We start from the raw sequence: 576,716 nt of genomic DNA, 5'->3' as shown, positions 1-576,716 counted from the left end.
ATTCCAAGAAAAAAATATTAATATAAAGAGAATTGGCAAGAGAAAAAGGAAAGTTAACTAAGATTTGTTGAATCACTATTCTGAACCAGACACCAGGCTAGGCCCCTTACATTTATTATCTCACTTATAAGCAAGGCAAAAACATTAAACATTAAACAGTTTTGTATTAACCTTCATATGTTCTCTGAGCATGGAGATCAAAGTAGATACATACTCTCTCCCATTGTTTTTTATGTGACCTAGGAAAGAATCATTTTCCCCCAATCTAAAATGCTCTAGCTCTGATAATTGTGAGAGAGACAAAAAGGTTGCAGATTCATAGGAATTGTCCCTATACTCCCAAGAAAACATATCTGGGACACTCCTGGCTACCTACAAACCCAGTATTTGTCAGGAGTATAGTTGTTGCACATAAACTACCTAAAATACTGCGTTCTGTCTGGACACTACACTTTAAAAGAGATATAAACAAACAGAGGCACATTCGCTAGGAGAGTGACCAGGAAAGAGAAGAGACTTGGAATCATGTCCTACATGGAGTGTTCATACAAAGTGGGGACATTGGCCTAGCCGGGAAGACATCAAATACATACGGGGGTGTCGGATAGAAGAGGAAATATATGTGTTCTATAGACCCATCCTTGCTGGGTGTGAGAAGCACAGGAAGGCCGATTTCAATGCAATAGAATAAGAATTTTCCAACCACACTGTCCTACAACGGAATGGATTGCCCAGGAGGTGTTAAGTTCCTCCTTTGGTTGGGTCCTTGGCAGAAATATTATAAAAGGAGATTCAAACTATAGATGGGAGTTTGAATTTTAAAAAGAGGACTTTGAAGTTATTTCCAACCTTGACATCATGCAAAAATAACTGGTAATTGAACCAAACGTCCATGCCTCTGAACTCATATAGTATGAAATACAGTAACTCAGAACAAACTTTTCTCACAGGAGCCATGCACTAACAAATCAGACTTTTCTTGCCCCTCCTAATTCAAAGTTAGAATTTTACTCACTAGTTTCTTTTCTTTGTTCTCTCTTTTTTTTTAACAGTACAGAGGTTTTTTGTTTGTTTTTACATTTATCATGCCATGAATTCATAAGAAATGGGTTCAAGGGTTCAAAATGACAATTCATTAAGAGAACACAATAACTTGAATAACTGAAAATCATTTATGAAAATTAGCTGACTTTTTGCAGTTTTCAGATAGGGAGTACAGTCTAGATAAGTGGTTGAAAACCTTTTGGTTAGTATGTCTAGTTCTTACAGACCACGATAGTTTGATGTGCTACAAAATTAATTTTACAGTTGAGCTGGGAGTTTGGTAGTAGGATCAGGTTAGGAGCTAGAAGAAACTTTCAGGATCAAGTTATATGATTCAGTGACTAACACTACCAAGAATAATATAGTGCAAATTTCGAAGGCAGAGTCTGTGAATACTTCAGTTCCTACCGCATTATGAGAAGCTAAATTCCTATATTTTTGCAGGCCTATTCAGAATTTCCTGTAGGTAAAAGTCCTCCCGCCTTCATAATCATAGATGATTAAACCAGCCATCATTTCATGAGTCACACGCAACTCTTCATTCCATGAGTCTGGCCCAGAGGTGGCACTCAATGAACATTTTTGAATGAATGAATGAACAAGTGGGCAGAAGTGGAAGTAAACTCAGAAGTGGCACAACAAGGACGAAAGAGAAAGTGATTCACTCATTAACTCGATTCAGTAATATTTGCTGATCCCTGGAAATAGATCAGATACTGTGTGTCAGACATGTTCTAAGTCATACAGGTATAAGCAAAACCAGACATGATCATACTACCCCTCAAGGAGTTTACAGTCTAATTGAAAAGACAGATATTAATCCAAAAATCACCCATTAAAATGCAAAAGTAATAAGCATAATATGATAAATGGTATGTAAGAGCTATGGTGCTACGAGAGGGTATAATAGAGGGATTGAACCTTGTCGGGGGTGGGGGGGCAGTCAGAAAAGCCTTGCTAAAGAAGTGACAAAGAATTACCCAGATGAAGTAAGGCTGAAAGAGTGTTCCAGGTACAGGATCTGAAAAGTGCAAAGTTCATACAGAAGAATGAGGGCTAGTGTGACTTTGCACAGGGGACAAGATGTGAAATGAGGCAGGAATGACTTTTCTGGGCCATTCATAGACGTCCTTTAACTTAACAGCAAAGTAAAAGCATCAGAGTGTGTAGCAAGATTACAGATTTAATCACTACACTCATATGAGGACACAAAACATGGTGTCATTGTTATATGTGTGTGTACAATGTGTGCGTGTGTATACATGTTTTTAAATTGAGATAACACTGATATTATATAACTGATATAATAAATTCACTCTGTTAGAATGAACAATTCAGTGGGTTTTAGTATATTTATAGAGCTGTGCAACTATCACCACTATATAATTTCAGAACCTCTTCATCATCCCCAAAAGAAATCCCGTACCCCCTAGCAGTAACTCTTTATTCCCCTCTCCTCCCCGTCTCTGGAAACCACTAATCTACTTTCTATTTCTATGGATTTGCCTATTCTGGATGCTTCATATGAATGAAATCATATGCTACCGTGTTTCCCCCAAAATCAGACCTAGCTGGATAATCAAATCTCATGCGTCTTTTAGAGCAAAAATTAATATAAGACACAGTCTTATTTTACTATAAGACCCGGTATAATATAATATAATACCGGGTCTTATATTAATTTTTGCTCCAAAGGACTCATGAGAGCTGATTGTCGAGCTAGGTCTTATTTGCAGGGAAACACAGTATACAGCCTTTTGTGCCTGACTCCTGTCACTTAGCATAACGTTTTTAAGGTTCATCCACGTTGTAGCAGGTTTCAGGACTTCATGTCTTTTGATTGCTAAGTATGCCATGGTATGGATGCACCACATTTGATTTATCTATTTATTAGCTGATGCACATCTGAGTTGCTTCCATTTTGGGGGCTCTTATGAAGAGGTTGCCATGAACATTTGCATGCAAGTTTTTGTGTGGACATATATTTTAATATCCCTTGGGTAGTACGTAGGAGTGGCATTACCTGGGTCATACGAATGTTCTGCTAGTTTTCACCATTAACATCTCCGGTAGAGGAACTTCTGGCTTGTTCTTCATTCTGCTTAGTCAGAGCTCAGAGGTGCCCCTTGGACACTGCTCAGCCTCTCCTGGGATCATGCTGGCATCTGTGAGTTTGCTACAAACTCCACCTAGTTCCTGGCAGACTGTCCATAGCACATCAGCCAGCTCTATACCCAGCATCCAGGCCACATGGGAACTGAGGAAGAATCATGAATGCAAATTAAACCTGTCTCCGTCTGAGCACAGCATGGCACACTTTTAATTACGGCATGCACTCCCCAGCTGGGTGAGAGACTCCCTGCGCTGCAGCTTCCTCCCAGGATTTCAACTAATGAGTGGAGGAATAATTCATCCCAACTTGTCAAATATACTTGCGCACAGTGGGTGAGGCCAGCGTGTCTCATCTCCCCTCCAGTTTCAGGACCTCAGAATAAAGAGACGAGAATTTGTCCAAAAGTCTTCCCGCTCATTTCTGTCTCCACCCGTCTAGTCCACCAAACTGGGAGACTTTATTTTCACTTCTGCCACAGTTCAGTGATTCTCACTAGGGGATGTCTCAGAACTCTATGGAGGTATTATTAGTTGTCACGATTATTGGGAGGTGCAACTGGCATTTAGTTGAACAAGACTGAGGATACCAGATGTCTCACTCTGTGCAACGTGCTGCCTGACTTTTTTACATTAACAGCTTTATTGAGATAAAATTCACATACTATGAAATTCGCCCATTTAAAGTAGTATTCAATGGTTTGTAGTATATATTCAGAGTTGTGCAACCATGACTCCAGTCAATCTTAGAACATTTCATCACCCCCAAAAGAAGTCCTATACCCATTATAATCACCCCCATTCGCCTCAATCCCCTATCCTTCGACAACCACCAATCTACTTTCTGTCTCTGGATTTGTCTATCCTGAATATTTTGTATAATTGGACATCTACAATATGTGGCCTTTTGTGTCTGACTTCTTTCACTTAGCATAATGTTTTCAAGGTTTATCTATGTTGTAGAGTGTATCAGTACGTCATTTCTTTCCATGGCCAAACAACATCCTGTTGTGTGGCTATACCACATTTTATTTACCTATTTATCAGCTGATGGACATTTGGGTTGTTCCCACTTTGGGCTATTGCAAATAGTGCTGCCAGAACATTCATATGCAAGTTTTCGTGTGGATATACAGTTTTATTTCTCTTGGGTATATGCCTAGGAGTGTAATTGCTGAGTTATATGGTAACTGTTTAACTTTTTGAGGAAATGCAAACTGTTTTTTCCAAGTAGCTACACGACTTTACAATCCTATGAGCAGTCAATGAAGGTTCCAATTTCTCCACATCCTTGCTAACACTTGTTGTCCGTGTTGTTTATTATAACCATCCGAGTTAGTGTCAAGTGGTATTTCATCGTGGTTTTGATTTGCATTTCCCTGACAGCGAATGATGTGGAGCATCTTCCCGTGTGTTTATTGGCCATTTATAAGTTCTTCTCTGGAGAAATATCATACCTGACTTTTTAATGTCCCACTAGACTTTCATTAAGATGAAAAAATTTGCTTCTAATTAATCTGATCCTAGAATCTAACTCCAGTTTATATATAATCATGAAGTATTTTTGCATGGTTTTAATATACAGTGAATTCAAGGAATGCAACTGCCATGTAAATTGAGTGTCCATTACACCTGTTCTGTTTGGAAGCTTAGCAAGATTTGTCCATTATTCCAGAACACATCAGCAGTGGCAGTGCCCTCACGGTGTCTGAAATGCTGGTGCAACATGCCTTTCTACATCGGTCTGCATTTGTTGCTGTGACATGCAAATATGAATCTAAAGGAATTTGAGATTCTTTTAACAGAGTTAGAAACAGGGATCTCATTGAATGTTAACTATAAGGGTTGTTTTTAAATATTTTATGGTATTTCTAACATATTTTAAGGTTGTGTAACAGTGTTATCCATGCTGTAAAAATTACATATTAAAATTAAATAATTTGTAATGGTCTGTTGTTTTTCAATCTTACTCTGATTCTGGAGACAGAATCAAAGAATCCTCTTGGAAGCTTCTACTGATAGCGGTGTTATTCTCCAATCTGCCTTCTTCCCCTTTGCCTATAAGAATACAGTACCCATGGTCTTTATAAATACCAAAGATTGGAAGCAGTGGGATTTTAAGACAGCAGATGTGTGTGTGTGTGTGTGTGTGTGTGTGAGTGATACTGTATCACTGCCTGACCGATGTCATAATAAAGGGAACTATTCTACACTGTACTGTATTAACAAGTAAGACCAAACTCATTTGCATGAATTTATACTTACTCGTTTTCTCTATTTCACTGCCTGTAATTTGTCCTGGCTGTTATCCACACTTCCATTATCCTTATTTCTCTTTCGCTTATCATATACAAATAAGTCTGATCTATTATTACATTCCTAATTCTAGTCTATATTTTCATTTCCACTTGTACTTCTGGTCTTTCATTTTCCTGTATTTCTTGTACAGGTGAGTTTTTTACTTCTCTTAAATTCAAACTTTTTTGTTATAACCAGACCCAAGCATCTCACCCCTTCATAATATCTTCTAGTCTAGACATACCCAGACATTTACACATTGAAAAACTTATTATTTTAGAATGTAATTTAGTGGTTACCAGAGGGTAAGGGGGTTGGGGGGTGGGAGATGAGGGTAAGGGGGATCAAATATATGGTGATGGAAGGAGAACTGACTCTGGGTGGTGAACACACAAAGTAATTTATAGATGATGTGATACAGAATTGCACACCTGAAATCTATGTAATTTTACTAACAATTGTCACCCCAATAAATTTAAAAAATAATAATAATAATAAAAACTTATTATTTTATAATAAATGACTTCCCCTTTATTTCTCCTTTATATTAGGGTTAGGTCATTACATTGATTTTCTGGAATTATATGTGGAGATAATTTATATTACCTATGACTTTCATTTCAGGATAATATAGAAGGCATTACGAAACATTAGCTATGAAAATGGGACGTGGGACCTGAGAGGGCTGAGAACCATGGCTCTACGTCGTATCCTCACCCACTACAGGACAGCAAGCTTCATATCCAGCAGGAGGGGGTATCTTCTCTACACTATGATCTCAAGTGAGCAGGTTTGGTTCTCGAAACACTAAAGGAATTACATAATAATCGCTCACCCAAGTCTGATTTCAAGACTAAAGACGTTAGCTAGCTTCCCTCTCATCCCCAGAGTAGTAAGGCTCCAGGCTCAGCTTCAAATGTGGAAGATGATAAAACTCATGATTTAAGGGACAACTTAAAATCTGTTATTTTAATTATTGCTAACAATAAATGTTTGAAGCAGGGGAGAGAGTCACATAATCCTGTTTGGGTTCTACAAACTCTAGCTGCCGTGCAGGTAATTGACTGTGAGAAGTTCAAGCATTGACTCAAGAGAAACACAACAGCCTTTCTGGTTTTCTCTGAAATCCAATGCAAATGCGGCCGGGATTCCCCCATGCTCCCTTATGGTGTCAGGTATCATTAAATTAATCCTTTACCACTAAAAGTCATCTGGGACATTAAGAGACTAACTGCATAATAGTATAATTTATGGAGACGTGAAACATATAATTGGGGAGTGGTTTAATGGTCTTAAGAATCCAATTCCTCCCTTATGTTATAATTTTATGCATTGATTATCTTCAACTAAAATAGTTGCTCAGCTGTGGTCTGAGTCTTTACAGCTTCTAGCTAATAAAGGCAGGTCTTGGAATGGGAGTCCAGTTGCTGCTGCATGAACAAGAAAATATGGGGGCTTTATGCATTATTGCTTTCTCAGTCTGAATCCTCCCCTTTTATTTCTGTTTTCATATGTGATTTAATGAAGTTGAGTTAGACCCAGTATCAAGACATCTCCTATAATTATCACATGGTATTGTAGCAACAAGAGTCATATTGGTCCAGGTGAATTGTTTAATGAACACTGTATTATTGCTCCAGCCACAAGTATGGCTATGACATACCAGACTGGTACGAAGAAGGAAAGATTCATCCATTGCCTCAAATTATTTGGGGGACGAGGTGGATATAAATTGTATAGGATGGAATACCTAAGTCAAGATGGTCAAGAAGAAGACATTCCTGCGAAGGATCGTAGACTCCTTCTATGGGAAATATTCAAGAAGCAAAAATATATCTATCCATTGAAAATAAACAGAGAGAAGACTGGATGTACTGGCTTTCCTTGTCCCTTTCAGACAGAGGGTTCTGTGATTCATTAAGAAACGTAATTTAAGTAGTTGCTCAACTGTACTGTATTTCCCGGCTTCCCTTGAGTAGAGATATGTTCCTATCATTCCTAGGCAGAGACTTCCAGATGGTGAGCCTGCTTTTTCTTTGCCTCCGCTCAGGCTAAAAAGATGTCCTTTAAGGCATAGTCAACTCAATTATTGAGGACAGTGTCCTAGAGGTTATGATTGAGAAGAAAGACACGATGGCGTGGAGCAGCCTGGAACTCAGACAGTGAATTAAAAAATGAATTTCTGTCTTTTTGGAGGGAAAAAAATGTAATTTTAAAAAATTTAAGATTTTTTGGTTCATTTACTGGCTGGTTACTTGGTTGAAATTGATGGTTTACCCAGTGTACCTTAATAACACATGCGTTTTGTCACTTTTCTGTTGTTTGATAAGTCACTTTTTAATAAAATGAAGAATCTATGAAATATGACTTCTTACTGGATAGATTCAGCAATCCTGTGCTTACTGTATTAATTTTCTAGGCTGCCAATACAAATACCACAAACTCAGTGGCTTTAACAACAGAAATTTATTGTCTCATAGTTCCAGAGACTGGAGGTATAAGATGGAGATGTGAGCAGGACTGTGTGCCTTCCGAAGGTGCTAGGAAAGGCTCTGTTTCAAGCCTTTCTCCCAGCTTCGGGTAGTTCTTTGTCTCGTGGAAGCACAACAGTCTTCACATGTGTTCTCCCTGCATGCGTGTCTCGGTGTCCAAGTTTCCCCTTTTCATAGAATATCAGTCATATTGAATTAGGAATCCACCCCGCTGCAGTGTGACTACATCTTAACCAATTACTCCACAACAACCCTATTTCCAAATTACACATTTTGAGGTACTAGGGGTTAGGACTTCAACATATGAATTGGGGGCAGGAGGCACAATTCAACCCATAACATTTACCTTTTTGCTTAAGGCAATAATGCTTTGCCTATGAAATTATAGCTGTGGGAAAGGAAGTAAACTCGTGGTTTTGAGTAGTGGTATGGCAACCATGACTTCTACTTTCGATTTCTAAGTCCTCCTGCTTAAGTTTCTTCTTGATTTTAAGGAAGAAACATACCAGAAGTGTTGGACCATTCTAAGTGCCCCTAAGTCGCTCTGAGTGTTTTTCATGAGACGGTAGCAATAGAGATACAGCGATTCGTCATGGAAACTATGCAAAATTATCAGCCATATTTAAAAGTGTCAAGAAATTATTAGTTTTAGATGTAATCATATAGAATGTTGCTGATACACACTACACCTCAGCTTCCTGTTGCCATTTTCCTCAAGTTTAAGAATCTTCAAAGCAAAACTCAACCTAAGCAAAGTGATGAAGAGAGAGTTGCCTTTTTGGCTACTCCTTTTTCTTCCTTACCCTGCTCCCTCCCCTTGCACAGCCTTTCTCAGACTCTTCACCACATGCAAATGCCTTTCCTGGCCAGGATCCCCTGGGGTACTGTAGACTTTCTGCCTGGGCCTGCCAGCCTTGCTGTTTGGTTCATTCTGCCTCTGCCACTCAGGATTTATTATAGGAATTTACCTGCCGAAATCTGTTCGTTCTGGATTTTTCTCCCGATCAGACTCTAAATCTTTGATTATAATTTGCAAAACTAATGAATTTTACCCATAGCAATGGGGCAGTGTGAGACAGACAAAGGGTCTTTTCATCACTTCTAGGTAAATCTGTGTTAACAACTTCTGACACAACGGCGGATGTGTCTGTTGTATAATTCAGCATAATGGCTTTCGTTGGGATTTTCAGACAGGGATAGCTACATAATTTGCAGGGTGCAGTGCAAAATCAAACAACGCAAGACCCCACCCACAAGGGACAGGCAACCCCCAAAGGATCGTAACCTCCACGCCAGTGAGCACTCAATGCCAGGGTTGAGGATGTTCAAGAGGGCCCCTCAGAGTCACCTGAGGAACGTGTGGTGGTGCTGACTCTGACCCTCCTTGCATCTGAACCCAGGCTGCCACCACAAGGGCAGAAGGGCCAACAGAATGTAGATTTCTCTGCTGAGGCGACCTGGTTGCTGGGCCAGGGAGAGGGTGGCAATGGCAATGGGGCGAGAGAGGGGAGGAGGAAGCAAGGTGAGCCCAGGGCACCGGGGGCAGAGAGCCAGCAGCCAAGAACCTGCAGAGGGGCGGTGGGGGAAAGGAGGGCAGTGGCAAGTGGCACTGCATGGGAGCCCAGGCTCCAAGTCCCCAGCAAACACTCCATTGTCCCATCAGACTTCACTTACAAAACACAACTTCAACGACAACATTATTGTTTTAAGACAGTAGCCACAGAGCATTAAACCCCAAGCACAGTGGTTACATAGAAAAGAGAGTATTTTCCTACAAGATCTTTGTATTGGTCCTTCAATCACATGTCATCATAAGGACACCAAGATATACTGCAAACAGTGCAGGATATGGAATAAGAAAATCCATATTTCTGTCCTGAGTTTCTAACTTACTAATTAAATAATAATATCATTAAACTTTTCAAAACCATGCTTCTATCACTTATGATGGTATCATAAAAGGTGACGTCCTCTAAGAGTTATATTACATAAGGCTAGCTGTGGCAGAGACTATAAGCTAGCCACCAAAATTCAGTCACTCCATCTTTGGGTACACAGCTAGATTATGTTTCCTGGTCTTTCTTACAGATAGGTGGAGCCATATGACTAAGTTCTCTACAACAGAATGCGAGCAGATGTGACATATGCCCCTCCCAGGCCGAGCCCAGAAAAATCTCCCAAAGCTGCTTCTCTATGCCCTTCCCATTCTGCAGGCTGGTTGTAAATGATGAGACCCTAGAAACAGGAATTCTTAACCTGGGATACATGGGGCCCCAAGGGATCTATGGATAGAAATCAAGGAGTCTGTGATTCAGATGAGCAAAAACTTTCAATCTTTATTTTCACTAATCTCTATTTGAAATGTTGCATTTCCTTTCCTTATTAATGTAGGCAACAAAGTACAGTACTGTGAGCAATAACTGACCCTTTTACCAACAAAAAGATCACCAATATTGTCGTATTTTATTACAGTTGTTGTAGACATCTCAAAATGCAGTGTGTCCTCATCACTACTTTGACATGACAGTAATTAGACCCACTGCTGGATTTTATTATTTAATGCATTAATAAAAGTATGTGTAGCACATCACAAATTAGCTCTTTTAAAACTTTAATAACCATATTTCAACATTTATTGTGGAATCTTAAATATTTTATTTTATGCATTTGTAAACATTATTCCAAGAAGAAAGGCTTGAGGCTCAGCCAGACTGCCTAAGTGGCCACTGACATAAAACGTTAGGGCCCCTCGTAGGATAGTGCTAGGGAGGAAAAAATCTAGAGATAAAAGGCTATTTACTATGTGATTCCATCTATATGATGTACTGGAGAAGGCAAACTTGATAGGGACAGAAATCAGTTAGGGAGAGAAGGAGATTGACTTCAAAAAGACCCAAGGGTACATTTTTGGAATGAGGGAAATGGATATCTCAAATGCGATGGTGGTTGTACAACTATATAGTATATATTTATCAAAACTCATTGAACTGTAAACCTACAAAGGGAGAATTTCACTATATGTAAATTATACCTAAATAAACCTGACTTTAAAACAAACAAGCAAAAAAAAACTCTGCCAGGAGATAACAGAATCACAGATGGAAGGAGCCTGTATGACGACATAGAGGAGAGTCACCCACTGACCTGAACAACTGCCCAGGGCTTTTATGTGAGAAATAAACTTCAGTTGTATTGGGCCCAGCGTGGGTTCATCTGTATTGAGTCCACAGCTTAGACTATCTGTAGTACATTCAGTAAATGTATTTTGTAAACTGTAAAACATAACACAAATGTTGGAATAAGAATATTCGTGTTCGAGTCCAGACGCTGTTACTTCAGAAGTTTGCATAATTTGAACAACCACTAAACTTCTCTGAACTTCCATATCTACATCCATTGAATGGATAGAACTGATAATACTCTCCCTGCAATATTCTATGAAAAGGAGAGACTATATAAATCTCAGCCTACAGAACAAAGCAAATGAAGAACTGTTCTTTAAGTAGTCACCTACTATGATGATGTCTGGAGCATTACTGAATACATTCGTAGTAAATAAAATCTAGTATTTTACTTAAATCTAGCATTTTATTTACTACAAATGCATTAGGTAATGCTCCAGCAAAATTTCTTGAGATGTAGTCCCCCTTCTTTACCAACTGACTTTCATATGTCATAGTTAGATGACCATAGTTCAAAACCGTGTAATCTAACCTTTTCATTTTCTATCTCTGCTTAGAGGAACAAAGCTGAAGCAATAGCGTGGTTTCAGGTTCTGAGTAACAGAATTGGCAACTAAGACCCAGAGCTGAGAAAAGAGGTCCAGAAAATCCCCACGTTATGAGTCAAAGCCAAAGCTGTTGAGGGCAAGCTACCATCCCATGGGGCTTGAGAAGAGCTGCCATTCTGGGAGAACTGAGAAGGGAAAAACTGGACGAGAAGAGGTCACAATTTGGAAGGCTACAGTTTTGTTGAAATGAAGCTATACTCGTCCTTTACCTTCAGAAAGCCAAAGGAAGGCAATCATAAAGACTAAGGATCCCCAAACTCTCTCCCTCAACCAACCCAGGGGATAGAGATTAGACTCTTGTCTAAGAGTAAGTATATCAAGGCCTGGGGTAGACAAATGCCTGATGCCACCTCAGAGAATATGACAGATCTGAGAGAAAGTTTGTCTGGGAGAGGCAACCTGCATTTTCACAGTTTCAAGACACAAGGATGCTTGAGTGTCTGTGAGTTGAGATGACCCCGCTGAAGGAGTCTGAACCTGAACCATCTTGCTTTTACTGCAATGAAGAATCACCCAACATTCGATGGGACCCCATGTGAAGTGGACAACCTATGGCAGGGGCTGTAGCCAAGGCAGCAGTGGAGTCCAAGCCAGATCCCTCATGCAAAGAGAAGGTCCCTATTAGCACCCTTCAAAGAATCAACCAATACACCTCAAAGAGAATCAGCATTTGTTGCTACTACAAAATGCAAATGTATAAGCACCAATCATAATCAACAGAGGAGTAATTGCTACTTTTCTATTAGCCATTCTATAAGGAGACCACTGCCTCTCGCTTTCGTACTTGACTCTCGTTCCAGCACCACAGGGGAAGCAGTGAGAAGGTAGGGGTGAGGAAAGTTGCCTCGATAGTGTCCATTGTGTGTTCTCTTCCCACTCCAGTCAGCCAGGCCACAAACCACTGCTCCAGTTGCTAGCATCACCACCACCAACAACAACCACCGCCATTCCCTTTACCACCACCCCGCCCACCACCTCCATCATCATCACCACTACCATTGCCCCCACCCCCACACCTACCACCAGCACCACCATTACTCCCAGTACCAAAAATCTGGACAGGGGTATGGATAGAGATTTGAACCAAGTATAGGTTTAATATTTGGAAGTGAATAGTACTAGGTCTTAAAATGTGGTTGAGAAACTGTTCTAAATAACTGTGTCTTCAAAATTCTGGAAATGCACAGCAATGTCTCAAAGGAGCCCATCACCTCGAAGCAGAGCTTAACTTGAGATAGTAAAATTCGTTCATATCTATACCCACAATGAATTGAGACTTTGATAGAATTCATAACAAATTGATATTCATTGAGCACCAAGTACATCCCAAACACTAAGTTTGGCACTCGAACGCGATCTCTTTCATACCTAGAAGAACTTCCTTGATGAAACAGCTCCCGAGACAAGGCAAGCTGATGTATTCTTTCCAACTCCAATGGCAATAGACTATGTTTAAATACATCTTAAATACATCTACTGGTTGGACAATCTTTAGCGTGTCATGAATTCAGAGCATGAGGCAGAAACAAGAGGTCCAGTGGATCTCAGAGCTTTGCCAGGTAACTGCCCATGAGGGCGTTAATTGTTGGTTAATGGATGCCCACATAGCAAAAAACATGGAATGTGAAAATTATTTCTTGGTACTATGTATTTAATTTGTGGATGATCATTATTCATTTGCAGAAAGTGAGGACATCAGTTCTGAGACATTCATCGATACCAAAAAGGAAGTCACAACCAATATGAACACCACTGAAAAAGCCAGCTCATATGGAGTCATGCCAGTAATTCCTAGAAAACAAGATATGATTAGGGAAATCTGTTAGCATTTAAAACATATGCTCTAATGTCAAACGGTCATTCGAGAATTATTTTGTTTTAAATCAATGCCACTGCTTTTTTTCTGGGTTTTGGTGGTTGATGGCAGTGGTATTTTGGGTTTCTTTTGGTTTTTGTTTTTGGCTAGCCAATGGTTTACCATGAAATGACTCACCAAAACAGAAACTAAAAACCCAAAATTAAGGATAAATTCATCACAATTCTTCATCAAACCCAGTAGGGGGGAAAAGGCCCAAATTGCATGCTCAGCCATTGTTATGGGCTGAATTATGTCCCCTTAAAATCTATATATTAAAGTCTTCACCCCTTGACACCTCAAAATGTGAATTTGGAGATAGTGTCTTTCAAGGGGTAATTAAGTTAAAATAAGGTTATTAGGGTGGGCCCTAGTCTAATAAGACTGATTCCTTATAAGAATAGGACATTTGGACACAAACACACAGAGGAAACAACCAAGTGAGACACAGGGAGAAGACAGCCATCTATGTACAGGACAAAGAGAGAGGGGTCAAAAGAAACCAACCCTGCGACATCTCATCTTGGACTTGTGGTCTCCAGAAGTGTGAGAAAATAAATTTCCATTGTTTAAACCACCCAGTCTGCGATACTTCGTCATGGCAACTCTAGCAGACTAATTAATACAGCTATCATTGTACTCAACTATGTATTTCACTTAAAATCACAGCATTGTAGAGCTGGAAAGTGCCCAAGCACCAATTCTCCAGTCCAACCTTATCATTTTATGTATAGTAATAATAACTGGTAGCATTGAGTGCCTGCTGTGTGGGGCAGACATATTCTGATATTTACATCAACCCTGCTCTGTGTGTTTGTTATTTTCCCCATTTTTACAGATTCCCAGAACCAGTGAGCACCAGAAACTGGGATCCAAACCCAGGTCTGCTTCACACCAAAGTCCTGAAGTCTTGACCACTACATGGGAAGGAGTTAAACGATTTGCCTGAAGTTCACAACTGAGTCACAGCAGAGCTAGAGATGAACTGGAGGTCACCTGACTCCCAAACCAGTATCCTGACTCAATTACTATACAGACATTTTGAAATGCAAAGCTTTATAGAGTTCATGTGCTGGTGTGTGGTTGCCTAGCAAAATTCTGAGACCCACTGGAACGCTTATTCCTATCTCATGTTCTGCAAATATTTTTATAAAGCATCAGAGGATTTGAGTATGTTAGGAACTGTGTGAGGCTCCTGGACTAGAAACATCTGTGAGGGTGGCTGGAGATTGATTGTGGGCAAGAGACAATGCTGCTAGGGTTAGGGTTTGACAAGGAAAACTCAAATAGCAGAGGTGTAGAACGTGAGAAACCGAAGTTTTCACCATCCGTACAGACTCATAAGCTGGCGCACACCCTAAGTGCTTTTATAAACAATCTGCACATACATAGGAAATTCTGGCATTTAGGAGGTTTTCTTTTGAAGGAATTGCTTTTCCTCTCTTAGGCCTACAGAGCTTTGTTTAGGTGAAGTCTTTAATACTCGAGCATGTTCCTGACATTCTCTATTAAAATCTGACTACAAAATTTCACTTTAAAAATCCTAAATAAAACCTAGAGCTCATCACTGTTGTGTGAAATAGCCCAAATGGAGATGCTAACTTGTAAGCGTGAAACTATTTGGGGCACGATTAGGGGAAGTTGCCTCTTCTACTCTGGGTTCATATGATATCTGTGGTTCTCAAAGTGTGGTCCCCAAACCAGTAGCACCAGCAGCACCTGGGGTGGGGCTTGTTAGACAGGCAAAGTCTCAAGACCTGCCCCAGACACAGTGTTGAATCAGAAACTCGGCAATGTGTTTTAATAAGCCCTCCAGGCCATGCAGCTGCATACATATGTTTTAGAACCACTGCTCTATAATTAATATTTTTTCATTTTTGATCAAGTCTTGAAATATTAAACTCCAAAGTCTTTCATAAGTAAATGACTTAAAAGGGGAAGGTGTCAGAATGATCCAAACCAATTATGAAATCATTCTGTCAAAGACTCACTACTACCTATTGAAGTGATCTCTGCATATGGGCCTCTTAGGTACCTGTCAAACCTAGACTCTGTGAGCATTGAGACAGAATAATCTCCTGATTGAGTAATTGTATAATTACAAATAATTGGCATTTTAGTTTTTTTCAGTTTTTTGATTTTTCATTCCATAAAAAAAAAATAAAGTGCCATTTCTATGAAAATATCCTTCTGAAGCCTATCCGATTCCATCAGCACTTTAAAATCCAAATAAGAAATATACCATGATGGTAACAGTGGTTTTCTCTGGGCAGAGGAATTATGGATGAATTTTATTTTTGTCGTTATATATTTGTATTAATAATTGTTCCTTGAAAATATTAAGGTGAGGTTAGAGAAACATAAGAGGTTCCATTAAACCCAAGAGAAATCCATCATTCATATGACTGTCACCAGATCCACTATTTATAGGTGAAGAAAGATTTTTTTTTACATAAATTGACATAGAATGCATTTTCAATAAACAAGATTGAACAGAGACTTTTTCCCCCATTACTTTTCTTCTTTTCCTTCTAACGTGTCACGGATGGATGGACTATATTACATGGGAATTAAACAAGAATTATTCTAGAAAAGAAGGGCAAATAGATTTAGTTTAATCAAAACAAAGTTTTTTTAAATGTTGAAATGTTTCCAACCCTAACAAATATGCTTTGGAATCTACAGAGAAATTCTCTTTTCAATACATGGAGTCACTATATGAAACCGCTTGTCACTCTTGATGGTCCTCAATTCCATGGGCTGTTACTCTCTGGTTGACTGGCAGTTATACTGTAATGAAAAGGGAGTCATACTTTAGCTACTCACTCTTTATTGCAGCCACTAAGAGTGAAATTTTTTATGTTCCCCACTTTGATTCCTTAAGATGTGTTTCCCTTAAGATAGAGCCATTGTTTTCATTTTTAAATGGTTTTCATTTAGATATCCTTTAGGTACTTCCTGTGAATTTTAGGGGCTTCTATTCTTATTATTGCTGTAGTTGTCATTTCTGAAATGAATGAAGCATAGCCTTTTATAGGGTTGACTTGTACCAGTCTACTCTGCTAGAGGAAAGTCTGGCATTCTATTTCTCTACTGTTTCCTACCCAGATAATGACTCTCTGTATGATGTTGTTAGACTAACTTTTCAAAATCCTAAATATGGTCTTTTTTTATATGTTGATTTTTGTCATCTCCTATATACTGTGCTATTGTCTTTGTATTATGGTTTGGTAAAGGAAGCACAGAGTTAGAGTTCAAAGTCCTGGACAAAGTTCAATTTCTGCCACTTATTGGTTCTATGAATAACTTAACTTCATTGAATTCCATTTTTCTTCAGCTGTAAAACAGAATCAATATTAACTATGTCACAGGGTTATAGGAATAAATAATGTAATAGTGAGACCATGACATTTTAGAGTAATTACTTTGATTGTTTTCTGTCCTCACCCAAGTGTGCCAGGTAGCGTGAAATAACTAAAGAAGGACATGGAAAGAGTATAAGTAAAATGAATTTTTTAAAAAATTTTTAACATTTTTTATTAGTTTCAGGTGCATAAGGCAATGTAATAGTTAGACATCTATCATTTATATCTCTCACACAGTGACAACTCCCTCCCCCATCTACTACCTCTCTGACATCGCACACCGCCATTACAATGAATTAAAATTTGCCTTCAGAATTGAGCCTAGAACTTGTCCTTGTCACATTTTCTCTGCCATACACAGACCCTTCACCATACTGCATGCCTTTTTTCAGCTTACTATCTTTTTCATGTGGTTTGGTTGGGGAGGGTTTTAACCAGGCCCTGGGAGAGTTTCTCCATTGCAAGAATTTCTAGGGGGGGGGGGGGGGGTGGGGGCTACTGGTGAAAAACATCCTAGAAGGAAACAAAATCTAAACACTAAACACTCCCCTAGCACTTCAATCTTCTGTTCAACCTGTGCAGTTTCCCCCCAGAAATGAGTGGCATGTCCTGCCCTCAAGCCAGTTTGAAGCTACTGGTAGATAGCGATTCTGAGATAGGGATGAAAATAGATGAGTGGCTATGCAGGTATGCAGTCAGGTATATATAGGGTCACTTAGATTGGAGTACAAATGGACAAATGGAGTACTGGAACGTAAGAACAGATGGATGTGAAATGGAAGAAAGACACAGTCCCAGAACAATTTCTTGGAGTTTGAAAAGTCAGATGGGAACATATGTGTAGGAAGATCTGAGTCTTAAGGTAACTACAGAACGGGAACAAAAGTAATAGTTCTAGGCCACCAGAATGAAAATTTAAAATAGGTATGACATTGACATGTGGTTGTTAGTTAAGTACAAATACAGGAAGGATTGCAATTTAGCGGTTAGTCTCTCTTATTTCACTATGTTTTGCTCTGCTAATGAAAAACCTTTGTCCATTAAAGGATACTTCATTTACATTCTATTCTCATTTGTAAATATCTTTTTGATATTTCCCAGAATTAAGAAATTATTTTGTACCAACTACAATTAATAATGATGAAAAATAGTATTCTATCAAAAGAACAGATGGATGCTGTGTACCTAATATAAGAATGAGAAAACTCTTATGACACTAAATGATTCAACACATTCACTGCAGACTTGGTCCCTGAATTTACCAAGCTGTATGCAGAAGGCAATAATAATAGGGAATGGGACTAATGTTTATAAAGCACTGAAGGTGGTTTAACTCATTAATTTTTATGTGCTTTTTCTATGGGGTGTGTGTGTGTGTGTGTGTGTGTTGTGAAAAACACCTTGAGAAGAAAAATGGCAATATCCACTTAGCTAGCCCAAAAGAAATAAACATACTTCTTTATTTTAAGATAAAAGGAAGTATTACTAGAACTGCAAAGGGTTTGGTGTCATTCAGAGATAAGTGGAACTACTCTCTGTGTTCTTTGATTAGGCCATACCAACAGCAACAGAGGACGACTCATTTTTGACTCAAGCAAAATTTATTGAGCACCAGCTATGCACTACATTGATTTCTAAAGATTCAATTTTATTAAAACATGATTCCTGTCCTCAATATAGGTAAACTCTGTTAAAGAAATTCTCTCTCATTTTAAAACAATGAAAAAGAAAAATGTGATCATGCATTTCACAGTTTATTCAGTGGTCTATGCAACAGAGATATAGTTTGCGCACAGAAAAGAATAATTCTGTCTATCTGCCTGTGTTAGTTCAAAAAATAAGCCGTATTTCCACGTCTAAACATTCCTGAATATAAAATGTTTCAAACTAAAAAAAAAAAAAGTTTTAACTAAGAACTTGTTTTGAAAAGAATATATGTGAAATACAACCAAGAAAGATTATTTGATAATGATGAGTAAGAAGGATGAATTAATTACGAACTTTACTCCAACTGAAATAAACCAAAGAATCCTCAAAGAACAAGTTTTACCACTGAGAAGCTGTCATTTCATGAAAAATAAGCCACTAAAATGCGCGTTGGTTTTTGGGGGCATTGTTGATGTTTAGCAATACCAAATAAATAGTAATCAATGTAGGTAATAAAGGTTTTTATCTCCCCTAACATGGCTAATCCCAAGATAATGTTCACTCCTTTTGTGCAGACTCATCTGCCAATGAAATCTTCCCAGGAGTCGACACGGCCACACAATGGACAGGGACACTCAGCCACAGTCGTCACTAACTGGTCCCCACCGGAGACCTCTCAGTAGCATACCTCAGAAGATACAGTAGATTGTGTGTTAAAATAAACCAGCATCAGCACCAAGGTTCACAGCATCTTATCCAGGACATGGGAGTAATTTAGGAAACACACCCTCCACAATCTTCCCAATCATGCTTCACACAAAAAACGATGGGCCCTTCTAATAGGAGGAACAGACCTCAGTGAGCCTTCCATTAGACGTAAGCCCCCACATCACAGACAGTCCTAATGGCTTTAAGGCTACTAAATTTGCCACAATAAGGCAAAATATCATAACATCACCATCATCAACCAACATTTTCTTCAGTGTCCATGACGAGTAAAAAACATAACGCACAGTGCTAAGGCTACACAGAGAAATAAAGCACAATATTTGACCTCAAAGCGTTTATAGATAATTGAGAAAGAGAAAATAGATATTAAAAGTGAAGTAAAACACACTGTAGCATGAGGCAAACTACAGCACTATGAGTAGAAGAGCATTGGGTCTGAAAGGGGGGCAGCCAGCATTTAATTAAGGTTCATTATATACACGTGAGCCAGTCATTGACCTACCTACCATGCTTCCCCCGAAATAAGACCTAACCGGAAAATAAGCCCTAACCAATAGCATGATTTTTTAGGATGACATCCCTTGAATATAAACCCTAATGCGTGTTTTGGAGCAAAAATTAATATAAGACCCAGTCTTATTTTCAGGGAAACATGGTAGTACATGATTCATAGGGGTTTTAAGAAAACAGACTTTATCCTAAGAAAATAACTCAAAATTTAAGCAAAAATTCAGGTACAAACTATTCCAAAACATATTTATGACCATGAATAATGGAAACAATCTAAATATTTAATAGAAAAGAATTTTGATACAACTATAAGAAAAATTATATGTATTCATTAAGGGAGAGATATTTACAAATCATTAGAAGTATGAGAAACTGCTAACTCTAGTATAATAGTATACTAACGAGAAAGAAGTACAGGAACTGTGTATATGCATTCTGACCTCAACTTTGTGCCTTTAAAAAAAAACACATGAAATATTATGCTACTTATTTACTCTGAAAATTAGTAAATAAAAGGAAATTATTAAGCATTTACCCAGGCTCTATAGGAGGACAGAAAGTTAATGAGGGAAAGCTCTTCTCTACAGAATAATTCCAGCTCACAGATGTAGAAAGAATAGAATTATAAAATCACTATTTTGTAACATGCCCTCCCCCCCACCCCGCAATGAAATAACTGATTCAGGCAAGAATCTCAGTGGATGCTGAAACCATTAGATGAAAAGAGGATGACGGACTAGATATTTGAAAGTGTCAACATTTCATACCACGCATTACTCACCAGTCAAAATGGAGGCGGGAAAATGGAGGGAAGTGGCTACACCACTTCAATGAGGGAAGCAAACAGCATCACTCCTACCTAGTGAGACAACCTGATATCATATTCTTCTTGACATGAACCTATATGAACTACACAACATCACCCATGAAACAGTCTTGCCAAAAATGTTAGTGTAAATCTAACCAACGCCTGACATCTAACTTCCAGTTTATAGGAAACACAAGGAACAGAACGAGTGAAATGTCATCTTGAAGAAATAATCACCCACCAAAACATGGGACATTCTGTAAAACTAGTCCCTTCAAAAGGCAATGTCATCAAAAGAGCGTAAAGAAACATGACAACCCAATGGCCATTCTTGATCATATCCTGTTTGGAAGAAGAAAAGCAATTATAAAAGACATTTGGGGGAAATGGAGCAAATTTTAAATACTGACTGAGTTATAGGTTATATTTGAGAGATGTTAATTTTGTTGCGAATGCTATTGTTGTTATATAAGAGAATGTCTTGTTTGTTGGAAAGTAAGAAGCATGGTTCACTCTCCCAAAAAAGAGACAGAGGCAGAGATAGACAGAGACAGAAGAAACAGAAAGATGAATCATTTATTGCAAATCCTAGTAACTGTTGAATCTAGGGAGTAGGTATATGGGTATTCCTTATGCTAGCAAGGAATTTTTTCATTTTTTCTATATGTCTAAAATTTTTCATTTTTTCTATATGTCTAAAATTTTCCATATGTCTAAAATTAAATATCTATGTCTAGCCATTTTCTATATGTCTAGACATTTTCTATATGTCTAAGGAATTTTTTCATTTTTTTCTGTACGTCTAAAATTTTTATTATAAGAGCTTGAAAACATATATACAGAAAAAAGACTAAGAAGAAATATACCAAAATATTGACAGTAGTTATGTCAGCATAATTACAAGTGATTTCCCTCTCAATTTAAAAACTGTCACTCTGTAATTTCAAATTTTTCCTTAATTATCACATATTATTTTTATAATCAGAAAAAGTGAGTAAAAGAAATGTAGGCATTAGACAGAGTTGTGTGTGAAAAAATCAAAACCCTTAAGCCTATCCATTTAAGGCAATTGTGATGTGGCGCTATTGTTGTTTTGGTTCTGACGTTATTACATATATTAATAGCTTCCAAAAGGAAGTTCAAGGCATATTAAGTCATATTTCAAACAGTATCTTGGCAAGCCATGGGGAGGGCTACAAGAACAGGCCAACCCAACTGATCAAAATGACCAGCAGTTCATTAGTAAACAAGGGCATTTTTTAAATCTTGAAAAAATTCAATGCAAAACCTCTGGGGAAATTCTTTTCTCCATATTATTCAGTAATAGAGAAGCCTAGAAAGCAACAAAGGGCAAGCAGGAACAGCAGTGGAGAAAAGGGAAGAGATCTTGGAATGATTATGGGAAAGAAATTAGAGATTCGTTTCCAGTGACCTGAGTGCTGATTTGGACGGAGTAGCCGGGCAAGACCGCCGCTGCTTCTGGCTTGCTGGGACCATCAAGTCCCACGTAATGTTCAAATTGCGGACACAAGAAACCAGTGAACAGTCGGTCTAGCAAAGCATATAAATAAGAGCCGTCAGGGATTCAGTCATCAAAAAAAAAAGCAAGAAATTTAACATTCATAACTTACAAAAAGATGACAAAGTACAGAGAGAAAGATACAAAAAAAAAATATTAATACCAAAAGGAAAGAAAAAGCATTTAGCCTGCAGCTAAGAATAATGGTATTACATAAAATTAGGAACTGGAAAAAAAAATTGTAGTGAAAATTATTTAAATGATGTCATTGGAACGTCTCTTATACTTGCCTTGATATGCTACTGTTCAATTTAATCGTCATGGTCTCCTTGGAGCGGAGACTCGCTGGGGTTAATGCTTTCCTTTCGCTCAGGGAGCGGCTTATGCTAAGAGTCCTAAATAATGGCATAGTGCCGTAGTGCCCAAATTTCGCTGCCCATGAGGAGCCGCTGGGGAATTGCTGAAATCCCCGTGTTCCTGTTGCATCCCATACATATTAAACCACACATATACGAATGGGAGCCCAGCATCAGTCTGGAGAAGTCAAGATGCAGGGAACTGGGGGAACTACTGGCGTGCTGTGCAAAAGCAAATGCTGGGAGCTATAGTGGTTACCGAATTCACGCTGATTAAAAGTGTAAGCAAAACCTACCCCACAAGTACGAACAGCCCATCACATCATATGTCGTCCACACAGGAAGAGGCACGAACTGTGATAGTATAGGCAGAAAGGTACAGAGCTGCGAGTGGCGACCAGGAGAGGACGCTGAACTGAAGCACACCCTTTGGATGAAGAGCAATCAAGAGTCTATACACTTTGTTACCATTGCAAACCAACTGCATGAAAAGGTGCTTCATCCCTAATAGATGTTGGCTTTAGTTCAGCATATCAAACTCATTTTTAATTGTTTCCACTTTTCTTTTGCTCTCTTATGGTGTTTATTAATATCCACTACATAATAATTTTAGGGGGCCTCTTGAATCACTGTAATTTTTTAAAAAATATAAAAAGTTATTTAAGTGTATGAATTTGGAAAGGACTTGAAAAGCAACTTGAAATTTATTTCACTTGAAAAGCATATAATAAAGTAAGTTGTTTGACAGAATATTTAAGCATAAATTATAAGTTGGCTTTTGAAAGCAAACTTATAATTTATGCCTAAATATTCTGTACGAGAGGCCAAAGATGATCTCTTCTCTCTCGAATATCTCCCTTTATCGAAAGGAAACTGGAGGCACTCTTCTCGGCTCCCATCCATGGTCCACGGCCTGCTTCTTCTAACCCCACTGTTCACCAGCATCCTCTCCAGGGTTTCTATCACTCAGGTGAGAAGGAATTTCCCAGACCACAGCGGGGAACTCAGCCATCTACTGTGGAGGAGAAGTCAGATCAGTGGATCACAAATGGCCCTGTCCAGACTGCCAAGCCTGATCTATCTTAGAGAAATGGAGGACAGATCTTCCATCTTGGGGCTGCAGAGCAGACATGGAACTGCCATACCCACTAATCAAACAGGATGGGAACTTCCTTTCCAGAACTATTTCGCTGTTTGTAGCTGCCAGTCACACAGAGCTGAGTCTGACACATTCACCCACCACCCTTTCTAAGCATAGGTTTCAATCCATATATACATATATATATAGATACATATATATATATATACACATATATATAATGTATAATGTATAATTCAATAGTTGTTAGTATAATCACAGGATTGTACAACCATCACCACAATTTTAGAACATTTTCATGGCAACGAAAAGAAACCCCAAACCCACTAGCAGTCATTTTTATTTTTCCCCAACAGCACCTCGCCCCCCCACCCCCCACCCCTAGGCAACCACTAATACACTTTCTGTCTCTATGAATTCGCAGTTAAGGAAATTTCATATAAATAGAATCATACAATATGTGGTCGTTTGTGTCTGATTTTTTTCACTTAGCATAATGTTTTCAAGGTTCGTCCATGTTGTAGCATCAGTCAGTACCTCATTCCTTTGTACTGGGGGGGAAAATCCCCCTTATACGGATTGACCATATTTTACCCGCCCATTCGTCGGTCGATAGACATTTGGTTGTTCCTACTTTTGGATATTATGAATAATGCTGCTGTAAACATTTGTGTACCAGGTTCTGTATGGACATATATTCTCATGTCTCTTGGATAGATACCTTGGAGTGGAATTGCTGGGTCATACGGTAATTCTATGTTTTGAGAAAACTGACAGACTATTTCCCACAGTAGCTATACCACTTTAAATTCCCACCAGCGATCTATGAGGGTTTCAATTTTTCCACATCCTCGCCAATGCTCGTGATCGTCTGTCTTATTGATCGTAGCCATCCTAGTGGCCTGGCATAGTGCTTTTGATTTGCATTTCCCTGACGGTTAGTGACATTGAGCACCTTTTCACGTGCTTGTTGGTCACTTGGATATCTTCCTTGAGACAATGTTTTTTTATGTCCTTTGCCTATTTTCAATTGTGGTACTTGTCTTTTTCTTGTTGGTTCTTCCATATTCTTTACTCTAGATATTTGATAGTCAACAGATGACTTGCAAGTGTTTTCTCCCATTCTGTGGGTTATCTTTTCACTTCTTGATGGTGTCTACTGAAGCACAAAAGTTTTTACCTACCGTTTTCTTTTTTCTTTCTCTCTCGTTTTCCTTTTACCTCATCCTATATATTTGTTGTTCTATGAAAGTCTTTTAATAAATATAGAGCCAGGAATATAGGCTTTTAATAAAGCAGCGTTTTTTACCTGTTTTGTTTCATACTGCAATATAAAGCAGTACCTGGGACACAGTATGACCTTAATGAATACTTGGTGAATGAATACTTGAATAACATTCACACACACTCAAATTTTTATCTTTCTCGGAGTATATCCCATCTTGTTTAAGTGTGCCTTTTGAAACCAGGGTAATTGCCCTGGTGTTCAGCCCAGTGAAATAGTAAAGGAATATCTCGGGCAAGCACAAACAGCAAGATCACTAACACTCCCTCTAGTCTTGAATCTTGATTATCTTATCTCCCTCCTATTCACAGAGGAGTTGCTAATCCATACAGCAAAGGAATAGCCCATGCTCGACCTTTCCCTGCTGCCTAAACTATAACCAAGAGCAGACTTCAGTGGTCCCTCCTTGCTTGCCTTTCAAGGGACAATCACACACGTTTCAATTCTTTTATTACTTTAAGTGAGAGTCTTCTAGTTTTATAGACACTAATTTTTCCCAAGAAACTGAGTCACTGGGGTAAGGGTGTAGACCTTTGTCACCACACCATCAGAGAGAGGGGAGCTTCCGAATTCTTCTGTGGATGAACACTGAGAATGGATGCTAGTCCATCAAGGATATCAAGGATGGTGCAGCTATTGCAAGACTAGAGTGATAAAGGTCCAGACATTGACAGTCCACTGAAGCCACCACAAACTAGAACCCATCTTTGCTGGCCTATAATACTTTTGGCTGTGACAGGCATCCTTGTTGTCAAAAGTATTAAGTCTCCCTTTGCTTAAAAGAGTGATGGTTGGATCATTCTGTTTGCTTTGGTCAAACTCAATGGAGCAAACATACATGTTCTAGAGGGAAAGGAGTACCTCAAATACTAAAATAAGGACCCTTCATTCACAGCCTGGCTATGAATAGACTTAAGACTACAACAAGATATTTTCATATTATTCTCGTTATTCTAAACTTGTATCTTTCATTGCCACCAGTTATCTACAGAAAGAATTTCAAACTCCTATGATCAGGTCCCACCTTGTCCACCCAACTTTTCCTCACCTTTCTTTAATATCAACACCCTTCTCCCTGCGAGCCATCTCTCCTGTCCTCTAAACGTGTCAGACTATCTCCCACCTCTTTGTATTTGCTTGAACACAGTGATATAATGTTTCTGCATCTTGTCATTTTATATTAGAAAAGCAATTCAGTGACAGATGGTGAATGTTTTCCATTTCTAGAGTGTACATTTAACAATTTTCTTTTGGCCCTAGTTTATTAGTTTTATTTTTTATTTCTCAAATGGAAAATTTAATGTCAAAAGTTATAGAAGCAGATGTTTCTAAAAACAGGAAGGGTAAAGCACTGAACTACGTAGTGCTCAAATATGCAAGAAATAGATATTTTAAAATATCTAAAACGATAAGCAAAATCAACAACATAAGTTATACACTACCTAATAAGCTTTTTAAACAGCAAAAAATTATGGGGAAAGAATGAACACTTACTGCTTCAGTTAGTTAGGTGTGAGCTTTTTCACATTTAAAGTAGTATTAAGTTACTGACTTCCCCAGGAAACACAGGGAAAACTCTAAATTTTAAGATATCTGTTATAAAGCACATTGTAGCACAATAAATAGATTTCTCAGTAAAAGAATAAAAACCTCACTCACCAGGTGCCTTCTAAACAAGTCAAACTCAAGAAAAACAATTCACAAAAGAAATACAAAAATAGCCTAACCAGATGTACAAATATTCTGTCACTAGTAATCAAATAATTGTAAATTAAAATGAGATACCACTTGTACCATACAAACTGGCTTTATTCAATAATTATATATTACACACACACACACACACACACACACACACTTAGGATTATACCATATTCTGTTTTTTCAAAGTACTCACTAGAGTATAGTAAAGTTAGATGGGATACTCTAACACTGCTGGTAGACGTAACTTGGTTCAATGTTACTAGAAATGATTGAGCATTTTAAGTTATCTATCCTGTGGTCTTATAGTCTTCTAAAATTTAAATTTTTAATGATTGCATAATATTTCATCAAAGGTATATATCACCAGTGATTTAATTACTTCTCTATCATTAAGGATGTAAGGTTTTTTTCCTAGAGTTTGTTATCATCAATGCTGCAATGAACATTTTTACATAATTTTTTGACAACATCCCTGATTATTTTCTTTGGATAAATTCTTAGAAGAGATAGTACTAGATCAAGAGATAGAATAATGTTTAAGGTTCTACTTTTAATTAATCCTATACACGGATGGTTCTCCACAAGACTAGAAGTTAATTGGGCTCTTCCAAAGCAGGGATATTTTTCTGCTTTGTTAAGTGCTATATAACCCTAGCACCTAGAGCAGTGCTTGGCACATGCTATGCCCTTAATCAATATTTGTAGGATTCATGATTGAATAACATTTGCATACACCGAAATTTGACAGTTGTCCTTAAAAACTTTTGGGAAGACATCCACCCTGTCTTATTAAGGAAAGCTGGAGGCTCATTTAGCACTTTGTCAAGATATACCAAGTACAGATATGAAATCTGGACAGACTCACCCAGTTATTCTGTCTTTCATTGTAAAAGAGAATTGCAGCAGCAAGTTGATGAGAGTCGTCAACATGGCTGCTCCAGTCTACTTGTCATTGCTCCCAAATTGATCTTTAGATTCAATGCAATTCCAATAAAAATGCCAGCAAGATGTTTTATAGAAATTCACACATTTCACCGTAAAGCTAGAGTAATCAAGATAGTGTGGTATAGACTAAAGATAGACATACAGATGACAATATAGACAGTAAAGATAAACATAAAGATAGACAATGAAAGAGAATGGAGTGTCCAGAAATAGATTCACACATACACGGTCAATGGAGTTTCATCAAATGAACCAAGACGATTAAATAGGGAAATGATAACCTTTTCATAAATGATGCTGTAAAAATTGAATATCTATATGAAAAACTAAAATGAGTCTGAACCCTTACCTCACATCACATACAAAAATTAACTCAAAATGGATCATAGAGTTAAATATAAGAGCTAAAACTATAAAACCTCTGGAAGAAAATGTAGGAGAAAATCTTAGTGACCTTGGGTTAGGTAAATAATTTTTTAATAGGACATAGAAACACAGATTCTAAAAGAAAAAAAGTTGATGAATCGGGCTTCATCAAAATTAAAAACTTTTGCTCTTCAAAAATCACTGTTAGGGAAATGAAAAGGTAAACCACAGGCTTGGAAAAAATATTCATAAAACCCGTATCTGATACGGAACTTTTGTCTAGAATGAAAAGAACTCTCATAGGTCAACAATAAGAATATCAACAACCCATTTTTTTAAATGAGTAAAAGGTCTAAACAGAAAGTCATCTCTATCCCTAAATTTAGACACAGCTACCAGAAAGTAGAGACTCTATACCGTAGGTGGGGAACTGCCACACTAGGAAGTATAAAGTTCAACTTACCAAGAAGGTAAATAGAACTAACATTTATTGAATGACGACTATGTGCTAGGCCTTACACTACACACAGTGCGTGTATTTTTCCATTTGGTAACATTATGATAGCCGCTTTAATATTGGAAAATCAAGACTCACAGAGGTCAAGGTATATTCCTATAGTTACACCACAAGCAGGTGGCAGCCCAGAATTTAATCCTGCTTGACTGTTCCCATGCTTATCTCCTACCTCACTGCCCTCCGTCAGCATGTATGCTGCTTCTTAGTAGTACATTCTAAATAGCTGCTCAAGGCTCCCTTCCCCCTACTTCTTGTGAAGAGCTAATGTGACCAGAAGCCAAAGTCACTACCATTGAGCTATGGGATTACGGACTGAAGGTTTCAGTATAGGTCAGTCTCTTCTTCAACATGGCTTCAATTCCTTACTTTCGCCACTCATTCCTGGCTTCTCGCCTGATTAGATTTAATTAAGCACAGAGTGACTCAAACTGTTTGAGGAGAGGGATATCTGTGTGTGCTGTTGTCCATGGTCCTGAACCATCATGCTCCCTAGAGTTACTCCTCTGGGAAGTAGGAAATGTGATGATGGACTTGGGATGGGGCATGAAACCAGGAAGTCCTAGCAGAATCAGATGTGGTCCAAAGAAAAGGAAACATGGAGTAGATGGCTTATCTAGAGCCATCCAGTTGTACTTTGTGTCATGATGGTAATGTTCTAATTGGACACTGTCAATGTAGTAGTCATTAGCTACTACATGTGGCTACTGGGCACTTCAAATGTGGCAAATAGAGGAATAATCAAATTTTATTTAATTTTATCTAACTTAAATTTAAATAGTCACACGTGTACCATCTTGGGCAGCACAGGTTAGCTTATCAGCAGGAAGCAGTTTCCTGGAAATGCAAATTCCCGGGCACCACGCCAGATGTACTGAGTCACAATCTTTGGACTGAGTCCAGGGATGTGCACTTTTAAGCAGGAAATTCCTGTGCTCACTGACGTGTGAGACCCACTATCCCACAGGGCATTTGTGTCAGCTTCTGAAGCTTTCCCTCTGGGTCCACTGATGTCTGTTTTCTCTTCAGTTCCAGAGCTGGTCCTGACTTAGGAAGTTTAAAAGCTCCAGCCCCACTGTCAGGCCTGTCTTTATAGCTGGTGCCCAGTGGCTCAGGACCCAGTGGTTGCTGAGCTGCCACATCATCGCTCTGCAACCCAAGATTCTTTAAGGGCCAACTTTAAGGACACACAAACTCTAAGCACCTATCTTACTCTGCCCTGAGTCACAGCACTCACAAATTGATATGCTGTTTACCCTCTCTCCCTGTGTATTTTTGTCTAGTCCAAATAAATAGGCACTTGCCTTGGTGCCTGCCTCCTCAGGCCCCCTGCTCTTCCCCTAATCCCCTTTGGTTGTACAGATGGTATCTTCCTAATTCCAACCAGACTATATTAGATGAATCCTCATGCTCACTGTCTCCATCCACAGTCAGGATGTGTGGAAAGTTCTCAGGACATTAACCTCTGTCCGTCTGACTTTCAAGTGACACTCACTTAGAATGGACCTCCAGATATCTATATATCTATCTATCTATATCTATACATAATTAATATATCCTTGAAACACTGAGCCTTGGACTGCCAATTCTCTGTACCTGAGTCCATTTCTCCAAGCTTCATATACTGATCACGTTACCCAGGTTCCAGAATGCTACACCTCTGAGCCCACCTGAATTAAATATTTTCAATTTAATAAGGAAGTCTAAATAATTATTTTCAGGACTGTAAATTCAATATCTATTAAGGTTTCCATATCTTCTTCCCTCCACCACCACCACCACTCACACACACAAACACACCACGAAAAATTTACATTGATTTAACACTTTAAAAAATAATTTCCCATGCATTGTCGCATTTGACGGACAGAACGTGCAGACGGTTACACTAATTGTCTCACACCGAGCCTCTACACTGTGGCATAGCTCCCTCCCTCGTGGACCCTGGGCTTGATCATGTGACTTGCTTTGGCCAAAAAGACATTTAGCAAATGTGACACAAGCAGAGACTTGACAAGTGCTTGCAGATTGGGACTTGCCTTCTTGGAATGACTGCCATTGCCACGTAAGAAAACTGAACCCTGCTGCTGAAGCAGCCATGTAGAGAACTGAGACACTCCGCTGATACTCCCAGCTGACCAACCTATGAGGATGAGGCCATTTGGAATCATTCAGCTCCAGTCAAAACTCCAGATCACTGAAGCTGCATAAGTGACCCCAAGAAAGACCAATGGAAGAACTGTGCAGCTGAACCCATCCAACACTGTAAGCAAATAAATCATTGTGTTTTAAGCCACCAAGTTTTGAGATCATTTGTTACTTAGCAACAGATAACTGATACACAAAATTGCCCTAGAAGATACTATTATTCCTAGTTCATAAGTTGTAAAGTTCAGAGAGATTAGGTAATTTATTCAAGGTCTTAGAGCTAAAAAGCAGCAGAAGAGGGCCTAGAATTCTAGGCTGTCCCCAAGTTCAACACTCTATACTACACTAAGCTGCACATATACAACCTCTGTTCAACTAGTAAAGGGCCATTGGTAACCCTGTTCTTCCCCAAATCTCATTTGCTGACCTAGTCACCAACTTCCAGCTTTCCTTTATTAAGGATAAGAGTTCTCCTAGCTCCCTCTTGGCCTGCTGGTGACCTCACTTGTTACTTTCATCCTGCAAAAACTAAGGTCAGGAATTATTTTAAGGGAATCACTTAAATATAGCTAGTGGAAGCATTAGAGGTAAGGTCTACTTTATATGCAAAGTGAATATTCTGATCTGTGGCCTTCGGTTAGGTCATCATAATGGAGAGAAAGGGAAACAGGTTTACCTGGTCTGGAGGAAAACAATAAGAATTATCTAAGGAGTAAGAGAAATGCATTAGAGAAAAACAGGTTTGGGAATCAAAGGTCTTATTCATACAGAACATTATAGTTATATTAATTCTTTAATGCAAAACTGAAGAATGAAATGGATTTAAATAACAAAATGGAAAATGTGCCACAAAACTGCGTACAATTTTAAATGGAAATCTTGGGGTAAATAAGGCTCTGACGAATGCATCATGAAAGATCTCATCTTTTGAGAAGTTTGTATAGGAATTACCAAAAGAGTAAGAAGATGTGAACAGGTTTATCCTTCATTTCTTCCACAAATTCTTGAATAACATCATCATGCTCATTGGGCTAATTGGTGGATTTAGTTCTGGATGAAGCAAATGATTCAAACTACATCTCTGCTTCTTGGCTGGAAATGTATTTACTTTGCTATTAGCAAAAGGCAAGTTAACCAGTCTTTCGAGTTTTTGGCTTGGGAGCCAAAAACTTAATCTTAAAATTAAAATTTTCACATCTGAATGTTATTTTGCAGATGGTGATCAGTAACAGTAAGAAAGCATCTGGCATAAATTACATGAACTGATCTCCAAATCATTTGATGAATAACTCCATCAACTCATGTTGATGATATGAGGTCATTATGAAAACTGGCTGATCTACAGGGTTTGAACGACAGAGTAGATAAAACATGTGAATACATAAACAAGCTTTCTCGGAACAAATTCATTTTCCTGTAGCCCTCTGTCCACACAGTGGAGTGAGCAATCACACAGGGGTCACCTGCCTCGCGTTTGCTCCGGGAGAACTTATGTGCTCACATACTTTCTCTCAGGAAAGGAAAGCAGCGTGGGCTGGTGGGGGAGGGCGACTGCTTTTAACCCATCATTTAACCTCTCTGTGGCTCATTGTTCTCGCCTGTAAAAGGTGGGTAGAAAAACTCACACTTCCTACTCCACAGAGTTGCAAGCATAAAAAAATGTAAACGTGCTTTGAAGAAGTTAAAAGTGCTGTGTGAATATAACGTGCTGTATATCCAGTGAAGAGTATGAAAAGGTAGACCCGCTGTGATGTAACAGCGGCAATTCCTCTCCACCCAGCAACAATCTGCTAGTGATGCAGATGCATTTGAAAACACAAAAGACCTAACAGGGAGCAGAAATAAAGGTATGCTGCTTGCAAAACAAAACAAAACAAAACAAAAAGGTTGCACCTGTTCCAGGATCCTTACACACGAAAATAATATTTTGAAAAATTGTCATGTTAAATTGAAGCTACTCTTGGGGAACTTCAAGCTATGCAATTTGCATTTAGCCCATGCTTAATTATATCCTAAAAGAATTCCTCTAATTCTCATTCATGACCATAATCCTGCAAAATTTAACTTAAATCCACTTACAAAGACTTATGCACAAGGTTAATAATAATAAAAAAATCATTTCTTTTGTTTCCCACCTACTTCCTAAATAATGATTCCCTTTCTTCTGCCTGGTACGAGGGTTCCAAATCCTGTTTACATACAAGCCACACATTTTTCCCCTACCATTTTATTATTTCCATATTAACATAATTTCACATGCACTAACACTGAAAGAAGAGCTCTGTGTTCGAGACAGTCTATTTCATTCAATTAAATAGATGTTTTTGACTAGATTATGTCTGGTGCTTTCTTATACCTATACCATGTGTATTTGACACGGTTTGGGTAATTTGTGGGGGAACACACTTATGAATAAGAGTCTCTGCATCCAGGAAGTTTACATTCTAACAAAGAAGGTAAGAAAAAAGCAAAATGATAATGCAAGACACAATAGAACTTTAAGAGAGGTTTAAAAGGCCTTGGGTGACAAAGAAAGAGATCATATCTTGTCTTATTAGGGTGATCAGAGTGCGGTTGCTTTCTAAATAAAAGGATGCTTTCTAAATAAACCTCAAAATAGAAATAGAGATAGAAAAGATTTGTTATATGCCAAAAACCATGTTATTTGCAAAAATACTCAAGGCATGGGTGGGAGAAGGAGAAAGGACAAGTGCAAAGACTGAGGTGGAAAGCAAAGAGCCTGGTCAGGGTCCACTGGTGATGAAATCTGGGTGGAGTTCGGGGTACCAGTCTCTACAAGTGGAGGAGTAGAGAGATAACGCAAAATTAGCTCTTATTTTGATTGCCAGGCCAGCATTCAGGATGTTAGAGGGTCTTTCGAGAGTGGAAGGCAGGAAAATACGATATTTCACTCCCACAAAACCCTAGCTCTTTCTATTACACAATCATTAACATTACGTATTAACTCATAAAATCTAATGGATATGTTTTCATTAAAGTCCTGATCAAATACTGCTTTACTAGTTTACTTATGTATTTACAATATTATTACTGCCTGTACTTGTTATTAGCTTTCTATTAAAAAAAACATTGTCATACATCTTATTTTTGATCATCAATGCTATCCACTTATTCAATATTAGGAAAGTTTTCCCCAATATAATTTTAAGTTGATATCTGGATTTCTATTTCCGACAGTGTGGTTAACAAAGTACCCTGCTTGGTCCTCCTAAAAAAAACAAAGATAAAAAACCAAAAATAAAGACCATAGATAAAAGACATTAAAAATATTTTTAATAATCAATATCTGGCTATTTAGTAAGGAGAACTCAGTGAAAGCAGGAACCCAGAGAGGTAATCACAGAAATGAAGCCACCTCATGCCTGGGGGAAACACTCGCCAAACTGAATGAACTGGCTCTTTGGTTTTCTTGATCCAATAAAGTCACAGAGTAGAGAACACAAAGCCCAGGATTCACTCAAGGTGGCAGGTTTAATAGAGATCCCCCTTCAGTAAAATGAGACTATAAAGGGCCACACCTCCAGTATAAGCATGAACTAGGAAAAACTCCTGCCACTCAAGGAACCGAAAGCAAAATTACCTATCCAGAAATTTAGCCTTGGAGAAAGTGAGACTTTTCTCCAAAATTCTTAACTATAAGCGAGCCTTCCTGTAGTTGTGCAAGCCAAATTCACACTACCTGAGAGGTCCAACAGATTACAAGCTAAGAAATCAGTTTAGAGTTATCCTGGTTTGGGAGCTCCTCCAGGTTACTGGAAGAAACAAATTCAAATCCTCTCTGGAGTATTAGCTTTGTCAGAGTCTCAAATAGTTCATATAAAAAAATTCTCAGAAATACGAGGTCACAGAAAAAAAAAGTCTAAAAGGCTTATGTCTAAATAAATTTGAGTAGTTTAAAATATAAGGAAAGAGAAAGACACTGGAGAAATAATGAAGCAGACATTTAAAAAACAAATATAACTTATAGAAATAAAAATACAATAAAAAAATAAAAAACTCAGGCTAGGAAAAGCTAAAGTGTGAAATGGGACAACAGATCCAAAGAAATCATCCAGAAGGCAGCATAGAGAGATCAGAATAGAAATTATGAAAGAGAGACCAAGAGATATGTCAAATCAAAGCTCTAAAAGGAAAAGAGAGATAAAGAATAGAAAAAAGAATAATTGGATTGATGACTGAGAATTTTTCAGAAATGATGGATACTTGCTGCAAGTTGAGGAAACCGAATGAATCCCAAGCTAGCTAATAAAAAGAAACGCATGCCTAGACATATCACAGAGAAACTACAGAATAACAAAGACAAGAAAAATATCTTAAAAGGAACCAGAGGCAAAAGACAGATTAAGCTAAGAAGGACCTCCAGATGAAGGACAAAGAGCAATAATGACAGAAGACTGTGGAACAATATTTTCAAAGGGCTGAGAAACAAATAGCTGGCAGTGTAGAATTGTACACATTGTGAAAATATTTTTCAAAAAGAAGACAAAGGAAGATACTTTCTAATAAAATTATCCTTACAGGCTGCTACCAACAGACACTCAATAAGGGAAATTCTAAAGGATATATTTTATGCTGAAGGAAAGCAAGCCCAGATAGAAGATCCAAGATGCAGAAAGAAATAGTCAGTGAAAAAAAGTAGCAAATATGTGGATAAAACTAAACAAACATTAATTTTATAAAATAATAAAATATTGTTTTGTGGGATTAAAACAAAAACAAAATAAACTTAAAATGTATAAAAAATAATATATTTCAGGAGTGGGTTATTAAAATGTTTTAAGGAAAATGTATTACTGGTGAAGATGGTGAAGATGATATGATTAACTTTGGGAGTTGATAAGTCAAATACGTGTGTTAAAATATCTAGGTTTACAAGTAAAAGATAGAAACGAAGTCTACAGTAAAAGAGGAAAACAGAATGAGAAAAACAAATACTTGATTCAAAAGAATGCAAGGAAAAAGAGAAAAGTGACAGAAAAGGTAGAAAAAGAGAAAACCCATGAAAAGATGGTCGAAGTAAATCCAAATATATTGCTAACTATAATAATAAATGTAAAAAAGTTAGGTGTCCAGTGGAAGAAATATATTTTCCAATTGGATTAAAATAATAAACAAAATCCACTTATAGACTATCATTTTTAAATCCAAAATACAAAGATATTTACAAAAGAAATGGTCTGGTACCCTTCATAAATACCAAGAACATGAAAGAAAGAGTGAGGAAATGTTTCTGGTCAAAGGGACTAAAGAAATATGACAAGAAAATGCATTGTGTGATCCTGAATGGGATCCTGGACCAGAACACTTTTTTTCCTTCTTTGCCATTTAGGATATTAGTGAGGCAAATGATGATATTTCATTAAAGTCCATAATTAGGTAGTAGTACCGGATTCAGTGTTAATTTCCTGATAATGAGAAGCATATGCACTGTCCAGTCCGCTGATTCGAGAGGGGTGAGGGGTAGGTACAGCACAGTTGCCCCAACCCAATCACAATCTTCAGTGAGAATATGAGCTGCCCCAACTGCCACAGCATGAAACAAAGCCACCCATCCTAGATCAGCCAAAACCCAGCTTACCTAATGCTCCTGATAAAAAATGCTTCTTGTTGTGTGCCATTGAGATTTGGAATCGGTTGTTTTGCTGCATTAGGTAACTTATATGATAACAAAGTTAGATTATCCCAGGAAGAAAAGTTATTTTAACATTAGAAAAAACAATGGGTATAATTCACTATATGACCAGAGTAAAGGAAACAATGTGATCATCTCAGTAGGTATAGAATATGGCATTTGATAAAATTTAACATACATTCATTTAAAAAATTTAAATTTAAAAAATTAGGAGGGGCGGACGGTTAGGTCAGTTGGTTAGAGCCTGGTGCTCTTAACAACAAGGTTACCGGTTTGATCCCGACATGGGTCACTGTGAACTGCGCCCTCCACAACTAAATTGAAATAGCTACTTGACTTGGAGCTGATGAGTCCTGGAAAAACACACTTAAAATAAATTTTTTTAAAAAAATGATCTTCAAAAAAAAAAGGAATAGAACAGCTTGCTCTGATAGATATTGACCTATTATTATGAAGCTATAGGAAATAAGATAATGGGGTGTTTGTAAAGAAACAGTCAAATAGAACAAATGAGGAAGTCTAGAAAAGGATACACTCATATATGGATCATTTATAATTCAGAGGGGGAGCATGGCAGATTCATTAGGAAAAGGCTATTAGATTTTAAATAAATGGTGCTCGGATAGTTAGGTACTCAAGTGAAAAAAAATTAAATTGTACTACTATAGCACATCATAGATAAGAATCAATTCCAGATGAATTCAAGATCTAAATGTAATAGGGAAAAAACATAAAATCTTAAAAGATAAAGGAGACTCTATTTGTGGCAGCCGGATGGCTCAGTTGGTTAGAACGTGAGCTCAACAACAAGGTTGCCTGTTCAATTTCCACATGGGATGGTGGGCTGCGCCCCCTGCAACTAAGATTGAGAAGGGCGACTGGACTTGGAGCTGAGCTGCGCCCTCCACATCTAGATTGAAGGACAGAGCTGATGGGCCCTGGAGAAACACACTGTTCTCCTATATTCCCCAATAAATCTTTTTTTTCCCAAAGGAGACTCTATTTGTAACCACAGCATGGAGAAGTATTTCAACAAGACATAAAAAAACAAACGGTAACAGTAAAAACTGATGTTACATTACATTAAATAAGAACTTGTGTTTATCAAAAGACCCCATAAAAAAAATGAAATGACAAGCCACAGAGTAGGAGAAAATATTTGCACCATATATAACCACCAAAGGACTAGTATCCAGAATATATAAAGAACCATATTTGACACAAAGAAGAATGAGGTTAAGAAAGAAATTCCAACTGGCAAAATAGAGAATAATAGCTTTGGTTTTTATTTAGAACTGTGACGTTGCTGAACTCAGTGATCCTGAGAGATCATCATCCTATTTTATCTCCTACTTCTCAGTTGAAGTCACCACGCCACAGAGAGCCTGGAGCTGGCTGTGTAGCATGTTCTGTGACTTTCACCACATTGCTTCCTCTTTTGAATCTCTGCACCCCCAAGACTGGTTGAGTATTGAACCACAGGGGTGGTCTCATCTCTCCAGCAGTCCTTTATTCCCACCACAAATTCTTCACTTCAAGAACAAGTGAGCACGCTCAATGACGAGAGAGAGTCTGGTAGATGGCAACATCCACTTCACATATTTTAAAATATCTTGCCACGTAAAGCCAAAGAAATCTCCACTGAATTCCAGCCACTGGAGTTTGTCCTGAATTTTCTTTAGGTTCTCGAGAAATCTGTTTTGTGTTGCATTATTTTTCTCTCCTCTTTGTGGTCCAAATTCAATTTGGCACTACTTGGATATTGAACACTTTTTGCAAATTAAAGAAAAAGTCACCTCAGGCAACTCTCCAGTACAAGTTTATTGGAGACTTGATGATGCCGCAAATCATTAAAGAGCGTAGGTTCTGTGCCACTGCCCTCACTGATTAAATAGAGGGTACCGCTTTGAAGTCTGCAGGACCCCTGGGACTGACCTAATGCTTTCTGCCTTCAGCTTCTGAAGTTTATCACATTACTAATGTTTGAGCCTCTGGATTCTGTTGGCTATTTTAATCATCTTGAAGTACAATAATATTATAAACACTGTTAGAAATGATTTATCCTTCTTTGAACTAATTGTTTCCCTCTGCTTGAGTCACTCATTTTATTTATAATTTTTCAATCACAAGTTTTCTTTCCATAATCCTTCTCTTTCTGGTTATTCAAAGTAAAGACCATACTATCCTCTTTCTTTTGTGATAATCTCTTGCTATGGAACTAGAGTTTCTAAAAAGGGATTAAATGATCCAGAAGTAATAAAAAAAGAAAGAAGTATTTTCCAAGAGAAAATCTGTGTTGTCATATAAACATTATGTAATTATTAATTGAATACTATGTATCTAGAAAAGTGCTAGGTCCTAGGTGATATGGAGAAACATAAAGTCCATAAAATTGTGTTCCAGCTGAGGAAATAAGACACATAACACAATGTACAATCAATGTAAGACTGCATAATTCAGGTATAAAATAATATATGTTTGGGATCATAAAAGCAGTAAAAAAAATCGGACTAGACTAATAAATAAAGTCAGATGGGCTTAATGTGAATAAACCACTGGAATAAGACTTTAAAGCCAAAATCAAGAATTTTAACTGCATAATTAGAAGTAGGTTCAGAGAGAAAGTATAATGTGATCAGCATGTTGTCTAGGACAATGACTTCACTTGCACATTCGATGAACATTTATTGAAGGTCTATTTGCCATTGGGTCGTGGGCTAAGCATGAGGGCACAGGACAATAGAAAATACCGACACAATGTGTCTTGGACCAGATTCCACAGAAGCAGAGCCTGAGACAAGGATTTGGATGCACATGATTAATTAAGGGAGAACTCTAGGGAGAGAGAATAAGAGAAACAGAATAGGGCTAGGGAAAGAACTAAGCTAAAATGTGTTGTCAGCAAGAGTCTGGCTTCAGCAGCTCCAATCCTTGGCAAGCCATGGAGCATGAATATTCCCCACAGAATTAGTCCCACCTGGAGGCTATGAGGCCTTTTGTCCTCCCCCAGCAGGCAGCAGTTGTCTAGAGGCTGCCCCCAGGGGAAGTGAATGAGTAAAGGGCTGTTCTCCAGGTAAGGGGTCAGGAGTGAGCTGTTAGTAGCCAACGTTGTTGGCAGTGAGGGATGGGTGCTCTAGCTTCAGGGGACCTCAGGGGGACCTCAGGGGGACACCAGCAGTGCAAATAATGTCTTCAAATTATTAAGAGAAATTAATGTTGAACTCAGAACGCTACACCTGGCCCTCAAGCCCCTCTCTGAAAGAATTACTTGAGGGTAATATTGTGGCAACAAGATAAATGAGTTAAAGAAAGATAAAACATGGTATACAAGAAAACAACGATAAACAAAGGAATGTAAATTTTCTAGTTAATTCTAATAACTGCTAATGCAGAAAGCAAGAGAAAATTGGAATAGAATTCCAGATGATTACCATGTGGCAGATGGTGGTGTAGGATGGGGAGGAGAAAAATCAAAGTATCCTATGGTGAGTAGCAGTATATCTGGAGAAGAAGAAATAAATACAGACTAACCCTGGGCCTGCGCTATCCAATATGGCTGTTATCCGCTAAATTGTGTCCCTATGAAATTTATATGTTGAAGCTCTTAACCCTCAGTACCTCAAAATGTGATTGTATTTGGAGATAAAGAGATGATTAAGTTAAAATGAAGCTGTTAAGGTGGTCCTAATCCAATTTGACTGGTGTTCTTATAAGAAGAAGACACGTGGACACAAAAGGGACACCAGGAACGCACACACACAGAGCAAACACCACGTGAGAACACAGTGAGGAGACAGTCACCTGCAAGCCAAGGAGAGAGAAACCAAAAGCCTCAGGAGAAACCAAACCTAGCAACACCTTCATCTTGGATTTCCAACCTCGAGATCTATGAGAAAATATATTTCTGTTGTTTAAGCCACCCTGTCTGTGGTATTCTGTTATGGCAGCCCTAAGCGAACTAATACAGCTGGCTACATGTGGCTATTTAAAATTCTATTAATTTAAATTAAATAAAATTTAAACTTCAGCTGCATAGTCACACTAGCCATATTTCAAGCACTCAGTAGCCATATGTAGCTAGTGGTTACTATACTGGACAGTATTAGAGATATAAGACATTTTCATCATCACAGAAATTTCTATTGCACAATGCTGCTTGAGAGTGTGAAGTCAAATTTTAAGTTTAAATATATGGGATAAAAATTTAAATGATAATGATTAGGAAAAGAGACATAAAAATTAAATGAAGAAAGTGCAATAAATCCAACACAAGACCCAAAAGGAAAAAACACCAAGATATAATGATAAATACAAAATAAAGTAGCAGGAATATAACCAGCCATATTAATAATCATAATAAATACAAATATGTTAAATTCTCCCTTTAAAAGACAGAGATTTGCACATAGTGTAGAGGAAGGAGTGAGGTCAGAAAAGAAGATGAAAGGAAAGAAGGAAGGAAGGAAGGGAAGGGAAGGAGTGAGTGGGCGGGGAAGAAAGGAAAATGAAAGAAAGGAAATTATGAAGTAAAATTTAAAATAGAGGTATGAAAAATATACAATTGCTAACAAAAAAGAAATGTAACAATATTGATGTTAAACAAAAGGATTCAAGGTTAAAAACCAGTAAACGGAAAAAGAATATTTTAGGGCAAAAAAAGCACAATTAATCATAAAGACTGAAAACTCTTAGAAATATAAGGTAAGATTGACAAATCTATGAATGGCTACATTCAGAGTAGAACTTCATACTCACAAATGAAAAATACACTCTTGGATCACTGACAAGATGTGACATATATGAGATCACAGGTAAAATTTCAATAAATTCCAAAAATCAAAAATATTACAAGCCACATTAACTGACCACATTATAACAAAAAGAGAAATTAACAACGAAGAAAGAACCAAAATGCTTATTAACTAGGAAATATTTTTAAACATTCTTCTAAATAACTCTTTCAATAAAGAGGAAATCAAAATGTTATTTAGAAACACTGTTTGTCTGTTTGTTTGTTATTTAGAAACGCTATTTAGAAAGGAAAGACAATGACGCATGTATTCAGTCAAGATTCTTAGTTGGAAGCAATAGAAATTAACTCTGGCTGACTTAGGCAGAAAATGAACTTATTGACAGGACATTGGTTTGCTCACAGAATCACTGCCATGGCAGTAGAACTAGGCTCAAAACTGTGCAGTTAGACTAATGCCCACCATAGTGTCATTGAACCAATCTGGGGGGACAATGCTACTGCCACCACGAGGAGCCAGAAGTCGCATCTTTCACCACTGACCCTGACAGCCATGGATACTGAGACTTCCTCTGGTGGTCCTATCACTACTGTCCCAAGAATGTGGTCTTGCTGTAAATGCCACTACTGTCACTTCCGTGCATTACTAACTCCTAATTAAAAACCAGGGTAACATACCTATGATTGGAGCCCAGATTGTGTGTCTGTGTCCAAGCTACAAGAGAAACCAACATTTTCAGCTTTATAGAGAAGGCAGGCTTTGCCTCCCACTAAGACTCATCCACTCAAGAACAAAATAAGCCCAAAGAAAGTAGAAGTAAGCAATTAATGAAGACAAGTAGAAAAATTAACATGATGGAAAGCAAAAATCAGATAGGCTCAAATTTTGAAAAGACCAATAAGGCAGACAAACTTTTATCATAGCTAATTAAGGAAAGAGAAAATGAGAGAGAGAATACAAATACCTTTTAGGATAAGAAAAGAGATCAATAACTATTGGAGAAAATAAAAATATATTTATAAATCTATCCCTGAAAAGGCATCAACATGATCCATATTGTTTTACAAGGGAGTTCTAGAAAAAATTTAAGGAAAAAAAATATGATTTCTATTTTAGACAAACAATTCCAGATCAAACATAAAAAAAGTAGAAAGTTTTCCCACTTCATTTTACAAATTAAATATAATCATGTTACTAAAATTGGACAGAAATTGCATGCTAAATAAGACTATTGACAATATTGTTCAAAACTGTAGATGCAAAAATCCTAAATCAAACTTTAGTAAATCAAATACAGCAGTATATTAAAAGAAAAATGCATGATGACCAAACAAGTCTTACTGCAGGAATGCAAGGATAATTCAACATTAGGAAATCTCATTAACAAAGGAGAAAATATCAAGATTTTCTCCATTTTAACAAATACAAAAAATTCATGGTGGTGGGGGGAGATCCAAGATGGAGGACTAAACACTGCCTGTGTCCTTCCATAAACACATTAAAATTACAACTAAATTATAGAACAATCAACCTGGAGAACCATCTGAAGTGTAGCCAAACAGAAGTCCTATAACTAAAAATGTAAAAAAAGAAGTCACATCAAGATTGGTAGGAGAGGCAGAGACACGGAACGGTCCCCAAACCTCTGTGCGGCAGTTGAGAATTAGGAAGGATATCTTGGCAGGCCAAGAAAGTTCCCCCAGAGGAGCAAGGGACCCCATCTCCACACCAGACAGTATAGGAAAGAGGAGCCCTCACAATATTTGGCTGTGAAAAACAGTGAGGGTTCTGACAATGTCGGTGGGATGGAGGGCTTAAATGGCCCGGGTACAGACTCTCTCACTCACAGGCATTCACCTTGGGCTCCAGCAGAGGGATGATGACTCAGGGGGCACTGGAGGCATACAGGGGGCAGATTTGAGGTGTGTGGCTATGAGGCGAGGGCTGGAAACAGTTGCCATTTTCCCTGTGAGGGGCCCTCTTTCCATGTAGCCAGCAGACGGTCGCCAACTTTCTTGTGTTGAACCTGCCCCCACCACAGCCAAATCTGAATCTGATTGAGCTGGTGAGCTTCACTACTTCACTCAGCTGACTCATTGGGAACCCACCCCACCCAACTACCCCAATGACAGAGGTACTTTCTCTGCAAGCAGCCAGCCTGGCCCAAGATGCACTCTTTCTTAGAAAACTATCAGAGTCCAGCAGGCCGGAGGCAGTTGGCAACTGGCCTCAGTGGGCTCTCAGATTTTTGCTGAGTAGCTCCAGGGTCAGCACTAGTACCAAACCAGAGTCTACATTTACCTGGTGACCACAACTCTTCCCACTCTAGTGACTCCCTGAGACTCTGCCTCACCCAACTTGCATACCACACAAGGCTCTATCAGCAGCTGAACCTAAAGGGAGCTGGCAGGTGGCAACAGACCTTAGGGTGTCCTGGCTGTTTGCAGAGCCACCCCAGGCCCAGTACTGGTGGCAGACATCCTCGGTTTGCAACATGGCGTCTCCCACCTGCCTCCAGGGTTTAGCATAGGCAGCAAACAACTGTGGATCACTTTGTAGCTCTTACCAGCTAGTCCCCAGTAGGTCACAGGCAGTGGATGACCTGGGCCTCCATCGGAGCCCCTCCCAAGAGGTCCCAGAACCAACATACTTGGAGGAAGCCTTCAGAAGACAACAAAGCACCACCCAATTAGCCCCACAAGTGACATATACGAAGGGCGGTCTCAACAGGTACCAAAGCCAACTGGGGTGAATCCCATTCATTGGGGTAAGCCCCTTGCACAGTAGCCTATAAGCTGTGGATGTGGCCAAACCACAGAGGGTCAATCCCACTCACTGAAGTGCCAATAGCAAGCAAGGCTCAACTATAACAGGAGGGCACACACAACCCACACAAGGGACACTTTTGGAGCACCCAGAGCAGGTGACCAGGGAGATTGTGCCAGGGCCCCACAGGGCACCTACTATATAAGTCCACCTGTCCAAGACTGGGACACATAGCAGATCTACCTCATACATTAAAAAAAAACACAGAGAGGCAGTCAAAATGAGGAAACAAAGAAATATGTCCCAAGAGAAAGAACAGGAGAAAACTCCAAAAAAAGAACTAAATAAAATGGAGGTAAGCAACCTACCAGACAGAGTTCGAAATAATAGTTATAAGGATACTCAAGGAACTTAGTGAGAACAAAGAGATAGCAAGCATTAAAAAAAAGACATAGAAACCATAAAAAAAGAACCAGTCAGAAGTGAAGAATTTAATAACCGAAATGAAAAATGCACTAGAAGGAATCGCCAGCAGACTAGATCAAAGCAGCAATTTGGAAGACAATGTAGCAGGAAATTCCCAATTGGAACAGCAGAAAGAAAAAAAATCCAAAAAAATTAAAAGCTCAAGATGAATACAAGAAATGTCTTAGATCATCATTGTCCAAGAAAATTCCGTCCAATGATGACAATGTTCTTTGTCATCTCTGTTGAGTTCAGTAGCCACTAGCCACATGTGGCTATGGGACACTTGAAATGTAGCTGGTGTGACTGGAAAACTGATTTTAATTGTATTCACTTTAATTCGTACAAAATTAAATTTAAATAACCACGTGGATGAGTAGTAGGCAGTATAGTTCTAGATGCGGAATAGGAAGAAGACATATAGTCAATTAAAAGTATCATAATGGGATGAGTCTGAAGCCCTGGGAACCCTGTTGATACCATTTACTTTGATGGAAAAAGGTAAAGCAACCTGTTTAACAGAATGGTAAGCCCACAGAAATGTTCTTTAGAAATCCAGAATCCTTGGTCTGCAGAGAATATATTAGGGCAAGAGATAAAGAAATGCAATTTAGCCATGTGAGCTGGTGCGTAAACCAATGAGTGGATGAATTCTTCAAGACAGCAAAAGTATGGTCCATCACCAGGGCTTTGTATGACCACTACCATGTATTTTGTGGAGCTTGTAAATTAATGATGTGGGAAGAGGCTGAGGAGCACGGACAGGTTTCATAAAGGGATACAGGAAGGAATTTAAAATACTTCAATAACTTTCATAAAGATTTATTTGCATACTCACAGCTCTGTTAAATTTCACCACTTATTCCATGGTTTATGTTTCTCCCTTTGACCGTAGGAAATTCAATTCTCATTAAAAGTTAGCTCAAGTTTTGAATCAAACATTATCTCAGCCTGAACTGAACCATAACTCACTGAGCAACTGCTTCCCAGGTGTAGAACTCTCAAATACAAGGAAGTATCACACAAGTTGTATTATTCTCCAGGCTGGAACTCTAGAGAGACTGGCAGCCCTTTGTCATCGATTATACCTGTGGGGAAACTCAGATGACGCTCTGAACACCTAAACCTTTACCATTCGGTTCACATGATCAAACTGATCAAATGTGATGGGGCTGGTGGCATTCTCCATTCTAGGTCTTAGGGAAAGATTCTAGATTTCATGGAATTAGACAGCTATGGCAGAGATTTCCACCATTATGTTCTCAAAAATGTGGCTTTCAGCACTATACTTCTTGGGAACATGTCCTCCAGACTATCCTTTCCCCCATTTTTCCTTGCCAGAGCCCATTTCCTACATTTCCAGTGTCCTATAACATTCTCGGTGAAAGCAGTCCCTTCTTGAAATGAAATTTCTTCAGAGTAGAGTTCTAACTCTAATCACAAGTGTTCTTTAATAGCATTGCTCTCTGTCATCCATGTAATTCTCTGGCTCCATCTCGGAGTTCTCGGTCAGATGAGAAAACTACAACCACCAAAGTACAATCCACAAAAGGCCACTTATAAAACATGTACTGATTTTCAGCCAGCTGGGCCTTGACATTCACTAGGACCACTAGTTTCAGAAGGAAAATTCACACTAAGTCAGAAGTGGAACCATAGCATTACAAAATTACTTCATTATCTAAACATGTCCATCATGCACGTCAGTGACGTTGTAACACTGAGATCTCCTTCACTTCCTACCCTGCAGGCAGCCTATCACCTGGAATCCTGGTTCTCCACCTCCTCCCCACTACTACCCCAGTTTTTGGTCATTTGGCTATTAATTATTCAAAAAGTAGGTAGGAGGAAAGAAAGGCAGGAGTTTAAAATAGTGTATAGTGTGGTGTGAACAACTTTCATAAAATTTTGATGGGTGCTTAGGGGATGGAGATTGATTCTGATGACTAAAACACGTTTGGAAAAGTCTCTGTGCCTCCATGTCTCTACATCTATGACACATACATCTGCCATCTCCTTCCCCAACAACACAAATAATCAAGACCAAGCACAGATGATTAAGAAAACTCGGATATGCAAGGAGGACTGTATATAGGGTTTCGTACTATCCACAGTTTCAGGCTTCTTGGAATGTATCCCCCAGCAGAAAAGGGGGACATCCTTCAATCTTCGTAATACAGTTATTTGACTTTTAGATAGGGACTCCTGTTTTGCACACATTCAGTACCTACACTTCAGTATATAAAGTTTAACTATACTCCACTCCCAACTGTGCCCAGCACTTCCCAGCCCGAAAATGAAGTACCCTATCCATAGGTAATCTTCAGGGTGGCGAAGGAAAGCTGGAGGCTTTCAACAACTCCTCCTTGTAGCTTCACCTCACCTCTACCTCCAAGAAGTACCTAATGACACCAAGAAGTACCTCTTGAACCTTTTGTTAATTCCTCAGCACAAATAAATTGCTCCACAGCTTTCTCCATCTGGATCACAAGACACCATTTATTTCTTCCAGGTACCATTGCATTTCTGATAGGTTCTTGTTGCTTACCTTTTTACGTGAGTACACATGTTATTTCTTTAAGCATTTTCGTACACAATCAGTTTATATTCTTCATCTGGTAATTCTGAAGTCCTTAGGAATCTAAATCATTTTTATTGTTACTGCTCACTCCTCACGAAGCTTGGAACTCAACTCATCCACCTGCTTTCTACCCTCCTAAATTTGGTTGCTATTATCTCATTTGTTCCTGTAGGTTTATATCTTTTTTTAAAACATCCATTTCTTGTCATGTTTGTGATTAAGGACTGTAAATAAATGTATACGTTCAATCTATAATGTTTAATTGGACATTCTCCATCCTTAAATTTTTTTCCTTCATATTGAAGTGAAATTGTAAAGTTATTCAATATCATAATGCTCCTTCCTAAACACCCTTCCCAATTTTCATGACATTTTCACCTCTCCCAATTTATGTGCTACTGTTGCCTATTATTTAACTCTAATACTTGGATTCCCACAAATAAAACATTATTATTTTATATAGATAAGGTACATTAGATTACAAGTATCTTTGCTCACCAGACCTTTTTCTATTTTAGAATTTATTTCTGGAGATATTTTTCCCATTTCTTTAGAATAGCAGTCACAAAGTGTGATTTATGGATCCAAAGAGCCCCAATACCCTTCTAGGGGTCCACAAGGTCAAAACTACTTTCATAAAAATACTAAGCTGTTGACTTTTTCACTGCAGTGACACATACACTGATGGTGCAAAAGCAATGGTAGGTAAAGGTGCTGGTACTTAGCATACATCCAGACAGTGGCATCCAACTATGCCGGGAATCATTGTGTTCTTCACGGTCACCACTCACAGTAAGTTGCCAGCTTCACTTAACAGTGTGTTTGGTGAAGCAGAAAAAGAAAAACAAACAAACAAAAAAAGACATTATTTTATTAAATCCTGACACTTAAGCAACGTCTTTTTTAATATTCTCTGTGACCAAATGGGAAGTACAAAACGCACTTCTGCTGAATACCAAAGCATGATGGTAGTCTCAAGGAAAAACACTTGTGTGATTGAGTTTCACGCTGACGTAACCAGTTTTTTCATGGAACACCATCTTTATTTAATAGAATGACTGACACATGAACTATGGCTATTCAGACTTGGATAAGTAGCAGACATTTTCTCAAAATTGAATGAAGTAAGACTGTTACTTCCAGGCAAACAACTGACAAATTTTATTGCCAATGATAAAATTCAAGTTTTCAAGCAAAAATTAGAATGTTAGAAAATGTGTATTTCCCACCATGAGCCTGACAGCTTCTCAGTACATGGACTTTTCTAATGAGATTAGCAGTGATGCTAATGAATGTGATTTTTTGCATCAATGTTTGGAGGACCTGCATTACTCAATGAACCAGTATTTTACAAATCACTAGTCCATGATGTCACAAAATCACACTTAGGTAAAAGATCTATTGAAAGCTTAAGATAGGCAAATGAATTTTAACATAACGGAACATAAAAAGTTTATTGAGATGGCTTTCAATTTCAACATTGAAATTAGCCATCAGGAAACTACCATTTGTTGAATTTTGATGTAGTATTAAAAATAATCTCTAACATTGTCTGAAAAGGCTACTAAAATACTTCTCCCTTTTCCAGCTACACATGTGTGTGAGGCCAGACTGCCTTCATACATTTCAACCAAAATAACATATAATAAATAGCAACAGATAACAAATAGCAACAGAATGAATGCAGAAGCAGATATGAGAATCTAGCTGTCTTCTATTCATCTAGACAATAAAGAGATTTTCAAAAATGCAAAACAATTTCTCAGTAATATTTTTGTTTTAGAAAATAGGCTATTTTTCTTAAAACATGTTATTTATGATAACATCATCTAGATTTATTATTTTGTTATTTAATGAATTAATAAATTTCTTAAAATTTGTGTTTACTTCTAATACGGTAAATATCAACAGATATATACCACATATACAAAAGCTCTTTGGGTCCTCAATAATTTTTAAGAATATAAAGGGGTTTTGACACCAAAACATTTGCTTTAGTAAGAGTTCCTTTATCGAGGAGCTATTGGTGATAAGCTCTTTCATATTTTCCATTTCCTTGTCTTTCTGTGCTGCATTCTGGGTAATTTCTTTCCATCTATCTATCAATAATTCTCTCTTCAATTATTTAATTTGATATTTAACCAGCTCATTAATGTTAAAAATTTCAACAATGAAATTTTTCCATTTTGAAATTCCTATTGATTTTCTTTTCAAATCTTCCTGCTTATTTTGGGGTGTTCCTCATTGCTTTCTTATTTCTGTGAGCCACCAGGTTATTTCTTTAAACATTTATACATAATCTACATCTGATAATTCCAAAATCTGAATTCAGTAGGGCTCTAAATCTTTTGCTTATTGTTTCTGCTGACTCTCCTCATGGTGAGACAGAGGTCTTTTCTTGTCACTTTGGTGATCTTTGATTGTGAGTTTATATTTGGTAGATCTTAATCTGTGGGAATCCTGAGGACCTGTTAAGGCTGCCGATCTCCAGAGGAGATTTTCCCTTTCTTCTGCTGGGGGCCAAGGAATGCTACACACAGAGCTGCCTTATCCCCCTTCCAGGGTCTAAAGTAATATAGAAGTCTCAGGTTCCCTTCACTCGCCTTACACTGGGCACAAAGCTTAGTCTCCTTATGGCATTGGCCAACTGCTCAAATTTCAACAAACTACTTTTTTTCTTTTATACAATTGGACATTTCCCTCATTTCCTACAAACCTAGCCCTGCATTTGAAATGATGATGTTACTCAAGCACATCTAGATCCTAATGTAATCAAAACACAACTTTATTTTTGCTCCCACTCTTCCATTAGGCTTTACTTAGCAGGAATAACGTTTCCCTATGCCTGGATGAAAACAGTCTTGATTCAGAAACTAGAATGTTCAATTCTGTACAATAATTATAACTCTGGGCTTGACTTAGCAGTGAATCGACTGCTCTCCCAGCCTGCTTGTGCTTCAGGCTGAAATCCTACAACGAGAAAGAGGGGCTGCTTGGTGTCTTCCCTAATTCAGGGCCTTGCGCGTCCTCTTTCCTCTCTCCTCCTTCCTCGTCCTTAACCCCAGCTGATGTTTTGATGTCCTCAGGGTCAAAGCAGGAAGACGGTGAATAGGAGTAGGACAAAGGTTCTTACCTGAACTGATATCCTCCTGATCTGAAGGTTAATAAGCTCTTCAGAACTTACCATCAGTGGACATTTTTCTCTTGTAACTACTAGTCCCAGGTGGCTGCATTTGTAACTGGAGTGGTCATTCATAGTCCCCACCCCCCTTAGTCTTTGTACACCAGTGGTACATAGCCAGATTCTGTCTGCTGAGATCTTCTCACCCCTTGCAGATGGCAGGCTCTAAGAGAAACCACACTCACTCTTTTTCCCAAGTGCCCACCTCTACTCTCTTTGAAACAATGAGACAGGCTTTGTAAAAAACAAAAAACAAACAAACAAACAAACAAACAAAACAAAACAAAACAAAAAAAAAATATATATATATATATATATATATCCCTCAATGCCAATTGCCCCCAGTGTCTGCCACAGAGTGGTTAGTCAGCCCTTCTCTTGTCCTCTAGACTTTCAACATCAGAATCAGACTCCAGCCCACACACAATAAAACTCTCCACATAGTGCCGTGGAATCCTGAGATGAAGAAGAAAGTGTCTTCTCCTGTGTGGAGGGAAGCAGTGGGATTATCACACGGTTCTCTCCAAATGTCCTCCTCACTAATCCTCTCCTCTCCCTGGGCCTCTTCATGTCCTCGATCTACTGCCACATGGACATGGCTCCCCAAATTTTCATATTGGTGTTTCAGGCAAAACTCAGGCGGAAGACATTCAGTCTAACATCCTGTTACTCGTCACTATGTGTGCTTTACCCAGGAACTAGCTGAGTATTTCATCCTCCATGCTGGTAGAAGCAGGAACATGTGCTAATAAACTTAATTAACTCATTTAAATATTGTAAATGTATGATAAAATGCCTTCAGAATACAGCCTCAGTATTCAGTCCTACACTGAAGGCCCAGAGCTGTGAAGAATAGTTAGTCGTGCCTACCAATCAAGGTCATTTCTGAAAAATAATGACCAAGTCCACTCCAGTGAAAGACCTGCCTTCTTCATTACGCATCTTGCTATGTGCACCCCCTATACACATGCGTACGTCTCAGCCCCCTTTTTCCTCATTTAGATGCACATAAAGCTATTTATCCCTCCACATACACATTGCAGAATTAGTTTCCGCTCTAGTAAATGAATAGCTTAATTAGCTCTTTAATTTGATTTTAAGAGCTGAAAAATAGAAGTAATAGTGCATTGCTTTTTAAAAAATTATTCTAAATAATCGTATATTTGTGACTAGTTCTTAAATATACAAACTGTACAAAAGAACAGCAGAAAACAGAAAAAAGCTACATCTACTAAAAGCTAATTGTGACAATTAAGAGGATTTCTCTTGTTTACATTAGAGGAGAAATCGTACAAAAGTAACTGAACACATGCCAGAATAATTAGCAGCTCTTAGCTCATTTAAATTATGTTCACATTGCCATTTTAATGCACTTTTTTAAACACCCACTTGCAATCCTATTTTATTCTTGGAAGAAAATTAATAGCTTTCTACTAGGTATGACTAGTAAAACCAAATTTGTTTCCTATTTTCTTAGAAAACATATATCTTCCTGGCTTTACAGACCCACTTTTAAAAATAATTAAAAACATAAAATAATAATTGTACTTTGGATTTATACAATACTTCTGCATGAAAACTAGAGGCATTCTTTTATGTAAGATAATTTCTCTGTACGAATATCACGCTGTTTCTTCAGGCTCACTATATATAATGTGTATCCTTAGGATCATCTAGTATTAATAATAAGAGGATTAAGACCAATTTTCTGGGGAGCATTTGAGATCCTGCTTCCAGACATATCTCGTCAGCTGGGCTCAAATAAACGGTTTTTTAAATTCCCTAAAATAAAAATAAATAAATAAAAAGACTGTGATTTTCTTTTTTTCAGGAAAATACCCCAGTGGCGCCCTAAAAACAAATTCAGGGCATGAATTTTACACATTTTCTTCTAAATTTAAGGTCCCTGATGATTAGTCACAAAGTAGTGATTAGCTAGAAGTGTATGACGTATAAGCATGTTTCACGTCCTAGGAGATAAAAACAGGGAACAAAGAGAAGAGATAGCTACTTCTCTCTGTGAAGACAAAAATGCAGAAAATGTGCTCATAAGAGTGGCAGACCCACTGATCTGAAAGCTCTAATCCACACCAACGAAAGCTTTGTGGTTAAATGTTATAGCATATATAGCTCAGCTAGGTATTATAACACAGCTCGCTCAGGTTTCAGAATATGTGGAAAACATTAACACAACCTGTGCACTGTGCCCCTGTGCCCAGTCTGTTCCAGGCCCCAACCAGATGCCATGCGAAACCACAACAGTAGCTGTGACACCACCTGAGCCCTCTAGAGGCTTCCAGTCTATTGAAAGATATGACTGGTGCCTAGGTAATTACTATAGCAAGGTAAAGAGTTAGAAATTCTCTGAGACAGAATCAGAGTGCTGAGGAAATTCACAGAAGGAAGCAATTACTTCTAAATGGAGGGATTGGTGAAGGCAAACAGCCTTCAATCATATGGCCAAGTAAATCCAGGAAAGTATATGGCCCTCAAGAAGGGCCCTTTCAGGCTAAAGTGAACATCTGTCACACTTGGTCATTGAGCAGGAACTCGGGCTCATTTCATCCACACCACTGTTTGCATAAGCTATATCAAAATAAAATAAGGGTATGCCAACACAGACTTGTCTATAAGCAAAAGAGACCAAGGCAAGATTAGAAAACATGATCAGGTGATCCTAAAAGACAAAAGCAGGGACTCTTGATATTTTACATTGGTCCTCTTCAGTTCTAGCTTCAAGTCTTAAATGGGATATTTGAGAAGGTATGATCTGGTCACATAGCGGTAGGGAGCTAACACGTAGGGGAGGAGTCTGCATGTCATTGTCATTTCCACAGTCTCTGATACTGAGAATGAGAAACAAGAAGCATATGAGTTGAGCCCAAGTAGGTTATAAGTCTCCACAAGAAGACTATACTGTCAGCCCAAGAAGACCAAAGGTTTCTGCCTTCCACTGGTATATTCACTTCCCTCTTCGCTCTGAGAGGAGAAAACTAATTATAATAGTGCTATCTTTATTTTTGGAGGCTTATCCCCTTCATTTGGTGATCTACAATTAAGCTATGATTGTGGAGACCAGATGCATCGCCAAGGTCCTTGGAATTATGCATTTATCATTTTCAAGATATGGATGCAGTAATAACAGTCACACTATTTTATCTCACTTTTGACAACAAAATAACATGCATAAAATATTTTCTTTAAAACAAATAAGTTTTGCACTAGTATAAAGATCTGATTTGATATTTTAAAATAACTCTTCTAGCACATGTAGTAACTAGTTTGTGAGCTGATTTAATTTGACATGTGAAAGTTTATTAACATTCTATCTTTGATCGATGTGTGTAATTTCATCGATTTCAGTGGAATCTGTCTTCAAGGCCGAGGGTAGATTACTCCATAATTATCTTTACGAATCCAGTGGCTATATTTATTACAAAAGCCACTTCACTTTCCATACTGACTTTTTGAAACTCATAGTGCATACATTATATTCTATTGAATTTGTTCTTTCCATATGCAGAGTACGAAATCCATCATGAAATGTGTAATATAAAATTGCCAGAATAAGGATTTATCTGTACTGATGACAGTGAACTCTCCTGAATATTTCAGAGCGTGATACGAGTTTACATTTTCTTCTTTAGTATATAACGTAGGGTGCAGTGAAAGACCCTCCACTGTTTTCTTATTACCAATCAGCAATAATATTCATAACACTCATGTTTTTGTCCCATCTTTCAAGATTTTGGTTTTCAGCTTTTACAAATTTATGCCTCGTCCTTCTCCAAAATTCACTCTACTATTTGCCTCAGCTCTACTCTCCAGCCAAAGTCCAACAAAATAACATGGAACTTAATTAGATGCTTAAGCACTGGAAAGGACACTTCCCACTTCCAAAACTAGAACAGGCAATGAAACAATCTGTACTGAGAAAAGTAAAACAGTTCACAGAGCTCTTTTTCTAATAAGGCATCAGTTAAAATTACTCAAACCAGTAGCAAAATCAAGTAAGCAGAATGTCATAATCTCATAGAATTTTTTAAATTATTTTTCTTCAGAAAAGCACTACAAAGTTTGGCATTCGTTTTTTGATGTACATGTGAAAAAGAAACCAGGGCTATGCCCTGGGGAATTAGAAGCATTACAGTTTATCTGCAAAGGATATGTCCATTTTGGCATCAATTGATAGTCTTATTAAACTAGTGACATCATGAATATAAACTTCAGGAGCCAAAAGACTCTCAAATCACCCATTTTTCTATTAAAAACATTTATTTCTTCTACGCAAATTAACTAAAAATGTATCATGGACTTAAATGTAAAACATAAAACTACAAATTTTTTTGAAACAAAAAACAAAGAAAAAAATCTTTGGGTCTAGGGATAGGGGTCAGGTTTTAGATTTGACACAAAAAAACATACTCCATAAAAGGAAAACTTCATAAACTGGACTTCATCAAATTGAGAACTTTTGCCTTTCCAAAGATCATGTAAATAGGATGAAAAGCAAGCTACAGACTGGGAAAAAACATTTGCAAACCACAGATCCAACAAAAGGCTAGTATCTTAAAAATATTAAAATTCTCTGAATTCAACAGTAAAAAAAAAAACTAGCAATCCATTAGAAAACAGGGAAAAGATATGAACAGACATTTCAATGAAAAGGATATACAGGCGGCAAATAAGCACATGGAAAGGTGTTCAACATCATTAGCCATCAGGAAAATACAAATTAAAACCAACCACAATGAGATGTCACTACACACCCATCAGAATGGCTACAATGAAAAATAGTGGCAACATCAAATGCTGGTAAGGATGCAGAAAAATAAAGCATCATCATACATTACTGCTGGAAATGTAAAGGCATAGTCATCCTGGAAAATGTTTTGGCAGTGCGACAGGCTGACTGATGGTCCCCAAAAGGAGCAATGTCCTAATCTTCAGGACCTTTGAAAATGTTACTTTATATGACAAAAGATCCTTGGCAGGTGTGATTAAATAAAACTCTTGAGATGGGGAGATTATCCTAGATTATCTAGTGGGTGTAATGTAATCACAAACGTTCTTAGAAGAGGAAGGCAGGATGTCAGAGAAAAGATGCTACAAAGCTGGCTTTAAACATGGAGAAAGGGACCCCCGTCAGCCTCTAAAGCTGGTGGAGGCAAGGAATAGATCTTCCTCTGGAGTATCCAGAAGGAATCAACCCTGCTAACCCTATAAAACTCATTTCAGACTTCTAAACTCCAGAAGTATAAGAGAATTCATGGGTGTTGTCTTAAGCCACTAAATATGCAGCAATGATAAAAAACTAATGTAAGCAACTTCTTATAAAATTAAACATACCACTACCATATGACATTATTATTGCTTCTTGGGTGCTTATCCCCCAAAAATGAACACCTTATATTCACACAAAAACCTGTACCCAAATGGTCATAGCAGCCTGATTTGTAACAGCCCCAAACTGGAAACAGTCCAGATGTCCTCCTATAGGTGGGTTAAACAAACAGGGGTACATCCATACCACAACACAACACTATTCAGCAATACAAAGCAATGAACTATTGATACACAACGCAACTTGGATGAGTCTCAAGAGAATTATGGCAAGTGAACAAAGCCAGTCCCAAAAGGTTACAGACTGTATGAGTCCATCTGTCATTCCTGAAATAGCAATATTATAGAAATGGAGAACAGATCAGGGACAGAAGGTGTGGTGAGAGGGAAAGAAGGAGGTGATTATAAAAGGGCAACACAAAGGGCCTTGCGACGGAATTGTTCAGGGTCTTGACTGTAGGGGTAGATACATAAACCCACCCCTGTGATAAAACCATGTACAACCACACACACACACACACACACACACACACACACAAATAAAACAGGAAATAAGAAAGACAAATTGTATCAATGCTAATATCTTGGTCGGGATAGTTTTGTAAGATGCTACACTGTGGGGAAGTGAGTACGTAGCACATGAGACGTCTCTATATTATTTCTTACAACTGCGTGTGATTCCACAACTATCTCAATAAAATTGTACTTAAAAATGCAATTATTACTATCGGCATACTAAAATAATATCTTCCTCGTTAACAGGCATTTTGTGCCCCTCATCCAACCAAATACTATTAAATGTTTAATAGAACTATTTTTGTATCTATTACAAATATGTAGTTATAGGTTGGTATGTCAATTTTTTCGTCACAGAGAAAAACTATTCTTAAGTCAGATATGATGCAATACTCTAAATATTTGCTTTTATTTTTATCATGGATACATTTCTGAATGTCCTATCCAACTAAGCTCTTCACCTCTACTACCTCTAGTAGGATGGTAATTAAGGCCTCGGGCTCTAAAATAAGATTAACTGGGTCAAATCCAAGTTTCACTAGTTATGATTTATGTGTCCTTAAGTTCTCTATGACTCAGGTTCCTCAACTGAGAAATGCATTGATATCTAATACCTAAAAGGGTCATAGTGATAATTAAATGAGTTAATATGTGCACAGAGGAAGCACTCAATAAATATCACTTATCACTCCAGTACATACCATATTTCCCCGAAAATAAGACCGGGTCTTATACCGTATTTCCCCGAAAATAAGACTGGGTCTTATATTAATTGTTGCTCCAAAAGATGGCTTAGGGCATATTTTCAGGGGATGTCTTATTTTTTCATGTACAACAATCTACATTTATTCAAATATAGTCATGTCATCCTCTTCTGGGACACTGTCATAACATACTAAATGCTGACGATCTTAACTGGGGCTTATTTTCAGGGTGGGTCTTATTTTCGGGGAAACACGGTAGTACCATCTATGTTATTTTATCACCATCAGGGTATATACTGTGAATGCACACAGACGAGAACCACAGATCTAAGCGGAGAAACCGTGGAGTGTAGACCATTGCATGATGAGGGAGCGTCCATCCTTGTGATGGCGTGAATGGGACGGTCTGTTGACAGCCAAATGACTAATTCCTGGAAATCTCTTCATGCTTCACACTAAAAAGCCACTTTGCTCTCTCCCTTCCTCTCTTGATACCCATGCTCCCAAATTCCTATGATACAAACTAATCTCTTTGATTAAATTGAATTCAGGGTACCTCCAAGTAGTAACAGATTGTGTTTCCACATTTCATTTGTAGCTCGATTTTTTGGAACTTAGAAGAGATCGTTCAGGTTTTGTTAAAGAGAAAACCACAGACCCAAGATGGCGTCACTTGTGCCTAGATTCCTTAGTGTCAGTTTCAAGGCTCTCTGAGACCTGACCCAAAGCACCCTTTGAGCCTTTTCTCCTTTGTCCTTTCATGCACCTTGCTCAGCTAGACAACCTGCCTTATCCACACAGGTCATGCCTTTCAAGGGTCCCCTTTCCTCATGCTGTTCCCTTAGGCTGGAATTCCTACTCACCCCTCACCTTTTCTACCCAAATCATCATCCTGGTCATTGTTTAAATCAACAGAAAGTTTGTGGGTTGAATTCAATGCCTATGGTGCTGAGGCAGCCATAACAGCCACCAACTGGGACCCAAACCTGCTCATGACACTCGAGAGCACAAGAGCAAAAGGTTGTCAGTTCTTTCCCCAAATCGACCGCTTAGCTTCATGATATGCACACCTTGATTCCTCCACATCTGCTTCCCCAAGCAACCCCATCCCAGTTGCTGGCTACCGTGTTTCCCCAAAAATAAGACCTAACGGAAAATAAGCCTTAGCATGATTTTTCAGGAAGACATCCCCTGAACATAAGCCCTAATGCGTCTTTTGGAGCAAAAATGAATATAAGGCCCAGTCTTATTTTGGGGGAAACACGGTAGTAGTGCTCAAAAGGGAATAGAGCACTATTGATAGCTTTGCCACTCCCAGCTGGCCTTTTACTTCGTGTCTTCGGGTTTGGGCTTTCTGAGTCATAATCAGAATTTGGGCACTTCTTCCACAATGTCTGGCAAGTTACCAGACTTTCTGGTGTGATCCCAGCAAAATTCCTGATGCCAGATATATGCAGTTGTAAGTTTAAGATCTATCCTCAGCATCCAGCTGACAGATTTCTGGTTTCCATCTCAGCTTCAGCCATGAACAGTGAGAATGACACAGTGTAAAGAAGCCACATCCAGGAAAATATCTCAGAAGGCACGATGGTGTCATTAAGACCACCCCCCCTTGTGTGCTAATAGAATCAGCTTCCGTATATCCTAAGGTTGCATCCTCCTATTACCTGAAGCAATTTCATAGTCATCAGGTTTAGCCACTACCAAAGGCAAATCCTTCTCTTTTAGGTTCCTGGACCCAATCGCAATGTGTCAGTGTGCTGTGCTGAGGGTGGGGTCGGGGGAGGAGAACAAGCAACTCTGAGACCACCAGCTGGATGCTCTACAATTCAACTCAATTATGACACTATCTACATCAGATTCCACAGGTTTAGGGTTCGGTCCTACAAGATGCTTCCCCCTCGCCTTCCACTTCAGATGCCCACATTGTTACCTTTGCTTCTGACCAACTGGCTACAGATTGGAGGTTCCTGCAAGACCCTCCTTGTGTTTTAGCCTCCAGTCACCAGTCCCGGTTGTTACTGTACTTCTGACAAAGCAGAGGTTCCCAAGACCCATTCCTTAGGTTTCACTGACTTCCTAGAGCAGCTCCCAGAACTCAGGAAACCTGTTTACCCACTAGGTCACCAATTTCTTATAAAAGGATAGAACTCAGGAACAGCCAGATGGAAGAGATGCATAGAACAAATTTCCCTGGGAAGAGGCACGGGGCGTCCGTGCCCGGTCCAGGCTCGTCATCCTCCCCAAATCTCCACATGTTCACCAACCTGGACATTCTCTGAAACTGGTCCTTTTGGGTGTTTATGGAGGCTTAATTACCTGGGCATGACAGAGTAAATGATTGGCCACTGGTGATTAAACTCAATCTCTAGCTTCCCTCCCTTCCCCAGAGGTCAGGGGATGAGGCTGGAAGTTTCAATCCTCTAATCACATGGTTGGCAGTCCTGGCTACCAGCCTCCGCCCTTAGGTACTTTCCAAAAGTCACTTCATTAATATAACAGAAGACACTTTTGTGGTCTCATTACTTAGGAAATTCCAAGGGTTTTTTTAGGAGCCCTGTGCAAGAAACTGCGATGAAAACCAAATACATATCTCCTATTATAAATCACAATATCACACCTTCCAGCTGCTGAGAAGTCAATATTACCTCGCTATTGTAACTAGAAAACTGAGTCCTGGAAATCAGGATGATTTTCTCTAGTACCAAGTTTCCTCCTGTCAGACAGAATGTTGCTCAAAAGAGCAGTTGGTCATATCCAGGGACCCAGACAACAAAAAAGACCAAATACCTGAATAGACTTGAGAATACAAGGTGGCTAGGCAGCTGCTGTGGTCAGGAGTATAGTTTGTCTTCCCTTAACCTTGACCGCTGTATCATCCCCTCTCCTTACCTGTGCTTTCACCAGACAGCTGCTTACACTGTCAGCGACTCTGTCCCATCCACAGAGAAAAAAGAAATTAGACTAGGCCAAAAAGAATTCAGTCTGCAAGCTTCTCCCCATTCGATTGGACCACCACTTTGAATAATGGTTGAAACAGCAGCAGCCTGGTAAGATGTATAGCTCTGTTCAGCCTCTAACAACATGTGCTTTGGGTCACAGTATCAGACTCTCCAAAGAACAAGAAGGAATCCCCTGCTTACCCCACTTTTAATCTCTCAGGATTGCCTGGACCCTACAAAACACCCGGACCTCAGCCTCTGACACATGAAGGCATGCTGTGAGAAGGACAGAGCATACTACATAGCTGTTGCAGCTTTTCAATGATCATAATTTTTCAAAGAATACAGTGGAGCTTGATGAAAGAATAAATACGACAATCTTCAGAGTCAGTGACTGTCAAAAAAAAAAAAAAAAGATCTGTGCCAACATTTAGCTAATATATCCTTCACCATCATGTATTTCTCCTGCTCGTGCCAAGATATTCATCATCAGACGCATGCTATCATTTTGCACTTTGCTGCAAAGATGCACTGAGACGACCTCAACTCTTGTCCATTCTCATAGTCAGATGAAGCTGCCAGGGTGTGAGAAACAGTTCTCTGTATGAAGAAAAGCTTTCCTTATAATGTACTTTTCCTGGCATTTTTTTTACCGGGGAGGGACAATACTCATACATTAAATCAGAGTCTGAAGTGTGGCGTGAGAGGAGAATCCCAAACTCCGCCGTGTATCACATCACAACACTGACATCTGTTGGCTACAAGTGCACTGAGGCTTCGTCTAGTCCCTCCTTTCTCATCAGCTGCAGAGCACTTACTTCTAAACCAAATGTCTTACTGGCCTTGCTTTGTACAGTACTCCATTGAAGGTTTGTTACACCCTTCACTCCTAATAGACTGCAAATTCACGTTCATGGTGGTTTCTCGTGTTAGCCTTCAACTCTTATGAAACGAAACTTACCATTTTACTTCTTTTCTAAAACAAAAATCAGACCCCCATGTAGGCAACAGCCCCATGATTCCAAGCACAAGCTACATAAATAAGAACTGTCATTCTACTGACACAATATTGAAATGTTAGTTATGAGGAAGATTACGTGGACATGTTTATAGACACAAGTCCTGACCTCCATACAAAAGCGTCCTGCCATTCATCCTGCTAACTAGTCTCTCCTCCTTGACTCTCCTTTTTAACCCTCTTTTCTTGACCTCCACTGTGTTCTTCTCCTGTCTGTGACCCTACACTCCTTTCTCTTCCTCTACCCACCGCCCATAGAGGGTAGAGGATCCTCCCTGTGCAGTCCTGGGCGGCCTCTTCTCCCATGCGGTATCCAGGCGATTGTAAGTACATGGTTTAATATGCCATTGAATAAGAACTCCCTGACCTTTCCTCTCCTGGGTCTCCTGAGGTTTCAATGACTTAGAATAAGAGCGATGACCTGCAAAGTCCTTACTTTAATGCTACAATTTTACACCCTATCAATAGCTGTAGCTTTAGCATTACAAACACTGAGCTATTGTCCCCCCTTCTGAATCATCACCCCTGCCCTACTCCTCTATTTCTATCAAATGCAGTGCTGTCCTTCCAGCTCCTTAATTGCAGCTGGATGTGGTGCCATGGCTGGCTTCTCTCTCTTCTCCCCCGCAACATTCCCTAACCATGTCTGCAGCAGGAATCCTGGTCCCTGACCCCACTGCTTCTTACCTGGACAAAGACAACAGAACGCTCATCCTCTTCCATGACACCAATTACCACCCATGTCCTGATGACCCCCACTTCCCTTTTCCAACCTAGACCTCTCCCCTCAACTTCAGATCCACATAATAATTGGTCATCTGCTCTTGGATATCCCAGGTACTTGAAATTCTACATACCCAAAATTAAATTTCTATTTTTTCCCTTCTCTAATACAACCTACCTCCCTTTCCTGTGTTCTTTATCTCTGCAAATAGACCACTGACTTTGTTGTCCAAGCCAAAAACCTGGGAGCCATCCACAATTCCTACCTGTCCTTCAGATATCATACTCAGTCAATCACAAAAGCTTAATTAATTTGCCTGAATCAGCTCCTGCGTTACTCTCTATTTTATGCATGCCTCACCAACCCAACTGTAGCAGACACCACTATCTGGCCACCCAATATTTGTGCTCCTCTTCTATAGTGTGCAATTGTCACAGGAAAACAGCTATCCAGACAGAAACTATGTTTCTAAGCTCCTAGCATCTGGAGTCAGAAAAGGGCATATAATTAGTATTGCCCATGGAATGTAAGCCGGTGTTACTTGTACTACTTAGTATAACACTTATGGAGCAGATGCATACTGCCAAGACTTTCCTCATCCACCAGCTGAATGGAGTGGATTCTTGGTCTTAGAGGACGATGGGGCCATGAGATAAAAGGAACCCACATCTCTGAATGAGCACTTGGAAATACCCATAGTGGACGGTCTACCAGAAATACCCATAGTGGACGGTGACACGGCATGAAACAAACTTATTGTGTCAAGCCACGGAGAATTCTGAGTTATCTGTTACAGTATCTACAGCACTCTCTGACACTTCCTAGTTCAGGCCATCATATTTCTCCTCCAGATTATTGCAGGTGACCTTGAGCTGATCTCTGTGCCTTTATTTTTTTTATTTTTTTTTATTTTATTTTTTAATTTATTGGGGTGACAATTGTTAGTAAAATTACATAGATTTCAGGTGTGCAATTCTGTATCACATCATCCATAAATCACACTGTGTGTTCACCACCCAGAGTCAGCTCCCCTTCCATCACCATATATTTGACCCCCCTCACCCTCATCCCCCACCCCCCAACCCCCTTACCCTCTGGTAACCACCAAATTACGTTCCCCAGATTAATTTTCAAACCCGTGGCCATCCTGTGGTCACCGACTGCCCTCCAATCCCCTCCCCCTCCCCCCGCCCCCCACCCCTCCTGCCCATCTAGCAACCCTCAGTTTTTCCTCTTTGTCTCCAAAACTGTTTCTGATTAGTTCATTCACTTATTCTTTTCTTTAGAATCCGCAAATAAGTGAGATCATATGGTACTTATCTTTCTCTGTCTGACTTATTTCACTTAACATAATGTTCTCTAGGTCCATCCATGTTGTTGCAAATGGTAAGATTTCTTTCTTCTTTATGGCTGCGTAATACTCCATTCTTGCCTTTATCTTGCCTTTATCTCTGTGCCTTAAGTCTTGCCTTTATCCCCCGTAGATTGTAAGCTCCATGAAGGCAGAGAGGCTGGTGCTGCTTGTCACAGTGACCCGTCACGTAGCACAGTGCCTAGTATGCAATAAAAATGACTAGAATCCTTTCTTCCCAATTATTCCCTAGCTCCTACTCTCCTCTCTTGGTTTTGATTACCTAATCCCCTTTTCCCTCTTATCCCAATGCAAGCACACACACACTCAGACACACACACACACACACACACACACACTCACTCACACTCACACACACCTTCACCAAGGGCTGACTTGAGCCCTCCTTCCAGTCATCATGCTGACTCTTCCCTCACATTCTCCCGTTTCTTCCTACCAAAGCCCTCCTCTCTTTCAACTTGCTTAATAGCTCAACCTCTGTGAATTTTTCTCTGATTTCCTCCATGACTGATTATTCTAACATCCAATTATCCCATTGTTTTATGTACCTTGTCCAAGCCCTCTGCTTGCGTTTTGTGATAAACCCTTTGTGTCAGGCATGTATTCTTTTCCATCTCCCATGCCATGTTAGACTCCGCTCTTATTTAGAACTCCTCGGTGAATGCTCAATAAATACCACTCTCTGAATCCAATAACTTGCTGTGTGTAAGACTTTACCTAGTATCTTCTGAAATGCCTGTGGGTCCAATCTTTTTTATCTCACATACTTCAATTTGAGGGATTTTAATGGAAACTACACCTAAATCTGAAGTGAAACACTGTGTTTACAAAGAAAAGTATCTCTTACCTCCTCTGTAACTGTGGTTTTCCATAAAGGGACAATAGATTGTTAGAGCGTGAAATCAGCAATTAGTTCTAATGTATGATTGTCATTAATAACAATGAATAGTAATAATAATAATAATTTCATGTCTATGAAACCAGTACCTGGGACACAGTAAGTGCTCTATAAACATCTCATTCAATTCTAACAACAACTCTCTCAAGTGATCTTCTTGCTGTTTCTGAATTTTATCAGCTTCTTCCTGAGCTTCCATTCTTGAAAGAGCCCATCACGGAGGAAGGGGGGTATACTTGAGACACCTGAAAGGCTCACTCCTGCGGCCTTCCAAAAGACAAGGGGTTTGGTGAGCATGCTAGAATATAACCGAAGAAGAAGCACCAGGGGCAACCCACTCAGAGAAGCCTCTCCCAGTTTCACAGGGAGGCTGCTGGGGCGTTGCAGGGAAATCCTGGAGCTGCAATCCCCCTTCCTCATACAGACACCGTGATCACCGCTGGATCCCACCCATTCTGGATGCTCCACGCCTCATACATTTGGTCTGCCACTTGTCATGGGTTACCTTAAGCACGTGGAAGCTGTGCCACCAGTATTCCTGGAATGCTGACGTGTAAGCCAGCCCAGGACCCAATCTCTTCAAACCATTCGCTTCCGCACTCCTCAAAGAGACAGAATCTAGCTCTCAAGTAAATGTGTTAAAGCTTTAAGACAGGCCTTGCCATGCCACTGAAAATTGTTTCTCATTTATGTGTTGTCCATTATCAGTTTCTGTGCAGGCATCAGATATATATTGCGCTGCCCAAAAAGAACTGATTACTCATGAGTGACAGAGTAATTGGCACTACCCTGGTTATTCCGCTGTTTCTCCACATTACAATTAGCAGCTTCAGTACACTAGACAGAATTTAATGTTCTTGAAAATTAGTATTATTGAAGGACTTCATACAAAAGAATGTGATGTTCTTAAATTAAAAACTTGTTGCACACTGACAGAGTCTCACGTTGTGGGCTATTTATCAACATTTTGTTTTAATGATCTCAAACCCTTTCATCAAGTTGTCGAGCCTGTAGCTCATGTCAGTTCAGTACAACTGAATTCTAGTAAATTTATAACCTGAATTCGAGTTTGCGATAATAATAGTCCATGTTTCGTGCTGTGTTGAAGACCTAGACTCTTGTGCCTACTGACCTGCATTATAGAAGCAGCAATTTCCTTGAAAGCCAAAAAAAAAAAAAAAGATGCATTTATATTTGATCCTAATAAGTTCCTGGCGTGCTAAGACTGCATGAAATATATCAAATAAGCAGACTAATATACAAAGTGATGCCTGTGAACTCACTAGAAGAAATTCTATCTTCTGCGCTGTGGTCTAGCTATGATGCAGGACAGAGACCACCCAGGATATAGAAGGTGGTTGTGAAGCTGAATCGGGCTCTGAACGTCATTGTACCCAAAGTGGTAGCCCCAACATGGGACATCTTTTGTTGAGCTTTTAGTTTTATAAAGGGACTCCCCGTCCCCTTTAAAATGACTTATTCTCCATCTCCCTAAATGTTTATGATTTCATGAAACCTGGTTTTCTCTTCATGGCTGTGAATAATTCCTGTTTAGTCTCTTTCTTTCCTCTTTTATTCTATCTACCTTTGTATCTGGAACAGCACAGGAAGTTTGACAGGTTTGTAACTGAGCACCCTTCATCTGGGGGGGTCTTTGCCCCTGTGTCCCACTTTGTCCCCCCTCCCTATTGATCACACCCCATATGAACGGCCAGGCCACACTAGGTACCTGGGTGTGGCTTCTCTGACTAGTCATCTGTCTTCACTGCCCTCATCCTTCCCTCCCAATTCGCTTATCGTTTTTCTCTCCCTCAGCAGGGGACCGCCATATAGAACTACAGCATGCTTAAATATTCAGTACGTAAGGGCTTCAATAGTACTTTCAGTTGCCTGTTCCAAATGCAAGAACCAGATTCATGCACTCTTTTTATCATCTTATTCCTTTCTTTAAAACAATCATTAAAGTTACATTTTACTGCTGTGGCTCATGAATTGCTTTTTTTCCCCCTGGGAGTTAACAAAATCCCTAACAGAAAATGGTTTCCCCTCCCTCATATAATGGCTTAACAGAGGTAAATCAAGGAATCATATAACATTTTCCTATTATTTGTGTTAAGAAAAGTAAAGTTAGAAAAGACAGGGCTAGAATCAATCTTAAATTTGGAGCCAAAATTCTAATATTTCTTCATAATCAGATTAATAGATTAACATAATTTCAAGTAGTTGACTATACTGTTCTAAATACATCAGTTTAGTAATCAGTGATAACTGCCAACTTGATTAACTCCCATAAATATGCATTTAAAAATGTTTATTACCTCATACTTTATACAAAAAATTAAAATGGAATATAGACCTAAATTTACAGTTCTTACTATAACTGGTAAGAACTAAAACTACAAAACTCTTAGAAGGAAACACAGGAGTAAATCTTTGTAACCTGGATTAGGCAATGGTTTCTTAGATATCGCACGCACACACATACACACACACACACACACACACACACACACAAAAGTGACAAAAGAAGAAAATAGATAAATTGAACTTCATGAGTATTAAAAACTTTGTGCTTCAAAGGTCACTACTATCAAGAAAGTGAAAAGACAACCCATAGATTAGGTCAAATATTTGCAAATTATATATCTGATAAGGTCCTAGCATCCAGAATCTATAAAGAACTCTTATAACAACCCAATTAAAAATGGGCAAAGGATTTCAATAGCTATTTCTCCAAAGAAGATACACAAATGACCGATAAGTACATGAAAAGATACTCAACAATATTAGTGTTAAGGAAATACAAATCAAAACCATTGTGAGATACCACTTCACACCCACTAGGATGGCTACAATAAAAAAGATAGATAATAACAAGTGTTGACAAGACATAGAAAAATTGGAACTCTCAACACTGCTGGTGGGAATGTAAAATGGTGCAGCCACTTTGGAAAATAGTCTGGCATCCCTCAAAGCCAACCATAGAGCTAACCTATGACCTAACAACTCCATGCCTTAAAACAACCCCTAACATGTAAAAACATACATCCACACAAACCTTGTACATAAATGTTCATAGCAGCATTATTCACAACGACCAAAAAGTGGAAACAACCCACATGTCCATTGACTGATGAAGGAATAAACAAAAGGTGGTATACTCACACAATGGAATATTATTCAGCCATAAAAAGCAACTGATTCATATTACAACATGGATGAACTTTGAGAGTATGCTAAAGTGAAAGAAGCCAGACACAAAAGGCCACATACTATATGATTCCATTTGCATGAGAAGTGCAAAACAGGCAAATCCATAGAGACAAAAAGCAGATTAGAAGTTGCCAGAGCCCGGGAAGCTGGGACTGGGGAGTGACTGCTAATGGGTATGGGACTTCCTTTTGGAGTGATTCAAACATTCTGACATTAAATAGTGGTGATGGTTGTACAGCTCTGTGAACATACTGAAACCACTGAATTGTATACTTCAAAAGGGTGAACTTTATGATGTGTACGCAATATCTCAAGAAGCTGTTATTTCTTTGTGAGTGCTTATTGCTAGGAAGTGCTTTGTGCTCTGATCAGTGAAGGAGTCTCCGGAGATGGAAATTTGGGGTGTCTAAGACCTGGAGGAGACAGAGTTCCGTTCCAGAACACCAGAGCCTTCACCCCGGGCCTTCCTCTTCTTGTCTTTACTTAATTCATTCAGAAAAGCAGTCCTGTGTTGATCTTACTTTAGGTAAATTTACTTCTCTTGATCTCCGTTTTCTTTCCTAAAGTATTCACCCAAAAGAGGTAGAACCTAGACGTGAAGAATACATGTTACAGTCGGTGTTGTTACTCTTTTACTGCAGCTCTACCAGTTGGGGACTTTGGTCATGTTACTTAGCCTTGCCAGGCCTTGTTTATCCTCATTATAAAGTGCAGATAATTACACCCAAATCACAGACTGTAGAGAATGAGACAATATACATAACATTTATTCAGGTCTCTAACGGGGAGTAAGCACTTACAATTGCAGTTCGTATTAGCTCAAAGACCCCTTCCAGTTCTAAAATTCTGAGATATCTAATAGAATTACAATTTAAATAGTACATATAATAAAAATATCAAAGAACACAGAATTATAGCTTCAGTTGACTTGACCTAGAGCTTAAAATCATAAGAAGTTGAAATCTTCTTGTCATTCTGTACAAACACTTCCATGACAACAGAATGTACTCAAATGCTTTCTTCCATTTTCTTCGGTTGTCTGATTTCTCAGATACAATAGAGTGTTCATTAAGGTTGGATGTGGCCGTTAAGGTGTTCCTGAATACACAAACATTTTTTTCCATATCTGGTTAGAATCTTCCCATGACTTTCTTATACTTAAGATTGCTCCGGCGGGTCACAAAATGGATGAATATGCAAGCGTAAATCTATGGTAAGCCACAGTGATACATTCTGTTCTCTCTGCTCCTTATGTTCTGAGTCAGAGAGAAGACACTTTGATGATGGCTTGGGGGTTTTTTTCCTACTAATTTTGATGCCTGCATGTTTGAAATGCTATTTCTTAGATTGTCAAGCAAACATTATTGGGATCATTTGCAAAATGACAAAATTACAGGGACGTCTCCACCAACTGTTTTGACAGACTGACTTCTGGTTCTCAAGGTGTCTTCCCTTTGATTCAAGCAGTAATTTATCTAAAAGTTAATTACCAGCCATTAGTTCACCCACTGAGCTAGCCCAGCAGTCTAAGTTGAGAGTGAAGGAAAGGGGGAAATCATACAACTTAACCTTTCGTGCAGCCACAGGTTTTTTCAGAAAATAGAGAAACAGAAGTAATACTAAAGGAGAGTCTCAGTAATAACAACAAATTCCTGCAAGAAAAAAAATCCCTTAGACCTAATTGGTCTCATTTCATTTTTAAATGAATACATGCTGCATTAAGAAACAGCAACCTGTGATTAAAACAAATCCCTCTAAGCCTGTGAACATACCATAAAATAAAAAAACATTCTGGTGTGCCTAGGTCAGCCCATCTGCAGTAAATTTGCTAAACTGGGGAGAGGGAGAGCAGATACAAACTTCAGATAATTTCTCTAAAATTTATTAGGGCTTCTACAGTAAGCTTGTCCTTCATCTTCAACGGTACCCATGGGAAATAACAAACCATGAAGACAAACAAGTGACAATCACGATGAACCATAATTTTGAATAAATGAAAATGATACCATTCAATAAATTATTCCACAGCACCAGTAACTGGTATATTATGCAGGCCTCATCAAAACAGTTGACAAACACAATGACATTGAGAAGTACATTATTCCATCTTGATTTTGTTTCGCCATCTGTGAGACTCCACAATTAACATACCCTACCATGATTTACCATTTTGTTGAACTGGAATATTGTATGTAGATCCACAGGTTTTGTGATATAGACACTTAATAGATAAATTGATTCACAAAAAGAGAACCAAAACAAATTCTAAAAACTTGGGGGCACATTAAAATAAAAATATTAACTAGTACGCTGCTTTGTACACTTGAAACTAATTAAAAAATAAAATAAAAATATTTGGCATTCATATAAATGACTTATTATAAGGTCTATACATTTGCATCCTTTTTTGAAAGGGAATGAACTCCAGAGCCAGATGAACTGGGTTTGAACTTTTGTTCTGCTAAGCTACATGACCTTGGGCAATTTAACTTTTGCTGTGCCTCAGTTTTCTCATTAGTAAAATGGGGATAGGAATAGTGCATATCTCGTGGGTTGTAAGGAGAATTAAATGAGTCGACATGTGTAAAACACTTAGAACAGCATCTGGTGGATGGAAAATACTTACTATACAGGAGTCAGTTGTTATTATTTCTATGGTTCTAGAGGTAGGGCTCCAGTAGGGTGCCGTTGTAGCGTGACCAACACAAAATGAGCCCCTTGCATATTTCTAATGGCTACTGACGTTGGACATCTTTTCATGTGTTTTGCCATCTGCATATCCTCTTCAGTGAAATGTCTGTTCATGTTCTCTGCCCATTCTCTAACTGCACTGTTTGGTGTTTACTGTTGAGTTTTGAAAATTCTTTGTAAAGAACGTAGGTGGTTTGCAAATATTTTTTTCCCAGTCTGTAGCTTATCTTCTCATGCTCTTCACATAGTCTTTCGCAAAAGTGAAAGTTTTTAATTTGGTAAGGTCCAATTTCTCAAATATTCCTTTTACGAATCCTGCTACTTGTATCAAGTTTAAGAACCCCTGCAGCAAGAGTCACTGCACTAGGACGAGGGTGACCAACTCATTCAGGTTTGTGCAGCACTTTCCTGGTTTTAGCTTTGAAAGCCCCGCATCCTGGGAAACCCCTGCATCCCAGACAAATAGGGACAGTTGGTCACCCTAACTAGAACCAATGGACTGTCCCTTTTTTGCTCCACAAGAGGCTCAATGGCATAGCAGGGGGCCTGGTATCAGGGAGACGGCCCGATGACCCCGAATCAGGACATGATGTCACAGACACACAAGTAGTTATGATGCTACCAAGTTCTGACTGGCACAGGTGGTAATCATCATTGCTTCTCTCACGACGAGGGGTATCATGCCCTGGAAAGGCAGGCTGGCAGGGAAGGAGAATTCCACTTACCTGGTCATCCCACTGTCCTTCCCGAGCTTTGGATTGGAGTCTGTACCTGAGGCCGCAGTTCTCACAGCTGCCGCCCACATCTGGTTCAACCCTTTGGGCCAGGAGGCCTCAGGCCTCACTGCACACCAGACTCCCGAGGAGTGCTTTCAAAATGCTGACGACTGGGCCCCCTCCCAGACCAAATAAATGTGACTCTGGGAGACTGGACATGGGGCCCAGACATCTCTTAGCTGAAAAGACTCCCCCAGTAATTCCATGAACAGCCAGGATTGAGACCCTCTGCCCTAGGAGGTAAACTGCTTGAGAACAAAGATGAGCTCTGTCTGCCACCATGGTGCCCACAGCAGCTAACTCAGTGCCTGCATCTAGTAGGCATCTGGTACACATATATTTGGTCATTTTAAAAATGAGTGACAAATACAGAAATGATCAAAGATTGGGACCAAGTACCATTTACTTCGTCTCCTCTGCTTGGAACTGAAGAATCAAGACTAGTGCAAGATAAACCGCAAAACAAGCGGTTTAAAACTCAACTGCCTATAACTCAAGCCCGCAAGCCCTTCCCGGTCTCCCAAAAAGTTACTGGAGCTGAAAAGTCAAGAAATCCCTGATTGCATCAATGGGCATTTTTATTCCCATCACTTTACATATAGATGCGTTGGCTCTGGGACAGTGAGAGCTGTAACACATCTCCAGGTAAATTAGAATCTAGAGCTCCTGGCAGCAGCGGGCATCTCCAGGGAGCTTGTTAGAAATGCAGATTTTCAGGCCTGTCGCAGAACTACAGAATCAGAATGTGCATTTTAACAAGATCGCAAGTCATTCCCATGCTCATTAAAGTTGGGGAAGCACCCTGTCTGATGGCTGAGAAGTTGTGGGAAAGAATCAGCTGGTTCCACGAGGAGGGGCCTCGGCCTGGGACAGTGTTGGAAGGGAAGAGACCCTCAGACAGGTTGGGGGAGGGGTGGAGCCACGCCAGAGGCCAAATCCCAGAGCTTTGCGACCTTCACAAAACGCCCAAACATCATCTACGGACTTGAATTCTTAACTTCTCAAGTGTAAGCCTTGAGCTTGACAGATTAATGAACCGGCAAACCCACAGCAGAGGAGAAGAAGCTAGAGATACCAAAGAGTGTGTTTATTTTTACTTCCTGAAGGCTCTGGATGAAAACAAGGCCACAAACTGGTAGTGAGTACCGTCCTGAGATGGATGGAAGAATGCACTCCTGTCTCTGAATTACCCTGCGGCTGAGGCAAGTTCTTGGGGGTTTGCTCAGGGACACAGGGCAGGTGGGCCGCCCCGCTCCCTCCCCCACGTGGCCAGAGTTTTGTAATTCCCATATGACGTCCACTGTGCTGGGCGATCCCCTCATAGCACCAAAGGACAGCACTCTAAGATCGCTCAGACACCCCTGCTTGCCTCCCGCCAGCCCCCAGTGGTGTAGTGAGCCTGTCAGCATCCTCACCAGCGTTTGCAATTGGTGGCTATTATTTCCTCCATTTACTTCATCCTAAAAGCAGCCTGCTATGGGGTTCGCAGAAGGAAAGGAGTGGCTGTGCTGTCTTTTCTTTTGTATAACCGGGAAACTTATACATGCGAGGAAATGATTTATGTTTTGCAAATTCTAGATACCAACTGTACCTCTTTATGCATATTTTCTCTAGATTCTGGCATTACCTACGCACCCTTTCCTGCAGAGGCAATAGCTGACACCCACCAGAAGTACATGGAGAACAGCTCCCCTACCAGCGTGAACATCAAGGGAAGAGCTAACCCCTCAGCTCACTCCATCCTAAGGGCCTCTCAGCCCTCAGTGTAACTTCGCTACATAGACACAGAAACACAGACTGGGAGAGCTCTCCCGGCTAGAAACAGTGTTGAAACAATTACGCTTTGCCCTCGATAGAATGGCTGAACCTATTTTCTTCTTTACATCATACACGCACAGAAAACATTTTTCGTGCTCAGGCCGTGGCTTGAGGCAGTTTTTGCATTCGGCATCAGGAGGAAATTGATTAATGTGAATGTTTTAGCTGTGGTTGTTGTTTGTGTATAAACTTTTGTTAAAACAAGTACGGCCGAATAAATGACCTTTATGTAGACACCTATTAAGGCACTAAAAGGCTTGGCTACATTCATCTGAGACGCGTACACATAACCGAGTGGAACAATAAGGGGATCAGCAGCTGCAAGGGGTTGAATTGAATTCTTCAACAATAGAAAAGTTTTTCAGACCCAAATACCAGCAATCAAAGAGAATTTTTGCAGATAATCCAAGAGAAAGAAAATAATAAAATTAAAAAAAAAAAAAAAACGCGAGCCAACTTCGCACCAGTTAGCATAAGGATGCCATCTGAAACATGTCAGCTTAAGAGCAGACCCTACCACCATTCTTTTGCCCAACTGCAGTATTCAGAACTGTTTCCCCCAAATAATCCCAGATGGCATGCCACAAAATTTCAATTCATTTTAAAAGCTTTCTTTGCTGTTATTATGTGATTGAAAGTGCAAAACCAAGTTGCCATTCTCTTGACCACTATTTGCATTGGCTATTATCCCCTAAAATCCCCTTTAAACAGCTACATTGTCAGCCCATAGGCCTCATTTAGAACTACAAAAAAGCCCAGATTAATTCGATCAAAGAAAGAGCCAAGTACAAAATGCACTTTTCAAATTGTATCAGAGTGGGTTCGCTTTACAGATCGCTTGGGGCAAGAACCTCAGGGGAAAGAACGCCCTGAAATAAAGCTTGGTTATGAAGCGAAATAACTAGGTTTGGCGCCTTCTCTGATTTGTTTGAGCACCTCAAGGCGACACCTCCAATTAAAAATTCTTGGAGGGAAATATATTTCAATATGGATGCGGAAACAGACCCCCACAAATGGCAGCACCACATTCGTAACCCTGGGCTCTCCACCACCATTCTTAGGAGGCAGTTTGAACTTCGCATGGGTAACCTGGTGAGCAGTAGGCATTTCTGAAATCTCAAACACTGCATCAAGCAAGCCAAAGCACTTCGCCCTTGTAAACATTTACATCGACTTTTTTTCACCCCATCCCCCGAGGAAATGTTTGAAGTTACCACAAGAAAATAAATTGCTGGAAAACGAAAGAAAACGGTGGTGACAGCATTTCTTTGCACAAAACAAAACATGCTAAGTAAAATTCGGGGGGGAGGGGAATCCCGGGATTATAAACAGGCTGCAAGCCCACTTTCTACAGGCAGGCTGACTAGCTGTGGATCGGTCGGTCGCGGGGTTTGTGGGTTTGTTTTAGTCTCACCTGGGGGTCTGGAGGTGGGGGAGAAAGCTGGGGTGAGCCAAGCTGGAGTTTGGGTTTCTTAGGGACGTTCCATTTAGTTTCCTAGGTAGGGTTAGCAGCGTCCGTTTCCACTGGAGATGGTGCAGCCGACGCTGCAGCCGCCAGCTCCCTCCCCGGCCTGTAGCTGTTCCCTTCAGCGGCTGCTTTTGTGCGCTGAGAACATTTTACTCCTCGGTAAACAGCTGCACAAAGGTAGGGCTACAGGACGAGTGCGGCAAGATATGCAATTGCCTCTTCAGGGATCCAGCCGGGCCAGGAGGGTGCTGAAAGCACAGACAGCTGCAACACATATAAAAGTCATTTGCAGGAGCAAGGCACCGGGTGATGATTTCAGCCGGTTGTTTCAATCTTTTGCTTCAGGAGGGATGCACTCAACGTCCTGGGCTGTCTGTTGTTCCCCTAACCCACCCTGGACACAAAAGAACGTCATGCTGCTCTAATCACATCACATATAATGTTTAGAAAGGGCACACTTACCATAAAACACGGGTCCTGAAGTTCTTGGTCACGTGCTTAGCTAAAAATGCACAGGGCTAATAAGTTACTCAAATTGCACATAGGTGTTCCCCAACCCCAACAACCAAATCCTCATAATCATCCTGAGAATTATCTAGAAAAAACAAATATGCAATTAAAAAAAAACTCTTCACATTGGAAATGTTGCCCCACCTCCCACCCCAGAAGTCAGGAAGACAAGGGAAGAAGGAAATGGTGAGCACAGATACAGGAGAAGGAATATAAATTTGAATTGTTTGCAGTGAAGGGAAACATTCAATTGCCCCCTAAGTCTTCTAAACAAATTATTTGGAGTCTTTTCCTGACCGTGCTAACTGTTAAGGACAGCAACACAGTCTGAAGAAAAATGGTTCTGGTTTTTGGAGATCTGTTAAACTTTCTGAAATTCTGCAAACCTAAACTTACAAAGAAAAGGGAAAAGACAACTACATCTATCAATTTATTGAGACAAACTGTGGCACTGTGAGAAAACATATCCACAGTCATTTATTTCTAAAAGAATTTCGGTGGATTGTTAACTAATGGAAATGGGAATGTTTCCTGTGACTTTTTATGTAGGTGTCACTGGAGCCCTCATTGAAAATACAATTACTTCCCTTTGATGGTAAATATTTATTTGATGATGAGTCATGAATATTCCAAGAAAAATAAGAGAAGAGGATCAGTGCCTTCACTGTTACCACAACTGTCAGGATTCAGAGTCCCACAGGGAATCATGAGAACGTTGTTTGAGGCAAATCCTTTGAGTTTCGTTTTGCTTTTTTTTTTCAGAGGGGCAGGGAAATAAGGGGGGGAAAAGGTGTCGTGGTGTGCTGTAAAAGTCTCTTTGTTAGGAGATCTGAAGTTTGGTCCTGGCTCTGCCTCTAACTAACAGAATGACCTTGGGCTACTACTCACTTTCCCTGCTCCAGGCCTTACTTTCCTCATCTGTAAAATAATAAGGGTAAACCAGGTGATTTCTAAGGGCCGACCCAGAAGTAACATCAAAGAGTGACGAGCGGTGTTCCTCTGAAGAATGCAGATAATAGTAATAGAACGGTTCCAAAATAAATTTCTTATGTGCTGTCTACGTAACAGCATAGCTCCACTAGAGCGGGATGGGGACGGGGAGGTTTTCTCGTCACCTCCTGCTCTTGGCCTCTGTCTTCTACACATAAATTAACTTAAATGTGGTCAATTTTAAATTAGACATGAGGTTTCTGGCAGATAGCTATAGCAATTGATCCCAAATCTGGATCCTCCGTAGGAAAGCCTGTTTTACATATCCGGCCATTAGGCCCAAACTGTGAGTCTTCTAGAAAAAGTCTCTATGTTTTCTTCAGTCAAATGGGAAAACAGGATGGCAGTTGTGAAAATTATTTGACAAACATATCTCGTGGGCATTTCGTATTTGTAAAGAGGAAGTCTTGTTTTAGTTATAAATACTTCCATTACAAGTATCAGCACCCATGACTTCAGTCAAGAAATATTTATTGAGTGCCTGCTTTGTGCCAAGAACTATTCCAGGCCTGGTTCATAGATGGGTCAGTAACGATATTTTAATGCCAAACCAAAACAACATAAGACAAAGAAATAAAACTTCAAAAAGAAAAGACTGCAGCTACATCACTCAGGAGCGGACATAAAGAAAAGCAATGAAGGGAGATTCTCCCTGTAGGCAGAGCTCTGAGCTGGATTGCTGGATCATCCCCTCCCTACGGAGTGGTCTGAGGTATAGATATACTGAGATTCTGGGCTGTGGCTTCACTGTTCGGTCAAGTCCCAAAGGGAACAAGATTAGAATACTGGGAATAAAGAGGTCTGAGGAAAAAGTATGTGGATGAATCTATGGAAGTAGACACGAAGTGTTTAGATCTTCATGCCTTCTGTGTCCCTACTAGACAGTGTCGGTCCCACATAAGGATCTCGCCAACCAGATGGACAGAGTGACTTATCTTATGGACATGAGCCAGTCCTTCTTGCTATTGCTTGTGCAATAGATCCATGCTACACCATCACTTCCATCCTTGCTACCATACTATGGGTGGGCTAAAAAGCATAAATTACCCCTCACGACATTGATGTAGCTACTACCACTGCTGAATGGCCAATCTGCCAACAGCAGAGACTGACGTTGAGACACTAACGTGGCACTATTGCTCCAGGAATTACACTTCTATCTCCTCCCACCTGACATGGAACAGTAGTGGTTCTTTCCAGGCGGCTTTAGACAACATTTTCCTTTCCTTTCCACAATGCCTCCAACAGCGCCACCATCTAAGGCCTGCAATATCCTTCTGTTGCTATTATATCACACAAATATTGCCTTGGTCCGAAGGACCCATTTTGCAGCAGAGGCAGTATGACGATGGGCACGTGACCAGACTCCACTGTCTTATCATATGGCTCATCACCCTGAAACATTCAGGCTAATAGACAGCGTAATGGCCTGTTATCATGCAGTGTAATGGAATTGTCATGCTTTATTCCAGTACATGGTACAGGCATTGAACCAATAGGCAGTACACGGTTCTGTGTCTCCAATATCTAGAATACCCAAGACCAAGAGCCAATGGGTAGAAGTAGGGTTAACCCTTATCACCATCTCTCCCAGTGACTCACTCACAGAATTTGTGCTTCCCAGTCCTTTAGCTTCAGGCTCTGCCGTTAGAAATTCTGATCCTAAGTGAGGCTACTTCTACCAAGGAACACAGTAGAGTTCTACCACGTTTCCCCAAAAATAAGACCCAACCAGAAAACAAGCCCTAGCATGACTTTTCAGGATGACATCCCCTGAACATAAGCCCTAAGGCGTCTTTTGGAGCAAAAATAAATATAAGAGCCAGTCTTATTTTCAGGGAAACACGGGACTAACCTTGAAGCCTCAACTCTGACTTGGTCACTTTCATCTCCTCATCCCAGTAGACAAACAGGCAAATACATGAGTTTATTTCTAATTGCCATAAAAAGCTAGGATCCAAGCTACAGAACGGGGTCAAGACGAGTGTGTCTGAAACCCAGGGGCTCACTGGGGTATCTCTGGTTGCTTCCGTGCCCAGTGATAACAACGGATGGAAAACTGAGCACCCAGTACCTGATCGAGCTAAGGCAACTAAGGATTCAGATCCCTCAAGGATGAAGGTCTAGGTCACTCTAGTCGTGAAGAAACCCAGCCCAGGCAACGTGGTGGCCATGGGAGAGAGAAATGTAGAATGAGTGGTGGAGGAGTGGATGGTGAATACCTATTACTGCCAAGGAATGAGCGATGGCATTGGGGACCGCAGTTCATTTTTCCCTCCCGCCTTAAATCTTTTCAGAAATTATGGTTGGCTATCATCTTGAAGGTGACTGTGAATTACTGAACTTGCACCTCCTTTCTCGGAAAAGACTTAAAGACATTTTCACTTCACACAAAGGAAGGCCACATGTTATTACAGTGCAAGAGCCAGATATAGCGGGAAGGGCAGAGGGGATTTGAGAGATGCAAGGGAACAACTGTATCCACACCTCTTATGTGCCAGTCTGGATCTCCTGGGTCTCACCTGCCCTCAGGGCCTCTGGCCAGTTATTCCAGGTGGGGTTGCAGCGGCAGTGACCTCCTCCCTGTGGTCTCTGACCCTCGTTAGGCTGAGAGAACCTAGTAGTACTTTGCCCTATGTCCATGCTGCACCTACCCCCCACCCCAGGGCATCCTTCCTGGCAAGGAGGTATGACGCACAGACCCACAGTGCCCGTCAGGGCCAGCTGCATACTTTACAGGGCCCAGCAGAAGTGAAACTGGGTGGTTGCTTGTTCAAAAAGCAAGAAAAAAGCTTTTTCTTTCTCCCACAGTGTCTGCCTGGACCTGTCCCGGTACATTTCACTTGTTACTTAATGCTGCTCTCCCTCGGGCATAGAGATTCTCCCTGGGTGAGTGCAGACCCTCCCGAGCCCAGGACCTTGACCGTGACTCAGTGCACACAGCACTTATTCCCGACCCAGCTCTACCCAATGCAGGAATCCAGGTCCCCACGGGGCAAAGGATAGCAGCAGGGGGGAGAAGCAGGATGCTGAGGACCCATCCACCCCAGGGAGGCAGGGAAAAGAGACCACTTGCTAACAAATGTTCCAAGCCCCCAGTGCATGCTTCACTTACAAAACACAAATTCAGAAATAAAATTATTAAGAATTTCAAGGCAGTGACTACAGAGCACTAAACCCCAAGAGCTGGGCCCCCTTCTGAGCTCAGTCCCTGCATGACTGCAGGGATCACCAGCCCAAGAAGCCCGCCGTGGCGCCCAGGCGTGCCTAACTGGGAGTATAAGAGAATTAACACCCCATGGAGCACTTTTAACCAATGGGAGATGGGAGACAACAAGTAAATTCTTCTCTGTCCTTACTCCAAACACGCTGTCCTGTAAAGCTGTCGTTTGTATAGCCTCTTGGAAAACGGTTCTGTAAGATCGAGAAGTTAGTCACATTCAATTCCAAGTGCAGGCATCTCCATTGGGCATTTTCATATTAGCTCTACGTCCTCCTGGCCTCGCTCCTGCTTGGAGCGCATTCCTGATTAAAGCAAAATCATGTACACCCTTCCAACAGTCTCCGCATATTGGGTGACCCAGGCTACGACCATCAGTTAACTGGAAAGCAAGGAAGAAGGAATCATACTTTAAACATTTTATTTTGATTTAAATGTTTTGTTTTACTTTAGAACGTTATTTTAATTAATACGTTTAAGGATGCATTTGTTTGCCATTTTTCCACAGGTATTTTTTTTACACTGGATCCATTGATTGGAGTCCTAGTTTGTCTTTATTGACTAGATCACAGCCACAACATATCATTTGCAATTTATAGACTTGATTTGTTTAAAGTAAAGCAATTAATTTAAAGACCCTTTTAAAGCAACTTGAATGCGTAAGTCCTTTACATTTTTATAAACTTTTTTTCTTATGTTTAGCTGTTGCCCCACCAAACATAACTTGGTAGCATTATTTTAGTGAGTTCCTATATGAAGTCATTCCAAAGCACTCAGCTTAGTTTCATGGTAACAATTCTTTTTTCAACGACTTATCCATAGGTTGATGTAGTGTTTAATTATGTTACAATCACAAATACATTACATATAAAAAGGCTGACATATGGACAGGTTTACATCATTACAATTATAAGGGCAACCAAGGAAAATACATATCAGCAGGTTTGAGGACAAACACAGTTGAATCCTGGTAACATTCAAGTCCACCAACAGGGACAGAAGACAGTGGTGTCCTTACTTATTTACATCAGTGGTTCTCAAACTTTGGTCCCAAACCAGCAGCACCAGCAACCCCTGGGAACTGGTTGGACATGCAAAATTCTCAGGCCCCACTCCAGACCTACTGAAGCAGAAACGCGGAGAGTGGAGTCCAGAAATTTCTGTTTTAACAAGCCTTGCCAATGATTCTGATGCACATGCTAGTGTGAGAACTACTGTCGGAGAGAATAGTCTAGTAGCTAGGAGCACGCGTGGGATGGGCAACGACTAGTACAGGTTACTGCAGAAACAGAGAGTGTTGTTAATTTCATCAGTTAGTTCATTGGAGGTCAGTTAAAAGAGCTTCTACTGTGTTTTAGTGATGCTTAAGTTTGACTTCATATAAATAAAAAACTGAAAACAACAGTAGTTCATGTGAATATAGTTAACATTACTGAACTGTACACTTAAAAATAGTGAAGGTGGTAAATTTATGTTATTTTTTTACCACAATTAAAAAATTAATTAATTAAATTAAAATTTAAAAGAGCCAGTGGCGTAAACAAATTAGAAATTTATTTTCTTTCATCTGAAAGAAATCCAGAAGTAGACAGTCTATGATCTGCCGTGCTTCCCTGAAAATAAGACCTAATGGAAAATAAGCTCTAACGTGATTTTTCAGGATGCCATCCCCTGAACATAAACCCCTACTGTGTCTTTTGGAGCAAATCCTAATATAAAGACCCAGTCTTATTTTTGGGGAAACATGGTATATGGCCTTCTACTAAGTGACCAAGGACCTAAGTACCTTCCAGCTTACTCTCCAACATCCCTAGTATGGGAACCTCATCCTCATGGTCCAAGAAAGGCTGCTAGAGCTTCAGCCACTTCATCTACATCCCAGGCAGCAGAATGGATCAAAGTGAAAAACAGGGCTACTCTGCCCCTTAAGAAGAGGCTTTACGGAAATCCCACACAACACTTCCTTTTAATACCTTATTGTCTAGTAGTCACATGGTTTTGCATAGCTGCAAGGGAACCTGACAAATGTTTTTTATTTTGAGGCACAATGGGCCTACCCAAATATTGAGATGCTACTACCAAGGAGAAGAAGAGAATAAATATTAGAAGACAATTAGCAGACTCTGTCACATATGATAACTATAAAATCATCCCTGCCATTACATAACCCTCAAATGAAAAAAAATCTCTGTGTGAAAAATTTCTAGACATTGCTATAGTAAAAATACACATAGATTCAGCTTTCTTTTAAGAAATAAGAATTCACATTTTTCATGAAAGCTTGAAAGGGAAAAGATAAAAGACCCTTCACTGAGGCCTATTTCCTGCCAACCACTGGCCTTTGCATCTGTCATCTCATTGATGGTCCATCGCCAGGAGTGGTGGAAAGTCCAGCTTACTTTCTGTAATAGGCAGGATGGGCTAGACATGAGGGAGTTACAAAGAAAACTCACTGACCACTTACAGGGAACTAAAAGAATTACACAAGAGTTCCTACAGGTCAAAGCAAGGGACATGTCCATGCCTAACCAAGTGCCTGGGAAACTGGACATCAGTGGCTAATGATCTGGGGTTAGAAAGAAGCTCCTAGAGGCCAGTGCCATGTCTCAATGTCTCACTATGTCTGTATCTAGTAACTGGCCCACATTCTCACGTATCCAAAGAACCCAATAAATATTTAAGTTGAGTTGTTTGCTAACTGGAAGTTTTTAAATCCCCCCAAATCTCTCATATCAACCTCAATTATCTTTCTAGAATCACTCCTCTCCTGAAAGAACTCGCTTCTGCAGGATTTATTCCTAGAATTCATCCAGGTAATGAAAAACATAAGAACATACTGAAAATTGGGTTCTGCCCAACTCCATCCATGTTGCCTGCCTCCTGGGGAAAGACTTCCAGAAACAGCGTGGGTACCAGCCCTCTAGTGGAGGAAACACTTAGTTTGGCTTTTGTGCTGCAGTACAATGTGATGTGTCAAAATTCTGCCTTTAATGTGATCTTTTACAAGCTAGTGATAACAAATGTTGTTGTGGGAATTACATTTTGATGATGATTAGGTTATATCACAAATGAATCATTTTTATGAAGAATAAAGTGTACCACACTGCTGGTGGTGTTATTGGGGATTGCCGACTAAATAATTTAAGCTGTGCTGTTTATGTAAATTCTTAATTACTGCTGGGTCTTGTACAGTAAGATAGAGTTAATGATCTTTCCTGTCATATCTCTTCTGTAAGGGGATGACTTTTGTGAGCTTTCTCCTTCTAATTGCATAAAACAACTAAAACCCTCTGTTAAGGACAAATGGATAACTAAATAATGAGTCAAAACCCATATAATTAAGACAAGAGTGCCAGAGCTGAGCCCAGAGGTGCTTAGGGGGACACTTCTAATCATTACTCGATGTCTCAAAAACCAACTGAGTATTCATATGCTGGGGGAATAGCCAGTGCTATCCCCCAAATATCGTCGGTACATTCCTGAGCTTCTAGTGTCAGGACTTAATATCATTAGCAACATCTGGAAATAAATGTTATTATATGGGGTTCTCATCCCTCTTCTCAACTCCCCAACCCACTTCTGGATCCATAAACATTTTAAGTTTAGAGAAAAATGGCCGTTGGACCATTGTAGACTTTTGATCATTCTTATGAGTTCATGGCAGTGTTTGCTGGCCTGGGCTCTTACCCGAGGTCGTTAATATGAGCAGGGAGGGGGTGGGGATGGGAGAGTGAGGGCCATAAAGCACAAGTCTCAGGACCATAGGTCAGACAGGAGGTTCTAGGCTCATCAGCCTGCTGGAGCTCACCAAGAGCTAGACCGGGAGGGTGTTATTACAGAGAGGAAGGGCAGAACCTAGCTGCAAGGTAGAGGGTAGAGACAGGAAAAGACTACTTTTCCACCCAGTTAAGAGCCTTTAAAGGGCTCGCCCTGGCCTGAAGGCAGAGTTCCAGAGGCATCGTGTCTGACCAGGCTGTCCATCTACCTTCAACAGTCTGTCATGAGAAGTGTGCTGGCACAGTGTGCACACAATCAGAGAACCCAGGGCCCTGAATCCACTCCTGATTGACCCAGTTGCATGGTGTATACACCCTCAGCTCCTGTTCATCCTCAGACTAAATTCTCAAGGCTGGCTACACTTTCAGATCCTGACTTTTGGTTCTGCCCCATATACAAAGCTTAACCTCAACTCTCTTCACAGATTGATCCTTCCCTAACAGCCTTTGGACATGGCACAGGATGACCACAAGGTCACTCATTGCCACTCATTGTCCTTGAAGTCCTTACTCTAGGACCAGGATGTTCACTTGTGTTCCATGCTCTCATTTTCCTATCCACTCACCCAGGACTTTAAAACTCTATCTTTTATAGACAGTAATGGAAAAGTTCCATTTACTGTCCTGATGATACAGGGATCTGGTAACTACCCTTCAAAGGAGACATATTGGATGACACTCTTTTTTCAAATGAACCAGCCAGGCCAGAGTTGAATGTACTAATGGGGGTAGGGATACTATATTTTGGGGGATTTAACAAAGTTTTAACTTTAGAAGAATGTTAGATTCATAGAAAATTTTCAAAAACAATACAGAGAGTTCCTATATACTCCAAACTCTGTTTTTCCTATGATGAGCTTCTTACATTAATATGGCACATTTGTTACAATTAATGAACCAATACTGATGCATTATTATTAACTAAAGTCTATACTTTATTTATATTTTCTTAGTATGTACTCAATGTCGTTTTTCTGTCCCAGGAACCCATCCTGGGTATTACATATAGTCATCATGTCTCCTTCCACTTCTCCTGGCTGTGACAGTTGGGACACTATGTTTTACCATGGTTCTGCCCTCTCAGACTCAACTTTCATGCCTCTCTGGGCTACCTAGGAATCCATGAGCATGGGGAGGACGGTAAGAAGGGAAGACATGAGTCACTCAAGGTAATACATGGAGCCTGATCCAATCTGCACAGTTGATAAAGTTCTATTAGAACAAGTGAAATAACTCTTACAGTGGTGTGAGGGTAGTATCTTGTCCTGTAAGAAAAAGTCCCTTGGGGCAGCCAGTTAGCTCAGTTGGTTAGAGTGCAGTGCTCTTAACAACAAGGTTGTCGGTTCGATCCCCACATGGGCCACTGTGAGCTGCGCCCTCCACAACTAGATTGAAACTTCTACTTGACTTGGAGCTGATGGGTCCTGGAAATACACACTTAAATAAATAAAAGGTTTTTTTTTTTTAAAAAAAAAAAAGGTTGACCTATACTCTTTAAAAAGAAGAAGAAGAAAAGAAAAAGTCCCTTGGTATGTACCACACAAGAAGAGGAACAGGAGACAGATCAAGAATAAAACCACATGGCTGCAAAGGACACATCGGAAAGTGTGTTGATGAGGACCTGCACACAGTGGAACTGGAAGGAGTGTCACTAGCCTGAGGCCCCAGAGCAAGGCCAGCCAGGAGAACAGACACAACACTGTGGAGAATACGGTCACATCCCCCGTGGAGAATACGGACAAAGGCACCATCCGGCAATTTGCCCCAAGAGATCTTCATTCTCCAAACAGATGGGGAAACTGTGTGGCAGGCCACAGGGATGTACCAGGCTCAGGGAGCCCCTCCCCTGTGCCACCAAGGCTAGGGACTCCCAAGGACATTGTTTTCCAGAACCAGAGGTGCCTCTCAAGTGGGGACACCCTCAGGAGTCAAAGGGCATGAATTCTATTCCATTATCTATTTCCATCAGCACGCGCTCCATTTATCTCCATGGGGATCAGAACCACCATCTCTCTCCTTGTCTGGGGCCAGGCCAGCCTCATAGCCTCATAGTCAACATTCTGCTGACTCTAGTTCGGGATGGGAAGAGGAAGAAGACCTAATACATGGGAAAGAAAGGGGTGACCACTCTGAGGCCTGGAGAAGGAACGGCGGTGGGGGGTCGGGGGACAAAAAACTAATAGGATGTATTTTTCCAGTCTCTTCTTCTTGTTCTCTAATTATTCATCACCCATTTTTGCCTCGATTTTCCTAGTATATTTTAGTAACTTTACTGAGATAAAATTCACATATAAAACGATTCATCCATTTAAAGTGTATAATTCAATGGTTTTTAGTATAGTCACGAAGGTGTTAAACTATCAACACTATCTAATTCCAGAACATTTTCCTCACCCCAAAATAAACCCTGTACCCATTAACAGTCACTCCCATTCTCAGTCCCCCACTTGCCAGCTCCTAACAACAACAAATTTGCTTTCTGTCTGTATGGCTTACCTGCTCTAAACACTTCGTGTAAATGGATTCATACAATAGGTTGCCTTTTGTCTCTAGTTTCCTTCACTTAGCATAATGTTTTCCGGGTTTTGCCATGTTGCAGCATGTAACAGTACTTCTATGGTTGAATAATATGCCACCGTATGGCTATACCACATTTTCCTTATCCATGTATTAGTTGATGGACATAGGTTTCCACCATTTGGTTTTTAATACTATTATGAACGATAGTGTACAAGCTTGTGTATGAAAGTATGGTTTCAATCCTCTTGGATATATACCTATGAGTAGAACTTCTGGGTCATAGGATAACTCTATGTTTAACTTTTTGAGGATTGTGGCTTCACCAATTTTTTCACGTGTGCAAGAAATAAACTCTCCTGCTGTTTAAGCCGGAGTTCTTTTGGGTTTGGATGTATGTACAGCTGAGCCTAATTATAACCGGTACCTTTGGCCACTAAGTCTTTAGTGTTTTCTCAGTGGTTATAGCCTGTAATTGCCGGGTGGTTTTCGTCTGCCCAGTAAGAAGCAAGTTGGAGGATGGGGATTGTGTTCTTATATGCCTGCATCTATCGCAGAGTCCAGGATGGTGCCATGCCCCCAAACAGAATGAATTAAAATAACTTCTGTTTATGTGCACAGGTGTGGGGGCTTACACTGAGTCTAAAGAACATGCAGAGAATCACCAGCCTTCACCCTCTGTGACGAGTGAGAATTTCCTTTCTCCACCACCAATCACTGAGCTGCATCTTCTATTCTACCTTTTTAATTACAGGACACTTTATGTTTTCTGTTGAAATTATATGGAGAGACACTAGGTGTTGCTGCTTTCCCATGAAAATGAACATTGTTAGGAATTACCCAGAAGCACCATAAACCTTTGTTACCAAGAAGGAAGGAAGAATTTTGATTTTCCGTTTTTGCTTTTGCCAAAGTTCTTTCCAGATGGAATATTTACAAAATACATACTGTGGTAGGCAGAATAATATCCCCCTACAGATGCTCGTGAACCTGATCTCTAGAACCTATTGGGTTGCATGCAAAAGGAAATTAAAGTTGCTAGTTAGCTGACCTTAAAATAGGGAGGTCATCCTGGATTATGTACGTGGAGATTATTCTGGATTATCTAATGTAATCACAAGGGTCCTTAAGAGTGAAAGAGAGTTAGAGGAAGGTGTGACTCTGCATAGAGTCACAGAGAGATGTAACATCGTGGGCTTTGAAGATGGAGAAAGGGGACCATGAGAAAAGGAATACAGGCAGCTTCTAGAAGCTAGAAAAGGCAAGGAAACAGATTCTCCCCTTTAGCCTCCAGAATGGAACACAGCCCTGCAGACACCTTGATTTTAGCCCCTTTCAGACTTCTGACCTCCAGACTGTAAGATAATAAATCTTTGTTGTGTTCAAGTCAGTTCCTGGTAATTTGTTATGGCAGCAATAGAAAATCAATACATATGCTAATATTTCCCCCCCTTCATCCTGTTGAAAGTATGAATTTACATCTAAGGAAAACGGGGTGATGGGGGAGCCAAGGTGAGTGTTAGTTAGGTGACAGTTCACCAACATATAGTTATTCTACCATTGTGTTATGTTAGCTAGTATACATGATGTCAGACGCTCATAGTAATTACTTTTTATAGTACTTTACACTTTTCCAAGAACTTTCAATATATTGTTTGATTCGATCATCACAATAACTTTGAAAAGCTAATGTAAATGCCTCATTCCCCTTTTTTTTTTCACTCCCCTTTTTGACAGATAAAAAGCAATGAGTCACCAGGAATGTCCCAGAGACAGATAATGACAGAACTAGCATCTTGTTTTTCTCTCTTTCGGGAGTTGTTCTCAGCCTTTTTTTTTTTTTTTTTATCTTACTCTTTTAAAGAACTTGGGTCCCAGGGTGCTAGAAACAAAAAGCCCACTTTCCTATGTCTCCTGTATGTTTTCAGGCATTTTGCCACCATAGTTAGCACTGATGGAAAGAGTTCAAAGCCATTAAGTTAATAGAAAGTTTCCACCATTGGGCTTCTAGAAAATGACCTGGAGTCTGGTGGTCAGGCAGACCTACCATTGTAGCATGCTTGGTTCCCAGGGCAAAGGGAACCCTCAGAACCCGCAGGCTCCTTCCTCCAAGGGTTCACTCTTCACTGGCTCTCCCTTCCTACCCAGCCTCCACCCTCCTCTGAGCCCTGGAGGCAACCCTGACACAAAGAATCTCTGCCATGAAATCATCCCTCTGGTCCATCCTACTCTGTACAGTGAAAAAATCAGACACCTTGCCTATGTATCAAAATTAATGTCACCAGTGAGGGGCAAATGGATCTAATTTGCTCCCCGATGTGATATCCTGATAAGCTCACGTCTCTTGTATTCTGGCAGGGACTGCATAACCTGAATCCAATCATGAAGAAACACCAGAAACCTTCTATTAAAAAGTGGGGAGGGCTATATTCTTAAAAGAAAGGTTGTCACTGTCATAAAACACCATAAGAAGATGAAGAACTGTGGCAGATTACAGGAGACTAAAGAGACATGACAACTAAATGCAGTACGTGATCCTAGACAGGATCTTAAACTAGAGGGAAAAATCCCATAAAGGAGATTATGTGTTAATTGACAAATTGGAATGCAGATGGAGGATTGTATCATAGAATTGTACAAGATTGGTATTTTCAGTCTCTTGCTCATTCATTCAGCTATTTATGGAGCACTTAGTATGTGCCAGGTTATGAAAAGTCCTGACAGCACAAAGATAAATGGGGCATGACCTTGAGGGATGTATAAAGTAGTCAAAGAGCAGAGAAGTAAATTCAAAAATGAAAGTACAAGAAATCACTGTGCCCAAGGTCAGTATGAAAAAAAGTGCTGAAGGATTTCAGAGAAGAAAGTACCTGTGCACCCCTGGGGAGCAGAAAAATCAGCACAGAGGAAGTGACAGTCCAACTGAGTCTGAAAGGACAGGATCATACTGCAGAGGGTTGGGATGGGGCTGGCAGGGATGGGGGCACTTTAAAAGCAGAGGAAGCAATGTGCCTAAGGATCCTACGTTGGAAAATGTACACTGACCAGGTGACACTGCAGGCATTCAAAACCAGCACAAACAAGCTTGGCCTGCAGGCTCTTTCAGATCTCACGCAGCTGACTAAGGCTGCAGGTCGGGCAGATATCCCAGCGGAGTATACAGGACACCAGGGTAGGACATCCCTCAAAGGGCCTGTGAAATTCCCTACACTGAGGCTTCATTTTCAGACATCTGATAGCTGGTAAACTAAGGGAAAGGCAATGGACCCTCCGCTAAACACTAACTCCCAAAACTTCTGACCGTGTGGACAGCATGGCCTCTGTTAATTAAATGTGTAATCTACATTTAAACACTCATATTCGTGTAAAGTTGTATCAATCAGTCTTCATCCTCTCAGATATGAAAGAGAATATTTAGTCCCTCGGTGGTTGGCCCAGAGGGATGGATGAATTTGCACTGAGCCAGAGAGGGTCTCATGGCCAAAGTCAAGGAACAGGGTTTGCTTCCTTATGAGGGTCATTGGCCTCCAAGTAGCCTTTGCTTTTCTGGGCTCCCTTCCACTGTGGGTTTGTCAGAAGCACTGATATGTAGGTCATCCAGGAGATCTGGGTCCCAGGGAAAACAAGAGTCTCTACTGAAACTTATATAAAACCGACTTGTAACGAAAGAGTCCATTTCAAATTTTCGGTGTGAAAGAGCTGTGCTGGTAGGAAAGAATGAAGCTTCTGGGAAATTATAAGGAAGTCAGGTGCCACTAAAGCAAGCACTACCTGGACAAGCGCCCTTCCTTCCCCAGCCTGTGCCAGAAACACGGCCCCCTCCAGGTCCAGGGAGCCACGCATTTTCGGTATTCCACGTTGCCCTCTGCTGGAAGACAGCATAGAGAGCAGAAAGAATCTGGACCGCTGGTTCACAGAAACATGTTTGAATCCGGGTTCTGCCATCACTGACTCTGGGCCTTGGGCAATTCATCTTGCCCAGCCTCCATTTCCTCATTTGCAAAATAGACATGCTTCACAGGACTGCTGTGGGAATGGGTAAAATAATGCAGGGGAAATGCTAGCCGTTGGCTTCGTGATAGGCACTTGACAAAATACAGCTGTTATTCCTTTTATTTTACGGCAACATCTGTGATTAAGAAGCACGGGACTTAGATCCGGAAGAGCTCAGTCTGACTTCCAGTTCTCCCACTTACTGGAAAAAATTCTTGGAAAAAAAGAAATGCAGTTTAGCCCCCACCTTGCTTTAGGTACTCTGCTGGTTCTTTACGTATCTTTCTTTAATCTTGAGGCTATAACCCTGAAAAAGGTATTATTATCCCCATTATAAGAAAATTAAGCTCAGAGAGATGAAGGCATTTGTCAAGGTCACACAGCTGGCAGGATATTGAACTGAGATTTCAATCCAGAATGTCTGAATCTAGTTTCTTGCTCCCAAAATCATCAATAATCAGGCAGCTTGGGGGCAGCCGTGGAAGAGTGAAGGGGATGGAGGAAAGGTGGTTGAAGATTGGGTGAAGTGACCACTCAGTAGGGCTCTATTTCCAATACCCAGCGCTGTTTCCCCAGCTTACCTAGAGGTTATAGTTGGAACACACTGTAACAAGAGCTAGTCCACAGCCCTCCTTTTATTTTGTTAGAATGATTCAAGTTCTAAAATTAGCAGTCATCTAGAACCTGGGGCACAGAGCAGCTTTAGGGCTCTTAGGAAGAACCAATGTTGCCTGTTCCTCTATATAGTGCAGCAACTTTGCTAGATGGCATTTTATAGCTAGAGACTCTCTCTCCATGTGAAGCAGCCCAGTTCAGTCTAGAGATCACTCTCTCCGTCCCTAGAAATCACCTATGGAGACAGGCCAGATCCAGATCCCGAGGAGACAGGAGCATACCTAGATTAAGCAGGCTTTCAGGTTAATCAGACCTGGCTCAGATATATATGTTACACGATCTTGGGCAAACTTACCATCTCAGCCTCTGCCTCCTCATCTGTAAAATGGGGGTAATGACACCTGTGAGGAGTACAAGATGTAATGGGCATAAATGGCTCAACATGGTTCTGGCACGCTCCACAAGAGTTAGCAAAACCACCCTGTAATAGCAGTTCCCCGGCACAAAGCCGAGAACCTTGGGGTTCTAGGTAACAGATGGAGACTTAACAGCATCAAGGGCACGATGAATGGACCTTTATTCCCCAGGTCAGAGGTACCCAACAGGGGAGAGAGGGAACCAAAGCAGAAAGCCCTTACCGTTGTCAACTTGCCTTCCTGCCGTTTTCTCCCTCCATCTCTTCTTCTCCAGTGACCCTCCTGACTTATGTGGTACGAGTTAAACAAGTAAGGTGTGGTCTCGTTACCTTATTGACATACCTCGTACACTGTCTGACATTCTGGGGCCAGGGCCCGTGGAAAGTGTATTTTTCTCTGACTGAGGCTGATCTCCATTCTTTCTCTTTCTCTTTCGGAGAGTGCAAAGCAATCAAATAACTGAAAATTGTATTTGGGGGAAAGGAGTGGAGTGACAAGGAACCTGTGACCTTAATGGTCGGGAGGGACCAAGACTTTTTGTTTCAGTGGGGAGCATTCAGAGCCTTAGGTAAATCGATACTTAATCAGAAATTGACTTGCTTCTTTGCTTGTTTGGAATCTTCTCAAAAGTAAAAAGCACAAGAATTGTTAGCCCGAGGAAAGCAACTGTGATTAGGGATCTTTGTATTCTGTCCAAAACCACCCAGAACAACAAGAACATATCTTATATGTAAGGGGATCAGGTAAGAAAATAAAGAGATGATGATTTAGTTTATGTTAATGATGTACTGAGAAACTTTTCTAGGATACCATGAATCCGGATTGGAAGCAGAGCAAAGCATTCATAAAAAGATTACTTCTAAAGTTTTAGAAGTAATTATGGAAGTTTCAAGCCCACTCACTAAATCCATGAGACATCTTTTTCCAGTGTAGCTGCCTACACACAAACATACACATACACACATAACTGTAGGCTAAAAAATTTGTGTTGTAATTGAGACTGTTTAAGCATTGAGGCATTCCTCCCTAGATTCAAGCTCATGGATTAATATATTATTTCCATCCTTTGAACTTACCATTTATATTCACATTGAGTGTGTGTGTATGTGTGTGTGTGTGTGTGTACCATTCAAAAGCACACAGGTCAAGTTGTTCAGGTTTAATGATTCCACGGTTTATGTTATTATCATTTGAGCACATCAATTCTGTTCCATTAATTCCACTCACTGTTTGTAGATAGTCCAGGTTGCCCAGCCTCCCAATCAGAACATTTAATCAAAAGTTTTCTGCATCCCAAACCCTCACAAACCAGATCTCTATGATGAAATAACAGGAAAAAAATGTATTTGTTCAGTGAGTGGCAAAGCATTGGTCTTTAAGATCCAAAGACCAGCAAGAGCAGATGGGGGCAAGGAACGCACAGATACTGTTTGAACCTGACTTAGAAGTCTGTGTCCTCCTTTCCGTAAGGGCAGAATGAATCTACTTACGCAACACCAAATGGAAGAAACTCTGTGGGAGGAGGAAAAGTTATAGGAACACGAGTGGGGAAGATGAGGACTGTGGGCTGAAACTCAATTACCTCCTCAAGGGAGTGGGCAATATACTCTGGTAACTGTAATCCATGAATACCCTGGCTGCAGGGACGTGGACATTTAGCCAGAATGCTGTCCACGGAGCAGCAAGCACCCTGGCCCAGCCTTGGCTGAACTTCCGCCACTTTTCCTATGAGGCTCACTCACAGCAATCTTCTGGAATCCTCTGCAGTAGGTCTTCCTCCTCTGCCCTGTATATCTCTGCACTAATTCCTTGCATCCAGGCAGGACCACAGCTTCCTGACCAGACTCCGCTCTGTAAGAAGCTAGAATTTTTTTTGCAATGGAAGTTCCACACTGAAGATAGCAAAGTCATTCCCGCACAATCTCAGGCCAACCTCAGGCGGGCAGGTTAAGGCAGGGACAAGCAGGAAGGGTCTATGGTAACTCTATCCAGACGAAAAGCAGGTCACTCAGGAAATCCCTAAGATCGAACTGGTGCTCAGGGCTCTCTCTACAATGGTCACAAGTGGAGCATTTTGTCCAGACTGGTTAAGTCGTGCCCAGCCCTAACTAAACCAAGCTTCCCAGCTCCAGGATGAACTCCCTATTCCTTGGCCCTTTGGACTAGTGGGCAAGCTGTCACTATTTCAAACTTCCTGGTCCCTCTTCAGCCTGGATGTGTATCCCCAGAGAATTGGGGCAGCAGTGGACCAGACTCAGATTGTGCTGATGGAGAAAACAGCTGGTCCTTGTGTGTGTTTAGAAATTAACTGAACTCCCTTTGGAGTCACATTTACTCCTAGCTCTGCACTAGGAGCATAATATTAAAACAGAGAAGTCTTATTTTTAAAGATTTTCACCACTTCCCCAACTTTTGCACCTCTCAATCCCAACCTCTTCCTGCCTCTCCCCCTCACACACACACCACCAGAAGATGTTGTCCCAACTCTTCCAGTGTCTCTAGGGCCCAAGGGGTAAAGCGGAGTTAATGGCATTTGGCAGAAAATCCCACCCTACGTTGAAGACTCCTCCCAGTTCAACACAGTGAAGAAAGAAAAGATTAAGAGAAGGGGCAGTAGAAACCAGAACCTGTCCCTTCCCACAGAAGAGGCACAGAAATTTCCAGGCAGTGAAAACGGCATCATCTCTTGCCAGAAGGCCACCAGCTCCCACTGGGGGGGAGCCGCATGATCACTTGTTTCTCCTCGGGACTGAAATGCAAGATAGTCAGGATGGCTGTGAGTGTCTGCTGGCGGCCCAGGCTGTCGGGCAAGGTCAGGAAGCGGTAGATGATGTTTTTGAGGTACTCGAGGTTGGCTCCCTCCCGGCTCTGGTCCCTGAAGTTCTTTTCAATGTGGCTCTGCAGGACCCCGACCTCCTCACGATGCCGCTCGCCCTCCTCCAGCAGCCGCTCCTGCAGCTGACGGACCTCGACCTCCAGCCTGTGTTTCTGTTTCCTCAGCAACGTGATCTCCACCTCCTTGCGGGCCAACTGCTCAGCGTACAGGAAGAAAGTAGGCTCGTTGGCCGCAGCTAGTTGCAGGGCTTGGGTCAGGCTCTCCGAGGAAGTGACCTCGGCCGGGTCCCCAGGACCTCCGCCACCCACAGGGCTTCTGCGTCCCGGCAGCCCGGAGGACAAGGCCACGGAGCGCAGTTGCTCCAGCTCCAGGTCCTTCTCGGCCAGCACGGCCAGCGCCCGGTCGCGCTGCCTGTGCAGTTCCTCCTCCAGTTTCAGCGTGCGGTCCCTGAATTCCAGCTGGCTCCGCTCCAGCTCCTGCCGGTGGTGATGCTGTAGCCGGGCCAGCTCCTGCTTCCAGTCCTCGGCCTCCTGCTGGTGTTGGCGCTCAAGCTCCTCGCAGGACAGACGCAGGGAAATATACTTCTCCTTGAGCTCTGCAAGCTGTTCCTGGGCTTCCTCCAGCTCCTTGGCCAGGTTGCCGTCTTTGCTGTTCTTGCTCTTGAGGACGACCTGGGCCCTCACCTTGTACCTCTCAAACTCTTCCTTCAGCTGTTTCAGCTCCTGTTGGTAGTAGAGCACGGTAGCCTTCTCCCCGTCAGCGGCCTCAGAGCTGGGCATTATCTCCAGGTCGCAGAGCTTCTCCACATCCAAGGTCACCTGGCTTTTCCTGGTCGCCACCTGCAGTAGCCTCTTCAGCTTCTCCATCTTGTCCTTCAGGACATTGACGTCCAGACTGGACTCCTCTCCATGGCTGTCTAGAGGGGACCGGCTGGAGGCTGCGAGAGCCAGCGTCTTGTTCTCCAGGTCCAGCTGCATGATGCGCTCCTTCAGCTTCTGGATGGCCAGCTGGTCCTTCTGCTTGGCTTTCTCATATGTGCCCAGCAGTTCCGACACCTCAGATATTTGGTTCTCCAGGGCTGCCACCCTCTGCTCTTCCAGCTGAGATTGCTGACGTCGTTGATCCTCTGCGAGGGCTGCCTGTAAAACAAGGAAACAGATGGAAATGCATCCAGAAACGCCACAAAGCGCTATGGCAAACTTTGAGAGCACCAGAGAGGACAGCCAAAGAGTCACAGAATGGGGATGGCCTGGCAAGAACGGGAACTGGGGATTTTTTGGTTGATCTGGGAGCTAACAAAAGTTCCTGTAACTTGCTTGCGTTCTGCTCACAGACACATGTTATACCAAACAATTAAGAACCTCTGCATACCTGCTCCTATTCTGGTTTCGTACTTCCATTGTCTCCTATCATACACCAAACTCACGTATAAAGAGTGCTTTCTTCATTTATCATGTGTTTCCCCAAATCTTATTATGGAATCATCTCTTCCAATATTCCTGGAAGATCAAAACTGAGTTGGACCTCTCTCCACACTGAATGGAGGCACTATAAAAATAGAATACCTTTCCAGAGTTGGCAAAATCTTGGCTGAAAGCCGTTACAAAAGGTCATTTCCTCTGAGAAAACTCCCTTTTCCCCCTTCAGCCATCCTTCCTATAGGCATATACCACTACCTACACATAGGCATACAGCTCCAGTCAGACACACGACCTTTTCACTGCATGTCTGCCACAGTACTGCTTCGCAGAGCACAGCGGGTAAGATGCCAATGCTAGATCTGTCTGGCTCCAACCCAGCCTACACTTAGAAACTCTACATCCTGTTGGAAACATGCTCTGTGGATACTGTCAACACCACATAGAACAGAATTTCCAACTCACCAATAAAACATTTTGCATCAAAAATTGACAGTGCAGCCACTGAGATCTATCAAAGGCGGAAAAACAAATATTTCCCATTTCAGGTTTAAATGACTTTTTGAAGGAGATGGAGATAATTACCTTCCTCATTTCCTGCTGCAACTGAGCCTGGAAATGGCTCTTAAGGCAGGCAGCTTCTTCCTGCAGCTGCTGCAGCCGGGGGTCTGGCTGATTCTTCTCATCCTGGAGAGCCTGCAGCTGACCTTTGAGCTCCTCCACCTCACGGGTCAGCTGTCGGGTCTGCAGTTCAAACCCTTCCATCTGACCAGCTGCGTATGCCCGCCCTGCCAGGGCTTCTCGGGTCTCTTCCAACCGAAGCTCCAAGTCTTGGCGCTGGGTCCTCTCCTCCTGCAGCAGTTTCTGAAGCTCACGCAGCATCAAGGCATGGTCACTCTGCTCCTGGGCCCGATCGTGCTGCTGTGTGATAAGTCGGGCTTTGGTTTCCGCTATCTGCTCCTGCAGCCCCTTCAATTCTCCCTCCAGACGGCCCCTCTCTTCCTCTGCCTTTTTACTGGCATCCTCTAAGTCCTGTTTCATCTTCTTCTTGTCAGCCAGGTAAGAAGCTTCCATGCGGGACTTCTCCTGGGTGACTGTAGCCAAAGCGCTGGTCAAAGTAGCCAACTGAGTCTTCAGCTGGTGCAATCGTTTGTCCACCTCCCCACCTGCAGACGGTCCATCCCCACTGCTACTGCTAACACCACTCTCCGACCCGCTGGCCTCTTCCGACTTTGGAGGTGGTGGTCCACGGGCCAGTCGGTCATCTTCTACCCCAAACTCACCCTTGGTGCTAGTGAGACTGGCGACAGTATCCAAGCTAGTGGCGGTCCCAGTGCTATCCTCGCTGTGAGTGGAGCATCGGTCATCCACGTTGTCAGGACAGGTGAGGCCTGGAGGCGGGCCATCTGCCAGGCCCACATCCGCCTCTTGGGATACTGACAGCACCTTGATGCTGGCCTCTAGCGCCTCTTTCTCTTTCAGTAAGCTTTTATAGGCGCGAACCACATCCTTGAGACGTGCCTGGTACTGGAAGAGCTGCTTCTTCTGCGTCTCAATGGTCTCCAGCAGGTCCTTTTTGCTGGGGCCACCCCCGAAATTCATTCCAAACTTCTCCATGAGGATTCAGAACGGGTGGTTCCACGTCAGCGTTGGGGCAGCCCGGGAGACGGTCGCGGGGACGCTGGCGGGCGTTGTGGTCCCCGCGGCCGCACACCCGCTCCTCCCAGTTGTCCGAGACCGACGCGGGGAGGCGGGGCAGCGGGCAGAAGCGCCACCGGGTCCGGGGTACGGAAGGCGGGGGCGGTTCCCACCTAGAGGCGGGGTGACGCGGGCAAGAGGGGAGCACACAGCCAGGGCGCCCCCGCCCTGTCCCAGAAGCTGCCCCGCGCTCCCGCCCGCGCCGGCCACAGCAGCCCCTGCGGGACCTCGGCCCACTGTCCGCCAGGGGTTTAAGCGGAGCGCAGCCCCTTCGCGACTTCCGAACTACAGCGGCCCGACAAGGGCGCTTCCGGGTCCGCTGGAAGTGACGACAGCAAGACGCCGCAGGCTCCGCCCCAGTGGCCAGAGGAGCGCGGGGCCACCCCAGCCGGGGAGTGCTCGGCCGCGGCCTGTGGGGAACCTGGCGAGGCTTTCTCTCCCCGGGAAGAGCAGCACAAGCCAAGCTAAGGACGCGAGTGATGTTGATTTCGTGAGGTTCACCCGAGCTTGCCTTCAGGCTACGATCAGCGAGGGACAGGGGGCGACGTCGCACTGAGTCCTTACTGAACAGCTCGCGACGTGTCTCCACTATTTGGGAGCTCAGTACCTTTGTCCCTAAAGAGCAACAATTAAGACTCTCATTCAAACCACGAACACTGCAACCCTTGCTAGTACAGTGTTTGGCACCTGGAAGGCGTATAGTATAATAATTATTAGCACCCTTCCTGAGTTCTGCTGAGTTAATGCAACAAATGTTTGTAAAGGGCATCCGTATGGCCAGGACGTCGGTCTTTAGTGCCAACTATATTCCAGGAGCTTTGCAAGAGTTTTGGTATGTAGTCATTACAATAATTCTGCTCAGTGGGTATTGTCAGCACTGTTTTACAGATATGGAAACATGAAGCACAGAGACGTAAGTAACATGCCCAAGGTCGCACAGCTAAGTTTAGGGATGCTATCCAGATCAATCCAACTCTCAACATACCAAATGCTGTGCCAGGTGATCACTATGATGAGACAAGGTCCTGCCCTCACGGAGTTCCCATCTAGTGAAGAACCAGGCATGCAAACACAAGTCCTGCCATCGTACCGGTATGCATAAGTATATTCAAAGTGATGTGGAGGAAGTCCTGTCTAGGGGAGGCAGAGAAGGCTCTCAGAGAAAATACTTTGGGATGTGAAGGATGAGTAGTGACTACCCATCTAACTAGAGATCAGGGAAACAAGCATTCCAGGCAGAGGGAAAAGATTACGAGGACTCCTGTGGCATCAGGGAGGCTGGCTCACCTGGAAAGCATTGAGAAGCATCTCGAGGCAGTAGTTTAGGGTATGTGAAGGAGGTGGCAACAGACGGGGCTGGCCTAGGAGGTAGGGATCCAAATTAAGGCATTAGATTTTATCTTTGGTGATAAGAAGACACTAAAGGATTTTAATCACAAGAGTGGTGTCATCAAGACTTGTATGCCAGGGTGGCAATAGCAAGGGGCAGGAGAACTGTGAGGAGACTGTTGCAGTCATGGAGAAGAGATGGTACTGAAATATGGCGGTGACAACAGTGATAGAAAGAAAGAGGCTAATAAAAGAGCTGAAGATGTAGAACTGACCTGACTTGTTCATCGCTAGTTGTGTTATTATATTGGGACTCTTTTAAATGTATTCTTCGACCTTGTAAAAGTCATCCTAGGAATGCAAGTGTGATTGAAGAGTAAAGTCATGCACTCATACCTGATGCCCAAAGTCTGTTCTCTTTACAGACTTGCAGGTCTGGATGGGGCAGGCCCTGGAGCTCTGTTCAGACCCAGTTTCTTAGTGGCCCAGGAAACATCCAGCTGTTTTATACAAAACATTCAGATACAGTATCTCATCATTTTAATCTTTACCATAACCTCATGAGATAGGACAAATATCAGTCTCTTTTTATAGATAAGAAAATGACAGCTTGAGAGGATTGTTGAAGGCAAGCCTTCAAAAAAAGGCAGAACTGAGATTTGAACGGAGGCCTGGAACAATGGCATACAGTAGGCATTCAATATTTGTTGACTGAGTGAATGAAGGTTCTCTGCTTCCCAGCTCACCTCACCATGTCCAGTCCATAAGCAACTTGGCTCCAGAACAGGCAAAACACCTGTCCACGCTCCACTGAGCAACCTACCAGTCCAGTTCAACCTAACAAGCATTTGTTAAGCATAAGCCTGGCATGATCCAGTTTTTGCCATAGAAGATACTTAAATGAATTCCAATCTGGCTCTTTCCCCTCCAACGCTAAGATGAATGGGGAAATTACTGGAGAAGCTCTTCGGGCCTAAGGAGGCAACCACATCCTCACATCCTGGATAGGTGTGCATTAATAATGCAGGCTGCCAGGTCTGTGGCAAAGAGAGGAAGGACTTCAGAAAGGCTGTCTGGGTCCAGACTGAAAAGCTTTGCTTCCTTGCACACCCGGGCGAGTCTACGGTTCCTGAACCACCTACTGTGCTCCAAGCCCCTCCCTCACTGGGAGCTGCGGGGGCAAAAGGGAGGTCTTAAGACGACTGCACGGAGCTTACGCACCTCTAAGAGGGTGGTGCACACAGTCGAGGCTGCCAGTTAGAAAGAACTAAACCGGAGACCAGAGTGAGCTGGACGCAACAAACCAAAGCCCTGCGGCGGGCCACGGAACATGGGGGTGGGGGCCGCTGCGGAGCACTGAAGGCTTTCCTCCGCCCCCCTCTGACTGCCGGTTCAACAGCCACAGATGTGCCAGGCGTGCTAGAAACGGGGAGACCCTGGCCCTTTCCCTCTTTAAAACCGGCGCGGGACCCAGCCAGGCTGCGGAGATTCGCTCAGCTTCGGCTTCTCCCGGAGCCCGAGGCGCGGGGCGGGGCGGGGGGCGGAGCTAGGAGCGGAGCGCGATGGGGGCGGGCCCGCCGTGACGTAGGGCGGGCCGCGACGCGCGGAGGCGGTGGCGGCACCTCCCACTGCTGCTGCGCCCCATCCCCCCGCGGCCGGCCGGTTCCAGCCTGCACCCGGTGTCCGTGTCCGTGCCCCCTCCCCGGGCCCCGCCATGGGCCTCACCGTGTCCGCGCTCTTTTCGCGGATCTTCGGGAAGAAGCAGATGCGGATCCTTATGGGTGAGGCAGATCAAGCGCGCGGCCCGGACGGGAGCGCCGGCCCCCGCGCAGCCCTCCCGCCCCCGCGTCCCTCCAGGCCAGCTCACCCCGCTTTCTGACTCTGAGTCACCCACCTTCTAAACCCCTGGGGCCACTGCTCTCGGGCGGGTCACAGTCTGCAGCGCCGCTCCCGGGGCCTGAAACCGGGAGCTGCGGGCCTGGGTGGGGTGACGCTCCCTCCGCCCCAGCCCGGATGGTAAGAAGGGAGGATTCCGCCCTTGGAGGCCACTTTTAAAAGGAGCGCGGTCCTCCTCCTGTACCCCTTACACCCCCAGTCCTCGCCCGCTTCAGGGGCAGCAGTTGGCGCTCATCACCCGGACTGCCCTTAAGGCCCGGAAGGTAGATAACAGCGCGCACCTGGAAGCTCTCGGGCTCTCCGCCCCTGTCACCGTCAGCTGTCCTGGCCTCTCCCCTTCCCTGGTCTCTAGGGGGCTCCCTCGCTCCCATCTCCATCCCTATGCCCCTCTTCTTTGCAGTTGGCTTGGATGCAGCTGGCAAGACCACAATCCTGTACAAATTGAAGTTGGGGGAGATTGTCACCACCATCCCCACCATAGGTGAGTCAGAGGAGGTGAGATTGGGAGGAGCTGGAGCGTGGCGGCCAGCTCAGGGTCTCCTCCTCATTCTGCGTCTCCGTGCTGGGACCTGACACCAGATACAGCTACCTGAGAAGTGGGTCACATTATCTTTACCTGCTGGATGGTGTGAGGAGGGGTGGATGTGACCTAGCCCCGCCCTGCCAGTTGACTGCCAGTCTTCTGGACTTCTCTTCCCTTAGACCTTGATCATTGCCTTCTGATTTGTGTCCCTGCTGAATGCACTGTAGTTTAGTGAGTTCCTTCCAATCACGACTTTTTCCTCATATTTTTTTCCAATTATCTTCAGGCTTCAATGTGGAAACAGTGGAATACAAGAACATCTGTTTCACAGTCTGGGACGTGGGAGGCCAGGACAAGATTCGACCTCTGTGGCGGCACTACTTCCAGAACACTCAGGTGGGGGGCGAGGGTGTCTCCCCAACCCCAGGGGAGGAGGTGATAGCATTAGGAAAATTGTTGGCCTAGGCTGGGCCCCTGGGCCAGGAAAAAGCCTTACCCCTCCCTAACCCCCCTTTTGTAAGGTAAGCCTCTACTCATCCTTCAGAACTGGCCTTCGTCTTCTGAGACTCAGCCACCTTTGGCATCTTCTGAGAAGCAGGGTTCTGGGTCCAGGCTGAGTTAGCTCTCATCACATGTCTCCCTGTTCCCATGCATGTCTTCTATCTAGACTGCTTGTCTGAGGGCAGAAGCTGTATGTATCCTTTGCAGGGTGTCACCACTTTGTGCCAGGATGTCTGCAGAGCCTTAGTGGAAGTTTACTAGATGAGAAGGGTTTAGACACAATTAAAGAGAGAAAGCCAGACTCGGGTATGTCCCAGGTGGGAGTGATTGCTCCTCCTTCCTTCCTTCCCACCCAGGGCCTCATCTTCGTGGTGGACAGTAATGACCGAGAGCGGGTCCAGGAATCTGCTGATGAACTCCAGAAAATGGTGAGCACCCAGGGCCCTGGGAACTGAGCCCTTAGCTTGGAAACAGAGGTCGCTGTGCTGGTGTGAATGTCAGGAAATGCCTCATGGGCCTTGAATGTACAGTGCTCTTGGTGGACACAGGTACATGGAGAATCTCACCCTGTTTTGAGTTTGGGTCAGGTAAAAAGTATAGGATTGACTTTTTCCTTGAATTCTCATGTCTTCACATCTGAGTCTGAGAAGTTGGGGAGAGGGAAGTTATATGCGGTGGAGATAAACATCATCGTACCTTCTTGTTTTTCCATTGGGAAATTTTGTCATTTTGACTAGAACAAGTACTAGAACAAATTAGAAAAAGGTCCTTTCTGGACTTAACGCCAAAATGGTCTCCAGCTGACTTATAACTATGTCCTGTGTTCAGCGGGCGACTACACGATGTTATATTTTTCCCACAAATATGCTAGAAGGTGGGAAAAGGGGGCTCCCCTACACAGTGGGAAAGAGGGAGTCTGGAGACCCCAAAGGACCCCAGATTCTACTCCCTTGGCCTCTCTCAGCTGCAGGAGGACGAGCTGCGGGATGCGGTGCTGCTGGTGTTTGCCAACAAGCAGGACATGCCCAACGCCATGCCAGTGAGCGAGCTGACCGACAAGCTGGGCCTGCAGCACTTGCGAAGCCGTACGGTGAGGGTCTCGCCTCTCCCAAGGGAGCCACAGGCTGGGGCAGGAAGTAAAGGCACCCCCCTCCCTTTTTGTTCCCTGCTACTGACCTCTTTCTTTCTTTCGCCCCACAGTGGTACGTCCAGGCCACCTGTGCCACCCAAGGCACAGGCCTGTATGATGGGCTGGACTGGCTGTCCCATGAGCTGTCAAAGCGCTAAGCAAGCAGGGGCCAGCCCCTGCTGCCCGGAAGCTCCCGCGTGCATCCCCGGGATGCCCAGACTCCCGGACTCCTCAGGCAGTGCTCCTCCCTCCTGCTCCTCCTCCCACAGACACAGGTCTCTGCTCCTGCCCCTCCTGCCTGCATGTTCTCTCTGTCGCTGGAGCCTGGAGCCTTGCTCTCCGGGCACGGAGGGGTCTACTCTCCTGCCTGCTGGGACCTGTGGAAGGGACTTCCAGGGCCGGGGCCCCTTCTTCCAGAGGAGGAGCAGGGATCTGGGTTCACTTTTGTTTTTTCCATTTTGGGTGTACCCTTGGGCTAAGTGGGGAGGGAAAGTGAGGGCTCCAGGTGGTGCTATGATGTGGCACTGGATATTGAGTAATAAATTTGCTGTGGTTTGTACACGGTGTTGTCTGTAGCCTAGAAATGGGGCGCTGGGTTATTGGGTGCAAAGAGACAATATGGGGGAGGCTCAAAGCAGCCTGCAGGGCCAACCCCCCTCTCCCCAAGCATACACACACACATTGCTACCTTCGTCTAGCTTAGCTTCTCCCTCCTTATCCTTGAGGCTGCAAATATTTCAGGGGTTCCAGTGTAGGGAATCCCATTCCTTCCCCAATTTCAAGGGGCCTTTGCTGAGAGTAACCTTCCTTTGCATGAGGATCTACCTTCGTGCTTCTATAAACTACTTAACTCCCATTCGTATTCACCTCCTAAGTAGCCGTGGTCCTTAGTGATTACGATGCACATTAAAATTTGAGGGTGAGAGAATATTCATTAAAAAGAAGGTTCCTGAAGCACACTTGAGAAAAAGTGACTCATCAGGACTGGTCTGAGGCCCAAGAATATGCATCTTTAAAATCAGCCAGGTGGTTCTGTCGAGTAGCCTTATTTTATAAAACCGGGGATTACAGTCCCTCATTGTGTATCACTGGGACTTCCTACCTGGGAAGACCCTGCCACAGGGACTAGGAACCAGTCTGGGCAATTCTCCGAGCCTGGTTCACTGCCCATTTCCCTTTGCATCCCAGCAAAGCTTGAAACCCACCATCAACACCATTATTTCTTTCTGCCTTTCTCCCTTTTTTCATGGCAGTTTCTCCAGGTTGTGGGCTGGTTTTCTCCATGAGCTTTGTAGGAAGTGAGTCCAGAGGCTAACGGCCAGCAGACTGGGACCTGGGCTGGTATCCTGAGAGGCAGCTCTGACTGTGTGTGCAGCCGGGATGCAGCTGGGGGTTAGGACGAGGGTGCACAGGACTCTCCCCACCTGGACCATTCTCCACCCTGCCACTGAGCCAGTCCTTCTTGATTAATAATGGGAAATTTGATCCTTGCTGGTTATCTAGCCAGGGTTTCCTCACTCTCCCTGAAAAGTACCTTCTGAGACATTGTGGCTTTATCCTCCCAAGGGCCATAAAAATCAATAGCTTTTTCTTGGATATCATGAACTCCAAAAACACTTGAGCCCCAAGAGAGCCAGGCAGAACCTACTTCCTGGGAGAAAAGGGGTTGATTTCTATCCTGTGATTAAAAGAAACAGAGGTGGAGAAGGGGAGGGACTTGCCTGAAGTCACAGGTGGTCACCGGCACCGGCTAAACCTCTGATGCTCAGTCCGCTCAGCCCACCGGGGTGCCTGGAGTGGGGTGGGGAGGCTCCTACAGGAGGCCTGCACACGCTTCCTCTGGGCCATGGATTGATGCTGCTGGGCCAGTGCCCTTTCCCCACGGGTGAGAGGCACCCCTCACAGTCACAATGCCCTCCGGGTCACAGAGGTGCTGCGCCCTAGGCCAGCCTCTGCCTGGAAAGCCCCCCTGGGAACATCTGGGTACTTGGGCCTGATTCCGGTCCCTATGGCCTGTGGAACCTCACCACCGGGGGGAAGGCTGGGCCGGACGGAGTCATCAGTGGTGCTGCCGGCCCCATGGACGAGGTGGAGTGGACACCGAGACACCCCAAGCCGGAGGACCTAAGGGTCGGGCTCATCAGCTGGGCAGGATCCTACCTGACATACGAGCCATATAAGAGGACTGTCACTGCAGATGCCAGGGGTTTGGGCCGGAGACAGGTAACAAAGCACACCGGTACTGGGACCGTTTTTCCCGTGGCTAACTAAGCTGTGTGTGCAGGGTGGGGGTGGGGGTGCACTCTCTACCTAATCTCTTCCCTAGCCTCTGCCATTGCCGGGCCAAGACGCTTCGATGCCAGGCTCTTGCTCACGGGTCTCCATTGCTCCCTCTGCCCCTCTCTACACCTATCCCAGCAGGTGAAGCCTCAGCCCTGGCCTTACTATTTTGGCTTGCTCTGGCTGCCACCTACCCTCCACTCCAGCACAGAGTGCTTGTGTCATCACAAAGAGGACAGGTGGAGAGCCCAGGCTAGAAGGCGGAATTGTGGGCGTCCAGGGGAAGTTGGAGCAGTGGAGTTACTGCAAGGCCTATGTCTCTGTCCAGGTTATAGTTTGAGAATGGGGTACTCTAGAAGCCCTAAGGAGAGTTGGTTCTTATCTCAGGAAGGGATGTCGGCACATCTAGGATGGTACTACATACGTAGTAAGGCAGTAACGAGGTCTTCTCAATTATAACGGTTCATCACAGCTGAAGCAAACAATTGCATTTCAACCGTCTGGGCTCCCAACCCCATCCCTGGAGCCCAGGCCTGCTTATAAGAGGTCTTGCTTTTCCGCTGTCATGTTGGGGAGGTGGCCTTTGGGAGTGGAAGTGTTGGCTGAGTGTGCTATCCAGGGGCAACAGTGAGGAAGAGAGAAGTAAGACTTAAACCCAAACATTTCTTGGCAAATTAGGTATTAAAGGAAGTGGTCAAGGAAGAGAGAGAGGGAGTTTCACCTGTTAGCTGGAGGAGGTGGGCATCTAGAACTTCTGTTGGGATCCTGAGAATCCCTGTGGTTCCAGTGCTCGAGGTGCCCTGAGATCTTTTGATTACTGTTGCGTGAGAGAGTGGAGGAGCCAACAGCAAGGAGGCTGACGTGGACAGGAAGTAGGTTGGTCTCAGTGAACGTGCTGGGGTGATGGTTGTAGGACTGCTTGCTCTAGTCACTTGGAAGCACTGAGTTCCCTCTCCTCCCTCCCAATGCCTCCAGACCTGGGAGATCCTGGTGAGCAATGAGCATGACACACAGGCTGTGGTACGACTAAGGAGCTTGCAGGGCCTCTACCTTCTGTGTGAGGCAGATGGCAGTCTGTGCTATGGCCGCCCGAGGACCAGCCACCATGGGTGCTTCCTACTCCGTTTCCACCGAAATGGCAAGTGGACCCTCCAGTGCATAATCAGTGGTCGTTATCTGGAGTCTGATGGTGAGGATGTGTTCTGCAACTCCCGGGTCCTCTCAGCTTACCACATGTGGACCCCCCGGCCAGCCCTGCATGTCCACGTGATCCTCTACAGTCCCTTCAACCAGTGCTATGCCAGGGCTGACCCCACCACGTGTCGAGTCTGGGTGGACGCACCAGTTCCCTGCCTGAAGGAATGTGGCTTCCTGTTGCATTTTGAAGATGGATGCTACCACCTGGAGACCTCTACCCACTTCTTCTTGTCCCACTTAGACCGGCTGGTCTCCCAACCCTCAACACAGACAGCTTTTCACATGCAAGTGCGGCCTGGAGGTCGCGTGGCACTCAGTGATGGAGAAGGAGGCATGCTGTACGCACAGGGCACACACCTGCTCCTGGGCCTGGGCTCCAGTCCCCACAGGGGCGAGGAGTGGTTCGTCCTACAGCGCTGTCCGACCTGGGTCAGCCTCAGGTCCAAGTCTCGGAAGTTCCTCTCCCTCATCTATGGCAAGTGCAGAGTCCAACACAGCCACGGAGCGGGGGAGAGCTGGCTCATGAAAAAGAGGGAAACGTGTTTGGGATCTGTGAGGATCTTTGAACCTGCTCCTCAGGAAGATCTCGGGGTCCCAAGAGCTGCTCTGTGCCAAGGGAAAGGGCGATAAAGCAGGGGCATGGGCTTTAGGGGGACACGGTCTGGGTCTTCTCCAGCAGCAGATAATGAGGGCTGAGGAGGGAAAGCAGAGGGAACCCCAGCATAAAGCATGGAGGAGGGGCTGAGACTGGGGGTGAGACGAGACTCAGGCTTCTGACACGTTCTTGTTCTCCCTCTGCAGATGTTGAGGTGCATGCTGCCTTTGAGCACTTAACCCCAATGTCATTGTTCCAGTTTGAAAGTGACAAGGAGAGCCACGCCTTGCAGCTTCGTTCAACCAATGGCTGCTACCTAGCCCAGGTGAGGCCTTGGCTTTCTGAGCAAGACAACCCTTAAGCCCTGTATAATCCCTCTCTGGACACTCTTTCTCTTCTTCAAGTCAGATGACCAGATTGTGAGGTGAACTCTTGTCAAACATTAGTTTTCACCCAGTGGGCCTATTTTCATCCAACGGGGCCTCTTTTTAAAAAATTCAACGTTATTGAGACATAATTTACATATAATAAAATGCACCCATTTTAAGTGTACAGTTCAGTAAGTTTTGACAAATGTATATGCCCATGCGACCATGCCACAACCATTTCACAAGTTAGAGACTATTTCCATCACCACAGAAATTCCCTCTTGCCACTTTCCAGTCAGTTCCCTTCCACCTTTGCCCTCCCCACTACCACTGACAGGTAGTCTGTCACTGTGGATTCCATTTCCCTACTCCAGAATTTCATATAAATAGAATCATACAATATTACAGTACGTATGCTTCTTTCACTGAGTATAATGTATTTGAATTCATTCATGATGTTTCATGTATCAGCAGTTCATTCCTTTTCCTTGCTGAGCAGTATTTCATCATATTATTCACAAACGCAAACATAATTTGTTTATCCATTCACTTGTTGATGAACACTTGAGTTGTTACCAGTTTGGGCTATTATGAATAAAGTTGCTATGAACGTTCATGTATGAGTGTTTTTGTGGTCCTATGTTTCAATTATCTTGGGCAAATACTGAGGATTGCAAATACTGGGTCATAGGATAAATGTGTGTTTAACTTTTAAAGAAAATGTCAAGTAGATTTCTAAAATGACTACACCACTTTACGTTCTCATCAGTCACGTATGAGAGTTCTAATAGCTCAACATCCTCATCAGCACTTGGAATTGCCTGTCTTTTTATAATAATTTTAGCCACTCTGATGGATGTGTAGTGGCATTTTATTGTGGCTTTAATTTGCATTTCGCTTATAATTAATAATGTATGAGCAGAGCATCTTTTCACGTGCTTATTGGCCATTTATATATTTTCCCTGTGAGATGTCTGTTCACATTTTTTTGCCCATTTGTTATTGGGTTGTTTGTCTTATTATTAAGTCATGATAGTTCTTTATATGTTCTCAGGTCAAGTCCTTTGCCTAATCTATGTTTTGTAAATGTTCCTTCCCAGTCTGTGGCTTGCCTTCTCATTTGCTCAATAGTATATTTTGAGCAACAGGTTTTAATGAAGTCCAATTTTTTGATGAAATCCAATTTTGCCATTTTGCAAATAGTTAGTGCTTTCTTATCCCAAGAAATTATTACCTGTCTCAAAGTTGCAAAGAATTTCTCCTATGTTTTCTTCTAGATGTTTTATAGTTTAGCTTTCACTTTTATGTCTATGATTCGTTTTGCAGTTTTGGCGTCTGGGCTGAGGTTTATTTCTCTGCAGATGGGGTATCCAGGTTCCTTTTTGATATTGGGCTCTGGGATGCAGTACAGACTGGGGAAGTGGGAGAATTGAGAAAACAACATGTTTTCCAAAAAGGATCTGAAAGCATGAGCAAACCCTGGGAGAGTGAAAAAGGCTACTGGAGATATGTGGGAAAGAGGGTCTAGGAATAAAAAAGATGGGAAGAAAGGTGAGATTTTCATTCCTTGCTTCCCTTTTCTTTTCCCAATATCTTCTCCAGAGGCGCCATAGGACAGTGATGGCTGATGGGCACCCACTGGAGTCTGACACCTTCTTCCGTATGCACTGGAATTGCGGCAGGATCATCCTGCAGTCTCCCAGCGGACGCTTCTTGGGTATCGCACCAAACAGCCTGCTAATGTCCAATGCCACTGTTCCAGGTGAGCTAAGCAGCCCTCCAGCCAGCTTATTCCAAGTCCAAGATGCTTTCAGGGGGAGCTGGGCTATGCTGGAACGAGCCCTGAAGTTGGGGTCAGAAGATTTGGGTCTGTAGACTTGGTGAGTCACTGAATTTTTGTCGTCACTTGGGCAGAACACCTCCTTGAGCCGGGTTTCATTGTCCCCATTATCAATGGAGGTGATGTCCAACTTGCCTGCCTCTAGGATTATCGTGAAGGTTAAATAGATTCAGATATCTCCAAGGAAGGAAGAGTGTTAAAATTTCTAAGTGCTTTCACAAACATTCCACAAGTACCTCACATGAGACCTGACGCACAGTAGGTGTTCACTAAATGTTAAAATATTGACAACACCTGTCTGCAATTAGTGCCTCCCTACCTGCTTCCATCTGCGGAAGCATCTAGAGGCAACCCACCCAGATAACTCCTTGCATGTCTTTCAGGCCCGAATGAGGAATTTGGGATTCTATTAGCCAACCGCCCCTTCCTCGTGTTGCGAGGTCGGTATGGATACGTGGGCACCTCATCGGAACAAGACCTCATGCAGTGCAACATGGATCAGCCCGACTGCATTCACCTGCTGCCCTGCCGCCAGGGCATCTATCACTTCCAGGGTAAGTAGTCACCCGCACCCCTCAGTTCACGTCTAGCCATGTGCCTCCGCCCCAGCTCAGAGTTCAGGGCCTGCCACTCAGGGTCTGTTCATGAGAAAAGGAAAAGCAGAGTTTCTGTTTGTTTTCACATTTCACGGCCCCCACAGTGGGTTGGCGGAACAGAAACCAGCCCTCCTGCGTTTCCATGGAGGGAATCTGCCAACATGGGCAGGCCAAGACAGCCAGGGGGTGGCATGTCTCCCGTGAGCCTTCTCAGAGCTGCGCTGCTGTAGGACACCCCTTCTGAATGGTCCACTGACCCGAGCTCTTCCCTCCCCAGCACAGGGTGGGGCCTTCTGGTCAATCACATCCTTTGGCACCTTCCGCCCTTGGGGAAAGTTCGCCCTCAACTTCTGCATCGAGCTTCAGGGGAGCAACCAGCTTACAGTGCTAGCACCCAATGGCTTCTACATGCGATCCGACCGAAGCGGCACCCTGTTTGCAGACAGCGAGGACATTACCAAAGAGTGTATTTGGGAATTTTAGGTAAGGTGCAGTGGCTAAGGGCCTGGCATGGGGGAGCAGGAGCTGAGGGGCAAGAGGAGAAGGGAGGTGGGTGGGAGGCATGTGAGAGAGAGTAAGACCAGAACGTCCCCTGGGCTGACTTCTGTCCCACAACCTGATCAGCTCCAGACATTTATTCCACATCTGTGCCTTTCCTCGCACGGCCTCTAACCCTAGCCATGCTAGAGAGAGGAGCAGTCAGGTCTAGACTTCTCACTGTTATGCCACACTGACACAAGCAAGCCTGCAGGGGACAGGAGGAGGTGTATCTAAGTATCTGTCTCTCTTCACTAAGATGCAGACTTTTGCCTCATTCTTCAGGAAAAGTGACTTTGAAGACATGTCGCTGCCCTATGAACCTCTATCCTTACCCTCTCAATCCCTGGGGTGCTGATGGCTCCCAGATATTTATCTGCAGCCTTAACCTTCTCCTGAACTCTAACCTCATTTCCTTCCTGATTGACAGTTGACTTCATCCTGCCATCCCTTCAAAATCAGCCTCCTCCCCTTCAAAGGTGACTTCCTGCTGTGCCTGTGGCCGTCTAGGGCATTGCCATCCTCTCAGACACTCAGGCTCAAGACCCCAGCACCATCTCCCTTCCTCCCTTTCGTTCCCTTCACAAAATTCTGAGCATTCTTGGCTCTTCCTTAACATCGCCTCCGGAACACTTGCTCCTTCTAAATCACCGTCACCAATCACTGTCACCACCAGTGGTTCCAGGCTTTTCATCAAAAGCCTGCTCTGCAACGACGGACCCCAGCGGCGCTCCTGGCCCCGAGACCCAGCCCCACCTCCTCCGTTCTTCACACTAAGTTGGCTTTCCTCAAATGCTGCCTCCATGCCATCATGCCCCGTTCACAGCTCTTGGGCAGACACCTCAGCGCTCTTAGACCTGCCCCTTCACAATCTACCTCCCTTTCCTGACTTGAAAAGTCATGAGGGTGTTGCAGAAAGAGTTTGGTCTTGATATCATATAGACCTATGGTCCCAAGAGCTAGTAAGACTTGGTTCTTGTAGGCTCTGTAGCCTTAGAGAAATTGTGTTAACATTTATAGGCCTTGGTTTCCTTATCTGAAAATGGGAATGATATCTACCTCACAGGGTTGTGTGAAGGTTAAATGACAGCATGAACCTAGGTATAGACCCCAATATGTGTTGATTCCTTTCCTCCATTTTCTACTAATTTTCTACACAAACCCTTTACTATGGCCAAACTGGGAGAAAATAAAATGAAATCCCACTGGGCCTGTTTTGTGATCTAGTTCATGAAGGACTTCTCAGGCTCCTTCTAAGCCTGACATTCTAGTTAGGGTTTCCAGGCGGGAATTCCCACCCGTTCTCAGAAATTTTTTTCGCTTTTCTGTTCCTGAATCCCAAGAAAAATTGGTCGGGAAATCAGGAAAATTGGCTCCTTTAACCCAGGTGGTTGGTAGTATCGGCCGCCACTTTGTGGAAATGATTCATCATGGAGAACAAAAAACAGTTTATATCTTGGGATTTGGGGAAGAAAAAGTGAAAAAAACTCCTGAGAACGGCAGGAATTCCCACCTGGAAACCCTAATTCTAGACAGTGTATTGTAGTGGTTAAGAGCTCATTTCTGGACACAGAACTGGGTTCTAATTAGATTCCTTTAAACTTGTTTGACCTTGGGCAAATGAACCTCTCAAAGTCTGTTTCTAATGGGTAAAATGGGAATATAGTATTTACCTTATAGGATTATTGTCATATGAGATAATGGTTACAAAATACTTAGTAAACAGGCTGGCACCCAGTACATTCTCACTCTATCAAAGGTCTTTCCCAATCCAGTTTGAATTCTTAGTAAATTTTACCTGTTGACTGCATTCTCCCTATGAACTCTAATGATATTTTTGTACCATTAATTTGACTTTTAAAAATAATTTCTGCTGCCTTTTCCTATAAATTAACTTCATATGTCTAAAATATCACTCACCTCATTAAGAATAGGACAACTCACTTTATCTTCTCTCTTCCCCCATGGTCTTACCAGTTTTTTTCCTAAAAGCCAGAGATCAGCAAATGACTGACTGAAGGTTTCTATTTCCCCTTCCCTCCCCAGATCAATGGGATGCCAACTATTGAAATCCAACACCTCCAGGAGAAACTACTACACTGAATGGAACAGGAACTCCAGAGTCAAGATCCATGAGAAGAATTATGTTACACAACTTTTCCTACCCAGTTTTGCAAAACACCTGTTTCAAGCAATAATACATCACAAAAGGCCACCCCCAAAACCCTGGTGTGCATCTGACTCAGTACATAGTAGGGGTCTGGATGGGGGCGGGGGCGGTGAGACTGAGGTCCCAGACTGCTCCACGTTCTACCCAAAAGAGGGGAGACCAAACGGTAATCAGTTCTTCCATTGATCCACTCTGTCCCTACCAGAACCACTAGACTTTTCCCAGTGATCCCATGGAGTCAGCCTTACCCCAAAGGATTCAGAATCCAGGTATGACTAAATGTCCTTTTGGTTTAGAAAGAATGAGGGATTATTAATCCTAAGGGCACTGGATAATGGTAACAACCCAATATGCCTGTATAGCCTACCTCCTCACCACCATCCCAACACCCCATGAAGTTTACCAGTCATCCTACCTTATTATTACCTTCGATCCAGTCAGTTGGGCACAACAGGTACTTTCCCATCATTGCCCACCTTTTATAGGGAGCTGGAGTCATTTGCCAAAGGTACCAGGACTGGGACGTCTGAATCAATTCTTCAGAAAGAACGCTGAAGTCCACTACTCTTTCCATCAAAACAGAGCTTCCAAAGTGACTGTCAGTCGTACTGTGTTCCTAACTTTGATATTTATCGACCTGCCATCTGCCCTATTAATGTTTTTATTGACATAGATTCTTAAGTACATTTATTTAAAAAGGAATTTTTTTTAATTTTTATGAGTTTATTTGAGCCAAACTTGACGACATATGCTGGGGAGCCAAAAGATCTCAAATGCTCTAGAGAAAAACAGTTTTGCAGCTTCTTTTATGAGTTTGTAATGAAGGAGGGAACGTAAGGAAGATTAGAGAAAGCAAGGCAGGGGTTGATTTACAGAATAGTTAACGATATTATGTGCTCTCTTCAAGGGGTATTTCAAAGGCGTTTTAACCTAAATGCACAAGAACAATGGACAGGGCTGGCTTAAAACCTAGAAAAGAGTATCTTAAATAAAAAATGCTACCATAAAATGGAAGACCAGAATCACTTGCCAGAAAGTGGCCATAAAAAATAAATACAATGAAAACAAAGTGATGTTATCAATCCTAGTTAGATTTTCCCTTCCCTGCCCAAGGCTCAGAGCCCAAGTCTTCCCTTCCCTCTGTTAAAAAACATTAACAATTGTTACAGAGGTTTGAAGACCAGGACCAAAATGAAGACTTTCTCTTTGATGCAATCAGAATTGAAAAGAAGTTGAAAAGGGAATCATTTTCTCATTTCTGACTCATTATTATTTAAAGCAGCATCTGCACTCCTGCTGAACCGCTCTCAGATACCAACACTGATGCCTCACCCCCACTTTGGGAAAATTGTGCCAGGTTATAATGAGTGCCTGGTGTTTAAGGCCGTTGAGAAGAAAAGCTGAAACCAGGAGGTGAGAGAGATTCCATTTGAATAGAGGAAAATGACCTCAAGGTTTTGTACGTGTGTTTCTCCTCAAGAGTTATAAAAGAATTTTGTAAGTATTTTAATCCAATTAAGTGAACGAGAACACTAGAGACCAGGGCACCTTCTTTCCTAGAGAATATCAAGAACAGGTCACAGATGGAGTAGAATACATTCTTCAGAGAGATAGGACCTTGGAGTTCATTTAATGCAGGACCTCTTCCTCAGCATTCCATAAATAATGTACACGCTGAGATGTGTGGACATGCATGGCATGGAGAAACACACACACACGCACGCATGTGCTTTCTCCCTCATGCCCCCACAATGCCCGTCAGCTGACAGCTCCTTCCATGGCTGATGTCAGTCCTGTCACTGAAGCGAATGTTTTCTTCTTGGACTGTGCTGTGCAGATTGTCAGCCCGCACGGTCTCGCCCGTTTCCCTGGGCAGTCTGTCCAGCAGGGCCTCCAGCCTGAGGGTAGAGAGGGCGGGACGGGACAGGGTGTGCTCTCTTCTCCTTAGAGTTTCTAGAGCTGCTCTGTCCCATAGGAGTTCCTGTGCTGATGGAAATGTTCTATAATGTTTACCGTCCAATGCAGTAGCCACAGGCCACATGTGACTGTTGGGCATTTGATATATGGCTAGTGTGAGTGAGGAGATGAATTACTCATTTTATTTACTTTGAATTACATTCAAACAGCCACATGTGGTTGGTAGCTACTTATTGCACAGCATAGTTCTAGAGTGTTTCATGATCAACAGACTTCTTAAAGGACAATTTCTGGACCAGTACCTGTCCCAGGTGGGGGTAAAAAACATGCCCCTCTCCCCTACCATTTTGCACCATCATCATTCCGTCCCTGCTCTTCAAAAGGGAAAGAATTTGGCAGGACCAGCCCATCCCCCATTTCAAATACTCCTCCCTTCACTCCCTTTCCCCATAATCATCTTTCCCTATATCCCAAGGTTTCTAGGGATGAGCCTAGAGATTTCTCTGCAGGGGACACAATTGAATAGATTTGGAACTTACTGCCAAGACGCAGCAAGCAAACATGGCCCAGGAGCACGTATCAAGGGACGAGCAGAATATGAAAAACAGCATTTCCTTTCTGCTACTGGGCAAGAAATACATGTGCAATTAAGAAATTAATGTCTACTTTTCTAAATTAAGGAATTCTTGTAGATTTTAGATGTAGTAATGTAAGAAAAGTGTCTTAGTTTTTGGAGACGCATGCTGGAGGACTTAGGGGTGAGGTGCTATGATACACTATCGGGGGGTGGGGGGGGTGTGTGCGTATGAGCACCCAAACACCGAGAGAGCTACGTATATACATACATGCATAGTTACATGGACACATAAATACATTTAGGTAGATGATAGATACATGCATACATAGGTAGACCAGATAGATACATAGATTAGATAGATAGATAGATAGACAGATAGATAGATAGATAGATAGATGATAGATAGATAGATAGATAGGGCAAACTGTTTATAATTGTTAGATATAAGGTAAAGGTGGGAGTATGAGTGCTTGTGGGAAAAACACGATGGACAACAGGAACTACTACTAATTTTAAAATGTCTTTATTAGTGCCAGGTGGAGGCCTTGTAAGGCCACTGTGAGAGTGGGTGGGCATGGCTTCTCCAGGCCCTCACATCAGGGGATGAGCAGGAGGGGCAGCAGGGCAGGGCCAGGCAAGGCCCACAGAGGAGGGAGGACGAGGAAGGAAGGAGCAGCGAGCCGCTTGGCCAAGCCGGTGTGAGAGCCTGCCCGCTGCATCTCCTGTCCACTCTGGCCTTCCTCTCATCCCAGGCCTTTCAGTAGTGGGGAGCCAGGCCAGAGCAAGGCCTGAGGGGCACCAAGACTGGCGGCGGGGGCAGTGATAGGAGGGGCAAGGATGGCAGAGCAGAACTGAATCCAGGGAGCTCGGCGGTGGGGGGCAGGTAGCCTGCAGGGACGAAAGAGGGTGAGCGTGGGCTCGTTGCTGCCACCCCACCCCAAAGTCACTGGGGAGACACACGGACATCAGTTCTCTACCCTGAATGGATACACTCAAATCCCAACCCCAAACCCTTTTCCTGCTATGGCTATCAGTGGTACTATAGACTCAAGGGGTACTAGTCTCCCCAACTTCATGGGTCATGTAAGGAAGAAGGAAGGCTGTATCGAGTTTCCTTTGGTGACCTTGACTGGAGACCCCTGCTCTCCTGTGGATTAAGGAATCAGCTAGCCCTCCCCACACCTGCAAAAGTGAGGCCTAGCCTGATTCTTACCCAAGCAGGGCTTGAGACAGGCTTGGGGTGGGGTGTCACTTAGACACCTGTCGGGTGCTGTCCCGCAACACAGCTGATAGCGGGAGGGACCCAAAGATTCCAGGGCAGGCAGGGCTGCGGTGGGCACACTGCTAGGGGACTGCTAGGAAAAGCAAGAGGACACCCTGAGATGCCAGTAATGCTTCCTGTTTAGCAGGACTGGGACCCCAGGGATGCCCATGCCGCGCCCCCACCCCCTGGCTATATCTGCACAGCTCCAGAGGGTGCCATTCACATAGTAGACTATGAGGGTGGCACTTTCTGGAAGTGTGCACTGTGGGAGCCCGAGGAAGCTGTGAAATGTAGCTCAGGCTTTCCCTGGGAATGGGAGAAGCGGTGAGCCCTTCGGTCATCCCACTTCACAGATTCCCCTTCCTGGATTCCTGGATACCTGTGCAGTCACGATCCCTGAGGAAGCACTCGGTACAATCAGACCCTGGGAAGTACCTACAAGGTGAGGGTGGATCCACTCAGAGGGAAGAACTGGGGTCTGCGGAAAGGGGACTTGGTGGTGGGAGGCAAGGAGGTTTTAGGAAAGCGGAGAGAGAAGATGGATGCTACGACTCTACACTGCCCTCCTCCGCAAGGCAGGAGGCTTGGGAGACTGGGGAAGAGGGTTAAATCCCAGGGATGGCAAACGGAGGACGGTGCATCCCTGAAGAGCAGGGACTGTGTGTGCCCAGCATTTCACACAGGGCCTGGCTCATAGGAGGTGCCAATTAAATGTTTGATGGGTGGGTGGATGGATGGATGGACAGACGGATGGACGGACAGATAGAGAAATCACCTGGAAGCTGAGTTTCCCACTTGAGCTTCTCTTGTCGGCGCCATTTGGCTCTTCGGTTGGAAAACCAGACCTGAGGAAGGGCAGAAACAAAGTGACTGGCTGTGCCCCCCACTACCTGGCACCTGTTGCTCTCCTCTCTTGGTCCTGGGCTGGGCTCAGAGTGCAGACTCTTCCTCAGACCTGAGATCTTCCCTTTCCTGCTCTGGCCTTTGCTCTCTGGCCACTTCCTCAACTCAATGGCATGGAGTGGAGAGGAGAAGAGAGAAATCAGCAGAAGGAGAACAAGGAGGGTCTCGTCTCTAATTCTGCTCCAGACAAATTTGTTTCCACACCTTGCCCCCTTCTTCACCTCACCTGAATCCAAAGCCTTCCTGGCACAGACTCTGTCCTCGCGGTTTGTGCACACTGTGTGGCAAAGCTCACTCACCCTCACCGTGTCCTCGGGCAGGGAGGTGGAAGCAGCCAGCTTTCCCCGGGCCACTGAGTCAGGATACTTCCCTCGCTGGAACTCTGCAGAGATTGAGGCTCATAGCAAGGGCATGGGGAGAGAAGCAAGCCATGAGGCTCCCCCTCAGGCCCCTTCCCCACCCGCTACAACCCTACACTCCCCTCCTCCCCAAGGCACAGCCATCCATAGCCTCCACCTCTCAATCGTTTCCCACAGTCCTGAGGGCCATTGCCTCCATGCCTCACCCGGAGCACCTCGACCCCGGCCCCAGCACCTTTCTCCAGCGCCTCAGCTTGGCCTGGGGAGAAGATCGTCCGATTCCGGTGGCCAGTCCCTGGGTAGGGACCCCGGGGAGCCTCAGAGCCACTGTGGGGATTGCGAGGAACTGGAGCTAAAACAGCTGCAAAGGGAGACAATGGCTTTGTGGTGGTTTGTGATGGTGAGTCCTCTGGTCAGATAGGGTCCCTTAGGCCCTGGTGCTGTGGACAGGGGGGGACAGCATGGGTCTAAGAGCAGAGCTGCTCTGGTGGCATATTCACAGTTACTTGGAGGTCATTGTAGGAGCACATCATGGGAGGGACACTCAATGCCATGGTTGGGTCCATGCTTGGTGTTTAGGGGGGAAACAGCAGCAAGCTTGGCCCAGGTTCGTGTGATCCCACAGAACACAAAGTGTGCTCTGGGAAGCTGTGCACGAGGCAGAAGGGGGTGTGCAAGGTCATGAGAACCTAGGGGCTAGGGGACCTGGTTCTGTTCCAGGACCTGCCAGCAACTAGCTGGTGACCTTGGGTACCTCACGTCCCTTCTCCGGGCGTTCCTTTCTTCAGCCAGGAAAGAATAAGATGCCCGCCAGGCCATCCTATTGTCCTGTTATGCAGGCAATCCATGACAGAACAAGAAAGGGCTTTGAGAACTGTAAAATGCTGAGGTCTGGTTTCAAGACCCACCTGGTGACCTGAGCTGTGCCCAGGGCAGTCTCTGGTCCTCCTGCAGCGCCCTCAGGACTCGGTTGATGGAGGAGACCTGGGAGTGTCCGGGCGTTGAGTGGGGAGATGATCCCCGTCCCAGGGTTGCATCCTAAGGATATTTCCCCAGTATCCTTTCTCTCCTTCTGTCCTGCCCCGCACGTAGTTCCTAAGGACAGCCTCCTCTCCCGCCATGCTTTCTTCTTCTCACCTGTCTCACCACCACTACTCTTCAGGAGAGAAACTTATATGTCAGAAGAGAGCCCGGGAGCCCTGCCCCCAGCCTGAGATGACCCCATTACCAAGTAAGTAGGGATCTTCTTCTCCCCAGAGAACCTATTTGCCAGCCCTAGCCAGGGAGGGGCGGGTACTTACACTGGGAGTCTTGTCCTGGGTACAAAGCCCTTCAGCACAGAGCTGGCGCTGGATCTCCCAGGCAAAGAGGGCCGGGCACTCACCCTTCAGCTGGGCAATTCGAGCCACCACAGGAGGTGTGGCCAGACGTGGCTTGCTTCCCCCAATCCCCTTGGGCTCCAAGACACCTGTGCGGTAGTAACGCCCTAGGATCTTGCTCACACAGCCATTAGATACCTGGGTCAGGTGAGAATTAGGGACAGGTATGGCATGATGGGCAGAGGGTGAGTGTCCCTGGGACCAAAGGAGGCTACAAGGCAAAGTGAGACCTACTGGACCAGGTCACAGAGTTGAAAGTCCAACCTGAGTTTCCCATCCCAGCCTCCAAGAGGGTCTTCTAGGAAGTAGCGCAAGCCCCCGCGGCCCTCAGAGTCTGCAGCAGCCCCAGACTTGCCTTAAGAAAGGTCCCTTCTCCCTGCTTTTTGTCCCCGTCAATAGGTGAAGGTCCCAGCACACTACCTTAAGGCTACGTGAGATGTCACACGGCCGCATCCCGCTGACTGCCAGCCGCACAATCTGCTGCCGGGTGTCCAGGGGCAGGGGCCGGCCATTCACAAAGAGGCCCCCCAGCTGGTTCACACTGTTGATTCCTGCGCATGAGAAGGAGGCCTCCACACACCATATACCATATTCCCCCTCTCCCCAGCCCACCTGTGACAGGAAGGACCCTCCTGGGAGAGACTCAGACCCCTCCAGCCTGGCCTCCCACCACAAAGTCCTGCCCCCAAAGGGACTGCTCCCCCTCTGCTCCCAGGGTCCCCCAAACATGCCAGTGTCTTTGGTAGCTGGCTCTTGGGTGAGTCCGTGCTCTGTGAGCACGTGTACTGACCCTTGTCAGCTAAGGTGAGCAGAGTAGAGCAGGGAGGGTGACTGGACGAAGCTTCCCCGGGACACTGGTCAAGGGAGGATGAAACCATGTGGATGGAAGCAAAGCCTTGCAAGTCTCCCTCCGTCCTGACTCCATCCTGCTTTTCCTCCCTCTCCCGGGCCCCAGGTCTCTTACCATCCTGTGGCATGCTGAGCCCCCTCATGGAAGGGCAGGAACTAGGAAGCTGGGGAGGGCAGTTCCTCCTGAGAGCTCCTTCTTCGGTCGTCAGGATGTGGGGCTGGGCCTGCAATAATCGGGGTGTATTTGGTCTCTTGCTAAACATGGTCTTGGGATGTAGTGTTTTGGGATAGAGGGTCAGGTTTATAAAATTTGCTAGCAGGTTGGTTAAGAAAATTCAAATCTTCTTAAATCCTTCTGTGATGAACTAAAACATCACAGGACTAGCAGAGGACTGGATCTTTCCGGATGTCTTCATAGGGCCTGAGAGGGTGGGAGGGCTCCCATTTCTCAAACGTCCATTACAAGGGGTCAGGAGGTAGAAAAGGACGGTGCTTCCACATGCTCAGGCTTTCCCTTTTCCAAACGGACAAGAGTCACCTCTGCCCCTCCACAGCCTTCTCAGCCCCACATGACACACTTGGGCTCCTGCCTCCTCAGCTCAGGCTCGATAGGGTCGAAACCCAAAACTTAGGATATTCTGTCCAGCCCGAAAAGGGCACCAGTGACCAAAGATCCCAGTTGCCCTGGTCTGACCAAGTTCAAGGCTCTGCCTTCCCTGCCATGTAGCTGCTGAGGTTCGTTTCCCCAAACCACCAGCCAGAAAGCTTTCTTCAGAGCACTTTAAGGGCAGGTCTTGCTCCTGCTTCTTCACCTCTCCAGGAAGCGCTGGGAAACATGGGGCATTGAGGCTCTGACCCCACATATCGGAAGTAGAGACAAGTGAGCCTGAGATCCTGGCTTCTAAACGACACATCTCTTGATAGTTTCTGACCTGCTGGGATTGTTGGTTCCTGTTAATTCTGGACAGTTCTAGATCGCTCAGGAAATCTGCACTTTCAGAGACCAACTCTCTGGGAGCACTCACTCACTCACTCACTTGCTCAACTAACATTTGTAGAAGGCATGTGGGAGGGAGGGAGTCAGAGGCAGGGGAGAGCTGTCTGCTGACTGACAGAGAAGCCACTGTGAGCCCGAGAGTGTGTCTGAGCACACACGTCACAGACCACGGTGTCTTTCGGAAGTGTAAGCCTCCTCCTTCCATGCCTGGAACCCTGGCAGGGCTGGAGTTCACTGCAGAGAATAGCTTAGGCATAGAACTTTCCTATGATAACCACGCCATCTTGGTTCAGTTAACTAATCTGCAATTATTTCCTGAACAAGGTTTTAATCATGGACATATTGCCAGTTGTTCAGGATGAAGGGGGTGAAAAGCCAAGGGACAAGGTTTTTGCCTTCCAAGAGATTACAGTGCATCCAGGAGAGGAGCTTGGCACCTGTGAAATAACAATGCGCTCACAGCGAGTATGGAATCCAGAGCTCCTTTTGAAATTCAGTAGCTGAACTGGCTTTCACCCACTCCTCTCTGGGTGGAGACACATCCCCCTTCAAGCTCTCATCTTTCCAGAAAGTCAGGAAGGAAGGCAGAAGTTTTTCCAAAAAGAACACTGAAGTACAGACTGGGGTTCACACAAGCCAAGGGCCACCCAGAGAGTTAAGTTCAAGGAGGTTTAGAAGCCAGTTCCTCACCAGAAACTGGTCCAGCTCTTTTCTCTGCCCTCACCCCTGCTTCATGTTCCTGTAATTGCCCCCAAAGCAATGGAGAGAGGAGAGCCAAGCTGGGAATGTGAGGGGCTTTGCCAAGACAGGGGGGTGGGAGCTCAGAATACCAGCCAAACCCTGAATCCTCCCCTAGGTGACGAGAGCTCAGCGGTTCAGTACATAAACCTAAATCATTTCCAAACCTAAAATCATCATGCCCCAACTCACAAAGAAGCTCCACTGCCAGGAGCCACACCACATATCCCAACACTCATACTAACTTGTTTGATCAAAGAACTGGGGCTCGCAAGATGGGAAAGCAGGAAAGGGGCTTGACGGGGCAGGCGGGTGGGTGCTGCAAAGACAGAGGAGGAGAGCAGTTGGTTTGGCCACACAGACGTGGAGACAGCATGGGAGGCAGAGCAGACAATGAGCCTGCAGAAGAGCTACCTGTGTGCAGGCGATGAGGAGGGAGCTTCACTGGGGGGTCTCCGTCTCCTTTGAAGGCTCCCAAGACCCCTGCAGGTTCCAGGGGTGCTGGTGGTCTGGTCCTGGCAACAGCCTCCACGCTGCTCCTGTGTCAGTCCTGCCTGGGGGTCCAGAGCTACAGAGAGCCTGTGCTCAGGAGCAGAGGGCAGCCTTCTGGGAGCAGCCAGTGATGTCACAGGCCATGATCAGAGGAGAGAGGAGGAGGGAGGTGTGCATGGAGCTGACTGACACCAGCCCTGAGGCAGGGCAAACCACAGCCAGTGGGAAGTCCTCAGAGCCCACCTCGTGTCCACCTGCCCCCTAAATCAGGTACAGAGCCAGTCTCACGAAGGCCCTGGGCTCTGAACGCACCCACGCAGGGGCCAGTACTCCTGGAGGGAATGGGGATTATAGAAGGTGGGGAATTGCAGACTGTGTGTCCAAGGCTTCAAATACACAAGAGCCCCAAGTTACCTCCAGAACCACAGATGCAGCTTCCCAGCCAGAACGCACATGCCTGGGTCTGGGGGTCAACTCCTGGGTCCTGTGTGTTATTATAAAAGATTAGTGGCTATAGAGACGGAGACCCAAACACTGGCCAAGCTGACTCCTAAATCTGAGAGAATTAGGGTGCATTTAGAAGAGTTGGTGTCACGTAGCACCAATTCTCTCCACAGCGTCCTCACCAAATCTCCAATTGGCTCCTTGATGGAGGTGACACCAAGGGTGAATTCGTACCCAGGAATCAGTGATCCTGGACTTCTTCATCCTGACAGCAGTGGTGGCGGTGGGAACGAGCCTCTGAAGGGAGTCAGGATGCAGGTGGGTGTTCATGAGGAGATGTGCAGCCTGGTTTGCCTTCTGCCATCTCTAGGTGTTGTCAGGCTCCATTCCACTGAGGATTTGGTGCTTTTAGAGTCTAAGTTACGAATGACCCTCCTGCTCCCACAGAGGACACCGCAGGTTTTCTGGATCATTTGATCAGGTGGAGGCACCAGGACCAGTGGTTCTTGTAAAGTGGGATGATGCTAGCAGTGAAACATTGTCCCCAGTGCATAGAAACTTCGTTGTCATCATGGCCTCGGGCAGGTCCCTTGCGAAGGAGCCAACATGGAAAACCCTTTGGGTCCACGCCATACCTTGGATTCTGTGAAAGCCTCCCAAAAGTCAGGATGAAAGTAGGCAGGCTGTGGGGCAAGAAGACTAGACCCAGCGTGGGGAGAATGGATTTCACTGGTAAGTGCTTTGGTTTGGGAGGAAGTGGAGGTGTGTGTTGTATGTTCAGCTTGATCCTGGGGCTGGGAAATCTTGTTCTCCAAGCAAAGCAAGGAAATGGGTTGTCTACTTTACCCTGCAGGTGCTCCTCTCCTCCTCCAACCTCCTCGGGCTGGTGCAGAGCCTTGGGGCATGGGGAGACCACAGCAGTGGTTCAGCACCATGAGCAGGGCAGCACATCCCCTAGTGCCTGTGAGTCCATTTAATCCCAGGGCACTTGGGACTGCTGGTCGCTCCACTCAGCCATGCCTGGGTGAGAGGGGATCCCAAGGAAGCATATGGTAACCTGATCTTAGTTCCCCTCTCCTGCTTCATCTCATCCACCCCCATGGACCCCTGCATCTGAGGGTGCCAGGCTCCGTGTGCTGCCCCGCTAGGCCCATAGACAGCTGCATGAGGGTGGAGAGAGGGGTGTCAGGGGGAGAAGGGACAGGCCCTGGCAGATGGTGGTGGCAGGGATTTCCCCCATAAACTACCCTCTCCCCCCGCCTTTACAACGCACTCTTGGGTCTGAACAAACAGAGGCTTTCGACCCAGAGGTGATGGGGGGAGGGAAAAGAGAGAAAGGGCCTTGGCAGGGGGGCCTAGCCAGCCCAGAGTCTCAGCACTCAGCCCTCTGCTCAGTGCGCCAGACTGTTTGAGGAGCAAATATCTACCTTCACCGTCTGATTCTCTCAACCGCCCCCACTGGGTTTGGGGCTAATTGTCCCTCATTAGCTGGGCCCAGGCCCCAGGCTGCCGCCAGCCCCCGCCATCTGCTCACAATTATACATTAACTCAGAGGTCTTGCTGCCCGCCAGCCAGGCTGTGCGCCCCTCTCTGGGGCAGTCATGGCCATCCCAGCTGGTCCTGCACCCTAATGTAGAGCCCTGACTGCTGGCTTCTTCTGCCCTTAGGAGCCTCTAGTATAAAGCCTCTTGGCTGTGGGGAAAGATCTGTCTTCAGGAGAGACAGCTGGAGCTCCCCGGCCCTCCTCAAAAGACAAGACAAGCCCATGCGTAAAGCTGGAGAGGGCAGGGCGCAGCCAGCACAGGGACCCGCCAGCTTTGGTCTGACACCTTACCTCGGACTTTTGGACTCCCTGGGGCAGGTGACACCAGTCCCAGGCTGTTTCCACCCTCCCTGTGGTGCCTCTTAGCAGGCTGTGCGCTCTGGCTCCCATCCTCCCTCTCCCCAGCGAGCCCCCATCTCACGCAGCCCTCTGCTTTCCAGAGCGCACCACGCCCCCGTCTCCAAACCCACTCTTGGGCAGCATGTACCTTCCAGTTTAAAGTCATAGCAGTTTCCTTGCTACAAAAATATGGGGAATCCTCAAGGTCCCTGGATATCCCTAAACTTGGTGCTGAAGTTGCAACCCCTCCACTCCCAGAGTTTTATGCAGTCACCCTCCTCTCCCAGCTCAGACCCTGCTCGGACACCAGCAAATCCGCCGCGCTTTTGTGCTCAGCTTTTAGAATTCTGGCTACCCAGCTCCCTCCCTCTGAACTCCCCTGGGAGGGAGTGAGGAACACGTCTTATCTGTGGCTTTGAACTGGGGGCACAGGAAAAGCTCCCATTTCCCCTCTTTTTCCCCATGAGACCCTAACCTCTGAGCTCAGAGCTGCCCACGTTTCTCTTTGCTGGTGGGATGATGAGTCTGCGCTTCCCTGGAGAACCCCCAGCAGAACTACAGAGTTCAGGGCTTACAGCCAAGGGCCCACGGAGGCCAAGAGAAGAAACCCCTGGGGACGTGAAGGGCAGGCTGGGAAGAGCGCAGCCCAGAGCCGCCAGGACGGGCGCTGTGTGCCTCTGTCCGCAGCTGACCAGGGCGTTCAGAGGATGCTCTGTGAGCCACCTGTGGAGAGTGCCACCTTGGGTCTGCGTGCGCACCAGCCCTGCCAGTGTGGGGAAGGTGCTGTGTGCATCCTGCCTGGCGTTTTAGACCCTCTCGTCACCGAAACCTGAAGTTCAGTCTGCTCCCTGGGGGACTGCCTGTTCTGCGCTCCCCAACGCTTCCCTACCCCCAACCTCGCTTTGTGGAGGATCTGGGGGAGCAGATAGAAGTGCTTTTTTTATAAAAAAAAAAATACGCTTTATTTTAATAAACTTTGTTGTTTAGGACAGTTTTAGATTTAAGAGAAATATCAAAGATAATCCAGAGTTCCCATATGCCCTACACCCACTTCCACCTATTATTTACATCTTACATTGTATGTTTGTTACAATTAATAAACCAATAATGAGATGTTATTATTAACTAAAGTCTACACACTTTATTCAGATTTCCTCAGTTTTCCCCTAAAGTCCTCTTTCGGCCCGAGGATCCCATCCAGGACACCACTTTATATTTAGTTATGTCTTCTCAGGCTCCTCTTGGCTGTGACAGTTTCTCAGACTTCCCTTGTTTTTGATAACTTTGAACATTTCGAGGAGTCAGGTGTTTTGTATAACATCCCTCAAGTGGATTGTCTGATGTTTTTCTCATGACTAGACTGGGCTAACAGATTTGGGGGAAGAAGACCCAAAAAAGGATTCAGGTGGGGTGTAAAGTGCCATTTCATCATGTACTGTCAACCTGGCTTATCTCTGTGGAAGCTGACCTGGATCACCTCACTGAGGTCGTGTTTGTTGGATTTCCCACACTTTTCTGAAGGAAGTCCTTATGCACAACTCAGACTTAAGCAGTGGGAGCTATGCTTTACCTGCTTGAGGGCAGAATATCTACAGAAATCATTTGGCTTTCTTCTGCCCAGGAGATTTCTCTCTTGTCTCCTATTTATTTCTTCAATAATTTATATCAGTAGGAAATTATGAATGCTTATTTTACTCTTTGGATTATAACCCAAAATAGTACTTTATTTCTTTTGATTTCAAATTGTTCCAGCTTTGGCCATTGGGAGTTGACTTCTGTGTCCCGTTGGCCTATTCTCATTAGTGCGGAATTTGATTTGTGTGTGTGTGTGTGCACTTTCTTACTTTCTGGCACTGCAATATGCGCCACCTTTCCTAGAATCAGCCATTTCTCTGAGGAGCCCTGGTACCTTTTGTTGGAGAATGGTATGAGAAACAAAGATCTGGGCACTAAGTGTGCTTGTTGTTACTGGGGTGTCAGTGCATCTAGGTTCTCTCAGAGCAAAGAAATATATGTGTGTGTATGTGTGTGTGCTAACCCATGTATATAGACATTTCTACCCATAGTCCTATATGTGTAACCATTTGTATCTATATTAAACTAACATGAATTCATACTGATGTCTCCAGCTCGAATCCATTATTACATGGATCGTTCTAGTGTCCCCCCTTGCTTATCTGTACACTCTGTACCATACGTATGTACCGTTTATTTTACCTTTAGTCTTACAGACCCCACTCATTTCCAAAGTTACTTGAATCAGTACCTTCCCCCCCCACTCCCTTCACTGAAGTTGTTTCATGCATTTGTGATACAATCACGTTCTACATTTCATCTTAGGAACCCCTGACCTCTACATAATTTTTAAACATTTGCATACATTAAGAGTTACTCGTGAATCTTTGTAAAGTTCTATAGGTTTTGATAAATGCATAATGTTATGTATCCACAACTACAGTATTATACAGAACAGTTTTACCACCCTAAGAAATCCCCAGTGCTTCACCTAGTCAACCTTCCTCCCTTGCCCCAAACCCCTGGCAACCACTAATCTTTTTACCACCACTGTAGTTTTGCTTCTTCCAGAATGTCGTATAATAGAATCACACAGTATATAGACTTTTCAGATGGGCTTCTTTCACTTATTAATATGCATTTAAGCTTCCTTCATGTTTTTTCATGGCTTGGTAGCTCCTCTCTTTTTAGTAGAAAATAATATTCCATTGCCCTGATGACACGTGAGTTGGAGCATCATGTCATATGCTAATTTGCCATCAATGCATCTTCTTTGGGGAGGTGTCTGTCAAAGTCTTTGACCCATTTTGTAATCAGGTTGTTTGTTTTCTTGTTGAATTTTAAGAGTTCTCTGTATATTTTGGATAACAGTCCTTTATCAGACGAGTCTTTTGCAAATATTTTCTCCCAGTTTGTGGCTTGTCTTCTAATTCTCTTGATCTGGTCTTTAGAAGAGAAGTTTTTAACTGCAATGAAATCCAGTTTATCAATTATTTCTTTCATGAGTAACGTCTTAGGTCTTATAGCTAAAGAGACATTAACACCCATAGACTTTATTTTTTTAGAGCAGTTTTAGGTTCACAGCAAAATGGAGAGGAAGGTACAGAGATTTCCCATATACTCCTTGCCCCCACACATGTAGAGCCCCCCCTATTTTCAACATCCCTCATTTTTTACAATTAAAGAGCCTAAGCTGTAGGTTTTGTAGATGTTCTTTATCAAGTTGAAGAAGTTCCCTTCTATTCCTAGTTTGCTGAGAGTTTTTTTTATCATGAATGGGGATTGGATTTTCTTAAATGATTTCTCTACCTCAATTGATACGAGTTTTTTTTCCTTCTTTAGCCAGTTGATGTGATAGATGACATCGATTGGTTGTTCATTGGTGAGCCAGCTTTGCAGACCTGGAATATGTGCACTTGGTCACAGTGTATAATTCTTTTTACACATTGCTGGATTCAATTTGTAATATTTTATTGAGGATTTTTTTCCTCTATGTTCATGAGACATATTGGTTTTTAGTTTTTCTTTCTTGTAATGTCTTTATCTCTTTTGGTATTCGGGTAATATTGGTCTGGTAAAAGGAGTTCGGAAGTGTTCCCTCGGGTAGCCAGTGAGGGCAGGGCTGACCAAACAGAGGTCACTGAAGCTGAGAGACACGCAAAGCTCACCGCCGATAACAGCATCCAAGACAGTGTGACTCAGGAATTAACAGCAGGACCTTTAGGGCCCTCAAACCTCAGTTCTTACCCCAGCCCTGCCATGCTATCCGCATGATCTTGGCCCAGTTAGCTATTCATTTCACAAATAATTACTGAATACCTACTATGTGCCAGACATTGGGATAACGGCAGCGAATAAAAAGGACAATCCCGGCCTTCCAAGAGCTTACCTTTTTTTTTTTTTTTGAGGTTTACATTTTTAAACTTTCTGTGCTTCAGTTTTCCACTTGAATAAAATGGGACTATAGTAGTACCTGCCTGATAAGGATTGTTGCATTACACAAGTTAATATATGCAAAGAACATTCTATATAAGTGTTGTATTATTGTTGTTGTTACTACTCGTATGTGACCAGAGGTAACACTATTAGCTATTGATTGAGTTCAGGGCTTCTAGTCTAGGAGATGTCCAGCACCATCCCTGCTGTCCTAGGGCTGCGTTCCTGTCTTTCCTGTCTCTCTGCTCTTCAGTTGACCCTCTTGCCCTCTGGGCTGATTACGCCTATTACATGAGATTCCTTCTCTGACCTAGAATTACCTCACCTGAGAGTTGAGCGGCTATCTTTCTGTTGCCTTTGAAATATGTCAAAACTTTGCCGGTTTTAAAAGGAAGGGGATGAAGAGTATAAGTCATGGATGATCCAAGGTCTTTGCCTGTATGCTTTCTAAAGGTTATGGGGTCTTGGCCTGGCCTAGGTTAGAGAGAGAGGGGACTGTACTAATTTAATCCAGCCATCACTAAAAATAAGTCTGTGACAGGTCCTGCATAGGAAAGCTCAGTGCTCCAGCTTGGGTAACTTTCCACTGCTCAGCAAGACCCAAAGGCAATGGGGGAGAAAATTCCCTCCCCTAAGGATAAAGATCTTACTTCCGTCCCAGGAATCCAGAGCTATTTATCTTTACTGCACCCATAAGGGCCCTCAAAGCAACACCTGCTCAGCAGAACAGAAGTCACCCACTACCCAGAGAGCAAGCTATGTAAAATAGATAATTATAAATGAAGTCTCATTATAGTCTCTGGCTTGGCACCATCAAACATAATAGCCAGACTTTGAATGGTCCATTGTCCCTGGTTCATTATCAGCCCAGCTGGCATCTCCTTCATCACCAATTCTCAGCTCACCTCATTCTCTTTACTGGTCCTCAGGCCCACTTCTTGGTTCTCCATCAAACTGCTCTTCCACTCTCAAGACTCCAATAACCAAAATCAACAATTTTAGCCTTTCCTGGACTGCCCACCTCGCTCTCTCTATCTCCGCGGGAAGACAGAGCAACCCTGTTGTTTAGGGGAAGCCTCTGCTTACTCCCTGATTCTCTTCTCTTCTGCTCTCCAGCATTTAGACGTTGCACTGCAGCCTTGACTTGCTCCACTCCCTACGCGGTGTTTCTCTTCAGCCTCCTTGTATTTGGAGTTCTTTCTCTTAGTGTTCTTTATGTTTCTCGTAATTTAATGTATAGTAATTTCAAGCACAAACGGTGCTTGAAAGGAAAGCTGCTAGACCTCAGCCACAAGGCTCAGTCACCTGGGACCTGGCGGCGCAGGGCGGCCCGCGGGGTCTGTACGTGGGCTCCCCCTGCAGCCTGCTCATGGCTCTGCGTTTAGTAGGGACGCGGCCTGATACGTAATTGTCGGTAACCCAGGCTCCCTTCAGCAGTGTAGTTGGCAGGGGAGTCAGCACCAGCTCAAAGGGGAGAAGAAGATGCAGACTTAGGAAAGCCATGGCAGCTGCCAGTGCTCTGAAGCGCGAAGGTCCCTTTCCAGCTGGTAAGGTGATTAAGAAAAATGTCTTCCCTAAATTCTGGACTCCCAGATTTAGTGTCAAATACAAGGATGTCAGTGCCTTTTAACTGTAACCTTGTCCTGGCCACAAGGGCCAGATGGGAGTGGCCAAATTCATGCTTATTTGGCTTTTACAATGAGAAAGGAGGAGAGGCCTGAGATGGAGAGAACAGAATGACTGGGTAACCTCTTCTGCGGAGGTTGGGTCCCAAATGATGGAGTTGGATTAAGCTGCTTGAAGAATAAAGAGTTTTAGTCTTCTAAGGCCTTAGAATTTTGATTTTATTACTTGTTTTACATTTAAGAATTTCTAAGGTCTGGGAGGAGGAGACTATTCCAGAGTTAGTTCCTCTCTTACTCCCCTACTCTCTTACTCCCCTACCTCATTTTGGATTAGGATAGCATCCAAATGGTTACAATCCCAAAATATGACTTGAGGGAAATAAACTAAAATGACATCACAGTACGTTCTGGAATTGTTGCTATTAATATGAAAGGCCAACTAATAAAGCTCCTAGAAATAATATTGGAGAATATCTTTGTGACCAAATGCTGGATGCACATATTTTTAACTGGTCAACCTTACTAAAAATCAGAGAAATGCAAATTAAGACAAGAATGAGATATATTCACTCAAAATGGCTGGAATTAAAAAAGACCGACAGTATCAAATATTGGTGAGGGTGTGGAACAACTAGAAGTCACATGTACTGCGGAAGGGCATCGAAATTGGTACAACCACGGTTTGGCATTATCTGCCAAAGTTAAAGATATTCATAACCTATGACCCCTATACATTCCCCAAAGAAATGCATACTCCGAATGTTTACTTATAATAGCTAAAAAGCTGGATACAACCCAGTTCCAGACACTACCGCTGTGTATTAAAGCACTGTAAGCGTAGAGGCATAAAACTATCAGCATTTTGTTATGCTCATGGATTCTATGGGTCAGGAGTTCAGAGAAAGGAAATTGCTTGTCTCAGCTCGGCAATGTCTGTGACCTCAGCTGCAAGACTCAAAGGCTGTGACTAAATAATGACGGGCTGGAATCATCAAAAGGCTTTTTCACTCATACATCTAGCTGTTGATATCGGCTATTGGCCAGGAATTCAGCTGGGGCTGCCGGCCCAAACACCTGAATGCAGGCTCTCCATGCAGTAGCTTGGGTTTTCTCACAGTATGGTGGCTGGGTTCCAAATGCAAGGATCTCCAAAGAACAAGGTGAAGTATAGGGCATATTTATGAAGTGACTTAAGAAGTCAATTTTGCTGGACTCTATTGGCCAAGGCAGAGCAAAGGCCCATCTGGATTCAAGGGCAGGGGACATAGATTCTACCTTTTAAGGGAAGGTCACTTTGTAAAAAAAAAAAAAAAAAAAAAAAAAGCAGGTGTGTTGAGAGATATTTCTATGGCCATCTTTACTCCTTGTTTTTGTCCATTTTGTTCCTTGTTGCGGGAACAGAGCTGCAGGCAGAAGGAAACAGTTCAAAGGCCCTGGATAGGAAAGAGCTTTTCTTTAAAAAAAACCTGTAAACATCACATAACTCTTAAGGTTGTTTAGCCTGTTTCAATTGCAACATAAAGCAACAACCTATCCTCTGAAGCACTCTTAAGAGAGCAAACTCTGTTAACTGCTCTCCACTGAACAATAGGTAGTGGTATAATTTTAGAATTATCTTGCCTTTTCATAAAATCATTTCTTCCTGGAATTTGTGCCACTCTCGAATACACAAAACAAAGACATGGGTGAAGAAGAAAGAGAGATTATTTTTCTGACTCAAACTATCTCTGTGGTGTGTATGTGATGTGGCTGAAATAGAGTGTTCTTCCCCCTGAAATATTAGGTTGGTGCAAAAGTAATTGCGGTTTAAAAGGTTAAAAATAATTGCAAAAACCACAATTACTTTTGCAGCAACCTAGTAGCTCTCCTTTGGGTGAATTAAGCTGGCGGAGATTCAGAAAAGGGTGCCTGAAAAAAATGCATGGATCAACCTGAGGTCTCCCTTGACCAGACTTGTGTGCCCCTTCAAGCTGCCTGCCACCTGAACCCTGGCCTCTTGCCTCAGTTCCACCCCTGCCCTGTCACTCCCAGCAAATGACCTGTCTGCCTGGACTCTGGCCATTTCACTCTGGCACCCCCATCCCCACACATTCCAGTTCCCAGTCCTCACCTTGTCCCTGCCTCCCCCACCATCACTGTTCACCCAGGTCCTGAGCTCTTGCCTTGCTTCCTCTTTGTTGCGCTGTCCCCTCAGCTCTGACAGCCTTCCCAGTCGGGACCATACCGTCCCACTGCAGAATCCCGGCCTTAGTTTGGCCTTAGCTCCTGGCTATTCCAGGCCCCTGCCCACCCTGGAAAGAGCCTCATCTTCAATCATGGGGTCACTGTTTCTACAGGGACTCATCCTGTCTTCTGTATCCTGAGTCCTCCTACTGTATGTGGAAGACTGAGAATGTCCAATGGGACCATTTCAACGTCTTTCTTCTCTTCCTCAAAATGTGTCTGCATCATTACATGATCCCTCTTTAGCTCTTGATTAAAGGAGGGCTGTTCTGTTAGAATTCCTGTCGATGGATGAAAGAGCTGCCACCAGCCTGGGTGTTTGGATGATTCCATGAGGCGAGTCCCCATCCTGGGCTGTTACGTGAGAGAGAAGCACACCTCTCTATTATTTAAGACACTAAATAATTGTTGGTTCTTTCGTTTCTACAGCTGGCCCACCCTATCTAATACAAGGGGGAAGCAAAAGTTAAGGTATGTGTGGTTGCCAGGGTTCAAGAAGAGTGGAAACACAGATAATTGTTGGCAGGAGTTAAATGAAATTCATGTTTCAGATGAACTATTCTCTATCTGGACCTGTCCAATGATAATTGCCCCCACTGTAATTCCTGACGCCCACCTTAAACACCCCCAAAATTCTCAGTTTCAATTTCTGGAAAACACAAAGGATATGTGCTGGCTATATGGAAAGAAAAGAGAAGGTGAATAAGTCATCTCAGTGATTCGAACATACTGAATACTTCAATTTAATTCAAAACACACTTATTGAGTGATGATTCTTTACAAGGCAGTGCCAGGCCTATAGGGAACACAAAAATTAACAAGACTCATAGGAGCTCATTGTCAAAATGTTCACAGGCTAGTTCAACCATTACACAAACAACTGTGACACACGGAGAGTGTCGTGCACAGCATCGGAAAGGTATAAACCAAAGGGTCTGGGGATACAAAGAAAGGAGAAGTCACCACTGATTGCAGCTATCTCAGAAGATTTTATGGAAAAATCTGTATCGGAATGGAATTGAAGGTCATTCCAAGTGGAGGGAATTGGAAGAGCAAAAACTCAGGGACAGGAAGCCTTGAGTGTATTTAGGTGAATTTTCTAGTGTGGCCAGAGCTGCTGGAGCCACAATGAGTAACACAGGGCGCTATAACACCAGGTTCTGTCCTCCAGCCTACCGGTAGGAGAAGGGGGAGACGCTGAGGAAGGCCACGTTACCATGGAAGCAGGGCCTTTGGGAGAAGAGGTGGTAATGGGGCCTCTAGCCTGGAGGCAGCAGAGATGAAACACAGGGTCACTGCTTTTGGGTTGTTTAGTCTGTAGAGAATGAGGAGACAGTATTTTCCTGGAGAGAAGGAATGGGGTTTAGAAATAGGCCGGAGTTCTAGGAAGGACAGAATGGGACCAGATGCAAAGGAAGGGCCCAGTGTTCAGGACTTCTGGGAAGGCTACTGCTTTCCTGATAAAAATGGGCCAATATTTCCTGCACTGGTTTTTTCCTCTTCTTCTTCCTTCTTCCTAAGATGTCTAGAGCTGAAGCAACTGTTTTGCAACTACAAGGGAAAGGTCAAGAGAATTTCAGAGATGCCTGCCCTGTGATGCTTGAGCTTGTAAACAAATATCTCCAACCTCTTGGGCTGTGAAAGAAAACACGTATGTTTATCCCATAGGTAATCTAGGTTGCTATTACTTGCTGAAATGTTCCGAACTCTGAGTTTGCTAGCCACTGACTTAAGGGGCTAGAGAGAAAGGAATCCTCAGGTTCCGTCTTAGCTTGATCATCTCAGTTTGCAGAGAGAAGACAAGAGATTCAGAACACCCTGTGATAAAGGTGGCCCCATTGGCGGGAGATTTCCTTATGCCTTTTTTCCTAGAGACTTGAGTATGGCCGGCAGGGTCCAACGTGACAAAACTAACCCGACAGTGGTTACAGATGATGGCTGTAGCAGGAGCAAATCAATATATAATTATCTAAGGCTACTGAGAAGCCAGAGACATTAATTAATGGCTTTCAGGAGAACAGAATGAAGGTTGGTCTTGCTATTAAATGACAACAGCACAGGGTACAAAGCCGATCCATTAACTAAGTTTTGTAACCATCACCCAAATCATATAGTTATATAAATAAATCCTTTGCATTGACTGACGGTATAGATAGGGCAAATTAGGAATAGCACATTGATATGAATTTTGTTCTGCTGTGAAATTTGAGAAATAATGTCTAAGTCACAAGCACGGATAAATTGTTTTTAAAACAGAATTTGAATTCCACTTTTAATGTTATAAATGTTTTCTGTTGTTTCTTAAAATTTTTAAAACATGATGCCTTATGCCATCATACATTTTAAACAAATTTGGACTGCACGATGCATATAGATATAATTTTAAAACCTGCATAGAACATTACAGTATCAGATATGGCAGCAAGATTCAAGTTTAATCACCTAGACCAGTGTTGTGTAATGCATTAGTCATTATCCTCTTGTGGTTATTTAAACTTAATTTAATTAAAATTAAACACTATTAAAAATTCAGTTCCTCAGTTGTACTAGCCACACTTCAAGTGCTCATTAGGCACATGTGGCTGAGGCTACTGTGTTGGACGAAGTTTATATAAAACATTCCATCACTGCAGAAAGTTCTCTTGGACAGGGCTGATCCAGACAACTTGGGTTTGTGAGGCCTTTCTTTTATGAACATACAGTGAAACACTGTATTAGTCAACTCAGACTGCCATAAAAAGATACTGGGGGCGTCCGGTTGGCTCAGTTGGTTAGAGCGCAGTGCTTATAATACCAAGATCACCAGTTCAATTCCCACATGGGCCAGTGAGTTGCGCCCTCCACAATTAGACTGAAAACAATGACTTGACTTGGAGCTGATGGGTCCTGAAAAAACACATTGTTCCCCAATTAAAAAAAAAAAGATACTGGGTGTCCTAGAAAACAGAAATTTATGAAGGATAGAAGTCCACGATCGGGTACCAGAGTTGGTTTCTAATGAGGCTTCTCTTTCTGGCTCGCAGACACATCTTTTTGTTATGTCCTCACATAGACTTTCCTCTGTGTACGTGGAGAGAGAGAGAAGATATCTGGTCCCTCTTCCTCTTCTTATAAGGACACCAATCTTATCAGATTAGGGTTCCACTCTTACGACCTCATTGGACCTGAATCACCTCCATAAAGACCCTGTCTCCAAATATGGGGGTGTAGGCTTTAACATATGAAACTTTTATTTTACAGATGAGCAATGCATGGAACAGAGACACTACGTAACGTATTCAAGGTGATACAGTGTTGGGATGTAAACCCCGGCAGCCTGGTTCCAGGGCCTGTGTGCTTGACTTTGCTGCTATAGATCCATCAGATTTCAGAGACTGACTAAGAATTGGGGAATGAAGAGGACGGGGAGTCACCAATGATCCCCAGATTTCTGGCTTGCAACTAGGTAGCTTTTAGTGTCATTATTTGAGCTGAGACACATACTAGGGTAAAGCAGGTTGGGGAGGAAAGATAAGTTCCTTGTGAGACATGTTGAATTTGGATTTCCAAGGTGACGGCCATGGGGAGGTATCTTGTATATCACTGGTTATCTATGCCTGGAACTCAAGAGAGAGATTTTAATAGGCACTATATATTTGGGACTCATTAGCATGCAGCCATGGGAATGGATAAGATGTCTTAGGAAGAATGTTTCAAATTAGAAAAGAAGATGCTTTGAGAAGAGCCCAAAGGAACATCAATATGAAGGGACAGGCGAAAGAAGAGTCATTCACAATGGAGCTGAGGAACAGCCACTAGAAAGATGGGAGGAATACAAGGAGTGTGGGAAGGAAAAGGCATTTCAAAGAGCAAAGATGTCAGATGCTCTGGAAAGCTAAGCAAAGTGAAGTGTGAAAGTGTCCATTGAATGGAGTCACAAGGCAGTCCTGTGTGACCTTGGAGAAAACAGTTTCTGTAAACAGTCTCAGCAATAGTCAGAGTGTAGTGGCCTGAGGACTGAAGGGGGCGGGGAGAGGGTGTGGAGGCAACAAAGAATTTTACCAAGAGGATTTGCTTGTGAAGTGGGGAGAGCTATCTGGAGGGGGATGTGGAGCAATGGAAAGATTTATTTAATTAAGTTATTTTTATGCAAGACATTTGATAATGTTTAAATGCTAATGAGAAGGATCCAGGATAAACTAGGAGGCTATATAAACAGGAGAAGGAATTATCTACTATGAGAGTCCTTGAGAAGGTGGAGGATATGGGTCCACAACACAGATGGAGAGTTTAGCCTAAGCAGTAGGAGGAAAATTTTTCTTTGTAATGAAGGAGAAGGGGCCCGCCCGGTGGCTCAGGCGGTTGGAGGTCTGGGCTCCTAACGCCGAAGGCTGCCGGTTCAATTCCCACATGGGCCAGTGCCAGATGGCTCAATTGGTTGGGGCGCAGGGCTCTCAACCACAAGTTTGCCAGTTCCACTCCTTAACTCCCGCAAGGGATGATAGGCTCTGCCCCCTGCAATTAAGATTGAACACGGCATCTTGAGCTGAGCGGCTGCTGAGCTCCCTGATGGCTCAGTTGGTTGGAGTGCGGGCTCTCAACCACAAGGTTGCCGGTTTGACTCCTGCAAGGGTTGGTGGGCTGTCTCCTCCTGCAACTAACAACGGCAACTGGACCTGGAGCTGAGCTGCACTCTCCACGACTAAGATTGAAAGGACAACAGCCTGACTTGGAAAAAGTCCTGGAAGTACACACTGTTTCCCAATAAAAGTCCTGTTATCCTCCCCCCCCACCAAAAAAAAAAAAAAAGCTAAAAAAATAAATAAAAAAATAAGGGAGAAGAGAGGAATGAGAAGGAAGATAAGTTTGTAGATTTGGTGGTGGGAAACAGAGGGAGTACTTGATGGCTTTTGTTACCTCTCTGAAGTGGGGGCTTTATCACTCTTTGAGAGTGTGGGACATATACATTTGTACAAACCCAGAGAATATACATGTACAACACCAAGAGTGAACTCAAATGTCAACTATGGACTTGGGTGATTCTGATGTGTGAATGTAAGTTCGTCACCTGTAACCAATGTACCACTCTGGTGGGGGAATGTCGATAATGGGAAAGCTGTGCGTGTGTTTGTGGGCAGGGAGAAGAGGGGGAATCTCTGTACCTTCCCTTCAACCTCGCTGTGAACCTAAAACAGCTCGAAAAAAATCAAGTCTTAATTAAACCAACAACCCAGACCCAGTGGAGTTGGGAGATCCAAGTGACTGAGGAAACAAGAAATTCCCAGCAGAAGGGAGTAGATAAAAAGGTTAGTGAGGTCCAGGCACTTTGAATTCTACTTCCGGAACAGTGTGTGATGATCTCGGGTGATCTCCCTTCCTGGTATTCATGCCCCTGTGGTCCCCTGTCCTTGAGTGTGGGCAGGACCTAATGACTCTTCTGATGAATAGAATGTGGCAAGGTGATGACCAGCCACCCTTCCTCGCTCCACCAGGACTCTGGTTGACTTTGGGACAGGTTCGTTACTCTATTTCACCCAACTATTGTATTATTCGGTGCTTTACTGTGTGGTGTGTTGATGATTGATGTTTGCGAAATAAGCATATTGAAAGATATTTAAGATCTTGTGTGCTCTGTCCTTTGCTCGTGCCACGGCTGCGGCGGAGGCCTCAGTACCAGGTAGATCCTGGGGGTCTGAGTCTCTCGGGGGTTAGTCCCCCTGACTTGCGGAAGAGACTGCAGCTCGGATGGTGCGCCCAGCAGTCGCTCGTGACACTCCCGCCCTCCGCCATCTCCTTCTTCAGGAGACTCGGGTTAGGTCAGGGGCCGGGAAAGGGCGGCTGAAGGCAGTGAGGCTCCACACACGGGGTCAAAGGACTGCCTCCTGCCGGCTCGGGAGAGCAGGTAGCGAGCGCGGGACTTCACCAGCGCGGGAAGCGCCGGGACAACTAGGGTCATTCTCAGCGTACAGGGCATGTCACGCCCTAAAGGAGATTTATTCCTTCCATCAACAAACATCAATCGAGTGCCTTACACGTGCTAGACACCGGCGACACAAATGCGGGCGAGTTGTAGTCCGGGGTACAGGGAGGAAGCGCGGCCGCGTTCCATGTCAAGGGCAACATCGATCGAAGGTTTCATGATGCTCAGACTTTTCCAAATTCTCCCCATACTTTTAGCTGAGGTAAAATGTCGGAAGTCGGTGTGCAGCCAGCACCGACATCCCTCCAGGACTTGGCCTCTCACGCTTCTGGTTCCCCATCCGGAGGCGCCCTCCTGGAACGCCGGCGTCCACGTGTGTTCCCCGGCGACCCGCGGGGCGGGGCCCAATGGGCGGGGTCAGCCCAGTGGGCGAGGCTGGCCCTACCCCTGGGGCTCCCATGGCCTCCCGCGCCCTTCGGCCAGATGCTGACGTGTCCTTTCCTTCTCACTACACCTCCCGACACTACCTACTGGGCTGCCCCGGAAGTCCCGCCCCAGACTTAGCCCGTCACCGCAAATCAGCGTTTTCAGCGCTTCCTGGAGCTCGCCACCCGTTTGGGGACCAAAGGGCGGGGCTTCGCAAGCAGGGTGCCTATTGGCTTGAGGTCCGGCAGGCTCTGGGCGCTAATTGGCCGGAGGGCGGTGGCGCTCTGGCACGCTTGCGCGGCGAGTAGAACGTGTGGCGGCGGCGGAGATCGCGTCTCCCTTTTCGCTCCCAGTCCCGCTGCTGCTCTTGTGAGCGCCCGGCGCGTCTGTCCAGTCCATCGCCCGCAGCCCGTCGTCCGCCCGGTTCTCGCCGCGGGGCGCTCTCACCAACACCGACACCCACATTGACACCTCCAAGCCGGCCCGCCGCTTAACTCGCTGTCTTTCCATCTCTACACATGGCCTCCTCCGCGCAGAGCGGCGGCTCCTCCGGGGGACCCGCGGTCCCCACCGTGCAGCGGGGCATTGTCAAGATGGTGAGAACGGGGCCCCAGATACCGACCCCGCCACCCGCCTCCGGGCGGGAGTCTGGCGCTGACTCCTCTTCCCCTCCCGCCAGTTTGCATAGTCCCCCAGATCCCCTTTTCTCTGCCCCCTTCACTTTTCACCCATTCTCGGAATCTCCTCCCTTAAAGGAATCCGACACGGACTCCCCTTAATTTTGCTTCCCGGACACCCTGGCACCAGGGGTCACAGTGATTTCCGTGGTCGCGGCACTCGGATCTCCTGGCTGTTTACCAGGACAGACCGACTATTGATTGATTACGGAGATAATTCGTTGATATCTGCCCTCTTTCCTCCCGGTCCCCCCATCCTTCTGTCCATTTTGACATTTGCTGAGCAGTTGGCAGTTTTTCGAGATCCTGACATCCACTCTTCCTAGGAGTACTTGGCCATCTTGAAGCTTTGCTGTTTCCACCGGCGCTCAGTGACTTACTCCAAGTTTCCTCGCTCTCTGGCCCTCATTTCCCGTCTTTTCCTCTCCACCTCTGTGTGAAGTCTGTAATCTTAAGAGCTCCCGATATTTGTACTACCCTCTCCTTTTGACCCTTAAAATGTTAGGCCGGTAGGAATCTTAGCGATCATTATTGTCCCCCGGACCCCTTGCAGTGACTTGCCTAAGGTCACATGGTGGTTTGGGTTGGAGCCAAGACCAGAGCCCAAGTGTTCTGATTCCCAGCCTTCGTCTCTAACACTATAGAGTCTGTCTGATTTTATATCCCTTCACTCCCTACATTGAATTTTGAATTCAAAACCCTGCAAAGTTCATTTAAAAAATTAACCCCCGGCTCCATGATAGTTTTGTAGTATAAATTCTCTTTATCACGTGTCCCCTCTTTTGTCCTCCCCCTAATCCTCCCAGATCTTGGAACCTGACATTTCTTGGTTGTTAGCAGATTTTCTGCTTGTGAAGACCACAAACTTGTATATTTTATTTCAGACTGCAGTTCTGACTTTTCCATCTGGAACAGTAAATGTCCTTTATGACAGTTTCTCCCAGAGCTCCACAGTTTTTTGCTGTTGTAGAAAGTTTAAAAAACTTCCTATTTTCTTGGCTCTTTGTCTTTCCCAGGATTAAAATGTTCTTCAGCTTGTGTGTGTATAAATTAGATTTCAAGATGCCCCTCACCCCCCAATTCTCAGGTATTCATTTCTTAGGTAATATTCTGCCACCAGCTGAGATCCTTAGGGTTTTCACTATTGCTTTTTCCTCTTTTTTTTTTTTAAATACATTAATGAAGAGTCAGAATTTATCAGAAACTGAATGAGAAGGGACTTCCCAAGTTCCACATATTTTCCCCTTTTAAAATATTGACCCAGCCCATGAAGTGGCTCCTGTTTCAGTAGCACTGATCTTTCCCTTCACCATAGGAACGAAGCATGGCTTGGTTGTCTGGTGGTTGGATGGACAACACTGAGTGGATCTTTCTGAGTTTTCCTTTGCTAAGGCCCCTCTCATTTGGGGGGTGGGAATGGAATGATGCTGAACATATTTTTGCTTCTCCTAATGCTGGAGGCGTCCAGGGAATCTAAATTCTATGTGGTGTCCCTGCTTGCCCATGGATTAACACCATGGATATTGAACATCAACAATCACTTGTTTATTAAGAGTCGTGTCTTGTGCTGAGTATTCTGCTTGTATCATCTCATTTATAATACCTATCAAGTAGATAGGATCACCTGCTACATTTTACAGATGTGTAATCTGAGCTTTAGAAAGAATAGTTTACCCAACGGCAGGCAATAAGAGGCAGAGCTGGGACTTGAACCCAGGCCTGTCTGCCAGGGCACATGCTCTTCAGCATCACGCTGTGAAGCCTCTGACTCCAGGACACGAGTTTATAACGAGGAGGGCGGGGCGGGTGATGCATGGCCGCAAAATTGCAGGAAAGTGAAGCTGACTGTAATTGAGCTGAGGAAAGGTTAGATGTTATTCCTGCCTGTCCGGGAACTGCTGTTGTGGTGAGGGCCTTCATTTGGTGCTTCTGGTCGTCCTAGAAGTGCATAGGACTGTGGTGTGGAAGACACATTTGAGTCTAGGAAGAGGATTTTAAAATTAAATGATTGAGTAGTCTATACTATTGTTTGTGACCAAACTGCAGGGGGTATGGATGAGTTCCAGGCAGGGATTAGGGGAGGGAAGTGGGGTGAACTGCAGAGCTGTGCACAGACAGATTTGTGTCAGGCTTAGAAGCTTGTCTGGAATGAAAAATCGACCACTGGCAAATTGCTCTGTGTGGAGCTCTTTTGCTAAGCAAAGTTGTATTTTCCTGGAGAGTAATCGTTTCCTGTGGTACTAGGAACTGCTTCGTAAGAACTCTCCAAAGGAAGACGGAGCTCTGTGACAGAGGAAAGTGAGAAGGAAATAGTTTGATGAATAGGAAGACAGTAATCACTGCTTTTCTGCTTCTGGGGAGAGGGGCAGAAACTGGAACACTAACTAACCGGAGGCATGCTTTTCAGTGTGAGCATTCTGGATTTGTCTGAACTCAGGCAGAGCTCAAGGTCTGAAATGGGCTAGGGTTGTGGTTTGCTGCAGTGAAGAGGAATAGTCCTTTCTCTTTTCTGGCAAAAGAACAGGCTATAGGGCCATGGAAGGTGCAAATTTCTTCTGGTCTCTACCTTGCAATCTTCGTAAGTCCTGCGTTACTTTTTTTAAGATTAAAGAAGAACGAACTTGGGAATCGAGTTGTAAAAATCTTTGCATTTGAAAACCAGTTTTTAAAAACTGATGGCGATGGTAGAGGCTGTCTGCTATTGCGTGGAAGCAAAGACAGAGTTGGTTCTGGAATGTTTAAGGAGGAAGTGGGCAGTAAGTTGACACAAGCATTTTTGGAACCGTTCTGTTACAGAAAAGGTGGTAAGAATGATGGAAAAACTGAAGGTGGATTTATGTTTTCTGAATTGGGATGAGATTAGCAAGTATGTGGGCAGTCAAAATACAACCTGGAAAAGTAAGTGTCTGTCAAATCAGATACTGTTTTTTTCAAAACTCTGTAGGATTCTAACTCTGGGTTTCTTTGAATAATTTGCTAGACCTTCTTTTGCTGCAACAGAATGTTGTCAGCACATGTTAAATAGATGAGGTTGGAGAAGTCTTGGGGTACTTAGTATAAAATTCAGTCACCACACTTAGCATCTACATAAAGATGGCCATTTTCTCTGATTTTATTGACCTGAATTGCTTTCTGTTTGGGGGATAGAGCCTTATTCTATGTCTTCTCACTCTTACTTTCCCATCTACCATGTTTCCCCGAAAATAGGACCTAGCCAGACAATCAGCTCTAATGCGTCTTTTGGAGCACAAATTAATATAAGACCTGGGCTTATTTTACTATAAGACCGGGTCTAATATAATACTGGGTCTAATATAATATAATGTAATTATGATATAATATAATACTGGGTATAATGTAATATAATACCGGGTCTTATATTAATTTTTGCTCCAAAAGACGCATTAGAGCTGATTGTCTGGCTAGGTCTTATTTTCGGGGAAACATGGTAACTTGCTAAGTTTGTATGTCTTTTCAATCTGGAGCCCATAGGCTGCTTTCGCAGCAGCAGAATGAATTGGCCCCAGTTCTTGAATCTTCTGTGCTTATCAGAAGGAAACAGCCATGGAAGCAGCATTATCTTACCCTGCTTATGGTGTGGAAGGCCTAAGGGAGGACAGGCCAAATCCCAGTTCTTATTTCACCCCACTCATTTAATTGCCTCCAAAGGGGAAAGAAATCCTTCTGGCAGTCTTTTGTTTTAGGCTAAGAACAATGATTCTCTCATTAGGTGACCAAGCAGAGGGGCACCTAAAGGAGGGAGGAGATGGCCATAATTTTGTCCTTGGACAGGAACTGTGTTGCTGGGTTGTTGTAGAGTGGGATGTAGACTTCCTGGTGCGTAGCTTACTGGAAATTTCTCCCGTGTATGAACTGCTACTTATAATTTAGATTTTAGTTAAGTGTTCCTTAAGTTTCTGAACTGAGAAGTATGTGTCTTTCCAGAGTGTAGTGGGGACAGAGAGTAGTCTGTTGACTTCCTTCGTACGTGCACTTACCTCATGCAGAAAGGAAAAAAAAAAACTTTAAGTTACTTAAAGTACCCTTATTCTACACGGTAGCTGAATAACACTATTTTATAGAGCTATTTGCAAAGAAGTAGGTAGAATATGATGTAAAACTTTTCCCTGCAGTAATAAAATTGCCTACTTCCCAGCAGGTAAACACGGTAACTTTCAATCAAGGTTGTAAGTAAAGAAGCACTGGAGTTTTTACTACATCTTAAAGGCATTCTGTCATTTTTTTCTGTGTGAAAAGGAAGCATCCATCTGGTTCAGGTTATGCTAACAATGGCTCCTGCCATGTACTAACTAATGATATAGATTGATGAGCAATCATGTTTCCTTTCTTTCTTGAACACATATTTTTTGATCATCTGCTGTGTCAGGCTCTGTCTGAGTATTGGAGAAACAGTGGTGAAAAAAGTAGATCAGAGTCTGGCCCTTCAGGTTCATGGAAGAGACAGATAGTAAACAAGTAAATAAGAAATAAGCATTATAATAGAAGATAGGGGAATGGGGCAGAGTGGTTGGGAGTAAGGAAGGGCTGGCTGCTTTACAAAGGGTGTGTAGGAAAGTCTTTTCCTCTTATTTGCCCTGAGACCTCAAGGCCATTAAAGAACCAACCATTTGGGAAGTGTGCTCCGGCAGATGGAATTGCCAGTGCAAAGGCGCTAGGGTCTCCATTGATGATTATCTTCAGTATTTTTACAGTAGCTCTTGAATTTCTTAAAGTTCAATGTTCCACGTAAATGGGCTTAACCTCAGTATTAATATATGTGTTTCAGGGTGATGAAAGGCAGAAGGCAGTGGAGGTGGTCATTGTTCGGTACCCTGGTGAGATTAGCTGACATGAAGTCCACTGAGTAACTATCAACAGTGGAAGACTGGTAGAAACATACCTGCTTTTGGTCACGTTCATGTTTCTTACAGGGCCAAGACTAAGAGTTTTTTGACTAAGAGTTTCCCATCACCCGTCCTGTATATTCCAAAGTCCTTATAGGTATCCCCCGCTTTCTGCATGTTCGTGTTATGCCACTTTGCTTTTATGAAAGACCTGTCTGTTTTCGCTCACCAAAAGACATCCAAAGAGGATTTTCCCTTTTATGAAAAAAGGTGAAAAGCGAGAATAGCTTTTAGCATTTGTTGTGCACGAGCCGTTACAGAGGCAGCTGCACCCCCAGCAGCTAGTGTGGCCCCACCAGGCTCCTTCCCCGGGAACCATGCTCAGCATCTCAGCATCAAGAGCTTTGAACTGTGTCTGTGAGCATTTGTGCTTTATCTTAATTGATTTTGTGCATCTATTAGCAAGATGTGTCCTAAGGTATCAGAAAAGCCTAAGAGACCTTGTAATGGTGTCATGCTTAGTGTAAAACTGGACATAATTAAACATTTTGATCCTGGGGAACAAAATACATTGTGTGTGCATTGAATTTTGGGTCTGGGAATGCTCAAAAATTTTTTCATATCGGTTTATGAAAGGTTTCATAGAAACACTACATTCGGATAGCAGGGGAAACCTATGCCTGTCTTACAGTGGAGAGGACCTGGATAAAAAGATAAATGCCAAGACCAGGCTCAGTGAGTAGCATCTAGAACTTGTCAGTGTTCATACTTCTGTTAGCATTTTATTATTGCATGGAATTTATTTTGGCCTCTGGCAACTCTTTTTTTTAAAAAAAAATTTTATTTATTTTAAGTGTGTTTTTCCAGGACCCATCAGCTCCAAGTCAAGTAATTGTTTCAATCTAGTTGTGGAGGGCGCAGCTCACAGTGGCCCATGTGGGGATTGAACTGGCGACCTTGTTAAGAGCACGGCGCTCTAACCAACTGAGCCAACTGGCTGCCCTGGCAACTCTTAACCTCGTCAGCTTTAGCCAAGCTTTCACCAGTGGTGGTGAAAAACAGAGTAGCTGCTTCAGAGGTTAGGAAGGAACTAGCTCATGCACACCGTGATTCTAATTCACAGGAGTGGGGACTCCGAGGCCGGTACTGATCACTACCTGGTCAAAGGGGGCCTGTGGTTTGGTGAGTCTGTGCCCCAGTTTCCTTGGAGAGTGAGATTTGGGAAATAAGTGAAAAGTTTAGCTAACATTTATAAGTTCAAAAGTCAACATTGGCCAGGTTTTTAAATCCACGTAAAGAGGACGTGAGGCTTCTGTGCACTCCCTTCTCAGCGCGCGCTAGCTCCTCACCCTATTCGTGTGGTTCTAGCGGGGGGTGCGGTACCTACCATGTCTCCAAGGAAGTGTGTAGCTCAGTACTGGAGGACGTTCTTCACTGTATCAGGGACAATGAAGGAAGTAAAGGGATTGTACTCCCACAGGGCTTAAGTAGCTTCCTCATTTCTTGTTGGGAGATGGATGCACACCCAGGATCTGGTGCTGCTGCCTCTCTTGGGAGACTGACATATGCTTTTTGTTTTTACAGCGGAAATCGATGCAGAATCACAGGTTGTGAACATTCGATGCAGATGGAATGTTGTGGGATTTCACTTATTTTCAGTGTGACTCAATATGATAAATTAATGTTATGTTTTTCTCACTTAGTTCTAATGTTTAGGCAAAAAAGAGCAGTGGTTTCAGTTGACTTTTTTAAGGAAGTTAAGCAACTTATAGGGAAAATAATAAACCTAGTGAGAATTTAGATAGCATTTTTGAGATGTTCCGTCTGTGATACAAACCGGGCTTGGCACATTTTTTCCATTACAAGCTTATGAGGAGTGACTTAATGTACCATCCCCTCTCTTTATGCCGTAACACATTTCGAGGTGCTTTAAGTGGGAAGTAGTTTGCTTGGGATGGTCTTATAATATCAACTTCGTGTGTAATAGGAATTGAGATTTAGGGAATCTGTGCTTGAATTCATAAATCTAATATATTATCGTTGTCCCTGGGAAGCAACCTGGCAGAGAAGAGATCATTGGCCTAGGATTCAGGGGAGACAAGTTCTAGTGTGGATGCCGCTGTTCTCCACCTGGGTGATTGGGGTAAGATTCCACTAGTGAGACTTATTTTAACTGAGGCAGTGGGACCCATCGTCCTAAGCTCCTTCCGAGTGGCTGTGATTGAATAAGGAAGCCTATGTTACGTGTCTTTTAGGCATGATGAATCAAAGCTGGGAAATCGCATACCTTACGGTGGGCTTCACTTTGAATTACTGCTTATCCTGCATGAAACATGTTTTCTGTTCCCACTGCTTGCTTTTTTTGGAGAAGGTGAATTAACCGAAATATGGTTTTCGCGTGTGGAAGACTTAAGTGAATCAGGTGGTGCAATGGGTGGAGATTGTGGATAGAAGTGAGCCAGGCAGGTTCCTGGCTTCAGTCGTGGTATCAGGCTAGACTAATGTGAGTGGTTGTTTGAGACCCAGAGGAGTGAGCTGGCAGTGGGCTTTATTCACCATCTCACCTCTTCTTCAGAACACCCTCGCCTGGTGCAGTAGGTCTTGATTTGAGATGGGAAGGGACGAGAAGGGGAACTCTGGGTACGTGTAGCTCATGGGGAGTGTCTGTGCTGGCCTTGCTCTGACTGGGGGCTCTGGTGGGAGTGTGGGCCCTGAGAGTTCTGAGCTCTGCTTTTCACACTTCAGATCATTCTAATGGACTTTTTGCTGATCTTTTCCATTTCCATTTAATGTTCAAGTATAGGAACCATCTTTATTTTTGGTAGTTCCTCACGTGGTTTCTTTTCTTTTGGGTTTACTTTTTTATTGTAAGCCCTCTTAAATCCTTTCTGGAAGTAGATTAGAGAGAGAGGAGTTCAGATTTCCCAAACATGTCATTGCATCAGGACCACACAGATGGCCTTGTAGAGGCGCTGAATCTCTGTGAGTGTGGCCTGGGAATCTGTAGTTTTAAAAAATTGCCAGTGGTTCTGAAAGGGTTGGTGTCGGATTGATCCAGTGGCTGGCATTTGAGACCCACTGGTCTTTTTTTTTTTTTTTTTTTTTTTTAAACTGCTGTACGGCATGTTGTTGAAGGGGCAGGATACAAATGACAAGAAGTGTATGTTTGTTGGGGCAGGTGCACCACAATTTTATATGAGGGGAGCACAGTAGTTTGTCTCTTTCTGTTTTTAGCACTTGTCTTGATGGCTCCAAGGACACTTTGCATTGCTTTTAATCTGTAGCTCAATATTCGGTTGATGTCCTCAGGGTCCATTTACAGTGACTCTGAGATCCCGTTCCTGGGTCATAACTGACAGCTGAGAAGCTGTTGTTTTATACGCCTGATTTAGGCCATATGCTCGTTTTAACACTCATCTGCCACATTTCTTTCTATTTGCATAGATTCCCAAGATCTTCCTATAATTTGGCACAAATAACTTGGCACATTGTTACTATGGAAGTCGTCAGTGTGATGCACAAACATCCTCACTTCTGCGTCTGTAATCCTTAGAAGTCCTACACTTGGACCTTTACCTTTAACTGTCTATAGCCATCCTGTTTCTCGTGTATAAGCCGCATTCTTAACAAGAACAAAAACAATAGCCGCAGTAAAACCCCAAATGACCTCCTTGCTGGTCTTAGTCTTGACTTTTTTTTCCACTAGCTTATCCAATATTGAAATAAATGTTTTCTTGTAATTATCAACTCTCCGAAGCTCGTATGATTAGAGGACATATACAAATGTTCCCGTGGTGGCCTTTCCTCATTTTGACCAGCAGTTTTCTAGTTTATCCTTGAATTCCTTCAAAATGAATGCTATTCAGTATTAATAATTATTCGTAATTAAATTTTGGACTTCATACTTACTCATAAAATTTGAAACAGTATAGAAGTATGTAAAGTTAAATACAACGGTCTCTCTTCCCTCTGCCCTCTTTACCCTTCAGCTTTCTACCATTCATTCTCATTCCCCTAAGTAAATATGCTTCTAAAACTTGTTCGTGCAGATATATGCACCCTTCCTCTTTTTTTTTTTTTCACCAAACAGAAGTGGGGTCATACTACATGTGTCCTGCAGTTTTCTTTTTTTAATTCATTGTCACGACTATATCATAATTATAGGTCTACCTCATTCCTTAATGGTTGAGTAGTAGTCCCTGATTTGGGTATCGATTCAAAACGTTTACCTTTCATGGTCATTTTGACTTTGGGGAAGAGCCAGATGTCACACGGTGCCAGATTGGGTGAATAAGGTGGATGAGAACACACCATAATGTTTCTGATTGACAGAAATCGACATATACCAGAAGCAATATGTGACATGGAGACTTTCTGTTGAAAATACAGTAAATGCTGCTGCCGAGTACCATCCAACAGAAAAGCAGGGATCTTTAATACAGGCAGCGGCGCGTGGAACCTTAGTAACAGTGTGTGACAAGTTTCAACATTTTCAGTGTGGTCAGTCGGGTGTGAGCTACAGTTCAGAGAAGGTGTGTTTTAAAGTGTGCTGTAAATCATCCTCCATCATGACAACGCTCCACTTCTGGTATGTGGCAATTTCTGTCAAATAAAAACATTACGGTGTGTCCTCATCCACCTTATTTACAGGATCTGGCACTCTGCCACTTCTGGCTCTTCCCCAAAGTCAAAATGATTCAGGACATCGAGGCAGCCACGACAGAGCAACTAAAGACACTCACGAAAGAGGACTTCCAGAACTGCTTCAGAAAGTGGCAAGAATGATGGGATAAGTGTGTTTGAAGCGAGGGGGAGTATTTTGAGGGTGATTAATGGCAATATATCAATATATATATATATGTGTATATATGTACACACATATATATATATTTTAAAAATAAATTATAAATTAAAAAATAAATATATTTAAAAAAAATATTTTTTATATATATATATATATATATATATATATATATATTTTTTTATTGAGGAAGGGGAACAGGACTTTAATTGGGGAACAGTGTGTATTTCCAGGACTTGGCATTTCCAAGTCAAGTTGTCCTTTCAGTCTTAGTTGTGGAGGGCGCAGCTCAGTTCCAGGTCCAGTTGCCGTTGTTAGTAACCCACGATCCCTTGTGGGAGTCGAACCAGCAACATTGTGGTTGAGAGGATGCACTCCAACCAACTGAATCATCTGGGAGCTCAGCAGCAGCTCAGCTCAAGGTGCCTGTTCAATCTTAGTTGCAGGGGCCAGAGCCCACCATTGCGGGAGTTGAGGAATCATCCCTTGTGCTTGAGAGCCCACTGGCCCAGGTGGGAATCGAACCGGCAGCCTTTGGTGTTAGGAGCGCGGAGCTCCAACCTTTTGAACCACTGGGCCAAACTGGCAATATATCTTTTACTGTAATAAATTTTTCTTATTTTAGACATTCACTGTATTGTTTGGTCATACCATATATACTGCAGGTGACAAAAAAATGTATATATATGACTTGTATTCATCTTTTGTTTTCAGTATATATTGAGTATTACACTTGTAATACAATTTTTTCCTTTCTTAAAATGTGTATACGTTTCTTGGCACCCTCTGTGTGTGCACGCGCGCGTGTATGTGTGTATATATATATACACACGTACACACACATATATGCCAAAAAATGTATACACATTTTAAGAGATGTTATCTATGTATTACTTTTTGAAGTTGAATTGAATTATGGTAGCAATGTATAGTATGACGTTCACTCAAAAGATGGCATCAATCAAATGAATGCTAGCGTAACCATGCGACAGGCAGGACAGTCAAAGAACATGGTGGACTCACCGTTGTCATTTGAGGAGTGCAAGACCATTTAGAAGTGGTTTTTGAAATTTGAGAATATTCTCCTGACTTAACACCCCTTGACTTCTACGTATGGGGGACCTTAAAGGATGTGGTGTACCGTAAAAAACCGGCTACACTGGCAGTACTTCGGGAAGAAATTGAAACGGCATGCATAGCGATACAAGTGGACACTTTGGTCAGCTTTGCTCAAGCAGTAGTCCACCGTGATCAGAAGTGTCTGGACACTGATGGTAACCACTTTGAGCATCTCTTGTAATTGCAGAAGTCATACATGACTTGTATTCATCTTTTGTTATCGATATATATTGAGTATTACAATTTTAATAGTTTTTTTCCTTTCTTAGAATGTGTATACATTTTTTTTGGAACTGTGTGTGTGTGTGTAAAATAGTTGTCATTCAATATTAGTTTCAGTTGTATAGTACACTGGTTAGGCATTTATATAATCTATGAAGTGATCCCCCTGATAAGTCCAGTACCCATCTGACACCCTACTTAGTCTTCACAACATTATTGATTATATTCCCCATATTGTATTTCACATCCCTCTGACTATTTTGTGACTACCAATTTGTACTTTCTAATCCCTTCACCTTCTCATCCATCCCCTAACCCCGCTCCCATCTATCAACCATCAGTTTGTTCTCTCTATCTGAGTCTATTTCTGTTTGCTCGTTTTTTTCTGTTCTTGAGATTCTACATATAAGTGAGATCATATGGTATTTGTCTTTCTCAGCCTGACTTATTTCACTTAGCATAATATCCTGTAGGTCCATCCAGTGTTGTTTCAAATGGTAAGATTTCATTCTTTTTTATGGCAGAGTAATACTCCATTGTATAAATGTACCACAATTTCTTTATCTAATCGTCTATTGATGGGTATTTCATTTGTTCCGTATCTTGGCTATTTTGAATAGCGCTGCCATAAACCTAGGGGTGCTTATATATTTTTTTTGAATTAGTGTTTTGTATTTCTTTGTATAAATACCCAGGAGTGGAGTTGCTAGGTCATAAGGTAGTTCTATTTTTAATTTTTGAGGAACCACCGTGTTGTTTTCCATAGTGGCTGCATCAATTTGCAATCTCACCAATAGTGCTCCAGGGTTCCCTTTTCTCCACATCCTTGCCAGCACTTATTGTTTGTTGATTTATTGATGATAGCCATTCTGACCACGGTGAGGTGGTATCTCACTGTGGTTTTAATTTGCATTTTTCTGATGGTTAGTGATGTTGAGCATTTTTTCTTCTTATGTCTATTGGCCATCTGTATGTCCTCTTTGGAGAAATGTCTATTCATGTTCTCTGCCCATTTTTAAGTTGGGTTGTTCGTTTTTTTAGTGTTGAGTTGTATGAGGATTTTATAAATTTTGGATATTAACCCCTTATCAGATGTATCATTGGCAAATATCTTCCCCCATTTAGTAGGGTGTCTTTTTGTTTTGTTGATGGTTTTCTTTGGTGTGCAAAAACTTTTTAGTTTGATGTAATCCCATTTGTATATTTTTTTCTTTTGTTTCCCTTGTCTGAGGAGATGTATCAGTAAAAATATGACTACAGGTAATGTCTGAGAGTTTACTTCCTATATTTTCTTCTGGGAGTTTTATGGTTTTGGGTCTAACATTTAAGTCTTCAATCCATTTTAAGCTTTTGCCTGTATGTGTTGTAAGAAAATGGTCTACTTTCATTTTTTTGCATGTATCTGTCCAGTTTTCCCAGCACCATTTATTAAGTAGACTGTCTTTACAGTGTAAATTCTTGCTTCCTTTGTCATGGATTAAGTGACCATATAGGCATGGATATATTTCTGGGCTCTCTATTATTTTCCCTTGATACATTGTCTGTTTTATGCTAATTCCATGCTGTTTTGATTACTGTAGCTTTGTAGTATGATTTGATATCAGGTTGTGTGATACCTTTAGCTTTGTTCTTATTTCTCAGCATTGCCATGTCTATTTGGGGTCTTTTATAGTTCCATATAAATTTAGGATTATTTGTTCTAGTTTTGTGAAAAATGCCATTGGTATTTTGGTAGGGATTGTGTTGAATCTTTAGATTGCTTTGGGTAGTGTGGACATTTTAACTATATTCTTCCTATCCATGAGCATGGTATATGTTTCCATTTATCTCTCTTCGATGTCTTATAATTTTCTGAGTACAGGTCTTTTACATCCTTGTTAAATTTATTCTTGAGTTTTTTTTTTTTTGATGCAATTGTAAATGGAATTGTTTTCTTAATTCCTCTTTCTGCTAGTCAATTATTGGTGTGTAAAAATGCAATCGATTTCTGAATATTAATTTTGTATCCTGATACTTTACTAAATTCATTTATCAGTTCTAAAAGTTTTTTGGTGGAATCTTTGAGGTTCTCTCTATATAATATCATGTCATCTGCAAATAATGACAGTTTTACTTCTTCCTTTCCCGTATGGATGCCTTTTATTTGTTTTTCTTGTCTGATTGCTCTGGCTAGGACTTCCAGTACTATGTTGAGTAAAAATGGAGAAAGTGGGCATCCTTGTCTTGTTCCTGATCTTAATGAAAATGCTTTTGAATTTTCTCCATTGAGTATGATATTAGCTGTGGGTTTGTCATATATAGCGTTTATTATGTTGAGATATGTTCCCTCTATTCCCACTTAGCTGAGAATTTTTATCATAAATGCATGCTAGATTTTGTCAAATACTTTTTCTGCATCTATTGATATGACTTTATGATTTTTATTTTTCATTTTGTTTATGTGTTTATCACGTTAATTGATTTGCATATATTGAACCAACCTTGCATACCAGGAATGAATTCCACTCAATCGTGGTGTATGATCCTTTTAATCTATTGCTGAATTCGGTTTGCTAATATTTTGTTGAAGATTTTTGCATCTATGTTCATTAAGGATATTGACCTATAGTTTTTTCATTTTTGGCCTATAGTTTTTCTGATTTTGGAATTAGGGTAATGGTGGCCTCGTAAAATGAGCTGGGGAGCCTTCTCTCCTGGATTTTTTCGAATAGTTTAAGGAGAATAGGAGTTAATTCTTTTTTGAATGTTTGGTAAAATTTACCTCTGAAGCCATCTGGTCCGGAACTTTTTTTTGTTGGGAGCTTGTTGATTACTGATTCAGTTTTGTTGGTAATAATTGGTCTGTTCAGATTTTCTATTTCTTCTTGATTAAACTTTGGAATATTGTATGCTTCTAGGAATTTATACATTTCTTCCAGATTTTCCAATTTGTTGGTATATAGTTGCTCATGATATTTTCTTAAAATTTTTTGTATTTCTGTGGTGTCCGTAGTCACTTCTCCTGTTTCATTTCAGATTTTATTGTGTCCACTCTTTTCTTGATGAGCGTGCTTGAAGGTTTGTCAATTTTGTCTGCTCTTTAAAAAAAACCAGCTCTTGGTTTCATTGATCTTTTGTTATTGCTTTTTATCAATTTCTATTTCATTTATTTCCACTCTGATCTTTATTATAATTTTCTTCCTTGTATTCACTTTGGGCTTTTTTTCTTTTTGTTGTTCTTTTTCCAGTTCCCTTAGTTGTAAAGTTAGACTGTTGATTTGAGATTTTTCTTGTTTCTTTAGGTAGGCCTGCATTGCTGTGAATTTCCCTCTTAGGACTCCTTTCACTGTGTCCTATAGATTTTGGGTCATTGTGTTTTCCTTTTCGTTTGTCTCAAGGTGTCATTTCATTTCTTCCTTGATCTCAATGTTGACCCGTTCATTATTTAGTAGCATGTTATTTAGTCTCCATGTGTTTGTGTGTTTTCAGTTTTTTTTCTTTTAATTGATTTCTAGTGTCATACCACTATGGTCAGAGAAGACACTTAATATGATTTCAGTCTTCTTAAATTTATTGAGACTTGTTTTGTGGCCTAACGTGGTCTATCTTGGAAAATGTTCCATGTGTACTTGAAAAGAACATATACAGTAGTATCTCGGTTTTCGAATGTCTCCGTTGACAAACATTTCAGTTTACAAATGCCGTAAACCTGGAAGTAAATGCTTTGGTTTTCAAACACTACTCGGAAGTCGAACATGTCATGCGTGTTCCACTGAGTGCAATATCCTGAGGCCTAGGTATCGGCTGTTTTCCAACGTTTCAGAACTCGAACAGTCTTCCAAAATGGATTACGTTCGAAAACTGAGGTACCACTGTATTCTTCTTTGGGGTGAAATGATCTAAAAATAATCAATTAAATCCATTTGGTCTAGTGTATCATGTAAGGCTGCTGTTTCCATGTTGATTTTCTCTGTGGAAGATCTGTCCATTGGTGTCAGTGGGGTGTAATGAATGATTGTGAATGATTTTGTTATTGTTGATCTCTGCCTTTAGGTCAGTCAATATTTGTTTTATATATTTAGGTGCTCCTACCTTGGGTGCCTAGATGTTTACTAGGGTGATGTCCTCTTGCTGGATCGATCCCTTTATTATTATGTAATGTCCTTCTTTGTCTGTTATTACAGTCTTTTTTTTAAAGTCTGTTTTGTCCGATATAAGTATTGTTACCTACCCCAGCTTTTTTTTTGGTTGTACGCCCTTATTTTTCTTTACTTTGAACATTTCCTGCCCCTCCCTTCTAGCCTGCAAAATTTCTGTTGAGAAATCAGCTGATAGTCTTATGGGAGCTCCCTTGTGAGTAACTAATTGTCTTTTCTTGCTACCTTTAGGATTCTTTCTTTGTCTTTAACTTTTGCCATTTTAATTATGATGTGTCTTGGTGTGGGCCTCTTTGAGTCCATCTTGTTTGGGATTTTCTGCACTTCCTGGGCTTGTATGTCTATTTCCTTCACCAGGTTAAGGAAGTTTTCCGTCATCATTTCTTTAAATAGGTTCTCAATCCCTTGCTCCCTCTCTTCTCCTTCTGGTACTCCTAGGATGCAAGTGTTGTTACGCTTGATGTTGTCCCAGAGGTTCCTTAAACTATGTGCATTGTTTTCTATTCTTTTTTCTTTATGTTGTTCCGATTGGATGTATTCTGCTATCTTGTCTTCTAAGTTGCTGATTTGATCCTCTGCTTCATCTAATCTGCTGTTGCTTCCTTTTAGTGTATTCTTCATTTCCGTTATTGTATTCTTTATTTATGACTGGTTCTTTTGGATGGTTTCTGTGCCCTTCTTTGTGCTTGCTATCCCTTTGTTGAAATTCTCACTGAGTTCCTTAAGCATCCTTATAATCAGAGTTTTAAACTCTGTCTCTGGTAGGTTGGTTGCCTCCACTTCATTTAGTTCTATTTCTGGAGGTTTCTCCTGTTCTTTTATTTGGGACATGTTGTTTTGTTTCCTAATTCTGGCTGTCACTCTGTGTTGCTTCCTATATATTAGGTAGATCTCCTATGTCTCAGTCTTTGCTGGGTGGCCTTACGTAGTATGTGTCCTGTGTGGTCCAATGGCACAGTCTCCCTGATCTCCTGTGCATGTGCTCCAGGAGTGTCCCTTGAGAGTGTTGTGTGTGCTCTCCTATTGTAGTTGAGCCTTGATTACTTTTGGCATATCAGTGGGTGGGATTGACTCCTAGTCTGATTGACTGGGGATTGGCGATGTCCACAGTGTGTGAGCTGACCCCTTAGAGGGGGTTTCACCCTCGTGGGCTCTTGTGCCTGTGTAGACTCCACTTTGGGTATGCTGCTTGTGGGGCTAACCAGGTAGTCCTCTGGTGTGGTCTGAAGCTGTCCTCTGGTGACTCTTAGTAGGGGCTCCTATGCAGGCTAATTTCAGCTCTGCCTGTGACTGGCCCAGGACTACCTGGTAAAAGCCACAAAGCTATATATGGTTGGCTGCTGCCTGTGCTGGACCTGGAGGCCTGTGGGGGTGGCCTCGCTGTGAACTGCGACTGGTTGCCACCAACAGTGGGCTTGAGGCAGCCTAACAAAAGGCTCAGGAACCCCTAGGTCTGTCGCCACCCACCAGCTGCCTGTAAGGCCCAGCCATTGAAAGAGCCTCCTTAGGTGTGGGTCTGGGCTGGCTGACCTGGTGTTGAGAGTGCCCTCGGTGGTGTTGCACTAGCTGGGCGGGGTAGAGATCCATGGAGTCCCGAGACGTGGCTGGTGGTTTTTACAAAGTTAATGGTAATTCAGTTCTTCCACTAGTGCCTGGCCTGGGACCCCTTTGCACAGTGCCCTGAGAACACTGCAGCCCACCACCGCTTGCCTAAAAGCAATGTCTGGCCTGTGACCACTTCGCCCAACGCCCTTAGGACACTGCAGTTAGCCACCGCTTGTCTCAGGCTTTCAAATTCCTGAGAGCTGCCTAAGAGTGGCTGTGGCACAGGTTTTGGGTCACTGTCCACCACCAAAATTTCCCTGGGCTGTCGCGGATCCTCTACTGCTTTAAAAGGCCTCTGTGGCTTGTGGGGCAGGGCCAGTTACCCAGTTGCCTAGAGTGTCCCTGGCAATGCAGCCCTGGGTGGGCGGGGCGGGGTTCCAAGGAGCTAAGGGGTGTCATTGATGGTTTCTACAAAGTCTTTGTAGTATCAGCTCCCGCACAGGTGCTGGGCCCGTGACCACCTTGCAGAAACTCCCTGAAAACATCACGGCCAGCCACCACTCGTCTCAGGCCTGCAGGTTCCCAAGAGCTGCCTGGGGGATGCTGCAGCACAGGTCTTGGGTTACCGCCTGCCAGCAAACATTTCCCCAGCTGCCACAGGCCGTCTGCCTGTTGCAAACAAGCTTTTGCAGCCTGTGGGGCAGGTCCAGCAGCCTAGCAATCAAGTGTTTCCTGGGCGATGCAGCACCAGCTGTGTGGGGGCGGGGACTCAGGGTGTCACCAAGGCAGTGCTCACGTGCGATTCCACCAGACCAGTGCAGTCCTAGACTTGGCCCTTTGGGGGAGGGCTTGACACTGAAAAGATGGCGCCCTCCTGTGGGCCACACATGTGTCAGGCTCCACACAGGGACAACAGTGGCTCCTGTCCCTACAGCTGAAGCCACACAACTCAGTCCTTCTGCGCATGTCTCTGGGCCTCCTCCACAGAGTAGGTGAGTGCCCGCAAATGAGTGTGTCCTTGTGTCAGCTCTACAAGAGGGCGTCTGGGTTTCCAGCTGCCTTCTGCACTACCAGGAATGGCAGACAGAGACCTCGATGATTTTCACTGCCAGATGCCGTGGGAACTCCTCTTCCCGGCACAGGACCCGTGGGCTGGGGAGCCCAGTGTGGGGCTGGGACTCCGCCCTCTTCTGGGGGGACCTCTGCCACTGAGGTGTCCCGCCTGGTGTTCAGTCACTACTTGTGGGTTTGGAGTCAGCCCGTTTCGTGTCTTTGCCCCTCCTACCAGTCTCGATGTGGCCTCCTTTTTATATCCTTAGTTATAGGGGTTCTGTTCATCTAGTCTTCAGAGGATCCTTGATGTTCTATAATTTATTTGTAATTTTGGTGTAATCCTGGGGTGCAGTAGGCATATCGTTTACCTAATCCACCGTCATGGACCTTCCTCCTCTACATCTTTGTATTTTTATGTTGACATTTCCATGAGACAGATTGCTAGAAGTGCGGTCACTGGTACCTTTTAATAATTACTTAATGTTTTTGGTGGCTGTAGGGAGGCTTTCCTTTCACTTCACCTGTTTGTTTCTTATAAGTATCATCTTAGGTAAAATTTAGGACAAAATACAGCTTCACACCTCATTACTCACGAATCGCTTCACTTCATTTCACTTTCGGTAGTCTTATTTCCCTGATCTGAGTATCCTCGAAAACCGCTTTGTTTCTTTAATATAGGGCAGGGCTCAACACCTGGGGATCATTAAATAACTCCTTTTTAAATGCCTGAGGACCCCCAGGTGTTTTCACGTCTTAGTACTTAAAGGTCGAGGAAGCTCCTTTGGGCTTTGGCCTCATCTGCTCTCCAGGCTGTAGAGAGCTTCATGACTAAGGAAGTGTGCAGCTAACTACCCAGCTACAGGTGACGTGAGGACGTGACAGGCAAGGTCATGGGAGAGGTTTGACTTTTGTTCCTAAGGGCCAGCGCATATTTTTTTCCTTCTTGGAGAAGAAGGTGAGGGTGATAGGGATCGTAGGCGTGACTGCATCTTGCATGGGGAAACTGTCATGTTTAGAGTTGTTTGGAAAGACTGAACCAAGGGAGTCACTGTCAGGTCAGCGTCCGAGTGGATGGTATCCTGGGGTAAGGTGTCTGAGTCTCGGGGAGCTGCAAGAAGATTCATGGAGCCGGAGGCAAAGTAGACATACTTTATTCACAGGCCTCCTGGGTACAGCCAGGAGTTTTTACTGCTGTGTACAGCTGGACGTTCTCGGGTTACAACCTGTAGCAGCCTCATAACTCACAGCAGACTGCTTCTCAGCAGACCACAGCAGCCGCCTTTGGGCACGGGCCCACAGGCCCGTTGTTGGTTACAGTCAGCCACACAGCACAGACAGCACAGCCCAGGGTCTCCGCCGTGCCTCTGCGTCAGCCCGGTCTCCGTCCCAGTCCCCTGACATGGCCGGGCCCTTTATACCCCACAGAGACAAAGGCCGCGGACAGCCAAAGGGGCTTCCTTAAGGGTATATACAAACACCATCTTCAGGATGGACGGCGCTGGCGCCACCTTCTATCTTCTCGGACTGCGGGCGCCATCAGTCAAGGTCACTAGCTGGCCGGGGGGAAGCCTGGTTACCTCTGTTCTCCCCTCAGCCGTGTGTGCAGCCTTTCGGTTAATGCTGACTCCATCCCTGGAAGTAGGTTACGTAAGGTTTCCCAGGCTTCAGGTGTGTGTGTGCCCATCATTGGTTTTAGCATATATGAACACCACCGCAACTTTTATTTAGTTTGAATCTTTTGGACAGTCAGCTATTTTTTAAATTGAAATATTTAAAAAGGAAACAATTTCACTATTGAAAATGGAAAATCCAGTGTTACTTGCCATAACGAGAAAGGACCTTTTAAAAAAAGCCACAGTGTTTTTCAGAGAGCTCTGAAGGAAGTTTAACAAGTGGTGGAGACATGCTAAAGGCTTCCTGCCACTAAACTGAAACTTTTTCTTAATAGGAAGGATTGGAAGAGAATTGTAAAGGAAACAGTTCTTATGTATGTGTAAATATTAAATGCTGGTACATACAGGGTTCATAAACCACTTAAAGCAGGGTTTATTTGTTTATTTGCTCATTTTTCAAACAAGCCTACCACACTTGGGGAAACAGAGAGAGAACTTGTGTCTTGAGGCGGAACTGAACTGGTTTTTCTGGGGTGGCCGTGGTTCAGTTCATTAGCTTCCCTGGTGACGAGCCACATCACCTTGGGCAAGAAATCTTACCCCCTCAGGTTCCAGCTTTGCCTGTACATGGACACGACCACACTCACCTATGTGGGTGTTGCCGACTGACTGAGTGGGAACGCGTGTAAAACCCTCAGCAGTGTCTAGCACATGCCGTGTTCCGTAACCGTTAGCTGGTATTAGGAGTCCAGCCGTTTCCTGTCTGTCCACGAGGCAGATGGGGATGCCAAATGAGGGGCATAAGGACCCCTGGCTTTTGTGGGGATGTTAAAGTTGTTCAGTTTAAAGGACTGGTTTTAGGTTTGAGGTTACATTCCTACTTTTTTTTCTAAAACATCCTTTATTTTATAATTAATGTGATGGCATTTGTTTTCTTGAATGGCCTTGGCAAAATAAGAAAAGTGGATAACATGTCAGTCCCTATTTTTGGGGGGTAGGGGAAACTTCACTGATCTGTGAATTTTAAAAGTCTGGGAACCCCTGATGTGGCAGAAACGTGTGCACTGGCAAATGTGGAACTCTTCTGAACTTCAGAGGTATCAGCCATCGAACTATTGATTAGGAAGGATTAAACTAATTTAGGTAATCTGTGGAAAAGGTTAGTTGTGTGTGAGTACTAGTTGTGGTTTAGTGGCACAGGTGTGGCTAGTTAGACAAAACTACAGCAGCCACGTACTGGTTGCCTTTGGTTCCTGCTCCCATCCTCCCAGCAGCCCTCTAGCCTCTGATACTTTAGGCCAGGCCTGGATTTCATCACTCCCCTCCAAAACCCTAATCACTGCCTCCCCCGCCAAAAAAAAAAAAAAAAAAATCTTATTAAAACTTGAAGTTGATATATTTAGAATAGATTTTTCACTACAAGGTAAAACATTTTTAATTTTCTTTACCCCAAGGAAGAGTGGGTAATCCAAATTTGTTTGGGGGGTTTTCTGGTCTCTGCCAACTCCCCAAACCCAGACTCCCAGGGAAGAACAACATATAGAACCAGCATACAAGGTGTGATAAAAAAATATGGTGAATATTTAAATAAAAACAAATTTATTACAGTTAAAGACACATTGCCATTAAGCCCCCTCAAAATATTCCCCTCGCTTCAAACACACTTATCCCATCATTCTTGCCACTTTCTGAAGCAGTTTTGGAAGTCCTCTTTCGTGAGTGTCTTTAGTTGTGCTGTCATGGCTGACTCGATGTCCTGAATCAATTCAAAACGTTTACCTTTCATGGTCATTTTGGCTTTGGGGAAGAGCCAGAAGTTGCACGGTGTCAGATCCAGTGAATAAGGTAGATGCGGACACACTGTAACATTTTTATTTGACAGAAATTGCTGTATACCAGAGGTGATGTGTGACGTGGAGCCTTTCCATTGTGATCACAAAATATGGTTAATATGCTGCTGCTGAGTGCCATCCAACAGAAAGGCAGGGATCTTCAATATGGGCAGCAGCGCGTGGAACCTTAGTAACAATGTGTGACAAGTTTCAACTTGTTCAGTGCAGACAGTCGGGTGAGCTACAGTTCAGAGAAGGTGTGTTTTAAAGTGTGCCGTAAATCATCTTCCATCATGACAATGCTCCATGTCACACATCGCTTCTGGTATACGGCAATTTCTGTCAAATAAAAACATTACAGTGTGTCCTCAGCCACCTTATTTACCAGATCTGCTACTGTGCAACTTCTGGCTCGTCCCCAGAGTGAAAATGATTCAGGACATCGAGGCAGCCACAACAGAGCAACTAAAGACACGAAAGAGGACTTCCAGAACTGCTTCAGAAAGTGGCAAGAACAATGGGATAAGTGTGTTTGAAACGAGGGGGAGTAATTTGAGAGGTATTAATGGCAATGTGCCTTTTACTGGAATAAATTTTTTTAATTTAAACATTCACCGTATTGTTTGATCACACTTCCTAAATTGGTTCTTTGCAAGGAACAGCCCCCTGCCTGGCCTTGGCACCTTTGTAAGGACGGATGACTGACGGATGACTGACGTCTGCCAGGGCTGTTGTGGTTTACACCTGTTGTCTCAGCATAATTATCAGTAACACCCTCTTTTCACACTCAAAAGTGTGGTGATTTGAGTGATAAAATGTATATTTACTGGGTTAGGTAAGAACAGTCAAGTCTGGGGAAAAGTGTGGGGTGGCACAGTTCACAGACCAATGTAAACAGACGGTGGATGGTTCTGTAGGTTTAGCTACTAGGCTGGCAAGGGGCGGGGAGGCGGGCCTGGTGGTTGAGCAGAACACCTTCTGTGGAGAGGAGGGCGCCTCGGCCCAGGCTTGAGACCCCACGCTGCACTCCTGATTGAGTGAGGCTGTCAACTTGAGGCCAGTAGCTTTGCTTTACGGTGGAAAGGGGAACTTGTGAATTTAAATACTGATGGTTTTCTTGGAGAATGACTGCGTTGGGAAAATCCGATGTTACATTTTTCAGGTCAGTTTTTGTTTTAAAACTTTTCTGGGGAGATGGTGAAAGTGACAGGTCTTGACACAGGCAAAGGAATGAATGGATGAGAGTAAAAGGCAGGGGAAATGGGGACGCACAGTGGGAACACGCGTGCTCTCCAAAGCAGCTGTGAGCTCCTGACTCAGCGTGCAAGGTGAAGGCGACTTGCCTAAAGAGTGACTGAGTGTTGCTGGAAGTTTGCAGGAGAGAAATGAACAGGAAACGAGGCTTCTAAGTTTTGTTTCCAGTCTCTGGAATACACTAATAGGATGTTAGTGAACTTTTAAACCTTATGAGTTCTGTTCCAGGAGGGAAATTCCATTGTATTACAGCCTTGAATACCAAGGGGTATTTTTGTTTTTGGCAACAGCTCCAAACAGTGAATCATGTTAAGTGTAATTTATCTGCTTACCTACTAGGACTCTCACAGGTCTTCATGAAAAGTAGTGCGTCCTTTTTTCCTCCCTTTTTCCTCCTTTCTATCTGTGTGGGAGAGGAGAGGACCCGGTTCCTGGAATCCCGTTGAGGTCTATTATTTTGTGTGCGGTAATTGCTTGTGTTATTACTCTTGGCAGGTGAGCCCTTTCACAGTCCAGAGGCCAGGAGGCTGCCTCTATTACTTAAAAGCCTAGTTATCTTGTTAAACTCCTCTCTAGTGAGAGCTTTAGACTCTCCTGAGACCTCCTGCAGGCTCTCTGTGGGGCACAGGCCCAGCTCCCCGTTAACCCTGCCCTGCCCCTGTGTTAGTCATTGCGATTCTAGCTGTAGAAGAATATACAGCCAGGCAGTGGAGGGCTGCTGGCTGGACTGCTTCGTTCCATTTACTTCTCAAGGTCCTGTATGGGTGATCTGAAGGAAAGTGCCTCTTACTCTCTTGTCAGAAGAAGATGTGTTTCTTTGATTATCAACAGGAGAAGCTGAAAGCCAATGCAGAGAGAAGGATAAGCTTGGGACTCAGATGATCTGAGGAAGAGGAACTCAGAAAATTGATTTTTGAAAGTGATTGATGGCACAAGGCTAATTGTAAAGATGCCCCCTTGCACCTGAGCTGCCTATAAACTTTCATTTGAAATTTGTATGCTTTATATGTTAAAAAAAAGTTCATTTAGTTTGTTATTTTTTGGAGAGAGCGTCCCGCCCCCACCACCAAAAAAAAAAAAAAAGGTAAGGGGAATCACAGAGCTGGACATTATGGTCCACGTAGGACAAGTATAGTATTATGGGTATTTTTAATAAAAATGGAAGAGCAGTATTTTCTGGGCAGTACTTGGGGTGAAGATACCACAGCAAGTTCTAGATCGTGGCCAAATAGCCTTCTATTGAACTTCTTAGGGAAGTGTGCAGATCTGTGTGTTACGATGGAGGGGAGGGTGGGCTGGGCCACCAGCATATCACGGGGGCAGGAATGACCATTTGCTTTGTAATTATTCCTTCATCACAGTCTCTCTAGGATTTTAACGATAAGGAGACTCCTGGGATGGTATGGTAACTTAGCAATCAGAGACCCTGAGATATTTATGGCAGATTTGTGATTTGTACTTTTGATTTTGACAGCTAAATTAGACTGTCAGGTTAAAACCCCTCCCAGGTCTTGGTGCTCACCGTCCCTATTCTCTCTGCAGAATCTGATCCCCTCCACCGTGGACACGGGCCTTTCCCAGCTCTCCTTCCACTCCTTCGAGTGCTCCTTCTCCATCTCCTTTCCCTCCCCCTCCATCTTCTAGTATAAGTGAGATTTTTGATCTCTGGATCCTTTCTCCATCCCCTAAAGCTCCCTGTCTCTGAGATGTCACCCAGAATTTCAGTGTCTCCTGTGTAAGGAATCCCTCATCTAACTTTTAGTACCCATCCTCTTCTATAGAGCTCTTGCATCTTGAGAGCCTGCTGGCCTTTTTCACCTAGATGTATTCCAGACAACTTCAAAACTGAACCCACCAACCAAGTTGTCTCCTAAGTCAGCTGTTCCTGCTGCGTTTCTAATCCTGCTAAACCCCCGCTTCCCCCTCCCCGCCGCACCCCGTCTTGGAGCCACAAGGATCAGCGTTAACTTCTCCCTCTCCCTTAACCCCATTGTCAAGTTCACGTTCAGGTGCCATTGATTTTACTTCTGCGGTGATTCTTGGAATCATCTTCTTTTCTTTGTTCCCACCACCACTATCCAAATTCAGTCCCTCATTACTTCTCTCCTGAGCTATCACAGTCCACTCCTGACTGATGTCGTCTCCTAGTCTCTTCCTTCTCTATACCATCCTAGACACCTACGCTATCCAGTAGGGAGTCATGGGTCACAGGTGGCTGCTGAGCACTTGAAATGTGGCTAGTCCCAACTGAGATATGCAGTAAGTGTAAAATACATACCTGATATTGAGTACTTAATACTAAAAGAATAATGTAAAATATCTCAATAATTTTTATATTGGTTACATGTTAAAATGATAACATATTATGATATATATTAAAATAAATTTCATCTAAAAAAATAAATTTGACTATCAGTGTTTTAATTAGGGAAGTTTCCAAACAAGTTTGGAAAATAAAACTGGAACTTTAATGCTTTTCATGGGTAGTATAGAAATTAAATTACTTCCTCAAGGTCTACAGTCAGTCCTGCATATAATCCAAAATAAATGTATTAGATATTCTTGAGAGATGATTCAATCTGAATAATACTGAGTGTTATGCTCAATATCCTACCTCCCCTATTGCTGTAAGTTCTAAAGAAATGCACACGACTTTATGGAAGCAACCTGAGAAATAGTGAATGAACGATCTTCTCTAGGATCTTTCAAGACCTCTGCCGTGCTTTGATCTAGCTGTATCTGATATACAGGCCTCTGACCCCCTTTTTATCATTGGATTACAATTTGGTATTTTGTGCACTTGGCTCAGGGACACTGATGGCTGTGCGGGGAAGAGGAGAAATGAGAGACTGCAGCAGCTACAGCCCTATGGTTGGGAATCGCTGCTGTCTCCTCCCTGGATCAGGACTTGTGGCTGCACTTCTCCCCGTCCTCTGAGCATGGGAGTTGAGGAGGAGGAAGGAGTTAGAGTTGGGGGGTGGGGGGCGCTGGGCATACAGAGCCCATTAATGGGGTGGCCCCAGCGGTGCAACCTCAGACTGCCACCCTGCCTGGGCGACCCCTGCTTCACCTCCATTTGCCCCTAAAGGGAGGAGGAGAAGTCTGTTTGCCATCAGGCATACTTTTCCTGGGTTTCCTTAACAGAGAAGAAGCCCCATGTCTTTGGGGAGTTGCTTCCTATACCTGCTATGCCAGAGCATGTTTTCAAGAGAAATGAGCTCTTCACCCTTTCTCTCACATACATACCCATGTGTAGGAGTTCTGCAACACAGAGTGGGCATGTGTACAAAATGTGCGAACAGAAAAACTGCCTGTTATTTGACACCACAAAATAGGCTGAGGCCAGCTGCCCTAGAAGTGTATATTTTGAAGTGTTTAAGAAAACAATCAGTGACTTTTTTTTTTTTTAATCAGTGACTTTGTAAAGTGTTTTAAAGATTTCTGGTAGTCCCTAAACTACATCTATGGACTAGGACTCCAGTCCACCACTGTTTGAGAAAGACTGTCACAATGCGGGATGTCGAAAACATGGAGAATTGGAATTGTTAATCTTACTCATGAAAGGCACAAGAACACATCTGTAATCCTTTGGGCACACACAGTGCTTGGAATAGACGCTTCCATCCAAGCCCTAGAGTCTAGAACTAAAAAGTGGCAGCACTGCACTCCTCCTGGGGGCTGGATGGCAGGGCATGGGGGTGGTGCTTGACTTAGGCGCCTGTCAGAGACCCTTGTGACCTGGCTTGATGGGACTTAAGCTTCCTTTTCCTTCTCCACCCAGCACCTGCCTTCCTGTCACAGTGTGGTCTTTGCCTGGCCACTTACATTTCTCTGTGAGCTTGTTCCCTGAAGATAAAAGGAAATAATATACCCTCTCATCGCTATTAGTTTAGGCATTCAGATTTGTTTTTGTTACCTTGGTATTTGGATGTAGGCTTTGGGATGTAAATCTAATGAGAGATTCTCGTCTATTAAACAAAAATAAATATGAGAATCATGGAGAATAAAATCAGAAGAAATGACAACATTTGCTCAGACATGGAGAACCCCTTTGGGGGATATACTGTTTCCCCGAAAATAAAACCTAGCCAGACAATCAGCTGTAATGCGTCTTTTGGAGCAAAAATTAATATAAGACTTGGTCTTATTTTGCTATAATATAAGAATGGGTCTAATATAATATAATACCGGGTCTTATATTAATTTTTTCTCCAAAAGACGCAGTAGAGCTGATTGTCCAGTTAGGTCTTATTTTCGGGAAAACACGGTAGTAAATGACTGAGAACAAATGGGAAGACCATTGAGTATTGAACAGTTAATTGGCAAATTCTCGAATATGGCCTGGCATGTAGATTTGGGTGGTTTCTGTTGAGAATAGAATAGACTTGACCGCTCACGGAAAGTAGTCAATTGGGTGGTTAGAAATGAATTAGGTAAGATATCCTTGAGGGAGGTAACCAGGGAAATATGCCATCTCATAATAAGAGGACTGGTGAGAGCCGTGTGCTGAAGAAATGTTCCCAGAAACAACATGGACTTCCTAGGGGAGACTGAAATGATGCCGAAGAAAGTGGTTGCATTAGAGAAGGCCGGACAAGGTGTTGAACCCTGGGAATATGGAAACTCCTAGGCGAGAGAAGGACTGGGAGAGGACACGCTTGCCGGTAGGTGGTGCGGAGGGATGGAAGGCACTGGAGAACACTTGGGCTACCTGTTGTCACTTGGCAGAGAAATAGGAAAAGCAGCTGAGAGTGCAACCCATGCTCCTAAGAGCCTGGCTCTTGTTAGCTTCACCAGAAGTCCTCCAAGCTGCCAGCTGCTTAAGTGCAAGGACTGTGTCTCAATTGTCTCTTGTCTCCTCTCTCCAGAATCTAGCGCTGTTTGATAGACAGTAGGGGCATTTATTTATTTGACAAATACTTATTGAATGCCTACTTTGTCCCTGGTCTTATTGTGGGCTCCAGGGCAGCCGTGGACAAAAAGATAGACATGGTCCTCACCCTGACCGAGTTTGCAGCATGGTTAGGAGAACTTAAAATAAACAGTTCATCATGCTGTTCGGTGTGACGATTTACATAGGGTGGTCAGCGAGCATACAGAGCGGGGCGGTCTCACCTAGACTAGGGACCGGGAAGCCTCTTTGAACACATAGTTGAAGCCGAATTTGCTGGAGAGCATATATGTCTGAGCCGGGTGGGTAGAAGGGAGAATAAAGAGGCAGGGAATTAATGACTTTATTGCGCAGACAATAAATGTCACCTGAGGACCTTGTTAAAATGCAGATTCTGATTCAGTAGGTCCAGGTTGGGTGTGAGACGCTGCATTTCTAGCAAGCTCTCGGGTGGTTGCTGGTCTGTAATTGCCTTCAGAGAGGCTTTCTGTGCATCCTTCTTCTTCTCCAATATGATTCTTTTGTTTCATTTGAAAGATGATGGGATTCAACTGGGTCAGCTGCCCCCACCCGCACCCCCCACCGCCATCTGTAGCCATGGTGACTGCGGTGATATAACTGTCCAGTGCTTTCAAACTCTAGGTCATTAGCAGTAGGGACTCTTTATTCTTTCTGTCCCTTCCACATGTTGGCTGAAAATACTACTCTATTGCCCTTGTATTGTGACCCCGACAGCCTGCATGGTAGGGAAGGCCAAGGGAGGTGTGTGTGGGGTGGGCGGGGGTGCAGAGGAGGCAGTCTTAGGATTTGGTAAGGACAAACGAAAATAAAATCCTAAACTCAAGGAGATAACAAGGGAAATGCGCCATCTCATAATAAGGACCGATGAGGGACGTGTGCTGAAGAAATGTCCTCAGAAATAGCATGAACTTCCTAGGGGAGACTGAAGTGATGCTGAAGAAAATTGTTGCATTAGAGAATGCTGGACAAAGTAAGTTTCTTGCAAATTAAGATAGGGAATTTCTCTTGACAATCCCCCAAACATCTTTCCTTCTGCTTCTAGATTAGTGCTTAGGCATTGTTTTAATTATCTGATTCCTCTTTGATAATAAAGAAAGCCAATTCCTAGTGGTAAAGAGATTACAGCCAAGATTACAAAAGTTTCACTTAAACCAAAGATCTGTATGGTGCTCTCGCCTGTTACAGAATGTTCTCAATTACTACGACTCTGAACTTTCACCAGTTTATCAAGACTTTGAAGACATTAAGGGGTTTCTGACCTTTCTGAATATAAAACCTAATTAGGTTACATATATAAAAATTTAAAATCCCGACCAGGTAACTAGCGTAGGAAAGGAGGGAATCTCCCTCTTCTTGGGTTGGGGGTAGCCGTTGTGAACTGTGCTCAGAGATTTAAATTCTGTGATTTGAAAGCGTCTAGCATTTTATTTCATTTGGAAGAACATGGAGTAGTGAATGGATCACATCAAAAAATACACTCTTCGCAACACAATAATAATTTGACATCCATTTTCTTCGTTTTGTGTGTATGGTGGGGAGAAGGACAAACTTTGAGAACCACCGGTGAGATCTAGTTTTGGTGATTTGTTGTTTGAGGCTCTAAAGCAGCCAGTACTATGTTTAGCACCTTAAAAAATTCTTTAACTTTATTTTGAAATAATTTCAAACTTACAGAGAAGTTGGCAAGAATAGTACAAAAAACGCCTGTGTCCCCTTCACCCAGAGTCCCCAATTATCATATCCTCCTCCCTCTTTCTAACACACCGGCGTTATTCAAAGTAGTTATGTTGCAAACACCTAATTAGTGAAACTGAACCATTGCTTCTCTGAGAATACAGGGTTAGGTTCTTGTGAGCCCTCTGGGCACAGCATTTTGAAGTGATAATACATAACCTACTTCTATGTGGCTTCTGGCTTTTTTTTTTTTAAATCATTGATTTTATCTTATTTTTAAATTATTTTTTTAGTTTCAGGTGTACAAAACAATGTAATAGACATTTATACCCTCCACAAAGTGATAACCACCCCCCCAATCTACTACCACTCTGACGTCGTATATGGCTGTTACAATTCCGTTGACTCTATTCCCTATGCTGTACTCCACATCCTGTGACTATGTATATATATTTAATTATAGTTGACATTCAATATTGCTCAACTTCAGCTTCAGGTGTATAGCGCAAGGGTCAGGCATCGTCCGTGTGCTTCTATTTAAAGACACTTTAATATATATTGTTGATTCATTAACATTGACCTTGCGATCAGTAGCACTATGTATAATTCCTGCCGGAACGAAACTTGTCTAACTCACATTTTCACCATAAGACACATCACCACAGCTTTCTCTGTGCCTGCCAATAGGAACCCTTCAGAACTACCCCTGGGGGCCATTTAAAGCTTAAACAGTGAAATCTCCAAGCCAAAGCCCTAATCACAGCAGTAATTTTCCTTTACCTTTTAATACTTTGAGTAATTGACCCTAACCACATGGGAGAGGGGGCAAAGTCCTGTAGTCGGATCTTTAGTGATAATCTTTTTTTATGTTCTGGAGTCAATTTTTTTGTCTTCTTTGATAATTTCACAGGTGACTGTTGCTCACTCTGAAAAATTTTGACAGCTGGAATGGATTTCTCTGCAATGACACTTCACACTTGCCTGCCATATAGTTTTTCCTGAGTTCTCTTATTTCTGAGTAACTATGACTCGACCACAGCAGAGCCCAGCGTGTGACAGTGAGGACGTGGCTCTGCAGAGGACGTCGTCCTGGGGACAGTCCTGGTCCTGGCTTCCATGAGACTGAGTCAGTTCCTTCACGGCTTTATTTGTGCTGTGCTAAGTTATAGCCTTGGTGTTCTTTTATGAACGCCACCAGTTTTTTGACTCATGGTTCTCATATCATATATTTGGAGTTAGAAAGTGCACTGGGAAAACCTGTGTTCTAGCCCCGATGCCATCATCTGACTGTGCCAGTTTTCTCAGCTGTTGAGTGAGGCCAACAGTGCCTGCCCTGCTTCCTGAGAGCTTTGTGAGGGTGGAGGGGGTTGGCGAGCAGGGAGTGAAGGGGAGAGAAACCAGTGTGCCCTTCACATTTCGTGAGTACCTCCTAAGTGTCAGGTACTGTGAGGCATTTCACTTAATAATTACAAGAACAGAAGATGGTATATTGGCCTCAGTCATGGATGAGGGACTATCACAACGTGTGGAATAATTTTCCCTTGAGTTGGCGTTCAAGACTGTCCAATTTCAGATTTCATCGTCATCTGAGGCTGATGGCCAAGAAACTTTGTCAAGTATGAAGTTCAGTACAGACTTAAAATATGATAGAGTCTGACAAGCACTTAAGTCCAGTTTCCTAGAGAGTAGATACCTTAGTGGAGAAACTAGATTATAGATTATTTATTTAATTCTTTTTGGCTGAATTTGGTGGTGGGAGAATTTCCATGATTTTGATACTTTCATACCCTCAGAGCAAATATTCATCTTCTCCCTTCCCTCCCGCCGCCGCCCCCCACTCCAGTTCAAGCCGTTGTTTCTCAGTCTAGTTGTGTAGGACACAGCTCCCTGGCTGCATGCTGGTGTTCTGAGCCTTGCGGTCCCCCCGGCTGAGGCAGTCAATCTCCAGTCGTCGGTTGGCTGCTCGCAGCAGCTCTCGCCAGCTGCCGGCCACTCACGCTGGCCGCTGGCTGCTCATGGCGGCACTCAGCAGCAGGTGGCAGCTCACGCTCCAGGGAACACTGTCGTTCACAATCTTAGCTGTAGAGGGCGCAGCTCACTGGCCCGTGCCCATGTGGGAATCAAACCGGATGTGGGAATCGAACTGGCGACCTCCACGTTAGGAGCACGGAGCTCCAACTGCCTGGGCCACCAGGCCAGCCCAAATATCCATCTTTTTGTATTGTACATACTCTTTCAATCTTCAGACCACACTTTGAGCCCTTTCTGAAAACCAAAATTGGCTATATTTATTGGGTCGTAGGGCCAGCGTCTGTGCTTTATTCTCTGGTTTAGGTTTCATAACAACTCTCATGGATGTTCGTCTGTATTTATTTTGTAGCTAAGGAAACTGAGGCTAATAGAGCCACTTAAGGTCACCACTGACATTGATTTGATTTTGGAACTCAATGCCACATACCACTGCCCCTTCTCTGATGATAAAAATGAGTGGTTTGTGTGACTTGAAGTCGTGGTCTAGAATTTATTTCTGCTCTGCACTTGCTATGTAGACTACCATAAGACTAGTCTTCATCTTACTCCTTTGTCATAATGTTTTATATGTCAAGGGTTTGCAAACCAACTCTGTCAAGGGCCGGGTAGCACATATTTGAGGCTTTGCAGACTCTGTTGGTCTCTGTCACAGCTAATCAACATGGCCATTGCACTGTGAAAACAGCCATAGACGATTATGTCAACGAATGAGCCTGGCCGCGTTCCAATCAAATTTTATGTACAGGCATTGAAATTTAATTTCATACTCTTTTTATATGTAACATAATAATCCTTCTTTTGATTTTTTTTCAGTCATTTAAACATGTAAAAACCATTTTTAGGTTATGGGTCATACATGACAGGAAGGAAGGCGGATTTGACCATGGGCTGTAGTTTCTCAATTCTTTTTTTTTAATTCTGAAATTTCCTTCCTTTGTGTCTCCTTTTTGGGTGTTTTTTTGGTAATATTGGACTCTTAAGTCTCTCTTTGCCTTGCATATGGTAGTGTTTAATAAATGTTGGCTTCATTTGGGATAGCGAGCTTGCGGAAGCTTTACTTGCTTAGCGATTTAGTCTCTGACACCTGCTCTGCTGGCACATAGAAATGGAGATTTTTAATTGGGAACAAGATTTAATCAGTAGGTAGCCTCAGATACCGTTTCAACAGGCATCAGCTCCCCAAATGCTTGTTTCTGCATATGGCACAGCAGGACTCAGGAACGGGGGACTTCAGGTCTCGCTAGTCCTTGCTCTGCCATCAACATTCTTATTTTAAGGAAAAGTCCCTCTACCTGTGGTGCTTGCAGATTTTTCATCTGTCAAATAATAGGGCTCAGATTAGATGCTGTCTGTAGCTGCCTTGTCTCTAGATGATCGTTCCAGCTCCCCTGAGATGTAAACTCCCTGATTTCCAAACTGAGGCCCCATTTGGCATAGCGGGCCTGGAAGCCGCCACTTGAGCTGGACTCCGCTGAAAGTGCGAGAGCACCCAGGGCAGGTGACGTGCTGCGCCGAGAGGCTATGGGCTGCCAGTGAGTGCGTTTGAAGACCTGGCCCTCCGATTTAGTTTTGCCTCTTGCTCTTGCCAGAGAAGGAAAGAGGCTGGCCTTGTTGGCGTGTATTCTGGGGAAGACTTCCTGGCCCACACAGCTTAGGTCCTTCTGGGATTGTTTGCACTTTGTCTCAATGACTTTTTAATTTTCAAGAGATGATTCTTCTTGTGGAGGCAACAGCTCTGCTAGGAAGCTTTTTCCTGATAATGCTTTCTGAAATTTTCTCCATTTTAGTTTCTTTTTAGTTACCCTTTAATTCTGTTTCTTTAGAACTTTTTTGCTTCATGAAAGTGTGTGTACAAAACCGTTCCTACCCTATCCACAACAGCTTCCCCATTCCCTGATGGCAGTTTTAGGAAGAGAAAACACGTTGTCCAGAGAAGAGTCCCTGGTCTGATGCTCTGTCACTCTGACAACCCCAAATGTGCAGCCTTGGGCTTGTGGCAGTTGCTGGCTTCCAGATGGCACTAGGGACCTTTCAGCCTGAGGACTTTCTCGGTTCTCTTATGTGCCACACAGGGAAAGGATTTCATTCTACTTGCGTATTGTTTCTCAGAAAACGCTTGTATTAGTTTCATCCTTTTAAGAGTTACGTGGATCTCACTGAAGTTCTGCTTCTTTCCTGTGACTTCAATCTTGTTATTTCGAGAGGACATGAAAGTTTACAGTAACCTCCTTTTCTGTGGTGAATCACCATGCCTGACATTTGGTTCTGAGTCGGCTACCTTTTAAAAAAATTTTTTTTCGTGTTGTTCAGCAAAGCATCTAATAATCTTCCTGCAAGATATGGAAATCCTCTGTAGTGAAATATACATTTTTATGTCCCCATAAAATTTTAATTAGATCTTAAAATTTTTAAAAATTGAAGTAAATTCACATACCATAAAAATCACCCTCTTAAAGTATACATTTCAGTGTATTTTTACTGTATTCACATAACTATCACCACAGTCTAATTCCAGAATATTTTGATTGATGTGCAAAAGAAAAAGAAAGCCCGTACCCGTTAACAGTCACTTCCTATTCTCCCCTCCCTTCAGCCTTTGGGAACCACTAATCTATTTCTGTCTCTATGGATTTGTCTGTTCTGGACAATTCAGATACATGGAATCACTCAGCATGTGGCTTTTTCTGTCTGGCTTCTTTCACTTAGCATAATGTTTTCAAGGTTCACCCATGTTGTAGCATCAGTCAGTACTTCATTTCTTTTTAATTTCTGCATAATTCCATTGTATGAATATCACATTTCATTTATCTACACATCACTTGATGGACATTTGGATTGTTTCCACTCTTTGGTGATTATAAACAGTGTTGCAATAAATATTTGTATCTCAGATTTTGGGTGGACATGATGTTGTATTTTTCTTGGGTATATACCCAAGAATAGAATTGCCGGGTGATAAGGTAACTAACTGTTTTCCAAAGTGACAGTGTCACCAGCCATGTATGAGGCTTTCAGTTGCTCACGTCCTCGCCAATGCTTGTTATCATCTGTCTTATTGACCATAGGCATCCTAGTGACTGTAAAATGGCACGTCATGGTGGTTTTGATTTGCATTTCCCTATGACTAGTGAATGATGAGGAACGGTTTTTCATGTGCTATTGGCCATTCGTATATCTTTTTCGGATAAATGTCTTTTCAAATCCTTTGTCCATTTTTCAGTTGGGTTGTCTTTTAATTGTTGAGTTATAATAGCTCTTTAAATATTAAATACTAGACTCTTCTTCGATATATGCTCTTGTCTTTTCATTTTCTTGAAAAGGAGTGTCCATTGATGCACAATGTCTTTAATTTTGATGAAGTCCAATTTATCTTTTTTGGTTGCCTGTACTTTCTATGATGGTGTCATATCTAAGAAATCATTGCCTAATCTGTGGTCCCACAGATTTACACCTATGTTTTCTTCACAGAGCTTTAACTCTTACATTTAGGTCTCTGAGCCTTTCTGAGTTCGCCTCTACCTCACACCATATCCAAAAATTAACTTCGTTCTTTTGCACAGGGATACCAAGTTTTCAATGTTTGATGAAAAGATTATTCTTTCCTCATTGAATTATCCTGGGTCCCCTGTTGAAATTCAACTGACTATAAATGTGTGGGTTTACTTTGGGCCTTTTTGTGACATTTCAGTATTCATCAGATGACTGTACTCATTCTTTATATTGGGTCTTCATATTGGCAGATATTGCTAAGATATACCTGTTACATCTTAACAGGTTGATATACCTGTTAAACCAGTCGTCCTTGCAGAGCAAATAAGATGATCCCAGCTAATAAGATTCCATTTTCAGGACAAGATTATTTTTCCTCTTGGGCTGTGATAAAAATACTGGCTTTATTGACATGCTTATGGATTTCTGTACCTCACTTTCTTTGCCCTAAGTATAGTGTGGCTAGGTTTTTGTGTAAGAATTATTCTGTCTTCTGATGTCTGTGGTCTGGAGTTTTAATAGTTAAACACACCAAATCGTGTATCAGGATCTTGTGAAGTTCTGCTGTGTTCCTGTTGCTGGGCAACACTTGAGTGGCCGCCCATGATGTGTTTCACTGCAGGTAGGTCTCCTAGTAAACCTATACGTGGGTTTGAACAGTTTGAGTCCCCATTTTCCTTCTCAGCTGGCTTGTTTCCGCCTTTGTCACCATCGGACTTGTGTCCTGAAGCCAGGTCCTCCGAATCATGCTGTGTCCCTCTGCAACCTTTATTGACAAGGCTGACAATGTCTAATCCATGGCTTGAGTCAGACTGACTCATTGTGATAGCTATTTTCCTAAACCTCCTGCTGTGTCAGGTAGAGCTAAGACCGGTTTTCTAGAATATGTCATTTTATTAATATAATTGGATAAAGCAGTTACCATATGACTTGCTTTCTATGCCCTATAAATTAGCAATTAAGGATAATTACCGCATCAAGTTTGCAACATGAATCAGTACAGCTTTGGCAGAACAATTACCCGTAACAGTTTCTTCTCAATCTTCATATTCTCCTGAAATTAAAATTCTGATAAACAAACGATATATTTTACCTCGTATGTTTATTGTTTGTCTTGCCCCACTGGAATGTCTGCTTTATTTCACTGAAGGCTGCCACTTGCCTAGACTAATGCCTGGCACATAGTAGGCACTCAACACATTTTTGTTGAATTAATAAATGATAAATGAATCAATCGCTGAATAAAACTATAAAAATAATCCACTTAGGTCTTTCACAGAGGAAAAATGACTTGTTTTGCCATATGCGATATAAGTTAAGTTTGATATATAGACACTTATTCTTTTTCATATTTTACTTAAAGACATTTGAAGCATTTTTTTACCCCCAGAAGCAATTTCTCCTTGGCTTTACTTGGTGGGGAACCTTCGATAAGAGAAGGTCATTAAAACTTTTTGGAGGAAGAACTTGAGTAAAGAACTGTTGACAAGCAGAGCAGGTTGAGGTTACTTAACAGTACCTGGAAGATGAAGTGGAGAAAGCAGAAAGGAGTGTGTTTCTGAACTATTGCAGTTCCTATAAATAGTAGGAAGAAAACTTGTTCTTCCCTTATAGACAGGCCTCTCCTCCTTCTGCAGACAGTCTCTGCAGACAGTCTCTTCCTACTCTCTGCCAAGGCTGTGGCCAAATGAGAGGGAGAGAGTTGCAGAGGAAAGATGGACATGCGTCAGTTCTTTCCTCCTGGGGGAGTAGGAATCGCAACATCTGCCACATGAGGGACTATTCTTGTTGCTCAGGAAGTTCAATGGGTGACTGCTGCTCGATTTTGTATATTCAGTAGTAAGAAGGGTATAGAACAGCTGATAAAGTAAAAGTCATCTCCAGTATTCATTTGAGCCTTGAGTATTGTCTGAATGGCGTTATTTGGTGTAATCATGTAAAGAAGTTCAATTGACAGTTTTTAGGAAAGCATTGGGAGAAGGGGGAGGGTGTCAAAGGAAGCTTTGCAAAATTCCTGTGTGCAAGTTGTTTGCCAAAGCCCTTGACGGAGCCAGGATAATAGTTACAGACACATTGTCCGAGGGACGTAGTATACTGGGCAGAGCCATTTGAGGTAACACCTTTCTGATATTTAGGGGGAAATGGGGGCTCCTCTCATCAGTCATTCTATTCTCGAGTTTTCAAGTGGCTGTCGTCAGACTTGAGAAATAAGGATTGTTTCCTAGCCTGGTTCAGTGCTCACTTATCCGAGTTGACCTTGATCAGCTAAGGTGAGTTTTTTTGGAAATGGGCTGTAGCTGTCCCAACTGGGCTTACCAAGAGAGGTACTGGCTGTCCCCGCAGCGCCTTAGGTTTGTGAAGTCTTCACTACAACTGAGGAGCAGGCATTGGAGATAGACGCCCTCGTTTTTTGGCTGTCAGGAGCTGGGCTCTCCTCAGCCCTGTCTGGAATCTGTGCATAATGGTTCAAGTGCAGGCAGGTATTCTACAATTCTTGTTTCTGTTCTTGTTTCTGCGGCTCGTGAAGAATTAACTATCACTGAATCAGATCCAAGCTCATTTCCTTCCTTTGGCCCTTCTCATTGCAGGAACGTCAAGCACCCTCTTCCCTCGTGTACCTGTTCTTTCCTGGCTTCGCTTTGTTTGAGAGCTTGTCTTTTTAGAGTGTCAGTTCTCTGGGATGTTGCCGAGGGCGTGTGTTCTTGGGAGAGGCTGTTAGCAAGGCTGTCGGGTTGGAAGCTGTAGGGTTTAATTGCTGGTCACAGTTGATCAGAAAGGATAAAAATGAAGAGCATGACTCATAACTGGTAAGGAAGACAGTCTTTTATTATGTGTGTCATGGTGTAGCCAGGGAGAGGGCGTTTATTTAGATCAAGGTCTGTGTGCTGAAGGTATTGGGTTACAGAGACATTAACCAGAGCACTATTTTTAAAAAATTGGAATGTGTGTATTTGTTGGACAGTTTCTGTAAAAAGGTAGTAGAATGGGTAAATGAATTGTGGTGTATTCATACAAAGGAATACTATATGACTGTGAAAGTGCATGAACTAGTGTTTTACATCAACATGAATGATTTTACCAAAAACCTTCCTCAAGCCCAATGAGCAAAAGAAGCAAGTCACTGACGGGTACGTGCAGGAGACTCAGTTTATGTAGAGTTCAGAAGTAGGTAAAATGAAACCATGTTGCGTAGAGATGTATACCTAGCTGGCAAAACTGTACAGAAACCAAGAGAGGGATTATCACAGTGGTCAGGATGATGTTGGCAGGTGGGAGAAGGAGGGGGCACAGAGGGAACCCAAGGTTCTGGCTGTTTTAGTTCTTCACTTGGGTGGGGGTTACCCAGTTGTTTTATTCTTTAACGTGTATATATGTTTAAATGCACTTCCATATGTATATTCATGTCTCGCAACTTATCGTGTTAAGATGGAGAGGTGAAAGAGGATTGTCAGCTCAGCAGGCGAGGATAGGAGTGGCTTCCCTACATACTCCTGCCTGTCTTCTTTGATTCAGCTTCCTTTTCAAGAACAGTTCTTTCTCAAGAGAACTCCAGGGTCTTGTCTACCTCAGGGCTCTATCTTGACAGCAACTCGCTACCTTCTGTCTGCTAACTTGTCAGCAGCTTTTCTTGTTTTCTGTGTGGGTTTTTTTTTGCAGAAGTTTATTCAAATTTAGTAACGGGCAGTAATAGGTACATTTCTTAAAATTTCCAAGTACTATTAGCTTTTCTTGTTTGCAATATGGAATTGAGTCTTTTGGGTCTGGTGAAGCCAGGCTCGGCCCACCTGCTCATTAAATCATGCCTCACTGAGCAAAGACAACTTGAAGAGCTTGGTGATGTTTGTCATTTTTTTTCTTTACGCCCTTTCTTCTCTTTTCCCACTTGAAATCCATCTTCTCCCCTGCAGATATTTAAAAGTTCAGTACCCGTGAGCTTCAGAGCTCTTTGCACATTTGCATGTGGGTTCTACGCCTGGAGCCTTTGATTAGAGGGAGGAAAGGAGCTACTGTGTTTGGGAATCTTGAGGTGCTCCTTAGATTCTTCTGTTTCACTCACCGAGAGCATAGGTTTTCTAGATTCCTTCCGTATTTCTCTCTTAGCTCAGACGGAGCACTGGACTCTGGCTGCCCTGCTCTTACGCAGCTCTTTCCAGGGCGTGTGCAGGGACTTCTTCCTCCAGTTTCCCCTTTCCTTAGGCCTTCCATTGCTGGCTTCTGCCCTGGAGTGGAATGTGTGGTTGGAGACTCTGCCTTCCTAATCATTGAAAAGAACCCAGGGAGTGGTGATTGCTGGGATGAGATTACAAAGGTTGTTAACCTCCACTCTCACGCGCTCTTCACCCAGTTGATTTTATGACTTTTCTCTCATTTGATTAATTCCTACTTATGTTTCTGGGTCGATCATTTCGTAGTCTAGCCCAAGTTTTTCAGTGGGTATTTCTCTTGTAAAATGAAGAACAACCCCTTTCATGTCGTCACTGCCTACAGGCTGGCACGTACCGTTTTAGATGTCGGGGATTCGGTACTGAACCATCCACGTTATGGTGCATCATCTCTAGACCGCTAACTTCCTCTTCTGTCTCCCTTCCCACACTCAGGTTCTCTCAGGATGTGCCATCATTGTCCGAGGGCAGCCTCGCGGTGGGCCTCCTCCCGAGAGACAGATCAACCTCAGCAACATTCGAGCTGGAAACCTTGCCCGCCGGGCAGCTGCAACACAACCGGATGCAAAAGATACCCCTGATGAGGTAGGTGTTTCCGGAGGCCTCCCTGAGGCTGTGGACCCAGGTTACAGCTCAATCTGCTCCTCGACTGCCACGAAGCTGGTCTACTCTTTCTTTTCTGGATCTTGTGAATGTTTCGAAATGACAGGACTGGTGATGTTGGACGTTCCCACAGGGTCTCGCATCGTTTGTATGTCCACTACTGGGCAGTACCCCCGTCTCGGGGCTCTTCCTCATACCCTTTCCTAGGCTCAGAGCCTCTTCAGGCTTGTCAGCGTTTTCACTCCTCCTGGAACAGGTTAGAACATTTCCAGGGTAGTGTCAGTCATTTGATGGCATTGGTTATGGCAGAGCTCTGTTATTAATTTATGCTTGAATCTCCGTGTACATTCAAAATTCAGAAGGATATTCAGTGAAAAATCTAGTCTTTCACCCCAAGGACTGCTGATGTTACTAATGCCGTATGTCTCCTTCCAGAGATATTTACTGCCTGTACAAGCAGCCACTGTCATTTTCCTCAGAGGTAGCAGACTACACATGCTAGGCCTGTGCTTCATTACAGGTTCTTAATCTGGGATCCACATACCCATAATGGTGTTGGAATCCCATGCAGTTGTTTGCAAAGCTTTATGTAAATGTGCGTTTAAGGGAGGGAGCTTTTAACAGTTTCTCCGGGCAAGTGTGGCCCAACAGTAGTCAAGAACCGTTGCATTACGGCAATTTGAGAAGCTGCTGGGCTCTCTCTCCACTATCCCTCCGACCCCGTCCCCCACCTCTAACGTCCTGCCTCCTGGCTTTCTCTGTGGTGTGCCTCGGACTCCTTCAGGTCCTGCCTCTTCAGGCAGCTGCTGAGTCCTGTAGTTTGGAACATGAGCTCTCGTCTCTCCTTTAGCTGTGCTTTGGCGATCAGAAACGAAATTTCTGGATCCTAATGATTTGTGCTTTGCCCCAGCTTGATGGTTGTTGAGCAAGCTGGAACCTCAGCTTTCCTCTGTTCCCTGAGACAGAAGTGGAGAAGAAAAAGCAGCCACGGGGATCTCTTACTTAAGGAAAGTGTTCAGTTTTTTCCATTTGTAATGAAGGGTAGTTTGTTTGAATTGAGAAGACAGTGAAGCAGTGTTATAGAAAATAGAGAAAAATCACCCCAAATTCTGCTTTCAACAGCAATCAGATTCTTGAGATAATGACGAAATAGATCAAAATCAGTTCTTTTTCATTGGTCCTCCCTCAGTGAGCACAAGTATTGGGAATAATAGTGAAGGGCTTAGCACATGCCTACGTGCTTTACAAAGTACCTAATAAATCTTACTTGTGGTAATCACGAGTGTTATTTGATAATTTCTGCTGCTACAAATACTGTTAGACCAGACACCAAAGATTAAATCTCAGCACTTTTCAAATTTTGGGCGCAAAGTGCTTTCCTTGACCAACATTTTGAATAGTTCTTCTCCTTTTATTTGGCTGTTATGTAACAGCTGGACCGCTTCTGAGAGGAGAAGAGTGTTAACCCTGGCAGGCTAGAGCTGAGCAAGTTCATTTCCCCAGAAGGAAGAAGCAGTGTAGCCTCTAGGAAGGAAGGGTTTTAATTTCCTGTTTTGTGGATGAGAATCTAGGGCAGAGAAACACAAGGCCGGTTGGAGCTTGTTCTAAAATATCTTAACTGTATCCTATGTAACAGTATAATAAAATCTTACCAGAACTATCCTAGCTGAAAGCATACCATGTAATCTGATGCCACTTCTCATTAAAGTTTCATGTGTTTATACAATCTAATGCTTTTTGTTTCTTTCAGAGCAACTCAGTCTCACTATGTTTCTCCTGGTAACTCTTCAAACGTCCCTGTGACATGAAGTATTCGATCGATAGCTGTAGATTTCACTCTTTCTCAGCCGTAGTCACTAGTTCTCTGTCCTAATAATCCAGTCTCTCCTTGTCCTGCTGTGATCTGGGTTTCCCTGTACCAGGCCCTTGAAGCTGCTCTGGCTCACGTCAGCGAGGCCAACTGGTAACCCGCATCAGAAACCTGATTTCCCTCGCTCTTATTTCAACCCCTCCCCCCGCCCCCCACCTCCCAGGCCTTTGTCGAGACCTAGAGATTTTGCCTCCTTAAAACCTCTCTGCTCCAACCTTGAAACTTCAGTACTACTCCTATGGTCCTTTGTTCAGGTCTGATGGTGTGCTTGGAATCGTGCAATAATCGTCTCTGCCTTCAGTCTCCTTCCTTTGACTCCTTTCTCTATAAGCTCCCACATCTTTTTGAAACATAGTTTTGTTGAGTGCCTTGCTCAGTGTCCTTCCCAGACACTTCAGGAATTCCTCATTTCCTCTGTGACACATCTAAATGCCGTAGTCTGGGACTGAAGCCCAGACTTTTGTGGTTTGACTTGTAGTCTTCTCTTACCGACCCCGCTCTGGGGTGCTAAGTTCCAGCCAAGCTGAAGAACTTCTCGGAGCCGCTTGAGTCTCGCTGCTGGTGCCTCAGCCCACGCTGCTCACTCCGTTAGGAGCTCCTTCTCCACCTGTGCCCTGGGCGTCTGCCTCTGAGGAGTCTGCCTCCTGAGAAGTCACGTCTGACATCTCCTTTCGTCGTCCCATTTTCGTGCTGTCATAGCATTCCTACCATTTCATTCCATATGTATGTGTCTTGCTCTACTAGAGCGTAAGCTCCTCGAGAGGAGGGACCTTTGCTCTCATCTGATGCCTAGTCAGTGCCTGACGCGAAGCCGGTTTGCAGTGAATAAACATTGACGTGAATAATGAGGAGAAGAAGCTGAGCATCTCTGCTTTGGGGATCAGTGGAGTTTGCAACGTGGCATTACCCTCTCTCTCTGGCTTTCCATTGATCACAGCATTGTTTTTGAGCGTATGGTCAGGTCTTTTCACATTTAAATAGAGTCAGGGACATTAGTGTTCATTTGCTTCCCGTTTCACTGTCCCAAATGTCATTCTCTTACTTGTTCTCTGCCTTCCCTCCCGATAGCTTCTTTCACAGAAACTCAGCTGTCTCCTGAGTCCTGTGGCAATAGAAGCGTCCCCATGGTATGTCCCCAGCCGTCACTGCCCTGTCTCAGACTAATCCCCAGCATTGCCTAGCTACTCCAGACAGCCTAGATCCTGCACTGATGGGCACTATGGAATTATACATTTATTTCCCATGGAGTTACTGAGCTCCCGTTATGTGCGAGGCTCTGCTGGTTTCATGAGAAATATAGAAATGAATGTCACAGTCCTGTGTTCAGTGGAGCTTTTGAGAATTGGGGTGGTGGGGCGGTTGGGGTACAGAGGGATTAGCTGCATATACAGGTGATGCAGTGGAATGATTAGAAGAGAAAGAGGGACCAGTGGTATTAAACATTGGGCCAGGCACAAAAGTAGTTAGCTTTACGATTTTACTCATACATTGCTGTGGGATTTCATCTTGTTCCAGTAATTTTGAGTCTATCTGGTCCAAAGAAAAGATTGGAATTAAAAATTCTGTTTCATCATGGTAGACCTCAGAACCTCGCTTGGGTCTGGGAGCAGAGAGCAAGCTGCTAGCTCTGCTACTGTTGGGAAGAGGGAATTCTAAAGGGAAGAGGGACTTTTGCATCCCAGCTACTTAAGGGCCATCTGCTTCTTAGATGGCACTCTGGGACATCATTTGAATACTTAGTCTTCCTGTTCAGCCATGCTGGACCTTGTTTGATAAACGCTTTAAGCAGAGTTTCCTGACAGGCTCTGTTGGAATAGCCTTTGCTCTCCCTCAGGGGGCCTGCTGGTCGCCGTCGGTGTGAATGTTTGTACACAGTCTCTCCCAGAGTGCTCCGCTGCCCTTGTGAGCAGGGAGGGGGTCGGTCCCTTTCCTGACTCTCCCAGTTGCCTGTCTTCATGTAATATCTTATCCAGTGAATGAATTTGCCCAACTCTTGGTGGGATACAACTTGCGAAGGTCGGTTTAAGAAAGGAAGATGACAGAAACTAGATTTTTTTGTTTTGTTAATAGGATTGGGTGTATGTCCTCTTCAAGACTTCTAGGGTGACTTTCTCTTATGGCCCAGTGACTGACCAGCTGTAAAATTAAGGTCCTCAGAGAAGAGTGCTCCTTCAGAAGGCTTTGAAAGCTTCAAGTGATTGTGCCTTGCTGGTAGATAATTGGAGGTTTTCCCACAGCGGCTAGATACTTCCTTGTGAACTGACCCTTGATAAATGAATTTTTACCAAAGTCTTGGCTTCCTTTCGGAGTACCTGTCTTATCAGAACTTTCCCAAGTGTTTAGGAAGGCAGTGTGTTACTGAATTTTAGATAGTAGTGTGGCACGCAGAATTAAATCCTAAACATTAGATCCATAGTTTTTAGAGATCACTAAGTTAATAAAAATCGTAGGAGCCTGTGTTACTTGATTCAGTAGTGTTTCTGTGCTTGTTTGATAATTGGGTTCATTTATCAATCATCAGACTTTGGTGATAAGTATCTGTTTTCATTTTTTAGGAGTAGGGCAAGGGCCATAAAAATGTGGTGAGCTCTGTTGCCATTGAGTTGTTGACTCTGCTCGTTGGTGCCTTGAGGAGAGAGCAATAGATGAGAGGGTGTGAGCTGGTGTTTGTGTGTCTGAGAGCACTTGCTCAGGATCAGTTCTCCCAGAACCTTCCACAATTCGGGTTATACAACCGGACTGGTTTTGTGAACACAGCCCAGTACAGTGCTTGGCTTCTGGTTTCTGGAAAGTCATATGGATGTTTTCCTTCCAGAAAAGTTTGTTGGATAACCCCAGAGAGTCATCTTCATGGCCTGAAAAGGTCAGCAGAGCGTTCCTTTTCAGGCCACGGGCGTGCTGTTGTGCCTGTATGGTGTGTGGCTCCACGAGATTGTAATAAACAGGTGTGCCCATCGTACACCCCTTTCCCCGTTTATACTTCGCATTTTTTCTGCACGTGAGCTCCTGCTTATCATATACTCCTTGAACTCTTACCCCTCCTTCCTCATTTCTTTTCTAAGGGAACTTGGGGCACCGAGCTAGGTCCAGACTGTACATTCAAGTGACTGTGGGGGACCCACTGTGACAGACTGACTACTTCAGAGGAGACGTCTAGCTTTGTCTGTACCATCCTAGGAGTGGTGGTCTGGGGATGGCAATACCATGCCTTTGCCCGGTATCTTGAGGTCACATGGAGACTCTGCTTCATATTGTGGCCGTGTGGCTGACGCTCTGTGCCAGTGTTGAAGTGACCCCTTCCCAGGGCCTGTTACTTGTGTCTTCCCGAAGATTCTGGGACCTGTATAGGGTCCCCCCGGTGTAGTTACAGAGTAGAGCGGTACGAGAAGAGGACACTTGGGGAGAATACTTCTTCCTCTTCTCCACTCTGTTGGCTGTTCTTTAACAAGGGGGAGGACAGGACATCAGCGAGGCTCTTACTGGAGGAGGGGGCTCACTGCAGTAGCAGCGCCAGAACCGTATCCTTACTCCACAGTGCGCGGAACTGGAGGTTTCAGGCTGGTTTAATCATAGTCAGTGAAAGTGCTTTGTAAACTGGAAAGAGGCAAAGAAATGGAGGTGGTTAATGAGTTCCCTTTGGCTAGGCGAATTTCTGGAGCCTGGACTTCCCACTCAGCAGTGGGTTAATAAATATAAAGCATCTAGAGTAGTGGCTGACACCTGGTAAGTGCTATAAAATTATTGGCAATTATTATTCACGAAGTAAGCTATAGCTCTGAATAGATGGTGATGGGGGAAAAAGTACGACCGCCAGCACCTGGAAAACCACGAGGCCTGATTTTAGGGCCTGTGTGCTCATGCAACCAGTCCCTAGACCTGCTTTTTCCTGAGCTCCCGAAGTGTGTGCTCTGCGTTGTGTGCCTTTCATTTTTATGTTCTCCTCGGGGCCTGGTGCAGGGCCAGGGTCCTAAAGGAGTGACCCTGACTGCTGATTGTGGGGGGGACCTCGGCAGCTCTCCTGTGACGCATTTGCTCTGTGTTTCAGCCCTGGGCATTTCCTGCTCGAGAGTTTCTTCGGAAGAAGCTGATTGGGAAGGAAGTCTGTTTCACGATAGAAAACAAGACTCCCCAGGGGCGAGAGTATGGCATGATCTACCTTGGAAAAGGTGAGTAGCAAGGAGGAAAGGATGCATTTCTCTCTGAGTGTAAAGTTCCTCCAGAGGTCAGTTTCCATCTGGTGGAAGGCCAGTATGAGCGCGGGTGGTGGGGGCTGGAGGACAGTTGGCTGCTGACGTAGGTGGAAGTGCTTTGGGCGTGCATGTGTAGAGGCACGTGCCACTCTTGCGTTTCCTCCTTTCCTGCTGGGCCCGCTCTCCTGGCACGGCTTAGGGGTGTGTGGTACAGCACAGCGTTATTCCCCATCGTTAGGCCCAAAGCCCGCGGAACTCAACAGCTGTGTTGCTAGGTCACAGTGCTAATTGAATTGCTATAGATTTCCGATTGTATCTTCTATTTCCTTTATCTATTTGTGGTTTTTCTTTCCATCATGGGGACTCCCTTTAGGAAAGGAAGATTTGTTTAGGGCTTGTGGTTTTTTTGCAAGCCACGTGTTTTGTGATTGAATGGAAACGACGCAGCCCTTGGAATTGTGTGCCTGTTGGTTAGAATCCTGGCTCTCTTCCCTTGTGAACCCTTACGTAACCCTTCACCTTTCTAAGCCCTGGTTACTTTATTTGTAAGGTTAAAAAGATAGTATATGTAAAGAACCTAGCTCTGGCACAGAGTGTGTACTAAGTAAATACATGTATGTGTGCACACATGCCTGTTGTTTAGCTGGGCCAGATGGCTCATGGGATATTAGGTGTTCTGGTCTTTTGGATTAAGTAGAGGGAGAGTAAGCTCGTGGAATGTAGTTTGAACAGAAATAGGACATTGAAAAACTTAGTAGAATGTTCTCCATAAAGTGTAAAACAGTTGTGTTCATCTGAAAGTATTTGGGGAACAGAAAAATTTTTTAAAGTTTCCTGTGATTCTTTGATAACCTTCCAGCTGAGCTGCTTTAGATAGTTCGTTTGACTTGGGTAGTTAGTGTTGGAAGTAAGCAAGTAGAATGGCAGGGTAGAATGGCAAGGCTAACAACATCCTCCTGTGATCCTATTTGTAGATTCTGATTTTAGTTGTAGAGGTCTTAGAAAAGCAAGTTGGCCGTGACCTTGGAGGCATCTTGTCTAATTTACCTGATAGAGAAACACCACCTTTTCCAGCTTCCCAGACACATGGCTATCTGCTTCTTGATAGAATGGGAAGTTATAGAAATACATAGAATCTTTTCAAAAAGAGAAATAGACAAATTTGCCTTTCACCCATAATTCAAAAAACACAGTAGGAAAGGAAACAAACTCTTAAGCATTATTGTTGGATGGTTACTGGTGAGAAGAACATAAGATAAATAGAAGTGCACTGTCTTCAAAATGCAGTTGTTCAAAGATTTCATTACCTAAAAAAATTCCAATTTTATTTTAGCTAGTCAGTCTTCTATTTTTCCAGAAGAGACCTCACTGGACTACAGATAGTTGCAGGCACAGATGTCTCTATAAAGAGCCCATATCTAAGAGTTCTTTTAAATAACCTTGGTCTTCAACAAAAATGGTCAAATTATTTATTTATTTACTTTATGTAAAAAAATTTTTAATTGATTTTAAGTGTGTTTTTCCAGGACCCATCAGCTCCAAGTCAAGTAGTTGTTTCAATCTAGTTGTTTAAAGTTATTTTTAAAAAGTTTATTGTTTTAAACTGACCCAGATTACAGACTGGATATAATTTAGCAGTAACATGTTTAGAATAAAACCTGGCACATAGGATGTTATCAATAAACGTGTAGTGAAAGAATGACTGAAATCACCTACATCTTTCAGTTTTAAAGACTTAAATGGCTTCAACTTTAATATTTTCACTCACATACTTTAACCAACTCTAATGCCAACTCTAATGAAAGGAAACAGTCGCTTAGATCATTAATTAGTATTCAAATATTTACCCTATTTACTCTTTTTATGATGGGGGAGAATGGTAGAATTTGAGACATTGTGGTTAACCTACATGCAGCATAGTAACAAAAGAGGATTAGTCTTCAGACTTTTGGAGAAAATAATAGTTACCCATCTGTTCTTAGGGCCATCCCCAATTGTGAATTGATCAAATTCATAACTTGAAAGTAATAAGCAAGAATCAGATGCTTGCTGTACAAATTCCCTGTTTTCAGTATTCTGTCCACCACATTTTGTTGCTTTCTTTGGGTGGCTGACCCAGGGAAATGTATTTTTCTGCCTTAGAAGGTGCAATCAGAACTCAGTTTTTAGAATCAGGCCTGCCGACGGCCATTGTCAAAGTGCTGTGTGCCAAGGAAATGTCTGAGAGTCACTGGGTGCTGTTGATTGGCTGGTATTATGGCCACTCACCTTGTTTGTACCCCCGCTTCCTTCTTTTCACCCCCTGGCCTCTTGGCCCCTTACTGCTCAACTTTTCCCTTAATTGTTGAATCCTTCCTTTCGACTTTCCATTCTTTGGGGATCCTGTTGCTTTGAAAGAACCAGTGTAATGTTTAGTATTTGCTGATATCACTTAGCTGTGTGTGTCTGGCCTCAGCAGTGACCTCAGTGGAAAGGTTCTTGTGATCCACACTCAGTCTCAGAACCTGAGCGTCCTCTGTGTAAATGTCATTCATCTTTACTTTTCTTGGTAAGGAAAGAGGCTTATAATCTGCCTCTGCAGAAATTTGGGCATGCTGATGGCAAGGCATTTAGTTTGGGTTTGTGCGTGGTGAGTCTACTTGTTATTGTTTGCAGAAGTCGTTGTGTAGTGTACCGATTAGAAACCTGACAGAATTTTTTTCGGTGCTGACTTACCTCTCAGCTAGACTGCTGTGTTTCCGTTTATCTAGGAACTTGTTCTCTGCCATACGAAAGATTTTTATGCAGTGATTCCCTCATAGGTGTCTTCCTTTATCATTTTGGCTGACAAGCAAAGATTTAAGAAAATTTACAGAACCTAAAAGCTTTTCAAATAGCATGGAACTGCAATTAATGTTTCAAGTGTCCAGGTAAAGCTTCATCAGGGTGGGTTTTACATTTAGCTTCATTTTTCTTGCCTGCTGTGAAGGCTGCTGTGTGAGAGATTAGAAATCTAGACACTGTCCCCCGGGTCTCTGTGAGAGCAGGAGAAAGTCTTTTTCAAACGGTGTAGCTTGTCTTGGGTCCTGTTGGAGCAGAGAATAGGGCATCCTGAGAGGAATTGGACTTGCTGGTATAAAATGCGACAGACAATCCTAAACAAATCTGTCTCTGTGATTGTGTGCTGTGTTTCTCATTCCTGTGTCCTTGGAGATTTGCAGACGTTGTTTAATCCTCACAAGAAGCCATCAGGCAGGTCTGTTCCCATTTTATAGGAAAGTAAATGAAGTTGCTGAGAGGTCTCGTCTAAGCTGTAAGAGAAGACTTAGTATTCTGCTCCGGGCTTCTCCGCTCAGGTCAGCGCTCTTTACGCTCTTCTGGGCTGCCACATGTGTCTGGTTTTCTTGTCAGTCTCCAGTAGTTTCTGAGATTGCCTCTGGCCCGGGAGATACACAAGAAAATTAGAAACAAAGTCCTGAGAAAAAGATTTATAGACCTTTGGGTGTTAGAGCCTGGACATTTTGGGCGAAGAGGTTTTCTGAAAAACCCAACACTTGGGTTTTTGGACATTGCTGCCTTTTCCAATTCTCTGGCACCACACTTTCCTCGAAGAGCTAAGGGTGAAAGGGGGCTCCGCTCGAGCTGTTGCCATTGGAGGCAGACTTGAATCTTGTGTTTAATTCCCTTTTTTCCTTCTCAGATACCAATGGGGAAAACATTGCAGAGTCTCTGGTTGCAGAGGGCTTGGCCACCCGCAGAGAAGGCATGAGAGCCAATAAGTAAGTCTTCGTTACTCTTCTGACCCTCTGGCCTCCTTCTGCTCTGCCGTGAGAGTTGGGGTCGCGCAAGGGAGGTCGGGTCAGCTCTGTATTGGCTGCGCTGCGTTTTCATCCTTGTCGCCTGACATTAAATGGGTAGCTTCTGCTGGTCTCTGGCTTTTAGGACATTACTGCCCAGATGTGGGTCATTGTGGGCTAGCAGGTCACTCAGCATTCATCGTGGCATTTGATGTATGTAACTCCTTTAAGAACAGGGTTGGAGACAAGGCAGCTCTGTTCTTCCTAGGAGTCGACAGGCTCTGTCTTAAACCTTAGGTACTGTGTTTCCCTGAAAATAAGACTGGTCTTATATTAATTTTTGCTCCAAAAGGCGCATTAGGGCTTATGTTCAGGGGATGTCATCCTGAAAAATCATGCTAGGGCTTATTTTCCGGTTAGGTCTTATTTTCAGGGAAACACGATGATCAGTTGCAGAGTAGTTACCTTTCCATCCCGAAAGATTCACTGAGCCAGTACTATGTGCCAGGCTGTGTTCTTAGCACTGACAATAGTGCAGTGAACAAACAAGCTTAGCTTCTGCTGACATTTCAGTGGGGGAGACAGACAATAAACCAGCACAAATAGATATACAATATATCATGTACAAGTAACAGTGCAGTGAAAAATAAAATGGAATGACTAAATAGAATTCAAAGCAAAATCTGCTGCTTGGAATCTAGCAAAACTGACAAGGTCTCAATGGTTCTGCTTTAAAGTCAGGGAAAATTTCTCTCTCTCCAAAGCCATTAAGTCAGGTTTGGTCTATGGCTCTGTAGATACTTAATAAGTGGTAGGTAAAAATGGATTTGTTTAGCTAATGGCAGTGTGAACTTACAAGAGATGAGTGTTAGGCATGTAGGCTTTGTAGCCCATGTATCATGTTCAAGTTCACCAGTCTTGGCTCTCAGCAGGATGGATTGCAGCTGGCTTTAATTAACACTTTAGTCTCTGAAAAGTGATATGCGACATCAGTAATTTGGAGGCTAAAGATGCTGTTTAAATCATTAATCCTTGCTATATTATAGCAACTAATATAGCTTAGAAAAGGCTTTGGATAAATATTTGCACAGACTGTACCAATATTGGGGGTGAGCAAAGGCAAAAACGCACTTTGTGCATCTCCTGCTTTCATAGACTTGGGGACCCTCACTCACCATCTACTTGTCCAACTTCAGACTCGTTTGCTGGAGTCTGTAACTGGGGTGTGAGCATGTGGGGATTGGTTGAATTAAGACATGTATCTTAGGTGGTGTTTTTAGAAGCGTGTCATTAAGTTACATCTTAAGGACAGTTGCTGGCATGATAACCATTGTGCTGTGTGTTAGGAATCCAGTTTGCAACCGGAATGAGGAAGTTTTAGAAAGCCCATGGCAGTATCATACCATCTCAATGAAGTAATCTCCCCTGGTCTATCAGTCCTTTTTTTCCTCCAAAGTTATCTTAAAGCCCCCTTTTCTCAGTTTCTATGTTGGCTTCTATCTCTGGAGCTGCATTTCCCCATTGGATTCTGGCTACTTCGGATTCCTGAGGATGTGATTTTCTTCTGTTGTGGGGAGTGGGGAAGAGAGTTACTGAAGACTTCTGGTTTGAGAAATTGTAGGGCAGGGATCCTTACTTAGTCATTGCTACCTATCAAGGTGGGAGATTCAATGTATGCACATCGCCATTGATGGAACCAAGTATTGAGATCGTGGAGAGGCCATGTGGCTCCCTGCTCAGTTCTTGGCTCAGATATGTGTGTGTGTGAGAGAAGAGCAGAGCCATTTCTAGTGGTTTTTTTGGTTTTGTTTATCTGCTGACTTGCTGGCTACTCTAGTATGCAGTTTGGTTTTCTGCCTGATGAAGAAGGAGTCTAACATTTTCAAATTGCTTTGCCTTAGCTGGCCTTTTTGAATGTGCAAGTAATTTTGGGGTGACGTTATCTGCAATAACAAACAGTATTTGCTCTGCATTCCCCAACCCTGGTCTGTAGACGACAGGGAGCAAGGGTGGTTCTCACCTTCCCTGCACTGTGTCCTGCTGAGCTCTGCCTGGATTCCAGTTCCAGAATCAGGTAGTTAAATGAAGCTGTACCCTCCAGAGCTGCTTCCCTCTGAGCTACCAACTCGTTCTCTTGTAGTCACTGCTGGTGGGAATACTGAGATGTGTGTTCTTGGATCTTCTCATTAAATGCTCTTAAGACTGAATCTGTTGTTTGAGGGAACAAATCTGGAATCTAGAAGTTGCACTCATGGTGGTTTTCTGGTTGTAGGCTTGCATCTGAAGTTATTGATCTGCAACAAATGCTTTGGTCTCTTCAAAGAGGGAAGATGCTGAAGAAACCCAGAGTCAAAGAAGAGCCCGAGATTTCTGTTGTGAACTCATTCACTAACCATGCGTTTTGATTTTTCACTTCCCAGTCCTGAGCAGAACCGGCTTTCGGAATGTGAGGAGCAAGCGAAGGCCGCTAAGAAAGGGACGTGGAGTGAGGGGAACGGTTCTCACACCGTCCGGGACCTCAAGTACACCATTGAGAACCCACGGCACTTCGTGGACTCACACCACCAGAAGCCCGTCAACGGTGAGGCTGGCGGGCACAGACACATGGTCTCAGGGTGACTTCTGCCCGTGTGCTCGTGAACTTCTTGGTCATGGAACCTCTCCTGCTTATTTAGTATCCACGGGGAATTGTAAAGTGTAGACCATCACGTGGTTATTTGGGAAGGGAACTTGAATCCAGTTCGCGTGGGTCCCATCAGATGTAGTTTGGAGAGGTTAGTCCTTTGCTGGTATAGGGTGGTAAATTGCTGGTATCTTTGCACATTGAGGATCTTCCTGTTTTCTAAAAGAAGGCCACTTAAGTACCATCTCTCACACACACACACACACACACACACACACACACACACACACCCATATAGTTCTGGCCCTACTTTGAGATCTTGTTAACACTGACTCAGTAAAATAAAATGATGATCAATCTTGACTTGTTATGAATTATTATTTGCTGGGCACCTGGTATTAAGGCGAGCAACTTACCTTACTGATCACAAAGTTTTAGGTATGAGCCATGAGGTCCCAGATGTTCAAAAGACGTAGAAGTCGTCCCAATCTTTGTTCCCCAGGAGTAGTTCATGGAAGAGTGTGCTGGGTGAGCACTGATGAGCTGCCAGCCCTTCATCACTTCTCAGAGGGAGGCTTTCCTGAGGGGCTGGGGGGAGAGGAACTGCGTCCAGTGCAGGTGGATTAGGCATTGTTGATTCCTGGCATGAGTTTTGCTACTGGCTTAGGCTGTTCATTCTGTTGTGCAGCTATCATCGAGCACGTGCGAGATGGCAGTGTGGTCAGGGCCCTGCTCCTCCCCGACTACTACCTGGTTACCGTCATGCTGTCGGGGATCAAGGTCAGACCATCCGCGGGGCTGCGCGTGGGGTTCGGCTTGTGAAGGGGTCAATCCCAGGTGGGCTTTTCTGCTTGGGGACCTCAGACCCACTGTTTCTTCTGGCATGGGCCATGAACATTGGCTAGAGTACTTTAAACTTGGCAGTGGGACAATTCTCACTAGATCAAGTACGATTTTGTAATGCTTGAAGTATGCAGGGTCTGTTTGGAGTGGGCTGTGCAGAGAGATTGTTGAAACCCGGAAAGGGGGGCGGGACGGCTCTGAAATCTTAATGTGTAAAATATCCATTTTGATGAAACAAATACCAGGCATTTAAAGCTAGGCGCTGGTCAATCTTTTCATGGCAAGGGGTCATTTTCCTGTAATTAAAATTGTTCTCCCCGTGACATCGTGAGTGTTATTTGCCTTACCAAGAAGTCTGAGATGATGAGGCTGTTTCCAGTTACTTTTTACCAGTATACTTTCAGAAGGTTTAGAAGCCCTGACCTGAGACTTTCCCCAGCGTACTTTTGTACTTTTTGGATGGTGCAGTCTGGTGGGAGTGGGTCGAGCTGCATATCTAAGCTGCATTACTAAGCTGCATCACTCACCCGTTTGCCTTTGCTATATAGTGCCCAACTTTTCGACGAGAAGCAGATGGCAGTGAAACACCAGAGCCTTTTGCTGCAGAAGCCAAATTTTTCACCGAGTCTCGACTGCTTCAGAGGGATGTTCAGATCATTTTGGAGAGCTGCCACAACCAGAACATTCTGGGTACCATCCTTCATCCAGTGAGTGGTGCCCTGCACACTGGGCTATGTCGGGTTGGGGGCCCATTTGGGGTTTGACGAGCTATCCTGTGCTTCTCTTCTTTCTCTATTTAAGAGCCATTTAAATATCTTGGAAGGATTATCATCTGATTTTTTAGACATTTTCAAGGGAGGTATCAGTTATCTGATAGAATTGGACAAATCTTTGCAACTTCTCACTTTTAGAAAATAAATCTCAAATGTTACAGGGTCTAAAGGGAAGAGGAACTTTTAGCACTGATTTTCCCAAGTGTTGGTCCTAGAGGTCTTGTGCATAGGAAAGGGGGAGGTTGCTACATTGGTTAGAAGTGGCATTGAGACTTGCAGAATAGGATTGGTGAGTTTGGATATAGATCTGGAAGTTACGTATTAGGAGAACTGGTAGAACTGTGATGAAGAAATCGTTCTATGGAGAAATTGCTTTGTAAATGCCAGGTCTTATCCAGTTTACTCCTAACTCTGCTTTTGAGCAGGAAATAGGTTCTTTATGTTTTGACTATCAGGAGTTGTACCCTACAGTATACTGTGGTCATTTCCCACTGGAAATGACCTTGTTTTTTAATACGGGAGTTCAAGTGGATTTTCATTATTACAACCTATATCCAATACAGAGTAAACAACTGCTATTTTTTGGCTAGAGAATTCTTCCATTATGGCAGTTGGGGAAGGCTGGGAGGCTTGGTTTGCAGCGTGCCAAGGTCATGTCTGATTCTGCTGGAGTGCTAACTGTCTGCCCGGGCCCTGCCAGATGGCTCTGTGTCACAGCAGAATATGAATTGTAATTCGCTGGGCAAAATGCAGCTTAAGTTATTCCCTTACTCAGCTCGTTCTTCAGCTTTCCCCTTATGAAAGGCGGACTAAGTGCTGATCTTCAGGAAGGGAATAATAAGGTGTAATCTCCACTAAAGATTAACATCCTCCTCTGCCCACAAGAAAAGCTATTGAAAAGTCAATTCCATTCAGTGCCACTAACATTTATCCTATTCCTATTAAGTGAGAGCTACTGTGCTGTGTTGTGAGGGTACGAAGCCAAGGGTGTTGAGAGGAGTCCAGAGTGGCGTCTCTCGTCTTACGGCTGGTTTCTTAATGAAAGAAATGGCTCTGCTACTTTTTTTTTGGTTTTATTTTTGAATAAACTACAGACCAGCTTGTGGCTGTGTTAATTGCATCGGAGTTCTAGAGAAATGGATTCTCTTGCCATAGAATCTAATCTCTGCCTGCCCTCTCATGTGCCTTGTTTTTCAGAATGGCAACATCACAGAGCTCCTCCTGAAGGAAGGTTTTGCACGCTGTGTGGACTGGTCGATTGCAGTGTACACTCGGGGTGCAGAAAAGCTGAGGGCAGCTGAGAGGTAAGGTTTTTCAGGGAAGCCTTCCAGCCAAGGATCTTGTAAAAGATCTTTAGGGGAAGAAATCTAGTGATCCTTTCTCACCCATCTATGTGAGTGTCTGTTTTATGTCAGTAAAGGATTCGGGAAATTCCAAGAGGCTAGGATCTCACAGGAGTGGCTTACTTGTAAGTCTCGAGGTTCAGTCAAATTCGGGGCTGTCCAGTAAGGACCTAGACTTTCATTCAGACATCGTTCTTTACTTGATTTGCTTTTTTCATGTTTTCAGGTCATTTTTTTCCCAAGCCTCATTTCTCACTTAAATTGGGGGTTTTAGGCATTTGGGATGAAATAAACTTGAGTCTCATTGAGGATGATGAAATCTCTTACCAGTTACTGCCAAACAGGCAGGCTGGAGCCAGGAGTATGTTGGAAAGACAGAGCCTAACGGCCCAAAACAGGACTGTCAGTGCTATCGTGAGGCGTAATGCCCTAATTTATTTGAAAGTATGTTTTAGTTCTAAATACTAATGCAACTGTGAGGTGCTGTTGTCATGTTTTTGGTTAGGTGCCTTATGGTTAAAGCAGATGTAGAAATAACCGATTTCCAGAAAAAATGATAGTGGATATTCTAAAAATTGGTGGTGATTTCAAGTGTCAAGGTCAAGTATTTCCAGGTGTAGGTGAACCCCATTCATTTGATGGCGTAAATGGGAGAAAACGAAACAGGTCGCAAGAGCAAATGAATGGAGATGGGCAAGTCCCAGCCCCCACATCCCAGGATGCATTTAGGCGGAAGACCACCGACCACTGATGACAATGTTTCACTCTCGTGGCTTATTGTGTGGCTTATTTCAGAATCATAAAATTATAATGGTCTTGATAATGTGATGTTTTGCCTTTGAGGCACATAGCTAAGAGATGTGCAACAACATGAATTTAATGACTGTCGTCTTCGTCCCATTTCTTAGGTCTTTTACATCCTTCTATACCCGTAAGCCGAAATACTTGCAACTAGTTGTAATGGTAGATTTTAATCTGGGGTATTTGATATGGCATGTCTGACAAAGGTAGACTGTCTGATTAAGAAAAATACAATGATTATAATTGATACGGGGGCTGTTTTTTCCTACATGTTTTGGATAAAGAAGACAGTATAAAGAAAACTCTTGTCAGATTTTTCTCAAGAGTAATTTCATGAGAAATGGATGACTCAAAGCATTATCCCAACTAAATTCCCATTTGCAGCAAGCTGTACAACAGGAAGCAGGGTGTGTGTCTGGAGTAGAACATGATGTATTTCTTTGCTGTGTAATTTTGATATCTTGCATTGAAGATCAAGAAAACCTAGCTTTATTGGAGAAAGATATGCCTCTTAAATTTTGGCCTTCTGTCAGCAGAATGATAAGTGTAATAGTTGTAAATCTGCTTGACGCTCTATAATAAACTGAACCGAACTTTTCAAAGAAAACTACAATGATTATATAAAAGTTGTGTTAGTCTTTATGTTCCACAGTTAAATTCAAAAGGTACAGTACTCTTCTCAAGTGTTCCAAATACCTCTGATTGTTCTGTGATACTCATTTTTGTTGTTGTTCAGAAAATCCTGTAAGTCTATTATTCTAAATTATTATTTTGGTTGATTGCATTCTTTAAGTTCCCGCCTCTGTCTGAAGAAAGTGAGTACAATGACAGCAGTATCTACATGTTTCATAACATCTATAGGAGATTCTATGGATTTTTCAGAGAGTACTCATCATTGTCAAACATGTTTAGACCAAAGAATGCAACCATATTTTGATAATGTGATTATTTGCTGTTCTGCATGCTCTGTTCAGCTTGCTTGCGTTGTTGGTAAATCCCTACTGAAGTACTTTGTGTATTTCACAACTACTACACGCAGCTATGTCTTTCTCTCATTTTAGTTCTTCTTTTTTAAAGGGTTGCAATACTGTTTTCAGAAATAGTAGTTCCTTTCCCCTGCACATGCAGCGCTTGTTTGTAAATACTTGAGATAGCTGTTCATTGATTTTCTTTTTTCAATCTTTGCACATATTTCATTTACTTCTCTTAGTCTGAGTCAAAAAAATATCTACTGGGCTTAGTACTTTAAAAAATTTCTGCTAACCTGATTTTTAAACTTTTGTCAGTTAACTTCTATTGGAGTTTTGTCCGTTTTTCTTAAGTCTTTTGATGCACCACAGTGACGATTTTGTTTTTGTTCTCCATGTACGATTTGGGTAGCTGATAACCTATTCAAAATTCAAATGGAAATTGAAGCAGGCCTATGTTTTACAAAAATACGCTCTATGTTTAGTGTATGTATTCTTCCCATTTAAAAGAGCGCTTGCTCTGTGTTTGCATTCCGGTGCCACTTTGTCCAGTTCGTCACTCAGGAGATACTGGATAAGCCAAAGAGCTAATTATCAAGGCAGACTTGTTCTGTCCAGGCTCAAAAAATTGCCCACCTAGTCCCAGCCTCCCAGCCGTGGGTTTATAGTGTATATGCCTCATGGATCGTGGATCGTTATAGCTGCTTATACACTTTCTCTTGTGGCTGTCACATTTTGTTCTGGTTGGTCTTTCTCCTGGGTGCCTTGTCTGTGAGGTAGGGTAGGATTGATGCTGTACTGTTTGCTCCCAGGGTGATGGCGGATTTGCTTCGCTGACCTAGTCTGTCTGAATGATTTGCATCCTTGCTTTGTTGTCAGGTTTGCCAAGGAACGCAGGCTGAGAATGTGGAGAGACTATGTGGCTCCCACTGCTAACTTGGACCAAAAGGACAAGCAGTTTGTTGCCAAGGTGAGTCGTTCTCAGCATCTTGGGAGGCCCAGGGAAGGTTGTCAGGCTACTGACAATCAAGAGCCGAAGCATTTCTATTTGAAGGCAAGCCGGTGGGGGGGGGTAGGGGGGTGGGGGGTGGGGGCGTGCGTGTGTGTGTTTGCATGCATGTGTGTGTTTATTGTAGGGGACTCAGACACCATGAGAAGTTCAATATCTCTTTTTGTAAGTTTGTATAACTTCCTTAGAAGTTCACCGGTTAAAGTTGTGGACATTGTCACCTTGAAATGGCTCTCATATTTTAGGGTTTTTTGTTTTTTGTCTGCTTAGCAAATGGCATTGTCTTAGGTTTCCTGTGCCCAAGTGTATATATGACCTTAAGTTTCTTTTCTTCTGTTTTGGGACTCTTGTGGTTTTAAATTTTTCCTAATGTGACGTTGTTTTCTGAGAGCTCTCCATTGCTGTGTCCTGGGATAGATTTCTTTGACAAGAACTAGAGCCACTGAATAAATAGATTGTTTGGTTTTAGCAGCAGTGCTATATAAAAGTGTTTTTTCTTAGTTATAGGGTTTGGTACCTTGAGAAGTAGACCTGTTCTCCTTACTTTCCCAAAGTGCTGCACTGTTTTTCAACCTATTTTTATATTTGACAAGAGATGCTGGAAGATTTGTCTTTATGGGCCAGAAGTGGTTAAATTATTCATATCGCAGTATTGCGAGTTGGTCTTCTGAAATGTCACCTAACAGTTGAAGATGGAAAGACACTAGGTGGCACTATGAGCCTGGAAAATCCTGGATAAAGCTACTCCTTTATCTTAGCATGGTAAAATTTTAACAGTCCAAAGAATTGCCCAAATTTCTTCAGGGTGTGTGTGTGGGTGTGTGTGTGTGTGTGTGTGGTGTGTGTGTGGTGTGTGGTGTGTGTGTGTGGTGTGTGTGTGTGTGGTGTGTGTGTGTGTGTGGTGTGCGGTGTGTGGTGTGTGGTGTGCTTTGCCCGAAGCAGAGTGCTCAAGTAGCCGCTTTCCCTCTTGTCCTTAGGAGGTGGTCTCCAGACAGTGGTTGGTTTACCTAGTATCACTGTGCCTTTTAGTGGACCTCACTGGGAATAGTCCCTGGTTGGACACTCCCCTGTGCATCTCTCCAGTCTGACGCAGACCATAGTGGATCCCCACTTCCTTTCTGTGTGAGGACTCTGCTAACTTGGAAAGAAACTTGGACGTAGCTGTTCCACCTAATTAGAACTTCCTTGGTTGTACTTCTGTTTCCTGTAATCTGGTCTGTTGGAGGACTGTAGCTCCACAGGGAAGGGATGATCCTTCATTCAACAAGGAAGGCGGGCCTTCCATTTTCACCAGCATCACTTGGAGGGTCTGTGATATTAGTGATGCAGATGAGGCTTGGGAGGGGCCCATTATTCTGTACTGTCCTTGCCAGCCCCTCCTCGGTTGAAACCAAGTTGGTAGAGAAATCTAGATTCTGAGGGTTTGGGGCCTTTGCCAAAGAAAGAAATTCAAAAGATGTGGTGATTGAGTTACTAGCATTGCATTTATCTTAAAAATGACTTTATTGGTAACTAGAAAAGGGAGAGCTGGCTCTAGGAACATTTCCTGCATTGTTAAAATCCAGAATCTCAGGATCTGGTTTTTGTTTTCTGTCTTTTCTGTTTAGTTTTAAAACAGGGTGAGGCTATCTTCATTATGACGTTTTATTCATACCAATGCCAGAATAAAGGATTGCTTCCAAAAACCATTTGAGGATTATGAGGAATAACCATTCTCCTGGAGTATCTTAAACATAAATTAGGTCATTTGGTATAGGCCTGCTTAGAGACTAGAGAGAAAAATGTATTTGTAGGTAGGTAAACGGTTTTAAAACTTTTTGATTTTTGAAATTCTTCAGCATTCTTTTTGTTTTTAAAGCAAAAAAGCATAGAAAGGAGAAGAAAAAACACTTTATTACATGGAACTACTATGACACAGCTTTTTCTCTTTCTAGACAAAGTTGATCATACTGCCCGTTGCAGGGGTTGGCAAACTGTGGCTGGTGGGTCAAATCTTGTTTGTGTATAGTCTTGTGAGCTAAGAATGGATTTTACATAGAAAAAAAATATTTTGTGACACATGAAAATTACATGAAATCCAATTTCAGTGTCATGAATAAATTGGAACGTAGCCACCACGTCTGTTCATTTCTATATTGTCCATAGCGGTTTTCATGATACAGTGGCAGAGGCGAGTAGTTGTGAGAGATACGGCCTGCAAAGTCTAAAATATTTGCTCCCTAGCCCTTTACAGAAAAGTTTGCTGAACCTTGATCTATACCAGTCCTACTCAAAATGCCTTGATATGATATAAGGCACTGCTTCTTTCATCAATGTAAATCAAGGCATTGCTTCTTTCATCAAGAAAAGCTTGCTACAGAAAAAGTGGCAGCAGTGTTCTCAGTGATGTTGTTGATTTATGTTCTGATACAAGCTCCTTATCTCATTGCAGACTGGTACCTACTTTCAAGTAGTACTGCTCTTTTTTCTTTTGTATATAATTTTTAAGTTTGTTAAGTTTTTATTTTTAATATATAAACATTTAAAGAACTCTGTGGGCTTATTAAGAAACGAACTAGTCCGTTTTCCCTCTCCCTTCAGACAGCCATTTTTAACTCTTGCTAATCCATATCTTTGAATAAAATGTTTATATTGTTCTAAGTTTTTCAGTTTTAGGCATAATAACCCCTTTCCTTCACCCCTTGGAAGATGAGGGTGTAGTTTTTTCACTCATGTGCACGTATTCACATATTACCCAATCCTTCCAATAGGACTATATCATAATTCTGGTTTGGTTAATATTTAAAGTTTAGTTTGTAAAGGCTAATCACCATTGAGCCATGTAACATATTATGAGTACTTTTCATTTCCTGCACAGTTTTTTGTTTTACCTGGAGTTAATAATTTTTTTAATTGATATATATTTTTTACATATGGATTAATTTAACCCCCACACTCTACTTGTTTAAATTTTCTCATAAGACATCGATTCAGTCTGTTAACTTTATTTTTTCAACAGTACTTTCCAGGAGTCTTGTCACCTGTACCAGTCTAGACTAGTTTTTCTTTTACCCTCTTATAGAGCTGTCATGTTTGGATTTCTTCACCATTTTCTTGTGGTTTTGTGTGCCTTATCTCTGGGTTGTAACTATGTTTGCTGGGTCCCATGGCTGCTGCTTTATGATTTACTACTTTATTTTGATAGCACAGATTCTCTAGCTTCTTCGGAAAAGAGTGTTTGGTAGGTAAATATTTTGAGACCTTTCATGTCTTTTTTATAATTACAATTGATTGATAGTATAGCTGGGTATAGAATTTTGTTAGAAGTTATTTTTGTTCAGAATTGTGAAGGCATTGCTCCACAGTCATTTAGCTATTGGCGATTTTTTTCTTGTTTTTTAGAGGTTTTAAACCATTCTGATTCCTCATTTTTATATAATTTTTCTTTCTGCAAGCTCTTAGCAAATTCTTTTTTACCCTGAAATTTCATAATGATGCATTTGTTTTATCCAGGTGTGGACATATTATGCTTTAATTTTTAATCCTTTATGTCTGGGAATTTCAACTGTTTCGTTGTTGATTTCCATCTAGTTTCTCTGCTCTCTATTTTCTAGAACTCCTATTGGAATGTTTGACTTTGTGGACTGGTCTTCTAATTTTTTTCCTCTCATTTTCCATCTCTTTGTCTTTTGTTAATTTCTAGATTTCTTCATAGCCCTTCAGTTATTTCACTTATGATACTGTATTTTCATTTCTAAGAGCTTTTTTTCTCTGAATGTTTTTCTTATTACTATTTTCTAAAAAAAATAACATCTAGTACTTGTTTCAGAGATGAATATCATCTATTAGCTTTCTAGAATTTATTATAATCTTTTGAAAATTTTCTTTTCCCTGCGTAGTCTGTGTTCTCCAAGTTATTTTCAATTCTCTTTGGTTATTTTGGTCCCTTATTTTTTATCTTAGAGGCTTTCCTCAGCTGTCTGGTGATCCTTGGTTGTTTGTCTTATTTAAGTATGGGGTATTGAACACTGGGTTAGAAGCAATAAATTTATGTGTGGGATTTAGTGTATACATCTTGAAACCCAGGTGATTCTTACATAAGTTATAAACCAATCCTAGTTTTTGGTCCCATTTTCATTCCCACTTGAGACTACCGATTTGGCATTTTCTTAGTCTTGATGGTTGAGGGAAGTCTGCAGTATAAATCAGATTGGTTATTGTGTTTTCTCACCACTAGCTCAGGATTTAGCTTTTGTGAGTCTGTGGAGACTCTTACCACTCATACATCTGCTTTCTAGCTTCCAAAGTTTTATTGCTGTATTCTTTTCTCCCATTAATCTTTGTCCTTTTGGGTTTATGGCAAAAAAAATAAAATAAATGCCTTTATTTTGTTTAGAGGTGTTTAAGGAGGGAACCAAAAAGTAAATGTTTGCTCTTGCTTTAGTTTGTTCATAATGTTCTCCATTTATTTAACCAATCCCCAACAGGTTGATATTCATATAGTTTATAATTTTTCCATTATTTAAAAAATGGAATAAATCGCTATGTAAATGGTAATTACCTCCTTTGGAATGTTTTGGAGCATATTTGCCAAATAGCTCTCCAGCAGTGTTAACCAGTGTATACACCCCTATGTGTGTTCCTTTTCTAATATGTGGTAGAACAGAGGTAGGTCAACTTTTCCTCAAAGGGCCATATAGTAAATATTTTAGGCTTTGGGGCATATAGTATCTGTTGCAACTACTCAACTCTGCCACCATAGCTAATAAACAGCTATAGACAATATGTGAGTGAATGCGCATGGCTGTGTTCCAATAAAACTTTATTTACAATAGTAAGCAGTGGGTTGGATGGCCCTTGGACCATAGTTTGTCATCCCCTGTTGTAGAACATGTGCAATCAGCATTAAATTTAAAAGGAAAAAATGATCCATGCTTCTTTTCATAACCTGAAACGCAACTGCAGTTTTGTAGTTGTTTTACCTGATTTAAAATGTCTGTTAATGCCAAGGAAACCTAAAAAGGTCCTCAGATGCCCTAGGCCTTCATGAACACAGTCTGACAGTCCTAACAGGTTTTTGCTGAAGGACTATAAGGGCTGAACAAACAGTGGTTCTCTCTTCAGCAGTCACCCTGTCTCCTAGTAACGAATTGCACAGGGAACAGCTAAGTAGTCTGAAAATCCCACAAAAGGTGACCTGTGAACTCTTTAACTGGGTGCCTCTGGGACACTACAGGTGACTTCTGGAACGAATGCCAAGAGTCTCACGCCTGTTCTCTCGGTCCGGTCCGTGTAGCCTGCTGAAAGACTGGTTTCCATTCTCGGTTTGAGCAGCTTCCCTTCTTAAAGGAAGGAAATGCAAGGGAGGGCTCTCCTTGTCTCTCTAGGTTAGCGGAGAAGCATGTTCCCTTCACAGTGATTAGCTGAGCCTGCTTGAGACTTTTGGGCCTGTCGTGGCTTGCCAGTTTCCTGCCTGCCTTCCCTGTGGCGTTTTCGCTGATCTGTGCTGTTTGTAGCCATATGGTCCCCTGAGCACGTGGCTTGGCTTCCCTGTCCCTGCTGCTGGATGCTTGGGCCCCCAAATAACACTGGGGGGGTGGGGAGGTGAGGAGTGGCAGCATGTCCACAGGAGGCGGAGTCTTCTCACCGCCCTGCCTGGTTTGAAGCCTGGAGCTAGGTTCTCTGTACCAACTGATTGCTTAAACAAACCGAGCCCTGAAAGAGGTGCTTTGAGAATATTCAAAAGAACAGGAAGTGGTTTCTGCTTTCAAGGAGCTTACCCTCAAGGGATCTGTCTGAGATTATCCTAAGTAGTTAACTCCGTTATTGGTGGCCCTGTCCAGTTTGGGAGGTCAGGTTATATAAGCAGCCATGGATACTGTAGAGTGTAGTACTTACTTGGTTTGGCTCTGATTATTTTTTGCTGTGCTTCCAGTCATAGCTTTGTTCATTATCATGTTTCTATGAGATGGTTTTTAAGCAGGGAGACTTAATATTTCTTAATATACTTCTTAATATTTTTGGCATTATGGAGACTTTTCCATTATAGTCCCATTTGGTGATGTGGAGAGAACAGAAAAATACTAGTTGCTTCCTTGAGTTTTGTCATCGGGCTTTTATATGAAAGTTTCGGGGATGGTCTGGCTAGGGAGGTGGCCTCTGTTGCACCAAAGAGATCAAGACTTGGTTTGTAGCTTAAGTCAGCATACTGATTGCTGATAAGAAAATGATTGAATTAGAAAAGATTTGTAAAAACCATTGCTTACCTGGCTTTCTAAATCGCGACTTTGTTTTTTAGAACAGTTTCAAGTTTATAGAAAAATGGGCAGATAGCACACAGAGTTCCCACATTATAGCCTCCCCGTCCCAGTTTCCCCTGTTATTACCTCACATGACTGTGGCACATTGATTATAAGTAATGTACCAATATTAATATGTTGCTGTCAACTAAAGCCCACACTTTAGTCAGATTTGTTTAGTTTTTCTCTAGTGTCTCTTTTGTGTTCCAGAATCTTACCCACAACAGCACGCTAAATTTAGTTGTCATGTTTCATCAGGCTCCTCTTGGCTATGGCAGTTTCTCAGACTTTCTTTGCTTTTGATGACCTTGACAGTTTTGAGGAGTACTGGTTGGGTATTTTGTAGGATGCCGCTCTATGGGAATTTGTCTGCTGTCTGGCTTCCTTTGAAGTACCTATTATAGTGTCCAGTCTGTTGGATCATGCTTAGGTGCCTAGAGGTATTTGTATCAGGGAATTGTTGTGCTTAGTATTTTGTCAAGGTTGCAGGGTGCCAGCTGTACTTTTCTAGGGAGTGGGGAAGGCACTGTGTAGCGACTCCAGGCTGTTGTTGTAGTAGTTGTGGTATGTTCCTTATTTCACCTACTTTGGTGTTGCTTCGGTAGTGTTCGCAGGATTCGCTTTGGGGAGAATACGCATAGCATACAACCTTAGGGAGCAGGAGAAACAGCTGGAAGGCGTGTGTTCAGAGAATAGAGAGGATGCTTGGTGTCCCGTGCCCAGTGGGCCCATCAAGGACACTCCCGGAGAAGCCCCTTTTGGGCTGCTGGTCCTCTTGTTTCTATCTGGTTCTGATAAGTTAGCTCTGGGAGTACTGGTAGTTGTGTCTGGAGAGCTATCTGGAGGGTCTCTGTAGCTCAGGGGCTGTTGTAGGATCTTCTGGTTCATTTTATATGCACGGCAGGGTTTTTAGAAGCTGAGCAGCAGCCGCTCTTCGCCACCCAGTGGGCACTGTGGATGGACTCTGCAGATGGGTAGTATGGCAGAAGGCCAGGGACGGGGATGGATGTCCCCTGCCCCTGACGGCACTCTGCACTTCTCTTGACTTGTGGCAGCCCTCAGCCTACACTCGTCATCATTAAACCACTCATTTTTCCTTTCACAGTTGGGCTTTAGGAGATAGGGAGGGAAGTGGATTTATGGCATGTGTTTCGAGTCCAGCTAGTGACTTTTTGCAGTGTAGATTTCTGCTCCTGTGCCTTGGGTGAATTCCTGGAGTGTGTGGTATGGTGGGTGTGTGTGGGGGTGGATTGAGTAGGAATCTGTGGCTTGTAGAGAAAGTGAGCGATGTGGGCCTACTTAGAAACATCCTGATGAAAAACACCATACGAAATAGCGCTGTTATAAATGTGGTGCTGTAACCGTGCTGCTGAGCAGGCTTTGGGTAGTAACCCACTCTGCATTTTACTTATTGCACAGTACGTGCTTAGAACCACTATTTTATTGCCACTTCCATTTCTCAGCTCCGGCGCTGCTTGTACTCGGACAGTAATGACACAATTTACAGAGGAATAAAAAGTCATAAATCCCCCTTAAATACACACACACGGACACACACATATGCACTCACCACGCACCCCTTCACCAGAAAGCCAAACCTCGTTAGTTGGCAGCATTAGGGTGTGCAGTTCTTGAAGAGGAGGTTTCTAATCAAGGAGATACCGAGCAGAGGCTGCTGCTGAGGCCTGAAATTTACAGCTCCAAGAATCCATTCGCTGCTGCTGCTGCTGCTGCTGCTGCGAACGCATTACAGGAGTGACGAATACCAGTGACTTGTCACAGGGGTATGCTTAGATCTTCACGTTCTGTAATCAGGGGGTGAAGGTGTGAGCACTGTGATATTTCCCTGGTTTCATTCCTGTCTGAGCGTGACTAGGGAATGGAGAGTGTCTAGCTATTTCTCATGTCTCGATTATAGGAATTTCCCTGTTTTTAGCAATTGACAATGTAATAAGCTAATTTCGGTATGAGAGAAATATGGAGTTCTGTCCATCATTGAGACTTAGGAACTACTGTGATGTGTGTGCATTTGAGATGCCTGATGATTACTCCATTATCCCTCGGGCAGTGGTCCTGTCCTTCCGAGGGAGGAGTAGTACTGATTTGCTTTACTAGCTATTTTGCTTGGTGTGGCTCTGTGGAACTTTTCCTTCTCTTTGGTTTGAAGGGGGGAATAGCAGAATAATAGCACGTATCATGGATACCTTGCCCTTGGAGTGGTCTGTCATCCAATTTCTAATTCTTTTACTTGGCATTTTAAAGGACAGGGAAACCATCTTTGATCTGTGTTGGTCAGTTGTCCAGGCCACTGTTGGTGTCTTTAGGTAATGAAAGGGAGATTCTATTACGATGGGCATTTTTAGCATTAGTGTCTAGATGGTCATGGGAGTAAGATGCATGCGTTTTCATTGTTACTGAATCTTTATTTGCTTATATCTTCAGGGCTGTTTTTAAGTTCTACACTCATGGGCATGTTTTTGTGATTGGCTGACATAAGGGGCTCTTTGATTTTGAGGGTCCTATGCCCTTTGGTAACCGTAACCCATTTACCTCAGTAACCAGCCCTGACCTTGACGTCGTCCTGGTGTGACCACAGAGCATGCTTTTGATTACTCTTGGACTTCACCATGTTTTTCTGGCCAGGGGAGTTTTGGGTTCTGGCTGTTTGGATTTCAATGTTTAGCCTTTGTGATTCTCAGGTCTGTCAGAAAGGTTATAGGAGAATGGCTGTGGTTATTTGAGACTAGCTTTTTGCTGTTAATTTTATGTATAGTGGAAAATTAGAAAGGGGGTAGGGGGAGAACAAAGAGGGTAAAGGGGGTCAAATATATGGTAACAGAAGGAAACTAGACTTTGGGAGGTGAGCACACATTAAGTATATACAGATATCTTATATAATGTTATCAACCAATGTTACACCTATAAATTTAATTAAAAATCTCCCCCTCCTCCTAATCTACCCAGTTGCCTCTCAGACTTTCATTACTGTTTCGGTCGCTGGCCTGGCTTTCTGGTTTCCATGGCTTCCATTACTAATGGTGGTAAAACCCGGGGATGTCCCGCATCTACCAGCCATAGTCGGTCCTCTGCGGACTCTCAGCTCGACTCCAACCATCATCTTGCTTTTCTCATCCATTCTGTTCGATGGCACTTTCCTCTTGCTATTTAGCCGATCATGTTACATTTCTCAATTGTTTTTGCTTTTTGCTGTTTCTCCAGATTGGCCGTTAAGTCACTCATTTTGGTGTGTGGTTGGCTGGTTCTTTGGAAAACGGTAGAGGGTAGCCATGTTTGGAGGAGTCCGCAAGTAAATGGATATATTTGTTCTCAAAGATCTGAAGGCTTCCAGGGAATAGTTAACAAGGGCTCTTTTATCCATAGCACAGGAGAGGCCAGCTCCTTTTGTTTCAGGCATAAAAGAGGAGGGAAATTTTGGGAGTCTACCCTTCCTGTGGGAGCTGACCCTGTGGTTGGTTTGGCTGCCTGTCGAATCCTGATGGGGCCTGATTGAAGCCTAGAAGAGTTGGTTTTGATTCTGTAGATGATAGCTACCTTGTAGCAAAATGTTGCGTGCAAATTAAAAAAGAAAAAGAAAAAGAAACAGCTATGTAACAGCAGGCTCTGAATATAATTGGGTGAATTGCAGACTGTTGGCTGAATTATGGGTTCTGGTGATCACCCTGATGAGGACCTAGCCTGGGGTCAGTGGAATTCTGGGTCCCTCAGTGGAGTGTTCTGATAACCTCCACAGAGGATGAGTAGTTGTGCTTCCGCCCTTTGAATACATATCCTTGTAAGTTACTCCAAACTGGAAGTTAATGATTTTCAGCTGAGAGTGGGGTTCAATAGCACCGAGATGGGGTTCTAAAACAAAGGTGCCCAGAGTAGTGCTTTGAAAAGGTGGCTTTCACAGTAGTTGAAGTGAAATCTTAGCAATTTAATGTTCCTGGCTGGGAGATTAACATCTCCTTGTCCATGCTGAGATGACAATTCTGTTTGCCCTTCACTTGCCTTTGATTTTTCTCCTCTCTATTGGGCATCCTATTTTGGTTCTTTGTCATCTAGCGCGGGTACCTTCTAATCCAGCCCTTGCCTCTTTTCCTCGGTTCACTTTGAGATGGGGATTTTGATTTTACTTTAGAGCCTGTTTCTAGGAAAATGTTCAGTAACCTATAGAGACTGGATTTCTAGATCATAAGTTTTGTAGTTAATCACATATTTTGGTCAGGGCAATAGATCAAAAAGATTGACCGTCTTTAGAAGCGATACAGACTCCACTCATTGAAAAATCATCATCAGGTCTTTGGGGACTGGTGAGTATAGCGTAGTTTTTCCAACATTGTTGCCGCGAGAAGGATCATATTGGATCTACCCCAAATGGCTATGACTCTCATTTTTCTCCCTGTGATTGGGGTGGGCCTTGTTACTTCGCATGTGTATTATGCTCTCCGGGCCTTCAAAGCAGGTCTGAGCGTTTCCGCCTTCTCCCACAGGTGATGCAGGTGCTGAATGCTGATGCCATTGTCGTGAAGCTGAACTCGGGCGACTACAAGACCATCCATCTGTCCAGCATCCGACCACCGAGGCTGGAGGGAGAAAACACACAGGTGAGAGAACAGGGAAGCAGAGCAGCCTCTCTTCAAAAACCGAAGGGAAGGAGCTGGACAATTAAATCAGTTAAATATGGCACATATGACTGAGAAAGCTAAAGGACAAGTATTTTACATCTCCAAAGTATTATTTCCTAATATTTGCAGCCTATCTGTTACAATTAGTGGGCAGGCCGCAATTTCTCCTGACACACACTTGCGGCTGTACTCCCTTTTGGGTGGGCATGGCTGGCATTCCTCCCTGGCGGGCCTGAGAGAAGGTAGGGTTGGGATGTGTGAGGTGGTAGATGAGTTTTATTTCTTACGGAGATCTTATTTCTCTGAGAATAAGGAGAGGAGAAAGTCCGTATCTCACACGCATGGGGGAAAGGCTCATTTCTACTGGTCATTTTGATTTGATAGTTCCATATGTTTTTGCTCTACGAAGAAAAGAATCTTGATATATAGCTATGGATATAGATCCATCTATATCAAACTATATCGATCTATATCTATATCTATATCGCCATTCTCTAGGCTCACTCACCTATTCATCGTTTACAAGGGGTAACTGTAATTATTAGTTACACTGTGGATCTCCTGGCAGCACAGGTGCTTGCCTAACCAATGTGTATGATTTCAGTATATCAATTTTGAGAAATTATGCTTAGAATGAAAACTGTAAGTGTTGGTAGTCTGCAGGCAGTTTTGTTTCAAATTTTCTCCATGTTATGAGTTATGAAAGGTTGGTGATAGAGATTGAGGTTGAACTTTTTTGTTTGGTTGGTTATATCTTGTTGTTACAGATACCTTTCCAACTCCTATTTTTGCTCTCTGATAACTAAAGGATGTAAATGTGTTAACTGGTCACAGAACTGGATCCTCAGCGAGATCCAGTGACCTAGTCAAGTATTTGGACAGTTTGTAGAAATTAAACAGTGGGGTTGAAGTTAGTGCTATCTACTTTTTAAATCGATCCCTTTTGTAGTTCTAAAGACATGAAATTTGGTTTTCTGATGTTTTGCCTGCACATGTCTTGGGTGCAGTCACAAATTGAAATTTATGCCCTGTTCTCATTTGCATGAGAGTTTACAGACAACCCATAAGAGTAAAATAAAAATATCATGATTGTCTTTCGAATCAGCTCATGCATAAGAAACACACACAGGATGGGTTCTTTGAATGTCTGGCCAATCAGTTCATTTTCTCCCCTTTTCCCCCACAGAGGAGGCAATTTAATCCAGCAAACAGTATTGTGGTAAGGCTGAGAATCTAAATTCATGAAAGCCTAGAAATGCCAAAGTAAGGTTCTCTCAGTAACTGTAGCTCTGCCTCATTGCACAAAACATACATCTCCAATTTTATCAGTATTGGGAGTAGTCCACAATTCTGCATCTGTGCCGTGCAGTTGGAATTAAGGTTCCCACAGCAACCACAACTTTGAAATTCTTGAACGTTAATTTTTGTGCCTACATCATCAGCCAAAAGCATTATGTTAATGTAGACTCTGTAGCTGAATTTTAAGCAGTGTTTAGGGGGTGGGAGCGTTATGTCTTAGGTAGGATGCTAGCAGGCTTTCTGGAGTAACAACTGAACTATTACTGAGGATTTTCACTTTTTCCAGGATCCTTTGGGAACTCCTCAGGGGGGAATGGGTGGATTTCCCTTAGCCTAGTGGATGACAGGAAGGTGGTGGAATATGTGTCCTTGTTTACACAGGATCCTGTTTATCAAATACCTTGTTCTTTACCCCGAGGTATATTATCTCTCTTCTCATTCTTTTTAAACTTCTGTTCACTCCTGAGGTCTTAACCTCATTTTAAGAAAGTTGTACATGAGGCTTCGCTCTAAGAGTCTACAACATGAGCTTCTGAGTGAAATGCGTAATGATTTCTCTTATTTGTTCATTACGTTCCTGTGGAAGATTTTAATGAGGGCTTACATACGAAATAAGTTAAGTGAGTTACTGTAATACACCTGAGCACAATGCTGGAGGGTGCCGTGCAGAACGCAGGTGCGGTGGGTGCTAGGGAAGCCTTCCCAGAAGCAGCGAGTGTGCATCTTCCTGGATGAGGAGTTCACAGACAGAAAAGGCACGAGACCCGCACTGTTCAATAGATTTATCATGCAAGGCCCAAACGGGAGCTGTACTTGTTGTTTTAAGTTGTCTCGTAGGTATAGTAAAAAATTGATTGTAATGCATTTTGTTTAATATATCCCAAACAGTATCATTTCAAACTTCTAATGAATCAACAAAAATATCATTTTACTTAATTTAAAAAAGTTTTTTTATTAAGTCTTTGAAACTTGATATATATTTCACATGTGGAACACGTCTCAGTATGTTCTAGCACATTTCTAGGGCTCAATAGCCACGTGTGGGTTGTGGTTACTGTAGTGGACAGCCCAGGTTTAGAACTTCAAACGAATGGGGTTGTCTTCAGTGATAAATGTTTCCTGGGGGCCACTTTGTATCAGGTACCATGCTGGGGAGGCCGCGAGGGAATAAACCAAACCCTCCTGGAATGCTCAAGTCGAGCAGGAGAAGTATACAAGTAATTTCATGTGTGTTATGAAAGAAAAGTTAAGAATATATGAGGATGCATAATCTGGGAGGGCTTCTTTGAGGAAGTGACATTTAAGGCCTGAAGGGTGATTGGGAGTTAGCTAGATAAAAAGTGTCGAGAACGTAATTTCTGACTGAGATCGCAGCAATGACAAGAATTGGGCGAGTTTGGGAACAGGGAACGGATGGCCTTGTTTGATGTGCGTGAGGGATACGGTGCCTCTGGGGTACAACATACAGGCAGGGCCCGATCCTGCTTGTGCTGTGAACATCTCAGGATGCTCGTGGAGAGAGAGGATATAGGGCATGTGACGAACTGCAGATAACTTAGTATGACTGGAATGGAGAGGACAGCTAATGCCAGAGAGTAGTAAGAAATGGGCTTGGGAGTTAGGCAGGGGCCACATTTTGAAAACATACGTCACGCGTTTAGATTTTGTCTGGAAGAATTTTAAACCAGTGAATGGTCCATTTGGATCTGAGTACTGAAGTGTTGGTGGCTTGCATGTACAAAACACGAAAGTGACTGGCATTTATAAGAGAAGGTCATGGCCGGCAGAAACTGATGTGCAGCAGGGAGTGCTGGTGTTTCTTTTGGTTAAGTCTCAAGTGAGCAAGGACCCGGGGCACGTGGTGCAATGACGGGGGGCGGTGTGTGTGTGTGTGTCCCCCGCAGGCTCTTATACCCGAGAATTCAGAGTTCTTTCTACTTAAAGAATTCCACAGAACTCTTATAATGGGTGGAAGATTCTGCTCTATGCGTAATCTTAAAGTTACCAGAGGTTTACAATATGGATGCAAGAATGAAAATCACATGGGGATCCCAGTGAGGATGGCAGGGCACACGGCTGGCAAACAGAAGGGAGGCTGGATTTCAGCTCCCCTTCAGCCCTGTCCCCTTGGCCAGGTGCCCTGAGCAGGGCACGAGGTGCACTGAAATGTGTCCTGGTTAGAACAGGGCCGAGAGGCCCCCCCCCGTGAACATGTCTGGGTGTGGTTAGGCACTGCGGGTGGTTGTGGAGTTGCGGGAACAGAGTGCTTGAGGATTATTCAGAGGCCATGGGTGGACTGTGGAGGGCCTGAATAAAACACGGAGGGGATGGCCTCCGTCTAATTTCTGGACGCTTCCTGGGGGTCAGTGGCTTCGAAATGGAGAAAGCGCTAACCTGACCGCGTGTGGTATTGGGGCTCCTTCTAAACCAAAGAAGAGAGTGGGAGAAGGCTCAGCTTAAGGAACTGGAGGAGGAGGTAAGGACGGTGAGTCTTTGCAGGAGCTTCCTCATGGCGGGCAGACGGCTGCAGGGACTCCTGCTGCGGGCTGAACTGCCCTGCACGCTTCCCAGTGACTGCCCAGTGGGGTGGCCCTTCAAGGTTTATCTTCACCAAACCCTAAAAACTCTAATAACCTGTCATCCACTGATACAGATCTTCCGAGACATCTATTAATATATATGTTGTGGGGATAGTAGAGCAGGTTAGATTTTCCTTTTTTGTGTACAGAGACAAGTTCATTTCTCTTAAATTATATGTGGAGGCAAGAAGGTTTTGCCCAAGGCCAACTGTATGCTTCCACTTCCCACTTTTGGTTACTTCCTAATTGCAGCCAGAGGAAGGGCTCTGGCCAAATAGCGCCATCAAAGGAAGTGTTTTCACCGTAGGCAGCTGCTTTCCAATGGTACCTGGGACTCATGCTCCTAGAGTTTGGTTAGAGCTCGATGTGTTGCTTCAAAGTGTGACAGGAGAGCTAAAAGCAATGTGTGCAGTAGTTCTCTCAGAAAGATTGCAGCTGGAAGTGGGATGTGCTGGTTCTGTGTGTGGCACCGCCCTGGATTATTCTGGGTACATCCCACTGTCCACTCTTTGGAGACATTAACTCCTGCAAAGGGCCGATGTGTGGTCCTTCTGTGGTCCCATCGTCCTCGGGATCCGAGGGGGATTGCTTCCAGGAGCCCCCACGGATACCCAAATCCTGGACACTCAAGCCCCTTATAGGAAATGGTGTGGTATTTGCATGTGACCTTCGCACATGCGCTCTGTACTTTAAGTTCTCTATGTTACTTACACCCACTGCAATGTAAGTGCTATAGATGTAGTTGTTATACTGTGTTGTTTAGGGAATAACGACAAGAAAAAAAGTCTGTACGTGTTCAGTAAAGATGCAGCCATTGTAGGCTTAACTACGTAGTACATGCCAGCAAAATATAGTATTTCTCTTTTCTTGAATGTTTTTGAGATCTGTGGTTGGTTGAATCCACGGAGGTAGAATGCACGGATACGGACTGCCGACTGGATAGTTGGTTTTTACCCAGTTGTTTGCCACAAAGAAACAAGGGCTAGGTCTTGCAGGAAGGCTCTGTATGGGTTTCTGAGCTGCTGCCTTAAAGGAGATCACACGTTGTGCAATCTCAGGGCTTCCTAGAGAGCAAGTGGCTTTGATGTGAAGCTGGAAAACCTAGTGCTCTGTTGCTCAGGGCTGCTGTGGGCTTTGTGTCACACTTTGCTGCATTGATGACAAAGGCACGATACCCCCTGGGCATCCAGTGAAGGCCTGACTTACTCCCCACCAGAATCTGCTCATGCAGCGCTATTGTAGTGGGCAGAGAGATAGGAGCTGAAGTTTCCCTTGCAAACAGGCCCGTAATTTACCCACCCCGCAGGGGTTAAGTGTAGAAAGTTTGCTTTCTGTTGCAGGGCCTTTTCCCTCAAACTGCTTTCCTTAGCTTCTCTCTGTCTTTCTGTGTCTGTCTGTCTCTCTGACACACATGCATGCACACCTTCAGCGTAGGCCTCTGGGAAGTGTGGAGACCTGAAGCGGAGCCTTTTTTCTTCTCTTTCCTAGTCCTGTTCGCCTTGTACTCACGTCCATCATCCTGTCTTTCAGCCCCTTCCCTGTGGGCTTATTTACCACATAAATGTTCCTTCCCAGCAGGGCCTCTAAATATTCAGATTTGGGCACCAAAGGATCGGGCTTGTTTAAGCTGCAATCTGCCTAATCTCCTAGTGTCCTTGCTGCCTTTTTTGGGGGGTGGGGGACGTTTCCCAGGCCTGACTCCACTGAGTCTCCTATGCAGGCAGTTGATGATAGAGGGAGCTGCAGGTAGGCACATTATGAGTGATGCCCTGGGATTCTTACCGGCTTTTTGTCAGAGGCAGGGCAATTTCAGGTGCTGATAACTCGTTCCACAGGGCCCCAGGGTGCTTTGCCATTTAGACACGATTAAAAGCAGTTCTCAACCTATTCCCTCCAGTTTAGATTTCTGAAAGCAAGATGACTGGTCCCTCTGGACCCCAAAGCAAATGACGCTGCCACTTAGATGCGTACCAGCAGAAAGCTGTGGAGCTGCAGTCCCTAAGTGAAGCGGGGCCGACCGATAAACCCACTGACTGTGTTCTCGTACTTGTGACAGGAGCATAAGGCAAATAGCAAATTAGAGAGGGACTCCAGCTTGGCATTAAGGACCTTGGAGAAAAGCAACAGCTCTTTGAAATGGATGTAGCCTTTCACCGGTTTCCAGTGGAGAGATCTGGGGACTGCAGCAGAGTGATCAAAAGACGGAGAATGCACCAGAGCCCTGGCAGAGGCATTCTGCACATTCTGGGTTTGTTTGATCTGGGCATTTTTGAGAAGAACACTCGAAACCTCTTCTGTTAGAGGACTGGAAAAAATTATTAGGAGAATATGGGTGGGTCTTAGCTCATCTTTTTAAGATTCCAGGATGTATATATATCCTGCCATTTTTAAAAGATTCATATCTAGGTAAAACCTGCTCCTGGGCTGGAGAGGTCATGGGGGCAGGCCTGACTCCCAGTGGTGAGATGAAGACGTTTGGTGTCTGGGTAGATAGCAGTTTCCTAAAATGTGCGTTCCACTGATCTTAGGTGAATTATGACTGGAGAAGACAGCAAGAACCTATCCTATTTCCCTTTGACTTACTTTCTTCTCCCTGCTGCAAACTGTGTTCTCTTTTGTTTCCTTTAGGTAATGCATCCTCTTGACCACGATCTTGCCTGTCCCCTCCATATAATTTCTGTGGGATTTTAGCATCTCCTCCTGGGTCTCGGACATTGATCCTTCCTGAACCTGTGCATTTTCCTCTCGCCATCAATCTCTTTTTTTTCTCTGTCCCCTCTTCATTTAATCATCGCCTTTACCCAGTTCTCTATTTTCAGTTCACCTCAATCTTCCTTGTTCGTGTTTCTTGCCTGAGCTGCAGTAACTCGCTGTTGTTTCCAGCACTCACAGCGCCATCATACTTACTGCCTGTGACCATCTAACGCAGTTGCTGTGCTCAGGTAACCCTCTGTCCTCAGGTAACCCTGGTTCTTGAAGGTTCCTTTGGGCCCGAGGTTTCCATACACAGAGTGTTTCCCATCTCTGTATCCTCCTGTACTATTGATTGATGTCTGGGACTGCTTTCCCTTGTGAAGCCTAAACTGAGAACAGGACTGGCATGGTTTTCTCAGCATCATAGCCCCTGCTTCAGAATCTTGCAGAGTGCTGTGACGACAGTAGGCAGTTAATAAATGTTTAAATCAAAATGTCTGCTGAGGCTTAAAACCGAATCCATATAGTGCTTTTGAGTGGCGTCATTTTTACCACTTCCCGATCTCCTGCTAGTTTCCTTGACTGCTTCCGATAGCCCTTCCTGCTCGAGCCAGTGTACTGGTGTCGGAAGGAGGGTGTTTTGGCACTCCCACTTTTCCTATTTCCTAATTGGATTACTTGCTTTGATGGCCAGGTCTCCCATGACTTCGTTTTTTGTAGACACTTCCTTTTCCCCACTCCTAGTTTGTCTGGTTGCTGCTGTTGGGTTGACGAGCCCTGCCTCTGGATGCTGGTTTCCTCGTAATGGTATTCCATTAGCACAGTGCAGATTGGGTTCAGTCTACCAGAGGGGTTAATTACAGCATTTTAAGTGCTTTTGCAGATCGGTCCCCAATTGACATTCTTTTAACACCTCTACTCTTATTCAGGCTTTCCCAAAAAACCTTCTTTCGTAGCATTTCAGGTTTCTTGATTCATTGAAGTTTTTAGGTGCACGTTTTCCCCGAGGGCTATATGTATTTTTACTGTTGTCGACCTTGTTGGTTGTCAGATTATTTCTTTGCTTGGAACTAATTTTAAAATCAATTAGGGCGCTTTTCCTTCATCTTTCTCTCTTTATTTATGAGATACTGATTGCAGAGCTACCTACACTGTGCGTAGATAAATTGCCTGTTTTTTGCATAACATTTATATTCAAGGCAAGTTGAGTGCAATCATCCAGTGCCCTGCACTTCTGCAGACCAGGGCTATAGGTTTCATTTCTTGGTGGGCTAATTAGCTTTGTACTGGGAAAATTTTGTTCAGTTCAAAGCCCAAACATTTAAGTTCCTCATATATCACAGCACTGTGGATGTGGGAAATTACTTGTCTTAAGTAAGGCATTTATAATTTTAGAGACGAAATCTCTAATCCTGAAAAGTAAGTGTGTGTCGTGGTCACGGGGGGGAACCTTAGACTGGGTGATAGATTAGGGCTGAAGCAGCATCAGTCCATGTCACTGTTTTGGAAAAAGCTTTTCAGAGCACACGCTAGAAGGGGAAGCTGAAGGACACAGATGCTTGCTTTTATTCTCGCAAATGACAGGCCTATTGCTTAGGCAGATTTTTGATGTCACTTTTCATTTCAGCCCTCCTTTGGAAATCTGCGGCCAGTTGATGGGTCGTTCACATTCCCTCGGCCTTAATCTCACGGTCCACTATACCCTCAGTCTGTGTGGGGCTGCAGAGGCCTTTGCCTGGGTTGGGGTTGTGTTGGTGGCCACCTTGGCATATTGCTGAGTCACAGGAGGATCTCTGCTCGGTTTAGCTGTGAAGATGTTCTGGAGACTTTGTGAGCCTTACTTTTTTTTCCCTCTCTTAGAAGCCAGTCGTGGTAGCCGCCGTCATCCTTGTTGCGCCGTATTGGGCCCTCCATGAAGCTAAGCAGAAAAGTCCCCTTTATGCGAACGTCTCCATCTTTGTGTTGAGACATTGGTCCTCAGAATGTCCTGCTGATGGTGGATGGTAACCCACGTCATGGATGCCTGCAGTTCCCAGTTTCTCCCTTCGAATGCCTTTTCCTGTTTTTGCCCCCTTCCCTACTCAGTTTGATTTTCTGGGTGGGTAGACCTGTCCTTTCTTCAGATCTGGGGTGAGCCCACGCCCCAGCACATACGCGTAGTGGACACTCACATGTTCGGTGTATAATGTCTCATGCCATTGTCAGTGGTGGTCTTTGCTCACTGTTCATCATTTGGGGCTGGGGGAGGGGGCGGACTACACTGACACTTGACTTTCTGAGTCTCCCGCTCTGCCACTTACAGGACACTTTCCTCCTCATGACTAGGGAGGCCGGAGGGGGAGGAGGGGGGCAAAGTTTGACTTTTCTATGCACTGTTGTCTTTTGTAAGGTGTTCTGGAATGAAGAGAAAGCCACATTCTTGCTCATATGGAGCTGCCTTTAGCATCTGCTTATCCAGCTGGAGGGGCTGGTTTTAGAAACAGTGCCATGCAGAAGCTGTAGGGGGATCGCCGTGGAGGGGCTGCCAGTGTGCTGCGTGCCCAGGGCGTCCTTTCCAGCCTGCAGCTCCCTCGGGCCCTGGCTGGAGGCTGGTCCCCGTAGACGGGGGTGCAGACTGTACTGTTCGCCCTACTCTTACTGGACCCTCTTTCCTCCGTACCTCGTTGTGCCGCTGCTGGGAGCGAGCAGCAGAATTGGCAGACAGCACCATGTGTTGGTTTGGCCATGGGGACGGACAGGATCACTAAACCAGTTTGTACTTAAGACAAGGGAGACTCCTCACTCCAGCTATCACTCAAAATAGCTTGTTTTATTTATTTCTTATAAAGGAGAAAGAAGTTGACGCAGCCCTTTGCTAGTCCTTTCAGTGTGTATTAAAGGAACAGCTCAGCGTTTTCTTCAGGAAAACATCCAGGGTCCCACCCTGCCGGTTGATCCAGGCTTTGTCTCATCTTCGCAGATTGCTCTGTGGTGCCCGCCTCCTGGCTCTGAACGCTTTTGTGGCTGTGCCCCTTCTTCCCTGCCCCCATCCCCATCCTCTTCTCTCAGAGGACTGAATGCTTCTTTCACTGTAGACACTCCTGTTTGCATACCAAGTTACAGTTACTCTGGAGGCGTTTGCACTGGTATAAGCAGAGTTAGGCAAAGGGATGCCTCTCAGCCGGGAAGCCGTTCAGCTGCTGCAGTTTGTAACGGCATTTGGGCCCACTGGTATTATTAGATACCCGTAAAATATGGCAGGTAGAGAATAGTCATCGGAGCTCTGTTACACAGATATGTCTCCATCCTAAAAGGTACAGATTAGTCCCAGGGTACCTGAGATAGTTGATGGAACCTGACACACTGAAAATTCAATGTAATAAAATCCTCCAGCCTTTCATCGCTCACCCTCATCACCCAGCAAGAAATGGATTCCAAGGGCAGAAGCTGACAGGGTTTCATATCTCTGCCTTGTCTGTCTATAATCGAATGTGCTCGAGTGGGACGTGCTCCCACCTTGTTCCTGCACCACCCCAGACCTGGCGGCTTTGGATGCTCATGGCCTGATTCTGCTCCTTTCTCCCCAAGCACGTTATCTTCCCCACCTCAGGGTTCTTGGCAGTTTTCATACAAGCTCGTGCCTGTTTTTTTAATGTACTTTTATGTTTTGAGTTGGAAATATTTCTGGAAGTATCCGAGTGGTGAGACTGTGGATTTCTGCTCCTGTTCTTTTAGTTTTCATCTGGATTCTTTTCAATTACCTCCCCAGACCCACCGTGGCTCCTCCCATTTTCCACTACTACTACCCTCCCTCCTGGGGTACCGAGAGAGAGTTTGTAAACTTTGTTTTAAACAGTAAGGTCCCTCCTGACCACGCAGTTTGGTCATTCTCATTCCTGCAGACCTTGCAAAGGATCTTGTGGTGACCCCTGTGTCCTCTTCATCTCGGGTGTTGCCCTTCACTTCTCTGTGTGCTATGTTTTGGATGCTGCATGAGCCTGCAAATGAATGTTGAGCATCGTTCAAGTTCACTGTTGCCCTTTCGCTGCCTTGCTTTGGGTTCAGCCAGGGAGAGTGGCATCTTTCACCTGAGTTCACCACTTAAAACACTGACAACAAGTAAATGGATTGCTCGAGTTTTCTTGGATATCCACATTTAAGCTGCTTAGTAGATACAGTTTTATTTTCTAGGAAACTACATTTGCACAATTTAAGCCAGGTCAATATCCTTCTACTCCCAGAGTTTACATAAATTGATATCTTAATTGGTCAGAGCTCTAAATCTATTGCTGGTAGACGTTGGTTTGAAGAAGGCACCGCTCCGACTGCAGTGGAGCCTGTCTTTCAATGAGTGCCGGACCCTGTGCAGTGTCCTGTGGGGTAGGGTTCCCTCCTCCTGGCTCGTTTGTGTTAAAGAAAACGTTACTGGTGACACTTGTTAAAGTCGAGTAGGGCAGACTTGATTCAGGACCGATGTGATAGGTGTCGAGACCACTGCAGTGGGGGTTTGCAGCGGAGGAGAGAGACATATCGGGTTCAACCCCAAAAGCAGCAAGGAAAAGTGGGAATTTATAATCAAGGAACAGGGTGGGAGTTGGGGAAGGTCAGCGATGAGAACCCAGTAAGATCCGAGCGTAGGGGATCTGGCTGAATGTACTTGGCAGGATTCTTGCTGAAACTGGACAGTGTAGAGGTGAAGCCGGTCCCCAAAAGACAGGACCTCGTTGAGAATAGAGCTCAGAGGAGCCTGAGTTGAATTTGGTCAAGGAGAAAAATCTTTTGTCATTTGATGCCAGGCTTCAACCTTGGTGTTTGTAATTAGTGGTGGAAGATTTCAAAATTCTTAATTCTTTAGAGACTGAAAGGCTCACTTCTGTGGTGTCTGTGGGAGAAAGCAGGCCTCAGACAATTGTAGCTTCAAGAAGCTTTCCCCAGTTTCTTGTTCACTCTTTCACTGCCGTCTTTACGCCTTCCCTTTCTCTTCCCTCTCCCTCGCATGGTTCTCATTATTACCACGGTGATGGTCGGGATGAGTAAGAACGAGTGAAAACTAAGAAGATAGGCATAGTTTCCTTTTTCTCCCTGCACCTTAAGTCCACCCGGACCCTCACTATGCCTTTCCTGGCCCCCTGCAATGTCCCAGGGGGGACGGGAAGCCCGCCTTGGTGGTAGAGGTAGCTGAACTTAATGCAGCAGGAGACTTGAGGACACAAAATGCAAGGAAGCAGGTTTTGACTCTCGCATCTTCATGCTCGTCTGTCTCATAGCATCGTGCTGACACTGAGGTGACTTAGAGTTCAAGAGCCGGCGAGTAGGGACTCATTGCTATTTCTGGCTGCTGTTTGACCTTGGTACATCTCGCGTCTACCTCTGTCCCCCTCCCTGCTAGGAAAATGATGTCCCTAGTTATAGTTCTGAGGGCTTCCCTGATGGGAAGCTCTACAAGGACAAATCATTTGATTGGTAACTGTTAGATTCACTGCAAATATGGTTGTCAACATCGTGGCTTCTCATTTGTTACAAATGAGCTGCGGCCTTCTGGTTCGCACAGAGCCGCTCTGACGACGAAGATGAAGTGGGGCCCTGTCGATGTCGTATCTTTAGCTTGAACAGCAGACTTGCAGTGTGTATAGGGGTCTGCCACTGCCGTTCTCTTCGTGGTTTTCCTTCCTCCCCTCCCTCTAAGCCCGAGCTCAGATGTAAAGGTACCGAGAGGGAGTTTGTAAACTTTATTTTAAACAGTGAGGTCACTCCTGGCCACGCAGTTTGGTCATTCTGTTACTCGTTCCTGCAGACCTTGCAAAGGATCTTGTGGTGACCCCTGTGTCCCTGTGTTTCACTGTTGACTCTCACAGTGAAAACCCAGTCAGTTTTTCTTACAGTGCAGTTTAAGTGTTACCTGTGGTTGGAGCCTGGAATGTTCATTTTTCACGATTGCGAGGTGCTGCTTTTGCACTGCAGCTTGAGAACTGCTGTTCTAGACTGTTGCTTCTAGCAGTGGGAAAATGGGGCTTTATGGAGGCTGTCTGTCCAGGATTTGGGTCTTGGACAATACCGTTTTCTTTCCTGAGCCAGACTTAGACACAGTGATATCTCTGCTGTTTCCTTAGGCCCTTTTCCACCTCCCCGCACCCGCCTAGGTCTCAGAACCAGCTGCTAACCAGTCACATCCCTTCTTAGCTTAGAACATCTGATGATTCCAGTGAAAGGAGATACGAGATTTCTGCCTGAAGAAATGTATCTGTTCCAGAGAACAGAGTTCTCTAGGGAACAGTGGAGTTTCTTACGGTTTATAACACACTGTTTGAGCCGATGTTTAGTTTAGGTGGGGCCTGTAAATGGTTTCAGGGTGAATTTCACTTCATGGTAAGAAGTGAAAAGGTTTATGAAGTGGTGCCTTGTTAGATCTGGGTTCACACCTCCTGTGCCGTTATATTAGCTGAACTTGCTAAGGCGGAGAAAAGGGTGAGCATAAAGACTGCACATGCCGAAGGCATGTGCAAGCAGCCCTCAAAGGCTGGGGAAAATACAGGAGCTTTATGGCACGTACAGAAGAGCCACGGACATTGACTGCTGCGATCCAGGATACAGCACAGCAAAATCCTAAAGTGACTTCTGAATCGTGACAGGCACACGGAAGTGCTTTGTGTAGGTTCAGTGTTGGGTGACGACTCTGTATTAAGACCCATGAGGAAAGCATGTCCATTTTTTGAGGCTTTATACAAGGTCTTCTGCGCAGCCCAGCTTTTTTTTAGGGCTCAGCTCTGAGCTTTCCAGGCTGAGAGGTGCTGTCTGGTAGACTGTGAGTGTGTTTGCATAAAACAGTTAACCAAAGATGTGATTTAAAAGTCGGTTTTGTGGATTTATTAATTTATGAGGCAAAGGCCTCTGCCAAACAGACCTGAATATTCTGAGGGGCAAGGCGTCGTCTTTCTTGTGGAGGAAATTGGTGTATCATTTACAGAATCGGAGTAAAGGAGGTTGCTGGAGGGTGAGGGAGGCTGGGGTGGCCCTGGATGCCCGTGTGGCCCAGGCGGAGAGTGAGGTGCTGAGCATGTGCTTCTCCCCCCGCCCCGTTAGACAGATGAGGAAACAGAGGCCTGGGAAGATTCGGGAACTGGCTCAAGGCCCCTCTGGAAGTGGAGGATCCAGGACTGTAACTGATCTGTTTTACTTGTCGCCACATGTGCCACAGGGGCTTTCATGTCAGCTAGGCAGGGCTGTGACCTTCTCCCTTCTGCAGGGCTGGGGGGACTTCTCTGAGCTCCTGTGTTTCAGAATTTCTGCCATCCACTGGAAGCTGCAGAGCTGGCTTTGTTCTGGTAGCACAGCGTTCTTATTTCACTGTGCTTTTGCAAGTCGAAATAGTTCCTGCAACCGTTTTGGAGGCACTGTCATTTATATCAAGAGGGATTTTAATTTATATTTCTAATGGTGTTGAACATCAGAAAAGTGGGTGAATCATATCTCCTTAATAGTCTTGCATCCTGAATCAAGTTTTCCTGGCAATAATCTTATTGTTTAGAACCATCAGGGCAACGCTATGAAGATACAGTAGTCTCTACCCGCCTTCTTTTAAAATTTTTTTATTTAAATATAGTTGGTGTACAATATTATGAGTTTCAGGTGTACAGTGTTCTCCCTTTTTAATAAAAAGCCTCAATACTAGTCATTTTTGTACAGGTTTCCAAGCCCTGAGAGCACCTGCTTTGAGGTGCTTAATTATCACTTTAATTTTCATTCATTCTTTGCATAATTAACCCCACTGGATAGATGGCCTAGGCTTCTGATTTCATCTTCACATCCATTCTCTACCCTCGACATTGTTTTCTTTATTATGTTATAAATGAAACGTATTCATTTTATAAATTTTGGAAAATTTAACAAGAAAATATAAATAAATTACTTAAACCTCACTGTCCAGAGGCAACGTCACCAGTTAATATCTCACGGCCTTTACCTGCCTCTCTCTGTTCGTGTTTTGTAACCGAATTTCCCTTGGCCTCTCCGTAATTTTCTAAAACATGATGTTTAACAGCTGTGCAGTTATTAAGAATGTGGATGTTCCATAATTTATTTAACAAGTTTCCACCGGTTTTGGGATATATAAATTATTTCCAGTTTTTATAGTTGGTCTACCTTCATTTTCAAAAGAGAAAAACTTGCCTTGAAGTAGGAAGTAGGAAAAGGCCTGTTCGGTCTGGGGTCGCTCTGGGCGTGTTTTGCTGGAGCACAGAGTTAAGGAGGAATTCTCACTACAGGAACCTGTTTCCCGAGGGGCTGACATGTAGCCCCGCAGGCAGCACACTCTCTAATTGCCCAGTTCCTTACCTGTTTGTGTTATTGAGAAGCAGGCTGTGATCCTGGCCTGTGTGTTTTGTCGCCAGGATGGCTCCCTCCCCCAGCAGCTGAACTTGCTGCTGCTGAAATAAAGCGAAGGGTGGACGGTAAATCTTCCTCCTCCCGGGACCACTGCTCCTTTCTGTTGTCCTGGCTGGGACGTTGTGAGACACTTTAATGGGGACGCAGAGGCTCCTGCAGCCGCTTCGGGAGCGCAGCCTGCAGGATTGATGTGTTTCAGCCGGCGTGCTGATCTGTCAGTGAGTGACTTCTGCAGTGCCACGCCCGTGTGCTTTCACAGTGATAAAGAAGTTACCCCAAGTGAATGTACCCAAAGCGGTTCTGTTTGGTTAACATACAGCAGCACTGGTGACCAGCAGCTATTAAAGTCACTGATGCCAATTTAAAGGAACACACCATGCCCCGGTGTGGACTGGAGGCCACCAGTTCAGGGTTGGCAGGACATGAGGCAGAGGCAGGTTGTCCCCCTCTGTCTGCCTCCGGGTGTGATGCCTGAGCTCTGGCAGCATGCTTTTGGATCTCACGAAGGGCTGTGGTACCCACAGCGAGTTATGGCTCAAAATGCTGAGGGCTCCGGAACCTGCAGTTACCATCTCCAACCCATGGTCAGGCAGAAAAGGCAGCCACTGGCAGATGCAGACGCAGCGACAGGTGCTGTGTTCCACGTCACTCAGCAGTTGAACAGTGTATTCTTTACTGGCTAAGAACTCTTGTCTTCTTGCCTTGGGTGCACAGAGCATATTATGTACCAACTCAGAAGTTACCGCACCTCTTTCTGCGGTCACATCTGTGTGGCGTAACCAGAAGACGCTGTCAGATGCTCACAGTTGTTCCCGGGCTCGAGCTTGCGTTCTTTGTGCCCCTTCCTCTCACGGGAATCCTTACTGTGGGCCGTCTCCTCCTCCTGCACCCCACTTCCCACCCCCCACCCCGTTCCCTCAGGACTGGCCCCCTGCCCTCTCCCAGTGCGTTCTCTCAGCCACTGGCAGGTTAGCTCCGGCCACACCGAAAGCTGTTTCTTTACGGATCAGCAGCTTATCTGGGAGAACTCCATCAGCCAAAGGTGAGAAGGCCCCAGATGAAAGTTGCATATTCACTCTTTTTTAAAAGAAAATCTCTCCATCCTTCCGAGATGATCATCTCTTTAGTGAAACGTGATCCAGGGAACCCAGGAGATCAGGGGAGGATGGAGGGATAAGAGCTGAGCCACCAGCCTCTGACTGTCTGTAGGGGTGGAGGAGGCAGGGGTGTTCTTCGCTTTTTCCCTCCCACCTTCCTACCTCCACTTGGTAAACTTCCTCCCTGTTCCCCTCTCAACTGGCTTTGGACAACTAGCTGTAAGAGCCCGTCAAGGGCTTTAGAAGGACACTTCCAGAGTTAGTTGTGTCTGCACGGGAACTGTGAGTGGAGATGCCTGAATTTGTGCACAGGTGTGTAGCTTGCCGTGGCATTAGCGCTCTCTGGTTTGATTATGATGAAGCTGAGAGCGGTGGGTTTGTTGCTGAAATGTGCCAGAAATTTCAGGAAGGGAAAGAATAGGTTCAGGGCTGGTGATCATTCCGTGATACTGCGTCATTTGTATGGGTCCTTCCCTGTGATTCTGAAGAAGAAATTAGTAGTATTGGTCATTTGAAAAAGTCATTTTAGCTCATAGACTCCCTGCTAGAGTGAGCTATGAGCTATTTTAGCTCATAGACTTGAGTAACTTTTGAAAAGTGTGATCTTTTACTTAAATCCCATAAATGGGACATATTCTTTCTGTATTCCCTTTACTGTCCTTCAACTGATGAGCAAACTATTTCTGTGAACCCAGAAGGCTGACTTATTTTATTGTCTTTCTTAATAACTTGCTTCTCCCTACCCCACCATGATTCCTGCCCTCCCCTAGCCCGTATCCTCAAGGGACTGCTTTGTGATTTCCCAGCTTTAAGGAAGCCTCTAGCTGTCCCTCCCACTGGGTGAGTGGGAAAAAATCCACCCAGGATACCCCCCCACCAAGGGACAGTGCAACTCATTTTAGGGTATATAGCAGATCAGTGGATAGGACTCAGCATGCAACCCTCACACATGTTCCAGGGACAGCCACGGAAGAGATGTAGGAGTGAACATGCCACATGTCAAATTGGACTTGATCTCTTGCTCTGGGAGCCTTTCTTGGCCGAGCTCTGAGGGTTTCAGCCATGGTGAATTTGCTGGCCAAGGTGTTCCGAAAAGCCTTACATACCTGTCTGGGTAGTCAGGTAGTTGCTGATGAGGATGGTGCTGAGATATCGCCCTGGAATTAGATAACAGATCTTGGGGTCCAAGTCCTAAAATCCTGGTGGTAAAAAGATGGGTCAGAAGAGAGCCTCTGAGTGGGGAGACGCACTTCAAACGCTGCCCAATGCCTGTGCTCCCCACCCCTTCTTACCTGCCAGCAGAAAGCACTTCGCATCTTCCTGGCAGGTCCCTCCTTGGTAAGCCTGTGCTCAGGTTGCTTTCCATGATTGAATTCTCATTGTTGCCGGCAAACACAGATTTCAAGTGTTTTTAAGGTTCCAGGCAAAACAGGTTTCTGTCTGTCCCCTGTTCCAAGGCTAACTGGCTGCATTTGTTTGTAATGGATGTGTGTGTGTGTGTGTGTGTGTGTGTTGGGGGTATCATATTCATCAAGCATCTTTGAATGCAAAAGGCTAATAAAAAAAAAAGTAGCTGGGTATTTTTTTAAACATTTATTTTTTATGTGTTGATTTGGAATCATGGAATCAAAAGCACACACAACTTGGAACACAATAATAGATTAATGAGAAACAAAGCCATGAACTCATCGGTGTTTCAACTCCACTAAATTACAGCCCTAAAGAGTCCCAGTAACTCATCTGTGTGTCACGGAGCAGAACCGATTATTGCTTGCTTCGGGTCTGACTCAGTGGCAACATGGCTCAATCAGCAGAGCAATGCAGAGTGAAAATGTTAAGTGTCCATGCTTTTAATGCAGAGGTCCATCAGAATCACCTAGGGATCTCTTGAAACCTACATGCCCCAGGTCTACTGAATCACAATTTGTAAGTGTGGGTCCCAGATAGCCCTCCTTCTCCCCCGCCCCCTCCCTCAGAACTCCGCAGGTGCTTCTGATGGGCAGCTAGAGTTGAGAACCACCATTTCTTGTGTCCTGCTGGCTGTGGTAGATCTGGTGCCGTGGATTCTGGGTGGCAGTCTTATGATTAAGTGATGGCATCTAACTCAAATAAAATCTTGTAGATATAAATCTTGTTAAGCGTGCCTTAAGAATTGTTTGAAGTAATCATATTCTTTTACACTTTGGGGAATTTTCAGTTATTCCATCATAAAGATGTCATAACCACTCATTTCTTAAATGACGAGTTGAAATATTTCCCTTTTGGAACACTCTTCTCTTATAAGGTATTATTACATATTCTGTTTCCTGGAGGTAGGGAGAGAGAATCATTATCATAGTTGTGATATTGTGATTTATAATAAGAAATATGTATTTGGTCTTCATTCCTGTTTTTGGCACAGGACTCCTAAAACCCTTGGAATTTCCTGCTTGATGAGAGGATAAAGGTGTATTTTGTTATGTTAATGAATGACTTTTGGAAAGCAATTTATGAGATTGGGGCTGGTTGCCAGGAGAATGAAACTTGTGAGTTGAGGATTGGAACTTTCAGTCTGGGGAGGGGGAGGAGAGAAGGTCTGGGGGTTGAACCAACCACTGGTTGCCAACATTTCAATAAATCAGGGCTGTGTAAGGAAGGCTCCATAAGAACCCCAAAAGTCTGGATTCAGAGAGCTCTGGATTGGTGACCAGATAGAGACGGGAGAATGGCGCCCTTGGAGAGGGCATGGAAGCTTCACACCTTTTCCCCATACTTTGCTCTGTGCAGCTCTTCCATCTGGCTATTCCTGAGTTTTATCCTTTTGTAATAAACCGGTAATCTAGTGAGAAAACTATTTCTCTGAGTTCCGCAAGCTGCTCCAGCAAATTCGTTGAACCCAAGGAGGGGATTGTTGGAACCTCCAATCTATAGCCATATGGTCAGAAGCACAGGTAACAACCCAGACTTGCGATTGGCATCTGACGGGGGTGATGGCATCTCAGAGGACCAATGCCATCTCCAGGTAGATAGTGTCAGAATTGACTTAAGTTGTAGGACACCCAGGTGGTGCTGGAGAATTGCTTGGTGGTGTGGGGACCCCTCCCCCGCTCCGTTCCCACCTCTCCCCTCCCACGTTAGAATTGGTGTGAGAGTCATTAACAGTAATAGTATCTGAGTTTTCTTTTCTGTCCTGTGGTTTGGGCCAGTGGTTGCCTTAAAAACTGTAATGTGGCCTGATTCTGAAACTTATCTGGGAAGCTTCCATTCTCTCTTAGGAATGCCCGTAACCTACACAGATACTTAGGTGGGTGTTGCTTACAGACTTGTCTTATGTATAATTAACTTTCTCAAGAGATAAAAATTAAGATGAATCTTAAATATTGAATGTGACCTTTTTTGACTTGTTCCTTTACAAGATGGCTCCTTGAAATGCCCTTTTCGTTTTGTCCTTTACCTGTTTATTTTTTGTTTGCCTGTTTCTTTTTGTTGTTTTTTTTTTTTTTAACATTGTTTGTTGTTAGAGCATTACCTTAAAATTACCCGTGGAGTTTTAAAAAAAGCAACAAAATCGTCCCAACGCCCAGGCCTCAACCAGAACAGTTGTTCAGTGCCTGGGAGGGGAGCTCAGGCATCGCTGTACCACAGCTGAGTCTGATTCTCCAACGGGATTGCCCACCACGATGTTCAAGCGTCGCGTGGTGGTGTGCCTTTTGGCCAGCCCTTGATCTCTCTTGCTCACTCTTTCTATGGCTCATGAGAGAGAGACCTAATCATTTCTCTTCTGCAGGTGACTTTTAAAATCCTCACGTTAGAGTGGAACACAGTAGATTCCTCTACTTTTGAGTTTTGCTTCCAATAAACGATAGCACTGTGCTTATTTGGCATTCTTTTGGGGGAGCTCAGATCTCTTTAATAGTCTTCTGATTAAATCCCCATAGTGTTTCCCTGGAGTCAGGTACGGGATTCCTTATTGTTAAATCTAATACCCTAAAATTGCTGGACTCTGCCAGCTTGTTCTCAACTTGACCGTTACACCTATAATGTTGGACAGGTTCCCAGATTGCCGTTCTGGTAAGCTGAGCAAAGGTTTACCACCTAGTTTTTCTTTAGCCAGAGGATAAGTCCTGCAAGAACTTCAGAATGATATTCTTTCTAGTCTTTGGTGAAGTCATCTTCTTGATGGGCAGCTGGTGGCTGGCAGCGGGGAGACTTTGAAGAAGAAGGCTGTACTGTGAGGATCAGTGTGTGAAAGTGGGCGTCATAGCTGGACCGACCCAAGGCGGCCCCAGTGAGACCAGAGGACATGTTCTACCAAGATGCGTCTTTGGCTGATATTTAAATTGCACCAAATTAAAGGGTATTTTTCCATGCTCCATTGTGGTGTCACCATAGGATAGAATTAGTGTCATTTTCAGCAGCTTGGAGCTTCTGGAACTGTCACTCTCCTTGAGGGTCACTAGGGGTAATAACTCAGTATTTTATCATCTGAAGAGGCGAGAAACTTACCTGGAGGACTTTGAGGACAGTTCTCCTTCCAGGTCCACTGAAACCCACTTATCTTTGTTTTTCCTGCAATCTTTTTTTTTTTTTTGTAAACATGTAGCAAGAAGTTCATGTTAACTCCTGTCTGCCATACTTAAAAGAACAGAAGGTATCGGGGGTGGCAGGGGGTGTGTGGCGAGCACCATGTATTTTTTTCTTGTATGAAAATGCTCCACAAAGCATGGGTCATAGGAACGTTGTCTGTATCTAGTCATTTTCTAGCAGTATAGTTCTTCAGGTGGTTACTTAGCCCTTACTTTGAATGTTGTCTGTGTTGGGGATGAGGAGGGCTACAAAGATGGAACCTCCACTGTCAGAAATTCAGTCTGGTAGTGGGAATGCTAACTCAAGCACGTGACTGTGAGCTTGGAATGGCCACCTGGTTTCTTAGGAGGAGGTTCATGATTTATGGTTTGTGGCTCTTGGAAGAAAGTAATATTGACTGTTTTTTTAAGGGGGGACGTTTTTTATTTAAATCATGTATACCTATCATTCTTGGATTAATCACAGCTTGAGCGTATTGTAATTTTGAGTAATTTCCTTATTGAAATTGGCCAAGGCAGCATATGCTACATGCCGGGAGGGATACAACCTGGTGCGGTGGGGATTCAAAGGAGAGAGAAGGCACGTTTAACTTGCTGTTCTTTATCGCTTGGATTCTGGCGGTCTTCCTGCTTGGACCCCTGTGAGGTAGAAATCCAGCCACAGGCCATTTAGAGACTGTCACTGGGCAGGGCTGTGGAAGAAAAACATGTCGCCCTCCCCCCCCAATTTTATTCTTTCTTCAGGAATTTGTCTCTCTCTCTCTCTCTCTCTCTCTCTCTCTCTCTCTCTCTCTCTCTCTCTCTCTTTCTTGTTTAAACCCTTCAGTCAAATCCAATGTTGCAGGAGCCAAACCTCATATCCACGCAACTATTTAACTTTCCTCTTCAGGAAAAGAAAAGGGAAGAAGCTAGATCCGAAAGATTGGTGGAGAGCTTGAAGCTAGGGATGGAGCTGAATTTTAAGTTGGTCAAAAGCCCCACCAACCTACACAGTGTTGCTTGTTGGTGGGATGGTTTCAATGTGAAGAGGAGGTGCCTTTGCAGTGAGCAAGAACCATCGTCTGCGAGGTGTTTTCTCTCGAAGCTCTGCTTTTTACCTAGACATTTGTGAAGGCCACTTCTCACGCAGCCCTGGTCGTGCTGCTGAATGTCAGCAAGCATTTACTCTTACTCTGAAGCCTCAGGAAGGAAGGCGCTGGTTTGACTTTCTGGCCTTTCGGTGGCTCTCCATTTAAAGGTCAGCACCCTCTCTTCCCTTCTCTCGTTTCCTCTGTCCTCACTGTCATCTTTTTAACCTGCCCCTTCTGGAAGCTGTGCTTTTGTAAAAAGCACCGGAGCTGTATTTTAAAGAGAACAGTTTGCGTTCAGTCCGAAGGTTCAAATGTTGACTGTGAGCTTGAAATGGCCACCTTGTTTCTCAAGAGGAGGTTCATGATTTATGGTGTCTGTGTCTTTGGAAGAAAGTAATATTGACTTTTTTTTTTTAAGGGGGTGTTTTTGATTTAAATCATGTAGGCTTATCATTCTTGGATTATTTCACAGCTTGAGCATACTGTAATTTGGAGTAATTTTCTTATTGAAATTGGCTGAGGAAATTATGGTGGCTTTAAGTGGTAGAATTCTCACCTGATATTAAGATCTTCTTTCATTTTCCAGGCTTTGCGCCTGTCTTTTATCAACAGGCATGTGAGTTGCATATAGCTACAAATATTTTTCAAATCAAATGTGTAATGATGCTGGTTCTAATGAAGAACTTAGAGCTGCCCTAAAAACCCCTTTTAAGTTAAGTTTGTATGTGGTGATTTTTAATGATAGTAGATTATGATAGATCTTTCATGATGGTGATTAGTTGTAAGTTTAGTCAAACATCTGTTTATTTAGCAAATTGATCATGAATATTCCTTTTGCAATTAACACTGATTTATGGAAGATCTATACTTATAATTGATAGATATTGAAGGTATGCTAAATATACTTAGGCTCCTTTCTCTCTTATTTCTTCCATGTTCTTTTAATTCATTTGTTCATTTTGATGGCCTTAAAGACATTCTCTACTTGTGTTTTCTTCTCTTTGTGTATTGAAGTTATGATATCTTTAAAAGTCAGTATACTCTGTGTTGCAATGCTAAGTAAGTCAGCTTTTACTCTGGTATGTTCATACATGGCCAAGGTTAGAGTTGCTGTGTGTACGGGGGGCATGACGTAAACATCATTGCCTGATAGGGCACTTTTTTCTATGTCTCTTGGCCTATCCTGCACAAGAAAGATTTTGCACTGGACCATTCCGGTTCCCATGTGAATATGTAAATGATGATGTGCTCATTTCCCCTTAGCTGTCTTATGTCTTCTTTCAAAGGAATCATCTGTGTGTGATCATCTCTTCCCTTTTTTGTGCTCAAGAAAATAATGTATTTGAAGAAGTCCTTTGTCAGATGATGACTTTTAATTTTGCTCCCTTTCCTATAAATTCAGAAGTATAGGTGCAGAAAGAAAAATGATTTCTTAAAGAATGCAAAATAAATAGTGGAAGAAAGAGTTTGGAGAGATCATAAATACTCTGTTTATAAAAAACGTATGTGTGACTTCCCTGAATGCTTAGGCGGCCGCTTGGAGTAAATTCTAGGACGACTACACATGCAGCTGATTTTTCTCTGCGTGTTGTCTCCTTTGTATCTTACAAATTCTGTAATTCTGAGCAGCATTTCTTGTTTTAAAACTTCTGTTGCATTCATAAACTGATATTTAGGAAGATTAATTCCAAGAACCTTAAATTATATAAAACTAGCGCTGTTAATTTTTTAAACATCCTTGATAAGTAGAAAGTGCCCACTCAACTGTGAAGATTTGGGAAAAGGATGGAAACAAAGGATTTCATATGTCCTATAGATTTGGCTTTTTTTTGGTAGCAGCTCGTTGCTATATCTTATTTTCAGGATTTTACTATTAATGTTTTGGTTAGCAGAATCTCTCTGAGTAGTGTGCCTATTGTAGCGTGCCATCAGTGACTCGGAAATGCAGGGAGACAGCTTTAGAAACTTTTTTAGCACAAGCGTAAACTAAGTTCGGATTAAGTATCTTTGTCAACCTGTAAGGTTACGATTGATGCACAGTCTTCTCTCCTTCCAAGTGCTGCCACAAACTTACCTAAAAGTGATTTTAACGTCTTTTGCTCACTAAGTGGCTCCTTCACAGACATAGTTAAGTCTGTGATAACCCTTCCAGCTCATGAAACCTTGTACAGTCTGATAGAATGCTGACCATCAATGATAGGCCTGGATGGCTTGAGCCATTGAAGGGTCTGAATGTTTGAGGGGAGGTATCAGGCCAACGTGTCTCCTGTCTGTCTGGTCTCATAGCACATACTCAGTTATTGAGAAGGCTTTGAGGCTGTGGTGGAGTACTGCACTCTTATCTGTTGAGGAGGCTGATTGTGGGCACACCTCTGTGTGTGGTTGTTGTGTGTTACTCATAAGCACCTGTGGGGAAACGGTAGGGAGAGCCTGAAGGGAGTGGCTATGGCAGAGCACCGGGCATCTTTAGAAATCCTTTTCTTTGCTTCATTCATAGTCTCTCTTTGCCATTATGATGCATTGACTTTTAGAAATGACTTCTTTAAAATGTAGAGTTTTGGCCATATCACTGTCTTACAGAATCAGGAAGAGGTCTCACTTTAATTTTCTTACACATTTTATTCAGCTCTTTCTTATCGGCTGAGTTAGCTTTTGAGCCTTTGTGGTCTTAGGTTTATTTCCAACAAGAAGGGGTTGTTGTGCCTCAAACACTAGGGATTGTGATTTGAGGTGGGAGTGAGTATAGGAACCAATGAATGCGTAAGTGAAAAATCTAGAATGTCACAGACTCCTCAGAGGAGCCTGTGAGAGATGGAAAGGAAGAGTGGAAACACAGACATCCAGCTGGCAGAGTGACAGTCTCCTCCTCCCTAGTTTTCTGGGCCTCGTTTCTTTGGCTCATGGTTCTGACTGCTTTATGTGGCTGGCCTTTTCGTACTATTCCACTCACTGTGTGAACATTTATCCTCCGAGTGTGGTGGTGTTTTAGGCTGGACAACTGCTGCCTGGCTTTGGGAGTAAAACACAATATCTACTTGTGCCCTGGCTTCCAGGGCTTGACTGATGTCCAGCGTGTCTTCACCTTCAGTCCATAGCAGTGACTGCCCACTTCGAGCCCGTGGTCAGAGAGTTGCAGAAATAGCTAAGAAAGACCACTGATCCTCAGTCTCAGCCACTGAGTCCATCAGCTTGTGCTAGTAACGTCCGACTAGTCAGTCAGCTGGACTTGGAGACGTAGTACCTACTCTGTACTTCTCTGCCAGCACATTCTTTTTTTTTTTATTTTTTAAATTGAGGAATATTGGGGAACAGTGTGTTTTTCCACGACCCATCAGCTCCATGTCAAGTCGTTGTTTTTCGGTCTAGTTGCGGAGGGCGCAGCTCACTGGCCCATGTGACTCGAACCGGCGACCTTGGTGTTATGAGCACTACGCTCTAACCAGCTGAGCCATCTGGCCACCCCTGCCAGCACATTGTTTGGTATTAGAGTAATGTAAAAATTGACGTTGGAATATTTGAATAAACACTTTATGAATGACTGCATTCAGTACACATTGAGGTGGCTTTTGTTTGTCTGTATATATGGGGGATGTAGCTTGAGTGGCAGAGTTAGATTTCATGTAAGGAAATGAAGGAAAATGTGATTTGCAGGGCTCCTTTCCAGGTGGTCAAGTTCTTCAAAGTGACAAACATCTCTGTTTCTTTGAAAATTACAGCCATGCTGGCGTGCCCTATCATTAAATGAATTGTCAAAGGCCCTATATCGTCTGCTTTGGATATAAATTTGGATATAAATAGCACATGCGGCTATAGAAAGGACTCCGTTCACCGTAGAATTGCCTATGGCAGTTCCTGCCCTTGTCTCTCAGCGGAATCATAGACTTGGAATAATTTTTGCCCCTGTTTTTCACTCGTGTAGATCCCCAGCGTGGCCAGTTACCATGATTCATTGTTTGCATCCCAGGCTCCCAGGGTGTCCCGAGGAGTCGGCATGGGGTATTGAGGGACAGGCTGGGAGAATCGTTCTCTCGCAGGGTGTCCCGAGGAGTCGGCATGGGGTATTGAGGGACAGGCTGGGAGAATCGTTCTGGATGCACACGGTTCTTCTGGCTGTAGTCTTGTAGGGAAATTGGAGTCAGACCATCCCAGAACTTCAGAGTTCAGCCTGGAAAATCCTTTGGAATAAATTTTTTCCCACCTGACAGCAGTTACCAGAACCTGGCTGACATATTGGACGATAGTGAACATTAGTGGTTTGAGGGAATGACTCTTGCTTGTAAGGCCCGCAGCTGGAGTTTTCTTACGAGGACTAATTTTTTAGGGCATGCCACTATAATAATTTTTAGCAGCTCAGCTTTAGCTAAAGGTGACTTGTGCCTTTCCATTGTCAATGTCACCATGTTGTATTGCCACTTACCTGGGCTTTCTCTTCTTTCTTTGCCTTTTATTTGACTAATGTAGGAAGAAACTGTATGTTGTAGACAACAGGGGAGAACAGTGTATCATGATGATTGTGGAATTAATAGATTTTTGTGCGATGGCCCAAATATAGTTATCCCCCACCCTCCGTGTGTGTTTGATTGCTTTGGATTAGGAAACATCTAGGTCTTTTTAAAAAAATCTTTCTTATATGTTTGGTTACCAACTGTCCAAGTCAGTGTTATGCTAGCCCATGTCTTTGACCTTGTTTCTGGCCCAGCGGAAACACCGGCTTGCATGAAAATAGGATATTGAAGTGAGAACCTGGCACTTAGGCGAGCCATTCTACCTTGGCTGGACTGTCCCTACTATTTTTTTTTTTCCTTTTCTGTCCTGGTCTCCTGATCTCCATGTTGACATCCTGTCTCCTGCCTTCTGAGCCCATGCAAACAGACCATAATACTTGGTGATATAATTGCTCTGACCAGGTCTTTTCACCTTTTCTTAGAATGTACCCTGTGAGCAAAGCAGGTGTGTACGATAGGATGATTCCAGAGCACTGTAATCCCCTTGGGGACCACAGCAGCCAGGATTGTGACCACAGCAGCCAGGTGAATGCTGGCAGTTGTTTGTCTGAATTGGTAGCCATGAAGTCTGTTAACTCTTTACTATATGGCAGAAGTAATTTTAAAATCCATTTTAAAAGTTTTAGAAAGATACCCTAGTATGTGTAAGAATTAAGCTGAGCACCTAGTGAGAAGAGAAAAAAGTTTAGGTAAATCTTGTCCCTCTAAATTATCTAATTGAGCAGTAATCTTAAACACACAAAAAGTTTTAAAAAGAAATGTGTCTTATAAAACATTTCTACATCAGTAGAAAATAATTTCTTGAGACTATATGAGTTGATTGTTAGAGATTGCTATAGTTATTAAGAGGAGGGAGAAAGTGTTTCAAGATGGAGTGGAACAGGTTGGTTTAGGCATTTTAGCAGGACTGAGAGGGTTGGTGAGTGAAAGGTGCAAGGCCTATGTGGGTGGTGTGGAGAGTCACGCAAGAATGTTCGGAAGGGAGTGGTGAAGTTGTAGATCGGTGGATGTGTGTTTGTCAATGGAAAGTTAAGATTTTGATCTAAGGGGTAAGAATTTAGTGTAAAAATCGATCCATGGAAGTGGAGCTGGTTTGGGGAAACTGGGTAACCACACAGAAGTTCAGCTTTAGACAAGTTGGCAGAACCTCCAGGTGGGAATGTTCAAGCAGGGAGTTAGAGATCCACGAGGCATAGCTAGACGAAATGTTGTGTGGCAACAAAAATTATTGATTTGTCTGCATAGAGGTTTCTTGTTATCCAGTAAAGGGTTGCACGTGCTGCAGACGGGTCACAGAATAAGCCCTGACGTCTTCAGGGCTGGGTTAGGGGATTTGGAGGCACCCCACTCCGTGTGCTGGCTCCCGTGAGTGGGAAGATTTCAGAGCTGGCCACTGGTGGGAGTAATAAGGAAGATTAAGGTAGATTAGGCCCGCAATCCCGTGTCAGAAATCCTTAGGATCAGATGTGTCCGAACTTGGAAGTTTTGGGATTTTAGAAAGGTTATATGGTACAGGTATGGTATATTCATTACATACCACCCCATAATAAAACACGTTACTGTATCTGCAGTGAAATACGAATGCTCGCACTAAATGGGATAGAGATTTTAACCTCACACCTGTCCAGGTGAGGGTTTGCAGCAAGTAAGTTCGAATTAGGTTAAGTTTTATTACCACGTGTTACCAAAACCATCTTTTGGTTTTTAGAGCTTTTTGGAGTTTACAGTTGTGATAAGGGATTCTAGACCTGTAGTTTGAGGCTACTCTGTTAGAGAATTTTCACAAGGAAAGGACATCACCACCACCACCTACCCCATTGTCCCCCAAACCAGAGACAGGTAGAAAGTCAAAAGCACAATGTAGGAAATTGCTTTAAAAAGATGAATTTGTACGAGTGTCTCTGGACTCTACTCTTCTTCCCTTGCCTGTAAGTTAGTCTTCATTCTGGGGTATATGGAATGGTAATATGTACGTTGGCAGAATTTTCCTGTCTCACCAATGGCTCTGATGAGGTCGACCATTCCAGGTACTTCAGTGACGTTATTAGCGAGGCCGGTCTAAGGAATTAGACAATATAAGCAAACAAAGCCATTCTGAGTGGTGGTGGTGGTTTGTGTGTGTGGCACCATTTTTTGTCAAAGCCTCATCAGTTTCCCTTCTCTTGTTGAAAGGAGCAAAAGCCTACCCAGACTTCCAGTTATGGGTGGTCAGACTGGGTTCGCTAGCACAGTGCAGTGGTGTGCATGGCTTAGGAGTTAGCCGTGGGGCGGACGCCTAGAAGCTCGGCACTGCCCACGTCACACACTCTGTCCCACTTCAGCTTTTTCCCTGGTTTTATATATATCAGTATGATTTGAGGGATGGGTTAGAGTGGACAAGGTTTCCCAGGCACACTCATTTACTGATTAAAAAATAAGAGGAACTTGGCACCGAGAACCTTATGGCCTTCATTTGGCCTAGGGATATTCTTTCTGCAGAGACTGGCCTCAGTGCCCTCATTTGTCGGGAAGATAATGGTGTGGGGTTCTGAGTGACTCACAGCAATATCCCTGCTCTGGCAAATCCTTGACTAGGGCGGGATTTGGAAAAGAAGGACTGCCCTTGCCGTTTTCCAGGATTATTGTTATGAACAAATGACCCTATTGCTTTCCCTGGTTCCTGAGCACCCCCTGGACACTGGCCTGTCATGGGCAATTGGCTGTCCAAACAGCGTGTGCGGGTTTGCAGTGAGGATGGGGCACCGCACTTGCCAGCTGACTGCTCGCGGGATCGTTACCCGGTGTGCAGCTGTGGCCTGAATCACAAGCAGCCTCGACTGGAAGGCCGGCGCTCGCTCCGCTCCCCTTCCTTTCTGCGTGCTGCGCTGTGAATATCTGATCGATGGGGCCGGGTGTTGGCGGGGATCCAGCCAAGCCAGCCGTGTTGTGAGATGTAGCATTTCGGCCTCGCCCCTTCTCGTCAGCTCCCTTTTATCAGGATGCCAGGCTATTGTCTTCCTAATAGGAGCTGGACAGTGTATTCCAGCAGGAATTGTACTGGTCATGCTGGTCTCCATATACAGTGAAAGAGTGGTTTTCGTTTTGCTCTCCCATGTGGTTTCTGAGTCAGGTGACAGGTGAGGTTTGGCCGGCGGGCGGATGTTTGCCAGCCCCGTGGTCTGAGGTGCTGGGCACTTGGCCTCCTGTCCTTCCATTGCTGTCTCAGGAGTGTCTCTTCAAAGACAGCTGGCTTAGCACTGATCAGACGCTGTGTGTCTTTGGTTTTTTCCTGAACTCCTGTTTGTGTGGTTTGGCGGCTTGCAGAAAAACATGGGATTGAACCAGTGATCTTAACTCACTCCAGCCTTTTTAAGGACAAACAGTGTCCCCCTTTAGGGCTGCAGAGGCCGAAGTTCAGTGCCTGCTCATGGCTGACGAATCCCTATCAACTGTCGCAACTCAAGAGTATGGAGTAGAAGACACTTGGGTTCAGAACAACGAGTTTTAGATTCTTCACAGACTACTTTGTGCTTTTGGGAGGGTGATGTGAGTGGAAACTTTTGCTAACAGCCATAATAATAATAGGAAACAATGAATTTGAATCTCTCAAAGAGCAGCGGTGGTGTACACAGACCTGCTGGAGATCTGGATGCTGGGAGCCAGATGTCGTATGTACGTGTGTTAGCCATGAAAGCCAAGAGGATGACTTCTCTTAAACTTTTTTAAATTGAAAAAGTCTCTTCTCCCTCACTCCTCGGTCCCTGAACCTCCAGCCCCCAACCAAATCTCTGTTTATTCTATTATGATTAGTTGTAGAACCGGCCTGGGGTGAGGGTGCCTAGATGCACAGTGCACCTCGTTTTTGATCAGTCGTTTGATTATCTGGAGGAAAATCCAGAATGTGTAAACAAAGTAAGGTGGAGCAGTCTGGTCTGCAGATTTTCCTTCTCCCATTATTATGGTCATTAAGATGCTATTCGCTGTGTCCCGCCTTCTTAGGATGCTGAAGAATTTTTTTTGACACTGAAATGTGCCTCAGCTCTTATTATACCTGATCTCTTGAACCCTGCGTAGCTAATACAATTTCGTAACAATTGATTCTTGCTAAAATGATTACCTCACCTATCCAGATCACAGTCAGAAAGTAAAATTTTGTCTCTGGAAGCGCCGAAATAGACATCTTCCTAAAAATTAGCTTTCAGTAGAGCCCCTTTGAGCACTCAGAACCTATTTATTCATATTTTATTCACATTTAGCCCAAAGTAGATTATCAATTAGAAGTGAATTGGATCTAGCAGCCTTATAGCAAGATAGGAAACAGAGAAAGATAAAACAGACACTAGGCTCTGGGTATGATGTCATTTGGTACCACAATATTTTCTGCGTTAGGAATAGAAAATGATTTCACCGTTGTAATTGTATAGATTATTTTCTTGAGTGACAATAGAGTTCAGGATGAAGAGTCAAGTAGAATAAAAGAATTTTACTTTTCCTAAAGTGAGCCATCATTCTTTGGAAGATCCTATTCTGCCTCTCTGATTCGAAATATTTTTTTTTGTTTTGCTTTTCACTGTAGCATCAGCATTGCTGGGCATTGCTGGGACCAAATTTCCCATCGCCTTTATCTAGTCCACTTCAGCTAAGTTCTGTTGTGGTAACAAAAGCTCAGTAGCTCTCAACCAGAGCAGTTTGTTTCTCTCTCAAAAGTAGGCTATGGCTCTGCCTCATGTTGTCTTCCCTTTGGGACTCACGAGGCTGATGGATCACTCATGATCTGGGGCCTTACCAATATTATAGTGGAGGGAAAAGAGACGTGGCAGCCAAGAGCTGCCCCATTCTGATTTCAGAGGCCACTCCCAGCTTCACCAGGACTGGGGTGTGGAATCAATCAGTCCTTCCTCAGAGGCGGGCTTTATAAACCACAGCACCAACTCATAGCCACACAGTGAGGTGGCAGACTGTCGTCTGTTCTAAGCGAGAGACAGACAGTGTTTTGAAACACTACCGCAGACTTGATGGCTATCCAGATTTATCTAGGCCCACGTGGAGAACCCATATTCATGTACTCCGGGCAGAAAAGTTGAAAACTACTTTTGGCCTGCAAAAATTTGACTGGTCTGAGGGATCAGTAACTGCAAGCATGAAAACCCCGAGGGACTATAGTATTTAAGTTGTGGGTCTTATTTTTATTAGCCTTTTCACTTTTCCAAAAGCTTGCTTTCTCTTAGACCTGAATAAATCCCCTTGGGTCCGTGCACTTCCCCTGCTTTGCATAGCTGTACTTAGCTCTGGCGCCGAGTTGTAGGGTTGAGCTCTGTAACCTACAAAAACAATTGGAATACAGTCTTCCATCTGCCACCAATTTGTATTTTGGGTAAATGACGCCAAGAAGTATATTTTGTAACTGACATCTACTTCCTGTTACCTGAAATGACTGAGTACATGCTTGCTGACTTGGTTCAGTGCAGCACTGCCTATATTGGATAGCATGGAGCCCGGGGGGAAGTGACATCTTGTTCTCCTGTAGCCCATGGAGTGACCGCTACCTTACGAGCCTGCCTCTGTGCAGCTGTAGTTGGTGCGGAGGCATCTGACTGAGCTGAACCAGAAGGAAGTTCTGCGGTTTAGGAAGGGTTTGTTTTCCCTCCTCCCTTCCCCCATCTTTGCCGGCAAAGAGTAACACTTGGCAGTTTGATAAGAGCCAAGTGCTGATGTTAAAACCCACTGACCACATCTTTTACCCTTGCCAGCCAATCTGAGGACCAGAAAAAGAAAAAGTTCAATCTGTCTTGTTTCAGAGACTTGTCAAAATACAGTCCTGCCGACGCCGGGCAGCCATAGGTGCTTGGTGTGTGGGAGTGACATACGAAATCTCTCCCTACTGGTGAGCAGTCGGATGTAATGCAGAGTTTGCTGTTGTCTGCGCCCTTCAGAGTGTGCAGCCAGCAAATGCTGCTTTCATTTGACGTGCTGGTTCTGTCTAAAAGCGGAAGCTGCTGGTTTCAGACTGGCTCCCTGTAGGATAATGAATTGTCATGCCTCTGCTGATTATCTAACAAGTTTGTACAACGTGTAACACAAGCTGACAAGACAAACAATTTTATTAATTTAAGCCTGCTGCAAATGGGATTGCAGTGCTGTATAAATGTAGGAGTATTACACACACATACAGGAGTATGCTACCCTGCACACCTGTGTGTCTGCGATTTGGTAATGAGAATAAACTTTTTTTTAATAAACAATGTTCTTGATATTTCCTTTTTCCCTCAGTAAGGTGGTATTTGGGTTTGAATTGAAAACTATTTAGGAATGTTCAGGGATTTATGGAACTCATAAAATGAGCCGTTGCATTAGACTTTGAAGTATTAGAGCTGATAAATGCCAGTGGGCGGTAGATAAACTTGGTTTTCACAAACGAGTTACAGTAGAGGAGCTTTGGTCTTAAATCTGTCTAGAGTTTGGGTCTTCAGTTGGGAGAGTGCTGGGCCTATGGGGCGATGAATTATATTTTTATGGCCTCTGACCTGCAGTGTTTTAATTTCAAATTCTCGTGTTCTTTTTTTTTTTTTAATTAAAGTTTATTGGGGTGACAATTGTTAGTAAAGTTACATAGATTTCCGGTGTATAATTCTGTATTACATCATCTATAAATCCCATTGTGTGTTCACCACCCAGAGTCAGGTCTTCCATCACCATATTTTTGATCCCCTTTACCCTCTTCTACCATCTGGTTACCACTAAACTATCGTCTGTGTCTATGAGGTTTTGTTTCTTCATTTGTCTTGTTCTTTTGTTTTTTTCAGTTTTATATACCACATATCAGTGAAATCATACGGTTCTCGACTTATTCTGTCTGACTTATTTCGCTTAGTATAATAATCTCAAGATCCATCCATATTGTCACAAATGGTACTATTTCATCTTATGCAGAATAGTATTCCGTTGTGTGTATATTCCACATCTTCTTTATCCATTCATTCATCTATCGAAGGACACTTTGGTTGTTTCCATGTCTTGGCCACCGTAAATAAAGCTGCAGTGAACGTTGGAGCACACGTGTCTTTATGTATAAATGTTTTCAGATTTTAATACCCAGGAGAGGGATTGCTGGGTCATATGGTAATTCTATTCGTAATTTTTTGAGGAACCTCCACACTGCCTTCCATAACGGCTGCACCAGTCTTCATTCCCACCAACAGTGTATGAGTGTTCCTTTTTCTCCACAGCCTCTCCAACACTTGTAACTATTTGTCTTGTTGATGATAGCTATTCTGACTTGGGTGAGGTGATACCTCATTGTGGTTTTTATTTGCATTTCTCTGATGATTAACGATGTTGGACATTTTTTCATATGTCTATTGGCCATCTGTTTGTCCTCTTTGGAGAAACATCTCTTCAGGTCCTCTGCCCATTTTTCAACTGGATTGTTTGTTTTTCTGTTGATGAATTATATGAGTTCTTTATATATTTTGCATATTAGCCCCTTATCGGAGGTGTTAATTTGCAAAAATCTTCTCCCATTTGGTTGGTTGCCTCTTTATTTTGTCCGTGGTTTCTTTTGCTGTGCAGAAGCTTTTAAGTTTGATATCGTTCCATTCATTTATTTATTTTAGCTTTTACTTCCCTTGCCTTTGAAGTCACATGCAAATAATTCTCATGTTCTTGCATAGGAATTTGACAATTTGTAGTAGTTGAATCTTGGATTGTTGACTAGAATTGATTAACTATGTTTATGAAAAGAATTCATCATCCAAAAGAAGCTAGGTTAGTCCAGGTAAATAAGAGAGAAGTTTCCTATGAATTCTGTGTAATCTGATGTCTGGGCTCTGAGAGACGTTCCCAACATACAACATGATCCAGCATATGAACCTGGCAGTTTCAGAATCCGTAAGAGGACATAGGTATTGGGATAATTTCACAGGAGGGATTGTATTTCACAGCTTCCGAGACAAGAACAGTGGGTTTCTCCTGTCAGGACGCTGGGTGAGGAATGTAGGAAGAATGCAGCAGTGTAGCTGGCTCTCGGCACTTGTGTGGCCTACCCACATGCAGACATTCAGGCAGTGCAGGCGGTGAACTGTGCCAAGTGAATGCGGCAGGCAATCAAGAATTCAGGGCACTGGCATAAAAAAAGTCACTGAAAATCTTAGTAAATCTAAAACAGCACGTGATGGGATTGAGGCTTCTGCCTCACTTGCCTTGCCTTTATGTATCGTGTTTGGGGGTCATTCACTATTTGCACCCCAACAGTTGTGATGTTGATGCCCGAGAGCCCTCCTTTCTTCTCCTTGGTACCTACCTCACAGCAGCGGCTTTAGTAGCAGCTTATGTACCTCAGACCTGGATGTTGTTCTAAAGCAGATTAGGGTGTGTGTGTGTCGGGGGGAGGGGGGTGACTGCAGGTGAGTTCTGCAAGTGCGTTTTGTGTAATTAAAAAAAAATCGTAAACTAGGGAATAGCTGCTGGTGTGTTTCCCATTCTGTCTTCATTCTTCTGAAGCAGAAGCTGTGTTCCCAGAATGCAGGCAGAGCCTCCAGTTCTTCCAGTGCCCTTCCCTGCTCCGTGTAACTTCCTGCGTGTCTTCAGTTCCTTCTTATCACCAGCCTCTTCTTGAGCCGTTCCTCTGAGATTCTTGCCCTCCAAGGTTCATCCACTCCCAGGGACGATGGCAGCATAGATTCTGGGCTTCCCCAACTCCTACACCTGCCCCCACACAAATGAGATACACAGCTTCATTTTAAAGAGGCAGAATTGCCAGCTGCTACCAGAAATAACAATGCATTTTTATAGTGGTGTATATTTCAAGGAGTTTCCAGATTCTACTCTCAATACTAATAAAAATTATTTTTTGTTTAAATGTAAATGGTGTTACTCTGCCTATCTTTGCTACTTTCTGAAAGCTTTTTTTAAAGAAACTTTTTTGTTGAAATTAAACATCCAGTAATGTGTATTAGGAGCAGTAATCTGAAGTACACCTTGGTGAATTTTTAGGTATGTAAATACCCAGGTATCTACCCCCCAAATCAACGTAGAATAGCTTAGCATCCCACAAAGTGCCCATTCCCAGACAGTATTTTGTGTGTGTGCCTTGGAGTAACCACTATTCTGATCTCTATGAGGTCGGACAGGGTGTGAACTCACTCTAGAAAAAGTGCTACATACCTCATTGCTGAATATCACTACGGTCACCTTCGAAGTACTCCCCTTGGGAAGCTGTGTACCAATGCCAGCGCCTAGTCCACCCTTCAAAGGAATTTTGGAACTCTTTCTGGAATGGCCATCAGAGCTGTCCTCATATTACCCTTGATGTCCTGAATGTCATCAAAATGTCTTCCTTTCAATATTTCCTTTTTCTTCGGGTAACGAAAGAAGTCATTGGGGGTCAGATCAGGTGAGTAGGGAGGGTGTTCCAATACAGTTATTTGTTTACTGGCTAAAAACTCCCTCACAGACAGTACCCTGTGAGCTGGAGCATTGTCGTGATGCAAGAGCCATGAATTGTTGGTGAAAAGTTCAGGTCGTTTTCATCTAACTTTTTCACACAGCCTTTTCAGCACTTCCAAACAGTAAACTTGGTTAACTGTTTGTCCAGTTGTTACAAATTCATAATGAATAATCCCTGTGATATCAAAAAAAGGTTAGCAACATTGTTGCAACAAGTATACGAACTTAATTGTCAGACCTCATATATCATTGATTAATTGTGCCTGTTTTTGAGCTTCATTAAATGGAATCATACATTGGGTACCCTTTTGTATCTGGCTTTTTTCATGCAACAGTATGCCTGTGAGATTTATCCATGCTGCTACTTGTATCAAAAATAGTGGTTCTTTTCTTTTATTTGTAGTATTCCATTGTATGAATAAGCCACACTTTGTTTATCCATTCTCTTATTAATGGACAATGAAGATTGTTTCCAGCTTGCATCTATTATGATAAAGATTCTAATGATCATTCTTGTATATGTCTTTTGGTGGACATGCACACTTATGTCTCCTGATTTATACCTGAGAATGGTGTTGGTTGGGTCACAGGACAGATGAATGTGGATGGATTTGAGCTCTTTTGACTTTAGTTTCATTAATCTGTCCTGCTTACTTATTACTTGAGAGACCTAATAATGAATGAAAAAGGAATGCACATGGAAGGATTGGGCTAGCCTGTGTCTGAAACCAGCCTCCCACTAGTTCTGAGACATTGGGAGGATTATGAAATTAAAATCTGTTTCTGAATCTGTGAAATGGGCATTATAATGAAGACTTTTCTTGGTTGTTGTGTAGTAAATCAGGTTGAATAAGATAATACAGTGGAGACATTTAACAAACATTCCTATGTGTTTTTTTTTTACTTTGTGGAGAAATCTAATCACCTGCTGATAGCTAATTAAGGGGAAAGTATTTATTTGACTTTGACGTTGTTAATTTTAAACTTTCCTAGCTCTACCTAGGACGGTCACCTGTGTGCATAGGTGACAAGACAACTAACTAGTCAAGAGGTTAATGCGTGACTTTGTAAGCGTCTGTAAAGCATCTCTATGCTATGCTTTATGATGCTGTCTTTTCTTTGCGATTAAGGGACAAGCAAGCCTCTGCAAACTTTTTACTTAATTATCTCTATATCTAGCTTTTTGTCGAACAGCTCCCCCTTGCCTTAGTTGAGTTGTTTCTTCATACCCTCAAGCACTGAGACCCTACCATCTGTCCGGGCGTTTACTGATTGCTGGTATTGTAACAATATGGACTTGAACTAGAAACTGCATTAAAACTGCACACTGTATTCTGAACAAATTTTACGCCATCGGAATTTATAGCACAATAATTTTTAGAGCCCATTTAAAAAGTATAAAAAGATTTCAAAAATAGATTTCAAGTGGTTTATTGCTCTCCATATATACCTTAACTAGGACTTCTGGAAATCACTGTTTTCATCATATTCTCCATATGGTTTTCTAGGCCACCTACCACTACCATTTTGGTCATCAAGTATAAGATTAGCATGCTGAACAATTTTGAACATTTGCCTGCCTCTAATTACAATTTAACTTTTCAATTACAATTTAACTTTTCTTCAACTACGTTAAACATTCTCAAACACAAACAAATTTCCTTTTATTGTTGAGGGGTGAAGGTTTTGGGGAGGAAAGTGCTTTTAACATTTACATGTAAATTTCTTTATAAAGCAGATTCCTAGACCTGAGGGGTTAATAACTAATGCATGTCCATGGTGATCATTTGACTAGCTGTAGTTTCATGGATTATTTTTGAATTTCAAGTAGGAAAGCTATGGCCACCGTGTCATCTGGTATGTTGGCGTACTTTACTTCCTCGATTAACTGAGAAAGTGTCAACTAAGGGAGGAAAGCTAAACCAAAAAAATACTTAATATGCTGAGGATAGAAGACATAGAGACATAGACATTTAAAATAAACACTTAGTCATCTTCAAACTGTTCTTCCATCCCTTCCATAAACTTTGAGAACCTGAAAGCTCTAGTTTTTTTTTTTTTTAAAGATTTTATTGGGGAAGGGAAACAGGACTTTATTGGGGAACAGTGTGTACTTCCAGAACTTTATCCAAGTCAAGTTGTCGTCCTTTCAGTCTTAGTTGTGGAGGGCGCAGTTCATCTCCAGGTCCAGTTGCCGTTGTTAGTTGCAGGGGGCACAGCCCACCATCCCTTGTGGGAGTCGAACCGGCAACCTTGTGGTTGAAAGCCCACTGGCCCATATGGGAATCGAACCAGCAACCTTCGTCTTTAGAAGCACGGAGCTCCAACCGCCTGAGCCACTGGGCCGGCCCTGAAAGTTCTAGTTTTGATTAAATTTCTTTATCCACAGTTCAAAGCTAGCATCTATCTTGTCTTATGGGTCATTTGACCTCATGCTTAACACCCATTTTTCCTTGAAAGCTGTTAAAATTAGCTCCATGCTTCCTCTTTTTTGTTCAAAGCCCTTGTGTCTTTTAAAATTACTGTTTCAGTTTTTCTTTGAAAGCACTTTCTTTTTTTGGTTTGTTTTTTGTATAGCAGGTATAATTGCTGTAGTGTTGGCCAGGGGTTTGCCCCTTGATACGTTGTTGTTCAAAACCACTGGCTGTTATTGAACATCCTCAGGAGTTGTGTTCCAGAAATTAATTGATTTAAGATTAAATTGTAGGTCTTTGCTATTGATGCTCAGAAGTATCTGGGACTCATTTATAATTGTTCTTGTAAGACTGTGGCAAGAGCTTTGGTGTGAGAAAAGAGATCTAGATTTTATCCCCTGACCTTTTTACTTGTTTTTTTCACTTACAGGTGAAAACTCTAAGCTCACAGAACTTGGTTTCATTATCTATAGGGTTTGGACTAGATCGGGAAGCACACGGAAATGTCCTCAGGGGTCAGATTGGTAACTGGATTCCATTGTAACGGAAGCCCTAGCAAACTAGCGCAGACTGAATGGCTTCAACACCAGGAATTTATTTTCTCACAGTTCTGGAGGCTAGAGGTCCAACATCAAGGTGTGGCTGGGCTTGGTTTCTTCTGAGGCCTCTGTCCTTGGCTTGCAGGTCATTGCCCTGTGATTCCTCTTCACATACTAGTCACCCCTTTGTACATGTGTGACCATAGTGTCTTTCTGGCCAAACCTCTCCTTCTAATAAGGACACCTTTCCGATGAGATGCGGGCCCACCCTACTGCCCTCACTGTAACTGAATGACTCCGTAAAAGGTCCTGTCTCCAAATACAGTCACCTCCTGAGGTGCAGGATATGAATTTGGGGAGACACAACTGCGCGCATAACAGTAACCCAAGTGTGTCAGGCAGCCAGTCTGGCCGAGAAGACGTGGCCTCGGCTTCATGTTTCCAGCTGCGACTGAGCCCCAGTGCGGCCTGACACAGGATGCTGACTCATATCTGCAGAAGGCCTGACCTCACTCATTACCACCTTCCAAACTGAACTCACGTTTGCAAATTTCTGTTCATTTTAGTTTCAAAGCATAACTGTGAAAGAAACTTGGATATGTAATGGCATTGTGTTCTTTTCTGTTGGGACCAAGCAGTCAAACTGGCGAAAAGATGTGTGGGAGGCTTCATAAAATGGACATAATGTTTACCAGTGTGGTCACCCTCTGAAAGCTCTATTTAAGAAAAGGACCTAAAGGAAGAGCCAAGTTTTGTACCTGAAGATGTTCACTGCAGCACAATCTCACAAAATGTAGAAATGGTCTAAATAGCCAGGAACGGGGACTGCGTTAAAGAAAGGCTGGAATTCCAATGGTCCATTAAGATTTTTGAAAATTGAGTTCGTTGAGTGCAGTGTAGAATTCTTCTGTATTCGGTTTCCTGAATTTTTACTTATGTGTACCCACGCCTTCCAACTTTGTGTCTATCAAAATTAGAAAGATTATGTGTTACAGGGAAGGTGGTTGTTGAGGGTACAACGTTAAGTGATCAAAACGGCAAAGATCATTCTGTTTGTACTACAGTTATAAGTGTACAAAAACACGAGCAGAGAGTAAGACTGGAAGGGAAGTGGTTTTAGACCAGGGTTAAACAATTGTGTTTGGGTAAAGAGAAAAGTGAGTTTTTTCCTTTTTATTTCCCGTAGGGTTTTCTTTGTACCAGATTTGTCTGTGTTATTATTATTTGTCTATATGTCTATATTGTCTCCTATTTAAAAGATGATTTTCGATGAGGAACCTAAGGCTTTCTGGCGTTGGGCCTCTCTTACGCTGTCAGTAACTGTAGTTTATGTCTTAAGTTCCTCTAAAAGAGTGGTTCTCAAACTTTTTGGTTTGAGAACTCCTGTGTCTTCCTAAAAATCATTGCGGGCCCAAAGAACTTGTGTTCATGTAGATTAAGTATATCTATTTGTGCATACTGTATTAGAAATGAAAACTGACGCATTTACAATATTTGGTCTTTAAAAAATAACAAGCCTTTTATATGTTAACACAAATACGTTTTTATGAAAAATAACTTAAAACGTGAGTGACATGTTATTTATTTTTTTTCCTTTTTGCAAGTCTGGGTGTGGCTGGAATCTTGTTTCTGCTTCTGCATTTTTCCTGTTTTGTAATGTTACTTTGGTTGAAAAATTTGAAGAAATTCTAGCCTCACTCATAAGTAGTTGGAAAGGGAGGAAAAGAGAAGAGCAAGGAGGAGTCTGGTCTATATTTTGAGACCTGCCGCTGTCAATCAGCAGTATTTCCCAGGTGCTGTTGTGAATCACATTGACTACACCACTTGAACCCTGTAGAAATCTTGACTGGAAGTATGTGTGCTGTATAGATCGTGGGTGGTACTGTTGATAAAGAAAAGGTACCATCTGTAAATCAATCTCTCTCTTGACAGTCCACTTATTTTGTTCACTTACAATTGAAACTTAGATGAAAGAACTAGGCTAAAAGAGCACATTTGCTCTTTATACTTAGGCAAGATAAGAAATCCCTAGAAATCTTAGCCTACACCTGTTGTCAGAGAACAGAAATACTGCATCTAGAATTTTATGTATATCTTGTGGGTCCCTTGTTTAGTATGGAATATAAGCTATTTTTCTGAACACTTGGGACTCTGCCACCATTAGGTTTGATAAATAATAGTGTTGGCTCCCAAACATGTTCAGGTGGCAAAACTCCCAGAACTCATGGTACATAAAAATGTTTAATGCTGTCATTTTAATTCAGGATAATTCTCCAGGTAGAAAGTGTATTATACGTCAGTTATGTAAAATCAAGTGTATGTGTGCACCAAAATATGCATTCTAGTAATAGTAATATAATAGTAATAGTAACTTGACAGTGGTACATTGATTTATTTTCATTTGACATTTGACAGCAAATGTTCTTTTTTATTAAAGAAAAACTTACGGACAAAAATCGCAAACTGAGACTATTCTGTTGACTAACTTAATTTTTGGTAACATTGTTTTTAAGTGATGATGACACTTTTTATACATTGTTTCAGAATCACCAGTATTCTAGGAAAGCATAGACTAAGACCTACTGAAATATATTGTGAAGGCCTATTAAGTCTAACTTCAAGCAATGATGCAGTTATTTATGGGACAGCAGTCAATTCCAGTCTGAATATTATGGCTTTCACAACAGCAATCTGAAGGTTGCAACTGACTTTTTCATCTGTTGATATTTAAGAAGTATTTCTTTTGCTACAAGAGCTCTCACCCACCCTCCTGCCCATTCCTACCTAATGTGTATTTTCACATTTCTTTTGGTTAGCTCCATTGAGTAGGTGCAATGCGTGTGCGTGTGTGAAGTACTTTACTAGGGCAGTTTGGCTTTTCATGGAAGGAACTGCATGAAAGGAACTTCTTAACTCTGGAAGGAACTGCACATTTTCATTAGGTTTCTGATGTTGCTGTATTGCAAATGCTACCAGGGCTTCTTCTGAACTGTGCTGCCATCTTTTGTTTGCTTGGTGGGCCGTCAAATAACCAAACCATACCAAATCAGAACCGTGACCATGCCTGTAGCAAGCTGCAGCTTTTATCAGCATGCCCTTTAATGTTTGTACATTTGAACTAATTTTCAGAAATCCTGCCTTTTTAAAATTTCTTTTTGCATTTCTGTACCAAAGTGAAGGATTTGGGATCAGAAAAAAAATAATTCGATAGTTGGTACCAAATGATGTTTCCAGGACTGGTTGGTAGGATCAGATGTGAGGTTTTCAAATTGGAACCTTTCCTAATGGGCCCCTGGGAAATGTCTTAGCTAAATTGCAACAGTGACTGGCGAAGTCGATCGAGGTAAATTGCTCCCATTGCTGAGGGTTCAGAAACCAGGCAGTTGAAGCTGAAGTTCCAGGGGAAATCGGGTAGAACTATTGCAGATGGCTTCCCCCTTGAATAGAGAAGAGGGCTGGTGTCACTGTTGACAAATGGGAGGAGATTAAAGCCTGATTTTGCAATGAATTGGTTATCATGCTCTTTGGGAGAGTACAGAGAAATTTATGGAAAGGCCATGAAAATCAGCTAGGTGACTCTATTCAATATCGGCTACCAGTGATATCTAAGAACACACTGGACTGTCTAGTAGTTTATATTATAGAAAAGTAGCACCAAGAACCTTTTTGTTGTGTGTATCCTCGGTGAGCTCAGAGCTTGAGAGAGTCGCCAGGTTATTTCTAATTTCTATTTAATAGTCAACTACTGAGCACTTTTGATTTGCACTTAGAAAAACGAAGCTGGCTAGTTTTGACCACTTACGGTGGTGTTACGTTAAAATGGAGGTCATCAGGAACGTGTTTGTGGTTGGTATTCTGCTGACCTGGCTGATGTCTTTCCCAGACATCTACTGTGTATTTGAGAAGGTCCTTTGAGCTCCCTGCAAAACGGGAATAACAATGATCCGTCATGAAATGATGTGACAAAGTCAGGACTTTGTAATTGATAAAACTCAATACCAGTAACATGTGTCTGCCCATTTGGCTGAATCTCTGGTAAGTGCAGAGAGCACGAAAACTAAGGATCAACTTAAACTGTAAACAGTTTGAGGCTGAAGATTTTCTGAGCTATGGCTCATTGAGTTGGGGGGGGTACCTTGTAAATGTCTGGGAACACAACTTTTTATGTGTTTTCTCAATGGAGAGAATTTCTTGTGTTTTAATTCTGTGTCTCTTGGAAATTCTTCCTTTGTAGACCTTTCAGGAGTTCAAATCCATCCTTTGTCTAGGAGGGTAAAGGACTTGACGGCCACCTTAGTTGACGAGAGTTGTGTAACCATCACCTGCATGGCCGAACTTCATATAATCTGGGGGTGCAGCTCTCCCAGATGCATTCATTATATGGTCGTGGTTTGATCCGCTTTTCTTTCCTTCTTTCCTGAGCATTTGGGTGTTTATTCAGTATTCACATTTTAATATTACTTGGATGAATGAACTTGGTATCACATGATTAGAAAACCAAATTTATAATTAAAGCCAAAGGTGGAAATTGCCCTCGAATTGCTGTGATGACGAATTGCTGTGGTGACGTCGACACTGTGCTGTCAAGAGTTACGGCGTTGGATTACTGATGGCTTGATTCTGGTGTGTGTGAATGCTCCTCTGGTTTGTGAGAATCACAGCTTAACAGCCCCTTCCTTACGGCCTCCTAAAATTATTCTTGCCAGGAACTTGGTGCAACTAAATATTTGCCTGCTTTCCTCCCCACTCTGTCCATGTCTCATTTCGGCTGAGTTCCTCCAGGCTCTAGTGCCTATGTTCTATGGTTTGTAAAGTGCTGTGTACTTTTATAGCCTCAATAAATAACAAACTGTGGCTCATGGCAATAGCACTGTGGCGTCCTACATGTTTAGAGAGGGTGTGAGAGAGATGGAGAGACATACATCTTGGGTGCAAAACGTCTAGCATCCAAAACTATTCATCTCCGCACACACATCAGTAATGCTTCTGAATTCTGTTCATTTGTTAGTAAAACGCATCCCTTTATCTTTGGAACATTTTATAGATAGAAACTAGGCGTGAAACTATTCCCCTCCTCTCCCCCTTTTAACATAGAGATGAAAGGAAGAAAGGCTGGTTCCCAGCGTGGTGAGGTTTCCATCCAGATGCTTGTGTGCCAGGGGCCCAGCCAGCTTCCTGTCCTGCTCTTCCTGGTCCCTTCCCTGGACGGCTACAGATGTTATCACATACCTGGGAGATGTGAAGCTAGGAGCTAGAAGCTTCTTCTATTGTCCCTGTCAATATAGTTTGATAAAATGCAAATGTCTTTAAAATGGTAGACTTCCAATTAAAAGGCTCCAGCAGGGAGTCTGTTTTGATAATGAAAGTGATTAAGAAGGCTCTGTTTTTTCCATTGGAGTGTTCAGCTACAATAGCTTGGCTTTCTCGCTGTAATTGGACTCTGCTAATGAGGGTCTAGTAACTCTTAGGTTCTAATAATGATTTTAACAAATCTATTAGCTGTCTTTGGTGATCAATGTTGGAGATCAAGACGACACAATTTCGGGATGATAGCGTCATATAGAATTCTTAATGCCAACCACTTCCGTTTTTTCTCATTCTAAGGAATCAACAGCAGTTAATATTTGTTTCCTTTAATTCTGTAATCTGGGTGCATTCCTAGGTCAGAGTAAAGTTATACATCTATGGTTCATCAGTATTTATGTTTTTAATTTTATTCAAAACCTGCAACCCTAGGAGCACTGGTTTTGATGTATAAAGGGGAAAGAATAATAAACACAGTCACAGAATTAATTGCAGTCTACGCATGGGCACCATCTAATTTCTAGAGTTCAGTTTCTTCCCCTGTATTCCATAGATAGCCCCAAGGAGCAAAACATGGCGACGGTTTTCTGATAAAAGTGGGCTGAAGAAGTGACTATGCTAGAGTATAACTTGGGATCTGTATTGAACTAGGACAGTGCTCAGGGACGGGCTGCCCTCTGTATCTCTCAGCACCTCATGACGGGTCTGTCACCCTCTTTGCTTCTTAGGGTCAATGTTTGTGTTCTCTGTGATGTTCATAAAAGTCTGTCCTTTCATTGTCTATTTTTCTACCTTGTTCATTGCTCATTCTCAAAGGACCGAGGTATTTGTTTTGTATTACTTTTCCCTCGTAACAAAGTTTGAGGTAGAGCATGCCTCTAGTCTGAGTATGAAGGCATTAGAGATGCACGTAACCCTTTCTTCCTCCCTCCCTCCCTTTCTTCCTTCCTCCCTCCCTCCCTCTCTCCCTTTCTTCCTTCCTTCTTCCCTCCCTCCCTCCCTCCCTCTCTTCCTTCCTTCCTCCCTCCCTCCCTCCCTCCCTTCCCTCCTTCCTTCCTACCTGCCTCTCCTACTCTCCCTACCCCCTCCCTCCTTCCTTCTTTCCTTAACCCCCCTCCCACACTCCTTCCTTCCCCCACTCCCTCCCTCCCTTCCTTCCATTTGAGGGGGTATCTAGATTTGAACCCAGGACCTCTTGATGTGCAGCCCATCATCTCTTGTCCTATGATTGTAGTCTTGTCAGTGCAGCCATCTGAATGGAATCATTGGGGGGACTATCACAGAACAGAGTGTTTTCTGATCTTGATATTTGAGGGTTATTTTCAAATGAAACGATAAAACTGACCAAAGATTTGCAGGAGATAACTCTTGTCTTTGAGTGTTCTTGTGGTTGGAAGAGCCATTTTTCTCTGGTTTCATACTTGTGTGGGTGGTGTTCATATTCTCTGTAGTCCATCAAATATAGGGGAGTCGTGGTTTTTTAATTTAAATATCAGAATGACAAATTCCGGTGGAGTTTATCTTACTGGGCGCTAGAGGCTAAGCTCCGAGTATGAGATAATAATTGTGTGTAGTGACAGTTCCCCTTGAAAAGTCACTTTATTGTCATCTTGCACAAAGAGAAGTGCGTCAGGATGGTCAGATAGATTGTCTAGGACCAGGAACAGTTCAGAATGGAGTCCTTCCTCTGAGTGGAATTGGGCGGAAACAGGAATGGATAGACAACTGACAATATTTAAATCCCCGCTCCACCCCAGGCTTTCTCTCTGAGAGAACAGTTTGATTCCAATAAAGTGCATTATGTGTGTGAGGCAAATTCTTTGTTTTTATGGCGCCTCTGGAATTGATAAAGGACCTGCCCCTGGAGAAGCACATCTCCGAAGACTCCCAGAGTTATCAGGAGATTGAATTGAGACTCGACAAGGTCTTGGTACTGCCAGTGAAAATGTGTCAGCTGTAGACCCACAATTAACAGTGGTCACGAGGGAGGGTTTGGGTTTGTTTCTAGAAACCCCGAGCAGTCGGTGGAGTGCGCTGAAGAAATGGCAGTGCTGAACCGCTAAATTCTGGTTTCTCAGGCTGGTGACCAGCCAGACGCCTGGGCTGTGTGTCTGCAGCTCAGCGTCCGTCTGTCCAGGCAGGCACGTGCTGTTCGTCACCCAGGGCAGGATGTAAACGTACTCATCCAGCTCGGTTGGCTTCTTTGTGCCATTACAGGGTGACTTCGTACCTAGATGACTGGGTTATTGCTGAATTCTGAGGGCTGTTTTGGTGTCTCTGGAGCAAAAAGTCCAATGAATTCTGGTTACTTCTTTTTCTGGCAGTCCCTCTCTGGTGTCTCTTTTGTTAGGTGTATTCTGAGCATTTTATATTCCCTGTCCAGGTCTGTTTATTCCATGTACCTTGTTCCTTAGTAGGGTTCTTCCAAATGTCTTTTCCTTATGTTGGCAGACTTAAAAAAAAAGAAATGTGTGTGTGGGTTTTTTCCGTTTTTTTGTTTTTTTTTTTTTTTTTTTTTTGTATGTATGTGTATTTTTGGCATGTATTTTTTTTTTTTTTTTTTTTTTTTTGGCTATATACTGAATAAAGGTGAAGAGACTGAACTCTGTAGAAATTAAGTTTCCGATGGGGCCTAGACTGCAATTAATTCTGTGGCTGAGTTTATTATTCCTCCCCTTTAGACAGCAAGACCAATGCTTCTAGGCCTGTAAGTTACAGGTTTTGTGTGCAGTTGCAAACATCTATTTTTATATGGAATTCCATATGTATGTATCATTTTCTTGTATCTTCTCGCTGCCTTTTTTATTACGGAGGCAGCTGTATTAGCTGGAACAGGGCCCTTTTGTAGCCCACTACTCGACTGTGCATGGCCTGATCCTCTCTTGGTTTTTAAACTCTGAGCCTGTAATGAATTGAATCGTTTTTGAGTCTTCCTGATAAGGGTATTTATGGATCGAGCTGGCAGAATTCCACAGAAGCACATTCTTGTCTCCTTTGAGTGGAAGCATTTATGTAGAGGCATCCTTCCGAATGCCGGGAAATGGAAATGCTTTGGGACCTCTCGGCCTGCCTGGCCTTCCAGCTTCGTGCCACTCACCTTCACCAGAGTGCAGGATGCCAGGCAATGAATATCTAGTCGTGAACCCGCAGGATTATGTCCATGTATGCTTCATTAATTCATTGCCCAATTAGTCCTCTAGCAGCTCATAGGAAATGATACATTTTCCAGTACCATATTAGTGATTGAGGGGCTACAAAGGTGTCTCCGAAAATAGGGGGGGTGGTGGGTGGGTGAGTCAAGATTAACTACAAATAACTATAATGCAGGGTAGAATAAAAGTGTTTGAGGAGAAGCACAGAAACCAAAACACCAGTGAAATTCAGAGCAAGAAGGTTGTTTGAAGGTTGGGAAGTGCACAGCTTGACTGTGCTGTAACTGGTGCCAATGGTCTATAGCACATAGTCTTTTGCATATTTACGCTGTGCCAGGCACTGGGTAAGAGTTTTCCTGCACTAATTGATTGCACACAAAGCCAAATCCCCTTGAGGTGAAGGTTTTATTATCTTTATTTTGCATGTCAGGAAACGGAGGCGTGGAAAGGTTAAGTTACTTATGCAAGGTCAAACAGCTGGTAAGTAGAACCCTTGGGAATAGAATCCAGGCCTGGCCCAAAGGCTGTACTTGTAACCGCTACATCTTACTCTTTAAATTCTCTTGATTTTCAATTCAGTGCTTTATCTAGGTCACCAGCTCTTTCAATTAAAAAAAAGTGTGGTGAAATGAATGTGTTGAGTAATTTGTGTTGTGCTGAACGCTTATTGCTATTTCATGCTATACACTTAATTGCTTCTATATGCTTATTGCTTAATTACATAAAATGCAGTAGTCCCTTTATCATCTTTCTGCAAAACTGCCCCTTATTTATTATGACTTAAGCAGATAGAAAAAGCAAGAGCGTGTGCTTATTTTTAATTTCGGTGGCCAGAGGGTTTTTTTGTTTTTTGGTAATGTTTTCTTTATGAATGCACTGATACCTCATTTGGTTAAAGCGTGTGTCTGGTCAGAATGCAGCTATTCAGCATGGAAGCATCAAACAGCTGTCACTGTGCAGCATCTTTTCCAGGCACCAGGTTGACATCTGGACTCAGTATTTTGGTGTAAGAGAAATGGTTCTTACTAATCGTGTTGTCACAGGATCATACATCAAACAGAGCTGGGGGCTGTGTATCTCTGCCAATTGCCTTCTGATCATTATTCACCCTGAGTTAATGCAAAGAAAACGCTCAGCTTGGGGGCCACAGGCTAATGCTTGGCCTACACGTACTATGGGTTTCTCAAGGGACCGAACTTCAGTTTCTTTATTTTTCCTAGATGGGTGTAAGTGATGTGGATGGGTGCTGTTTGGCCGGGCTTCCTGTGGTCGGCACATACACTCTTAACTATCGGAGGTCCACTTGCAGGTAGAGGGATTATACCTGACGTGAGTGATACCTAATGAAAGTAAGGGGTGGGAATACCTATAAAGTAATATTTGCTAATAAGATTTTTCAACTGTGATAGATGAAAAATAAAGCTTTGCATTTATGAAATATGTTCTACCTTCTTGACTTTGTTGGAAATATACCACATTTCCTTGATTCTTAAAAGGTACATCCCTCCCCGTGCCCCACATGTCGACATCTCTCATTTCAGGGTGACACTTGGTCATCTCTGACAGCTTTATTTGCAGTGACACATAAAATAATACTACATCTTATAAGTGGCATCGTCAATTTGATTCAATACGGTAACTCTAGTATGTATCATTATTTGGTTCTAACTCTCTCTGTGGCATCTCTATTTCTTCTGACTGTAAATTGCTGGGTAGATTTGGAGCACCTCACTTCCCTTGGTTCTGGCCTGGCCATTTATTTACAAAGATGTGTTAGTCACTGTCCATCATTGGTGCATTTATGCCCATTGGATAATTTATGTAACACTTCAGAGTTTATGTAACATTTGAGAACTGTATATGATGGAAAAGATGCTATCTGTTTTAAATGCATTGAAAGCATAGCCTTCACAAATGTAATAATGCAGACGGACGTTAGAGGAGGGGAGTGGCGCACATATTTCAGTGAAAACTCATTTAGATTTAATGCTGTTTACCTTCACCAAGATAAAGAAAGAGCAGTAGCTGTACCCTTGAATCTTAGAGCCTTAGACCTGAAGGAGACTGAGAGGAGGTTTCTTTTCTCACTAGTCAAAATTAGATTTAAGGACGTCAGATGAATGGTCCTTTTCCATGTGAGCAAAGGTTTAGTATTTCCTCACCCATTTTTAAAGAATATATTTCTATGCTTGCAGAATCTTTCTTACAGGCTTTGTGCCCTCAATTGTAGAGAAATGCCTCTTTATTATACACACACACACACACACACACACACACACACACGTAAGGGAAAGAAACAAAAACATTACACCACGTTTAAAATATATATGGTAATTTTTAGAATTGGAAGAAATGGACTGTGTTAGATCTGATGGCTATTGATACCAAGTCTAGATCCACTCCTAAAACATTAACCATATTTTACTCATTATCAGAATTCATAAAAAAAAATATATATAAAAGCCCCAGTTTCTCATCTGTGCTGCCACAATGCTGACAAATATAAAAAGGGCATGTTAGAAGGCCATTCTGATGCTGTTGTTTACATGCTGCCTAGAGATAAATTATGAAACATGCAGTTTCCGTTTCTTAAATTACTAAGTCATATACTAAACAGATGTCTCCAGGCACTGTCTGGTAAGCAAATCAGATGAACCAGAGACATTTATTTTAATAGCAGAATGAACCCTCAGTCGTCTGTCCATCTCTGAGAGGTCATTCGAATCTCAGACGATTTATGTCTTAGTCTTCAGTGTTTTCCTTAGTGATATAATAATAGGTCCAGTCACTTACTTCCAGCTAATAAGTACAGTTCACTATTTAGCCATGAAACCTTTTTTTTTCCCCCCATTTGAAAATCTAGGGGATGAGAATCACATTTTGTAGTGTTCTGAATTACGCTAAGCTTATTTGATCGGTACACATGAGAGACTTCTCCCAGGACTGAGTGCATTCCAACAGTAGTGTTGTGTGTGTGTGTGTGTGGAAATGAGTGTGTATACAAACACATTATATTGAACATGAGATTACAAAGCACTTTATGATGATGATGGCTTCAAAGAACAAGATTAATACCCTCTTAGAAGCAAATTCACTTCTGATTTTTTAAAAAAGTTTCATTTATTTTTTTTTCTTTTCTGGTTATAAAAGTAATGTCTCAGCACCCCAAATTGAAGCAGAATATTTGAGAATGAAAATTCTTATTCCATCTGTAACTTCCTTTGACTGATAAATAATGGCCCAGGGATGCTTTGTTGTGAACTAATTTTGAAATTAGAAAAAAAAAAAAACCCAAGCTAACTGATTTTTGCATTTTCATAGGCATTTTGAGGTTTTTCCGTCAATGTGAAATGGCCACGATGTGTGTTTAAAGATGAAGACCTTTCTTGCTACAATAACTGAAATCTCACTCTCCCTCATTCCTGTCTCCTTGATGAGAATTTTACTGTGTTAGATACTTGCCCCCTATTGTGGATTGAATTGTGACCCCCGAAAAGATAGTTCAAGTTTTAACACTTGTGAATATGACATTGTTTGGAAATAGGGTCTTTGCAGGTGTAATCAAGTTAAGATGAGGTCATGCCTGATTAGGCTGGGCCCGCAATGCAGTGACTGGTGCCCTTATAGAAGAGGGTGGGACACAGACACACAGGTGCCATAGGCTGTGTGATGACAGGGCAGGGATTGGAGTGACACAGCTGCACACCATGTGTTGCCAAGTATCACTGCAACCGCAGTGACTAGGCAGAGGCAAGGAAGGGGTCTTCCCTAGACCCTTCAGAGCGAGCACGGCTCAGTCAGCACCTTGATTTTGGACTTCAGGCTCTGAACTGTGAGACAATACATTTGCGTTGTTTTAAGCCATCAGTGTGTGGTCATTTTTATGGTAGCCCTAGGAAACTAACACCTGCTCCCCACCCCCACGCCTTTTTACATTGTACATGTCGTGATTAAGAATGACTTCTTTTTTAAAAAAGACAAAACCACACACGATTTTCCAGTGAACATAATTTCTGGTAAGGCACGTTCATTTGGATTTTCAAAATGTTGCTCTGAATCTTCCATCAATCGTAAAAGAACTGACGTTTCTGGAAATTGTGAGACTGTGCTCATTTCCTTGTTGTCTCTCCTGTGTACAAGGTTTGCCTTCATGCTTCACTCCTGGGAGCAGCCTGACTGCCCTGGTGAAATTAGGAAACATTTCTCTAGTTTCTCTGCTTACAGCTCTTCCGACGCAGCTGTTGTCTAAGCATCTTGTTATTCCAGCTGTATCCTCTCAGATTGGCACTGGCGAGACTTACTTGAGTAATGAATGTAGAACAGAGATAGCGGCGTCTTATGAGTCGTGTGGTCTCTATTTCTTTCATGTGGCCTTTTCATATGATTTCGGAGCAAACGGTTTTCCAACTCTTCTTTCTAGAGAGTAAGAATGACCCTTTAGATTAAATTAACTCAATGGGGGTAACGTTTTTAAAAAACTCCAAAGACCTTAGCAAACTAGTATTTATGTAGATCTCTCTAAACTTCCGATGATTGTGCTAATGTATACGTGCTACTTTGAATTCTGAGACTTAAAACTATTCATGCAACCACTTTTTTTCTATTTTTACAAACAGCTTTATTGGAACATAATGGATATGCAGGAAAATTGCACATATTTAAAGTGTACAATTTAGTAAATTATGAAAGATGCATATACCCCCAAAACCATCACTACAATCCATATAACGAGCACATTCATTACCCCCCAAAGTTTCTTTGTGCCCTTTATATCTCTTCCATTCTTCCCTTTCTGCACATCCCCCAACCACTGATGTGCTTTTCATCACTATAGATTAATTTGCATTTTCTAGAGTTTTATATAAATGGGATCACATATTATGTACTCTTTTTAATCTCCTTTCATTTCAACGTAATTAGTTAGAGATTCTCCATGGTGTATGGTGTATGTCAGTAGTTCACCCCTTTTTGTGGCTAAGTAGTATTCCACCGTGTGGATATGCCATGGTTTGTTTGTCCATTTCCCTGTCGGTGGTCATCTGGCTTGTTTCCAGTTGCTTCCAGTTTTGGGCTGTTTACCTATAAAGCTTCTGTGAACATTTGTGTACACCCCTTTGTATGGGTATATATTTTTTGTCTCGGGTAAGTGCCCTGGAGTGGAATGGTTGGACCCTTACAGTCGGGGTCGGCACTGTTCCTTCTCATGCTTTCCCAAGGTTCTTTGGCCCCTGGTGCTTGGTGGTTGCAACACAGTCCCGTTCTGCTCAGGGGGGACCCCTGTGTGGTTCTCAGAGGTTCTCTCTCTACACTGCTCTCTTCTCCCTGCTACTGTGTGCCGTGAACTCTAGCCACCGTGGGCTCCCCAGACCCTAGAAACTCTTCAGGCAGTAAGCTGGGAGCACTTGGAGGGCTTATTTGTGTCCTGTCTCTTAGGGATCACTGTCCTTTGTTGCCTGTTACTTAGCATCTTGAAAAACGTCTTTCAAACATTTTTGTGATTTTTTTTTTTTTTGGTTTGTTTTATTTTGTTTTGGTAGTTTTAGGCAGGAGAGGAGAATTGGTCTCCATCTTGGTTGGAAATGGAAGTGCCACGCTTTTCTTTAATTATGGCACTTTTAATTTTAAACATACACACATATTTATTCCAGTATGCTAATATACTATTTCTTAAATTTTCCCTTACTCTAGATTTCAGTTTTTCCTAATAGCATTAAACATGTACTTTTTTTTCCTATTTAGGATTATTTATTTTAGAGCTATATCTTCAAAGTGGGTTAATAGGTCAAAGGGTATATAAGCTAATTTTCAGACTGCATCCATAAATATTTAAACTTTTCTACATGTAATCCAGTTTTGTTTTTGTCACTATTTTTGTTAATTTTCTACACTAATAAGATCTTAGAATTGTTTTCATTTGCATGTAATATTGCTATTAAGGATGTGTATCTCGCATGTAATTTATCACATTTTATTTCCCTTTCTATAAACCATTCATCTTCTTTGATTACTTTTAAAGTAGAAAATTTATTTTATTGGCTGTATATTTGTATCTTTCTTCTGTTACTTGGACCTTTGTATATGAGTGTAGTGAAGAAATTAAGGTGAGATACATTTTTTGTGTGTGCGGGTCCAGACACTGTGCCATTTACAAATCCAGGTGCGTGTGTGGGGGGGTGTGGTATGAAACAGTGGGGATTTCTTAAAACCAGGGGTTCAAGGCGTGTACTGCCCCGCCACAGGAATGAGGATGTTGGGGTGTTTGGTGTTCCCTTTTCCAGGCTAGTGCTTATGCAAATGAGGCTCCATTTAACTCGAGCTCAGAACAGAAATTTCTGCCCAGGGACAGATTAGTTTAAGAATGTTGTGATGGCCTTTTACCCTTTGGGATCTGTGGGGAAGCACATTCCTCTTCTGTTGTCACCCCCAGAATTGTGATCATTTCTTGTGTAGTCTCCTGCATGCTCGCCTCCTGATTTTTAGCCACTAGGGCCCCTTTCATCCTTGTTCACAAATAGTGAATTTTCTAACTAAAGTTAAGGTGTTACATCCAGTGAGGCAGCATAAGAGGAAAGGCAGCTTTGTCTTATGAACAAAGTTCTCACCTTCTACCTCCCTACCTCCCCACAGTGACTGGGAACAAATCCCCACGAAGAGGAAGTGGGGCCTTCATATGGCAGACGGGATTGGATTTAGGAAAAATGTATTTTGTTGTTCGGTGGCTATGTCAACATTATACAGAAAATATTATTTTAGAGTTGCCAGAACCTCTCGGGCAGAGTTGATAAGGTTGTTCAACTTAAGGGAAGATTTGGTAGGGGAAGCCTCTTTGGAATCGAGATTCTTTTAGCCTTGTAGCACAGCCTTGGGCTACTGTTCTTCCGCTCCCTGGATAAATGGAAGAGGAAGTTAGGTTGTCCATATTGGGGACAGAGTTGGTAATGGGCAGTAGGGAAAAGGATAGCTACTATAGTGGATAATATTGGTCGTGACTTTCTTGATTTCAAAAACACATACCCACCGTATATTCCAGACTAAACTGTATTTCACAGTGTTGAAAGGAAAAGCCTAGTGTATTGGGCAGCTTACAAAAGAAAGTTGGTTGAGTTGTGAGATTTTTATACTACAGCATAGACTTTCTGACTGGAGAGAGCACATAATGAGCCTCCATACATTTCATGAGAGTACAGAGACACTGTTTTTGCTGTCCATTATCTGTACCTGCAAAGATCTTGCTAGAATGTGGTACCCTCTTGCCCTCGCAGCCACTGGTGCTGTCTAGCGGCTCTGTTGGGCTTTCTTGGAGGTTTGCACTTGATGTTGCATTCTGTTCTTACCCTCCATGTAGGGTTTCTTGACCCTAACTGGATATATTTGTCCACCTTCTTGCCAGTCCCATTTACATGTGTCTTCAAACTACTTGCCTTGCCATTGGTATAGTAATTTCTGAATTGAATGCTGTAGAAAGCAGAGAGATTGTAGTCAGAGCGACCTGGGTTTCAAGTCTGTTTCTATGACTTAGTAACTAAGGTAAGAGACCTGGATGAGATTGAACATCCTTGAGTTCTGGTCCTTAGCTGTAAGATGATGATATTGTTGACATCTTAATCTTTGTGAATATTAAATGAGTCTCACATATTGCCTATGGGTATTAGGCATTCGCATAGTAGGTACTCGTAGTTCCTTAATAATTATTGTTGTCAATCAAGCTTATTTAATAGCTCATACTCGCTTTGGATCCCTAAATAAGGTACCTAAAAAGAGTCTGGCTCTCATGTACTGTACATCCACCTCACGTAGCTGAGAGGGCTGACTGCTTCCCTTAGGTCTGATGGGTTTTTTTTCCCCGTTGAAAGGCTTATATGTACTGATGTTCTTGGCTTTCATTTTGAATGGCCTACTCTCAAGTGTCATTTTAAGTTGATTTGTTATGCTAATGCCTGAACAAATAATGTGCTTCCTAATTAGTCCATGTGTAATAAGGCAAGGTACCCACCTGCACGCTTGCATACAAAATTTCCTTAGCTCAGCTTTGCACCGTGGGGGGTGTTGCTGCAGCACATAAAAAAAATCTGTTCTTTCTCTGACATGAACGGTAGTGACATATAACACTGGAGTAAATCATGAAGCTGGGGACAACATGGAGGTTGGAGTCATTTAAAGTTGGTTCGGATAGCGTGCTGTTGAACAGAACACCTTCTGAATAGTCTGGTTCTGACGATATCTTTTCTCTACCACTGTAACAGCCTCCTCACTGGCCTTGTGTCCAGGTCTCTTACCCCCTCCCCCCAATTCGGTTCTACATATGGCTGCTAGATTAATCTTTCTGAAATATACCTCTCATTCTGCCACTCTCTTTATCACTTTTAAAAAGCTTCCCCTTCCCTAGAAAAAGGGGCCAAACGTCTGAGGTCCCGTGATGTGTGGCCTAAGCTTCCAGATTTTTTTTGCTACAATATTCTCTATATACTATTTGCTTTTAGAGTGGTTCTTATGGTAGGGGGAGGTTAGAAATGTGTATGGATTTTTTTGTGTGTATGTCACTGGGGGGCGTTTTTAGTAGTGGGTGGGGACAAAAGTGCTGGAGGGGACTATCCTGCCTGCCCAGGATGGCAGTGCTGCACCCCGTTAGTGGTACAGCACAGCTTCGACAGATGGGATTGTGGTTTTTCATACATGCTTCATGCTTTCTTTCTAATCTGCCTCCAGCCTGAATTATTCTTTATCCTTATGTGTGTACAAATGTTACCCATTCTTCCGTATTCAGACAGAGAGGACCATCCCCATGAAGCTTCCTCAGATCCTTTGTGTCAGAAATGATGAGCTGCCATAACACTTTATCCAAATGTGGTTTTATGGTACCATTTTCTGTTTTGCTTTATAGGCACGTGGCTCATTTCTGTTACTTGACTTTTAGCTCCTTTGAAGGTAGATGTCATATTTGATTCATGTTTGTATCCCCAGCATATGCACCATGGTTCCTTGCAGGTCATGAACACTTGTTTTATTTGAGTGGATAAAGATGTTCCTGCCTTGAAGCCATGGAAGTTCAGGGATTGCTGGCAGTTACTTAAAAATGCTACATTCATAAATGGAAGAGGTACTCGAGATCTAATTGCAAACATTTGTTGGATACTGGAGTGCCCCAGGGAATTTCAGAAGAAGGTTAATCTATGTTTTGTAGAATGCAGTAAAGTCATTGACCGTGAGGATCATGAAAACCTATGGGCTGCTCTGAAAGAAATGGGCCTGTGTAGCACTTTATTGTCCTGATACATAACCTGCATTGTGGACAGGAAGCCACTGTCAGGGCAGCGTATGGAGAGACAGAATGGTTTCCTACAGGCAAAGGTGTCAGACCAAGGTGCACTTTAACTCCCTATTTGTTTCATCTGTATGCAGAACACATCATGTAAAAAACTGGGCTAGACTCAGGAAGGAGGAGTGAAAATTAGTGCAAGAAATAGCGATAACTTAAGATAAGCAGATGACACCATCTTACTGTCAGAAAGTAGCAGTGATTTGAAATGACTTCTAAGGAAAGTGAAAGAAGGAAGTGCCAAAGCAGGACTGCATTTGAACAACAAAAAGACATGAATCATGATTACAGAAGAAATATACCGCTTTAACACAGACAACAAACACATTGAAATTATAAGATAAGATTTTGATTACCTTGATTAGTCATCAATGCCAATGGAGACTGCAGCCAAGAAATCACGAGAAGGCTGAGACTCGGAAGGGCAGCAATGGAAGAATCAGGAAAGATCATCAGGAGCAAAGATGTGTCCTTAGCGACCAAGGCTAAGTTCATCCACACCCTCGTAGTCCCCATTACTATGTATGGCTGCAGAGGTTACACAGTGAAGAAGGCTGATAGGGAACAAAATGATTCATTTGAAAAACAGTGTTGGAGGAGAACTCTACAGATACCCTGGACCATCAGAAAGACCAACAGCTGGGTCCTAGAGCAAATTAAGCCTAAAACATCACAGGAGGCAAAAATGACCAAACCGATGCTGTCTTACTTTATGCACATCATGAGAGAGGACAGGGGTCTTTAGAAAACACACCGATGCTGGGAAAAACAGAAGGCAGCAGGAAAAGAGGAGGACCAAGTATGAGATGCATTGACTCCCTAAAAGAAGCCATAGGGGTGAGTCTATGGGAGCTGAGCAGGGCTGTGAGGATGGGACGTTCCTCATTTATGGAGTCGCCAGGAGTCAGAGCCTCTCAACAGTATGTAACACACACCTCAAAATCCCCAGTCAAACAGCTGAATCTTTGTTTTTTTTAAAATATATATAAATTTTATTGGGGGACATTGGGGGACAGTGTGTCTCTCCAGGGAATTGTCTTTCAGTCTAGTTGTGGAGGGCGCAGCTCAGCTCCAGGTCCAGCCGCGGTCCTCAATCTTTAGCTGCATGGGGCACAGCCCACCATCCCATGTGGGAATCGAACTGGTAACCCTGTCGTTCAGAGCTCACGCTCCAGCCAACTGAGCCATCTGGCTGCCTGGGGCTGAATCATTTTACAGTAGTTTTTGTTTCTTGTGTTTTATAGTTACTCTCAGATCACACTTTCAAGTGTGGTAGCTTCTACAGGTGAAATCTAGCCAAGATGTGAAACAGTAAAAAGATTGTTTCATCTTATGGCGAGTAGGATCGTAGTCTTTGGAGGAAGCAGTAGGATGGGTGCCTGAGTCAGAATTCCTTTCACAAATGAGGATAATGGAGTATCAAAATTTTTAGTCTTTCAAAGTGCATGGGTCCATCGAGAACCTCATGATTTCACTGATATGTGGGATATAGTACTGAAAACAACAAAGGAACAAGACAAACAAAGAAACAAAAACTCATAGACACAGACAATAGTTTAGTGGTTACCAGATGGTAAGGGGGGAGGGAGGCCATAGATGAGGGTAAAGGGGTCAAATATACGGTGATGGAAGGAGAACTGACTCTGGGGGGTGAACACACAGTGTGATATACAGATGATGTCTTACAGAATTGTACACCTGAAACCTGTGTAACTTTACTAACCATTGTCACCCCAATAAACTGTAATTTTAAAAAAGTGCATGGATCCAATATCCTGATATTAAAAATTTTACTTGGGGCCCAAGTGAGACTAACTTGTCCAAGACAACAACATGAATCCCAGTGGAAAGAATTTTGGCACTTTTGTATTTCTGTGTTCTTTGACATCTCAAATTTGTATTTAGAATCACCTGCCTCTTCAAAGATGGTTTCCTTTGTAGTTTTTCTTCTTGACATAATGAAAGCCTATCCCAGTATTTTTTGTTTTGTTTAGGGTTTAACTCACTAATCATTATATAACACTATCAGCCTTTCTTATCTCTCTTGCTAGAAGTGTTTCAGTACCTTAACTGGCAGATTAGACAAGAAGAGGAAGAAATCCTTAGTTTGAGATCCCTTTTTATCCAATTTGGTCGTTTTAGAAGATCAGAGCAACAGGCACTTTAGTCCATGAAGAACAGGGTTTTAGAGTGCCTTGGGATTCAGTAGCCCAAGCTGTCCTGTGGCTGAAAGTGAGTTTTTTATGATTCTGGTAGCATTTAGATTCCTACTGAGAAACAGAAAACCGAGCTTTATGACCTCTGTTGTTGATTGTGATGCAGAGAAACTGTAATGTCGCCAATCAGTGAGAAAGTTTACTAGGTTTGTTCTGTTGGACAGCAAAGAGTAAAACTAGGACCAGTTATAAGGAAACATATCTCAGCTTAATAGGAGCAGAGAACGTTCTAAGAAAGGTGTTCAGTGAGAGAGTGAATGGCCCTAGGAAGTTACCGATTCCTTTCACTGAAGGCTTTTGCACGTAGCTAAATAGCCATACGGTGGGAACATGGTGGAGGGGATTTGACAGGGCACAGGAGGCTAGCTCTAGCCTTTGAAGTTCCCACCCAACCCACACACCCTGTGATTCTAGGGTTAATAATTCATGAAAATGGTGAGACCGATTAATTCATCATCGGGATAATGCATTTGCACTAATTTTTTTTCATACATTCATTACAAGTAGGATAGCTGGTTCCTGTTGAAGCCTGCGTACACCGTGTCACAGTGACCCAGCCCTGTCCCCTCTTCTGCATTATACTAATTGATATAATTGAACTATAGACTTTAGCAAGAAAAATGTAAACTGGTTTATTGCCTATGATACTGAATTCCTTTTATAATTATAATTCCCTCTACTTAGGCCAAGTTGCGGGGACGGAGATAATAGCAGCATTTTTGGCTCCTTAGGAATTAAGAAAGGAAGAAGAAAATCTTTTTGCTCTTTTTGATTTTTCATGTAGAATAGAAATCAGGGTCGGAACCTTATTTCACGGTTTGATTTTTAAGTCCTACTTTTTATCCCAGGAATGACTTTGGGCTAGCCTGAGAGCAAATTAGCCAGATGCGTTTGTGTTTGATAGAGCTTTCCCTTCTCTTATTAATAATTAACAGTAAAAGCAATCATAGTGAAATGTCATTCTAATAATAACGAAACTGTGCCAGAGCACGTTCAGATTTGTAATCGCACAAAGTACATGAAAATGATTACCTGGATTATTCACAATCATCATTTCACAGAGAGGATATCCAAGATACTGGAATTAGGGAGTCATTTGCAAAACCCAACCCAGATTCCCTTTTACAACTTAACACAAATTCCCACGAAACCGTTACCTGGTGGCCAGTTACTTTCAGGTACTGTTGCAACCAAGCCACAGCACCTGTGATCCTACGTGAGGCTGTGTCGCTTTTATAAAGGAGACAGAGAACAGTGTCCTGCCCTGCCTGGCAGGCTCCTCAGTCACTGTTCTTAGTCCAATACCTTATTTACCTGTCGGATTTCCTGTTGTTTCCTGATTGCCTCTCCCACTGCAGGGAGATTTGATTTAAACACACTGACCTTCTTTATGGTTGTTGAAGATGATTACCATTGAGCTTTGATTGTTTTGCAGTGGGGAAAAGGGAAGTTAATTTAAGAAGGTCTTAATCAGAAGAGTGGTTTCTGTGACACACGTGTATGACTTTGACAAGCAGTCGTGGGGCCCCACATTCTGACACTGGCCTGCATTGTCTTGCCAGGGACTCCAAGAAGATACTGGTCTTCAGATGAGATGTGCAATTCCTCTGAGGTTAAGTCATTTTTAAGCCACTCAGAGAGCTTATTTTCCTATTTAAACTTCATCATTCTGTCGTAGTTTACAATCCTTTGGGGGCAGATACAGGTTAGTTTGCTGAAAACAGAACTTAAGTGGCTACTGTACAAAGTAATGAGTTTTAATTTGGCAAGAGAGTCATCATTCAATCAGCCTATTAGGTGTTTAAGGTTGTAGGGAAGGTAGAAAAAGTAACTAAAACCCCACTCAGAACCCTTCTCCTGTACACACCAGGCCTCTGTGTGTGACTGCGGGTTGCGCACACTGGCACGTCTGCCCATTCTGTGCCGTTGTAGGGCAGAGAGTCTACCCCACCTCTGAGTCATGCCAGCGACACGTTCAGTGCCCTGGACTGAGTTTTTCAACTGCCGTTTGTTGTGGAAATGCCAAGGACTAGAAGTGCCCAGCACAAGAGGCCATTATCTTCCTTTTCGTGGCTTTAGGTTTTCCTTTTGTTCAATAGGAAGGGGACCCATTGGGGTAGTAGAGTCACGTTACATGGCCAGTGATTTCCTCTGTGATTCAGCCAGGCGGCTGCAGGCGTGGGGGGACTTGTGGTAAGTATCTGCTCATAGAACGATAGGGAAGGATAGTAACTCTGGTCCTGTTTCCTTTAAAGGGTAGTTATCACTTCACCTTCCGAGGCGTGCACTAGTCACTTTGCAGTGTGGCGCCCTTTTTCATTTGGATGTGAAGAGCTGTGGTTACTGTTCCCAGCAGACGCTGAACCAGATTGTGCATGCGCTTCCAGAAGTGAAGCCTGACAGCTGTTACCGAACCTCTTTAATAGCTTTATTCTATCTATTTCCGCCTTTTTAGATTTTTGAAGCTTTACTAGACATAAGCAACGTTTGCCCAAAGGAGCAGGCTTCCCCTCCCGAGTCGTTGACAAGATACTGGTCAGCAGACAGTGATGAGCACAATATTGGGATTCTCGTTTTCCTCTGATGAGTTTTTATGTTAACAGACTAACAGCAGCTCTGTGATCGAGCACAGTTGTTTGGTGTGATGGGGCACGAATTTCCTTCCGATTTTAGCTTTTATATGCTTGTACTTAGTATTAGAGAGGTTGGGTGCTCTTAACACGTTGATAATTGAGGCTGCCAACACTAAAGGGAGCGATAGGCCAAGCATCCGCGCATGTTCCTGGGGACTCTTGTAGCAGCTGTACAGATGCTCCTTGACTTACGATGGAGTTACGTCCCAATCAACCCCTCGTGAGCTGAAAATATTGTGAAGTTGAAAATGCATTTACTACACCTACCAGACATCACAGCTTAGCCTCGCCAACTTGAAACGTGCTCAGAACAGTTACACTAGCTTATAGCTGGGCCACATCATCTCACACAAAGCCTGCTTTACAATGCTCGGCATCACGAGAGTATCGTACCACGTGTTGCCAGCTGGGAAAAGATCAAAATTCAAAGTACAGTTTCTCCTGAATACATATAGCTTTTGCACCATCATAAAGCTGAAAAATTGTAAGTCAACCTTTTAAGTTAGAGACTGTCTGTTCTTGGACTTGAGCCTGAGCCTCATTACCCTTTTCCTCAGGTGGCATTTGTGGAGATAGATTGCTCTTCAACCAAGTATTTATTGAGCACCTACTGTACCCAGATCTTTTTTATGCTCTTCCTTGAAGATTTCTTAAATTTTCTCTGGTTTGGTTGTGGCTTTAGTTATGTTATAAAATGCTATAGTTTGGATTTGGATTATTAGTGTTCAGTAAGGTGGGAACATGCACTGATTACCTAATTTTGATGTTTTCGTTCTGCTGATATGGAATCATGTTAAATTGAAACCTTTTGGTTCTTAGGTATGTTATGGCTTAATGCAAGTGGGTGTAGATGGGTATTCTTAGGTATAAATAAAATGAAGTGGAAAAAATGTAGATCATATTCTGGTGACTCAGGTGCTTTATATGTGTGTATATTAACTGACTTAAGCTTCAGAATATTATCTCAGAATTCTTACACACACACACACACACACACACACACACACACAGTTGAAGGCTTCATTCTTTGTCTCATTTATCGCACAAACTTTTGGCTCCCTGTTTCAAATGTCACTCTCTCTAATCTATTGTTTCGCACTGCTGCTCGTTTCATCTGTGTCAAATTCAAATCATGTCACTCCCCTTCCCAAAAAGTTTTCTTCGTTTCTCTATTACACACGCTGGCAAGTATCGCTAGGCCCTTGGCAAGCTGTCCCCTGGCTCCCTGTCCAGCATCTCCTCCTTTCTGAACTCTCCACTCCTTCCAGGGGCTTATCTGGGAAACTAACTAACTCATCCTTCAAGTTTGAAAACTTGAGGAAAGTGCCTCTCGTACTTCTGACTGACAGCATTATTTCTTAAAAGAATGAACATCTAATTCCCAACAAGTTTAAATGTATATCCATACACGTATAATTTAAGAATAATGAAGAGTCCTTCAATCTGGAGTCATTTACAGTAAATTTATTCAAGCCCAGACTCGCCACATTGTTCTGCCGTCTTCCGTTTTGTGAAAACTAGGAACCACCTCACCACAGGCAGGCCCCTCATCCGCACACATCTGAACCTCTCGGGTGGTAGTGACATTGGCAGAGAGGCTAGAAATGGGAGGTTGTGAACGAACAAGAAAAAAATGGTTCTGTTTATGGAAATATAGCATATTGGAAGGGAGTGGTTTCTAGAGAAAGGTCTGAGTGGTGTGAGAGCAGAAAGAACTGAAGAAACGTGGTAATCATGAAGGGGGTGCTGACTTCAAGGAAGGGATTTTAATTGACCAGTGGAAGTGGGGGAAGGGTTAATCAGAGTAGAAATTAATTGGAGGATGAACAGCACAGAGAAAAAGCGTGAGACTCAGAGCTTTCCTTTAAGATTGTTTAATGACTACTTGAGTTTTGTGAGTGGTTTCCCCATTATATTGATTCATCTTATGAATTCTATTGCATGCTATGCAAAGAGGAAAGAAAATTCTTTACACGAGTTTATTAGGAGTGAGATGACATTCTTGAAGAAATATTATTTGTGGTGGCCACTGGGGAACTCAAGCCATCTAAGCCATTTGGCCTAAAAGCAATTTAACAATTCAGTATCTTTCTGGGTGACTGTAATTGCTAGATGTTCGATAGTCATGAAATTTAGTTAGCATCCTTGCTGTTGAAATGATTTTTAATGTTTATTTGCAAAATCTCAAATGTGTGTCCAAAGCCTTGAATGCTTTCCCAGAGTTACCCATTGTGTACTTCCTTGATATGAAATACCAATTTTACAGGGTAGCAAATGGTACTTAATGGTGGCTGACAGGATAGTGTTTAGGGACAATATGGATTGGATACTTAAATTTTTCTATTACCTGACTCTTGGCCCAGATCATTGAATTTAAGTTGTACTGGTACTGAGATTACAGGAGGTCTGGCTGCCTTAATAGCCCAAGCTACGCAGCATGTTTATTCAGTTCCAGGACCTTTCTGTGCCTTTTGCTTTCTAAGCATGTACAGAAGAAAATAAAACAATTTTGGTTTCCTCCTTCACATCTACTTGCATTAGGAAAGATGTCTAAGAAAATGAGAGGGACATTTTCAGGACGCTGCCTGGAGCCTGGAGCACACAGGTTTCGTGTGATTTGTTGACATCATTTGTTTTTTTCCTTCTCTAATGTTTTCCCTCTTTGGTTATACTTCAAGGCCCAAGGTTTTGCTACATTGCAACTTAACATTTTGAGGCTAACTTTGGTAAATCTGCAGCTGTAAAAGGTGGTCTGTTTCATACCCATATCATTTGATGTTGAATTTTATTTCAAATTGACCACTGAATTTTAGGAACACACAACGTCTTTTTAATGGCCCCTTGGACAAAATACATTGTTCAGTTAGATAAGTAAATGAAATCGCTCGGTTGCTGAGCACGGCTCGCTTAAAATCTCGTTTGGAACAGTTTCTCCTTCCGCCCTTTGTTCACCGCACACCTTGCTGGTTTGTAGAAGTGGGGCTTGACAAGAGCTAAAACATGGAGATCTGGATTTGGGGTGACAGCCCCCTCCTCAGTACAAGGACTGTGAATCTCTTGTTTCTGCTTTTCCTTTGATCTGTTTTTGGTTTTACGTTCGTCCTTTGCTGTACGTTTCTTAGTGGCTTGTTTATTTTTTCTTAGAAAAGCGTGAGCATCCGAGTTAACGTACAAGGAATTTGGGAACGATTCAGTGGATATGATATTATATACATAACCCAGATGGGTTGTCTGAATAAGAAGCCCCTTTATGATAGGCCCCCAAATTTGCATATTTGCCTGTGTTTCTCCACCATAACTTTGCGAGGACGCCTCTGGTACAGAGCGTAAGCTTCTCATCATTGTCATGCGTACATCTGCTCATTGCAACACTTTCTACTTACTCCTCTGCCCCTGCCGCTCATAATTCTTAAGTTACAACCTCAGTGTGGAATGAGAGGGATAATGTGCTATCATTGAACACCGTATAAAGCTGGTGAACAAATGGGATGAAGAAGAAGCACAGCCATCATTGTTTTCTTCATCCCTAGACCCTTTGTACATAGTTCCTATGTAGAGAGAAGAATTCTTTTATAGCACAAAATAATCATGATATTTTTTCAGTTGTTTTCCTGCTATAAATTTTAAACAGTGCTACTTGATTTCAATTTGGATTGATCAACTAAATGTTAGTGGATCCGTATAGAAAATAGACAGGAAAGTGATATATTCACCAAGTATGAACACATCGCCATTTGGGGATTCTATGTTCTTTGAAAATGATCCCAGCAAAAACAAGTGAATTGCTAAAACCTGCAATTTGAAATACATCCTATAGATTAAGCTAGATTAATTTATCTGCCCCATCTGTTCAAAATCCGGGTGGATGGGGTCCTATTATTTTATATTTAAGTTCTGATTTTGCAGACTGTATAGAAGGTCCAGAGAAGGCTGGAAAGATTTAAGGGGCCAGTGGAGGTCCTAGGGCTGTCGGTGGTGGTGGTGGTGGTGGGTCTGGCTGGCACATTTTCATGTCACTGTCTCATCAGACCCTGTTTCTCTGCACCTGGCATCTCTGTTTTTTCACAGTAATATAGGACATAGTTGCCCTCTGATTTTTAAGGATGTGTGGCTTTCTTGATAATATAAATTGTGTATTCATTTGAGTGCTTTGAGAAACTGTTGATTAATGTTAATGTTTTAACGTCTTACTTTTGAAATTTGGCTGTTTCTTTTCTCTCTGTTCTTCGTTTCCTGCCTCCTTAGCTCCCAATTTGGATTAAAACTTAAACAGCTTAGGCCTAGAAGACATTAGACATTTACACAATTGCAGATTTATTGCCTTTGAATTTTTAAAAACGAACTTTAAAGGTTCCTTTTACATTTTTAAGGTTTCCAAGTAGTACCCATATCTGTGCAGACTGACAATTACATTGCCGGGTGGGGAGGGGAGGGCAAAAGAATACAGTCATCACAACATTTTCTGAAGAGCTCTATCTTTTTCCTTCTGTGACCTGATTCAATGAAGATATTTCCACCTCAAAGGCTGATCTCAAGAATACCATGTAGCCTCATTATTAGACGGATGCAGCTTTGATGTTCTCAATGCCCTAGCTTGAATGTGAATGTTACAACGTGGCACATTTTCAAGGAATCGTAGGGAATTGACCCACTTTGTGTGACATTTACAGACTGATGGGCATTGAGAGCTAGAAGGAATATCATTTAGATCCAGACACTTTTTTTTTTTTAAACTGAGGAAGAAATTGAAGCCCAGAGAGATTAAGTAATTTTATTCAACAAACATTAATTGAGCGTGCACCGTATGTCGGATTCAATACTAGGTGCTGGGGGCTACAGAGATGAATAAGCTTCAGTTCCTGTCGGAGATAAATGCATAGTTCTCAGATCGTACAATTTATAATTAGCAGGTCAGGAAGTAGAATATTTATGAATCATTCATAATCAAATCTTCCAATATTTACAAAAATTATGTCAACCTTCTGTCCCTCCCCCTCCCTTTAATTTATTAAACTGCTCGATAGCACTGATTTTCACTTACTGCTTTTAGAACAAAATCCAATCTTTCCTTGACTTCAGTACTTCTTTTGCCTACCACTCTTTCCGGGAAGATTAGTGTACACCAGTCACCTATGTTTATTTTATCAGCTGTTCAACCCACTAAAATTGGTTCAAAATGGCTCTTGCTGAGGTTACCGCCACCTTAGTCCTTATTGTGACTGCTGTGGACGTGTTGACTCTTCTCTTGCTGTGGACGTGTTGACTCTTCTCTTGCTTTGGATGTGTTGTCTTCTTAAGCTGGGTCTTCGGTGTTCCTTAGATGCCTGGGAACCTTAGATGTTTCTTAGATGCGTGGGATCCTTAGATGCCTCTTTCCCCTCTCCCTTTCCTTAGAGTTTTAGCTGCCCACTTCTTCTTCCCCAAATGGGAAGGTGTGCTTTTGCACATCTTTATAGCAATTGTTCATCCTTCTAGACTCAGCTAAAATGATCATCTCCTCATGAAGCATATCTGACCTTTTCAAGATTTTAGGCACTTCCATCTCTCTGCTGAAGTTATATTGTACCGTGTATGTATTTCCCAGTCCTATAATTTTGTGGTCTGTATATCAAGCGTCTCCTTTGAAGTTTTTTTATTTGAGAACAGGGATAATTTTCTCCAGCAACTGGCCCATGATAGTGTGTTTTTAAATGTAGTTTGACCCAGAATGACTTCTCACTAGCTCAGACCGCTCCTCACCTCCCATCAGTCCATCCCTGTGTTTCTCTCGCCAGCTCTCTACTGGCTTCTATAAGTTAGGCTAGTGCATTGCTGCCAAGAAACAATCTGTGGTGAGTCACTGTGAAAGGGAGATTTACAGTTCTGTCAATTGTCAGTATATTAATTCAGTTAAGAAGCTTAAACATAACCCTTAGTTACACTCAAATCAATCGGCAAATCCTTTTTAAAAATTCATAAATTGTACTTGTATAAACTTGAGCCCACCCTTGTCTGAGTAAACGTCAGTTCCTAACTAGTGTGAGACAAATAACGTTTTTTTACAGCTGAATTAAGGGGTTCTCCAGTTCTCGCATGACAGTCAATACCCTACATCATGGTATTGTTTCCATACTTAATTCTAACCCGAGTATTGTGGGTTCAGTGTGCTGGGCAGCACCGCATCCTGTAAAAGACGGTGTCTGCCTTTGTGGAAATACAGTGTACTGCACTAAAAAATAATGCAGATTGCTTTTCTCCAACGCCTTGGTATGTGGCCATGATAGTTCTTTTGTTATCAAGCTGATCCATTTGCCAAGTTAGAATGTTTTTCTCGTTTCCCCACTTCATCTGGATTGCTGACCTGCCCTCCTTTGCTGTACACTTGTCCTTGATTAAAATTAGATCAATAAAGCTAAATCAAGGTAAAAAGAGGAGTTTCCTTAGTAATATCAGTGGCCATATATTACCATTAAACCATTCAGAAGGAAGTATTAGGTGGTTTCTTTGTTTTATTTTTACTTAAAGCTTTTTATTTTGTTTCTGATTAGTAGTGGTTAAAAAAAAATGTAAGGGAGTATGAAGTCTACAAAATGTAAAGTTAAACATTAAGAGAACAATGTACCCTTTTCTGGAGTATGGAGGTGACAGTGTGGATTTTTTTTCTAAGCTGGTGTTTCTGAATTTTTTTGTCTGTTTTTTTCCCCTATAACCTCCTAGTCTTGGGTTGTATTCAAATCTGTAAGATTTATTAGGTAAACATTCTGTAGCTAAGTGGCAAGATGTTCTTCTGGCTTCTCATTAGCTGTGACCCTGAGTAGTTTTCTTGCATTCAGCAACCTTTGTTAGGAGCCACCAGCATTCTTGTCACCTAGTGGTGAGGCTGAGCTGGGGCTGTGGGTGACAAGGTCACCTTGTGCACACCTCCCAGGGGGCTGCTTTGTCGGGAGCGCTCAGACCGACTTGGGTTTCCAGTTTCTTTTTGCATAGGAACTCTACTCTTGTAGGACAAAGAGCTTAGTGCTTAGAAGAAGGAAAAGGGCTCTTCTTTGCGCTAAGTGATTGGAGGGACAGCGTGGGATCCTTAGATACCTTGTGGTAGAATTCAGTGGCCATGGATTTTGGAATCAGTTACGTTTGAGCTCAACTTTTGCCCCTGCCGTTTTCTCCTAGTGTGACCTCGAGCCTAGATTTCACCGAGCCTCTTTTCCTTCATCTGTAAAAATATAATATTTGCTTACTCTGTTGAATCGTTTTGAGGATTAAATAAGTACAGTGGGATTTACAAAGGTACATAGATGCTGTTTTTAACCTTAAATAGCTTCTAATTACCTATGGGATGTAAGAAGCATATATACTGAGTTGGGTCCCATGGGCTTTGAGAGAAGAGAGGATATTTGATTAGACAGCTCACAGAACAGTTTCCTGAGAGGGGTGGGTGGCATTTGACCTTGGCCTTGTAGAACGTTTGTCATTTTAGTAAGCAAAGCTTTTAGCACCGAGACAGTAGTCATGTCCAGGCATAGGAAATAGCATAAAAAGAGGAGTAGAAGAGTCAGGCATGGGTCTTGTTGAGGAAGGAAACAGTTGGGAATATAGCTGTTGGGACCGGAACTGAGCTAGCCTGTTGGATGATATCCATAAATAGTGACTAAGTAGTCTCTTGCAGCCAACCAAAGACCAGGATTCATCTCTGAAAATTCTCATGTGAATTTACATTTGAAGTTGATAGCATGCTAGTGCTTCTCCCAGATTAAAGAAATCAGAATATTATGTTGAATGAGCCCCCTCCCCTTTTATGGAAAAAAACACATGCAAACTTCACAATCTTAACCAGTTTTTAAGTGTGAAGTATATTCGGTGTTGTGAAACAGAGCTCCAGAACTTTTTCATCTTGTAGAATTGAAGCTCTATACCCATTAAACAATCCTCACTTCCTGACCTCCAAGTCCAAGGTAACCACTGAGCTCCAAATTTTTTTTGACAGCTGGCTTAAGAGAAGTTTCCAGACTCCATTTAGTGACATTGCATGATAAGATATGTGGGTAGCAAATCTAGTGTTATTTTTCTCATTTTTCCGTCTTGCTAGGGGAGAAAAATAACATTTTGTTGATGTTCTAGATGTCCGGTAAGCTTGGCCCTCCCTTCTCGCCCTGACTGTATTTACGCCCCTCTATATGCAATGTAGTAACCACCTTAATGCATTTTAGGGTTTTACTTTTCCATCTTTACCATGATCCCAACTTAAGAAACCATGAATGTAGCCTGCCTTTGGTAGGGCTTTAAGATCACAAGATGATGTATCAGGTAGGAAAAAACTTAGGGTACATTGTTCTCTTAATGTTTAACTTTACATTTTGTAGACTTCATGCATTAGACACATATTGGCTTAAAATTCTTCTGTTTACTCTAGTGTGGTGCTTTTGTTACCAGTTGTGAAGTTTTTCTAGCATTTCCCTCCATCACCTGTTTTAACTGTGGAAACTTTTCAAGAACACTCCTACCCTTTTTCTTGGGTTTTCTGTGTCCAGTTTTACATTGTAGGTGGTCCTGCTATATGGGGACTGGCCAGGTGGACATAGTCTGGAGCAGGTCAGGTAAGAGGCAGTATTCTCTGAAGAGAGTGTTGGTTATCAAGAGAGTTGGATTGTCTAGAGGTTGCAGATTTCTTTGTCCAATTATATAGACAGTTCTGTAGGGTGCTTTGGCCATTGTGTCAGGAGAAAGAAACCACACCAGCTATTTTAACAGAGACAACTTAATGTTACGGAATTATTAATCAGGTATGGGAATCCTGAAAAGCCCAAAAGAGAACCTTAGGGTCACGTGGAGGTTTTAACTATCATCTCCCTGAGTGAGGAAGCAAACTGGAGGGTGGACCCATTGGAAGTTGGGCTCAGCCCTCTGTTGAGCTGACGTGTGTGTTCTCTAAGCTTGGAGAAGTAATTTTCTGGAGCTGGGACCCAGACCTCCCAGGTAATTGGTTCTGGAGAATCTGAGGTAGTAAGTGTGAGGAGACTTTTTCCCGAAGTGTTGGGGAAATGCCAGCTGGAACCAGTGGTTGCTATTGGAACACACCACCACCGCTGGGAGGGAGCAGTGCTGGGTGCCTGGAGGGGCTGACTGGCCTAGGAAAGAGTCGTCCCTTCTTCTTCCTGTCCGTTCTCCCTCTAATGTCCCCGATTGGCAGAGCCTTACAGGGAACCAGCTGGCAAAGCAGAAACGTGGCTGGCACTTCTCCCACCCCAGCCTCACCAACTGGAATTTTGAAAAGGTTAGGTTGGAAACTGAGTGACAGTAGCTTCACAACTGGCACAGATACTGTGTCCAAATTACTTCATCTCGATGAGCTTCTCAGGAGCTGGTGGCTTTGGTGGACAAGTATTACGTGTCAGGTCTGTGGGGAACTGTGTGTGGAACCAGATGTGAGTGGAAAGCCAGTGGGCAATCTGTCACTTCTTGCTACCTTGGTGGTACTGAGGCAGATGATAGGAACTAGCACGGGCTCTCGGGCAGACAGATCTTTCTGGGGAGTTTTTGCCCCGACATAGTTATCTTGGGCATGTTTTTTTCTCTGGGTAGTTAACTTCTCAGTTGAGTAAAGTTAATAATTCCAGCTTTATTGGTTGGTATAGGGATTAGAAATAATATGTTTAAAATTCTCAGCACATGGTAGGCACTCACGTGGTCAGTGATGTTTATTTTGCTTTGTAATGAAGTGTTGTAGAAATCTGGAGTGGAGCCAACCCTTTGTGTTACGGGAGTTAGTCGGGAGGTCCCAATAGGAAAGGTAAGTGTGGTTGTCACAATGGGATAGTGACGTGATTGACATAGAAATGTTGTTAAATAGGCACAATTCAAGTTTCTTTTATGGCTAGAAAAACAAGGGGCTTTAGAGTGACGTTGCACAGCACAGGCGCTGTCACAGACGCAGGCACCAGTCTCAGGTCTCCTGTCGTTCCCCAGGACGCACACGGCTGCGGATGGCAGCCGCTGCCTCAGAGGAAGAAGCTCCGTTCTCAGGTTCTCTGACCCCACTCACCGGCCTGTTCGATGAATCTGGTTACTTGCCTGCTTGCTACTAGGTGCACACAACTGGTACAAAATAACCCCAAGACATTCTTGAGTCTGTTTGTTTCAGATCGGGCGAAGGGACGGTCTGTTTCCCAGGAGCGCCTGCAGCAGGTCCAGCTGCAGCCTTACCACGGTCCCTTTCTGCCGCAGTACAAGGCATAGTATGTATATGTAATGAAGATTCCCTGCCAGCTGGGTGTTAGAGCTGAATGAATGTCTGTGCTGTGCAGTGTGCTGGTCTCTCCTTGCCCATATTTCTCCCTGGTAGCCGTGGGTGATAAGTGTTGTAGTTTTCTGATTAATGACAACATAGACTCGGCCGTAAAAGAGTCATCTTTGTTCTGTAGGGTTAGAATGATACCTGTCCTGAAAAGGTACAGGCCTCGTTTGATTGAATACTTAAACACCGGCTGAGAATACTTTGAATTTGGTGGATAAAATATGTAACACTAGACCTGGCAGCCTGATTTAGACCTTGGAGTGATGCAACTGGCAAGGCAGAAACTCAGCGTCTGAAGGGAGACCTTTCTGCCGTGCACTTACATAATTCAGTCGCGTTTTTGGAAATGCACCACAATCTATTGCACAAATTTGACTGGAAATCTGGCTCAATTGAAGGTTCCACTGGCACCGGCTAAATAATGGTGTAATATCCACCATCATTTTCCCTTCTGTGTTGTTCCAGGAAGAAAGTTTAATAATAATGATTATTTTTTAATATGGCGAGGAAGGGAAGGAATTCACAAAGAAGCATTTCTCTAACAGAATGATATTATCTTCTGAATGGGTTCACCCGCTCCTGCTATGTGTTACAGAGAAAATTGGTTTCCCATTGTAAGAGATTTATTTTCTTTTCCTCCGGTTCCTTCCTCCTCTTCTAGAACTGTGGGAGGGCGTGTGGCACATCACCCTGCTGGATGGGTTTCATCTGGCTGGTAGCCTGTACTTTAAGTAACGGGCTTGTCTCTTCTGAGGGCAGCAGCTCTCCGTTTTTCGCCTGGGGATGAGGGGTAAGAAATGTGGGAGAAGATTTCTCCATTACTAGAAACCATGATCTGGGGCCAACTGGTTAATTACGAGCTTCCAGTGAAAAGGAAAGAAGTTGTGGAAGGGCAGAGCCTGTTGTGATACACGGGTCCCTGCTGGTTTCCATTTCCCCACAGACCTCCAGGCCTGCTTTTGTCCTTGCAGATTCTTTCTCCCGGCTCCATTTTTTTTTTTTTTTTTCCCTTTCCACATTTAAACTCTGGTTTCTTATTTGTAGATTTTTGTGTGTCCTTTCCAATGAAGGGAGTTCCCATGCTAACGTTGATTCGTTTGTAATCTATCTTCAGAGCTATTAGTTCGGTACGAAGAAGTCCTAAAAGAGGGGTACTATTTTTTATTTCTTCTCAGCTCCATTTGCTCATTTGAACAGCATGGGAAGAGTGCGTTCGCTGGGCAAAACTTTACACCTGTTAGTAGTGTTGCAGACTAGCCTTTCCGGAACACAAGAAGGGCTCTACAATCTCTCACTCCCCTTTTCTTCTGTTCTTCCATCATAACCACAAAAAATACTGCCCCAGCAAATGCCCTTGCTTATGCTTAGTTTGATCTCGAATTTATGAGTGTTTTGGGGGATGCTGGTACTTTCGATGGCACATTAGGAAATCACCCACTTTTCTACTGTAGGTCATCACTTATTTTAGTGTTGAACTGTTACACTTGATATTTTTTGAATTAACAGCTCAGCTTTACTTGAACTCTGTATAGTATTATATGTGCTCTATAAGGATGTCTGGTAACTGGTAGCTAACGATAGGTTGAGAGTGTATTTTTTCAAAGATCGTAAGTAATCAGATTTATTATGTCACACTTGTGGAGAGAGCAGAAGATTGCTTTAAAGTCTTAGCCAGGTCAAAAGAGAACGCACTGATTGTTCGGATTTTGTCAATTTGGGTTTTTTTCTAACATTGCACAGTGAAACTACCAACAGTACTACTTTTGCGTCACTGCTTACAAAGAGCCTAGGTTTTACAGTGAGTTACCTAGTTTAGAATCTTTTCATCATTTTTCAGTAATATACTTACCTTTGGTGTAGTATAGAATCATATCTGATCACAGTAGCTAGAGGTAGGCTCACTAGAAGGAGTTCACATTCAACGTGTGCTGTACAAGTGGTGTTCATTTGATGATTTTGCTAACAATGGTGTGAACCTACAGTCATGTTCTCGCCTCACCTTTGTTTTGATTCCCTTTGATATTTACTAACCAGTTCCATTTATTTCCCCAATCACTGTAAGTGTATTTTGACTTTTAAAAATATCTTTCAGACAGGTCTTTTTGTATTCTTCATTCTCTCTGTGTTAGTATTTTCTAGGAATATGGCACTTTGCTAGGTACTTTCTAAGTATTCTACAGATCTTTTTTCTCTCAGATCTTCCCTCCTGTAGTCTGGTAGGAAAGATAAGAGCTATCTGAAGTAATTAAATTACAGTAATACAAGGCAGAGAGTGATTAGTGCTAACTTTGGCTTATGTGTTCTGTCTCCTGACATTTTAGCTCTTGTTAACATGAATGTTAGATGTAAAACTCAACTCAAAATGTAGCTTTGCTTCTTAGTAACACTCAAGGTATAGTCGGTTTTCCCATGGCATTTATATTACCTGAAATATTCCTTCATTGTGAACTTAGATTTGCCTTAATTAGTACCAATATATTTTGCCCTTTTCTGATTTTTTTTTCTCCAGGGTTTTGAAATAATTTTACCTAGTTTTCACAGCAAAGTCATACGCCGAGGGTGCCAAAAAAATGTATACAAGTGGACACTTGGGTCAACGTGGCTCAAGCAGTAGTTCGCCGAAATCAGAAGTGTTTGGACGCTGGTGGTAACCACTCTGAGCACCTCTTGTAATTGCAGAAGTCAAACGTGATTGTAGTCATCGTATGTTATACTTGAGTATTACAATTTTAATAGTTTTTTCCTTTCTTAAAATGTGTATATGGTGTTTTTTTGCACCCTCTGTATAATTCCAGGTGATTTTTAAATGGCTGATTCTTAGAGCAAACTGAGGCAAACCCGCAGCCAGGGCCTTCTGGGGTGAGAATCGTCGTTTAGAGCACAGGCTTGTATTCTCTTGGTAGGCAGCAGTGAGCCATAGCGCACTTGTGAGCTTTCACTTTCGGTGGCCTTCCTGTCGGTAAGAGGTAGTGCTGACCTTGTATTCCATGCTGAGACCTATGCCGGCGTTTGTGAAGGGACCCCATACGGTTGGCTACGTGGATAATGGTTTTGGAGCCGTTAGAGCCTTCAAAGTATTTAGTCTTTAAATCCTTAAGTCTTGACAAACTGTCGGGAAGGGGGGACTTGATGTTCGGATTCTTTCTTCTCCCCCTTTTTCTGTCCCCCGTCCTTATTGCATCTGAGCAATAAAGAGCATGTGCTTCTGAAAATGCTCTTGGTTGGCTAATGTAATTGCGTAGGAGAGCAGTTTCCAGAGACAACGTCCCTCCCCCCACCGTCTTGAAAATGGGACTTTACTTTTGGGAAGTTCCTGCGGAACATAATCGTATGCTGTGCTGTGCGCTGTGGATGATGGGTGAATCCCTTCAAGGACACGAGGTGGCCCAAAAGCGGCATGGCTCCTTTCCCTCCTTGGACACTAGTGAAACGCTTCTCCTCCTGGCAGCTTGCCAGGAGACATTTGTCAGCAGCGTTGTTTCTTGGACTTGCCACTTCCTCTTCTTTTTTGCTGTCACCATGTCTAGTCCAGGCGGGTCTAGAGCAAGCCCTGGGTGTCTGGACAGGGGAGGGGATCTGCCTCATCCTGCTGTTCCCCGGTGCAGGCAGGTTGGCTTCTCTCTTGATTCTCTGACCCCACATTCAGTCTTCCTGTAGTTGGGCTTCAGGTATATTTGGAAATCTTGTTTGGCACCATTACTAGACTGTTTCAAGTTGTCTTATCCGTGTCAAAGTGAAGTTCAGGCATATTTTGAGTTACCTTCAGCTGCATATGCAAAGACGAACCTGAATCCATCAGTTGTTCCTTCCTTACTAATTTTTTTTAAAACCATTTTGACATTAATCGCGCTCATTGTTGCTTTCTGACTTTTCACACCTTTGAACTCCTTTTTCTTCTATTTCCGTTGGTTTCAGTGGGGCCAGGTGCTCATGGTGCCCGGCAGCATTTCTCAAAGGGCCGCCCCAGCCCTCCTTGCTACTTACTAAGAATGCAGAATTGTGGAAGCCACACCAGCCCTCCTGAGTTAGAATATCTGGTGTGGGCCTGGCAGTCTGCATGTTTACAGACTCCCAGGTGATGCTTAGGCACAGACAACCTGACAGCCCCTGACGGGGACTGCCTGCCTCTCGGCAGTAACAAGCCAAGCAGGTGCAGTGTGTGGCTCACCAGCCATGAGCCTGGACCTCCAGGAAGGCTGGGATCAAAGTCCCCGTTCTACCACCACTTGTTACGTGACACGAGGCCCATCACTTAGCCTTTAATCCTCACTTTCCTTGTCGTAGAATGGGGAGCATAATCCTTGCAGCCATTCAGGTAGCATCGCTGTCGGTGTTAAGACTAGCTTGAGCGGATGGTTGTTGTAAGAGAGGAAAGTTCTCCTGGCTTCATAGCATCTGGGTCTGAAAACTAAACAGGCAAAGACAGGTTATCAGCAGAAAAGCATACACATGGATTTCATCTACTTTTATGGGACACGGGAACCTTCATAAGGAAATCAAGACTCAAATGAACAGCTCTGAATATTTTTAAGGTCTGATGGAGAGTGGGCAGCTGCGGAGAAATAAGACATAACACAGGTCAGAGAGTCTGAGGGAGGTGTAGTGAACGGGGGAAGTTTAGCAAGGCCTGTCAGTTTGGATTCTTCACGGTGTCCCTTTTTCTTTGGAAATAAGGGTGGTTCTTTCCTCTAGCTATCGGGAGGGCATCTCTTACATGAAGGGGAAGACGGTGGGAGGAAAGTCAAAATGACCTTCCTGCTTCTGCCATTTTCTAACCCCCTTCAGCTTGAACCCTATCCTTAATAATAACGATTATTATCATACCTTAAATTCCCGTGTTTTTCACTTGTGTTATTAGATTCCCTAAACGTGGGATCAGCAGGATCAAATAGGATTGTCAGAAAAATTGAGAAATTTGAATGTCCTCTAAAAGCAATGAAACCCACTTCTTACATAATCATGGGGCTGTAAGTCCAGCCGCCTTCCATTCTCACACCTGTGAATTTTTATAATCATGTTTCAGTGTTTTATAAATTTTGATTTTGATTTTCATTTTGATTGCAGTTTTTATTGTTTGCCATTCCTCCTGTGCTTCTTGGAAATATGTATGAACTGTTGTGAATTTGGGACTCACCCAGACCACATTTCTTCTAATAAACCCTATTGACCATTAAGAGGTGTTTTGTTTTGTTTTTTGTAGTTGTTGGGAAAATGAACTAGAGCTAATTGGGAAATAAAGAGACAACGCTTGGGGAGATGTTTGGATATATGAATCTCCTGTGCATGGTCCTTTAGGTATAGTGCTGCAAGATGTTTTCCATTTGGCCAAGGTGGTTACAATTTTGAACCCTTTCCCAGCTGTTGACTGGAGCTTTCTAGTTGTCAACCTACCTTTTACAAAAATGTGCTGCTGTGTGTGTTAAGGATAATAAAGTAGTAGATAATAAAGTAGGCTACCCCGATGGATTTTGTTTCCTGGCTGCCAAGGGAATGGAAAGGTCCTTGACTGTAAATACTCCTAGGGCATGTGGTAATGTTCCTATTTTTAAGTCTATAATTCAAATGGAAATTGCAGCCTTTGTTTATTAAAATGACATGTGTGGCAGGACAACTGGGACTGGCCCATTATTTACTGTTTGAAATTTTATCCATTTTAATCTGATCATGTCTGTTGTTCTTAATTTAATTCAACAGTCTGTTTTAAGATCTTCATAGAGTAGGAGCATTTGAGATCTTGTTTCCCGGCATTGTCGTCAGTTGGCTTAAATAAACCTTTTTTTTATTAGTTTCATATGTACAAAACACAGACATTTATACCCCTCACAAAGTGATAACCCCCCTCCCTCAATCTACTACCCCTCTGACATCGCACACAGCCATTACGTTTCCACTGTCTATATTCCTTATGCTGTACTCCACTTCTTGTGACTACATATATGTATATATATATTTATATTTATATTTATAGTTGACATTCATTATTATTCAGCTTCAGCTTCAGGTGTACAGTGCAGTGGTCAGGCATCTACACCGTCCCTGAAGTGGTCTCCCTAATGAGACAAGTGTCCATCGGATACCCGACAAAATCATTACAACATTATTGATTACATTCCCCAAACTGTCTTTCGTATCCCCGTGGCAATCCTGTGGTTACCGATAGTGCTTTCTAACCCCCTCGCCTTTCCCCGTATCCCCACCCGCCTCCCATCTAGCAACCCTCAGTTTTTCCTCTATGTCTCTGAAACTGTTTCTGATTAGTTTGTTCATTTATTCTATTCTTTAGACTCCACATATAAGTGAGATCATATGGTATTTGTCTTTCTCTGTCTGACTTATTTCACTTAGCATAATGTTCTCTAGGTCGATCCATATCGTTACAAATGGTGAGATTTCGTTCTTCTATATGGCTGTGTAATACTCCCATTGTATAAGTGTACCACAGTTTCTTAATCCAGTCGTCTATGGATGGGTATTTCAGTTGTTTCCAAGTCTTGTCTATTGTGAAAAGCACCTCAATAAATATAGGGGTGCATAGATTTTTTTCAAATTAGCATTTTGGAATTATCTGGATAGATACCTAGGAGTGGAATTGCTGGATCATAAGGTAGTTCCATTTTCAATTTTTTGAGATACCTACATACTGTTTTCCATAGTGGTTGCACCAATTTGCAATCCCACCAACAGTGCATGAGGGTTCCCTTTTCTCCACATCCGCACCAACACTTGTTGTTTGTTGATTTATTGATGATGGCCATTTTGACTGGGGTGAGGTGGTATCTCATTGTGGTTTTTATTTGCATTTTTCTAATGATTAGTGAGGTGGAGCATTTTTTCATATGTCTGTTTACGATCTGTATGTCCTCTTTAGAAAAATGTCTCTTCATGTCCTCTGCCCATTTTTTAATTGGATTGTTTGTTTTTTTGGTGTTGAGTTGACTGAGTTTTTTAATAAATTTTGGATATTAATCCCTTATCAGATATATCATTGACAAATATCTTCTCCCATTCAGTAGGCTCCCTTTTTGTTTTGATTACTGTTTTGATTACTATAGCCTTGTAGTACAATTTGATGTCAGGTATCGTGATACCTCCCACTTTGTTCTTATTTCTCAAGATTGCCGAGACTATATGGGGTCTTTTATGGTTCCATGTAAATTTTAGGATTATATGTTCTATTTCTGTGAAAAAAAGTCCTTGGAAGTTTGATAGGAATTGCGTTGAATCTGCATATTTCCTTAGGCAGTATGGACATTTTAACAATGTTAATTCTTCCTATCCATGAGAATGGTACGTGTTTCCATCTATTTATACCTTCTTTAATTTCTCTCTTCAGTGTCTTATAATTTTCTGAGTACAGGTGTTTTACTTCTTTTTTTTTTTTTTAAGATTTTATTGGGGAATGGGAACAGGACTTTATTGGGGAACAGTGTGTACTTCCAGGACTTCTTTCCAAGTCAAGTTGTTGTCCTTTCAGTCTTAGTTGTGGAGGGCGCAGCTCAGCTCCAGGTCCAGTTGCTGTTTCTAGTTGCAGGGGGCGCAGCCCGCCATCCCTTGTGGGACTTGAGGAATCCAACTGGCAACCTTGTGGTTGAGAGCCCACTGGCCCATGTGGGAATCGAACCGGCAGCCTTCGGAGTTAGGAGCACGGAGCTCTAACCGCCTGAGCCACCGGGGCCGACCCTGTTTTTAAATTTTTACAGGCGAGACCAATATAATTAATGTACTTGTGCCCATTTTCTAGTTTCAGCAATTGCCAATTCATGGGCCATCTTATATTTTTTAGTGTGGTAAAATATATACATAGCATACAATTTGTCATTTAAACCATTTTTTAGTGTACAATCCTGTGGCATTAATTACATTCACAGTGTTAATGCAACAGTTATCACTACTTCTAAAACTTTGTCATCACCCCAAACAGAAACTCGGAGCCTGTGAAGCAGTAACTTCCCATTACCTTCCTTCCTAATCACTTCCCCACTCCCTGTTTTACTTCTTGGGTTAAGTTTATTCCTAGGTATTTTATGGTCTTTGAAGCAATTGTAAATGGGACTGTTTTCTTAATTTCTCCTTCTGATATTTTATTATTGATACATACAAATGCAACTGATTTCTGAATATTAATTTTGTATCCTGCTACTTTACTAAATTCATTTATCAGTTCTAATAGTTTTTTGGTGGAGTCTTTGGGGTTCTCTATATATAATATCATGACATCTGCATATAATGACGTGTTATTTTCTCCTTACCAATTTGGTTGCCTTTTATATCTTTTCCTTGTCTGATTGCTGTGGCTAGAACTTCCAGAACTATGTTGAATAGAAGTGGAGAAAGTGGTAACCTTCCCTTGTTCCTGATCTTAAGGGGAATGGTTTTAGCTTTTGCTCATTGAGTATGATGTCAGCTGTGCGTTTATCATATATGGCCTTTATTCTGTTGAGATATGGTCCCTCTATTCCCACTTTCTTAAGGGTTTTTATCATAAATGGCTGCTGAATTTTGTCAAATGCTTTTTCTGCATCTATTGATATGATCATATGATTTTTATTTTTCATTTTTTAATGTTGTGTATCACTGATTGATTTGTGGATGTTGAACCAACCTTTCATATCAGGAATTAATCCCACTTGATCATGGTGTATGATTTTTTTTAATGTATTGCTGAATTCTGTTTGCTAATATTTTGTTGAGGATTTTTGCATCTGTATTCATTAGGGATATCAGCCTATAGTTTTCTTTTTTTGTAATGTCTTTGTTTGATTTTGGGATCAGGGTGATATTGGCCTCATAAAAAGTGTTTGGGAGCCTTCCCTCCTTCTGGGTTTTTTGGGATATTTTGAGGAGAATAGGTGATAATTCTTTTTTGAATGTTTTGTAAAATTCTGCTGTAAAACCATCTCGGCCAGGGCTTTTGTTTGTTGGGAGCTTGTTGCTTACTGATTCAATTTCCCTGGTGGTAATCAGTCTATTCAGGTTCTCTGTTTCTTCTTGAGTTAGCCTTGGAAGGTTGTATGCTTCTAGAAAATTGTCCATTTCTTCCAGATTGTCTAATTTGTTGGCATATAGTTGCTCATAATAATTTCTTAAAATTTTTTGTATTTCTGTGGTGTCTGTTGTGACTTCTCTTTCATTTCTGATTTTATTAATTTGGGTCCTCTCTCACTTTTTTTTGATGAGTCTGGCTAAAGGTTTGTTGATTTTGTTTATCTTGAAAAACCAGCTCTTGGATTCATTGATTTTTTCTTTTTTCTTTTTTGGTGTCTATTTCATTTATTTCCGCTTTGATCTTTATTATCTCCTTCCTTGTACTCTCTTTGGGCTTATTTTGCTGTTCTTTTTCCAGATCCCTTAAGTGTAAGGATAACCTGTTGATTTGTGATTTTTCTTGTTTCTTTAGGTAGGACTGCCATTGCTATGAATTTCCCTCTTAGGACTGTTTTCACTGCATCTCATAGATTTTGGGTCGTTTTGTTTTCATTTTCGTTTGTCTCTAGATATTTTTTGATTTCTTCCTTGATCTCATTGTTGACCCATTCATTATTTAGTAACATGTTATTCAGCCTCCATGTATTTGTGTGTCTTCCAATTTTTTTCCTGTAGTTGATTTCTAATTTCATAGCACTGCGGTCAGAGAAGACAATTGGTATGATTTCAGTTTTCTTAAATTTATCAAGACTTGTTCTGTGGCCTAACGTGGTCTATCTTGGAAAATGTTCTACGTGCGCTTGAGAAGAACATGTATTCTGCAGCTTTGGGGTGAATGCTCTGAAAAGATTGATTAAATCCAACAGGTCCAATGTGTCATTTAAGGCTGCTGTTTCCATATTAAATAAACTCTTACAAAAATTAAAGTTAAAATAAAAGATCTTCATACAGTGTGTAATTCTACGTGGCTACTTTAATATGTTCAAGTCTCCGTTTAAAAACAAAACTCAAACTTGTTGTTTTGACTCTGGTTATTTGAGAGCACGTTTGTAGTTAAATTATTCCCTCTGCCTCATGGAAATATATATCTATGAAACAATATTTTGTTAAATTTTTTTGGAGGATAAAAAGGAATTTAATGCATTTCTTATAAGGAAAAGAATGGCCAGTTATTCTGCTGCAAAGAGGAATAAAGTATTTTAAAATTTAAAGGGTTGTCCAGTGTTGGTGGTTTTCTTCTCCCTAAATGTTTCTGGCTTTAAGAAAAAATCCAATGTGATACAATAACATGACAGACATTCTCTTTTCAGCCTGGATATGACAGTATATTTGCTTCAAATCCTCTTCTTTCAAAGAGATAAAACCTTAGTGATAAAGTCGAAAGTCCCTGTGTGCTCATCCTCACCCCCGTTGCTTTCCCTCTCTCCACTGCCCATCCTGCGTCAGGAACCATTATCTCTCGGAACCATTATCTCTCGTCTCTCTCGTTCTATATTTTATAACATTGTTATACTTTTGCTGCTTATGTAGGTCTAGGAAGAAGGTTGACTTACATCTGTTTTTAGTCTATATTTAAATGGTATTTTACTGGATGAGTCTACAACTTGTTTTTCGGCTCAATACTATTTTTCAAGTTTGTTCATTTGTCGTGTTGCTCTAATTCAGCTTAACTGCTCTGTAGCATTCCTCTCTGACTCGGCCATAAACTGTTACCATGAGCATTGGTAGGCTCATCTGGCACATGTCAGTCTTTTCTAGGGTATAAATCTGCCTATAAGTAGAATTTCCTAATTATAGGGATGCAGAGATCTTACACTTTCACCAAACACTGCCAAGTAGCACCATGTCAAGATGCCACAGTAATTGAACCATTTTACAACCCCCCTCAGTGGTGAAGGGTACTCCTGTTCCCCCATATTCTCATCTTGAAAAATTTTGCCATTATAATGGCTGTCCTATAGTGTCTCCTTTTACATTTCCCTGATAGTTAATAAAGTTATATTTTTTTCATACACTTAAGGTCCAGTTCGAGTTCTTTTGTGAAAGGCCTGTTCACACCTTTCACCAATTTTTTCTAGTTCTTCTTTTCTTTACTGAATAATGAGAAGTAGTCAGAGGGAACTGCTACGTCTACCCACCTAACAGTCTACATGCACACACCTGAGCTAAACGAAAGGTGCTCTTACCGTGTTTCCTCGAAAATAAGACCGGGTCTTATATTAATGTTTGCTCCAAAAGACGCATTAGGGCATATTTTCAGGGGATGTCTTATTTTTTCATGTACAACAATCTACATTTATTCAAATACAGTCATGTCATCTTCTTCTGAAACATCGTCATAACATACTAAATGCGTCCATCTGGCTGATGATCTTAACTGGGGCTTAATTTCAGGGTAGGTCTTATTTTTGGGGAAACACGGTAGGTACAGCGTTGCCTCCTTGCCTGCTGAAGGACGCTGCCTCAGCAGTTCTCTCCTCCGTCCTGCATTGTCACTGTGACTGTCCCATCTAAAATCAAAACCCGAAGCACCTTCTCTTCTCCCTGCTTCCTTTGCCAGCTGCCTCATCACCTTTTCGTCCTCCTTTGTTGCACAATTTTTGAAAGCATTGTACGCGTACCTACTTGCTTTCTCCAGTTCTTCTCTTCCCATTCCTATTTCCACTTCCAGTCAGGCTTTTGTCCCTACTGCTCCCCCAAAATTATTCCTGTCAAGTTCCTGGTGCCCAAATTTAGCTTACTCCAGCGTACACATCTCGGTCCTCATCTCACATGCTTTGCCTCATTTGACACTCTTGGTCGTTCCTCCCTTCTCAGTTCACTTTCTTTCCTTGGCTTCTGGGACAGAACTCTCTGGTAGTTTCCTCCTGCTCAGCTCACTAAGGGATCCTTCCTTCTCAGTCTCCTTTGGCAGATTTCTCATTCTTTACCTACAGTGTGATCATGCCTCAAAACTCAGTGCTCGGTCCTTTTCAGTCTCTCAGCTTTAAATACCACCTATTGCCATCAACCCCCAAGTGTAGGTCACCCATTCAGACCTTTCCTCCAAACCCCACACTTGTCTCTCCTGCTGCGCACGCACCTTCTCCACTTTAGAAGTTTAGCCTGCCCACACCTGCCCTTCCAATTCTCCACTTTCTCTGGTCTGCTCTACCTGTGGTCTTCCCCGCTCTCATTTGATGACCCCACTCGTATCTCTGCTTGCTCAGTAAAAGAAACCTTGGGGTCACCTTTGACACCTCCCTTTCTTTCACACCTCACATTCTATCTACTTTCAAAATATATCCAGATTCCGACATGTTATTTCCCTCGCCGCTGCCTCCTTGATGTAACCTGCCATCATTTCCTTCCCAGATTGTTATCATAGTCCCAGAATTGGTCTCCCTCTGCTCTGCCCCTTCCTTGCTGCAGTGTCAGATCTCAACACAGTGGCCAGTTCTTTCAGCTGTTAAGTCAGCTCTGTGCCGTTGTTTCCTCTTGCTGTCCCCGCGTATACTCCGCTGTCCCTGCAGTGGTGTCTTTGCTGACCCTTGCATTCCCCGGGCAGGCTCCTAACTCAGGCCATGGCGTCGGCCGTTGTCTCTGCCTTCCTCCAGATGATTACATCTCAACCACTTGAGTCCTTGCTGGAATGTGATGTGATCGGGCGGCCTCACTGAGACGTCTGCAGCTGTGGCCCTGCCGTGCGTTTCCCTCTCCTGTGCTGCCATGCCTTTATCCTCTTCCCTCTCAGCCACTAAGAGTCTGTGCTTTGGCCTGTCCCTTTGTTCGTGATGTCTTCTCAGTAAAGAGCTTTTGTGTAATTTTAGTGGAGCCATATTTATCAATCTCCTTTTCTCAGTTTGTATTTATTCGGCCTTGCTTAAGGCATCTTGCAGCATCCCAAGGTCATTAGCTAATTTGCGTACAGTCTTTTGGCTACAGCATGGGCTGGATAAAATTAGGCCTGAACAGGGGTTGAGAATAAGGCCTTGATTGGAGGTCCCTTCCATTCCCTGCAAACGAGTGCTGGCCGCAGACCTCATTTTGGCAAGCAGCCAAAAGTATCTTCCTATAAAAATGCTAAGCTTGTTTAGATGCTGAGGTGTGGGTGTTGGGCCTCCCTCCCAAACCCTGAGAGCTACTGATGACTGAAGTTATCTCTGATGTGAGTCATTGCAAGGCTTAACATACAGTGTCATTTCGCAGGATGCACAGTGATCGCAGCACATATTGGTTTGTGTATTGTCCACCCACCAGATGAAGCAAGCATTCTTTTCTATTTTTATTTTCTAAAAAATATTTTCATGTAAATTAGAATCTAAGCTAGACAGTTCTTTTTAGCAGGCAAGATTTAGCTAAGTCCTGTTTTCTCAGAATACATTCCATACTTCAATTGCCTCTTAGAGATTTCAGAGGCTTTTATGTACCTGGTAATTTGGAGGAATTGCTTTTATTTTGTAGTTTCTTGGGGACTTCTAATATCTCTCTTGTAAGATGTTTGCAGATGTCAATAGCTACTAGCTCTGAAGGGTTAGAGTAACGAGACCATTCTGTTTTCACTTGGTGATCTCTTGTTTTCTGCTTGTGCTGTTAGTTCTTTCCTAGCTTCACAAGAGACGTGTAATCAGACCGATGCGGCAGTGTTTTTTATTGGGGTGTTTGTTGGTATACTATTTGTTTTCTTTCATTCTCTTGAGGATATTTTGGTTCGGCCCAGCCCTGTCAAGTGTCTTAAGGAAAAGATTCTTGTTCAGCCAGCCATTTTCACACATTTTGATGGATCTCATCCCATGATCTGCATTTGAGTGCTCGTTGGAGCTGCATGTCTTACCTTTCATTTATTGTTTTGGAATTTCGGTCAAGTGACAGTCCCTTATACTGCTGGTGTTTCAGGATAAGTGGGGTGAGGTTCTGGTGTTCAGATTCTGTGACAAGTCATAATGTTACGTAAGGTAAGTGTTGATACTTCATTTTTTAAAATGTTCACTTAGACTTGTGCAATCACACAGCTCCTCTCTGTGAATAGACTGTCCTCTATTGCTTGGTGAATATGAACACATTGGCACTTCTTTATTCCTGAGGGCCGACTCCGATAACCATTGATGTTGTGTTTATTAAAATCTTGTTCATTACTGGTACCTAAGCATCTTCTGTCCAGCAGATAGTCTTACCCGTATCATTGAATGTCATCATAAACTCTATTCTGTGACTTATACGAGGTGTGATCAGAAAATAACGGTAAATGTGTAAATTTAAAAAAACTTATTACAGTAAAAGACACATTGCCATTAATCACCCTCAAAATGCTCCCCCTTCCTTCAAACACACTTATTCCATTGTTTTTGCCACTTTCTGAAGCCGTTCTGGAAATCCTCTTTCGTGGGTGTCTTTAGTTGCTCTGTCGTGGCTGCCTTGATGTCCTGAATCATTTTGACTTTGGGGAACAGACAGAAGTCGCACAGTGCCAGATCTGGTAAATAAGGTGGATGAGGACACACCGTAATGTTTTTATTTGACAGAAATTGCCGTATGCCAGAAGTGATATGAGATGCAGAGGATGATGATGGAGGATGAAACCATTTTCCCATTTCGTGTTAAGGCATTGTTTGTGATCCATGATTTACGGCACACTTTAAAACACACCTTCGCTCAACTGTAGCTCACACCTGACTGTCTTCACTGAACAAGTTGAAACTTGTCACACAGTGTTGTTAAGGTTTGATGCGCTGCTTCGCATATTGAAGATCCATGCCTTTCTAGTAGATGGTCCTTGGCAGCAGCATTTACCAGATTTTTTTATTATACTTCGCACCTCAGTAGTGATCCACTATTTTCATTTGGCTGTCTGGAAGTTTATAATATACCCATAGTCCTGTACCCTCTAGCCAGGCAACTCTACACTGCCCCATTGTAGTTGTTATTTCCTATAAGAAAACTTTAGTGTCGTATTAGTAAAGATTTTCATGTTTAGGACCATCCCTTACTTATTAGACAGTGATCACGACTCCTGTCGACCTTGATCAGAGCTTGGTCATCCCATTGGTTCCTGTTCAGAGTATGTGGGTCGCCGCACATCATCTGCGAGAAGGACTACCTAGAGACTCACCTTCGTTTCTGAAGGTGCCTTAATTTCCTAGAAGCGCCCTGGAATGACGCTGCTGCCTTTTAGTTTTTTAAACCAGAGGAAGTAAGAGACAGTTGGATGATGACAGTGAAGCTCAGACAATTATCTACATTTGATGCGAGATTTACAAGTTATCTTGGTGATATCAATTGATTGAAGGATTTAAATGCTACGTCCTGGACACCGAGGCTCAGTTAGGGTCCAGGAAGAGACATTTAGTATTTCGATTCCCTTGACCTCAACATTTTCATTAGGATTAGTTTTAAATATGGAGCATTAAAATGAGAAAGGCTCCGTATTTGAGAGTGGTTGGCTATTTGAGAAAACAACTGATTTACATACTTCTTTGAATACAGAGTGGATTGTACAGAGATACCTTGTTCTGTCCGCTGTGTAACAGATGGCAGAGCCAAGGTGGGCTACCCACAGCACCGGGGAGCAGCAGCCTGCATCTCCGTTGGCACATAGTCCTTGCTGCTCTTCTTTCATTGAATGTTTTTCAACTATTATCTGGGTCTTGGAGATTCATTCCCAAGTCTGTACATGCCGTCCTGTTCTTCTAGCATACCAGGTCTTTCTGTATCATTCTGCATATTTCTGTTGTCATTAGTTCGTCCAAGTATTTATTGCGTATGTTCTAGAGGGAGGTATTGTACTTGGCTCTGGGGTCACAGAGAACAACAGAAATGGAGAGGATCTCTGTTCTCATGGGACTTGGGAGCTGGTGGGAGAGACGCAGTATGTGATTCTACCAACCGATCTAGCCAACATGGGCTCAAAGCCTCCCTCCACACTCGCAGTTACAGGCCAACGTCCCTTGACTTTGGATGCCTGCCACCATGACCTAGAATATTGCAATCCTCTGATATTCCCTCTGTCATCCATTTCCATGTCAGTTCCGGTTAATTCATGGCTTAACCGTGGTTCTTGTATCTCTTTAAGTTCCTATCCATTCCCGGTTCTGTCACCTTCATCTACACCCTCTTCCGTATTCTCAGTCACACTGCTCAGAGCAGCAACCTATTCTGGGCCCATGAGGTGATGAAGGTATTGTGTGTGTTTATATTTGCGTATGTATGTTGAAATGCTATTTATTCCTGCCTCTTTTTTTGTTGTTCTTTTTTTTTTTTCAACTCTGATTTTCTTCCTAGTTTTTTCCTATTCTGCAAGCTCAAATGAAGTCTCACCTTGTCAATGAAACCTTTCCTGATCACTTCTTTCTTTCCACTTTCCTGAACTCTTACGGCACTTAGTGCCTAGTGTGTATCACACAATTTAGCACGTGTTCAAAATTGTTTTGTGTTGCTATTTCATATCTGTAGGCTTTCTTCTATTCTGTTGAGATACAAGAATTTTAAATCTAAGATTATAACATATATTTACAGAGTGCTTTGTGTGTGGCTAATAGTTGCTAGGTGCTTACTAAAGGCTTACCTAATAGTAGAATTAGATTTGTAGTATATCCATAAATATTTGAAGGACCCTATTCCTCCTGAGTTTCTTCTGTACCACAGTATTGATGAGCATTGATGTTTCCAGTTTGGATAATTACATTCCATTGCTTATTTTTGAGCCTGTCACGTGAACAAGATCATCTTATTCCCTGTAAAGCATTTCATCCAAATATTAATAATTTACCATATATCTGGCACGTATTTAGTTTTTGTGATACTGGGAGGTACGGAGCCTATTTCAATGCATTCTGTTATCTTGTGCTGTTATTGGCTGTGTTCATGGGTAGGTTTTGTTTCTTCCCCCCCCATTCCTGATGTGCTGTTTTATTTTGTTTTTAGGATAAGAACAAGAAACTACGCCCCCTGTATGACATTCCCTACATGTTTGAAGCCCGGGAATTTCTTCGAAAGAAGCTTATTGGGAAAAAGGTAAATGGTGACAGAAACATATTCGCAAGTGGGTGGGGATTGTTTTAAGCTGGGCCCTTGCGATGGAGTCTCAGGCCAGCAGATGACACTCCTCCACCACGTCAAATGCAGTGACTTTGCTGTGTAGGGCTGCGTGCCTGTGTATCAGGAAGTGGTGTCCCGTGGGAGAGGTTTAAAATTGGGGCCCTGACCGCAGTGCGATTGCCAGCGCCCTCCCGACAGGCTCTCTCCAGGGTCCAGGCTCCGTTCCAGTTTTAATAACTGCAGATTGCCCTGAGCTCCACCACTTGGCTCTCTTCTTCGCCCAGGCCACCTCCGCTAAATGTCGGTGCAGTGGGATTTGCTGGTGCGGGAAGACGACCGCTGTTTCTGCCTCCCCGACTTCTGAGGGATAGGTTGGCTGTGGAGGATAAGAGGGGCTCCCCTGCTATAGAGCATGCGTTTGCGGGGAGGGAAACGTGGTGTCCTGTCTGTTCCGGGGATCCTGCTGGTAGCTCACTGACTTTCAGGCCAGCACAGCGGCTCAGGGACCCTTGGTGCCTTTCCTTGTGTTCGTAGATCAGAATATTCTATGAGCAGCTGCAGAACTTGCCGTGCTGGGAAGCTGCTGTGAGCTTCCCTGGCCTCCCCACCCCAAGTATCCCGGGCAGGTCTTTGTGTCCTAGATAATCAAAGGAAATAAATGGATATTTCCTTCGGTGACTGAGGGAAATCTGTTCAGACAGGGACTTTGGTCATCTTTTCCTTACCTTGATTCAGTGGGCCAATGTTTTGGGCCATTTTTTATTGTATCTTCAGAAAGATAAGGCCACATTTGCTCTATACGTGGCCTTAACACCTCGAAGGCATATTCGGCATTCTTCACCTAATGCAGATTTTTAAACTATTGGCGATGTGGCCAGTTTGCTAAGGCTCTGGCTTTTGAACTAGTGCCAAGCAGTGTATAATAAATATAAATATAACCAACTTTATTATGTACCATAGTCACTGGAATGATAAATTATAGCCAGCGATTTTGAAGTTGGGCATAAGGTGAAATTGCTAATTTTGAGATAGAGAAAGCAAACTGGATTTCCTGAAACGAGTATTAAATCTCCTCAGGTTCCTTCAAAGAACAGGCTCATTTGTCATCGTAAAAACCCTGACAGAATGCTGTATTCATTCATGAAGTGTAGTGCGAATGATGGCTTTAAGCCTCTTTTCAATGTCTGGGTCTCCTGTTATCTGATCTAATGTCCAACATCTCTATTTCACCAACTTGATACCATATCACTTATTGACTGGCTCTTGAACAATTGCTTAGAGACAAATAAGGAATTCCTTCACACGTGTGGATTTGTATTGAAATCCATCCAAAATCACATTGAAAAGAGTAGCAGCGCATATTTGATTCACGAGCAGCCAGTTGTGTGGCATGTTACAGCATCCACCTGGTTTATTTGAAGATTGCCCTTCCCTCATTCTCTTTCGTCTCCGGGAGCGTAGGTCACAGTTTATTGCATCAGCTGCTGGTCGGCCGTACGGGGTGAGCCCAGGGTTCGGCTCTCAAACCCCAGGCCGTTGGAAAGTCCTCTGCCTCCGGATAACAGGACTGACCTCAAGTGCCAGAAATGGTTGCAGTTCTGAAGCAGTTAGGTTCTTTCTTGGTGGGAGAAGCCTCGTTTAGTGATTCCTCTGCCTCAGAGCTGACTGGATTGTATTTGTGCGGAGTCCAAGTTTTGTCCCCCATGGTGACATTGTATAAATGATGAATACTGTATCCCTGCGTAGAGACTAGGAAGCAGCTCAGCTCTGCTGGGCTGGAACATTCCTAATACGAACTGCTTTTCCTGACTCACCACCTGAAACCACTTGGCTGTCTTCTGGGCCCATCCGTTGGCGACAGCAAACACTCATGTGCTCTGGAGGCTGGGGACAGGCAGGGCGGTCGCCGCCTCCAGGGAGGCTGGCATATCCCCGCCCGTTCCCGTCAGACCACTGCAGCTGCTGGGCACGGCACATGGCGCTTACAAGGCACCGAGAGGAGGCCTGTGTGCCTGCATGCACGACAGCTGATGAGGGCAGCCTGACACAGCTTGAGCTAAATAATAGAGGTAAAATCGTCTTCTCCGTCCAGACTATCATTTGACCATCCCAGAGTCTATAATATAACAATTTTGAGTAGTTTCTGGAATGCAGACAGGTAAGGTTGAAGGTAAACGGCTAAGGCACTGTGTTAGATTCAATGGCCTGCATTTCAGTCATGGAAATTCACTTTGATTCACTCCCAAGATCTAATTCTGGCTAAATGCCTTAATTGGAGTAACTACGCACTTCCCTGAGCCTTGGTTTTCTCACTTGTGAAATTTGCCTTTCCTCTCTCATGGGGTTGTAATGAGAATCTGGGATGATGCTAGTCCTTCTAGATGCCGGTGAGATATGTTTTGTTTTGTTTTATAATGCTGCTTTCGCTTTCATATAGAATCCAGCATACCTTTACTTTTTCACTTAGGATATTTTTACTGGCCCTGGGGTCAAGAGATGTGAATAAGTGTGCTACTGATTTGGCATCCACCCATTTTACAGATGAGTGGTACTTGGTTAGATGTGGCCTCAGGGTTCTAGCCGCCACAAAATGAGTATCTGCTTGTGCTAGAGTGTGTGAGTGTGTGTTTTCTCTGGTTTGAAGGAGAGGTAGGATACGAGTGTGTCCTGGAAGTGTTTCAGAAGCTGTTGGAACTGCTATACTGCCTGGTGGAATGCCCTCCCACCCCCTGTTTACCATCTGCCATCTGTGCTTTCACTAAAACCTTGACTAAGGAATATGCATGGTGAAGAACTGTTTTGCTAATTTCTTCTGGGTTCTTCATGGCCCTAGTACAGTGTAGAAATGGAATCCATGGTAATTTTAACATCTCTTAGTTTTCCAGAATGATATCCTAGGTGTATGTAAGATGGTGAGATTGATGCCTTCCTAAAAACAGAACAAAACAAAACAGGGCTGCAGTTCTTGTCTTACAGCAGGAGCGGTTTCTTTCTGTGTGGACATATTTTTTTCTTAATGCTCAAAGAAGTCATCCCATGGAAAGCAAGTTTGGGTACCTGTCATTTTTCTTACTCTGTGGAGTAAGGTAATAATAACTAGCTCCTTCACTGGGAATTTTCCCCAACTATCTCAGAATCTCGAAAGTAGAATTTTAGTATTTCTAAACTGTGTGATACAGCATTTACAAATGACATTATTTCAGTTATTACCATGGGAACCACTGTGGTCAAAGTCAGACCTGGTTTAGACAATGGAAGGGTCCAAAATGGTGGAAGCCATGGTATTGCCTGACGCCACAGACCTCTGAAGCTTCTGCTCCGGCTCTCCTCTCTCCAGCAACCTCTGCCCAAAATACATGTCTACTCCTTAATTTTTTTTTTTTTTAACCACTGTTTTTATTGCATAAGCAAAATTTGGGAATGAGGCTTATTTGTAAACAGCTGACCTTGTGTGGTTTTCATGCCATTGAAACTTGTCCTGTGAGTAAGGCTGACTCTTTAGGCACTTAAAATTGGGCATTTTTCTTGATAAATGCGGACATTTGGGAAATTATGGGACTATAAATAATTTAGGAAGTTATTTCAAATTCATCTTGCTGTGGATTGTTGTTCTCTTTTCGAAACTTATCTTTCCTGAGATCCATACTGACGGGGGCATGGAGCTTTCAGGAATGGATGGATGGGAATGATCGCGACGTGTGCCAGACTTACAGATGCAGCACGTTCAGAAGTGAACTCCTGCTACTCTGTCAGGAGCTCTGGTCTCCTTAGTGTTCGGGGAGGCCCCGGGCCACCACTGTCCTTGGCGTAGGAGACAGAGTTGACATGCCCTTTACCTTTGCCCCTCCCATTCCCGTCTCTCACCACCTCCTGCTGGGCATGTGCAGGAATGTTTCCTCTTCTTTTCATCACTTTGCTGCTGACTCGTCTCACAGCTCCTCTCACCCGGCCTCCTGTAGCTGTTTTACTCCATTCTGCGCTCGCAACTAAAGCTAAAGGGGGCTTCGCAAATGACAATGACATCATGCTCCTCCTTCGCCTGGACTGTTGGCTTCCCACTGCTTCCTGTGGCCAGCAAGGCCTGTTATAACCTGGTTCCAGCCGCTTCTCAGATGGAACCCCTCACGCCTCTTCTCACCCACCTTTGGCCACCTGTCTGGCCTCCCTCGGTTTCTGCAACGCACTGTGCTCCCTCTCACTTCACGGCTTTTGCACTTGCAGTTTCTTTTGTTTGGGGTGCCCTCTTTGTCCTCATTTTCCTTCCCCTATTTATCTTTCACTTATTCTTTGGATTCAAGGTCAATGGGACCTTCTGGGAGAAGTTCTCCCTGAACAACCCTCCTTCCAATGATTTAATCTGCACATCAATTTTCACATCGTGATGCATTTGAAAGATTGTGTTAATATCTCTCTCGTTACATTTATTATATTAGGCCGATTAGAGCCCACATCTGTTTTGCTCACCACTCCAGGGCCCAGTACACACAGTTTATGGTGCACAGTAGGTGCTCAGTACATTTCTAACGTAATTTCGGGGGAAAGGGAGACGTTGGGCTGATGGCTGTGGACCAGCTAAGAATACATAAAGGGAGGGAGAAGTAGGACCCACCTGGTTGGCCATCTGTGCGAGGACTACGCTGAGAATGCCTCTTCGTTTCAGGACTCCCATGTCAATCCGAAATGGCTGACGTTATATGTAAATGACATTATCTCTGTTTTGGGGTAATGTGCTTTATGAATCAGATTGGTAACCCAACTACTATTAAGTCTCATTTCCTTGGGATAAAATATCCTGAATGTCTATAAGTCAGCTCTCAAAGATGTGGCTCATTTGTAATTTGGTAAATACCACTGTATGATTTTCATGCTTTTCCAATTTGTACTGTGAACCCGACAGACTTCTGAAGGCCCTTTAGATCAGGCTCATTCCAGGGCCAGCTTCACGGGGTTAGGGCTGTCATTTACTGAGTTTCTTCATGGTAATCACTGAATGTTTTCACCTTTATTTTATTTTTACCTCCACCCTGCAAGATGTCCGTGTCATTCCTATTTTTACAGGTAAAGAAACTGAAGCTCATAGAAATTAAATATTTTCCCCAAATGTCTGTGCTTTTCATGGCGGTGCTTCATTAGAGACCTTCTCGCCAGGCCTGCCTCCCTGTTGTGAGGTGTGCGGGATCATGTGTAGATAGCCAGCCGATGGTTCTGTTTGGGATAATGTCGGTTCTGTGTGGAACACATAACTTCCCGCACCAGGTTCCGGCAGTCCCGCTGCATCATCCTAGTCTGCAGGTAGCCGCAGGTAGTAATAGCCCCATAGATCAGCCCCTGAATGCCTCCAGCCCTCTAGACATTATCTCATTAGTCTTTGAGATGTCCCTGTGAAGTGACATTTCATCAAATTGTTCTTCAGAGAAAGCAGTGTCAGATTACATGTTCTTCTAGTTACACAAACACCGTGAGGTCATAGGTACCCTGGCTAAGGCGATGCTGAAGCTTGATTTCCCCCTTCTTTTCAATCTCTTGGCGTAGATGAGACTTCTGGGAGAAAGAAAAGGACAAGTTGCTTTTTTGTCTTGGCCCAGAGCCAGGGCGAGGGTGCGGTGTAATCTCAGTGCTGTCCCCCTGTGCGAGGACAGATCTCAGAAGGTACCAGCAGTGACGGCCCTGGAGCATGGTGCTCCCTTGAGCTCTTCTTCACTCTTCTTCTGGCTACTTGATAGGGCTGCCCTTTTTCTTAAAAACACTTATAAATTCTGTCTTTTGCAGCATGTTTCTTAATCAGCGGCGTTAAGTACGAAGCTGGCAGTCTGGGGATTCTTGTTCTTAATTACCTCTGATGGATTTTCGTTTGGGTTTTATAAACATTTCCTTTGTCATCTCCACATTTTTCACTTCATATTAATTTGATTCACTCACGCTATGGAAAAGTCCCTTCCACTAATGATCAAAACAGGCCCTAAGGTTGTGAATGCATCGTGATTTAAATTGACAGGTTTATATGAGGTTGCCTGTCCCTGCCTTCTTGGTGCCAGCTGTTACCATCAAGGTGGCTGTAAATTTTTTGAATAAATGACTGAAGATGTTCACCAAATCAGGTGAGTGATGAAGGGTTTGTAATTTCTGACCATGCCTTTTTCTAGTAAAATTTCTCCCACTTAGACATGCGGGGAGAATGTCAGGATGCTTGGAGACCAAGGGTCATGTTAGATATGCCCTTTACCCTTTGGGTTGGGGAACAGTCCCTGACTCATTAGCTCTTGTCTGGTGAGGGTAATGAACAGAAATGACTGTAGAGTTGCAAGTTTCCGGAAACTCTGTTGTTCTCAGCAGGATAGCTTTCTACCTGCTGCCACCTACATGCTCTTTTTGATGATGAGTTCTTGTTTTTTTAATCCGTGGATTGTGAAAAGTTCCTCTGCGGCTTTGGAGAGTACCAGGCTGTTGAGCTGAGCACATAGCTCTTGGGTGAAGTGTGGTATTTTTATGACGTATGTTGTAATCTCCTCTTCAGGAAGCATCTCCAAGTTAAATGGAAGGAACTAGAACATTCAGCTGAATTCCTGGAAATTTCTTCTGTCTGCTCACCTGTAGGAAATGATTTATTAGCTACCAGAATCCTTGAGATTCTCGTATCTGGGTAACGCTCTGATGTTACTTTGCTTATTAATGGCTTTCTTCCCTGGACTCCCATGTTGCTCATAGTGTTCTGGTGGAAGTTCTTAACATTTATTACATGATTTGTGGTCACCTTGTCTTAAGCCACCCACTTGCGGTCTTTTCAGCTAGGTTTCTGAAATGTCGTCCTTGGGGCTGGAACTTTCCATGCTTACTCTTCGCAAACTGGGATTTTATTTTAGGGGGAGATTTGTGCTGAATCAGCTCAGCTGTGTTTGGGGATAGGGAGAGGACAGGCTTTTTTTCCACTTTAAAAATAACCCGTATGTACCCAAAATCCTATAAAATGTGCTGCATTGCAACTCTTTCAACTTCCTATACCTCTTGGTCTGCAGAGAATAGATTCTTTTCAGCATGGGCTCAATGACAGTGTGTGGAATATCTTAGATTATAGAAAGGTGTGCATGAGACTGTGTGTAGAGGTGCTCAGTTTTTTTCTCCAGTAGTTTCATCTTCTTATAAGGGTCTAGATAACTTTTCTAATAAGAAAATACACATATTCAGAAGTAGTGAGTTCAGTTTTTAAGCACCAGCTTTTTAGGGATTCTTTCTGGGTGACCTCTGTTTTTGTTATGCTTAGAAAGTTAGGCCAGTACTTCTGGCTGCTTGAGTGTTTCTTTCCCAAGGGTATAAATAATATGTGTGTACAAGAAGGGCATATGCATAAGTGCCCGTTGGTTCTAAGGTGGAAGGTCCATCAGCTCTTTACAGCTGGATGACAGAAGTGGTATTTTAGGGCCACATCTTCGTAACTGGTGTCATACAGTTGTAAGTTTAAAAACTCCGAGGTCCTTATTTTAATGTATTTAAAATCTCAGTGAGGTTTTTTGTTTTTCTCTGAATCTGGTTATTTTATTAATACCTGGGGCTGCCTTCTTGCTTTCACTTGCTAGTTATCTTTTCTCTGGCAAATGTATAGGTTTTCCTAAAGTGCTGCAATTCTGTCCCACAAGGACCGCTGGCTTAGACAGTCTTGCTGGTGTTTCCATGATGATGGGTATAGGGGACTGCATAGTGTCCCCTCAGATTTCCTGTCCTGTTGGTCTCTCAGAATATGACCTCATTTGGAAATAGGGTCTTTACAGATGTAATTCGTTAAAATGAGATCATACTGGATTAGGATGGGCTCAAACCCAAAGACTGGTGCCCTCATGAGAAGAGAACGGGACCCAGAGACAGACAGAGGAAGGGGTCTTCCCTGGAGCCTTCAGAGGGAGCTCGGCCTTGCCAACACCTTGATTTCAAACTTGAATCTTCACAACATCAGAGTAAATTTCTGTTGTTTGAAATTAATCAGTTTGTGGTAGTTTGTTACAGCAGCCCCAGGAAGGGGTACAGCAGGAGAGTAGGTTGGTTTCTTCATCTATCTGTCTGACTCTTGGCTCGAGTTCCCATTTCTGAATTTGTACCTTAAAGGATGGGAGCTGATGTCCTCTAAAGAAGGTCGGCATAGTCAGAGGGCCTCCTCCTCTTCTACTTGGATAATTAGCGGCATGTTTGAAATGCGGCACACCCTGAGAGAAATCGTTCCTTGGGCAGTGGCTGTTGATGAACCAGCTCATCCCGTTCAAGGGTGGTGAAGACCACGTTAGGAGTACTTAGCACCAGCGTGCGTTCTGGGCGCCCAGGCTCATGTTTGCCTGCTTAGACGCCCGCAGTGTGGAGCTGTGCGTGAATGTTCTTCTGGAACTATTGGAATTCCAGGTTTTGTCTTCAGTCTGGCTTTTTTAGACTAGATACTTTTGTTTTCCTGCAAGTTTGCCTTCTCACCTCTTCTGGTTTCAAAAAGTGTTTGGGCTGGGCTGAGCTGATGTGCAGGTCGTCCTCTTCTGTACACAGAGGTCGAGGACTCAGTCCGCAGTGCTCTGATCACACCCAATTGCCTGATACGTTAGGAGGCCTGAGGTGGTAGCCTAGTGAGATCGATTTGTTTTTATTATTTCACAAAAGTTTTTAGAGCAACTACTCTGTGGCATACCTTGTTCTAGGCTTTGGAGATGGGCATTGCAAACCCCTATTCTCATGGAACTGATGTTTTAGAAAGGGCACATATGGTTGTCAGGTACCTTTTGGGAGGTGAAATATGAAGAAAATATCTCTCATAAGTTGCTTACAGGCTAACTGAGGTAAGATTACATCAAAATGTATGAAGTTGAATAAGAACAGATTTGAATAACTGGGGAAATAACAGTTATCTCTGAGCAGTACTGGATTCTTATTAATGTGAATTGTACTCATCAGTGTCGTCTTTCAGAGTCAAGGAGAGGTCTCACCTGCTGTGTGACCTTGTGCACTTACCGGCTTCATCTGCTGCACTGACTTGTACATACGAATAGTTCCACTCCTAATTGCTTTCTCTGCCTACAGATCTGTTTCTAGCTGCGGACGACTGGACGCCCACAGTCTCCTGCAGATAGCTCACCTCTGTCCTGGCCAAAATGCAGTTTGTGGCTTCCACATGATTGTCTTCTTTGCAGGCAGACTGCCATGGCTGCCTTGGGTATTGATCACATTCAGTGTCATCACTCACCCCTTGTTCTGAACTGTGGGAACAGCCACCTCCCATCCCAGGTTCACCTGATTCTGTCCGGTAGCTTTTCCGAATCTTCCTTTTCACAGTGTTTCCAGTGACTTTTAGTCTGCGAGCTCCTTATCTCACCTTTTAGTTATTGCGACTCCGCCTTTCTCTAGTAGTTGCCCTGCCCTTGCGGTCTGTGCCATCGTTCACGTTGCTGTCAGAACTGCTTTTTGTGTGCACTGTCATGATCATCTCACAGGCTGTGTGATACCCAGATGCCGGCAGAACCGCGTCTAACTCCTTCACTGCACGGAAAAGGAAAGGAAAGGCCATTGTAGATAAAATACCAATGTCATTTAAGGAAATTCCTTCCATTTCCACTCTTCCTTCCTACTGCGCCCTCCGTATTACATGTCATGAAGAACCTCGCACCCTTCCACGCACCCGCCACGCCCTTTCACAGCGTCTTGCCCTCCCACTTTTTTCTGGAAGAGTCTTAACAGCTATCCTGTCTTCTGTCTCCCCATGTAAAGTCTGGAGCCCTCTGACCTCGTCGACTGTTGCACCCATTTCTGTAGTAGCAAGCTCCCAGGGCTGGCCTCCCTCCCTTACCCCGAAAGGGCAAAGAGCCTGTCTTACCTTTTCTTCCACCCACTGTTTCTGATGTCAGGATCCCCAGTGAGTCTTTACAGAAGAGCTGGAATCGTCCTGTACTTAGAAGGTCTTACGAACGCTATTCAGGTAGAGAGAAAGGATGTCGTGAGCTCATCCTGGAGCTCTAAGCTGCGGAGATGTTTTCCTCGTCACCTGGCTTCTTAAATCTCCTCGTGCTCATGAAGACTTTGAGCCCCACCTCAACGAGACTTTAGCCATTGCACTCTCTGACTGAAACACAAAACTAGGCCTTTAGAATAGCTAGAATAAATGGTTTTCTTTAAATTTCTATATATGAGTTACGGTTAGTAACCTCTTGCTCCACCTGACCGGCGGTGGCGTGCTGCCTGCCTCGTGTCTCGGCACCTCGTCAGCCTCTCTGATGTCTTCAGTGAGGCAGCCTGAACCGTTGCTTTGTAGCGCTAGAGGCCTGGCTTGGGGATGTTTCTGTCTTTTTTTCATAATCGAGAATGTGCAGCATTTGTAATTTGTTCTCCTTAAAAATGATTTGACAGGGGGATTTACTCAACTAGTCGGCAATAAGTTAAAATTTGTGGACTTGAATCCTTCATTATTATTTTAAAGCTCTAAGTGACAGACGCTTGATGGATCCTGACTGCTCCCCTCTGTTCCCAGCCCCCTGACTTGGGGTTCCTAATGTCCCCATTCTTTAATAATAGTCCAAATGAATTGGGAGGAAATCAGTCAGTGACTTGTTCCATTTTTGCCATGTCTGCAATGTATGGGGTACTGGTGGCCTGACAGGTTGCTGCTGGGCCCAGCTCCTCAGAGCCTGTCCGGCTAAACTGATGCATGGCGCAGCACTGACAAAGGACAGGCGCTGAAGCATTGTGCTTTCTGCCACCTGCAAACCCCGACTCTCCTTTGTTTAAAACTGAAAGAAAGAAAGAAAGAAAGAAAGAAAGAAAAGGGAAGGTAATGTAAGGAATGGAAAAAAGGAAGGCAGACAATCACAGAAGTGACCTGGGTACCAATTAGAAATTATTAGGTGACCACTTTTTGGTGAAATGGTACCACATGCAGTTGGAGAGGTGGGGAGGCTTCTTTACTTTTCTAGTCGAATCTTAAGAGTGGAGAGATAGAATCCTAAGTGTATGGGCTGTGTTCATGAAGCCTCTGTTTATTTGTAAAATAGTCATCGTATTTTGGCAGCCGCGATTCCTTCGGCTGTGCTAGGGCATCGAAGGCGACCCTGCATTGGGAATAACTTTTGGGCCGGGCAGAAAGTATGGAAGTGTTTCATTTCCTCAGGACGGAAATAGAAATGCACACCTCAGATGCAGTGTCAGCCCACACTGCTGAAGAGGCAAAGAGGTGGGGGCATTTCTGTGACTCCAGAGGCAGGAAGATATGCAGCTGAAGATTGTAAATGTTCAAATGCTTACACTAGGGATGCATTCGTTTCTTTCTGTGTGCCTTATTCTCTTCATTTGTGAGATATAAAGGAATGTATTTTCTATCCTCTAAAAAGATGATCTTACTAAAGAATCCAGAAAGGTCGATTAGTCATCCCGGTGTCTCTAATCGGACTCTGAGGTAATAACATTTACTGATGAATGTGTAGTCTGTTGAGTCTGGGGAGAGCCATCATAAAGGGACAGGCCAATTGCCGTCCCCTGACACTGGCCCCACCTCACAGGATGGGGTGGAAGTGAAGAAAATCTGGCACCCCGGATCTGAAGTGCCTGCGGTCCTGGGTTTTCATCTGACTCCATGACCTCTGGTGCGTCCTTTTGCTTTAGTCCTTAGCTTCCTTATCTGTAAGGGGGAGTGGACTAACAGTCTCCAAAGATTGTCCGAAACCCTGGAGTGAAGATTTTTGCTCTGTTGGCACAGAGTGACTTGCTTGACCTTTTTCAGTCCTGAAAGGTTAATCTCTTTACACCAAAGATTTGTTTTCTTAAATATCAATAAGTGTGAATACCTGGGGTAGACAAAATGACAGTTTGAGGGGTGTATATGAGTGTGAGAGACCCCTCCCCGCCACCCGTGATCACTGGGTGAATCTTTTTAATTACTCTGAGCACTGAATGTGCATGGCCTGTTTGTTGCAGGAGTTAGAATATAAATCACCACCTCTGTGGAGTGCTCTAATTATCTTTTACCCACTAGCCTCCTCCCACCCCAAGGGGGAACCCAGGAAGAGTGAACTCATTCTTTTTCCACTTGTACTTATGTTGCTGAGCTGTGGTCAAAGCATCTTTCACATCTTTTTATCTGAGATGTTTAAATTGGTATGGTTGGGGTTACAGTCCAGCTTACCACTGGGGCAAGGTAAACTCTTCTCCCTTTTCTAGGACCTATGTCTGTCTTCAAATGATGTTCTTCCATTTGAGGGCTGGTGTTTGCTTCCCTCCATCATTCATCAGTTCACTAAATTTTGAAATAATGGCTTTAGAAACCAAATCCATCAGCATGATTGACTCCTTGACATCGACCCAGCGCCTTTTCACATTTCCCACCAGTTTCTCATTGCCGATGCTGTGCCAGCTGCACAGAAGAAAAGCAGCGTGCAGTTCCAGCATGTGAGAGTTTTTGAAGATGAAGGACAAAGATGAGTCATGTTGCCGCTCTTCAGTATTTCTGGTTTGGTGGTCCCTAATCATAGTTCTCTGAAGGGACAATGGTGATACGATCACTAAGTCTGGCGGATTTTTTATGTTGCTCTCACTGTTCCCAGAGTGAATGTGGTATTGATAGTCTCTTACATCCCTTCCTACAGACACAGACTCCCCCTTCGTTTCCTTCTGTCTTTATCCTCCTTGTTGTCTCTCTTCCTCCCTCTCACTGTAACCTGCCTTTCCCCTCCCATCCCTCTGCCTTCCATTTTCTGTCCCTCTCCTCCAAGGTGCTTAGACCTTCAACATGAACACCTTCCAAATTCTAAGCTTGTCGTAGCTCTCGTTTCCGACACACACTCCCCATCTGCTGTACTGTCTGACTTGGCCGTTGCAGCGGATCCCTGGGACCTTTCTGGCCTTAAGAGGAAAAAAGTGATTTGCTAAATGTCATTTTTTCTTGTTGCTGTTCTTCCTCCCAGCAGCAGGAAAGTTGGTTCAGTACCAGGGTCGACACAGCATTAGCTTCTTTCTGAACACGGTCCACTTTGTCTGCTTGATGTTTTCAGTTTTTTCTTGGGCGTGGGTCCTCCTGGATGAACACACAATTTTCCAGGCTAGATGACACTGTGGGACGTTTTAAACTCTGCCTGCGTTAACTGTCACTTCCTGCTGTTTTGGAAAAGGGAAGGCATGGGTGGGGAAGAAACTGTCAGTCATCCCCCCTTTAGGCTGGATTTCCCTTCCCTGAGTGTTTCCAATGGATGGGCCAGGGCATAGGAGGCCGTGCTAGGGGCGTTAATGACATGTCATCTTGACGCTGCCGCAAGCATGAGTGCCATGTTGGGTGTTTGGTCATTGTATCCACTAAGAAAGGAATGACTGTTTGGATGACACTGTGGCCTGCTTCAGAGTCTGTGGGAAATGTGTGTTTCTTGTCCGGTCTGCCTTCCTGGAATTCACACTTGGATTTGATTGTTTCCTCTTGACTGCATGTCATCATCCAACCCTGTGGTCCAGGCGGATGAGTGATAGTGCAGCCTTGATATCTTTGGGTCCTCTTGCCTTCCTTTTCTTACAGGGATTGCTCTTTACAAAGATAGTTCTCCTTACAGGATTTTTTAAATTTAATTTTTAAACAACCAGGAAGACAATTTTAAAATGGTTCTTTTTTCATACATAACATAGCATGTTCTTTACTTTGCTAAAAAATAGATGTAGATATCATTTTTAGAAAGCACATATATGGATAAAGCAGTGATTCTTTTTTTATTTCTGCCTAAGGATTTTCAAAGTCAAATCAAGAAACTAAGTGCTGTTGATTGTTTCATTTGGTGAAACAGACTTTGAAGTCATTTGGGAGGAAAGCCAATGTGGAAACATAGGATATTTTTGACAAACCATTGTATAAAATAGGCAGACACTTAAATTAGTTTTATCTTTTAGATATTTTTATTTACTAGGAAACCAATAACATTGTTTTATTCTTCTCTTCACTTTTCTTTTTTTTTGGTGTGGTGTTTACTTTTTATTTTATTGATTTTGAGTACATAATACATTCACTTAGTTCAAACTTCAAATGTTAAGGAAGGGTGTACAGCTGAAGAGCTCCCGTCTCCCCAATCCCTCAGTTTACCTCCTCAGAAACAAACAGTATTACCATTTCCTTGTGAATCTTTCCAGAGATATTTTAGGCCTATATAGGCAAATGTGTTTGTGAGTGGGTGGATGTTCTTCACCCTTTTCACATAAATGCTAGCATCATAAATACAGTTAAATTTTTGTACATATAGCCAAAAATAGTATATTTGCATTTGTATTTCATTTTTATGGGCTTAAAACTACTAAAGGGTTGGCACTGTTGATGTTCACAATTTCGGGAGAGCTTATAATTTTCCTGCAAAATTTCAGCCGAGTTTTCTCTGTGACCATAATTTTCCTACTTGGAAATATAATTATGAATTGTGCAAATATTGATGATACTGTCCATTCTGTCCTTGTTATGAATTGTATTTTGCTTTTTCTATTCTGTTATAAGTAACACTTACTGCCAATTTTATGAGTCACAAAAGCAACACTTGTTCATTCGGAAAAAATATTAAAAAAAAAAAGAGAGAGACAGAGAGAAGTTAAAAGGAACTACCATCCAGGGATAGCATCTGTTGATACTTGAGTCTCTATTATTCCAGTCTTCTTATGCATTTGGGCATTTGCATAATTTTCAACTTAGCTCGTCATTATGTGGTACTTTTCTGTTTTGTACCCTTCACTGTGATGGTTTCCCTGTGTCATCAAATAGACTTCTACATGAGGTACTTTTATCATTTAATATCAAGTGAATGTTTAATCAATATCCTATTGTTGGCTGTTCGTAGTGGTTTAGCATAAGGGCTTTGGACCCAAATAAACGTGGGTTTGCAACTCAGGGGAAGCATTACTTACTTCAGGCCTGTCATGAGCATTAAATGAGGTAACAGATGTGAAGTGCTTCGTTCAACGCCCTGCATAACCTAAGAACTCAATCGATAATTGCAAACTACTGAGTCAGGGCTTAGGAAAAGGAAGAACAGGGAGCAGTATATATTATGACAAATAAATGAGCTAGTTCTGTTCCATGTCCTGATGGAAGGTGGAGGGAGAGAGAAAAGGAAGTGAAAAGGGAACAAGAGGGAGAGGAGAGGAATGCAGAGTGAATTCTTAAGAAGGAGAAAGGTGGCATTTTCTTTTCCTTGGGCGCTATTCCCTTCAAAACCAGTCTTCCAAGATTACAGTCTATTGCTTGACCTTCTTAAGAAAGCCGTTTTGATCCCCAGGTGCTCATGGCCCTGACTTGGATCCACCTGAATCAGAGAGAAAGTGGGGGTGGCCCTAGGGAAGAGAAAGTTTGGAGAGAACTCTTAACATCCTGTTTCCTTCTTTTCTGAGATTCTTAGTACATTTTTCATAGCCTGGTAGAGTTCCCATGGGAACTGGCAGGAGCTCTGATGAGAACTTAATTTACTATGGCCCAAAGGAAGCTAAATAAAGGGGAAAGTATGCCCCTTCCAGTAGCTGTCTGTGTGTGTATGTGACTGTATAGTCTTAAACTTGAAGCTCGAAATTGAAGTGTCGCTGTCCCCTGAATTTACCTATCCATACATATCATGTGTCCCCGAAAATAAGACCGGGTCTTATATTAATTTTTGCTCCAAAAGATGGATTAGGGCTTGTGTTCAGGGGATGTCATCCTGAAAAATCATGCTAGGGCTTATTTTCGGTTAGGTCTTATTTTTGGGGACACATGATATGTGTCTGTTTGATCATCATTTAGAATAGCTGTTTGATCGTCAGTTAGAATAAATGTTGGATATGCTGCTTTTCAACTCCCCAAATGAATCCTCAATTAATTAATCCAGGATTTAAAAATATTTATTTGCCAATTTGATACATTTACTTTTAAAAACTAGATTGTTAAATCGAAGAGTTGTTAATGAATGCAGATATTCATTAAATTTGAGGTAATACTGTGAAGTGGGTTTATCTTTAATCCCATAGGTAGCATATTTTGTTTAAACTACTTACTTCCCCTAATACTTCAGGTGAGAGATTTATTATGATTTGTATTACAGAGTGATGATTCTTGGTTGCTCATATCATAGTCAGTACTTAAGCAATTAAGGATTTACCTGGTACTAAATATGTGGTATATTGAAAACAAAATGAAGTGGAAACGCTACTATATTAAGAAATGTAGGGCCGGCCCGATGGCTCAGGTGGTTGGAGCTCTGTGCTCCTAACTCCAAAGGCTGCCGGTTCGATTCCCACATGGGCCAGTGTGCTCTCAACCACAAGGTTGCCAGTTCAATTCCTCGAGTCCCACAAGGGATGGTGGGCTGCGCCCCCTGCAACTAGCAACGGCAATTGGGCCTGGAGCTGAGCTGCACCCTCCACAACTAAGACTGAAAGGACAACAACTTGACTTGGAAAAAAGGCCTGGAAGTACACACTGTTCCCCTTCCCCAATAAAATCTTAAAAAAAGAAAAAGAAATGTAGGCAAGCTGTGATGCATCGACACGATTATATTATAATATTGTCATTTTCCCATGGTGTTACCATTAAATTTCCACCAATTCTAAATGGTTTCTTTCTTTCTTTCTTTTTTTTTCTTTTTTTAACAATTAAGTGCATATTAACCAAAATTTTGATTGAAGTAAAAGGTCAGGTTTTATATACATCCTCAGCATTATTATCATTTCTTGTTTCAGAAAAGTTATCTACCAGTTCTCTGAATTCTTCAGAAAGGCAGTTATAGAAATTCTCATTTTTACGAAAGCAGTAAGGTTTTGTAAACACTAAACTAAGTTCCCTGATGTAATTAAATCTATTTCTCTCCTTGACCATCGGAGACAGGACAAGTGGAAGTGTTCCAGGCCACCTCTATGATTTTTCCTTCATGTTACCTGAAACTTCATAAGCCTGTTTCTTTGAAGGCCTACAGCAGTTTAGGTTGAGGATTCACTTTGGCTGTGTAGCCTAGGATGTAAATTCTAATCTTTGCCCATTTTCATTGTGTTAATTGCTTTATCAGTTCTCGTCGTCACACTAGTAGGAGTAGCATTCCCACTGTTGGGAAAAGATTGATTCCTTTGGAATTCCCACAGATACAAATCTCCTTATACATTGTCATTTTGATTTTATTTTTCATAAGCTTGCTTTCAAAAAATAACTGAGCAGTGGAGTGTCTTCATTTAGGTAGTTCTATCTATCTGCCTACTGTTTACCATCCCATTGCCTTAGTTCTTGATGTTGGAAAGCTTTGTAAACCTTTAATTATCACCTTTCTTCTTTGTGAAAAACTCCATTGACTTGCATATCAAGTTGTGTATTTGTCAAATTCTTAAATCTGTTTTTTTTTGGAATGTTGTAAACAGTTGCCATGGATTTGCAAGTTATGTTTTGGAGAGATTTTTTGCAAGTAAGGAAGTAGGAACATGCAAGCACTGAGTAAGAATCGGTCAGTTGATTACAAGCCTTCTGGAGAATTAGAGCCAGGGAGTCTGGTCTTCCCTACTGTCACGTGTTACTGCTTTTTAGGAATGTCGCTAATGTTACCTTAGATCACACCTTAACCATGGTGATCTTTTGTTCTCCTTCTGTGGTTACTTTTTCCCTGGTTATATAGCAATATATGTTCATTATAGTAAGTCTGGAAAGTATAAATGAAAAAATAAAAGTAATTCAAATCACTGTTAGCATTAAAATTTTGGGGTATTCTCTTATATTAATAAGAGAGTATGCTTATACTTGAATCAATCTGTGTGTCCCTATTTTTTCAATTAACAGTGTAACTTGAATATTTCTCCACATTATTAAATGAACTTTTTTTTCTTTTCTTTTTTTTATTATTAGTTTCAGGTCTACAAAACAATGTAATAGTTATATATTTCACCCCTCACAAAGTGATAACCCCTTTCCCCCCAGTCTATTGCCCCTCTGACATCGTATGTATCTATTACAATTCCATTGACTCTATTCCCTATGCTGTATTCCATATCCTGTGACTATATATATATATATATATATATATATATATATATATATTAAATCATAGTTGACATACAATATTATTCAGCTTCAGCTTCAGGTGTACAGTGCAGTGGTCAAGCATCTACACCATTCATGATAAATGAACTTTTAATGTAATAATTTCAATGGCTATGTCATTTGATTCCATGATGATTATTTTACGAATCTGTGTTCATCTTAATTTTTTTGAAATATGGTAGTGTGGTTTTATTTTACGTCTTAATAAATAGACATACTGTATGGTAGAATCAACCAGATTCACTGAGTGTGAAAATCAGACTTCTCGATCTAGGAGGGTCTAAAGTTTAGAAGTATTAAGGACAAAAAAAAGCTTTTTTACGTCTATTAATTGATGGTTCTGAGTACTTTTTTAGACTGGGCTTCGTCATTTAAAAATTATAGTAGCTTTCCCCTCCTTAAATCCCATGTATTTTATCTCATTTTAAAAGGTCAACCTTTTGTGTTTCCTGAGATTTTAATTCTCTAATTCTAAACCTTACTGCTTTTGTTCTTAAATTTCACAAAACCACACTCCCGTATTCCAAAAACATACATCTCACAGATAAAGATTGATTACTGATATATTGTGGGATTATTAAAAATTGGTTATATTGATTCTTTTCAAGTTTGGGAGTTGCTTTTATTGTTAGATCAATACCAGTTCACTCCTCTCTGTTCTCCCTATTTGCTCCAGATCAGAATGTCTATAACATGCACTGACACTGTGGAAAGTTCTCAAACTTAATTGTACTGTGACGTACCTATAATTTCCTAACAACTATGGGATGTTTCTCTAGACTTTTGAACCCCATACATATCACTGAATATTTTATTGATTTAATTGCTATGTTTATTGTTTACTGACAGGAATTTTATCAGATGTCAATAACAAAATACTCATGGTATTCGGTATGATACAGGATTTCAATTGATAACCTGTCAATTATAACCATTTTTTATGTGGGTTCTATTTATAAGTGCATCACTTTATTTAATCTAAAGATGCCTATGAATCTTGGCTTATCTTTTACAAGAAAATACAGAGACAATATATTATGGACCCATCCTTTCTATTTCAGCACACAATTCACCTGAAACTTCTTTGTTGTTCTTTAATATATTTATATATATTACTGTTCTGTTGGATACATATGGATGGCATTTTCCTTGCTCTTTTTCTAACAGAGTGAGTTTGATTTCTATTTTCTATACCTACTGGTTGTTCTGAAATGTATCCTTTAAGTGAGTGGATTTTAGACCATTTTTTTGAGGTTGTTTGAAAGTCTCGTTGTAGCATAGTTTGCGTGAAGTTCGTAGCCAGTATTACAATGAAATCTTGCCTGTAGTCGGAAACCTCAAATTTATAGCTCTAATAGTTATCTAATGAGTAAACCAACTTTCCTATTCTTGAGATACCATTGCATGTGCTAAAAGACATAGAAACTTTAATAGCACAAGAATAAAAATTCTTTCCATGCTGAATTACGGAGGGGAGCTCATTGGGTATTTCTGTTTATTGCTTTACAAATATGCTATAGCAGAATTTACCATCAGTTTTTCCACCTTGGACTCTTAGAGGTGGAGGCAGGAGAGGAATTGGGTCAGCTTATTTCAAGAGCATCCCATAGAAATTGCCACACGTGTGACACATCGGGGAGAGAGACATTGCTGTGTATACCAAGGTTATATTCAAACAGGCTAAGTAAAGATGATAAGAGAATCCTTGAAACCTGAATTACCATCAAGTTCACTTTGAGTGAGTGTGTGCAAGGAGACTTGGAAGCAGAAGCCCTCGGTGAGAGGGTAAAACCTCTAGCGATTATTTTATTTGGAAGAACCTTTCCATAGCTTATATCTGTGTCGTTTTGGCATCCTAAATAGTGTCCTGAACAAATGACCTGCTGTGAGGAAGTTTGCTTTCCTTTGAAGTGGCTGGTTGATTGATTGATTTATGGACCATCCCCTGAGAATTAGGCACTGAAAGATCTCTTCCTCTCTGTTAGAGAGTGGTTTTTTCCTTTAATGGAATTTGACTCTGCCGCCTTAGTTGTGTTTCTTAATGACAGCTCTTCTACATATGCCGTTTGTTGCTCTCTCAGCTGATTCTCAAGGCACTTTCTCTCATTATAAAAAATAAGAGTATTTTTATCATTATAATATCTTATTAAAGTGGTTCTCAATGCACTTTCTCTTATTACGGCTGCAGTCTCAAAAGTAAATCTGCAGTATGTATGTTCTGCCATAAAAGGAAATGAAGTACTGACATATGGAACAACCTGGATGAACCTGGAAAGCCCAATACCATGTGAAAGAAGTGAGAAACAAAAGACCACTTATTTTTGTTTCCATTTATATGAAATGTCCGCAACAGGCAATCCAAAAAAAACAGTAAGTGGACTGGTGGTTGCCAGCTGCTGGGGGAAGGAGGGTCAGGGTGCTTCATGGGTAAAGGACTCCCTTTTGGGTAATAAAAGTGATCTGAAGTTAGATAATAGTGATGGTTGCACAGCATTGTGAATATACTAAAACCCATTAAACTGGTATACTTTAAAATGGTTAAATGATGAATTGTACTGTATAAAATTTTATCTCAAAGATGAAAAGGTACACCTGCATGTTGGCAAGATTAGCAGCAGAATGAGTGGCCTTCTTTTTTTTTTTTTTTAAGGAGGGTGCAGCTCGCAGTGGCTCATGCAGGGATCTAACCAGCAACCTTGGTGCTACCAGCACCACACTCTAACCAGCTGAGTTAACTGGTCACCCCAGAATGTGTGGAGTGGCCTTTTATCCAATGAGTTAAGTGGTGGGTGAGAGTAAGGATGGAGGCAGGTTGCAGCTGAAATATATGAGAGGAGTTCCCTCCATAAGGGAAGCATATATTTGTCCAGTGGCAAGTGCTGTTGGATAATCACCTTTCCTTTTCAGTATTAATGGGAGTATTAGACTTTTTGTTAACGTGCTTGATTGATTCCAGTCACATTTGTGTGTTCACTGTCTTTTATTGGGACTCTTCTTTGAAAATCTGCTGCTCTCCCTCTTTGTTTGGAAATTAGTTTCTAGTTTGTTGACTAGGTGTAGATTATAAGCCTTATATTTTGAGATTCTCTGGTATATACAGACATGAATGTATGAGTTCCAGTTCTACTAAAAGGGGCTGTGGAAGCAGCTTATTGGTACAGAAAACAAATTTTTCCTTATTTCATTCTCCAGATTATCTGCTGCTGTGAGAGTGTTGCATCATCACCCGTTCTTGACTCACGATGTCATACTTTCACTAATTTGTGCATTACACTAGACGGAAAAAGGAAACCCCTTGGGTTGACGTCAAATTTATTGACTGTACTGGGATGATTTCGGGAGCCTTTATGTACTCTGATGATTTTGGGGAGACAGAATGAGTTCAGTTTGTCGGACTGTGAAATGTGTGCCCCTTGTCCACTCGGCTAGCAGGAAACAGGATCCCAGGGCATGAATTGGGGATGAGGCACAGCCTTTGAGACATTAGCCCTTGGTCTCAGGACTAAAGGAAGAATGGCAGGCTAGTCTGCTGCAAAAATGTTGGGGTTCAGTGTCTGGTCGTTTGGCAAAGGATTGTTTCATACCCGTCATTCACTATTCCTCAGCTATAGGGAGAGCTGCCACGAGGTATAACAAACACCAGCCAGTGGTGTCAGACTTGTCAGTGATCAGCATGCCAAACTGCAACTCCTTGTTACGTGACAAGTAGAGAAAACATATGGCAGGCAGGTGGTGGCGGCAGCATCGTTATCAGCTCACAGTGAGATTGGCAGTTGATTTGCAGATAGTGATGCCCACCTGCCATGGACACAGTACACCACTGGGCCCCCGGAAGCCCTCGTGAGTGTGTCCTCCTCACGGTGGCTCGCCTGCCCTGCAGACTTCGTATTGGTTGGCAGACACCACTGAGTGGCGACCCTGGCCTCAGCCTGGGACTGAAGTCTCGTGGTGAGCGGGCCAGCTTTGGGGTGCTTTTTGTTGTTGCTGTTGTTGTTTAATAAAGGCATATTTTGTATCTTTTATTCCAACTGACCATTTATTTTTAAAAAATCTTAATCTTATTTTTTCCTCTTCCAAATGTAATTAAAAATTTTGAATCCCAGAAATTTATGGTGATAGTGAAAAGTGGAAAGTACCCTGCAGTTTGCTTCTTTTCTTAGGGCATGTTTCCATAGCAGAATGTCTAGATCGCCCTTGTTTTTCACAGCTACAGCATGTTGAGAAGTGCTGGTAATACACTAGTAGAACAAAATAGCCACAATCACTGCCAGCGTGGAACTCATGGGCTAGTGTGAGAGTTAGATCACAACTTGTAATTATGCATTTATGTTACATGACCAAGAATGCGAAGGACGGAGAACTTGTACATACATCTTTGTTTCTTTCGACTAAGTTCCTAGATGTGGAATTATTGAATCAAAGGACACCCACGTATTAAATGTTACCACAATAGCCAGTTTGACCTCCAAAGATGTACCAATTTAGGTTCCTGCCAACAGTGAAAAATACTATGTAAAGAAACACATGAAAATGGAAGTTCATTAGACAAAAGCATGGACAATAGTCATTACATTCAAGTGGAAAACTAGACAGGTGGGGAAATTATGGGGGGACGCCATGAAGGTTCCCCAAGTGTGTAGCTCTGCATGTGACAGATTCCAAGAGAGGTCTATTCTTCAGAGTAGAGGGAATGTCAGAGCACAAGACAGCCACCATTATTTGACAATTTTATGGGAAGTCAATGAGCTATAGAATGCTCTGTCCCACTCTATGACTGCTCCTGAGAAATGCTGAAGCCCATCCCTTTAGTTAGGCTTGTGGTATCTAGACACATTACCTGAGTTAGCTCTTCTTTTCAGGAAGTAGGAAAATAGACAAAGATATTTCATATCCCGGGAAAGGTGGAATAATTTGTTGTGCCTCAGAGTTCTCCTCCTTTTTTAATGGGTTATTGGACATGTATTCTAATTATTATTTCCTTTGGGTAGCCCTCTATTTTTCAGGGACTGTGATGGAAGTATCCTTGAAATTCTTAAACAGATTCTGGAGTTGGCTGGGCTCGAGATAAGAGTTGTCTGGCTTCTGCCTGGCTCATGCTGCTAAGTTACTGCCTTGTGGAGGAACTGCCTTGTGTGGATAGAATAGTCTCAGTGCGCCCTTTCTCTCTCAATTGTGGCAAAATGCACATTACATGAAATTTACCATACCAGCCATTTTTAAGTGTGCAGTTCAGTAGTGTTAAGTATATTCACATTGCTGTGCAGCCAATCTCCAGAACTTTCTCATCTTGCAAAACCAAAACTCTGTGCTCCTTGAACATCATTCCCCATTCCCTCCTTCCTCCAGCCCCTGGCAACCACCATTCTACTTTGTTTCTTCGAGGGTGACTACTCTAGATTACCTCATTTCGTTGGAATCATACAGTATTTCTTTTTTGTGACTGGCCCGTTGCACTTAACAGCAGGTCCTCGAGGTCCATCCAAGTCATAGCATGTGTCAGAATTTCCTTTCATTTTATGGCTGAATATTATTCCGTTGTATGTATATACCCCATTTTGTTTATCCTGTTATCCATGGATGAACATTTGAGTTGCTTCCATCTTTTGGTATTGGGAATAACGCTGCTATGAACATGGGTTACAAATATCCCTGAGACCCTGTTTTCAATTCTTTTGGATTGAATATTCTCAAAAGTAGAATTGCTGGATCTTACGAGGTCAGATGGACAATTAAGTTCGCACCCTTGCTGCAGTGATGTTGCTAACCTTTTTAGATATTTAAGGGATTATTCATTATGAATTTGTACCAACTGGACAAACAGTGAACCAAGTGTACTATTTGGAAGTGCTGGAAAGGCTGCGTGAAAAAGTTTGACGACCTGACCTTTTCAGCAACAATTCATGGCTCTTGCATCACGACAATGCACCAGCTCACACAGCACTGTTTGTGAGGGAGTTTTCAGTCAGTAAACAAATAACTGTACTGGAACACCCTCCCTACTCACCTGATCTGGCCCCCAGTGACTTCTTTCTTTACCCAAAGATAAAGGAAGTATTGAAAGGAAGACATTTTGATGACATTCAGGACATCAAGCATAATACGACAACAGCTCTGATGGCCATTCCAGGAAAAGAGGTCCAAAACTGCTTTGAAGGGTGGACTAGGCGTTGGCATATAGCTTCCCAAGGGGAGAACTTTGAAGGTGACCATAGTGATGTAGAACTTTTTCTAGGATGAGTTCACGAACTTAAATTGTCAGACCGTGTATGGTAATTTTTAATTTTTTGAAGAACCTGAGCGATAATTTTGCTTCTTGTCCAGGATAAGTTAGCAGTGGAAACTGGAGATGTGTGAATTTGGAAGAAGGCTTCTTTATCTATATAGCTGCCTAGAGCTGGCTTACTTCATGAATTTGGGCTGTTAGAGATGGCAAACGCAACATTTCACCGAGGTTTATCGTTCACCGCTCACCACCCAGTTCCTGAATGTGTATTTGTGTTTGTGGCCTGGAGAATTGTCTGTATGCATGTACCCTGTTTTTTAAAACAGTGGCTACAAGTCAGGAGACCTAGATTTGGAGGTGGACACAGATGCAATTCAGGTTGGCCTTTGATCAGTGTCTGTGTGTAGTTTCAGACATTGACCTTAAGTGTTAATGCTGTACGCCTGCTGTGCCTTTGATCAAGGAACTTCCGTTTCATTTAGTAGGTCTCTATCTTCTGTGTGAAATACAGGCAGAGTCCAGTACGTGTAAAGGAAGAAAGGCCTGTGATGTTAACACCTGACTATCTTGGAATCTTTTCTTAGCAACAAAACGGAGAATATTTTATGTAACAGAAGAGCTGTATCCTTGGACTCTATTTCTTTGTGCCATTGGCAAGCATTCCTTAAGAATCATTATATTTTTCTTCATAATGCTCCTTGGAGGTCCTGACACACTTCTTTTAGTCCAATTCACCATTCTAAATGTGGCCTTTCATTTACTTATCTGACTGATTTCTGAATACCCGTTCGTGGGCATGTAGGAGAAATGGGTGTGCTCTGAACTGTAGTGAATGCAGGATGGCTTTGCACACCCAAATAATACCTAACCCCCAGCACAATAGAATTTATTGGAACTCTTGGCAAGGTAAATACTTTAGCCCCCACTTTTATTGCTTAGATTTCCCAGTTTGGCCTTTTGGCGAGTGGAGACATTTCCTTCATAGATTGGCATATATTTGCAGAGAAAATGTAATGTAACCTTTTGTTTTTATCCATGTCTTAATAATATCCTTTTTCCCCCTCCAGTAATAATTCTTAGATGTCGTTAAGCAAATCCCTTTTCTTCATATCCCTGAGGCTCGCATCTTAGTTTTATTACTGCTGTTGTTTCAAAGACCGGGTGACATTGTATGTATTCTACAAAAAAAAGCAGAAGTATCTCAATATTTGTGCTGCTTGTGTGCCTGGAACTCCTCCAGGGAGAGTTCTGGACAAAGTGATTTAATTTCTCCTGACTGCTGCTGACCTTGGAAATTTTGGACACAGATGACTGTGAGTGACACTTGTATAGAGGAGAAAAAAGACCCATACTCCACTTCTATCCTCATGAGGAGTAAGAAACATGCAGGGGACATAGGGGGTAGTTTCCAGTAGTCTTTTGGGGGCCCCCGGCATTCTTTTTTAGGGACTGACAGTGTTGCATTAAAATTAGTGTTGGATGAGTGATACCATGATAGAGTAGTGAGTAAGCTATTGGTCAGAGCATTAGCACAAACAGATTACATTTTTTTCGATATATTTGTAGGTTTATGAGGACTTAACAAACAGGATTCATGAAAATGCTGGCAGCTGCAAGATTATTTCCAATGGTGGTCTCTGTTTTGCTGTATAATCCTCATCAGGTTTACTGGAAATATTTTCAGTTGTCAAACTATGTTTCCCTAATGATTTATATGTACCTATTATTTAGCTTATATAATAAACTGTGTAGTAAATTTTCAGTCCATTTTAATGTTATGTTTGTTTCCATTTTGTTACCATTACTTTTAGAGATCTTTGCCAACCTCAGATGGCCCCTTATATAAAACAGCTTCACATACATTTATAGGTCTTATGCCAGTGTATGCTTCTAATTAAATATTTACCAAATTGAATGTTTTTGGGGGAGCAACAATGTCTACTTCAATGAATGCCTGATGTCGGCTAGTGCTTCGTGGGGTCTGTAGGGGCCCTGTATTAAGCTGGATTTTGCCTTTCCCCCTCACAACAGATAAAGGCGTCTGCCCCTCCAGCAGGAGAGTTGGAGGGTTAAGGGCTTAATTTTGCCAGAAATGCTTCAGATAAGAAAGCTCCCTGACTCTGTGCTTCTAGAGGTTTGTAAGCACAATAGGTTAACATTCCATTGATGAAAATGAAATGTGCTCAAAATAGTTCTGACTCTGCGACTCGGCGGGGGAGTTTGGAAAGATGACTGTAGATGGGAGAAAGCAACATAAATACATCTGAATAAACAGCCAGCCTTAGCACCTAATTACAATGATTTGGAAGTGGGCGTTACAGGACTATATCTAGGCTGGATTGGAGAGGGAGGGAGGGAGACTGGTTTCTGTCTCCGTATCTTTGCAGTGTAGTTTTTGTCAGTTAATCTGTAAAAGTTGTTTTAAGAGATATCAGAGCTCAAAGATGTGCAAATGGAGCATATACATTTCAGGTTTGGACTGTGGTTATACAAATAAATAGTTCACATCTACCAATTGCTCATTTTCTTTATAATAACATCAGTACTCAGCAGAAGCATTATTCGTAACTACCAAAACCAGATAGTCACCATCCATCCATTACATTTCAGACTCTAAGGTAAAGAATTCTAGAATTGTATTAGCAAATCAACAATAAATAAAATATAGCCATTGAATTGGTAGAAGTCCCTGTAAAGTATCTTCATCAAGCTATTGAACAAAGTATACTTTATAATGGTAGTTATAATTAGAGGAGTTGGTTTTTTTCCCTTTGTACAAATTGATTCTCACACCCAAAATTCTTTTTTGGAACTGAAAAAACGTAAATGGCTTATCTTTCTAGTCTAGTCAGGCAATGGATTTTTAAAAGAAAATGAAGGATAAACATTTTATTTTTTTAGACCTGGTTTCTCCTCCTGTGTTTTTGCATATGTAGCTTAGAAGTGTTTATAGGGATTCACAAAACAGAAGATACTGAGAGTTCACAGGAGAAAATAGACAAAGTCAGGACCACAGAAGCCAGGATCCGATGCGATGATGAGGCTAAGACTCTTGTGCCAGGACAGATAGTCTAGGCATGCGCAGTCTGCTATGACCATAACCTTCCGTGGCCGTGCGGCGTTTGAAATGGGGCGGGTCCAAACGGAGCCGTGCTGTACCTGCAAAGCACACACACCAGATTTCAAAGGCTGCATATGAAAGAAAGAAACAAAGTAATCCTTTTTTAATGTTGGTCACATGTTGATATGATACTGTTAGGGGTATTTGGAAATATGATTAAAAATAACTCGATCTGTTTCTTTGTCCTCTCTTGATGTCGCTACTAGAAGACGTACAGGTGCGTACGTTGCTGTCCCCTGGCGCCCTCTCTGCTGAGCACCTTCAGAGCTCCTTGCTCAGGTGGGAGGGACGCCTAGGGCGCCCGGAAGTGGGACCAGCGCGCCCCTTAGCAATTTGTTTTGAAGCTCGTCCTGTTCTAGATGAATGGGTGATCAAAACATGTTTCAAATTAAAAAAAAAAAAAATAGGTAACTTATATTCTTAGAATAATTACTTAATGTGCTTTTTAGCAGTGAAAACAGATCAAGAATACATCAATATGGAGGAGTGTTATGGAACGTCCTGTTACATCCAAAGCAAATGGAAACTTGGTCTCTCTTTGTTCATTATCTTCTGAATTTTGTAAGGCAAGGAGTATCCTCCAAAAATATCTCTAGTTAACCTATTAGTTGAGATAATTCCCTACCTTCTGCTTCAATTATATTCAGTAAATAAAATCTCCAATAACTGGTACCTGCAAAATGTGTAAATAAATACTAGTGTATCATTCCTTAAAATAAGCCCTATTTATCTCCAAGTTGGGATGAATATGTATGAGGTATATATTCTTGTTTGCTGTGGCTCCTTAAGGAGAAAAATATTTAATTGAGTCTTTCTGCCTTATGATTTCAGTAGTCTAATGATTTAAATCAACATGCGTCTTATTTATGCATATGTGTATGTATGCATCATTGATTTATTTATCTTGTGGATACTTATTTAGCACTTACTTTGTGCCAGGCTGTCCTCTAAGAAAATCAGTATATGTTTATCTAAAAATAACTGACTCATAGTGCTTACTGTGAGTCAGGCCCAGCTCTAAATAAGTGCCTCATGTGTATTAATGCATTTCTTCTTATAACAGCGAGATAGGCAAAGGTGTCCATGTTAAACTGAAGCATAGAAAAGGTAAGTTCACACAGCGCATATGCAGAGTTCATGTCCTTATCTATGCTGTGGGAAATACTTTATTCTACTTACTTTTATCTCCTGGCTGCATTAGCAGGGCTTGCCCTGATGATGTTGTCTTTTCTATGTCTGGGGTGCATAGAGGCTTTCCATAACGACCTGGAAATTCTGTCTTGAGAGTGACAGGTCATATAAGAGCTTATTTGAGAGGCAGGGTATTTATTACAGCTCTTCGTGAATTTATGATTGGCCATGTGGAATAGTGGGTGGGACCATAGGGCAATTATGCAAAATAGCTTCACATAACAGCCCTAGTTATATTAAAACTAAACTCAGGCTTCGGCCTGGAAATGTTGTGGATATGCAATTGTTTTTCTCCCTACCTTATCTTTTATGCATAGGTAGTTCTGATTTTGTCATTTCATTATCATCAGCATCATAAAGTCTATGAAGTTCTTTGGTGGTTTGACACTTTTCTAGTGATTAGTTAGTTGTAATGAATAACAGCCATAGATCTTCAGAATTCCTTATGTGTGGCCCAAAACTATTCTGTTGTACTAAACTGCTTCCAGTCTTTATAAGAGATTGAGGCATAAATTAGGTTCTAAATTCTCATCTTAGTTCCTCTGAAGGGTCCTTGAAATTGCTTTCAAGGAAAACTCCACAGTCTAATGGACCAAAGATGAATTAGATTGCCTGCTACCCTTTCTTTTATTTGAGAACCTCTTTGAGAAACAAATAATGTGGGAAATTATATATATTTTGCTTGCTTAATCTGTTATAGAAATGGCTTCAATTAACTCTTTATCCTAATTTCAAAATACTCCTCCCCTCCCCCTATTTTAAATTAATATATTTTTGTTATATAAAACAGCAGAATGCTCAGCAGCTTGGCAAAATGGTCCTCAAAATGCCTAATGCCCTCATTTCAAAAGTGTCCTTCAAAATTTTATGTCTGAAAGGGTTCCCGATTATACACATCCATTCATGAAATATATTTCCTATATACTCTTCTCCATGTACAGGCTGTGACAACAGTTTCAGTAAATAAAAGACATGGTATCCCTTCACCTGGAGCATACAATCTGTGTGTTCCAGTTTATTGTAGTAAATGTAAAATAGGAATCACAAAGGTCCAAGAAAACGCTATCTAGTAAACCATGCTTGGCTAAGTTACCTTTTAGAGTTCTAGAGTTCAGTGCAACTCTGAAGCTCTAGTCTAGTGCTCTCATTTTCCAAAAGACCAAACGTGTTATGTGACTCATTTGGAAGAGAGTGACGGGTGGGGCCAAGCGAGAGCCCATGGCGCCTCGATTTTGGTCATTGCTTTAAAGAGGGATTGGGCCCCCACTTTGTGTCACATACCTGGAAAATTCGTACTTGTGTACCGAACATTCCAGAGGTATCTTTGCTTGAAAAATGAGGACCACATCTGCATTAACCCATTGCTCCTCTAACTCATGCCATTCCGTGTGTACTTCCCCACAAGCACAGAATCCAGGTTACCATTTATTCGGATGAAGACATTGCTAATATCTACAGTCGTTTTCATTGAAACTGTTTAAACTGTGGTTGTTTTTCATGGGACTGACAAATCAGTGATGAGTATCGAGAGACGGAAAAACTCCAAGGTAGGGGAACAGATCTCAGAATCTGCAGGAGAGGGACATGCGTGCTAATCACATGTTGACTTTAATTCCTGATTTGTCATCACAGTCTGCAAGTTGGCTGTGGGCTGTTCTCAGGGCCTCCTTTGTATTTGAGATTTTTTTTTTTTAATAATGTTGCCTCCCCAGTGAGCTCTTTAATCTCTTACTTACTTTCAGTTCTCTTTCTCTAGATAGAGGAAAAAATTAATTGGCAGATCAGTGTAGCCTTTGGTTCTTTTGGTGATTGAAGATTAAAGTGTTTTTTGTTGTTTGGTTTGGTTTGGTTTGGTTTTTTTGGTCTTCCCGTTGATCTCCCTGAGAGACTTTTTTGGGATCGTATGTCTTTTGGCCTCTGGACTAGAAGATGAGATGCTCAGATGCTCAGGTGTTCATTTTTGTTTGTTATCATGGCCCCCGCCCCCACGGCTCCTCAAGTGGCCTTCTTGATGGATTGGCGCTCCCTCTGTGTGGAGAGCTAATGTCGCTCTGTGTGATTTATTTGGCACTGAAGAGCTGCTATCCACTCCTGTGTGCTGAGGAGGAGGGTGGCACTGGTACACAGAAGGGAACCTTGAGATGCACTTAGTTTATTTTTAAGCAGGGTGAATTTTTCTCCCCTGGTGGGAGAATTCAGGGCTTCAGCTTGTCAGATGAATTGAGTGACTCCACAAAGATATGTGGACCTCTCCCCTCGTCTGCACATATTTTTTGACTTCCTACCAAATACTCCAAATTGGACCGCACCCCGTGGCTATGGTCTTTTTAAATGTGGCCTTGAGTTACTTCACATTTCTCAGTGTGGGCAACCTTGGGGTTTTGCTTCTGTGTCCTGCTGATTTCCTGTGTGGTTTTGTCACAACTTCAGCAGGTATCCAGGTGTGCTCCCAGCCCCCTTCCTGCTTCTGTCCGTTAGTTGTAGAGGAGACGGCCGGGTGGGCAGAGCGTCTCCCCTCCCTGGGGATGGAGTCTGCCGTGACTCTCTGTAGCCCTCGGTTCTTGCCCTTTCTTTGGCCTGTATTAACTCGGGCTGGCTGCACACAGGGAAACCACTGATAACACTTTGTTGGAGGTACCAGGTCAACCCCACCCCACTCCAGTCTGATCACGTTCCTCCTGTTTAGCCATCTCCTTAGCGTTAGACAGATGGATAAGCCCAAGCAGTCATTTCAGTGCAGACTCCTGACTCTAGGATTCGCCTTTAGTTTTCCTGCTTTTCTGTGTTATTGTATTATGACACTACTTCTTACCTTCAGCTCTTAATGGGCTTTCTCTCTGATACAGCTGATGCTCTGAAAACGTGATCGGGTGGAGTGTTCAAGTGAGTGATCTGACAGAATTTGGAGGCAGCTGTCCTTTTCAGAATTTCCATATTCATTTTAAAATGAGTTTTTGAGGAACAGAGAATTTGAAAGGATTTCAGTGGTGTTGGTCAGCAGTGTGGCTGGGCTTGATGCTGGTGATGTGGGCTGTCTCTAAGCTGATTGGCAGGAACTAAAGACGCGGTTAGGAAACTGGATCCTAGACTTTCGGACTATGGGGGTGGCTTCGGACGGCTCAGCCACTGTGTGTCTTCAGTGCAGCTATGTAAACCCGGGCCACGACCCAAACCAAGCATGTACTGTGATTCTATAGGACAGACCCTGTACGTTTGCTAAGCAATGCCACACACGTGTTTCTGTGGAGACAGAAGCATGTTTATCATAAAGAAAAAGCGTTGCTCAGTATGTCCGTAACCCTATGTTTAGCTTATACTGAGACTAACCAGCTTTCCTGTTTTAGGCTCCTAACTTCCTAACCTGTTTGTATACACATCCTTTCTTAACTCAAAACCTACGGGTTCTTCTGGTCCATTCTGTCCTTGGTTGTTTTTTTCCAAAACTTGCTAACTGTAGCTTTGCTGGATTGGGTGTGTGGTTAGCTGTGTCGTTTTGATTCACATCATGTGAAACCTGTCCCTAGCACGTTTGTGATTGTCCCCTTGTTTGCTCTTCTTGATAGTTCCTCACTTGGTCCTTGAGAATTTATGGCAGACTGAAATTACATGCAATTTTTCTTAGAGGCATCTCACATTTTTTAAAAGCTGATTTTCAAAGGCGTCTGAAGGTTAAAGAACTGCTTTACCATCATGTGTCGGAGTCCTGCAGGAACATTGCAAACCTCTGCTCTGTCAAGTACAATTTCTGTGGGGTCTTAAATGTTCAGCTGTTTGTTTCTCATTTGGCATCACTCATCTTTTCTTTTTTTTAATAAACTTTTTTTTTTTTAGAGCAGCTTTAGGTTCACTAGGGGTTTGGACAAACATTATAATGTAGTGTCACAGAGTAGGTTTACTGCCTTAAACATCCTCTGTGCTCCACCTGTTCATCCCTGTCTGGTCCCCCTAGTCCCTAGAATGGCCGATCTTTTCACTTCCTTCATAGTTTTGGCTTTTCCAGAATGGCATGGTCGGAATTACACAATACACAGCTTTTTGACTTGCTTCTTGCTCTTTGTAACATGCATTCAGACTCCTCCATGTCTGTTCATGGCTTGATAGCTCATTTCTTTTTAGCGCTGAATACTATCCCTTTGACTTCATGAATCCCAGTGTATTTATCCATCACCATACCTAAGGACATGTTGGTTGCTTCCCAGTTTGGGCAATGATATACCAAGCTGCCGTAAACATCTGTGTACAGGTTTTTGTGAGGTTGGTTTTCAACTTTGGAACATATGGCGAAAGTATATTTTTTTGTGTGAAGCCACCATCCTGTCTCAAAGTGGCTGTACTATTTTGCATTCTCACTAACAATTCCTGTCTCACGTTTCCACCATTTGTTATCAGTGTTCCGGATTTGGCCCATTCTAATAGGTGTGTAGTGTTAACATGCATTTCCCCAATGACATACGATGTGGAGCATCTTTTCTTTTTATTTATTTGCCATCTGTAAGTCTTTTTTGGTGAGTTGTCCAGGTCTTTTATCCATTTTTAAATTGGGTTCATTTTCTTATTCTTGATATTTAAGAGTTTTTGGTATACTCAAGAACTGTCCCCTATCAGATACGGCTTTTGTGCAGATATTTTCAACCGGTGTGTGGCTCAGCTATCTTTCAGTTGTTGTTTGAAATCTGAGATCCAGAAAATGGAACTGTGAACAAGGTGAGCTTTCACAGCTGTGCCGGCGTGAGTGGCTGCTAGCGCGTTATGTTGCCAACTCCCAACTTGAACTCCCTTGATTCTTTATTTTCAGGTCAATGTGACTGTGGACTACATCAGACCAGCCAGCCCAGCCACAGAGACGGTGCCTGCCTTTTCCGAGCGTACCTGTGCCACTGTCACCATTGGAGGAATGTGAGTGCTTAGCTGCGCCTAAGAGTTCTCTCCTCATTCAAGTCTCGCCTTCCTTCCTTCCTTTCACCCTGATTGGCTTTCTGTTGCTCTTAACACAATGATTTCTGATTGGTATGTGCCCGCATAGCACTGTATGTTTGCAAAGTACTTTATAATCACTCATTAGCAAATCATATACTTCATTATTGTTATTTAAGATGTGTTGGGCTCTGTGTACTATGGCACAAGTGATTACTATTAATAATGCCATCTATTGAGTGTTAGTCAGGCCCTAGGTACTATCTGAAAGTAGTTAGAAAGATTTCCTGCATATTAGTTTAGGAAGTTTAATTGTAGACCAAACATTTTAAAAAGGAGGGAAGGACGAGAGAGGTTAGTTAGACATTTTCTTTATGTCGGTGTCTGTAGTCAATAGGTGACAGGGTCTTCCTCTTCTAGAGGCTGGCTGTTTCCTGCTTATATTCCAAAGTCTCTTGAGAGCTTGATGGATGAACAGTCCTCTAAGGGAGGTACCTGATAGGAGATGGAAGAAACCTACTGGGCTATGCTTCTACCATAAATATTAATACAGTCAGTCAGTCCCCAGTAGCAATTCTTACTCTGCGTAAAATCTACCAGCATGGTAATTGTTTCCTTCTCTATTTAACAATCTTAAATGCTGTTTGTTACCAAACTGGTGTTTTTCTTTTCTTTTAAGGGGGCATGGTGGAGGGGAAGAAAAGTATAGGTTTCTCATCAAAACAGGGATTGTCTGATTGAAAGTACAATGAAGCCCTTTGGGAGAAATATCTCTAAGCTGCAGAAGAGGATCTTGTAGCTGATTTATCTTCCAGAAGCTCTCCAACCGGACAGGAGCCTTTTCCCCTCCTTCTTGTGGTCACATTTGGAAATAAGTATTTTCAGCCCCTGTTACCAGCCCTGTATTAATGTCGCTGTTCACATAACGATCGGAGACTTCGTTTTTGCCAAGAGAAACTAAATCTGGGCTCTTGATGTCATTACCTTAACACCACCACAGGCGTCATGTTTTGTTTGAAGCAGCTTCTTGACAAATCAGATAATCTTTTTGAAATGGGAGAAAGTAGGAAATATTTTGGTCATTCCCATTACTGGTAAAAACAAATGACCACGGTAAAAATGCACTGCTTTTGTTTTTGGCAGATGTCTTCCACCCGTGTTTACCGAAACAAACTTTTAGAGTGGATTCTTTTTTTCTTTTTTTCATTTAGTTACCTCTGAGGTATATATTAAAAGTAAATTTACACTGCTTAAAATGAGATATTCTGGGAGTGTTCTATAGGGATTATTTTCAAACGGAATTTGAGATAGCTGGTGTAAAATGGTTTCCAGAATAGGATGTTATGGTCATGTCCCGTGCCATGAAACCTTGAGGTTTCAACTTCATTGATCTTGGCTGTCACCCAGATTACTCCTTCAGGCTAGTCTGCCTTTCTGCAGAGGTCAGGTGACTGTTCCAGCCAAGGTTTTACTCAGATTCTCAAGTCCTGGTAAGAAGGCGTCAACCTTTTTATGAATTTGGTCAGTTAACAGCGGAAGTTGATTGGTCTGAATTAACAATATGATGTATCTGAACTGTAGGTTCATGCCAGAAATGATAACCTTGAATTCCTACTTCCTGGTTCTTGTCATTGGATTGTAAGAAACAGTTTTTTACGATTTACCAAAGTATTAACCTTGAATAAGACCAGCCTGGCAGGGTACCGAGGAAGTACAGAGTTCCTTCATAGATTTGTTTCTACTAAACTAGACTCTGCTGGGCTACAATTGGGAGAAATAGGGTTTAGTGATATTGTTGAGACCAGTCCTCACTAGACAGTAAGCTCCTTGAAGGTAGTGATTTGTATTTTTTATTTCCTGTTGTAGTCTCAGTATTCAGTGTATGGAAGGAGTTCAATAAATTTGTGAATGATTTGTTTACTGTATTGCAAAGTGTCCCTTTATGAAGCATAATAGGGAGTCGTCCTTCAATGTCTCTTCTGTGTTACAGGTTTGTTTCTATCTGAACAGTATTGGAAAACTTATTTCTGATAGTTTTCCTCTTTTGTTTGGGTATTGGAAGGTACCAAAGACAGTGCATCTCTAGAAAGTGAATCTGGAAACATGCTTTTTATATTCCAGTCTTACTCGTAGCTTTTCTTTATTTTTCCTTTGCCTTGATTGTTTTTCTTTTTTGCTTTTTTTCCTGAATTTTCTATACTTAAACAATGTCAAATAATATTGTAGAAAAATTGAGGTATTAATAAAAATGTCCAAATACTCAGCTGATATTCAGAATTAAGCTATACTGAAAGCATTCTGTCTGACTTGAATGCTTAGTTATTTGAAAAGCTTGGCTAGGGAAGGGGATTTAACTTTTTTTATTTTAGATGTTTTAATTTTATTTTAAACACAAAAATGTACATGCATTTCCAAATCTTTGGTGTATGGACAGATGGATCAACTATTTGATATTCTGGTGAATTGCATAACTTCCTCTTTGGAAAGAGGGCTTAAAAACACTAATTATGGAACCCTAGATTTTTGTGATCTGCATCCCCTTTGTCTGTCGTACTTGTCTCGCTCATATTTATTTTGTAGCCATTTTAAATCTATTTCTCCATTTAAGCTTTTTAAAAGTATTCAACTGTTTTCGTAAACACACTTTCTTTTTGTACTCATTTCAATTACTAATGTAACATATAATGAAGTACATAATTAAAATAACAAGCACAACCAGTATAAATAGATCTGGGGACCGAAACGCATGCTACAGCAGGTTGGGATAGAAGTGCACAGGTGTGTCAGAGTGGCCCTCAGTCGCTCTATGTGGCGTTGACCAGTAGGTTTTGGGAGAGCTTCTGTAGTAATGCCTAGCCTCTCTCCATGCAGGCTTTGTCCGCGCCTGTAGAAATGCTGTAGAATTAAGAAACAATGCAATCTAAATTACGTCTGCCGTCATCTGTAGGATTAGACACTTACACGTCGCAACTAGTGGCTTTCCTGGTATTCAAGCGATCGACTGGGAATCTCTGACTTGGGAAGAGCTTCCCTCAAGCCGCTAATTTCAGGGGCACGAGAAAGAAGAGACGGATGAGATAGAGTCTCCTACAGGGTTATTTCAGAGCAGATTTTTACATGTATTTCACATGCCCACGTGTGAGTTGTGTGAGTCCTCGTTCGGGTTCAGCCCGATTCTTCTGTTTGTCCTCTTGATGTGTGGGAGGGAGCTGAGTTACAGGATCTCGGGGAGGCCCTTCTGCTGTGACAGTCTTCAACTCCACAGCTCTTGCCTTCTGGGGAATCAATGAAAACAAGGTGCATCATTCCTCTCATAGATTAAAATGTTTTTCCTTGATTAACTTCACTGTGGAGTCGGCAAGAGTTGTTATCTGCTAATCAAAACAGTTTAGATAAAAAATAAAAAGCTCAAACTGAGTTGTTTCTCATTCTCTGGCTCCCGGGTTGGGAATTAGCTGATCCTTTTAGGCCCAGTTTGTGACAGAAGCTGTCAAGATGGCGCTTCCTGTTAATTACTTTTTATTGTATTAAGACACTTAAATAACTCTTCTTGTGATTTAGTCTTCTGTGTAATTAGCTTCAGTGATTAAAATCTCATTCTTTTCGTTATTGCCAGAGCCTTCTTTGAAGAGTGAGATTTTTTTGGGTGACCTTTACTTTTGCTGGACTTCCCAATTACTTTGAGCTCCAATTTGGCAAACCCATATAATCTATTAACTGACCGCTCCTGTCTTTTCTGCATATCACATTTTCAAAGACAGGTGTTAAAAGAAAATTTGTTCACATTTATACAGGGGCACCTAAAAAATGTAACTCACGGCCCAGCCTCACACATGCGCACTCATAATTGACACCATGCCACTGCCCCATCCCTGGACAATTGTCACATACCCATTAGATAAAGTGTCACGAAGGTATTTTTAACCAAGTGCATCCCATTAGGTGAAGTATTTCACAACGATGACAGACAACAGACATGGCCCATTTTTGGAAAGTGAACGGCCCAGAGATGGAACTGTGGAATGGGAACAGTGGATGATGCTTGTTTATTTTCTGCACGAGGTCATATTTTTTGAGAGGTGACTTGTTTTTTGCAGTAGTGCTTTTTGAAACATTTTTTCAGTCTACTGCTTCCCTGCCTTTCCAGTCTCGGCTCCTCCCACATGATCCTTGCAAAGCCACTGCCGTCCCCCTTGATGCCCTGTGAGTGTGGCCGTGGTGGCAGAGATGGTGACGAAGCTCTGTTGGGCTTGGGACATCTTAGTTCCCTCTTTGTTCTAAGTACTATCATCCAGCAGACTCAAAGCCGTCTTTATGAACTTCCTTTGCATCTCTTGGGATTGTCCACAGATGGAGCTTGCCTGTCTTTTTTCTTTTTCATTGGTTCCAGTTTGCAGCAATACTTCTTTCCCCAGCTGTTCTATGAGTGACTGAAGCGTGAGATTAGGTCTCATCCTTCTAAAACATCCTTTTATATAATCCCAGTTTGGTTTTTCTCAGCCATGGGAGGTATACGTGTCATACAATCCCCAGCTTTTCCGGCTTCAGTTCCCCAGCTTTAAGGCTTTCACTGTCAGGCCAAACCTCCTATCTCTGAGTTGTCAAATCATAAAACATGCTAATATCTGATTAAGCTAAACATAGGAAGAAAGTGGCCTCTTGAAACCCTATTTTCTGGCCTAGTGTCCTTACTCAGAGGCTGCGACATCCTGAAAGGACTCTTCCGGCTTCTGAGGAAGTACGGAGACAGCATGAATGTCTGTTGGCTGGGCCAGGAGGCGGGAGCTGGGTGGCAACCAACCCTTTTCTCCACACATTTATTGCCTACATTTCATCACACTTGGTGGGGTTTCTTTCCGAACCATTTTCTGCTTTGAAGAAAAAAGAACACCAAAACAGCAGAATAAGGTTTTTTCCCTCCCCTTAAATCATAAACACCTAACCACCCCCCACCTCTAAAAAGAGCACCTTAGATTTTCTAGAAGTCACAGGCTGCTTGATTTATATAATTGTGTTACTTCTGCTATGTTGGGTAGTAGAAGTACGCCTGTCCACCATTCTGAGGCTATTGGGAGACTCTTGTGGCATTTCGTTTAGAATACTTTGGAAAGAAATAGTTGAATAACTGCACCTATCTCCTGGCAGCTGAAGTACCTAGTGATCACTGAAGAGACTGGTCCCATAAAGCACTCTCAGAAGGCTTTTGCAAAGGGTTCAGGGTGAGAGTCAGGAAAACAGTGTCTAATTTCAGACAGAGCCCTCTTTTATTCGCATGTTTTGTGGCTGTCTGCCTATGAAATCTCATGCTGCCATTTTTTTGTTTCTTCAAAGACCTCTTGGTTTCATGTTACTGAATTAGCATCACGTCTGGAAGTTCAGTTCAGCTTTCTGAATTAGCATCACGTCTGGAAGTTCAGTTCAGCTTTCCATGACGGAATCCTTGGATCCTACGAATCAGCAGAATCTTTTGCTGAGCAATGTGTTCCCTTGTCTTTGCTCTTTTTTTGTTTGTTTTCCCCCAATATCAGTTGAGTGGAATGTCATGCAGTGGACTAAGGCTTAATATTTTCTGAGCTGATCCTTGGGCAGCTCGCTCATCAGTTTCCCGAAGTATAATATGGAGAGTCTGGGAGAAAGTAAGGCTTTTCTCCAAATAAGGGGAGCTCATCATAAGAGGAACATTCTGGAATGTTTAGAGATACAGTTAAGTGTGTTCAAAATAATCTCAGTTGGAGGCCCTGTTTGAAAAAGTAGAAATGCCGTCCATTCCGATTTCCTTGGCACTCGTGGTCGCTCGGTGAGGGACCAGGCCCAGATTAGGGACAGGTTGTTGCTTCTATAGCTGTCTGCTAAGAACAAGAGATTTATCTGTTTGTTCTTGCAACAAATATTTGTTGATCACCTACTGTGTGCCAGGCACTGGGAATATAGCAGTGAACAAAGCAACAGACAGTTCTTGGGATTTCTTGGCTCTGGTTGCTGAGGTCTCAAGAGTCCTATGGGTATTCACTGGCTTTGCTTCCCACAGAACCGTGTTTATGCAGTTTTTTTGCTTTAAGAAACACAAGTGACTTTATTTAAACACTGCCTAAAAAGATTATTTTCTATTCAGGTTTTTCCAGAAACTTTTAGAGACTTTACCCCTCAGGAACAGGTTAAAATATAAATGAAAGATAATCCCTCTTGTATTTTTTTTTTCTATGAGTCAGTAACTTAACCTGTCATTAGACAAAATGAAATGCTCAAGTGACTACCCACTGAAGCCCATCTCTCCTTTTGCTGCTTACATGATAGCTTGTGGGTCAGCGGAGTTGGTAGAGCTCTGTGAATCCGACAGTTCACTCTGGTTCCCATCCTGCTCCAGGTTCTCCCGGTAAACTGACGGACTGCTCACCTTCTCCTGCCTCAGCGGGCAGAGGCACACACGCTAACTTCCCAACAGTGTCTGCTTTTCCCTTTGTTGGATGGTTATCCCTAGAACGTTATGAGTTAACACTACTTACTGCTTTTCAAATTTTAGCTTTAAACAGTGTCTATTTACTTCCTTATGTAGAAGATGATTTGTTTTGAATATTTGCACTACATTTCCACCCTGTAACCCCTAATCTTCTTATATTATTTTAGCTTAACAATAGCGAACTTTGTAATGTTCAGTTACTGTTTCTGAGTAACTTTCTAGCATATTTATATGCTTCCCATCCCGAAAGCTTAGGAAATTAGATGCTTACACTTTTTTCTTACTCCTCCCTCCTTTTAAAAAATTTGTATTGTTTTCTATTAAGGTTTATAGTGTTTATTGCATTTCTCTTCTGTCACTGTCATTGTCTTGTAAGCTTTGTTTTTGAGTTGATCCTGAAAATTGAAACTCCCCCACCCCATTGCAGTTATAATTGTGTGTTACTGCTGGCCCAAGAAGTATGGTAGTGTGATTAGACCTATAGAAAAGGAAATCCTATGTCGTTAAACATTCAAAGAAATGTTAAATTAATTCTCCCTGCGTATCTTTTTCCTTTTTTGTACTTCCCCCTATGTAGCTGCCACTTGAATCTCAAATCATTCTTTTTTTTTTGATATTTCCTTTCATTTGGTGAAGAACCTTGATTTTTTTCCCCCATGTATTAGATGGTAAAACTTTGGCCCGGAAAGTTTTCTGGGTCTTGAAATTCTCTGTTTATTTTTGGCTCTCTGAAATTTTATTAAAGTATTTCTGTATGTCTGTTTTTTGCATACTCAGTTGGCTTTTTAAATCTGAATTCAGTGTCTTCAACTCAAGGAGATTCTGTTGTTGCTACTTGAATTATTTTCTTTCTCTTTTGCCTCTGACTGGAAATTTTATCAGTGTATTGTATCATATGATTCATATCTTTATAGCTTTTCTCCCATTTTTTAAAGACCTCCATTGCATTTTTCCTCTATATTCAAGGAGATGTCTTCAACATGATTTTCCTGCTTGCTTAGCCAGCCAGCCAGCCATGCATATTAACTCATTTTCATTCATTCCCAGTCTCTTTATTTATTCATCTCACTCATTCATTTACTTATGTTCGTTCATTTATGAAGTATTTATAGAATGTCTGGTATGAACTAAGCACTGTGTTAGACATCAGAAATACATTGGTAGTTCTAAAACTGAAATGATTTGTGCCCCCATGAAATTTATAAAGGGCCTATTCTGTTACTCTAGCCCATTTGATTTTGTGGTTTTTTGTTGTTGTTTCTGCACTCACAGTGAAATTCTTTGTTCCTTAAGTGTTCTGTTCTATTAGAATCCTGTTCTTAGTCTATGAATACAATATTTTCTCTGCTATCTCTGTGAATGTTATTTAAAAATAAAAATAAAAACCCTCTTCTATTGAATTATCTGTTTTCCCCATGACTAATTGTTCTTTATTTTGTTTCTTTTCATTCATAAGTTCTTGAGGATTTTGTGCACCTTGTTCTATATTTCTGAAGGAAGGGACTGGTTGGAGTTGGCGTGGTTGTTCCTCCCTCTGCAGTATATACGTCTGTTTCCCTGAGATGTCTGGACCATAAAAGGGAAGCAGTGAGCAGGAAGTAGCAGGCAGCCTTCTTACACGCTGCCTGAAAGTGTCTGGACTGGAACATTCAGGAAGCAGGCAAATTTCAGACCCGACTAAAATTGTCAAGGCAAAGGCGGCTTTCCTCGGCTGGTAGAAAGCTTGCTTTAGTGTATCTCACTGGGGTGGTGTCTGTGATGTGCTCGGCCAGTTCTGTCTCAAACTGTGTGCCTCTGCTTTCCTTTTAGGCCACAAACTATCTAAGGTCCTTCCCCAGATAAATCACTTGCCCTCTGTTCTACTATAACAAGTGTTTCTTTGAAGTGATTTACCATCTCCTATGACATTGGTAATTTGGGGAATCGCATTGGTATAAAGTTGAACTCTTGTTGGTTTGTAAGGGACATTCCCAAATATGTTAGAGAAACAATAAAGGATAAGCTTTCTAACATTTAATGGGAGGGCTCTAGCAATATATAAAGACTTAAAAAAGAAAAATCTGAAAATGTAAAGGCGAGAAATCTATCGCAATAACTTCCTTCCATTGAAGTCATGACTACGGCAGTGGCTTCACGAACCTTTGTGCTTTGTGCTGTGTTAAGCCCAGTAGCAACCCGCGAGATGTTGTTGGAAAAGCTGTGAAGACACTCCTCTGGTTTATACCAGTGTGTTCATGAATAAGGCTACCCCCTGGATCAGATTTTATGTTTTCATTAAAATGGTCTTTGTTGGAAACAAAGCCCTCTAGTAACTCATCTAGAAGGAGGACGAAGTGTGCTACTCTGCTAGTAGGGATTTAACTGTGTATGCCCCTTGGGTTGTTTTTGCTGGTGCTTAGGCTAGAAAGTTCCATAGGATTTAAGTGGTCTACCCATAACCCTGCTCTTCTCTCAAGCCGCTGTTTGTTTAGGGGTTTGGGGTGGTTTTGTGGAATGTGAACTGTTTAGGAACACACATGCAAAGCAAGTGGTAGAAGAAATGTCTGTACTTGCTGGGAGAGTATTTCTTGGGTTTTCGCCAAGAGTCAAACCCCTCTGCTCTCAGCTACTCTGTGGGCATCGTAGGAACAGGGCGAGGCTGGCTGGCCCAGCCCTTCTGAATGCTGGTCCCGGGTAAGTGGGCAAATGATGTCCCCAAAGCCCACTCACTGTGGTGCTTCGTGTTTGTCGATAAAGGCCCTTGAGGTGCCCCCGGTTCTCCACCAGTTTCATCCCCTCTGCCCTCTGTCTTTCAGGATTTGTGCAGACTTTCTGAGATGCTGGTCACACACTTTCTTGTTTTCTGACACCATTAGGGCTTTGTTCTATGTCTGTCTTTCCTGTCATTTCAGTGGGACCTTATAAAGGATGTCATGTGCACGTAAGCTGTCAGCCTGCCCTTCTGACCTCCGCCAAGCATTTTTTATCCCTTTGGATAGTACATTTTTTATCCCTTTGGATAGTACAACTGATGTGATAAAGGAGAGGGGACATTTGATGTGGTTACCAGTAAGCAAACATTCTGTGTCTTTTTTATGCCATTTCTCAGCCCCTTTCTCTTTGCTGTTCCTGTGGCCAGTACAAAGTGGTAAGGGAAATAGGGTTGAAGTTTTTATAGATTTCTCTATTTCCCAGTCATGATGTCCCTTAACAGGAATTTGCTCCAGTTCATATTGAGTGGATTTTTTAAAAAGTAACAAAAATTGTAGTAACATTTTCAAAAGTTTGGAAAATAAGGTAGAGTTACCCACTGTTTAGTCATGCTAATATAATAACTGTTATTTGGGGTATTCCTTTTGAGTACTGGGCATTTGTTAAGAATTTAGGAAGGGGAAAACTGACCACTTGGCATGGTGTTGAGATGAAGTCGAACGCATGTTATTGTTGGATTTTAAGATTCTGTGGCTATTTTTTAGGAAGAGGTTTTCGAGGCTAGCAGACCTGAGGTAAAATGTCAGCTCTGCTCCTAGATAACTGTGCATTCTTGGGCCTTGGTGTTTTCTTGTGTAAGAAATAATACTTACACTCCTCATATAGGGCTGTTGTAAAGATTAAATGTCCTGTGCATTTTGAAAGTTTAGCATCGTTTCTAAAATATAATCAAGAACTTAAATCAGCCCTACACTAAGCCTGTGCACTGAACTGGTCCCCACTGACCTAATTTCAGATCTAGTGGTCTTCGGTCCTTTCTCTGTCTGTCCTCTCCCCGACATCTCTAGCCTTTGCTTTTTGCTCAAACTTTTCCCTGTTTAAAGAATTTTTCTTGAATGTATTTATATTCCAGTCTCAACTTTTCATGCTAGCCCCTGGCCAAACTCATCCTGTGATAATACTACCTCACAGAATGTTCTGAGTATTAACTTAAATAAGATGTAGGAAATGCCCAAAGGTTAATTAAAAAACAAAACAAAATGCTCCATGGGATTAGGGCTCAGCTTGCATGGTAGTAGTTCATTTTTATTGTTCCACAGCAGGCACTTTGGTTTGGATTTATCTCTTTCCTCACTTTTTAAATTGTCATGATGGCTAAATTGCATCCATTTTTCCACTAAATATTGAATATATACTGTATTAACTTAACACAGTAATGATTGATAAGTACTTAAATAAAGGTAAAAGTAATAGAGGATGATGAGTAATTTTTAGTGTTTCAAGAAGTTTAGCTCGTATTTACCACTGAATAGACACACAATTTATCCTTTAATAAAAGCAATTTCTTGAATAATACCTTTCAAACCAAGAGGTGGGCAGCAAGCAGCGTACACAGGTATACTTGCTCTAACTGGTGATCCCAGCCTGTCTCCTTCTATCTCTGTGTCTGAAGCACTACAAAGTCAGGACTACTGGGTGTTCTAACAAGGGCTCTTGTATCCCCCACCTTAGAAGTTTTACTGGAAATCATATTCTGTGGAACTTCTAGAATGACCCTTTCTGCTATGCTGCCTTTGTGAATTTTTGTGCCTTCAATAAAAATGTTTACAACAAGTGGAACTTGGAGGGATTAGAAACTTTTTGGCTCTAGAGGTCACTATGATTGGAATAATGCAGAGATGTTCAAGAGTATGAGCTTCATAAAGAGTGAAGGAAACCTGAGGCTACCTTCTGTCAGGTTTCCGGTTTGGGTTTTACATGGAGCCTTGTGGCTTTCTGATACGTCTGTGGACATATCAGCTGTAATTCTGCAGGCTGTTGGCTTAATTTGAGCTTCTATTGTGTTAAAATTGTGATTTATAAACCATCACATATCAGCTCAGTAACAAGGGCAATTTGTACCCCATCCTTCTTCCTTCCCCACCAAAGAATTATCTTGATGTTGACTGAAAAAAATCACTTTTTTTCCTCTTTTTTAAACTAAGAAGCAACTATGCAAAACATTTATTCTTGTCATCACTTTCTCAGAAACCTCCCTCTGAAGCTGTGCTCCTTCTGTGTCACCATACAGCTTGTGGCTGTGGAGAGATCAGACCATTGAGTGAGAATTGACACAAAAGCTGTGTAGTGGCTTACTGTATTTCAAAGGCAGGAGCCAAAATAACCCCGACCTCCCGAAAGGTTAATTAAAAAACAAAACAAAATGCTCCATGGGATTAGGGCTCAGCTTGCATGGTAGTTAACATTTTTTGAATATTTTTTGAATAAGAAATTTCAAAACCCTTGACCTTTTTGCTGGGCTCGTTTATTGCTTATACGAGCGCTAAGAATCGCTGAGTGAAAAATATGGCTTCCAATTCTTAGAAAAAAATGTTGATCACCAGACACATTTTTGTTTTAACTTAGTGTATAAGTGGAGACTCATTTCTAGAGTTTTCACGTGCAAAGTTTCTATACTTGGTTTATGCAGTGAAAGCCTGAAGTGGCTGCCACATCCTAGCGCTTAGCCATACCGGCACTGGGCTTGGTCCAGTTGCTAATGGACTCTGGGGAACAAAAACACACCTCGCCGCGTTCCTGTGGTGCCAGCTGGCTGGGTTGTGGCCCGTACACCAGAATGAGACGGGCAGTGGAATTCTTACTGGGCCCCTTTCTCCTCTCTGACCCACGTGAGAAACCTTACCTGAGCTTCCACCTTAAGAAGCAACCTGTGCCAAGACGATTTTCTTCTAACTTATCTAGAATGATTGGAGTTGGTAAAAGCACATGCTTTATCCTCCCAGTTAACAGTGGCTCAGAATTTCTCAGAGCAGAATGGTAGCCTTCCAGAATCTAGAGTATTGTTTTGCCCATCCTCCTCTAAACCAAGCATTGTTCACGTATGTCAGCATTTGCATGAACTACTGAGGATGTGAAAATGACTCTCTAGCCTACCCCATCCCCGTTTGGGTCTTTACCAGACCGCTCTGATTTGGCTGGTTCTACTGTCACTGTCAAAGCAGATCATTCCAGATGCCATTATATAATTTTCTGTCTTGGGGTGTGTGTTTGTGTGGGCGGGTGGTTTTGTTTTGTTTTGAAGTGGTGTTTAATGTCAGGCTAATAATAAACTGGATACGTAGGCCTGGCTTTGTCATAATGGCCACGAGTTTGCTTATTTGTCCCTTATTCCCCTGAGAGGCGGAGAACTCCCCCTCCCCAAGTGAGGCCTACATTTTGGAGGTGGCTCTTGTCATCACAGCTGCCTAGAAAATGTAGCAATGCAACGTGGCGGTTCTACCCTGAAGAGGCGTCCTCTTCTGGTCTCAACCACAACTGCTCACCAGTCTTCCCGCCACCTAAATAGAACCAATTGGTAATAATTTGCGGATCCTGAACCAAATTCCAAAGTTTGCTTTATTCTTTACACACAATTCTTAAGTTCTTGGTCTTTGGGGAAATGCCGGGTTCTTATATTAATTGAACTCTTCTATGTGGGCAGTTGTCATAAAACTATGTGATAAACCCACCGAGGACACTTACAAAACAATAATGGTGCCTCCTATTTAAAATGCAGGTACTGGTGTTTGTTGTTTTAAAAATCCTGATCTTCACCCCTAGAGATTCTGGTGTTATTGGCCTGGCATTGGAGTTTTGAGTGGTGATTTTAACATGCAGCCAATATTAATAAGCAGTATGAAAGAAAGTCTAGAGGAAACAGGAGGTCCCAAAACCAATATTCTCCTCTATTCTCTGGTAAGTAGAGACAGACTATATCTCTTCTTATGGATAGGAGGACTAGAAACAATTTCATAAGTATATTTTTTTCTCAAATCATTTTTGGTCCCTAAACATAATAGCCTTTCACCTCCACTATCTTCCCCTTTGCCAACTCTGTTACAGAAGAGCAGACCAACGTAGGGGCGAAAGGGTGATGGTTATTTCGAGCCCTGCCTCCAGCTTATAGCGTGACCTTGACAAGTCTCACTCTCTTTTCCTAAGGCCCTCCTCTGGCTCTTTTTGAAGGAGAAAGTGACATAAACAGCACCACTAATATTAGGTTTCCTTAATGTGTCTCTTCTTAGTAATCTAAAATTTCTTTCAACCTGTTCTCAGGTCCTTATCACAGGGAACTGTACATCGGGGTGTGTTTAGGGGTGAAAGAAGGAGCAGGAATGAAGCCGGAAGTTTCCCATTGGCTTGAAAGTCTGGCCATGGATTTTTCCTTTGCGTAGTCCTCCCTCCCTAGACCCTTGACCATAAACATTAGGTTTACTTGGAAGTCTGTGGATTTGCAGTCAGATTGTACCCAAACGGTCGTGGTCACTACCAGTTGACACAGTGGCCTCATCGCCATTAGCCAGTGACATGATCGTGAGTTAAATTGTTTACCTGAGAGAACCATGTACAATATTGAAGACAGCTTGGAATTTAGACCCCTCATGTTCCTTTTACTTCTGTCTGTAATTATCAAATTTACAGATTTTGTCTGCTTGGCAACTGTCGTATTACAGTTATTTTAAAATTTTCTCCTTTAAAAGGAATTCTTAGGCAATAAAAGAAAGCAGTGCCTTTTGTTGTTGGGGTTGTTGTTGGGGACTAACCAAAACTGTATCTTTTAAATAACTTTTGGGGACCAAAGTTCAAGTATAATGTATCCATTTGTTAGACTCAATAAATGCTAATTGTGGGTATATTAAAGACTCAAGCCAATAGTTAAATACCTAAGAAGCTCTAGAGTTTATTGTGGGTTTTTTTTGGGTGTAGGCTGATGCATCTGAAATTAATAATATGTATTTTGACGACTGAGGCGTAATTATGAATATTTGGCTGCCTTTAGTCCAAACTAAATATCCTCAAGTCATTTGCTGTTTTATGTTGATGCCCTTCTAGATATTTATGACCCTGGCTGTTTTCTTTCATACCTTTCTATTTACAATCGGGGCTTATATTCAGCTAGTAGACCCAAGTACAAGAAACTAGCCAGTGTCATAATGTTAAATATTTTCAATATCACCCCTGATTATAACACATAAAAATTTGAGTTATATTACCAGCTCTTAGAGAAACTTTCAAGACTTGTTTTCAGAGAGAGAGATGTCAGTCTGTTCTTATAAAAGCCTTCAACAAAAGTGGGTTGGCAGAGAGAGGAGAGTCAAGAACAAGAAGTATTCCTATTTTTGTCTGGATCATTAGAACTGGAACTATTTTCCATACCTTGTCCCGCATTAATGAGCTTTGCGTGTCGAGAGGGTGTGGTTGAGAACCAGTGCCTGGAAAGGGATTCTTTCTGCCCAAGCATCAACCTGGTGGCACTTATTTGTCTAACTAGTGCACTGTCCCAGGATAGAACCTTAAAAAGTAAGTACACGTCCCTAGGGGCTGTGTTTTTCCCGTTTAGAAACTCAGGAGAATTGGAGTGTGTGGATGGGTTATATGGCCTTGCCCGCTTGTGCCAGCTCCTTGGTTTTCACCTCACTTTATCTTTAGAGCATTTGTTGAAGGCTTTTGTTTCCCACACGGATAGGTTACGTTCAGCAATAAGACGTTCATTAGGGTTAGGACCTTATCCAGGCCTCTCTACGGTTTACCTTCCAGTTTAATAGCTGAGTAGTCTTTTTCTAGAAAGTATGCTTCCTTATTTATGGCAGCTCCAAAAAACATGAGCTGAAGAATGAGTTCAGTAGAGTCTGGCAGGGATAGTGGGATTGTAACCAGACTGAACATTCTGAAAACTTTTCTAGATTAAACTTGTTTCCTGAGCGTAAAGTGTTAACCGCTGCCCCTTCTCCCCCCAACTCTTTTTAAACAAAACAAAAAAACCAGTAATATCTGGCCATGGTGTCCGGACTCCCTTCTCCCTCTTATTATGTCTTTAGGAAGTTATTCACCCCTGAATTTTGTTCCCCATGATTTCAGAATGATAATTCCCAGTCATGACATAATTTATATGTCGCTCACTCTTTTCTCCCTCTGTTAACAACATTGCTGGTGGCCATCTAACCAGTTCTTTTTAAACAGTCAGGTAATTCATTTCTAAATTGGAACTTGTTTCTTTCTCATCAGCCTTGTAATGTATCGCAGACATCACTCTCAGCATGGGCTTCCGACGTGATTTAATGCTGGGTTTTTAATGACTCCTTCATTAATCCTGGTCCTTTGGGATTTAACACTCATTGGCCTTTCAGCATTGGCAATGATGAAAACTTTGATTTTGTGCATATGGGATAACATTGGACTGTTTCTGGAGCCATGAACTTGGGCTCCGCACCACCGTTGTATGAGTGAGAGCTGCGGATGGATGGATGGACGCTCTCCTGGGCCACGCAGTGCGGCTGGAGAGGTGAACAGGATGTCTTTGTCAGCTCGGTGACCTGTTCCCGGCACAGCTGGGGTGTGAGGGGGGAGTCCCACTGTCAGCCTTGTCCACTGGACAGAGCTCTGGACTTGGGAAGGCGGGCTCACGTTTTCAGCTATTTCCTAAAAGATGATTTCTTTGAGAATATGTACTTTAGTGTCTACTTTTAATAAAATCACAGAATTTTATAGTACGAAGACCTGTTCAAGACAATCTGGTCCACCTCCCTCGTTTTCTAAACAAAGTGACAGAGTTCCAGGATGATGGAACCCAGCTAAGCCGGTGCTCGCAATGATGGAAATCAAGAAGAGTGATCACCAACACATGTGTGCTTACTACGTGTCAGGCAGAATTAAGTATAGTCACGTTTCTGTCTCACAACAGCGTTATGAAGTAACATTCATTGCACAGCAAGTCCAGGGTCCCACGCAGCTTCTCTCTGTACCTCCTGCTGCTGTTGAAAGCAGAGATGACAGCGTTGGTTGCTTTCCTTACTCTTACTAGAAGCATTGCAAGTGTGTTCTTTTGAAGAGAGGGGTTAGATTATTTACTGTAGACTCTTGTGGCCAGAGTGGTAATGCCCTGAAATAAATGCCAGGTTCTACCCCCACCCTTACCCCCCAAATAAAACTGCTCAGGAGAAAGGAAGTCCCCTCCTACTTTGAGTCTTCACAGAGTCTGTTGTGTTATAAGTGCTTCCTTGGTTGGTTGATTTCGAACACATCAGTTAAACCGATCCAACCTCAGTCAATGTGATACAAAGGTCACATGGCAGAATCAATGAAAAACAGCCAACATTTTTTACAGAAATGTAACAATTATTCTAGTGAGTGTGACCCCCTAACTGTAAGTGCTGGGTGTCATAGGAAGTGAGTGACCTTTTAAAGCTCACGTAAAACGCGGGAACTGCACACCTTTTTTGTGTAGGACCAGAGAGGAATTATTTCAGCTTTGAAAGCCATATGGTCCGTGTTGCAATTATTCAACTCTGCCTTTGCAGTGCTCAAGCAGCCAGAGACAGTATGCAAACAATTGGATGTGACTGTGTTCTGATAAAAGATTACTTATAAAAGTAGTCAATGAGTTTATAACCCCTGTTCTAAGGGACTTATGCTGTGGAAATATGAATAAATACCTATAAAACAAGTGATCAAACTGGGTATCCGTGTGCTATGAAAACGAACCCTTGTGACTTAAGGAAAGTATTGCTGATGAGAGCATCATATATAGACTCTAAAAGAGCTATGTCTACACATTTTAAGATGGAGAAGAGGAAACTATCTTGGAAAAGGGTAGCTCTAATGATGCTGTACATTCTGACTGAACACACTTATACAGAGTGTAGCTTGAGAAAAACATTTCTGAAATGTAGTGGTTTAAACAATACTTCTAGATTAATACTGTTATAAATAAATATTTGATGACTTCACTTATATCCAAAAAGTTAACTTATTCACGATGAACAAGAAACTCCCCCCTCTTTTTTCTCCCCCAGGAAACTTGGTGTCGCTTTCTATGCAGATATATTTTCTTATAATGTTTTCTCTTGATCCCTACCAAAAGCTCAGTTTATGAGGAAATGGCTGACTTTGGAAATTGTTTTCAATACAATCTGATGGCTTTTCACTTCCTTCTAATTGAGCTGTCTCTGTACTGGTGACGGGTGATAGAACAGCGCACTTCCTTTGTGTGCTGCCACAGGCAGCCATCCATCCACTTATCGATTCTGCTCTTCTGGTTATTGGATCCTATGAGCATGTTCTCGATTTTCTGGGTATCCGATTCTCATTTTTGGTTTAACGCTGCCTACATCTTGCTACCCAGTGCTGTAAAACAGCAGTCTTACTTGTTAGGATTTTATTACTTGCCACCCATTTAATTTTCTGATTTCTTTGTTTTGCCTTTCTCCCTTTTGTCATTCTCACCAGATCAGTACTGACATAATCTTACCCTGTTGAAATTTCCAACCTGATCTCGTTTAAGAGGACACTGCCCTGCATAGCATTTTGCTGGTCTCCTAGAGACGGTTTTTCTTTATGTTCAGCCTGCCCCTTTTCAGATGCATCTGCAATAACAGCTGCATTCCAGCTCTGAAATAACATGAGTTAGGAGAGCTTCTCATGATGAAGCACCTGGACTCTTCAGCAAGACTGGTGGTAAATTCCAGAACAGATCCGTCACCAGCAGGGTGGAAAGACCGATGTTTATGGGGTGGGGATAGACCCCAGGAATGAGGGCATGACTGAGCGGGTGTTGTCAGAGTACCATTTGTATCTATTAAATGCAAGGGATTAGATAATCTGTCATTATGCTAATTCTAGGTAACAGATGGTGGAGAGTTCTGCATCTCAGCGGCACCAACCACCATGGGGGAAATTAGCTCGCACCCCGATCAGCAGTCAGGCAGGAATTCCATGGAGAGAGAAATGCTTCTGGCAACTACATGAGTGTGTCCTCTGAGGACATCTGCACATATGTTGGGTTTCTTGAATTTGTCTGTAGTTTACATATTCTTGGCCACGGCCCCTTCTAAGTCACTGGACCTCTTTGCTCCTATCTGTGAAGAATTTGGGGTGGTTTCTCTCCATTTGGTTAATGTAGGAAGAGGAAGATCGGATGTAGGTTAGGTAAGTGTGGCTCCAAGTGTGACTGTATCGTATATTTCTTCAGAGAACAGATTCCATACAGATATGAAAAATATTGTGGATTGTCCATCTTTAGAAATGAACTTCAGAGACAGAATGAGAAGCATTCGGAAGGTGGATGTCCTCTTTCTACGCGCCATACCTTGCCTTTGATATAATATTTCTTTTTAAAAAAGATATAATTAAGTTCTTTGGCTTTACCTTCTCTAAGGGTCAGTTTCGATCCTGCCATGTTTCTCTCTCTAAATGATTTCCCTTTGATATTTTGTTAATTCATAGCTTCCCCTGTTCTCTATGGCCTGCTGATTATCAGCACCTTTTGATTTCTCTTTGCTTATCCCTCTTCCCACTTACCACATACCTGCTTTCCATTTCCATATTTATGTCCTACTCTCATTTCGAAGCCAACAAGTTTAACACTAATGCTGATTTAAAAAAACAGCTTTCCCACTCCAATTGCCCCAGAATTACCTGTGTAGCTTGTTAAAAAGCACCCCAGGCAATGGGGTGGACCAACCTTTGTAGTCCTCAGTAGATTACAATCTTCTCAACTGATTCTATTCCTTTTTCATTATCAGTCTGTGACATAGTGAGTTTAGAGAGAAGCCGAGAATCCAGACTGAGGTCAGGTTGACTGGACCGCCATCAGGATTTGTTATGGCTCATACAGGTTATATCTTTCCAGGTGTGCTTTAAATAGGCGTGACCATGGAGGCCTAAGGCGTCGGTAACGTGGTTCAAGAAGCAGTACCCGCATTTTGGAGCGGGAAGCCTAAAAGTCGGGGGCAAGCTTCCATCAGGAGCTGAACTAAGGGAGGATGTCTGATCCTGCCTTGGTGACACTTGGGGTCTTGGGAGAAAGCAGCTTAGTTGGGGAGGTGTGGTAGGTTAGTTGTCCATTTGTTAAAGAATTCCCTTATCAATTCTTCTCTATTACCTTTGCCATCACTTTCCTCCATGGACTCAACAATTCAGATCCTAATTAATTCAGTAACCTTCTAGATGTGCCTTTTGTAACTGCAAGTTTTCCCATCTCCATTTCTCCCTGCATAATGCGGCTGGATTAATTTTCCATAAATGCTATTTTCATGCTGTTCCTTCACCACCACAACAGCTATTTTAGATTTTCACTACCATCTTCAATCAAGCCCCCCACCTCACCCCCCACTCTGTTCCCTCTCCGCTCAATCTCAGCAGACAGTCTCATCACCTACTTTATGGAGAAAATATGGGTTTACTTATCAGGAAAATGCCTTTAACTTCTTGTTCTCTCAGCCCCAAAACTTCTCTTCCTCCTGCTTTCTTTCTTATCTCCTGCCTTCCTATCTCTGTAGAAGATTTCACCCTCTTTCTTTCCAAACGTTTTTCTACATACATGCTCTGAATTCTCTTTCTTTTGGTCTCCTGGGGATTTTGTGCCATCAGTTATCCCCTTTTCACTAAACTCTTAAAACGATCCTTCATTTTGAACTCCTCTCTCTTATTATATGTACATTTCTCCTTGCCCTCTCTTCATAGCCAAGTTAATTAGAAGAGTTCAAAGAAATTGTAATTCTGTGTCCACTTGCTATTCATCCCTTTCGCATCTGGCATCTGAAACTGAGCTTACCTAGAAGACCAATGCCTCCCCTCAGGGGCATTTCTCAGTCCTTACTTGGACTTGATGTGTCCGCAGTATTTAAAACTTATCACAATCTCTTTCGAAAGGTTTTTTCCCCCTTTCTTTTTAGCACACCATACTTGACTGGATTTCTTTAGACCACTCTGATTTCTCCTCATCAGCTTCTCAGTGCTTCTGAAATATGTGTGCTTCTGTCCTGTCCTCCTTCTTCCCTCTGCTCAGTCTCCCTGGGTGATCTCACTCATCCGGTTGCTTCAGTTTTCATGCAGATGCTGATTCCCAAGTGTGGGTCTCTAGCCCAGTCCTTCCTACCAGACTCCCCACCAATATGTCCAACCCCTCTCTTGCGTTGCTTCTTAGATGCTAAAACACAGTATGGCTAAAACTGAGCTCATGAACTCCCCTTTAAAAGCAGTTCCTTTCCTCAAATGATCCCATCTTGATTGATGGTGCCATCATTTACTACGTCTTTTAGTCCACAAGTCCAAGTGTCATATTTATCTCCTCCTCTCTCACTCTTCATACCAGATTACCTCAGATTTATTCCAGCCTTTCTCTTCTCACTGCCTGATATATGCTGTCAGTCTCCCTACTGACCTTCCTGTTTGTAGCCTTGCTCTCTTCTGATCCATTTTTCACGCGACTGCTGCAATTCACTTTCCGAAACACAAATCTGATTATTATCCTCCTGCTTAAAAGTCTTCCTTAATCGTCCCACAGCCTTTAGGATTCATGCAAACTTAGGATCTGGCCCTGGCCGACCTCTCCGTGTTTATATTTAACACTGCCCGGCTCTCCTCTATCATTTCTGTAAAATACAACTGAACCTCATTGTTCATGAAGTCAGTCTGCTCTCTCTTCCTGGAACATACATTTTCCCTAGCTAGCTAGCTCCTACTCATCCTTGAGCACTTCGCATCTTAGGGAAGCTTTACCTTAGGTACCCTGTCCAAGAAGGATCCTCATGGCACGTGTGTGTTTCCTCAGCACTTACGACACTGGGTCACAAATCAATCTCTCTCTCTCTCTCTCTCTCTCTCTCTCTCTCTCTCTCTCTCTCTCTCTCTCTCATCCCCAGTGCATAATACAGTTTTTACCACAGAGAGGATCTCTGAATTAACAGCTGCTGAAATACCTTCCATGGCTTCCCATGGTTTATCTCATTTCTAGGCTCGCCTGAGTTAGACCTGAAGTGAGGGTGCCCTGTGCCTGTGGAGTCACTTAGCACGTTAGCTTTGTCTGGGACCCTAGAGATTCTTCAGTTTAATCCCCTTGGTATGATAAACAGAAAAATAGGGCTTAAAAGGTAAATGTGTCTTTTCTCAACTTTCATTTAATTAAAGCCAGAATTGAAAGCAAGGTCTCATGATTGCAAATCCAAATGAAACTCAACTTCATTTATGTGTAATCCCTAACAGCACCTTTTCCTTAAGCCACTTGATCACAGGTGCGTTTTACTTCTCTACACCGGTGTTTGTTCTTTTGTCTATTCAGATTCCTTACTGAGCACATGATGTGCCAGGTACTGACCACTGACCGGGGCACTGGGGATAAAGCATTTAACACTGTAGAGAGAAATCTGGTTTTCTGTGGAGCTTACATTTTAATAACAATAGTAGCAAAAAAATAAAGAAACAAAGAAAATATGTAGACAGTCAACGTGCTATAGAGAAAATAAAGGTAAGGAAGTGCAGGGAAGTATTCCAGAGTTAGGAGGATGGAAATTCTCAGTATGGGAGTGGGGGGCGGGGAGGGATGAGGTCAGCAAGGTGCGTACGGGGCCAGCAGGCCACATAGGGTCATACAGAGAGGTCCACCTCGTGTGCCTTTCCCCAGATCCCCCCCAGGGTTATATCGTACATAATTATAGTACAGTATCCAAACCAGGAACGTGGCATTGGTACAGTGTGTGCATACAGGTCTGTGCCATTTTATCACATGTGTAGATTCAGGTAACCACCGCCACAATGAAGATGGAAAACTGTTCAGTCATCACAGCTCTCCCTCATGCCTTTCCCCTCTCATCATCTTTAACAACCACTAATCTGCTTTCTATCTCTATAATTTTGTCATTTCAAGAGCATTATATTAATGGAATTGTGCAGTGTGTGATCCTTTGAGGTTGACTTTTTTCATTTAGCATAATGCCCTTGAGAGCCATCTGCGGGGTTGCGTGTGTGAATAGTTTTTCCAGTCTGTATACGGAAAGTGGACGCAGGCTGTCATTTTGGGGACGATGCCTCTTTTATTACTTGAGACCCGAGTTCTATTCCAGGTCAGTCACTAAATAGTTTTTAATGACTCTGAATCTCAGATCAGCCATTTGTAAGATGAGGGAATTGGAGTAGAACAATAAGATCTTTTCAGCTCTAAACTCTGTGATTATAATGAATGAAGTCCTTCCAATTTTTCCTCTGTAGTAATGCAGTACACCTCTTTTGTTAATACTTACTGTGCGGTAATCTTCTGTAGTCTCACAAGGACTACTCAAGAAACATCTCATAATTGTTTTTTTTACATATTGCTGCTACTTATATTTCTTAAGTATAAGCTTGGTAGGTCAAACAGTATTTGGGAAACTATGTAAATATGAAGGTGAGTCTGATTTTTCACCACTTGCAGTGAGAAGATACATGCAGAAGTAAACTTCCTAGTTTACATAATCTAGTGCACCACAGAGGGATAAGAAATGTAATCCATTCCTGTTAAATGTCAATTCTACTTTTAATCAGTCCTTTAGACACATTTCTACTAATGACATAAGTCAGTTTCTTGTCATTGAATGAAGTCCTTAGCCAAAGTAGAAGGAAGTAGCCCATGAAGAATCGAAAAGTTTGACAGTTGGTCCGGGCGGCCCGGTGTCTCAGGCGGTTAGAGCTCCATGCTCCTAACTCCGAAGGCTGCCGGTTCGATTCCCACATGGGCCAGTGGGCTCTCAACCACAAGGTTGCCAGTTCAATTCCTCCAGTCCCGCAAGGGATGGTGGGCTCTGCCCCCTGCAACTAAGATTGAACACGGCACCTTGAGCTGAGCTTCCGTTGAGCTCCCGAATGACTCAGTTGGTTGGAGTGCATCCTCTCAACCACAAGGTTGCCGGTTCGACTCCCACCAGGGATGGTGGGCTGCACCCTCTGCAACTAGCAACGGCAACTGGACCTGGAGCTGAGCTGCGCCCTCCACAACTAAGACTGAAAGGAAACAACTTGAAGCTGAATGGCACCCTCCACAACTAAGATTGAAAGTACAACAACTTGACTTGGAAAAAAAGAAAGTCCTGGAAGTACACACTGTTCCCCAATAAAGTCCTGTTCCCCTTCTCCAATAAAATCTTTAAAAACATAAATAAATAAAAAAATTAAAAAGTTTGACCGTTCGTTTTCCTGGTAGAAAATATCTTACATATCTTTTATTTGCTCACTCCTCCATCCTGTTGTTTATATTCCAGAGCATTTGTGTAATGCATCATATCTTAAAGAAATGGTGGACGTTGGGGTGGCCATTTAGCTCAGTTGGTCAGAGCGTCGTGCTGATAACACCAAAGTCGCCGGTTCGATTCCCACATGGGCCACCCTTCTTAAAAAAAGGGTGAGCTGCGCCCTTCTTAAAAAAAAAGAAAGAAAGAAATGGTGGACATTATTAAAGAGTTGAGGAGAATAAATATTTTCTCGTAAATTCCTCCCACCCTGTACCACCCGTGAGTGTGCAGAGAGCTTCGGGCCCTCGCAGTCCCTCGGGGAGGAATCATGTGCCTGCTGCTCCACAGATCACAGCCAGAGATGTGAGTAAACCCGAAGGTGTGTTTACTACTGATTGAAATGATACATAAGCTAGACGGCCTCAGATACTGTCATCTCGTGCTGCATAAAGATACGGATAGAAAGGGGAAGGTATCTCGAATATGCACGGCTATTGATCAGTAAGTGCTAGTTCATTTTAAAAATGAGAGTATATCAGAGCTGGAACCTGTTTTGTAGCACATTTAGAGCTGCCCCCACATTTTACCGATTCAGAAACGGATACAGGCTTAGCGCCTTTACGAGACTTGAAGCAGCAGAGAGCTGGGTAGGGACCCAGACCCTCTGTCCTGAATGGCTGCTCTGTGCCATGAGTTCTTTATGAAGTGAGCTCATAATTGCTCTCTCTGGCCACCAAGGGCTGGAGGAAGTGGGCAACGTGAAGTGGCTTTCACTATTGAAGAATAAATATAAACGCTGTGTGTTGCTTCTCTCTTTTGTTGAAGGCGAATTGATCAACATTTATTCTTAACTTTCCTGTTTTACTGTGTTCTGTCTTTTCACTCACATTTTATAATTTAGATGAAGATTTTTTTTTCCCCACTAAAGTGTTGATAGGAGATAATGCCTTGTATTAGACCCTCCTTTTAAAAATAACTCGGCTACACTGTGAATGTTTTTTGTTTTGTTTTGTCTTTTTGAAGAAAGTTGGTTTCCTCTTGTGTGCATTTTGAAAAACAAACAATAAATAAATTAAACTAGGATTGAATATGTTTTTGGTCCCCAAAGATAAGAAATTGTTGTAACTGATAAGCAGTTTACTGCCGCTGATTTGTTCTTTCCATTACAGAAATGAGTGTAGTTGGGGCATCTTTTTTATTTAGAAATTCAAATGAAATAACTAGGAGGATATAATATCTCTTTCACTGACAATAAATCTACTTCATACTTAACCTTGTTCATTCCTTCTTATATAATTGATCCTGACACCTGAATCCGACAGTAGAATCTTTGTAAAAACATAAATACACGTTTTCTTGACTTGAAGATACTTACCTTTCATATAGTCCATGCTTTAGTATGTTCATGGATATTCCTAAACTGGCTTTTATTCTTCACCCAGTGGCAGAATTCTCACAGCCATCCTTGTCTCACTGTCCATCTTCTCCGGTAGTTCTTTTTCATAGCTGGCTGGCACTGTTGGGTTATAGGTTGTTTTGGGAACCTGACTGAGCATCAAGGGCTTAGGTCGAGGTCCTACTATGACTCCGTACTCAGCCAGTGGTGAGGGGACTGGGCAAGACAGAGTCGTTGCCCCTTACTCTACTCCAAGTACCTCAGCAAAAGGTTAAAGACTACGTGCAGCCCTCCCACCTGCCCTGGATCTGTGATGGGGGTGGCATTTGGGTGACACAGTGGGACTCTGAAAAGAGAACACCCTGTGTGGTCTTCGCTGAGCCTATAGACTTCTGGAAGCCTTACTATGGTATCTACCTCTCACCCTGGGCATAGGCTCCCCGGTTTCCTGGTTTAGAGGAAACTGTGACCTATATAACCCATCCTTAGTAACTTTTTTCCCCCCAGAAAAGCTCTTAAGAATGCAATCTCATAATGTAAGAGTCAGTTAAGTCCATTAGGGTGATTTTGGACAACAACAAGTCTGCCTGTCCTAAAGAAGAGGAAGATAGATTGAGAAGTTCTAAATAGATGAGAGAATTGACCTGAGGCGGGAGTGTCAGACTTGGAGAGTAGATGGGGACCAGGGCAGCTCCAAAGGGCCGAGAAGCAGGAAGCAGGACCATTGTCTTTACTTAGGCATCGCCACCTCACCACCTACACAGTACTTCCCCTGGGGCGAGACTGCACTTAAATGAATTCTGACCGCCTCCTGTCTGTTGCGTCGCTCCTGAGGCAGGAGCATTTAATTGGCAGAGTGTCTGTACACTGGCTGCCAGGGACAGGGCAAGGCTGTGCATCTGGCGATTCTCATATTCCATGGTGTAGGCTCCAGCAATGGGGGTTTACCCTGTGTAGGAACGGGGCTGGCCGTTGCCCCTTACATCCACTGTTTCACATGCAAATATTTGGTTTGCAAACACATGTGTAAAGACTAGATTATGCACAAAAGAATGGAATGACTGCAATCAACTCTTTGTCACGGGACCTCTCTCCTAGGTCGGTGACTTCATTGAGGAGTTGAGGTGCTGGTTGGGGAAGGAGCACCCCCAGTGAGTAAGTCACTGACTGACTACACAGATGCAGTCCATTCCCTCCACTATTACTGAGGGAGAGGTGTGTAAGGGTGGTTTCACCGCACACTTTTATCCACCCTCCTCACGCTGCTCTTTTGTACAATGTTAATTTCTCTAAGGAAAGAGGAGCAGAGAAAATCAGGGATGAAGAAAATGTACTTATGTCTACAATGAGCATTTCTACCTTGTGTTAGAATATAGAGAGAAAAAAGTCATCACCCACCTTCCTCCCCTGAAAAAAAGCCCTGAATCCTCAGAAGGCCAACAAATTATTATAATTAAATGTTTAATATATATATATATATATCTTAGAAAGCATTATTAGTATTCGAGTGATCAAAATTATGATATGATATGGATAGATTATTTTTAATGAGCTAATTAATTTTTAATGTATTAATGGCATCTTGGATAATTCGTGTGCAGAATACATTCATTCCTATTTTGTAGAATCTTAAAAGGATGATAAAGGGACAGGATGAGAATCAGAAGGTTCTTCGCTGCCCCTTGTGAAGGTGTCACTCTGTGTTTATTTAGACAATTCCTGTAAAAATTTTCTACAAGGTTTCTCTCTAGGTCTGTCATCGTCTGTGTATGGAGGGTTTTGGATTAGTTTATCTCTGTGGACTCTTTCTGCTCAAAAATTCTGTGACTCAGTCCATTATTACTTTGTTTTCATCCAACAGCCCACAGAACCCCCTGGGAACTCAGAGAGTGAAATCAGTCGGCTAGCCAATAAATATTTATTGAGTGCCTACTAAGTGTTTGGCTCTTTTTGGATCAGTAGGGAATATGATCTAGTTGGGAAGACAAGCTATGTACACAAAGAAGATAATAATTTACAGCAGTAAAAGGTAAGTGCCAAACGAGTGCTGCAGCCAGAGGCACAGCGACGCCGAGAACGCCAGGCTGGGCTGGTAGCTGAGGCTGGACGGAAGCACACGATCGAAAGGCACTTAACGGAATAGAGTTAGAGGGGCTTCGGGGGCTCCAGTGTAGAATGCCTTTATGGTCTGTCACCCTGTAATTTGTGGCACTGTTTAGTCGAAAGAAAAATGGATTTAGAATTTTCATTTTTAAAGTCTGTCTTCTAATTGTGGCTGCCCCACTTACTAACAGGATTGTTTGTGGCAAGTCTGAAACTGTTTACTCTTTCTGTAAGTGTATAGAAATGCTATATTCTTACAACCTATGTATTATTGGAAGGATTAGGTCAGTGTGTGTTAACGTGCCTGTGCTGTAGTTGGCACTCAGTAGATGTTCATTAAATCTGAAATTTTCTTTTGAGTGAAAATCAAAGAAATAATAGTTCTGTCATTAGATGTTTATAACTTAGGGTTGGACCGGATTGTTAGCAAGATCCTTTTCATCACTGAAGTGCCAAGTTTATGCATAGCCTTTCCTGTTGGGTATATAACTCTGTCACTTACAAGCTTTGTAACCTTTCCATGCCTCAAGGTTCTCATCTGTAAAATAGGGGTGATGTCAATTCCCACCTCACCTGACCAGTACATGGTTTAATAAATGTAAAGCATTTAGAACAGTGCTCAAAAAATGTTCATCTTCCTTCACTTCTCCCCAATCAGTTTTCTTCTAACCCTAATTCTCTCCTCCCCCTCCTTCTTTCTCTCGCTCTGCACCACCACCACCTCCATCTCCCCCTTTTCTGCTCCTTCTCCTCCATCATCGTCGTTTCATATATGATAATGTTGTCTCCACAATGGAAAATTCCTAACAAGGTTTCTGTGATTGTGGTGGATTTGAGAACGAGGATGACTTGCAAGACCTCTGCTTTAAGAGAATTACACTGGGGTTGGTCAGCACTGCAGGAAAACCAGGTGAGGGAGGCTGCAGGAAGGAGTCCAGGTGAGAGGTAGTGGGAGCCACAAGTGGGGTAGAGAGAAAAGACTAGAATAGGAAGCATTCAGGGGAGAAACACTGGAGATTTGAGTGCAAAGTTCCGACAACTAATTTGATATGGGAATGAGAGCGTCATCAGGCCTGGGTGGCCGGCAGTGTGATGGTCCTAACGAGACGTTAGGAGAATGAGCTGATTTGGTAGGCTGCAGAAAAGCTTATTCTAGGGAAGGGAGTTTTATTTTTGAAACGCTGAGTTTTACATGATGATGAATCATACAAATGCACATGTCCTGCAGATAGTTGGAGCTGTAACTGCGTGGTGTATTTAGCAATGAGTGGACCAGTTTGGCTGGATTGAAAGTGCGTATTTGTTAGACACTTTCCTTCAAGCTGGATCCAGTACTTATTGATTATTTTCATTGTTTTTGAAGGATCCGTTTGTCTTCTTCTGGGAAAGAAGTTGTTTGTCTAATAGAGGGAGTGTCATTTTGAATACATACCCCACCCCCGTTCTGTCCAGTTGTATAAGGGAGAATCAGATAAGTCTGTGCAGCTTGTCTATGAAACAGACATTTTTTTCCTTCACTGTTTTTCTTCTGTCTTACATTGAGGATTAGAGATTGGGGAAAATATTAGATATTTGAAGGTGGCATTGTTTTGTTGCATTTAATATGCCCCTTATATGTTTTGTTGCATTAACTTACATTTAATGTGCCCCTTATACATATAGCCAAGGTTCATCATTGTCCTAACTCCCTCCGATATTTTGCTGACTTGGAAGTGCCCTGTACTCAGAGAGGAGCTGGCATAACGGAGTACAATACCCCAGTTTTCTTTGTATAAAGCCATAACCATGATATTGCTGAATAAATGGAAGTATCATATAAGAGGTGGCAATAAGGTTACAGTACTGAACATATCCTGGGGGCAGAATAAAATTGTCTATTTAGTAAGCATAACTATTTGATAGAGCTATTTGGTGTTAAGCCTCTTTCCCTCCTTTTCTAAATCACTTTGACCTATATTTTCAACACTGTTCTCTCCATTAGCCAGAGTTATGAAATGAGTTAGGTGTTTAATTCTGTTGCTTCCAAGTATAGTAGCTTTCTCTTATTTGCAGTTTCACTTGCCGCAGTTTCAGTTACGCACAGTCAACCATGGTCCGAAATATTACATGGAAAATTCCAGAAATAAACAATTCTTGTGTTAAATTGGGCGCTGTTCTGAGATGCGTGATGAAATCTCACGCTGTGCCGCTCCCTCATGCCTGGGATGTGAACCATCCCTTTGTCCAGCGTCTCCACGCAGTACATGCTCCCTGCCTGCTGGTTAGTCACTCAGTAGCCACCGCGGTTATCAGGTCCACTGTTGCGGTATCACAGGGCATGTGTTCAAGTAACCGTTATTTTACTGAATGGCCCCAAAGTGCAAGAGAGTAGTGATGCTGGAAATTCCGATAGGCCAAACAGAAGCTGTAAAGTGCTTCCTATAAATGAAAAGGTGAAAGTACTCCAGTTAATAAAGAAAGGCAAACAAATTATATGGTGAGGTTGCCAACTAAGAACAACCGTAAGAACGAATCTTCTAACCCTAAAAGTGTGAAGAAGGAAAAAGAAACTCATGTTAGTTTTGCCATTACAATGACCACTGCAAAAATTAATGGCCATGGTGCATAAGTTCTCAGTTTAGACGGAAGAGGCATTACATTTGCAGGTGGAAGACATGAACAGCAAACACGTGCTCATTGATGCACCAGAAAGCAGTGCAACTAGAACAAGATTTCAGCACGGGCCCCCTGAGATGAGTGACCACATTCACGTAACTTCTATTATAGTATGTTGTCATAATCGTGCTCTTATTAGTTATTGTTGCTAACCACTTACTGTGCCTCATTTATAGATTAAATATTATCATAGGTACGCATGTATGGGAAGAAAATAGTACCTATAGGGTTTGGGACTCTCTGTGGTTTCAGGTATCCACGGGGGTGGGGGGGTGGGGGCGTGGGAGGGTGTCTTGGAACCTATGTCCTGCAGTTAAAGGTGGGGGCTACTCTATCTTTCTATCTTATATTCCTGTCTGTTAGTTTTTCTTTCAGAAGATCAAGGGTGGTAGGTATGCCCTCACGTAGGCACGAGTGGAAATAAGGTCGTAGGTATGATATGGCCCAGAGCTACCTGGGAGTAGAGAATTGGCCGGTTGAGTATGAAGTGACATCTTTTCAAACCCTGGTCCCTAGATATCTTTGGTTTTATTTCTTTTCTTCCCAAACTGAAGAGTGCTGTTGGTGCTCGGTGGGACATGGGCTCTGAAGCTAGAGAGGCTTTTGTCGCTGCTCAGAAGTAAGCCTGTTATTTATAATGAACTTTGGATGGACATATGCTGTGGGGTTCAAGGATTTATCTTTCGACAAAGCAGTAATTTTTTCATAGAATGACTTTTTCTGTCGTTTCCTCTCCTTTTTCCCCTCTCTTCCCTTTCATTCCTTCCTCCCTCCTGTCTTCCTTTCTTCATTTCTACCAGTCGTATTTGCAGGTCTCCTTTGGTTACTACCCGTGAATCCTTTTCGGTTCTTAAGATTGGAGTAAGTCCATATCAGTCTTTATTGTTTTCTTTTCACATTCCCCTCCCCCATGAGGAAGAATGATTAGGATTCACTAATATTCAAAAAGAAGACAGTCTGTTGTTCCCAAGAGTTGATTTTCATATTTCAACTACAGTCCGTAGAAAATGCTCTCATCAGCAGAACAGTTGTGTTTAGAACCTGTACATATATTGAATGCTCATTAAATACGAAGGGAAACTTATTGGAAAGTTTTGTTCAGAAGAGTGCCTTTTTTGCTTGGTTTGCTTCTAAGGCTATTCAGGTCAGTTCCATTCCACACTTGCCCGTTAGAGTCTGGCTTTCTGAGATCATGCTAGGTCTTCCATTCAGTATAACTACAGCTGGGCTGGTGGGTTGTCAAAACCAGTTCCCTTTGGCTCCCAGAGCCTGGAGCAGGGATTTTCTGCCCTAAGACTCTATGTGTCCTAGCTAATCATTGATTTTCCCCCTAATTTCATCCTAGTTTATAAAGGCTAACTAGGCACATCAAGGCATTTGAATTTCCTCTGTTTTCAATCTGCCATGCATTCTGGGAAAATCTCTTGCCACTGTTCAGATCCGCTGGTGACTATCCTGGCAACAAGACTTGTTAAAGAGATAAAGGACAAGATAAGAGTAAATAGATCCAAATAATTGATTTTAAGTTATTCTTAGAATTTTACATGATTTCAAAGGAGAAGTGAGAAAATAGGGAAGACAGTAGGAGAGAGATTAGTAAATCTATCCAGGACGTTACGCCACCTCTGATGTTTCTAATTACTGGTGCTTCTAAAACAAAATCTCCAGTCTACATGTGCTGCTTGCTTATGTGGGAAGCACCTCCTGGATGCATTTTAAGAAAAAAAAAAGGGAAAATCATTGCTTCAGATTCATGAGAATTCAGTCACCGGAGATGAGAGCATGAACGCCCCTGGGTAGGAAAGGTCCCGTGCGACCCCTTGGACACATTAGCGTACGAGCATTTGAAAGCAGCTACCTGTTGCTCTGTAGGCTTTTCCCCAGTTTGAGGCCCGGTTGAAAAACAGTAACTTAATAAAAGGTATTTGTTTATTGCCCATTGTCTATAGCTCCATCTCACCTAGAATTTCACTCTTTTCCTTTACAAGCTTATTTTGTCAGCCTGAAAAAGCCAAGTCTGTCTCAAGCCTGAATTGTCAGGTTCCCGCCTCAAAGAGCGTGGATATTAGAGATCTTCATGTGAACTCGTAGAGAAGAAAGGCTTTGGGGGCCGTTAGCTATTAACCATTTTCCCCACTTTTTTAGTATCTTTTAGGGTGGAAAGCCCAAATTTTTCATATGTACCATATTTCCCAGAAAATAAGACCTAGCCAATCTGCTCTAATGCATCTTTTGGAGCAAAAATTAATATAAGACCTGATGTTATGTTATGTTAATTACATTATATGAGACCCGGTCCTATATTTATATTAAAGTAAGACGGGGTCTTATATTAATTTTTGTTCCAAAAGATGCATTAGAGCTGATTGTCAGGCTAGGCCTTATTTTCAGGGAAACACGGTATGAGTAAAAGTGGACCTACTATCCTGAAGAAAACAGTTTTCCGATCTTGCTTTCTACCTCCTTATTGAATCCCGTGGTGACCTCTCCTTCCTTGCTTGTCTCTAACCCAGTTGCAAAGAAAGTTGTTGCATCCTGAAGCTTCCCTGTGGTCCAGCGCCACAGCAGGGCATCTCTGTATAGCTAAGGAGAAGTGAGAGGAGCCATCTGGTATGTTAGAAATCTATATTGGATCCTGGTAGCTGGGGCTCTCCATCCCAGTACTTGTGAGAAAGCCTGTCCTTGTGGAGAAGGGACAGCCAGTGTGGAAGGGAAGTGGAAGCAGTTTTCCAGCAAAAGACATTGGAGGGGCATGGGTGACAGAGGCCCAGGCTGCATGCTCGGTGTCTTGTTGGATCTGTGGTCTCTCATAGTGAATGGCCATGGGGTGCATTTTGTGCCTAGTTTATGAAATTCGACCACAGGGCCTTGAAATCGGTGTAAAGAAATTGTGTGGGGAGTGTGTATGTGCACACACGTGTGTGTGCGTGCGTGTGCATGCACATGTGTGAGATACAGACCACTGCTGTAGATACTGACTGTTAGAAACGAATTAAGCAATTAATTATCTTTCAACCCTTTCCTTTAGCCTTGAGTTAAATATATCGTAGAGGTATTTCTTTGTGGGCTTGCTTTATTCTGAATACGTACCCATGTGTTGTTTGCCTTAAGGAAAATATTCTGCTTTTATACTCTCCATGGGCACCTCAGTGACTGATAAAATGTAGATGGTTTTTAAGTAGAAAATGTTAAGCTCAAATAGCTAGATAGAGATCTATAAGCCAGAGCCATTGGGAGTTATCTGTTGTTCTCTTTTTGATGGAGAATGAAAGGGAGGTGTGTGAGTGTCTGTGTGTATGTGTGTGTGTGTGTGTGTGTGTTTGTGAGAGAGAGAGAGAGAGAGAGAATTATGCCCTATGACCACCTTTTTGAAATACTTATCCATTTAACCCAGGTTCTATTTTATTAAGTAGTATATTCCCTTTAAATTAGCTCTATTGTTAGGCACCAAATCATGGAAGTCACAGAATGTATGCATGAGTGAATGTATGTGTATGTAGGGAAGGTTTTTCTTATAAGTAAAAATATTACGAATAATGGAATCTAGGTTTCTCACAATCAGAGGAGGGAGGGATGAATATGGAAAGGAAGAAAACTAAAATGAACCATTGTAGTGTTGGATCGAGATTGTAGATATCTGTGTGAACTCATGGTAAGTTGGTTCAGGTTTTCTAAGAAGCTGATGCCAAGATGGGACTAAACGTGCAAGAGATTAATTGGGGAAAACTCTTCTTGACGGCTCTGGAGGGGGCTGGGAGAACCATTGGACTGCACTGCAGGCATTAGCCCTGTGGACTAGGGAGGGAGGGAAAAAAGGAAGATCGAACTGGACAAGTCTAAGCTATGGGGCAGTTCTCAGAGTTGCCGCAAAGCTGACAAGGAGTCCTTGAGCCAAAGTTGCCCATCAGAGGAGACCCAAGTCTCAGCAATAGGCCTGCCTTAGTACTTCTGCTGTGCTCAGTCACCGGCTAGGAGCAGCTGGTGGGAAGCATATCCTTGGCTGAAACAGTGATGGATTTCCGAGCACAGCAGCTCGGACTGTCACTCAATTATGCTTCCTGCAGTCAAAGATCCAAGAGGCACATTTTTATGACTGCCACACATGGTTTTCAATAGTTACAGACATAGAAATAAATGTATAGAAATTATGATGTAAATGTGGGCTACTTAGATAAATGGCTGGTTTCAGAGCTGCAAAAAACAGCACAAGATACGCCGGGAACGTGTCGTATCAGAAAGCAGGAAGTGCTCAAAAAAACGGTGGGGGACCTGTCCATAGAACACAGAAGCCAGCTTGACCAGGCTCCCACTGGTCAAAGTGGGAGCAATTTCAGCATCAAAATAAATAATGATAGTAGTGGGTCGTAAGCCTTTGAATAAAATGAGATTCCAGGAGTTTATACCAATCCAAATAAATAGACGAATAACTTGAGAGTTTGAGGGCTGAAAATTATGTAGTTCAAAGTGTCTCCTCACAAAATACCCATTGATTATAAAGAGGAAAAGAGGAAGTTTACAATGGAGAAGCCTAGTAGACATACCCTGCTCACGTGATCAGAGTGAACTTCGTTAGTCCATTTACGTCGCTTCATAAGAGGCGAGGGGAACAGTACAGCATCTCTTCTGTGGTGCTCCTGCCAGAGATGCATAGCTCGTATCTGGTCACAGTGGAACATCAGACACACCAAAATAACCGGCCTGGACTCTTCCAAAGTGTCATGGCCATGGTATTCTAAGAAAGACTAAGGAAGTGTTCCAGACTAAGGAGACGTGACAATTAAATGCAACATCCGGCTATGAACTAGATCCTTTTGTTCCTACGTATGGTATTACAACAACTGACAAGATTTGAGTAGGGTTTGTGGATGCTACCGTGTTTCCCCGAAAATAAGACCTAGCCGGACCATCACCTCTAACTCATCTTTTGGAGCAAAAATTAATACAAGACCCAGTATTATATTATATTATATTATATTATATTATATTATATTATATTATATTATATTACATTACATTACATTATATTAAAGAGTAGGTCTTACATTATATTATATTATACTATAGTATAGTATAGTATATAAGACTGGGTCTTATATTATAGTAAAATAAGACCAGGTCTCATATTAATTTTTGCTCCAAAAGACCCATGAGAGCTGCTTGTCCCGCTGGGTCTTATTTTTGGGAAAACAGAGTAGGAATGTGTCCATGTCGATATCCTGGTTCTAGTCATTGTTTTTTGATCGTCTAGGAAACTGTCGCGGTTCGTGGGAAAGGCACACTAAAGTATCTGGGGGTGATGGTTCAGCAGGTCGGTTACTTACTCTCAAACGGTTCCAAGATGGAGGGCCTGTTCTTCGGGCAGTACATGCAACTTTTCTGTAAGTTTAGATTGTTCCAAAATTACATACACACACTGTTAAGTAATCTAGGTAATTTTAGACAATTATCTGACCTATCATTATATTGTTTGTTACTTCCAATCTTGGGGTAGAGAGATTAAGGATGGGGAAGCCTGACAAAAATGTGGTCAATTATCTACTGTAAGTGAAATCTAGTTAAAGAATCGTTTCCTCATGTATGGGCACAGAACACCTTTTTTCCATGTTGGCAGAATATTAGGACCCCATGGTGTCAAAGGTACCTTATAATTGGAAAGTATGAGCTTATGAAACAACCTGCTTGCTGTGGAATCGAGTGGGAGGGAAGACTTCAGCTACCAGAGATCTTTTCAGAAGGCCTGTGTGTGAGATGTGTTGGTTGTGCTTATATCAGGACCAGCTGATCACGTCTAATGGAAACTGTTCACTTTTAATAGAACTTAAATTTATCTTTTTACTTCAGAGAAGCAGTTCAACCCCAGCACTAATTCCCTTTGTGTTTCCAGCTGATACAGAGAGAGATGACTTCCTATTAGACTTCCAAGGCTGTTAGTTCCCTCTTTGTATGCTTATTGTGAATTATCCATTCAAGCCAGACACGTGTAATTGGAATAGAATTACTGATACTCTCAAGAAGGCAGAACTTATAAATTTGTCTAAAGCAGCATAATGTCATGGCACATAATTCAATGTCCTCTTTTCTTGCTGAGCAACTGATCAACACACCAGTGTTGGTGTCTGAGCCATCTTTGGCCAGGGGACCCTCTTCTGACCTTCATGAGCAGCCAAAGGAAATGAATGAGAGTCGAGTACATGGATCTAGGCTAATTCCATTTTCCCCTCTCTCCCTTTCATTCTCTTTAAATTCAAATCTTAGACAATGGGGAGGAGAAAGACAAAAGCATACGTAGAAAGCTTTTGTCCTTCATTCTATTCCTGTCAAGCTTGGCTAATATATGCTTAGGATAATAAATAATGTTCCAATGCTGTATCTCCAAAATGATTAGGTGTTTTTATGATAGTTCAGAGAGTATCTCAAAATTTTCAGGCTGTATTAAAGCAAAATTATAAGAACGTGCTATGATTTTTACCGCATTGGAAAAGTTATGTATCCTAAATAAGCTAAATGGTTTCATCCAGAAAGTGTTTGCTGTTTACTTTATGCCAAGTGTGGTGCTAGGCACTGGGGTACAGGACATGACAGGTGGCCTTTGCCCTCTCAGACCTCATAATTTCCAACAGAAGATAGACAGTGAGTAAGTTATCTCAGGAGAACACACACCAAGAAGAAAATCCCTGTGATGTGATTCATATGCCTGGTTCAACGTAAATGCCCAGTATGACTGTTGTTATTATTTTACGTGTTTTTAGTCTCCTCACTGCTAAACACCAGCGCAACTGTTCCTCCAGAGGAGGTCTGTAGTTAGTAGTTAGGGATAGGAAGCGAAGAGATGTATGACCTACACTCTAAAGCTTTCGAGAGAAAGGAGAGGAATGTAGTGAGCAGGATGTGGAGTTGGGAGCTCAAGGCCTTACCTGGTTCCTGGACATTTGCTGACAGCAAGCAGAGGGCAGCCACTGGAAGGGATAGGGAAGGACTGAGCCCGTGGGTCTCTGCCGGCCACACAGGTGTGCACTACCTCTGTGACTTGATTTGAGCGGCATTAATGGGAATGGATCATGAAACATTTGTGCTGTTTTGCCTGGGACTGTCTAGCATTTCGTATAAAAGCTTGTTTGTGTGAATTTTTCCTTGCCTGCTTTGTCATTCCAGCTTTCTCCTCCAGACCCCATGTATCGACTATAAAATGTCAATGCGCAGTAATTCAAAATGCAATAACAAATACGTCTTTGTTCTCTGGCATTTCAAATCGCTAAGGCATTTTAGCTTGTCACAGTGCAGTTGTCCCCCCGTCCTCTCTCTGGCTCCTTGGTGGGTAGAGGCTCTCTCCTGCCCTATTGGGGGTTCATGGTGGCACCCTCCGTTAAATTCTCACCATACAGCACTATGTACAGCTGCCGACTTGGAGCTGTTGGCATCTACCACGCTGCCAAACCCAACTCAGTGATAATGACAGCGTTTGCCAGCACGCGTGTGCGGTGACTCAGGAGACAGGGTGGCCAGCAAAGCAGCCTCTTTGTGGGAGGTGGATTTTGAGAAGTGCTAATTCTGAGGCAGTTTGGAGATATTAATATCGTGCTGGCAGTAGATAAACAGGCAGCGGAGGGGCACATAATGAGAGGGGGATCAGCCACACACGCCATCCTTTCCTCCTTTCCCTACCGCACGTATTACCCTTTTTCTTCTCCTTTTAAAAAAGTAAGTCCCTGGGTTTTGACAAAGAGAACTCTTAAGTAGCTTAACTCTTTCACTGTGTTAATTGATTTCAAGTTTTTTTGGGATTTTTCCCCCCAAAAGTGTCAGAAATCCACAAAAAAACCCAAAAATATTTTTGGGTATTTGATATTTTATGCATTTAATAACAATTTGACCTGCTTTGTATATAAATGACATTATTTTATGTATAAAAATTTATGGAAATATTCACTTGGACATATCCAACCGTCACAGCAAAAGGGTTAAGCGCGCACGTGGACTAGTTAGTTTAGCTCCCAGTATCTCCAAAGTCTGAGTTTCTAAGAACACCAGTGTGTTAAGAGTTAACTACATTTCCAAATAACACTAATCATAACATACGGTACAGTAGCCTATTGCTTAGAATAGCCCCTCCCAAAAGGGTAGCTAACCAGATGGTTTGAGGGGGGCCTTTGGTGTAATTATGACAGACACAAAGGAAGACATAAGCACCACTCTTCCCCAGGAATATCATGCCTCTTGCCTTCCAGTACTTGCTACAGGTAATTTTTGAAAATTTGTTTTTGCAGTTTGATTGTTTCACCCCCAGTTCCCTTTCCGGGATGGGTAGGAACCACGCGAATGTGCTGCCTCTGTCATCCGAGAGAGATTCCCATGTGCTCGTCTCCAGTTAGTAAATATAGGTCACTGATAATATAGGCACCCTCTTTCTTATTCTGGTGAAGAGAAGATTCAACACATTTGAGAATTGACTTCAGCAGGATTCTAAGCCGAATAGTCTGTGGTCCTAAAAGCACTGTGCTCCAAAGCTGGTCATTTCAGATGTGATGGTCTTGGTGCCTCCATCTTGTGCCATTTTTCATGAAGAACTTTGAGTCCACCACAACACCCCGTCTTCCCCTCCACCCCCCTTCATTCAGTGCCTTACTCCTCCCCGACCTATTGGGTGGGAGAGCCACGGTCAGGACTTCTGATGAGGAGAGAAACACGCCAAGTGTGACGTTAAACCCCTGTTTCTAACATTGCCAAACTGGAACGAGACGTTTTCTAGTGATAATATAGGCTAGAAAGAAGATTTGGAGAAATTCAGGTCATGCTTTTATGTGTTTTTTTTTATTTTTTTGTTATCTGTGTGCCTGATGTTTTAGGGCAGACTTTCCTTGAGGGTAGGGCTTGTTGATGACCCTCCGTAAATAGCCTGGCTGAATGGGGCTTCTTACAGATGTTTTCTGCTAGTTTTTACATGTGGTTTGATATAGCATCTGGCGGTACTAACCAGAAAAATGCTGAGCTGGGGAACTTGTGTTATTCCACGTTTTCTTTCGATTTTTTAGCTTCGCCTCTCATTGGTCTTGACATCCCCGGCTGCTCCCTCCCTCTGCCAGGACACGTGAAGACCTCCCGGTGCTAACTGTTATTATACTGTTGACTGAGCCCCGTGTGCACCTCCAGTGCTCACTGACCTGTCTTCTCTGTTGCAGAAACATTGCTGAGGCCCTTGTCAGCAAGGGCCTAGCCACGGTGATCAGGTACCGGCAGGACGACGACCAGAGATCCTCTCATTACGACGAGCTGCTTGCCGCAGAGGCCAGGTGAGCTGAAGGATACAGCGGACACGTGGGGACCCACGGCCCCATTTTGTTCTGGCTCACTGTCCTGCATAGCCCTGAGCAGAACGTGATGGGAACTAGTACGCTGAGGAAACCTGTGTCCTTTCATCCCAGTGTTTCTTCCATAAAAAGAAAAGCAACACGCTCCGAACTTGCTGTCTAACCTTGATTAAGTGCACGTGGCCTCTGCTTTTTAAATCTGCGTAATCGGTGTATGTTAGATGGGATCTCCCTGCGTGGACCTTATAAACTGAATCATAGATGAGGAAGTTCTCCATTAGACACTCTTACACTCCGTGCTGTCAGCGTCATTCCTGGGACGCACCGTGAAGCGCCTGTATATGCAGGATGTTCGCCTCTGGTTCCTGCCTCCTGATGCCTCTGCTCCCCAACCCCTCCCATTTATCACCTCTGGACCTTTTGTCATGTACTAAGGAAATGAAAACATTTATTAGGGAATGAGTTTTGCTTTCACACTTCTGACAGCTGGCAGGAGAGCATTTGAGAAGCCCTGTGACATTTTCCTTTTGTCCTTCATCCCTGTGGCTGGTTGCCCCAAGGACATGCGCACGGCTCGGCAATATTTCTTACCGGTGACATTCCTCAGGCTCTTACTCACAGAGACGGCTGTCACTGGGTGGTGCTGGTAGCTGAGTGATTCCTAGATTTCCCAGAAAACAGCAAGAACTGAGCTACTATTGCTGAACTGACTTGGATAGCTCAGCAGCCCGCTTGGTCCCAACTGAGATATGGCCATTGTTTTAAAGTGGTTGCAGGCGCTTGCCTCACTCAGCCATTTTTCTGCGACCGAGGACTTGTTCAGTGTTAGACGTTTGCTGATTGCCAGGTTCTGCCCTATAATTAGGGGAGGAATGGGTCTGGGCACATGGTTATCTGTATTTCAGACTTTGTCATCGAGATCACTTCTCTTGCTCTTTGGCCCAGAACGTTGCCCTGATATGTGACATTTACCTCTCACACCATGTCACGTCCTGATGGATAGCACATGTGTAGACTGTCACACAGAATGGCAGCAGAGAAATCAGTCTGTCAGGTTGCTAGAGCTTTGGGATTCTTTCCTGTGGGCTTTCCTAATAGGCCCTGCTGTCTAGGACCTAATTCTTGGACACAAAGAGTTTAAGGCACGTTAATGGCCAGTATAAAATAATATGGGAGAGAATCCCTAATTGGTGTTTCACTTAATCCTTATTTCCTCATTTTTCTCTCCATGCCTATGCTATCACCAAGCCAACTGGGCCGAGAGAACCCACGGTGGGAAATGTGGCCACCCATCTCTTAAATACTATTTGATAACCTAGCTCCTCTAGGAAATGGACAGCGATTAGATTGCACTTAAGATGGGAAGCGGGAGGGGTCAGTGCTGAGCGTGGGGGTCACTTGAAAAATAGGTTAGACTTTCCTAGAGTAGCAGGAGCACTTAGCAATGCAAAGGAACCTAGAGTCCTATTTTCCTCCCTGTGTTCACTCTGCTACTAGTGAATATTTAATTCTGACTGGCAGGTAAGCATGAAAACCATTTGCATAGCTGCTGTGGAAAGTGAGACCGCAACAAGCTCTTATTAGGCTGTTGGAAGTAGCTGCTATGCTGTGCTCTAATGTTTAATGAGTATGCACAGAGTGAAAGTTTTTAAGTTTTAGGGTTTAAGAAGAAAACAGCCTCTGTAGTCTAGTACTCGTTTTGAGCTGAAGGAATGGAACAAGATGCTCGCCTGCTAAAGCAGTGAACTGCCTGCAGATAACTGTGTTGAGCCATGGTTTTCAGACTGGTGGTGGGAAAACTGGTTTGGGGATCATTGCACTGTTGCAGGTTGAGTAAAAAGAGAGAAATTGACTGCTTACTTCCCCAGGCCTGGGAGACATGCCCATAAGGCATACAGACTTCATAAAGATTTAGGAGAGATGGCCAGCAGGCAGTGTGAGTGCGTTTTCCTTCAACGGGCCCCAGGACAGTGGCCCAGTGCCATCTTCTAGAAGCTGCGAAAGGAATTAAGCTCTGAGAAAGCCCGGAACACCTGCCAGATAAGGAATGGTGGTTTTGTAGTCATGAAAAAATATTTCTAGTGCTAAATGTAACCCCCCGTTTTGTACCCCGACCTCCCCTGGAGACCACCTGTGTTCTGACACTGCTTTATTTTGGTTTGCCTTCAGCTCGGAGCGCTCCTCGAGTTACTTAGCATTCTTCCCCACTGCGGTCACGGTACAGCATGTCAAGGCTCCTTTCACAGGCTTCTGCTGCCCCGTGTCTTGCTGGCCTATGGACTATTACCGGAGTTTAGCGTTGATTTTCCCTAGATAGATGAGCGATGTTTTTTCCAGTTGAACTCGGCCTTGTAATTCTCTGCCCCCGCCGATGGGCCTCCTCTACCTCCCAGCGTAGTGTCCTCTGCTGATCTCATTAGAAGTTGTTTACTCTTCCTGGGCCCTGAACAGAGCCCCTGGACAAGATGGCTTTGGTGTTGACCCCAAGTCTCTCACTGCATGGACTATCACTTGCTGTCTTTTGTTTATCATCCTTCAGCCAATTTTTAATCTTCAGTGATTGCATACTGAACCGAGCCAATTTGAATTAATTTCCCAAGTAAAATTTCTTGAGTTACTGTGTCTAATGCTTTAGCAAAGGCCAAATTAACAACATCTGCTGTGTTCATCTTAGTCATTCATCCTGGAGCTCGTTCGGTATAAATAATAGCAGTTGAAGATAACATTGCAAGGCCAGCGGTCTCTTTAATCCCTACCCCCACCCCCCACCCCCACCCCAGGGTGTTGATTCCAACAGATTTCTTGGTTCCTGACCCCTGGATACCTGTTTTCCTCTCTGGTTGTCACTCGTGATATGGGCAGTGGTGCACGTGTTCCCCCATTGACTTCGCTTTCCAGAGCACTGCTTGGCCATTAATCCTTTTAGGGCAACGGTGCAAGCTTTGGGGAAAGGGCATCCTGTTAACTCGTCTGACATCTCGGGTTAGAGGAGCTGCCTGCCCTCTGATGAGCTTTCTAAGGGCTCTGCAGCTGCTGCTTCCTCTGCAAGGGGGGTATGATCTGCCAGCCTCTCTCTGATCATCTGATGGGAGCTCAGGGAGTGGTACGTTCTGCGCCCATCGGGAGACCAGGTGAGACCGAAGAGGAAGAAGCACACCAGTGTGCAGCTCGTTACTGCTTTCAGGCACATCCACCTGCCTGCCAGGAACAAGCGCGAACCACCTCAGTGGTCTCTTCAGCTTGCTGACCCTTCCAGGCTCCTTCGTGGAGATGCCTGTCAGAGTTTGGGACGCCCCCATTGTGCCGCAGGTACATGGCACAGCCAGAGGAAGCCACATCGCTTTTGTTTAAAGCAGAAATAAACCCCCGGTTCCCAACACACAGACTTTCCTTTCTAGTTCAGTCGTCTATCATCAGCTGCCTGCTCCCTTATTACCTTGTGTCCTGGCAAGATAAAGTTGGCGTTTCTGTGTGGACACTCAGGCCTTGTTTCTCTCCTGGGCTCCACTGCGCAGCCCTTGATTTCTGTCCAGGGTTCTGAAAGCTCCAGCGTGCGTCCTTCGTATTTTTAGTAAAAAGAACTTAGGAGCAGCTGGTCCACACTTCTTGGTGACACTCCTGAACTTGGTTCTCTTTTTTAGAGACATCATATGGGCTCTTTTGGGAGTGTGACACATCATTTCTGCACCATCCTCGTTTTTCTTTCTCCATATTGACTTTCCAACATTTCCAGTTCTTGTTTAACTGCAGTATTTCTCAGTCAGCTGGCCTGCTGCCTTCCTTGTCTTGACAAGTGGTCTAAACTTAAGGTGAGATTTTTAACTCCTTCAGAGAATCTCTCTTTCCTTCTGGGGGATTTCCAAGATACCGATTCATTATTGGAAGTCTTCTTATTTTCTAAGGTGTTACCAAGTCTCTCATAGGAGGTCTGACAATTACGTTCACAAACTTCCCACTGTGCGCTTCCATGGGCAGCACTGTACAAACCGCTTGGTAAGGTTTCATAACCTTGGTATATCAGTGTCTCACAGCTTTGTTCGTGTCGACGTGTGGCGCTGTCTCCTGAGTGGTGTTCATTATTGTTGAGTGTTTTTGTGTGCCATCGTGAGAATGTTTGAGCTTGAATTAAAGCAACAAACAAACATTAAATTTCTTATTAAACTTGGCATGACTGGAAGTGAAATCAGGGACATGTTAGTCCAAGTTTATGGTAATAATGCCATGAAGAAAACGGCAGTGTACAAGTGCATTAAATGTCTTTCTGAGGGGAGAGAACATGTCACTGATGAAGAGAGCTCAGGGCGGCCAGCAACAAGCAGAACTGACGAAAACATTGCAAACATTCCTCAAATTGTGCATCAAAATCGTCAGCTATGAGAAGCATAGCAGACCAAGTATACATTGATAGAGAAATAGTTAGGAAAATCTTAACTTAAAATCTTGGCATGAGAAAGGTTCTGTGCAAAAATGGTCCCGAAGGAGGTCACTGATGAACAAAAGCAAAGGGAGTTTGTAGCCAGTAAACAAATAACTGTATTGGAACACCCTCCCTACTCACCTGACCTGGACCCCAGTGACTTCTTTCTTTACCCAAAGATAAAGGAAATATTGAAAGGAAGGCATTTTGATGACATTCGGGACATCAAGGGTAATACAAGGACAGCTCTGATGGCCATTCCAGAAAAAGAGTTCCGAAATTGCCTTGAAGGGTGGATTAGGCGCTGTCATCGGTGCACAGCTTCCCAAGGGGAGTACTTCAAAGGTGACCATAGTGATATTTAGCAATGAGGTCTGGAGCACTTGCTCTTGGATGAGTTTGCGAACTTAATTGTCAGACCTCGTCTGCTATGTCCTGTATGTTTGGTGTAACACATCCCGTTTGATTCTAAACAGGCTAGCATGTGAATTTCCTTAGCATTGCAGAGGTCTTTCAAGTGGGCTTTTGTTGAGCTTCTTATGGACATTGAAGACGAGCTGGCGATGCCGGGATTCAGATCAAAGCCTGGCTGTGCGCCTTGTGTTCCTTGGCCACCCGTATCCGAAGGACGTTATCTGTGTGCATTTTTCTAAAGCCACCAATAACTTTCTTTTAAAATACAATATTTTAAGGTTTCCTAGAAACAGTCAGACTCTGTGGCCCGTGGCCGGAAAACACAGAAGTTACGTTACTTCAGAAGTTGGGGCCTTATTCCTTTAAGACACCTCTTAATTTTAAAATTTTGTGACATGAAGATAGGATATTTCCAGTCAGAAAAGAAAGTGATGCTCCAGACTGACTGGGAAAGCAAAGGTATTGAACAGTCTAGTGTCTGAGCAGATTTAAATGAATTTAGATTCATTCTGGACATACATAATGAGGTTAGGGTTATCTTGGGAGAAGAGAAAAGGACAGGCTCGCTCCCATCTTTTCATGTGTATTCTATTTCTTGCCCAGCCCACTGCAGATTACGAAAACTGGTGTTGTCCCCCGTCTTTGAGAACCAAGCATGAGCCTGCCCCTGTCCCAGCTCTGCCTCGCCTCCTTCTCTCCCCAGCCCCAGTGGGGAGTCAGTTTTCTGATTGAGCAAAGCTTGCAATATCCCCTTTCTTTAAAAACAAAGCACCAACTAGGGCTCCTGCCTCGCTGCCTTTTTCATGTCCAATCTCCAGACCCCGTCCGTCCACACCAGTCCTTGATTAAAACCCTACCAAAGGCGGCTTGCTTTCCACTCCATGTGTCTGATGGTGCCCTCCCTGTTGTAGACGGCTCTCTGCCTGAACGTCTAGGAAATCTGGCATTTCCATCACAGACTTTGAGCAAAAGACTATAAACCTGTTGGTAACTCTTTCCTGGCCAACATCAATATCATTAAGAGGGAAATTGTTTTAAGTCAGAATCTCTCTTGGTGATGCAATTTCCGGGGCTGTGGTCGGCTCACCAGTTTCCATGCATTTGTGGCAGTGACTTGTAAATACATGTTGCCTTTGCACTGAGATGCTCTCAGTCTTACTGGAAAAGGGCTGACCTTGGCCTCCCATTCTTCAGCCACAGCCCCTCTACTTTTTTTCTGATTTATAGGCATTCGTCCCACAAAATTCCAATAAATGATAAAATATAAGTTGTGCTTTAAAAAGCACAAAACCTTTTTTATAGTGTCCTCCCGCACTGTATTTTTAATTTAACTGGCATTTACAGTACTGATCATGAATGAAATGTGAAGACTTACTCACCAGCACTTGCCATTGCGAAGTTAAAACCTCTGACTTGAGGATTCTTAAGTGGAAGAGCTCAGTGGTGTAACACAGTTCTGATTTGTTTAGTATCTTAATAAAAAGCAAGTTTCATCCCCATACCAATTCAGTGAAAAAAATCGGTATTGAATTTGAGTGTGTGTTTTGAAATTTTAAAATTAATATATCCTATCACAGTGTATAGATTACGTGAGTTAACCAGTTCTCTAAGAAAACAAATCAGTCCTCTACTGGGACCAGTTTTTCAAAGCTAGTTTATCTTGCATGTAATGGCTTTGTATTCATTTCTTCTTTTGATTCTCATTTTCTTGAGTCTATCCTGGGGCCTGGGCACTGGGGATAACAGTGGGGAGGAAAACAGGTAATAGATGCAGCCTCACAAAGCATGCCGTCTTGCGGGGACAGACGTTAAATAACTTTAATAAATAGTGCCTCTAGATATTGCTATTTTCCCTCTTTTCTTACCTGTTTTCTTAGCCCCTCCCCTTGTCTCCTTCTGCATTATTAACACTGCCTGCCTTTCGTCTGTTTTATCCCGTCTCTCATTTCTGTTAAATTATCCCGTGAGACCATCTCCCTGAAATTCATCTCCTCTATTCAGCCTCTGTTCTTATCTTCTCAGTAGTTTAATGACACACAGCTTTAAATAAACCAAGATTTCTCACTGTCAATCTAATGACCCCAACAATTGAAATTTCTTTTTGTATAAAACTAGATCCTACTGAATATTGTTAAAAACAGAGCTTTGATTAGAAGTTTTTCTCCTCTCTGTTGTATCGTAGATTCCTGTACCACCAGGGTACGGGTAGGTTTTCAGTCCTCGCTTCATAGAAAGCTGGAGTCAGGTGAGTTATCTGCTGCCCTCTTTACTCCTGCCCGTACAGGTTGGAAGCCAGCTAGAGGAAGGAGCCCGTTCCTTCTCAATATCCCAATGGCTTCCTTTCTCCTTTAACCTGAAGGTACAGCCCACTACATTCTTGGCTTGAAGCTAGGTGTCACAGTCAAGAGGTTGCTAATGGGATACAGAATGTGTTGGCGGTGGGGGGGCCTGTCACTGTTGGGGAGAAGGGTGGGACAGCTATTGCAAGTGGATGTGATAACAGGAAAATGCGTTAGAATAGCTGGTGTGGGGAAGCGATTTGACGATACAGCTGAATGTGGGGAAATTTAGCTTTTCCCTTTCTTCAGAAAAGATGATGCACTCAACATCCAAATAGCAGTAATCAATCTGCATTTAAGGCAGCACAAATGGCCACTTCTGGAGAGCTGTATAATGTTTCCATTTCCAAATAGTTTTCTCCTTCAGGATATTAAGAGGATCTGTTCACTCTTCATCCTATCCTTCTCTTCCCTCCCTACCCCCAGTTCCTTCTGAGAGTACTCAAGCTGTGAGACTTATCTTGATGACTAGTGTGAGGGGTTTCGGTCAATTTGGAACCCACTGGGTGTTTCTTCTGTGTTGTATACAAAGCTCTGGGTGGTTCTGCCAGGTTATGGCCACATAATGAACTGGTAGTAAGAAATCGACCTCCGTGCCCAGTCTGTTTCTATGATCATTCATTCATCTGCACTGGTTTATTCCTTCACAGGAAGTTGTTCTAGAGTAACCTTTATAGATAATTTGGTTTGTTAGTTATACCCCTCTCCCCAGTTCAGCTACAACCATTTACCTGTCTGGAGCATTCTCTGCCGTCTCACTGTTCTTTCGTCTAACTGGCTCATGCTCCATTCAGACAACTCCTAAATATTGGAGGTTTCCATCTGTATTTTGAAATGCATTTGAAGATGATCATACCGGGAATATAATTTCAATCTAAAATAATCTGTAACAGTAAGTGATAACACTTGACCCGTGACCCTGAATGTCTTATAACTTGACTCTAAGCCGGTCGTTCTGAAAGTGTGATCCTCAGACCAGCCACATTATTGTCACGTGGGAAGTTGTCAGAAATGTGACTTCTTAGGTCTCCCCAAGCCTCCCCACACCCCGTACCTATTGAATCAGAAACTCTGAAGTTGAGTCCCAGTAATCTCTCTTAACACGTCCTTCAGGTAACCCTATGAACACTGAAATTTCAGAACCAGTGCCCTAAACAATTCCTGGTCACTATGAACCACATCAAAATATGTGTCCTTTTATGGCAGGTTAATAATCTATTGCAATTGGAATGATAGTCATGGTTGTAGGTAGAGAAGCAGGGGTGGGATGGACTGGCCCCGGATGCTCTGCCTGGTAGCGCCTTCTCGTGGTCACAGCCGTCCTTGTTCCCCTCCGAGTCAGCTGGACAGTTCCTTATTCCCTTTGACTCTTGTCTCCATCCCCTTCCTCATACTCTGCATTCACAGTTCCTTGATTCAAATCCTTCTGAGTAGCCTTCACCAGCTTTTGGCTAATTTAATGTGAAATCATCTTGAGGGTTGCTGTGCTTGCTTGAGTTGGTTCGTCTGCAATGTGAAGTGGGTCAGAGGGCTCAGTCTCCCTCCTACTTTTGCTCTGAGCCTTGGAAATCTCTCAGGAGGACTCTAGGTTCGAATAATTAATCACTGATACATCCACACACAGAATTTTATAGCTGCTGGTGATGGGGAAATCCACTTCATAGCTTTCTTTCATTTGCAGGATTTTTTGCATGTACTTTTCTTGTAAACTCCCTCGTGCATTTCTGTTTTATCGTAAGCTGCCCCTAACTCCCCACACTAGCTTTGGGCCCAGAAGTTGAGATGGATTACTTCCCATTCCTTTTGCCTCTGCGTCAAGTTCAAAGAGCCAAATCTCTAGTGGATGGCAATGAATCTTTTCCAGCAGGTCCCAGTAAATGTAGTTCACATTGGAAAAACCATTTTCCAAATAGTAAGTCTGCTGCTTTTCACTCAGTCAGGACACGGTAAAATTTCCTCTGATTTGGTCATGTTACAGTAACAAATACGTTATCAGGTGCATTGAGGATAAAAAAACCCCCCGAAAACATAGGGTCTAGTGGGGATTTGGATAAGCAAGTAAATAATTGCAAGTACAGTTGTAAGAGTGGAGATGGAAGCGGGTATGTGGGATGCATGGGGAGGGAGCACCTACACCAAAGGGTTATCCACACGTAGAATCCGTGAGGTGAGGCGTGTTGTCTGTCTGGAAATGGAAAACAATAGAGCTTTGTTGCCCTATGACACAGCAGTTCCACGTCCATGAATTTATCCTAAGGAATAATTAGCGAGGCACCCAACAGTTCGTTATTCCTCATGGCATTGTTTATCATACTAGAAGTATTATATTCACATAAGCATCAAGCAAGAGGCAATTGATTAAATTATGGGACTTGCATCCATATGATGGATTTATGTGCAGCTATTAAAAATGATGTAAAACATTTAACATAAGGAAGTGTTCATTTAGTTATTATTTCTGGGGGTGGGGCAAGAGACTGCAAAACTTTCCCCACAATTTTGTTAAAGTGTAAGTGGGCGGATATGTGCATATAAAGTACTTTGAAGTTATGTTAATGATGCTTTTATCTTGGAATAGAATTATGGACCATTGTTACACCAAATTTTTTCCTGTCGTCCATTTATCATGTCTTGTGATCAAGACATGAAAAATTATGAAACCAATGTCGTTGAGGCATTTTTGGGCTGTCATTGCATCTAGTCTCACCTTTCTGCAGCTTTGTCCTCTCCAGAAGATTTTAGACCAAGACTGACCACTTCGATGCAGCTCCAACAGTCCTTTGGGACAGTGGAGTTGGTTTGCTTGTGTTTCCCGTCAGTCTAGCCCTGGGGTGCCTCTTCTCTGGTGGTTCTCTGCCACAGAGCTTACGGTTTTTCCTCCACTCTCTTACCTACGCACTGCAGAGCTGTTGTCATACCTGGCACAATGGCATGTGTCTTCGTTTCTGCTTATATTAATTTTAGATGAAATGATGGCCTGGAGTTCTTTGTTATCTGCTTCACTGCCTCATAATACTACCTACTGAGTCATTAGTCCGCCCACCTCCCCTTGACCGTAGGTCTCAATTTCCTCATTTGCAGTCTGTGTACACTCCATCTTTTCTCTTTCTTATCAGTGATTTGGATTTCATTGAAAATGCAGCCCCATAATCTTCGCCGGGCCCCCACCTACCATTCTGCACCTGTGCTGCTCTGTATCTTATTTTCTGAGTGTCGGAGCCTGTTGCTTCCTCCAACTGCCGAGGAGCCAGTAGAGAGGCCAGAGGTATTGTTTATTGCTGCTGTGTTGCCTTGATACCTGTGTTGGGTTCATGCTGAATCACTGTATTCATCAGTGTGACCTGAAACACAGAGGCGCTGTAGAAGTTCAGCCGGTCATTCACTGTTTGTTCTGCTTTTTAGCCTTTTCTGTGGAAATTGTTTCCTTTCTCTGTAGTTATTTATCCTGTATTGTCTAGTAGGAGTTTCATACAATCCTGACACTTGGTTCTGCTTTCTTGTCAGTGGTGGTCAGAGCTTTGCTCGTATTCGCTGTGTTCAGATGGTTGCCCGTTGTCTCTAGTTCTGGGAGACGTACCGGGGGATAGGCGGTGGGGGGTCGTGATGCTTCCGCTCTGGATGCACTTGTGCTTCTGGTCAGAGGCCAGGCTTTCAGCGGTCCTGCCCTGTTCCATTCCGAGCAGTAAAACCAATGTGCCTGAGAGCTGGAGCATAGATGGTGAAAGTGCATCCAGGGGAGCCCCCAGACACACTCCACCCAACTGTCACCTGGGCGTCGTCTGTCCCTGTCTCCAATGTGAAATGTTTTCAGCGTTCTGCATTAGTCAGTCACCAGTCATTTGTTCAGCTTTACTAGGCACACAATAATTGAACTAGATGGCCCTGAGTTTATATAACTATGTGAACATAGCTCTGTGTTTAATACGATAGCAAATATTAAGGACAGAATCCTAACCCTCAAAGGGCCTGAATTCTAGCTATAGAAATAAAGATGAACATATGATGTACTTTAAAAGTAATATATCGCAGTTTATAATTACGTGCTGAACTGAGCCTGCCTCCCCCCATGTACATATTTACGTAATTCCACCGCCATTTCAGAGTCATTTGTAGACACTCGCAGCATACACACTGCAGCTTACCTAGGACTCCAGGTGAAGAATTCCTGGTGTGGTAACTTTTATGACTGTGGTGAGGTTGTTGCTATGGATAAGTTATAACTCTTTTCGTTATATAGTTGGGACCTAGAAGGGCACACATAGTGAATAACTTGCAGGTGGAGACATGGAGAAAATGGGCCTAATCGGATTAGAAGGAGTAGTATGGAAATCGTGTGAAGATATACACTGGAGCTACGTGGTAGAGGCCCAAGAGCCGAGCATATGATTTCCACTTGATATCACAGGCTGCTGGTCTTTATTTACTCCCTACTTAGGGGAGTAAAATGATGAAATAGATGTGTATGGAGAAGTCTTGCTGCGGCGGTATCATGTATTGATTGAATCAGTGGTGTGCAGTATCACAAGGGATTGAGTGAATTTAGTTAAAATATCCCTGGTGTCATCTTGGAGTCAATTGGTGAGGGTATAGCCCAGTAGGGTTACAAAAGGGCCAGGTGAGTACAGTTGAGAAGGAAGAAAGTATTGGATGGAGGCAGTGAAGCAGAAGCAGAGTTAAGGGACATTTGGGTTCCTAGTGACCAAGAAAGCATCGTTTACGGGAAGTTAGGGATTCAGGAGTTCCTGATACTTCTCAGCTCTGCAGCCTCCCTCACCACTTTGTTTCCCTGTTTACTCTCTATTGTGTGCTGTTTGCGCTTTCCATCACTTTGTTTTCTTTAAATCTCTTGTACGTATGAAAGTTGTTCTTTTTGTGAAACTGTTGAAAGCTCCTATTCCCCAGAAAATTCACCTATAGTATAATTCTCCCATTTCGGGGTAGTTCATACATACTCCCCGCATCTTAAAGTGTGAAGCTCACTTACGCCCCCAGGTTAAGAATTCCTGATGTGACAACTAGTTCACGGTTGGGATTAGGTGGGATCTAACCATAGATCCTTAGACTTTCTTTGTAATCTCATGAAAATATCTGTTCAGAATAACAATCTACCATCACAGAACTGAAGTTAAGATTTTGGCCTTTTTGTTGGCACAAGGTGAACTGTTACATATCAGTGGTGGCTTGGAGAGGATTGGTCCATAGATGTTTCTGAGTAAGGGACCCCAAAACCTAAGAGCAAACTCTATTTTACGGCATAAAGAGTGCTGAGATTCTAATCCTGTTCTGCTGAGGCCATGGAGGTAATCTTTCTTTAACAGTTGATGGTTCTCTCATCTTGTGGGGAGGCGGTAGCATCTCATGTGTGAGAATTTCAAATTTTGCTGTTTAAAGAAAGAACTTTTTTCCCCAGTGATTGGAATGGGACTCTGTCCCACACTGTATCTTCTAGAAGCTTCTAGAAGCAACCTAGAAAGCTGAGTTTTCATCCCTCTTCTGACTGTTACCCCTTTGTATGTATGTGGATGTATGTATACCCGCTTGTCCTGGCTGGTGGTGATTTCTGTCCATTATGACACCGCTGGTCTATGCCATCTTTGTACTGCTGCTTCTTGGAGAAGAAAGCTTTTGAGTGGAGCAGGCTGTGTTCTGCCCCACTGCTTCCTTTTTCCTAGCTGGCCCCAGTACCAGCCTTCCTTTGTGAGAAAGCAGCTATTAAGCAGACACAGCAGGAGAAGTTTAGAAGTCAGGAATTTCATTCGTTGCCTAATAAAAAGGGCTGTAGAGCTGTGGTTGCAGCCTGCAGAGCAAGGGGATGTGGGGAGGGGTGTCCGTGTTTGCTCTGTGCAGCAGGTGATGGGTGGAAGCACACCTGCTACCTCACTATCCTCCCATGTTTCAAAGGCAGAGCTCCCTAAACCTATCCCAGAGAAACCGGGTTATGTAAGATGCGCGGGGAGCCCCACTGAGAACTAGTGACAAGGCGGCAGAACCTGGAGCTCCACTTTATTTACCACACACACGACTGTTGGGAGGCAGTCATGTCCTATGGCCTTATCGTTCTAGAAGACAGATGTATATTATATTCCCTTTGGCAAAGAACTATGGCAAGCCTGCCACTCTTTCCTGCGTTTGCTCCTTTCCTCTTTAAGGAAAGGAGCCTGCGTTTGCTCCTTTCCTCTTTAAGATGCATGCATAAATTTCTACACTGGGCACTTCCTCCAGATTCTGTCTTGAGGAGAGGCTCTTGCTGTGGCGTTATTAGCCTTGCGTCACGCTGAGGGAGGTTTTCTGGGGATGGCTCACCCTCTGTCATTGCTGCAGCAGTATGGGAACAAGAACCAAAGCAACCTGGGCATAGGGAAAGAGACCCAAGCTGAATTCTGTCCCACTGCGCTCCTTCCTCAGAGAGCCCTCGTTCTTTGCAGCCTGGGGCCAGTGACCACCTGCACTTGACCGTCTTTCTCGGTGGGCATTACTTGTACTTGTTCACAAATCACTAGCTTTCAGTTGGGCCTCCACTGGCAATGAGAACTGTTTCTCAGCTTATGTATGATGTTACAATACTACTTTCTTGCTGCCTCTTGCATGTTCCTGAAATTGATCTAAATTTAGCAATCATATCTTACGTATGAAAAGATTAAGTCTTTGAAGATTTTTTTCCAAATTAATGCCTGAATGTATCTGATAATACCCTTTTAAGAACAAGGTAGAGCATAACATTTTTGTTTTTTATTATTAGTTTCAGGTGTACAAAGCAACATAATGATTAGACATTTACACCCCTCACAAAGTGATGTCCCCCCGACCCTCACCCCCCACCCCACCCCGTCTACTATCCCTCTGCCATCGTTCATTGCTATTGCAAGGTTTTTGGTTTGTTTCTTTGTTTTTTTAAAGAATTCTGTTTTGTTTTGTTTTGTTTTTTTTGTCTTAGGCACAGTATTATCCATATTTTCCGGTTTGGGGTATTATTTTTCCCCCTTGGGTCGCATGCTTAATCTTGGTTAAGTCCTGGATTTCTTCTTAGGGCACAAAGCCACTTTGGGGTCACAGGAAGAAAGCAGAGTTTTAATTTATCACGTCACTGCCTTTGCCTCGAGAACCGGTTTTCTAGCTTACTATATAAGCTCCGTTCTTTCTTCCTCATAGTATATGAGATGCTCTCCAGCCCCCTGGAAAGGCCCCAAGTTCAGCAGTGCCCTCACACGAACCCATCTGTGTATAGTGCAGGCCCATTTATTTTAGTTTTCCATGTTGTTAGAAGCAGATAAGGCTGCAGAAAGCTTAGTGGGCCTCGCCTTGAAGGTAGGTACGTTTCAGTCAGGGGGCTGGGAGCTGACCTCACGGGGGCTTCACTCGTCCCAGGCTGCTCCTTTGAGTGTGGTGGCAGCACGGGGAGAGGGCAAGCCTGTTGGTGGCAGAGAAGGTAAGCAGGGCTTCGGCAGGTGGAAGAGCTGGCTGGGTGGTTGGCTTCCTTCCTTCCAGCCAGTGTTTTCCCATATAAACCACACTCTCTAGTGCTCTTCCCTTGGCTGCTTATCCCAAAGGGCCAGCAGCAAACCTTGAGAATCAGCCCCGGTCTGTGACCATTCACAGGCTCCCTGAGGATAAATCTCTAGACTAAATTGTAGAAGGAAAAATTCTGACCCATTTGCAGTTTCTAAAGCGGAAGTCCTGGATTCAAGTTCAGAAGGAACCACGGGAGTCAAGGAACTTGGATGTACTTCTAGTTAGCAATTTAGACCCGAGTGAGTATAGGGTGACGGTTGTTGTTGTTAACTCTGTACGTCCATTTCTCACCCTCATCATGGAATGGAAACGAGATAGTGAGGAAAGCATTTGTGTGTGTGTGTGTACAGAAGGCATTTACAATCAGTTGAGTGAGGTGCAGATCCCCCTGGATGGAAGAAGGGGTGAGAGGTGGATGACGACAGCCGAAGTATGTAAGAAATGTGGCTGTTCCACATGGCACTGAGCAACCCCACCTTGTTTGGTGTATGTGAGTCTGATTCGGAACGTTGGGCCTGGAAGGAACCCCAGCAGAGCAGTGTCCCCAGCAGAGCAGTGTCCTCCACGGCTGGCCGCGTACGTGAGGGCCAAGTGGGAAGCAAGTAGATGAGGCTGGTGGCTCGTGTGAGCGTTCGACGCACCGACCCTGGTCTGGGCTGTTTTCTCTTCACTCTCTCTGGAATCAAGAACCTCTAAAAGGCTGGTCCATAGAGTGGGTACCCCCCTCCCTGAATCTCTGTTTCTCGCTCTCTAAACCCAGAAGTGCTCCCTGCGTGGGTCTGCAGGAGTCATATCTAATGGTGTGGTGACTTACTGATCTGCCCTCCAGCTTTCATTCCCTGCTCCTTCAGTGGCAGCTGGGGATCGTGCTCAGTGGTGCTCGGCTTCTGTCCCTGGAGGTACCACTTACAGAATGAGAAGAAAATCGGTGGGACATTGGAGCAAACCAACCAGTGGTCGGTGTGACAGAGTCCCAGCGTCCCCTGCTAAATCCATTGTTATTACAACCTGAGACTGATTGAAAATGAGGTTTCATATCAGTTATGTAGCCTTTGCTAATTTTCCCCCCTGCTGACTTTTCCGTACAATATTGCTTCATTCAGGGCAACTTATCTTTTTTACCTGGGAGGAACTTATTTCCATTAGAATTGGAACACTAGCTACATATTTTGCATTTAAAATGTTTCATGTATTTAAACACAGAGAGAAACATTATTACCTTGTTTCTCAGGAGTGTGCTCTCCCAACTGATCCTTCCTTTGTGCTTGGAACAATGCTCCTAATTTGGAAACAAGTTCTAGGGGTTCTCTGATTACAGGGTACAGTGTTAGCCGAAACTAGCAGCCAAGTCCTAGTAACTGGATTTGGGAGAAGAGTATATTCCTCTCCAGCAAATACTTCGTAGAGGCTGGCTGCTCAGCATGTGCAGTGTGAGGTGTGCAGTGACTGACCCCCATCTGAACCACCTCTCTTCTCACTCCGTTTTCCCACCCCTCCTACCCTGTGTGATTTGTATTTCAATTGTTTTTCTTTTTTTTTGCTCCCTTTACAGAGCTATTAAGAACGGCAAAGGATTGCACAGCAAGAAGGAAGTGCCTATCCACCGTGTCGCAGACATATCTGGGGTGAGTCGTTTCCCTGAATAGAGCTGTGTGGCTGGGAGGCGCCAAAAGCTTGGCGCTGATTCACCAAAGAACTCCAGCTTATGTGTTTGCTGTAGCTCGTTTGTTGTCAGGCACTGAATGTGAATTTTTCTCGGGCTGTCGCTTATGTATCCATAGAGATTCTGTTTCATGTTCTGGAAAAGCAGAATTCAAACTAGGGCTTAAAACCCTCTCTCTTGTCACCTGAACTGTTAACCGTGTTGCTTTTCCAGTTTTTAATTATTGTGACTCAGAAGATATTTCTTTCCAGTTGTATTAAAATAAGATGACCTTTTTAAAAAAAAATCCCTGTTTAATCCTCACTATGACTGGAAAGTCTTAGTAGAAAAAGGGCAACTATAGGTTTTAGGACAAGTTTAAGTATTGAGTTTTCTTATGACTTCTTATGCCTGCGGTTGCCTCTCAGTGGGAGAAATGTGTGTACACCCTTTGAGCTAACGGGTTAGGTGCTGCAGAAGAATGGCAGACGCTTTGGAGCTCCCAAAAGACTGTCCACATGACTGTTCAGTGATTAGGACTCTGCCCTTGCACACATAGGATGTCTTGACTGAATAGACACCTTTGTTAGCTGAGTGGGTTGATTCGCTTACTCTACAGGTATTTCAGCATCTCCTGTGCTTAGAGCTGCTCTAGGCACTGTGACTAAGACAGTGGACAGAATCGATAGAGTCCCTGCGTGCAGGTGGGAAAGGGAGACAATAGCAAAATCAGGTAGCGGCAACTGCTATGAGGAGAAATAAAAACAGCCTCCTCTTTTCCTGGGACACACCATCCATTTCAACTCCCAGAGTCACTACTAGTTAGAGAGAGGGATCAGGTCCCATGTAGGGAGGACCACGTAGCCCAGGGGTGGTGACGGAGGAAGAGCTAGTAAATCTTAGCTTGGACACTCACTCAGGAAGCTTGCCTTGGGCACCAAAAAGTCAACGCAACTGTAAACAGAGGCTGCTAGAGCCTGGGCTAGCCAACAGTGGTGATGAGTCAGAGTTCCATTGCTGTTACCTTATCTTGCGAGCCTGGCTCACGCCTTGCCTGTTGTACCTTGTGACTGCATTATAAATGTGTCCGGCCAGCTCACTTTGCCTAGGTGTAGTGGCACCCTGTTCATACGAAGCAGTGGGATTCTGTAGCCAGTCACCACAGGTTACAGGTGAAACAGTGTTACCTACCTTAATTGGACTTCTGTCAAGAAGTTGTATCTCTCTTTAAAGGGTGTGGTACATCCATACACATGCTTTGTAGCTGAAAGTCCTGGGAAGCCCAGAAACCAGTTGCTAATGGCCTTTGAGCCGCAGGAGACCCCCTTGTATCTGCTCATCGTTAACAGTGCAACATGTTAACATGCTCTGGGCCTGTTGAGTTATAAATACCTGTTCTGGATGGTGACTCCTACGCTGGGGCCGGATATGCCCACCCGAGAGCTCCTGTCAGGGCTTTCTGGGAGCTGAAGAAGCCTTGGGGACGGTGCTCTGTTTGAGCCCGTGGAGTTGATCGTCCTGCGGAGAGTTCTCGCGGCAGCAAAGTGAAGTCCTCGGCAGGGTTTGGCGGTGCAGGCACACCTTCCTCAGTGCACCTGCCGGGATGGTGTCCCAGTGATGACCTTTACTGCTGTCTGTGAATCTTGCGCGGCCTCCTGCCTTCATGCATCCTGGGGTGTCCTTACTGTTTGATTTTCGTAGCAGCGGGTCTTAGGAAATTTGTCTTCATAGTTCATAAGCTCCCAGTTTTTGCCTCTCCCGCCCCCCCGGCCCCCCCCCCTCCCCCGCCGGCCGATCTGTAGGTCAGCCTCACCCATGTCTTTATGCTCCTTTCTGTCTGGATATTGAAGAATTGGCTTGCTCTTATGTTATTTGAAAACAAATGCTATTTGAATCTCCCTCAGTTAACCACATAAATAAAAGAGGAATAAATAAATAAAAGAGGAAAGCTTGAGCAAGTGGAAGAATGAAAGTGGAAAAGCTAGTCCGTTTAGTAGACATCAGAATGACCTTGTCTGCCATCATCACGCAGTGTTCAGCTTAGATTGCAGGGTGTTTTGTTTTGTTTTGGGTTTTTTTTTGTTTTTTGTTTTTGTTTTTTGTCTCCTCTATGACAGAGGAGCTTTATCTCCCTCTTCGAACCTTCCCTTCTTTCCGTCACAGTGTCATGGCATGTATGTGTGTGTTGGATTCTCTTGTGTCATTTAAATGAGGCATGTAGGTTTTCAGCTTCCTGAAGCGTGCCGGCCATGTGACTGTCTGAGGGACAGGTAGATATGGGGAGGGTGTGGGGGGCGGGGTGGGTGTCAGGCAGACACACAGTTTACAGCTGGATGAAGACAAACCACCTAGAATAAAGGCCATGAAATACACACATATGATGGTTTCATGAAGCGTCTTAATCTTTTTGTAATCATTAACTGTGTCCTTCCCTCCCCTCCCTTTACTGACACCCCCCTCTTAGTTACAGGTCATGATAAATGCAGTTGTTGGTTTTTTAAGTTGATGGTATATGCAGTGTGCTGCCAAAATAATGGACTGGGAGCTGGTATTTGTGCACCATACCTCTGCCGACCCCAGTATACGTTCTTGGGGGTGGGTCGGGCAGGAGACATATGTAAGTTCCTCACATTTTGTCTCTGAAACACCCTTTAGAACTGTGCTGTACGAAGGAGGTTATATCATGATTGTGAGACAAAGAACCTGTAAAGTTGTTCTAGTTATAGCTGTCTCCAGCTTTTAGAGTTGAGTTTCTGTCCGTTGTCCGTATCTCTTCCCTTGCATTTTAAAAAATGGTCTCACCAGGTGAGGGTCAGAGTGCATTAAGTGCCTCGTATGGAGACTTAGCAAGTGCACAGCCTGTTGGGCTGGGACCCCGTGTGGAAAGTAAGGGATCTAAGCACAGGAGCGAGAGGCTGACTGCCGCGTGGTGAGGGAGGCGCTGGCCTCTGCGCTGATGACACAAGCAGGCCTTTTCATGGCCACTCACCAGCTTTCCCCAGGCTGGGCTGGTCCTCGATTGGCTACTCAACACGTTTTCCAACTTTGTGCTCTGCTGTCCCCGTTGAGCCTCTTGGGTCCCTTCCCATATTGAGAGCTCAGTACAGTGTTTTGATTTTTAAATGTTATGATGGCTCCCAGCTTTAGGTGGTTTCGTTTTTTGTTTGTCTGTTCATGCAGACAATTCCTGACGTTAGTGTCAACCAAGTGTTTTTCCATAAGGTATGCAGAGTCTGTTTAACACCGACGGAATGAACCCCACCTTTTGGCTAGTGCTTTGTTAAACTGGGCTCTTCTGCATCTGTTTTTAGGGTAACCATTAAGGAAAAAAGTACCGCTAACCAGGTCGTTTGAGTCCTGAAGTTACTAGCTTCCTTTATTTCTAATTTTTCAAGGTGAAGGAAGAGGGATATTGCAAGTTGTGGTCATTGCTGTCCCTTCTTAATTGTCCGGTGGCCTTCAGGCCAGGATATCCCTGTGAATGTGAAACCGAGTAAGGGTGTGACTGACTCAGCCCTGGACCTGATTAGATTTGTAGGCCGGTTCTGTGGTGGCTGGTTCCCGTCATACGCCCACAGTTCCATGATTAGCCGGGTCTGGTTTTCCCTGATCCTGTCTCCACTCCCTCCCTCACCAGCTTACGAAGAAGTTGGACTGCGCGTGTCAGTGGGATATAAGGCTGTTGCTTATCTTGGGTTTATTATTGTTTTTGCTGTAGCCTGCTCTGTAATAAATACAATCTCCTGCAGATATAGAGTGTAAAACAAGCAATAAAATGGGGCTGGTGCGTGGCTTACTGTTGTTCTGGTAAATCAGACAAATCAATTATGGTCCCGAGGTAAGGGAGCGCCCCACTCCTTGGGCACACACCGATTTTTCCCTGTACCTCCCTGCACGCCGCCGTCTTCCATTTGTGCGTGAGTTGTACCCGATGAGTCATGGCGCCTGTTTCACTTTTCCTGTGTTTCCTGTTGTGCTTGTGCCTGAGGAGCTGGTTGTTTCCTGAGAGCACTCTGGGAGGGCAGAGCCTGGACCAGCATCCTGCCCTCTCCAGTCCTATTTCTAAAAGCCCCAGAAAGGGACCGATCGCTGCAATGAGGCTGCCCTTCTGAGCGCCTGCTGCCTTTGCATTGTGTGGAGTCCTGACAACTCATCTGAATTTCACTGTCGTTTCTTCTGCTCTCCTCACTCGTTTTGTCTTCACTGAATCCCTGTGTCTTTTTCTCTGTTAACTGCTGCCGTGCTCACTTGACTTGCTTTCTTTGCTCATGTTATATACTAACTGTTTTGTCAGCACCTCTATCCATGACTGATTCTATTGGGGATGCGTGGTATTTCAGATAAGCATGTGCTTAAACCATGGCCTAGAGTGAGCCAAAGACCAGCTCTGGGGAGTAAGGGGCCCCCTGACTCCATTCTGTCGCACAGTGAAGACTTGCAGACCTGACCAGTGGGATTCCAACTTGCATACATAAAGGGTGGACGTGTTCCTTTAAGATAAATGAGTAAGTAGGTAGAAATTTCTCTAGCGTCTCCTGCTGATATCTTCCTTCAGTTCCTGGTTTTTCAGGAACTGAACTTGCAGGGCGCTGTCCTCTCTTCCTCAGGGTATTTGACACTCCTTTCTACAAGACGCTGGGGACCTTTACAATAGTTATCTTTCTTTCGCTCCCAATGGAGTTGGGCCTCCATGGAAGAATTTAAAAAGATATTTTGGATACAGAGACGTAACAAGTAAAAAGTAGTTTGCCCAGAAGGTGTACCAGCCGCACAGTCGCCAGGGGCTTTTTGTAAGTTAGGTCTGTGTTCAGTTGCAGTTTCCCTGCTACCTCTTCTGGCCCGCTTGATTAGCTTGTCTTCTTATTCTCATTAGATTCTAACGTTCCTTTCAGTCACCTTTGTGTGTGCTTTCTAATCCCTGGTAACTGGATGGCACAAATGCTCCTTTCTTGTTTGTTGTTTTGTTTGCTTTAATAGCACTTCCCTGCCTTACTCTCCCTTCGTCTTGAATCACATTCTAAGATCCCTTTTGTGCTGACCACACAAGGTCAAGGCCTATGGTTCTGCCCCGTGGGTTTCTGTGACCTGGAAGGGTTGCTTAGAGCTCCATTCACACCATCGCCCCCACAGCTGGCCTCTGCATTTGCGCCACTGGGGAAATCCCAAAGGAAGCCTGCAAGGGCCCACTCATTGCCTGCTGACCTTGTCCCTAGAGCAAGCACCATGTGCACCATAAATACGATGGCTCCGGCCAGGAAGCCATGGTTAGTGCTAGCGTTGTGTCCTTGTGGTGGCTAGACTGCATCTCTCCTACATCTGCAGCTCCAGATTTTGCCAGTTTAGGTTACGGTACTTCTCTGTCTCTTCTGGTTTTCCTCTACCCCCACCCAAAGGTTCTTGAGCTCCAGTAGGACGGCAGGCAGTGTGCAGCTCATTGGCTTGTATTTTCATAGCACAGACACATGCATTGCAGCCCTATGGCACAAGATGCCTGTGATTCCAAAGTGGCAGCTGCTCTGGAAGTTTCTCCCAGGCTTAAAGAAGTTTCCTTCTTTATTTCTCTCTCCTTTTCCTTTCTTTCAGCCTCTCCCCTCTCCTATCTTCCCCAAGCCCTCTCCCTCCCATGTTCCTTTCTCCCTCTCCCTCTGCAAATAAGGCGGATGTTGTTGAGGCCATCTCGAGTGTGGTTGTCCCTCAGCTGCCCACCCTAATGGTTGAGGGCATTGCTTTATTATCTTTTGTCCATGGTTCTTTCAACCCTAAGAGTCCTGTGTGGCCACTTCTGACTTTGTAAATCTCCTCAGAAGTGCAGGGAGATTCCTCTTCTAGAGAATGCTTTTCTTGGGAATAAGAGAGAAATCTATTGTTATAAGGTTGAACATGTTTCTGCGTGAATATTGGAAAGAAATGCTGGAATTTTTTAAAGATTGTATGTCAGCATTTACCACAGTTAGCAGAGATTGTGTTCAAGCACCTCCTTTTACAAATTTAATCCACTTCTTCAACTGAGTTCTGTTCGTTTTGTAAGGTTTTTGCACTGTAGGGGACTACGTTTAAGACATAGTCTCTCACTTCTTTTATTTAGTTGGGGGTATCACGAGAGATTGTTAGGCTTTGGAACTGGCCAGAAGATTACTGGGTACCCTTTCCATGGAATGCCGGGTGCTGACTAGTAAACCATTTGGGGTTACCTGATGCCATGGGGATCTGCTTAGTGTTCACCTCTGTGGAGGAAGATTTTAACTTGTGAAGGCCTGATGGTGGTGCAAATGATTCCTGTTTGTATAGATGTGGCCCCATATGGATTTCTGCCCTGTGAAAGAAATGATTTCAAATGTTACAGTTTCACTCTATAGTTTACAGTTTTGCATCTTTAGCAAATTCATTTCAGCATTCCTTGTTGCCTATGTTTGCTCTTCAGATTTTCCTTTGAATCAGTTGTAATATCTTTCTGGTTCCCTCATTAATTAGTGGGCTCAAGTAAAATTTTGACATGTGTTTGTGTTAATCGAAGTCAGGATTTTACCTGTTTGAAAAATGTCCTTTAAGAGGGGAAGCAATTGCAGAAACAGGAGCAATTACAGAACCATTTATAATTGGGCAATAAAAAAATCGTATAATTATGTGTTTTGGAAATCTTTGTTTTATTGGCTCTTCTATACCTGGAAATAAAGAGTCACGTGGTTGTGAAAGTCCTTTAAAAATAAACAGCTCTAAAGTGAATATGTCGCTCATGGAACTGCCAAACGCCTGGTTCCATGCCTGGACCTTACTTGGTCGACCATTTTGTTCGCCCAACAGGCTTTTGTTTGGGAAAATGCAGGCACCATAGCAGGTTGAGGTAGAGGGAGTGACCCATGGAGCCAGGGCGCAGTGTCCTGACATGTGGTGAGTGTGTCCCAGCTCTGCATTTCAGCACTCGGAGGACATGTATAATCTGGTGACTCGCCCAGAGGTGCAGCACTAAGGGAGACAGCGATTCTTTATTTGTTGCTTGTTATAATAAAACACCTTTCCAAAACAATCAGTAGACTTGATATGTCACTGGAGTGGATGCTATGTTCCAGGAAATTTTCTGCCACAGATTTTTCTAGTCCCTTCTGGCTCCTTGCTTATCTGTGACTTCACACACAGGAGTGCATGCAAATCAGCGCCTTGAGAACAGGGTCCCAGCTTTCATTTAAGTGTCCTGAGATACAATGATTTTTTTTTTTTAACTTTCTGCCTTTGTTAAAAAAAAAAAAAAAGAAAAGAAAGGAGAAAGGAAATTGAAGGAATCCAGGAGCATTTTTAACAAAGTGTCATCTCATTCCAACGAGGTTTGCCTCTAGCAGCATAGATTCTGCTGTGGCTGGTTCTTGTTCTTCACTTTTCTTGCCCATTCTCCGAGTGCATGTGGATATGTGAGTTCTGTGAGTGTTTCATGGGTTCAAATCAGTTAAATGAGCCCGTTATAGGCTGCCCTGAATGAATGTTAGGGTTGCAGTTGATAAAATCCCTGATTCCCAGGTTCAGGTGTATGACTGGGTTATCTCATCTGTCCTCTGGCTGCTGAGTGATGTGATAAAACTTGAAATATTTCTGGCCAGCCCCGGCTTTCTCTCCACTTCACCATGATAATAACACTGCTTAGTCCTGGATTGAACTCATTTTGCCCTGTGGCTATTGCTTATATAAACATCTCAAAGTAAGTCATTTTACTAACATAGACATTCTGCTTACTTGTATTTTAAGGCTTTATTTCGCATGCTTCCAACATATTCCCTACAGAATATGTTGTACAGAATTTGGGGCTCTCCTTGCCGTGTTGATGTCCAGCTAAATATCCTTGAATAGGAACTGTGGGTTGACGGAGCTACCTGATAACTTTGTGCCTCAGTTCCTCAGAAATGGCATTCTCAGGAAGAAATGATAAAATTCTTAACACAGTATCAGATTTGGGAGGTGTCTGAGACTATAAGCTATTACCAAGCTTTGAACCTGGGGGACGACTTAAGTTCTGTTGATAGTCCGTTACTGCAACGTGTCCGGATATGTCATCCACTGTAGAGGCTGTTGATTTTCTTCTGCATCCCATTCAGTCTATCCACGATTTCAAGTTCTCGGTTCCGACGACTACATGATTAAGTAGCTATTTTGGAGTAGCATTTCTTCTTCTTGGATGGCCGACTCTTCCAGGTCCTTTCCCTTCTCACAGGCAGTTTGCCCTTTTTATCCTCACTGCCTCCGGTGAGGCCTTTCTTCAGCGTTGACGTGAGTACTTATTACCATGATGTTACACTTATCGATGTATTACTGATTGGTGACTGTTCTCAAGTTGACATGTGTGCACTGGTGTTCCTTACTAGATCCTAAACTGAGAAAGGGGCATCTTTTTCGTATCTCTTCAGAGCCTAGTTTAGATTTGATTTGCCAGGTGATGACCTAAAGCAGTATGATACTATTTGGAAAAACTGTGCCCCTGGGCTAACTGTGCTGGTGGTAACTAAAGCGGACAGGCTAGTAGAAGCACGCTGCAGAAAGGGTGCCTGTTTTCTACAGTATACTTGTAATAGCAGTATGGAGTCACGGTTGGTAGCACGGGCTGCGATATCAGATCACCCAAGTTCAAGTTCTTGCTCCATTGCTTATTACTCTGTCTCCTTGAGGAAGTTCTTTATCCTCTCCGTGCCACAGTCTTCCCTTCTGTCAAATGAATAAGAATGACACTTACCTCGTTAGGTTTGTGGTGTGATGGAATGAGTTAATGCATGCAAAGTATTTGTAACAGTTGACATAAGAAGAGCTCAGCAGAGAGCAGTGGTTCATATGACGGTGATGAGTATTAAATCGCCAAGCACATAGGAAGTCCTCTATAAATGACAACTGCCATCGTCATCATCAGTCGTATTTGTATTCCAAACTCTTTATTCAAGTCCCAAATCATACTCCTCCTTCTGCTGAGTTCTTTTACCTACCGCCTCTGTTCTCTCACTTGATATTTAACATGCGCTATCTGGCTTGTGTTTGAAATGCATTTTTCATGTTGAGTCGGTAGATGAGTGATCAAACAGTAAGTATCGAGAGCTTATTATATGCCAGACACAATGCTGGGTGTTGAGGATATAACATTAAAACGAGACATAATGTAGTCCTTAGGGCATATATAATTCAGTATATAATTACCGTTGTGATGGCAGGACAGAGTCCTGTGAGAGTATATACGCGCGGCCATAGCTTATTCCACATGGTCAGAGAAAGTCTTTTAAGTGATTTTAAAATGAGTCCTAAAGAAGGAGGTAGTTGAAGACCTTGTTCAGGGATGAGAGGTAAAACTATGTACCGGAAGGGCCTAAGCTGAAAAGGCGCTTGGATTCAAAGGCCAGGCCAGTATTGCTGTAAAGTGAGGCTAGTGGAAATAGGGCAACAAATGATTGAACCATTGACACTTTGCAGTCCTTGATGAGGATTATGGTGCAAGCCTAACATCAGCATAGTATCATATGGTGGAAACCTATCATTCACATGTGTATGGCATTCTGGGTACTTTCTATTAAATCAATTTCTGAGCCCAAACGTGGGGCTCTTTACATCATGCTGCTTGCTTTACTAGGAAAACATTTTTCTTCTTCTTACATCTTGCTAACGTATGAGTTTTGCTTTCTACCTATTGTCCACACTCTTTTTGGCTCTGAACTATAATTATCTAAGTTAAACTTTCATTCCTTAGGAAAAGGCTACTGCGTTTGATGTCACCAGTGCCATAAAGCACTGTGCTTAGATGCTGATTTTGAAGGAATCATGGAGCAAATTTCACATCCAGTTTCAAGTGGGGATGTTTGCCAAATCAGTTTACAGATTTTACTACAGTGTCCATAATAATTATCTGTCTCGAAATATTCAGAACAATTATAAAGAACTAATTTACTCTAAAGAATGTAGAATTTGACTCTAGAAAACTATAGAGACAGTTATCTGACATGAATAACGTGTAAGTTTATCTGTGCAAAGCTGAATCAGCACTAAATGTTCATCTATTTTCTTGTAAAAACAAAAACTTACACTTTTTTTACCACAAATTTTCTGTGAAAAGTTTTATTTTTAAATGCATCAAATATAAATAGCCAAAAGAAGAAAATAAAACCATCTGAAATTTTTCAATAAAAATACGTCAACTCACCAAAATGTGGGTTTTCTTTTATTCTGTTTTTCATTTTTCTCCACCCCCCTTTTTTAAGTGGTACAAGCTTTTTTCATGATAGGAACTTTCTCTGTTTTATTCTTAACTACACAGTTTTAATCAGCTGGCTATTGTTGGATAGTCAGGTTATTTGGATTGTTTTTTCCTTTCATAAACAACATTGATTCCTTTAGGTAATTCAAAGTCTGTAATTATTTTCTTAGAACAATTCCATAAGGTGTATATGCCAAAGGATAACACAGTTTGTTTGTTTTTTTAACATCATCATTCTATAAATCTTTATTGAATAAAATGTTAGGTTTTTAGTTTGATGTATTTGTTGTTCTTCAAAACACTGACCACCTTCTGTCTTCGTTAATAATAAAATTTTACTTTAATGGTTATCATTTTTCTTCATTTCTCAAAAACTAGAACATTCTCTTCCAAATTTTATAATCTATTTTTATTAACTCTTTAAAAATGTAGGGCTTTAAAAAGACCAATTAGACATAATGAAACTTTTATATAGAATTTATTGGACCTAAATTGGTATGACTGCAGGCAAAGATGAATGTTCATAGTACTTTTAGGGGGTGTTGGAATTATTTTAGTCACCTAACCTTTTATAATTATTTGGATTTTTTATTTTTTGTCACAGGTTGCTTGCTGATATTTTTTCTTTCCTCATTTTCTGAAGTTGTGTTCTTGTCTCAGGTGGGACAGAGGTTAGCATGACATTAATTTCCTTGCCCTTGAGTTCTTGATTTGCCCATGAAATGAAACTTGTGCTTCATCAGACCGTCTTTGAAATTCTTTACTCCGCACATATTATTTTAATTATCTCCCAAGCCATTTTCTACTTCTGTAAGAAATTCTTACTTCTTGCCTATAGAGATCTTGGAAGTGATAAAATTCGATCTAAAACTTTTAAAGAAAAAAATAGTATTTCAAACTTTTAGTTATTTTTTAAACATAGCCTTATGATCGATATCCAGACCAGCAGACTCCTCTTTATGTGCTTTCTTCCATGTTCTTACTGTCACCATGTGGAAGCTATGTTTTTAGACCAGTCTTGTATCCTTTTCCCAGAAATGTTCGAGATGTCTATTGTGGTAGTCATGCACTGCTTCCCAATGGGGATACGTGCTGAGAAATGTGCCATTAGGCCACTTTGTTGTGCAAGCATCACAGAGGCACTTACACAAACCTGGATGGTGCAGCCTGCTGCACACCTGGCCTATGTGATCTAGCCTGTTTCTCCCAGGCTACAAACCTGGACAGCATGGTACTGTACTGAATATTGTAAGCAATGGTAACACAGGGTAAGTAGTTGTATATCTAAACATATAGAAAAATACGATATGAAAGATAAAAAGTGGTATACCTATATAGGACGCTTACCAGGAACGGAGCCTGCAGGATTAGAAATTGCTCTGAGTGCGTCTGTGAGTGAGTAATGAGTGAATGTGAAGGCTTAGGCCATGATGGTACACAACTGTAGACTTATAATCACTGTGTGCTTAGGCTATACTGAATTTATAAAACATGAGATTAAATCAAGCGCAAGAGAAAATGATGCAATCAAGAAAACGGTAAGCACAAGTTGTCTGAGGCTACTGCTGGCATAATACAACATACTGCTTTACGGCAAACTCTCTTTATGATAAGTAGAAAGAGAGTACTCTAACGTGATGATAAAAAGCATGGTGTAGTAAATACACATACCAGTGAGTAGTCGTTTGTTATCGTTATCAAGCATTGCGTGCTGTACCTAACCGTACGTGCTGTACTTTTACACGACTGGCGGCCCAGTGGGCGTGTTTACATCAGCATCACCACAAACACGTGAGGAATGTTGAGACGGCCACAATGTCACCAGGCCACAGGAATTGTTCAGCTCCATTTTAATCTTATGGGAAACACTGTCATCTGTGCTGCTTGGCGTTGACCAAAACGTCATCATGTGGTACCTGACGTTCCCGTAAAGATTTATCATTTGATTCTTAGAAAAGTAACCGCATAGTTTTTAAATAGTCTGTTTCTGCCATCATTGGTTGTGTTTACCAGTTTAAGATAGAAATGCCCCCTATATTTTCTTATCAAAGTAATGATTTCTTTGCTGTAAATTAGATGTGTATAATTTGGATAAATCACTTGTTTTTAGAGGAATATGTACCATGAAAATAATTGGAAGGTATGCCTTCGGTACATTCAGCTCCTCTATATATCTGTTCGCTTACAAATTGGTAATACTGAACCACTGTCTCCTTTGTCTGTGTTTTTGAGTAGTTACAATTTAGTTTCATAACAAAATAAGTTTTCTTCATATAATAACTAAAGTAGTCAGTGGTATCCAAAAACATAGTGTATAACTATGCTGCTGGATAATGAAAGGAATTTATCTGTTGTATTCAAAGTACTCATAGGATAGTCTTTCTGCTGAAGAAAACTACAAAAGCCATTCAAGTATTTATTTACCTGACCTTAGAGAGATAAAACATTTTCTCCATGAAATAGGGATGGGGTGATTTTTTGAAAAAGGAAAGGGGAGTAAACCCAGAAAGCGGAAGGCATGGACCTAGAAATAGAATCCAGAACAGGATGTTCAGGGAACTTCAGGGTCTTGGTGGAAGGATTGTGCAGCAGGCCTCCGACGCCACCTCAGCAGGACGGTGGGCGCTCCCGGAAGGGCTGCGATCTACACAGCCACAATTTTATAAACATTCAGTATCAATCAAAGGAAAAATTGTAATACTCTGTTGGGAACTTAGAGAGTGGAGAAATGGGAAAAGGGACCTTTCGGGGTGAAGTAGGGGGTGGGAAGAGGTGGGGTTTATTTGTGGAAATGTTTCTGCTTCCCACAAATTCCGAGCCCTAACTTTCCGATGGTTCTGTGGATAAGCAGACCTGAGGAAGGACTCCCCGAGCACTGCATAGGTGGACTGCACACCGGAAACGAGTTAGAGAAAAGATTGACTATAAGAAGGGAGCGAGCTTGGATATTGATACTTTCTTGTAACTAGGTACCTACTTCTACCCTTTTATATGAGGCATACACATACCATCTCTGTGCTTTCCATGCTAAACTTACAGCACAGAAAAGAGTCTTATAGAATAAGCCAAGGGCATTGTATTTCCTGTTGATAATAAAATGCCCATTTTCCCACTAAAGTGCAGTGACTTCATTTCTAAAGGTTAAATTGAATGGTTCGCATAGCATAATTTCAGCTGGTTAAATTTGGGGAACTGAAAGTTATTCAATAAAAGAATAATCTCTGAGCCTATGTAGAATTTTCATTTGATTAAGAGTTGGAAATTATTCACATTCAGCCATATCACATGATTTTATTTCATAGACAAGCAACATCAATAGACATATGTCCTCAGTAGCATTTTTCCTTCTCTGTGTAGCCAGTTGAGGACTGCATCTTGCTTTCCTTTAGCAGTACTCTAAGAATCGATACTTTCTTTTGGAAACTGATAAAAAAAATTTATTTCTATGCTCTTCTAACTCTATGATTTCTCATCTAAACCATTTTCTGCTTGAATTTTTAAAATACTTTAATGCATTGACCAGCTAATGAGATTAAAGTAGTTTATCTAAAGCATGATTTACTGAGTGCTTAGTTTTGAACTTGTTATTCTCTCTGAGCCATTTACAAATTAGTCGACTAGGGAAAAAAGTGTTCTTAAGCTAAAAGTTAAAATAGTGCATATTCTACTTATCCAGGCTAAAATTTTTTGTTTTATCTTTTAAATATAGGCATAATTTATACAGTAAACTATTGTTTTTAATATGCAGTTCTGTGAGTTTTGATAAACATGGGCACGCTGAGAGCCGTGAACCCATGGAACCGTCACCACAGTCAAGATCATACAACTGCGGGCTCTTCCCCCCCAGTGCCTCCGTCTCCTTGGAGCCCACCCCCAGCCCTTCCCTGAGTTCCTGGCAACCACTGGTCTGTTTTCTGTCCGTGCAGTTTAACCCTGGCCAGGGTGGCATGTTAGTGGAATCGTGCACTTGAGATGCGTCCCTGTCGTTGCGTACGTCCTTTTCACCGCGTGCACCACAGCACTCCATTGTGCGATGTGCACGCTCTGCTTGTCCATCACCTGGCTGCTGAGGGAGAGGTAGGTTATGTCCAGTTTGGGGTGAGTATGATGAATTCTAGGCCGTATTCTAGGGGTCCCTAATCTGTCTGTCAGTTGGATTGCCCTGATCGTCAGTCAGAAGGCTGCTTTTTGCCTATTTTCATCCTAAGCACAGGGTTGTCTCTTTTCTTAGCATTCACCACGTCCTGCTCCCTTTTCTCCGTGTTGTACCTTGTGAAAAGGAACTAGATGGTGAGCAAGAGCAGCCAAATGAAAATATTTATAGACGCCTGTCCTTTGCAGGGCTCCTGAGCGCAAACGTATTCTTAAAGTGTTGGCAGATTGACGTTCTCTTCGAGTCTGACTGCACAGAAAGGTTTCCCTCCGCACTTGGAACATGAAGCCGCCTGCACTCGCCCGGACGTGCTCTGCAGCTTCCTGCTTCCTTCCCATTTGGGAAGCAGACCGTGCCAACTCCTTCTGCCCTCGGTCTGTCCTTACCGTGCAAGTTTGGAAACTTTGCTTAGCCAAGCATCCTGCCTTAATAATTGATAAAGAAGTAGAGTTAGGAGAGAAAATGGAAGGTTCTGTTCTGTGTTGAGGGTGCCAGCCTCCCGAGAATCAGGGCTTTCTTCTCACTCAGCGCTCCTACGACTGTCCTCCTGACTCACTCTCAGGAGTGGAGCCCAGAGCCTGAGACATGGTTTCTCCTTCGCTCGGACGTGTTGGAGGCCTGAGCGAGCTGCTGTGCCAATGAAGTAAACAGCACGAGAAATTGTCAACTGGAGACAGCATTTAATGAAAGATTGTTGATGGCCTAGCTTCAGCAGCTTTGTTTGTTTGTTTATTCGTTTACTTACGATTTTATTTGATTTTCAGTCAGGGTATTTTTCTTCAGGGTTCTCTCGTGTGTTCACTCATTCCTGTTAAACTCACATCTCACTGAAGTTTGTGCCCCCCTCACACACACCTCACCATGAAACATTGATAACCAGCCAGGCAAGATTGGTTTCAAATGGTTTATTGCTTTGTTTATTTTTGTTGGAGCTGGAGAGGATTCCCAAGTGTCTCCCCCAGGGTCCCATTTATATCAAGAGATTATCATGCTGTACAGCTGATTCCTCAGAGAGAATCATAACCTCATTTTGTGAATTAAAACATGCCCGGCCGCAGTGCCTGTGCTATGGGAAGGAGGAAGAGCGTGGCGTGGCGGATGACAGCTGTGCCGTTCGGTAGAGGGTGTACTTCTGATTTGTCTTCCTCATAGTTGCAGAAATAATTCTCCTGGTCTGGAGAGCCCGGCAAAGATAGAAGACTATAGCGGTGAGTTATCACAGTGCACCCTAAAATGAGAGTGTGTTTGCTTCAGCGTTCTTAGCCATCAGTTCTGATCGCCACGCTCTTTGTTTTCTCTGTGTCTGTACTCTTGTGCACACACATTTTGCTCCTTCTGTATTAAGATTTGTAGGACCTACGCGGCACTGTGCTCTGGAGTCCTTTAGCCTCAGGCCAGCCCTGGAGAGACAGGAGAGTCAGCTCCCGATGGGGAGAAACCCTCCCCGTGTGCTGGGTGGGGCAGTCCAGGGCATGGCTGTGCCTCCAGGAAGCTTCTCGGGTTTGGTGGACCTCTTTGCAGTTCCGTTTCTCAAGTGTGTTGGCGTATTCCCGTGGTGCCATACATAATAAGCTCTACATGTATTTGTTTTTAGTTCTTTTTCTTATGATGTTAATCAAAGAGTGATTGTGATGATGGGAACTAATTAGTGAGCTTCATTATTAACAGTTCCCATTTGAGACTCGCCCATGATAATCCTGAGTGGTTAATTGTTAACTAATAGGTTTACTTTGATTCCCATTTCCCAGTGCTTTTTTGTGTGTGGTGACGTTCTCTTCCCACCATTCTTTACTGTGTTCCCGCCGACTACATTGCGTATTTTCAGTGGGAAAAAAATCATGGAAATCGCTTCGCTAACACCGTGTGCAAACTAACAGCCTAAAACTCTGCTCCCACAATTCACGAAACGTTGATTTACATGGGTTCTGCTCTTCTGCAAGGCAGTGACCTGGTTGTCTGTGGGTGCTATGGCTCTGTCCTGTGCCTACTCTACGAGCATTCTGCTTCCCCTGCGCTCCCCCAGCCCCACTGTTCCCGCTCTCCCAAACTTGGTCGTTCAGGGTACTAAATAATTGTAAACATGTATTTGCTTACACAGCAAGATACTTTGTAGAAATAAGTTGCAGTCTGACTACTGAAGGGGCATCTCTTACAGGTGTTGATACAGGTACCCACGTTTGGAAGAGGTGTGACCTGACAAGCCAGGTGGGAGGGCAGAGTAGGAACGCATAAAGTGTCTTTATTAACCTTCTCCTCTCTCGATGGTCGAAGGACCATCCTGCCAGTCGTCAGTCATTCAAACTCCCGCTCCTATAAGTTTGAGGTATAGATATTAACATCCTTTCAAATGAAGTCACCCCAGGCACATTTGTTGCATCATTACTTTCTCAATTTCAAGGTGCATTGAGGAGGCAGAAACATTCCTTAAAGAGATGCCATCCACAATAGCAGGTTAAATGTAGCTAATGTATCCTTAAATTAGCTTTCCGAGCAGTACAGGAAAACACTTCCGTATGGTTTGTTTTGGAGCACAGGTAATGTGAAAACTACCAGTGCAACAAAAAAGACTTATCTGCTCAGAAGTACAGTTGCTTCTTAATTATTTACACCAGTGGAGGGAAGTATTGGGATAAAAAACAAAACTATGACTAATTTATCTACTCGGATTCTCAAAGCCTTGAGCCAATGTAGTAACTTAACTATGGCAGATAGATTCCCAGGCCACCTGTAAATAAGCCACAGCACAGAAAACCCGGGGCTGACAGTCTCTGCAACTAGACTTAGAAGCCAGAATGTGTGATATTTAATAGTCTTACCGTGAAATGAAAGTTGTCATAAATGTTATCTCTTTAAATCCGAGGCCTTTACTTTCATTTTTCAAAATACATTTTGGAGTTCTAAAGTTACAAAGAAATCCTTCATTGCACTCCGTCTCCTGTAGGTCCTCCTTCAGAATTACTAGAAGAGAGTTCCTGGATTGGAACTTTACAACTTTACCGTCCTTAAGATCCACCTGGCATCTCAACTCCTCAGTAGGGCCTCACCTGGTCCCTGTCATACTGTTTCTCATCATCGGGTTTTCTCTTACTTACCTCTTGCTGTCACCCAGTAATGAGGGTAAGAGAACGGAGCACATTGCTGTACTTGCAGCAGGTCCTTGGAAGGCACGTCATTTCAATGCAACCAAAACTCCTAACGTGAATCATTTCCGTAGCTAAACAGGCAGGGAATGCTGCCAGGTTACTTCTCCTGAAGGAATTGCCCAGTTGGCCTTACCGGTCTTTTCATGTGAGCCACTGAAACAAATATTAAAGGTTTCAAGAATTTTTGGAACATGTCAAGGAAGCACTTGAGATGACACGGAAAGACAGACACCATTGTCTGCCTGTGGCTGAGATTTGAAAGAGCTGACATCTTTTGGTGATTACATTCAATTTGATTGACTTCATAAAAATTTTTTATTCCCCAAACCCTATCGACTTGGATGCAATTTCCATCTCTTTCCTTAACGGATGGTCTGTAAGCATATCATCTTCAAGCTTTGGAACACTCCCTTCAAGGAGAGGGCGCGCCATGTGCTATCTCACCATTTTGCCTCTGGAAATAAAACTGGCCAGTTCTGGTAGGCCTTGAAAATTTGCTGTCATGCCTTCAGGTGTCATAGTTGGCTTTCACTTCTAATCTTCGTCATCGTCAATGGCATGTCCCATTCTCCTTTCTGTCTTCCCAGATGTTATTTCTGGAAGAGGACTATTAAGTTGTAGGTTGAGACTTAGGAGGAGTCAGGGACATCAATTGATTTGTGTGTGTATGTGTGTGTATGTGTGTGTGTGTGTGTTATAATTACATGGCTTTTGAATTATTATTACATTTGCCTCTCCTTGATAAGTCTGAGTAAGTACAGTTGACCCTTGAACTATGCGGGGCTTGGGTGCTGACCCCCTGTGCAGTCGAAAATCCATGTATAACACTTGACTCCCTAATAGCCTACTGTTGACCAGAGTACTTACTGACAATATAAACAGTCGATTAACACATATTTTATATATGTATTACATACTGTATTCTTACAATAAAGTAGGCTAAAGAGAAAATGTTATGAAAATAATCATAAGGGAGAGAAAATACATTTTTTAATACTGTACTTATTTATGGGGAAAAATCCACGTGTAAGTGGACCCATGCAGTTCAAAGCCATGTTGGTCAAAGCGCAACTGTATCTCTCTTGATAAAGTAGGTGATTGTTTAGCAAAGTAGGACAAGTCTGCTACAACTTCCTTTTTGTTACTAACATTAAGCGCTTACCGGTGTGTGTATGCTGTCTGTCATTATTCCTATAAGTGTCTTTTCTCCCAGATGGATACGTCCAGAAGACAGTGATGAGCAAAACTCTGTTTGTGAAAAATATAGATTAGCGCAGTCTTAGGGGAAAAGGCCTTCTGTTCAGAGACGTTAAGTTGCCTCATGATTTGCAATGATCAATTGGATAATTGTTGTTGTCTTACTGGCTCAGCTCATGAATAACGTCCCAGATTTAGACTAGTATGGCAAAGGGGTTTTAATCAGGTAGCACTTTCTTTCCCATGGAGCATTTGTCTTGCTTGACTGTTCTGGACTGCAGCCAGCCACCAGAAAGGCCTTTTCCCACTGTGTATGTGTAGTGGAATGTGTGTTGTTAAGTGATCATTGGACGGAAGCTCATTGTGCCGTTAGCTTTTACCAATGTGCCATCAGAGAATGGACGACTGTCTCTCCTTTCCTCTGAGAATCTGTTTGAAGGAAAGGATGAATCTCATTACTATAAATATTGATTTTATCCCAGCCTACCCCTTTGGCTGCTGTGAAAACGCGCAAATACTCAGGGCTTGCTACATTTTCGTTATCTACTGTGCATTAATTCAGATACAATAGGTGTGTTGCTAGAAGCAGAGTCTCAAGGACGAGCCTGGCGTAGTGCTGGTGTCACGGGCATCAGGAAGGTGTGCAGAGGTCCTCCGTGGGAGTTTACAGGTCTGCTGACAGGGCTGAAAACCCTGGCAATTCTGACATCCAGTGACTATGCCCCGAACACGGCAGTGTGATACTTTGATGCTTGCTCACTTTGTCATCTGTTTAAGCAGCTTGAGAGACTGAAAGAATGGGAAGGCTCGTAGCTCTTCCGTGGCTTAGAGCTCTCAGGTTCGAAATGTCCATAGTCTGGTGCTCTCAAGGATAGAATGCGTGTACTTTGTGTGGATGCGTGAAAAAGTTTAAAAAGTGCTATGTGGTTGCATACATTTTTATTATTTCTGTAACTATTCATACTGGCGTGATGTGGGATTGGCCCCATGGAGCTCGTCCTGCTGTTCCCAGCTTCGCAGACTGGGAACAGGAGCAGCGTGCCCGGGTCCCAGCTCATCCCTGAAAAGCTCGTAGAGCAGGGCTCGCGGTACCGGTGCCCAAAGTGAGCTGTGTTCTTTTTGTCATTGAGAAGCGGCGTACGTAACCTGCTGAAGATGGAAGATGAGCTGCTTTGGGCTTCCTGGGGAAAAGTTTTAGGGCTGTGTCACACAGCCTGGGAGTCACGTCTTTTTAAAAGGGTAATTGACCTCCACAGAAGGTTAGTATTAGTCTTCTCCTCTCAAGTTCACATAGAAAGGAGGGGAGAGCTCTTTTTCCTGTCCCTAGAAAAGGAGTGACATTCTCATTTCAAAATACCTTCTTAACTTGTATGTCCACTGATTGCTTAGTAACTGAACAGAGGGAGGCAGAGAGCCAATGGAAATGTTCTGGAAAACTTTTGATTAATGATATGTGTTCTGTGCAAGTCACATGGATGGATATCTTGTCTATGTCATGATTTTAGAAATGTCTAATTTCATAGGGTTACTTGCCTAGCTTCCTATGGTCTGCTAGACTGTCTCCTAAACAGAGAGAAAGGAACATTTGCCTGGATCCTGTTACTTTTCTAAGGGTTCTCTTCTTTCCTCCACTAGGATACCCAAAAAGCAAAGCAGTTCCTGCCCTTTCTCCAGCGGGCAGGTCGTTCTGAAGCTGTGGTGGAATACGTCTTCAGCGGTTCTCGGCTCAAGCTCTACTTGCCAAAGGAAACTTGCCTTATCACCTTCTTGCTCGCAGGTAGGTCTTCCATGTTATGTGTTACTCTGAAAATTCTTCTCAGATCTCAGAAGTGATCTCTGGAGGCCACACGCCCTTTCCCCTGTGTTTTAGGTAGGACCTGTTGCCCATCTCGGTGCTTTCCTCTCTAATTGAGATTCGAACACAAAATTTCTAGATCTGGTCCCTGTGTCACTACAGACCCAACACTGGGCCCTCTTCCCGCTCCCATCTGCCTCCCATCCCAGGACATAGGAGTAGAGTTGCTTAAAAGGTAGCACGCATCCTCACAGCCTGATGGAAGGGAATTCCAGACATAGAAAAATATTAACGATGGAATTCTCGCAGTTGGCAGCTCCTGTTGGGGACAGACCCCCCCCCTGCTGGGTTGGTCATGGGCAGGGCTGAACCACTTTGCCCTCATAGTTCCCAGGTGGTGCCGATTGTCTCTTTTTTTTTATTCTTTTCAAATGTCATTAGGATCCAAATCCTTTATGGAACCCCAGACATGACATTACCTTCCCAGCCTCCGGCATCTTTGGTGTTTCTCCGTTGCACTAAGGTTGGCATGCTAGGGCAAGCCTTCCTTTCTTTGCTGACAGAATGTACATCCCTCTTATCCTGTCCTTTCTAACAGCTTAAGATTTCCCAAGCCAGCAAGACTACGTATGAACTGCTCTTCGAGCAGTTTATGTTTATGTATTCAAGGAGCAAATTGCTTCATTTCTTCCCCACTGCCAAATGGTAGTTATTTATTTCCAGTCAGGACTTCGCAGAAATGGTAGTCTTGGAGAGAAAGTGTCATTTTACTCCAGCACCCACCCCTGTACGCACAAATCTTCACTCACTCACAAAGGACATATTCGCTATGCCCTCCCAGCGCACACGGCCTCGTCTGAGGCTGTCCTGTTGCCTCAGCACTTGTGTCTTGCATTCTTGACTAGAATTTGCTGTGGGGGAGGAGAAACGGGAGTCATGTTTATTGTCCCCTGCCAGATTGCCTCTGCCTCCTTCTAGAAGGCACTGAGAGGCTGTTCTTTTGATGAGGGTCTCCCTCAGGCCCCAACTCAATGGGTTGTTATGTGAGATAAATCACTCATTGAACACGTGACATCACTGCAGCTGGGCCATCACCTCTGGTTGAGGCTCTTGCACACACGTAAGACGTGAATGACCATACACAGCTCTTCAGCCTTTCTCAAGGGGCGGATGGAAGCCTGACACGAAGCTCGGGCAGCTACAGAAGAGAAGGGCCGCAGTGAATCCACACGTCAGTGGAGGGCGGTGCTGGGATCTTTGCACCGCGAGTTGCAGTATCCGTCCGGCGGGGCAGCATCGCAGTGTGGGGGAGTCCTTGCAGGCAGCCATTTGTGCCCTTTTCTTAACATTTCCACAGCGGAGAAATTTCTTAGCAGTGAATTCTTGTTGTTACAGAGTTTGAGGTGTATATTCATTTCATCCTTTGCTCTAAACCTGCAAAACAAAGGCATCCATTCGGCAGCGTAGAGCTCTATCCCAGAGGTGTGGAAGAGAAACACTATTATTCTTCTTTCCGGGAAACTTGGCCACAGATCTGTAGGGGAGAGAAGACACTGTAGTTCTGGCTTCTAAACTCCAAACTGCCTGAATGGAGCTGGCTCGACACGTTAGACCTGTCGTGGCTGGAGTTTTCCTGCAGAAGCGTCTAAGCGCTAAACACGCATCTGAGCACTCGACTCTGCCTCAGCCATTTCCTCTGTATACTTGGCATTATTCTGAGCTTAGCAATTCAAAAGGCATTGCCTGAGTTAACTTACATTCTGAAAGATAGATTACAGAAGCAAACACATGATAAAAATATAAGCTTTTACATTTTTCTCCTGCCATACTGTATGCGGTTCTATGATGCATCTTCCGGTTTCTTTAGAAACCTGGCAAGCATACAAGGCACTGAAACGTCATAAGAGAAAGGTTTGAATCGTGGCTCTACTCTGTACAGGCAGGTGACTTAGGGAGATTATTTACCCTCTTCAAGCCTCAGTTTATACATAGGTTAACGAGAGAGAGAATCGTGCCTCCAGCGTTACGGGGAAGAGTTTGATGAGATGAGAAAAGGGTTCAGAACAAGCCTGCCATAACGTAGATATCACTACACATATTTCCTTCCCCTTCCCCTCACAAAGACTTAGTGAATTCATAACCAGAGCTTTCCTTAACTCTTGTGTGGAATGGCCGGAGTTGTGCAGTATGTGCACACGTGGGTCCCAGTCTCCACGATAGAGCCATAGTTTTCCATTGATGGAAATAAATCATGAAAAGGCACTGTTCTCCTCCTGTCTTGACTGACAAGCTCACTGGCTTTTCCCCTTGAGACTCTGGAGCAGAGAACTGTGCGTCATCCCAGTAAGACTGGGTCCCAGGGCTCGGGAAGCTCTAGGGAGACAGACACATAAACACACTGCAGTGTTGGGCATTAGGTGAGATGGTAGAGTTATTTACAAGACACAGAAGCAGCACAGAGGACGGAGTGACTGGGTGTTTAGCTGGCGACCAGGGAATGCCTCTCTGAGTTGCTGACATCTGAGCTGTGTTTTGAAGGACAAATATTGAGGAGTGTTGAGGGCAGGCAGGGGAGAGGAGGACGTAGAGAGGAACTTCTAGGTAGAGGTAACAACATGTCCAGAGGTGTAGAGATACGATGTATCCTGGTGTATCCAGGCCACCACAAACCCTTTAGTATTGGTGGAGCATGAAGAGCGAGGTGAGGGGGTGTGGGGAGAAGCTGGAAACAAAGACAGGAGCTGCTGTTTCTTGGGTTAAGAAAGTTCACTTTGGTGGATACATTGGACTAAATGAGGCTAGGGGCTGGGAAAACAGTTAAGAGGCAAGAGGGCTAGTGGAGAAGACAAGCGATTTGAAAAGGATTTGGGAGGAAGACTTGATAATTCAGGGAATGACTGCATTTGGGGGGTCAGGGATAGGAGATGATGTTGAGCGTAGGAGAGAAAGTAAAGCATCCAAGGCTTGAGTGACGGCAGATGGTCATGTCCAAGGGCACCACAGAGGTAAGGACGGGTTTTAGGAACAGATCGTTGGTTTGGTTTTAGACGGGGCCTCTTTGAGGTCTCCGTGGGGATGCTCAGGTCAGCAGAAGGACCTGGGTAGATTCCTCCCAGGGAGGAGCCATCAGTGTACAGACAGTGGTTAAAGCAGCTCCAGAGCCTAGAGGACCGCGTTAGAACCAACACTAACCCCGGGGAGGTCCAGCCTGTGAAGGGAAAGCTGAGCACATACGTGGGCAGAGCGTGAGAAGGAGAACCCGAGAGAGTAGTCTTCTGGAAGCCGAGGGACGTCAGAATTCCAAGGACTTAGCAGTGTGGGATGTTACCGAAAAGATGAAGTAGGTAAAACGATGAAGTGATTTTCTTATTTATCAATTAGTCACAGGTGACCTGGGCCAGTGCAGTTTCATCAGAGTTGAATCAGCCAAAAGCAGATTACAGGCGATTGGGGAATAAATGTGGGAAATAAGGAACAGAATTAAAAATAGACTGCTCTTAAGAAAAATCTAACAGAGAATGGAAAAGGAGTGCAGAAAAGTGAAAGCTAAAGGGTCAAGGTAACATTTTAAGGATGTCAGCGTTTGAGTACTTTTATAACTGGAATTCTTATTCAAGATTGGAACAGAATGAGGCACGTGTGGTTGAAAAAGCTATTCAGTATATCTATTGTTTTCATAATACCAATTACAGAATGTAAAACTCAACAAAATCTTGGCAAATGAGAATATAAAAAAAGATGGAGTGAGAAAATATCATAGGGAACATGAGAGTTACTGGTCTGATTTCTGAGGAGAAGGAACTAAGAAAGGACGTATGGAAATGATTAACAGAGTAGCGACCTCTATGAGATGGAATGAATGAGATGGCTGGAGCGAGTATCCCCAGAGAGAAAAGGGCCCCCTGGTCCTTTGAGAGCACCTACAAAGCTGAAAGTGAGTGAGATACGGGTACCATGTTCATTGTGTGAGGTTGTTCCCCGGGACCGTGATCTTCGCGGCACGGCTTTGCAGCTCTCTGTGGGACGCGCGCCATGCCATGGGAAAAGGGCGTTCTGCTGGAAATGAGGTCTCTGCAGCCAGAAGGGAGCTGGGCTTGTGAGTCTCAAGGGGAAAGTCAAGATAATTGTTCCACAGTCCCATATGTGCTGCTCTCATTAATCCCAGCCTTTTGGAGAGCCCTCTGGACTTCAAGGTGGGGCGGACACTTTCCATTTTTATGTGGCCTTCTGGGGCAGACGGCCCCACAGCTTGATAGGGAGTGGCATTTGGCCCAAGCCAGCTGGCCTCTCTGTCACGGTTCCTGCACCCCTGTACGTGGAATGACTGTTTGGTCAGATGGGATAGCAGGTGGGGCTGGGCACCGTCAGCTGTAGCTAACAGGTCAGAGCCTCTTGAAGCCTCTTGCCCTTTAGTCCTTTGAGCACCTGGCTTAGGTTTGGTCGGTGAGCAGGTGACCTTACATCATCAGAACTGACTGTTCAAGGTCCTCTGCCGCTGCTGTGGCCTCCTCCTGTGCATGCCTAGGGCAGCCTGGGGGGCAGTCGTTCAGCTTTTGTCCTGCGTTAACAGGACTCCAAGATCCCCGGGCAGCCTGCATTTGTTTAAGAGCGTCCTTTTTCCTCATCTAGCTTTGAGAGAACTTCGTACATTTCCTTCCATGGGAACCAAAACAGTTTACCGGCCATCTTTATTTTTAGTTTACTTTCACTTGTCGTGTGTGTCATGTTTTACTTAGTTTCTTGTCTAAAGGGACACTGAGGCACATGTTAGCAATTCGCTTGGCCCTTGATTCATATTTTTATTTACTAGCACCAGCGGCATGGATGTATCTTACTGCTACGGCCGTTATATTCCATTTCCTTATTTTGAATTACTTCGTTGGCTCTGGGGCATCTGGGTCCTGCCGAGGGCGCAGCTGAGGACGTTGTCCTGTTTGCTAAGCAGAGCCAGTGCCAAGTTAGTGCCTGTGAACCAGATGCCTCAAAAGGAAGAGAATAATCTGAGGTTTTAATGCAAAGTAATCTAAGAAGTTCTGCATCAGATATTTGGAGTCTTCTGCTAACTGACCGAGAGGGCCTACCCCATTTGCATTTCCGGGTTATGAAGGTAGGACAGCAGCATGTGGGAGGAGGTAGGGACTGAGGCAGGTTTGTGAGGGGGCAGTGGCTGTCAGTCACCTTAGGGGGAACTCACGGTACCGACAACCTACAAGGCAGCAGCTACCCGGCATGCTGTTCACAGCAGGTGACTTCTAATCAAGCAGTTATCTAGTCACATGAAACAAGACTTAAAATGAGACTTCCCTTGGCCTGCCCTTTGGCATTTTCCAATTCTTTTCTCTTTCTTTGATTACAGCTCCCTTCTGGGAGCCGCATTATGACAAGGGAGGCAGTGAGAAAAGGTTCTAGGTGTCTGGGATTTGATAAATGGTGGTGGTAGGTGTGTGCATGGTGAACTAAAGAAAGGTCTCGGCTGTGTGTCCGTCCACCCTGAATGCCTTTGAATAAAGCAACTCATTTCCTTCTTTCTCCTTAATGTGTCTTCCCGCGGATCCGAACAGGAATATCAACTGCTTATTTCAATAGACCAAAAACTTGTAATGAGTGGGGAGAGGGAAGGTAAACAGGGATATCCTCCCCGTCTCCTGGCCCCAGAAATGGCCCCACTGATTGCCAGTGCTAACCAAATTACACAATTAAAGCCAGTGTGTGTTTCGGTGAGAAATCCCATTCTGCTATCACAGAGGTGCTAATGAATCAGGTTGTTATTGTGCTGGTGTTTGCTGGGCTTCTGTCTTTAATTAAGCAATTACAGGGTCTGCTGATACTTATGAATTCCTTTCTGATGCTTTAATTGAATTGCAACTTAATGGATATTTGTAAAGTGGGATATTCTTCCTCTTGGGACTTCCCAGTTTGAATCTGTCTCCACCACCTACCTGCTTTCAAATAGGTCCCATTACTTGGAAACGGGCAGCTTGACATGAGACTTTTCTGAGGCTGCTCTAGTTCTTCACTGTTAAAGATATCACATACAAATTATGTTCTTGTCAGGAAGTGCCAGAGCATTACTTATTGGCATTAGCACAGTAAACAGGTTAGGAAGCCTTTTTTAATGAGGCCAAGATTTGGACGCTGTCTATAAGAAATGCAGTCTGATAGATGACGTATGATACGGAAATTGGTAAGATAGTCTCTGCTTGCTTGAGTACCCTTTAGTCTACTGCTGACAGCCGTATGAAAACCTTGAACAAGGAAAAATCAAAAGGAGCTATGAAAAGTATATGCAACATCATGAGAGTACAGAGGAAAGAACTATTATTAATCGGAGAGTGGAAAACACTTCCTAAGGGAGATGGCATTTGAGGATCCAAGGAGATCTGGAACATTTTCTTTTGGCAGGCTGGGTGTGATTCGTCTAGGCAAAACAACTTAGCCTGTGTCATTAGTTCTCAGGAAGAGTTGCCTGAAAGAAATGGGTGTACTCATCAATCATTTTTGTCCCTGCTTTTGTACGGGAGTGTACAATCCTTCTCAGCTGTCCTGCCGTTCAGTGTCCAGGGCTTTGTCCTCAAATCCCAGTGTGTCCACCTAGCATGTCGTCACCCACTGGTCACGTGGATGGAAGTGCAAGTCTGTGATTGCAGCCTGATTACCTCCCATCTTCCGATCGTGAATCATCCCCAGGATGAGCCTCATGATGCTGTGGATCATGCAAGTCGCATGGCTATTTAATAAGTTATTTCCACTGGACACTATGCTAGGAATACAGAAATGTGTAAGATAGAGGTCCAGCCTTCAAGCAAAGTAGTTGTGTCTACTGAGGTAAAGAATGCATAGACAAGAAGGAAAAAAAGACACTTTTAAGACGGGTGAGAATAGGAGAAACATGCCTTGAACACCACACCGATGAAAACAACTCAGACTTTTACAAAACAATCACAGTAAACATTGTGATACTGTCAGAAAGGCTAAGCTCGTCCTGGTCCATAACCTGGAAGTACGGGGAGGTGGAGCTGAGTGCCCCGGTCAGAGCAGGCCTATAGGGTAATATTCCACCTGAGGACCACCCTTCTGGGAAGGACGTCAGCAAACTGCAGGAGGTTCATAGGCGAGCGACCAGTGGGACTGGTAGTGGGAATCCAAGGAGACTTCCAGGACATAATGGAGTATTTCAGGGTAAAAGAGGCAGAGCGTCATTGTTCAGTAGCCATTTCAAATTTTTTTTGATTGAGATAGACTAATAAACATAAGATGTATGCGGCATGGTTTAATGACAGTCATGGACCATGGAGCTGGAACACTTGAATTCTTGCTCTCCGCCTTCCTGGTTAATTATTTCCATGAGATCGGCCTGCATGTCTTGGTGTGACGCTGGGACCTAGACGTGAGGGAGGATGCAAGGCCGAGGTGGCAGGTGTGTGCCTGCCCGTCTAGCTACTCCTGCAATTGACGGAGAGCTAATCCTAGAGGTGGTCCCACCTTCTGTGGAAAAAGTCTGAGGAGGTGATACAGCCTCCTAATTGGGGTGTTCAGCCCTCACCATCTCAGTTGGGTTTTCTGTGCTAAGAGAAAAAAGATTTTGCTTTATCCTCAGCTGTTAGATAGGCCCATTGATTGCCTGTGGATGGATAGGTCAAAGGTAAGTGAGAACGATCCTCACCTCCTAAGTCCTCAACTTCTGCCTTTTACCATTGCTTTTCACTCTTGCTGCTTTGGAGTTTTAATATATGAGACCAGGGAAAAATACCCTGGGTAGGGATCAGGCCTATTCTGGGCAGAGCTAATAAGAGCCAGTAGAGTGTGGTTCAAAGGGTTACTTCTGGGTTTTCCCCATGGCTCCTTTTCCTTTCCTTCTCCTCCCCTCCCACTTGGAGGTTCTTTCTGAGACTGGTAAAGGTTACCTAGGCTGCCCTCCACCTGGTGGGCACGGGGGAAGGGATAGGAAGCGTCCGGCAGTCTGATGGCAGTTCTCCTGGAGTGTTTCCAGGACCGGCACCTGTCTCTGGTTGTGCCCAGATGCTTCAGTTCTAATCCTGTTCTTATGGTTTTCACAGGAAAATATATTTCAGGGTCGATTTTTCAGTGCCCTCTTGTCAACCTATTGGCATTTCCCAGCAACCGTTCAGTAGTAATGGTGGCACACAGCGCCAGCCAGGCCTGGGCCTCTGCTCTGGGGGGTCTGTTTGACCTGCCTGACAGCAGAAGGCAGGACCTGGGTGCTGGAGAGGGAGTGTAAATGGTGTGGTAATTTGAAATTAAAGGGAAATGCTTTGAAATCGTGTAATGGGCAGCCCTGGGGTGAACAGTGCATACTGCCTGTAAGGCTTAATCTTGGTTGCTATGGGAACTACCTCTCACATCCCCCTTTCAAACAGAGATATGACTGCGTTTTTTAACAAAATAGTTCTTCATCATTGAAAAAGTGTCTTTGCCCCAAGCCCCAGGTCTTTGCTCACCTTGCATTCCTTTCAGAAAGTTTTCCTGAGGCTTCCCCAAACTAATGCGCTGGTTTGCCGGTCTCTTCCTGGCTTTTATTTAAATTTTGAATGATTGGCACTAATATGGGAATTAGAACACAGCCCAAGTGTACCCCTCCTGTGACGCCTGAGAGGGCACCAAGTTTTCACTCAAGGAGTGGGTACACCACTGGCCACAGAGGGCTTCCTCCACCTCCACGCCGGAAGGGCTCTGAGGGAGCCCAAGGAGTTGCTCTTGGTCTCGGGATTGGTCCCAGATTCTGATGTAGGGCTGCCAGCGCCAGCCCGCAGGAGCAAGAACAAGTCACAGAAGTTCTTTTCATGTTTGGAAGGCATCTGACATACAACCACATGCTCTGTTGTATTTTTCCATCATTAGAGCTTTCCCCCATTTATTTAAATTACCCACTTAATCAAGATCTTGTAAGTACAGGGTTCTTTTAACCACTCTTTACCTGTGATAAAATTAATAAGATATACGTCTCTCTTCACTGGCCTTTGATTTCTGGACGTAACAACTCCATGTTTGGCTTATAAGCTTCTAAGTGGGCTTTGGAGAAACTGTCTGTTGGAGCTTTCTGGATTTCCTGTAGTTTTCCCTTATTGTACTCATGCTTTGTAATAGCAGTCCCATATAAACCCTAGTAACTCCCATGCTTACCTCCACTATATGTAGAAAGATATTTATATTAACTAGTTAGTCTACAATGAGTAGAGACGTTCCCATTTCCCTGCCCTGGTGTGCCTCCTTTTCCTGAGCTTGTACATCTGCTACTGATTTTTCTAGGGTTAATTTGGGTGTTTTTATTTTTAAATTGGAACATGGTGTCTGTCTCTTCTCTGTGTTTTGGATGCAGCCCCTGTGCTAGGCATGTGGTTATTAACCCCACTGATATACCAGTTCGCTCATTAGCATTTGCATTTTAAATTACCAGCCAGAGCAGACGACATTTATGCTATATTTGTTTGTACCATTGCTTTCTTCATGAATGATGTCGTATGTGCAGGGAATGCAGAAATAACTCCTCTCAGGCCCTGAGGTATTTTTGTCTCTTTTTTTTTTTTTTACCAAACTGCTGTTTCTTTTTTACTCTTGATCCTCATTGTTGGGTAGGGAATTTTTTTATTCTTTTCCAAGTTTAGACCTATTTTTGAGTGCTGCTGATTGGGACGTGCTAATGACAGACCAGTCCTTCCTATCAGAGCAGGCATATTGCGCAGAATGGCCATCTTTCCCTGTCACGTGGTGCTCCTGGGAGGCAGTCTGCTTTAATGAGAGGAGGGAATTTTCTCCTCCACGGTTTGGTGGGAAGACATGGTAACAGAGACTCGTATTTGTGCTCCCATCTTTATTTTTTTTCGTAGTTGATTAATCAGTGGTTATTGGTTAACCCCTATTAGCTCTTGGCGCTGTGTGTGGGGGAAAACGAGAAAACGTATATATACCTTCACGTAGCTTACTTTTGACCAGAAACATTTAGATTGCACTACAATACAGCACAGGCTTAAAGAGTAGGATGTAAACCCAGGTGGGCTTCTTAAGGGCACGATGCCAGTAGGTAAGTCCTCTTGGGGGAACTATTCCTCTTAGCATGTGGGATCTTCAGTACCGAGATCACAAGAACCAAGGCAGAAATGCCCTACAAATAGAGACTCCCTAGGCTTTGGGATGCCCAGCTCTGCAGAAGGGAGTCTTTGGCTGCTTTCTGGCAGCGACTGGAGCAGAAAACAGAGCTCTGGCTGATATGTCTGTGTTCATGTCATTGTGCTGTTTATCTGTGATCTCGAAGTTGGGCTCTCCGAGGTCTGTCACAGGGGACCCTTCCTCGTGGTCAGTTCTGATATTTAAAGCATATCATGAAAAATCCAGGGAAGTCATGCTGGAAATTGTAGGTGTGCATTCTGAGTAAGCAAGCAAAAATTCTGCCGTAGATATAAACAATTTTTATTTGCCCCCTTTCTCACTAAAGGTCTTCTCCCATGCAGTTGTCATTCTGCTAATTAGCTGCTGGAGTAACCAAGAGGTAAAGAATCGCATTTGAGGCTCTTGATCCAAGTACAGATGAGTTAGTATAGAACGTGATCTCATTGCGGTGTGTCATTGCCACACATGGCATTTCATACAAGAATAAAAGAAATGACATGGTAATAGCATTCTAAGACTACTCTTGTGGTGACCCATTTCGTGCCCCACAGAAGACCTGAGCCTGGCCTCAGGTAAACCCTGCCATACCCACTCTCACTCTTCATTCCAGTTAGCGAATAGGTCTCACCTGTTGGAATGTGTTTTGGGGGGTCAGTAATCTTTTTCCTTTCAATATACTATTACTTGAACAGTTCCAAATCCTACTTCACATTTAATACAGCTCTGTATATTTCCTTTGATTCTGTTAGTCTTGAAATAATTTCTTGGCCTGAAATCTGCCAAATCAGAGTTTTTCAAGAAAGCTGCACCAACTGTTCCAAACAGTGGCATCGGATTTCCAAAGGGGTCTGTCCTCCTGGGAGGGGCCCACAGTCCTGGGAGGAGCCCTTGCATTGAAGCATCTAAGAGTTCAGGGCTGGTTCCCCGTCACGTCTTTACGTTAGCTCATTTCCCATGAACAGAAGCACTCAGGAAGTTCTTCTGAAAAGTTGATGGGCACGACAAAATTGATAAAGAGTTGTTACCTACCTCTGTGCTCTTTTCCTCCGTGGAGATGGTCTGTATTTGGTGCACTCTGTTTGCTGTGCCCTTTGGTGGCTTCCATGAGCGCCAGGCGTCAAACACGGGCCTTTCAGCCTCACTGTTTTCTTCTAGTCTTTAGCTTCTTTTGGTCTCTGTGCCTCTTACCTGGCAAAATTGTTCTCTGGAAACTAGTTCTGCCTAGCAAGTGAAGCGTAGACAGCATTGAGGAGATGATTGGGTCCCTGGAGACTTGGGAGTGGTAAGGCAGAACAAGACGTACAGTTGACTAGCATCACCTGTGTGGTCGGCTGTAGGTGCATTTGGGTTGCATGGTGGCAGGCACCTAGAGGGCACGCAGAGTGTTCGTTGAGGAGCATTTGTAAATGCTACAGTGCTAATGGAAGCAGTTGAGACAGACAGGTTGCTAAAGAGCTAAGGAATCCCGCAGACTCTCATTTTGTCATCACACTTGTTACCCAGGTGAAGGGCTGATTACTGCTAGTCATTGCCCATCCTGCTGAGCTGGTGCTCCAGGGGAGGGGAAATGGGGTTCAGTGCACTCCCCCAGCTGCTGGGCCGTCCAGCCCTCTTGCGGGTCTCTGCGTCTTCCTCCACTACGCCATTGGCTTCCGACAGAAACCTTGAATTAAGTGCGTTAGGAATAAACTGCTTGAGTGCGTTTGTGCAGATAGTTTCTCTCACCATCTATCTGAAGTGCTTTTTGAAATACATGGGAGCCCTTTGTAAGCTGCCTTATAAGCTGTGAAGGCCATTGTTGCTGCTCTCTGTAGCCAGCGTGTCTCTAACCTAAGTAATGTGGACTTGGCTCCGGGCCAGGCCTTGGTATTGGAAAGTCGAGTAAGCAGCAGAGCCGCCCACCAGAGTCACTAGCAGCTGTTGCAGGTTGGAGGATTTGCAGAAATTGAGATCGCTGTTCCCAGATATTGGCATTTGCCTGGTGATGAATGACCGAGTCTGTGCGAGGGGACTGTGTATGCTTTCCCTCGGCCTTTTCTTCTCAGCCCTCTATTGTGGCGCCTGCTCAATGGCTCCATTGTGGAGGAGGGCTGCTGAATGGAGGGGTGAGTGGCCTGCCTCCACCGCCATTCCCTCCCTCAACTGGCCCAAACTGAGACGTTAATAATAGCTCTTTGATCCCCTGAACTGGTTCTTGGGGCAGGAATTTTGTGGCACATAGTACAGATGCCAAGGGCTAAAAATCCAACCTCCAGAGGGTAGATAACGTGGATTCACCTGAAAGAGAGTGGCATGAACCCTGGTGTCCTTTTGCCTTAAGCCACCCATCTGCACCAGACTAGCCGGTGAGGTAAGACCAAAGACCAGAAAAGGTCTAGTCTGATAAAGTCATTAATCATCAGTATTTATTTCTGATAAGATTGCCCAAAAGTGAAGTTTTGAGAGGGTGATGCTGATTCCTCGTTGTATAATTTCTTCTTACGACGTATAGCCAGGCTTAGTTATATGTGCGTATGCCAAAACCAGGGTTACAGTGCCATCTTCTTAGAGACGACACTGCCCGGGAACCGGCATGAACATCCTCTGTGAAGAGACGGCCCCCTCCCAATTCCGGCCTCCACCATTGCTCACATGTCAACTTTCTATTTTCTTTGTGGCACTTTCCACGCTCTGAAATTATCTAGTTTGCGTATTTATTTCATTTGTATTCTTTGCATCAACAGAATGTCTTTCCTGTGACCACAGAACCCCTGTACCACTGCCTAGAATAGCGCTTGACCCAGTCAGCACTCAGTAGATAGTTCTTAAATGAATGAATGAATGAATGAACACTGGTTCTGGGCTAATACTTAGCTTATTTTAAAATTCAAAACACAAAATAACAGCACCATTCCCACGGAGGAAGTGCTAGAGCCCCACCAGCCCTAACATGGCGAACAGCACCAAACTAGATTAAAGCTTAGAACTGTCCCCAAAGTCACATGGCATTTCTGGGCCTTGGGTTTCTTCATAGCTGAGAGGGTCGGATGAGGTTTCTCTGGGGTTCTTTCCAGGTCTGAATATCTAATAATAAAAGCTTTCACTTAATGACTGTTGTATGCCATGGGTTAACGCATGTAATCCTTGCCACAGCCCTGTTCGGAGGAAACTGTTGCCATCCACATTTCATAGATGAGAAAACTGAGCCTTGGGGAGGTTCACTAACTTGCTAGACGAGCACATTTTCTTCATCTTATCGTAGGTGCTGTCATTTAAAATGAGTGCCCGACTGGACATTGAACATGCTGCTACCGAGGTCGTACCCCTTCTGTTTCTCCCTCCATGCATTGCATCTGCTCATGCTCTCGGGGTGGCTGAGAATCAGCCAGGCGCTGCCTTTCTTTGGGGATGACCAAGAGCAAAGCTTAAGGGGACAGTGGCAGTGGCCCTCTTTAGGAATTACAGTGATGTGGGTGTGAGATTTTAGTTGTTCGGGAGTTTGGATGTTTGGTTTTTGGCCCCACAGAGGACACCAATAGGAACATATCTAAGATGAGAGTATGGCTAGGACATGTGATTGTGAAGGAGAGAGCGTGTCAGACCTGTGCGATCGGTTTATGAGCTGGGGCGCTTATGCACAAATTAAACTTTAGCCCTGAATAAGCAAAGTCCTGAGCCAGTTATTACTGCTCTGGCACTTCTAATGGGCCCTATGCAACCCTTATAAATTATTCAGCTGCTTTACTAATAAAAGGGCAAGCAACTAGCCTATTCCTGGTGATATGATACTTAAGTATAGCTTCGAGAAAACCGGTTAGAAGGACGGAGTATTTGCTGACCACCAAGGAGCCCTCCTTTCTCATTTGGAGTCGAAAGGGTTAAACCGGCTACCTTGAGTAGCAGAGTTTTGAGAGAGAACACAGAAACCTGGTGCTGAAATGTTAACGTTGTAGATTCACAGGCTTTCCTCTGAGAAACGCCTGCTAAGATCACGGGACTGATCGTTGGGCCAGATGCCCCTTTCAGAGTATCGTGATGATGGTTATTAAGTGTCCCTGGATATCCAACCTTTGCATTAGAAGTTGTTGGGGTTTTCAAAAAATAATTCTTATGAAGTTTTATTTTGGAATAACTTCAAATTTACAGGAATGTTACAAGAATCATACATAGATCTTCCATTTACGTTTCTTGAACTGTAAACACATTGCCCCATTTGCTGTCAGTGTATTTTTAGAATTAGAAGATTTTTGCCACATTGCTTCTCACATCTGTAAACAGCATAAAATAATTTTTTCCATTCCATACAGAACACACTTTAAAAAAAAAATGGGTGTGGTTACCAGACTTGTTCCCTGGCCCCAGGTATGATACCGCCCGGTTTGGAAGGTCAGCAGTGTTGACTGTCCTTCCTGGCTTTTCCAGGGAAACCCGTGCTTTCATGTGCTCTGTTCACCATGCAGGCCAATGTCAGGCCAGGGGATCGTTTTGGTTCCAAAGATAACAGCATAGCAGCTCTGGGACTGCGTCAGGCCCCGATGTTTCCAGAGGTGAGAGATGCTGGAAGTAGCACTCGAGTGAGGTAGTTTCTAGCCCCGTCCGGAAGCCTGTTCCAGTCTCTGCGTGATTGCCGTCTGAGGTTTCCATGCTGCCCTAGAAACGGTCAGGGCTTCATAGTCTTACTTTCTTTCAGATTTCAGTAAATAATGGATTGGATTAAAGCAAAATGATTCATTCATACATACCTACAAGCATGTTTGGGTTCTCTTTTTGAAAGGTGCTCTGAGACTATCAGTGATATCTTGACAAACTCTAACTGGACCTGAATTCTCAGCTGCTGCAAGCGACAGGACCCCACAGAAAGCAGACTGTCAAGGCTGATGCTTCCCAACATGCCGACAAAAAGCATGACAGCTCATTCCAGGGCCCTGACTGCTTGCCTCATGTTTCATGGCACAGAATTTTAAAAGAAAGACTCTTCTTTTTTTCTCTCAACTTTGCACATTCTTACCATATTCGCTCTTCTGTGTCCACTCTGTCTTCCTGAATTTTCACCAAAATGAATACCCTGTGGGTACATATACTGGTCTTCATTGTCTCTTTCAATTTCACTACGGTCTGTTTTTTCACTTGTTCGTGAGTGGCCTTGATTTTATGACAGCAGGAGCAGTCACAGTAATGATGCCCCCGTTACTAACATTTCTACTTCTTAGTTGAGCATTTTGCCCCCGTTTCTGTCCATGATCCTATAGAGAACTTCAACGAGACTATGACCTTTCAGTGCAGCAGGAAATATTCAGCTTAGTAGAGTTGGGATAGGACGCCTAATTACAGGGGAATAAAGTAGGTCAAAGGTGAGTTTGAAATATTTTAAGGGAAAGTTGGTAATAGAAAGTTCTCTGGACCAAAAATTGGAAGACCTGGTTTGTTTCTCATCCCAACCACTGCTCGTGTACGGCCTCTAACCAGGTGTCTGTCCGTCTGCCCCTTCTTCTCTGACTCGTTCACTGTACCTTATAGGCTCTCCCCCATATCGTAAACTCTGCAATACGGTCTAGCTGTGTGGCCTGGGATTATATTAAATGATAGCAGACGTTCTTTCAAGCCCTACAATGCTGTGATTTATTAACATGAACTCTTCCCCTTCCTCTTACGTATTGAGTCTGAAATCAAGTCAGCTGATCAGTAAATTGAGTTGATTGAATTTTTGCCCTGACATAAATGTGATCTGTATGAGTAGGAGATGACAACTTAGAAGACAGCCAGTATCTTCCCTCAGTTCATCACATAAACACTCCAACTGGATGACAGAGCTCAGTTTTAAAGTACCCTGAGCTCAAAGGTGAGCCACTCAAGGGCTAGTGCTAATGCCGTCGATTCAGTTCTCAGAAGAGCAATCAGGGCCCTAATGAGAAGAGGACCAAGGGCTTTTGGGATGGCACCATAGAGAAGTCAGCAAGTGTGCTGAACAGGCTCGCCAGCATGTTTGGGGCACGTGTGTGTTTGGGGTGCGCCCTTTACTGAGATGCCTCCCAGGGCGGACCTGGGCCCCCCACATGGCTCAGCTGTCTTCTGTGCCCAGTTCTCTTCTCGGTGGGATTATAAATTCATTGTGCTAAGCATTGGCTTTATCTCCGGATTTGTTTGCCTTCTTCATGTGCCCATTTTTTTAAAGCTACAGATTAAAACACGTAAGTCAAGAAATATGTAAGTTTGAAATTCAGTTGGAATGCTTATGTACGGTGTGGGATTGTTCTCAGTTGCTATGAGAACCTTAACTTTGCATTCCCTGACGCGTTTTACATGAACGATGCAAATGTGAAGAGATTCGAAGGGGAGGCTTGATAACACAGGGAGCTGGCAAATAAATGGACCCGTTCTCTCTTGAACCACGCGGAACGGTACCTTCTCCGTGCTCATTCAGCCCTTCCGCCGTGCGCCCTCATGGAAGTTTGTATCCCCTAAATCCTTCAAAAGGAAGTAAAACAGTTTGACCTTTATTTTCATCAAGCTTCAAAGTAGTTCATGTTCAGTACTTAGCAGGAAGATGGCTTTTAATGGGCCAAGTTTAAAAGGTAGATTACAATCTCACAGTGTTTGGAAGGAATCGAGACGTGCTTTAGAAAGTGAAGTTTGCCGCTTTAACTATTACATTCAAAACTGAATCGCTGTCCTAGCAGCATGTAAGAACAGAAAAGCTGCATGGGTTTCTTTTATTGTTGTTGTTGTCGATTTGTTTGGGGGGCCAAAAAAAGCATATCTATATAGCATGTGCCCGTGTGTGGAATCTTGAATTTGGAAAGGTGCCCTTTACACAAGTAGCCCAGGAGTCATCTTTACATGTGTTGAACTTCATCTGAGAAAGAAACTCCTGATCCAAACCAAGCTCCTTCCCTGCTCAAGATTTGGCCCCAGCACGGGGTTACGTGTGGGTTACATTCTCTGAAGGAAGAAAAGGTGCTTCCCTCAGCCTTTGTCAGCACTAATAATCGCCAGCTGTGTTTGGTGCTCTATCACTTTGTTTTTTCTTTCCTTGTTATTTAGAGGGCCTGGTTTTATGCTGAATAGAAGATCAAGAGTGCTTACTTATCCCTCCTCTTCCCTCTCATTCCTTCTCCTCTCACTGCACTTAAAAAAAAAAAAATGGAATGCTGGGTCAGAAATCCCTGATTTGCGGTTTGGTGCAGAAGCTGTCCAAGGCCCATAGTCACCAGGATGTGAACAGAACGGCCCTGCCTACTTGTTGCTGTGGGCAGTAATGTTTTCCTCGAATCACGGTTGGTCCCTGGCACTTGCCGGTATTGCCTGAAGGCTCATCGCTCCCAGTCATGCTACTTCTCCAACTTATTCGGCAGGTCCAGGGGTCTTGCACGTCTAACAAGCTTCCAATTGGTGCCGGTGCTGCAGAGTTGCAGGTCACTTTTGCATGGAAATGGTCTAGATCACATTCCTTCCCTCCTTTTTCCCCCCGAACTTGGAAATTCGGAAATACGCAGTACCCACACAAAGTGTGAGCAGTTCAGAGAGCAGGTGTCGGAGCCAGTCCCCATCTAGTCTGAGTTTAGGCTCTCCCACAGGCTACACACGTGAAACTCCGTTTCCCCATTAATAAGTGGGGATGCAGTGCCGTTTACTGTGTTATCAGCAAATCATCCTGTGAGGAGCTTCTTAGCCAGGGACAAGCAACACCCTCAGGCCATTTTGAATCCAAACTTGATGCTTGATCTGAATTGTGCCCACCTAAGTGCCATCGTCTGAGGAGGCCCAGCCTTATGACGCTTTTAGGGCAGTGCTGCTCTTGAACCAGCACTGTATTTGGCTTCCTCTCCCATGCATGAAACTAGAACTAGGTCTCTTTCCTCCTGCTCGTCTTAGCTCTTGCTCGTTGAGAGGTGTGGGGCCCTTCGTGGAGCATCCGAGGCTGGTCTGTCACTGTGGCCTCATCTCGCGGAGCTGTAAGGATGTTGCCTGCCATGGTCCCTGCGCGCAGGGCCTCCGTGTGGGGGGCGCAGCAAAGTGGGGCCGTGAGCCCATCACGAAGCGCACCCAGGCAGTGTTTGCAGTGGCGATGGTGGTTGCTGATTAAATCTCAGAGGTATATAAGGTTACAGACTCTTAAAATAGAGGTTCTGCATCTGAGAAGGAATTCTTTAAGCTTATTTGTTTGGGACAGAATGTGATGGTTAGAAGTGAAAGGTGGAAATGTGGGGCTGAATTAGATGTAGAACTTGCCCGACACCACAGGCCTTTCACAAATCATGGCCTTGGTAGTGACTGTGGGAACTTCAGCAAGTGGCTGCAGGCGTTTTCCTGTGTTACTGAAGACACAAAAAGGCGACTTTCTCTAGCAGAGGGTCCTTTAGGCCTTATTTGGCCTTATTCTGGTCTGCATGTTGCAAAATCCAGTTGGCCTCATTGAAGTAGCTAGCTTCTGTTCATCCTTCAGTTCTCAGCTTCTCCCTTCTCCCCGGAACTTTCCCTCCTGGACTAGAGTAAGCCCTTCCCTTTCGTGACATGTGTTCCCAATGTTTTCTGCTTTCCCTACTTCATGCTTCCTTCTCTTTCTTACGGAATGTAGGCCTTCTTCAGTAGACTCTAAACTCCCTGAATCATCATGTTTCAGGTCTCTGTTGCATCCCCGTGCCTAGTCCCTGGCACATACTAGGCACTCAGTGAAGAATGTGTTGAATAAGTGGAAATTTCATCTCCTTCTGGCACCATGCATTCTTCCATGGAAAATAGGAGCAAGAAAGTAACGCATGTTCTCGATCTTCATTTCTATGGGATAGCATTTCCAACATGCTCAGTGGATATTTGTTCTGTAGTTGTATTTGTGGCACCAACATGAGTTTCTAAGAGTCTCTTAAGAGCACATTCTACCTCCAGGGATCAGGACTATACATATATAATAGAGATCAACACTGATTTTCAAAGGGCAGGCAACAGCCCTTTGATGGAACAAGCCCAGGAACAGAGACAGCAAACTTAGCTGAGACTATTAGCTCTAGGCTGACAATTAAGAGCTCTTGGCTTTCCTCATTTTTTTCAGACCCCGTGGCCTTCGCAGCCTCTGGAGATTTCTGAGCAGAGCCATCAGCCACCAAGGAAAGCAGCTATGGTAGATTTTATGGCTGTTGCTCTAGCTTTCCGCGCTGCTAACTCATTTTAGACATGACAGTGTACAACAGTCCACATTTTAAGAAGTCGCTTATCAAAACCGAAAGTGTCAAGAAACCCAATATTTTGAGGCCAGTAATTAATTGGAACGTTTTTTCCTTATGTAGATGCCTATAAAACATCTTTAATAATGTAATCTTGACCTGTTTTTCCTAGTATGGGTGACTGTAACACAAGTAAGAAAAGCATACAGTGAAAAGAGAAGCGAGCGTCTGCGACAAGGTGTTGGACTCACTGCCATGGTTCCTCAGCCCCGGCCATGGAGGTCTGCTGAGTGGCACAGCGGGTCTCATGCCAGGATGCTCTCTTCCCTCCCAGGGGAGTTTTTTCTCTCTACAGTTTCACCAACCTCACACTCTTCTCATTCAACAATTCCTCTTCCAGTCTTGTAGTTTCAATCGCATTTCCTCATTATTTATCCCAGTTACTTTCTTTTTCCTGCCCCTAATTATTATTATTTTTTTCCCTCTCCTTGTTTCCTTTACTAAGTAAGACGGGCAGGCAGGAAATTAATATTTCTTTTGTGGGTCTTGTGAACCAGTGCTGTGCTCAGTGCTTTCACAGGGATTGCCCATTTAATCTCCTTTAACCCTCTCAATCTGCCCTTTATTTAATTTATTGTCATAATGATAATCTTTAGGATGGTAACCAAAATATCCAGGAAAAGTTTTCAGTGCTTTGAGTCAAATAAAAATTTTTCCTCATCCCATCCGTGAATCCTTTCCACTTAGATTTGAAGCTGTTGGAAAACAAGTCTTGTTAATTTTCATTTATTCAGAGGCTGCTTATCCAATTTGGCAGTTATCACTTCCTTCTCTGCTCTCTCCTGCTGCTTCCCTTATCTTAGCCTTTTCACTGTTCCTCCACCATAGGGAAAGAGGGGGGAATGGAAATAAAATTTAAGCAATAAATGTTGTTACTTATTTTTTAATCAGATTATTGTGAGGCAATATGTAAAAACTGACGATTAGGTTTGGGAAATTGGATTGACTTTGAAAATTCACTATCTTATAAGTACCTCTTGGTATTGTGGGCAGAGAGGGTTGGCTGATGGATGCAGATGAGAAGGTACAGAGTGCAGCTAGGTGAGTGCTTCTCCGCGGGGTGAGTCTGGCAGAACCTGTCTTCCTTCCCTCCCTCCCTTTGGCAAATATTCATTGAATGTACACTGTTCTGAGGCCACGGCAGTGAACAAGACAAAAGCCCACCTTCATGGAGCTAACGGTGGGGTTTGTATGGGGTGTAATGCTAAAGATCTGATTTGTGGAAACACGTATCTTCAGTCTCCACAACGCACACGTGAGCCTCACGAGAGCAAGAGCCATTGTTCTACCTGCTCCGGTGAGAGTGCCCCCATTTCTTCTTTTCCATGATCAAACAGTGGCTCTGCTGGTCCCCTGGTTGAGAGAGGCGTGGGGAGATTCTTCTCATCCTTTAACCTCTGAGGTCTTCAGCTTTGTCTCTCTTCCTCTGGAAACTCAGTCTCCATCCATGTGACCACTCTCCGGAGCTCTGCGTTTGTGTTGGCAGAAGTTAGGATCTGGAGAGCAACACTTCTTATGGATTAATCGCCAGAGTAATTACATTGTAAAACAATACACATGATTGATACTTAACGTATCCCTTTCCGGGGAGCTGGAGGGGTTCATCGATTTGGAGAGATGAGCCCGTTGCTTATTTGTGAACAGAGCTTTGTATAAAAAGCCAAATGGATGGCCTGGACCCAAAGGCAGGGGCAGATGATGGGAGGTGGTTACAGGGTCACCACCATCACCATACAGCGTGTCACACCAGGAAGGATGGACCCAAGGAACTGTCAGCCTCTACGAGACGACAGGCAGCGGGGGCTCGTGTTCAGAACAAGCGCCCCGGTATCTGCAGCAGGATTGTGCTGAGCAGGGATACTGGCTCCAGAGTGGTCGCTCTGTGAAGTCCCTCCCTCCTTTCTTTTCAAGCAGGACACACTCAGCCTCTGCGTGTGGACGATGTGCCCATAAGGAGAATGCCTCGTTTATTTTGGGTCTGTGAGCTTGCGTAATGTGCCTGTTTAACACCCTCCTAAAAATGCTTTTCAGCATAGGAGCAAGTAAGGAGGCCCGCTAAATCCTGCCTCTTGTGGGCACAGTGGGCTCTTTGAGGTGGCTCCTGCCGCCACGTATTTACGGGGAGGAGCTGGAGTTAGGACATTGATCTGTGGTGGTTGGGGCACTGATATATATCTGCCTGCATCTCCCGTGGAGAGCTGCCCCTTATCTTGCGAGAGTGATGAGACCATACCCATAACTCATCCTGCTGGTCACTGGGACAGTCAGTGTGGGAAGCCGTTTCCCCGCCGGCCAGTTCAGTGGGGGAGGGTGGCACATCATTAGACCTACGGGGGAGACTGGTGGAAAATTATCTAGGATGTTAAGCAGGAGAGAGGAAAAGAACAGCTCCTAAGAAGCGTGCCTCAGGGTGGCGTGTCTTGACCTGCTTCCTGGCATGTCCTCCCATCCTTTTTTTTTTTTTTTTTTTTCTCTTTTTAACTGTGTAGTATCATTTTGAAAAGAAAAGTTAGGGGTTTATTTTTCCTCCTTTTTTTTTTTTTGTTTGTTTTAAAGAAATACACAGTTACTAATTAATATGTAGAAACAGAAAAATTAAGAGTGAATAACACTTATATTTTAATCGTCCAAACCGTCTCCGACAGTTACGTGTGACTCTTTCCTGTCGTGTTCTCAGCCTTTATTCCCTGCCCACTCTGAGAGCCAAGAAAGACCTGGTTTGATCTCCAGATCTTATGCAAGAGCCCTCAGTAATTTGGATTAACTTGTCTGTTTCTCTGCCCTTAAAATATAGGACTGGTAAATTTAAAGGAAATTAAAAATGGAAAACTGAATGGAGAGGGGACTGGAGAAAAGACAGGCTGAGTTCTGTTGCTATGTTGCCCAGGGAATTTGTGGTTAAGCAGAAATGTAGGGCTTCTTTGGAACTTCTGAGACCTGGCCCTTTAGAGACCAGCACCTACCCCATTTCTTGGGCATATTATCAGTGTCCATAATGTTTATAGAATCTGTTCATTCTAATCTTTCTTTCTAGACAGGCTCCCGGTCTCCTAATGAGTCTTCCTGCTTCTGTTCTCATGACCCTTCTGGTCTGTCTTCCATGTAGCAGAGAAACCTTTTTAAACATGTGCGTCCGCTCATGTCATTCACCTGCTTATAGCTTCTCAGTGGTTCCATCGCCTTCAAAGTGAGGCATTTGTGGCCCCCGCGATCTGAGCCCTGCTTATCATTATGGCTTCGCCATCCGACACCCCCACTGAGCCCTCTGCCTAAGCAGGGCCACTTGAAGTGTCCACAGCCAGCCCTGCTGGCCTCGAGGATTTTATATATTCTCTTCTGTCAGCTTAGAGTAGCCAGGGCTTTGCTCCTTCCATCAGCACATCACCCTTCACACCCAGGAGCCTGGCTTACGTGGTGCTCCCAGAGTCCTCGCATTAGCATACTGATTACCTGTGTACAGGTGTGTCTTTCCCACTCGCCTGTCTTCCTCGTTCACTGCTGTATGCCCAGTCCTTAGCCCAGTGCCTGGCATGAGGCAGGTATGAGGTCCATGTTTGCTGAGTAAGTGGAGTGGTACACAACGATTTTCATACAGTAATCACCTTCCAGGTCTCTGCCAGTATCTCCTCCCTCCCTGACCGTGCATGCTCCCTGAAATCCAGAGCCCAGGTCCCCCACTTGCTCCGATTGCCCCACTGTGTACAGAACTATGGAGGATTCATCAGATGGCAGCCACAGGAGTGACAAGTCCATGTTGGGGAGGACAGCGTGCTTATTAAATCTGATTACATTGTGGAGGCGGTGAGGCAAGGATGAAGAACGTCTGTTGAAGTGCAGGCGAGAGGGAGCGGTCAGAAGCTCCATAGAGGGCCGGGTGCTTCAGCAGAGCCCTGCGGGCCGTCTCCTGGTCTGTCCACGATTGTGGCGGGCCTAGTGCTGAACACCGCGAGAGCAAGCCACAATTCGAGACGAATCGTCTCATCGTCCGAGCCCTGAGCACTCCGGGTCAGGCGCCTTGGTGATGCGTGTGTGTGCACGTGTGTGCGTGCTCCTGGGCGCACTTTGCTCTCTTCTTCCTCAGTTTATTTTACTGCCCTTCACTCATCACCTTCCATCACACTGTACGCTTTACTTGTTTATTTTTCCTCTACTCAAAATACAAGGTCCATGAAGGCGGGGATTCCGGTATGCTCCCTCACTACCCTAGCGCCTGGCACCTCACATTGCCTCGTTCATAGTGAGTCTGTAAGCAACAGGGACCATTTCCCTAAACAAGGAAATCATAGCCTAGCATTTACCCATCTGCTAGTCATCGTTTGTGGCCAGGGGACCTGCAAATTATTAAAAATGCATGATCCTATAGTCCTTTCCCCAGCTCCCCAAGAAAGTAAGTCCAAGTACGGTTTTTCTTCAAAGATTCCTTGCCATGTTGGCCCTGCTGCTTCTGAGCCAAGGCATAGAGAGGTGACAGTGTTAGGACCAATTGACCGCGTTCAGAACCAGTGGAAACACGCTGACAAGTGTCCTCTGCTGCCGAGGTTCTCAGCATCCTGACTGAAACTTGTCCTAGTAGAGTCTAGCCCTTCTGAGCCACTGGTCCTGTGTGGGTGACAGCAAGCTAGGTGGCCATGTCACTGGTCCTGTGTGGGTGACAGCGAGCTAGGTGGCCACATCATGGGGAGTGCCTTTGATGAACTGGAACTCATTCCCTCAGCTTGTTCTTCTGATGCCGCCATTACCATCTTGTTGATTCAAAGCAGGATCTAGAATATAAGCTCCTAAGTTTGTTTCTGCACATCGAGTTCCTTGGGAAGCCGTTATTTCTATTCCACTTTTCAGTTTAAAAGGTATGTACCTTTTAAACAGCAGCAAGATTTTGGGTCTGTCCTCGCCAGTCTTGGCTGTAACACAAGTTCTGGGTCTTCCAGAGCAGAATTGCTCAGGACTCGTAGACTAAGAAATGTGTGATGGGGATATGGCCGCACTTAACTGGTTGGGATCAGCATGTGTTTGGCTGCTTCTTCAGCTGGCGCAGGGATTCGTGTTGAAAGTCAGGGGCCATGAGGATACATGGTGAACCAACAGGCTCCAGGAGAATCTGCTGAACGGCCAGTAGGACAGGCCAGTCCGCATTCCAGATTCAGGTCCCCTACTGGATGCTTCCTCCTGATCGGATCCCACTGGTCCTTGCCGCCCAGGGTTTAGGCGGAACGAAATGGTCAACTCTTACGGCTTACTTTAATAGGCACTATCACCAACACTGTTAGATGCTTTGCGGTAAAGTACCTGATTTAATACACGTAATAACCTATACTGCACTTGAACGTGTATCCCTGTTTTGCAGGTGAGGAAACTGAGACCAGTTGTCTATGTAAATAGCACCCCTGGAATTAATGGGGGCATATTAGTGGCCCTGAACTTGGGCTAATCCGGAACCACTTACCTGTGAGTGGCAGGGCTGGCAGACGTGTGAATAACTGAGTCCTGTACAATTAGGGTCCACGTTCCCCAAAGAGGTTCTCTGTGTGACGCTGCTGGATAACTAAACCACATCATCTTAGATTGACTGTGTTACCTCGTCTTCATCTGTTCTTAAGTATCCAGAGCGCCTGCTCCTTCTCTGTGAACTCTGTCTGTCTGCTCCAATTTGAAAGAGGCCACGGGGGCTTTCCCTCAGCAGCGGTTGCCTCTCCTGCCTCCTCCCCGGCCTGTGCAGAAAGCACAGATGGGGGCGGTGTGAAGAGATAACCCCGGTCAGCATTCAGGAGGCCTCTGGAAGAGAGAACCAGATATTATAGAACCAGAGACTTCTGGGCCACCTGGATGCTCTGCACACACAGGAAATCTGACCAGAGATGAGAGGGGAGGGGGGCGGCGGGGATGGAGAGAGCGTGAGCACGCTGGCGTGTGTGCTGGTTGCTGCTCTGATTATAGTTCTAAGGCACTGTTAAATTAACCAGTTAATAAAAATGAATATGCCATTGGAAGCTACATTTGTGTGGGGCCCTTTGTTGTTGTTAAATTGGGCTAATTTAACACCATCCTAGAATGGTAGTGATTGTAATAGCAGCAGCGCACGAGTTCAGGAGAAGCTGGGGGTGATTGCCGCACACCCTGTCTTTCTCCTGTGAGGAAGGGGGACAAACAGTATCTGGACATCAGCGGGCAGTGGCCCTTGGACTCTGCAGTGTGCCAGCCAGATGTTCGAGTTTTTCCCTGGCAGACTACCTTGCCATCACTTATATATACCCATTCTTACACATGTCGCTGTCTGTATATGCAGTCCATCGCTGGATGTCATTCTGTCGATGGCTTTCCATTTCACTCAAAGCCAGGTTTTTATGTGGCCTGCAGGTGTGTCCTGTCTACCCCTCCGTGATATGTGTGTCCCCAACAGGTACAGCTATGCTTGGCACATAGTAGGTGCTTGGTAAATATTTATTGAATGCATGAATTCTAACAAATAACCACAGTGTTCCCCTGTGACGTGGAGATCTGGAAAGGTGTGTTGGCCGTCATGTTGAGTGTGGATTTGCAATTCATCCTGAGTACTTAGCAAACATCAACCAACAGAAGAGTTCACTCATGTTCTCCCTTCAATTCTCACCGCATCTACTCTCTGTTCTCTTAGAGTGGAAAGGGAAGCAGAAACAGTTCTGCTCTTCTAGCCGTGGCCCACTTGTCCTCTGGAACTGACTGGGTGGGAAGATTAGGGCCAGCAGTGCCTTTGCTCCTGGGACTTTCCCCTTTCTCAGTCCCACATGACAATGTCGGCCAGTATCACAACTGCTGGTGGAAACACCGTGTTTTTCTCAACTTTCTAGAATGGATGCTCATTACAGATTCCTTAGCCACACTGGAGACACGGGCTTTACCGCCGACAGACAGTGACGTGTACGGGACTGCCCGGTGAGCATCACTGGTCTTTGCTCACAAATGCCACCAGCAGCTCCCTCCTTCCAGCCAGTGCAACCGGCAGCAGTGTTCCCCACGTATCTTCAAACTCACTTTGGGAGCTGGTACTGCTCCTGATTTTGAACCACTAATTTCAGGTAGAAGAAGAAAGAAAATGTTTTACTACTATTATCTAGAAAATGGAATGGGATGCAGACGTTCTGAGCAGCACATTTTATGGGTTTGTTTTTTTGTTTTGTTTTGTTTTTTGAGGCCCCAGCTGACTGACGTTAAATAAAGAATTAATAATGAAGTTAAATCAGCCTGGTTATGTGACTTATTCCACTCAGGTATCTTCTACAGCCCCAGGGCCATCGGTTGCTGAGAAAATAGACATTAAATCTGTACTCACCATGATTCTTCTGTGTTGATCTATGTGGGAAAATGGACCGGGGTTGCCATCTGTAGTCAGGTCTTCTCTGAGTTACATTTTAGGAGGGATATTAGGGCCAAACTCTGAGTTCCTTTACAGGAGTCTGTCAGATATTGCAGGGTTACAGAGAAATTGGAATGAAAGTTCAACTTCTGCGAGACTCAGGGTTGGCCTAGCAGCTGCCCAGGCATATCCCGGGATGAAGCTAAGGTGAACCCCAATGGAAGTCAGGTCTTGGGACAAGATTTTCTAAGGGCAAATGTGTCCTTTCCTTCCCGGATGGATTTGGGAAGCATTGCCAGGCTCCTGGCAGAGGTGCCTCAAACCATAACACGTGGACTTTCCTTCTTCCTGGCAAGAGAAGGCACTCATTAAATTCATCCCTATCCTTTCAGACCATGTAAATCTGTGCATATGGAAGTTTTTTCACAGCCATAGCTTTTTATCTACATAGTTATTGAATTTGTGGCTGATGTAAAATATATATCTACCTGCTTTGCAGAATTAAATGACTTATGGGTAATTGAGGAGCATGAAGTTTTGACATATTACCTAATAATCTTGTTATAGTCAATCAATGGTAATTTTTATCATTCAGTAACTATAGGTGGTGTTTACCTATAAAGGCTTTTTCTTTCCTTTTTTTTTTAAACAAATGGAGCTATATGGTGAGGCATCTTCATTTTAACCTTCTTGTAAAGAAAGCTAAAACCTGAGAATAGAAGAAACCTTAGGATGATAGCAAAGCAAATACAGTTCAATTCTTTGATTGAGTGTTTGCCACTGTACCAGACACGTGCAAAAGCACTCATTTTCCAGAAAGGAGGGAAGAAAGCAAAACCTAAAACCAAAGCAACCAAAACTGAAACACCACTTTTGCCATGTGAAGTTGTCTAATCAGCCTCATTTTCTTCTATTGACATCATCAGCTTCTGTTTGTTCTGATGCTTCATTTTTAGTGTCTTTATGGGCTTATGAAAGCAGAAAGATTGCCTGGGTTGGAACAGACTTCTCTGCCATTTCCTATGTGTCCATCTTCAACCAAAATAAATCAGCACAAATGCCAGTGTCCTCTCCCTTGCCATTTGAGCCCTACTTGGAAGAAAAAGGGCATATCTCACCATGGTAGGTGAAAACAAGTAGGAACACACTTCTGCAACAACAGTGTTGCCCTTTGGTGACTGAAGCACATCTTCCCATCACCCGTGACAGCTGATTGGCCTGACTTTGCCGGGACATAACCTGTGAGTTGCAGTGATCTGGTCCTATGAGCATATTACAATCGTTGTGCATGGCTCATAGACATTATTAAGAGAGTATAAAGGTAACAACTACATTGGTGCACATGATTTATGCCTTTTCTCGTTATTAAGAAGAAAAAGTAATTCCAGAGAGTTCTAATGTAAAGCTGAAGTACTCTTTGCATAAAGGAGTATGATGGATTCTCTCACTACTTGGAATTGCTGTGCTGGAAGGAAGATGGGGAAAGGGAATGAATACAGTCAAATAAATTAAGCCTTGAAACCCAAATAGTGCTGTGTAAGCGAACTGACTACAAATCAAACAGAGAAGTGTTTGCTAAAGAATATGTGATCTTAGTTCAGGCTGAACAAAACCAGCCCCTTTGTACATATGTGTATATTTCTCTTGACGTGTGCAAAGAGTTATTGCATTTCTACTCCTGTGGTCTCAGATCTCTTTAGCAAAAAGTGTCATCCATCCATAAAACTACAGAACAGATACCCCCAAAATGGTAAAGAGAAATCATTATCAAATGGAGACAAGCACTTGGCAGACAGTAGGCGGGGCCCGTGTACTCGATCTAGCTTTAAGAATCCCCAGGTTTCCTACGTTTGCTTATTGTTTTTAACGTGCATGTTTTATTTCTTAACGTTGCCCTGGCTAGCACGTCAGTCCTGGAGGTTAGGTCACGATGTGGGTCACGACAGTCAAGCCCATGTGTTCATGCTTCATCCACATCCTGCCTGGAGCTTCTGACAACCTTCCTGGAGCAAGTGTTGAAAACTCTCCGACTTCTCCTCTTATAGAGGGGGGCACAGAGGCACAAAGAGATGGAGCAGCGTTGTCATGTCACAGACTGTGTTGGTAGTGAAGCAGGGGCTTCATCCATGACTTTCAGCTCCACCACGTGCACTCGGGCATAACATGTTCTGAAGTTACCTTCACTCACCTTTTTTGAACAAGTTGCCCCCAACTCAGAGCCAAAGCTACTTTGAGCATCAGTTCAAATGACACTGATCTCATAGAGTCAATAGAAAACTTCGGAGTGGAGCACATTTTCCTTCTGAGAACCTCAAGTCAAATCAACAGTTATTTTGTAGCTTATTCTGATGGTTGTATTCTATTTGATCTATTTTTCTCTTAAGTTGTTCAATAGCCTTAGGACAAAATCATTATGTTCTGACCTGAACAAGGAGATGGGGCAGCTAGATTTGAAACTGAAATGCAAAGCGTGTAGGGGTCGGCACTCTGTTCCCTTGGATGAGTGTAGCTGACGGGCCTGGGGGGCTGGGAGGTAAGATGGGTGCATATTGTCAACAAGGGGCCGTAGTGGCATTTTGGGGGGCACTTTCCTCCTTGTCTGGACCTCCCATGGATTGCTGGCTTTTCACGCCTTAGCTCCCTCTTCTAAATGTCATGGCACCCTCTGCCATCAGAAGCCTTGGGAGCATCAAGAAACCACTCCCACAGTCCCCGAGTGAGAGGTCTGTCTGCCAGCCGGTGGCAGCGTTGGAGAAGGTGGACATTAAGGGCACACGGAAAAGTCCTTCTCCTGCCTGAGGAGTCGGCAGTCTCCTTTTCAGTGGGGCCAGTACTTCCTGCAGTGGTATCCACACAGAGCGGCAGTGCCACCCTGATGCTACATGCACAACTTAGTGGCGGGGTGGGGCGGCAGGGAAAAAGACTGCTGCAATCACAGTGGAAGAAATCAGTGAGGAACGTAATTGCTGCTTCCGTGTGACGGCCCCTCGTTGCCATCGTTGCTGGAGCTCTCCGGGAGCATGAATAACAGCCTCTTGATTTCCTTCCTTCCTGGATTCCCAGCTGTTGTCTGTTCTTCATGCTTCACAAACTAAAGGCAGGAGCGAGTCCTGGGGAGATCCAGGCCTTTCTTTCCTTAGTGTCACATCTCTCCTGGCCAATGTCCATTGGAATCAAAAGTATTCTAAGTTGTATTTACCCATATTAACTTTTTCTTACAGTGTCCTTTTACCTGAAGTATGGGTTATTCTGCATTTGCCGAGTAACTGTAGTTCCTAAAAACGTTTAGGACCTCCTAGAGGTCTAACAGGGATCTCGTCACCTGTGTGGCCATTTTCAAGCAGTGGTTTATACCGTGGTTAAATATACTAACACTTATTTATCCTCTAAATGTACTAATACTTACTTTTCTGACTGCTTTCACATACTTTTCCCTCCTGGATGTTTTCCACAGTGCTAGGAGGTAGGGGAGTGCTATTGATACCGCCATTTGACAAGTAAAAACACGGAGACTCAGAAAAGTTGTTTCTTGGACAAGGTCATACAGCTTGATGAAGGATGGAACGGGCACTTAATACTCCACCACCTCCTCCCTTCCCCTTTTCAGGGACTAGGGGAGGAGGCCAATTTGGTTTGTCTTCTTTGGATGTCAGAACAATGTTTCTTTTTTTAAGAGAATATTTTAAGCCTTTTAATTCCAATCTTTCACTGAGACAAGTTCTTGTTTCTTCTGCCAGTGAGTTGTGACCTCCCGTCAATCAAACATCTCAGCCCGTCTCTAACTCATTCTGCTCTTGATTTTGAAAGTTGTCTCAGTGTCACAGAGGCTTGCAGTCTCTCTTGCGTGATTACATACATACATATGATGTATGTACTATAAAGTTAAAGATTTTTGTCAAGTGCAGATGAATTATGAGAGTCCACTTTTTACTCTTTCAGCTCCCTTTGAACTTCTAGGCAGAGGTTAGATGGTGAGATATTGACAGAGGATAGAAGAAAGCTACGATAATGGTTCTCAAATAGATCCCTGATTTTAATTAAAAAGAAATCTGATAACATAAAAAGCTGTGTTTAGATAGTAGTTATACATACAGAGAGTTTGAATAAGTGCTACCTTCTGTGATGTCTATGCAATTATAAAAAACTTTGCTGGGAGAAAACAAGCCATTGTGTGTTACTGAGCCAGTTTCTTTTCTGACTTAGAAGCGAGTATAGTAGGAAGAAGATGTAGTACTGTGCTGTCCTAGGGACCAGCGCCCATCTGTCCTGACCTGGGCTGTGGTTCTCAGAGGCGCTCGAATGCCCTGCCAAGGCACACGAGTATGCCTTGCTCTCGCTCCGCTCCCAGATGCCGCAGCACCCTTCCGCCGCCATTGTAAACATGCGAGCATCACTAAAATTCCCCCCCCACACACACACACACACACAGGTTTGTTTGGTGCATGTTCCTCTGGCCGGTCATTATTCATTCTTGAAGCCTGACCGCCAAGGTCGTCTCCCTAGAAGTCTTCCTTTACCCCTTTGTGTTCACGTGGCATCTCTGCTGCCTCTGTCGTCACATCATCCTTGGAACTGCTTCTTTGCATGGAAATTGGTCACCTGGGACAGAGTAGAAACTCAGTAGCTAGAGAGTGGGTAGGTTGGGACCCCCCACTGCGTTCTGAGGAAGATCCTCACTGTGGACTGGCCACTTCTCTAGGCAGCCACTGTGAGTGCCTTAGCCCGGGAAGGAAGAGGCCAGTGCGGAGTTGTTTTTCCAGGCAGAACCTGCAAACTTGCGCAGCAGTGTGGTATGCAGGCAAAAGCCAGTCATTTCAGAGACACGACCCTCGGCGTCTGATCCTGGCTGTCCTCCCTCACATATAAAATGAGAGAGGTGGACAAAGCAGTCTTAAGGGTCTCCCGAATACTCCGGCTTTAGGAATCCTGTGACACATACACCCTTTTAGTGTATTCATTACAAGTGTGGGTTTTACAATCACAGGAATAGGCTCTGATTCTGGATCTGCCATTCATTCATAAACCCTCTAATCTAGGACAAGTTCCTTAACCTACCTTTGTCTTAGTTTTATCTGTAAATTAAGACTGCTCTGAGTATTGCATAGCATGATGCACGGTTTTAAATGGTACTTAAATCCAGTGCCTGACAGAAGTAGCACTCGAGTCGTCGTAGCTGTTATTATTTCATGAATTTCTTCGTGACCAGTCTCTCTAATCACCTCTTGATGTACTTCAGGAAACTTAACGATATGTAAACGTAGCTCTGATAATAGCAACTATTTCCTAATGTGTTTTTTTAAAAGTCCAGTTTAGCCGATCAGATTATTCGTTGACTCGGGAAAAGACATCCCAAAGCAGACTTCCATGGGCTAAGCCGGGACGCTGGTGGGCGTAGGGCAGCCTCCAGTTTATGAAGTGTGTTCATCCGGAGCTGGTGTGATACAACAGGAAGAACAACTGCCTGGCGAAAGCTGGGGCTTATAATCTGTGCCTTGTTGCCAAGTGGGCAGGTGACCTTGTGCAGGTCGTTGTCTAAGGTTCTTTTCCGCTGTAAGATGTTGTGATTCTGTGAATGCATAAGTGGTACGAGTCGATGAATTCACTGTCATTCCCTTTCTTTTTTTAGGCTAGAAACGTAGGAAAGCTAGGCAGTGTGATTTTTCTTTCCCAAGTTTCCCTTTCGGTTCTCTGTGTCATAGAGCTGTAGTCAAGTGCGTATGTTTTTAATTTGCATTAAACTGTGTCTTGTCAACACCCCCAAAGCCCCCATCCCCCGCGCCCCCTCTGCTGTTGAGCACTTGGGTATTATTCCTTTTCAGGATTAGTTTACCTTTGACCCCTGATTCTTGCCTATTTGAATTTTTGTGTGTTTGTTCTCTCATCTGGTGGCTATTATATAAGTAGGTCTTCAACGTCTTCACCTCACTGTTAATAAGTATCCTGCCGAGGCCCGAGGGTGGGCTGTCATCACTGGATCATTGTCACAGGACCACAACAACAGTGAATTTGTGCTCAGATTCATTCATTCCTTCAACGATTTTCCCTGAGCTTCCGCCCAGCCCCCATGCCACCCTTTGCAGACAGATTCTTTTGCTGGAATTCAGTTCTGAGTCACTCAGATACCACTCTACCCTGTAGCTCACTTTCTTTGCTGTTTGGGGTGGTCACCCACCTTTGTACACATCTTAGAAAGCTGTGGGCCTTCTCTACAAAAAATGCCAGACACAAGAAGTCTAACATGGCCGGGATGTCTGCAAGAGGGGCAGTGGTTAAAGACGAGTGTGGAAAGTCAGATACCCCCATTTGGGAAGTGCCCTGCTGTGCAAGGTTGCTTAGGTTGGACCTACCTAAGTGTGTCTGTTGCACGCATTTCTAAGGCAGCCCAGAACTGGATGACCTTCCCTGATCTGACTGCCTGATCTCCTTAGGCCAGGCTGTGTCGTGTGCTGCTGGCCTTTTGTCAGGGGACAGGGATGGGTCTAAAACCCAGCTCTGCAGAGCCTCGGGGGCAGCAAGCAGAACCACTCTCGGGGAAGGCCCTCCTCTTCCAACACGCTGGTGGCTCCTTCACTTACATAAGAGGTGCGTGTTCTGGCAGCGAAGAGCTGCCCGAGCGAGTGTTCAGCAAAAATAATTTGTGTGGAGTTATTTTGAGACCCCAGGGGAGGGAATGGCAGCCAAACCCTGCAGTATTTTAAACCGCATCGCTCATCTACAAAGATAATACATTACGGCGGCTCAGCCAGAACATGGGTAACAGGAAATAGGGACGCTGGGGCCCATCAAATTACAAACACCAGTGGTCTCAGTCCACACAAGGTGACTTCCGCGGTTTGAACGGAGTGTGCTGCCAGTCTGCCCTGAAGGCTGGAAGTGGACGTGCAGTTTCCCTCTGTGCTCTCTCATTCACTATGGCGAGCAGATGAGTTCTGGCAGAGATGTGAGCCCACCTTTTGTGGCAACCCCAAAATACTGACATTATTTAGGTGATCGAGCTTCTTGAGGTTCCAGGCTGGCTAGGAGAAATCCCACCCTCCCCTTCCAAAGCATTCACCTTTGCTCTGGACTGAAGCATGAGCAGCTGTCTGCTAAGGGTGGGTGAGTTACAGAATGTAGGATTTTCTAGTTTGGTGCCTCATGGGGAGACAGCCCCTGGATGAAACACTTGCCTTGTTTTTGTTTTTCTCTTGGCTGTTACACTGTGGAATTTGCCTCCTTGCTGCCCCACCCCTGCTGACAGCTGCCCTCTGTCATTCAGGAGCTGGTGTCTTCCCAAGATGGCTGTCTGACATAGAAAAGGCCTTCTTCCCCCCTCTCCTCCCTCCCCAAAGCTGTGTAGTCGAAGAGCTCCCTGTGCCAGGGGATCTAACTGCCTCTGACCCGGAGGGACCCATTTGGGCCATAGGGCACCCAGACACTTGCTAGAGGGCACAGAAAGAAAGAACCCTTCCTATCTGTGACTGTCCTTTTGTTTTATAACGTTAGAGGACATGCAATTACTTTAATGACAAAAACTATGGAAACAAAATAGAGTTACGTGCAACAGGCGGCCGCCACGTATACAGCTTCCCAGCACCCCCAAAATTCCCTACAAGGGTAATGCACCCTGACATTTTCCTTTTAATTTAGATTTAATGTCACAAGCCTCATTCACATACACTAGTCTGGGCATCATAGGGAGATGTGGGGTGGAGGGGGGCTCACTTCAGGAGGAGCACTGCTCACGGGTACTGTGAGGTGAGGGGACGGGGGGGAGGGAGAGGAAGAGGAGGGAAAGGGAAGATTGCTTCTCTGCCACTTGCACCCCTGAGGAGCCAGTAACCACAGTCTAAAAAGCTTTAGCTAATGACATTTCCTTCTGCTGATGATACTAGACAAGACCAGCCCCACAGGGAGTGGGGCTGGGATATGATGGAGAATGAACAAGGGACAAAAGCCAGTGAGAAGGCAAAACAAGCCATCAAGGCTTTTTCAGGGGGGGACAAGGGAACCAGGTGATAGGGCTTTGGAAGAGAAGTGAAGGGCGTGAGGCAGAAGGCGGGGTGGTTCCTCTCTCTATCTTCCCTGGGATGAAACTGTATTCTCAGGTATGCTGTGCCGAGGGAACTACCTATTTCTCTCTCTGGTCTCTGCCACTTCAGACATAGTGTGTTTGTGCCCCTCGGTAGGTAGGTACAGGCGCAGATCATTCTTCCCACAAATTTTGGTCTGGGTCGTTCCCACAGTTTCTGGTCTGGGTCGTTAGGACAGCTACTGTCCCCAGCCACCAGTGAGGAGGATGTGTGAGTTCAGCCTCTGAGCCGGCCACCACAGTTTCCTCAGTCAGCCTCCGTCCTCTCCCTTCCCCGCCCTCTTTCCTTGAGCAGGTGAGCGAGCACACACAAGTGTGCACGCGCGCACACACACACACACACACACACACACACACAGCCCTGGATTGTCGCAAGCACCAGGAATCACCATCTGGTCACATGCTTGATCATCAGCAGTGTTCAGCAAGTTTATACTCCCACCTCCCTAAACAGTACCTTGCCATGTCCTCACCCGTCACTCCCTTATCTGAAATCATGACTTTTAGCAAGCGTCTCATCCGGGGACTTGTGCCTGGTGCTATCCTACAATTGTGCAATGAGCACGCTTTCCTCTGCCTTAAAGACAGGCCCAGCCTGAGGAGACAGACTAATATAATATCTCTCTCCCGTTTGGCTGCAAAAAACCAGGAAGCTGGTCTGTCGGGTACCTTATTTTCTCTCTCACCGTCCTCCCTTCTCTCCTGCATTTCCACCGAAGCTTTGTATCCAGCATCGCAGTTCAAACCATGGTGCTTTGGGGCCTTGTTGGCACAGTGTGACAGGAGCTAAAAAGCCTCAATTCAGTGCAAGCCACATCTTTCACTGTCCCACTGGCCACAATGATGACTGAAGCAGTCATGGCTGCAGTGTTGCATCTGTGGAAAGTAAAGGACGCAGGAATCCTTTCCTTTTCCCTCAAGTCTCCCAAACAGGGACAACAATCACTTATAGAACAATCTTTCCCTGAACTCGGCAGAGTGGAGTGTAGGCAGTGGTTGGATTTGCTGTTCCTTTTTTATCCCTGAGAGCCCAGTGAATGAGAAGGAAATGAATAGACTGCTTGTCACAACAGCACCAGGGTCCCCAGTGCCGGGGGCTGCTCCTGAGGGGCAGAGAAGGGGAGTGGGCTGCAATGCGCGCTGAGGAGGGGAGGGAGGGGAGGCCGGAGGCCCTCCTGGGGACAGCTGCGCCTCTCCCCACGGTCCCCTGAGGGCTCCCCTTTCCCTGAGCCGGGGATTCCTGCCGCACTAATGGAGCTGTCTCTTGCTGCAGCATCCTTCCTGGAGTAAAAGTCTGACTCTGCCTGGTCACCAAGGAGAAGGACGAGTGTAGTCTCCGCACACCCCTCCCCCTTTAACCCAAAGGCAGCGAATCTCTGCCTGAGCCTCCAAAGGTGGCTCGCAAAGCCACGAAAAGGGATGCTCCCCACTGCATGTGCTCCGTGCACCCCATCAGACCTTTCTAATTAAATCTAGAGAGGTATTCCCAGTTTGCAGATACCCTTCACGTTATGTAGGCTGAAAGAGGAAAAACAGTAGAATGGTAGCAAATCAAAACCCATGTCTTATGAGTACCTGGGAATGTTTAGCCTGGAGAAAATAAGACATGAGAATGATAGGAAATAGATGTTGTACTGTCTTCAAATATTTGAAGGGCTGCCAAGTGGGTAATGAATGTTTTATATGGTCCCAAGGAATCGGACCAGATCTTAAAAGGCCGAGGATGTCAGATTGTGGAGTTCTGATTTTATGTGGTAAGCTGTGGGGACCCACAGAAGAGTTCGGAGGAGACTGTTTTGCTTTAGGAAATTAATCTGGTAGCTGTGTGTGGGAAGAATCAGTATAGGAGGAAATGGAGGGCACGCAGGTAGATTGGAAGACTCTTGGCTAAAAGTGTCAGAAGCCTGAACAAGCTGACTCATGTAGAATATTGAGAGCAGTCAGCGGACGATCCAAACAACTATGGAGATAAAATTAATGGTGTTGGTAAGATGTAGCAGTCATATGGTTACGTGGATAAAATAGGGACAAATTTAAGATCCGTGAGGTTTTCAGATTGGGAGGATGTGCTGACGTGCTGAAACCAGAATAGGAGATGAGGGAAGAAGAAGAGATTTGGGTCTCGAGCTTAGAGGACAGTGGAAGGTGACATGTCTGGGTTCTGCCTTATCAGTGATAGAGAGCATGGAAATGGGGGGGCCTTCCAAGAGATACTGCAGAGTGAAAAGAAAGGGGCCCAGGACAACTGAGCGAGACATCGAGACAGCGGGAGACGACCAGCAGCCCAGAGACTCAGGGGACCAGTGGAGGGAAGCAGAGGGAGGAAGGAATTTCCGTGTTGAGTGCCATTGAGAGATCTAATTGGGCTCCCACTGAGAGTAGATTATCAGGTTTGTCAGGGAGGGGGTTACTGTTCCAAGTAGAGTCTAAGTAGAAAGATAAAGTCTGAGGATAAAAATCATAGGAGCGAAGGTCTTGTCAGGGAGTGAAGGGAAGCGTTATGGGAGGAACACAATGGCACTCTAAATTTTAAGGTTTGCACCTCTGGGGTGTAAGCTTTGAATGGGGAACCCCAAATCCATGGGAATAAAGGGGAAAGATCACAAGTGCAGGAGAGGGTTCATTCCTAAAACAGGGTGCAGGAGAGGAAGGTTGAGGACCCCCACCTGTGGTTGGTGTCAGCTGCCTCAGACAGTTTCCTATAAGGGCCAAGCTTGTGTTAGGCTTTGTGGGCCTAAATGTTTGTCTGTCACAAATAGACAATAGAGCGTAGATGTGTTCCAATAAAACTTTATTTATAGAAACTGAAATTTGAACATCACACAATTTTCACGTGTCACAAAGTATGATTCTTTTTTTTTTTTGAACCGTTCTAAAAATGTAAAAACCATTCTTAGCTCATGGGTTGTACAAAACAAGGCAGTGAACGCAATGTAGCCTGCAGAAGTTGTCTATTCTTCCATTTACATTACGATAACAAAACAAAAAAAAAGACTGCCATGCTTCATCCACAGCCCAGAATTCAAGTTGTTCCTCAGGATAGGACGTATTTATATGTCCAGGGTCAGCCTGTGCTCTTAAAGAACCTTGGCTTTTTAGAGTTCTTTCTTGCTCCCCCACCCCATGTATGTGTGTATGTATTTTATTTATTTGTTTGTTTGTAAAGCTAGTGAGATAAAGGGCTCTTACTAAGAGTTTCTCAGCTCTCGGTGTTTTATTCATTCTCCTTGGTTTTGGGGTCTTAGTGTTTCTGACCCCAGCATCCCGAAACATTTAGGTCTCATCACTTACTTGCCTCAGGAGGAGAAGCTCAGAGCTATTTTCTATGAGTGAAAGCTCAAGAAAGGCAGTACTTTGGAAGTACACTCCACACATCTGAGAACCATTTTGTTCAAATAACACAGCTTGGTTTAGAAAAAGTCACTCTAAATTGATGCAAGTAAGTAGCTTTTAAATTTGGCTGCCAGGTGTGTGCCAGAGTACCTTCTGGAAGCTTGTACTTACTTGCAAGATCCAAGTGGGTATTTTCTATGGCTTTCTCCCCACCCTGTAGTTATTCTCTACCAGCCTGGACAGTAGATTCAAATTTCTCTCTTTATCCATTAACGTGGAATTAAGAAGACCGTGATTGGAATTCTTTGGTGCCAGAAATGAAAGAGGGAAAAAAATAAATCTAAGTTTTGTTTGATTCAAAGATAAAGTTACATATTTAAAGTAAGTCAGAAAAAGCAAAAGTTGAGGTTCTCATAGAAACCAACTCCCCCTCGTTGCTCAGACTTGGGGTTTGTGCCCGTGCTGTCTCCATGGTGCCGGGGTGTTACATAAAAGCTGGAGCCATGGAGCTTTCTCGTCATTGGAAGGACCACGTTGGCCCAAGCTTTTGACCTCAAATACTTTGTTTTTTTTAATGTAATGAAGATAGGAGGTTGCTGTTTTGATGTGGATAATGAAGAGAAACCCAAGAGAAAACATTTTTGGAGAGCACAGTCCTTCCCCGTGCCTGGTTTCACCGTGCTCCTGGTTGATGGTGATATGATTGCAGCTGCTGCTTGTAGCAAACCCCAAAATGAGCTTGTGTATTGGGAAGAAGACAGCCTGCCATCTCCCACCCCCTCCCCAGGCCCCCCCCAGAGACTGCCTGCTGGGATTGTTTACTGCCATGCTGCTGGGATGCCAGGGGAGGGAAAGGCCTCAATAATCAGTGAGTTTTTCCTTCCTTTGAAAATCATTGTTTTCAGATCTTGTTCTGCAGTGGGGAGAATTATAAGAGATTATTCTGATGCTGGCCCGATTGTTATCTGCTGCGCCAGCGCAAACGCGTTTCTCCCTTTTGGGAATGATTCTTTCGTGTCTAAAAAGCCAATGATAAATCAAGTCGGTGAAGCCAATTCTGCACAGTGCCCGGCTAGACTGAGCGCCAGAACGAGGCCTCTGAGCCCTGGCTGCCTGTCTCCTCTGGACAATGGTGGTGATTTAGCCCTTCACACTCACTGGCCTTGATCCGAGAACTAAGTTACTAGAATTCCTCATGAACTCACCAAGTGTTAACTAGTGTGCATTTGGAGCTCAGCATAGGACACATTGCTGGAACACGTTTGTTGTATCTATCTCTGCTAAATTTTTTCCTCTCTGGCATTCATTTAGCAGACCATTACTGAATATTATGTACCAGCTGCTGGCATACTCGTACAGTGGTACCTCGGTTTTCTAACGTAATCCGTTCCGGAAGACCGTTCGAGTTCTGAAACGTCCGAAAACAGCCGACAGCTAGGCCTCAGGATCTTGCCCTCCGCAGAAGCCGCGTGACATGTTCGACTTCCAAGGAGTGTTCGAAAACCAAAGCATTTACTTCTGGGTTTACGGTGCTCGTAAACCGAAATGTTCATTAACAGAGACGTTCAAAAACCGAGGTACCACTGTATATCCCTTACCTCAAATGACTGCAGATCGAGGGTCTACCATTAACACGCTGCCAACAACCAGAGGAGAGACAAGAGAAGCCAGCCTTCTCCTAGGTAACACCGTTAAAACTCCTATGAGAGGAACTTGGGGCACGTTGGAAACCAAGCACAGCACCTCCTTTCCCCACATGCCTTCCCCTCCATCTCCTCTTTCTTCAAAGGGAGCTGCACTGCGTGTGAAGACTGGACCTTATTGCTCCTATTCCCAACTGATTTCAGTTTCTGGTCTTGCAACAAACACATCCAACAGGACCAAATCAGAACGACCTACAGTCTTCCCCTAAACAACTGGAACTATGAACTCGAAATAGCTTTAGTCTCACCCCTGGAGCAGTTCTGACTCCTGACGACAATTACCTGAAAAGTTTGATCTCTTTAATTAGGACCCCTTGGTTCTTCTTTCATCCCTTTATTCTGATCACTGAAAGAGCTCTAGCCATGACATACTCCAAAATTGGCCACAAGACGCGAGCTCCCCCGAGGTAACAAAGTAGTGGCTTTGAGAATGAGGGAGAGAATAAAGAATTTGAGACAATGCAAAGTCCTTGTTTTATTTCTGAGCCTTTCAGTGCAAACTGAGGCTTCATCCCATGTAGAACCAGCTCTTAGGAACCAACTGGTCTACTGTTTGCCTTGCTCTTTGGGTCGTTTTGGAAACATGAAAATGTAGGCCAGCTGTTCCCAAGTGGGATGGTTGCGATTTTCAATTGTTAACTGATTCATTGACAACATTTGCAACTTGAGACCTCCAAGTTATTTCTGTTTTAAAGCGTAAGAGAGAGGACTAACAGCAAGCTTTTGGTGTGTGAGATGTGTTAAATTTCTGAGGACCAACAATGTAAACTGATTTGGCTTTGCATATATATTCAGGTTATAACCACTTTCTTAAATTTAGGCAGATGGCCTATCTCTCTGCATTTTATACCAGTGGATTGAGCTCTGAATTTTGTTCTTAGTGCTGAGATGGAATAGCTATCTAACTATTGTTAACACCAAAGAATATTTTAAATTGACCTGCATATAGTTAAATGTGGTATTTTTCTTGGGCTCTATATACAGAGTTTAAGTATGTAAATCTGTGTGCGTAGTGGGGTTTTTTATTTTTTTTTTTATTTTGTTTTGTTGGGAAGGGTGGCAGGGGGAACTGTGAAAATGAGACTAATTGAATTTAGGGGTAAAAATCTCTGCTGAGAGTCTGTGAATTATAAACTGTCTAGCTGCAGCAGCAGGAATTCCAGCAAAGTATTGGAGTGTAGTCAGTGTGACAGAAAGCTTATTTTGGTGTTCCTTCTGTGCCCTGCCATGTCCTTGACGTTTACTCCAGAGACTATGTATATAGGAAGGAGAGAGAGAGATGGTTCATCGTTTCCCATTTGGGAAAGCTGCAACATTTTACAGCATTATAGGGTCTTTGAGACCAGGGCTGAAGACACCGCACTAGATGAGATACGCTAGTCTCCTGTCCCTTTCTCAGCTGTCTCTACCCCACTCTGTACTCAGCTCCATTTTATCTGCTAGCCAGTCGTGTCCCACATGCCGGCTGATAAAGCTTGGTTTTGTTCTGAAACCCCCGCCAGAACCACTATTTTGCCTCCTCTGTGGTTTGATCAACAAAAATTGTGTTGAAGTTTCAGGGAGCAGTATTTAGATTTGAATATTATTGAAGAAGCCTTTCCCTAAATATAGAAAATAAAATCACAGTTCCCTGGTCTCAGCTGCTTTCACATAAGCAGAGGGTAGGCTTTGTGGCCACCTTTCCGCGTTAGGATCGAATAATAGCATTTCCATTTCCATTGGGAAACTTATTTATAACCCAGCAGTCATCCGCACGCTAAATTTTTCTGATGTTTCATCCAGATTTTCTTTCCCCTAATAATTACACCCCCTGTTTTTGGGCTAAGCGTTTCCCTCCTTTTTGTGTTTACACCTTTCAAATATTTGCAGATTGTTGGCGTGTCACCTCTTAGTCACCACTTAGCCGAGCTATACAGATTTAGCACCTTTTTATCTTTCCTTCAAAGACAGGCCTCCCCACCCCTGAGTCACTTTTTGTTGCTCTCTTTAAATGTGCTCCAGTTTTCTGCATTTCCATGTAGCCACAGAGCTTCCCGGAGCCGAAGGAAGGGTCAGAAGTGGGGATTGTTCTCCTCCTTTGTTACATGGGAAACCAAACCTCTTTGCAGCGCTGCAGCGGGTCACGCTAGCATCGCGGGTCAGTGTTGGCCACCTCCTCTCTGTAGTTCACCTGCATCTCCCAGGTGTGCTGATGTCAAGACCAGTGGGGTAAATGGATGTGGCTGTGCTTTCTTCTTCTTTCTTGACATGTTATGTAACGGTGGGAAAGGGGGGTGTATGTGGCTAGGGATTCTCTTGATATTTGCATGAAATCTACAGCCCTGACTGTAGATCTGGTTCATGAGCCGTTTCCCTCTCTATTTTCTCCTTTTCAAAAGTATTTCTCACAACAATTAATTCATTCATTTGCTGAGGATCTGCAATGCCACTCACTGTGTGCTAGGCAGTCTGTTGGATGCTAGAAAGAATAAAATCTGAAAATGATACACCACCCTAATACGCAACTTCGTTTTCGTTGTATTTGGAGTTTTCTTCTTCACATACGCTTGCTCGTGGTAGCAGTGAGGGGAGAGAGCAGATGTGTGGGACACCCGTGACACTAACAGAGTCCAGGGCTGGGTCAGATCTCGCAGATGTGATGGAAGGCCTGAGCTTGTCCCAGGGACGTGTCTGTGCGTAACCAGTGCTCCTGCCCCCATGTTGATGCAGCTTAGTCTCCTCCTCCCTCTAGCCCCTGATGGACTTGTTTTGCGCACTCCTTCTGGCCTGATAGCTCCCTTTTCTGTTTGCACAGAGCCTTTTTCCCCTCCGCCAGCCTGACTGGGTATCTGAATGAGGTGCAGCAGCCACCCTCCTTCCTTCCCTGTCATTCCCCTCCTTCTGCTCTGACCTCCATCCCCAACTTGTGAAGGGAGAGGACAGAAGCCCGGGTCATGTGCTGGAGAGCTCAGACGCCTGAGGCTGACCCTTCTTAGCAAGGGGAGTGCCATGGTGAGACCCATAACGACTTGTCTGGGACGTTCTACCAGCAGTCTCCTGGACGCTTGTGCACTGCCAAACATTACTTAATTATCGCGTGTTCTTTCTTAGCATTCTGCAACCTATAGACTGAATGGTGAATCTACTCACCAGTAACATACAACGGTAGAGGAAAATAATGTTTTCATGCTGGTGATTAAGCTTCATTGGCACAAAGTCTTTTTCATCATTGAGTTTTCACTTTCCAAGTTCCTCACCCAGAGGCACTGAGAGATATTTGTGAAATGGTGCAAGGGAAGGGCTGTGAAGTAAACTGTGGCATTTTTAGGTATCCTAAGTAGGCAGAAGGCAAAGGTTATGATGTCCCCTGCTGCCTCTGCCCTTGCCTTGGTAGCGTCCAATGTGCTAGCGAGCACGCAGCAGACATGCCATCAGCACCACTGACTAATCTCTCCAGGTGGTTGTTGTCCCCACCCATTTTGTTTCTTTCGTCTAATGCCTGGTCAGAGTTGGCCAGACTAGGTACCATTGGGAAGCTGTCACTTCTAACTAAGGCAGATTTGCCACACTTCCCTGTGATTCCCAATAAAGGAGAAAGCAAACACACTTGGAGCCCAGAGGCTTAATTATCATAAAACTCAACATACAGTGTAAAATAGAGCAATACGTGACTCTCTCATGACCATCCATAGACTCTCTTACATGGCCATTATTGTGTCATTAACAAGAATTCGTACTTCTTTTCCAAAGCTGACTGACCAAAGTGTTTGTGTTAATTGACCTAGTTAGTCAATGTCTCTAAATGTATAATTTCTTTTTAATAGAATGCTCTGTAGCCCAGCATTTTAAATTTAAAAAGAGGCACCCTGTACTCCACAAGTCATGCCTTGGGTGAGGACTGTCAAAAGGGCATAACCAAAAGTGTAGGATTTTACGACCGGGGAGACTTGGGAGCTCCCTGATTCTATAAACAGACCATTAGGCCTGGAGAGGTTTCATACTTAGTCCGTCGCAGAGTAGAAAGCAGGCCCTGATGTGTTGATAGCGAGTGATGAATTATCCTAAACCATACAGAATCAGGCAAATCCCCCTTTCTGTTTTGTTTCGTTTTAAATACTCTTGGTTAACCATGATATCCCGGAAAGCATAGAAAAGGTGTGAAAAGATAATGGGTTTTTACCTGGAGGCAGGTGCGTGGGGCTTTAAAGAGCCATGTGGGACAGGAGGGTGGGGCGTTGTCTGGCCTTGCACTTGTGTGTCTGCCCTTGGTGGGTGTGAGCTGGGAAGTTCCCACAGGTACCGTATCTCACTTCATTCTGGCACACTCCAGGGTAGGGAAGGAACGCGTTCAAGAATGTTTGGAAGTTATCTTAGGTATGGGTTTCTTTTTGTTATTACTATATTAAATGTTTGTGTTTTTTGAATGGCTCGTAAGTGTCAGGGGGAGCTTGACAGGTAGGCTGCACCTGTGGTGTTTGAAGCCCAGCAGACTTAACGCGTCCTTATCAGCAGGCAGGCGGTACTCGCGGTGGGTTATCAGAAACGGCACTTATTAGTGGTAATCGTCCCGATGCAGAATCACGGGCACTTCGTCCCCCGGCTGGGGAGCTTCTGGGTGTCGCGCCAGTGATGTCTCACTTCATATTTGCCACCTTGGGAGCTCCCTGTCACTGCGTGTCAGTCTGCCCCGCTCAGCACCTGCAGCGTCGGCTTCGCTTTCTGAGAACCCAACTTTCTTTCCCTTGATCTCTTTTCTTTAACTTGTTCTTTTCTTTTTTTTACACCCATTGTGTTGGTAACAAAGCTGTACACCACAGGCCCCAGCCCTGTGCTGCAGTCAGTGTTTGAGTAAGCGTGCTACGCGTCGGTCGGGCTTCACTCGCTGACCACGCTCCCTGGGAAGGAGGGCAGCGCAGAACTCCTCTTGCTGACATGTGTCCTCAGCTGGTTTCCAGCTGCGACTCCTGTCTTTCCAGCTTTAGAATGTTGACACTTGTTTGGTTTCCTGTTCGTGGGCAACATCTTTTCTGCCCTGACCTTGATCCCTTGGGACACAAATCAAGTCCCGAGGCTGATACGTCAGCGCTCAGCGTAGCCTTTGAACTCTCTAAGAAGGCCGTCCGGGCCTGCCCACCCCTGCCAGCCTGCTGCCTCCGCGTCTCGGTCTGCACCAGCCGTTTGCAAGCTGTGGGTCTTGCCCCACACGAGGTCTTAAATTAATTCAATGTCATAACCATCTCTTTTTTTCTTTAACGAAATAGAACAAAAGAGAGACAGAGCATAGCACCTGTAGTCAAGATGAACCATTATTTTGTGGAAACTTGGTTAGACAGAGTGTATCTACCCATATGTAAATGTGTATATAGGTCATAATAAAAATTAAAGTTTGGAAAACACTCATCTGCACAATCTGTCATCGGCAGAATTAATTCGCTTGGTGCATGAGATTTCTAACACTCAGGCATTATCATAAAACCCTTCCTGCTCTCCGGCCCGACTTTGACCCCTGTCAGATAATAAATTCTGCCTCCCCCGCCACTCCGTTTCTGAGGGCCTGTGTTGGTGTCCTGCCTGCCTGGGTCCCCTTTGTAGGAATTGCCCTGCCCGGAGCATGGAACCTGCCTCTGGGCTTCAGTCTGACTCTGCGTGGTACCACGCGCCCCTTCTCTGTACGGCTAAACACCAGCGGTTCCTGGACTCCCTGACTGCTTATCTGCCCAACCAGGGCCCTGGGCTCGCCTACCTGCTCCCACTGTAGGTTGTAACGCCCTCTGGTTACAGTATTGTTCAACTCCAGACTGACTTTTCCCAACAGCTTTAGCGTCTGACAATCTAAGGTTCAGATAGGCCACTTACTAGCTTTGTGACCTGGGGCCTTGTCAATCTTAGATATAGAGGGTACTCAGTAAATGTTCACTTTCCCTCCTTGCTCTTCTAGCATTGATGACTTGATGTAACTCTTTGGTACCTGCTCCCACTGGGTCTTTTCTTTAAGATACATCGTCTCTCTGTCCTAATAAGTGGTGTCAGCTAAGCCACATGTGGCTGACCCTGAGCCAACAGTGAGACAGGTTTTGACCGGGAAGGGGTGACTTTGGAGAAAACAGGTCAAAGAGAAGTAAGAGTGAGCCCAGAAGAAAAGGAAGTAAATGATAAAAGCATACATAATACTCTTGTTCTCGAGCAACTTTTCAGTTCCCTCTTCTTTCTCTTACTAACCTGCCTGCGAGGAATTGACGTACACGGTGTGTTTCCTTTTTCCACTTAGCAACGGGCAGGGAAACTGTGTCCCAGTGCGTCCTGCTCTTGACCAGCTGGAGCTCAGTAGTTGGAAAGCGAAGGGTCATGTGACACAGGCCTCCCTTTGCCCTTGAGTCTACAGGGCTTTGGTCACCACAGACCCAGAGGGCTCACTCCCAAAAGACATGTTGAATACATTTCAGATTGACTTATTTGGCTCCCTGGGCTCATTGAGCCATCTTGTTTTCTGAATTTAATCACTTGGTGGTCCCCCGGGATTCAGAAGGAGCTGCCGGGATCTCTTGAGATTTCAGAAAACCAAGAAAGTGACAGAGGAATAAAGTGTGGACATCTCCTCACCCAGGGAGACTGGAATCGTCTATGCTCTTTGAGTGACAGTTCTTTCCCCTAATTCCTGCCCTCCAGTGAGTTAGCCCAGCTCATCCCAATTCTACGCCTACGAACAGCACCCCAGGTGTGTCCCGGCCAAATGGCTGCTAAGGATCAGAAATAAGCTGCATTATGTTAGAGTTCTCCTTGTTTCTGCAGTAATGCTTTATCTATGGTTAGGTTCAATACAATTGTTTGTTTTTCTCCTTGACAATTCTATTCTTGCTTAGTCTGCAGATAGGAAATGAAAAGTGGTTTTGGCTGTTGGTACTGTGAAAACCATGGGCTGTCTTTCATTCCATTTTACTCCAGCCACATCTCTCCCTTCAAGGTTAATCTCAGGCTCTTTGACCCCATGAGTTTATTGCTATCTTGCAAAAAGAAGTTTCACTTCCCTGTGCAGCTAGGCTGCACGGAGGTGCCGGAAATGAGGCAGCTCTGGTGATCTTACTTGTAGGACCCTGGGTAGGGCCTTCACCTGCCCCGTGTCCACGTGGGTGGGAGGAGGTCCTGGCCACCAGCTCGAGCTGCTCTCCTGCTGCACTTCCGGTCCTGATGCTGTGCTCCGGTCTAGTGTTTCGTTTGATGGGATGTGTTCCTTTTGTGAGGCCTTGAGACTTGGAGAGAAAGCTCTCTTCTTGAGCTTCTGAAAACGCAAGGTATAAACTATTCCCTTTCTTCCGAGCGTTGTCCTTGAATCTGTGTGGTGGCCAGAACCATGAGCAGCCACCTGGCTTCATCCATAAGTGATGTACCTTCTGTCCCAGCAATACTCCCGTTCTCCCAACGGCTCCCCAGCAGGTGTTTGCAGTCGCCTAGACGCCCTGTGCTTTGCCTCCCCATCCAAATCTCTTGTACATGCACCTGAGGCTGTGTAAAAGGTAGCACCTCCCAGTTCTGCCTTGTTGCAGCAGGAGAAACCAGCAGCAATTCTGAGATGCCAGCACTAAATGCCTCCTCCCGATAATGTGGTCGCTTTCCTACGTCTGTAACCGAGTTCAACTTTTACTTCATAATTACAGCTGCAATATGATTTGGGGGAAAATATTTATAAGTCTGATTTATACATGAAAACGCGACGTATTTCATGGCTTGTCACAAACGAGTATTGTTAGCAATAAATATATTTGCAAAGTGAATGATTGGATCAAAGGGAGAAAGAAAAGGCCGTCTGAGTTGGTTAGTAAGTACCTACTTTGTATAAAACACTGTCCCTGGATACAGAGAAGAGTGGGGGATGCGATTCTGTCCTCAGGCATCTTACAGGCTAGCTGTGGAGTGGAACATGAGCGCGATTCTCAGCATGGGTATTGCTGAGAGTAATAATGATAAAATAATAAGAACTAAAATGTATTGAACCTTTCCATATGTCAGGCATTGTGCTAAGTATTTTATGTACATGATCTCCCTCAGTTCACACAACCACCATGTGAAGTCGATACATAATTATACCAGTTTTACAAATAGGGCAGTGGAGGCTTTGAATGGTTCAGTAACTTGGCCAAGGTCACGGAGCTAATAAGTGGTAGAGTTAGGATGTGAGTCCAGGTCTCTCTGGCTCCAGACACCTGATATTAGTTCATCAGTATTCTGTTTTTTTCTGTCTCCGATTCTGAATGAAAAACTAATGGTATTGTCCAAAATGTAGCCAGAGGACAGACGGGGAAAGCTTGTTTGAAGAGGAAAATGACACTGAGTGAACACTTTTGAAGTCAATGTGAAAGTCAGGTAGTAAAGAGAAACTGTCCGGGAGAAACTGTCCGGGCTCTCGGGATGCGGCATGGCAGGGACAGCAGTGCAATTAGGCGAGAGCGCCATTTGTATAAGTGATGGAAGCAGTGAGGCTCCAGGCCGGGAAGGAGCGGAGAGCACAAGGCAAGGATCCGTCCACATGTCAGTGTGCGTGTATTTCCTGCGCGTCTCACGTGGGGCTCACGGGGCCCTCCTGACCGTTCCCGTGGCTGACAGCCCGTCTCTGGTGTTGCTGCTCTGATCCTGTCGGTTTTTCCCACCTGGGCGAACTGAACTCCCGCCCTCCTACGTCCGCCTCTGCCTTATCTCAGACGTGCTGGCGTTCTGATTTAAAGCCCACCTGCCTTAGAAGTGTCGGGGCCGTGCTTGCTGGACAGTGGCCTGTGGCCCCTTTTCTTCATCAACTCTCCTTTTCTCCTGACACAGGCATTGAATGCCCCAGAGGAGCCCGAAACCTCCCAGGCTCGGTGCAGGAGGGAGAGCCCTTCAGTGAGGAAGCAACACTTTTCACCAAGGAGCTGGTGCTGCAGCGAGAGGTAGGACATCTTCCAGCTGCTTCTTGTACGAGGCAGGGTGAGAAAAACGATGTGTTTCTACCATGTCAGAGATCAGTCTGTCGCTCCGTCCGGTGCTCAGCCTTCCACATCCACGCTCCATCCCGTGTCTGCCCACATCTTATTTCCTTGAGCCTCGAGTCATTGGCCAGCCGCCCCCAAATTGTCCTCCACATCGGTGTCCTGGGCTGTGCGGTGACCGCCGGGCCAGCCGAGCCGGATCCTGACGCAGCGAGCTCGCAGCTTTGCGTTCCTGCTTGAGGAATTAGCCTGAGCTGCCTGCCTGCAGCTGGATTTAGAAGCTTGACTAACCCTGTCAGGGGCCAATTTTCTTTGAACATTTATTTGTATCTTTGAGTAATTGCATTTTCTGTAGCGGGTTTTCTGCCTTAATTTAATTGTATTTTTGTTTCTGCCTGGTGGGCCGGCTCCTCTGGGTAGGAGTTAGGCTTCTCGTCTGCTCTCGTGCCCACCTGCCTGCTAACTTGTATCAAGTGATGGTCAGCAGACCTGTCTTCTTTCCAGGACAATCCCAGCCGTTAATCCTACTAAGTGGGCACAAGAAAGGAACAACGGGGGAGCGTGCCGGGCACAGGCTTAGCATTTTAGATCTGCCTTTGTCCTCATTTCTTTTACCGTCATTCCTTAGGGCCCCTCCAGCTTTCATGCAATACCATAATATGCTCAGAGCTAAAAGATCCTAGACTCCCAGAGGGTATCTCACTCATGGGTCTTTGCAGATCTTTGAGATCAGACATGTGGGCTCCTTCGGGATGTCAAGTGATGCCAATACCTATGTAGAACCGTCAGCATCTCCTGTTCCAATTTGAGTCACCAGCCACTGTGTTAGGTGTGAGAGGTACGGGAGAACAGGCGAGCCCAGGCTGCCGGTGTAGAACTGCCCTGGTCTCCTCTTGGACGCCCGAATACTCGAGTAGCTTTGCCACTGGGGGCCACCTCTTTGGGATTGCTCTAGCACTTGCCTTCTCATTTTGTGAAAGAAAGTGGTATGGCAAAAGACATTCTGAATTCTTCATTTGGGGGACGGTTCCATTTCTGAGACACCACCTGGGTGTTGCATCAGCTTGTTGGCCATGTGTACAGTGAAGGGACCCCTTAGTTGTCACATCAGTTTCACATTGCCCTCTGTTTTGTGTTTGGCAAGTTGCATTTAAATTTGTGGAAAAGAAATCCTTATGTGACCATGTAAGGGGCCTCCCTTTCTCCCTTATTTTGTAACTGCACCATGTAGCTGGAATGTTTTGTCAGTTGAAGACAGCTCCCTAGCAGAGAAGTGTTTCAAGAATCCAAACACTCCAGTTGTCTGTCAATAGCTGTTGCAGCTTTTTGAAGCGGCCCAACAATTAGGTAGAAGGGACATGTATTGTAGCATTTTCCGCTGTGTGGGCCTTTAGATAATGAACTGCAGAGCAGTTTCATGTTGGAGAAAGCAGGTGAGTCCATTCAAGGTCATGACTTAGACGTTACAGAGGAAGGAGCCACAGATGTATGTTTTTTGTTTGTTGTGCTTGGATAGAGGAAAGAAACCCCCGCGTGGGATTGATTGCCTGTGACATTTGTTCATAACATCTTCATCATTCACTATCTAAATCATGTTGCTGTTTTGCCTCCCATTTTTCACCACGGTCATCTTCCTGTTGTCTCATCTCCTAAAGTTTCTTCCCCTTTCTTTTTCAACTCTTGTTTCCCCAGCCACTTTTCTTCCTGACCATGTTTCTGGCCCGCTGGTGATATCCAAAAGCACAAGGGGTCAAAGAGAATACTGCCCACTAAAAGGAGTGAGTGGTCCAAAGCTCTTTTACTCTCCTGGTACTATGACCTTACCTTCGTCTGTTTATTTGCTGATAGATGACTGTTGAAAACATCAAATTTTCCTCCATCTTCTTTGATGCCCCAGGCACGTGAGTGAGTTTGCAGATCCTTAGTCTAATTCAAAGTTGATGTTTATATTTCTTGGTGATAGTGTCCCAGTCTTTCACAGCCCTAAGTTGGGGGTCTCTTGATAAAGAACCTTTCCGCATTTTCTTAGTTGCTCATATGATTACTCAGGCTGACTGTTTCGAAAGGTCTTCATCCAAAGACAAGTATGGCCTAAACTAAGGATAACTTGGAATTTTGACTAAAGAAACCAGGTCTATAGCCTGTTCTTCTGGGCATTTTCGTTTATATAGTATATGAAAACTGTTTTCTAAATGGGGTAGGAATGAAGAGAGGTTTGTGTTTTGTTACAGGTTTATTCATTTTCTTCTACCTATTTAGTACCTCCATTTTTATTCCCTAAGTCGTCCTGCAGAACTTTTGTCTTTGCCCGCCTCCCTTTACCCCTCGAGGATCTAGAAAACCTGATGCATTGGTACTCCTGTAGGCAGAGGACCTTCGCAGCCCTGGGAGAAAGTACCGTGTTATTGCATGGGTGGACCTGCAGCTTCCCACCCCACGTAGTTCTTACCTTCAGGGCAGCCTCCATGGTGCCACGTTCCACTCCAGGAACTCTTCTGTAGCCGAGCCGCTGCTGTGATGGCCACGACTGAACGGGTGTTTGGTACCCTTCACCTATTCCCTTGCTAATCACACTTAGCTCAGATCATTAGGTATTGTGAAGACGTGGTCTTCCTAGACCCTGCCCTACCCCTCCCCTTAAAATTTTTCTTTGTATTATCTTATTTTTGGCCAGGATTTCTCTATCCGCTGCATGCTTTTCCCAGTTACTGTAAATCTTCATTATCCTATCGAAAAGCAGAAGCACACCGATTGCTTGATTTCACAGCACCTCCGGGGCCCCTGTGGCTCCCACAGAGGTGTGGCCATCATGGGACTCCCACATGTGAAAGGGTAAACTGACGTGAGGAAGATATGGAGTGGGAGATGGACCGTGTAAGGACACTGCCCCTAGGTCAGCCCTCAGCCAGGGAGGGGACAGGAAACTGGAATGCGGGGTGTCTGGCCCTGAAAAGTTGGCCCCCTGTTTACGAATGAAGTACGTTGTCTTGGCTTTGCGCAACCAACCCAGGAATTGCCGCCTGTCTCTCTCTTTTGAGTGAAGAGAGAATTACAGTCTTTCTATCCCATATCCTCGTGTGGAGCCCACACCGTCGCAGAGAAGTCTCTTCTTTACATTTTAGATGTCCCTTCCCCTCCCCACATTAACTTAAGACCCGATAGCCCTGCTTTCCTTAAATGTGATTTACAGTGACGTTAGTCAGCATGGAGCTGTTGACATGTCTGGCCATCACTCAGTTTTATTTTCCTGTGTCTCCTCTACCACCTTTCACGGCGTTTCTTCCTTTCCGCATCTTTTTATATGGGCCTTCTCAGCCATTGGTTTTTATTCCTTTCCCTGAGTCGGGAGTGTGGGAGGACTATTCCAGGTCATGCTGGGTGTTCTGGCGCTCCTGCGTCAGGGCCAGAAGAATAGCAGTCAGACCCCTGATCACCTGTTACCTGATTCCCTTTGGTGACCTGGAAGGCCAGAGCAGCCCAGCCACTCTCAGAGGCTTCAGTGACTTCCTCAGCGGAAACCCAGTAACTTCAACAGCTCTTTCTAGCCTGACTTCGTGGGTGTACAGCAGGGGTGGGAAAATCCGGCCCACTGCCCGTTTTTGTAAATAAAGTTTTACTGACACACAGTCACTAATTGTCCCCTGTGCTGTCAGCAGCTGCTCTCGTGCTGTAACAGCAGAGCCGAGTAGTTAGGACAGGCCGTATGGCCTGCAAAGCTTGAAATATTTACTCTCTGTCCCTTTATCAAAAAAGTTCGCTGAGCCTGGCTATACAGAGTTGGGTTAAAATGGTTTCTTCCGACCCTGACAATGAGAGTTTGCTCATGTGTCCGCGGCTTCGGAGGCCAGGCTGCCTCTGGGCCACACAGTGTGAGGTCACTGTGCCCGCTGCTGTCACTGTGACTGAGCTCTGAGTGCTGTGTCCCTTTTAATGGCATGTGCTAGGTGACACCCCCTTTGTACCCCCCACCCCCCACACACAGCTGGCCTCTTTCAGGCAATTCCCTGCCACACTGCCAAGCACAGGAAGATCTGGTGTAATTTCCCAGAGGGGGAATCGTACCCGTTGCTAGCATCTTCCCAGAAGTAGTGGTGAGAGATGGCATTAGCTAACGGGTAGATAAGCGGCTTAAAAGTGCCAACTCCTGGGTTTTCACACTCCAGTTACCATGTGGTCCTGGGTAAGTGATTCTTCCTTGCCGTGGTATTCCTGATCTAGTGATCCAAGCCGTCCGCTTCCTTTTGAAGCCCTTCCTGTGCGTAAAACAGTCGCTTGGGAATCTCTCCACGCCTTCTCGCCAGAAGGCCGGCCAGCCAGCCAGCACTCACTGACCAGCTGCTACCTGCACACCGTTGGGGTCACTGTTAGGAAAACCTGCCCTTTTAGAAGGGGGATCGGAAGATGGTATTAAAAGAGATCAATACCACAATTTAACCCCGTTCACAGTTCCAGGCTGCAGGATTGCAGTTCCCGGGACAGGGGCAGGGGCGAGAGGCAGGCCCTCGAGAGGCTCGGTGATCATTTCTAAGGCCGTTCTCAGTGACCCCTTTGTCCTCTCTCAAATCTCAGAAATTGCCCTTTTCTGCTGCCTGGAAAATGACATCCTCGTGCTGGACAGCCCGAGCTGAAAACTCTGGCTGCTGCCCTGACCTATTTCCCTTCTTCCTGCCGGCATCAAAGAGAGGATGTCCCCCTGGGGAGCTCATTCTGCAGGCTGCCATGGCCAGGGCACAGTCCTGGATTCTCTCTCTCCCACTACCCTCTGCTCTTTTACATTTACAAACAGAGATACATAAAAGCATTACAAGCAGCTGTTGCTGTTTGAAGAACATGTATTTATATTGCTGGGCATATGGATTCAGCAGTGAATACTGGTATGCATTTATGGAGGGGCATTTGTCCGAGAAAGAAGACTTGGAATAAGAGGAACGTGTCCTTTGTTTTAGCACCAGGTGTGCTGCGTCTTGTCTGTAGCAGGTAACCCGGCCTGAGCGTAGAGCGCTGATCTATAGCTGTGCTTCCCCCATGCCCTCTGCCTTTCCCCATGTCTCACTGTCAGTGCTGTGGCTGTGCTCTCTCACCCGGCCTGTGCCCGCCTGTCTGTGTAGTGCCTGCCCTCTCCAGGAGACGCATGCGGGGAGGAATGGTAGCGCAGTTGTATCTCGGGATCAGAACGATGAGGTTAGTTCAAGCCACAGGGTAATCTAAGGGGGAAGGACGTCTGGGACGGGTGAGGCCGGGGCACACTGCTCTCCCGTTCTCCCACTCTCCCTGAGTGCCAGCCCCTTGCTAACCCTGCCGAGTGAGCCACAAATAACAGCCTGACGGAGAAGGAAGCCCGCTGTCCAGCAACGTCTCACTGATTTGCACAGAGACACCCTATTCTGGATCACCTCCGCCACTGCCCAGGAAGGAGGAGATGCAGGAAGGCCAGCCCTCTAAACAGCTCTCCTGTCCCAGGAGGGGTGAGAGGCTAGGTGGGGGCCAGAGCTTTTCTCACCTGCCCACATGCTCTTGATAGTTCATCACCCACCAGTGGTCTGCCGTCTGTGTTCCATTTAAGGCTGTTTTCTTTAAAGGGGGCTCCGGTAAAGACCTCTTATCTTAATAGTGATCAAACTTTCACTTAAATAGCATTTTCTAGTGGAAAAGTGTTTTCCTATACAATATTTCATTTTAACCTCACAGCAAACCTATAAGAAAAATAGTATCCCCTTTTTTCAGTTCAGGAAACTGAGATGCACAGTGGCCTGCCTCTATTCATAGAACTTTTTGTAAGACAAACACCAAAACCCAACTGTCCACATTTAAAATCATATGCTTTTTCCCTCCGGGCTTTGTCAATTTTGCTCTTTTGCTATTAGAAGGTGGCCCCATTTTATCATGTCTCAGCCCTCAAATATCTGAAAATAGTTAATCTGTGAAGGACTTCCCTGAGGGTCCTGCAGTGACTGAGAATAGTTCATCTCCAGGGAGGAACACGGAGTCGGATTCTGAGCACGCATGCTGCGGCCGTGTGGGACCTAAGGCTGTGGCCATGCCTTCCCAGAAGGTGCAGTCACTCCACTCTCGTCACAGCTCTGTATCATTTCACGGCCTGCTTCCTGCTTCTTCTGCTGATTGACCTGTGTGAGCCTTACTTTTCGTAGAATGATTCCTCTGTAACCTATCTGGCTTCATTTCAGTTTGATCATGTATATCCATCCATCCATATTCCTACTGTTATTACTCTTTCTTAAAAGACACATCAAAGTAAGTACTTTGTTTAGAAATATTTAATTTCCCAGTACCTCTGGGGTAAGGTCTAATTTCCTTAGTTTACATTTATCCTTGATCATCTCTCCAACTTCAGGTCTCACCCACTGCTCGTTTTATAACTTGTACCGCATCGGAACTAACCTTGTGTATACTCACTGTTCCATATGTATCATTGCATTCCATCTCTTGCATCCCATAGGTCGGTGTAAGCTCTCCACCCCGTATAGGTATCAGCCATCCCTCTTCTTGCCTTCTCATTCCTACCTGGTCGTCAGGATACACCCCCTTCTCTAGGAAGCCGTCCCTGGATCCCCAGTGGGGGTAAGATGCCGTTCCCCCATAGCACTTGCTGCATGCAGCTGACCAGTAGTGACCAACGACGTGGAAGGGGTCTGTCTCTGTGGGTCTCCCCACTAGATTCTAAGCTCAAGGACAGGAACCACGCTTTTGTCTTTGTGTTCCTTGTGGTTTTGCCTAGTACGAGATATAAGAGATACTTCATAGATACTCATTCAGTCAACTGATTCCCTGTGCCCTAAGTCCGGAGGTTGGGAAGAAAGCCTGTTCTTTTGTTATTCTTTATAATTCTTTGAGAAAACTCTCTAAGCTCAGGATTTATGTGGTACAGACACAGACAAAGACTTTGGAGTATTGAAGCTAGACATACAGCTGCTAATTCAAGATCTTCTCAATGAAAAAGTCCATTACCCAGAAATGTGACTATGCACTTACTGTGGAACCCTGAGACCCTCTCCCTGGGTCTCCCCATCTGTCCACCCAGGATACTTAAAGGTAATGAGATAATAATATGTGAGTGTTTTGAAAAAAATTCCAGTGTTCGAATAGAAGTCATTAGTGTCCCGTCATCACTCTCCTAATTTAGGCCACTCATCTCTTCTCCCTGGTATGTTTCCCGTCCTCTGCTTTTGTGGATCAAACTGTGAAGTGAGGTGACGCGTTTATTTTGAAGCAAGTCAACAAATTCTTGTTCAGTGATAAGCTGCAAGCACCATGAGAATACCAGGCTGCAACCTGCCCACTTATAGTCCCTTCATTTCTGGGCTCCTGGCCCTTGCCAGCTATCTCTAAAAAGCCCTAGAAGGAGAGCCCTGTAATCCCGTTCCAGCCCGAAATGCAAATAGCATCTCAGTGAGAAGAGCTGAGTTTAAAATGAGGAAGGGGGGTACTGTCACATTGCCCTTTTTTTCCGTTCCCCTAGCTGCTGGGTCTCCCCTATCTGCTTTTAAACTCAGTCACCAGTGGCTTCCCCAAGCAAGCTCAGCAGCACGTGCCGATGGGTGCCGATGCGTGCCAAAGGGTGCAATGGGTGTGATGGGTGTCGATGGGTGCAGTGCATGCTGATGCGTGCCAACAGTGTGCTGGCTCCAGCGGGGTCCTCTCTGCAGAGCTGCTGGCTCAGCTAGGCTGGTGTCTATTGCCCTGCTCTTCTGCTCTGAACTTTCATAGCCAGTCAAGCATAGAATTGCATCCATTCTTCTGAAATAGCTGCTGAGCCTAACGTTTCATTGGCTTGGCCGAGATTCTGTTACCTGCAATTATGTCATACAGGCTGACTGTTCAAGGTTTGCTGGCCTCACTGCCCTCCAGAGGCTGGTGTTCACGTCCTAAGCTAGCTGTTGGGATTCAGGGCAGCGTGAGGTGGAATAAGTTTAGGACCTCAAGGGATCGGGCCTCCTTGGGATATGTAGGAAGGCTTCAAGGATGCAGTTCTATCCCAGAGAAGAAAATCTTTTTCAGCAGAGGGATTCTTCCTTTCCCTGGGGAATTGGTCCCTACTATTGTAAACTCTTCCTTGAGAGACTTTCATGTTTTCTCTGACAATTCAATTTGTTTTTCTTCCTGTTCCTACCAGTGCAGGGAAATAAGAGGTGTAGTCCTCAGACCTGACAAATTCAGTTTCCTCCAGAAGCGGAAGCCTTAGCAAAGCAAGGCAGGCCCCGGCACAGACTTTTCTGCTCCGTCTTTAATTCTGACCCACACCAGTGTTCCAAACGTGGCTTCCTCTTGCAGCTTTCTACTAGAGCGGTCCACAGTACTTACTTTGAACCTCATCTAAAGTGAGTCCTGGAAGTGAGTACAGCGGGCAGTGATCACCATCGGAGAATGTACTTAACTGATTCGCTGTAAGATTATCATTATAAACACAAGGTCATGAAAATCCTTCAAACAGGGTCCTGCTAAACAGAACCCCCGCCACCTATTGTATTCCCTACCGTCTGCCTATCTGCCATAAAATCATGTTCTTTATGAGCCATCTTCGTGGAAAACAGCTATTGCCGGGCACATTCGGCCTCCTGGTCTACCTGCTACATAGCCATGTAGAGCCTGTGACCCAGAACAAATGGAGAAATGCTGTCGGGAAGGAAGAGACTGCTGAGCCCCTCAGAGGTGAGGGTTGTCCTAGGAGAGCTGGGTGCCATTTATTTTAATGAGATGTGTTAGATGCCCCTGGTAACAACAGTTCCTGGTTTCTCTTACCTCTTCAATCATCCTGAATACTCACTGCTTCTTAAGCTTTGGTAAGTGTTCTCTTTTAAAAGGGTGGGTAGGGGGAGCTGATATTCTTAATATAATAAGAAAGGGCTGAAGAAAAGCAGCTCGGAATTTTTATTTTTCAGGTGAAATCCTTTATTATGAAGTCTGCCCACCTCCTACGGGAAGACTTATTTGGAAAGTAGTGCTCTGTTTCAGTAATAGCTTCTGACTGGCAGGTCACATTTATTAATACTTTCCGCCCAAAAGATGGCCTCATACAAACTTGCCCCCTCTGTTTTCAGAAGAGCTTCACACCGGCCCCTAAGGCCCATGTAGGCTCGAGTATGAGCTTTCGTGCTGGCAGGTTCGGGGGTCTTCAGGCCTCGTGCCCCCCCATTCTGTTTGTTCTGACCCTTCCTAGGGATGCCCACTGCCTGAATGTTAATAATTTCTCCTTGCAATTACATATTAATAATTCAACTGATATCTTTCTAGAACATAGCTCTTAATATATAGTAGCAGGGCCGCCTGAGCTGCCAGCAAAGAGTAAGCAGATTGTAGATTGCGTTTGCTCTCCAGGTGATACAGACATTCTGGTGTTTCCCATGTGACTCCCTCAAGGACACAGAAGTGACTGTTCTGGTCGATGCGCCAGCCTTACCCCTGCCGTCTCTGTGTCATTAGCATGGCCACTCCTGTGTCTACTGCCAAGGACCGGACGAGGGCCTCTGTGTTCCAAACCAGGCTGTATTGATGAACTTCCCATTTGCTACTCCACCCGTGACCGTTTCCGGTCAGCTGCACTTAAATGGATTTTGAAAATGAAAGTGACCAGTGGTCTGTTATGAAATGCTGTGGTGCATGAAATAAGATTATGGGCAAGCGTTGGAATTAATAGCAGAGCTACCCTACCCTGGTCTGAACAACGTGTCACATGTTCAGGAAGGGCAAGCTCCTCCTTAGCCCCATTTCCAGAACATTTAAGGGCATCTTTCTCTTCCTGGTCACTTAACAAAAACTGTTAGTAACGTGTGCAGAGTCAGACCTGGGTTCTCACTGCAACTTCACCACTTACTGTGTGACCACGGCCATGAGCCTGAGCCCCTCTAAATCCAGGGCAACCTCAGTACGTGACGGAATTCACTCTGAATGGTGCCCTGGGAGTGTGCAGTGCAGTGGCCCCTTAAACCTAGATCTCACCTATAACGCGGGTACCTTTTCCGTGCATTACTGTGGGAATAATGGGTACATGTCAGGTGCCCAGCACGGGAGCCCCAGTAGATGGTAAACGCTCAGTGAGCAACCGCTTGCGTTATCGTTTTTACTATGAATGAAAGTTCTCTCGAGGTTTAGCTAAAATCTAGAATCAGGATTTCGGTGTGGACAAACCCCTGTGCCCAGAGTAGGGCGGTAGGTTGGGCGTGTGCATTAGGAGTGGCATTCAGGTTAGAACCAACAAAGAACAGTAGTTGGGCCACTCCAAGGCCGTCCCACCGCCAAGCCAGCTAAGCCAGGGATGGCACGTACATACGTGCTCCCCCCGTCCATCTTACGTCCATGGCAGACGTCGCCACTCAGTCACAGCTCTGCTTTGGCTTCGGACTCCTAGAAGGCACTGCCAGTTGAATGGATCTGGTGCTTGCGTTGATACCTGTTTGCCATCCTCGGTCTGAGTTCTCAAAAGGAAGTTTAAGTACCATCAAGGGCAGTCAGTCTCTTCTACGAAGGAAAAGACAGGGTCTCTGTGCCTCTGCTCCTTGAGGTCCCACACGTTAGAAACACTGCTTTCTAGGCAGTGTGACGTGCAGTGGAAAAGCAGAGGTCTGGAGGTAACACCCAAGAGTCCTCACCTACCTCTGCACGGAGCCTCTTCTAGACTTAACTGTGGACAGATACAACCAACCATCCCCAAGAGAGGGGAGGCCAGGACTCCACAGATATCACATGGATAGCTAAGAAATAGTGGCACGAGTACCTGTGCCATGCACTCAAACTGCCCTCAGGGTATTTGGACATGATCTGCCCATAGCCAGGGCACTCCATGCTGCCTCTGTTTACACAGAACTTCTGACCTTCCTCATTTCCCACTGTCGCTGCAGCTTTACAATGAGGGACCCAGGGGTGAGTTCTCTATATCCTGGCATCCTTAACCTCTGATGAAAGAGCAGTGCTCTTTTCTGTCCCCACACTGCCTTTCCACGACTGCAGCGATCTAAGATTGCCGTAGGTTTATCTTTGATCTGTAGTAAATTGGAGGGTTGGAGGATAGAAGAGCGTCAGGCAGGAGCTCTAAAGAAATATCTAGGTGTTTAGGAGGATTGAAAGGAACAAGAAAAGGACCCCAAGACAAATCCTGTGGGACAGTCACTGCAGCAAAAAACAAAAGCTACCCGTAGAGCCAGGAATGAGAAGTGGAATGGAAACTGCTGCCCCTTTTCTTTCCGGGTCGGCATATGCCTCCCCCTTTCCCTTTCCCTTCTGTGATGCAGTAGATTCTATTTAATGATTACCAGAAAAGGATATTGGTATTAAATGTATGGCTAGAGGTGGAAGATCGTGCAAATCAGACCAACAGGTCCCTCCATGCCCTCCCGACCAAAGGCTGCATATGCCACTTGCTTCACAAGTCTCTACAGTGCTTGTAGCGCTGTGCTGCTGTTACCTCTCTAGTTAAATCTAGAACTACTGAGCCAGGATTTTTATAGCAATGCTGCATGCACCCTTATATGAGGAAATGCAACAAATAGTCCATTACCGCTGATTGGATATGGATTTTTGGCCTGGCCACTTGCCACTTGGTAATTTTAGAATAGGGTCACTTTCGGAATTGGAAGATTCCTTGTAGGAGGGTACTTGTGTTTGCTAAATAGTTGCTTCTTATCTATGTGCCCTCTCACAGTCGTGTTGCCCACCTCCGGAGGGTAGGACAAACCTCTTTGTCTGTCTGGCAAAGACAGCCGGAGCTCATCCTTCATCAGCTTACAGGGCTGCAGACGTGGCCATTTCCAAACGCCCAGGGTGCACTTAACCACTTCCTTTCTAATCTCAGCACTTCCACTTGAAACACATCAGCAGCTTTGTAGCTTGTGTTTAATTTTGCGCTACTTTTTGGCCCTTCAGGTATTTGTGGGAGGAGGGTGGGGAGACTGGCGAACTGTATTGTCACTCATTTCAGAATTACAGTTACACCCTGAGTTTCTGTCTCTGGAGAGTCATTTAAGCAAGAGTGCCAACAGCATCCCAAAGGGCTCTCCCTGTTGTCACACATGCGTCTGTAAGGTTGGATTCTGTTTCATGTTTGATATGTGACTGTCTGCCTTGGTTTCACCATCTGTAAAATGGGAGCGTTGGGCCCTGTTCCGCCTGGAGGAGGCCGAGAGGTAATTACTGAGAGTGGTGGCAAGGTTCCTGAGGAGCCCTCCAGTTCTTCCTACGTACGTAGGAAAGGGTCGCCAGGCCCCAGGTGACAAGTAGCCCTACACACGTTGAAGGCCCTGAGTGACCTGGAACGGGACCTCTGGTCAGTTTATTGTCTCACCTGCATCTGAATAATCAGACCCCTTGATGAAACAGGAGAACTGCTAGCCCTGGACCTTGGGCATTCTTTACCTCATTGTGCTAAACTAGAGCTGATTTCCCCTTTTTCTACCCTACATCTGTGTTACGTTACCTTTTTCTTGACGTGACTCTGGTTCTGATAAGTAGTAGATCCGAAACAGAAGCTGTCCCAGCATACTGAGGGGTTCTCTCGGTCTTCCCATAGCCAACAGGTCGGACTAAGCCCTGAGAATCAGAACTAAATGTGTGTCTTCTTCTTACGGGCTGTGGTGCCGTCTGTCATAACAGTGTGCCCTGTCTCCTGGTTCTCTGGGTAAGACCTGAGATGTACAGATCCAGTGTGTCATCTTGCCTGTCTGTGTGACCATTGTCCCGGGATTCCAATCAGACCTCTCCCATTTTGACCCCAGCCTCTGATCGCCATGGCACGTCCTTCAGCCCAGAGAGTTTCAGAGGACAGGCTGGAACCCCAGAAGCCGTGATCTTTGTTATTATCAAGAAGAATGCAAGATATTTGCACCTTATCTGCTGCCTGTCTGGCTTTTTTAGGCAGTCAACCCGGGGGTGGGGTTAGAACAGTGAAGCTAGAGGTTGCCCTTCAAGCTTTAGATTCTTGTTTTCCCGTCCAGAATTATATATAGTCCGCTGTTGAGATAGTCCCGCCAACCACCACTAAAGTGTGGCAACTCCAAAAATTATGAGGCCTCGGGATCCAACATGCAGGCATCTGGCCTTGCACCCAGGGAAGCCGTGTGGCTGCGCATGCCCTGTTGCCCGGATGAGGGGAGCCAGCTCGTGAGTGCACAGGGAGGCCCTGACACTGCTGTCCGGGGCCAGCCCTTCCAGGTGTGGGGAAGGGCTCCCCTGGACACATTCATACGTGCACCCAGGCGTGCCTAACACCCAGTGACGGGCAGACTGGCTCCAGGGACACAGCATTCTCACACTGCCCAGGCCGCTTTCATCCATCCCTCCTCCTTCATTCTTTTACCCTCCCCCTTGCATTTCTGTAATTGGTACAGTATCGTTAAAAGGTGTTGAAGAGATCAATAGCAATTCACCTTTTCCCTTATTGATTAAAATGACAGCAAGTAAAAACGGCAGGCAGTACCAATTCATTTATCCTGAGCTATCCATTTCCTACCAGGCCACCAGTGCCCTCGCCCTCTACCTCGTACGTTGCTGGTCTGCAGCTAGGGTTACTCTTGTTGCTAGGCTGCTTTAATAAGAGTGAGAGAACCACTGTGTTTGGCTCCTGTAATCAGAGCTGGGTGGTGAGAAAGGAGACTGCAGGTAATGAGCAAGAAAATGACTGCAGCCTGTGCTTTGACGGTGGCTTTATCGGAGGGGTTCACCACATGCGCTGTGCTCTCCAGAAGAGACAGCCTGGCATCCCTGATGGATGTTGCTGCCTCACCCCGCACTTCCCTCCCCCCGTTCTCCTAAAGGGCACAGCCTGCCTTTATTACCTGTTTTCCTACAGAATAGAAATTGAGTGTCGTACGTGAAAAGCCCATACGCCCTGTGAACTGGCTCTGTTTTTGCTGAAGGTGCAAAGGTTTGTCATTCCCTCCATGAGCCTTCAAGTAGGAGCTTTGGTTCACTGTAGGGAGTTTGGGATGCCTGGGGTTGAGCATGAGTCAGGGGGTTAAGGAAGGGTTCATGTGCTAGGAGGGGGTTGTATCCACCAGGGGATGAAGAATGGAGATAGTTCTTAGAAGCTTCAAGCACGGGGTGTGTGTGTGTGTGTGTGTGTGTGTGTGTGTGTGTGTCTGCATGCACCGCTCCCTCAAAGGAACCACTCTGATTCTCACTTGGGAAATGTGATAGAGACACCCCCCCCTCACCCCCCATGACATTTCTGGTGCCGAGCACTAAAGAGCTCATTTGTAAAACTGCACTTCAAGTGCCAGATACTTCCTTCCCTCACCTGACGGGACGCCCAAGGGTCTTCAAGCCCCAGTGCTCCTGAAAGGGAATCAGCACTGACTCCTAAGCTGAGCTTGGCTGACCCGGCCTCTTTTCTCTCTGTGGGTCACTGTTTGAGTGTTGCTGGTTCTGTGGCGCACTCACTTGCACAGAAGCAGCTGTGCCACCGTGCCCGGCAAGGCCATAGAGCCCTCCGCGCCCCTGCACGGTGCTGCAGGGTGTCGTCGCAAACACCTGAGCCACTTCCCAGAAACTGCTGTCTGTGTAGTTTGGGCTGAGGAGACAGCATTTGGAGGGCTACGTGGAAGCTGACCCTGCTGCATGACCTCTGTACCCAGCAGAGGGAGCCCCTTACCTGAGTGGGCAGTTAATGGTGACCGGTGGAACTCGCGGTGCCCAGAGCTGGTTGTGGCCCTCAGGGAGCTTGCAGTCTTGCATGTTATCCTGAGCACTCAGCCAGGCTTCTCCAGAAGAGCACCACCTTCACACTCATGTTTCTGAGTGCCCAGTGGGTGGAGGTCCCTATTTTGGATGCTCCTTTCCCAGGAGGGGGATTTCGCTAGAAACCCAGTGTCACTACGTCAGGTAGCTCTGCAGTCTGCAGATGCCAGACCTGGAGGAGGCAGCCAGCTCTCTGTGAAGCTGGTTAATTACATGTGAAGCTGCCAGCAGGATGATTGTTCTTTTCCCATGGATCATTAATAAACCATTCTGGCCTGCATCCATGGGGCCGGGAGGTCTCTGACAGTTCCGTCACCTTCCTCAGCTTGGTTGGACAGGTCTTCCCCCCTTTCAGTCTAAAGCTTCTAAAGCTGCAGACTGGGGACGAGGCGGGGGGATCTATTTCCATTGAATGCATGAGTTTTTCTCCTAAGCTGAAAAGCGGCCCCTGCTTTCAGATAGTCTCAGGAGCCAGAGCACAAAGGGGTCAAGGCTTGCCATGGGTGGGAAGTGCTAGTGGCTTAGCTCCTAATATTTGCAGCAAACTGCAGACCGGGCCCGATTTGGAGAAGAGGAACGAGTGCAGCAGATGGCAGATAGTCCTGCCCCACTGGGGCCCAAGACCGGCACCGCCTTCTTCCTTCAGCCAACGCTGCCTTAGCCCCGCTAGGCCTGAGTACAGAACGCATTTCTGATTATCTAGAAACTTCTTTTTTTAGGAAAGATGGGAGAAGGCAAAGGAAATGTAATGTTGGGAACTCAGTCTACTTAGAAACATTTCCCTGTCAAACAACCTAAAATAGAGCTTTTCCTTTGTTGGTTAGAAAATTTTCAGAATAGAAATCTACATTTCTCCATAGAGCATTGAGTGCAAAAATAAAAAGTGGATTATAAATAGAAATAAGCACGACCCATTCAGTTTCCAAGGACCTGAGCATACAACCTTCAGAATGTGGAATCAGAGCATTTTATAGTGGGAAGGGCTCCAGACACACAGTCCAATTCAAACAGTTCACAGTAGCTAAGAAAACTGAGGCATGAAGAAGTTAGTACTTGGGCACCTTCACAAAGTGATTCATGAGGGAGCTGAACTCCCCCCAGCACTGGTCTCACCTGCACCCCCCACTGTGCCTCCCAGACGACAGCCACCACCACCTGTGCATCCACCTGTCGTACAACTAAGTGGAGACTCGGAGGGTGGCATGTAGAAGGGAGTAGGTTTGTGTGACAAAGGAAGTAAACATGTGCGTTCTCTAAGTTGTATTATTTTAGTGAGAAAAGGCCAGGAGGCCAAGTCAGAGGAGGACGTCATCTGTGGCCCTGGCGTTCAGTAAAGACAGACGTCCCAGACGGTGCGCAAAGAGCCCTGCACGCAGGGTGAGAAGGCGTGCCAGAGAGGGAGCAGGACAGGTGTCTGACACACCTGGAATTTCCCACTGCTTTTCTGGATGTGTGGTCGTAGAAACGCCGCCGTCTTTTTATGCCAAAAACTCAGCTTCAGTAGAGCCCGAAAGAAACAATCAAAGGGTGGGGACTATTTTAAGTGGAAGGGTTTTTTTCTTCCTTTTTTCTTCGGGGTGGGAGGCAGCTTTCAATGTTGTTTTGCTTTGTTTTTGTTTTTTTTTACTGAGAGAGTGGGGAGAGGTGAAATTTCCTAGCTGGGAGTGCCCTTGAGCTCCTCGGGCAGGACTCCAGCTCCAGTGCTGTGTTCTGGTCACATCAGCCAGGGCACAGGGTGGCCCCCGGGCGCCAGCCCTCGCTGCCAGCCTCCTGTGCTCTTAGACCTCCCTCTGCTCTCACAGGAGGCTGCTCCAAAAGCAGGGCCATGTGAACAGCATCAGGGCCTCACCCCCACCCTGTAGCTGAGGCTGGTTACCCATCTTGTTAGCAGAGATGTCTGTCTGTCTTGTAAGGGGTTGTCAAGTGGGGGAGGAACAAATCACATTTTCCAGCAATTGAATTTTATTAACTCGGATTTTTCTCTTCCTTTTCCAAAGCACAGCTAAATGGAGCTAAACATACACACAGAGCTATACTTAGTCCTGATGCTGTGGTGTGGGGAAGGCACAAACAGGGGTTTATCTGCCACCTAGTAAACACAGCGAGGTGTCGGGGCTGCAGCACTCGGTGCTTATAATAAGCATGTAGCTGGCGCAATGACGGCTTTGATACAGGGCGTCATTTTCTGGGGTTGCTATTAATTGTGCTGCTGCCTATGAGTGGCCCCCTGCTGAGAGGCTTGGAACACCACACAGAGTTAAGCTATGTTACACGTCAGTTAAAACGGCGTAAAATAGAACGGGAATAACATATGCAAAGGTCAGAGTGGGGGACAGGGGTTAGGGCCTGAGGAGCCTGGTACCCTGGCGGCTTCCTGCTTCTGGCTGCCCTCAGCTGCTTTGAGTTCCCAGGTTTACTAGGTCTCTGAAGAGTGAGTAATCATACCCCCTTGCTTCCCCAAATCCAGTTCTTCCCCTGAAGGGGTCTCAGAAGCTACTCATTGTGGCAAGAAACGAGAGCAGACAACCAGACAGAATCTACTAGTGCCGTCCCCTGGGACTTTCTGTGACGATAGACACCTTTGTGTGTGCTGTCCGGTGTACTAGCCTCTTGCCACGTATAGATACTGAGCACTTGAAATATGGTTAGTGCCACTGAGGCGCAGAATCTTGAATGGAGTTTAATGAATTTTAGTTTAAATAACCACGTGTGGTTAGTGGCCGTCAAACTGGACAACGCGGGCCTCTGACAGCCCCTGCCCACGCTAAGCACTCAGGACTTATTTGATTAGCTTGCACTCTTCCTGAACCAATAATCTGTACCTTCCCCCACACCGCTGAGCATTTATCCTCAGTACTTTTTCTCGCCCAATCCTATCATGCTCTTGACTTAAGCTTCCAAATTTGTTCATAAGGGTCACACACAATGCCAAGAAATAAAAAAGACCAACGCCTGCGTCAAACCGCACGGCTTTGGCCTTATTCTGGCCGCTCTTCTCCTGACAGCCCCGAGTCAACCCCATGCGAGGTGTTTCCCACTCTCCTGGGCAGAAAAGAAGGGGCTGGCTTGGAGCTCGGCTGAAGATCACAGGTCTGTGATGTCCTCCCTGTTCCCACCGACCATTGGATTCAGTTGCTGAGTCTGACCCTTGAGTTCCCCAGAACCTGCAGGGATTGCAGAATTCCCCGGTCATCCAGGGAGCACTCACCTGGCTGTCTTTGGTCCCTTTGGCACCTGGACTGAAAATGCCTTTTCCCTTAGCTCTTTCAGCACTTGTTGAATGCTTGGCATGAATCCAGCCACTGGGGTGGCATTGTATAGTGGAGCGAAGCGGTACACTTTGCAATCGAAAATCCCACTTTTAAAGTCCTAGCTCCTCCATTGACTAAATCTGTGACCTGGACAAAATCATTTCACCTCCCTGAGGCTTTACTTCCCTTCCCCCCCTGAAAATGAGTGTGCTATACTAAATGACCTCGGTGCTCAGAGGACCTAGAAAAGATTTCCAGAGGCCGGAACTGCCATGGAGCCCTCTACCTCCACTCCGTTTCCCCCTTCAGATGTCAGGCCTACATTTAAAGCACCCCTTTTCTGAAGCCACCATAGGCCTCACCTGTGTCTAGTGACCACTAAGCCACACTCGGAGACCATCCAGCACCACAAACACACCCGGAGCCACAGTGGGTGGCCTTAGCTCCTCTGGTTATTATCATGCTCCTGTGAACCGCAGGGAGTGAAGAACTGTCCCCAGTGACTTTGAGTCATCCTCAGAGATGGCAGTTTGGCCCGTTGCAGAAGAAAGCAAGAGGTTTCATTACTGGATGTGTCCCAATCATGCTGGCTTGCTGGTTGTTCGCCAGTCCCCGCCCCCCAGGAGTCACCAGTCTGATCCAGGGATTGCCCAGCCCCCCCCTCCCCGGCCCAGCCCCATGGAGCTGCCAGCCCCGCACTGCTCACCAAGGGTCCTGTAGCATCTGTAATTGAGCTGGTGAGCAGACTCCCTCGTAGAGGTATTTTCAGCTGCAATGATACAGACTCATCTTTTTGCGGGATGTTTTGTTTAGTTATTTTAAATGAAATAAATAAGTAAAATTGAAAACTACGGTCCCAAACCCTAGTGCCAACACCCAAGAAGTTTTGGCACACCCCCTTCACCACAGGCCTAATTAATCCTAAGACCAGGTGCTGAGGCTCAGAGTTTGCCAGAATATTAGGCCAGAAAGACAGCGTGTACAGAAGCGAGAAGAGCTAGAAATAGGAATAATGCAGGCTGGCCTGGTGTGAGGTTGCTGAGGGCCCGTGAGCAGCCCAAGCAGCAGCTGGGAACAACTCTGCTTCCCAGCCCCTCGGACCTTTGGGGGTGGGGGGTGGGGGGATTGAGTGAGTGGGCTTTGAGCCCTAAGGATCGGGCAGCCTTGCATTGTAAAGGGATTCGGTTCTGTGGCTTGCTGACTTCTTCATGCTTTTGTTTTCCTACTTTTCATCCCATCTGTGACTTGTCACCTTGGCTTTTTTTGTTGTGTACCATGTGATCAGGGGCTAGAGGACATTCAAGAGCTTGCATCAGACCCCACAGCAGGATCCTAGCTCGGGCAGGGCAGTGGTTCTCGGCCCGGGCTGCACAATGGAATCCTGGGGGTGGGAAACTTAGGAAACATACTGGGCCTCCCTCCAAACACTCTGGCTTCTGCAAGTACCAGCTTTTAAGTTCCCCAGTTCTATTAGGTGATCACAAGGAATAATTTTGTTGATTGTGTTAGGTGTGATAATGGCATTGTGGTTATGTAAGAAAATGGCTGTATTTTTTAGAGCTGCATACTGAAGTATGGAAGGGTGAGATGACATCATGTCTGGGATATGCTTTGAAATACTTCAGCAAAGAAAAGGGGGGACAGCTGAAGCAAATACGACCATTGTGACAACTGTCCGACCAGGTCCGTATATGGGAGTTCATAACTAATCTCTATTTTCAGTCTTTCAAATGTTTCAGATCAAACTTTTTTTAATAATAAAAATGTTTTCAAAAAAATGTTTAAAGCTCCCCAGGTAATTCTAATGTACAGCTAAGGCTGAGAAGCCGTGGTTTTGAAGACTGAATTTGGATCCCACACCCTAGAAGATCAGCTCTGATTTTGAACTTTGTATGACCTAAGACGGCCCTTTCAGGATCACGTCATGCGTACGCTGATCTCTTGGGTGGGTGAGGCGCAGAACAGACACCACGGCCACATGGCCCCGTGTCTAGAATCTGAACTGAACCATCTTTGACTTCTCCTGAACGACCTCAGTATCCGCCAGCCCTGACGGCTACTGTACCTTATAGTTTCCCTGCCGTGTCACTGCCAGCACTCCCACACAGCACCCTGAGGACCTCGCTGGCCACAGCGGGGACATAGGAGCAGCTGCACTGTGACACGTGCCACAGGAGACTCCTGATTCCCTCCGTGCTCCACAATCCCATGTGGGACTTGGCTAAAGCTGGGGTGGGAGGTAGGATTCTGAAGTTCGTACTTCCCTCCCTTCCCAGGAGTCCACGTGCTCGCAGCTCCGTGTGCAACTGTGAGGGCTCTTTTGTGTCCTCGGTGTCTGTTAAAACTCCCAAGCAGTATTCTGCCCTGGCTGCTCAGCTCACGAGGCAAACAGCAGCTTGCTGCAGCCAGACTAACCAGAGCTTTGGAGCTTGGGCTGGAAGCTTCCATGCTCCACTTATACACCACAGCCGTGCTCAGGACCTGGTTAGCACCTCTCTTTTCCAGGGTGAGCTGCTGGCTCCTTTGTTCAGGGGGCTTTGTGATTTAAACACTAAGTGAATCTGTGTGTTGCGTGGGGAAGCTGAAGTGGAGGGAAGGCTACAGGCTACCGACGGTCACCCAGAGCTGGCTTCCATCAGCGTAGGCTGACAGCATGGCTGCTGTCCTCCCCACTGCCAGGGGAAGCCCCGAGACAGTCCTTCAGCACACGCCAGCTGGAGAGAGGTGCAGAAGTCACCCCTGCACCTCCAGGACGGCCCAGAGCCCCTGTCTTTCCCCCAGCGCTGAGTCACATTGGTCCTACCACTGTCCAGGGCCTGCATGCAGAACTCACGCAGGGGGGTGTCTTCCTCCCACCATCATGAGAACAGGCTGCCTGCGAACCACTAAAATTTAAAACTCCCAGACATGAGCTGCTCTCCCTGCCTCCCAGGACTCTTTGGATGGGAGGAAGCGGAAGCTTTCCCTGACTCTGTGATGCTCCTGAGAACGTATCTCCTGTTACCACTCTGGGACTATCCATCGCAGTTGCTTCCCCCGCTCTACTGAGCTCAAGGGCAAGGACCCGGTCTTCCCTCTCTGTGGGTGCCCAGTGCCTGGCACTGTGCCTGCCGGTCACTGGACTGGCTCGAAATAAGCAGGCATATGAAGTGGACCAAGAAGGGCTGTGGCAGGGACCTTCCCTGGGCTGTGGAAGAAGCGTAGCATTTCCCAAAGCAGTGTCTCGTTCATTTGGGCTTATGAACATAAACTCTGTGGTGACCATGAACCCTGTCTGCGTTGGCCAAAGAGCAGCCTAGGACGAGGGAAGTTTTCTGGCTGGTGATAGCTGGAGAGAAACATGCTATTTGGTTCTCTCTCCCCTTTCCTTTGGAATAAATGGTCATCTCTCTGTGCCTCCGTTTCTCCTATTTGATATTCCTGGTCCTCTGAGGAGGCTGACATGTCTGTAGAAGGGTTTCCCTTTGTTTTCCCAGGCAGTCAGTTAGTTGATACTTGGTTAGCTCTCTTGGAAGTGACTCCTCCTGAACCTGACTGAGCGAAACCTCTGGGTCACTAGCTCAACTTCAACAAAACCATCTGCCAGAAATGCTTCTGGAGTCAGTGACAGGATGTCCCGCCAGTCAGAAACCCATCGAGGACCACTTAGTCTTCTCCTGCTTCCTCTGGACTAGAGCAGAGGCTGTCTGTCATCCTGGGTGTGCCCTGGAGTCACTTGGATATATTTTTAAGATATTGCAGTCCTCTTGCCCCACCCCCAAGACTAGAGTCTGAACAATGGTATTTCTTAACAGCTTCCTCGATGCTGATAATACCGTATGTACTTGAGACCAAGAACCACTGTCTCGAGCCTTCGCTAGAAAGAGCTGTAACAAGAGCTCCTTAAACATCCCAGTGCTGTCTCCCTCCCCTCGAGGAAGGTAGGAGAGCAGAGCATGTGTTTGCCTCTTCTGGGCGCCCCGGTGGCCCCTTCCCGGGCCCGTTCTGAGACACATCTCCCAGGCTGTGTGACTGATGGTGCAGTCTGTCCACACCCACCACACACACACACTCAGCCCATCTGGGCAGGTGATGGATGGGAAGGGAGATAGGTGTGTCTGGACCGTGGGGAGATTTTGTTTTGAGGGTATTAGTGAGGAAGAACAATCCAGAACTGTGTTTGCAGCTTAAGAAAAAGATTTTTTAAAAATTCCAGCTCAAGGAATGCACGCCTAGGTGCAGCCCACCAGGTCCGCAGCGTCCCAGCCCACCCTGCGGGAGCAGAAGAGTCTGCCTCAGCAGGAAGAGGCAAGGCCAGATACCAGTTAAAATCCCAGACAGCTTCCTACTCTCCCTCCATATCTTGTCAGATATTTCAAGCTTTAAGTCCTTCTTCGTGCTCTGCCTACTTGGCTGGCTGTTCTTGCACTTGAGTGGCTTGTTTGCCTGGACAGGTCCAAGCTGTCTGAGCCATCAGCAGCTGCACCTCCTCCCTCGCGCCTTCTGTCTGAGCCAACCTTGATTCACAGGAGTGCAGATGGCCGCAGCCTTAGCCAGTGATGCTACCACTCCCATCCTTCTCCTGCCCTGCTTTCCCGGAGATAAAGGGGCTGGGCCAGGTCAACTGGGGGCTAACATGAAGACCACTCTGAGTGCATGCTCTGGCATGTTAACCCAGGTGACACGATACAAATATGGTATCCGAACCACACAGGACGAGGGTACCACAAAGGTCTGAGTTCCTATTGTGCAGGAAGAAAACACTTTCCAGTCTTGCATCAGAGCTAATCTGTTTTTGCAAATAGCCTAGATCCACCCACTCGGCTTCCTAAGTGTCACTGGGAGCAAGGGTGAGCTGAGAGAGAATCAGAGGCGAAAGCAGGTGTCAGAAATCACCGTTCCTTTTCCTACTCTTTCCTCCCTTTAATGCACACTTGGCAACTTCTCAAAGTGCGGCTCCTCAGCTTCTCAGTCCGGTTCAAGGTGCTGACAGGTAGCACCCTGCAATACACCATTGTAATCGATTCGTTTCCCTTCTCCTTGTCCCTCTCCAAGAAAAATGAAGTGACGGGTAACAAATGTGAGAGGGGTCGTGGGTGACCTTGTACATGAAAAAGATATGCCGCAGCGGCCCTAGAGTTTCGCTCTGCCTTTCCCCATGCCAGCTCCCAGCTGAGCTGCAGACCAGGCACAGAAATCAGGGTGTCCCGGCTGCAGGCTCTGCCTGAGCAGGACCCACAGCCGACCCTCCAGTGCCAGCCCACAGCAGGGAGGGACATTGTGGCCGTAGTCTGCTCATCCACCCGTGCAGCTTCCGCTCATTCAGGTGGGCCGTCTGTAACCCTAAGGGACCCTGAGCTCTTGGAATGCCATTGGGACAGCCATACCAATACTCAAGTTATTCACCCTGAGGCCTAGTTAGCGGTTACACACTAAAGCTTTATCTCAAGACTTTCTTCACTGGAGGAAAAGTGTCCTAGTCCTGGGCTGCTTAAACAGGGAGGAACGTAGCCCCCAAAGCCAACCCTTTTAACGGGTGAATATCAGAACTGAGGTACGTTATCCATTCTTTCCACAACTTTGGGTGTTTTCAGCATAAGGCTATTTTTAATCCTTGATGATGATAAATACTTTTATTGGCACCCAAGGACCAATAACATACTGACTAAAGAAAGAGGTAGGTATCTGCTTCTATCCCTGTAATTTAAAGCAAATCACTTGGTAAATTCTGTCCTGGCTTCCTGCGCATGAGGCCAGTGGGCAGAATGGAATCGGGGCCTTATCCCGCTCAAACGTCATGGTTCCCTAGAGCCCAGGAGTGGCTCTACTCTCTCCTGTCCCATTTGGTAAGGAAGGAAGGAGATCTGTTACAGAGTCTCGTCCCCAGGAACCTGCTTGTTTCTCTGAAGCCACATGATAAATATCACCAGACTGGTCAATTCTGTGCTCCTCACGTCTGGCCCTGCTCTCTCCTGGGCTTCTGTCGAGCATCATTTGCTGCTTTCTCTTCCTGCTACCATTGCTGCTGAGCCTCTTAACCACAGGAAACTTACTCCTCTGTACCCATTCTCTTCTCCTGTCTGACCACAATTTAGTGACCTGCCTACTTTTGGTTTTGATCCACAAATTCTAGGCATTTAGGACTGCCAGACTGAGCGCGACCCCCAGGCACCGTCCAGGTTCTGAGTTGGGTCCCAAGGACCCGAACTGATAGTAATGGTCTTAACCCTTGAAGTAACCGTCAGCTTTAGCGCCAAAACGCCGAGCCAGCAAAAACCTGTAGCAGGTACCCTACGACCCCAGCCTCAGTTATGAAAGAGAACGGCCGTGGGGCTGCTCAGAGCCGTGGCAAGGGGACAGCAGAGCTGCAGGTGACGCTGCCTTCCCCGGGCTGCCAGGCTCCTCAGAGCACGAGCGGTTCTGAGGCTTGCAGACTGGGCGCGGGTGGTTCTGCCGTCAAGCTGCCTCGCCAGGGACCCGCAGAGAGGGCTGCCACCGCTGCCTGCACTGCCCACGGCATCTGTGGTGCCAGGATGCCCCGGGCCGCAGGGCGCTGCAGACGTACAGTCACTCATCGCCCAGGAAGATTTTTCCTGTTGTCCCAGTACGAGGCTACCTCTTCCACATTCATAATGTTCTAGACATGAGAGAAGGCTCTTTTCTCTGGGGACAAGTAAGGAAAGACTCCCCAGCCGACTCTCCCTGGGTGTCAGTTCCGCATGGAGAAGCCCCGCAGCGCGCTACTCCACACACCACACCCGACGCCACTTCAGCCCATTTCCCACCAGCAGAGAGAAGACGCCCTTCCTTACAGCTTCAGCAGCAGCACTACCATGTTTCCCAGAAAATAAGACCTAGCCAGACAATCAGCTCTAATGCGTCTTTTGGAGCAAAAATTAATATAAGACCTAGTATTATATTGTATTATATTGTATTATATTATATTTATTATATTATACCCGATCTTATACTATCATAAAATAAGATCAGGTCTTATATTAATTTTTGCTCCAAAAGACACATTAGAGCTGAATGTCTGTCCGGCTAGGTCTTATTTTTGGGGAAACAGGATACATGGGGGGCAAAATCTTTACCCCCCTGGTATTTTGTAACCTGCAGCAGTGAGGCCTGAACTGCCCGAGTGGAAATGAGTGACCTTGCGGGCTTGACAGCTATAGCACAGCCAGCATTTGTTCTGGTTGTTGGTCCCACGTGTTCAGTTGTTCCTGTTGCTACTGAACATGCTTGTCTGTGATGTCAGGTTCCGTGTACACGGTGGCCTTCGTGCAAGGGTGGGGGGGATGGAAGCTTTGCTGCTTCGCTCTGGCACCTGAAAGTCGTTCTCTCTCCAGCATGGAGTTGCCAGTGGGAAACTGCTGAAGTAGCACTCTAGAGAATCACCAGGGAGACCCCTCCATCTCCTGCCAAGCTAAACAAAACCTGCCCTGCACTGTTCCGAATCACACCTGCCTGCAGCTTCATTCCTCCTTCCTGGCTCAGCACAGGGCACCGCCTTATGGGAAGTCCTGGGTGTCAGCAAGAGGCATTTGAGGAGAAATGAACTGATGGAGGCAGGGTGAGTGCCAGTCAGTCATATTTTAAGTAGAAAGGAAAAGGTCATCAGAGCCACATGGGGCCTGGGTTGGATTATTGTTGATTCGGCCTTGCTGCGGCAGAGGGGCCAGCTCACCAGGGCCAGTGCTGGGCACTGCCAACCCCAGCCAGCTGCTGACAGCCAAGCACAAAGAAACGCATGCTCTGTGTACACAGATGGGTCTGCATGTCAGCATGAGCCCATTTTTAGCCTTTGCCCAGAAAGGGCGGCCCACAACATAGTAATTTAATTAAATTTGCCTCCCTCCGTGGCCCACATATTTGAAGAAGTTTGGTGGGGAAAGAATCTGGCTGAGGAACACTACCCTGCCGCTCTGGCCCTGCCCCAGAGCTGAGCCGTAGTACCATAAAGGGTCTCGCCATCCTGAACACAGCCCAGGGCATCTGTCTGCACTGCAGGCTCTCTGGCTGGGCTGACTGCTGGCACATCTGGCAAGGCAGCCTCTGGAAGCAGTCCGTCTCCATCGCAGGGCAGCCACCAGGGGCAAAATAAGGGGACTTCCCACCCCCTACCCAAGGCCTCCTGGCAGAAGCCTCAGCAAAAACTAGAGCCACGACATTACCCTTCCCCAGTGATTCCACTGTACAGAAGAGAGGGGGAGAATGAGAAGACCTCACCCTTCAACTGACAACCTCAGCCTCAGGAATAGTTACCACCCCAGTCTCAGTGTTGGCCCACCGCCCTGTACTTCTGCCCTGGGGAGGATTAATATTTCGGGACCTGGAATTGACTCCCCTCCCCTCCCTTCCATGTTGCATATTGCAGGTGCTCATCACGTTTTGTCCACTGTTCCTGAGCTTAACCCACACCCACCCCCCCAGAGCCGTCCCCCTGCCTCCCCGGCAGCCAGCGTTTGCCTTGCACTGAGTTCAGTCACTCTTCAGGAGGCCCCTACGCTTGCACGTGCTCGTGTCCAGAGTGTCTTCCCTTTCATCTTGTCACTAACTTCTCGCCCGTCTCTCAGCCTTTCATGTCCTAGGTCAGAGGACCAGGCCTCTTTGGTTAGCTGTCTGCCGCCCCACCAAAAGCACATCCTCCTAGCTGGCTAATCTCTCCTGCGTAGTGACAGCAGCACCTCCGAGAGACAGGGAATTTCTCTGGCACAGCACGTCTCAACACAGCAGAACACAGGCTGTTGCTTAGAAGTGGGAATCATTAGAGTCGGGCCATTATTGGAGGGGACCGGTCTCGAGGGGCGCCAGCAGAAATTACTGCTTCTGAATAGATGGAAACTCATTTGCTTGAACCCCCCTACCCCGCCCTCCTCTTTATTTCTCTGCATTCACTCCCTCCCTTCTCTTCCCAGCTTTGAAGTTGAAAAGAGATAACTCCACCCAATCCAAGATGGCAAATTTCTGCTAAATTAACTTGGTTAAAAGAGATCCTTGGCTGAAAACGGCTTTTTTTTTTTTAGAATGTTTCTATTGGGACTTTGCTTGAAACCATCATGAAGGAGACAGATTCTAATTAAATGTATGTGACAAAATTATAGCCAGGGCCACTTTGTTTCCCAAGAGAGGATTTGTTGCGACGTTTCCTAGCTTCTTAGACCCGTTTCAGAGCAGGCCCCTGAGTCAGCCTGGGCCGTCTGAGCTTTCCCAGTAGCAGGAAGGCAAGGGAGGTGGAAGCAGGGCTTCCATCTTCTCTGCTTCTCCAGTGGTCCTCTTGACCTTGAATGGACCTCTAATGATTTAGCTTCTACAAGCCTGTGCAGACCTTACACCTCCTCACTCTTGTAGGGAAGGGGAAGGCGGTGTAAGCAACACAGGCTCCTTTTAATTTATTAGCTGTTTGGGCTGCCGTAGGACTCACATGCTCTGGAACACTTGTGGTCAATGAGTAAGAAAAAGTTGCCTGATTCCTCAGCTCTGGCTGTTTGAATGAAGTCACGAGTGGGCACCGTCAGAGCTTTCAGCGCAAAGTACTAGCGTGAAAGGCCTTCCCCTTCTCTCCCTCTCCTTGGCAGCAAACTGTAAGGGACTGCACCACATTGCAAACTCCAGGGGGCACTAATCCTTTGTAGTTTCTGTGAATGCTCCCCAATCCCCCGCCTGCTGGTGTGCAGTCAAAGTGCTGGGGTGAGAACCCAGAGACCAGAACTCTGGTCTCTGCATTGCCACCTACGTGACGCTGGCCAAGTCACATCTCCCTGGCCTTCGTTTTCCTTATAAATAAAATGAGGGGGTTCAACTAAACTAACTTGGAAATTCCGTTCACTGTCTCCACACCCCTGAAGTCAGAAGCTATAAACCGTCATTCTGTCCTCAGTATCCATTGCCATCCCAAGGTCAACCAGCCTTGAGGACACACCGAAGATGTGAACGTGCCCTCAGCTGAGATGATACCACTGGTCAGAGCAGATGAGGACTTAGAAACAGGAATGTGGAAGAAGGATTAAAAGAAGGGAAAGCTACCCTGCAGGCACACCGGCTGAAACAAGACCACGGAATAGGCCAGTTACTTATTTTTGTGTTCATATTTCTCTGTGGCCTCGGGACCTTTTTTCTCACACACGTTATACAACACACCCAGTGACTGCAATTACTTCCCTCACGAGGAAAACAAAATGAAGTGCAAACATGCTTGAGATACTCAGCCTTGCCATATCCCTCCAAGTCCCCTCTTCCCATTTCTAATTTAAAAATTGTCTTTCCTTTCCCTGGTTCCTGTAGCCATCTCTTCCTTGGCCCTCCCTCCTTTCTCATCCCAGACTTTCCCAACTCACCCCTTAAAGAGATGAGTTGGAAGAATATGCTGTCATGTCAGAAGGAAGCCTCTGTCAGTTCACCCAGGCAGACACTAATCGGATAAAGTATTATCCAACTTCCTTTAAGTCCAGAAATTAAGTCTTCTTACAATGGTAATAGATTGTAACTCGTAACCACTGCTGCGGTGGGCCGCAGGAACAGCTTGTTACTATCTGAGGCCTCAGCTCCATTTTTGGGCCTATTGTGCGGGCTGCACTGAGCGTTCCTACAAACCCGGCTGCACCATCCAGGGAACTGCCTCTGCACAAAGCCGCCAGTAACTCTCTCAGTTCACCTGCAGCATAGAACCTGAGTAGGAGAAGCTGCCTGAATGGTCTTAATGAACCTGGCTGAGTGGGTAGGGAAAGGGAAAAGGCCGGGGCCTTGAACACTAAGAAGAAGTAGCCCGAGGCCAGGAAATGAACTCTGCTCAGGGAACAGTTAGTGTGAAAGCCCTTCTCCGTCATCCTTGCTGGCTCACTAAGCAGGTGAATAAGTCACTCTGGGAAAGCAGGGTTGGGACCTTAAAGGAACTGTTAGAGACTCCAGAGTCAGGACTTGCCTTGGAAGAGGGAACAGCATGAGAGCTGTTAGAAGGAAGAGACAGCCGTCCGTGGTCCATAGAGTGGAAGGCTCTGGTGGGATATCAGGGCAGACATTTGTTCTCAGGTGGGGATGGGGAGGGGGCTGAGCTGAGAATTAAGGGGAGTGCGCTGCTGCTTAGTGGGGGGTTAGGGAGGTGGGTGGGTATTAGGGAACTAGGTGGGTCAAGGACTGTTCCTTTGGTATTTAATGATGAATTTAAACTTCCATCACTGCGCTCGTATTGTTCCTAGGAACACGAGGAATGAGCTGAAAGGCTACCGACCACGTGACCCCCAGAGTCCCCATACGTGACCGTGGAGTAGCCTCTCCTCGCAGTGCTTCCTTACTGTAGCTTCAGAAGTCGCCTTGATGGGAGAAGCCAGAGACCACGGCCCCTCCTCTCAAAGGCCCACTTCCTCTGACGGAGAGCTTCTCCCAGGGATGTCCCCACGGGCCCAGGCCTGATCGCTCTGACTCACTGCCAGAGTCGCTGTGCACTGAACTCACAGTCGTCACTGTTTTTATGGGAAAACACAGTTTGTGTCACACTCCCTCTCTGGGATAATACTCTTTTGGGGGGTAAACAGTGAGTTGCACCTCTCCTCCCCCCCCATGACTACGCCTTAACAGAAATGAGGGAGCCTTCATGAGCTCATCGGGGTTGGATGCTGGCTCTGGAGGCCAGGTTGCTCCCCCCAAGGAGTGGACAGCGTCCAGCACAGGGAATGGGACTGTTGTGGGGAGGCGATTTGGCCCAAGTGCTGACAGCAAAGCTGGCATCTTCCAGAGGATAAACCTGTGATCATCCTGAAATCTAATTCTAGCCTCTCGCTAGGAACTCAAAATGCACTCTCTCTCAGGCTTCTTTTGGAGAGTTGATCCCCTTGCTTTTCTTCTGTTCTGTGCCATGAATTTCACACTCACAGTCTTCCCCCATGCAGGGTCCAGCCAGCCTCTGGGTCGACAGGGCAGAGGAATCTCCCCGGCTCTGCTCCTTCGCTGCATTGCAGACCCTTAGCCTGTGCATCTGCCAGACAGCTCCAACTGTGGTGCTTTCTCCCTGCCTTTCTTTTCTCGGAGCCCGCCAATGCTGCTTTAAAGCCCCCACAGGCCTCCTCTCTCTGCTGCCTTCTGCCCCTGGGGGCTTCCGCCCTCCCCACCTTGCCCTTGGCAAGGCGCCCCAACAGAGATCCAGGGATAGGTAGAGAAGACCCTAGCAAGCGTAGCCCCTTGGTAAGGGACCTAGGCTTCCCAGGTAGGTGCATCCTGTCCCAGCCCTCAGCTTCTGCACCACCACATCTTTCCTTTCTTCTTATTCACCACAAGGGAAGAGAATCTATCATAGACCAACACAGCCTTGGGCCAACTACAGAGCTGGATTAGGGAACAGAGCACGGGGCAGGGTCTTCCTGGGAAGAAAAGTACAAGCCGTCTTTCCCACAATGCCTGGGCTTATAGATGGTACTGTCCTGCTGTCCCTGGCTTCTGAATAGTCATCCTTCCTCTCTGGGCACAGATGAGGTTCAAGAATAGACATGGTGATGGGGACAGGGCAGTTGGCCTCTCCCCTTACGTATATCATGACATAAATGCCAACTAGATAGCCTTAATATGATGTCAGGCGCTGTTCTAAGTGTGACTTACACAGACATAACTGCAATTCTCACAATAGGCTATAAAGTAGTGAGGGAGATGCTAATATTGTGTCCATTTTACAGATGAAGAAACTGAGTATTTGTTCAAAGTCCCACATCTAATAAGTGATGGAGTTGGGATTCAACCCAGGAAGACTGACTGCAGAGTCTGTACTTCCAAGCTCTATGCTATGTTGCTTTGCAGATCTGTATGTTTCACTCATCTGTTCCTGAAGCCTTTAGCCCTGGCTCCAAGAAGCAATTTACTTCATTTTCATTTAAAGCAAAGACTAAAACAACCTTAATCCACTGCCCAAACCATGCTTCCCCCTTAGGGGAAGGGTACCTTCTCAATGGATGGAGACCAAGAGAGGAGCTTAGAGCCAAAAGCGGTCTTGCAGTTTAGCTGAGGCAAGAGGTAGAAATGGCATGAACAGCGCCTGCATTAGCCAATGGCTTGGAGTGCCGCGTGCAAGCAAAGGAGGTAAAATCGGACGAGTGTTTAGATATAAACGTCTCTCTCTCTCCCCCTCACCCCACCGCACCTTCAGCTTTAAGCCCCTGCTCTGTGTGGCAGTACACTGTTGGAGCATTACTTGTGGCTCTGGCTCCATGAGGAAGTGGCCTGCCTGGGCTGAGTGATGTCCCCTCGGCCCTCTTCCTCCCCAGTCTCTTCCCATCTCCACTGAAGGAAGCCAGAGCTGCACCACTGTGGCCGTGGACTCTGGACCTCTTCCCCACCCACAGCAGGGATTGTCTTGTATGACTCTGCTGTGTTGTTCCACTTAGCACCCAGCAAGTTGCTGGCCTCAATACATGTTAAACAGCCACGATGAAGTTAATGTCTCCGGGCCTTGGAAACTAGCCTGTGTGATCTACCTTCCCTGAGCATAGGATGCAGTGTCACACTGAAGAAAAGGCCCTGGAGCAGATGATGGCAGTGGCAACACAGCATGTCACAGAAAGAGCTGGGGCTGGGGTGGATACAGGGAGGAGAGGAGTTAAAGAGCCCTCCAAGAGTCTCACTGTTGAGCCAAATAAGCAGAAACCACCCTGCTCTGGAGAACTTGATCTGATCGGTGCTTTAACACCTCCATCAATCTTCTACTCTGCAAAGCTTCCAAGGCTGGGAGAAGGCCAAGCCCCCTTTCCCACTGCACACCCTGCCTTATCTATTCACCCTTTCCCCAGCAGTCGTCGCCCTCTGTGGGATCCTGCAGTTTCTATCTGCCATTGAACCTAAGAATCAGGGAATCAGGAAGCTGTTTTGTGCAGTTCTTAGAATCTAGCTCCTTAGCACCCGTGGCCCTAGGGGCCCCTGTGGTCGGCTTGGTGGCCAAGCTTTGGAAAGCAGCAGAGCCTGTTCTGAAGGAGATGGAGCAGCTCTAAGAGGAGGGAAAGCAAACACAGGTGTCTGTGGGGAGGTACAATTGTCACTGCATATTGCTCAGGAAAGGAGTATGTTCTTGACAGCCAGGAAGAGCCGGAGTGAGAGCACCTTGGGCTTGGGAGTCGAGGTGTGGGTTTCAGCCCCTCTCTTCCACTAACAAGCGCTGTGGCCTTCAATGTATCTTTCAGTTTCTCTGGGGCCTGGTTTCCATGACTGTAAAATGTAAAGGGATTAAACTAGATTTTTCCCTGGCCTTCAAAAAACTCTGTCATGAAAATTCTCTAACTCCACATAATCAGCAGCAGTCTTTGCCTCTGACATGTTGCTGTAACTACCCCCCTAAAAAGCCACCAACCCATGTTCGTTCTCAGGTAGCAAAACCTTCAGCCTGGTCAGGCTCTAGGATGAGTCACCAACACAGCATTAAAGGCTGCTCTTTCGGTGCCCAAGTCGCTGCTACAAAGGACATAGACCCAAACATACGGCAAAGGAGGTGGCTACTCTGAAAGCTGAAACGGTGCCCAGTGGGAAAAGGAACTACCTTTGCAGCTCTAAGGACACCTCTATTCAGGAACCATATTCTCAGTCTCCCCCAAATCCTTTGTGGTTCCTTCTGGAAAGCACTCCTCCCTAAGATTCCAAGCCCTGAGTTTGCTCAACTCCATGACAAATGCATTTGTTCTCAGGTGTCTTCCCCACAAATGTGTTAGGTCCATTTCTCTACCTCTCCCCTCACACCTTTGTTCAGCCACAGAGCCTGTGTTATTCCAGAGCTACTGCATATCCCTGACTGCCCAGAGAGCTGTCAGAAAGGAGGGATGTTAGGAAATCGGCCCCACATCCTCTGCTTCTGAAGCAGCAACTTCCACAGTCGCCTCTGAAGCCGTTCTAAGCAGCCTGAGTCGTGTCTTGTGGCTCTAGGGAAGGGGGTAATTTCTTGCTTTTTCAAAAACTGGTCTTAGCCAAGTCCCACCCATGACTCTGCCGCAGTTTTCGCTCTGTATTGGGGGTAGGGTGGTAAAGGACAGGCAGAGGGAATGCCTCTTTGGAGCCTAGAAACAGGAGTGGCAGTTTCTAGGTGTGTGTCCATGCATGCATGCTGCTGCAAACACTGGTACCCAGAGCCGATAGATATTCACCCAGGAGGATTAAGAATTGGCCCTTTCTTAGCCTTTTCTCAGCCAACTGCTGCAAAGTGCCGCCTGCCTCTCTCCCTGTTCAGTGCCAGAGAGATCACACCCACTCAGTCCCGATTCCCTGCATTAGTATAAATACTAGCGCTGAAGAGACGCAGAATACCAGTTCATGCAGCCTTCCTGGACGTCATTACTCGGTAAGCATCAGGAGACAGACACCCACCACCACAAGACACGTTTGACTGTTTCGCACTCAGAGAACAGAAGCCACACTGCCTGTTTAAGCCCAACAACATTACTGCAGACCTCTGAAATCCAGGCCCCCAGGGTCCTCGGGTAGAGCTGGTGCTGCCTGAGCAGCCGCTTCTGCTGAGGTGGCATTTAACTTCTGGCCAGGTCCCAGGAGCTGAAGCTGACCCATTTCCCCTGCTTTTCCAGGGCATAAGGAATTTGGTTCTACCCCCAACAAAGCCAGGGACTAACACACTTAGCTCATGGAAGGTGCACTAGAATTGGGGTGCTTTTATTTAAGCTAAGGAAAAGTTGTTGACAGCTTTAGCATTTTCCCATACTTTAAATAAATTTAACATTGTTTTCTCCTCCCATCGTATGTATACCTCTCCCCTCTCCTTGTTTTTTTTTTTTTTTTTTTTTTTTTTTTTTTTTTTTTTTTTTTTTTTTAATAGAAATGACTTTGTCAGTGCTCAGAAGAATTTATAGGTTCAGGGTCTTACTCAAGTTAACCCTTTGGGAACATTGAATTAAAAATTGAACAATATTTATTAAAATACAAAAATACACTTTTCTCACATTACAATCAGTGTTCTTTTGTTGGCATTCCCCCCACCCATCCCACCCCCTTTCAAATCTGAACCCTTTATTTCCTTTTAAAGCTAAAATAATAAATGAAAGAAGTTACATGAAATGGACCAGAATAACAGAGATCTCTGCCTTCCCCACCCACACCCACCCTTTATCTTCCTTTTACCTCCTCCTGAGGTAGGCCTGGGAGAGGGAAGCCTTCCCCCCGTTGTGCTACATCCAACAGGACTCCACACAGAACTAACTCTGTGTGCGTGTGTATCAGTTCTGTTTTATCTGTGGATTTCACATCTTTTTTATGACCCATCCTGGTGGGGAAAGGCTTCGTTTCCTTTAGACGAGCCTGTGCCCTTGCTCTCTCTCCTTTTCCTTCTCTACTCGTGCCGCCCCACCCATCACCACAACCAGTTGACATCCGCTGTAATAATCCCTAATGAATCAGCATTTAGAACAGTCACCAAATCACAAGCACGAGAAAAGCTTCCACTCCCCCAAGCTCCCCACGCCCAGCCTCCTCCCTCTCCACCTTAAAACAAACAAAGCCATTTTTTAAAAAAATCATAAAATGTCATCATTGTCTACAATCATTTGTCAGGTACCGGGAACAACAGGTGGACATGGCACAATGCTAACGTATGACCTGCTGTGAAGACATTCTCTCTGCCCTGCTCTCCCTGCCCACCCCCTCTGTTGCCGCACCCACTTCAGGGGCCTCCTCCTCCTCATGGGAAACCCTGAATAGACACATGCCTTGCACAGTGGGTTAAGCCCAACTGCAGGAATCTGGTGCAGTGTGAAAGCGTTTGACTGAGAGCTACGCCAGCTCCCTACCTTCTCTGCTCCTTCCTGAAGCGCTCTGTCAGGCGGGGCACACGTGTCCCAGTGCACAAACCAAGGAAAGGAGACTTGTGCACATGGACAGACATAAAGACTCAGCCTCTTTAAGGATTCATTTGAATTTTGGTGGTTTCCCAGTTTAAAATGCATTTACAGCTCTAGCTTGCTCCTCGCCTTTGAAGAAAAAAAAAATTATTGCCTCTCAACATGTTAGCACAGTACAAATTCTTGGTGCTTTTTTGTATTTTTTTTTTTTAAATAAGATAAATCTGCAAAGACAGCTCTCAGCTTAAGAAAGGTGTCTATAGAAATGGATATTCCTGTATCCTAGGAAGCATCTTCTAAAAAAAAATGACAGATTCAGTCAAACCCCCACCACCCACCCACCCCTCAGCAGCCCACACCCTGCCTCTTCAGGGGGTGTTTGTTGGTGTCTTAGTTTATTTTAGCAGTTGCAACCTTACACCAGAAATCCCTTACGGCAGCATAGCAAGTTGACTTGTGGCTTCTACCCCACAACATTCCCAAGAACCCCACTCCCCCTTTAAATAGAACTTACAAGTTAGAAAATAGTTTTGTTTTGATTTTTTTGTTTTTAAATTTTAATATAATCTGTTTCTTTTACCAGCCCATAGATTTAATATATAAGCATATACAAGAAAAAGTCTCTCCCCACTCTGTACAAAAGTTGCTGTCTTTTTTTTGTTTTTTGTGCATCCTATTGCATTTTATAAGTTTGTTTTTGGGGGGGTGGGGAGTCATATTTGAGTTTCCTGTACCTTGTCCTTGGTATGGGTCTGAATTATATAAGGTTCAGAGATAGTGGTGACTGGGGGGTGCAGAGAGTTGCCCAGGCTGTTTTCTGTCCAGTGGGCCCCATGTGCTGGTTTGTAGGTGTTGTAGTTAATATGGTCATGAATGGTGGGCAGTACTACTGCCCCCTCACCTGATACACCGGACGGAGCTGCGGTTGCTGCCGCGGAGGCCGCCGCTGGGATGTCTTCATCCACCTGGATAATCTCAACTGTCCGGGCGGCGGTGACTGTACTCCTCTGTTGGTGCCGCTTGCGGAGTTTATAGAAGACAATCAGCATGGCGGCCGCCAGCAGAGTCACGGCCACAAAGCAGCCAATGATGATCTTGGTGGTCTTCATGACTTCATCCAGGCTGGTCTGCATCTTGTCATTGGTGTCTGTCGCGGGTACTGCCACCTGTTTGGGCACACGGGTGGTCTGGATGAGCACCGTGGTGGAGGTGGTATATGCCGGCTGGTAACCAGTGGACGTGGTAGGGACAGGCTTATACTTGCGTGTGGTGTCCTCAGGCGAGACCTCGGTGGTCTCCACTGTGACCGTGGTGAAGAAGCTGTAGTTGGAAGTGTTGAGCTCGGCCGTGCTCACGTTGAGGTAGGCCGAGGCGTTGGAGTTGCCGGCCACATTGGTCACCATGCATGTGTACACCCCAGTGTCTGAGAGCAGCACATGGGAGAAGTTCAAGGTGCCATCATTGAGGACAGAAATCCGTGGGTGGCGGGAGGCGTGGCTAAGCACTGTCCCATTGGGCAGCAACCACTTCACGGAGGACATAGGGGGAGTCCGACACTTAAGTTCCGCCATCCGACCCTCGGAGATATTGAGGTCCCGAGGTGCATCCATGATGAAGGGCGCAGAGCACTGGAAGGAGGCCTGGTCCACCTCCACCAGGTAGCGGCCTCGCATGTGCAGGGGAGCATGACAGCGGCCACAGCAGGTAGAATTGGTGGGTATATATTCCCGAAGCCACCAGGCTAGCCACAGAATGTCACAATCACAGTTCCAAGGATTGTGGTGTAGGTGCAACTCCACCAGGTACCTCAGTGGGGTGAAGAGGTCATGGGGCAAAGAAGAGAGGTTATTGTGAGCCAAGTTGAGTTCCACAAGTGAGGCCAGCCCATCAAAAGCATTCCGCTCAATCAAGCTGACCTGTGAGTTCATGACCCACAGCTTCTTGAGGGAGCTCAGGCCATGGAAGGAGCCAGGCCTGATCTCAGGGAAGTGGTTCCCCGACATCTCCAGCTCCTCGAGCCCCACCAGGGGAGTGAGATTGGGCATGTCTTTAATGTTGCACATGCCCAGATTCAGGTACTTGAGGTTGAACAGCCCCTCAAAAGCCCCCTCAGAGATATACTCCAGCTTCTTGAGCTCCCCCAGGTCCAGGCGCATGAGGGAGGGCACCCGGTTGAAGGCATAAGAGGGGATGCTTTCTATGGGGTTGTTTCGCAGCCAGAGCTCCCGCAGCTTGGACAGGTACTCAAAGGCCCCACTCGGGATAACTGTCAGCCAGTTGTCAAACAGCTCCAGGGTGTTGAGGCTGGCCAGGCCGTTGAAGGCCCCCACCTCGATCTGCCGGATAGAGTTCCTGCCCAGCTGCAAGACCTCCAGGTGGTGGAGGTGTCGGAAGGTGTCAGCCTGGATCATCTGGATATTGTTTTCCATGAGGTTGAGGTACCGGGTGTTGGAGGGAATACCCTGCGGGACCTCAGAGAGGCCCCGACGGGTGCACACCACCTTGCTGAACTGGTTACTACAGGAGCAGACAGACGGGCAGTTCTGGGGCCCAGCCGAGGCGGCAGCAGCGATGGCTGCACACAGAATCCACACTTGCGCCGTGAGGTAGACGACGGGGAGCAGGACGGCATTCCAGGTGTGGTGCACAGTTACCTGCCACAAGAGCTTCATGGTGTGGCACGTTCATAATTCACCATCGCCTGGGATTTTGGCTCGGAAAGGAGAACCAGCCCTACCCCGGCTTAAGTGAGCTAGGAGCGCCTCTTTCCATCTGGAGAAGGAGGTGGGGAGGGGGCGATTAGAGAGACGGAGCAGATCGGCCGGAAAAATCATGCCAAACTCAAGAGTGGCCCCTCGGCCGCCAGCCCCCCCTCCCTTCAAGACAAGCCCTGGGAAAGCTGAGACTTTCTGTCCCCCACTGCAGCCATCCCCACCCAATTATTCGCTGTCACCTACCTCGGAAGGAAGGAAGGGAGGAATTGGCGTGGTGTCCTTAAGCGGTCTCCCCGGGAGCTGGCCACCTCGCTCCCATTCTTACTTCTTAGTTGTAATTAACAAAAGGGGGAAGTAGAGGGGGCGGGAAGGGTAGAGGGGAGGGGGAGGGCGGGGAGGGGGAGACAAAATGGCTTCTAGTAAATCCGGAGCAGGCTACGGCGGAGCAGCGGAGTTGAGGCTCCGGGGAGAGCCAAGGCCCGGCGGGCTATGCAGGTGCATGCCCCCCCCTCCGCCCGAGGAGCGGCGCCACCAGCGCTTCGCAGCTTTGTCCTTGGACCCTGGCACCGGCTCGCACCAGCCAAGGGGGCAGCCGCTTCATCGCCGGAGTATGCCTCCGGCGCCCCCGGCCCGCTCCCGGGGCTGCGCCCGGCGGAGACTGAGGGGGCGCCCGAAGCCTCCCAGGCCGCACGCTCGCCGGCCGCTGCGCGCTGTCCGCTCTCCTTGTGGCGGCCGCTCCGGCGGCGGTGGCGGCGGCTGATGCAGTCGTTAGCTCGCGGGTCTGCGAGAGTTAAGAGGCGGTGTCGCGGCTCCTGCGCCCTCCCCAGACACACACCCCCTTCTCTTCTCGCCTCTTTCCTTAAGGGTTAAAGAGACGCGATCTGGGCTGCCTTCCCCAGTCCGCCGTCTGCTAGCGCGAGGAGCGGTAATCCGTCCAGCCCCCGGAGGGGCAGCGGCGTGGAGGCAGCGCCGGGACCGGGTCTGCGGGCGGAAGAAGCGCGCGGCGGCCGGGGCGCGCCCGCACGGCAGGCCCCTTCGGGGAGTCCGGGGGCGGGCGCGGGTCCGGCGGATGCGGCCGCAGCCCCCGGCAGCGCGTCACCGTGGCCCGCCGCAGCCGGGCCCCCGGCGCGCCGCCGGCTCTGGCTTCGTGCAAAGCGAGCGAGTTCGGGGCTTCGGCTGCCGGCGCCTTCAGTGGCTGCGCTGCCCGCGGACTGCTGCGGCGGCCCGAGCGCTGGCAGCGGCTGCGTGAGCAGCGGGGGTCGCGGCTGCGGGAAACGCTCCGGAGCCCGGGAACATGGTCCCCGCTTACTAGTGGCGGCGGCGGCAGCAGTGGGGCCCCTGCGCTCGGCGCCCACCGTCTCCTCCTCGCGCCGGGCTCGCGGTGTTGCAGGCAGCAGCCACGCAGACTGCTCTCTCATCCTTTTGTCCTTCAGTCAGAACGTGAATGTACTGCTGACGCATACTGTTCTGGGGAGAAGATTAGCGTGATGCAGTGCTCTTATGTGCGAACACCGCTCCCCCTCCGCCGCTGCCCTCGAGGGGTTAACGCCGGCGCCTTCCAGCGCCGCCGCCTCGCAGCCCCGCTCCTCGCCTCCGTCCCACTTCCCCCTCGTGCTCCCTCCCTCCCTCCTTTCCTTCCTTCCTCTACCCCCCCCCCGGGCCGCTTCCTCCCGCCCCCTCTTAAATGAGGAGTGCGGGCCGGCGAGCGGGCGGGCGGGCGAGCCTGAGTGAGCGTCAAGTGAGAGGCCGCGCAAGTCGCAGGCGTTCGCAGCTATTTTGGTCCAGTCGGTCGGAGGAGCCGGCGGGTGGCCGCTGATAGGCTGGAGCGGGCGCGGGGCTGCTGCGGGAGAGACTGCGCCGCCCCCGCCCCGCACCCGGGTGCGGGGCACCCTTTGCCACCGGGTGAGGTGGGCTCAGGGGCCGGGTATCCGGAGGCGCCGAGGCCCGCGGCGAGGCTGCTGCAGTTGGCCGGCCTCCCGCCCGGACCGCGTCATCCTCACCCCCGCCGACTGCTGACGGGGCGCCTGGCCGCACGGCCCGGCCGCGTACGCGGAGTTTGGAGCTGCACGGTGGGGACGCGGGGGTGGCTGGGGACCGGAGGACCGGGAGCCTGGGCTGCACTGACAGCCCGGTGCTGCTGCACTGAGGCCTCTCTCCGGCCGGCCGGCCCCCTCCCTCGCACATTTCCCCACCTCTCCTCAGCTTTAACTGGAGCTTTAAATGATAGTTTTCTTAATGAGGGTTGCGGGGGAGGCAAACAGTGGAAGGAAAGACCAAGTGCGAGGAGGAGCCGGGACCGCACAAGTACCGGCAGGAAGGATGGAGGTGAACTCCCAGAACCCCGGGCACAACCCGTTCGTTCCTAGAGCGGCAGCGCCGCTGCTTCTCACTCTTCGCAGCCTTATGACGCCCCATTCGCCTCCCTGACCCAGGGGATGAGAAGGTGGGGGGTCTTAAGCTTTCTACCCTGGAGCTTCACCAGCTCCTGTTTCTTGCTGGGACTCCTGGAGAAGAACTGCGCAGCAATCTGATCCTATTTCTGGTGAGAGGAGACCCTGGGATATTTGACAGGCCAGTGTAGAACAGGACTGGGTCAGCCTTTTCCCATCCCAAAAAAAGGCAGCCCCTTTCTCTGCCTCGTGGGGGTGGGGCCATCTGTGGCTAAGCCGTGGGAAGCCGGTCTGGTAGAATTTGGCATCTGTTTAAGATTGCTGTTTCTCAAGGGCTGTCTCCAGATCCCTCTCCCCACCCCTGGGCAAGCTTTGCTTGTTAAACCCTCATCACCTGCAGGTGGACTATTGATTAAGAACCAGGAGGTCCTGGATTTCTCAGCTCTCCACACCCTTGTCTCTGTATTGTCTGCTGCCAGGAACCTGGGCCTCCTTAAATATGCCAGGGAATTCTTGAAGTCCTAGAGACACTTCCAGTGTAGGCAAGCTGGAGTCCCCATTGTTTACTGAGACCTTTTTATTAGGCATTTGCCCTCAAATAACAATGTTAATAGTTAATACATTGCCCAGGGTCACATAGTAAGTGTAGAGCCAGGATTTGAACCCTGGCAGAGCTCAGGTGTCTACGGACTTGGGCCTGGAAGTGATTCCCCATAATTTTCTTCCAGTTGATGAGAACTCAGGTTTCATTCATCCAGTTTAACAGTCATTTACTGGGACGTTTCATGCTCTCCACTATACCAGGAAGGGAGGGAGGGAGGGAGGAAGGAAGGAAGGAAGGAAGGAAGGAAGGGCTTGTTTAAGCTCCGCTTACCCAGTGAAGTAATTACCACAGTTGTCTCCATTTACAGATGGAAGTACTGAGCTCAGGCAGGCAAATAATATGCTCAAGGTCACACGCAAAAAGCAACGGAGCCAGCATTTCAATTCAGTCTTCAAACCCTGAGCCTGTGGTTTCATCACTAACAAAAATGTCCAGTGTGCCTACTCTACATACGTAGAGTAAATGGCAGAGTCAAGGTGGGGAGAAAGGGTGTGTGAGAGAAATAGAATGAAGGGTGGAAGAGGAGGGAACGGGAAAATAGATCCTTTATTTAACTTGTTTCATTAACAATGACTGATCAAGAGAACAAATGAGAGAGAAATGGAGGAAAGTTGAAATCTAATAGGATTACTTCAGTCTGGGCTCTTTAGTGGCTTTTTGCTTTTTTGACTAAAGCCCCGTTTGCACAGCATCAGCTTCAAGCAGGGCACTACCACTTTATAGACCCAGGAAATGTAAGCCTAGCCTGACGGATCTGTGGAGAATCGGAAACTTGCTGGTGAGAGGTTTTTCTTCTTGCCACAGCTGGCATCCAGCTGGTAGAGTGCCAAAGGATGCCCTGGCCAGGGTCTGGGTGGCACACTGGAGTATGGCTGCCCCTCCCTCCTCTGCCAGTATAGACAAACTGGGGCCCCATCTATTCAGCTCCAGGCCCAACAAATGAAAGCTTCTGTCCCCGTGCTGGGTAGGTAGGTAGAAGGGTGGCTACCTTGGATCAAACCAATACTTAATGATGAGATTGTCTCCTATAAATATTCGTGATTGATTGATGAAGGCAAATATGCCCAAGCTCTGTGCGGCCCATGGGGCTGCTTGTTCTCTGCTGGGCAGCTGGGCTGAGAGAACACCACCACAGAAGCTACAAACTCACTGTGGAGGCTGTGGGCCATCGCAGCACAGCCCTTCTGAACTGCAAGTTCACTGCAGCCTGGGTACCATCTAGCCATCGTCTGTGGCCCCACACAGCCCTTGGTTTAGAGTGGTGCCACCAAGGAATAAAAAGAGGAGGAAGGCTTAAACTTGGAGATGGAGAGAAGGAAGAAACTCTGGGTTGAGAATGTTTTTGCTTGCGATGTCACACAGAGAGACTGCTGCGATTGAGACAGGCAGCAGGTGATTGGGCACAGCGTGTGTCAGCAGCACGGTACCTCTCCTAAGACTGGGATACCTGAATGCTGGTCCTCTTCCTGCCACTGATTAGACACGTGACAGATCTTACCACAGCTCTAAACCTTGGTTTCTTCATTTATAAAATTAAGGAAAAGGACTGGAGTGTTCCTTCCAGCTCTCATAGCCCACGGTTCCCACCCCTTCTCAGATATGTAGCACTGTGAAGAAGGTTGATCCTTTGGGATTGTAGCCAAGTCTTGGAAATGAGCCAGAAAGTTGAGAAGAGAATGCTTCCTTCAGTTTACTCTAGTGATCCACATGCCAAAGCAGATCAGTGTTTCCCCAGCTACGAAAAAGGCTCGTAGATCACAGAACGTTAGAGCTAAAAGGGACCTGGGAGAGCATCTGGATTCAGCGTCCTATTTTACAAACATCATTAATGACAATCACACAGGCATAGTGACTTACCTAAAGCCACATGACTAATTAATTTCAGAGTCTGTCCCTTCTGAGTCCCTCAGTCCCTCAGTCAGGATGACAGTGTGTGGCTGACTGGCATTTAAACCTGGGGCTTGAGGATATGTCCAAATAGCTTTCGTCTGTAGTCTTGTATGCAGATGTTATCATTGTACTTCGCTGGACTAGGATGAAGATGAGTACAGTCTGCCATTACGAGTGCCTTTGGACCCATACTAAGAAGTGGGACAAATGGTCATCCAGGAGACTGACTCTAAGAGGACCCCAAACTGCCCGGGCCAGCCTCTATAGCTGGGCTTCTGAGAAAGCCCAGAGCTCGACCACCCCCATCCTGACATGCAGTTCTGAGACATTATCCTGAGCAGCCACTAGATGTCCATAATGTCTCATAGGGTCGGTCTGGGAGGCGTGAGCAGCCTGGGGCAGGGCACTCTTGAGTGGGCTTTTGGGCCCCTTACGGTAGGCCCACTAGGGGCAGAAAGGTCACTCTCATTTCCGTTTGCAATCCTGCCGGGCTGCCAAATCCTACTCAAGCACCTTTTGCGTTTCTATACTCTGTATGCTGCGATTTGAGCTGAGAACAGAACAAGAACAAAGGAGAAAAGGGGATTTGGGAAACAGGAAAAGAGCCGAAAATAGTATGGGAATTGCCCTACACAAAGGGGAGAAAAGACATCAATTGATTGGTGACTTAGCAATGATAAAACAGTAGGAGAAATGGTCTATGTGGAAATAGTCACCTCTTCCTGCCCAAGTCAGTGACCGTGTGTGTGATTGCATTTCTCACTTTCACCCACGGGTGCGAATACCCCTCCAGGGTCAACTGATCACAGTTTCTGTTTTCTGTTTAATGGATAGTCACCATTGCCAAAAAATAAGGTTATTTTTCTTGCCTGTGATCTGTGGTTGTGCCATTACTACCCACAGTCATAAAGGGAATGGATTTTCTCCCGTGAGCCTGATGATTCAAGACAACACAGCTGTTCTAGAATTATCCACTCTTCTCAGTGCCCTCGGAATCCACTGCTCTTTTACCCTAAGAATTCTGCTTTTTAAGGAAGGCAGAAGGAAGCGGACAAAAAAGCAGTCTCCCTGCAGGTCCCATCCAGAGCAATTTTTAAAACCTCAATCAAAGAAAACACAAAATGCTTAATAAGAATGGCAAAGAGCTGTAGAATGGAAGGGCCTCTCCCTCTTCTCTGAGGCCAGTTTTCTGGGGCTTAGTTTCTTCGTGGGCTGCCAGGCCTGAGTAAAAGGAGAACTGTCCCAGCGCCCCCACTGCCACCTCTGTCGGAACAGTAAGTTTGGTGCCCGTTCTAGCCACAGTCACCTGGATGGTCAAACAGACCTACGTCCAGCCAGGAACCTTGGGAATGTCCCTCTCTGCAGGTGCGCTGGCCCATTCGATGCTTGTGGTTTATCCTTTCCTTAATTGCCGTTGTATATCGCAGTAACAACAGTGGAGTCAAAGCAGCGTTTCCTGGGGAGTTGATCGCTACTTGGCAAAGTGTCCTTACACACATTTCATCCTCACAACAGCCCTGTGAGGTGGCTACAATTCAACTCTGCATTTCGCAGATGAACTTAAGAAGCTTTCTCAGGATCACAGAACTAGTACGTGACTGTATTAGTTTCTTGAGGCTTTTCTAACAAATTATCACATATTTAGTGGCTTAAAACATCAGAAGTGTATTCCCTCACAGTTCTGGAGTCTAAAAATGCAAAACCTGGCAAAGCCGCACTCCCCTGCGAGGGCCCTGACGGAGAGTCTGTTCCTTGCCTCCTCCCGTTTCTGGTGGCTGTCAGCATTCCTTGACTTGTGGCCACATCGCTTGAGTCTCAGTCTCCATGGTCATGTTGACTTACCCTCTTCTGTCCCCTTCCTCTTTTGTGACTTATAAGGATACTTGTCATTAGGTTGAGGGCCCACCTTGATATTCCAGGATGGAGTCATCATAAGATCCGTAACTAATTACATGGGCAAAGACCCTTTTTCCAAATAAGGGCACATTCACATACCTCCGCTTACTGAGCGATAGAGGATCCTAGTATGAGCTGTCTGGCCACTGAGTCTTCCCATCGGGAAGGGAGGGCGTCCCTCTGTCAGCAGCAGTTAGGAAACATCCCATGAGCGAAGAGAAGGGGGCAGACTGAGGCTGACCAGACAAACTCGAGAAATCTGCCCCCAGTATTTTCTTTTTGGTTCTCTTGATTCCTTTTCTTGATAATTTTCTCACTCTTTCTTCACATGGCCTCTAGAGTTTATCCCAAAGATCTCGGAACGTCCAAACGTACACCCAGTGATACAAGAAATACCTTTTGGTTTCGCTACAAAATTTGGTTCAACTGGAGCTAAGTCACAGAAATGTTGAGCTTTGTGGTCATTGGAGATTAGGAAAGACCTCGAGGTCAGAGCCCAGCAGATACAGATGTGGGAGTGAAGTAAGGAGTAAGAGTGTCTTTTCTCAAGTGTCTCCAACAGAAATCCTTTCCTTAATTAGGGTCCATGCCTGCAGTTATACCCACAGATACACAGTGTGTGTCTAAATTAATTCATGTTTTGGTTGGTGGAAGCCCACATATTTCTTTCCCCCACTGAGTCCTATGAAATAGTGTTACATAAGAGAGGAAGAGAAAGAGGGTATATGTGCATGTGTGTGTGTGTACGTGCACGTACACACACCAGTGGGCATTATACCATAGTGGTGATGTTTTCTAGTATGAAAACTAGTATAGAAAGGAAATATTTTATCCAAAGTCGATTATTGAGAGAGTCTGTTTTTTTCACTACTTTTTTTTTTTTTTCTGCACTTACCTGCTCTTGGTATTTCACCTAATTTAGACCTTTCAATTCTTCATTCAAGATATAAGGTGATTTTTGGTGTTTGTTTTTAACAGTTAGTTTTGAGATGATGTTAGACTTACAGGTAAAAAATATTTCCCGTGTACCTTTTAACCCAGTTTCCCCTTATGTTAACGTAGAACCACAGAACATGTATTCAAAACTGAGTAATTAACCTATTCAAGACAGATTTTTCCACTTGCCTTCTACAATCTATTCTCCACAGCCACTAAAGTGATCTTTGTGACATTCCATCAGATGATGTTATTGATTTGTTTAAAAGGCTACAGTGTCTTTCATAATTCAAACAACAACAGAATTGCTTATGGTGGACCCCAGGCCCTAAGCTGTCATGCCTTTCCTATACCCTCCGCCCCATGTTTTACCATCTTCCTCCTCATTCCCTTCAGCTTTCCCTTCAGCTGTACTGCTCTTCTCTCCTCTTAGAGTTCTCTCAAGCCGGTTCTCCCCGTTAGGGCCTGTGTTCTCTCCTCTACCTGCAATGGTCTTCCCCCACATCTTCAGGTAGTTGGCTCTTTCTTGAACAGGTCCCTTCCGAGAGACTTTCCATGACGACTCTTGTTTCAAGCAGCCCCACTGGTCGCAGTCCCATCACCCAGTGTGATTTTCTTCTGTATCATCATCTGTGTTTATGTGTTGCACACCCCCCCTGAAAGCAGAGGCCCCTCCCGTCTTGGATCCAATACCTGATCCTAGTAGTGGATTAATTACGTCAGAGGAGAAGGGATTATTCTTGGGCACGTGTGAAGAAGAGCTCGGTCCTCCCTGTTGGTATATCGGTAGCCCTAGCCCTACTCTATAAATCTCTGACGATAGGTTAAAAATTGCCAGCTTCTCTTTTTTAACATTGAGAATTAAGGAGGCGCCCAGTGACCCTGAGGTTTCTCCAGGCCTCAGGTTTTAGACTTCCTAGCCCCTTGCTGACAGATTTAGGAGTGAAGATTTTATGGAGGTGTCATAAAGGTTCACAGGCTCTTGGCAGTGAGGATACGTGAGGAATGAGCAGAAGAATGAGTGTAGGTGCACAGATAAACTTACCTGTACTCATGAACGCATATGCCTGTCATTTTCAAATCTGCTAAAGCGCATTTTCTCCCAAGGAGTGGGGGCTGTTGAGGCAGAAATAGGGAACACCAGGACAGTAAGATCAAATGCTGTGAAAGTGGCTGTGCCAACGCTTTTTGCTAATTAAAGAATGTTAGGACAATCACCACTAGCAGCAGTAAAGGGCGCCCCATTACCTCGCTTTATGGAGAGCTGGGCAGCTATAAATATCGCACTGAGTGCCTGAGCTGTAGCCCAGTTGGTGGGCGTCCGGCTGGGCAAGGAGAAGAGCCCAGAGCTTCTGGCCAGGGTCCTCACCTCATAGCTGTCCATCCCCAAGTTTTGCATGATTAAAGAACAAACGAGTCCATCAACAAATTCTTAATTTAAAACATTCAGGGGAGCCAAAACAAACAGCTGTGCGGTGTGTCCAACTGGGAGTCCACACCCCCTGGGTCTTTGTCCAGTGTTGTCGTTGCCTTTCTTGCCCTTTTGCCTGGAGGGAAGATGTTTCTTCAGGTTAGGATTCCATTTTCCTCAACCAGGGCTGTGTCACAGAATTTTTATTTTTTTTTAAATAGTCACATGGCTTAGGCTGTCTGGGAATATTCTGGGACCCCTTACAGACTAACTGTCTGTTTCAGAGAAAAACTTAGTTTAGAAAGTGTGAACAAGATAGGAACGTACTTTTTATACTTACCCTAGGGGATTTCTGACTGAATTTAAGATGTATGTTCAGCTTGGAACTTTATCCATGATTTTAATCTGTTCGATTTGTCTTGATACCTGGTGTGTCCTTTCCTGCAGGTTCTCTTTGCATCTCTTCTATGGCCTCCAAGCCATTCTGATCCCCTCCATTTGGAGAGTGTTGCCATGTGGGCACTGCCTTCTCTCTGCCAGCTTTTTTATCTGTTCAGTTTCTTTGTGGATCGGCGTCTGCGGCCACCCAGCTGCCTTGCGTAACTTATTAATCGCTTTCAATTGTATGCAGCCACCTTCAGCTCTGGCTAAGAGGGTTCCTAGTTCCAATTGGGACGGCCCCAGTTCATCATCCAGCACTGGCTTAGCAACGGGGATTGATTTGTCTCATCCAGGGAGTTTCAGAGGGAGACTCATGGAAATGGAGGCTTGAATTTTGTCTCTTAGTTGTTCTTGTGGCCATCTTCAACCCACCCCATCCTTGAGCAAACAGACGGGCTCTTTCCCTTTAGACGTGGAGCGGCGTGCAGCACCGCGGACCCAGAGCTCCCAACACTGGCTTTCCCGTGAGCCATCGGACGACCCACGGTGGGTTGGCTGACACCCAGGGTCCTGGATGCTGCATTCCTTTTTCATTATGTTACCAGCCTCTTCAGGAGTGAGACCTACGCAGCCTCCCGCCTGCCCTTGGTCCTTGTTTTCAGATGTGACTATCTGCAGATGCTTCCATTGGGAACCACATATCTAGAGAACTTTGAGGTGGGAGACATGAAATAATGGAGTGAGGCCCCTCAGCTCCCCCGTCAGATTGAGCGAGAATTAGAATTCCCCCATTTGTTGGTTGGCCTGTTCATATTCACGCGTTCTCTCTTCACTGACCGTCTGTCTCACACACAGTTCTGGATTTGGCCCGAACTGATAGGTAGGTTTGTTTGTTTTTACACAAGGGTAGCATGACTGCTTTGAATCTCATTCTGTCTTACCCCAGAACAGCACCCCCTGGCCATGAGGCCCCTTCTCAAGAAGGCTAAACTGCATGATCCCGGGAACCTGTTTTTCTACTTTAAACCGTTTCTCTGAACGACACCAAACTGAAATGGCTCCACTGATGATGAGAGGTGCTGAAGCGCCACTTTTGTGGGGCTCCCAGCTGGGGATTGGTAGTCTCCCACCGTGATGGCTGGACACGGGCAGCTGGGCCAGAGGGGCCCTCAGCCTGTATCACTTTCTTGGTGACTGGGGCCAGTTTGTATGACAACCCAGTGAGGCTGCTTGATTTGTATTCAGTGCACCAGCCCTGGGAAAAAAAAGTCTGAGGAGCCCTGCCAACCAATAACTCTGAAAGGATTCTTTATGTAAGTGAGCAGTCTATGGGCTGAACAAGGGCTGCCCTCCCTGTCCACCCCCAACTGGCCGCCCTGACCCAGCAACTTGGTGCTTTGGAGCTGGCACCGAGCCCTTGGGGATCCCTCCCCTCCCCACGAGGAGACCATCTTGGGATCCCAGGCACATGGAGAGACTTCAGCTCCATCCTTCCTTCCCGGGAATCTGGCCGTCTGCCTCCAGGTGCCTGTCCATGGGATAGAGTCTAGAAGAGGCCGAGAGCATTCGACAGCTTTCTCCCTGGTGTATGTCCTCAGTTTGGCTCAAATAAACTCTTACAAAATTAAAAAAAAATGACAAGGCCATGTGTATGCATGTGAACCAGATAATAAGTGAAAAAGAAATACACGAATATGAAAAGACCAATCAACCAACAAACTGGGGCCATTCTAATTCTTCTCTCTAGTTGGAAACCTCAGAGAGAAGGACGTAGCCTGTGTCCAGCGCTTTGCTGGACAATTTGGTCCATCTCTCAGCCAGGGGGACCCTGTGTTCCCTGAGCCTTTTCGTTTTCCTAACCAATGGAAGCCATCTTTTGCTCCTGTTGTCTGAAGAGGGACAGAAATAAGGCCCTCTGGTCCTGTAGCTCTGGCAACTGCAGAGTAAAATTCCTTATCAAATTGAAAGCGAGAGGAGCTCCCACTCCGCCAGGAGGCCAGGAACTCAGTGCCATCAGCAGCCAGCCCCATTTCCAGCGCTGCCTGAGGAGCTGGCTCCCCGTTCCTGTCTCGGTGTGAGTCTGTCTCTTTAAGAATGTTATTTGTTATTAACGAGTTTTCTAAACACATAACCTTGACTCTCTTGCTTAGATGAGCAAGACCATTCTCATTAAATACTATTCTCTAGGCAGGAGACGAATGAAGTAGGTTTCTACTGAAGAAGTTTCTCAAGCCTCGCGTGTGAGCCTAGAAGCCAAAAGCACTGGCTGGCAAGGGGGTCTTCGTTTGGGGCCCATGTTAGGCTTCATCTCTGTGAGAGAAGCCGAGAGCTTGTCTGAAATTGGTCTCATCAGGTGGCGCATGGGAGAGGTGACACCAGCTCTGTCCTCTCAGATCCCCTGTGTTTCTCCTGCTGGCTTCACCTTTGCTGGGGTCAAAACGTCCTGTGTGTCTCATTCGCCCTAATTATTTTGAATACATTTATCAAGGGCCCAATATCCAAGTCTTTGAACAAAAATATGATCAAAACATACAGTTGCCCATATTTAGTTCATCATAAATTACGTACCGGTACTTAAAATTGCAACACTTTCTAAAGAGTGTCCATTAAATAGGACAATGTAACCAAATCCTTTTTTTTTTTTCCATTTTATTTTAGAAGTCTCTAAGGACTGGGGGCCTAAGAGAGGTTATGTCTGGGACCAAAAGCTAGCAGAGTAGGGTCTCTGCATCGGCCCGTATTTAACATCTGCTGAGGAACATTTGGTCCCCAAAAGGAACAGAATTGTTGCTCCACTCAGGGATTCGTCCATAGACTCAATGGTGTCACTTGGAGGAGATAAAAACCAAGGGAAATATGTCCATTCAGCTCAAGGAACGTTTTTCCCAGGCCCACCTCCCATCTCCAGTGCCCACGGCCACCCTTGGGCCAGCAGCACTTGTGGTTTGCGTGTTATTCACCTCTCAACTCAGTGCAGTCAAGGACCTTTGCGGCCCTGGTGAGTAGCACAGAAAAGCCTTATTCATCCCATCCACAAAGGGACAGGCAGGCGCCTGAAGACAAAGGCTTTGCAGACAAATGCAGCCCTGCCTGATTCACAGAGACTTTTGTCTCCCAGAGCAGGTCAGGTGAGTAGAAATTCTGCAACTAGTGACTTCAAAGCTGGTTACCAAGGGATTTTCTACATGAGCCCTGTGCATGTACAACATGCTTATTTTAAAAATTCTTCCTTCCTTGCTCTCACTTACAGAAATCATTATTTTTCCCCCCAAAAGAGATAATAAAAAGGGGGTTTAGAATAAAGAAAGGGGCTTGTCTTTTCTTTCTGTTATCTTCCCCACCTTTTATTCCTCTCTCACTCTTACTCCCAAACCTTCAAATTTAAGACAGCCTTTGAGAAGACACTTGAAATGGCTTTGCTCTCATCCTCAGAGGTATAAATAGACTTTTCCTAGTCAGTGCTTTCTTTTTCCACGTAGTTCCTATGGAGCAGAAGGAATGTATCTCTGTCTGTATTGATGGGTCTCCTTCAGTCATTGTGGACATTTGTCTCTGTGGCCTGCTAATGCTATTTGAGTTCCTAAAATCCTTACTTTCCAAATCTACTTGTGTCCCAGGTTTAGCTCCCAATTATAGGATTAGCAGAGATTATAATTATAGGGTCTGTTTGATGTGTTCTCCAAGCTTTCTATCAGATTTATGCCTGTGAATTGAGAAATCTGTACATTGATAGAATGGAAACTAGCAGCAGACGTGGGCTAATGGGGGAAAAAGAAAATGGATCTCTTGTAAAGAATTGGAGTGGTATCATCCCTGATCATTGGATCACAATCAGCTGAGAACCTGGAAACCTAGACTTTCTGTCTCTTGACTTCACAACTACCGTGTTTCCCCGAAAATAAGACCTAACCAGAAAATAAGCCCTACCATGATTGTTCAAGAGTACATCCCCTGAGCATAAGCCCTCATACGTCTGTTGGAGCAAAAATTAACATGAGACCTGGTCTTATTTTCGGGGAAACACAGTATGGTGCAACCCCAGTGCCCTCTTTTCTAGGTTGACTTTTCACGAATCCTAACTCTTCCTCCTTGCACCCCAGTCGCTGCACCCCGAATGGAGCCCAAAGAGGATGCTCTGGGGGCATGTTTTGCTAAGAGCTCTCCTGTCATCAGCAGTGCCTGTGTCCTCCATGTCGTCAGTTCTCGTTAGACAGCTCTTCTCTACACTGAGGAGCCCACAGGGCTGAAAAAAGGAGAGATGGGCTTGGGCCACAGAGAAACACCTGTGACTCAGAAATATTAGGGGATCCAGTCACTAGTTTTGTTAGAGGTTAAAAAATACATGGGTAACTATGGGAAAGGCTCCTGGGTCACTTGAGGCTATACAGATGTTTTATGCTACAAGTTAAAGCACATCGAAGCAGGAGATTTAAAAATCGCACATAAAACGTCCCAAAGTAGGGCAGCTCTGGGGCAGGTTGGTTTCACTGAGATGCGGTCCCAAGGTCAGAATCAGGCGCCTTTGTTCTTTCCATCTGTTCTGTGGTGCCGTCTCTCAGCGTGACCACAGTTGTCTTGGCTGCAGGATGGTCACCATGGCCCCAGGCATTGCATGTCACACACCACTCTCCAAAGGCAGGAGAAACAGTTTCTTATTTTGTGCATCTCTGTTTAAAAGCAGAAAAATTTTTCCCTGCATCTCTCACCTGATTCCCTCTTATATCTTACTTTCCAGATTTGGGTGGCACTCCTAAACTGTTACATGGGACTAGGAAAGGGACTCTCCTCCCCAGTATCAACCAATCCCAGGGACTCATAGGCTCCGTGAATTTGGATGGAGAAAAAAATTACATATTTGTTTTTATTGCCCTCTGACTCAAGTTTAGCATTTCCTTTGAATATGAATAGAAGCATCAAATCATAGGGCATCTATGACTTTATCCTGAAGATAAATCACATGTATTTTCATATTATATCATAGTAGTTTGCAGGAATTCCAAAATATTATTTATTCTTAGCACTGCCTTAAAATTAGATACAGATTTTAGACCTATTGATCCTATTATTTAGCGTGTTAATAAAGAGGGGCATATATTTACTATATACTTACTGATTTGGGTGGATTTTAAAAAATATGTAATAATGGTGTTTTAGTATAATTAGTTCCTCTGCAATATTATATATTTTAATTTTTATATTCAAAAATATACAACACATATACCGTGTTTCCCCGAAAATAAGACCTAGCCAGACAATCAACTCTAATGCGTCTTTTGGAGAAAAACTAATATAAGACCCAGTATTACATTATATTATACTATATTATATTATATTATACCGGGTTTTATAGTAAAATAAGATTGTGTGGCTAGGTCTTATTTTCGGGGAAACACGGCAAATACTGAACGATGTTGTACACCTGTACACCATATAACATACGTCAATTATACCTGAATAAAAAACATGTATGTGTTTTTCTATGAAAGGGGTCCATAGTTTCCCTCGACTACCAGAGAGGTCGTGGCACAAAAAATAACTTAGACCAGTCAGCATTTTCCTGAGTCACATACAGATGTCACAGGGAATATGATGGAGACCTGCCAGCAGGGAGAAGATGAAATAGTGGCTGATGAGTGGGCAACAAATGGCCTTTGTACAGTGAATGCCACATGCTTCGGCCGCCGTAGTGTCACCCAGTCGGTGCCTCCCCGCAGGCTTCCAGCTACATTTAATTTGCAGCGGCGGCCCCCAGACTTCAGGTATTCGACCATCCACGTGCAGCTGCCAAATTCGAGTGCCCCCGTAGTACTATTTCCTTAATATTTTTCTTTAAATCACTCTGTTCTTCCTGAAATTAATTATTTTAAAGGAAACTTCCTCAATGGAAATGTATCATTTACTATAAATAAAAGGAAACCTTAAAAAACACAGACGGAGAATACAGAAGAGTGATACCGAATTCTGGCTGAATCTTATTTGCCTACAAGGCTCTGAGCCTGAGGGCTGCCCTCTTTTTGTTAAAGACAGATTAGAAATAAATGAGACTTTCTCCTTAATTTAATCAGTGGAGTTGCAAAGGGAATAACTCAGTTTGTGGTTGTCATTTTCTGCTCTGTCATTGACCCACCTAAAATAATTCAGTCCCTTGGGCAAACAGGTTGATGGTAGGCTCCTCATCTCACATTCTAGCGACCCCGCCTACAAAGGAAATGAGGTTAGTCAGACTGATTTTTCATGAACATGTGTCATCTCTTAACGATCACCGCTTTCGAAGAGCTCACGATGTCTCAACAACTGCTTCTGGGATTTGGTCCAGGACAGACTTTAACTTTCTTAGCCTGTGGTTCATGGAATTTCCCGGCTTTCCTTTTCTTTGTTCCGTTCTTTTTTCCACTTTTTAAAGGTCAGACTAGCATTTGCCTATTTCTATTCTAACAGCATCTGTCCTGTTCCCTGTGATCCAGCAAAGATTGGTTAACTGATATGGCTCGATGTTACTCGATGGGGCTTGAAGGGGGAAGAAATCAGTCTAGGAACCCCATGGCCGAAGAGGCAGCCCCTCTGGGCTCAGCAGACCAGGCAGTGGGGCTAAAAGTCAGGCAGTGGGGCTGAACCAGAGTGATTCTGGCCCTGGTCTCCCCAGAAGAGAAACACACCGAAAGGGTGGGACTGAGCGTGCCGCTTCAGGATACAGAGCCAAGGGTTGGACTCGGAGGTGTCTGAGAGCCAGGAGGAAGCTCAGAAATCTAATACCGTTCTCTATCTAGAGATAAGAAAACACAAACCCACAGAAGTTAAGTGCCTAACCTTAAAATCACACTGGCATAAGGTAGTGTCAGAGCTAAGGTTAGAACTCAGGGGCCTGTCCCCTGCCCTGAGCTATTTCCACTCATTATCTTAAATCACTCTAAAAATACATTCTCATCTTTCTGCCCACAGTGTTCAAACCAGTCTGGGGTCACTCCCGCCATCGGCTCCTGCGCCCTTCTTTCCCTGTCCTCACCTGTCATCCTTTCTCCCCTCTTTCCTGTTGCTCTTCCTCCCTCACTTCCTCACCAAGGCCCCCGAGGGCAGGTGCCCTGTCCTCGCCTGTCACTCTGCTTCTCCTGAGCCCTCTCCTCTCATCCTTGGGGCCTTTTAGGGCCTGTGTTGAAGCTGTAGGAAAGGATGTTCTTTCTGGGCATGCCAAACGTCTGCACCCTGTGGTCCTGTCCTTTATGTAATGCTGTGCTTCAGGCATCCTTAGGACAGGGGATCCGGGAAGAAAACCCCACGAGCATGTGGGGGAGTGCTTCTTCTTCCTCCCCCCAACCCCCGCTTCTTACCTCTTTCCTATTCTTGTCTGGATGTCGGAGAACGCAAGGGTGGAGCGGATGAGACCACAGCTGCAACTTCCAGGCCCTGACTTAGAACTGGCAGCGATTCTTTCTTTCTTTTTTTTTTTTTTTTAATTGAGGAGAAACCCTGTTGAGAAACACAGGCTGACACTTGCTGACTAGGCTTTTGCAGAATTTCTCCTGGAGCTGTTAGTTGTGTGCATGTTTACATGTTGAGTGAGCCTTGTGGGCACGTTTGCATGTGCGTGTGTGTTGCCATCCCCAGCAGGCCTCATGCATGACGCCTCAACTGCACGCTTTTCTTAATGGTTTGAAACAAATGTTATTGTCTTTGAGTTAAGTGGTTCAATTAGCACTGATTGGAAAGAGTGGGGTGAACTGGGGAAACACGCAGCCTGTTTGGTAACAGCCTTGGGATGGGAGGGAGGGAGAGAGAAAGGTGTTGCCGCCACAGCAGCTTCTGGGTGGGGGGTGGCCTGGCCCCCTGCATGGCGTGGGGGGAGAGAGCTGCCCAGGCCAATTTTGTCTGGGGGCAAGAGAGCAGAAAGCTATTATGTTAGGAGAGGGGTAACATGCAGCGAGGCAGGGTCTGTGTGCCAGACGTAGCGCCGTGGGAGACCCTCAGCTCCCTCCGTAAAATATCCATCACTCCGCCATGTGTCACCTCCGGCGCACGATTCTGCCTTCGTGCACTTTGTGTCGGTGGGCAGAAGGCTCTGTGGTTTGCAGCTCCTCCTTCCAGCTGTTCACGTGGACACTGGTCTGTCTGTCTGTGTGTCTAGCAGAGAAATGGACGTTGGGGGAAGGCTAGCAGGATTGCCAGGCCTTCAGAGCTCCTTATAAGCAGCCTCAGACATCCTGGCCCTGTAGTCAGCCTCGGGGTGCATGTGGGGCCAGAACCTTCACCGCTGAGAGTCTGCTCCCTCCCCAGTCTTTGCTCTTCACCCCTTTTTCTTTGCTACCCAAACAGGCGCACAATGGCATTTCCATGCCCACGATGTTTCGTTGTTCCCTTTCCATGGGGGTCTGAATTTCACACTAGTGTGGAGGGCTCCACGATGGATCTGCCACGTGCTCCAGGAGGCTTCCTCTGTCTTCTCTGGATAGACGAAACCAGGCTGCCGCTCTGTGACTTTTCTCTCCCACCCCCACTGTCCCTGGCCCCTCCTCTCACACTGCTCGTGTCCCCAAGCTCTCCCTGTTCCTCCAAGGCCTGCCAAGTAGGACAGCTTTCTCTCCCAGTGCCACCCTGACCCGCGGCCCACCAGTTCCCCTCTTCCTGCCCTTACCTCCTGGGTCCACCAGGATGTAACTGCACACCACTGTGAACTCACCGATGAGACCCGAAGACCTGAGGAGCTTGGAGCCTTAGTGATGGGTCAGTGCAGCGGACGGCACGGTACTTAGCAGTGTGGACTTAGGAGTCAGAGACCCGCGTTTGGATGCAGCCCCTGTCACTTTCTGGCTACATGACCTTAGGCCTAAGGCACTTAACCCTTTAACCATCAGTTTCCTCATCTGTACAATGGGTATAGGTGATGTCAGTGTGAAAAGGGTTCTGAGCGAATGTCATAGGTTCATCAAATGAAAGCTTGACTGATACCAGGGAGGGAAATACATACCTAGTGAGGCTTCCCAGAGCTCACTGCCTTCTGTATCGAGAACTGACCTCAGGGATACCCTGTCTCCCAGGCAGGTAGCCTCAGGTACCATTTGATTGGTCCCATCCGGTTTTCACAAGAAAGCTGAACCAGGAGCTGATGTGCACAATGGCATGTGTGTAAAAGAGAAGTTAACGGGAAGTGATTTACCCAGTTCGCCCTCTTTCCTTCTTCTTTTTTGCCTGTGGGGGATTCTTCTGTTTGAATGCCCTTATGGAGATACAGCATTTTTGCAAAAACCACTGTTTTCAAGCAATCTTAACTCCATTTTTATGTCTTTGTACACAACTTGAGTCAGTCGGTGTGACTCAGCAGGTCCTGAGAAGTACGAGAACCCACACACCTCATCGTTCTCCTTCACCCTTTTCCCAGATAACCCACCCTTATAGCGCCAGCTCCTACCAAGAAAGCCTCTGCAAGTTTTGCCTTCACAGACTCGAGCAATTCAGTTACTGCACCATAGCCCTGAGATCACGGCTGCCGAGCCGCCCAAAGGGGGAGCTTATTGCCTAGTGAAAATCCAGGGTGGTTGGACGGGACCCAACGTGACCCTCAGCTACCCGGAGGGCTTGCCGTTGGAGCAGTCTGTGAAGAGAGCTCAGGTTCCTGGCTGAGTATCGGGCCTCCCTCACACCGTTTTCCCCTGGTCTTTGGGCCCAAATCCCTCTTCCATTTATCATGTCGCCTGCAAATCCACTTTCTGTGCTGCTGCCAAGATCCTTCTCTGCATTCCCACAGCTGTCTACCTGTGACCCAGCCAGCCTTCCCCGGAGAGTTTCTATAATTATTTGAGAGAACCATTGTTCCAAGAAGATAGACAGAGCTGCCGAGATGAGGGGCTCTGGGAGGGGACAGAGCCCGGCAGCTCCCACGCTGAGAAAGAGCATCATTTCCGAGATATTTCTAAGCTCGTCTCCATTTTTAACGTAGACTTACCTCAAATCCATGTCTGTTCCCAAACCCATGCTGTCCAAGTAAATGGCAGTAGCTTCCCGTGCCGAAAAGCCTCCAGTACAGTAAATATGAAGGAGGAGGGGTCTCCGTTTCCCTAGAGGGTAGAATTCAGAGCTCGTCCTTCTCTGGTTCTGCGTATGCTCTGCCTCCAGGGCTCCCACCGGAGGGCTTTCCTCCTCTACGGCATTCACCTCATCCTCACACATGGGACGTCCTGGAACCACCGTGCAAGTTTAAGGTCTGCCCCAGGTTGTCCGCCCTTCCCTAGATTTAGGCAGAGGCCCAGAAGGCATACTTACCACATTTGAGATGAGCAAGACTGTGTTCTGTTAGAACAGAAAATCAAGTTTCAGAATTTATTGCAAGTATGGAGAGAGATTGGCTACCACTTGCAATGTGAAATGTAACTTACCAGTTGTAACAAATGCCAAATCCTGTGTTGAAGTTAAAAAAAAATCAGTTGCACAATTACAAGATGAAGGTGACCTAGCTTGACGGCAATTCATTTGAAAATTACCCCGGGGGTGGGGGGAGGTTGTTTACGACAAACTGCTAATAACCCTGTGAAGTGACTGATAAAAATGACATTAATAGAGAAAATAGTACAGATGAAGGAGGTAATTATTCTGCTCTGCTTAAGCAACATCGGGGATATTGTTTTCGTTTCTGAGCATTGCATTTTTAGAGAATTCTTGATAAATGGAGGAGCGTTCCTCGGAAGGGAGCGGGTGGGGTAGGATATAGGATCCAGGTCCAGGGAGTGATGGGAACCACGAGGAATGGGAAGAAAGGACAGTGAACGTGAGTAACAGGAAAGGCTGTTGCGTAGAGGGCGGCAGGGAACAAACATTTTTGTGGACCGGCTAATTTCGTGTTGGTCGCTCGTAAATGAGTCTTTTCTCACGTCATCCTCTTAGCAGCCTTTGGAGCTAACTTTCCCAGTGTCACCTGCTGGTAAATAACAAAAAGGGATCGGTTTATTCCAAACTGCTCCAGACTACACAACTCAGACCCGTGGAAGGAAGGACAGGCTGGTGGGTTTTAATTAACGTCCAATAACTTGAGAGGAGTTTTCTAACGGTGAAATTGACTCGTTGGTATGGAGTGCTCCCTGTCAGGGAACATGTGGGTGGAAGCTGATCCTCCGGAGGGTTGAGGTGGGAGACCAGGATGACCTCGGGGTGTTCTGTAATTGCCTTGGGCTCTCTGAGGCAGCCTCGGGCCCTGGAGAGCTGCTGGGCGGGAGGGAAGGCTACAGCTGCCCGTGGCCCTTCCTCCTGCCCAGCTCACGGGTTACAGGTCAGCCCTACCAGCCTCCGCCTAGTGCCCCGATCTACTTGTCTCAGTGCCTTGAACACGCTCTTGTCCTGGCAGCCTGTCTGTCAAGGCTGGATCTGGCCCTCCTCCCTTTTTAGACTCCCCGTGATTGCCACAGCTCGTCTTTCCACCCATGGCGGGGGTGGGGCGGGGGTTGGAGTAGCGTCCTCCCATCTCCTTTTCCGGTTGGTGCCGTCTCCTTCACGGCAGCTGCCACTGAGAGGGTGTCAGCATCCTGGCCCCACACAGAACTGTCTTCCGAGCCGAGGACTGAGGCTGTGGACGAGGCCTGTGTGTGCATCTGCATGCTCACGCTGCAGCCTGATCGATGCCTGTCAGAGCCCAGCATCGGAATGACAGCCGCCTGCCAGGCTGTTTGCTGAACACAACTCGTCCGTCAGGAGAAATCAGACGAGATCCATCTCGTTGTCCAAAGCCTGGCCGGACGGGCTGTGTCTGGAATGCCACCCTTCTATCCCACCCTACATGTGTGCCCTGAAAAACCATTCCTCCTGGGATTTCAGTGCTACATTGATGGTCCCTTGGGACAGAGAATTACAGTCAATAAAATGATGTGACGAGACCCACTCAGCCCCTACCCTTTGGGAGCGTGCGTCCCAGTTTAGAGCTAGTGCAGCTGAATGGACAGTGCTGGTTTACAGAATTGACACTGACGGTCTTAAATTGATTGCTATAAAATAGTGCATAAATCAAAAGGAATTAATTTAAAATTTTGCAAATGTATTTTGGGTAGGGCGCAACCAGATTAAATAGGTGTGTTGTAGACAACTGGGGAAGGGTCTCTTCAGAAAGACTCATTAGATAGGTAACTACGTGTGGGATTTTGAGGCTTGCAAATTGACATGGGTAAATTTTGGCAAAGGTTCTGTGTTTGTAACCCGTTTGGGGCTGTGAGCAACTCTGTCACCCTGTGTCTTGGCAGTAAGCCAGCTAGCTGTTTCTCTTTCCTCTCCCTGAAGCCTCTTTCATCCCATACAAGCCTGTACCTGAATCTTCAAGAAGACCCTCTCTAACCTTCATCCACTCCAGCGCTGCCATTTCTCGAGGCTGCTGGCTCTTAAGTAAAGAACTCTACCCTGTTGCTCACCTGTCAGATGCTGTGCCAGGTAATTTTCTCCCCTTTGCCTGCCCTCCTATCGGGGGTCTGAGTGACTCATAGCGTTCAAAGAAATATGTTACAGGGGACCAGTCACTTTGGAAGGTAATATTTTTTCCTCCCACTAGCTAGGAGACTGTGGAACATAAAATTGATCACAAGACAGAGGTGGGATGTCAGAGGAAAGAGGTTAGCCTAGGAGTAAGAGGGGAACACAGCAAGGTGAGAAAAATGAGGTGGGTTTTTTGGGGGGAAGGAGTGTGGGGGTGTTGCAAAACCAGTAAGCAGAGGATGGAGATCCTGGATGGATGGGAGACTAAGAAGAAGCCAGGGTGTGGGAGTGGTCCTTCTGCTGGTCCTCAAAGGGCCTTTCAAACTGGGGAAGGATTCTCTGGTTCTCTCTGGTACTGCGCTCCTCGGGATGTGTCTGGGGGAACCAGCCCCCTTGGTCCTCTTGGCCCCACGCTGCCCGATGTCAGCAAGCCAAGCTCTCCCCTACCCCAGGTTTGTGGAGTACAGCAGGCAAAACGTTATTGCCCACACACAGGAGCGGCTCTGCAATAAAAGAAAATAAACCAAGGTAAAGGGAATGGCTGGTGAAGGGGGCGGCCCCTGGAGGGCTCGGCCTGCTGCCGCCTGTCTTCCGACAGTACTGATCACCGTTAAGGCCCCTGTCAGCAACTCATCTGCAGTCCCCTGGGCCTCCTTTCTGGGGCTGTGAGTGACCCACGTGGTGGGCAGTTGTAGCAACGGCAGCAACGTACACGAGCATCCTTGGGAAGTGCCCCGTCGCCCACAGGCCTCGGGCCGTCTCCAGGGACTAGGAAGAGAGAGAGGCAATTTCACCTCCTAAGGCCAGCTGGGGTGGGAAGGACAAGAGTTCTGCCCCAAGGTGATCTCAGGACAAGCCTTTAGACTACGATCTCGGCTGCCCTATACCTGGGTAAGTGCCTTGTAACACAGAACTAGCTAGAAGAGGTGGAGTCGTGGGCCTGTCGGTGCCCAAAGGGAAGCAGAGAGAGGCACAGACGCCTGCCTGGCTGGCTGTCCTCCCAAGGTCCCCGCTCACACACACTGTTCTGCACAGATATTTATGCCTTGCACAGAGGTTGGCATTAGCTGTGGGTCAAAGTCTCCAGTCATTTTCATTTTGTCATGCGACTCCTGTGTCTGGCCCTTTGACCAGAGAGCTTTGAAATTCCTCCTCCCTGGCCCTCTTCCTTCTCCTCTCCCTGGCTCCTCTCTCCAGCTTGATCCAGACTCAGATGAGCCTCAGCTGCCCCCACACAAAACATTAAATCTTGCCCATCTGCCTCGCGACCCACCATCATTTCCTGAGCTCACCTACACCCATGAATACTTAATTTAAAACTTCTGCTGCCGCTCAGCAGTTTGTAATTCTGAGGCTGGTTTCAACACAGGAAACAAAATGGGCTGATGAGTGTATCCAGGAAGGTGAGCAGAAAAACCATACACAGGGTCTCTGTGATGTGGAGGAAGGCTTTCTTAACCATTTAGTTTAATAAGATGTACATCGGCAGTGTTGAGTTATTTTAATAGGATGAATATCTGCCTGATCTATGGCCTGCAGGATGGTTGTGACTTTTAAATTTCCTCATCTCCACGGCTATAAGTTCTCCGGGTTTTCAATTAGTTTGAATAAGTTCTCTGGGCTTTTCAACTTAGTTTTTAGTTGGGGAAGCCGGAAGGACTTTGTCTTGGCGAGAGGCTTAGAAAGGCAGATCCGCACGGAGGGGTTTGATTGGCAGGAAGGCAGGCCAAGTTTGGCTCAGCCTTCATCTCTGCCTTCTCCCAGGCTGCGCCCCTGCCCTGGGAGCTCTGTCCCACCAGTTTCCCTGGTTCTTGTCATCTCCGTGTGGCTGATGCCCTCACCACTGGGATGTAAAAGCACCTCTTGTGGCCTCCGAGGTCTGGGTGTTTGCTGAGGCCTTCCTCTGCAGAGTCAGGGCCACAGGGACGAAATGACATCTGCTGGCCTGACGCCAAGGGGAGGCCCTGGCCTGACCATGTCCCACGTCCCTGTGCAGGCCCAGGAGGAGGGGTTGTAGCCGGTGGCTCTCCCAGGCAGTCAGGGAGGAGATGCGTCCAGGGCTGGGCTCATGCTGAGCAACCAGCAGAGAATAGAGGCCATGAGTGCCCGAGGGTAAGGAGCCCGGAACGCTGCTAAGGGAGTGTCAATGTGGGATCATTCGGGAGCGAGCGAGCTCAGGCAAATCTGTGTGGAGGGGAATCGCAGCTTTCATAACGGCTTTCTTCCTCTTTACTGACAAATCGCCCCTCGGCCGAAGAGCAGAGCAGCCAGGCCCAGCGGGAAGACAGACGCCTCTCCTAGGTCCACTTCTGGCCCCTCTCCTGCCTTCATGCCCCAGTCCCAGCCTCCCCCTCCCTGGGTCTTAGACATCTGGGAGTGCGCGTCTCCTGGATGTCAGCAAATCGTTCTGCCCACTGGTTAGACGAGAGCCAGGCTCGGCCAGTAGGCAGGACCATGTTCAACTTCTGGCTCCTCCACTTACCAGAGGACGTTGGGTAAGTTGTTTATCCTCTCTGGGCCTCCTTTCGCTCCTCCGTAAAGTGAGACCAAAAGGAACCACTTCACAGACCGGGTGTGAGGAGTAGCTGAGGCAGGATGCAGTGTGTGATTGACTCAGGGGGCCGCACAGCAGGTCCTCAGCAAACAAACGTTAGTTCTCGTCCCTCGTCCCTGATAAGGAAGGTTGGTCTTCCTTCAGGTGTGGAGGTGGACGCTGCACGGCCTGTTGCCTGGAGCATTTACGATTCACCCCCTGCCCAGCCTGGCTGGGCGACTAAGCCCGTGTCCAGGGCAGTGGCTGGCAGGGTCCTCACACACGCCTTTGCCCTAGATACTCAGTGCCCGGGACTTGTTTGGATCAGTAATGAAAGAAAGAAAAGCCGTGTTTCTCTGAGATTATCTTCCTTTTATGTTCTTTGAATCAAACATTCTTCAAAGCAAAGACAAATCAATAGATTAGTGCCCGTGATTGGCATCTGGGTTTTCTTTTCATTCAATTCATTTAACAAACATGGTACCCTTTTCCTGTGCGTCAGGCGCCCTGCTAGGACTTGGGTCGTCAAAGTCAAGTAAGCCATGTTTTCTGCCATCAAGGAGTTGGCAGGCTCAAGAGCTCAACGACCAGAGAGCGGGTGCTACGTGCTCTGCGGCTCATAGGGTTCACTCAGCACAACCGGGTTTCAAAGAAGACTGCGCGAAGGAAGGCCTGCGTAGGCCGGCTTCTGAAGGATAAGCAGGCATCAGCCACGCCAAGGGCAGAAGGAGGACATGCATTCCGGAGAGAGACACCAGTGCGTCCGTTAGAAATTGCCTTCTGTTGCTGATGTAGACGAGAAACGGCGTTTGCTTAAACAAGATTAGAGTTTACTTCTTTCTCATAAAAAGAAAGTCCAGAGGTAGGCAGTCCTCCACGGATGCCATGACTGCCAGTATCATCAGGGATCCCAGCCCCTCCATCCTCCTGCTCGGCTGTTCTTAGCACACGGATTCCATTCTCCAGGTCCAGGGAACACAGAAGAAAGGAGAAGCCTCAACGATCTCGAATGCTTTCTTAGAAGCCCCCACTCCCAAATTCCAGCTGACTCTCAGTGGTGTGGCCGGGGAGGCGGGGGAGAGTTTCCTAGCCGGCCACACTGATACCTGCACTGAAAGGATGCCGGTTACTAAGGAAGAAGAAAGGGTGGACGTTGGGAGGTCTGTGCCCCAAACCCCATGTGCAAAGATACAGAGACAAGACATCTCAGTGTCTGGTTAGGGAACACGCAGCTCAGTCTGCCCAGAGCAAAGAGTCCATGGAGTTAGTGTAAGAGGGATGGGAGGTGGTGGGAGGAGATGAGAGGCGCAGATCCACCTGTTCCTCTATGGTGAAAGCCGTGAAGCTCTGCTGGCCAGCTGAGCTGGGCGATTGCCGGTCAGGCGGCATCTTCCAAGGCGCCGGGCCAGGGCTCACCACCTCCAGTTCAGGCCGTCTGCTTTCTCAAAGGGAAGCTCCCGGCTGCTTCTACAAGTCACATAGGGCTTGCACCCTGCTCAGGCTAGGACCAAGCAAGATGGACTGTATATTGGCCGAAGGCCTGTACATTTTTTCTTAGGGAACCAGAGTTTGGTCACTCTGGGACCTAGGCACTTTCAGAATGTTTCTGTTCTCGCTATATGTGCCTAACACAATAAGAAGAGCCAGTGTTTATTGAGTGCCTATTGTGTGACAGACGTTCTGAGAGCTTTGTGTATAATAACTCATTTAAACCTCGTGTTTTCCTTCTAAGGGAGGTATTCAGTTTTAGGCGTATTACTCCCATGTTACAGTTTGGAGAAACTGAAGCATAGACTTAAGATAAGTCTCCCAGGGTTTCCAAGTGGCAGGGTCCACATTTGAACCCAGGTGGTCTGGCTCCAGGGCGCTCACTGGTGCGCACTGTGCAATTCTCCCAAATCAGGAGAAAATTCTGGAATTGAGGAAGGTGGGGGTAAGTCGGGCTAGACACAAATCATGTTGCCCGTCATTTATGCAGGGACGGAGTGAAACTGTACGCTACTACCCAAGCCTGATAGACGCTGGGCCATGGGCCTTCCGCTCCTCCGTCGGACTCCTTTGTCTCCCCTCTGTGCATCCTGACTCGTCAGCACGGTCCATTAACAAGATACCACTGTGCTTTTTCATTTCTTCCCTCTCCTGCCTCCCAACCATCATGATTTTAATAGGACTTTTGTTCATCTTGTGTACATTCTTACCCAGCCTTCTTTCCTTCCTACCTTCCAAAGACTGTACAGAGTGCACTCCCTGATTTTTCTGTGTCAGATCTGTGTCAAAGTGGGGCCAGGCGCTAACTTGTCCCAGCACACCATCCCGCAAGGTCAGCCCTCTTGAGATTTTCTGAGCTACTTAACGCCTCCTCCTGGCATCTGCTCTCATTCATTCGTTCATTCATTCGTTGATTCTCTCCCTTACCCTCTGCCTCGCTCATATCTGCTTGCACCTCCTCCCTCAGCCTCCTTTTCTGTCCTGAAGTCCTACCCTCATTCCTGCTCCGACCCTTCCCACCATGCGTTATGTCCAAAGCACGACCCAGGTCATCCCTGTGCTGGAGTGTATGTGCCTTGCCCCCACCTGTGATGTCCACCCGGCTGTGAATGCCCCGCCCCTCCCTGAAGCGTTTCCCGCTCTCCAGCTCAGAGTTGGCCCTGTCCTTTGAACCCCTCCAGTACTCGCTGTCTGTACTACCACTCAGTGACCATGTGTTTTACATGGCGTTTTGTCACTAGTTGGCATAATGAGGCTTCATCATGTCTTCTCAAATCAGTCTTAAGCTCTTTGAAGACAGTTTTTTTTCTCCATTTGGATCTACTGCAGTATCTAACGCTTTTCTACTTCGAAGATGCCAACTAACTGTGTCTTGGTTGGTTGATTACAGTGACTCCTAGGTCTCTGTACGTATCCTAATGATTTTCATACATCTCAGTTCCTTCCGCATTTGTCTTCCCGTTTTGAAGAATCCTAATCGGGGTTGGACATTCTCGTCTCTTTAATCAGCTCCACTGGGCATCCCTGGTCCTCCTCCTGCGCTGCCGTGTCTTTCCAGAGATGCAAAGCCGAGCCACAAAGCTCTCCCCTTGCAGGGCACACTGTACTCTGTTATAACTTTAACCTGCGCTTTCTGCTGCCTGCCTGGTCTTAGAAGCTGTCTTTGTTCAGAAGCTCTAGATATAGCAACCAGGAATATAGCCGTGTGGAAAGTGCTGCCCAGAAACAAAAGGGCCCTGCCAAGCACAGTCCCTCCCAGGAGTCCAGCGTCTTCCTGGAACCCTGCTGTTCGTGCATAGGCTGTGGGAACTGGGGGGGGGGGGGGGTACATTCAAAAGAAGCAGGGAACAGCCTTGTTTGGAGGGCATGACCTAAAGGTAATGGGTTAGCAAGTTGATTCAGGACAGGGCTTGAGCAGTAAGAGATGGAGTTCTTTGTTAGGAAGCGTGAGTCAGGGAAGACAAACGTCGTGTGGAGTTGCCCCTTGCAAACAGCTTCACAGATCTTCCTTCTGGCAGTCCTGGGCAGAAACTTCCTGACGGGCGTTGCCTTAGCATCCTCTCCTAGTAATGAACAGACATCTGCGTGGGCCCCGCCACCTCTGCACCTCCCTTGGCACAGCAGGGCTGCAGCTTGTCTGGCTGTCACAGCTGTGATGCAGAGTCTGGTGCAGAGTCGTGGCCTCGGGCTGGCAGAGCTACAGGAGGTGGTCGGGCAGCTCACACACCAAGCAGATCGGCTGGGCCAGAGCAGAGGGTCTCTGAAGGGGAGTTAGAGGAAAGAAGGTTGAGGAGGTGGGGGTGCGAGAACCGTCTCGTATACTTTCTCTTTGAGAAGTGACAAGATGCCGAGACTCCCCTTGCCCTTTCTTTTCCTTTCCATCCTCCCTGTGGGGACCTGCTTATGATAGAGGGTGGGGCTGGCCTTTCCCTTCCGTTCTGCTGCCCCTGCCCTTCCCACTCGGTTTCCCTGCCCTCTGGCTCTAGGCAGCAGCTCTGAAGCAGCGGGCAATTGAGAGTCCCTTCGAATGGCATTAAAAGAAATCAGATTGCGTAAATGATATTTACACAGAGGGGCAGGGCTCGCAAAGGTGTTTTCCGAGGACACAGCGGACCCCAGAAGTCCACAGTGGGAGAAGCTACAGTGACAGCAGTAGCTGCAGCCAAGCTGTCCTCTATCAGAAGAGCCTTGAACAGGCAGCCAAGCTTCGGCAAGGGTCCGGCTCACTGCACGTCCTCCAAAGTCAAAGGGATTTTTAAGTGACTCCTGGGAAATCTTAGCCGGAGACATGGAGTATCTTCATTTCCTGTCTCCGTTTCAGAACACGTCTACCTTGGGGGAGCGCTCCCCACGTGGAGCAGAGAGCAGATGTCAGCGCTTTCTGCTTACTGCAACCAAATTTGGGGGTGGACCAGGGCGAATGAGGCCACCGGGCCCCATTTGGGGGAACACTGGACCTTTGCTCCCTACTGATAATGATAACAGGGCAAAATCGGCCTGGGCAACTAGTGGGGTTCAGGGGCTGCCCACTAGCTCCTGGGATCTCATTAAGCTGAATTGTATTTGGGACATTTGGTTGAAATGGGAGACAGAGAAATAATTGTGATTAATGGGACCCTGGCTCCTGTGAAGAGGATGGGCAGAGCTGCGTCAACAACCAAGCTGCTGACCCATCCTACATAATGTCCTTTCCTGCCATGAATATTTCTCCCTCTCCTGCCTGTGACCTCACTCCAGCGTCTCTGAGAACTTTCGGGAGCTGAATACAAGGCCCCAAACGAGCATCTGGAACTCGTGCCACAGGCCGTGGGTGAAGAGGAGGGAATGTGGCCCCAGGGCAGTCAAAATGCCCATGCCCACTGCTCCAGCCCTTCTCTGAGCAGAGACAGCTGTGGCAGGGCTGCTGACTGTCACCCAGCCCTGCCTGGGAGTTTGGGAGGGCTTATGGTGCAGGAGAGCTTCGCTCTGACGGTGGATAAACTGGGTGGTCTGCGTGGACAGTGTAAGCAATGCCATATTTTAATCGTCATCAGCAGTAAGCAATCAGCAGTGAGGAAGCCGAGCATCACCCACAGAAGAAGGCGTGGAGCAGGGTCCTTAACAAGGCTGTTTGGCCTCTTGTGCTGGGTTTATCCTGATCTCGGCTGCACCTGCTCAGAACTTATAATGGGAGGCTTTTACCCACAGGCGTTTCTTTGCACTATTGAAGGACCTGAGATTATGCCGTACTGAGCAAAAATCCCGTTTTCCCGCGCGGCAGGAGGGGGAGCACACAACAGCCTCCCCCATCGGCACTGCTAGAACTGAAGGCCATGGTTACAGGGCTCGGCCTCATCTCAAAGGGTGTGTTATGCTCCTTACTGGGTTATATATAATGGGTTTGAAGCAGTCTGGGAATGTGCAACCGATGTGGGCAGAGGCCCCTATAGGAGAGGAAGAAACTTTCCTCTGCCCTGCTCGTTTCTTTCAGCTGGTCTAACAGTTAAATCTAAATGAAACGGATAAGATTAACTAGCAAAAATAACCAGTTAATTACATACGTACATACAGGAACTCCAAATACACGAGGTAGTCAGAGACCCCCCCATGCGCGCACGTGTGAGGTGCAGAGACAAAGTTCAGATGAGGTGCAGATGGCATCCTGAGCTACGGCTGAGGTAAGGCACCTTGAGGCTTCTGAGTGGAGGAGGCTCATTCGCAAACCGCCAAGAGCAGCTGTTCGGTAATTAGATGTTTGCCCTGCCCTATAGATAGGTCAGAAAGTTATTTCTGGTGATAGCTGTTATTATGGGCAAGACCCCCGTTTAGGTTCTTTAAGAGAGAGGTGAAAGTTGCTCATGAGCCCACAGGGCCTTGACTGGCTTCAGCTCAAAATAATCCCCATGCCGAAGTGGCACATCTTACGGAGGCCGGCTCTGAACTGCTTCACTCCCCAAAATGCCCAGCTTTCCTCTGCTGGACCTAAGAGAGCCGCTCCTTAGTGGGGTGGGAGGAGAGGATGGGACTTGCTGTGGCCTGTCCCCGCATGTGAATGAGCAGGACCGCGGGTGACCTACAACACTGCCTATGTGGGGATCAGAAAAGGATGCCCTCCCTGGAGTCGAGTGCACAGCTGGAGCGGTGGCAGGCCCAGGCCAGGTTTCCTGCTTGGCAAGGAGGGCAGGATGGAGGTAAGGGAGGTTCCTTCCGCATGAGTAAGGGTGGGGTTACTCAGAGGAGCCTGCAGGAGATGGTACCTTCTAGGCCAGCCCAATGGGAAGAGGTGAGGGGTTCCCCCCGGTGACAGGGTTCCTTCATAGTCACCCCTGCCTTCAGCTGTGTCGTGCAGTGGACCTGACATTATTCGGCAGGCTTGAGCATCCCATGTTTATGTGTTGAAATTGCTGCTTCTTATATTCAGTTTAGTAAGCAAGTAAATTGCCTGGCCCCTGGCTGCAAGTGTAGAATTTTCATTTGTTCAGGTTCTTCTCTCTGATGTCTTTTTTGGGCCTGCATCAGGGATTGTTGTCTGTGTCCCTTTTGCCAAGAGACCAGGTGATAGTGAAAGCGAAGAAGGAGCTCCGTGCCCCCTGTCCCCCAGCACAGGACATTCCTGCCCCATCCTGACAGCTTGTGAGCGGTGCCCATGGCCGTAGCCCAGTTCTGAGGACTCTGAAGTGACTAAACCAGAAGCTGGCTTCCCAGTCTAAGCCCCAGATCCCCTCAGACCCAACGGTAATTGCGTTTGCTCAGAGCTTGCCCTGTTCTCCTAGAAGGGCCTGCGACCTTCCAGCGCCGGTACACGACTTACCTCACGGCTTCCTCAGCCCTGTGTGCGCATGTTCCTTCAGACGACCAGGGCCTGACCGGCACTCCAAACCCAGCGTGAGGGTTTAGCCCTGGACAGTGGTCTGGGGGCCTGTCCTGTCCTCAGAGCTCCTCCTCTGTGTCACGTCTGCTGTGCTCTTCCCCCTTCCGGCTGGTAGATGTGTAGGAGACCAGCGGGAGGCACACACAGCTGCTGCCTGCACTCATGCCTGGGTACACAGAGGCATCCTGCTCACACCAGTTACATTCAACGCAGCACAACGGCCCCTTCTGCTCAGGAGGCTTGAGTGCCTCTGAGTCTGCTGGCTGGGTGCTGGCTGGGTGCTGGCTGGGTGCTGGCTGGGTGCTGGCTGCAGTGACCGAAGCCGCGTTCTGCCCCTCGGGGCTCCTGCGAGCAGTCCGGCTCTCGCAGAGGCCGCTGTGCATTCTGTCACCTTAGAGGGTTCTCGAAACAGGCCTTCCCCAGTCAGTTTGCTGCCACAGGATTTCCCCAAAGACAGGTGTCTGTTCCAGGAACTTTCTCCTTTTCCAAGTCCTCTGCCGGCCATCTGGAGACTCGAGGACCTGTTACCTTTCATCATCTATCTATTGACTGTCTACCATGTGCCATTAATAAGACACCATTACTAAACGCCCCTTATACTACTGCAATTAATGGTGACAGGAGCAAAGTGCTGTGGGGGAAGCATTACCTAAGCAAACAGTGGAACGGTTCAAGTGAAATCACATCTGTGTAGAATCTTAACAGAAGGGTTGATAGGACGTTGTAAGTGAAGTAACAGGAAGCCGCATTCTAGGCAAAGGAAATCACGCACGGGGGCCCGGGACCGTGCGTCGTGCGTGTGGAGCTGGAGGTGCTTTGGTGTCGGCAGAGCAAAATCACGAGGGCCACAACGGTAGGAATTGAGACCAGCAAGAACCCAGCTGTAAGGAGCTCATACTCCACTGTGCTGAGGAATTTGAGCTTCAGCAGAGAACAAGGAAAGGATTTCAGCAAAGGAAAATGTGATCAGATTTGGATTTTTTGCATAGTAGCCACAGTCATTTATTGAGCACTTGCTATATGCCAGACTCTTCTTCAGTGTTTAACTTGAATCTGTCATTTTTTTCCTTCAATAAAGCCCTTTGAGGTGGGGACCGTTATTATGCTCATTTGACAAATGGGAAAACCTAGACCCACAGAGGTTAAATTACCCACTTAAGGTCACACAGCTAGTAAGTGCTAGAGTAAGAGTTGCATCCAGGTGATCTGGCTCCTGGGCCTGTATCTAACCACCGAGCTACACTGTCGGTGATAAGCCACACTCGGCAGCATTGTGCAGGTGCCATTAGGGAGAAGCAAAGCTGGTGGCACGGATGCCAGTGAGGGGACAATTACCCAACGCTGGGACCTGCACTCCGCAGGGAACGGCATCGAGAGTAAAGAAGAGGGGAAAACGTCAAGAGACGTTTGTGAAGTAGGTCAGTGTGACCTGGAGATTGACGGTGATATAACAGGAGTCCAGGGTGATTCTTAAGCTTCTCATGCTGCCGACCGGGATAAGAAATGCAGATGGAAAAGCAGGTTTCAGAGTGAAGGTAGTAGGTAGACGTGTTTGATTGATCTGGCAGAGCTGGATTCCAAAGAGGGGACTGGGCTGGAAATAGGAGTTGTGGTGTCATGGAATGCAGAGAGCGGTGAGATTTGGGGACCATCTACCGCTTAAATGGCCCCCCCGGGGAATGTCCATATTCAAGGGGCGTGTTGTTGGGAAAAAAATTCACAATTGAAACTAAGAGCAGAGAGAAGAAGCCAAGATTGGGAACGATAGAGGCCTAAAAAGAAAGTTTCAAAAGGGAAGGTGGGTGCTTAGCTTTGTCAGAGCACTGAAAAGGTCAAAAATAATGAAATCGTAGAATAAAGTATTAAAATGGCAATTAAGAGTTCTTGAGCGACCTTTGAAGTGGTGGTTACATAGGAATATCAACGGCAGAGACCAGCCTCATTGGATGGAGAAGGAAGAGGGAGTTGAACAGAATACTCTTTGGGTAAAAAGAAAGAGGTCGGCTGGGATGGGATGTGAAGTCTAAAGCAAGATTTTCTAGGATAGGCAAGATACTCGTAAGAGAGAGGTAGACCCTGGTGGAAAAGGGAGTTCGTTTGGTGATAATAGCCATTTCTGTCTCGTAACTGATAGAAACAGGTGCCCGAGGAAACAGAGGGTGTAATCTGGAGCCAGTTTAATGGTGGAAGGGAAACTATTGATGCCAATATCAGTGCTTTTCAAAGGCAAGCTGTGGGTCTCCCTAGAAAGCCCCAGCAGGTCAAGTGAAGGAGCCAGAGAGTTGAGGTCAACAGCACAGAGCAGGCCTTGGGATCAGGGGATAAAAGCCCCTGCAGAGGGGAACCTGGCATTCAAACTTGAACCGACTGGACAACGTTTGGTCCAGGCCCCAGATCGGATAACCTCATGCAGTTCCTCCATGGGTCATACACACTGATCTATCCTGACAGGAAAGACCCATCATCTCATCATCCTAGCTCAGGGTTCAGGTACAGCCTGAGGTCCTCTGGCTGGGCTTGGAGGAACACTGTCTGGCGGCACCTGGTGAAAAGCGGTCATCACTGCTCTTTTTGGCTGGGACTGCTCTCCTCCACGTCAGCCGGGGAGTAGGAAGAAGACCTGGGCCCCTCAGGTGTGGTCCACTCGCCTGCCTCCGGCTCAGGAAACCCGTGGGAAGGGACAGGGCTGGGGGCAGAATGAGGGATCCCCGATTCAGCCACGGTCCCTGCATGAACCTCAGGGAAGAGAGAGTTAAGTCTCCCTCCAGCCCCGGGTTTTCCCGGGAAGATGAACAGCCTGCTTTCCTTATTGTCTGCACCAAAGGAACAGATTGCGTCAGTTTGTAAACTGTGTTACCGCTTGCAAAGGCCTGGAGTCAGCAGGTTTGCATTTCCCGGCAGACTTGGAGGGAGGGTGCTGATGCCTTGGCTGCCTCTCTGCCTCAGGCAGGACCAGGAGCTGCCCCCACCCCGTCATCCCACCCCTCATCCCTCAGGCATCAAGGAGAGAGAGAAGCCCTGAGCTTCTGGCTGAGCCATCTCACACACGGCTCAGGCCTTCCCTCAATTTCTGGGCGCTTCTCGGCCCCTCTTGCCACTGCCAACTTGGGCCTGATTTCCAGGCATTCCCAGGGCTTTGGCTTGGGGCAGCACGTGGGTGTCAGAAAAGAGGTTTTCTGGAGAACAGTCAGCTCTGTAGGTTGGACAAGAGTCATCTGTCTGGTCTGGAGGTGATGAGGGATTAGGAACAGGGGTGCTGGTGGGGCCTGGCGCCGGCTGCTCCGGGGGCAGAGGGAGAATCATGCCGCCTGCCTGTTGCCGGCTGGCGACATTAGTGAGTCCACGGAGGCATCTCATAGGCACGCCTCCCCGCTCCAGAGCGGTACATTATTAATTGTTTTGTGTTAATGTTCATCAACTCTGAAAGACGTTGGTGTGCCTGGGCATGGCCGGGAGCGGAGGAGACGAGCTGGCCGTGCTAAGCTGCTGCTCTGTTAAGGTGAGGTGTCTCGTCGAGTTCGCAGCTCTGCTGTGGCAGCACGTTCCCACCTTCATGCAGCATCGGTGATGCTGGAAACACCAGCTCCAAGGCATGGCTATGGCTGTGTGGCAGGAAAGCAGTCTCTGTTGCACTCTGCTTGTTCTGGATCGCTACTCACATTCTTGCAGAAAGTTCTGGATGGGATGCTTGGCTTGGGAAGAGACTGGAGTGCCTTTTTTCGTCTCTCCCCATTTCCCACCTTCCCCTCTTGGCAAGGTCTCCTGCAGGGCTTGGTCAGGACCAAGCTTCCCCACCTCCCCTTCTCCCTCGTCAACACCCAGTACCGTCGGTACACCGCCAGGGCCACCACCACCTCCCACCAACGTGGGAAATTCAGAGCACAGAGAACCTCAGAGATTTGGTTGAACTCTCATTCACACGTGGAGAAACAGAGCCCGGAGGGGAAGTGACACATCTAGCTCCGAAGAGGCAGAGCAGAATCCCGGATGCGAGGCTTTTTCGTGGCTTCTCCGTGCCTCATCCCATCCCATCCTCGTTCCTGTCTTGTTCCCAGTTCCCGGCTTCTTGCTATGCTTGTTGCTGATGGCTTTGGGGATATTTAAAGCAAGGCTGTGGCCCCACAACATGTGGAAAGGATGGAGACTTCTGCCTAGGAACCCTGTCCGGGGGGGCCCTGGTGTCACCTCCCCAGACGGAGCCCTGAGCGCTCCTGCTGTGCCTTCCGGAGGAACTTGCAGCCTCCCCGGTACAGGAAGCCTTCCTTTCCACATGCCCCAGGGCAGGGGTGTCCTGAGCTGCGGCTCCTGCCTACTCGGCATTGCCTCTCCTGCCTGAGGCGCCCCACCTCCCTTGGGGGCACATACCCCACGGCTGTTTTCCAGGCTTTCTACAGCCTCCCGGGCTCTGGGGCTGAGGCTGGCTGTGGCTCAGACAATCCCTGTGCTGCTTCAGGCACTGAGCACAGAGTCACTGCGCGTGGGACGCTGCCTCCCCTCCATCCTCCTGGCACTTAAAGAGGTCCAGGTGCCTGTGCGGGGTCTCCAGCCTCCCCCACTGCCAGTGAAGCCCCACTGTGCTGTACCTCCTGGTGGCTGCCCGGAGTCACCACAGCAGCCCCTGCTATGTGTGTGTCTCCCATCACGCCCCCACTGTCAACGCTTTAAAATTCTTTTGCCCTGAGTGCGCCCCCCACCTTATTTGGGCCAGCCTTTCAGTGGAGTGGGCCTCCAGCTCACTTCTTCCTCCGCCGCCCCACACCTCACCGTGACCCAAAGAAGGCCAAAGCCCAGACTTAGAGCCGCTAGGGCTCGCCTTGGCTTCTGGAGCGGGAGAGGAAGAACTAAATGAACCCCCAAGGCTGTCACAATTTCCTCTGTGGTCTTCCAGCTAAGCTTTTAAATAATCTCCCCCCAAAGTCTCTCTCTCTCTCTTTCTCTCTCTTTGTCTCTCTCTCTCTGGTTTCAGAATCCAAGGGCTGTTTGGCTGAAGAGCCAGGACCAGTTGAGGGAGGGTAGTAGTATCTGTAAGAACATCAGCCTCGGCCTGGCTTTCACTTCTTTCTCCCTTCCTGCACCCCCTTCTCCGGCAAACCCCAGCGCCTTTTTGGCCTGCATTTCTGGCCAAGCAGAGAATGTGCCTCACTGCTTAGAGCAGAAGAATGACTCAACCCCCCTCTGCCTGTTTGATTGAAGTAGTTGCAGTGTGGAGCAGCTGGACAGAATCCAGACAAGGGAAAGAAGAACAGTTTCGGAGGGGTGGGGGTAGGGGCCGAGGAAAGAAAGGACTGTGGGAAGCGAACCACATTCGCGGCCACCACCGCCTTCCCTCCCTCATTGGCTCCCAGGCCTGGACAGCTAGGGGCTGCTCCAGTTCGCCTCTTTCCTCCTCACCCACTGGCATTGGGAGGGGCGAGACCACAGCCCGGCCGGTGGGCACTGAGGTGTGTGTATTGCTTGGGCCTGGGCACCCTTCCTCAGTAATTAGGAGACATGCAAATTAACAGCCTGTGCCGTTTGTATTAATTTGGTAAATAAGCCAGAACAATTTCATTAGTGGCACGTTAATGTGCTTGGGAGCAGGAGGACGTGTCCCACTGTGAGGCAGCGGGACCCGCTGGCCGCCCCAGCCCAGGCCAGGCGGGTCCCGTGTGTCTAGCTGTTCTCCAGCTGGACATGGCTGGCTGGGTCGCACCTGCCCTCCCACCCCCACCTTTGGCCCTGTGGTGGAGAAACCCCCTCGGCTGAGCAGAAAGGCACCATCACACATTGGCCCTCCTTGCCTTACCTCCCACTCTATATTTTATGTGAGGCCCCCAGGGTGGGTATAAGAACCTCAGGAGGAGGAGAACAAGGGGAGGAGAACAAAGGGGGTCCAGCTCAGCCAGGCAGGGCTGCTGCTGAATAACCTTCCCAGCTGGCATCGGTGGTGGGGAAGCGGAAGCAGTTTTACGTGACCTCATCCACGGCCTTCTTCTCTTTTTATAGTTAAGGAAACAGGCGAGGTAGGAGGAGTCATGTGACTTGCCCAAAAGTTCATGGCTAGAGTTAGGATTTGAACCCAAGTCTGTCTGACTCCGAGATCCTTGACCCAGTCGGTGCACCCAGGGGAAGATTTCAAAGAATACAGCAAGCTTCGATCGTTGTAACGTATGTAACGTCGGGAGCACACAGTCTGGTTGGAAAAACAAAATAACTGCCCCTCCCAGGAAGTGATAATTACGATGAAGCATTCGTGTGTCGACGTGCTTAACTCTTCTAAGTGCTTAGCTTATTTATAGTAGCTCATTAGATCCACATAACCAATCCTTTGAGGCTGATACTATTGCAGTTCTGATTTTACAGTGGAATAAACAGGCACTGAGAAGTTAAGTGACTCACCAGGCGGTAGGTGGATTTGAACTCAGGCAGCCTGGCTTCAGAGCCTGTGCTCTAAATCTCCGTGCTCTGTACTGCCCCCTGGATGCCAAAGGCGGTGAGTCCATAGATGTTCAGAGAGCGGTTCGTGTAGGCTGGGTTGGGGCAGCCTTCACAGGAAGGTGCTGTTGAAGCTGAGAGAGCTCAGCTCCCAGGGCCTAGCTCAGGTCCGCAGAATCCCACCCACTCCCTCCGTCGGCATCAAGAGCTGAAGGAAGAGATGCTGGCCCATGAGTGGGCCGCAGGGGTGCACAGGAAGACAGCACTGCAGTGTCCGTAAACCTGACCTTGAGGCATCCAGGCCGCCCGGCTGTGCTGTAAGGAGACTTACCACCAGGCACCTTCAGTGCCGCACCACCCGTCTCCTCACAGCCTCAGGACACGTCTCCTCCCCCGGCCCCCACCTGTCCCTTGCTGATGCTGCTCGTGTCCCTGCATACCCCTAACTCGCGCACCTCCAAGGCATATCGGCCCACACGTGCACACACCACATGCCGGCCTGCCTGCTTATGAAGCCCACTGGCAGCCCATGGAAGTCACCGAGGCCTGAACTCCCTGATGGCACGTGCCATTGTGGGAGGCCTCCCAGAGAAGCTATTGAGTCCAGATCGGTGCCTGAAACACTTCAAGATGTGTAGAGACAAGCAGCAGTGTTGTAGAGCCCTTTGCAATGTGCGTGGCACTCCACAGATCTTATCCCTCCTGCTGCTTGCAATAGTTGGACAAGAGAAGGTGTCTTGTGTGTTTGACAAGAATGAGCCTCCCTTAGCTCCCGCCTTCCGTCTGAGGCAACTTGTGGGAAATAGTTCTCTGGGTGTCCAGTGTTCCTAAGTGCAGGGAAGCTGGGGTGTGCCTTAGGGAGAAAATCCACACGTTAGACAAGCCTTATTCTGGCCTGAGTTTCAGTGCTGTTGACCATGCATTCAATGTTAATGAATCATCTGTATAGTGAATAAGATGTGTTTAAACAGAAACACGTATAGGAAAAGGTTATGTATTAATTAGATGAGGAAAATGTGAGCAGGTCTCACGGAGGCGTAAGCCTGTTTCCTCTAGGAGCAGTGGTTCAGGATTCGCCGGCTCAATGTTTGTGGTGACGAGAGAACATCAGGGCCACGAACGAGAATCAACTGTATCTATATCTATGAGTGTGTGTTTACACTTTTTAATTAAGAGAATATCAGAAATTTGAGTCTTAAAGTTGAACAGAGAAGTAGAGTGTGGTGATGAGCACCCACGTGACGTTACCGTCAAGCCACAAATTCCTGGCAGTCAACATAGAGAGAAACAAGCTGAAGGGTGAACCCACACACCAAGCTGGCTGTGGCCTGCTTACCCCTCTGCTTCACTCCCCGTAACTCCCAGAGCTAGGGGAGAGTTACTACTTGGATCTTCACATTGAATTCCGTATGCCCATCCCAGCTCGGGCGTGTGCAGAAGGAGAGACACAGGCCCAGGGCTTGGCTACAGAGACCAGAAGCCAAGAGCCTCGGAGCAGCAGTGCCGCTAGCCGAGCCCAGCCCACCTTCCCGAGTGCCTTTGTTTGAGAAATTACTGTGGTTGTGGCAGGTGTAATAAAAGGGGAAGGAGAGACCCAGGATGACAGCTTTATCTCCCTCTATAACCCGAGATGGACTCGGTGGCAGCATAGCACAGCGCCCTAGGCCAGAGATTTCTTTCCTCTGTAGTTGTCGGGACTCAGGGACTTGTCAAGCCCAAGTCAGTGGATGATTGCAGGATGGGAGGGGCTGGGTAAGTGCGAAGTCACTGCTCACCTGCCAGGAGGGCCTGGCTGCTCCAGGTGTGGCTGCTGTCGCTGGGTTCTCCCTCTGCTGTGAGACCTTGAGAGGCCGGGCTGTGCTCTGACGGGTGGCCTCACAGGACGAGGTGTGAACTGGGGCTTTGCCATGTGGAGTGAGGTCTAAGTGTGAGCACCTTACAGGGATTCCACCTGCCCTGTTGTTGACTTTGCAACCCATCTCTGAGGTTCTTGCATCCATCCCAGCAATCTGGTGCCAAGAAAAGAGATCAGGGTCACTGTCAGCTTCTGGTCACAGCCTCACGGGCCCAGCACGAGCCACTCGGGCCTGGAGGGGCACCTTGTGCTTAAGCAGGACAACCGTCCTCAGTTTTAGGAAAAGGACACTTGGCTCCTAACAGAGTGAAAGACAGGAGGTCAAGGAATGGGGAACTGGCATGGGCCTGGGCGCAGTGCTGACCTGGGGACTCTGCCAGCTTTGCTGCTTTCAGCTGGGAGGTATCTCATGAGTCCCCAAATACAAGGAGCCCAGTGGTTCAGCCAGCATCAGCAGCCCGCTTACTCTACCTGTTGTCTCATGAGCCCAAACTCAAGGCAGTCAGCCTCTCTGGTCTTCCTCCTGCTTCCCAGAATTCCTCTGGGACCTGCTGCTTCGTGACCTTAGCATGTTTGCCAAAACTTGGCAAGTTACGAAAGATAAGAGCTGGTCTTCCCATGTATCTTTTTTAAAACATAGTTGACATGTTTCAGGCGTACAACATAGTGACTCGGCATTTACATATGATGACCCCAATAACTCTGGTAGCCACCTGTCACCATACGAAGTTACTGTAATATTATTGACTATGTTCCCTGTGCCATGTATTACATCCCCGTGACGTATTTATTTGATAACTGGGAGTTTCTACCTCTTGACTTCTCATGTTGCCCATCTCTGTTCTCATCTGAGCACCATAAGCCTGGCAGCCTCTGCCTCTATTCTTAGTCCTCCCACTGTAGGGGGCACCCGGTGGTCCAGCAGCAGAGTTTCCCCCAAGCTCCAGAGCCCTGGGCATTTATTCGCGAGGTGGCAAAGGCTCTTCAGGAAGTCCGTCACTCACCTCGATGAATTCAGTTGCCCTACTAGCTGGGGAGCTCTTGGGTCACCAGTTTTTATCAGAGCACCATTTTACCCACTTGGACTTCTCCCCACAAATGCAGATCCCCAGAAAATCCATTGCCAGAACTAGAGGAAGGAGGAAAATGTTTGGAGGCCACAAATACTGGGTGCTGGTCTCCCTGCCACGCCTCAGCCGTGGTGCAGGCATTGGGTAGACCCAGCATAGCAGGTCCCAGCGCTTCCACCCTGGCTCCACCAGTGAGGTACAAGGTCCCCTGGTCTTGACGGTGGAGGGAGCTGGCACTGACCTGGTGGGAAGTGAGGAAGGGGGCTCAGAGTGTGACTGAATGAAGAAAGGAGTGCTCCTGAAACAGAGGGCGGTGGGAAGAGGGAAGGAGGTGAGGCCGGGTCTTTTCTGCTCTCAGCTCTGCCCCTGACTAGCTACACGTCCCTCCTCTGTGCCTCAGTTTCCCTGCCTACAATACTAAGTTGGGTTTGGATCTATACAGTACCCTTTTTCCTAGCGCTGATCTACTCTGCCTGTCCCCTCTGTACCACATACCAACTTCAGGCAAGTTGAACTTGCATTTACACTTTGAAGGGTTAACTGTGGGCCTCCAGTAGGAAGAGGGGTCCAAGAATGGGAAGGATCGCCTCCCGGCCCTGCCCCCTCTTTGCTCCCCACTGCCTTCTCTGCACACCCGAGCCACCTCCGTCTACTTCCAGGGAGTCATACCCCACCGTCTCTCCCTGCTGAGTCAGAGCTCTGCCAGGTGGGCGGGCTGCTCCCCTCCATCCAACTCTCCCCGCCACCCTCGCCCCTCCATCCAACTATCTGCCCTAGGCGGCTGCCACTTGCTGCAGCTCAGGCTTCAGAGAATTCCCAGGTATTTAGACATTCATTTTATTGCTTAATCGAGCTTGAAGCCATTTAAATTAATACAAGTTTTTACAGTTGGCAGCAAAGGCTTTCATAGTCCCCTTTAGCAGGGAAGAAAGAGGTTGGGAGAATCGAAGAAGTAATTTTTCTTGGGCCATTGCCTCCTTGGGGTGGGAACAGATCAGCCACCACGAGGGCCGTGGCGGTGAGGCCACCCTCTTGCAGGAGCAGAGTCAGCGCCAGGTCCGGAGTCCTGTGTCTTACGAGCGAGGCCCAGGTGGCCTTGAGCCCTTTGGGGATCACTGAGGGTTCTGGGGTTCACGCCCAGCACATGGCCTCAAGTCTGGGCTTATGGCAGTGACCACACTCTTCCAGTGGTTCTTCCTCAGGGGTGACCTCCGGCTGAGGTTGTTTCCTGACTGTCCCCAGGAGGTAGTGCACTTCCTGCCCGCCTGTCCCCCTCCTTCCTCACCTCCCCTGATTCTCATGCAACCACTTTCTTTACCTGCGTTAATTAATTCCTTCAGCTCCCAGGAAGGACCCCCCCCCCCAGCTCCCCTCTCCCCAGGGCCTGCCTGTCTTCCTAGCAGAACTGGGGGTGGGTTCTGAAGAAGAGTGGGATGTACCCAGTGTCTGCTTATCTCACTTGTGACCCCCGGTACACACACACACACACACACACACACACACACACACGCACACACCCCTCACGAGGACTCCCTCACTTCAGCTAAGGATAGAGAGTTTCAAAGTGGTTTTGTCAGTGACGTATCTATCGAAGATGATTCTGGGCTGTGCAAGGCTAAAACGTGAAGACCCAACGTACAGATGGGAAGTGAAGGGTTCTGACAGGGGCAGCAGAGGGGCTCTCTCAAGTCCCTGCCTTTCTGCTTAGCACATCCCTTCCCTCTCCTGGTTCCAGCTGCTCCTGTCACATGCAATGGATGTGGTGGCAGTTGCCCAGGGCCTGTGAGCCCTGGGCCTCAGCACCCTCTCCTCCTCTGCACCCCCAGGGCCACCCCCTGCAGGCTGACACCCCCTCTCTGTGCTCCCCAGGTGGAGGTGGAGGTGGAGAGCATGGACAAGGCCGGCAACTTCATTGGCTGGCTCCACATGGACGGCGCCAACCTGTCCGTCTTGCTGGTGGAGCACGCACTCTCCAAGGTCCACTTCACCGCAGAGCGCAGCTCCTACTACAAATCCCTTCTGTCTGCCGAGGAGGCCGCCAAGCAGAAAAAGGAGAAGGTACGTGTCACAGGGCCTGCAGCAGCGGAGGGCCGGGTGCCGTTCTGTCCCCCAGCTCACACTTTCCCTCAACCTTCCCCCTCCCCCTCCACACTAAGGCCACTGCCTCTGCACCACAGACAGAAGTGCTTCTGTCGTCCCCCAGCTGAGTGAGGGGCCCGCTTGGTGATGGTCTCTGACCCACTCGAGAACCATACACGACCACGGGCGAGGCTGCCAGCTTCAGGCATCTTCAGCCGTAAGCCTGCTCCAGACCAGACGTGGGCCTCAGGCCTGCTGGGGTGGACCTGGAGCAGAAAGCTGTCTGGGGGGTGACCTTGGAGCAATGAAACGACTGGGGGCGCCCCTGGGAGCGGGAGACGGAGAGGGGCTCCTTCGCCAGCTCTGACCCTTCCTTCAGTGCCCTCAGAGGGGCCGGGAAGCCTGCAGCCCTCCTCTGAGTTCCCTCCACATTGCCCTGCAGGGAAGCCCATTTTGGAAGCGGGGCCCAGGAAACGCATAAAGCTGTTAGGACAGCAGGTTTACAGGCCATCACTCTGCAGACTCTGCATCAAGAGACAAGGGGGGTGGGTCAGAAAGCAGCTTTTGGAAACAAATGGACGATTAAGGAACCCAGTGGGTTTGGTGGTGGGAGCCATGCTCGGCGCGCACACACACACACACACACACACACACACACACACACACCCCCATTGCCACAGACTTACAGCCCAGCCCTGATAATAAGGATAAATCAGCCAGCCACCAATTTGTCAGAGCTTCCCTGAGCTTGAGGAGGATTTCATGGGACAGCCGTGCTGAGCCATAAATTTGTTCCAGGAATAAACGTTTCCTTCCCCAGGGGGCAGCCATCTGGCTTGCCACTCGCCTCCCAGAGCCAAGGCCCAGACATCTGCCAAAAAGAGTGGGGGGCTTCGGGGCCCAGAAGGCTCCTGGTTCTCCTCCAGCCTGAAGCAGCCACCTCTTCCCTCTGTCTCTCTTCCCACCTTTCTTCCAAGAGAGAATACATCGCTTCCCCTGGGGTTTAGGGCCGGGGACCAACCCACTAATGGAGGTGAAAGGACTGTAGGGAGGGGTGGCCCAAAAGGCTAGGACAGGTGAAAGGGACTGTCCATGCCTTGAAAGAGCAGGCCTCCGTGAAGCCTCTGAGGCGGTTTCTACCTTTGCTTGTCCCAGTTCTGCTCACGTTAAACCTTATCTTCCTAGAGTGATGGGGAAGCAGGCGGCCTCGGCTCCTACAGCAAAGGAACTACCTCTTGGATTTCCTGTTTGTGGCCACTGAACTTAAGACTTCCACCCCCAGGTCCTCTGCCAGCTGCAGGGAAACGGGGGAGACGTGGTGCTAGGGCCTCACTTGCAAAGGGTTGGCCTTCACTGAAGAGTTAGCAGCTGGGGGTCAGAGTGGCAAGCAGCAGCCTCTGAGGCCCAGGTTCTGAAAGCGTCTTTGCCGCCGGCCCTGCTCCCCGGCTAGTCAGCACGTGAGCCTAGTCATTGCGTCTTCAGATCTGAGTGGTCCTGAGAGGAGAGACCCCAGAGTGACCCAGGAGAGGACAGAGAGGGGAATCTGGCCTGAGACGCAGGGGTGGGTCCCTTGCCACATGTGAACTTGGCATCGCTATGTATGACACAGTGGATTTGTCTGAAAGAGCCCAAGTCATCTTTCCTCTGGTGTCACGTGATGACGCTGAGGAGTAATTACCAGTGATTAATTACTTCCCCGGGCTGCACGATTAAATGCAGTGCCGTGCTCTCAGGGTGAGGGCCTGCCTGCCTCCTGGGTCCTTCTGCACATGCCATCCTCTTCAGGGATCCTTGGAGAACCTGGCATGGCCCCTTCCTGGTGGGCTGGTTCCCAGGAGATGCCTGGGCACAGCTTTGCAGCAGCCTCAGAATTGACTGGACTGAGATGAGAATTTGGTGACCAGCTGGGGGGACAGCAAAGTGCATATCTGAGGTGTCCCCAGGATCCCCAGTCATGCCCCACTTGTGACCCCACGAGGGCTGCCGTAGCTGTCGAGAGACAGACACATCTGAGATTAAGAGGTCATGGTGGTACCTGTGAGGTAACTGAGGAAAGGTGACACCGCGAGACTGTGAGACCAGGAGCGTGTGGAAGTCTTTGGCGAGTGTGATCACGTGTGTGCGTTTGTGAGCAGGTCCATCTGACGGTGCCTCTCTCCCAGCCACGAGAAAGGGCTTCTTCCTCCCGTGCCCTTCAGGCTCCTCTCCTCTTGGAAAAGCTGGTCGGGCCTCTGCAGGAGGCCGATGCAGGGTTTTGTCCTCCTCCTTCAGGGATTCTGGGCAGCTCTGAGGACCAAGGATAGAGCCACCAGTGGCAGCCGCATGGACTGACCCCCTAACCCCCGCCACTCATGCCCTAACAGGACCCTGGACAGCGTTGGATTGGCCATGAGCTGGCTTTTATCAAGCTTGGCTTCCCCGTTGCAGGTTCACTGGCCTCCACCATCCTGGCCCCGTGCCAGCCCCACTCTTGGAACCTTCTGAGCAGCGGTATTAAATAAGATTTAGAAAGGAAAGCCTCCAGGCAGTGGAGCCTCAGTCCACATTGCCCATGTCCTGCCAGAAAGAGGACCTGGGATCCCCCAGGGAGGAAGTACAGAGAAGAGGGAGGGCCAGGGGTGGGGCGAGGACAGAGGAGAGACAGCCCGTGCTCCTGAGCTGGCCGAGCCTGTGCCGGCCTGGTGGGCTCCCCCCCTAGGGCAGCCCCAGCCACGGGGTGGTCAGGAGCCCCAGAATAGAGGGGACCTGAGCAGGACAGGCACTGGCATGACAGGCAGATGAGGAAGGAGGGAGGTGCTTCTCTTGCCCATTCCCCATGTGGGTGCATAACCAGGGCCTCGGAGGGATCACAGGGGGCCCCCGCCTCAGGACAGAGCTCCATTCTGGCCCTGGCCTTAAAGCAGGAGCGCTGCCACCAAGCCGACCACAAACCCTGCCGTGCCGTAGTGTGGGGCGGGCTCTCCACACCGCTGCAGCCTAGGGTGGGCTGCGAGCAGAGCGGCCCTGCCACCCAGGCTGGTCTGCACCAGGGGCCAAGAGCATTCACCGCTCTCAGACCGACCCCATCCTGCCCAGCCTCTTAGCCCAGCCCTTCCTTCCACCGAGAGCCTGGGGCGGAGCCATAAGGCTCTGATGGTATTTCATGTGTACCATTACTGTTCCTTCTGGGGGCTGGGGTGGGGGGTAGTAGGGTTTTCTTGTCAGCGATCTGAGCTGTAAGAGGGCTTGGGGTGGCTCTGGGAAAGTGGCACGCGTCTCTTACAGGTGTCTTGCCAATATGTTTATCCTCTCCCTGCCTCAGTTCTGCGGAAGGGCAACATAAGTCAGTATGGGCAAAACGCACCCATGTTTAAGGGTGGGACATGGGCAACCAAGCCTGTGTGGGCGACTCCTTCCCACCAAGAAGCCACCTGGCCAGGCTGTATTTACCAGCTTGCTGAGGGGCCACTGGCAGCCAACTCCCAGAAAATAGCTGGTCGCCTCGTTCCCCAAGGCTCCACCATCCAAAGGGCCCAACCAGCCGTCTTAGAAATGAAGCTCCTTTATCTGAGCAGCGGCTCTGAGTCTTCTGCCCTTTGGCAACCTCATGGTTCTGGTGTCTTCTCACCTCAGGAGGCAGCAGTGTACACCCCACTATTCCCCACCTACCGCCCAGCGAGCTGTGGGACCTTGTCATAGGACTGGCCCCTTTGCTGCCCTCCTTGAAGGAGCAAGGGGCCTGAGAGCCATCCCTCAGGCTTTCTTGTACCTCCTTCGTGGCCTCAAGCTCCCTTCCACCTGAGCCTGCCAGGAGAGAAGCTCCACCCCCTCTCCCGGAGGAGGAAACCTGATGCTGTCGCCAGAGGCGCTTTTACTTGAGGAGTCATTAGCAGTTTCTGCTCTCGCCCGTCAGTCTGTTCCCAATTCCTCAACTCTGCTGAGAGGAGGAGGGTGGGGTTAGGGTGGGAGCCCAGAGCAGCACCCAGGCTCGGGCCCACTCAGGAGCCAGTCTTTCTCACGGAAGCGGCGGTGGGAGCCCTGCAGTCCTCAGAGCTGCAGGGTCCTCTCTCCAAGGGCCTGAATACTTACTTCCCTGGGGAACTTGCAGCGAGGGGGCCCAGGAGGAAAGCCTCAGCCTCAGCCTCAACAGCATGCAGGCCTTGGAATTGGAAGGAACTGTGCTTTTTCCCCAGAGTACTCAGCGGTCTGCACTGTGGCCTCTGACTGAACAGGTCCTTTCACAAGAACGTCCAAAGGCTAGAGACTCCCTTCCTCATCCAGGCAGGTGGGCCCTGGAGGGCGTCTGCCCGAGGCTCTGATCTGACTGGATTGAGGTCCTGACTGCTCTCCTGTGGCCGCCAGGCCTGGGGAGCTGGAAGTAGGGGTGTCTCGGTGCTGGTGACAGGGGAGTGGCCATGGTGATGGGATAGGTGTTGGGGTCAGAGCCCAGCCCCAGACCAGGGCCCACAGGTTCAGCCTCAGAAGGCAGAGGGCACAGCTCTGTGTGGGGCAGAAGTTTAGGCCTGGGTGACGTTTCTCCCGCCTCCCTCCACCGCTCCCTAGCAGACCCCCTCTGGGCTCGGAAGGTCCCTGTTGCTTGTTCCAGTTCTCGGGACCCTTGCCTCCCCTTCTAGTGGAAGGACAGACATTAAAGGCCAGAGCACAGCCTCTGTGGGTGTGACCCAAGGTGACTCAGGGACGCCAGCATTCCCAGAGCCACCTGGGAATCTGCATGTCAGCTGAGTGATCACATGGTCCAACTGCCTTATTTGAAAGGGACCGAAAGGAGACCCACGGAGGACACATGGCTTGACCGAAGTCAAACAGCCAATTAAAGGGCAAAATGAAAGGACAAGAGCCCACACCTCCTGCCTACAGTTTTTCCCGCTACTCAGTGAGGCCCCGTCAAAACCAAAAGCCCCAGCCAGGCTGCCTGCGTTCCAATCCTAGTTCCACTACTTCTAGCAAGTGTGTGCCTCAGTTTCTTCTGTAAAGCAGAAGTAATGTGAATCCCTGCTCAAAGGGTTGTTGTGAGGATTTAAATGAATTAATACTTGGAGACTGTTTAGAATGTGCCTGACACCTAAGTAAGCATGTACGTTTTTGGCTGATACTTTTATCACCCCTTGCGCCTGTGTGTGTTTGCCTGTGGGACCCCGTGTGTGGTCCGGTTCCCCGCGCTCCCCTTCCCGCTGTTCAGCTGGAAAGCCAGCTCCCTTCCCTGCTCTGACAGGCCTCATGACTGGGATAATCTCCCAGCCACAGGATTGGACTTGACGCGCTGTCACGGAGAATCAGCTTCTGAGCTGCTGCAGCCCTGACAGCACAGGGCTGAGGGAAGAAGGGAGAGGGAAGGGTGGAGGAGAGTTTGAGCAGGGTGGAGGGTAGAATCAGCGTCTGAGCTGGGGTCACAGCAGCCTGCTTGAGGTGAAGAGGACAGAGAAGTCACTGAGAAGCGCGTTCATGCACAGTGATGAGCCCTCCCCCCCACGGCCCAGGGCTGTCACTCGCACAGCCTCAGGAGTGCCAGGGGCCCTGTGACAGTTCAGAATGGCCCTTACAGAGTGGTATGGGGGAGGGGAGCGGGGGCCCAGAACCACTGTCTCCAAGGCTCTCACACTCTGGTATACATGAGAATCGCCAGGGAGCCTGCTGTTTTGTTTTGCTTTCTCTGCGACCCTGTAATAGATTGTAGTTTGGTAGACCTGGGGTGGGACCCAGGTACCTGCATTTTTAATAAAACCCCCAGTTGCTTCGGATGCCTGCCAGAACCCCCGGGATCTGAAGAACTTAAGAGCGCTCTTCCCTCCCCCGCCCAAGGTTGGAGGGGTCCAGGGGCTCAGTTCAGTGAGGTGTGAGTGCCCTGCGGTGAACCCCGCACTCACTCACTCACCGCAGGGGTGACCCACTTGCCCCAAAGCCCTTTTCCTGGTGGCCTTTCTGACCTCACTTCCCAGTCCCCTCCTCTGCTCTGCTGACCACACACAGGTCTGGGCCCATTATGAGGAGCAGCCTGTGGAGGAGGTGACACCTGTGCTGGAGGAGAAGGAGCGCTCGGCCAGCTATAAGCCGGTGTTTGTGACCGAGATCACTGATGACCTGCACTTTTATGTGCAGGATGTGGAGACCGGTGAGTACTCAGGCCCAGCCCCAGGCAGGCTGCCTCCTGGCCCCTTGCACGCCTCCGGGGCCCCTCCATTTGGTGGGAGGCAGGGAAGGACACAGCCCGGGGGCTCCAGGGGACTCCCCAGAATAGTTTACGGCTACTGCCCACCCCCCAGGCCCAGTACACTGCTCTCATCTCGTGACCTGGAGTATGTGGGCTGAGCGGGTCCTCTGAGGGCCGGTGAGGTAACCGGTTTTGTCTGGGTGGTGCTCTGAGACTCTTAGGTCATGGTTTTGCTCCCAGACACCCCTGGCTGGGCAGGACACGGGGATTTGTAGCCCTCGGAGGCTGTCAAGAAGCGAGGGACAGATTGTGTCTGTGGTTAGGAAGCTCCAGCAGGCGCCGCCCAGCCCCTCTCCCCTCGGCATCCGTGGGAAGGCGGTGGAGGAGGAGAGCCTGCGCTTGTCTCTGCTGGGGTTTCTCCTTCTAGAGGTTACCCTGCATGGTAGTCAGTTCCCATGGAAACAGGCAGCGCTCTAGGGGAAGCCATGCCCGGCCAGGCTTTCTGAAGGACCCTCTCTCTCCATCCTCCTCCTCCTTCCTGCCCTCCAGTGGTGTATCCTGTGCCCAGGGTCCCCGAGGCAGATATCAGGCTTCTGAAGGACAGAGGGTAATAAGACAGCTCTCTCAGCAGCTGCACCACGGCCCTCCGGCCCAGCTTCCCACCTCACTCCCTTCACCCTGACCTCGCTCCTCTCCTGCCACCCTGTACACGGAAGCATTTTAGCTGACGGCAAAGGAAAATGCTCTGGGGCCAAGGAGCCAGATCCTCTTAAGACAGCCCCACAAGTGGCAGGTGCAGCCCCGCGGCCTCCTCAGCCCCGCCCCCAGACCCACCCAAGGCCCCAACAGCCTCGGCTCAGCCACTTCCTCTCTAATGATATTTCCCAAGCAGCTGCTTTTGTGGCAATGTCATTTCACCCAGAAAAACAGACTTGTTTGGAGTCCTGGGCTGACTCTACGTGGGAGGGTAAAAAAGCTGGGGAAGGGTAGAGATGGAGCTGGAGCCTTCCAGGTTAGGTCAGCTACAATCCTGGTGACAGCTGGGCCAGCCATTGCCTCGGGAGTGAAGCTGAGAGGGTCCAGCCTCCAGGTCTGGGTGGTGTGACGGGAAGGAGCCCTGCAGTGTTGGTCCAGGTAGGAAGGAGAGCTGTTCCTGGGCTTCAGAGCCAGCAATAGTGGCCCTCAGGGAGCTTGGAGGAAGGAGACTCAGAGACCTTGCCCAGGGCATAGCACCCAGACAGAGGTTCCACCTGGCCTCTGGGTCCTGCTGGGGAGGACGCCCCTGGAATAAGAACAGGGCCCTGAAGTCACCAGGGGACAGCTCGAGGGTTCGAGGCTTCGGACTACGTGGCCTCTGCATTCTCAGGGCTTCCTGTGCCTGCCCAGGGTCCCACCCGTCTGTCTCTGGCAGCTCTAGGAAGCCATGACGCTGCAGTGAGCAGTAGCCAAGACCGAAAATAAAGAAAACTAAGGAGAAACCATGTATTCGTAGAATGTTGGAGAAGGGAGTGAGATGTTTCATGGCACGCTGCCTGGAGGGTTGTGGTGGGCTCCAGACAAAACCCTGTCCTTGGGTGGCTCCAGGAAATAAACCTTAGCACACACAGCCTCCCTCTTGGGCAGCCTTACACCGCCTCCTGTCTCCCTTCTCGTTGAAGGCTGCCTTCGGGAAGGAGCTGATGAAATGATGAGAACATTGTCATTAGCTGTAAATGACCAACCAGGTCTCTGTGAGGACCTCCCTGAGGACTTTGCCTGTTTGCAGGAGGCAAAGTCTGCTTCTGTTGCCTTGGAGCAAAAAATAAATAAAAATAAAAGGAGACCAAGTCTTATGTAGAGGCTTCTCGGTCCCTGAAATTTTACTGTCTCGGCAAGGAACGCTGTTTTGGGAGAATTGTAGAGGGTTCCCACTGGGTGGGGGCAGGGCAGCTGCATCCTGAAAGTCCCTGCTGTGAACGCTGGGCAGTGGCCTGTGCAGAGGCCCAGGAGTGGACCTACCTCCTCCCGTGCGCATGCAGAGCTCATCTTTAGTGCACTGAATGCTTAAGCACCACGCATGTCAGGGGTTCTGCTAGGTTGTGAGAGTCAACAGCCGAGTGAACTATGGTCTGTGCCCTGAGGAGCTGACCGCGTCGTGGCAGAAACAAACCCAGACAAGGAATTTATAAGGCCGACTGACAAGTGTACCAACAGCCGATGTGTGTTAGGCACCTGTTCCAGTGTATGTGGCTTTGGGCCCTGACGATGGAGAGAGGAATCCACACACACACACACACACGGCCACCTCGGAGAGCGAGGGGGGCACTGCGGGTGTGATACAGAGCTGGAATCAGGACCAGGAGGGACGCAAAGGAGAAGCCACTGGGGACTGATGCGTAGCGGGTGGGGGTGGCTAGGACGGGAACCTGAGGAGACCTTGTGTGCCGCCAAACCTGGCGAAAAACAGACAAGCAGCAGGGCCCCGAGGTCAGTGAAACAAGGCAGGGAGACTCCAACTCCCCGTATGAGGAGGGCACCCCAGCCTGGCGGCACAGGAAGTTCAGTTCAGAATTTATCTCGCAGGGCTACTGGGGTCTGAGTGGCCACGTTTGATGATGCTGAGACTGGGCCCTGCTCTCGGAATCGCTCTGTCTTTCAGGGCTCACATTCTGAGACCCTTTCCTCGTGCAGGGCTGTATGGGGCCCATCCTTCATCTCCACTTTAGCCGCTGGGAGATTTTGCAAAGCGTGGCTGTGGTCAGTCACCTCCTGTGGCCCTTGTAGGAACAGGGTGTGGGCTGGCCAGCTCCCACCCTTGGCCTTGCTCCACATCCACTCTCTTGCTCCACCTCCTTGACCAAAGAACGTTCCGAAGGGCTCCCACAGCCGTGGGCAGTAGATTGGAGATCTAGGATTGGAAGACTGTGTGTGCCTCTGAAGCGTGACGTGTCAGCAAGTCACTGTTGTGCTTTTGAAGATACACAGCATGAAACCTCTTGAGCAGGGACCAAAGAGGACCTCCCTGCAGGATAGGGGCCAGCCAGTGCCGGGCGGGTGCTCTACAGAATTCCACAGCCTGCCCATCCCCCAGGCTCATCTGCCTCCCCAGCCCCTCCAGAGATGAGGCTCCACAGAACCTGACACCCTGGTCTTGCTCCCTCTTCCTCCCCATCAGGCACCCAGCTGGAGAAACTGATGGAGAACATGCGAAATGATATTGCCAGCCACCCTCCTATCGAGGGCTCCTACGCCCCCCGTCGGGGAGAATTCTGCATTGCCAAATTTGTAGATGGAGAATGGTAAGCCGTTGGGACCCGGAGCGTGTGTCCTCAGGGCACCGGCCTGCAGAGCTACCAGCTAGACCTCCGGCGTTTGCCTCTGCAGTCTGGTTTCTGCTACGGTGGTGTTGACCTCGGCCAGCTCTCCAGGGTGGCCCTCTTCATTGCCCACAGCCCATCTGGGGCCTGTGCGTCACCCCAGGATTTTCCTGCAGTCTAGCCAGCCTCTTCCCCTCTTCTGGGAAACTCTGTTGGGGGAGCCCTGGCTAGCCGGGGCTGTCCGACACACCCCCACTCTATACAGGAAAAATGTCTCAGTGACCCAGACTAGCCGCCCATCCCTGCACCCCGACTGTCTGAGACATGAGCAGCAGCCCTCGTAGGCTACGTGTGATCTACCAAGGGTAGGGCCCATGGCCTTCCCAGGGTGACGAAGTGACTTGGATGTGTTCCCTGCTGTGGCCTCCCAGACAGATCTGCTGGCTAATTATAGCTGCTGTTTAGTGTGCTGGGTTTAAACAGCAGACATCAATCCAGTCATTAGTCTTGTTGCTTTATGCCCCAAGGACACATCAATCTGCTCCACGCGCTCCCCCCTCCTTCCTCTGCTCCCAGCTGTGCTCTAACTCCATTAGATGGTGACCACAGTGCCCCAAGGCTGGGCCTTGATAGAATCCGAGAACTGTACTCTGACACCCATGGGTTGCTCTCTGGGCCCTGGGCAGGGACGAGCCCTGCTCCTCCCCTGCCATTGAGACTCCTGGGGCGTGTCCCTTGAGCTCTGCCCACGATGCCATTGCAGGTACCGGGCCCGAGTGGAAAAAGTCGAGTCTCCTGCCAAAGTGCACGTCTTCTACATTGACTACGGCAACGTGAGTGTGGGGGGCCGAGAGGTGGGGGTAGGCAAGGGAGGGGCCCCAGCGGCAGCCCCCAGGCCAGGGCCGTCTGCCCTCTCGAAGGGCCCTCTGAGCTTTGGACCACCTTGCTGACGGATCGGTGGGCGGCGCTGCTGTGTGTGTAACGGGCCACGACCCCTCAGTGACCAGGCAACACTGGCATCTTTGGCCAGCGGCCTACAGGCCCCACGGACGAGTGCCCAGCCACAACCACGGCTCCCCTTCTGCCCAACCTGTCTTGAGAGTGGGCCCAGGAGGCCCTTCACCCCTCAGCTCCTGGTCCTCAGGCACGACGTGGCGTTTGTCCCGTCCGCTGATGTCCAGCACATCCCAAAACCAAGGATTACTGGGAAGGGACAGTCACGAGGAGGCCGAGTGGCTGGGAGGAAAGCCCCTTGGGCTGGGCCAGGACATCTGTTGACAGTTACTAGGGGATTCTGTGTGGGCAGCAGCAAGCAGGAGACAATGCTGCAGGGAGGACCGTGCTTCTCCTGGGCTGTGTCTGTGGCTGGCTGTGCTTGTCACTTTCCTCTTGGACTAGAGTTCAGGGTCAGTCAGCAGAAAGCCCAGATCTGGACGTGCTCCCCATGTGCTACCTGGGAATACACAAAGGAAGAGGTCCCGCCAGGCTGGGGTTGCCCCACACGCTTGGGCCAGAACCACCGGCAGGCCAGGATGCCCGTCTTGGTGTGTGCTCCCAACTGGAGCGCCCCCTGGCCTGTGGAAAGCGGTCGGGGACCCATCTCACAGGGGGAAGGCAATGGGAAGAAATGGAAACGACGATTAGAGTCTAGTTATCAAATTGATTATTTTAGTGGGAGCCACCAAGCGTGCCAACACCAAGCCCAAGGTTGAGCGGCTGAGTCACAGCCACCCACCTACTGCAGGAGCCTGTGCACACGGCTCAGTGGAACCGAGTCGTGGGCGAGTGGGGAGTCCCTGAGTTAACATTCCCAGACCTGGCCCCGGGGACTTATCCCCAAGAGCGAGGGCACCTCGAGTATATGATGCTGTTGGCCTGGTGTGTCCTCTACAGAGAGAGATCCTGCCTTCCGCCCGCCTGGGTACCCTGCCACCTGCCTTCAGCACTCGCGTGCTGCCACCTCAAGCCACGGAGTACGCCTTCGCCTTCATCCAGGTGCCCCAAGACGTGAGTCGATGCGTCTTCTCTCCTTCCGAAGGGGACTGTCCAGTGACACGGCCATGCCTGCAGCCCTCACCGGCTGACAGGAGAAGATGGAAACAGAAATGGGTGGTTTGTTAGTAACAGGACTCAGGAAATGGGAGTGACCAGGGAAGTTCAGGGAAGGTGCCGCAGAGGAGGGCATAGTAGAGCCCCTGCATTCTGAGAAGTGGGCCGGCCTGGTGGGCCACGCTGCATGCGGGCAGACGGGTCCCAGGGCCTTTGGGGGCAGTGGCAGGATATGAGAAGGGAAAGGTAAGTCGGGGTCTGGGTACCACGGCCTTGTCTGCCCTGGCCAGGAGTTTATTCTTTGTGTTAGGAGGGACTGTGGCAGGATTTTTAGCAGAGGTGTGACATGGTCACATCTGCTTTTGAAAGTTACTTCTGGTGGCATCATGCAAGGGAGGAGACTGGAAAGAATGGTTGGGAGACCGTTGCAATTGAAATTCCAGGCTAGAAACAGTGTTGGCCAAACCAGGGCCATGCAAGTGGGGCCTGGGGAGAGAGGTCTCAGAGTTCCATGGAGAGAGGAGAGGGGAGAGGCATTTCTACACCTGGATATGTTGCTGGTGGCCAAGATAACGGGAATGAGAAGTAGCCAATTAGGGGCTATGAGAGCTCCAGGCGGCTTTATAGGGTTCAGTTTGGAAAGCGAAATAAGGCCTAGAATCATGGATTTGAGGAGTTCAATCCATGGTACGGACAGGTGTGGAGCATGTGGAACGTGCGCTGGAAAGGGGAAGAAGCCGGCACTCTCACAGCCTGAGGAAGAAGAGCCGAGGCGAACGTGCCTCCAGAGAAGAGAACCTGTGCTCGGGGTTGCAGGGCACCCAACTTCCAGAAGGGGCGAGCCGGCTGCTCTGCAGTGTCCAGCGCCCCAGGGAGGTCAGGCAGCTGAGGAGGGGGCGCCTGTGGCCTCCGCCGTCTGACTAGCACGATGGAGCACAGGGAAGGGTGGGACCAGCACCGCAGGATGTTCTCTACTTTTCCCGAAATTGCTGAAGGGAGGAGGAGAGACAGTAGGAGAAGATGTTGATGAAATAGTCTAAGGGGCGGTCGGTCTGTCGGCTGGGGAGACAGGAGCTTGAGAGAACCTGAGCCGACCGACCGGGAGGGCAGGAAAGGGACTGCGAGGGGTCCCTGTGCTGGAGTGCGGCCAGGGGGCCAGGGCAGCGAGGGGAGGGGTCGTTTGGGGTGAGAAAAAGCCACTTTTCCTCAGGGTCACAGGGCAGATGGGTGCGTGCACAGGGTAGGAGAGGGATGGATGACATGTGCGCAGAGGGAGAGGGGGCACTTGGTGTCCAGAGCCTGTTTCCTCCCTCCTTAGGGTAACCTAGTGGGGAGCGAGCTGCAGGCACCTGCTCGGCAGATGTTCTTGAAGGTCTGCGGTCAGGACCAGGGGCCCATGTGGCCACCTCCTGCTCAGGCTGACCCCGCCCTAACCTGCGTGTGTCCCCACTCCAGGAGGACGCTCGAACAGACGCCGTGGACAGCGTGGTGCGGGACATCCAGAACACTCAGTGCCTGCTCAACGTGGAGCACCTGAGCGCCAGCTGCCCCCACGTCACCCTGCAGTTTGCTGATTCCAAGGGGGACGTGGGGCTGGGCTTGGTGAAGGAGGGGCTGGTCATGGTGGAGGTGCGCAAGGAGAAACAGTTCCAGAAAGTGGTACGTGATATGGGGGTGGCACCCACTGTGGGGACAGACCCCAGTGTGCCCCCAGCTATTGTCACAGAGTGAGCTGGGACTGCATCAGGAGCCAGTGAGGGAACAGGGAACCCACCATCCTCCTGTTCCTGCTGGGGAAAGATAATGGATTTCGGTTTTTTATTTTTGTTTTTAAAGCTAATTGCATCCCAAATTAATTAGCTGCAGGTTTGGCTGAGAATGCAGCTGCAAACTGGAGCGGAAAGTTTCCCTTCACATGTACCCCCAGGGGTGGCGTGGAAAGGGTCAAAGCCTGTCTTGCTTTCTCTCCCATTCTCACTTCCTTCTCTCTCACATGCAAGTCCATACCCAGCTCGGAGCACACAGTGCCACCGGAGCCAGGGGGCAACGCCAAGGAGGCCACAAAACCCCTGCAGCCTATTTGAAAAGCCCCCAGGGCTTCGAGCGGGACCTGAGTCCTGCCTCCACTGCTGCTGGGATGTGTGACCTTACAGATCCCTCTTCTGAGGCCTGAGTCTGCCCTCCATGAGAAGACAGCTGGGTGCTTCCCAGGGTGGACAGTGAGGGTGGGGCCCTGACACCTAGCGAAGCCGCTTGCGCTGACCGTCAGGATCGGCTTCTGGAGACTCAGCTCCCCACTCATCCAAGTCCTCCCAGCCTCTCACTGAGCCACAACCGAGGCCCCACAACACACCACCCTCGAGGGACGGGGCTGGTGACAGGCTCGTGCCCTTCTGGAGCGCCACCTCCTCCAGCAGGAAGGGATTAGAGGGTGGCAGCGCCCAGCTCGTCCCCACTTGCTCTGCAAGAGGAGAAGGAGAGTGACAGGGCTGAAACCATGTTCCCTCTTCCCCGTGCCCCTGCTCTCCTTTCTTCCAGCCCCTGGTTGCCTTCCCTTCCCTATCTCCCCACATCAAGTAGCAGTGGTTTCTGGCTCCAGCGATGCTTCTGCTGGGTGATCATTCACTTGGAATTTGGTGTCTCCTCTGAGCAGGAGAGGCCTTGTCCCCTGGTTCTCCCCCTGGCAAGCCCCAGGATCCTGAGCGCGCCCCTAGGAGGCAGCCTGTGTTTCCCTGCAGAACTAGAGATCTTCGTGTCCCCTACATGCACCTACCCATAATGCCTCTGGAATCTAGAAAATTCCTTGGCCCAACCCTGGAGATGAATCCCTAACGTGTTCATGGATTCATCTGTTCCTTCTTTCAGCAAACATTGATTGAGGGCCTGCATATCTCTGCGCAAGAGACAACGTTCCTGCCCATTACAGCTCACATTCAAGCATGAGGAGATGAGCAATAAAAATAAATAGAATAAGCCAGTGAAATAGGATGTTAGAAGATCAGCACCATGGAAAAAGAGAACATAGAAGGAAAGGGAGTGTGTGGGAGGTGTGGTTGTAATTTTAAATGGGGCCATTGGCGGCCTCGTGAAGAAGGCAATACTTTTATCAAAGGCTTGAAGGGGCGGGATGGGTGGCCAGGTGCACAGGAGCAGGTAGAGCAGCTCAGGTCCGTGGAACAGCCGAGCAGTCAAGAAACAGCTAAGAGACCCACCTGACTGCACTGTCTCCTGCTCTGAGGCAGCTGGGGATGCACTGAGCAGGGGAGTTCATGCACCTACCTGGGCATTTCGCAGGGTCACTGGCTGCCCCGTTGTGACTGCCCCCCCCTCCCCACACCCTTTCTCTCGTCCCCCCAGATCACAGAATACCTGAATGCCCAGGAGTCCGCCAAGAGCGCCAGGGTGAGTTCTTGCCTCAGGAGCCCCAGGAGGTGCTGGCGGGGGGCGGGGGGCTTGGTCTTCTGGGTTCCAGCGGGGCCCATCTCCCCAACGGGCCATGTTCTGTTTTCTCGCAGTTGAACCTGTGGCGCTATGGAGACTTCCGGGCTGACGACGCGGATGAGTTTGGCTACAGCCGCTAAGGAGGGAATCGGGTCGGGCCCCAGCACCGCTCACGCCAGCACCTCTTCCTCTGCCGGGAGGGTGCTTCAGCTCCAGACCCCAGATCAGGGGCGTAGATTGGGTCCAGCTTTGCTTCTGTGTATGGAAATGTCTCGTAGGGCACCATCTGGGCGGGGGGTGGGGTACGGGCAGCCGGAGGCGCTCAGGCGACAGGCTGTCGCCTTCTGAGACGACCGGCTCTGCCCTCCAGTCTCTCCCAGCCGATTTCGGGTTTTTATTTGGATGGGGGTTTTTGTGGGTTTTTTTTAAATTGTCCTCAAATCAGGAAGAAACATGAAAGACTTTGTCCTAAGGAGGGCGTAGTTCTGGCCCCCGAGGCCAGCTGCCCACTGGTACCCCACCTCAACCCAGGCTGCCCTTCTGCCCAGCTCTGTGTCCAGCTGTTGATTATGTGATTTCTCCGATACGTCCATTCTCAAATGCCAGCGTGTCCACATCTGCCCCTTTTCTGTATTTAAAGCTTTCAAGGCCCAATAAAATAGTACGTGCTGTCTGCAGCCCTTATCGGTCATGCTGGAGCCCAGAGCCTGGGATTCCCACAGCCCCAGCCAGGAGACCTGGGCACTTGAATTACCCCCAGGGTCGTCATCCACATGCTCGGCCATGGCCCCAGAAACCGAGCCAGGCGGAGGGAGCAGGGCCGTTCTCCAGAGTTCCAAGCAGTTCCTGGGCCTGGTGGGCGTCACCTGATACCTTGACCACCGTGCAGAAGGCTGCACATCTCTCCAGACCCACTGCACGTGGCTGCCCTCAAGGACCCTCGAAAGTGAGAGCAGTTGCAAGCTCTGCCAGAGCCCCAGCAAGGACAGGAAGGTCTTGTTCAGGGAAGTGCGGCGATTTCCCAGGAGGAATGGCTGCACAGTGCGGTGGAGAGCGAGGCCCCTGGTCCCTGCCCCACTCCCTCCACAGTGTGTGTTCACTGGACGACGGAGCTGGAGGACGGGGTGCTCCGAGAGGGGCCAGAGCCACTAGCCGACAAGAGCTGTCCCTCCAGGTTATTAGCTCTTGCTCCGTTTGACTTGACAGGGTGTCCCCAGTCCCCCAGGGAGCGCTGGCCGTGGAGCTCAGAAACCCCAGGCCACTGCTGGCCCCCGAGGGAGGAGAGACGGCACGAGTGTCCACTGCAGTGTGTGGTGGGGGGCCGCCCCTGGCATCCACAGTGTCCAGACGATCTGCCTGTTCTCCCAACCCCCTCTCCCCCCACCCAGCCTCATCCATGTGGCCCTGTCCTTCCCAGACACACTTTCTGCTGAAACGTGAGGGCACACCTTCCTGACAGCCCCATGTGCTGATCTGGGGTGATACCCTAAGCTGCCATGGAAGATCGGTCCTTTGGTCTTGGGGAAAGTCGCTGGAGGTGGTGGAGCCTGGCTGGCCAGCTCTGATTCCTAAACCAGGGGTCCTGGGTCCCAGAAAATTCTGGCTCCTGGTAATTCTGCCCCCACATCCACCTGTTCAGGCCCAGGGTTCACGTGGTGTTCTCCCCAGGATTCCTGTCTTTAGGGGGGGGGAATGTATGCTTCCAGTACTCAGGGAGCACTCTAGTCAAAGGGAGAGGTAAGAAGGAGAAGATCCGAGGAGGGGGACGGTGGGGAAGAGAGAGAAGCTGAGTCAGCGCAGCTGCAGAGACCACTGCACTCCCTCCACCCTTGCAGTTTTGCCCGCAGCCCCTCTGGGGGGTCAGAACAAGTGCTTGTGGGGCCCCAGAGTCCGCAGGAGTGTGGATGATGAATTGGTGTGACTCTCACCATCTGTCCCCACTCCTGGAGAAGCCGTCCTGCCCCCAGCAGGCAAGCCCACTCACCATGGTCCCTTGTGGAGGCTGATCATGGAGAAAAGAATGCCCATCTCACCCATTTCTCTCCCTCCTGGCAGGGGCCACAAGGCAGGTCGGTGTGAATTCACTTTACACAACTGGAGGGAGGGCAAGATGCCAGCCCACTTTTTGGGAAAGGGTCTGAAATCATCTCACTGTCTTAACAGGTGCCTTGGTTACATCTGCACCAAAGGATAAACCCTCCATGGTTCTCCATTGAAATGAGGCCTGAACCTTCCTACTTCTTACTTCCTTTCTCTTCCCAGGTTGGTTTAGACAAAGGTCAGGGTACTTGCCAGGCCAGAAGGTGCTGCTGCCGCTCGCGTGTTGGGCTTTGGCCCCAGCCCTGTGCTTCTCTGCCAGTTTGAGCTCCTGGGGTCTGTCCTGGGCAGGCCCGGGACTAGGGCGAGGCGAGCCAGGCGGCCAGGGTGCAGAATTTAAGGAGGCACTGGGAGCGTGCAGGTGCAGTGGCGTATTCTCTCTTCATCCACAGTTGAAGCTAGTCAGCAGCAGCACTTGAGCAAGTAGCACCAAAAAGCCTCTCCACAGGGTTTTCCTCTGCGGGAGTTAACAAAGTACGCTCCCAGTGTCAGGATCACAGATTCTGCTTCTCCATCCACCTTTCCGCTTGAGCACCTATAATGCATCCATCCGTCCACCAAGCACGGATTAAGATCCAGCCAGCCACCAGCACAGCGTTGGGTTCAGTGAGTGCCGAGGCCATGTCCACAGGCTCTCTGGGGCGTGCAGGCCAAGTGTAGAGGAGGCAGCAGACGATGAAATACCCATAACAAGCCACTGCCGTGGCCAGTGTACCCGGCCAAGGGGCTGAGGCCCTGGCCGGGTGGCTGGGAAGGTGTCACAGGAGGAGGGCTGAGCTGGGGGGTTATAACATGGCAGGAAAGCAGCACTCCTGCTCTCTGGGCAGGCTCTGGAAGTTTCCCAGTGTGAGGGCTGATGCGGCAGAGCCCAGGGTTTGACCTAGCCACCAGGGAAGGACTGACGCCTGAGACCCCTCCCCGGTGGCCCTCGTCTTCCTCCTCCCCGCCAGTGTGCAGGACCAGTATGGAAGGCGGCTAGTGGAGGAAAGGCTCCCGCAGCTGCCTCCACTTTGTTTATTGGTTTGATTATTTCCACATCCTGGGACCCCTTTTCTTCCATTAGCCCATGTTGGGAAGTAACAGGGAGGGGCTAGAGACCTGGTGCCTCAAGAGTGGTTATTGATGTCCTAATTACAAGGGGATGCTAATTTCATTTGATCCTAATTACAGTGCACTACCCTGGGTGGCACGTGTTTTAATAATTAATGTCCTTCAGATGCGTAGGAGTATAATCTTTACACTGGGTTGGCCAGCAGCCTGGGGGAGGTGGGCTGCGGGCCCATATACCACCCTGCCCCCAGATACTTGGCTACTAGCAGGTGAGGAAGATGCACTCGCGTCTTGGTTGGCTAGTATCTTGTCACCCTTCTCGAGGAGCCTGCTTGAGCCTCATTTGCAGTCACTTCCTGCCCCAGCAGGCTGCTCCCCTCTGGGCCGCCATGCTGGAACTCTGAAATGGGGGGGGGGTGGGCAGGATCAGGCTCTGGGTGTCAGCCCTCCTCCCCCACCCCCCCCCCCATGCCACAGACCACCGCCCAATTTCTGGCTTCACCTGCCTGCCTGGGCCCATCCTAGGAGAGGGCTTGTTTATGGGGGAGGAAGGAGAGCTGCTTGGTTTGTCTTCCTTCTCTTTTTATTGGAAATACTTGTAAGGAAATACACAGGTGCACAAATTATAAGACTACAGCTCAGGTTTGCACAAAGCGAGCATACCCGTGTAAACAGTACACAGATCAAAAAATAGAACTCAGACGCTCCCTCGTCAGTTACCAACACCCCGGAAGGCAACCCCCCTTGACTCCTACTCCAGCAGATGAGCTTTGCCTGTTTTGTTTTATTCTTACAGTGTTTTCTGCTTTTTCAATTGGGCCTGATTTTAAATTTTGTGTAGTGAGTTGTGCAGTGTGTACGTATTGTCATGTGCTGCCTTCTCTCACTGCGCACGTCTGTGAGATTCAGTCGTCTCACACTTGTTTTAGTTTGTGCATTCTCGTTCCTGTATGTTCCATCGTTGGCTTATACCACTCCTTGGTTATAAAGAAGTCAGATGCCCAGCAATCGGCTAGAGCTAGAGCTATGCCAGTCCCCAGAGGAGAAATCACATCCTAACTATACAGCTGGGGTACGGAAGGTGACATTATGTGGGAAGGGGTAGCAAGATGACAGGGCAGTTCACCCACCACAAACCGGGAGTGGTGTGGTTGCCCGCATGGCTCCCACAGGTGGGAACAGGGCTGTCCGCAAGTTCTGGAAGCCAAGCAGAAGAACCAGGGGCCTAAGAGATGGTCTGAGGAAACTTCAGTGTCTCTATCAAGACTCCCTAATAGGTCAGTGCCTCTGAGTGGCTGGCAGCTGGCGACCTCAGCAGCACTGAGGGTGCCCATTAAAATGCGGCTTCCAGGAATAGTGCCAGGTCTATATTGGGAGTGGGGGTGGGGTGAGTGACCTAAACCCTCAGAGATCCTCGCAGGAAGACAGCGGGTAATGTTTGAAGTTGATAAAACAAGCACTGGCCTCTTATTTAGCGATAAGATGGTAACCACCAGAAGACCTAAAATATGATTAAAAGTGGTTGCCCGTCGGTAGCACAGCTGGGGAGTGGGGAGTGCTTATTATAATTCCGTGTGTACTATTTAATGTTTTCACCATAGGCGAGCATTTCTGATTGCTTTTTGCATTCCTTATCAGGTAGATATGCATGTGTCTCCAGACCTACTTCCTCAGTGCCTGTGGGCCGGCGTCTGGGAATCCACACTTTTAAGCTTCCTGGGTGATACTGATGAGTTCTCAAGTTCAAGAATTGGCTATGACTGTCCAAATTCATATTACAATATGAGGAAGGAAACAAGTGACTTGCCCAAGGTCACCCAGCTTATTAATGGCAGGGCCAGAAATAGAAAACAGATCCCCTGGCCCCAGACCTGTGATTCTTCTCTACATCGTGGCTTTCACTTTGGTGGGTGTCCATCTCAGTGGGCCTGGGGGGCGAGCTCTATTAGTTGATGGAGGCCGGGGTGCCCTTGCCTGGGTGCAGGGGTTCGACCCCTCCGGCAAGCAGAGCACTTCCATTGCAGAGGCTGGCACGTGTAAAATGCCACTGCTCTTGCAGCTCTGCCAGCAGCATCACTTGGAGTGGTCGACTCAGAGAAGGAACGGGTCAGCCCTGAGCCATCCAGAGCCCACCAACATCCAGGCACTTAGCACTTACTGAGTTCCTTCCTACTATTAATAGTTCCAGGCGCTGTTCTAAGGGCTGGGATAAAATGAGGAATAAGCCCCAGCCTCGTGGGGCTGACAGTCTATGGGTAGTAAGTACCAGTGATGGAAAAACCTAGTGAACTTGACCGGAATAGAGGTGTGGACATAGGCGGTGGCATTAGCTTGTCACGTTGGCTGTGGGCCCCATGATCCAGCATCTCCCTCCTGATTCTGTGGTCAAGAGCCCCCCCACCAGGAGACACGTGCAAGAATGGCCGTTGCAGTTTTGTTCCTAGCAAAAAACGGGTACAGTAGACACCACAAGGTGTATCCACACAAGAGGATAGTATTTGGCAATGGAAAGGAATGAATTTGGCCACACGGCAACACAGATGGACCTTAGGAACAATAAAGCACATCTAAGAGGATTCCATACCATGTGAGGCCTTTAGCATAAAGTTCAAAGCCAAGTAATATATTGTTTACTCACAAATCATATAATTTATGGGATATTTTTGAGAGGGACGCTATAATCCTTAACATTTGGACCACAAACTGACACTTGAGCAAACTGGAATACCTGGACACCTTTGATATACGTAATAAAATACAAAACATGACAAACACAGAAGTCTGGATAGTGGTCCCCTCCAGGTGGGGCAGGGAACCCCGGGGGTGGGATAAGGAAGGATGTCAGGGAGATGCAGGTTACTGGGAACGTTCTAGGTCTTGGTCTGGGAGGTGAGTACATACATGTTTCTTACATTATTAATAAGATCATATGGGAGCCCGAAGGAGAGAATACTTAATTTTTCTTGGGAGTAAGATAGAGTTATGGTCAGAGAAACCTTGAGTAGGTGCACTTCCCTTTGCCAGGGAAAGTTCTAGAAGGTTTCAAGGACAAGATGATACCTTCTACAGTTTATCAGACGAAGAATGGGGCTAGGTGAGGGAATACAGTGAGCAAAGCCGTCCCCTGGCTGGTGGGACTCAAAACGGCTGCCTTTCAGGGTTCCAGTGCAGTGCATGGCCATAGAACTAAAATCTAAAACTCAGGCCTGTCCTCGCCAGCCCTGCGTGCCGACCAGCTGAGGTCCCACCACCCCTTTGGGGAAAAGCCAGTGGGGGTGGGGAAGCTGACAAGGCCGGCACAAGATGCTTAACTTCCTGGTCTCTGCATCACTTTTCAAATTGAGGTGTAACTTAAAGTAAGGGACGCAAATCTGAGGTATACAGCTTATAGATGTTTACAAACCTGAATATCATCCCTGAAACCACTCAGATCAAACTGTAGGACAGCATCCCACAAGGTTCTCTGATGGCCCCTCTTGCCAAAGGCAAGGATGGTTTTTACCTCTGTCACCTTAGTTTTGGCTGTTCTTTGTACCAGGGTCTTTCAAAAGACATTTTCCAACAAAACAGCCCCGGGGAAATGAGGGAGTCACACAGTGTCGGGGCCGTTGCTGGAGCACCTAAACCTGGGGCTGGAAGGACCCTGGGCAGGATGGGGGCCTCGGAGCCTCCCCGCTGCCTGAGGGCTTTGGCTTTTCCCACAGTGGCAGCTCAGAGCCCTCATCCTAGCTCGACAGAGTCATTCTATGCCCTGGGCCCAGCCTCGGTGCCACAGGAATGGGTGACATTGATGCGATGCAGTGAGCAGGCGGCCTCAAATCTGTAGGCAGCATCTGGGGACCTGGGCCGAGGAGTTCCAGCTCCCCCTCTACTCAGGCAGATTTTAGGCGCTGTCCCCCAGCCACCAAGGCTGGCCCAGGCCAGAGCCCGTGGAAGGAGGAGAGGCCAAAGCTGCAGTTAATCTAAGTGGGACCTCTGCGGGCTTTGCAGTATGTCCTGTGCACACGCACAGCTCACCTGGGCGGAGTGTGCGAGCCTCAGCTTCCCCGGAAGAGGAGAGGGTGCTGATGGGGCAGTCCTGCCTCTTGCCGGCTGCGGGCAGCGCCCTGCCTGCCCTCTCCAGTCTCTCCTGCAGCGGGTGGTTCAGAGTTGGGGTTTCAAGGAATTTCTTGCTGAGCGTTAGGCAGTGTTCAGAGACTGCGTCAATAGATAGATGTCAACCAGATTAGTAACCATCAGTCTGAGTTGATGCTGGTAGGGAACTTGGAAATGAGACTCATCCCAAGGAGTCACCACAGCAGAGCGGTTGAGGCCATGGCTCTGAAGGCAGACGGGCTTGCCTCCTACTTGGCTGTGTGCCCTTGGGCAAGATAACTAACCTCTCAGAGGCTGAGTAGGGGCAAGTGCCCTCACTCGTCCACGGGGTCGGCACTCAGCACTTTGCTGCTGTATCTTCAGCACAGGATAGGTGCTTAGCACACGTGGGCTGACCAGCTCAGCTGTCGGCCTAGTTCCAGGTCACCCTGCCCTGGACGCCCACCCCCCACCACTCTGCAACCAGAGCGGGAGTGTTGGGTCCTCACTGGGGACAGCCAGGGACTCAGCCAAGTGACCTCAGCTCCCTGCCCCTCCTGCTACCCCTGGCTCCCATCTGGCCTGAACCCCACAATGCTCTCACGAGCAGGAGGCAGCCTCTGTATCTCAGGCTTTGGCAGCAGCATTACTAGGTCCTTTCACCAAAACAGTTCTGGGTTGTCCAAACTCCCACCTGAGCAGAAGGGTACCTGCACCCCCACCCCCTCTCCCACTGCAGAGCTGCCATGGTAATTACGTGTTCCTGTCGGCCCCAGTGGGGCCTGCTTCCTCATTGGCTGGGAAAGGGGAGAGCCGGGGTGTCAGGCTTCTCCAGGGGAGCAAAGCCAGAGAAGGGCTGTGCAGAGGGAGTCCCCCAGGCTCAAGCTGAGGAAACCACGCCAGGCAGGAAAGGTTACCATCCACATGTGGGTACTTCCTAGACACCCCCCTTCATGGCCACCAACACCCTGGGGTCAGAGGGACAAACCCTGGATGAGTGCGGGCCCTGGACACCACAGTGCATGACATTGTGGACATTCCCATTTGACAGGGTCACTCGGAAAGGTCAGTGTCTGATGCAAAGTTATACAGGGTATGACAGCGTCAGAACCACACAGAGGTCCACCACAGCGAGCCACTTACGTGATCTCCTCGTCCCCTAGGGAGAGGACCCTGTGTGGGCAAGGCAGATGGAGGCTGGATTTCACCCCTCCAGCCATGAACATCTGGGGATGGCGGTTTATGGGGGGGGGGGCAGTTCAGTGGGAGGGTGGGAGCAGTAGGTGTCAGTAGGAACTGGCCTGGCCTCACCTGTAGAGGGCAGCTCCAGGCGGAGACCCGAGGCAAAGATCTCAAATGATGCCAAGTCTAATCGATGGATAGTAGCTCCCTGGGGTGCTGTGTAGAAAAGGGATCCTGAGGTCATGCCAGAAAGTCGACTGGAATCGATTACTGATGTCTACCAAGTGTGTGTGTGTGGGGGGTCGTGTGTGGTCCGTATATTTGCTGTCCTTGTGTGGGTGTTTCATGGAAGAGGGGTTCAGGAATCCTCTGACCTGGTCCTTGACAGCAAACATCGGCTTCTGCTTGAACAGAGGATAGGAAATGCCCTCCCAAGGCAGTGGTGTCCCACCTAGTACTGTGTTCCAACTGCAAAGAATGTGTGATCATGTAATAAACATGAGCTAAGTACCTACTCTGCGCTGAGCACAAAGGACCCACAGCTGAGCCAGACAAGGCCCCTGCCCTGGGTGGGTGTCATCTGCGAATATTTGAATCTGGTCAACTACAGCAGGACCCATTTTCTTGGGGTGGGAGAGGCCCCTGAAGGCAGAGACAGGGGTTTTGCACCAGCAGGAGGAGTTGAGGCCCTGAACTGGAAGTATCTGAGCTCCCGGGGCATTTCCTGAAGACCAACCTTCCATTTTCCTCTGGTCCCGGCAACACTTTCAGGTCAGCAGGTCCGGAAACAGGCTTCTCAAACTTTACCAGGCTTATCTGGGTGGGTCTTGCTAAAAAGCAGATTCTGATCCACTAGGTCTGGGGCAAGGCCAAGAGTCTGCATTTCTAACAAGCTCCCAGAAGGTGCTTCGGGGGTAGGACCACCCTGTGGGGAACAAGCCCGGCCCACCCCCCTTCAGAGCCTACCAGGAAGAGGTAGGTGGAGAAGCTGCCTGGCCCCCAGAGGGCGCCAGTGAGTTCAATCAAGGCCTGATACGGAGACAAGGAGAGAAAAGAATTCATGCTACCTAGAGACAGAAATCTGAGGGAAGGAGCCAGACCCTGGCATGGCTCTCAGGACAACCTGACCTGAGGGTGGGGGCTGGTTAAGACTTTGTCCCCTAGGAATGCCCGGGACAACCCTGAGGGTGCCAGCCGAGCTACACGCTAGAGTGTAGGCGCTCTAGGCTATATGCCCCCGTTATGACCACAACGTGAGTGACGGCTAACAGTCCGTGTGCGCTGGACTAAGCGCTCATGGGGAGCCCTGTAAGAGAAGGCTTTTGCCCCCATTTTGCATATAGCCTCTGGAAGACAGGCCATGTATTTTTAATCCATGTGTCTCCATCCCCAGCAGTGTCTATATTTGGTAAATGATTTCTGAATAAACAAATGACTGAAGTGCAGCTCAGCCCAGGCAAAGGCTATTTGTTGCGTGGGACCAGCCCCCAGAATTCCACATGCCCTCACACATGCATGTTCCCACCAGGCCCCCTCAGGACTCAGTCTGAACAAGGTGGCCAGCAAAAAGAGAAGCCCTTAAGTCCTATTACTATATTGCCCTAGATTGATTATTCCCTATGTTCTTTTTGGAAAATTCTATACCCAGGTCCACTCGGCAGAGGGGTGCACGGCGGGGTCTCGCAAAGTTTAGGGCTAGTTAGGCTCCTATTATCTAAATGACCTCTTCCCTTGTGCCAGGCTCTGTGCCAAGCACATCACATGCCTACATCCCACAGACGCCTAGCTGTGGTCCAACGTCGTAACCTGGTCCAAGGTCGTAACCTGAGGTGAGACTCCAACTCTAGCGCCAGCGCCCACGCCCATGCTCAGGAGTCAGCGCCCCCTAGGGGCTAAGGCGAGGTGGCGGGGGAAACGAGAGGCAGCTGGGGGACAAGACCCGTTGCAGCTGGGAGTCTGTGCCCTGTTGTGGTAAGCCGCCTTGGAGGGAGCCATGCGTGGCGGTTCTTCCGAGGACACCCGCTGCTCGCAAAGGTTAGAGAAATCACTGGCCTGGTTTGTGCAGGAGCTTCTCTGTGCCTTCCACACCACAATTCCGTAGAGCCTCAGAACCAGAAATCATCATCACCCCATTTTACAGATGAAGAAACAGAACCGAGGTGAGGAAACGACTTGGCCAAGGTCCCAGAACTCGTTCACTGCCTGTCCGGGGTGGGGCCAGCGCTCGTTTCAACCCTGTCGCCTCTCCACGGCCGCCCCTCACTCCAGTCCCCACGCAAGTGGGGCTCCCCCTCGGCCCGCGCACACTAACGAGGGGGAAGTGTCATTCAGAGGGCAGTGCGCGCCGGGCCAGTGGTTCGCGGTGGTTCTGAGCGCGCGCCCGCAGGGGCTGCGAGGAGCGCGGTGCCCGGGGGCGCTAGACCCGGCTGGACACCTCGCCCCGCGCGACGGCGGGGCTGGGGGCGGGGCTGGGCGCGGGGGCGGGAACGGCCGCGGCCTCGGTCTCCGGGGGGGTGCGTCGGGTTTGCAGGCCCGGAACAGTGGACCCGACCCGCCGCATCAAGTGAGGCGGCCGCTTGGCCCCCTGGGCGCGCGGCGCGGGAGGCCCGGCCCCTGTGCTGTCCCGCGCCGCTCCGAGACGCCGGGGCCCAGAGACCCGGAGAGCAGCCGCCGGCTCGGGAAGCCGCCACTCCCTGGGGTGGCCAAGCGCCCTCGACCCCAGCCCAGAGAGACCCGCCGTCGCCAGGTCCCTCTACCGGTCCCGCTCGCACGGGTCCCTGGGCATTTCCTATCCTTGTTCTTGCCCTGGCTTCTCCCCCACATTCTCCACCCCGTCCCAGGAACTGCGACGCAGGCATCCAATTGCTCTCTATCTTCTGACGCCCAGCTCTTAATAGTCCCTCCCATCCATCAGGGTGACAGAGACACAAATAATCTGAGTGGTTCTAAAAATATGCTTCCAGAATCAGCAGCTTCAGCACTGCTTGGGAACTTATTAAAAACGCAAATGCTCAGGCCCCCACCTCAGACCTATTGAAACAAACTGTGGAGCTCAGCAGGTGATTGTGATGCAGCCAAAGTTTGAGAGCCGCTGATCTAAACGTTCATTCGTTTATTCATTCATCACCCCACTGGGCAGCCCTAACAGTGGAGGAGCGGCACCCAAGCATCAATGTGTTACCCGCTGACCGTCGGGAAGATGTTGTCTAGCTTTTAGGTGCTTAGTGCCTAAGACCCAAACGGCACTCCTGCGGGTCCAGTGCAGACAAGGGGATCAGCAGCTGAAGAGGAGGCCCCAGGTCCAGGCCAGGAGGGAAGGGAATGGCTGCTAAGGGCTCCCCTCCCCAGGTTGAAGACTCTGCCCAGGTTTGCCTTAGTGCTGCACTCCCAGCACCTACCATCAAAGCTATGAGGACAGGGAAGTGACCCTCCTCACACCCTTGGCAAACAAGGCCAGCCTCTGGAGGGCCCAGAGTCTTGCCAACTTCACAGAGAGGAGGCCGCCTGGCTAAGGGGGAAACCAGGGTTTTCTGCATCATTCATCTCCTGAAGTAAGCGCTCCCAGGGCCTGTCCATCTGGGAGAGCATCCAGGCCAAGGGACTGAATGTGGAAAATATCAAAGTTCTGCAGGGGCAGCTTTATGGGGTAGTGGATTCCCCATACAATGAGGGAACAAGGGGAGCGACAGAGCCATGAGCCACACAGACAGGCCAGCAGGGCTTAAGCCCAGCCCAGAACCAGTTTTTCTTGGCTGCATTCCAGCAGGCGGGGGCCAGAGAGGTGTGAGGGATGGAGCCCCTCCCTATTTCCTGCCTTCCAGAAGGGCTTCAAATGACAGGGAACCGCACCCCCTGACACCCTCCAAATTGTAGCCTCACATGGACCCTAATGTTCTTTGATGGCATTTTCAGGGCCCCCGAACCCTGCCTGTCATGAAGTGATGGCTGTTATTTATGCCCGGGGCCCTGCTCCGATCTCAAGGAGAATATCTCATCATAAATTGGCATGTCATGGCAAACAATTAAAAGAGAAAAATAAACCTCAGTGCAATCTCGGGGTGCTTAGAAATGAGGAATTACAAGGTGGTAGCATGAAAAAATTATATAAAAATCTATTTTTACATCACAATAATGTGCTTTTATACGGGTAGTAATTTCTGGATGTGCAATAAAGTGGCTTTTACATCAGGCAGAATCAGAGTTTATAGGCAATCAGTGCTTTTATCTGGGAAAATATAACTCACCCGTCCCCACACCATTCATCGTGCCGGCAGCAGGCCTCATCTTCCCAGCATCACTGGTATTGAGGAAATAATCGTGTAATTAAATTGTCAGCCCTCCATCCTCTCATGATCCCCCAACCACATCTTCCAGCTTCTTCCCAAAGATGTGACAGGCCCTGGGTACAGGACAGTGGAGGGGCCAGCTGCAGACCACTGCCCCCACTGGGCCAGAAAGGATCCCAGTGCTTAGAGAAAACACCACAGGGCCAGGAAGCACTCCACAGTCACTGAGGGTCTGCTACGGGCCAAGCACTGTACTAAGAAACTAGGAACCTGGGCCCTCATGCCTGGCTTGGATTGCTCACAATCTTGTGCGTCATGATGCAGGCAGACAGATGAAAGCTATGGCAGACAAACCCAGGGAGCTGAAGGGACACAAAGGAGGAGACTGGGGTGGGGTGGCACTGACCTGAGGCCTCTATCTGGGAGCAAAGCAAGTGAGATGGGTGAAGGTATAAAGGTAAGTGTGCCCTAGAGGGCGGGCCCCAGCCCAGGCAAGGTCTTTGATGCTGGCGCTGAGACAGGCGATGAGAGGACATGGTTGCTGTCCACCAGGGCAGAGTGCTGAAATTCCTTCAGCATCATTTGCTGTAACCCAACATTTTATGTATTCTTTTAAAACATCAGACACTCTGTCAGCAGTCAGGATCCCAGCAGGAAACAGGTGACACATCCCTTTCAGTAAAGGCTTATGCACAAAGGTGGATGGGCAGCGTTTAGGGAAATCTACAAGAGATGGTGCAGGACCCCAGGGCTAGTAAGAGAAGGGCGCTGTTGCCACCGCTAGTTCTGAAAAGCTGAGAAAAGAAGGCCTAAGGAATGAGACAGGTTTTGATGGGAGAAAGGAGCCAGAGGAAAACCCAACTTCATTCTTCTCCCCACTGCTTGCCTCTCAATGGCCACCCCCAACCAGAAGCCAGGGATCAAGGGAGCCCGTGGGAGCTGCCCAGATGGCGTAATGGTCATTGATGTACTGTTACATTTTTGCCAAATTACCAGACTGGCCAATAATTTCAATATGTGCCAGTGATGGATGTCTTCCGTTTGCATGTCCAGATCTATCCTCTGTCCTAAGGGTGAGCCGTCTGGGCAGATGTCCAGAGGACTGACAAAGCCCCTCATACCCAAATTATGTCTCACCACCTGTTGCCTGTCGCGGGACTGACAAGCCCCCATAGGGATTCTTTTTCCTTTCCTTTTTTTTTTGGACATTCAATATTATTTTATGTTTCAGGGGTACAGCACAGTGGTTAGACCTTTATATAATTTATGAAGGGATCCCCCTGACTAGAACCCACCTGGCACTATACATAGTTATTACCATATTATTGATTATATTCCCTATGCTTTACATCCACATAACTATTTTATAACTAGCAACTTGTGTTTCTTAATCCCTTCCCCTTTTTCACCCACCCACCTGGCAACCATCAACATGTTCTCTGTATCTATGAGTTTGTTTCTGTTTCATTTGTTTATTTATTTTGTTCTTTAGATTCCACTTATAAGTGAAATCACATGACATTTGTTTTTCACTGTCTGACTTACTCCGCTCAGTAACATACCCTCTAGGTCCATCCATGTTGTCGCAGATGGCAAGATTTCATTCTTTTTTACGACTGAGTAATATTCCACTGTATATATGTACCACCTTTTCTTTATCCATCCATCCATTCAGGGACACCCAGGTGGGCTTCATATCTTGGCTATTGTAAATAATGCTGCAGTGAACACATGGATGCACACATCCCCTCAAAGTAGCATTTTGGGTTTCTTTGGATAAATACCCAGAAGTGGGATTACTGGGTCCTTCTTTGTCTCTTATAGTCTTTGTTTTAAAGTCTATTTTGTCTGGTATAAGTATTGCTACCCCAGTTGTTTTGTTTGTTTGTTTGTTTGTTTGTTTGTTTGTTTCCCTTTTCATGAAATATCTTTTTCCATCCCTTTACTTTCAGTCTGTGTGTGTCATTTGATCTGAAGTGATTCTCTTGTAGGCAGCATATATAAGGGTCTTTTTTACGTATCCATTCAGAACCCCTATCTTATTTATTTATTTATTTATTAAATTAGTTTCCGGTGCACAAAACAAAGTAATAGTTAGACATTTATCATTTATACCCCTCACACTGTGTCAACCCCCCAACCCCATCCACTATCCCTCTGACATCGCACAGCCATTACGTTTCCACGGTCTCTATTCCTAATGCTGTACTCCGCTTCTTATAACTATATACATTTTATACACACACACACACACACACATATATAAACTTGTAGTTGACATTCATTATTGTTCAGCTTCAGCTTCAGGTGTACAGTGCAGTGATGAGGCATCTACATCTTCCCTGAGGTGGTCTCCCTAATGAGACAAGTGTCCATCAGATACCCTACAAAATCTTTACAACTTTGTTGATTACATTCCCCAAATTAACTTTCATAACCCCATGGCCATCTTGTGGTTACTGACTGTGCTTTCTAATCCCTTCACCTTCCCCCTTATCCCCACCCCCCTCCCATCTAGCAACCCTCAGTTTTTCCTCTATGTCTCTGAAACTGTTTCTGATTAGTTCATTCACTTATTCTTTTCTTTAGAATCCGCATATAAGTGAGATCATATGGTACTTATCTTTCTCTGTCTGACTTATTTCACTTAACATGATGTTCTCTAGGTCCATCCATGTTGTTGCAAATGGTAAGATTTCTTTCTTCTTTATGGCTGTGTAATACTCCATTGTAAAAATGTACCACAGTTTCTTAATCCAGTCGTCTACCGATGGGCATTTCGGTTGTTTCCATGTCTTGGCTATTGTGAATAGCACTGCAGTAAACATAGAGGTGCATACATTTTTTTGAATTAGAGTTTTGGAGTTTTCCAGATAGATACCTAGGAGTGGAATTGCTGGATCATAAGGTAGTTCCATTTTCAGATTTTTGAGATACCTCCATACTGTTTTCCATAGTGGCTGCACCAATCTGCAATCCCACCAACAGTGCACGAGGATTCCCTTTTCTCTACATCCGCGCCAGCACTTGTTGTTTGTTGATTTATTGATGACAGCCATTTTGACTCAGAACCCCTATCTTTTGATTGGAGCATTTAATACATTTACATTGAAAGTAATTGTTGGTAGGTGTGTAGTTATTGCCATTTTATTATTCATATTTTAATTTAATTTTATTTTTTGGTCTTAAAGTAGTCCCTCTAAGATTCCTTGTAATACGATAATACTGGTTTGGTGGTGATGAACTCCTTAACTTTTTCTTGTCTGGGAAGCTCTTTCTCTGTCCTTCGATTCTAAATGACAGCTTCACTAGGTAGTAATGGTTATAGGTCCTTGCTGTTTATCACTTTGAATATTTACTGCCAATCCCTTCTGGCCTGCAAAGTTTCTGTTGACAAATAAGCTGACAGTCTTATGGGGGCTCCCTTGTAGGTAACTAACTGTTTTTCTCTTGCTGCTTTTGAGATTCTCTCTTTGTCTTTAACCTTTGGCATTTTAATTATGATGCGTCTTGATGTGGGCCTGTTTTGATTTATCTTGTTTGGAACTCTCTGTGCTTCTTGGGCTTGTACATCCACTTCCTTCACCAGGTTATGGAAGTTTTCAGTCATTATTTCTTCAAGTAGATTTTCAATTCCTTGCTCTCTTCTTCTGACACCCCTATAATGCGAATGTTGGTATGCTTGATGTTGTCCCAGAGGCCCCTTGAACTCTCCTCATTTTTTTTTTTGAGTCTTTCTGCTGTTCTGATTGGGTGTTTTATGCTACCCTATCTTCTAAATCACTGGTTCAATCCTCTGCTTCATCTAATCTACTGTTGATTCCCTGTAATCTATTCTTCACTTCCATTATTGTATTCTTTATTTCTGACTGGTTCTTTTTTATTTTTTATGTTTTCTATCTCCATTTTTATGTTTCCTATCTCTTTGTTGAAGTTCTCCCTGAGATTATTGAGCATCTTTAGATCCAGTGTTTTGAATTCTGCATCTGGTAGATTGCTTGTCTCCATTTTGTTTAGTTCTTTTTCTGGAGCTTTGTTCTGTTCCTTTTGGGGGACATGTTTCTTTTTCTCCCCTCTTTGGCTGCCTCCCTGTGTTTATTTCTATCTATTAGGTAGAGCTGCTATATCTCCCAGTCTTAGAAGAGTGACCTTATGTAGTGGGTGTGCTGTGGGGCTCAGTGCAACAGTCTTCTTGGTCACCTGAACCATGCACTCTGGGTGTGTCCCTTCTGTGGGTTGTAGTTGAGTGTTGGTTGCTGTTTTCACGTCATTGGTAGGGGTTGACCCTCAGCTCGTTGGCTGTAAGAACTAGCTGTAACTACAGTGGAGGAGTTGTGGTGCAGCGTCTGACCCTACAGGGCAGGATCTGCCTCAGCAGGGCTCTGGTGCCTGTCCAGTATCCCCCTTGGGTGTCGGCCTGGAGGCAGCTGGGTGATGCTCCAGCTCATTTTGAAGATGGCCACTGGGCAGGTCAGCCCAGGGCCACTTGGGTGGGGATCCACTGCAGGTCAAGTTCAGCCACAGCCTGTGCTTCACTGAGGGCCACTCGGCAGGAGCCACAAAGCAATCTGCAGATGGCCAATGCCTATGCCATGCAAGAGGTCAAGCCATGAACAAAGGCTGGCTGTTGCTAGTGCTGGGCCCAGGGCTGCTCACCCAGAGGTATGGGTCATGCTCAAGCCAGATGCTGCTTGTCTTTATTCTTCAAACTTTTGAGAGACCCTAGGAAAGTCTGCAGCATGAGCCAAAGCAGGCAGCTTGTATGAAAAAGCCACTGGAAGCAGTTTGGGCATGCCTGAAAGCTGGGTGGGGCAGGGTCTCAGAATCACCAGGGCGTGGTGCATGAATGGTGTCAGCCAATTGATGGAGACTGAGATATGGCAGCTGCCTGCATCTGCACACCAGGAAGGGGGATAGGGCCCAACAGAGGAACTACAGCTTCTGCCAGCTCCTCCATCCAGGAGAGTGCTGCCCCTCCAGCCCTCCTCCTCAAGCCAGACAACTCAGTTTCCCCACCTCCACCACCGTATGTCCCTGTTGCTTCTCACGCTGGAGCTCAGAGCCAGTGATTCCATCGGTAAGTCTGTGCGCAGTTCCTTTAAGAACAGCACCTGGGACTCCAGCCGCCCTCTGTCCCACTCAGCCACAATCTCTGTTGGTTTTCATAACCAGAAGTTATGGGGCCTTCTCTTACTGGCATTGGAGTCCTGGGCTGGGGAGCCTGGTGTGGCACTGGGATCCCTTGCTTTCTCGGGGGGGACCTCTGCAGCCGAAATATCCCTCCTGATTTTTAATGGTCACATGCGGGTGTTGGACCAGCTTGTTCTGCGTCTCTGCTCCTCCTACCAGTCTTGAGGTGGCTTCTTCTATATGTCCTTACTTGTAGGGCTTTGGTTCAGCAAGATTTCAGGTGATCCTCAATGATGGTTGTTTTGTAGTTTAGTTGTAATTTTGGTGCGGCTGTGAGAGAAGATAAGCACAGCATTTACCTACTTTGCCATCTTGACGGAATCTCCTGAAACATATCCATAGGGATTCCTTTTTCGACTCAAAGCCTCTTCTCCACTAAAATGCAAAATATGCCCCCTCCAGCCCATTTTGTTGTTAGCAGTCATTAACAGTTTCAGTCATTAACTCCCAAGTTGATTTGAATTTGTTTATAGAATTAGATCCCTATCACCTGAAAAAAACTGAGAAAAAATAGCCTAAGGGAATGAGCCATGTGCCTGATACATTTGACGGGAGAAAGGGGAATGAGCTTCTGGGGTGTGTGATCGTGGCGGGAAACCACACAAGGTGGGTAGGAAGCTACAGTGGGGGACCTGGGTTCTCCAGAGAAGGCAACTCATTTTGAAAAGTATCCAACTTGAAGGCAGGAGAAGTAGAGACAAGCATGAGTTTTGCCTGGAGCTACCCAGGGGTCCCAAGGTATCAGCTCACACTTGACCCCTCCAGCTCCTCATCCAGGTAGGGGAGGGTTTGTGCCTGGGGGTCTCAGCATGTGCCACTTTCTTTTATTCCCTCCCTTCTCTACCCAGGTGATCACATATTCTATAAGGCTTGGTTTTCTTTGACTCAGTCTGCTTTCTTCCTATTTCTTCCATTTTTCTGGCTTTTCTGACAGTGGGAAAGAGGAGGGCTTGCCGCAAGCCTTTACTCTGTGCTCAGGAGTCAGGTATTAGCCAAACCTCTCATGTGCACCAGGACCAGGAGATAAGTGAGCAGGCCAGCACAGAAGCAGCTCTAGGCAAACGGTTCCTTCCGGCAGCCTCAGGCCCTCTAAGTTTGTCGCACTGCCGCTCGCTCGCTCGCTCGGGGAGAGAAATCAGAAACATCCCCACCAGTACTTGGCTGCAGTGGATTGACTAGTGTTCCCTCCAAGAATATGCCCAAGTCCTAGCCCCTGGTACCTGTGAGTACGGCCTTCTTGGAAATGGGTCTTTGCAGAGGTAATCAAATTAATGCCTGAATTAAGGAAGGATTTGGGAAGGAGCTCATCTGGATTCAGGGTGGGCCCTCAATCCAATGACTTGTAGAGAAAGGAAAGGGAGATTTGGGACAGAGACATAGGAGAAGACTGTTGACGAAGGCAGTGGAGGAGAGGAAAATCCCTTCCTCCTTCTGAGTTCTTCGCTGAGACTCCTGTAATAAAAGATTAACAGGAAAAACAAACAAGTTTATTAACATGTACACCTTGTGTGTACCTGGGAGAGACCTGGGGGAAATGAGTAACTCCCCGAAGGGGCTTTGAATTCAGGCTTAAATACTATCTTCATAGGGAAGTGGAGGGGGACAGTAGGCCTTTTAAGGGGACAAAATCATTGTTAGGGAAGATGAATGGGCCCTTAAAAGAAGAGGTGTGAGGTCTGATGGTTGTGACAGGCTTGTCTGAATGTGGTGTCACTGCTAGTCTCCTGTCCTGGGTGAGAGTCGATCTTCCCTGGCTGGTGAAACTCCCAGGAATGGGATCTGTGACAAGAGTTCCTTTGGGAGGCTCTGTCTCAGGCGGGTGAGAGAAGTTCACAGAAAACCTTTCCCTGATTTTGCCATTTTTCAAGTGCCTACAGTTTAAAAACTCAGTAGACCCCAGCAGCATATTTTGGGGTGATATGTCCTGAACTCCTCACATTTTGGGGGAGTGAGTTCTGCTACCCTTGGGGGGGCAGGCAGGCAGCAACTGGAGTCATGCTAGTGCCAACCAAGGAGCTCCAGGAGCCACCAGAGAGGCAGGAGTTTGCCCCCGGAACTTTTCCCTAGAGGGAGCAAGGGCCTCAGGACTTTGCCCAAAAAGGGAAACCGAGGCACCGAGCCGCCTCAGCTCTCCTTGGACATGAAGGGGTGACCCACAGAAGCACCAGCCAGGGCAGAGGCAGGGCTGAAGCCAGGTGCTGTGCCCTCCTCTGAAGCCTTCCCTTGGCTTTGCGGTGCCAGCCTTTCCCAGTACCCCCAGGGGCCAGAGGGTGTCAAGTGCAGAGGCATGTGAGAGCCTCCATGAGCCCACAGGAGACCCCCTGAGCAGTGCGAGAGCCACCACCCTGCTACTGCCCCTCTGCTGTGCCCTGGGAAGACACGGGCAGTGCTGAGCCCACTTCCCCCGTGGTGATTTCATGCCCCATCACACGGGCAATCAAAAATAATAGACACACAGCAACTGCCCGGGGCCTGTCACTACAGGAGGTGATGCTGAGGTGGCTGCCTGGAAAATAAATCAATTCCCAGCCCTGGTGGAGAGAAATAACAGCATCAGCATGGAGCAGGAGCCCCGTCTCTGTCTGCAAAGCCCCAGCCAATAAGCGGGCTAAAAATAAGCAGCCTGTCTCGGCTGCAGCAGGACCCTTCCTTCCCTGTGCGGCCAGGCTGGCCCCATAGGTTTCTCATCTCCAGGAAGGCATCTGCTGCACAACCTCAGGCCTTGCTGGAGTGGCCAAGGTGTGGGGAGTAGGGGGACCAAGGGCAGAGGGGTGAGAAGGAGAAGGGCCACAGAGTCAGCTCTGAACATCCAGCTGTCACTGGTGAAGTACGCTTTCTGAGCACCCGCGTTGGAGCTGGACACCTAAGGAGCCCAAAGATGAAACCCCAGGGGCCCATCTGTGTGCACTTGGCAGGGAGGCACCTGCAGACCCCTCACCTCATTGGTGCTTGTTGAACACAGTCAGTGACCCACGCAGAGGAGACCCCAGGGTGGGCACTGGGCTTTCAGCTGGCTATTCCAGGAGACTCTAGCAGGGTCCAAACTGTGTACACCTGTGCCTCTAAAATAATGAGTTGCTTTTTTATTTTCATACAAAGAATGAACATTTTCGTAAGGAATTGGGTGAGTGAGGGTTCTGCAACCATCCCCTGGGGCTAGGAGGTAGGATGTGGATTTATCCCCATTATGCCGCCATAGATGAAACAAACTGCAATAATGCCTTCTTGGAAGCAGAGTGAGAATATGAGGCTCGCAGAAATGTTCCTTGGGTTGCTCTTTGGTCCCACGCTGCATGGAGCTCTTGGGATCACGGACACGTAGCTCCCACCTGCCCACCCACAGGGTCCAGGAGGCCCCTGGTTCCCAACATGTCTTACCTGGAGAACTGCCGGAGTCTTCCAACCACCTTCCTGCCTTCAACCCACTGTCCTCTATAAGTCCATTCTGCAGCTTAAAAAACGTCAAGGCCTTCTCACACTGCTTGGCCTGACCCTGCCCTACCTGTGGCTGACCTACTCCTTCACCTGAGCCTGCCCGTGCACCCTGCGTCCAGCAAACAAAACACTCCCATCCCATCATCCCCCTGTGTCTTTGCTAAAGCCACGTGCCATTTCCTAGAACACACTTCTCCATCTTTGCTCTCTCTCGCAGTCCTACTAATTTTTCAAAGCCCAGCTCACATTGTTAGGTCTATCCCCAATTCATCCCAGGCCAAACTTGGCCCCTCTCCTTGTACCCCCTAGCGCTTTGGACAGCTTCTGTCACAGGACCTACATTTCTCATTACAGTTATTTGGCTAGATGGCCTGACTGACCATCTGTGTTAATGGTACCTAACACAGACTAGACATCTAATAAATGCAGCCAAACTGCAGTTGACCTGCAGACCCAGGGCACACGTGGTTTTTTTGTTGCAAGCCACTGAGGTTTTTGAGGGTGGTTTATTACACAGCATGATGATGCTCAGCGCTGACTGAGACAAATGGCTCCAGAGAGACTAGGGAGGCAGCATCGGCAGAAAGCTCTTCCGGCGGCTTGTGAGTGATGAGTGCTGGTGGTAGGTGTGGGGTATGGTTGCTCATACTGTGGTGATAGAGTCAGATCATCCAGATTCAAGTTCCGGTTCTGCCACTCGCTGCTGGGTGTGCCTCTCTGGGGCGAGTGACTCATTTTCCTCATCTATAAAATATGGACGCTACTAAAGGCTCTGTCTGGTGGGGCTGTGGTGGAAACAAGGCACGCCGTGAGGCTCCACGTGTGTTCGCGGTTCACGATGATGACTAATTAGGAACGCTCAGCCTCCGCGCCTCCTTCCCTGGGTCCCCCTTGCCTGCTCCCTGCGCTGTGCTACACAGCGTGCTGGGTCTGCTGAGAGGAGCTCCACGGGAAGGAGGCTGTTTTCCTCTCTTTGCTTTCCATGGTTCCCCTTGAACTTGGAGGGGCTGGCAGCTGCCTCTGCCGTCTTCCTGCAGCACCGAGCTTGGCTCCAGCTCCTCTCCCAGCGCGTGGAGAGAGTAAGTCCCAGCTCAGAAGGCGGGGCTCGACAGCAGCACTGGGTTGCGGGTGGCACCGAAGGTGACAACTTCCTCTTCCCGGCTCTTATGAGTCATATCACCAGGACCCCCAGCTTTAAGAGTCTTGACGTTTCCACGGTCACCTCCCTGTTCGTGAGCTCAGCTGACCCGCATCCTACCACCTCACAAGGAAGCAGGGACTGGGGGCATTCAGAATCTGGGGTGGCACAGGCCCTGCCTTCCAGAAGTTTCCCACCCCCCCTCTGGCTGGGATGGCCAGAGGGACACAGGAAATAGCTGAGCACGTCACAGCATCATGTCCACACAGGCCTCTCAAAGCCACCTGTGGCAGATCTCATGGGGAAGGGATGCCAGCATCCTTCAGGGAGCACCCAGAGGGCTGGAAAGATGGCAAGAGCTTGGATAAATGGAGGCAAAGGGGACTGGGCACCCTGGACACCCTGGGCACGCTGCTACCCCTCTCTGAACGACCTGCCCTGTGTGGAATGCCGCGACTGTCTCACTGCCACCGTAGCAGCTGTTCCCTCACCAGCTCTTCTCAGGAGGGGGCCAGGCCTTACCAGCAGCCTCCTTCTGGGCTCTGCTGGAAATAGTCTCCAATCCGAGAGCCCCTTTCCTGGGCTGCCATTTCCCAGGGCTCCCAGCACCCCAAAACCAGAAATAAAGGACGGGGGAGGAAACAACTCTTCTAGGCATCTGGTGTCTCCTGGCTCCGGTGCTGGCTTGAACGGAGGGCTCACAGCTCTCCAGACTCCTGTCCCCGAATTGGCCACAGCAGAAGATGGAGTGACAATGGCAGAAAGATGGGTTAGAAGAACGTTGCGTGGGGAGGGTGGAGCACGGAGGCCTGAGCTGACTGAACTTGCTAACCTGGAGCAGGCCACTGCCCCATCTGGAAAAGCAGGGCACCACCATCTTCCTTTCACCAGGGGGTCAGAACAATGACCGAGAAAGACTTGGATGGGAAATGCAGTGGAGGGTGAGACTGGAGGAGGTGGAGGGTTGTTTATGGTGGATTTAAGGCAGAGTAGCTTCTTCCTCTTCCAGAAAGAATTCCAGGCACATGGAATTCCAGGGGGAAGCAAGATCCCCTAGCCCCATCTGTACCCTCTACCCCATTGGCAGCATACTAATAACAGAGACTAGCATAATAAGAACAGCATTCACTATGTGCTGAGTCCTGCTGTAGTCATATGCACTTGCTCATTTACCCTATGAGTCAGATTCCATTACACCCCATTTTGCAGATGAGGTGGCTAAAGCACAGAGAGGTTGAGTAACTTGCCCGAGGTCACACAGCTGGTGAACAGGGAGGTCAGATTTGGACTTGGCTATGTTTATACCCCGTCTCTTATACTGCCTCTGCTCCTCAGAGCTCCTCAGTAAATCCTGGGGACTGTCTGAACAACTCTTTAGCCCAGAACTGGGAAGATCGAGATGGGGCAAGGCTCCCAGGGTCATGATGAAGCTGTTTTCTCTGTATGAGGCTCAGTCGGACCCCCCAGAATAATTTGGGGCAGGGGCAGGGGTGGAGAACAGGGAAAGGAGAGATACCTGAAGGCAAACTACATAGACTGAAATCAAGAGATGGACGTGGAACTGAGGGCAAATGACTAGCCAGAGATGATGCTGGAAGCTGCTCTTTTAAAGATTATTTTGAAGAGAAGGGAAGAGAAGGACCCTAGAGAGACAGGTTGATAGGAAACAGCAAATGGACTGCAGTCGGGGGAGGCCTGGGCTCTCCTTGGCTCACTCAGCCGGCTCTGTGCTCTCATGGAACTGACAGCAACCCTGAGGGGAGGCACACAGCCTGCGGGAGGGCTCAAGTGTTGGAGACGTGTCACGATGCTCTAGGTGAGAGCCACTGACTGCAGTGGGGGAGCCGACCAGGCCCTCCTGCAGTGGGGCTTCCAGCTGCCACTCATGAAGGGACACTGCCGGGGTGTGACTGCTCCTTCCATGCCAGCAGTGCTGAGCTGGCAGAGGCGGCTTGGGCAGGGAGAGGCAGAGCAGCACCAGGGGCACGCCAGACACGGCCTCCTGCCGCTTCTCAGCTGGTGTGTCCTGGCCTCAGCAGACCGGGACGTGGGGGCTGGAGGCTCCCGGGCTCACTCACTCCAGTGTCCGGCTGTGGCTGAGATCTTGGCAGGAACATATGTAGCCTTTCTATATGGCCGCTGCCTGTGGGGCAGTTTAGGCTTCTTCACAGCACAGCGGCCTCAGGGCAGTCAGACTGATGGCGCGACTTCCAGCACAAGAACTCATTTCAGCCAGTGAGGCTGAAGCCTTGGAAGTCACACACCATCCTTATCCTCACCAGCCACAAAAGTGCACCCAGGGTCAGGAACAGGGAACATCGACTACCCCATTCGATAAGCAGAGCTTCTGGGATGAGAAGAAGAGGTACAGCCACTTGAAAAATGGCAGCCTGCCACACCAGAGTTTGTCCACAACATGAGGCAGCTCTCCCTTTTATGTCCAATATATCACGACCTGAGCCCCCCCGCCAAAAGCCCTCTCTCCCCCAGATATATCTGGGGGTGTCCCAAAGATACTCCATGTCACATGGTCATGTCAGAAATTACCTCTGTGCACAGCCCGGCTAACTGTCCCAGAGTTCATGGGACAGAAAGGCTCACAGACCAGATGAAGATTCTTGAATTACGTGGCTTATTAAATCAATTAAAAACACACAGCGAGAAGCAAGGGAGAGAGACGGGTAACTTAACAAACATAGGTGGGTGCCCGAGGGTAGAAGCAGCACACCACCGAATCTTGGGTGCCAATGTCCACATGTCCTGTCTCTGGCTATCTCGCCTGCCTGGTCACTCCTAGTGACCAGAGGACCAGGTCGGCGTGAGCAAAGGGGCTCAGCTGACAGCCGGTGCCCAGAGCCAACACACTTGCTCTGTCAGAGAGGTGACGGGCATCTCGGGCTCACCAACTAGCCTACAGAGCAGCTATTCGTTTTGTTTAAAGATTCAGACCCATTTGGTACAGGTTGTCCCTGGTATCCGAAAACAGAGCATTTCCCTGGAACCTTTCATAAGCCAAAATGGTGCAAAGCAAAGAAGTAATCACCTTAGGACACATCTTGCTAAGGGATGCACAGAATAAATCAAGATAAAGCCCAGATGCTCACGGACGCAGTTCGAAGCGACGGCAGCTTGACGCTGAGATGCTGAGCGTGGTTCCCGGGAAGGCGCCTGGTGGGGCCACACTAGCTGCTGGGGGTGCAGCTGCCTCTGTAACGGCGCGTGCACAACAAATGCTAAATGCTATTCTCGCTTTTCACCTTTTTTCATAAAAACGAAAATCCTCTTCAGATTTCTTTCGGTGAGCGAAAACAGGTACTAACACAGGTCTTTTCACAAACGTGAAGAGGTGTAACATGAACTTTTGAAGAGCAGGGAATCCTTTAGATTATCAAAGGCATTGTCCACAGTAAGACTTAATAAAAGTTAGCATCTAGGGTGTTTGAAGGAAAGAACTTACGAATTTTCTTGGAGATAGGACAGTGGGGCAAGAATGAGTGTCGCCCGGAGGAGTTGATCTGCGACTAGTGAAAATTGGCTGTGTGAGTGCCCCATGCATATTCAGTGTATTATGGATACGTGGTGCCGCGTTCTCATCCTTCTTATCTGTCGGCAATACTCTCATTTGTTCCAATCTTTGTCTCTCTGTTCGACATACATATATGCTATATACTTGAAGCTACCGTGTTTTCCCGAAAATAAGACCTAGCCAGACAATCAGCTCTACTGCGTCTTTTGGAACAAAAATTAATATAAGACCTGGCATTATATATCATATTATATTATATTATATTATATTATATTATATTATATTATATTATATTATATTATATGTTATATAGGACCCGGTCTTATAGTAAAATAAGACCGGGTCTTATATTAATTTTTGCTTCAAAAGATGCATTAGAGCTGATTGTCCAGCTAGGTCTTCTTTTCGGGGAAACACGGTACCCCAGTTGTTTAACAGGTTCCCCAGTTGTTTGCTTCTCTAAGTAGGTTCTCCTGTGTTTTATATCAGACTTGAATATTCTTAAACAATACAGCTGACGTACATTCCATGCATGCACTCTGGAGGAGGCTTCTCTGGCTCTTCCGGCTCAGATTTCATCTTCTGACGTGTTATTGTCTCTCCTTCCAGTCGTGCTCTTCCTCTGGAGACTGTGGCTGAGGCCGTCACTCCAGCCTTGGGAAGGGGTCACGCCCTCCCCTTTGGCTCCTCCTCTGAAGCCTGGGACAGTTTTGCCAAGTGCCATGAGAAGTGTCTGCCCTTGGAGCCCACAGACCGAGACCCCCTGCTCTCGGTGGGCTGACTCCCTGACTAGCACAGCTCGCCTCCAGATGGCAGAGCCCAGCGCACGGCCACCCTGAGAATGTCCCGCACAGAGCCAAAACTGGCTCAACACAGACCTGATTCTCAGAGCAGACTTGCCTCCTTTCCTAAGGGACTCGCCCTTTTAAAGGCCATCTGAGAAGGTGTGGTTGGGCCTGTCCTGACAAGACCATCCCAGTGTCCTTCCGGAGCCTGATCATTGCATGGGACCCCGTATTCCCATTTCATCTCCTCGTCGTCTGTGAGCAAATGCTTCCATTTAAGTCAGTCCTACAACATTTGTTGAGCACCTACTATATTCCAGTCACTATTCTAGGCAATGGCAAGTCAGTCGTAAACCAGACAAAATCCCTGCCCTCGTGGTCCTTACATTGTTGTGAGGGAGACACACAAGACACCACATACATGCATTAGATCGTGTATTAGGTGCTATGGGGTGGGGCCGGGTACTAAACCAGGGAAAGAACGGGGAGCAGGGGGTTGGGCTGCAATTTTAAATAGGGTGGTCAGGGAAGGCCTCCCTGAGAAGATGACATTTAAGCAAAATCTTGAAGTACAGGAGAGAGCCTACCATGTGAATATCTGGGGGAAAACGTCTGGGCAGGAGGCGCAACCAGTGGTTTTGGCCCTGAAGTTTTGGACAAAAACAAAGATGTCTTCTAGGTTTTACACTCTTCAAAAAGGTCTCTCACCCCTGCAAGGGTAGGTTCTTCCACATATGAGCAGAGTGATGATTAGACGGCGTAGTCTTCCACTTTGGGGTTAGGCCTTCAGGTCAGCAGACGTTGCCCACTCTGACCCCCCACTAGGGAGCAGGTCTTTGTCTCCCCCCACACAACTAAACAGCTCCCCAAAGGGTTCATTTTAGAACAAAGGGAAGGCTGGTCCCAAAGACAAGTCCAAGACAGGAGTTGCTTTTAATCCAAAAAGAACAATCTTTCTAACATTCCCCAATTTGAAGTCCAATCTTTCTGACAACCTCTTTGCACTTATTTAATTTTTTGAGGCCGGTGTAGTGGTGAAACCCTTTCAGGAACGATGATTGTCACCCCATTTTGCAATTTGTGCACCGAGGTTCAGAGAGGGAAGTTGCCGCGCCCAAGAACACACAGCCAGTCCCTCTGTCTCAGGCTCTGCATTTCCAGGCTGTGTCTTTGGCCAAACAACTTGGCCTCGGAGCCTCAGGGTGCCCCCTTGAGAGACGAGAAGAATGCCCTCTACCTAGCAGGGGCTGGTGGAAAATAAATGAGCTAAGGGGGCTTGGCACAAAGCAGATGCTCAGAAATCCTTAGTATTATTACTGTTTTCACTCAGGGGGTGGGAAATGCAGCTCTAGGTCGGATAGAGGTGGCCATCCCCTGTCCTCCCCTCAGTCGGGACTTGAGGGTTCCAGGAGGACACCTGGGACCCTTGTGGCAGGGCACGGGGTGGGGAGGTGTCTCGGGCTTGGGTCTGGGCGCCTCTGGCCTCTGCTCATTTTCCATTTTTCCTTTCTTCATGAGTTACATTAATTTAACAACCTCAGGAGCAGAAAAAAGATAGCTGGGGGAGCAAATGTAGATTAGTTTAAATGAAAATTAAATTGAAATAAATTAAATTAAATGGGCAACTTTCCGGCACTCATCTCTCAGGCCAAATTATTGTGGAGCATTCTGGCTGCAAAGGAGATGGCCCGGGGTGGATTCTAGTGCTTCCTGGCAGCTCCCTAGAGGCCTGCGGTGCAGGGTGACCTTCAGCGCCTACCTGGCCTCCCACGGCTGCTACTTCTGGCAGCTTCTCCTGGTTGGAGGTCCTGGGGGGAGCACAGGTAGTCAGAGGCTCAACGCGGCCATGCCTACCTCAGCCTCCTTCATCCTGCCTGCCTTTATTAGGTCCTAGGTAAGGGTGAGACTTGACTCCAAGACAGACGACCCTCAGCTCCAAGTCCCTTGGCTGGAGCAGGTATTGCTGAGGGGCAGCAGTGGGGCTTAGAGTACCCACTTGGCCCTTGGGTTTCTAAGGCCTACACTGGAGTGGGTTGTGGTGGGGCCCAGCTGCCCTGAAGGCCCCCCACTGCCCCTTCTCTCCCTGGCTGCCCTAGCACTTCAGGCCAAAGCCGACCAGATTCCAGGCAACGCCAGGGGTTTGTGAGCCTGTGTTTCCTTCAGCTTCCCAGCCAATCCCCAGGGTCCAAGGGTGGAAGAAAAATTGGCCACAAGCAGTTTTTGAAACTGAAAGAAAAAAAAAAATACCCGTTTTGAGTGAAAAATTCATGTGCCTTTTGCATTCTCTCATGATAGATTCATGTTTATTTTAATGTGTAATGTTTTACAATATTTACCAGTGACAAAAACTGACATGCCCGGAGGCTGTGCCCTTTATCCTGGGTCTTCCAGAAGTCCCTGGCACAAGGTCTGGCAGCCTCTGTGTGAGAATTAGCCTCAAGGTCCATCTGCACCCCCACCGCCACCCCAGGCTGGAATCCTAGAAGGTGGGAAAATCCCCAGTCAAAATCAAGGGCATGTACAATGTGAATAAACCTGAAGACATTATGCTAAGTGAAATAAGCCAGACACAAACGGACAAATGCTGAATGATCCATTCATGTGAGGTACTTAGATTAGTCAGTTTCATAGAGACAGAGAGTAGAAGGGCGGTTGCCAAGGGCAGGGGGAAGAGGGAATGGAGAGCTATTGTTTCATGTGTACAGTTTCAGATTTGCAAGATGAAAATGTTTCGGAGACGGATAGCACAATAGTGTGGATAACCTAATACCACCGTGAAAAATGCATAAGATGTTACAATTTATGTCACGTATATTTTTCCACGACTAAAAAAAAAACCAAAAAAGTGTCAGGGGCCAGAGAGGTTAACAAGCCAGGGTATCACTGCAGGGCAGGGGCAGGAGCTGACCCTCCTTTCCCTGAAGAAGACCGCGCCCCTGCCCTGCTCCCCAGGGAGGTGGCAGTAGATATAGCCCTCTGGTCACCTGGATTATCCCCAACATTGGAAGGAGCCCTGCAACGCAATCATTCCAATCTCTACATTTTATATATAAGGAAAGTGTGGCCCAGGGAAGGGGAAGCCACCTCCCCAAGTCACACAGCGCTGTAGAGGGGTGATGTCACAGGTCCAGCCCCAGGCCTTTTCTGGTGACTCAGCAGCTAGAAAGGTCCAAGGTGAGACAAACAAAGCCCTTCTCCCCAGCACTTAGCATCCATCACCTCTCACTGGCCCCCTCCACTT

General features: G+C 45.2%; 6 protein-coding genes across 7 annotated transcripts; 3 read left to right on the top strand and 3 right to left on the bottom strand.

The window, feature by feature from the left end:
• Window positions 1–90,652: 90,652 nt before the first annotated feature.
• Window positions 90,653–95,760, bottom strand: GCC1 (GRIP and coiled-coil domain containing 1). The gene is made up of 2 exons (XM_033099172.1): window positions 94,340–95,760; window positions 90,653–93,475 (listed from the first exon to the last, which is right to left on the bottom strand). The coding sequence occupies exons 1-2, from the start codon at window positions 95,369–95,371 to the stop codon at window positions 92,180–92,182; spliced, it is 2,328 nt and encodes a 775-aa protein (XP_032955063.1). The 5' UTR covers window positions 95,372–95,760; the 3' UTR covers window positions 90,653–92,179.
• A 2,607-nt stretch (window positions 95,761–98,367) lies between these two features.
• On the top strand, window positions 98,368–101,389 carry ARF5 (ADP ribosylation factor 5). The gene is made up of 6 exons (XM_033098593.1): window positions 98,368–98,562; window positions 99,078–99,158; window positions 99,487–99,596; window positions 100,058–100,129; window positions 100,666–100,791; window positions 100,902–101,389. Exons 1-6 carry the CDS (start codon window positions 98,496–98,498, stop codon window positions 100,986–100,988), a joined length of 543 nt encoding a protein of 180 aa, XP_032954484.1. The 5' UTR covers window positions 98,368–98,495; the 3' UTR covers window positions 100,989–101,389.
• Window positions 101,390–102,701: 1,312 nt separating this feature from the next.
• FSCN3 (fascin actin-bundling protein 3) lies at window positions 102,702–110,467 on the top strand. 2 transcript variants are annotated; one of them, XM_033099156.1, is made up of 7 exons: window positions 102,702–103,053; window positions 104,086–104,782; window positions 105,109–105,227; window positions 106,873–107,032; window positions 107,494–107,664; window positions 107,984–108,189; window positions 110,290–110,467. In XM_033099156.1, the coding sequence occupies exons 1-6, from the start codon at window positions 102,910–102,912 to the stop codon at window positions 108,187–108,189; spliced, it is 1,497 nt and encodes a 498-aa protein (XP_032955047.1). In that variant the 5' UTR covers window positions 102,702–102,909; the 3' UTR covers window positions 110,290–110,467. The 2 variants fall into 2 exon arrangements, with proteins under 2 accessions (XP_032955047.1, XP_032955046.1); XM_033099155.1 differs by having other exon boundaries at window positions 102,748–103,053; window positions 107,989–108,189.
• Window positions 110,468–113,623: 3,156 nt separating this feature from the next.
• On the bottom strand, window positions 113,624–117,924 carry PAX4 (paired box 4). Its single transcript, XM_033098666.1, has 10 exons — window positions 117,544–117,924; window positions 117,233–117,424; window positions 116,735–116,950; window positions 116,342–116,417; window positions 115,669–115,794; window positions 115,374–115,456; window positions 114,947–115,016; window positions 114,551–114,606; window positions 114,121–114,262; window positions 113,624–113,795 (listed from the first exon to the last, which is right to left on the bottom strand). Exons 1-10 carry the CDS (start codon window positions 117,922–117,924, stop codon window positions 113,665–113,667), a joined length of 1,473 nt encoding a protein of 490 aa, XP_032954557.1. The 3' UTR covers window positions 113,624–113,664.
• Window positions 117,925–136,631: 18,707 nt separating this feature from the next.
• On the top strand, window positions 136,632–547,389 carry SND1 (staphylococcal nuclease and tudor domain containing 1). Its single transcript, XM_033098795.1, has 24 exons — window positions 136,632–136,934; window positions 176,139–176,288; window positions 182,222–182,342; window positions 186,046–186,124; window positions 188,563–188,723; window positions 189,454–189,545; window positions 190,157–190,315; window positions 191,579–191,685; window positions 194,373–194,463; window positions 205,274–205,387; window positions 293,670–293,759; window positions 327,127–327,227; window positions 365,961–366,071; window positions 382,321–382,393; window positions 402,752–402,893; window positions 451,458–451,567; window positions 531,569–531,757; window positions 537,746–537,887; window positions 541,081–541,204; window positions 541,986–542,055; window positions 543,116–543,229; window positions 544,727–544,930; window positions 546,629–546,673; window positions 546,787–547,389. The coding sequence occupies exons 1-24, from the start codon at window positions 136,857–136,859 to the stop codon at window positions 546,850–546,852; spliced, it is 2,733 nt and encodes a 910-aa protein (XP_032954686.1). The 5' UTR covers window positions 136,632–136,856; the 3' UTR covers window positions 546,853–547,389.
• LRRC4 (leucine rich repeat containing 4) lies at window positions 485,387–489,810 on the bottom strand. The gene is made up of 2 exons (XM_033098797.1): window positions 489,287–489,810; window positions 485,387–489,101 (listed from the first exon to the last, which is right to left on the bottom strand). The coding sequence occupies exon 2, from the start codon at window positions 488,999–489,001 to the stop codon at window positions 487,043–487,045; it is 1,959 nt and encodes a 652-aa protein (XP_032954688.1). The 5' UTR covers window positions 489,002–489,101; window positions 489,287–489,810; the 3' UTR covers window positions 485,387–487,042.
• Window positions 547,390–576,716: the final 29,327 nt, after the last annotated feature.

The sequence above is a fragment of the Rhinolophus ferrumequinum genome, chromosome 26 (assembly GCF_004115265.2).
Source record: "Rhinolophus ferrumequinum isolate MPI-CBG mRhiFer1 chromosome 26, mRhiFer1_v1.p, whole genome shotgun sequence".
In the NCBI taxonomy this organism is placed as follows: domain Eukaryota; kingdom Metazoa; phylum Chordata; class Mammalia; order Chiroptera; family Rhinolophidae; genus Rhinolophus; species Rhinolophus ferrumequinum.
This window is presented reverse-complemented; position numbering and strand designations above follow the sequence as displayed.

What these genes read in the sequence shown, in the direction of transcription:
- LRRC4 (XM_033098797.1), bottom strand. Translation starts at nt 489,001, where the DNA reads ATGAAGCTCTTGTGGCAGGTAACTGTGCACCACACCTGGAATGCCGTC.
- SND1 (XM_033098795.1), top strand. Translation starts at nt 136,857, where the DNA reads ATGGCCTCCTCCGCGCAGAGCGGCGGCTCCTCCGGGGGACCCGCGGTC. An exon ending in AAGCTGAGGGCAGCTGAGAG is followed by an intron (nt 191,686 to 194,372) that starts GTAAGGTTTTTC and finishes CTTTGTTGTCAG; the next exon opens with GTTTGCCAAGGAACGCAGGC. An exon ending in TGGAGGGAGAAAACACACAG is followed by an intron (nt 205,388 to 293,669) that starts GTGAGAGAACAG and finishes TTTTGTTTTTAG; the next exon opens with GATAAGAACAAGAAACTACG.
- PAX4 (XM_033098666.1), bottom strand. Translation starts at nt 117,924, where the DNA reads ATGTTTAGCAAGAGACCAAATACACCCCGATTATTGCAGGCCCAGCCC. An exon ending in GCCAGCTACCAAAGACACTG is followed by an intron (nt 117,425 to 117,543) that starts GCATGTTTGGGG and finishes TTCCTGTCACAG; the next exon opens with GTGGGCTGGGGAGAGGGGGA. An exon ending in GGCACAGCTCAGGTCACCAG is followed by an intron (nt 115,795 to 116,341) that starts GTGGGTCTTGAA and finishes CTCCCTTTGCAG; the next exon opens with CTGTTTTAGCTCCAGTTCCT.
- FSCN3 (XM_033099155.1), top strand. Translation starts at nt 102,910, where the DNA reads ATGGACGAGGTGGAGTGGACACCGAGACACCCCAAGCCGGAGGACCTA. An exon ending in GGGGTTTGGGCCGGAGACAG is followed by an intron (nt 103,054 to 104,085) that starts GTAACAAAGCAC and finishes CAATGCCTCCAG; the next exon opens with ACCTGGGAGATCCTGGTGAG. An exon ending in AGTGTATTTGGGAATTTTAG is followed by an intron (nt 108,190 to 110,289) that starts GTAAGGTGCAGT and finishes TTCCCTCCCCAG; the next exon opens with ATCAATGGGATGCCAACTAT.
- ARF5 (XM_033098593.1), top strand. Translation starts at nt 98,496, where the DNA reads ATGGGCCTCACCGTGTCCGCGCTCTTTTCGCGGATCTTCGGGAAGAAG. An exon ending in GCAGATGCGGATCCTTATGG is followed by an intron (nt 98,563 to 99,077) that starts GTGAGGCAGATC and finishes TCTTCTTTGCAG; the next exon opens with TTGGCTTGGATGCAGCTGGC. An exon ending in AGCACTTGCGAAGCCGTACG is followed by an intron (nt 100,792 to 100,901) that starts GTGAGGGTCTCG and finishes TTCGCCCCACAG; the next exon opens with TGGTACGTCCAGGCCACCTG.
- GCC1 (XM_033099172.1), bottom strand. Translation starts at nt 95,371, where the DNA reads ATGGAGAAGTTTGGAATGAATTTCGGGGGTGGCCCCAGCAAAAAGGAC. An exon ending in TGCAGCAGGAAATGAGGAAG is followed by an intron (nt 93,476 to 94,339) that starts GTAATTATCTCC and finishes CTTGTTTTACAG; the next exon opens with GCAGCCCTCGCAGAGGATCA.